The 457,518-nt window shown below is 41.7% G+C and overlaps 2 protein-coding genes across 3 annotated transcripts; both read right to left on the bottom strand.

Moving 5' to 3' along the window:
• Positions 1–144,298: 144,298 nt before the first annotated feature.
• On the bottom strand, positions 144,299–197,456 carry tfcp2l1 (transcription factor CP2-like 1). 2 transcript variants are annotated; one of them, XM_043694202.2, is made up of 15 exons: positions 197,081–197,456; positions 191,215–191,366; positions 184,936–185,012; positions 183,499–183,604; positions 182,961–183,067; positions 181,512–181,664; positions 179,939–180,049; positions 174,532–174,620; positions 173,039–173,087; positions 172,252–172,345; positions 170,041–170,131; positions 168,800–168,906; positions 163,523–163,665; positions 151,351–151,402; positions 144,299–149,805 (listed from the first exon to the last, which is right to left on the bottom strand). In XM_043694202.2, the coding sequence occupies exons 1-15, from the start codon at positions 197,230–197,232 to the stop codon at positions 149,768–149,770; spliced, it is 1,521 nt and encodes a 506-aa protein (XP_043550137.2). In that variant the 5' UTR covers positions 197,233–197,456; the 3' UTR covers positions 144,299–149,767. The 2 variants fall into 2 exon arrangements, with proteins under 2 accessions (XP_043550137.2, XP_043550140.2); XM_043694205.2 differs by lacking the exon at positions 163,523–163,665.
• An 18,538-nt stretch (positions 197,457–215,994) lies between these two features.
• clasp1a (cytoplasmic linker associated protein 1a) lies at positions 215,995–456,731 on the bottom strand. The gene is made up of 40 exons (XM_087989318.1): positions 456,626–456,731; positions 456,133–456,224; positions 455,943–456,018; positions 451,543–451,640; positions 417,363–417,433; positions 388,785–388,931; positions 379,592–379,662; positions 375,187–375,279; positions 372,662–372,807; positions 367,228–367,363; positions 363,037–363,107; positions 359,280–359,339; positions 358,679–358,756; positions 352,525–352,692; positions 352,201–352,250; positions 340,351–340,527; positions 338,649–338,672; positions 337,644–337,664; positions 329,450–329,557; positions 328,798–328,824; positions 328,020–328,187; positions 307,992–308,054; positions 302,080–302,183; positions 300,563–300,586; positions 296,086–296,330; positions 295,044–295,107; positions 291,378–291,541; positions 287,043–287,121; positions 285,947–286,090; positions 275,035–275,130; positions 272,017–272,160; positions 269,999–270,105; positions 247,347–247,463; positions 246,705–246,855; positions 241,641–241,887; positions 237,753–237,943; positions 235,694–235,822; positions 228,570–228,776; positions 222,711–222,827; positions 215,995–221,869 (listed from the first exon to the last, which is right to left on the bottom strand). Exons 1-40 carry the CDS (start codon positions 456,647–456,649, stop codon positions 221,783–221,785), a joined length of 4,386 nt encoding a protein of 1,461 aa, XP_087845444.1. The 5' UTR covers positions 456,650–456,731; the 3' UTR covers positions 215,995–221,782.
• Positions 456,732–457,518: the final 787 nt, after the last annotated feature.

The following is a 457,518-nucleotide window of genomic DNA, read 5'->3' as shown; positions in this document are numbered from 1 at the left end:
TGTACAACTTTATAGAAAGATCTCACATTGTGCACTGTATTCCTAAGTAATGACCTCCCAGCACTTTTTTGCATATTTGTGGCTTAGGGCTTTGATTTTTTCTACTGTGGTTACTATTTCTGGAAAAAGTCCATGGAAATCTACCTGATATGAGGGATGGGAAATCACCTTAAAAAAACAGAGGTACAAAGATCAAACAGTTGGGTTGTATAACGGTCTGAAGTATTGAAGAGTGCTTTGTGCTCTACCTCCTAAGGTAGGCAGGATTGATCTTAGGCATCCTAACTCCGAGGTAGGAACTTCATCACAATTTTACAAGAACACACAATGTTCCCATCTAATCAAATCTTAATTTGATGCAAAGAGTTGACTGAGCAGCTGCTTTGAAGATTGGGGCTTGCCTGAAATAAGTCAAGCTTTTGAATCAGTAAATACAGTTAATTAAGTAATTAAGGCAATTGCAACTTAATGAGGCTGAGTTGAAACTGTTTTAAGACCTAACTTACTTCAGAATAACTGCAGTTCGTAAAACAGTTTAAGCATTGCCTTGGCAAACAGCAACTCTGGAATGAATATCATTAAGTGGCCAGCATAAATGATTATGTTTAACAACCACAAGGCTGTATGGTTTCTGTGTTAAGCACAGTTTTCAATTTCAGAGCAAATTATATCAGCCCAAGTGACATATGATCCTGTAGCTATAGACTTAACAATTTTAGAATATTTTGGTTGCTACATTCCAACATCAATCAGAAGGGCTTAAAGCTTTAAAATGTCTATGTGATGTTTAAGACATGAAAACTACAACTGATCTTCTGGGATGCTTTTTGGCTTCTTGAGAGCTTCTTTCAAGTATGTTGCTAGTGATCTAACACCAACTTCCAGGGGATATCTTTACAAAAATAGATAGCTGCAACTGGGAGTAAAAAGCTGCAGATCCAACGCTGCCACCCTGTAGCAAAGATTTGTGCCCCAACCTTCCCCCATCTGCTCCTCCGTCACTCATTCCCCCTTCTTCTAAATCTGCCTGCTTGTGAAATGATCAGCTGCCAGGGAAAAAGTCAAGGAAATAAGCCCCATGAAGACAAATGTAAGACATATGTAAGACAACAGAAGACTTATTTTAGTCTAGGCTGGATTCTAATCCTGATCTTAAATATCTGGCAGCTGTTTCTTCAAGTCGAGTGGAAAAGCACAACAGGCCAGGCAGCATCCGAGGAGCAGGAGAATCAACGTGGGCATAAGCACTTTATCCTGATTGCTACCTGTTCCCTTTCCCATCTGCAGTCAAAACACTTTTTTCTTTCACTTGTCCATTTTGATTTTTTTGCGCCATCATCTGTTTCACCAATCAATCTCTTCTGCCTTCCACCTTAACATAGGCTTTCCCATTTGTCCTTTTCTTCCCTCTGCAGTCCCTGCAGTATCGCTAAACTTGCCCAGTCCTGAGGAAAGTTCATTTTGATTCTCTCCGCACAGATGCTGCATGGCTTTCCTGGAACTTCAGCTTTTCTTACCCTCCACTTTGGAAATGTTTCTCATACAAATATTTCTAAGCCAACAGGGAGATTGTCCTTATGAGGAATTGTTGTTATTTTGATCTAAAAAAGTATCTGGTTATTCCTCATGCCACAGAACATCCGGTACAGCTACAAATGGTGAGTTTTTCATTCGGTAAGGCTAGGTTGAGTGGGCCATAGGGGCTTCTGCACAATTGCAGGTTTCAGTTCCAACCCTAGGCTTTCATCCTGGATGAGGGTTCATCCTGTGTGCACATGGCAGCGAGATTCCCACAATCAGGACCATCGAAGCATTGGAAATAGAAGCAGAAGTAGACCAGTCAGCCTGTCTAGCCTATTATTTCAGACAAACAGATTGTGGTTGATCATTCAACTCTGCACCATCTGTCCTCACTGTCCTCATATCCCTTACAAACAAATTGCAAAATATCTCTCATGAGTTCAGGAGCAAAACATTCTCACAGTGCTGAAGTCGGGTCACATAAATATCCTCAAAGATCAGATCAAAGCTCTGATATACTGACTGACATTTCGAAGAATGAGGCAGGTTCTTACAGAAATATACAAAGTTATGAAGGGAATAGGCAAGGTAGAAGTAGAGAAGTTGTTTCCACTTGCGAGTGAAGCTAGAACCAGGGAGCATAGTCTCCAAATAATGGGGAGCAGATTTAGGACTGAGTTGAGGAGAAACCTCTTCACCCAAAGGGCTGTGAATCTGTGGTATTCCCTGCCCATTGAAGCAGTTGAGGCTATCTCGCTGAATGATTTTAAGGCAAAGATAGATAGAGTTTTGAACAGTAAAGGAAATTAAGGGTTATGGCGATTGGGCAAGTAAGTGGATCTCAGCCCATGAAAGACTTAGCCATAGTCTTTTTGAATGGTGGAACAGGCTCAATAAGCCAGATGGCCTACTCCTGCATCTTTATTTTGAGATCTTCTACAAGTAAGGGATCGGCTTGGAGGCACTGAAGACTGGAAAAGCCTATTCCCTCCACCAGGATTTAATTTGATGTTTTTTTGAATGAAAGTTATTTCAAAGCTCAATTGCTGCAGTGTAGATTTCATGATGCAGCAGTGAGACTGTAAGTTTTGATACTAAAAATGCTTTGAATACCAAATAATTTGAGTTTCAGTGCCACATTGTGTCAGGCCATTTCCCTGGACATGACAGCAACTTAACGGTTAAATAAAATTCAACTTTGCTTTGCTGATGTGTACACTAAAAATGAAAAACAAAAATACACAAGAGTAACCTCTGTACAGTTGGTGAAGTATTAAATTAGCTTATGAGATTCAGGAAAATAAATTAAGCATTAGCACTGTAAATGACTGAAAAGTAACACTTCATATTCGGCAAATGGCATCTCTTCAGTATCAGATTATCCACTTCAATGTAATTTGAAACAATCTAGTTAATGAGTCTGGCAAAAGGGATACTGCCTCTTTAAGTGTAAAGTACCATATTGCTATCTACATGGAAAGAAAGTTGTAACTGCTAACCCAGATGTCCAGACATATGGTCCAGTCTCTGACTGCTGGCTACCAATTACATTCAGTGTCCTGGCAGAGCCCTTTGGGGAATCTGGGGTTGGTGTTAGAAGACAGCCTCTCCAGTTCTGCTTCATTAATCAAATCATTTCTTTACCCAAACCACTTAGCACTCAGTTGACGATGGTGCTGCCAGGACAGCTTTCAGCAGAGGGCTTCAGTGGGTAGCTTGAACCAGAACTCGAAATGTGCTGGGGAAAAAAAAATCTCCTGAGTTTTTTTAAAATTCTGTAACACAGCTGTGTTTCTTTCTCATCCTTGGTGTAAAATGGAAGCCACATTACAGGTTCGTTGAAAATATAGTACAGCTGTTTCAGCAATAAACTCTCATTTAAAACAGCCAGGTGTACAATAAAGCTAAGGCCAGCAAGACGGCCTCTTATTTCGAAGATGATGGTACAATTCAATTAGAGGAAGGCAAAAAAAAAGGTGTAATTAGAGTGCGAATGAAATGGGGGGATTGGGTGGTGCAATGTATTGGAACACTATCCGCTCAGGGTATGTGGGAATTCCAATCCAGCCAAAATCCAGGAGTAATGCTCCCAATTCTCCAAAGGCTATTGAAGCTGTTACATAGAACAAACTCTTCCAGCTTCAAATTACTTTCCAAACAGTATCAACAACATTCCTGAAAATCTGAAAAATGTTTTGAACCGTGTTACAATCAGGTGAGGAAGGAGAATTGATTTGCCTCTTTAACCATCTCACAGTCAGGCACTGCAAATATTTTTATTTAATTGCTAACATGCAGCTATCACACTTCAGTTACAAGGTAATGAATAACATTAAAGTGAAGAAGCTAAATTACCAGATAATTTTCAGTGAAACAGAGGAATTTTTTTTATCTACCAGCCCCCAAAAAATGCACCATGTCAAGCACACGCATAAACACAAGTAATACACTTAAAAAGAAGTGGGAGGAAGATATTAGTATAAACAGGAAGGTAAAAGTATTGCAATTCAAATTTCTGAGAATCCTTGAAGTGTTAAATTTTAACTGGAAATGTGTTGCTGGAAAAGCGCAGCAGGTCAGGCAGCATCCAGGGAACAGGAGAATTGAAGAAGGGCTTATGCCCGAAACGTCGATTCTCCTGTTCCCTGGATGCTGCCTGACCTGCTGCGCTTTTCCAGCAACACATTTCCAGCTCTGATCTCCAGCATCTGCAGACCTCACTTTCTCCTCAAAGTGTTAAATTTTAAATCAGGAGCCAGCTGTTTAATTTAATTGTTGAGTTGTACTGTATTGTGCAAAGTTTGTAGTTCTTGAGTTTTCAGTGAATAGTTGCAACTTATTTTATCACTAGGCACTGACTTCAAGGTTGAGGGAGTTAGAGAGGGAGAGATATCTTCTAGTTTTTGCTTACAAATCCATTTTCTCATATCTATTGCTCAAAAGCAACTGTTGATATATGGTTCAGTGTGTTTTGTAGAATCTAGTCCATGATCTTTCCAAGCTGACTAAGTGGCAGGTCATGAAGGGCTTATGCCAGAAAGATTGACTCTCTTGCTCCTCGGATTGTGCCTGACCAGTTGTGCTTTTCCAGTACCACTCTTTTCGACTCTGATTCTCCAGCATTTGCAGTCCTCATTTTCTCCAGTGAGCGTTTCATCTCCAGTGGTGTAACTTTCAGAAAGGTTTGTAGTTTATGTTTGTACCTAGGGATAGGTATTGTCTAGACCTTGGCATACATTGGACAATTTCAAAGTTTACAGATGATGCAAAATGTGGAAGCATTGTGAGGAGGACAATATAGAACTTCAAAGGGACTTTGATAAGTCGACAGTTAGGTGGCAGATGGTGTTCGATGCGAAGATGTGTGGAGTGATGAATTTTGACAGAAAGAATATGAAAAGTCAGTATTCAGTAAAGAGTATAGCGGAAGCAGATGGACCTGAGTATATATATATGCATAAGTCCTTAAAGTTGAAAGGACAGATGGGAAGAACAGTTAATAAGATTTTCAGTATTTTAGACTTCATTAATAGGGCCCTAGAGACCAAAAACAGGAATGTAAGCTGAATTGTATCAGCCATCTTTTAGATATCATGTGGATTATGATGTAGATTTCTGGGCACTACACTATAGGAAGGATGTGAATACATTGGAAACAGTGCAGAAGATGTTTACAAGGATGCTTCCAGGGATGAGAAACCTCAGTTATGAGAACAGATTGGATTGTCTTCCGAAGAGGTAGAAGGCTAAAAGGAGATTGAATAGAAGTTTTCAAAATCATGAGCGGTCTGATTAGAATACATAGAGAAAAACTAGTTTCACTCATAAATCAAGAATGTGATAGCATAAATTCAAAATGTGTCGCAAACTAAGATGTGAGAAAACAACATTTTAACACGCTGAGTGGTTAGGTCTGGAATATACTACCTGGATGTCTGGTGAAGACAATTTCAATTAAGGTATTCAGGTAGGGCACTGAATAATTATTTAAATATAAAAAACATGCAGGGTTTTCGGAAAAAGGCAGGAGAATGACACAAAGTCATAATGACAATTTGGACAGCCAGTGCAAATATGATGGACTGAATGGCCTATTTCTGCACTTTCGGAATTCAACAAGGAATGTCAAGGAAGAGGTAAAATATATTGATCACTGTACTATTATAGAGTCAAAGTATCAAGGAGTTATACAGCATGGAAATAGATTCATCGGTCCAACTCGTCCATGACAAGCAAATATCCTAAATTAATCTGGTCCTAATTGCCAACATTTATCCCAAATCCCTTTAAACCCTTCCTATTCGTGTACCCATCCCAGATGCCTTTTAAATGTTAAAATTGAACCCACCTCCACCACTTCCTCTGACAGCTCATTCCATACACAAACCAACCTCTGCATGAAAAAATTGCCCCTCCGGTTCCTTTTAAATCTTTTCCCTTTCACCTTAAACCTATTACCTCTAGGTTTCGACTCCACTAATCTGAAAGATTAATACTTACAGTGAAGGCAGTGCAACAACAGCTTGATGAACTGGAACTAAATGGGACAGAGGTCAACAGATTTTTGAGTATTAAAGGTGTGAGAATAAAATGGAGTTGGAGTAGATCAGACATGATCTGATTGAGTAGCAGATCAGGTTCAAGGCAGGAACAGCTGACTCCTGTTCCTATTCCTTAAATTCTTACATCCTATGAATTGCAAATAATCACAAGTTGCCAAAACACTCCCTCCTATAGGAAGGATGTTGTGAAACTTGAAAAGGTTCAGAAAAGATTTTAAAGGATGTTGCCAGGGTTGGAGGGTTTGAGCTATAGAGACAGGCTGAATAAACTGCAGGTATATTCCCTGGAATGTCAGAGGCTCAGAGATCGCCTTAATAGGAGTTTATAAAATTATGAGGAGTGTGGAAAGGGTAAATAGACAAGGCCTTTTCCCTGGGTTGGGTGAGTCCAGAACTAGAGGGCATAGGTTTAGGGTGAGAGAGGAAAGATATAAATGGGACCTAAGGGGCAACTTTTTCACACAGAGGGTGGTGCATGTATGGAATGGGCTTATTCCTGATGAAGGGCTTATACCCGAAACGTCAATTCTCCTGCTCCTCTGATGCTGCCTGACTTTCTGTGCTTTTCCAGCACCACACTCTTGACTCTGATCTCCAGCACCTGTAGTCACTTTCTCCTCCATGTATAGAACGAGCTGGTAGAAGAAGTGGTGGAGGCTGGTACAATTACAACATTTAAAAGGCATCTGGATGGGTATATGAATAGAAATGGTTTAGAAGGATATAGGCTAAGGGCTGGCAAATGGGACTACGTTAATTTAGGCTATCTGGTCAGCATGGACGAGTTGGACTGAAGAGTCTGTTTTTATGCTGTACATCTTGATGACTTTACCGTGGATGTTGGAAATCTGAAACAAACACCGAGAATGCTGGAGAAACGCACCAGGTCTGGCAGCATCGGTTGAGCAAGAAACAGAGTTAACATTTCAAGTTTGGTACGACTTTTCTTCAGAACTCAGGATTGTTTATCACATGTTACTCATTGATTGGTGCTGTCTATTCATTAACATTGTGAAAATAGTGCCTTGCTATCAAACTCCCTGTGATTTTTATTGAATTGCTGTATTTACACATTAATCGCCTATTAACCTCAGCACTGAAATTCAAGTCTAGTAATTAACAGCATAAACATCCTTTAAAGATGTGATAATTGCTAATGACTGCCTCGCCTGCACATAAAGTAAACAATTATAAGTGTGCAGTCTAATTCCCCTGAATTGTTCTCAGAGATTTTAAAAACTATCAACTTAAATTTAAAACTTATTTTCTTAATTATCCACAGAACCATAGAAATATTGCAACCTATAAAGAGCCTACTCAACCTATTGTGTCTGCACTGGCTGTCCATTCTTAGCCCATTTTACAGAACCTGGTCCATTGCCTTACAGGTTACAGAGCTTCAACTGCAGATTCAGGTTCCTTTTAAATGGGTTGAAACGTTCTGCCTCAACCATCACAATGGCCAGTGCCTTCCACTGATCCCTGTGGGCAACCTGTGGAAAGCACTTTCCATTCACAAAAACATCACTCACCAATGACCTTTTGCCAATTTTGAATCCAACTCACCATACTTCCCTGGGCTTTAATCTTTCTGACCAGTCTGCCATGTGGGACCTTGTTAAATGCCTTACTGAAGTCCATCCACTGCGCTACGCTCATCAATGATAAGCTCCCTCAAAAATTTCAACTACGTTAGAAAGACACAACCTTCCTTTAACAAATCCATGTTGACTATCTCTGATTGGTTCATGTTTCTCCCAAGTAATATTTCATCCTATCTCTCAATGTTGATTCCACACTGAGTGACCTGTAATTATTTGGCCTATCTCTCATACCTTTCTTGAACAATTGTTTGCAGACCTCTAACTCTCTGGTACAACAGGGTGGAGGTGGGTACTGCAGATGCTGGAGATTAGAGTCAAGATTAGAGTCGTGCTGGAAAAGCACAGCAGGAAGGGCTTTTGCCCAAAGTGTCGATATTCCTGCTTCTTGGATGTTGCCTGACCTGCTGTGTTTTTCCTGCATCGCTCCAATCTTGTCTCTGGTACAACACTTCTGAGCTAGTGAGGATTTGAAAATGATCCTCAGTGCTATTTTCCCACTGGCTTTCTTTATCAGCCCCAGATACAAATAAACTAGCTATTGTGTTTCAGCCACTTTCAAGGAGACCAATCTTTTTAGCACTTCCCTTCTCATAAAGGTTATTTTATCTCTTATAATCATATTCCTTCTCTTTAATTAGAAAGTCTCCATCAGCCCCCTCTTTTTGCAAAGACAGGACAAAGTATTCATTTCAAACTTTGCCCACACAATATTTTTTCGCTTTAAGTAAATCTTCCTTTCTTCTTATTTCTCCCCTGTACTTGATTCGACACTGCAGATGGGAGAGGTTGTCATTGCAACATGGAACCATAGATTCGTTATTGCATTGAAGGAGGCCATTCTGTCCATTTGAGTTTGTACTGGCTCTCTACAGAAGCAGCACAAATGGTTACTCTCGCCGAAATTTTCCCGATTGTCGCGCAACCTTCGTTCTCTTCAGCAGTGTTGCAGTGTTCCAGTGAAGCCCAACACATTCTCTTCAGGTAATTATACAATTTCATACCATCGCACAGAACAGAAGTGGCCTTCTGGCTCATCAAGTCTGAACCACCAAAGCTACACCAACTCGACACCAGTTTCCCTTTCCAGCACTTGGCCCATAGCCTTGAATGTTATGAATGAATCTGTGGAATTCATTGCCAAAGGAGGGTTGGAGATCAGGTCATTAAGTATTTTTAAAACAGAGATAAACAGGTTCTTGATTGCCAAGGGGATCACAGGTTACGGGGAGAAAGCGGGAAAATGGGGTTGAAAAACCTATCAACCATAATTGAAAGGCAGAGCAGAGTCAATGGGCCAAATGGCCTAATTTCTGCTCCTAGATCTTACGATCTTATGGACATTTCAAGTGCTCATTGAAATACTTTTTCAAAGTTATGAGGTTACCAGCCTCAACTACTCTCCAAGGCAGGGCATTCCAAACCCTCACCACTCTCTAGGTGAAAACATTTTTCCCCAAATGCTCTCCAAACATCCTGCCTTTCACATTAAAATTATCCTCCCTTGAAATATCCATTCAAAAACTGAATCTGCTTCTTCCAGACTCTCAGGGAGTGCAATACTTCTAATCTTCTGTTTCATTCTATTATTGTTCATGTGGGCGGCACGGTGGCACAGTGGTTAGCACTGCTGCCTCGCAGCGCCAGAGACCCGGGTTCAATTCCCGACTCAGGCGACTGACTGTGTGGAGTTTGCACGTTCTCCCCGTGTCTGCGTGGGTTTCCTCCGGGGGCTCCGGTTTCCTCCCACAGTCCAAAGATGTGCAGGTTAGGTGAATTGGCCATGCTAAATTGCCCGTAGTGTTAGGTAAAGGGGTAAATGTAGGGGTATGGGTGGGTTACGCTTCGGCGGGTCGGTGTGGACTTGTTGGGCCGAAGGGCCTGTTTCCACACTGTAAGTAATCTAATCTAATCTAATTCTAAGTTCTTCTCATATTGACTTTTATCATTCACTTTAATTTAGCCTCCTCTGGTTCTCAACCCTTCCAAAAATGGGTAGAGTTTCTCCCAAACCCCTCTGTTTAGATGTCTAATGGTTCTGAAACTTCTAACAGATCTCCTCAGCCTCATGTAAGGACGTCAGCCCCAGCTTCACCAATCTATCAGCAGAACTGAGTTCCCTCATCCCTGGAACTATTATTGTTCATTGTTTTGCATCGTCTCTAATGCCTTCACACTAACCCCAAAGTCTGGTACCCAGAGCTAAGAATGATTACACTTTTTTCTTGGTTTATGAAGAGCTATCATTTAAAGACTGCTTAGAAGGTTAACTATAAGGCTCAATATTCTGTGTGCGTTTCATGGGCAATTATATGAAACTTTAGAAAAAACTTTGAAAAACAGGAAAGCTGTAGATAAAATGTTGTTTGTGCAACGTAAGTGTTAGCACAGTGTCAGTCAGGCAGGGCTTAGAACAAAGAACACTATAGCACAGGAGCAGGTCATTCGGTCCTCCAAGCCTGTGCTGACACATTTTGCCTTCTATGGTAAAACAGTCTTCACTTAGGATCTATATCCCTCTGTTTCCTTCCTATATATGTATTCATCCAGGTGTTTCTTGAATGCTGCTATTGTGTCTGCTTCCACCACTTCCTCTGACAATACGTTCCAGGCATTCACCACCCTTTGTGTGAAAAACTTGCTCTCACATCTCTTTTAAACATCCCCCCAAACCTTGTCCCCTAGTAATTGAGAGAAAGTGAGGACTGCAGATGCTGGAGACCAGAGTTGAAAAATGTGGTGCTGGAAAAACACAGCAGGCCAGGCAGCATCCGAGGAGCAGGAGAATCGATGTTTCGGGCATAAGCCCTTCTTCAGGAAAGGGCTGAAGAAGGGCTTATGCCCAAAACGCCGATTCTTCTGCTCCTCGGATGTTGCCTGGCCTGCTGTGTTTTTCCCTAGTAATTGACCCTCGGAACCAGCCTCATATTTTCCACTCTATCTATGCCATTCACAATCTTATAAACATCTGTCAGGTCACCCCGCAAATGTTTGCATTCCAGTGAAAACAAACCCAGTTTATCTAACCATTCTTCATTGCTAAAATCCCCCATACCAGGCAACCACCTGGTAAACCTTTGCTGTACCATCTCCAAAGCATCCACATCTTTCTGACAGTGTGGTGACCAGAAATGTATGCAATATTCTAAGGGTGACCTAAATAAAGTTTTATAAAACTGCAGCATAACTTGTCTATCCTTATACTCAATGCCCCATTCAATGAAGGCAAACATGCAATAAGGCTTTTTCACTACCTATCTGCCTGCAGTGCCATCTTCAGTGATCAGTAGACCGGCAGACCCAAATCCTTCTGCATATCAATGCTCCTAATGGTTCCGCTATTCACTGTACAATTTCTACCTGTACTTGATATCACTTCATATTTTGCTGGATTAAACTCCATCTGCCATTTTTCTGCCCATGCCTCCAACTGATCTATGCCCTGCAGTATCATCTGATGATTATCTTCACTATCCACAACTCCACCAATCTTTGTTTCTCCACAAACTTAATAATTAGACCAGTTAGGTTTTCCTCCAAATTATTTATGTAGACCATGAACAGCAGAGATCCCAGCACTGATCCTGTGGAACATCACTAGTCACAGCCCTCCATTCTGAAAAGCATTCTTCCAATGCTACCCTCTGTCTCCTATGACTAAGCCAGTTCTGTATCCATCTTGCCAGCTCACCCGTGGTACCATGTGACTTCACCTTTTGCACCCATCTGCCAGAAGGGACCTTGTCAAAGGCTTTACTAAAGTTTGTGTAGAGAACATCAACCACTTTTCCCTCATCAGTCATCTTTATTACTTCCTCAAAAAATGCAATCAAGTCAGTGAGGCATGACATTCTCCACACAAAACCATGCTGTTTATCACTAATAAGTCCATTTGCCTCTAAATGTGTATAGATTTTGTCCCTGAAAATCTTTTCCTATAATTTCCCTGACATCGACATGAGATTCACAAGCCTGTAATTTCCAGGATTATCCCTGTTATCCTCCTTAAACAATGGGACAACACTTGCTATTTTCCAGTCCTCTGGGACCTCATCTGTGGCCAAATAGGACACATAGATATCTATCAATGCTCCAGCAATTTGTTTTCCTGCCTCCCTCAATATTCTGGCACAGATCCCATCATGACCTGGGGACCTATCTACCTTAACTCTCTTTAAGATGTTCAACATCTCTTTCTTTTTAATGGCAACTTGGCTTAGAAATTTGACACTGCCTTCCCTGAGACCATCCTCCACCAATTCCTTCTCTTTTCAAGACCTTATCCACCTCTTCTGGACCCACACATAGATTCCTTCCTTTATCCTTGAGTGGGTCAACATTTTCTGAGGTTACTGTCCTGTACTCAAATCCCCGACCAATAAAGGTAAGCATGCCATATGCCTCCTTTACCATCTTACCTACTTGTGTGGCCATTTTCAGGGAGCTATTGACTTGAACCCCATTATCCCTCTGTACATCAATGCTGTTCAGTGTCCTGCCATTAACTGTATACATTTCCTCAACATTTGATCTCCGAAAGTACAGCACCTCACAATTACCTGGATTAAACTCCATCTGCCATTTCTTTGCCCATATCTGCAATTGATCTATATCCCACTGTATTCTCTAACAACCTTCTTCATACATCTACAACACCATGAATCTTTGTATCATCTGCAATTGTATTAACCCACCCATCTACATTTTCATCTAAGTCATGTGTATCTATATCACAAACAGCAGAGGTCCCAGTACAGATCCCTGCAGAATACCAATGGTCCCAGACCTCTAGCCTGAAAAACACCTTTGCACTACTATCGTCTATGGGCCTCCTATGGGCAAGCCAATTCTGATCCCACACAGTCAAGTCATCGTGGATCCCACACACCTTAATTTTCTGGATGGGTCTACCTTGAGGTACCTTGTCGAAAGCCTTACTAAAATCCAAGTAAACAACGTCCACTGCTCTACCCTCATTGATCACCTCATCACCTCAAAAAATTCAATCAAGTTAGTAAAACTTGCCCTGCACAAAGCCATGTTGACTGTCCCTAATTAGGCCATGCTTTTCCAAATGTGTGTAAATCCTATCCCCAAGAATTCTCTCCAACAGCTTCCTAACCACCAATGTGAGACTCACCAGACGATGGTTTCCGGGATTGTCCCTATCCCCCTTCTTGAACAGAGGAACAACATTAGTTACTTATCAGTCCTCCAGGACATCTCCAGTGGCTAATGCGAATACAAAGATTTTGGTCAAGACCTCAAGACGAATCCTTTGATGTATCCTCGCTCAGTACAGCTCTGCAATACTCCTTTAGCTGTAATGCAACTGCTCCACCCCTTTTACATCCCTATCTATCACACCTAACACATCTAAATCCTCTCCCTCTTCCAGCCAAGTCTCAATGCCATAGCTCCAAGAACTAACCAAAGCTCAGACGTCATCTACCTTGCCCTATTACACTTTTTGCACTGAAACACAAGCATTTCAGACCACCTCCCTTGCTCTTTTCAGCAGTATTTCCCTGCTTGTTCCTGTTTTAGTCATGTTGGCCTTGGTTTCTACCTCTCCCTCAATTTCTGCATCTACTGCCCTACTCCTCTGGTTCCTATCCCCCCATTAAACTAATTTAAACCTTCCTCAACCAATCCACCACATAACCCCCAAGGACTTCAGTCCCAGTCCTGCCCAGGAGTAACTCATCCAGTTTGTACAGGTCCTACCTCCTGCAGAACACGTTCCAATGCCACAGGAATCTGAAACCCTCCCCTCACACCACCCTTTAAACCGTATGTTCATCCTACATATCCTGCTGTTTCTACTCTGACTAGCTTGTGGCAATGGTAGTAATCCTGAGATAACTGTCTTTGAGGTCCTACATTTCAACTTTTTTCCTAGTTCTCTATATTCTTCTTTTGAAGTTTCTCAGCTCATGTTGTATGAACGTGACCACTGTTTTTTTGTACTCATAACTGCATGAATTATTAACACAAAGTTATTTATTTAAGTAGATTTGGACCTATTGTGAACTGGCTTGAGTATTAAAAATCCACTCTTATGATTACTTTGATCTTCCAAAGTCATATGATGGGCTTGGAGATTATTGATAGAATATACATCAAGAACAAAATAGCACTTCAATGCTACTTAAACATAGAAATACCCTCTGGTCTTATATTTGCAGCATTCATTGCACAGCCTCCATCGAGTTAAAAAAACATCCACAATATCGGACTGTGACCAGATCCATTTTCTGTTTTGCATTCCTTCTGCAAATCCCCTCAGGCAGGGACTTAATTTAAACAACAGGCACTTTTACATCCTCATTGATGACATAACTTCATTATTGGTCACGGAGCTAATAACAATGTTCTGCTCTGTGACCGAACAGCACTTCAAAAACATGTAACAGCTAAAGCTAAGAACTGCAGTGACTATTTGATGCATTCAGATTTAATTGTGCAGCATGGGTATTATAAACATCAGTGATAATTTATTATGATCTACAGTATTATTTTATGCACAATCGTCTCACTTAGAGGTGTGAATTCTATCATTTGAATCATGGTCGAAGGAAAGGGAAAGCAAAACGTTGCAATAGCAGGAGGGCAATAAATTCTTCTGGAATGTTTCTGATCTGAGTAACCCTGGAGAAGCCACCTGGATTGGACTCACAAAGATTGTAAAAGTCACACTGGGGAGACCCATCGCAGATTTGGTGTTTGTTTTGTGGCACACCGTCACTCAGTTTACAAGCAGCATCTTGACCTTCCAGTCACTTGCCGTTTTTGTAAAGTATGCTACCCTCAATACTAACATTTCCATCCTAGGCCTGCTACAGAGTTTCAATGAAGCCCAACACAAGCTTGAGAATCAGAACTTACTTTTCCTACTGAGACACTTTACAGCCTCCAGGGTTCAATATTGAGTTCAGTGCTACAAACCATGAACTCTAACCCTCCATTTTCATTTCTCCCCGCATCTCACAGTGTCTGCATTTTCACATTTTTTTCTATCAGTCAGAATAGATTTTTATTCTGCTACAAATATTCTGCTCCACACTAATTCTTGCCTTTTCTTTACAATCCTTACCATGACTATCTGCCTTGCCTTTTGCTCTGTGACATCCTTGATAACTGATCTCCTTTTCCCTTTAACACAGAAACATAGAAAATAGGAGCAGGAGAAGGCCATTTGTTCCATCGAGTCCACTTTGTCATTCAACATGATTAAGGTTGGTCTACTGTGTCAACATTATACTCCTGCTCTCTCCTGTTACTCCTTGCCATCTTTAGCCTCTGGAAATCCATCTTTTTCATTCTTATACGTATGCTGTGACTCAGTTTACAGAGCCTTAGGTGATATAGAATTCCACAGGTGAAGACATTTCTCTTTATTGCAGACTAATATGCTCTGTGATGTATCCTGAGACTGTGACCCCTTGTTCTGGAACACCCTAAGGGGAAACATCATCCCTGTATCCAGTCCATTCAAGAATGTTATAAATTTCAATGAGATTCCCTCTCAATCTGCTAAACTCCAGTTCATACTGGCCCAATTTAATTTCTTAATTTCTCCTCCAATGACCAAGACTGCTATTCCAAGGATTAGTCTGGTTTGCTAATTTTTCTAACTTCAACTATTTCTCTAAGCTTCTTTTTTATTCTACTTGCCCCTCCCCACTTTTTCTACAATATTAAACCCAGCCTCAGAGCCAGCTCTCAGAGTGAACAGAATCTCTGACACCATTGTTTATTTTTTTTTCACAGGAGCTCTTTTACTTTTTTTTTCCTGTTTTTTTTTAATTTAACCCCCACACTACCACCTAAGTGCGGTAGTGTTTATTTTTTTCCCCAGCACCCATGGTGTGTGTGTATACGTGTGAAACACAGTGAAGGACACAAAGTGCACGAATTTTTTATTCAATTTCCACCACCAGGAAGATAGGAAAACACCCGGGTGGCCAGTGACAAACACTGCCCTTCACATCAAAGGGCAGTGCTGTGTGATCAAAACAGTGAAGGGGGAGGGACACCATTGTTTATATCTGTCAGCCAGGGTTCCCTGATTGGACCAGGATCCTATGAAGTTCACTTGTCTGACCTCATTACGATCACTATACCAACAATTTTTCATCACTCTTCCTTTCTGAAGAATAGGTTGGTTGGATTCAAAACTTTAAATCTGCTTCTCTCTCCACAGATGCTGCCAAATCTACTGAACACATCCAGTGTTTTCTAGTAATCTTGTAAGAGTCTCCACTGATTTCAACTTTTATTTTACAGCAATCATCCAGCCACCAGGAAATCCATCCAACCACTCAAAGTACAGTCCATCACAGAGTGGTGAGGACCATAAAATAAATATTCCAAATACTAGATCACTGGGGGGACACAGATATGTATGCACCTCTATTTTGCTATTCAACAAATTGCCCTTGAATGATTAGAAACAAGAATGTGTCAATAAATTCAGGGACAATTGAGATGTCTCACCCACAGGACAACTCGTTCAAGTATCAAGATTTGGCAAATCCCTTTTCTTTGATTTTACTGTATCATCTCTGTAATTTTGTATCAGTAGCAACAGACACTGTAGCGTTTTCCCACTCAATTGCACAACGGCAGAAACGAAAGGAGGAATGTGGAAAATGGTAACGTAAATACAAAGATACTTTGTCATTTTATATGTATCCTGTGTTAGGTATTGACATTTTTCTTTTACGACTCTTCCTTCTTCAACTGCGTGTGATCATTGAACATAGTTTCTGAGCCTTTATTACCTACTCTATTCCCTAAGGTAATTGTACATGCTCTGTTACCAATGTAGAGCCTCATGAGCAGTGAACATGAGTCAGTGAAACAGCTGCAACATTATGATCCAGAAATAAAAACAGATAATCCAAGAAGCACTCAGCAGGTCGACAAGAATTTGCGAAGAGAGAAACACATTTAATATTTTAATTCTGTGATCTTCATCTGGCCACATTATTCCATTCTTCTACTTGCATTTAGTGAACTTCAAACCGTGGCTGTCCTCGTTGTGGTGCATTTACTGACAGTTTCTGTGCATGGGCTCTTTCCAGAAGACGTGACAAGAGAATAATCAGAAATAGGAACCCATCATTTGCTCCCCTATGCCACCAATATTTCAGTCACATCTAACCCTAGGCAGGCACACCATATGCAATTTATAATGGCCCCATGGATATGTCATTCCACATCAGCAAATCCCACATGGAAGAGTGTATAAATGGGTGTGCAATTTGGATTGCTTGTGACAATGAGGCAGCTGCTTAAATTTTGCAAATGCATAGAAGCAAGGCTATCCACAACTGAACAAAGCCAGATTCATCCATTAATGTATCAACATTGAAATGCAGCAATTCAGCACTTTCCAGCTGCAGTTCATCATCCTGACTTCAGCCATTAAGTTTCCTACTCTCAATACCCCAGTGATCAACAAAAAACTTTCTTTTAACTTTGGACTGTAACTTCGGGCAGTCTTAAGACAGTTCCCTTCAATGAGACTTCAAAGTTACATATTCGGAGTCCTCCATAGATTACACATGTCTTCTTTCAGCAAATTACTATCTAATTCCTTCATCACTTTACAAAAGTAAACATTTTCTAAAGGGTTATGGAGGTGGAGTGGGGGAAAGTGAATTTGATATAGAAGGTTGGATAATATCATCAGAATATTACAGTGGTCTGAGCAACAAGGGCAATGACAAGATTCATGCCTAATTAGAGAACTCCAGCACTGCCCATCTTGATGTTAGGAGCATCTTGCATCAGTTTTATGTTTTTCACAAGTGATTTTCTCACGAAGCACTGTAAGTTGCCAGTTGAAGGAGATTGTTGTTTGTTAGATGCCTTGGTAATGTCACAATGCCCCCATCCCCCATTAATAGTCAGCTTACTGTCTTAGCAAACAAGTCCAATGTCGGGAAAACCCATTGTCGAGACCAGGATGCGGGACGTCATCGTTGGACACCGAGCAACAGTGTGACTGGGCTGCCACACACCTTCCAATATACACCACTCAAGATGGGCCGATGCGTGGCAGATGGAGTTAAAATTAGATAAGTGTGAGGTGCTGCATTTTGGTGAGGCAAATCAGGACAAGACTTATACACTTAATAGTAAGGACCTGGGGAATATTCCTGAAGAAAGAGACCTTGAAGTGCAGATTCATAGTTCCTTAAAGTAGAGATGCATGTAGACAGGATAATGAAGACAGCATTTGATATGCTTGCTTTTATTGGTCGATGCATTAGTATAAGAGTTGGGAGGTCATGTTGCAGTCGTACAGGACATTGGTTCGGCCACTTTTGGAATACTGGGTTCAATTCTGGCCTCCCTGATACAGAAAATATGTTGCAAAACTTGAAAGGGTTCAAAAAGGACTTAGATTAGATTAGATTAGATTACTTACAGTGTGGAAACAGGCCCTTCGGCCCAACAAGTCCACACCGACCCGCCGAAGCGCAACCCAAACATACCCCTACATTTACCCCTTACCTAACACTAGGGGCAATTTAGCATGGCCAATTCACCTGACCTGCACATCTTTGGACTGTGGGAGGAAACCGGAGCACCCGGAGGAAACCCACGCAGACACGGGGAGAACTTGCAAACTCCACACAGTCAGTCGCCTGAGGCAGGAATTGAACCCAGGTCTACTGGCGCTGTGAGGCAGCAGTGCTAACCACTGTGCCACCGTGCTGACTTACAAGGATATTTTTGGAATAGGAAGGTTTAAGCTATAGGGAGAGGCTGAACTGTCTGGGGCTATTTTCCTTGAAGCGCTGGAGGCTGAGGGGTGACTTGAAAGAAGTTCATAAAATCATGAGAGGCATGGATAGGGTAAATAGCAATGTCTTTTCACCTGGGGTGGGGGAGTGCACAAGTAGAGGGCATAGGTTTAGGGTGAGAGGAAAAATGTAACAGGGACGTAACAGGCAACTTTTCAAGCAGAGTGTGATAAATATATGGAATGAACTGCCAGAGAAAGAGGTGGAGGCTGGTATGATTACAACACTTAAAAGACATTGGGATGAGTACATGAATTGTAAGGGTTTAGAGGGATATGGGCCAAACACTTCTCTCTGTCACTTCTGGGACAAATGTCAGGGACCATACAGAGCAGCTCCAGACTTACATTGCTTGTCCAGTTGCACTACAGACTATTAAAGGTGGCACAAAGGATATCAATGAACTCTGCGAAATTTACTGTGTAGTGTCTCAGTCTCGGAACATTGCATGGAAAGATGGGACTGGAATTAGATATGACAAGCACCACAAGAGCAAGATAGATGAGTTTGGTAAGACATGGCAAAAATACATGGTAGGTTTTTTGCCAGAACTTCAATACCAGGGGACAGCATGGTGGCTCAGTGATTAGCACAGCTGTCTCATATTGGTAAAAACAATGACTGCAGATGCTGGAAACCAGATTCTGGATTAGTGGTGCTGGAAAAGCACAGCAATTCAGGCAGCATCCGACGAGCAGCAAAATCGACCTTTCGGGCAAAAGCCCTTCATCAGGAATAAAGGCAGAGAGCCTGAAGCATGGAGAGATAAGCTAGAGGAGGGTGGGGGTGGGGAGAAAGTAGCATAGAGTACAATAGGTGAGTGGGGGAGGAGATGAAGGTGATAGGGATAGGTGTAGGGGACGGAGTCTGGGGGGAATGCTTTTCAGAGGGGCGGTGAGGACTCAAATGGCCTGCTTCCACACTGTGGGGATTCTATGATCCTAACTCAGGCTTAGGCAAAAAATGTGTGATTCAGACCAACTCTAGTGAATACTCGAGCATGTTCAACAAGTCACATGTCTGACTACTGCTCACATACTCAACAATAGAAATATAAGAAAGTCTTAAAAGTTGAGAAGAAAAGACTTTGGGCCAGATCTAGTCATAGCGAGGTCCACCACTGTGACCTTTACCTTGACTTCTCCCATGATTGGTTCAGTATGTACACCCCCACTATGCCCATGATAAACCGGGGAGCTGGTAGCCTCGTGGTAATGTTATTGGATTATTAATACAGCGATCCAGGTATGGTGATATGGATACAATCCCAACACACCAGCTAGGGGCTATTTAACTTCAATTAATAAAAGCTGAAATGGAAAGCTTGTTTCAGTAATGATGACCATGAAACCATCCTTATCGTTATAAAACCTCATCTGGTTCACTCATGCCTTTTAGGGAAGGCAATCCCCTGCTCATGCCCACCCCCCAGAATCCCGAGGGGAACACTACCCCTGCTCATGACTCCACACCCATTCCCCCCACCATCACACCCACTCCAGTTACAGGTTCCGCCCCCACTCCCAGCTCTACACCCATACCAGATCCCAGCTCCCAGCCCTGCCGAGTTTTCACCATCCCCCCAGACCTCCCCCTCACTGAGGACGAACGATCAGTCCTCAGCAAAGGACTCACCTTCATCCCCCTCCGTCCACGCATCAATTAATTTAATACACGCCGTGACGTCGAACAATTCTTCTGTCGCCTCCGCCTCCGAGCTGACTTTCACAATCAGGATTCCCACCCACCTTCCGAGGACCCCTTCGCCCACCTCCAACACACTGCATCCACCTGGACACCCCGCGCTGGCCTATTACCTGCCCTCGACCTCTTCATTTCCAACTGCCGCCGGGACATTAATCGCCTCAACCTGTCTACCCCCCTCCCCCACTCCAATCTCTCACCCTCACAACGCACAGCCCTCCAATCCCTCTGCTCCAATCCCAACCTCACCATCAAGCCAGCGGATAAATGGGGCGCAGTGGTAGTCTGGCGCAGTGACCTCTACACTGCTGAAGTCAAACGCCAACTCGAGGACACCTCTTCCTCCTGCCTCCTCAACCATGACCCCACCCCCCCATCACCAAACCATCATCTCCCAGACCATACAGAACCTCATCACCTCAGGAGATCTCCCACCCACAGCTTCCAACCTCATAGTCCGGGAACCCCGCACTGCCCGGTTCTACCTCCTTCCCCAAGATCCACAAGCCTGACCACCCTGGCCAACCCATTGTCTCAGCATGCTCCTGCCCCACTGAACTCATCTCTACCTACCTCAACACTGTCCTATCCCCCCTAGACCAGGAACTCCCCACATACGTTCGAGACACCACCCACGCCCTCCACCTCCTCCAAGACTTCAGTTTCCCCGGCCCCCAACGCCTCATCTTCACCATGGATATCCAATCCCTCTACACCTCCATCCGCCATGACCAGGGCCTCCAAGCCCTCCATTCTTTCCTCTCCAGACGTCCCCAACAGTACCCTTCCACCGACACTCTCATTCGTTTGGCTGAACTGGTCCTCACCCTTAACAATTTCTCCTTTGAATCCTCCCACTTCCTCCAGACCAAAGGGGTAGCCATGGGCACACGTATGGGCCCCAGCTATGCCTGTCTCTTTGTTAGCTACGTAGAGCAGTTGATCTTCCGTAATTACACCGGCACCACTCCCCACTCTTCCTCCGCTACATTGATGACTGCATTGGCGCCACCTCGTGCTCCCGCGAGGAGGTTGAGCAATTCATCAACTTCACCAACACATTCCACCCTGACCTTAAATTTACCTGGAACATCTCTGACACCTCCCTCCCCTTCCTGGACCTCTCCATCTCCATTAATGACGACCGACTTGACACTGACATTTTTACAAACCCACCGACTCCCACAGCTACCTGGATTACACCTCTTCCCACCCTACCTCTTGCAAAAATGCCATCTCGTATTCCCAATTCCTCCACCTCCGCCGTATCTGCTCCCAGGAGGACCAGTTCCACCACAGAACACACCAGATGGCCTCCTTCTTTAGAAACCACAATTTTCCTTCCCACGTGGTTAAAGATGCCCTCCAACGCATCTCGTCCACATCCCACACCCCCGCCCTCAGACCCCACCCCTCCAACCGTAACAAGGGCAGAACGCCCCGGTGCTCACCTTCCACCCTACCAACCTTCGCCTAAACCAAATCATCCGCCGACATTTCTGCCACCTCCAAACAGACCCCACCAACAGGAATATATTTCCCTCCCCACCCCTTTCCGCCTTCCGCAAAGACCGTTCCCTCCGTGACTACCTGGTCAGGTCCACGCCCCCCGACAACCCACCCTCCCATCCTGGCACTTTCCCCTGCCACCGCAGGAACTGTAAAACCTGCGCCCACACTTCCTCCCTCACCTCTATCCAAGGCCCTAAAGGAGCCTTCCACATCCATCAAAGTTTTACTTGCACATCCACTAATATCACTTATTGTATCCGTTGCTCCTGATGCGGTCTCCTCTACATTGGGGAGACTGGGCGCCTCCTAGCAGAGCGCTTTAGGGAACATCTCCGGGACACCCGCACCAATCAACCACACCGCCCCGTGGCCCAACATTTCAACTCCCCCTACCACCTTGCCAAGGACATGGAGGTCCTGGGCCTCCTTCACCGCCGCTCCCTCACCACCAGACGCCTGGAGGAAGAACGCCTCATCTTCCGCCTCGGAACACTTCAACCCCAGGGCATCAATGTGGACTTCAACAGTTTCCTCATTTCCCCTTCCCGCACCTCACCCCAGTTCCAAACTTCCAGTTTAGCACTGTCCCCATGACTTGTCCGGACTTGTCCTACCTGCCTATTTCCTTTTTCACCTATCCACTCCACCCTCTCCTCCCTGACCTATCACCTTCATCCCCTCCCCCACTCACCCATTGTACTCTATGCTACTTTCTCCCCACCCTCCTCTAGCTTATCTCTCCACACTTCAGGCTCTCTGCCTTTATTCCTGATGAAGGGCTTTTGCCCGAAACATCGATTTCGAAGCTCCTTGGATGCTGCCTGAACTGCTGTGCTCTTCCAGCACCACTAATCCAGGATCAGCCATCCTTACCTAGTCTGGTTTACAAGTGACTCCAGATCCAAAACAATTTTGTTGACCTATAACTGCCTCTGAAATGGCCTAGTAAGCCACTCAGATCAAGGGAAATTAGGGACAGGCCACAGAGGCTGGCCGTGCCGACAATTCCAACGTCCGAAGAGAAAATGACAGCCCTCTGGCAATAATGCAGCAAAGTCCAGCTTCCTGTCTGACTGTCCAAAACTGAGCCCAATATCAGAACATCCCCCTCTTTTGGCACCCATTAGTCTATAGAATCATCACAGCACAGCAGGAGGGCATCCAGCCCATTGAACTCAAACCTTTTAATGCCATAACTTGCTAGAAGTAGGGATTGCCAATGGCGCAGCAGTGGTGAATGGGGCACGGAAACTATTGTGAACACTGAAACCAACTTCATGAGCTGAATCTCATCACTTTTTGGCGAAATGTTATTTTCACTGAGTTTCAACAAAGATTTCTGTCTGAAAAATGTGTTGCTGGAAAAGCGCAGCAGGTCAGGCAGCATCAAAGGAGCAGGAGAATCGATGTTTCGGGCATAAGCCCATTTCTGTCTGTCAGACTGAAAACATTTTCTTGCACTATTAACCAAAACTTGCCTTCTTAACTACCGACCACATCTCTATTACCAATGCTCGTCCCATTTCCTGTTAGCTATAACCATTCAGCACTGCGTGGATATCCCAGGAATCCTGGCACTAGCACCATCTTTCCAAGGTTGGAAAAGCTCTGTCAATCTGAAGCTGTCCTACACGGTTCGAAACATTTGCCCCAGACATAGCAGAGAAGGAGAAATTAACATTCTGCATTTTGGACAGGGACCTGGAGGTTTTTGTGGCTGGACTGGTGCAGTGAAAGGATGTCCTCTTCCCAAACTGATCAACAGAAGAAGCCACAATGCCAGACCCTTCCTATCTGGTCCAAGGTTGCTACCTGAGTCAGTGTGACCTCCATAGTCTGAAGGAAGTTCCAACAATGCAGAAAGCAGGTTAATTACCTTTTCTGCTGTACCAAAATAAGTGCCACCATCTTCATTTGGCTACTTCACACTCGCTCTATCACTGTTATTCCACCCACCCCCCACCAAGGCACACGCTCTACCACTCTCACCATTGCTTTCAGTGTTCCCTCATTTACTGTCACCCACCCAGTCCTCCACATTAGAAATCCTGTCAGCCCTTTCAGCAGTCTACTCACTGACTTGAGCCACCTCACCACCTTCCCTCCATGTCTACCAGCACTGCCCATTATGTCATCCCAGAGGACTGGCAAGTGGCTAATGTTGTTCCTCTGTTCAAGAAATGAAATAGGGATAATTCAGGAAACTATTGACTGGTGAGTCTCACATCAGTGGTTGGGAAACTATTGGAGAGAATTCTTAGGGATATTATTTTCACACATTTGGAAAAGCGTGGCCTAATTAGGGACTGTCAGCATGGCTTTGTGCAGGGCAGAATATGGGCCGGGTGCTGGCAGGTGGGACTAGATTGGGTTGGACCAAAGGGTCTGTTTCCATGCTGTACATCTCTATGACTCTATGACTAATATCTTTTATATGTAAAAAATATTTACAGCAAAACAAAGACAATGACCAGGGAGATCTCCAGCCATTAAGAAGACAGACACCAACAATGGTTTTGAAATTAAGGTTGATTTGGATTAGATTCCCTACAGCGTGGAAACAGGCACTTCGGACCAACAAGTCCACACCAACCCTCCGAAGAGTAACCCACCCAGACCCATTTCTCTCTGACTAATGCACTTAACACTATGGGCAATTTAGCATGGCCAATCCACCTGACCTGCACATCTTTGGACTGTGGGATTAAACCGGAGCACCTGGAGGAAATCCACGCAGACACGAGGAGAATGTGAAAACTCCACATAGACAGTTGCCCGAGGCTGGAATCGAACCTGATGTAATTTTGATACTTTTTTTTATTGGAACAGTGCATTGTTATAAAGTTGGAGGCAGATAATAAGCAGTTAAGAGAAAGGGGGGCTGAGAGTTGTAAATAGTGTTTGCTTAAGAGTTAAGGAATAAATTAATATTATTTTCTTGAAACAGTGGAATTTGGGAGTTCTCTGTCACTCGTACTTTAACAGATTACAAGTTGAGGTGAGTTTTTCTGGGTGTTTGGTTTAATTAACAGAGGGGCTCACAGCCGTGTTGTAACAGTAAAGGAAGCCTTTATTGGTTGGAAAATGGAATACAAGAGTCAGGATGTCATGTTGCAGCTTTGAGGGCGGAAGGGCCTGTACTGCGCTGTAATTTTGATTGGGCCAAACAGAGAATATTGAGTTCAATTCTGGTCGCCATATTACAATGGAAGGATGTGGAGGCTTTGGACAGGGGACAGAAGAAGTCTACCAGGATGCTTCCTGGATTAGAGAGCATAAGCTATATGAAGAGGCTAGACAAACTCTAGTTGTTTTCTCTTAAGCAGCGGAGACTGAGGGGAGAATTGATAGAAGTTTATAAAATTATGAAACGCACTGACAGGATTGACAGTCAAAATCGTTTTCCAAGAGTTGAAATGTCTAATACAAGGGGGCATGCATTTAAGGTGAGAGCAGAAACGTTCAAAGGAAACATGAAAGGTAGGTTTTTTACACAGAGAGTGATAGGAGTCTGGTACCTGCTGCCAAGTGTGGTGTTGGAGGCAGATACGATAGGGATGTTTAAGAGACTTTGAGATAAGCACATGAATATGCAAGGAATGGAGGGATATGGACCAAGGGCAGGCAGAAGGGATTTATTCCATTTAAGCCGAAGAGTCCGATTCTGTGCTCTACTGTTGTGTGTTCCATGTTCTATTTCATCTCACTCTGTCCCTCCCTTTCTTTTAGCCCAGGAGAAAGTGGCCCATAACAGGGCTGCAAGAACCAAGGTGGAGGTTGTGGTGCCAGATATTGGTCTCCTCAGCTCCTACGAGGGGGGTGTCTTGATGATGTCTGGCAAAGACTGGGACCCCTCTGTGGGGATATGAAAGTCTCCGTGACCTGATAACCAAGTAAGGAATGATATTCATTGTTGTGCGTCTCCCATGAACTCAACTGTGCCCTTTTTGTTAGCATGCCACAATTTTGAACTGTTGACAACAAGGTTTCCAGCAAACCCCAATAAACATTTCCTCATCCACCTCAGAGGAAGAAGCCACAGATCCCACAGAGGGTGGACCAGCAAGGCTGCCTCCTGCACCCTCCAGGAGCACAGATACTGGCACCTTGGTGGGTATTAGAGTTGGCATGGGGGGGCTCCTGCTAGTGAGCACTTCACTGCCACATCTCCGCAGCTGGTCACGAGAATGCTCCGAATCATGGCACTTGGAGGGCAGCCCAAAACCAGGCACCAACTCAGCCCCAAGCAGGAAAGGACCCCCTAATGTTGGTATTTAAGGACTTCGTACAAAGGCTCAGGATGTAGCTGGCAGAATTTATCGTGGGCACTGGACATAATGGTGGGACTGCACAAGTGTGGTTTGCCGCCTCAGGCAGAGGATGTGACTAACTCCATGGACAGGTTGGCAGCTGCCATGGAGAGCCATTTCAAAATGTTTCTGAGTTTCCTGGATATACACACTGCACTGCACCCCTCAGCTCCAGCCATTGGTGCTCACAGCAAGGCGACGGGAAAGCAAGGGACCTCACTCCATGGTCCTGATGTGATGCCACAGACAGCCATCCAGGAGTCTCCTGTCAAGACACTCCAGAAAGAAATGGTTGTCCTACCTCCACCCTATCTGCAGCCTCAGCCCCATGGGAGTTCAGAGCTGAAAATGTGTTGCTGGAAAAGCGCAGCAGGTCAAGCAGCATCCAGGGAACAGGAGAATCGACGTTTCGGGCATAAGCCCTTCTTCAGGAATGAGGAAAGTTTGTCCAGCAGGCTAAGATAAAAGGTAGGGAGGAGGGACTTGGGGGAGGGGTGTCGGAAATGCGATAGGTGGAAAGAGGTCAAGGTGAGGGTGATAGGTCAGAATGGGGTGGGGGCGGAGAGGTCAGGAAGAAGATTGCAGGTTAGGAAGGCGGTGCTGTGTTCGATGGATTTGACTGAGACAAGGTGGGGGGAGGGGAAATGAGGAAACTGGTGAAATCCAAGTTCATCCCCTGTGGTTGGAGGGTTCCTAGGCGGAAGATGAGGTGCTCTTCCTCCAACCGTTGTGTTGTTGTGGTCTGGCGATGGAGGAGTCCAAAGACCTGCATATCCTTGGTGGAGTGGGAGGGGGAGTTGAAGTGTTGAGCCACAGGGTGGTTGGGTTGGTTGGTCCGGGTGTCCCAGAGGTGTTCTCTGAAACGCTCCGCAAGTAAGCGGCCTGTCTCCCCAATATAGAGGAGGCCACATCGGGTGCAGAGGATGCAATAGATGATGTGTGTGGAGGTGCAGGTGAATCTGTGGCGAATATGGAAGTTTCCTTTGGGGCCTTGGAGGGAGGTGAGGGGGGAGGTGTGGGCGCAAGTCTTGCACCTCCTGCGGTTGCAGGGGAAGGTGCCGGGAGTGGAGTTTGGGTTGGTGGGGGATGTGGATCTGACGAGGGAGTCACGGAGGGAGTGGTCTTTATGGAATGCTGATAGGGGAGGGGAGGAAAATATATCCTTGGTGGTGGGGTCCGTTTGGAGGTGGCAGAAATGACGGCGGATGATGCGCTATACATGGAGATTGGTGGGGTGGTAGGTGAGGACCAGTGGGGTTCTGTCCTGGTGGCGGTTGGAGGGGCGGGGCTCAAGGGCGGAGGAGCGGGAAGTGGAAGAGATGTGGTGGAGGGCATCGTCGACCACGTCGGGGAGGAAATTGCGGTCCTTGAAGAGCGTTTCAGAGAACACCTCTGGGACACCCGGACCAACCAACCCAACCACCCTGTGGCTCAGCACTTCAACTCCCCAAGGATATGCAGGTCTTTGGACTCCTCCATCGCCAGACCACAACAACACGACGGTTGGAGGAAGAGCACCTCATCTTCCGCCTAGGAACCCTCCAACCACAAGGGATGAACTCGGATTTCACCAGTTTCCTCATTTCCCCTCCCCCCACCTTGTCTCAGTCAAATCCATCGAACTCAGCACCGCCTTCCTAACCTGCAATCTTCTTCCTGACCTCTCCGCCCCCACCCCATTCTGACCTATCACCCTCACCTTGACCTCTTTTCACCTATCGCATTTCCGACACCCCTCCCCCAAGTCCCTCCTCCCTACCTTTTATCTTAGCCTGCTGGACAAACTTTCCTCATTCCTGAAGAAGGGCTTATGCCCGAAACGTCGATTCTCCTGTTCCCTGGATGCTGCCTGACCTGCTGCGTTTTTCCAGCAACACATTTTCAGCTCTGATCTCCAGCATCTGCAGACCTCACTTTCTCCCCATGGGAGTTCAGGTCAGTGGCGTTTAACCTACTTCTGAGCAGGACACATGCAGCACCCCTGGGCCCTCTGGACAGAAATGCCAATGGTATTGCCCAACCAAACCTGCTGGGTCCACTGAGGTACTGGCTACTCACCCTTGCTGCAGACCATGGAACTACACTATGGCGAAGTGGGAGGGAAGGGGAGAGGTAGATCTTTTAAGAGCATATTGGTGGTACAGTGACACATCACTGTGAATACATTAACACATTTGCAAATATTTGTTCACCTTTTACCATCAACTGTGTGTCTGAGTCTCTGTCTAGCTGCAACTACAGCACTGAAGATATAGAGTGCACTCATCTTTACTCAGTGTGAACTGAGTGCACCATACTCACCATAGACAGGCAATGGGACAATGGCTGGTCATTGCTACTTTTGCAGGTAGTGTTGATCTTTCCACGTAGCCAATCATTGCAGTTGTATTACAGGAGTTTTTGAGATTGATTGTTATCTTGCATGATATGATCAGGAGTACTTAGGGCAAAGGATAGGTACTAGGGCTCACAAGGAACATAGTGCTCACAGGACAGTGCCATCTCCAATGTAGAGGTGTCTGTGTAATGTTGTTACCCTTTGAAGGACTTTACATTGTTCAAACGTCCTCACAAAATGAAGCACTTACCCCACCAATTCCAAATGTGGCCACAGCCATTTTTCATCTCCATCTCTGTTATTACAGAATGATGGAAGGCAAAAGCGACCGTCTTTGGACACAGATTCATGCTCCACCTCTCGCATTGGTGAATCCTCAAACATAAAGGTTCCCTTCCTGATAGCCCTCCCATCAATTCCATAGGGTTCGGTCTTCCCCAGTTCTCACCCAATCTATCTGTGTAAGTCTGCATCAGTCCACATTGCCAACACTCTCCCACCCATCCTGACCCATGTATTACAAAGTAGTGCTCTGATGCACCATGGAAGTCAGCATGCTGCTTACCATCAACAATCCCCAGCCCCTGCATTACTCCACTCCCTCCCAAGCTCTGTTATCTCCCTCCCTTATATATTGAGATACCCCACTTCAATATTGTACATCCCAGCATTCTACCTGCAATCCTCTCGATTGTGTTCCTCAGCCTCCTTCCCACAACGATAGCTCCTCGTAACAGTCTTCACATCTACCCCCCCCCACCCCCCATTTTCACTGTTAACGTTCAGTGGACAGATCCCCCCCCTCTAAGACTGACAATGGCTCACCACTTTGAGTAACTTAGCTACACAGTCACAAACAATGCACAAACAGACCCCTGACTCATATCTGTACAGCACCCTGACTGTGTTCCTATAATTCCCCAGACTGGTTACACTGGACCCATAGGGGTGACACTGCCCAACCTGTTGATGTACAGACTCCCTGACCTTGACTGTTCTGAATGGCCGACTGATTATGCCCAAGCCCCTTAGACTGCTATCAGAGGCTGATCTCGAAATACTGTGCGAGCTGAAGACAACTCCTTCTCGACGTGACTGAGGACTACTTCCTTTAGAGAGTGAGATGTGGCTGTTAGCTTGTAGGACATGCTTGCTGTGTGAGCTGTTGGTACATGGTGCAGCTGTGAGACTGACATACCAGGGTGGTGTACAGTGAGATGTCCAGCCGTTTGTTTGATCACTGCTGACAAGCAAAGCAAACTGTCTAGCTTTGTGGCCGTGCTAAACTGCAAGGGAGTGCAATAGAACTGTGAGTCTTTAAATTCTAACTGAGGGGACAAAGCATTAAGAAGTGAGGCAGTGATGCAGTGAGCCTCCTGTGAGTGTACTCGAAGAGAGCAAGCAAGCAACCCTGACATATAGCCTGGTCCGATCCATGCCCTGGGTGCCTGTCTGTCTGCATAAAGTGTCTTTGCAGTGGCATTCTAATGATAGTGCAGATACATTCCAATATGCAGCCTACTAGTAAAGGAGTGTAACGTAAGTGGGTCAGAGACGTGCCATGAGTGACTGGCACATGATGCATACTAGTGTCTGTGGATTGGGGGGAGTGGGGGGGGGGGGTAGTGGGGGGGTTGTACAGTCACCGGCCATGCAGGCACCTTGAGACTTTGGTGTTTGGTGCCAGGAGTCCCAGATGGAAGTCCTGGGGAGTGAGCAACAAGCTGGAATCGCCAGATACCCGCTTGGACATTCATGTTGGGAACTCTTGGCATCTGGTTTCTACCCAATGGGTGGTAGAATAGGAGCCTGCAGGGGCAGGATTCAGTGATAATGATGAATAATTACTGTTAATAGCCCTGTCACGCTGCTCACTAGGCAGAACCTCATCTCAACAATCGAATAATTACTTGGAGAATCTGAATCAATGCCAAGAAAGGCCACACTTCAGTTCTCACACAATTAGAGTCATAGAGTCATAGCGATATACAGCATGCAAGCAGACCCTTCGGTCCAACCCGTCCATGCCAACAAGATATCCCAACCCAATTTAGTCCTACCTGCCAGTACCCGGCCCAAACCCTTCCTATTCATAAACTCATCCAGATGCCTTTTAAATGTTGTAATTGTAACAGCCTCTACCACTTCCTCTGGCAGCTCATTCCATACACGAACCACCCTCTGCGTGAAAAAGTTGCCCCTTAGGTCCCTTTTATATCTTTCCCCTCTCACCTATGCCCTCTCCCGATGAAGGAGCTGTGCTCTGAAAGCTAGTGCTTCCAAATAAACCTGTTGGACTATAATCTGGTGTTATGTGATTTCTAACATTAACATAACAGCTTAACCTGCCATCTGACTGTGCAAAAGATTTGATTATCATTGCATTATTTTGTTAAAAGAACTCCGTTGGCATAGTGGTAATGTCCCTGCCTCTGAGCCAGAAGGCCTGGGGTCAAGTCCCCTTTCTTTCAAGGGTGCATTGAAAAAGTGCAACTAAAATTTATTAAAAGGGTACTGAAAAGTAACCTCACCAACAGTCCCAAATCTCTGTAGTATGCTCAATGAGCTGTAGCTGTGGAATCAATTTAGGTAAAGGGGCAGTACAAAGAGATCTGGGTGTTCTTGTACACCAGTCAATGAAGGTAAGCATGCAGGTACAGCAGGTAGTGAAGAAGGCTAATAGCATGCTGGCCTTCATAACAAGAGGAATTGAGTATAGAAGTAAAGAGGTTCTTCTGCAGCTGTACAGGGCCCTGGTGAAACCACACCTGGAGTATTGTGTGCAGTTCTGGTCTCCAAATTTGAGGAAAGACATTCTGGCTATTGAGGGAGTGCAGCGTAGGTTCACGAGGTCAATTCCTGGAATGGCGGGACTACCTTACGCTGAAAGACTGGAGCGACTGGGCTTGTATACGCTTGACTTTAGAAGACTGAGAGGGGATCTGATTGAGACATATAAGATTATTAAAGGATTGGACACTCTGGAGGCAGGAAACATGTTTCCGCTGATGGGTGAGTGCTGAACCAGAGGACACAGCTTAAAAATACGGGGTAGACCATTTAGGACAGAGATGAGAGAAACTTCTTCACCCAGAGAGTGGTGGCTGTGTGGAATGCTCTGCCCCAGAGGCCAGTGGAGGCCCAGTCTCTGGATTTAATTAAGAAAGAGTTGGATAGAGCTCTCAAGGATAGTGGAATCAAGGGTTATGGAGATAAGGCAGGAACAGGATACTGATTAAGGATGATCAGCCATGATCATATTGAATAGTGGTGCAGGCTCGAAGGGCAGAATGGCCTACTCCTGCACCTATTGTCTATTGTCTATACTGTGCAAATCCAACAAGTGCATAAGAATAAAGGGGAGGTTCAGAATAAGATGTTGGGTTTATGTGAACAATCACTGCAACATAAACTAAGTTAACCAGTAAGTGGGCTAAAGGGCCAGTGTGGATCAGATAAGTGTCAGTAGCATAAGATTTTATTTCTGTTCCTCTGGTATGGATTCTGGCCCAGTTTCCTTGCCCTGGAGGTTTTGGTGCGATGGTCTGGGCCTACCTTAGAGCAGAAAACTGAAGAAGAATGAGATTGTAGGTTTGCATATTACCGCTCTTATTGTATATTTTCATAAATGCTCTGTGGCAATGTTTAATGTGTAAGCCTATACCAAGGCTGCCTTTGTCAAGGCAACAAAAACAAGATCTTGTCTGATTTTTGACTGCAGTATTTTCTCATCCTTCTTGGTCTCTACTTTGACTCCAAAACTGACAGCACCCACTTTCTCCAGCAGCTATTAATTACAACAACATTTTGTTTGTAGAAACATAACAGACATGTTTAAGGCCAGAGGAATAAATGGTTTCGAGGAGATCGGAGGAAAGGTGGATTCACCCAGAGGATGGTAGAAATATGGAATGTACTTCCTGAGAGGGTGATGGAGGTACGTACTCTTGCAACATTTAAAGAGCATCTGGATGAGCACTTAAAATGGGGCCAGGGCATAGCACATTATGGACCAAGCCCAGGTAAATGGGAATAGTGAGATTTGGTGTTTGTTGGTCGGCATAGATATGTTGGGCCAAATGGCCTGTGTCAATGCTGTAGAAGAGCATGCTTTTCAGCTCTTCAAACAAGCTCCATCATTCAATGGGTTTTGCTGATCATCCAACTCAGTATGCTGTTAAGAACAATATCCAAATCCTTCTTGAACAAAGTCAATGTTTTGGCTTCAATCACTTTCTGTGGCAGAGGATTCCACAGGCGCTGAAGACATTACTCGTCAGCTCAGTGCTAAATGGCCTAACTTGTATCTTTAGACTCTAACCCCTGGTTATGGACTCCCTGATCTTTGGGAACATCTTTCCTACATTTGTCCTGTCGAGTCTTGTTCAAATTTAAATGCTCTGAGAGACAAGATTGTTGTTATTGTTAATCATGGCTCATTGAGCATATAGCTGAAAATGTGTTGCCGGAAAAGCGCAGCAGGTCAGGCAGCATCCAAGGAGCAGGAGAATCGATGTTTCGGGCATGAGCCCTTCTTCTGGAATGAGGAGAGTGTGCCAATCAGGCTAAGATAAAAGATAGGGAGGAGGGACTTGGGGGGGGGGAGCGTTGGAAATGCGATAGGTGGAAGGAGGTTAAGGTGAGGGTGATAGGCCGGAGTGGGGGTGGGGGCGGAGAGGTCAGGAAGAAGATTGCAGGTTAGGAAGATGGTGCTAAGTTCAAGGGTTGGGACTGAGACAAGGTGGGGGGAGGGGAAATGAGGAAACGGGAGAAATCTGAGTTCATCCCTTGTGGTTGGAGGGCTCCTAGGCGGAAGATGAGGCGGGTCTTCCTCCAGCCGTCGTGTTGCTATGGTCTGGTGATGGAGGAGTCCAAGGACTTGCATGTCCTTGGTGGAGTGGGAGGGGGAGTTGAAGTGTTGAGCCATGGGGTGGTTGAGTTGGTTGGTCCGGGTGTCCCAGAGGTGTTCTCTGAAACATTCTGCAAGTAGGCGGCCTGTCTCCCCAATATAGAGAAGGCCACATCGGGTGCAACGGATGTAGTAAATGATGTGTGTGGAGGTGCAGGTGAATTTGTGACGAATATGGAAGGATCCCTTGGAGCCTTGGAGGGAAGTGAGGGGGGAGGTGTGGGCGCAAGTTTTGCATTTCTTGCAGTTGCAGGGGAAGGTGCCGGGAGTGGAGGTCGGGTTGGTGGGGGGTGTGGACCTGACAAGGGAATCACGGAGGGAGTGGTCTTCTCGGGATGCTGATGGGGAGCAGAGGGAAATATATCACTGGTGGTGGGGTCCGTTTGGAGGTGGCGGAAATGACGACGGATGATATGATGATATGATATGAAGGTTGGTGGGGTGGTAGGTGAGGACCAGTGGGGTTCCGTCCTGGTGGCAATTGGAGGGGCAGGGCTCAAGGGCGGAGGAGCGGCAAGTGGAGGAGATGCGGTGGAGAGCATCGTCGATCACGTCTGGGGGGATATTGCGGTCTTTGAAGAAGGAGGCCATCTGAGTTGTTCGGTATTGGAACTGGTCCTCCTGGGAGCAGATGCGGTGGAGACGAAGGAATTGGGAATATGGGATGGCATTTTTACAGGGGGTAGGGTGGGAGGGGGTGTAGTCTAGGTAGCTGTGGGAGTCGGTCGGTTTATAGTAAATGTCCGTGTTGATTCGATCGCACGAGATAGAAATGGAGAGGTCTAGGAAGGGGAGGGAGGAGTTTAAGATGGTCCAGGTAAATTTGAGATCGGGGTGGAAGACATTGATAAAGTGGATGAACTGTTCAACCTCCTCGTGGGAGCATGAGGCAGCGCCGATACAGTCATCGATGTAGCGGAGGAAAAGGTGGGGGGTGGTGCCAGTGTAGCTGCGGAAGATGGACTGTTCCACATATCCTAAAAAGAGGCAGGCATAGCTGGGGCCCATGCGGGTGCCCATCGCTACTCCTTTGGTTTGGAGGAAGTGGGATGATTGGAAAGAGAAGTTGTTCAGAGTGAGGGCCAGTTCAGTCAGTCGAAGGAGGGTGTCAGTGGAAGGGTACTGGTTGGTATGGCGGGAAAGGAAGAAGTGAATGGCTTTGAGTACTTTGTGATGGGGGATGGAGGTGTACAGGGACTGGATGTCCATGGTGAAGATAAGGCATTGGGGACCGGGGAAGCGAAAATCATGGAGGAAGTGGAGTGCGTGGGTAGTGTCCCGAACGTAGGTGGGGAGTTCTTGGACTAAGGAGGACAGGACCGTGTCGAGGTATGCAGAGATGAGTTCAGTGGGGCAGGAGCAGGCTGAGACAATGGGTCGGCCGGGGCAGTCAGGTTTGTGGATTTTGGGCAGGAGGTAGAAATGGGCAGTGCAGGGTTGTGGGACTATGAGGTTGGGGGCGGGGGATGGGAGATCCCCTGAGGTGATGAGGTTATGGATGGTCTGGGAGATGATGGTTTGGTGGTGGGAGGTGGGGTCATAGTCAAGGGGGCAGTAGGAGGAGGTGTCCGCGAGCTGGCGTTTAGCCTCAACTGAAGAACTTCTGGGCAGAGGAGATGACCTGGGGTGTGCAGTGAGAGAGGGACTCACTGAAATCCTTGTAGAGGGAGGAAGAGAGCTTCTTCAAGAAAGGCATCCTTGCAAGAGGATTCACAGTAGGTTAAAATCTTCTCATTGAGCAGATAGTCCAAAACATGTCCTGAAATTTCATGTCTCTGCCACCAGGTGGAGATAAATGACTTTTTTTGTAAATTTATATCGCAAGAAAAAAAATTTTTTGGCTTCACAAATTGTAAAGTTATTGAAAATATTACAAATGACAAATACCAGTATAATAAAGAAAAATGCAAATTACAATACAACTACCTTCTACGAACTACTAACCTAACCTATAATACAAAACAAAACCTAACACTGTGCAAAACAACACCAATAAATAAGTGACTAATCAAACAAAAAGAACACACAAAAACATAAAATGCAATGCTCAGCACAAAGCTCCCAAACAAAAGAATGGGAGCGTTGTACATATACCCTCCTCCAGTGCCCATCCTGGTTAAACAAACATCCTCGTTAAGATAGCAGACAAATCTTTATCCAAATAACTCAAAAAGGGCTGCCACCGCTTCTAAAAATGGTCTGTTGTGTGGTGCACCAGATTTGTGGAAAAAGTCCAAGGGAATGTGCTCCATAATTTCTGCCATCCCAGCAAGCCGGGCAGGTTCTCAGACACCCAATTCATCAGAATATTCTGCTGTGCACAGGAGTAAGAATATCAAATAGTTTCTTCCCATGCCCATCTAACAATAAGTTAAGTAGACCGGGGAAGAGAGATATCAGGTCTACTTTAACTTTGGTCCTCAATACATTCCCTATTTCTCCCGCCACAGCACTCTAATAAACACGAAGCCTGTGGCATGTCCAGAAGCGATGGCTAAAAGTACCTACACTTATTTTACATTTGGGGCACATTGGAGATGCCCCTTTTTTAAACTTTGCCAGATGGTACAGTGCCAGATGAACCCTGTGCAGAACGTATAACTGTGTAGTGCATGTTCTATTACAGATTAAGATCTTTTGCAAGTTCTCCCATATGTCCTCTCACGTTCCCATGTTTCAGAAGAGATCTCCACTCCGAACTCTTGCTCCCAGACCGCACATAAATGATTAATATCCTGCCAGGCTCTGCCACGCAGCAACAACCTCTCTATCAGATTTATAGGGCTTAGTGAGAAGCATATAGTCTTCTTCTGGATGAAATCTCTAAACTGAAAAAAATGGAAAAGATCTCTGCTGGGCAACCCATTTGGTCGAAAGACATCATAACCTCCCGCTCTAACAAGTCTCCCAAACTGGAAGCTCCTCTCGCTGCCTATAGTTTGAACCCTGAGTCCATCGCCAATGGACGGAACCCCAGCATACCAACTATGGGGATGAGTGGCAATGTCTTGGATGAGTGGCAATGTCTTGGATGAGCAACCCTCACTCTGACGCATCACCCTCCATGCCTTGACCGTACTAATAACTATGGGGTTCCGGCAGTGATCCATAGCTGTCCTCATCTTATCCATGAAAAACAGGTTAATAAGAGGGCACTTTGCCTCAGAGGCCTCGATATGTTCACAGGTAAAGGGACGGCTGGAAAATGGGAAGCCTTCAGAAATGAGATAACGAGAGTCCAAAGAAAACGTATTCCTGTTAGGGTGAAAGGAAAGGCTGGTAGGTGTAGGGAATGCTGGATGACTAAAGAAATTGAGGGTTTGGTTAAGAAAAAGAAGGATGCATATATCAGGTATAGACAGGATAGATCGAGTGAAGAATATAAAGGCAGTGGGAGTATACTTAAGAGGGAAATCAGGAGGGCAAAAAGGGGTCATGAGATAGCTTTGGGAAATAGAATTAAGGAGAATCCAAAGGGTTTTTACAAATACATTAAGGACAAAAGGGTAACGTTTGGAGAGAATAGGGGATTGATGAGGGCAGAGCAGTAGATACAATCTCTGTGGACTTCAGTAAGTGTTTGACAAGATTCCCCATGGGAGACTGGTGAGCAAGGTTAGATCTCATGGAATACGGGAGAACTCGCCATTTGGATACAGAACGGGCTCAAAGGAGAAGACAGAGGGTGGTCATGGAGGGCTGTTTTTCAGACTGGAGGCCTGTGAGCAGTGAAGTGCCACAAGGATCGATGCTGGGTCCACTACTTTTTGTCATTTATATAAATGATTTGGATGCGAGCATAAGAGGTATAGTTAGTAAGTTTGCTGATGACGCCGAAATTGGAGGTGTAGTGGACAGCGAAGAAGGTTACCTCAGATTACAACGGGATTTTGATCAGATGGGCCAACAGGCTGAGAAGTGGCAGATGGAGTTTAATTCAGGTAAATGTGAGGTGCTGCATTTTGGGAAAGCAAATGTTAGCAGGACTTTACACTTAATGGTAAGTTCCTAGGAAGTATTGCTGAACAAAGAGACCTTGAAGTGCAGTTCATAGCTCCTTGAAAGTGGAGTCGCAGGTAGATAGGATAGTGAAGAAGGTGTTTGGTATGCTTTCCTTTATTGGTCAGAGTATGGAGTACAGGAGTTGGGAGGTCATGTTGCAGCTGTACAGGATATTGGTTAGGCCACTGTTGGAATATTGTGTGAAATTCTGGTCTCCTTCCTATCAGAAAAATGTTGTGAAACTTGAAAGGGTTCAGAAAAGATTTACAAGGATGTTGCCAGGGTTGGAGGATTTGAGCTATAGGGAGAGGTTGAATAGACTCGGGCTGTTTTCCCTGGAGCATCGGAGGCTGAGGGGTGACCTTATAGAGGTTTATAAAATCATGATGGGCATGGATAGGATAAAAAGACAAGGTCTGTTTCCTGGGGTCAGGGAGTCCAGAACTAGAGGGCATAGGTTTAGGGTGAGAGAGGAAAGATATAAAAGAGGCCTAAGAGACAACTTTTTCACTCAGATGGTGGAACGTGTATGGAATGAGCTGCCAGAGGAAGTGGTGGAGGCTGGTACAATTACAACATTTAAGAGGCATTTGGATGGGTATATGAATAGGAAGGGTTTGGAGGGATATGGGCCAGGTGCTGGCAGGTGGGACTAGATTGGGTTGGGATATCTGGTCGGCATGGATGGGTTGGACCGAAGGGTCTGTTTCCATGCTGTACATCTCTATGACTCTATAACTATTGCTACCAAAAAACTACAAAGACAACCAACTATAAAACCTTGAACGGGAGACTCTCCCCCCTGCCCATAGAGGCACTTACCCTACCCATCCCCACTTTCACAGCTCCTTCAAGGCCAGATTGTGCCCCAGCCTTAGGGGAAAAAAAACTAAACAAGGAGATGATCCTTAAGTCAACAAAAAAAAGACAAAGTCAAGATAAGCACTCTGCCCATCCCCACCTCCATGTCACTCCTACTTGGTGACTAAAAGAGAAAGAGACAAAAAAAAGAGGGAGACATAGGACACCCACAAAATTTCCCATGATAAAATCCAGTTATAAAAATATGATATTCCAAGATTTTTTTAAAAATTAGGGAAAGAGAAACAAAAAAGAAGAGGTGGAAAGAGAAAACACAGAGAAAGAAGGAAAAAAGGACGAACATTAATCGTATTCTTCAGACCAATCTAATTTAAAGTGTCTACAAAGTTCATGGCTTTATCCACTGAGTCAGATGTATAAACTGAGTCCTTGTGGCTGAACCTGAGTACTGCGGGGTACCTCATGGAGTACGAGATGCCCAGGTTCCTCAGCCTCTTTATAACTTGATCGAAGGACTTCCTTTTTCGAATTACAGCTGCCTAGAAATCCTGGAAAAACATGATTTTGACCCCTTGTGCAGTTGTGCCTGGGGGTCTTTTCCCAGTAATCTGGAGGCTTCTATCACTTTTTGCTTGTCCTGGTAAGTGCACTATGACCGAGCGGGGACACTGTACTGGCCCAGACCTGTGAACTACGATCCAATAGGCCCTTTCAGTCTGCAGCAGGCTGGACTCGGTTTGAAGGCCCAGGAACTGCAGCAGCCAGTTTTCAAAGATGCTGATTTCAAGGATGATTCGTCCTCCGACCACGATTTTCGAGGTTGTCAATCTGGTCTTGTAAGGCCCTCACCTTCCGCCTAGGAACCCTCCAACCACAAGGGATGAACTCGGATTTCACCAGTTTCCTCATTTCCCCTCCCCCCACCCTGTCTCAGTTAAATCCATCGAATTCAGCACCACCTTCCTAACCTGCAATCTTCTTCCCGACCTCTCCGCCCCCACCCCAGTCTGACCTATCACCCTCACCTTGACCTCTTTCCGCCTATCACATTTCCGACGCCCCTCCCCCAAGTCCCTCCTCCCTACCTTTTATCTTAGTCTGCTGGACAAACTTTCCTCATTCCTGAAGAAGGGCTTATGCCCGAAACGTCAATTCTCCTGTTCCCTGGATGCTGCCTGACCTGCTGCGCTTTTCCAGCAACACATTTCCAGCTCTGATCTCCAGCATCTGCAGACCTCACTTTCTCCTCACCTCCCATTCCAGTACCTGGTTCTGACCGGATGAGGACTCAATCACCGCTTCACAGGCCTTGGTTCGACACTCCACCTCCTCCATCCATTCCCCAAGGCCCTGCATCTCCCGTTCATGTTTCTGCAGCATGGATGCGATGGGTTGGACCCGGGCATGGATCCCGTCAATCGCAGCCCCAACCTTCGCGGTAAGTCTGTCCATCACTGCCGCCAATTCCTGTGTGTCTATCAGGTTCCCCCAGGGTTCAGGAGAAGCTGCTCCTGCAGCCTCTGGTCTACCTGGTGCTGCAGGGGAGTTTGCTCACTCATTTTCCTTTTGGCATCCCTCCCACTCCCAAACATAATGAATATGTGTTCTGTAAGGTTTTAATAATTCCTCCACGTAAGTTGACCAGGGATGGCAAAACATATTATTGTGCCTTGGCTGTTAGGCAGAGCCGTCCACAGCAGTTCGACAGAATCACCACCATCTTGCCGAGTCCCCAGATGACCTTTATTTAAAAATGCTTTTCAACTCAAATGTTAACTTCTAAATTGACATCATTTTAAACAAGAAGCTAAAATGAAATTATCTAGAAGTAATGCAAATACATTTTTAGACCTTTTGTTGTATTTGTTCTGTGCAAATTTTATGTTTTTTTTAACCATTCATTTCAGGTATCACTACCCAAGGATGTTAAATAAGACCATAGGAAACAGCATTGGGAGTGTACTCTTTAGCCCCTCCAGCCTGACCCTCCATCCAGTAGGGTCATGTCTGATCCGATATTCCTCACGTTTACTTCCCTGTCCTTTCCCCATAACCCACGATTCCCAACTGATAAAGAATCTATCTCAGCCTTAAATATACGCAAGGACTATGCCCCTACAGCTCTCTATGACAAAGAGTTCCAAAAGCTTACAACCCTCTGAAAGAAATTCCTCCTCCTCCTCAGTTTTAAATTGACTCCCCTTTATTCTGAACTGAGAGAGATTGTCAGCTCAGCTTTCTAATCTGAGCATGTCAGATCCATTGCACCCTCCATGTCTGTGGGCAAGCAGCAGGGAAGCAGTTCAACCAAAGAGAGGAATTTTTATAGATGGCAAAGTAGGCAGCAAAGAATAGGAAATATCTACTGCATTTAAAGCATTACATAGAAAGTGAAGAAATATTTTTGGGATTACACTTTGTATTAAGGGACAAACTTGAATAGGAAATCAGAAAAAAAACTTTTAACAGTGAAATTTTAAGATCGACTCTTCACAGTCCCTGAACGACCTGGGCAATGGTGAGTTAATTGGGAAAACATGATAATTTTGGAAAACTGAAATTCTCAACGTCAAGAAACAAACAATCGATTCTGTAAACAAGGTGAGAATGGTTGTTATGGACCAGGTCAGACCCCCTCAAAGTATTTTAAGGAGGTAGCCTAAACCTAATTTTTTTATTTTAAAGACAGGTGTGAAGTAAGTGCTCCATGTGTGATGCAGTTGGTCAAACCACTCAGCTTTAAGCAAAATTGAATTTATTTAAAAACTACAATTGAAATACAAACAAAAGAAAACAGAATTTAGAGTAACTTAACTATAGGAAAACTTAACCGACTCAAAATAGCAACTTAACTTAGGAGCTGTTCCAATTCCCATAACATCCCATAACTACACCCCTTGGATAAAGGTAAATTCAAACACAGGATCTTACAGGCAGGAGAGATTTCACACAGAAAGGTCAGCGGGGAATCATCTGCTAAAGCTTGGAACCTTTTGCACTGCAGCAGATTCTGCTACAACTAAACCAAACCTGAACTGGGAGAACTGGCCAGTCCCCTGCCATTGTTAAAGTAAGCATTTACAGGCATTTCAGTACCTCTGCCTTTACAACCTCTCTTGAAAAAACCCAAGGACAAAATATCTTTTTTAAAGTAACAGCATCCATTTCCTTCTAAAATAGAACCCAATCTCACCTTGATGTGTAGGTTCCTATTCTTCCACACATTAGATAGAAGCTAGATGGTAACAATTGGTGACTGGAAGTCAGAGTAGGAACCTGGTGAATCCCCTGCTTGCTCTTCCAGGCCTCCACTTCCAGACGCTAAACCCCAAGGGCAGTGACCACTTGCAATCACCCTCACCAACCTCTGCAGAGGTTGGCATCAGACACCACATCATCATTTGCACAACTTTCCCTGGTGGTCTAGTGGTTTGGAGTCTGTGCTTTCACTGCTGCGACCTGGGTTCAATTCACAGACAGGGAATGGGCATTTTTCTCTCAGTGTTTATTGTGGTGTCAGCATTCCTGAAGTGAGGAATGAAATCTGGAACTGACAATTCATCAATTTGGGCGGCACAGTGGCACAGTGGTTAGCACTGCTGCCTCACAGCGCCAGCGACCCGGGTTCAATTCCCGCCTCAGGCGACTGACTGTGTGGAGTTTGCACGTTCTCCCTGTGTCTGCATGGGCTTCCTCCGGGTGCTCCGGTTTCCTCCCACAGTTCAAAGATGTGCAGGTCAGGTGAATTGGTCATGCTAAATTGCCCGTAGTGTTAGGTAAGGGGTAAATGTAGGGGTATGGGTGGGTTTCGCTTCGGCGGGTTGGTGTGGACTTGTTGGGCCGAAGGGCCTGTTTCCACACTGTAAGTAATCTAATCTAATCTCCCTGTATCTGTGTGGGTTTCCTCCGGGTGCTCCAGTTCCCTTCCAAAGCAGGTTAGGTGAATTTGTCATGCTAAATTACCCATGGTCAGGGGTAAATATAGGATAGGGGAATGGGTCTGGGTGGGTTACTGTTTGAAGGGTCGGAGTGGACTTGTTGGGCTGAAGGGCCTGTTTCCATAATGTAGGGAATCTAGTCTAATCTCTGTCCCCTCTCAGAACACAGCTGTCCACTTCAGTGCTGCACTTTGGAGCAGTGCGGCCCCTTTCATTGTAATGCTGCTGCCAGCACCCCAGTGCACAGGGACAGGCATCCACTTACTGGACTGGATCAGGCTGCATCTCAGGACTCCTCCCTTCGCACACAATAACTTTGTTTCTGCATGGATGCTTACAGTACGTCTACCTTTCGGATATCTAGGCAACTTGTCATTGTTGTCAGTAACGATTGATTGAGGGGGCGGACATGTTGTTCCATATCATGTGCTGCAGCAATATTACACCAACCCCGTGTTCCAGTAGTGTTGATGTTTTTTAAACAAATGGCCATGTCCCCATCCTCAGTCAAGTCAAGGGATACTGGTAGCTGTAAGGAGATATCAGTACAGTTAATCAAGGGCATTGTCTGATATTGTCCAGGATTTGGACACAGTCTGTCAGCTGCTTCATCAATTCTGGATAAGACGGTCCATACCCTGGGAAGTGGGACGCGGTCAGTCCTGTGGGACCAGTTCAACAAATCCTGGGATTTGGTGGTTGGTCAGGGAATTGTGCAGATTTCAGCAGGGTCCAGTTGATTGTCACTTAGGCCTCAGCCAGTTCAGCATACCTGTCCACTGCAGATCAAGGGAGGTTATCAGCAGCCACTGCTTCAGTGGCGATGCTGTTTTTTGATTGGCTAGTCAAAAATGGAAAGCACGAGAGAAAGTCTGCAAGTCTGGCAGCATGTGTAAAGAGACAAATGAGAGTTAATGTTTCAAGTTCAGTGACCCTTTGTCAGAATATAGGATTCTCCGTGCTGGGATGCAGAGCGGATAATAATTGCGAAGAGGATGGATGATAGAGCAGGGGATATTGTGGGATGGGAGGTGTCATTGGTTGCCTTCCTGTCTTTGCCTTGGGGGGAGCGATCAGTTCATGACTATGTTTGATATGATGACACTGAAGATAAGGTGGGCAGATGAACAGCTACACGAACAGGTTGGCTGGGAATCTGAGGAGAAACAAAACTGGTGCGTTTGGCCAGAAAATAACATGAAGATTTTGGGAGGGGCTGAGGTCAGCTTGATTTGACCTGCATTTTAAAAATGGTACTTGAGCTGGGAATTCCTGGAGGCTTTGGCAGTGGTGAACCCTCCCACAGCTGGAGAATTTACCAAAACTGTAAGCAAGGCACCATCGATGTGTGGAGCATGAGAGAACTCAGAGAAACACTCCATGAAACTCTCCAAAATCAACACTCAGCCAACTTTTAGTAAAATTCAGTTCCACTACATTAATTACCTTAAGAAGAAACATGATTCCAGAATTCTGAAATTAAAATTTCAGGGCCAGAGGGACTACCTACAATACCTACTTTAAACTCAGATTGTAGCCCAGGCTCATGGGAGAACATTAATTTCTGTGCAAGTCCCACTAGCAAACACTGCAATAGTGTAGCCCGTGGAGAGGCAAAATACCATGAAAGGAAACTTCCAGATTTCCACACTTAACACAGAACTGTACAATACAGGAACAGGCTTTTTGGCCCACCACGCTTATGCCAACACATAATGCCTTTCTAAACTTTGCCTCTACATAGAGTCATAGAGTAATAGAGATGTACAGCATGGAAACGGACCCTTCGGTCCAACCCATCCATGCCGACCAGATATCCCAACCCAATCTAGCCCCACTTGCAAGCATCCGGCCCATATCCCTCCAAAATCTTCCTATTCATATACGCATCCAAATGCCTTTTAAATTTTACATTTGTACTAGCCTCCACCACTTCCTCTGGCAGCTCATTCCATACACGTACCACCCTCCATGTGAAAATGTTACCCCTTAGGTCTCTTTTATATCTTTCCCCTCTCACCCTAAACCTATGCCCTCTAGCTCTGGACTCGCCCACCCCAGGGAACAGACCTTGCCTATTTACCCTATCCATGCCCCTCATAATTTTGTAAACCTCTATAAGGTCACCCCCTCAGCCTCCGATGCTCCAGAGAAAACAGCCCCAGCCTGTTCAGCCTCACCCTATAGCTCAAATCCTCCAACCCTGGCAACATCCTTGTAAATCTTTTCTGAACCCTTTCAAGTTTCACAACATTTTTCTGATAGGAAGGAGACCAGAATTGCATGCATTTATCCAACAGTGCCCTAACCAATGTCCTGTACAGCCGCAACATGACCTCCCAACTCCTGTACTCAGTACTCTGACCAATAAAAGAAAGCATACCAAATACCTTCTTCACTACCCTATCTACCTGAAATTTCACTTTCAAGGAGCTTTGAAGCTGCACTTCAAGGTCTCTGTTCAGCAACACTCCCTAGGACCTTACCATTAAGTGAATAAGTCCTGCTAAAATTTACTTTCCTAAAATGCAGTGCCTCACATTTATCTGAATTAAACTCTGTCTGCCACTTCTCAGCCCATTGGTCCATCTGGTTAAGATCCTGTTGTAATCTGAGGTAACCCTCTTCGCTGTCCACTACACCTCCAATTTTGGTGTTATCAGCAAACTTACTAACTGTACCTCTTATGCTCGCATCCAAATCATTTATGTAAATGACAAAAAGTGGAGGACACAGCACTGATCTTTGTGGCACTCCACTGGTCACAGGCCTCTACTCTGAAAAACAACTCTCCACCACCACCCTCTGTCTTCTACCTTTGAGCCCGTTCTGTACCCAAATGGCTAGTTCTCCCTGTATTCCATGAGATCTTACCCTGCACTAGGTGCCTACCTCTCTTACCTTTCCTGGAGTTAACCCATTTATGTGACTGTATCTGAGACGTTACCCCCTTCCTATAACTGCCATCCATCACATACAGTTGCTGTTGCAAATTCCTCATTGCTTCTAACTGTCTGTCCAACCAATCCATTCGATCTGATAAGAGTCGCAACCAACAGCATTTATGGCAGATATGATCCGCAATAACCCTTAAACACTCTTTAAACTCCCACATCTGACAAGAAACACATATCACTCTACTAAAGGCCATTTTTGCTCCACACAATCTACAGACCCAGAAAATAACACTGTCTTATTCCTCTACAAAACACTGAACCAGGTTAGATTAATTGTTATGGCTTATATTTTAAATTTAATTAAGAGACATATCTCAAAAAACATATAATCAAGAAAGAACCCACTCTACTCACTACTGCAGACTTTCTGTAGGCCACTTAAAACAATTACCTTATTTGATTCTGTGCTGTGAACTTCGCCCAAACAGTTCCTCTAAGATCAGTTGTGAATTTCACTGTTTGTTAATTTTCCCAGACACACTCCGATGTCCAGCGATACATGAATTCAAACAGCAAAGGCAGTAACTGTGCAGGTTCACTCTGGTGTCAGTTTCTTTTTTTTTCTCTCCCCCTCTCTCTCTCTCTCTCTCTCCTGCACAGACCTCACCATGTGCTTCCTTTGTCTGTTCTTCTCCCTTCTAAAACTGCTGTTGTTTTGACTTTTTTTCCCCAAAGTTCCAAAACAATGCAACAGCAAATGAAACAGTAATTGCTGCTCCTGGAATTCGAGGAAATCACCTCCAACACCTAAAATACCTCCAAAGGAGCAGCTGTTACAGCCAGAAATATTTCCCGTCGTCTATCTCGTATTCTGTTATTTTCTGCCTATTTATGCTGTTATCTGTCAAGATGCCTCTTATACATTACTATTGTATCTGCTTCTACCATCTCCTCCGACAGCTTCTACCATCTCCAGGTATTTAACACCCTCTAAAAATTTTGCCTTTCACATCTCCTTTAAACTTCCCACTTTTACCTATGTCCCCTCTACTCTCAGAAAAAGATTCCAATTCTCCATTCTATCCATGCCTCTCATTTGTAATTTATTATATTGTAATTTTGTAAACTTCTATCAGGTCACTCCTCAGCCTCTAACGATCAAGTCAAAACAAATTAGGTTTGTCCAATCTCTCCTGATATCTAATACCCTCCAAACCAGACAATAACCTGGTAAACTATTTCAATACCCTCTCCAAAGCCTCCACATCCCTCTGCCAGTGTGCCAACCAGAACTGTCCACAATATTCCAAATGTGGCCAAACTAAAGTTTCATACCGTTGCAATATGACTTGCTACTTTTTACACTATTCCACAACCAATGAAGGCAAGCATACCATACATCATCTTGACCATCTTATTCAATTGTGTTGTCCCTTTCAGGTAACTGTAAACACCTCGATGTACAGTACACCTAGATCTCTGCGTCAATGCTTCTAAGGGTTCTGCCATTTATTGTATACTTCCTTCCTGCAATAGGCCTCCCAAAATGCATCATCTCCCATTTGAACAGAGTAAATTCCATGTGCTATTTCTCTACTCAGATCTCTAGCCTACCAGATAGAGTCATACAGCATGGAAACAGATCTTTTGTCTAACTCATCCGTGCTGACGAGACATCCCATTCTGACTTAGTCCCATTTGCTGGTATTTGGCCCATATCTCTCTAAACCCTTATTTATATACTCATCCAGATGCTTTTTATATCTTGTCATTGTGTCCACCTCCACAACTTCCTCTGGCAGCTTGTTTCATACATATTCCACCCTCTTATTATAAAGTTATCCCACGGAACCTTTTTATATCTTTCCACTCTCACCTTAAAACTATGCCCTATAGTTTTGTACGCCTTCATTCAGGAAAAAGACCTTGGCTATTCACCCTATCCTTGCCATTCATGATTTTATAAACTTCAGTAAGGTCACCCCTCAGCTTTCAGTTTCCGGGATAAATGCCCCAGCTCATTCAGACTTGCCCTACAGCTCAAAGCTTCCCGTCTCAGCAAGATCCTTGTAAATCTTTTCTGCACTCTTTCAAGTTTAACAACATCTTTTCTATAGAAGGGCAGCCAGAATTGTATGCAGTATTCCAAAACTGGCCTCACCAATGTCCTGTACAATCACAACATAACATCCCAACTTCTATACTCAATGTTATGGTCCAATGAATGCAAACATGCCAAATGCCTTCTTCACTACCCTATCTGCCTGCGACTCCACTTTCAAGAAACTATGTACCTGTACCCAAGGTCTTTTTGCTCAGCAACGCTCCCTAGGGTCCTAATCCCATTAACTGTACAAGTCCTTCCTTGGCTTGACTTACCAAAATACACATTCATCTAAATTAAATTCCATCTGCCATTCCTCGGTCCATTGGGCCATCTGAGCAAGGTCCCGTTATACTCTGAGATAATCTCCTTCACAGTCCACTATACCACCTATTTTGGTGTCATCTGCAAACTTACCAACCATGTCTCCTTTTTATTCACATCCAAATGATTTATATAAATAATGAAAATCAGTGAACCCAGCACTGATCCTTGTGGCATACCACTGGTCACAGGCCTTCAGTCTGAAAAACAACCCTCCTCCACCCTCTGTTTCCTATCCTCAAGCGAAATGAATTGTATCCAAGTGAAAACTGGAAGAACTGTGGATGCTGTAAATCAGAAACAAAAACAAAAAGCTCAGGAAGTCTGGCAGCATCTGTACCAGATCTAACCTTACTAACCAAGTCTACTACGTGGAAAGTTGTTGAACATTTTGCTGGTCCATATACAACAATATCCACTGCTCTGCATTCAATCTTATCACCTCTTGAAAAAACCCAATCACATTAGTGAGACACGATTTCCCATGCACAAAGCCATGCTCACTATCCTGAATCAGTCCTTGCCTTTCCAAGCACATATAAATCCTGTCTCTCAAAATCCCTTCCAACAACTTATCTACAACTGATATAAGGCTCACTAGTCTATAGTTGCCTGGCTTTTCCTTACAGCCTTTCTTAAATAATGGCACTACATTAACCAAACTCCAGTCTTCTGGCACCTCATCTGTGGTTGGTGATACAAATATCTCAGGAAGGGGCCCAGCAATCTCTTCCTTGGCTTTCCACAAAGGGGTGGCACAATGGCTCGTACTGCTGCCTCACAGCACCAGGGACACAGGTTTGAATCCAGACTCAAGCAACTGTGTGTGTGAAGTTTGCACATTTTCCCTGTGTCTGTGCGGGTTTGCTCCAGGTGCTCCAGTTTCCTCTCACAATTCAAAGATTATGTGAATTGACCAAGAGAAATGCAACAATAGGATGGGATACTCTTTGGAGGGTTGGTCTGGACTCAATGGCCTGCTTCCACACTGGAGGGATTCTATGATTCTGGAAAACAGATGAGGTCCTGAGGATTTATCTACCTTTCTGCATTTTAAAACATCCAGCACTTCCTCTTCTGTAATATGAACTCTTTTCAAAACATCACTATTTACCACTCCAATTTCCCTCACTTCCATGCCTTCCATAGTCAATCCCACTGCAAACTATTCATTTAGTTTCCCTCATCCATCTCCTGTGGTCCTACACAGATGCCATGTTGGTCTTTAAGGGGCCTTATTCTCTCCTTAGTTACTCTTTTGCCCTTAATGTACATATAGAATCACTTTGGATTCTCCTTAACCCTGTTTGCCAATGCTATCTGATGTCCCCTTTCTGCCCTCCTGAATTTGAATTGAATTGAAATTATTGTCACGTGTACCAAGGCAAAGTGAAAAGCTTTGCATTGCAAGCAATACAGGCAGATCACAGAGTTAAGTAGCATCAATAAGTAAATAATAGGTAAACAGTGACAAAAACAAAAACACAGGTACAGGTAAATATTAAGAGTTTGTGAGTCCATTCTAACTTCCTTAAGCAAGTTTCTTCTAAGTTTCTTATTAAGTATAATCCTACTGCCTTTATAATCTAAAGATTTACTTGATCCCAGCTGTCTATACCTGATTTTTGCCTTCTTCCTCTTCTTAACCAGAGCCTCAATTTCTTAGTCATTCAACATTCCCTACACCTACCAGCCTCGCTTTTCACACTAACAGGAACATACTGTCTCTGAACTCTCGTTATCATATTTTTAAAGACATCCCACTTCCCAACCATTCCTTTACCTACGAATCATCTCCCCTTAATAACTTCCTTAAGTTCCTGTCTAAATTGGCATCCCTCCAATTTAGAACTTCAACGTTTTGATCAGTTCTATCCTTTTCCATAGCTATTTTAAAACTAGCATTATGATCACTTGCCCCAATGTGCTCCCCCACCTCAATCACTTGTTCTGTCTTATTTCCTAACAGCTGTCTATGTATTACTCCTTCTCTAGTAGGTATATCCACATATTGAATGTCTTGCTGTATCCTCTGCAAATCCTCCTCTCTAAACTATTCTGAGAGTAAAGGGGACACAAACAATTTGCACAAGACCCCAGCAATTTCCTCCCTCAGTATCTTGGGATAGATCCCATCAGGTTCTGCAGATTTGTCTACTTTAATGCTTTACAAAACACCCAACATTGCTTCTCCTCTTAAAAAAAACCTACTTTGCAGATCAGCATACCCCTCTCTCGACTCACTATCCACCATGTTTTTCTCCTTTGTGAATAGCAATACAAAATACTAGTTAACATGGTAAAGCAACCTGAAAAGCTAATATCTTCATTATTGAACAGTTAAAAAAAAAGTGCATCATGTCCCACAACCTTAAAGTGTATTACCATCAATGAAATACTTTTTGAAATGTAGTAACTGCTCTAAAACCAGAAGCAGGGTCATCTATACACAAGGATGACTCCTTAGCTGCATGTAATAATGACCAGATAATCAGTTTTAGTGCACATAATTATTGTCGAGGGGCTCTTGTGATACAGAGATGGTGTCGTTACCTCTGAGTCAGAGACCTGGGTTCAAGTCCCCATCTGTTCCAAAGATGTGTCATAATAACTCTCGCCGAGGTTGAATCACAATATCTATGATTGTTTCTAATGTGCTGAAATAACATGAATGACTGCTAACTGAAAGCTGTTAATGTTCATTGAGGTGCAAATAACACAATTACAATGTCACTAATCCCGTTATGATTAGATGAGGAGGGGTGAATCAGTTGACTTCAACAGATACGAAATATTCTTTTCCAGCACAAAGCTATCCTTCTCTCTAATTAAAGTGCAGTTAGCTAGTTCAGCACAAAAACAAGGAGCCAGTTACAAGATTTGAGTGAAAGAAAATGCAACTTTCTTACCTGCTCACACCAAAATCAATAGTAACAATGCACTATCCAGTATCAAAACACACAGATGTGAATTTTAAAACGGTTACAATTTAGTACAAAAGGACACTAAAATGAATGTACAAATTAAAGTCTTTCGACTGTCCTTGTTCTAAAACAAGTGTGCAATTCCATTGAAATAACCATAGAACATAACAGTGCAGCACAGGAACAGCCCCTTCAGCCCAACATAGCTGTGCAGACCATTATGCTATTCTAAACTAATCCCATTTGTCCGTTAATGGTCAGTATTCCTCTCTTCCCTGCCTATTCATGTGTCTGTATAAATTCATTTTAAACATCGCTATTGAACCTGCTTCTACCACTTCCCCTGGCAATACTTTCTAGGCACTTGCTATCCTCTGTCTAAAAACTTGCGTATCTGTTTTAAACTTGTTCCCTACTCACCTCAAACCTATGCCCCTTCTATTTGATATTTGCATTATCCATTCAATCCATGCCTCTCAATTTTATATATTTCTATCAGATCACCCCATCAGCCTCTGACAATTAAGTGAAAACAATCCAAATTTGTCCAACCTCTCCTTATAACTAATACACTCTAATCCAGGCAACGGCCGAGAAAACCTCTTTTGCACCATCTTCAAACTTTTCTACTCAATGTCCTGACTGATGATGTAAGCATGCAGTATGCCTTCTTTAACACCTTATTGACTTGTGTTGCCATTTTCAGGGAGTTATGGACTTGGACACAAAGATCTCTCCTTATGTCAACGTTCCTAAGGATTCAGCCATTTACAATACACTTGCCTCTTGCATTTGACCTTCCAAAATGCATCACCTCACACTTGTCTGGATTAAACTCCATTTGACATTTCTCCACCCAACTTTCCAACTGGTCTATATCCTGCTGTATCCTTTGATATACTCCCTCTGCAACTCTACCAATTTCCATGTCATCTACAAACTTACTAATCAGACCATCATTTACATATGATTTGTGTGGAATTTGTGTCGATATATATACAGTACATTACAAATAAGCACAGTTTGTCTGCAATTTGCCAACTCACCATGGATTCCACGTGACTTGATCTTCTGGCCCAGCCTACCATGAGGGACCTTGTCAAATATTTTAATAAAATCCACGTAGACAACAACCACTACCCTTTGCTCAATCACCTTGGTTACTTCCTCAAAAAAAGCTCAATCAAGTTTAAGAGACAAAACCTCCCTTGCATTAAGCCATGCTTACTGTCCCTATTAAGCCCATTCTTCTTCAAATGCAAGTGAATCCTGTCCCTAAGAACCGTCTCCAATAATTTCCTTCCACTAATGTTAGACTCATTGTCTAAAATTTCCTGAATTACCCCTGTTGCCTTCTCTAAATAGAGAAAGAACATTCTCCAGTCTGCTGGGATCTCGCCTGTGGCAAAAGAAGACACAAAGATCCTCATTAAGGCCCTGGAAATCTCTTCCTTTCCTCTTTCGGTATCCTGGGGAAGATTCCTTCAGGCCCTGGTGACTTATCTACCTTAATATTTTTTGAGGCATCCATCATCTCCTACTCCTTCATATCAAAGTGCCTCTCTAAACTTAACATCATTTGTTTCCATGCTATATTGCTATGACTCTACATCTTTCTCTTTTTTTACATTAGATTAGATTCCCTACAGTATGAAAACAGACCCTTCAGCCCACGAGTCCACGCCGACCCTCCAAAGAGTAACCCAACCAGACCCATTCCCTTATTACCCTATATTTACTCCTGATTAATGCACCTAACACTATGGGCAATTTAGCATGGCTAATTCACCTGACCTGCATATCTTTTGATTGTGGGAGGAAACTGGAGCTCAAAACAAATCCACACACTCACAGGGAGAATGTGCACATTCCACACAGACAGTCACCCGAGGCTGGAATCAAACCCAAGTCTCTGGTACTGTGAGGCAGCAGTGCTAACCTCTGAGCCACTGTGTGACAATTAATTGATGAATCCCAATGGCAATATACACATTATGTACCTCACCCACCTACTCTGGCGACACACAATGTCCCTTCTTTGACATTGAATGGACCTACTCCTAATAAACGTATAAACTACCTTGAAATTCTCCATAATCCTATTTGCTAAGGACTTTGCAAAGCCTCTTCGAGCCAACCTAATTTTGCTTTAAGTTCTTTCCTGCTTCCTTTATATTCCTCAAAGGTCTTGTTTGATTTCTATTTCCTTAACCTTACATGTACTTCCATTTTCTTTTTAATTAAACTTACAATGCCTCTTATCATCCAGAGTTCCCCAATCTCGCCATCCTTATCATTCACCTTCACAGGAACATGCTGGTCCTAAACTCTGAACTGGCTTTTAAAATCCACATGCCAGATTTGGATTTACTTTCAAACGGCTGTTCCCAAACCAATTTCCCCAGTTCCTGCCTAATATTGTTATAATTAGTCTCCTCCAATTTAGAATTTCCACATGAGGATCAATTTTATCCTTTTCCATAACTATCTTAAACCATATGGAATTATGATCACCAATACCAACAAACCCCTCTACTGAAACTTCAATCATCTGATCAGGTTCATTCCCCAATATAAGGTCTATTATGGTCTCTTCCTGAGTTGGACTATCTACCTATTATATCAAGAATCCCTCCAGGATACATTTAAATTCTGTCCGATCTAAGCTCCTGGCACTAAGGGATTCCCAGTTAATATTGGGAAATTTTAAAGTCACCCACTACAACAACCCTGCTGGATTGACATCTTTCCATGATCTGCCCACTGTCTATTGGAAGGCTTATAGTGTAACCCCATCATAATGACTGCACCTTACTTATTCTGAGTGCAACCCATATGTCCTCACTGGATGAGCCCTTCAAGATGTCCTCGCTTAGTGCAGCTGTGACATTGTCCTCAATCAGTAGTGCAACTCCTCCCCTCCTTTTACATTCCTCTCTATGACACCTGAAACATTTAAACCCTGGAACATTGACCCATCAATCCCGCTGTTCTGTCAACCAGGTTTCTGTCATGGATACCAGATTACAGTCCCAACTACTAAACCAGGCTTTAAGCTCATCTGCTTTATCTGTTATACTCCTCACATTAAAATACATTCAGACCGCTAGTCCCACTATAATTACTGCCCCTGTCTATTCTTCCTAATAAACTTATTTTATTTAGCCTCTCTCTTCTCTTCAAACACACCACGTGCTGACGTACTGCTCAGGTAGCCACACAAATTTAAGCCCTTCCAAATGGCACTAGCAAACTCCATGCAAGAATATTGGTGTCCCTTCAGCTTAGATGCAAGCCGCCCATAATGTACAGGTCACTCCAACCCTGGGAGAGAGCTCAATGATCCAGATACCTGCATCCTAGTACTTTAGCCATGCATTCACCTGTATTAACTTCCTATTTCTGGCCTCACTAGCACATGGTATAGGAAGTAACCCCAAAATTACAACCCTAGAGTCCTGCCTTTCAACTGCCCAAAAACTCCCTTAATTCCCTTTGCAGGACCTCATCTCTCTTCCTACCTCTGCCATTAATACCAGTATGAACGATGACCTCTGGCTGCTCACCTTACCCTTCAGAATATCCTGTTGGCTGGCTCTGAGATTCTGAACACTGAGCAACCAGCAGAAATGCATGTGAAAAAAGAATAAAAAGTTACTTGCAATGTGAGGAAACGTACAGCTGAGGGTGCTAGATATTGTAGTACCTCATCAGTTCCACTGGAGAAATTGTCAAGAAATGCAGAACTCCTTAAATCTCCATCCCATCAAGTAATTTTCATTTGATTTTTGTCTCGGAATGCATTTGTTAAGCTTGTGTAGTATCATGTTTATGATTTCCTTTTTGCCCGTCCACATGATCAGTGCTTGTCTAAAATCATCTAAAAGTCATCTAAATTGTCTAAAAGTGCATCTCCGAATCATGTCTAAAATGGATATTTAACCCAATGGTGTTTAATTAAACATCAGACATGTTGTAAAATGATAGTAATGTGCTGTTTACTCAGAATTTTCACAATCTCTGTTACATCTCAGAATATTTCTACATTAAAATCTGATCAATATACTGAATTGTGTTTCATCAAAAATACATTTTTGACACAAACTGAATTTCCTGTAATGTGCAGAATATGCCTACCTTGGATTTTCCTCATTTGACAATTCTAATCACATGGCATTTATGGAAAATAATTTATGCAACGAACAAAGCTACAATGTGAAGAATGTAAAAATAACATGCAAGATAAAACATGCCTCAACCTCATAAAAATACACTTTTGTATGTTGTTGTGATAGAATTCGTTGCGTAATAACCTGATAAAATTTTCAAAAATTCAATGAATATTACAGAGGCTTTATGAAGAAAATTTCCATAGCAACCTGCACACTGAAAAATACAAGACGCACCCTTATCTCTAACAAGGAAAACATAGACACATAGAAAGTAGAAGAGTAGACTATTCAGCCCTTCTATGTAAAAACAAGGACTGCAGATGCTGGAAACCAGAGTCTAGATTCGAGTGGTGCTGGGCTTTTGCTCGAAACGTCGATTTTCCTGCTCGTCGGATGCTTCCTGACCTGCTGTGCTTTTCCAGCACTACTCTAATCTATTCAGCACTTCTAGCCTGCTCCACCATTCAATATGATCATGGCTCATCATCCAACCCAATAGCTGTTCCTTGTTCTCCCTACACACTTTGAACTGTTTAGCCTTAAGAGCTGTATCTGAACTCCTTCTTGAAAATATTCACTGTTTTGGCTGCAGCTTTTTTATGTTGCAGACAATGCCACAAGCTCATCACTCTCTGGGTGAAGGAGAAAGTGAGGACTGCAGATGCTGGAGATCAGAGTCAAAACGTGTGGCGCTGGTAAAGCACAGCAGGTCAGGCAGCACCTGTAGAATAGGAGAGTCAATGTTTCAGGCATAAACCCTTCATCACATTTCTGATGAAGGGCTTATGCCTGAAATGTCAACTCTCCCACTCCTCGGATACTGCCTGATGTGCCGTGCTTTTCCAAAACCACACTTTTCGACTCTCTGGATGAAGACATTTCTCCTCATCTCAGTCCTAAATGATCTACCCTGTATTCTTAGATTGTGACACGGGTTTTGGACCATTCCCCCATCATCTGGAGCATCCTTCCTATGTTTTCCTTATCTGGTCCAGTTGGCACTTTTTACATTTCTATGAAATTTTGCCCCTCATTCTTCTAAACACAGTTCTGACCAAACCAGTCTCTTTCATACGACAGTCTTGATATCCTAGGAATGAGTCTGAAAAACCTTTGTTATAATCCCTCATAGCCAGAACAACCTTTCTCAGCTCCATTTTACCAGAGCGGCAAGGAGAGAAGGAGAGGTGAAGCGAGGGCTGTCGGGAAGGGGGAGTTTTCCCGCATTAAAAGGGACTTACCTTGGGAGTCAGGCCTCCATTTGCCGAGAGGTGCGAGGGAGAAGCGAAGGACTTCTGGGAAGTCATATATTTGTGTGGTTGCATTACCCGAACACTATTCGGGTAGTGTCTCCCACCCATCCTCCTCCTCTAACCAACATAAAAGGTTCTGTGCGCCAGATTGGTAAGGTAACGAGTTTATTTTTTATTCCTTATTTTTTTAATAGTCTCTTTGGGAATTTAGAATAGTGGGAATGGAGGTTAGGGCAGTTGAATGTTCCTCCTGCAGAATGTGGGAGGTAAGGGTCACCACGAGTGTCCCTGCTGACTACATCTGCAGGAAGTGCACCCAACTCTAACTCCTTGAAAACCACTTTAGGGAACTGGAGCTGGAGCTGGATGAACTTCGGATCATTCAGTAGGGAGAGAGAATTATTGAAAGGAGTTACAGGGAGGTAGTCACTCCTCAGGTACAAGAAAAAGGCAGATGGATTACAGTCAGGGGACAGAAAGGGAACTGGCAGGCAGTGCAGGGATCCCCTCAACAATAAGTATATTGCTTTGGATACTGCTGGGGGGATGACTTACCAGGAGAAAGCAGTGGTGCACAGGGCTCTGGCACAGAGTCTGTCCCTGCTGCTCAGAAGGCAAGGGGGAAGAGGAGCAGAGCAGTAGTCATTGGGGACTCCATAGTTAGGGGGACAGATAGGAGGTTCTGTGGGGACGAAACTGACTCACGGTTGGTGTGTTGCCTCCCAGGTGCCAGGGTTCGTGATGTCTCTGATCATGTTTTTGGGGTCCTTAAGGGGGAGGGGGAGCAGCCCCAAGTCGTGGTCCACATAGGCACCAATGACATAGGTAGGAAGAGAGATGGGGATTTAAGGCAGAAATTCAGGGAGCCAGGATGGAAGCTTAGAGCTAGGACGAACAGAGTTGTTGTCTCTGGTTTGTTGCCCATGCCACGTGCTAGTGAGGCGAGGAATAGGGAGAGAGAGGAGTTGAACATGTGGCTACAGGGATGGTGCAGGAGGGAGGGTTTTGGATTCTTGGATAATTGGGGCTCTCTCTGGGGTAGGTGGGATCTCTACAAGCAGGATGGTCTTCATCTGAACCAGAGGCGTACCAATATCCTGGGGGAGGATATTCGCTAAGGCTGTTGGGGTGGGTTTAAACTAATCCAGCAGGGGGATGGGAACCAAAATTGTAGTTCGAGTATAGAAAAGGTTGAAGTAGGGAGGTCCGAAATCAAGTTTCAGGGACGCAAGATGGCACCAGCAAGCAAGAAGTTGGTTTGAAGTGTGTCTACTTCAACGCCAGGAGCATCCGGAATAAGATGGATGAACTTGCAGCATGGGTTGGTATCTGGGACTTCGATGTTGTGGCCATTTCGGAGACATGGATAGAGGAGGGACAGGAATGATTGTTGCAAGTTCCAGGATTTAGATGTTTCAGTAAGAACAGAGAAGATGGTAAAAGGGGGAGGGGGGGGCATTGTTGGTCAAGGACAGTATTACAATTGCAGAGAAGATGTTTGGGGACTCGTCAACTGAGGTAGTATGGCTGAGGTTAGAAACAGGAAAGGAGAGGTCACCCTGTTGGGAGTTTTCTATCGGCCTCCGACTAGTTCCAGAGATGTAGAGGAAAGGATAGCAAAGATGATTCTCGATAGGAGTGAGAGAGACAGGGTAGTTGTCATGGGGGACTTCAACTTTCCAAATATTAACTGGGAACACTATAGTACGAGTATTATAGATGGGTCAGTTTTTGTCCAGTGTGTGTAGGAGGGCTTCCTGACACAGCATGTAGACAGGCCAACAAGGGGCGAAACCACATTAGATTTGGTACTGGGTAATGTGCCCGGCCAGGTGTTAGACTTGGATGTAGGTGAGCACTTTGGGGGTAGTGATCACAATTCTGTTATGTTTACTTTAGTGATTGAAAGGGATAGGTGTATACCACTGGGCAAGAGTTACAGCTGGGGGAAAGGCAATTACGATGCGATCAGGCAAGATTTAGGAAGCATAGGATGGGGACGGAAACTGCAGGGGATGAGCATATTAGAAATGTGGAGCTTATTCAAGGAAATGCTCCTGTGTGTCCTAGATAAGTATATACCTGTCAGGCAGGGGGGAAGCTGTAGAGCGCGGGAGCTGTGGTTTACAAAGGAAGTGGAATCTCTGGTCAAGAGGAAGAAGAAGGCTTATGTTAGGATAAGATGTGAAGGCTCAGTTAGGGCGCTTGAGGGTTACAAGGTAGCCAGGAAAGACCTAAAGAGAGAGCTCAGAAGAGCCAGGAGGAGACATGAGAAGTTATTGGCAGATAGGATCAGGGTAAACCCTAAGGCTTTCTATAGGTATTTAAGGAATAAAAGAATGACGAGAGTAAGATTAGGGCCAATAAAGAATAGTAGTGGGAAGTTGTATGTGGAGTCAGAGGAGATAGAGGAAGCACATAATGAATATTTTTTGACAGTATTCACTCTAGAAAACGACAATGTTATCGTGGAGAATACAGAGATACAGGCTACTAGACTAGGTGGGATTGAGGTTCACAAGGAAGAGGTATTAGAAATCCTGCAGAGTGTGAAAATAGATAAGTCCCCTGGGCCAGTTGGGATTTATCCTAGGATCCTCTGGGAAGCCAGGGAGGAGATTGCCGAGCCTTTGGCATTGATCTTTAAATCGTCATTGTCTACAGGAATAGTGCCAGAAGACTAGTGGGCGGCACGGTGGCACAGTGGTTAGCACTGCTGCCTCACGGCGCCAGAGACCCGGGTTCAATTCCTGCCTCAGGTGACTGACTGTGTGGAGTTTGCACGTTCTCCCCGTGTCTGCGTGGGTTTTCTCCGGGTGCTCCGGTTTCCTCCCACAGTCCAAAGATGTGCGGGTCAGGTGAATTGGCCATGCTAAATTGCCCACAGTGTTAGGTGAAGGGGTAAATGTGTGGGTGGGTTGCGCTTCGGCGGGTCGGTGTGGACTTGTTGGGCCGAAGGGCCTGTTTCCACACTGTAAGTAATCTAATCTAATCTAAACTGGAGGATAGCAAATGTGGTCCCCCTGTTCAAGAAGGGGAATAGAGACAATCCTGGTTATTATAGACCAGTGAGCCTTACTTCAGTTGTTGGTAAAGTGCTGGAAAAGGTTATAAGAGATAGGATTTATAATAATCTAGAAAAGAATAATTTGATTAGGGATAGTCAGCACGGTTTTGTGAAGGGTAGGTCGTGCCTCACAAACATTATTGAGTTCTTTGAGAAGGTGACCAAACAGGTGATGAGAGTAAACCGGTTGATGTGGTCTATATGGATTTCAGCAAGGCGTACGATAAGGTTCCCCACAGTAGGCTATTGTACAAAATGCGGAAGAATGGGATTGTGGGAGATAAAGCAGTTTGGATCAGTAATTGGCTTGCTGAAAGAAGACAGAGGGTGGTGGTTGATGGGAAATGTTCATCCTGGAGTCCAGTTACCAGTGGTGTACCGCAAGAGTCAGTGTTGGGTCCACTGCTGTTCGTCATTTTTATAAACGACCTGGATGAGGGTGTAGAAGGGTGGTTTAGTAAATTTGCAGATGACTCTAAGGTCACTGGAGTTGTGGATAGTGACGAAGGATGTTGTAGGTTACAGAAAGACATAGATAAGCTGCAGAGCTGGGCTGAGAGGTGGCAAATGGAGTTTAATGTGGACAAGTGTGAGGTGATTCTCTTTGGTCGGAGTAACCGGAATGCAAAGTACTGGGCTAATGGTAAGATTCTTGGTAGTGTAGATGAGCAGAGAGATCTCGGTGTCCAGGTACACAGATCCTTGAAAATTGCCACCCAAGTTGACGGGGTTGTTAAGAAGGCATACAGTGTTTTAGCTTTTATTAATAGAAGGATCGAGTTCCGGAACCATGAGGTTATGCTACAGCTGTACAAAACTCTGGTGCGGCCGCACTTGGAGTAATGTGTACAGTTCTGGTCACCGCATTATAAGAAGGATGTGGAAGCTTTGGAAAAGGTGCAGAGGAGATTTACTAGGATGTTGCCTGGTATGCAGGGAAGGTCTTACGAGGAAAGGCTGAGGGACTTGAGGCTGTTTTCGTTAGAAAGAAGAAGGTTGAGAGGTGACTTAATCGAGACATATAAGATAATCAGAGGGTTAGATAGGGTGGACAGGGAGAGCCTTTTTCCAAGTATGGTGATGGCGAGCACGAGGAGGTATAGCTTTAAATTGAGGGGTGATAGATATAGGACAAATGTCAGAGGTAGTTTCTTTACTCAGAGCGTAGTAAGGGTATGGAATGCTTTTCCTGCAACGGTAGTAGATTCGCCAACTTTAAGTACATTTAAGTCTTCATTGGACAAGCATAAGGAAGAACATGGAATAGGTTAGATGGGCTTCAGGTTGGTTTGAAAGGTCGGCGCAACATCGAGGGCCGAAGGGCCTATACTGCGCTGTAATGTTCTATGTTCTAGATAAGAAGTGCAGAACTATTCAGTTTTCCCCAAGTTAGGGTTAGAGTTAATAGTCTCAACAAGGCCCCATACAATTGCAGCAAGACAACTGAAAGCATTCCTTAAATTTGGTTGTCTTGATTTCTGCATAATCTGTACAAAAATTAAAAATATGCCTTTGAGAGGGAAAAGTAAAGTACACGGTGCGTGGATCTTTCTAGACTGAGGAACACTGAAGAAGAACTTTCTAACAATTCAGTTTCAAAGAAGGGCCTCTGTCCCCAGCCATTGGCTGTGGAGAGCCCTGGTTACCCTGTGTGACGTTGTGCCTTCCAAGGGCAGTAAAATTGCTTGTAAGAGTTATGGGTCATCTTTCTTTCCTGCCTATTTGGGTTATGCTTTATATTTAAAATGTTGCTTCTGAATAAAACACTTTAAAATCTTTTTTGCACTGGACCCCTTTCTCTGGTAATCTATGACTTGTGAAAACCAAAAAAAAACTTCAATTTCTGTTTAAACTTGGCAATGGACATGATAAGTGTACCTTGGAAAATTGAATTCCATAGCTCCTTGTCCATAATGCATGCTTCAGAACTCTGCATGATTAAATCAGACTCCCACGTGCAATCACACCAAAGGAAAGAAAGGCAGAGTTATTGTTGCCATCTGTTCACAAGGAATTCCTGCTGAAAACAATAAAGCATGAGCAATTAAAAGGTAAAAGTGACTTGCATTTGCATAGTGCCTTTCACCATAACCAATTTGTGTTGAGCAAGGCCCCACACTTAGAAATGTAAAAATGATCAGAAAATGTGTTTCAGTGTCCCCAGTAAGAGCTTGCTCACTCTTTCTCAATAGCAACACAGGACCTTTTATGTTTACCTGAGAGGAGGGGCAGGAACAGAAATCCTGGCTGTCCCATCCCCCACCTGGTTTCTGGCCCAGACTCCTGATCCCCAGCCCCTTTCCTGAGAACAGCGGGCCCTTAGAGTCCCTGACAAAACCGTAGTCCTGGAGACAATGTCTTAACCAAAATGTGGCCCAATAGTACATCACTCCTTTAGTACTGTAACAGAATATCAGGTTGATTTTGTATTCGCAAGTTGACTTCAGTGCAAATCTACGTCATCTTTGTTATTGTATGATATACTCTGAAGAAATGCCTGAAATCTAGTGGAAAGAGAGATGGGTGATGGTGAAATAACTCCACAGAAACCATTATCCCATCACCAAGTCTCCCTTCATTTACAAATGAACAGTCCTTGACTATAATATTGCCTTATACAGTATCTCTGACACTCTCCCCTTTTTACTGTCAGCCAGGGCTCCCTTATGGAAACTGTTAATCTGGTCCAGTCAGAGAACTCATCTATGAGGTCCAGCTGGCTGACCTCGTGACTGTCACTCAGTCCAAAGACATAGGCCAATTCTTTCTCTTGTAGAGCCTCCTGCGGTACTCAAGCACTGGTCAGGCTCTGCCAGCTGGACATCAAAATATCAGTTCCCTCATTGGAGTTGTTAATCTGGATCAATCAGGGAGCTCTGGCTGACAGATAAAATGAGGGAGTGTCAGAGATATTGAGACACTGGCACATGATTCTGTATGGGGTGGTACTATGGTCAAGGATTATACATGTGTAATTAAAGGGAGAATTGGTGACGGAATACCAGACTATGAGTTATCTTAGCTGAAAATGTGTTGCTGGAAAAGCGCAGCAGGTCAGGCAGCATCCAGGGAACAGGAGAATCGACGTTTCGGGCATAAACCCTTCTTCAGGAATGAGGAAAGTTTGTCCAGCAGGCTAAGATAAAAGGTAGGGAGGAGGGACTTGGGAGAGGGGCGTCGGAAATGTGATAGGTGGAAAGAGGTCAAGGTGAGGGTGATAGGTCAGACTGGGGTGGGGGCGGAGAGGTCGGGAAGAAGATTGCAGGTTAGGAAGGCGGTGCTGAATTTGATGGATTTGACTGAGACAGGGTGGGGGGAGGGAAAATGAGGAAACTGGTGAAATCCGAGTTCATCCCTTGTGGTTGGAGGGTTCCTAGGTGGAAGATGAGGCGTTCTTCCTCCAACCGTCGTTTTGTTGTGGTCTGACGATGGAGGAGTCCAAAGACCTGCATATCCTTGGTGGAGTGGGAGGGGGAATTGAAATGTTGAGCCACAGGGTGGTTGGGTTGGTTGGTCCGGGTGTCCCAGAGGTGTTCTCTGAAACGCTCCGCAAGTAGCCGGCCTGTCTCCCCAATATAGAGGAGGCCACATCGGGTGCAGAGGATGCAATCGATGATGTGTGTGGAGGTAAGGTGAATCTGTGGTGGATATGGAAGTTTCCTTTGGGGTCTTGGAGGGAGGTGAGGGGGGGAGGTGTGGGTGCAAGTCTTGCACCTCCTGCGGTTGCAGGGGAAGGTGCCGGGAGTGGAGGTTGGGTTGGTGGGGGGTGTGGATCTGACGAGGGAGTCACGGAGGGAGTGGTCTTTACAGAATGCTGATAGGGGAGGGGAGGGAAATATATCCTTGGTGGTGAGGTCCGTTTGGAGGTGGCAGAAATGACGGCGGATGATGCGCTGTACATGGAGATTGGTGGGGTGGTAGGTGAGGAACAGTGGGGTTCTGTCCTGGTGGCGGTTGGAGGGGCGGGGTTCAAGGGCGGAGGAGCGGGAAGTGGAAGAGATGCGGTGGAGGGCATCGTCGACCACGTCAGGGGGGAAATTGCGGTCCTTGAAGAAGGAGGCCATCTGGGTTGTGCGTTTTTGGAACTGGTCCTCCTGGGAGCAGATGCGGCGGAGTTGAAGGAATTGGGATAATGGGATGGCATTTTTACAGGGGGCAGGATGGGAGGAGGTGTAGTCCAGGTAGTTGTGGGAGTCGGTCGGTTTGTAGTAGATGTCCGTGTTGAGTCGGTCGCCTGAGATAGAAATAGAAAGGTCGAGGAAGGGGAGGGAGGAATCTGAGACTGTCCAGGTGAATTTGAGGTCGGGGTGGAAGGTGTTGGTGAAGTGGATGAATTGTTCAACCTCCTCGTGGGAGCACGAGGCGGCGCCGATACAGTCATCGATGTAGCGGAGGAAAAGGTGTGGGTTGGGGCCAGTGTAGTTGCTGAAGATGGATTGTTCCACATATCCTATGAAGACGCAGGCATAGCTGGGGCCCATGCGGGTGCCCATGGCTACCCCTTTCGTTTGGAGGAAGTGGGAGGATTGGAAAGAGAAGTTGTTCAGGGTGAGGACCAGTTCAGTCAGTCGGAGGAGGGTGTCAGTGGAAGGGTACTGGTTGGTACGGCGGGAAAGGAAGAAGCGGAGGGCTTTGAGTCCTTCGTGATGGGGGATGGAGGTGTACAGGGACTGGATGTCCATGGTGAAAATAAGGCATTGGGGACCGGGGAAGCGAAAATCATGGAGCAGGTGGAGGGCGTGGGTGGTGTCCCGAACGTAGGTGGGGAGTTCTTGGACTATGGGAGACAGGACGGTGTCAAGGTATGTGGAGATGAGTTCGGTGGGGCAGGAGCAGGCGGAGACAATGGGTCGGCCGGGGCAGTCAGGTTTGTGGATTTTGGGCAGGAGGTAGAAGCGGGCGGTGCGGGGTTGTGGGACTATGAGGTTGGAGGCGGTGGATGGGAGATCCCCCGAGATGATGAGGTTATGGACGGTCTGGGAGATGATGGTTTGGTGGTGGGGGGTGGGGTCATGGTCAAGGGGGCAGTAGGAGGAGGTATCTGCGAGCTGGCGTTTGGCCTCAGCGGTGTAGAGGTCGGTGCGCCAAACTACTACCGTGCCTCCCTTGTCTGCTGGTTTGATAGTGAGGTTGGGGTTGCAACGGAGGGAGTGGAGGGCTGCGCGTTCCGAGGGTGAGAGGTTGGAGTGGGTGAGAGGGGTGGGGGAGTTCAGGTGGCGGTTAATATCGCGGCGGCAGTTGGCTATGAAGAGGTCGAGGGCAGGTAGGAGGCCAGCACGGGGTGTCCAGGTGGATGGGGTGTGTTGGAGGTGGGAGAAGGGGTCGTCAGAGGGTGGGCGAGAGTCTTGGTTAAAGAAGTAGGCACGGAGGCGAAGGCGGCGGAAGAATTGTTCGATGTCACGCCGCGTGTTGAACTCATTAATCCGAGAGCGTAGGGGAATGAAGGTGAGGCCCCTGCTGAGGACTGATCTTTCATCCTCAGAGAGGGGTAGGTCTGGAGGGATAGTGAAGACACGGCAGGGCTGGGAGCTAGGACCTGGTGTGGCGCTGGAGCTGGGTGTGGGGGCGGGGTTAGGTCTGGGGGCGGGGACGGGATCGGCGTGGGGGCGGGGTTGGGCGTGGTGATGGCGATAGGCTAAGGGGCGGGGTTAGAGATGGTGACGGAAATAGGCGTGGGGGCGGGGTTAGGCATGCAGTCGGAGATCGGCGAAGGGCCGGGGTTAGGCGTGGTGACGGAACTCACCGGCGGGCGGGGTTAGGTGTGGAGACAGACGTGGAGATCGGCGTGGGGGCGGAGACACATCCGGCGTTGTGGGTGTGTAGGTTAGTGACGTCACTGGGGGCGGAAGTGGCTGCGGCGACCACAGAGACAGAGTTATTCCCCATAGCCGCGGAGGTCGCGAATCTGCCGGCGATTGTCTTCATGGCGATCACGGAGGCGGTTGTCTGAGCGGCGATTGCGGAGGCGGTTGTTTGGGCGGCGATCGCGGAGGCTGCGAGGTCGGTGGGGGCGGACGTGACGTCATCGTCGTCATCGGCGGCAGCTATTGCCGCGGGCGATGTAGCGGCCGCGTGTGTAATGGCGCCAGACTGATTTCGGAGGCCGATGGAAGATTCTGGAACAGTTGAGGAATCCGGAGTGTGGGGGTAAGTACATGAAAGTTTTTGGTACTTACTGTCTTAAATTTCCGATATGGCGAGGAAGAACTGTTTGTTTAGTTTATGGATCCTTCTGTGGATGAAGAACAGTAGAGGTCCTTTGCAGGTCTGTGAGAGTGTTGTCCTGAGCTGGGTAGGTCGAGTTGCAGGGAATGTAGGTAGCGGCGCATGGCTGCAAGCGTGGAGCGAAGGATCCAGAGGGAGGTCTGTTGCTGGAGGCTTCGGATTTGTTGTAGGTACTGGTTGTCCTGGTTGGGTCCAAGTTATCTTACTCTTATGAGTTATCTTACTCAGTTTAAGTCTAGTGAAACTCTTTTGCTGTCTGAAGTCCATGTATTGGCAAAAATACAATGGCCTGCCAGCCTGGATACTGAAGAAGTTTTTAATCATTTGGCCGAGGCTTGACTTCATTTTGGGATGTTGCTGTGGACCGAAGTACTGTCCATCATATTAGGATGTGTCCTGGGGGAGGCTACGCGATTGCTTGCACTCAAGTGGTATACAAATACACAAGGCAAAAATGAGGACTGCAGATGCTGGAAATCAGAGTCTAGATTAGAGTGGTGCTGGAAAAGCACAGTAGGTCAGGCAGTATCCGAGGAGCAGGAAAATCGACGTTTCAGGCAAAAGCCCTTCATCAGGAGGCAGATTAATGAAAGATGTCGGAGCAACAGGATGGTGGTGGTAGGAGATTTTAATTTTCCCAACATTGGCTGGGATTCACTTAATGTTAGAGGTCTAGATGGAGTAGTATTTGTAAGGAGCATCCAGAAAGGTTTTCTAGAGCAGTATGTAAATAGTCCAACTCGGGAAGGGGCCATACTGGACCTGATATAGGGGAATGAGCCCGGCCAGGTGGTTGAAGTTTCAGTAGGGGATTAGTTTGGGAATAGTGATCAAAATTCCATAACTTTTAGAATATTCATGGACAAAGACGAGAGTGGTCCTCAAGGAAGAGTGCTAAATTGGGGAAGGCCACATACACCAAACTTCAGCAGGAGCTGGGCAAAGTAGATTGGGAGCAGTTGTTTGAAGGTAAATCCACATTTGATATGTGGGAGGCTTTTAAAGAGAGATTGATTTGAGTGTAGGAGAGACATGTTTCTGTGAAAATGATGGATAGAAATGGCAAGATTAGGGAAACATGGATGACAGGTGAAGTTGAGAGACTAGCTAAGAGGGAAAAGGAAGCATACATAAAGTCGAGGCAACTGGAGACAGACAAAGACTTGGAAGAATGTCGGGGATGTAGGAGCAATCTGAAATCAGGAATATATAACCAGGGCTAAGGAACAAAAGGGTAACTAAAGAAAGGGTTGGCCCACTCAAGGACAAAAGGGAAAAGTTATGCGTGGAGTCAGAGAAAATGGATGAGATTCTTAACGAGTACTTTGCATCGGTATTCACTGAAGAGAGGGACATGACGGATGTTGAGGTTAGGGATAGATGTTTGATTACTCTAGGTCAAGTCCACATAAGGAGGAAGAAAGTGTTGGGTATTCTAAAAGGCATTAAGAATGGACAAGTCCCCAAGTCTGGATGGGATCTATCCCAGGTTGCTGGGAGAAGCAAGAGAGGAAAAAGATGGGGCCTTAACAGATATCTTTGCAGTATCCTTGCATGAGGTCCCAGAGGACTGGAAAATTGCTAATGTCTTCCCTGTTTAAGAAGTGTAGCAGAGATAATCCAGGTAATTATACACCAATGAGTCTGACGTCAGTGGTAGGGAAGCTGCTGGAGAAGATACTGAGGGATAGGACCTATTCCCATTTGTAAGAAAATGGGCTTATCAGTGAGAGGCAACATGGTTTTGTGCCGGGAAGGTCATATCTCACCAACTTAATAAAATTCTTTGACAAAGAATTGATTGATGAGGGAAGGGCTGGAGATATCATATACATGGACTTCAGTAAGGCGTTTGATAAGGTTCCCCATCGTAGGCTGGTGGAGAAGATGAAGTTGCATGGGGTCCACGGTGTACTAGCTAGATAGATAAAGATCTGGTAGGGCAACAGGAGACAGAGAGTAGTGGAAGGGAGTTTCTCAAAACGGAGACCTGTGACCAATGGTGTTCCACAAGGATCCATGCTGGAACCACTGTTGTTTGTGATACAGTAGCGCCTCGACTTACGAACTTAATCCGTTCTGGGACCCGGTTCGCGAACCGAAAAGTTCGCGAACTGAATCAATTTTTCCCATTGTTCGGATAGCGTAAGAATGCTTGGACGTAGCAATGAACACTGTTCACAGCTCACGCGCCAAAGACGAACTGAATGAGATCACGCGGGGCCCGAGAGCTTTTGCATTCAACAAGTGCGTAGCAAAGCAGAACAATGAAACCACGTGGTCGCACACGGGCTTTTTGCGTTCGTACCTTGAATTTCGTACGTACGTTCAAGCAAAGTTTTACGTACAATCATGTTATACTTGCATAGGACTTTGGTTTGGCCACATTTGGAAAACTGAATACAGTTCTGGTCGCCACATTACCAAAAGAATGTGGCTGCTTTGGAGAGGGTACAAAGGAGGTACACTAAGATGTTACCTGGTATGGAGGGTGCTAGCTACGAAGAAAGGTTGAGTAGATTAGGAAGATTTTCATTAGCAAGATGAAAGTTGAGGGGGGATCTGATTGAGGTCTCTTAAAATCGTGAGAAGTATAGACAAGATGGATCGCAAGAAGTTTTTTCTGAGAGTGGGGACGCAATTACTAGAGGTCATGAGTTCAAAGAGAGAGGGGAAAGGTTTCAGGGGTATATGTGTGGAAAGTTCTTTATGCAGAGGGTGGTGAGTGCCTGGAACACATCGCCAGCGGAAGTAGTAGAGGCAGGCATGATCGCATCATTTAAAATGTGTCTAGACAGATACATGAATAGGTGGGGAGCAGACAGATACAGACCCTTGGAAAATAGGCAACAGGTTTAGATAGAGGATGTGCAGGTTGGGTAGACCGAAAGGCCTGTTCCTGTGCTGTAATTTTCTTTGTTCTTTATTCCCTAAGTTCAGTCGGCCTGGTAAGGGTGTCCACCTCCCTCAGAATTTCTTTCAACTCCTATGTTCCACTTGTCACATTTTCCAATGATAAAGCCAGTTGTAGTACCTGAAGTCTGGTTGGGCAACCACTAGCAGGTGTTTTTGCATAGTTACATCATTAATCCCACGTCTCTTAGAATCTCATTGAGGATTAAATCCAATTCCCCAGCTTCTGCCAGTCATCTTAAACCTAGTCAAAAATCCAACACAAATTCTCATGGTCTTCAATTGCTGAGTTAAAAGTGACAGTGTTGCAGAATTAGAGGACGCTTGAGATCATAATATTCCTTCACTATGTCAGGTAGTTAGGTTTTAGTAACTGGTGCATCAGAGGAGTTAGGGTCCTAATGACAGAAAAAGCTATAGCTCCCCAGGTTGTCAGGAGAATTACTCTTTGCTTCTCATCTGCCATAATGTAATTTGCTCAGAAAAAAAGAATGCATTCTTTCACATACAGGGCCCAATCCTTGAAGGCATGGGCAAATGAGTCAAGCTTCCCAAATAAAGGCATGATGTAAGAAATGCTTACCCCAACTGAAAGATGACTATTGCAAGCAAATTCCTTTAGGACCATGGTTTATTCTTGTCACCACAAAAATAGCTCCACCAAGGTCAGTATCCCATAAGCAAGTCAGCCTTTATTTACACATGAACCACCCTTGGCAATAGCATTGCTTCATTCAGAGTAGGACACCAGTGTCAGTATTTCTGACATTCCTATTTATATCTGTCAGTCAGGGCTCCCTGATTGGGGCAGTTAATCTCGTCCAATCGGGGAATTCATATTCTATGAGATCCAGCTGGCTGACATCATTACAATCACTATAGGTGGATGCATGAACAAATAATTAATTGGTTTTGAATTGACTGTTTAAATATGGGGAGCTAGTAACCAATGGGTGAGTGTAGTTGGCCTAAATAAAGTTCTCATAAAAGTGTGGACTTGAATTCTATTTAAATATTCTTTTGGAGTATAATAATCCTTCTATCAACATTAAAACTTGCCTTGCTGTGGTCTCATGGTAGCATCACAGCAGAATCCAAGGCAATGCCAAGTGGAGGGGTACTGGATTAAACTGCATTTAGTACAGTGGGAGATAGCATTCAGTACAGAGCAAACCTAATATCACAACCGATGCTGCAGTAATGCCAAGACTACTCTTGGACTGCTTCCTTGCCATCACTGTAACCTCATCCAATTTTCATCAGACGCCCCAATTTTACACACCATGAGGGCTGCCAGTGCTACCCTTCAAATACACCAATGATGAGGAACAGCTCCCAGCAGAATGGTTCAGAAAAGATTTACAAGGATGTAGCCAGAGTTGCAGTGTTTGAGCTATAGGAAGAGGCTGAAAAGGCTGGGACTATTTTCCCTGGAATGTCAAAGGCTGAAGGGTAATCTTATAGAGGTTTATAAAATTCTGAGAGGCATGGATAGGGTAAATAGACATGGTCTTTTCCCTGGGGCGCGGGAGACCAGAATTAGAGGGCATAGGTTTAAGGTGAGAGGGGAAAAGATTTAAAAAGGACCTGAGGGGCAAGTTTTTCACACAGAGGGTGGTGCGCAAGTGGTGGAGGATGGTACAATTACAACGTTTAGGAGGCATCTGGATGGGTATATGAATAGGAAGGGTTTGGAGGGATATGGGCCAAATGCTGGCAAATGGGACAAGATTAATTTAGGATATCTGGTTGGCATGGATGAGTTGGACGAAAGGGTCCATTTCCATGCTGTACATCTCTATGACTCTATGATTCTGTGACACCAAAATTGATGGAGTTACAGATAGTGAGGAGGATTGTTAAAGGATACAGTGGGATGTAGATAGATTGCAGCTTTGGGCAGAGAAGTGAAAAATGGCAGATGGAATTTAATCCAAACAAGTGTGAGGTGAAGCATTTTGGAAAATGAGATTCAGGTGCAAATTATACAATAAATGGTAAAACCCTGAGGACTATTGACATACTGAGGGATCTGGGCATACAGATTCACAGGTCGCTGAAAGTGGCAACCCATTTTGATAAGGTGGTCAGGAAGGCATACAGCACACTGGCCTTCATCAGCCGGGGCTTCAAATATAAAAGTTGACAAGTTATGTTACAGCTGTGTATAACATTAGTTAAGCCACATTTGGAATGTTGCGGGCAGTTCTGGTTGCCACACTACCAGAAGGACATAGATGCTTTGGTGAGGCAGCAGAGAAGGTATGAGGGTTTTAGGTATGAGAGAAGCGTGGATAAACTCGGATCATTTTCACTGGAAAGGTGGCTGAGGGGGCGACCTGATAGAGATCTACATAATTAAGAGAGACAGAGGTGAATAATCAGAGGCATTTTCCCAGGGTGAAAAGGTCAATTACTAGAGGCCACAATTTCAAAGTGAGGGGGTGAAAGTTTAGTGGAGAAGTGTGGGAAAAACCTTTCACACAGAGGGTGGTGAGTATCTGGAACACCCTGCCAGGGAAGGTGATAGAAACAGGCATGTCAGCAACATTTAAGGTGTATCTTGATAGACACATAAACGATAGGCAGGGACAGAAACCACGTATGGGCAATAAGTAGTGGGTCTAAGTAAGGATTAAGAATCAGCACAGGCTTGGTGGGCGTGATCCTGTGTTGCACTGTTCTTTGTTCTTTAGATTAGATTACTTTACAGTGTGGAAACAAGCCCTTCGGCCCAACAAGTCCACACCGACCCGCCGACGCGCAACCCACCCATTCCCCTACATTTACCCCTTTACCTAACACTACGGGCAATTTAGCATGGCCAATTCACCTGACCTGCACATCTTTGGACTGTGGGAGGAAACCGGAGCACCTGGAGGAAACCCACGCAGACACGGGGAGAACGTGCAAACTCCACACAGTCAGTCGCCTGAGTCAGGAATTTAACCTGGGTCTCTGGTGCTGTGAGGCAGCAGTGCTAACCACTGTGCCACCGTGCCGTCCTCCGTTCTCTTTGTTCTTTGTTCATTCAGCCCATCTGTTCCACCATTTGATCATGGTTGATATCTTTATCAACCCAATTCTCCTGCCTTCTCCCTGTAATCCTTTATCCCCTTACTAATCAAGGACCTATCCATCTCTGTCTTCAATACATTCAATGATTTAGCCTCCATGGCCTTCTGTGGTAATGAGTTCCACAGATTAACTATTCTCTGACTGAAGAAACTCTCCTTCATTTCAGTTCTAAAGGGGCATCCCTTCACTCCGAGACTGTGCCTTTGGGTCCTAGTGTCTCCTACTGGTGAAAACATTTTCTTCACATCCACTCTGTCCAGGTCTCTCAGTATTCTGTACATTTCCGATTGTCAACAGTTATGTGCCAACTCAATAAAAACAGCAGAAGGTGACATGAAATACTTAATTCTTTTTCTGTTCCACAGACAGGAATATACTTGATATCTGGGATTGTATTATTACTTGGCTAATTGAACATATTAACTTCCTGGAGTGTACTCAACTCAAAATATTTCAACACTGCATTTGAGTGTTACACCATCTTAAATTCTTCCAACCACTCATACAAATACCTAGAGACTGAGAACCACCCATCTCTTACCAGATTCTCTGGACTCAGTCCAAATTTCCAAAGACAAATATCTACAGGCATTCACTATTCATTTCAATAAACTTTTCCTGGTCTATTTCTGGCAATTCTGAAGTCTTAGTGACTCAAGATCGTATGAGCTTTGGTTTCGGCAAACTCTGGCTGGAGACATTGTTTCCAAAAGGAATCGGATGGAATCCATGTGTGGGATGGGGATGTCAAGAGTTAGTGTTGGCGAGATGGATGGAATGTGATGGGGATGGCGTAGGAAGGGTGGAATATACACAGAGTCATATGAGGCACTTGGAGCACTGGAGCACATGTTGCCAACACTTGGTGATAGGGATGGTGAAACAGTGGAATGTAAATCATGTTAGAGGATACTTAATATTACAATATAATATGTAATAATCATGCCAATTATGCAGGTATACAGCGATACATTATCTCTAAACCAATTTAATTTACGGGGGTTAATGCAACATTAAACATAGTGCACTGAACCAAAATGCTTCTATATTACTTTTGAGATACACCACTAAGTTCCATCAGCTAGACAATCAGGGACAGACATATGCCCACTGTGGATGGGGAAGCTGTTTTCTTCAAATGATAGATGCTGAAACTATAACCACAAAATCCCAAGGGAACAGAGTGCTCATTCCTTGAATAATATTGAACCCATCAGATGTAACATTCTTTTTCAAATAGGGTCATAGAGTCATAGAGATGTATAGCACAGAAGTTGACCCAACTCATCCATGCTGACCAGATATCTTAAATTAATCTATTCCCATTTGCCAGCATTTGGCCTATAACCCTCTAAACCCTTCCTATCATGTACTTTTTAAATGTTGTCATTGTATCAATTTCCACCCCTTCCTCTGGCAGCTTGTTCCATACACACACCATCTTCTACAGGAAAAAGTTGCCTCTTAGGTCCCTATTAAATCATTTCCTCCTCACTTTAAACCTATGTCCTCTAGTTTTGGACTCCCCTACCCTGCGAAAAAGTCCCCGGCTATTCACCCTATCCAGGATTTTATAAACCTCTATAAGGTCACACTTCAGCCTCTGACATTCCAGGGAGAATAGCCCTAGCCTATTCAGCCTCTCCCTGTCGCTCAAACTTCAAATCCCAGTAGCGTCCTTGTAAATCTTTACTGAATCCTTTCAAGTTTCACGACATCTTTCGTATAACGGGGAGACCAGAACTGAATGCAGAATTATAATAATATGGAGAAAACAGCTTGCAGTACGCATTTCATAACCGATGCCAAGAACAAGCTCAGACCTTTAACAAAACTTATATTTATTTTTCTTAAGGTTTTTTCTTCCACATAGACAGCTTTATATAGTTTTTTTTTCCAGGAGTAGGCATTTTGATTTTGTGAAGGCTTTTGGTGAAAGAAAAAATAGATATCCTGAAATTTACTGTCAAAACAGGATACTAATTTCACCTTAAATGCTTTGGGAATCAAGACGAGGAATAGAATATTTCTCAGAATTCACACGGAGCTGGAATGGACCAGTTTCTACCAGGCCTGTCTGACATGCAGATGTAGCAAGTGATAACATCACGAAGGTATTACAGACCAGAGATACAGGATTGTGCAATTTGAATAACTCTCTCCCAATTTCCTTTGTACCTGCAAGACGCTATAGGCTCAAGATGATCGCAAATAAAGAAATACCGACCCTGCTCTTAACCAGCCATAATGAAATCATTTTAATTAATGCAAACTACTACAGAAAGTTCTGGAATTCTGAAATAAGAACAAAAAGATTCTATGGAGACAAATAGGCTTGTCCTCTGGTAAGAAAATTCATGAGAATAATGGCCCTCCAAATATTACAATTGCCTACTTCAGCTGGAAGGATATTCTTAAAAAATCCAAGAGATTAAAGGTTTAGAGGGACTTTCAGAACTCACACTGTCAAAGTCAGAATCAAAATCAACTGTTTTCAATGCAATCTTTCAAGTGAAATCTCCAGACTGCCTGAACTTGTCAATTCAGGTTACTGGGACAGATGAGACAGTGATATGTGTATTTATACTCTCACATATATAAGGTTAGTAGTAGGGGAGAAAATAAGGCATGGGGGAGATGTTGAATAAGATGATAAGGGCCGAAGGGTTAATGTTGAGGAATGCATCAAGAAATGCTCAATTTAATAATGTCACGTAGAGACATAGTAAATAGGAGCAGGAGTAGGCCATTCAGCCCTGTGAACCTGCTCTGACGTTCAATATGATCATGGCGATCATCCAACTCAGTACACCATTGTGTTTGTGGTTCACTCACAACAGAAACACAAGATGTATCGAGGTTAAACTTGAAAAGAGAATATGGATTAGTGGTGCTGGAAGAGCACAGCAGTTCAGGCAGCATCCGAGGAGCAGTAAAATCGACATATCGGGCAAAAGCCCTTCATCAGGAATAAAGGCAGAGAGCCAGAAGCAAGGAGAGATAAACTAGAGGAGGGGGGGGGGTGGGGAGAATGTAGCATAGAGTACAATGGGTGAGTGGGGGAGGGGATGAAAGTGATAGGTCAGGGGCAGGGGGAGGGTGGAGTGGATAAGTGGAAAAGAAGATAGGCAGGTGGGACAAGTCATGGGGACAGTGCGGAGCTGGAAACAGAACAGGGAATACTTTATTGGGCATCTGCTCAGCTCCACAGTCAGTCCTAGACTATCCCTCTAGTTCCTGCCTCCAGGTTATCTGACCTGCTCTCTTAAAGGGGCAACACATGCCCAACTATATACATAATATCCCTCCCCCTTTCCTTCCATACTCCTCTTATCAATAGCTATGCATCCAACAATTAAAACTATTATACAAGCAGTGTTACTGACATATGTACATTATCAGGAATATTATTTTTATAAAATGGAAAAAGAAAGCGATCCTCCCATAGTTTGCATTGACATGATCAGTCTCTCAGCGGTTGGTGACTCCTCAAAGACCATCTTCTCGTCTCAGGAACCCATTCTAGTGCAGTCTTCTGGGCTTCAGGAAGCTCCTGCTGTTCTGTAGGTAACCCTTCTCTAACTGGCTGTTGTTACCCTGTGATGCTGCAATTGTCTCCTCACTGGGCATGACCAATCCTGGCTCGGAGAAACATGACTCGGTCAACATCCCATTCGGTCCCATCTGGACCAGTCCAGTAATCAGAGGGACACCCCCATTGATGAGGTGTGATGATCAGCTGGTCTACATGTCTCCTCCAGACCAGCTCATTCCTCGGCTGCACTGTAAATGACAATGGTCCTGTTTGAACCAACACCACTGTTGGGATCCATTTGTTCCCAGACGGTTAGATTAGATGCCCGACAGTGTGGAAACAGGCCCTTTGGTCCAACAAGTCCACACTGACCCTCCGAAGAGCAACCCACCCAGACACATTCCCCAACACCTAACACTATGGGCAATTTAGCATGGCCAATTCACCTAACCTGCATATCTTTGGTCTGTGGGAGGAAACCGGAGCACCCAGAGGAAACTCACGCAGACATGGGGAGAATGTGCAAACTCCACACAGACAGTTGCCCAAGGCAGGAACTGAACCCGAGTCCCTGATGCTGTGAGGCAGCAGCGCTAACCACTGAGCCACCGTTAGTTCCAGGCCAAAAATTGAGGTTAGTGATGTGTGGTCTGTCAGCAGTTCAAAGTGCCTGCTGTAAAGGAAATGGGTAAACTTCTTAACACCGAACATGATGCTAAATCCTTCCTTTTCCACTAGAGCATACCTCTCCATCTTCATTAGTGAACTCACCGGTTCTTTCTTCTCTGTGTGACAGTACAGCTAACCTCACAAGGCCAGATGTCACATGCCAACTACAGCGGTAACATGGGCATCATTGTAAGGTTGGTGCCACACATCATCAGACAAGTGTGTGGCAGCCAATTCCATTGAGCTAGCAATTTTGGAAGCTGCCTTGAAATCCAGGTCTCTCCTTGTTAGCAGATTCCATTGGACGGCTTCATGTTGGAGGATACAAACTAAATGGTCCCACCAGGACTCCAAATTCACAATGTTCCACTAACCTCTTCAAGCCACAACATTTTATTGTGCATCGTCTCAGGTCCACAGTCGGTGTTCGACTACTATCACCTGATCCAGTCTCTTAAAGGGGCAACATACACCAAATAATACGTAACAACAGCCTATTCCCACTTTCAGGAATTCAGGCAGGGGAACAGCTTTGGATCTCAAAACAGTAAGGCCTGACATCAAAGTCTCTTTCATTTGTTTCAGTAATACTATTTCTCCGTCCAATGTGACTTGTACCTCGTTGCTATCATGCAATATGCTTCGAGATGGAAGTGGTCGTGGGTTTGGAAGGTGCTGTCTAATGATGCTTGGTGAATTTCAGCAGTGCATCTTGGAGATAGTAGGAAAAATTGAGGACTGCAGATGCTGAAGATCAGAGTCGAAATGTGGAGTGCTGGAAAAGCACAGCAGGTCAGGCAGCATCCGAGGAGCAGGAGGATCGACGTTTTGGGTGTAAATCCTTCATTGGGCTTATACATGAAACGTCCATTCTCCTGCTCCTCAGATGCTGCCTGACCTGCTGTGCTTTTCTAGTATCACACTTTTGAACACTGCTGCTACTGAGTGTCGGTGATTGGGGGAACAGATGCTGGTAGATGTGGTGCCTATCAAGCGGGTTGCTTTTACCTGGTTAGTGTTAAACTTCTTGAATGTTGTTGAAGCTGCCACTTACCAGGCAAGTGGGGAGTTTTCCATCATATTCCTGACTTGTATCTTGTAGAGGTGAACAGACTTTGAGAAGTCAGGAGATGATGTACTCGTCACAGTATTCCCACCTTCTGACTAGCTGTAGTACCCACTGTGCTTGTGTGGCAAGTATAGTTGAATTTCTGGTCAATGATAACTCCAGGATGTGATGTTGGGGGATTCAGTGATGGTAACACCTTTGAATGTCAAGAAGTGGTGGTTAGATAATCTCTTATTGGAGAAGGCCACTGCCTGGCATTTGCGTGATGTGAATTTTATTTGCCATATGCCTCAAGCCTGGATATTAGAGTCAAGATTATTGTGGTGCTGGAAAAGCACAGCATCCGAGGAGCAGGAAAATCAACAGCTTCAGAGGAGCAGGAAAATCTTGCAGCTTGGCTGCCTGACCTGTTGTGCTTTTCCAGCACCACTCTAATCTTGACTCTAATCTCCAGCATCTGCAGTACCCACTTCCACCAAGCCTGGATGTTGTCCAGTTCTTGTTGCATTTTAAATGGGCTTCTTTAATATCTGAGAATGGCGCAGAACATTGTGGAAGGAGGGCCACAATAAAATAGCTGAAGATGGCTGGGCGAGGACACTACCCTGAGGAACTCCTGCACAGATGTCCTGGAGCTGAGATGTCTGACCTCGAACAACCACAAACATTTTCCTATGTGTCAAGTACAACTCCAAACTGCAAAGAGCTTGCCCCCGGATTCCCATTGATTGCAGTTTTGCTAGAGCTCCAGGCTGTTGCCACACCCTGTCAAATGAGGCCTTGATGTCAAGGGCTATCACCCTCACTTCACCTCTGGAATTCAGCTCTTTTATCCACGTTTGAAACAAGGCTGTAATGAGGTGAGGAGCTGAGTGGCCCTGGCAGAACCCAAACTGGGCATCACTGAATAGATGCTGCTTGATAGCACTGTTGATGACACCATCCACCACTTTACTGATGATCCAGAGTAGACTGATGGGGCAGTAATTAGCCGGGTTGGATTTGCCCATCGAAGACAGAGGGTGGTAGCTGATGGAAAGTATTCAGCCTGGAGCTTGGTGACCAGTGGTGTTCCACAGGAATTGGTTCTGGGATCTCTGCTCTTTGTGATTTTTGAAAATGACTTGGATGAGAAAGTGGAAAGGGGGTTAAGTTTGCCGATGATGTAAAGGTTGGTGGAGTGGTGGACAGTGTGGAGGGCTGTTATAGTTTGCAACGGGATATTGAAAGGATGCAGAACTGGGCTGATAAGTGGCAGTTGGAGTTCAACCTGGAAAAGTGTGAAGTGATTCACTTTGGAAGGTTGAATTTGAATGCAGAATACAGGGTTAAAGGCAAGATTCTTGGCAGTGTGGAGGAACAGAGGAGGATCTTGGGCACCATGTCCATAGATCCCTCAAAGTTGCCACCCAAGTTGAGAGGGTTGTCAGGAAGGCGTATGGTGTGTTGGCTTTCATTAGCAGGAGTATTAAGTTTAAGAGCCACAAGGTTATGCTGCAGCTCTGTACAGCTGTGGTTAGACCACACTTGGAATATTGTGTTCAGTTCTGGTTGTCTCATTACAGAAAGGATGTGGAAGCTTCAGAGAGGGTGCAGAGGAGATTAGCCAGGATGTTGCCTGGACTGGAGGGCATTTCTGATGAGGAAGGATTGAGGGAGCTAGGGCTTTTCTTATTGGAGTGAAGAAGGATGAGAGTTGATTTGAGAGAGGTTACAATATGATGAGAGGCAGAGATAGAGTGGATAGTCAGAGACTTTTTCTCATGGCGGAAACGGCCATCATGAAGGGGCATAATTTTAAGAAGATTGGAGGAAGGTTAATGGAAGATGTTAGAGATAGTTTTTTTTACACAGATAGTGATGGGTGCATGGAATGCACTGCCAGCAGTGTCCTGTCCAGTAATAACATTAGCTGGGATCATAACAGCTAGGAATTGGAATAAAAATTTACTATTGGAAATTTGAAAACTCCCAACCTGCTGATTAGATTAAGAACTGGAGGAGATTATGCTCACAGTATCTAACTGGAATAACGTTGTGGCATTTTTACACCCTCCCTCCATTGAAATCCCTTTTCTACATAGAATTGCATAAGTGGAGAGAACAGAAAGAGGCCATTCACTCCAAACGGTCTATGCTGGTATAAATATTCACAGGTGCCTTCTCCCACCCTGTTTAATCTAACTGTATCAGTATCACCTTTCAGTCCTTTCTGCCTCATAATTCATCTGTACTTATCTTAAACAGATCAATGTTATTACATCAACAGTAACTTTCCAAGGGGAACATGTTCAATATCTGAAGGTGTGAAAAGTACAGGACAGTGGGGACAGGCATTTTTTTGAAAGTCCTTACACAGCCACGATGTGCCAAATGGCCATGTTCTGTGCTGTAATATTTTACAATTCTTTGAGTGAGGTCAGAACAAAATAAGTCCCGTTGCATTTCGTTCTGGGCACTGGAATTGAAATCAAAGGAAAATATGGAAAACTTGACCTGAAACTGCCAGGCTATTTTCGTTTCTGTCACATTGGGAATCAGAGTTTCAGCAAAGCAGTTAGACCAATCTAATGCCCATGTCACCTCTCCTCCTCTCTCTACAGCCTTGAAGGAGTTCTCCTCCTCCCTCCACAACATTCCTGATGAAGGGCTTATGCCTGAAACATCAATTCTCCTGCTTCGTGGATGCTGCCTGACCTGCTGTGCTTTTCCAGCGTCACACTTTTTGACCTTAATAACATTGCTGTCTAACTGGCATAAAAAAAGCAAAGAAAACTGGAAATGAATTTTCATTGAAGTAGGTAAGCTTCCTCCAAGTGGTATCGTGGTTTTTCCCAAGTATTTGTACAATAATTAACTCAAAGATTAGTTACCTTGCAAAATCTAATAATAATTTTCCACTCTGTTAGTTAAATTATCAAACCCTGTGGGAATAATTTATAGATGCGATAATAAGATTACTATAATTTTATTCGATGCTCAGGTGGATAGAAGTTAGTAATGTTAATAGCAGCCTTTGGCTTATGATTTGAGTGCTCAGAACCACAGAGAGAGAATCTGCAGAATTCAAGACAGTGATGAATTGTTCTTTACCACAGTACTTAAACGTCAATTGTTTGGGAAGGGAGTGCACTTTTGCTGAAGAACTAGTAACTCAGCTGATTTTGTGAGTTGCTGGTCTTTCATACAGCTCCAGGTTTTCCCAGACCATATTTGGTTGATGGGAGGCCACCTGAATGAAGCTGCTGAGAGCCATGCACCTGTTGCATCTTTCAAGAAAATGGCAGTCATGTCTCAGTGGACCATTGTAATCAGACCACAGTACAGTTAGTCCATCTGTTGGGACTCAGGTTTACAGCTATGAAGCTACAATTCTCTCTGCCCCTTTTAAAAACTGAACATCTAACAAAAGAGGGCATTGCAGAGAAAGACAGCAACAGAATACATAACCTCTATAAGTCGCAATTTCAGCTGATCCCCACAGTGTTGTAAACCTAAAATTTTGTACTGATGTAGGTTAACAGTTTGATCAACTGTTCAGCATTAAAATCGGAACAAAAAGAAAATAGCAAGTGTGGTGTTACTCATGAACAATAAAGCAAAATAACTTTCTTTGGTGTAGCACCGTTTTACTGTTGAACTACGCTGTGCAAAGCATGCTACAGGGAAACTGTACTTTGTAAATCTGTTGCATTCCATTTGACAACTGGTGAGTGTCAGGTGCGTCAGCAGTTTTGAGGTTGAAACCAAAGCTTACCTCAGGACGAGAATAGTATTCCAAATCAGAATACACTGGCAATCTGTCTGCAGCAATCAGATATTTGCATTATGATTAATTCAATGAATTATAGGATATTATATAAATGTAAAACCACCACAGATTAACTTCCTCCTTTGCGATACTGAGAGAATGAGAGCGAGAGAGAATTAATGGTGGTTTAACCTGAGGGTTGCTACTCCTCAGGCGAGGGGTGAGTCGAGAAGATGGGATCTTTGTGGTAACCTCAGTTCATACGAATTGAACCCACACTGTTGGCATCACTCTGACCAACCATCAGAGATCAAGCTAACCAAGTCCCACAGGATGTTACAGCTTGAAAAGGGAAACCATTGGTTCATAAAGTCTATGTCTATCATGCTACAAAATAATTATTTTAATGCCATTTTTTCTCACACAGCATCTTTAATACGATGGAAATATATAGAAATTGAGTTGCAAAAAATACTTGGTAAAGTAGACTTAACAAAGTACAAATTGACTCCACAGAAAGTGAGGGTGGAGAATTAATAATGGAAAATAAAAAAGTAGCAGATGGGTTGAACAGGTATTTTGCAGCAGTCTGCCCGATACAGGATGCAAACAATATCCCAGATAGTCAGGAAATGATGGAAGGGAGGGAGGAACTCTCTGAGGAGTGTTATTAAATTAATTAGGAGTTATGGGATGGATTGCACAGGTCCTGAAGAGCTTCATCCTAAGTTCTTAAAAGAAGTGGATTATAATATTAATCTTAATTTTCTATTAATCTTAATTTTCCAAAACCTCTTGATTCAGAGATGGTCTCTGGATTGGAAGACAATACATATTTGAAAACAGAAGGAGATAGAAAGTTGGACAAACTTAAATATCATAGCTATTTAAAGATAGTCATAGAGTCATAGAGATGTACAGCATGGAAACAGACCCTTCGGTCCAACCCGTCCATGCCGACCAGATATCCCAACCCAATCTAGTCCCACCTGCCAGCACCCGGCCCATATCCCTCTAAACCCTTCCTATTCATATACCCATCCACATGACTTTTAAATGTTGCAATTGTACCAGCCTCCACCACATCCTCTGGCAGCTCATTCCATACACGTAACACCCTCTGTGTGAAAAAGTTGTCCCCTAGGTCTCTTTTATATCTTTCCCCTCTCACCCTAAACCTATGCCCTCTAGTTCTGGACTCACCCACCCCAGGGAAAAGACTTTGTCTATTTATCCTATCCATGCCCCTCATAATTTTGTAAACCTCTATAAGGTCACCCCTCAGCCTCTGACGCTCCAGGGAAAATAGTCCCAGACTGTTCAGCCTCTCCCTATAGCTCAAATCCTCCAACGCTGGCAACATCCTTGTAAATCTTTTCAGAACCCTTTCAAGTTTCACAACATTTTTCCGATAGGAAGGAGACCAGAATTGCACGCAATATTCCAACAGTGGCCTAACCAATGTCCTGTACAGCCATCTTATAGAATTATGGCCGCTGGCCCCAAAGTGCTCCCCCACTGACATCTCAGTCACCTGCCCTGCCTTATTTCCCAAGAGTAGGTCAAGTTTTGCACCTTCTCTCATAGGTACATCCACATACTGAATCAGAAAATTGTCTTGTAGACACTTAACAAATTCCTCTCCATCTAAACCTTTAACACTATGGCAGTCCCAGTCGATGTTTGGAAAGTTAAAATCCCCTACCATAACCACCCTATTATTCTTACAGATAGCTGAGATCTCCTTACAAGTTTGTTTCTCAATTTCCCTCTGACTATTAGGGGGTCTATAATACAATCCCAATAAAGTGATCATCCCTTTCTTATTTCTCAGTTCCACCCAAATAACCTCCCTGGATGTATTTCCGGGAATATCCTCCCTCAGTACAGCTATGATGCAGGCAGAGTCAACATGGTTTTGTGAAAGCGTAATCATGTTTGACCTGCAGGAGGTAGCATGGTGGTGTGGATATAGGGGAACCATTAAGTATACTGTACACTGTATTTAGATTTCCAGAAGGTGTTTGATAATGTACCACATCAAAGATTATTGAGTAAAGTAAAAGCTCATGGTCCTGGGGAATGCATATCAGCATGGATAGAGGATTAGGCAAATGTGAGGACTGCAGATGATAGAAATTAGAATCAAGATTAGAGTGGTACTGGAAAAGCACAGCAGTTGAGCAGCACCGAGGAGCAGGAAAATCGACATTCAGGCAGGAGCCCTTCATCATGACCGAGGATTGCCAAGCTAACAGAAAACAGAGATTAGGCTTAAATGTGGGTTTTTCAGGTTGGCAAAATGTAATGAGTGGTGTGTCACAGAGATTGGTGCTGGGACCTCAACTTTTATAATTTTTATAGATGATTTAGCTGAAAAGGACGGAAGGTATGATTGCCAAATATTTTTCTGTCATAAATATAGGTCAGAAAGTAAGTTGTGAAATGGACATAAGGATTCTGTAAAAAAGCAAAAAGGTCAAGTGGAATGTAATGTGGGGAATGTGAAGTTGTCCATTTTGGCATGTGGAATTATAAAGGAGCATATGATGTAAGTAGTGAGAGATTACAGAAGTTTGAGATGCAGCGGGATCTAGATGTCATTGTGCATGAATTGCAAAAGGTAAGTATGCAGGTACTGCAAATAATTAGGGAAGCTAATAGAATGTTATAATTTATCTTAAAGGGAACTGAATCCAAAAGTTGGGAGGTTATGCAGAAAGTCACCGATGTGACCATATCTGGAGTACTATGCAGTACTGGTTATCATCTTCTTTAAGAGAGAATGTAAATGCATTGGAGTCAGTTCAGAGAAGGTTTGCCAGACTAATATCTGGAAATGGTGGTTTGTCTTATGAAAACACAAGAACGTAAGAAATAGGAGCTAGAGTAAGCCATCTGACACCTTAATCTTTTCATGGACCCAGCTCCACTTACCTGCCTGCTCACCATTAACCTTAACTCCTTTACTGTTCAAAGATTTATCTATCTTTGCCTTAAAAATATTCAGCAAGTCAACTACAACAGCTTAATAGGCAAGAAGTTCCATGGATTCATAACTCTTTGGGAAAAGACGTTCCTCCTCAACTAAGACCTAAATCTGCTCCCTCTTATTATGATGCTATTCACTCACCAGTGAAATGAGCCTCTCTACTTCTATCTTATCCATTCCCTTCATAATTTTAAATGTTTCCTTAAGATGCCCCTCCTCATTCTTTTAAATTCCAATTAGTACTGTCCCAGTCTACTCAATCCTTCCTCATAAGCTAACTTTCTCAACGCTGGAATTAACACAGTGAACCTCTTCTGCACCCCTTCCAGTGCCAGTACATCCTTTCTCAAGTAAGGGGACGAAAGCTATACACAATACTCCAGGTGTGGCCTCACCGGCACCCCAAACAGCTGCAGTATAACCTCCCTGTTTTTAAACTCAATCTCTTTAGCAATGAAGGACAAAATTCTATTTGCCTTCTTAATTACCTGCTGCACCTGCAAATCAACCTTTTGTGATTCATGCACAAGGACACCCAGATCCCTCTGCACAGCAGCATGCTACAATTTTTCACCATTTAAATAATAGTCTATTTTGCTGTTATTCCTACCAAAATGGATGGCCTCACATTCACTAACATTGTACTCCATCTGCCAGACCCTTTTCCACTCACATCACCTAACTATATGCCTCTACCTTAGTGTCATCTGTACACTTTGACACGACATGCTTGGTCCCCAACTCAAAAACATCTGTGTAAATTATAAATAATTGTGATCCTAACACTGAGCCCTGAGGCACAACGCTAACCACAGATCTCCAACCAGAAAAACAGTCATTTATCCCACTTTATACTTTCTGTTATTAACCTATCCTCTATCCATGCTAATATATTACCCACAATGCTGAGCACCTTTACCTTAAGCGGCAGCCTTTTGTGCACCATCTTGGCAAACACTTGGAGGAAATCCAAAAACACCAGATCCACTGGTTTCCAACTGTCCACCGTGTTCATAATGTCCTCAAAGAATTCTAGTAAATTAGTTAGACATGACTTGCTTTTTGTGAGCCCATGCTGCATCTGCCCAATGGGACAATTTCTATCCTTATTTCTTCCTTCGTGATAGATTTAAATATTTTCCTCACTACAGGTATTAAACTAACAGATCTATAGTTACCTGCATTTTGTCTACCTCCTTTTCTAAACAGTGGTCTTTTCTGTTTTCCAATCTGCCAGAGCTGCCCCAGAGTCTAGCAAATTTTGAAAAATTACCACAAGCTCATTTGTCCCCGCCAATTCTTTTACAACCCTGGGACATATTCCAACAGGGCCAGGAGATTTATCTACCTTTAACCCCATTAGCTTGCCCAGCAGCACCTCTTTAGTGATAAACATTGATTGCAGGTTGTCAGAGTAGATTTTATTTGTCATTTCTACCATATACAACTGATACAGGAAAAACAAGACAGCGTTTCTACATGACCAAGGTGCTACATGGACAGCACAGAATACATGATCTTAAAAGATTGGCATAAATTGCATAAGAAGTGCAAAACATGCAAATTGCAGTGTAATAAAAGAATGATAATTAATAGACATTGTTCTAGCAGCAGTTCAAAGATGTGCAAAGAATTTCGATGGGGAAGAGTCCGATCATACAGTGTTAAGGAGCCTGATAGCTTGGGGGAAGAAACTATTGCACAGTCTGGCCGTGAGAGACCAAATGCTCTGGTATCTTCTGCCAGATGGCAGGAGGGAGAAGAGTTTGAGTGAGGGGTGTGTGGGGTCTTCCACAATGCTGTAAGCCTTACGGATGCAACGTATGGTGTAAATGTCTGAAATGGATGGGAGAGAGACCTCAATGATCCTCTCAGCTGTCTTCACTATCTTTTGTAGGGTCTTACAATCGGAGACAGTGCAATTCCCAAAGCAGGCAGTGATGCAGCAGCTCAGGGTATTCTCAATGAACCCTCTGTAGAATGTGGTGAGTATGGGGTTCAGAGGTGGGCTTTCCTCAGTCTATGCAGAAAGTAGAGATGCTGCTGGGCTTTCTTGGCTATGAAGTTGATGTTGAGGGACCAGATGAGATTCTCCGCCAGGTGGACACCAAGAAATTTGGTGCTGTTCATGATCTCCAAGGGGGAGCCATCGATGTCCAGTGGAGAGTGGTGGCTCTGTGTCCTCCTGAAGTCAACAACCATCTCTTTCATTTTATCCACGTTCAGAGACAGGTTGTTCATTCAGCACCAGTCTGTTAGCTGCTGTACCTCCTCTCTGTATGCTGACTCGTTGTTCCTGCTAATGAGACCCACTACAATCGTGACATCAGCAAACCTGATGATATGATTCTACCTGCACATCGCTGCATAGTTGTGTATCAGCAGGGTGAATAGCAGTGAACTGAGCAGATACTGCTGCAGGGCCCCGTGCTCAGTGTGATAGTGTTGGAGATGCTTTTCCCAGTCTGGACTGACTGAGGTCTCCCAGTCAGGAAGTCCAGGATCCAGTTAGAAAGAGAAATATTTAGGTCCACCAGACTCAGCTTTCCAATCAGACACTGAGGAATGATAGTGTTAAATGCAGAACTGGAGTCTATGAACAGTAGCCTGTCGAAGGTGTCCTTCATCTCCACGTGGGTAAGGGCCAGATGGTGGGTGGTGGTAATGGCATCAACAGTTGAACGGTTGGGATAATACGTGAGCTGCAGGGTGTTCCAGAGAGGGGGGCAGCAGGGTCTTAATATGCCTCATCACAAGCCTCTCAAAACACTTCATGATGATGGGTGGTCGTGCAACAGGGTAGTCGTTGAGACAGGATGCTAAAGATTTCTTCGGCATGGGGATGATGGTACTATGGGAGATGTTGAAGATGTCCATGAGAATATCCACCAGTATGTCAGAGCACCCTCTGAGCATTCTGCCTGGGATGTTATCTGGTCCAGCAGACTGACGTGAGTTGACTTTGCATGGGGTTTTTCTCACGTCAGCCGTGGTAAGACACAGCACCTGGTCTTTGGTGAGGTGGACTTCCTCGCTGCCATGTCGTTTCGTGCCTCAAACCTGTGCATAGAAGTTGTTCAACTCATCCGGGAGAGAGGCATCACCAGCACAAGCAGGCGATGCTGTTCTGTGGTTGGTGATGGCCTGGATGTCCTTCCACATACTCCATGTATCACCACTGTCCTGACAGTGGCTGTGTTTTCTGTGTGCGCGCGCACGCTTTGCTTCTTTTAAAGAAAAGAAAGATTTTTCTTGTGAAGCAGAGGGTGACACGTTGTCAGCGGTAGGTGGGAATATGAGGTCACAATCAGATCAGCCATTATCTTATTGAACAGTGAGGCACGATTGAGGGGCTGAATGGCCTACTCATAGAACTTAGAACAGTACAGCACATGTCTTTCGGCCCATAGTGTTGTGCTGAACATGACACCAAATTTAACTAATCCCTTCTGCCTGCCCATGGTCCATATCCCTGCATTCCTTGCCAAATCATGTGCTTATCTAAAAGCATACTAATCGCCCTTACTCCTGCTCTTGACTTGTATGTTCATATGCAAACATTACAATATTCTTCAGTAATGTATGATAACAAACAACAATTGAAAATATTGGGGCAGATCATCCCATGGAGAAAGTTTTAATGAGCACCCTAAAGGAAGAAAGAGACACAGACAGGCCGAGCGGCAACTTGTGGAGCAATTAATAACTGGGATGCTCAAGAGGCCAGAAGTAAAGAAGAATCAAAACCTCAGAATTTTGTGGGGCAGCAGCCGAATATGTAGATGGAAGGAGAATTAGGCCATAGAGGGATTTGAAAACAAAAGTAAGATTTTTAAAAATGAGATGCAGTTAAACTGGGTGTCAAGGTATGCCATTGAAACAGTGGTGATAAGCCACATAATGTATTTGGAAACAACTAATTCGATTTTGAGGATGCTGCCTCATGAACAAAATATGGAGAAGTCAGAATTCTAAGGCTGTTCTGAGGAAGCATCATTCAACCCGAAACATTAACTCTGATTTCTCTCCATAGATGCTGCCAGACCTGCTGAGCTTTTCCAGCAAATTCTGTTTTGTTTCTAAGGCTCTCTATTTTACCACAATGTCCAACGTTTCTCCAATGTTTTGGCAATTTGCTAACTGTTGTGACAGGAAACATTACGACCATGAATGAACCTCCTGCCTTCACCTCCATGCTTTACCACAAACCCCCTCCTCCTTAAAAATACTGTAGCCCCTCCACCTTCAGAATTGTCATCTCCCTCCCGCCAGCCTGCAGTCCTTAATATTGAGGAATGGTTTCCCTAGTCTCCTTCCCGCAGCAGCAGCCACACACATACCACCCTAGTTGTTGCCTGACCTACTGTGCTTTTCCAGCACCACACTAATCTTGATACACATACCACCACTATATCCTCCACCCAATTCCTCTTTCTCCTAACATTCTGTTGAAGAACCGACAGGCTGACTGTGACCAATCCCCTTGCACAATCTGACTGGGCAACCCTGGATGAAAAGTGCCCAAACGCCTGACTGTGTTAAGGCTACCCCCTGACCTGCTTAGTTTGGGACTACAGGAATGGCTGTGACTTGGACTGAAATGGCATGGACTCCCAACAGAAATCACCTCAAATGGACAACAGATTGCGGCCAGTTGCAATGGAATGGTATGGGATTGGAGGCTACCATTGACGCACTGTGCTGGGACCATCCTCACTGACAGCTGCCTCCATGGACTTTGGTGAGGACCACTCCCCTAGGACATTGGAACGTGGCTGCTTGCTTTTGGCACATGCAATGTATTTGCCACATATGTTGCTGGCACATGTTGCATGTGTGAGATTGAGATGTAGCACACTGCCATGCAACAAGAGGGCCACCCCCTTGAATAAAGGCCATTGTCAGCAAGGCAAGCTGCTTGGTTGTATGACTGCACTAACTGGCAAGGCAAAGCAGGAATAGTGTGAGCATTAACAAAGCAAATGAGTGGCCCTGACACATAGCCTGGTCTAATCCATGATGTGGGTGTCACCCAGTGTACACAGAGCATCCTTGCAGCAGCCTTTCAATGCAAGTCACCCTGTAGACCCTGCAATGCAGATTTGTGCTCCTAAATAGCCTGGAGAATGGCTTGGAGAGGAACTATGATGCTTATTCGGAGTTGGTGAATGTCAGACGTCATTGTCCATGGACGAGAGGTGCATGGGACTGGTACCAATGGGTCAGATGGTGTCTTGTGCTGAGCACCAGATGCTGTTTGCACTGGATCGATATAGTGTGGTGCTGGAAAAGGCACAACAGATCATGCAGCATCCGAGAAGCAAAAGAGTTGATGTTTCGGGCATAACGTTATGCCAAAAACGTCGACTCTTCTGCTCCTCGGATTCTGCCTGACCTACTGTGCCCTTTCCTGCACCACACTTTATCACTTGCAGTCCTCACCTGCAGTCCTGCACTGGATTCCCGCTCTGACTTGCACATCCAGAATTCTTGATGTTTAGGTTGTTTGTCGCATTTAGCAAGATGCAAAACTGAATATTAATGAAGTGAGTTGCAGCATTAATAAGGCATTTAACAAGCTATAATCCCTGTGAATTGGTGACTCACTGCTGTCTAGCAAGAAAATTCGCATGTTACCTGTTAAATGCATAAAAGATGGAGCGGGACTGAAGTTGCTCCTGCTCTGGATTTCTTGCCTAATTCTGTCACCAGTCCTGGCATAGCTCACTCTCAGGCCCCTACAAGATTCTGCCTATGTGTTCAACCAGTGAACAAAGTTAAATTTTACAAAACACCAGGTTATGGTCCAACAGGTTTATTTGAAAGTACAAGCTTTCAGAGCATGGTTTCTCCATCAGGTAACTAGTGGAGCAGGATCATAGGACACAGAGGTTATGGTAAAAGATCAAAGTGTCAAACAACTAATGTATTGAACAAACCTAGATTGCTGTTAAGTCTTTAATCACTCAGAATGGGGATGCAGGTTTCAACTGATTGATATGTAAATCCCAGAACTTCTTTCAAGTCACGTTCCCAAGACAACTTTAAGTTTTATCAGTATAAAAGAAAGATGACATCTCAGCTCAGACAATGTATTAAAGGTGTGAGGTTAGAGTCTGTGTCCCAACCTTGAGTCAGACTGGTCCTATTTCCAAAGTAGGAATTGATAAAATCTCACATGGACTGACTGCCTACAGATTGTGTAATTTTTGAACAAAATGGAAAGTATCTGCAAATACAAATCTGAAAATGCAAATTCACACCATAGATGGACTTTTGTGCGTTTGTGTGTGTGTGTATGGGAGAGAGTGTGTGAGTGTGTGTGTGCGTGTGCGTGCATGTGGGGGAGTGTGTGTGCTTGATAGAGTGTGTGCGCAAGTGTGATGGAGTATATGCCTGTGAGAGGGTGTGTGTGAGAGGGTCTGTGTGAATGTGTGAGTGTGTAAGAGTGTGTGTGAGAGTATATAGGGTAGTGGGGTCACCTGCACTGCGACATGAACCCAAGATCAGTGATTTACCTTTCTTTTGGTGATAGAAGACAATGTCTTCAACTTCCACCTTAGAGACTAGAGCATATAATCCAGGTTGATATTTGAATGCAGCATCCAGGGAATGTGTCATTGTTGTAGATGCTGAATTGAAACCCTGCCTACCTACGTGCTTAGACAGATGTGAAAGAATTGCTAATCAAAACTGTAGAAAAGCATGGGAGTTTTGATTTGTTTCTTGTCCAACAGCAGAATAATAGACTGAGCTTTCTACGCCACTTCCACTCGCACCTTCATCTACCTATCACATCTACAGAGGAACCCCGATTATCCGCATATCAACAATCCGAACTTTGGATTATCCGAATAAGATCTCAAGGTCCCATAAAAACATTACTTCAATGAGCTAAGTGAATTCGGATTACCTGTACCGAAGGACATGTGAAAATGCTGGCAAAAACAAAGAAACACAAGCACCTCAAGCAACAGCAACTGGATTTTTTTTAAATGGAAGGGTTAGTACACAGCCCTTTACAAAAGTAAATGCTTTATTCCAGTCACTTTCCCAGGACAGTGATGAAAAAATGGCAGAGAAAGTAAACATGTGTGCGAGGCAGAGCTTCTGTCTTTCAATCGCGACACTGAGTTAAATGGAAACTGACAAATGTTCTTGTGATTGTAGAAGCTGTTAGGACCTTGCTTAATGCTGGGATTTCTATATATTTATGTGATGATAAGGGTTTAGTCCTTCTCAGTTTAACCTGCAATTTGCAGAATGCAAAGATTAGTTTGCTGAAATAGCAGACTCATCAAAATTATAGATTTAAACAAATTCTCCAGTAGACCACAGTGTTAGATCAGTATGGCTTCCCTTGTTTAAGGTCAGATTGATTATCCGAATAATCAATTACCTGAACAAAATACTGCCCACCTGAATTGTTGAGATAAATCGAGGTTCCTCTGTATTTATCACTTCCACCCACACCTTCATTGACCTATCACATTCTCAGCTGCCTTCCCCCACCCCCAGCCCCTCCCCATTTATCTCTCACCCCCCAGCCCACAAGCCTCATTCCTGATGAAGTGCTTATGCCCAAAACATCAATTCTCCTGATTCTTGGATACCTGCCAAACCTGGTACTTGTTCAGCACCAAACTCTCTATAGCTATCTGTACTTGCACACCCAGATCCCTCTATTCCTCCACACTGCCAAGAATCCGGTCTTTAATCCTATAATCAGCATTCGAGTTTGACAATCCAAAATGCATCGCTTCGCATTTATCCAGGTTGAACTCCATCTGCCATTTCTCAGCCCAGCTCTGCAACCCGCCTATGTCACGCTGCAGCCTGCAATAGTTCTCGATACTATCAACGGCACCTCCAATCTTTGTGTTATCTGCAAGTTTACTAACCCACCCCTCAACCTCAAAGAGCAGAGGCCCAAGAACAGAATCCTGTGGGACCCCACTCAACATTGACCTCCAGGCAGAATACTTTCCATCCATAACCACTCTCTGCCTTTATGTCAGCCAACCAATTCTGAATCTAGACAGCCAAATTTCCCTGTATCCCAAACTTCCTGACTTTATGAATGAGCCTACCATGGTAAATAAACGCTAGATATCTATGCCAGTCAAGTAGCTCATTGGTCACTCATAATCTAATCTCGCATATGAAAAATGGAATAGTTATCATGGTTTAACAAGGGAGATCACCATCAGGAGAAGAGATTTAAGAGCACAAAGCCAAAGCAATGGAAACAATGGAAAGATATCTACTTTGACAAAAGTTGGGAATCTACTTATTAAAATTAAATTTGACGTTCGAATCACAGTCATTTCCAACTTGATTATTAACTTTTTTTTCCAAAAACGAAGATGTCAGCTTTCCATTCCAGCTGTTTTCAATTTATGATTCAATTTTACATCATTCACAGCTTTATGTTTAAATGTTCCTGTCTATTAAGTTTTAACTTCACAATTTCCTTCACTAGATATATTCAACTGATCAGTATCCTGTTGAGGCATACTACGGCACATTCTTAGAGAAGGTAAGACTTGAACCTCGCCTTCTAGTCAAGAGGTAGGAACACTGCCACTGCAGCACAAGAGCCCTCTGCTGACAAGATTTTGCAGGGGAACAAGGGGTGGGAAGAAGTTTAAGGGCTTAATTTCCAATTAGGCAAACTGGTTAAGCCAATCACTGAGCTAAAACATGCTTTAATTTGATACTCCCAACTTGTAAGTCACTGAGCAAGACCACTATATCTCTACCATACCTATATATGGTCTGAGCCCATAATTCATTCCATTATTCTTAAACCTTCTCAACTAAAGTGAGATCCTGAGCTCAGACTGTCTTGTACTGCCCTTGTAAACTGTTGAAAGTTTGCTCTTGTTATTTATTAGGTCACCTTTGTTAGAAACGAAAATCGCTTCTCAATAATCGCTCTAGACAAATTCAGGAAAACAAAGTTTTATTAACAAGTCAAGTCTGCAGAGTCGGGCACCCTTAAAGAAAAGGCGCGCTGAGGCTTACAAAGTCTCCATTATATATAGCACAAGTCCCTCCTCTCCTTGGCTCCAACAAGCCATGAGGTTCACATTCTTAAAAACATCATTATTTTTATCACAAAGTCTGCAACAAAAGGCTCCAGAGTCTCCAAAGTTTGTTGTTTTTCTCACCCTGTAGTCTTATCAGTCAAAGGCTTTAATCTGAAACAGATGTCTCAAGTCGTTCTCCCATCCTGGAGTCTTATCAGTCAAGGACTTATCCTTCCCTGCTGTGTGAATGGCTTCATCAATCAAGAGCCTGCTTGTTTTTACTATCGCTCACAAATTGTCAGCATTCTGCACAATTTAAACTATTCTACTTTTGAGTATATAAAATGGTTGTTAGAAAAGAAACAAAAGTTTTGTCTTTTATTATAGATCAGTCTGTGGTCCAGGCACATCTTAAAGTTTAAACCGAAATTACCTCTCACAATTCCACCCTTTTCTTTCTTTAAGATGTGCCTGACCAAGATAAGCCCCCCCTTCCCTCAAGGGCCCGGGAAATCCTTGGTCTTTCGCAGCAACATCACTTTAAGTTCCCATGTTGTGGAACCACCACTGCCTGGAGTCGGGAAATATTTTTCTGAATTAAAAACTGAATACAGGGAGTTAGGCAGGGTAATACGAGAAGAATAATCATGCCTCCCCCAACCACCAGCAACGCCGTGCGCCACCAGCTACCACCTAGGAGACCATCCCACCATCCGATGCCACTAAGAGGACGCCAAGATTGTACTGGCACATGGGCCAATCTCCGAATTTCATCGGAAATTTTCAAAACCGCTTTACCATTATCGTCAATTTCTAGACAGCAGTTTGTCAGGTTAAATTTCCCGCACACACCCCCCTCCGAGGCCAACAGATAATCCAAGGCAAGTCGGTTTTGATATATAGCAGCCCTCATCTGATCCTGCTGCTGAGCCAACAGCTCTAGGGCCAGGGCAGTCCGGTTAGTAATGACCTCTACGACTGCTTGGAGCCTGATAATTCGATTTAGCATATAGATAGGAGTGCGATATCCCCATGATCCGTCCTGTGCCCAAGTAGCCGGTCCATAGTATTCAATAATCCGGGCCGGTGGCCACTCATCCCCCCAATCACCGACTTGGATCTCCCTTGGCGACCTACGCAGGGAGTCAAAGAGTCTAACTCCCAAATCATCGCCTTCCTCCCGGGGTAATAGGAAGAACGCAGGTCGTATTAGACCCAGGAAGCATACCCCAGCCCATCCCATGGGCAGTTTGGAGTATGCCTGATTACCGCATATCCAAAATAGGCCATCTGGAGCAGGCCCTCCCTGCCTCACAACGTCATCCCACAACTCCTTTACCCCAGGGACGCCCTCATAAGGACCAGGACCACTGCAATTCCAGTATTCGGATTGTTGACCCCGTGGCAGAGTCTGGACAGGATTATTCCAGCATTGATTCCCCTGACAACCACCGCTCCACACTCTTTTCATGCCATCGGAAGGGTCAGCACTTAGCTCGTAAGAGGAGGAATCAGAACGTAACCGAATGCAATTTTGATGATCTCGGTTTGCAATGTACCAAGCAATATTCTCAGGCCACCATACTCGCGTGGTTGCATCCAATATATTCTGACAGGGGCTAATCCCTACCTTCATGGTCCCCTTGCCTTCAATACAGAACTGGCCCTCAGGGCTGTTTGTCAGTCTCCACCCCTGGCTTTTTCTGTCGTTGTCATGAGTCCAAGTGGTTTGCAGCAATTCCCCTATGTCTAAGCTTTGACCAGTCCACGGCTATTGTTCCGACATATGCGGCCCCCCACAGACCCAGCAATTGCTAACATTTAAAACAGTGGCTATTCTAGAGGTGAGATCAATAAACAGGTTTTGTGTAACATCAGGGAGTTCAATCTGTCCTTCTACCTCTTCGTATACAGATGGCACTTTAGGGAGCACGACCGTTCCCTGACGGTCTTGCTCTTTCCCCAACCCCCGATCAGGGATCTGTATCTTGGTCTCCTTGACTCTGTCAACCTGCTCCCTGAGCAACACGGAGGATAGGTCCCACCTCCCAGTTTTGCTAATACACACCCAGCGGTCATTTATAGGGCATCCATGGATTTTGCCACCGTATCCTTTATTATATACCTGATAATAGGGTCTCCCATCCTCCCAACATTCATGGCGTGCACTCACATCGTAACACCTATCGTCCACATAGGAATGGGACACAAATGATCCCGAATAGATTCGAGTCCCAAGTCTTACTGTAGTTCGACATTTGTCACATCTCCCCTCACCCTCCCCCACATACAGGAGTAAACTGATCAATATCCCCACCAATACAGTCCAAGTAGAGTTCATTATTGCTGTCTTTTCAGTTTTACCGACAACGGCTTGTCCCCTTGCTCGCATGCCCAGGTGCTTTCTTCTTCAGGCGGAACAGGCCCCTTTATCCTTGATGCGTGGACCCACCCTTTTTCTTTCGTCCGCACAGCTGCTTCAGTTGTTAACAGAACCAGGAACGGTCCTTCCCACCGCGGCTGGAGCTTTACGGCCTTCCAGGTTTTAACAAGTATCCAATCTCCGAGCTCCACCTTATGCAGGAGGAAGTCGAGTGGCGGAGTCTGAGCCAGGAGACCTTTCCTCCGGAGTTCTGCAAAAGAACGGGATAAGGCCAGTAAATAGGTTCGGATAAATACATCCCCCCCTTGTAGAGTGGGACATCCATCAACCTTACTCCAATACGGTAATCCGAAGAGCATTTCATAGGGGGAAACCCCGACATCTCGGCGAGGTGCCGTACGTATCCTCAATAGGGCAATGGGCAGGCACTTTGGCCAGGGTAACTTAGTTTCTAACATCAGCTTAGTCAATTGGGTCTTGAGCGTGCCATTCATTCTCTCAACTCGACCCGAACTCTGAGGATGCCAGGGTGTGTGGAATTTCCATTGGATACCCAGGGCATTACAGATCAAATGGTGTAGCTTAGAAATAAAATGCGTCCCGCAGTCGGAGTCAATAGATTCCATTATGCCATATCTCGGGATTATGTTCTCTAACAACAGTCGGGCCACGGTTGGTGCATCGTCTTTGGCAGTTGGGAAAGCCTCTACCCAGTGAGTGAAATGGTCTACTATTACTAGCAGATATTTCCATCTCTGTACTGGGGGTAATTCTGTAAAGTCGACTTGGATCCTCTGAAATGGCCTAATCGCGAGGGGCTGACCACCAGCTGGCATAGAACGCATGGTCTTCTGATTAATACGCCGGCAAGTGGGGCATCCGACTACCTCTTGTTGGGCTAATGTGTATATCCCCCTACATACATAGTCTCTCAGGATTGTATCACACATAGCTTGCACCCCCCAGTGGGTCTGATGGTGTAATCGGTGGAGAATACCCCGGGTGATCTGTTTGTTCAGTACTTGTCTCCCATCAGGAACCGTCCACTTCCCGTTAGTATCTAGCCGGGCACCCAATTGATCCATTTTATCAATCTCCCCCTGGGTGAAGACGGGTTGTTTAGCGAGCCCTTCCCTCAACGGTATTAACGTTAACAATTGGACGGATTTTTCGACCGCTGCCCGCTTGGCTTCCTCGTCTGCCAGCCGGTTTCCCACCGCTTCCGGTGTCGACCCCTTCTGGTGACCGGGTACATGGACTACTGCAAGTTCCGTAGGTAACGCCAGGGCTTCCAACGTTAGGCTGATCATTTGTTCGTGAGCTAATTCTTTTCCCCGGGAAGTTATCAATCCTCGCTCTTTCCAGATTTTCCTGAAAGTATGAACGACTCCGTATGCATACTTTGAGTCAGTATATATGGTCCCCACTTTCCCTTCCAACAACTTCAGGGCCCTCTGGAGGGCGTACAACTCACAGGATTGGGCTGACCACTTCCCGGGCAGTCGTCCAGACTCAATCGTCCGTTTCGTTGCACCATCTATAACAGCATAGCCACTGTATCGTACTCCACTGATGCACCGGGAGGACCCGTCGATATACAGTTCCTGTCCCTCACCCAGCGGGGCTTCTTGCAGGTCCTCTCGGCTTTTGGTCTGCAAGTCCACAAATTCCACACAATCATGCTCCTGTTCCCCGTCTGCAGGACGTCCGTACAGAAACTGGGCTGGGTTGCAACTGAGATCTTTTGCAAAATTGAGATCGTTCCCGGTCATCAAAATCGTCTCATACTTTAGGATGCGAGAGTCTGTTAACCAGCGGTGAGCCTTTTGAGCCAGTATGGCACTAACCGAATGTGGGGAGTATACTGTGATCCTTCCTCCAAAGGTAAGTTTTCGGGCCTCTTCTACTAACATTGCCGTAGCTGCCACTGCCTGTATACAGGTCGGCCATCCACATGACACAGGGTCTAACATTTTTGACAAAAATGCAACCGGCTGACGTTTCCCTGCCCGCAGCTGAGTGAGCACACCCTGGGCAATTCCGCCGGCGCTATTAACATATAACTGGAACGGTTCCTTCAGGGTGGGTAAAGCCAATACCAGAGCTCGAATCAGTTTATTTTTAATAATATTAAATCGCTGCTCCTCCTCATCTGACCAGTCCACCTTTTGTCCTTCTTGTCCCAGTTTGTCGTACAAAAATTTTACTAAAGTGGTGTAACTTTCAATCCATATCCGGCAATACCCTACTAGTCCCAGGAATTGTCTGACTTCCTTCTTCGTCCTGGGTATTGGCATACCCGTAATTCCTGATATTCGTTCTGGCGTGATACGGCGGTGCCCCTTACTGACTTGATGGCCCAGATATCTTACTTCTCGCTCCACAAACTGGAGTTTTGTCCTGGAGACGCGTAGACCCTGTTTCCCCAGGAAGTTCAACAGGGCAACGGTGTCTGCTCGTACCTCCTCTTCCCTTGGTCCTGAGAGTAAGAGATCATCGACATATTGGAGCAATTGATTCTCCGCGTTACACTGAAATCCTCCTAAGATCTGCTCCAGTATTTGTCCAAACAAATTGGGTGACTCCATGAATCCCTGCGGCAAGACCGTCCATCTTAACTGTCGCTTTCGTCCTGTGAAGGGATTCTCCCATTCAAAGGCAAAAAGGTTCCGACTTTCTTCGTCAAGGGGGCAACTCCAGAAAGCATCCTTCAGATCTATTACGCTGAACCATTCATGTTCGGGGGGAATTTTACTCATTAACGTGTAGGGATTAGGTACCACCGGGTATCTAGCCTGGACTACTTCATTCAACCCCCGCAGGTCTTGCACCAGCCTATATGTCCCGTCCGGCTTCCTCACAGGGAGTATTGGAGTATTGAAAGGGGACATGCATTCCTCCAGTAGTCCATCTGTGATTAATCTTTCTATCACAGGTTGTAACCCCTCCCGTCCTTCCATAGCAATCGGGTATTGTTTCCTTCTTACCGGGCCTCTTCCTGGTAACATGGTGATTTGGAGAGGTTTGATGTTTAGACCCCCTCTGTTCCCCTCTCGGTACCAAACTTCCGGGTCTATTTGTTGATCATCTTCTTCGGTGAGGGCGAACAACCTTACCACCATTTCCCCGTTACTTGGTACCGTTCCGATCCCTAATTTGACCTGCAAGTCTCTTCCTAACAAATTAAACCCCGCCGATGGCAGTAGAAGGAGGTCTTGTTTAGTAGTTCTGTTTTCATATCCAATTTCCACGTCCTCCACCACTGGGACTTGTAATTTCTGACCTCCAATTCCAGATACCCCCATAACTTTTCCTCCTGCTCGGGTGCCGGGGGGTATTTGGATTATACTTGATCTTTCGGCTCCCGAGTCCACCATAAATGTGATCTCCGATCCTTGGGGCCCTACTTTCAAGTTTACCAGGGGTTCCTGTCGATAGTCCTTTTGCCCCAAGGGTAGGAACCCCCGACCTCCCTAATCTTCCTCCATCAGGGCGTACGACCTCACCTCCTGCTTGTAGCGGGAGCACTCCTGTTTAAAATGTCCCTTTTCATTACAATAGTAACATCTGAGTGTCCTCTTCGTTTCCCTGTCGCGGTCTCGCGTTCCTCCACTCTTCCTTTGTTCCGGCCATGGTTCTCTTTTCCTCTGATCTTGCCACGACTCTCCCCTTTCCTGTTTCTGCCACGGCTCTCCCTTTTCCTTTCTTCCAGCTGTCATTTGTTGCACCGTTTGCATCATTATCTTTGTCGCCTTCTTTTGCTTCTCATCATCCCTTCTCACAAACACCTTTTGCGCCTCCCGTAGTAATTCACTTAAAGATTTACTATCCCAATCATCCATTTTCTCTAACTTCTTTCGTATGTCCGGCCAGGCTTTTGATACAAACTCTACCCGTATGAGTTGTTGCCCCACGTCCGTCTCAGGGTCCACCCCAGCAAACTGCTGCAAATTCTTCCTAATCCTGTCTAGGAAGTCCGTAGGGGTTTCCTCCGGGTTTTGATGATTACCAAAGGCCTTGGTAAAATTGTGCCCCTTCGGGGCTGCGTGTCTTATTCCTTTTATCCAATATTCCCGCATGTCTCTCATGTTACGCCGTCCTCCCTCCGTGTTCTTATCCCACTCGGGGTCGGTGAGGGGAAACTTCTGCTCCCCTCCTTCTCCCCCCTCTCTCTCCCAGACCAAGAGCGCAGCTTGTCGTATCATCTGACGCTCCTGGCTAGAGAACAATGTTTTCATGATGGAACACATCTCTTCCCACGTGTAAGTATTCGGACCCAGGAACTGATCCAATTGTTCAGCAAGTCCCATGGGGTCCTCTAGTAGACCCTTCATCTCCCTCCTGAAATTCCGTACTTCAGTACTCGTCAAGGGAACGTTCACATATCCCGTCCTTCCTTCCTCGCCTCCCATGGGCACTTCCCGGAGTGGATTCATTCTTGCAATCGGGACAGAGTTCCGTCTGTGACTCTTTTCAGCTTGAGATCTAGTCTGTACTCCTGAGGCACCTGGTGGTTCCTCCCCATTTTCTTCCCCTTCCCCTGAATTGTCGTCACCCGAAGGAACATTTTGTGGGGCAGACGGGGTCACGTAGGGCGGCGGTAAGTGATCTAAAGGGTCCCATTCTTTCTGCCCTTTCGAGTCTTTGTTAGTTACCTGCATTTGGCAAGATATCGTAACCGGCAGCCAACAAAGGGCATAATCACTTTCTTCCAGATTAACATCAGGTTTTGAATTGACATATAAAATGAGGGCTTGCCGGACCCAGTCTTCGTCAGTACCGAATCTAGGCCACCACACTGAGTCGCCCTGAATAGGTTTCTGGGACCACTTTTGACAGTATTTTACCATCTTCCTTTTAGATTTTCCCTTTCTTCCACCCTGATCCCAATTATTTAGCATTTTCCCTAACGGACTATCGTCAGGTACCCCGGGGTATGTGTCATTGTCCCTGTTTAAGCCTACCTTTCCCTTAATCACCTTAGATCCCTTATTTCCCATTTCCGAGGACTTCGTATTTTTCCCGTGATAATCTATCACAATGTAGCCAATTCCCAGACCTTCAGTCCCGTGATCGCCCAGGTTCCTTTGCAGGCACCCCCGGTCTTTGGATTCCTGTGTCCTACGTCTCTGTGACACAAATCACAGGCACCCCGTAGGTACACGTTCCTCCTCAAACACGGTCTCTGCAAAATCCCTCACAGGCGAGCCCCGGTCTCTAGATTCCTGAGTCCCACGTCTCTGTAGAAAAAATCCACAGGCACCCCGTAGGTACCCAGTCCTCCGGAAACACGGTCCCCGCAAGTTTTTTCTTACCTGGGTTCGGTGCACCGAAATTACTCGATCGTTAACCGTCCCCACTGCCTCGTGTACACCCCTCCTTTGTTTTCCTGAGCCTCCCGGATATCACTCGCTCAAACCGCGCGGGGCGACAAGCAAGGAATCAGGGACTGCTGAACTCAGCAGGGTGCACCTTCTCCGATATCCTTCCTCAACTCCCCTTGCGGCCGGAGTGTTGATCCCGGACGACGAGCCCCCAAGTTGTTAGAAACGAAAATCGCTTCTCAATAATCGCTCTAGACAAATTTAGGAAAACAAAGTTTTATTAACAAGTCAAGTCTGCAGAGTCGGGCACCCTTAAAGAAAAGGCGCGCTGAGGCTTACAAAGTCTCCATTATATATAGCACAAGTCCCTCCTCTCCTTGGCTCCAACAAGCCATGAGGTTCACATTCTTAAAAACATCATTATTTTTATCACAAAGTCTGCAACAAAAGGCTCCAGAGTCTCCAAAGTTTGTTGTTTTTCTCACCCTGTAGTCTTATCAGTCAAAGGCTTTAATCTGAAACAGATGTCTCAAGTCGTTCTCCCATCCTGGAGTCTTATCAGTCAAGGACTTATCCTTCCCTGCTGTGTGAATGGCTTCATCAATCAAGAGCCTGCTTGTTTTTACTATCGCTCACAAATTGTCAGCATTCTGCACAATTTAAACTATTCTACTTTTGAGTATATAAAATGGTTGTTAGAAAAGAAACAAAAGTTTTGTCTTTTATTATAGATCAGTCTGTGGTCCAGGCACATCTTAAAGTTTAAACCGAAATTACCTCTCACACCTTGCTTTCTTAATGTGTTACCAACTCGTAAAACTACAGCTTGTGTGAGATGCTGCCTCACTGACTTTCTTTCATCATATTCAAAACCAGATAAAAGTGCATTCACTATACTTTTAATATAATGCTTCTGCCAGGTCCAACATTTACTCTCACTCTTCTGTTATGATCTTATCAAACATATCTTTTGTCTTCTGAGAGAATCTGGCATTGCTTTGCATAATATCCAAAAGTCTAAGACAAGACTGAACCTGTGAAAGGTTTAGATAAAGAAAATGTTTTTTAAAAACTGTCTCCAATGGTGGACAAAATTACAGGAGGCCATCCCCACCATTTTCCAATAATCGTGCACATCCTTCCTTTTCTGATAATAATTCTGTAAAAGAAACAGAGATCCAAGGAGAAACTTTCTCACGTAGCAAGTAATTTGGGTCTGTAGTGCATTGCTTGAGAATGTGGTGTTGGCACACTTAGTCAAGGGAATCAAGATGGAGACAGGTTACTGTCTAAAAAGGAAGTTTGTAGCGGGTTATGGAGAAATGGCAGAGAAATAGCATTAGATCCAGTTTTCATTCAAAGAGGTGGCATTGACATTAATGGCCCATGTCAGTGAACCCTGTTTCACCAAGGCATAACTGATTTGAAGCAAAGCAGATGATGAAGAATGCAGATGCAAGAGTGAGGAGGAAGATGAAGAGGATGTGCAAATCCTTATCAAATGCAGACTGACCAGTAGACTGTTTAATAACTGACTGCTGATGGGTAGGTTTAGGATTTTTTTGTTTCTCCGTAAGTCTTTTACTTTCTTCCCACCTCCCTTTCATTGACTTCATTCCATAGAGACCCTGTTTCTTTCTCTCCACCTTTCTTTCTCTCTCTCTCTCTCTCTCTGTCTGTCACTGCTCTCCCAAATCTGGAACCTCATTGCAAGCATCTTCCTCACTCTAAGAAGAAGAGATGCATTGATAACCAAAAAGCATAGCTAATTGCCAAAAGAATGAGAGTTGACATGAGGAGACACCTATTTATGTAGGTGATTAGGGTTTGGAAACAGAATTAATAGTGGAAACAGATACAAGGTTTTATTTGAACAAAGACACAGTAGAGCAATTAAACAAATACACATGATAAAGAAAGAAGCTTCCCAGAAATGATAGGGAAACAAGAGTCAATTGAAAAGAAGGTATAGCAGGCTGTGGCTGCTCGAGTGAAAGAAAATCACTAAAAAGGAACCAACTACAACAGCCATAAAACCAGAAATACAAACAGAACAGCTGAAATAAAAATAGGGCACAGATATTGGCCAAAAAGCAAGGAATGCTCGGAGTACCTCAGTCCGAGATATACAAACACACAGAGACAATTCTGCCTGGAGATAGGCCCTTGCAAGATTCAAGCTTAGACAATTAAAAATCAGAGATGCATCAGAAAACTTTAGGAAACATAAATGGACAGTTCAATATTTCCAAACAAACAAATCACCACTAGATACATGGGGCAGACATGCCTCAGTAAAACAAAAGACCAGATGCATATTCTAGGCCAAAGCCAGACACCCTGGCTCCAAAGCAAAGGGTTTTGTAAGCCATCAGAAACCATTAACAACATTTCAAGATGATAAAACCAAATAACTCAAGGCCTCTGATTGGTCAAATCCTTGGAAAATTCAAGAAGGTGGCCAGGAAACTACAAGAACCCAGCCCTGCCAGACACTGACTCCAGTTGACCCAGAGGCAAAGACCAGAGCAGCCTGCCCTCCAACTGAAGAGAGAGAGAGAGAAAGTCAACCCTTGAAGGAGAGAGAGAGAAAGGAACAGACCAAAGAATTTGATGAAATGGTGCAATTACAAGAGCTTGAGAAATATTTAAGTCTTGGAAAGCTAGGATATAGGTCAGCTGCCTGCTCCACAAGGTCTTAATACCAACTTGGAAATGAAATAAAACCTTCAAAAAGTCTGCTTCTGCCATTGAAACAGAAAAGCTGACTGATTTCAATTAGATTTTGTCCTAAAATGAACTTGGTTTTTTAAGTGGCACCATGTCCTTGATGTTTCCTACCAAGTGGAAAGGAATCTATTTGAATGCCAGTGCTGACTTTGCATGCTAATGTCCTGTGCCTTGAGGCCTTGTTACCTGTTACTTATCTAGTGCCACAAACCTCATTTCATGCCAGCAAATCAATATTGATAAACTCGTTAAATTCAATTGGTGGAGTGTGTTTTGCATCAGCGCACTAGGGGAGCATTGGGAAGGGTATGGTATAAGTTGAATGTCAAGGACAGTTATTTAGTATTAAAATGTGTGGTGATTAAAAATTAAGTTCGGTTTCTTTCTTTCATTCTCCTCTATTTGTAATTATCTGACATAAACTAAGTGCAATTGCAGAGCAGCTGCGTGGAACCATAGAATCTCTATATTACCACATTCACCATTCTTCCTTGGAATTATATCACTGTTCCTTCATTGTCTCTGGGTGAAAATCCTGGAACTCTCCTGCTAACAGCACCATGAGTGTACCTACACCACATGGACAGTAACAGTCCAAGAATGCAGCTCAGTATCACCATCCCAACGGCAAGTAGACATCAACAAAATATGCTACAAAGCCAACAAAACCAAAGGCGAGCATGGTGGCTTAGTGGTTAGCACTGTTGCCTCACAGTGCCAGGGACCTGGGTTCAATTCCCAGCTTGAGTGACTGTAGTTTGCACATTCTCCCTGTGTCTGTGTGGGCTTACTCCCAAGATGTACAGGTTAGGTGAATTGGTCATGCTAAATTGCTCGTAGTGTTAGGTGCCTTAGTCAGGGGTAAATATAGAGTAGGGGAATGGATCTGGGAGGGTTACTCCTCAGAGGTTCAGTGTGGATTTGTTTGGCCAAATGGCCTGTTTTCATACTGTAAGAAATCTAATCTAAACATCACCTAAACTGCTGTTTTAAAAATGGCTCCATGCCTAGTAAGGGAAATGCAATTATGTTTTACCAATCCATATTAAAGCTTTTCAAGGAAGAAGAACATCACCAAAAAATATGGCTTTGGAAAGATCACCTCACAGGTATCTCAGACACAGACTTCATGTGAAGCTTTATTGATTGATTGTTGCTCTTTGACAACACTGAAGCATATTTTAATCAGAGCTCTTTCATTCCTGTCTTCCTTTATACTGCCTTTTACTTACTGGCAGTGCACACAGGTCACAGCTCTGGGAATTGACATCTCTACCTATATCTATCAATGCAGACAAAATGTTCATGTGTCCATGTTAATGTTTCTTAATGCCTCTTTCTTTCTGCAGAAGAAGTTCGTATACAGCCCACACAAATGTCCCCAGACAAAGCCAAGGTGGGGTGGGAAGGGGAAGAGGGGCTCTGGAGGCTTCTGATGTCCTCTGAGGATCAGGCTGCCAAACTGGCCAAGAGATCAAGGGGAATGTGCTTTTGATGAAGGAGAGGTTGCATATCTACAGCTAGCCTGTGAGGAAGCCTCCAATAAGCTACTGTCGGTTCCACATGAATGTTTTACTTGAACCTTGGGCAAGGATGGCAGCTCACAATGTGAACACATTATTCTGTTTTTCTCTGCAGTTTCTGGATGCCCACTCTTAAGCCTGGAACAAAAGAGACACAAGAGTGCGGTGAATGGAGAATGAATTCATTCCTGATGAAGGGCTTTTGCTCAAAACGTCAATTTTCCTGCTCCTCAGATGCTGCCTGACTTGCTGTGCTTTTCCAGCACCACACTCTTAGCTCTAATCTCCAGCATCTGCAGTCCTCGCTTTCACCCAAAAGAGAAACAACCTCAGTCCCATTGGGCAATCTGTACCAACACCTGACAGCACACCCCTGAGGAGAGACAATCACTAGCACCAGGGACTAGACCATCAAATCCTTGCTCCCCATTCTCCAACAGCGCAGGGAAATCCATCTCATAGATAATCTATAGGCTCAGCGTTAACAAAGGCCTAAAGCTAGAGACAGAAGAAACGGCCAAAGTCTCTGAGGACTGCTGGACAATAGACTTCTGCTAAGGCCAGTATGGCTGATAAGCCTCTGCATTCATTAATTAATTGGCTGACTGGTTGACAGTGGTGTCAGCAGTTGTGGCACAGACTGGAGCACCAGGCAGAGGAGTTGGCTGAACCTCTGTCAGATGAAATGTCTCAGGAATACAAGTGCATGGCTGCCTCCAGGGATGGGATGTCGCTGTGGTGAGCCAAGTCTTGTAGAATAATCAGTATCTGCAACTAACACATTGGAACCGTCACTTCATCAATCGAGCTGTGGTTGAGTTCGTTCACTTGACGGGCAAGAAAGGACTGTGACTTTGATCTCCCTCCAGGTATTCCATTCCTCCAGTGCGTCAGAGAGGTGCCACTGTGCACCAACAGGCAAGAAGACTGGCAGCCTGGCACCTGTGGGTCGCTCCCTCAGAACACTCCAGAGATGCCCTTTTGCAACATCTTCCCTCTGCCATGCCCTCTGTCAGGCTGGAACCCTCTCAGTCCCAGACCAGCAGACAATGGTTGCCAAAGACATCTGAGGCAAAGGCTGAAAAGCAGTCAGCTCAGCTGCAGCTGCCAAGGTGGCACCAACGTGGAGCAGGATGGAATATTGAAATCACTTTGGGTCAACCTGCTGTATAATATTACACTTAGCACAAATACCACACACAAACAATGATCCTGTGGTCTCCTTCAATCTGTTAAAACTTCCCATTGTGTCAGCTTCCCTTCGAGACTGGCCTTGAGAGATTAGATTAGAATCCCTACAGTGTGGAAACAGGCCACTTGGCCCAAAAAGTCCACATCGACCCTCTGAAGAGCCATTTCCCCACACTTACCCCTGACTAATGCACCTAACTCTATGGGCAATTTATCACAGCCAATTCACCTTTAGACAGTGGGTGGAAACCGGAGCACCCGGAGGAAACCCACACAGACACGGGGAGAATGTGCAAACTCCACACAGTCACCTGAGGTAGAAATTGAACCCGGGTCTCTGGTGCTGTGAGGCAGCAGTGCTAACCACTGAGCTACCATGCCACCCTAGGCAATGATCACTCTAAACACTAACAAGTGCAGCAATGCAAAAAAAGTACTGAGAATTTATTCACTGTTGTCTCTGGGAGGAACAAAACCTTTGTAAGGTGAGACCGTAAACTAGATAACAGCACAATGTAGCCCCTCTCCAAATCAGTGACAGATGAATACTCACAGCAAGCAAGGGGTTAACTCATACAAGTGTAGCCCTCATCCTTCATAGTTCCTTCATGATGCTGCAGGCAGGGGGCCATTTATGCAAAGAGAACAAATTAACCTACAATTTGTGCCAAAGGAAGTAGTTTAACATTTTAAGGTTATAAAGGAAGCATTTCCTTGAGGGCACCTCTGTACTATAATTGGCTGGGAGCTTTAATTTTTCACATATCCCACACAACCTCAGTGCGAAAAAGGGAAGGCAAATGGCTTTTATTTAAAAGGGAATGCAGTATAAAAGTAGGGGAGGTTTTCCTAAAAACTGAATGTGCTGGTCAGAAATTGCAATGAACAGTTTTGGAAACTTACAAAAAGATATGCTGGCATTGGAAGCGGTGCAGTGAAGGGTGATACCACGTATGGAGGGGCTGTCTAACGAGCAGAGGTTGACTTAGCTGGACCTGCATTCATTGGAATTTAGAAGAACAACCTTAGTTAATAAAAAAAGGTTCTTAGGGAACTTAACAGGGTAAATGTGAAAACTTTATTTCCCTTGTAGGAGAATCTAATAACAGAGGGCATAATCTTAGAATAAATTTTAAGACTGAGGTGAGGAGGATTTTTTGTTTTTCTCTGAGGGTAGTAAACTTGTGGAATTCTTTACGACTGGGGGCTGTAGAAGTTGAGTTATTCAAGGCTGGGATACACAGATTTTTAAGCAGCAAAGGAATCGAAGGTGAAAAGGAAAAGGCAGCAAATGGTGTTGAGGATTACCAGATCAGATGCGATCTCATTGAATACCAGAGCAAATTACTGCAGATGCTGTAATCTAAACTGAGGACAAAAGTGCTGGAAATCACAGTGCGTCGGACAGCATCCATGCAGAGAGAGCAAGCTAACATTTCAAGTCTCGATGACTCTTGGTCGAAACATTAGCTTTCTCTCTCTCCATGAAATCTAGTTACTATCGATTCTCTAAGGCCTGTCTGCCTTGTTTCAGTACTGTTCCTCAGCACCCTCAAGATCAGTGTTTAACCTCTCAGCACCTCCGGCAGACTCATCTTCTTAGAAGATTATAAAGGCAGTAAAAATATATTTAAGTGAAAAATCAGGAGGGCAAAAAGGAGATAAGAGATAGCTTTGGCAAATAGGGTTAAGGAGAATCCAAAGAGAGTCTATAAATACATTAAGGACAAAAAGGTAACCAGGGAGAGAATAGGGCTTCTCAAAGATCAGCAAGGCAGCCTATATGTGGCACCACAGGAGATGGGGGAGATACAAAAAGAGTATTTTGCATCAATGTTTACTATGGACAAGGACATGGAAGATATAGAAAATGGGGAAATAGATGGTGACATCTTTAAAAATATCTGTATTACAGAGGAGGAAGTGCTGGATGTCTTAAAATGCATCAAAGCGGCTAAGTCCCCAGGACCTGATCAGGTGTACTCTAGAACTCTGTGGGAAGCTAGGGAAGTGATTGCTGGGCCACTTGCTGAGATATTTGTATCATTGATAGTCACAGGTGAGGTGCCAGAAGACTTAAGGCTAGCTAAGGTGATGCTACCATTTCAGAAAGGTGGTAAGGAAAAGCCAGAGAACTATAGACGGCACGGTGGCACAGTGGTTAGCACTGCTGCTTCACAGCGCCAGAGACCCGGGTTCAATTCCCGCCTCAGGCGACTGACTGTGTGGAGTTTGCACGTTCTCCACGTGTCTGCGTGGGTTTCCTCCGGGTGCTCCGGTTTCGTCCCACAATCCAAAGATGTGCAGGTTATGTGAATTGGCCATGCTAAATTGCCCGTAGTGTTAGGTAAGGGGTAAATGTAGGGGTATGGGTGGGTTGCGCTTCGGCGGGTCAGTGTGGACTTGTTGGGCCGAAGCGCCTGTTTCCACACTGTAAGTAATCTAAATCTAATCATAGACCAGTGAAAGCTGGAAATGTGTTGCTGGAAAAGCGCAGCAGGTCAGGCAGCATCCAGGGAACAGGAGAATCGGCGTTTCGGGCATAAGCCCTTCTTCAGGAATGAGGAAAGTTTGTCCAGCAGGCTAAGATAAAAGGTAGGGAGGAGGGACTTGGGGGAGGGGCGTCGGAAATGTGATAGATGGAAAGAGGTCAAGGTGAGGGTGATAGGTCAGACTGGGGTGGGGGCGGAGAGGTCGGGAAGAAGGTCACAGGTTAGGAAGGCGGTGCTGAATTCGATGGATTTGACTGAGACAGGGTGGGGGGAGGGGAAATGAGGAAACTGGTGGTGAAATCCGAGTTCATCCCTTGTGGTTGGAGGGTTCCTCGGCGGAAGATGAGGCGGTCTTCCTCCAACCGTCGTTTTGTTGTGGTCTGACGATGGAGGAGTCCAAAGACCTGCATATCCTTGGTGGAGTGGGAGGGGGAATTGAAATGTTGAGCCACAGGGTGGTTGGGTTGGTTGGTCCGGGTGTCCCAGAGGTGTTCTCGGAAACGCTCCGCAAGTAGCCGGCCTGTCTCCCCAATATAGAGGAGGCCACATCGGGTGCAGAGGATGCAATAGATGATGTGTGTGGAGGTGCAGGTGAATCTGTGGCGGATATGGAAGTTTCCTTTGGAGCCTTGGAGGGAGGTGAGGGGGGAGGTGTGGGCGCAAGTCTTGCACCTCCTGCGGTTGCAGGGGAAGGTGCCGGGAGTGGAGGTTGGGTTGGTGGGAGGTGTGGACCTGACGAGGGAGTCACGGAGGGAGTGGTCTTTACGGAATGCTGATAGGGGAGGGGAGGGAAATATATCCTTGGTGGTGGGGTCCGTTTGGAGGTGGCGGAAATGACGGCGGATGATGCGGTGAACATGGAGATTGGTGGGGTGGTAGGTGAGGACCAGTGGGGTTCTGTCCTGGTGGCGGTTGGAGGGGCGGGGCTCAAGGGCGGAGGAGCGGGAAGTGGAAGAGATGCGGTGGAGGGCATCGTCGACCACGTTGGGGGGGAAATTGCGGTCCTTGAAGAAGGAGGCCATCTGGGTTGTGCGTTTTTGGAACTGGTCCTCCTGGGAGCAGATGCGGCGGAGTCGAAGGAATTGGGAGAATGGGATGGCGTTTTTACAGGGGGCAGGGTGGGAGGAGGTGTTGTCCAGGTAGCTGTGGGAGTCAGTCGGTTTGTAGTAGATGTCCATGTTGATTCGGTCGCCTGAGATAGAAAGTGAGCCTGACATCGGTGGCGGGCATGTTGTTGGAGGGAATCCTGACAGACAGGATTTACATGTATTTGGAAAGGCAAGAACCAATCAGGGATAATCAACATGCCTTTGTGCATGGAAAATCATGTCTCACAAACTTAATTGAGTTTTTTGAAGAAATAATGAAGGGGATTGATGAGGGCAGAGTGGTGGACATGATCTATGTGGACTTCAATAAGGTGTTTGACAAGGTTCCTTATGGTAGACTCATTAGTAAGGTTAGATCTCATGGAATACAGGGACAACTAGCCATTTGGATACAGAACTGGCTTGAAGGTAGAATTTAGAGGGTGGTGGTGGAGGTGGCCTTTCAGATTGGAGGCCTGTGACCAGTGGGATGGCACAAGGATTGGTGCTGGGTCCACTACTTTTTGTCATTTACATAAATGATTTGGATGTGAACACAGGAGGTTTAGATAGTAAATTTGCAGATGATATCAAAAGTGGAGGTGTAGTGGACAGTAAAGAAGGTTACCTCAGATTCTAATGGGATCTTGATCAAATGGGCCAATGGCTGAGAAGAGACACATGGAGTTTAATTTCGATAAATGTGAGGTGCTACATTTTGGAAAGGCAAATCAGACCAGGACTTATACACTTCATGCTAAAGTCCTTGAGAGTGTTGCTGAACAATGAGACCTTGGAATGGAGATTCATAGTCCCTTGAAAGGGGTGTCAAAAGTAGATAGGATAGTGAAGAAGGCGTTTGGTATGCTTTCTTTATTGGTCAGCGCATTGAGTACAGGAGTTGTTGCAGCTGTACTGGACATTGGTTAGGCCACTTTTGGAATATTGTGTGCAATTCTGATCTCCCTCCTATCAGAATGATGTTGTGAAACCTGAAAGGGTTCAGAGAAGATTTACAAAGATGTTGCCAGGGTTGGAAGATTTGAGCTACAGGGAGAGGCTGAATATGCTGGGGCTGTTTTTCAAGGAACATCAGAGGCTGAGGGGTGACCTCAAAGGTTTATAACATCCTGAGGGTCATTCATAAGGTAAATAGACAAGGCCTTTCCCCTGGGGTTGGTGAGTCCAGAACTAGAGGGCATAGGTTTAAGGCGAGAGGGAAAATTTTAAAAAGGTCCTAAGGGGCAAGGTTTTCATACAGAGTGTGGTAGGTGTATGGAATGAGCTCCACTTAGAGTGACTGGTGGAGGCTGGCACAATTACAATATTTAAAAGGCATCTAGATAGGTATATGAACAGGAAGTGTTTGGAGGGATATGGGCCATGTGCTGGCAAATAGGATTATATTAGATTGGGATATCTGGTTGGACCGATGGGTCTGTTTCCATGCTGTACATCTCTATGACCCTATGATTTTATCTGAGGGGACAAGTGACTGTCTCATCTTCCCTTCTTTTAAAATGAAAACTGGAAATAATGGAGAATTTCAGCAGGTCTGGCAGCATCTGCAGAGACAGAAACAGAACTAATGTTTTGAATTTGATGTGACTCTTCTGCTGAATAGTTCTCCTCCCATTGTTGAGCTCAGTTGTGCTGCAGACAGCAAACAGTCACTACTCTGGAGACAAATTACTGCAGATCCTCAATCTGTACTGAGAACAAAAAATGCTGGAAAACACAATGGATCAGGCAATATTTGTGGTGACAGAACAAGCTAATGTTTTGATTTTAGATAACTCTCCATGAGAGCACTTTTCTGGAGACTCTACCCTGTGAGTCTTAAAGTCCTTCTCCTGAATAAACCAGGCAAAAAAATGTCTCTTCAGGAAATGAATTGGCTGTTCAATGAAGGCTTCAATAATAGACTGCACGGAGAATGTTGCACCACTGAGGGTGGCTGTAGTCAGGCCTTCAGGGGGTTACCCACAAGCCCATCCTAGAGATGTGGAGCAGCTAACATTAGCGGAATCTCAGATTTGTGCAGAATTTAAATGCCATGACACCCCCCTGCCACATTGTGGCTTCTGGGCATTGAGGGAGTCAAATCCCTTCCTGTTCAGACATCTGTTTGGATGATGTTAGGGGGCTCTGAGCTCCATATGTGAGCAGTTTGATGGTCCCTTTGTACCTGAGTGAACCCAGTAAAACCTGCAAATCTTCTGATGCACTTGTGCACTGTGTTCAGAACTGGGGCCCCTTTTTAACTGAACTTTGTCCATATTTCCTGTGTGGTCTGACGTCTCATTTAACTGCTGTTACAACAGTAACCAGCCTTCCCCAAACATAAACAAATAAAGACAAAAAGAACATGAAAGGCCCCAAGAATCGCCGGGTTTATATTGTCCCACTGAATAGACACCAATGAATTATGCGGTGCCATATGTTTTCTATTATCATTGTAGTGTTTTGGAAGATAAGAATCTTTGGTCTAACAAAGAAGGACGAATAACCTTCAGATGAAAATGAAAAAGGGGACAAGGGCCAACCTGATCCAGTGAGTAGCTGCCCCAAGACCAGACAGGGACCAGACAGACTTGGGCACATATTGATTGCCAGCCTCCAAAGTAAGGCGTATTAAAAGTGGTAGATGGGATGTGAGGTAAAGGGGTACAAGCCCTCATCTCTTTAAAAGACCAGGCATTCCCCATATCAGCCTGAGGAAAGAACAAAGCATCTTGCAATCATAGACTGTGAACCATTGGAAACAAACCCCCTCCCCACCCACCTCCAGCCACCCCAAACCATAGGTGCCCACTGCCTCTCCGTCTCCACTCTTCAGGATGGTTTCAGGATCAATAAAGTGGTTTTACCTTCACAGCTCATCTATTTCCTTTCTTAGTCTAAGTAAACAATGAGCCATATTGGAATTTGCTGCTTCTTAATAAACTATCTGAAAACTCTTTATGCAAAGTTGACTGCCTATATCTGGTAACTGTGATCATAAAACCTTGCACTGCTGACTGGGAGATGCTCGACATACCCCAGCTGATGTTTACAAAGAGCTGGTGGTGAGTAGGCTTGGTCACCAGCACTGCCTCTCAATCCTGGTGTTTCTTTAAATCTGCTGCTGGGAAATAAGTTGAAAACATTGGTTTGCTACAGGTTTTAAGATTTTTCTAAACTGTACTCTATATTTCATCAGCCTGATTCCTGACAAAGGTCTTATGCCCGAAACATCGATTCTCCTGCTCTTCAAATGCTGCCTGACCAGATACACTTTTCCAGCATCACTCTGGATCTCAGCAACTGCAGTCCTCACTTTTTCCTCTATATTTCAATAGCTGGGTTTCTCTTTTTGACCGGACTTGTCCGATGTCACAATCCATACACCTGTTATACAAAGCTGACAAGAGCAGAAATTACTGGAGAAACTCAGCAGGTCAGGCAGCATCTGTGGAAGGAAGCAGAATTAACGTTTTGGGCTCAGTGACCCTCCTTCAAAATATTTATGTGAGAAATATTTTTCTACATGAACAGAAGCAGAGCTGCTGGCAGTAATCGAAAAATGTAAGCAGTCAATGTTAAGAATCAATACTAAAATTATTCCTAATGTCCAAAGTGAAGAAGAATAGCAGTGAACACAGAGTAAAAAAGAAAGAGAAAAGAAATCTTGCACTTATATTACACTGTTCCTGATCTCAGGACATCCCAAAGCATTTTCCAAGCATTTTTTAAACTGTAGCTTTCTTAGTAATAGAGGAAGCATATAGAGGTCACCATGAAACTCACATCTTCTCAACTTCTGAGGTGAGTTTAACCTGAGTGACCCTCAGGTTAAACTCACCACCAGTCCTCTCTATCTCTATCTCTCTCACACTCTCTCGCTCTCACTCTCTCTCTCTCTTTCTAATGATGGAGCTACCCTATAGGCCACTGGGACTATCGTAACATTACCATTGCTTAAAAGGAAGCATAGCAACAAATTTTCATAAGATCGTATGAATTAAGAGCAAGGTTAGGCATTCAGCCCTTCTTTACTACTCCACCATTCAATAAGATCATGATTGATCTGAGTCTGGTCTCAATTCCACATTCTGATCTACCTTAGATAATTTGTGGTTCTCTTGTTAGTCAGGAATCTATCTATTTCTGCCTTACTTCTGTGTCCCCCTCCAGTGCTTCCTGAGGAAGAGTATTCCACAAACCCTCTTGAGAGAAAAAAAAGCTCTTCATCTGTCTGACCATGCCTTTATAACTGCATCCCTTAGTTCCAGTCCTTCCCACAACAGGAAATAACTTTTCAGCATCTGTCCTGTCAAATCCCCCCAGAATCTTATATGTTTTAACAGGATTTCATCTCATTCATCTAAACCCAGGTGGATACAGGCTCAATCTTCCCTCATAACTCCATCCAGTCGAGTGGACTTTCTTTGAATGTATATCTTTTCTAAAATAAGGAGACCAATATTTTGCATAGTATTCCAGATGTGATCTCACTGCAGCAAAACATTTCCACCTTTGTCACAGAAAATAGAAATTGCTGTAAAAGCTCAGCCAATCTGGCAACATTTGTGGAGAGAAATCAGAGTTCATGATTTGGGTTGAGTGACCGTTCCTCAGAGCAGCGGAAGGGTCACTTGACCCAAAGCATTCGCTCTGATTTCTCTTCACAGATGCTGTCAGACCTGCTGAGCTTTACCAGAAATTTCAGTTTTGTCCCTAATTTTCAAAATCCACAGTTTTTTCAGTTTTTGTTTCTATCTTTGTATCTCTTTCCCCTTGGAATAAACAACAACATTCCACTTGTGCACAGCAAGTAAATGGATTAATGACCAGATAATTATCTGAGTAGGAAAGCCCATCAAACATAATGAAGCTGATTCCTACTTGATAGCTTAGAGCCTTCAAGCATCTACAGCAATTTCTCATTGTTGCATTTTTTTGAACTTATTGAATGGTCCCAAGGCAGGTAGCCCATTTCAGTTCTTTGTGTGTATTTTTTGTGTTTAGTTCACTACCACATCTCTTCCAAAGTTAAAAATCACACAACACCAGGTTATAGTCCAATAGGTTTAATTGGAAGCACACAAGCTTTTGGAGCGACACTCCTTCGTCAGGTGATAGTGGAGGGCTCGATCGTAACACAGAATTTATAGCAAAAATTTACAGTGTGATGTAACTGAAATTATACATTGAAAAATTGATTGTCTGTTAAGCCTTTCATCTGTTAGAATGCAGTGATAGTTTCACTTCTTTCATGTGTTAATCACAAAACCTTTTTTTTAAAGTTGCATTCTCGGGTTAACTGTTAACAGTGGTGATAGCTAGACAATATGTTGAAGGAGCGTCACTCCGAAAGCTTGTGTGCTTCCAATTAAACCTGTTGGACTATAACCTGGTGTTGTGTGAATTTTAACTTTGTCCACCCCAGTCCAACACCAGCATCTCAAAATCATGACATCTCTTCCAGGTATGCTCACCTTGAAGAAGTTCCGTTCCTCTCTCCGACAGGATTTTCTGTTTTAACCTTTATCTTCTGTTCTAATGAAAGGTTACTGGACTCAATATACTAATTCTGTTTTGTCTCTACAGATGCTGACAGATTCACTGAGTTTCTCCAGCACTCTGTTTTTGTTTCACTTTTATTTGAGGCTGACTGGTCTAATTAAGGACATTTTCAAATGCTTATTTTCAAAGGTGTTGAAATTTTGCTGTGTAAATCATGTAGGTGAGAGGCACGGACCAGATGAGTCCATGGATCTAAAGCCCTGCATCCTCAGATCTGAAAGGCCAGTTTGAAGGCAGGCAGTATCATGGTGGTAATCCAGAGCCCAGAGGAAAATTCAGGGGGTATAGGCTCAAATCCCACCTTGGCAGATGGTGAAATATGAATTCAATGAATTATCTGGAATTCAAAAGAAGTTAGTTGACAACATAACAATTATAAAGACTTATTTGGTATCACTAATGTCCTTTAAGCAAGTAAAGCTGTCATCCTTATCTGGTCTGGCCTATCTGTGGCTCCAGATTCATAGCAAGGTAGTTGATTCTTAACTGCTGTCTGGGCAATTAGAGATGAACAATAAATGCTAGTTTAGTCAGTGATGCCAAAATCCTGTGAATTAATAAATAATATAACTGCAGAGATAATGGATTCACTGGTTAGATTCTTCCACAGTTTCTTAATTCTGGAATAGTCCAGCAGATTAGCAACTACAAATGTGATATATCTATTAAAGGAGGGAGACAAAACATCAGAAGCTGTAGACTATTTAGTCCAACACCTGCCATTGGGAAAACATGAGAATCTATCTGAAGGCAGAAGTATGAGGGCATGTAGAAAATTACAATATAATTGGGCAAAGTCAGCATGGCTTTGGGAAAGGGCCAAGGTAGTTGACAAACTTATTTGAGTTCTTTGAGGATATAACATGCATTAGATAGTGTATTTGAAAGATATTTGATTAGATGCTAGATAAAAGGTTATTGCACAGATTTTAGATAGTATTATTAGTCATCTATTAGCATGGTTAAATAACAGCAACGAGTTGGGATAATTAGGTCATTGTTAGCTTGGCAAACTGAGACTGTTAGAGTGCCACAGGGATCAATGTTGGGGCCTCAAATATTTAATACCTCCATCAATTACTTAGATGGAAGGAAAGATTGTATTGTAGCCAATTGGAGTAATAATGCAAAGACAGGTAGGAAAGTAAGCTGTGAGCCTATAAAAAGAACAGAGAGATTCAGCGAGCAAGCAAAAAACTATTGGATTGGTGTATAATTGTGCAAATATGTGACGCTGTTCACCTTGAAATAGAAATCCATAATGTTTCTCAAATACAAAGAGACTGCAGATTGGACAGTGCCAATAGGAAGACATTTTTCACCTTAGTTAGTTAAAGTGATGATAAGACCACAATCAAATCAACCTTGATCATATCAAATGTCAGAGCAGGCTTGGTGAACCAATTGGCCGACTCCTGCTCCTTACTTTGACGACCTTACGATCTTAATAGATTCTGTGACTCAATATTGATGGACCTCTGAAAGTCGTAGGTTGGACAGAGAGTAGAAATTGACTCCAGACTATTTAGTTGTGAGGAAGGATGGACACTACTGAAGTTTTAGATGAACCTTCAAAATCCCCACCAAATTTATCATGTTATTCCAGTCAAATACAAACCGAAAGAACTGCAGACACTGTAAATCAGGAGCAGGGACAGGGGTTCCTGGGGAAGACTCAGCAGGTTTGGCAGCTTCTGTGAAGAAAAGTCAAGGTTAAAATTTCGGGTCCGATGACCCTTCTTCTGGTGTTTGTTTGCAGATGCTGCTGGCCTTTTCCAGCAGCTTCTGTTTTTTTTGTTCCATGTTATTCTAGTCATTTGGCTTGTCTCCAGCACCACTTTATTTTTTTTTTGTAATTATCTCTCTGCCCCATTTAATCAGATTTTAGGTCATTCCTTCACTTGTTATTCAGCTGTTGACACTTTACCAACACCATCTGACACTCTTAATCACCTGCAGAGACTCACTATTTGAAATTCCACTCACACCAATTGTATGACCTCTCTGCCTTTGACCTCTCTGCCAATAAATTCTGTGCCCGTGCGCTTCCCCTTCACTTCACCTGATGAAGGTGCCACACTCCGAAAGCTTGTGATTTTCAAATAAACATGTTGGATTATAACTTTGGTGTCGTGTGACTTCTGACTTTGTCTATCCCAGTCCAACACTGGCACCTCCACATCATCCCCAAATTGTGGCACTTTTGAATTGGAGGCTGAGGGGTGACCTTATAGAAGTTTATAAAATCATGAGGAGCATGGATAGGGTAAATAGTCAACGTCTTTTCTCTGGGGTAAAGGGAGTTCAAAACTAGATGACATAGGTTTAAGGTGAGAGAGGAAAGATTTAAAAGGAACCCAAAAGGCAACTCTCTCACGCAGAAGGTTGTGCATATATGGAATGAGCTGCCTGAGAAAGTGGTGAAGGCAGGTACAATTCCAACATTTAAAAGGCATCTGGAAGGGTATATGAATTGGAAAGGTTTAGAAGGATATGGACCAAGTACTGGCAAATGGGACTAGACCGGGTTAGGATATCTGGTCAGCATGGATGAGTTGGACTGAACAGTCTGTTTCCATGCTGAACATCTCTATGACTCAGTATCTTCATTGTCAGGTATCTGTCAATCCCAGAATTAGGTTTTCTATCTTTTGTGAATATTCTGTGAATGTCACCATCCCCCATGCTGAAATCATAAGTACTTATCACAGTGAGCTGGCACCACAAGGAATTGTTAATCAACACTGAAATGGTTGACTGAAGGCGAGGTTATTATTTTAGATCTCGGTCCATTCTCTGGGAACGTGCATAGATTAATTCAAACTTCTTGCTTTCTTTCATTCAATTCAACTCACCAGTAATCACTTGCTGACAGCAACACTCTTTTAAGTCTCAGGGGTCATAGCGCAGGAACCTAGGGAAGAGGAGTTGTGGTCAGGACGCAGGGAGGGAGTTATGAGGAGATGGGGAAGAAGAGAGAATTAGGGAGAGAGAGGAATTGAGAGAGAAGAATTCTCTTCTAAAACCCCCTCTCTCTCAACCCTCATGGATCCTCAGGCTAGAAGAGCAGCTTTTGAATCTCAAAAGAGTGGAACCTAATATTGAGGACCCTTCATCGTCTCAGAGACAATGCTTCACTAAGGCGCTCGACAAGGTTCCCCATGGGAGTCTGATTAGCAAGGTTAGATCTCATGGAATACAGGGAGAACTAGCCATTTGGTACAGAACTGGCTCAAAGGTAGAAGACAGAGGGTGGTGGTGGAGGGTTGTTTTTCAGACTGGAGGCCTGTGACCAGTGGAGTGCCACAAGGATCGGTGCTGGGTCCTCCACTTTTTGACATTTACATAAATGATTTGGATGCGAGCAAAAGAGGTACAATTAGTAAGTTTGCAGATGACACCAAAATTGGAGGTGTAGTGGACAGCGCAGAGGGTTAGCAGGACTTATACACTTAATGGTAAGGTTCTAGAGAGTGTTGCTGAACAAAGAGACCTTGGAGTGCAGGTTCATAGCTCCTTGAAAGTGGAGTCGCAGGTAGATAGGATAGGATAGTGAAGAAGGCATTTGGTATGCTTTTGGTATCCTTTCCTTTATGGGTCAGAGTATTGAGTACAGGAGTTTGGAGGTCATGTTGTGGCTGTACAGGACATTGGTTAGGCCACTGTTGGAATATCGCATGCAATTCTGGTCTCCTTCCTATCGGAAAGATGTTGTGAAACTTGAAAGGGTTCTGAAAAGATTTACAAGGATGTTGCCTGCGTTGGAGGATTTGAGCTATAGGAAGAGGCTGAACAGGCTGGGAATGTTTTCCCTAGAGTGTTGGAGGCTGAGGGGTGACCTTATAGAGGTTTACAAAATTATGAAGGGCATGGATTGGATAAATAGACGCCTTTTCCCTGGGGTCAGGGAGTCCAGAACTAGAGGGCATAGGTTTAGGGTGAGAGGGAAAAGATAAAAAGAGACCTAAGGGGCAACTTTTTCATGCAGAGGGTGGTACGTGTATGGAATGAGCTGCCAGAGGATATGGTGGAGGCTGGTACAATTGCAACATTTAAGAGGCATTTGGATGGGTATATGAATAGGAAGGGTTTGGAGGGATATGGGCCGGGTGCTGGCAGGTGGGACTAGATTGGGTTGGGATATCTGGTCGGCATGGACGGGTTGGACCGAAGGGTCTGTTTCCATGCTGTACATTTCTATGACTCTATCATAGCAACATAACTTGTACACAGTTACGGTCACAAAATAAACCACATCTTCTTTAAAACAGGAGTAATTCCTCATGAGACTCCAAGTGGTTTTCCTGCACCACACTAAAGGATCCAGTCCCTGTAGATACCTATGAGGGAAGAGCTTAGTGGAAAGCAAATTTACCAATGAATTTACACCATGCTGAATTTAGATGGGGATTAATCGTGCATCAGTCTCTACACACTGTCTGGACACAAAGCTGAGGGAAAGCAAGCCATCATTTCTGCTGCTTTTATTTCCGCTGTGCCTGCTAAGCATCCTCTGCACTTATTTGAATGGAAATCTCAAATGTTAATTCTGATCTCTCTCTCTCTCTCTCTCTCTCTCTCTCTCAATACACTTTTTCTACAACTGTAAGATTCTATTCTGCACTCTGTTCTGCTACTTTGGTGTACATTCTATGAAACAATCTGCCTGTATAGCATGCAAAACAGCAGTTTCAGTGTATCTTGGTACATGTGACAACAATCAATCGATCAATCATTATTACACCCTTATATGTCTATTTGCCAATCCATTCTGTTTCTAAATCATTACACTTTCACAACTCACTCCAATGTTCCAGGACCACGCCAGAATTTTCCAAGCTCCTCCCTGTTCTTTATTACATTCAATTGACCTGAGTATTCAATAAACCTCTAAAAACAGACATTTGCAGTAGCACAAGCTCAATAGTGTATTAGATTTGAATTTGCTTGTGTATCCCAATGTGTTCAGAAAAGGGGCTAAAATAAATTGCACAGAGTTTTTAAAGTTAGTAAATCAAAATTGACTTTGCTCGCATTGGTGTTGCGGGTTGCCTTTATTGAGGTCATCGGGCTAAAAAGACCAAAGTAGAATACCACACCATACATATGACACTGTACCTAAATTATAAGTTTCAGTAAAATAGATCAGTCAGTGGATCTTGTTTTGGGTATATGCTAAACGGTTCGCTCCTGGTTTCATATTGTTTTGAGAATCCTTTGCAGACTTACCAATTAGGTTATCAGTGAATCTTTGTCTCTCATGAAAAAAAAGGCAAAGCCTCAAATTACCTCTCAGTTACATCCAACAGATGTCTGCCAAATTTAGCTGCCATTGCCTTCAAATGAGCAACTTGTTAAACAGGATTTTCAGCATTCATAGATTTCTGCCATTAGACACAAAGCTATCTGAAACAGGACAGACTATACAGCCCCGTCGACCCTGTTCAGGGCATTCAGCAAGATACCATCAAATTCACTTTTCAGCCTTATCCCTTATACTCACATCGCCTACGAAACGTTCAATCCTAAATCCATGAGAATGTGTCTCAGAATGCCATGCTTAAATTCCTTCCATCAGGTCTTTGGCTCTGCCACAATATCAAACTGGCTTGTATCTAAGTGATAAATGGGATAAATAAAGAAACAGCCCATCCCCATCACCTTTTTCAACCAGTCTGCTGCTTCTGCTTTAATAGTGGTCAATTGATTATTCTCCTCCAACATTTCTCCACAATCATTTGGATGGTACGGACTGCATTCACCTGGCTCCAATCTCATCTAGATTAGAGTGGTGCTGGAAAAGCACAGCAGTTCAGGCAGCATCCGAGGAGCAGTTCGGATGCTGCCTGAACTGCTGCGCTTTTCCAGCACCACCCTAATCTAGACTCTGGTTTCCAGCATCTGCAGTCATTGTTTTTACCTTATCCAATCTTATCTATCTAATCATAGCCATAGAAGCAACTGCAAAACCTTGCCGTCCCACCCTCGGTAGCTGCTAGTGACCCGTAAGGATTTTTAGCCTCTCCTATTTCTCATGTGCATACTGTCTCTCACTGACACCATCTGAAAACACACCCTCAGTCTCTATATGTATACTGACAACACCCAGCTCTAATCAGCTCAAGATATTCAAGAGGGCATTGGATGGTTATTTGAATGATTAATGTGCAAGGGAAAAAGCAACAGATTGTCACGAGGTAACAACGCTCACTAAACGGGCTGGTGCAGACATGATGAGTTGGATAGCCTCCTTCTATCATTTCTGTGATACATCATCACCACATCTTTCAATCTCATCATTTTCTGAAACTGTCAGGCTCAATGTCTAAAATCCAGTGCTGAATGAGCAGAAATTTCTTCAATTAAATTTCAGAAGAATCAAACTCATATTAACTTAAGCCTTGCACGACCTTGATTCTCTAATCATTGACTCCATACCTCCCCCTAGGAAACTCTCTCAGGTTGAGACAAAACATTCTCAATCTTCATGTTAAGTGATCACCCAGGTGAGTACCCTACCACATGTTTGCACCCTCACTGAGATTAACCATTTCCACTTCTGTAAAATCACTCAACTCTGCCATGGCCTCAGTCTATCTGCTGCAGAAATCCTCATTCATGCCCTTGTTACATGTAGACTTGATAACTTGAATGCACAACAAACTGGTTTCCAAGTTTCTACTCTCTGTAAACATGAGGTCAGCCAAAATTGTTATCCATGTCCTGTTCACACTACACCCCCATGTTCACTAGGATGTTAAACTGCTTCTGTGGTAGTCTCCATGTCAGACTCTCTCTCTGACTATTGTCCCTATCTCATGAGGAGATCACGACTGGCTGATTTACATTAACCTCTTACTGCACATTACGCACACTGATTTGCACTGGCCTTTGTGTCATTAATTGGGCACGGAGGTTGTTCGTGCCTGACTTTCTGAATAACGTCGTCAGTTCAGACTGATTTGAGGTATAAGAATATCATGGCAATTAGTTAGCAAGTCTAAGTAATGGGCACGCTATTCACTCTCCCACTACAGTAATTAATGGGACAATATTGTTGATGCTCTGCTCTGGGAGAAGGAAGTCCAATGTTGGTGTTTTGCTTTGCTGAGGTGGGAGGAAGTCCAATGTTGTTGCAATGACGGAGTGGATGCAGTAGCTTCAAGAAGCAGCCCAGCGATTACAGGGAAGCGGGCAATTCAAAGTCGAAGAATGAAGAAACGATTCCGAGCTGCCTAGATCAGATCCAAGAGCTCCAAACCTTCTACTTCCCATCAAGGTTTTCTTGGCAACAAAGGAGTCAAGACGAGTTTACAGGCCCAGTGGAACACTGTTACCTCCAGAAAACCAATGGACCAGAACTTTGAGTAAGAGGAAACTCAATGGCCTCATCAGGTTGGAGAAAGTGACGATTGCAGATGCTGGAGATTAGTGTCGAGAGTGTGGTGCTGGAAAAGCATAGCAGGTCAGGCAGCATCCGAGGAACAGGAGAGTCGACATTTCGGGCATAAGCCGTTCGAGAATTCCCGATGAAGGGCTTATGCCTGAAATGGTCAATTCTCCTGCTCCTCAAATGCTGCCTGACCTGCTGTGCTTTTCCAGCACCACACTCTCGACTCTAGCCTCATCAGGTTGTCAAAGATAATAGGAGGCAGCCACGAAATTTACATCAAGGCAAAACAATTAGTGTATGACCATGTACCATGTGATGTTTGTGTTGAAATATCATCCATTACGTAACGGAACTGTTAATCCATTATGTAATGCAACCTCAAGTTGTTTACATTACCTTTCTTTACCTTGAAGTGTTCCTTCACTCAGTTTAAGGTAACAACAATCTATGGATGTTTACACAACAAAACTGTGTTTGTTTTCCTCACTTATTACCTACTGCAATGAAAAACTGCCAACCCATTCTCTGCTGATGTACTAAAGTTGCCCATCACCAACCCTAGGGTGACAGTGAAAAGGAATGGAATACCTTTGGCTTCACAATCTATTAGCTCAGTGAACTGGAATTCTTAAGCAAGTACAGAGGAGAAGCAGTCAGAGATGACAAATTGAATGGGGGTGTGGGTGCCTGCTACAGGCTATATGTGCAAATCATGTCTCATCAGTTTCTATGCCATACCTTTCATCTATTGTCATGATGTATTATGAATGCTTATGTTCTTATACAAATATTATTTCACAGGAGGAGTAAAAAGCAGCACATTACTTCAAGAGAGATATAGTCAAAGTGTCATAAAGCTGTACTTGGAAACTGATCCTTGGATCTAACTCATTTATGCCGACTAGGTATCCTAATTTAATCTAGCCCCATTTGCCAGCATTTGGCCGATACCACTCTAAACCCTTCCTATTCATACACCCATCCAGATGCCTTTTAAAACTTGTAATTGTACTAGCCTCCACCATTTCCTCTGGCAGCTCATTCCATACACGTACCACCCTCTGTGTGAAAAAACTGCCCCTTTGGTCCCTTTTGAATCTTTCCCCTCTCACCTTAAACCTACAACATCCAGGTTTGGATGCCCCTACCCTGGGGAAAAGGCCTTGACTATACACACTACCCATGCCCCTTATGACTTCATAAACTTCTATAAGGTCATCCCTCAGCCTCTGACTGCTGCAGTACAGAGAGATCTGGGTGCCCAGGTACACAACTCACATAAATTTTGTATGCAGATATAGCAAGTGATTAGGAAGGGAAGAAGAATGTTGTCATTTATTGCAAGAGTAATATAACTTAAAAGTAGGAAGGTTTTGCTGCACAGCTGTCAAGCAATAATTTGGAATACCACTTGCCTGGATGTGCAGCGCCAACAAAACTCAAAAAGCAAGTTTTGAGCAGATGTTTGGTTCATGTTGAGGTCCTGGATGTTGGTTTGCTTGCTGAACTGGAAGGTTCATTTCCAGAGGTTTCGTCATCCTGCTAGGTAACATCTTCAGTGGGCCTCCGGCAAAGCACTGTACATGATTTCTGCTTTCTATTTATATGTTTGGGTTTCTTCAGGCTGGTGTTGTCATTTCCTGTGGTGATGTCATTTCTTGTTCTTTTTCCCAGGGGGTGGTCGATGGGGTGGTGATGTGTTTGTCGATAGAGTTCTGGTTGGAATGCCATGCTTCTAGGAATTCTTGTGCATGTCTCTGTTTGGCTTGTCCTAAGATGGATGTGTTGTTCCAGTCGAAATGGTGTCCTTCCTTATCTGTATGTAAGGATACTAATGAGAGAGGATCATGTCGTTTTATGGCTAGTTGGTGTTCATGTATCCTGGTGGCTAGTTTTCTGCCTGTTTGTCCAATGTAGTGTTTGTTATACTTCTTGCACGGTATTTTGTAAATAACATTAGTTTTGCTTGGTGTCTGTATAGGGTCTTTCAAGTTCACTAGCTGCTGTTTTAGTGTGCTGGTGGGTTTGAGGGATGCCAAGGGGTCTGAGTAGTCTGGTAGTCACTTCCGAGATGTCTTTGATGTAGGGGAGAGTAGCTATGGTTTCTGGAAGTGTTTTATTTGCTTGTTTGGGTTTGTTGCTGAGAAATCGCCGGACTGCGTTCATTAGGTATCCATTCTTTTTGAATACTCGGTATAGGTGATTTTCCTTGGCCCTGTGTAGTTCCTCTGTGGTACAGTGTGTGTTGACTTGTTGAAATAATGTTCTGATGCAGCTTAGTTTGTGGGTGTTGGGATGATTGCTTCTGTAGTTCAATATTTGGTCCTTATGTGTTGTTTTCCTGTAGATGCTGGTTTGAAGTTTCCCATTGGCTGTTCGCTCTACTGTGACATCGAGGAATGGCAGTTTGTTGTTGTTTTCCTCCTCTTTAGTGAATTTTATGACAATAAGGGTATTATTGATGGTCTTGAAGGTTTACAAAGTAACGACACAGAAGCATGGATAAAAAAACCTATCTGACCAAACCTTAAAAGAGAGTGTTGGGAGTCTGGAATGCGCTGCAAGGGTGGTGGTGGATGCATATATGATAGGGCCGCTTAAGGGACTTTTACATAAGCACATGAATATGCAAGGAATAGAGGGACATGGACCAAGGGCAGGCAGAAAGGATTAGTTTAATTTAGCTTCTTATTCAACACAACAATCATGGGCCAAAAGGCCCTTTCTTGTGCTGTTCTGTTCTGTCTTCTCATCAATGGTTCAGAGGGTTCCACATAGGCTCAGTGGTTAGCACTGCAACTTCAAGTGCCAGGGACCTGGGTTCGATCCCAGCCGTAGGCGACTGCTGGTGCAGTATTTGCATATTCTCCCTGTGGGTCCCTCTGGGTGCTCTGGATTCCTCCCACAGTCCAAAAATGTGCAGGGTAGGTGGATTGTTGGCCATACTAAATTATCCATAGAGTCCAGGGATATACAGGGTTAGGTGGATTGGCCATGGGAAATGCAGGGTGACAGGGATGGGGGTGGAGTGGGTCTGGGTGAATGACCTTCGGAGGGTCAGTGTGATCTTGATCAACTGACTGGCCTGCTTCCATACTGTAGAGATTCTATGGAATACTTGCTGAAGGGTACTAGGAAGGGTACACTGGCCTTTGAAAAAAATCCATCAATGATAGTATCAGGCATGGTTCAGTGATAGTTTGTGGGTTTAAGACCTCTCCTGCATGCATTACCAAGACTGAAAATACCATGGAATATAGAAGGAGCACTGTGCTCCTGGAGCTGCCCTCATTCTGAAGTGTGGTCACTGTTATAACATGGGAAATACAGCAGCCAAACTGTATGCAAAGGTATGTTTACAACCAGACAATCTGTGTTTTAGTGATTGTTGTGTTGAGTTTGCAGGATTTGAACGGGTTAATGATTGACATGTGCACTGTGACAGTCCCATGAGGACTCGGTGGTGGAGAGTAAAGTAAGATCTTGTAGGCGACAGACCTAAGGCTAGGTCTTCCCAACAGTCTTTGTAGTAATGTAGAGCCTATTCCAACAACCGCTGAAAATGTGTTGCTGGAAAAGCGCAGCAGGTCAGGCAGCATCCAAGGAACAGGAGAATCGACGTTTCGGGCATAAGCCCTTCTTCAGGAATGAAGAAGGGCTTATGCCCGAAACATCGATTCTCCTGTTCTTTGGATGCTGCCTGACCTGCTGCGCTTTTCCAGCAACACATTTTCAGCTCTGATCTCCAGCATCTGCAGTCCTCACTTTCTCCTATTCCTACAACCTGCAAGTACATTGAACATAGAACAGGACAGTACAGTACAGACCCTTCGGCTTTTGATGTTGTGCCAACCTTTTATCCTATGTGAAGATCAGAGTTGCAGCCATGCAATAAAGTACATCTTGTTCATTCGTAAGACTCTCCTTCATTAGACCACAAGGTCTACTATACCATGAAGACCTTAAAGAACCCACACACTTTAATGATACACGTAGCAACACACACTGTGATGCTGTTGTCTGAGATATAAGTCTTTGCCCCAGGACTAACATCCTCTTTTCTAGACTGTGTTATCTGATTATTTGGGCCAGTGCTGTATTAAGGGTGATCTCCAATAGATGCTCCCGTATAATGTTAAAATGAGTGTTTGCCATTGCTAATTTCTGCATGGTTTAGTTATTTCAAATCTGCCACTATGTCAAGGTCACCACAGACTGTTCCCACATAGTTCTTAGTGACTGACTATAAAATCAGAACTGCTGCAGGTCAACAGGAGCAACTTGGGTGGATTTAGAAGCAATAAGTCATGGCTCATGAATCAATGAACACCTTTTTTTTGATGAGTAAATAAGTAGATTATAATCAACTCCTGACAATTTAAAGTAATGTTATACTCAGCAATTAAAATAACTTAAATGAAGTAGCATGAATAACAAGTCAAAATGGAAACGTTATACACAAAAAAGAGCTATATTAAGCAACTATGAATTAATGGCAGATGAGAGCTATCTGCAGAATATATTTCCCTTGGATTTACATTGTTTCATAATGTTCCATCTGTGAGATTTTTCAAAACTAAGATTCAGAATGAAAGGCAATGTAATTCAATCAGTTTGCTTAGCTGTGCAATGTAGGAAATGAGGCTTCCATGTACTTATTTGATTCTGCAGGTCACTAGCATTGAATGCATTTGAGTCCAACTTGCTGACACAGGCTTATATTGTTCCACACTGGCATGTCCATAAGGACTTTTACTAACTTTTACAGATGCACCACAGAAAACGTTCTATCCAAGTGCATAATGGCAACTGCTCTGCCCAGGACCATAAGAAACAACAGAAAGTCATGTGCACAGCCCAGACCATCACAGATGTCAACCTCCTAACCATGGCCTGCATTTATACTTCTTGTTGTGGCAGAAAGGCTGCAGCATCATCAAAGATACCTCCCACCTGGGTAATGCACTTTTCCAGCCTCTTCCATCAGGCAGAAGATACAGAAGCCTGAACTCATGCACCAACAGGTTCACGGACAGCTTCTTCCCTGATGTTATTAGACAGCTGAATGGACCTCTCAAACTTCAAATAATATTGATCTTGCTTTGGGCACCTCCTGTGTAGCCATAACCTCGTACGCTTCGCTCAGTCTGAGCACATTTTGTCCTGTATGTCCTTACTTGCTATGGTTGGCCTGTACTGCTCGCAAAACAAAACATTTTTTGCTGTAGTTAGGTACATGTGACTATAATAAATCAAATCAAATCAACAAATCAAAAACATCACAAAGCTATCAGGTAGAAAGTCAAAAGCATAAACTTCCACCTATCATTTTATAACCTGATACCTGGAAGAAAGTTTGGTTTTGACATCTTGAAAATTACATTACATTACATTACAGTGTGGAAACAGGCCCTTCAGCCCAACAAGTCCACACCGACCTGCCGAAGCGCAACCCACCCATACCCCTACATTTACCCCATACCTAACACTACGGGCAATTTAACATGGCCAATTCACCTGACCTGCACATCTGTGGACTGTGGGAGGAAACCGGAGCACCCGGAGGAAACCCACGCAGACACGGGGAGAACGTGCAAACTCCATACAGTCAGTCGCCTGAGGCGGGAATTGAACCCGGGTCTCTGGCGCTGTGAGGCAGCAGTGCTAACCACTGTGCCACCGTGCCGCCCACAATAAGACCAAAATAAGACCATAAAGAACAGAAGTAGACCATTCGGCCCATTGAATCTGTTCTTTCGTTCATTTTCTGTTTTTATTCCAGATTTCTAAGATCTGCAGTATTTTGCTTTTGCCTGAATCCTTACCAACATTCTTTAGTTCCAAGCATCATATGAAAAGTTGTTGAAAAGGTCAGGCATGCTGTACATCTCCTGTGCAGGGTAAGCTATCAGGCTGCAGTCATCCACAGGTTGAAGGTTGTGGATGTCTGTGGTGCTGAGTTTTGTTTTACAAGAACAAAAGTAAGTTACAGCACAGGAACAGCCCTTCGGCCCTCCAAGCCTGTGCCAATCCAGATCCTCTATCTAAATCTGTCGCCTATTTTCTGAGGATCTGTATCCCTCTGCTCCCTGCCCATTCATGCATCTGTCTAAATACATCTTAAATGATGCCATGGTGCCCAGAGGTGACAAAGTTTGGGCAGCTCTCCATCCAGACCATGTTGGATATTGACAGCCATGTAATTGGTCATCTCAGATGAAATGGATGAGGACCTTCAGGTGGGATGAGCAAGGTGGGAGCAATCACACAACTTTGTTTGATGCTGGTCTGGATGTAAAAGGTGTCAGATTTAGATCTTTCACTCAGGGCAGCAACATGTTGTCATGCAGGAATACCAGGATGGTGACAAACGTCAATAGGTAACAAATCCCTGAAGGATGATTCATAGGGTTTCATGATTTGAGGAATCAAATGCCTTAGTCAGATCAATGAATATGATATTAAAGATATGAAGGATATGAAAGGCAGAGAATCTGGGGAAATAAATAGTGACATTTTGAAAAATGTTCATATTACAGAAGAGGAGGTGCTGGACATCCTAAAATGCATAAAGCTAGATAAATGCCCAGGACCTGATTAGATGTACCCTAGAAATCTGTGGGAAGCTAGGGACGTGATTGCTGGGCCTCTTGCTGAGATATTTGAATCACTGATAGTCACAGGTGAGGTGCTGGATGACTGGAGGTTGGCTAACGTAGTGCCACTGTTTAAGAAAGATGGTATGAAAAAGCCAAGGATCTATAGACCGGTGAGCCTGACATCTGTGGTGGGCAAGTTGTTGGAGGGAATCCTGAGGGACAGGATTTATATGTATTTGGATAGGCAAGGACTGATTAGGGATAATCACCATAGCTTTGTGCATGTGAAATTATGTCTCACTAACTTGATTGGTTTTGTGAAGAGGTAACAAAGCAAAGGGCAAAGCAGTGGACGTGATCTATGTGGACTTCTGTAAGGCATCCATCATGGTTCTTCATGGTAGACTGGTTAGCAAAGTTAGATCACACGGAATAGAGGAAGAACTAGCTATTTGGATACAGAACTGGTTTGAACATAGAAGACAGAGGGTGGTGGTGAAGGATTACTTTTCAGACTGGAGACTTGTGACCAGTGGTGTGCCACAAGGATCAATACTAGGTCCACTGCTTTTTATCACTTATACAAATGATTTGGATATGAACATAGGAGGAATGGTTAGTAAATTTTCAGATGACACCAAAATTGGTGGTATAGTGGAGAGCGAAGAAGGTTACCTCAGAGTACAATGGGACCTTGATCACATGGGCAAATGCTTTCATAATAATTAAGCTGATTCCGTTATTCCATTTTGGTTTTCTGTTGTTTCTGAGGATGTCTCTCTAGGAAGGGTACACTGGCCTTTGAAAAAAAATCCATCAGTGACAGTATCAGACATTGTTCATTGATAGTTTGTGGGTTAAAGACCTCTCCTGCATGCATTATACCATGGAATATAAAGGGAGCACTGTGCTCCTGGAGCTGCCCTCATTCATATTAGATGATAAATGCAACCTGAGCTGACCTCTAGGACAATAAGACGTTGAAGCAGAAGAAGGCCATTAAGCCAGTTCCAATTTTCAATCAGATCAACATTAGGTAGATGTAAAAGTTAAACATGACACCATTCAAAGAAGAGCAGAAGACTACCTCCCAATGTCTTGACAAGTATCGATTCAAAATTTGTAAAATATTTCCCAGCACTTTATCTTGTGCACTATTATGACCAGTCTGGTTCAGGCTGGATGAAATGAGGGTGAGGATAACAGGCTTTGGGTGAGAGAGTGGTTAAGGGGTAAAGACAATGCCTTTAAGAATCCCAAAATGTATACACAAGAGAAAATAATCAATGGTGAGCATGATGTAATAGCAACCCAGACTTGGTTCTAAAATGGGGAGAACTCCATTTTTAATATTCCTGGATACAAACAGTTCAGGAAAGACAGGGAATGAAATTGATTGAATAGAGAGTGTCATATTGGGGAGCAACTTAGGAATAGTAATCATATTAATCATTTGGTTCGTTACTGAGAAGGATGAAAAGCAATGGAGGATAAAAATGCTTAAGTGGAGGAGACTTCAGTTTAGTGAACTGCATGCAGGCCAAATGGAATGCAAGGGGAGATGGATTAGGTACAGTCTGGGTACATATGCATAGAGGGGAAAGTAAGAGCAACCAAAATTCAAACCTTGTGGATGATTCAACATATGGAGAGGAGCATGAAGCAGATAAACATATGGCAGCTGTCAATTTGCTTACAATAATGAGAATCAAGGAACAAAGGGGCAAAGAGAGAAAGTATGAGAATAAACTAGCAGCTCATAAAAAGGGGACCCCAAATGTCTTCAATAGGAATTTTAACTTTAAAAAGGAATGTCATAATGATGAGGCAGAGCTGCAGGTGAGAAGAAAAGGAACTCATAATCCCAATACCTCATAAAATATCCTGCCTCAAGTCCAATGATCTGTGAGTCACGTATCAGTTTGTTCAGATCCATTAAAACCGACAGCAGAAACTCATTATCTGGAGCGAATGCCAGGGGAGGCAGTAGTATAGTGGTAATGTCACTGGACAAGCAATCCCAAAATCCCAGTGTTCTCAGGACATGGTTCAAATCCCACCATGTCGATGGAGTTAAAGGTTATTGCAAAGGCAACCATATAACTACTGTCAGTTGTTATTTTAAAAACTCATCTGGTTTATTAAGGTCTTTTAGAGAAGTAAACTTACCATCCTTCCTGGTTTGGCCTACGTGTGATTCCAGATGCACAGCAGTGGACATCAAAGAGGGTTACCTCAGATTACAACAGGATCTGGACCAGATGGGCCAATGGGCTGCGAAGTGGCAGATGGAGTTTAATTCAGATAAATGCGAGATGCTGCATTTTGAGAAAGCAAATCTTAGCAGGACTTATACACTTAATGGTAAGGTCCTAGAGAGTGTTGCTCCTTGAAAGTGGAGTTGAGGGTAGATAGGATAGGATAGTGAAGAAGACATTTGGTATGCTTTTGGTATGCTTTCCTTTATGGGTCAGAGTATTGAGTACAGGAGTTGGGAGGTCATGTTGCGGCTGTACAGGACGTTGGTTAGGCCACTGTTGGAATATCGCATGCAATTCTGGTCTCCTTCCTATCGGAAAGATGTTGTGAAACTTGAAAGGGTTCAGAAAAGATTTACAAGGATGTTGCCAGCGTTGGAGGATTTGAGCTATAGGGAGAGGCTGAACAGGCTGGGGCTGTTTTCCCTGGAGTGTCAGAGGCTGAGGGTTGACCTTATAGAGGTTTACAAAATTGTGAGGGGCATGGATAGGATAAATAGACAAAGTCTTTTCGCTGGGGTCGGGGAGTCCAGAACTAGAGGGCATAGGTTTAGGGTGAGAGGGGAAAGCTATAAAAGAAACCTAAGGGTCAACGTTTTCACGCAGAGGGTGATACGTGTATGAAATGAGCTGCCAGAGGAAGGGTGGAGGCTGATACAATTGCAACATTTAAGAGGCATTTAAATGGGTATATGAATAGGAAGGGTTTGGAGGGATATGGGCTGGTTGCTGGCAGGTGGGACTAGATTGGGTTGGGATAGCTGGTTGGCATGGACAGATTGGACCGAAGGGTCTGTTTCCATGCTGTACATCTCTATGACTCTATGACTCTTAACTGCCCTCTCATGACAAGAAAAACATTCATCCATGCCCCTCACTGTACAATCCCCTATCATTATCCATCTTGACCCTCCCTGCTGTACAACAGATTTGAGACTGTAGTGCTGGAAAAGCACAGCAGGTCAGGCAGCATCTGAAGGTTAGGAGAATCAACGTTTCAGGAGATACTGATGTTGCTGCTGCTGTTGCTTTCCCCCGATAGATCATAGCCCAACAGTATCAAAAATGGTATATTTGTTCGAGAAGACAGCCACATGAGACTCCTACACAGGCTACTTTCCTCTCCTGGTGGTCACCCATCTCGCTGCTGAATGTTTGCTGTGAACATACCCCTGAAACTCCCATCCTGTGCACTCTTCAGTGAGTCTAACTGCCGCTGCAACTGATCCATGCAAAAGGAGGCATTACTTAAGGTGCCCAAGAGCATGTTCAAAGATGGAGATTTTGACAAGTGTCTCAAAGTGGGGGAAGGCCATGGAGGGATTTGAGTCCTGATGGCAATTCAATAGTCCTTCAGTGTGGGGTCATTCTCAGTAAAAGGCAACATGTTGTGGGAAAAAGCAGTTAAAATCCAACAGTTAATCACACCAACACCGGCATCTCCAAATCATGACAAAAATCCAAGCGGGTGGCTTGTTAACAAACTTCAGGTGGAAATTAATGGCCATGGAGACAGTCCAGTCAACAGGCCAGAAAGTCAGCAGCAATCATTACCAGGATCAAGTGATAATTTACCTGATTAAACAGCCACCAAGGAGTCTGTTGTCAAATGCCAAAGTTTCTGGACCTTATGTGAGGTCAAAGATCCCAGCTGCAAGCTCTTCGGTCCCAGTTATGCTCTAGAAGAATAACAATATTAGAATCCTAGAATTCCAAAATTCAGAAAGAAGCCATTCAGCCCATTGAGTTTGCACCAACCCTTTGAAGAGCATCCCACCCAGACCCAGTCCCCTACCCTATCCCTGTATCTAACTTGGATAATCCACCTGAACTCTACATCCCAGGACATTACTGGGCAATTTAGCATGGCAAATCCACCTAACCTGCACATCTTTGGACCATGGGAGGACGTTAGAGCATCCAGGGGAAACTCACGCAAACATTTGAAACATGCAAATATCATAGCTGCCCAAGGTTGGAATTAAACCCAGGTCCCTGGTGCTGAGGCAGCAGTGCTAACCACTGAGCCAGTATGCCACCCCTTGAGATCCCGAAGAGGGCTGAGTGGAGTGGACTCACTTAGGTCAGTCAGACGTGCTCTGTTAGGAGAGTGAACTCTGTAGTTGTTGTGGAGTGAAAGGAAAGGCTGCACAGGGTGGGAATCCTCCTGGAACACAACCTACCAGATCATCAGCCTCCCCTCCCCTTCCATCCAGCCTATGCTGAGTAATTTTAGAACTTTCTGTTTGGACATCAGATCTCCCACATCTGCAGTATTTTGTTTAAACACATGTATATAAATAAATAGCTGTTAGACATGTTTGCTAAAAGTGGACATTTTGAAAATACCTGTTGTAAAGCAAGGGGTTATTGAATTACATATTAACTGCGAGATTTGGAACTGAACAATATACATTCTCCAAGTCAGATTACTCAGAGTGGATTTATTAATAAGATGACATTACCTATTAACACTGAGGTTTAATATTAAACAAATGCACATAGTTAGGCTGATTGTAATCTGGTCAGTATAAAAAAAAATGTTTTTTTTTGGTGAAAGAATGAAAATAAAGCAGAAGTGTGCTTGCAGTATACACTTGTTTATCAATATGGTTTCAGCCCTATAGTTTTGATCAAACTGAATGCTCTTAAATACTGAAGGCTTTCAAAGAGAATTGCTACAATATATTTCAGTAAGCAACTATGTGGAGCTAATGTAAGCTAATATGATTAGGACAAGATGGTGCATTTTGAAGAAAAGTTTTAAAATGAATCATTCTTGGAACATGGACATTGCTGGCTGGCCAGCATTTATTGCCCGTCCCTAGTTGCCCTTGAGAAGGTCATAGTGAGGTGCCTTCTTGAGCCGCTGCAGTCCATCTGCTGTAGGGTGACCCAAAACGTCTTAGGGAGGAAATCCCAGGATTTTGACCCTGTGACAGTGAAGGAACAGCGATACATTTCCAAGTCAGGATGGTGAGTGGCTTGAATTGGAACTTGCTGGTAATGTATCTGATGCCCTTGTCCTTTTAGATGGAAGTAGTCGTGGGTTTCTTTGGTGAATCTTGTAGACAGTACACACAGCTGCTGCGGAGTGTCATTGGTGGAGGGAGTGGATGTTTGTGAATGCTGTGCTGATCAAGTCAGCTGCTTTGACCAGGAAAATGTCAATCTTCTTCAGTATGTTAGACCTACACCCATCCAGGCAAGTGGGAAGTATTCCACCACAGTCCTGACTTGTGCCTTTTAGATGATGGATAGATTTTGAGGAGTAAACAGGTGAGTTACTCACTGCAGTATTTCTCACCTCTGACCTGCTCTTGTAGCCTCTGTGTTTACCCGTTGAGTACAGTTAAGTTTCTGGTCAGTGGAAACACCCAGAATGTTGATAGTGGGGGATTCAGTGATAGTAACACCATAGAATGGTGGTGACTAGATTGTGTCTTATTGGTGATGGCCATAACCTGGCAATTGTGTGGGGCAAGTGATACTTGTCACCTGTTAGCCCAAGCTTGGATATTGTCTAGATCTTGTTGCATTTGAACACAAACTGTTTCAGTGTCTGAGGAGTCACAAATGGTGCTGAACATTGTGTAACCATTGGTGAACATTCCCACTTCCAACCTTATGATAGAAAGAAGGTCGTTGATGAAGCAGGTAAAACTGAATGGATCTAGAAGACTACCTTGAGGAACTACTACAGAGATGTCCTGAAGCTGAGATGACTAAACCTCCATCAACTGCAATCATCTTGCTATGTGTCAGGCATGACTCCAACCAGTGGAGAGTTTGCCCCGATAGCCATTGATTCCAGTTTATCTCACACTCCTTGATGACCCCCTCCGTCGAATGCAGCCTTGACGTCAAGGGCTGTCACTCTCACCTCACCTCTGGAATTCAGCTCTTTTGTCCACGTTTGAACCAAGGCTGTAATGAGATCAGGAGCTGAATGGCCCTGGTGAAATCTAAACTGGGCATCACTGAGCAGGTTATTGCTGAGCATGTGCTGCTTAATAGCACTGTTAATGACACCTGCCATCATTTTACTGATGATCGAACGTTGACTGATGGGGCATTAATTGGTCGTGTGCCTGGGAAAGTTTGTGTACTGTCAGGTAGATATCAGTGTTGTAACTGTACTTGAAGAGCTTGCCTCGGGGAGCAGCAATTTCTGGAGCACAAGTCTTCAGTGCTATTGCCGAATGTTGTCAACACCAATAGCTTTTGGAATATCCAGTGTCTCCAACCATTTCTTGATATCACCTGGAGTGAATCGAATTGGCTGGAGACTGGTATCTGTGATGCTGAGGACCACAGGAGGAGGCCAACATGGATCATCCACTTGGCACTTCTGGCTGAAGATTGCTGCAAATGCTTCAGCCTTATCTTTTGCACTGATGTGCTGGATTCTTCCATCATTGAGGATAGGGATAATTGTGGAGCCTCCTCCAGTGAGTTGTTTAATTGTCCATCACCCTTCATGACTGGATTTAGCAACACTGCAAAGCTTAGATCTGATCCATTAGTTGTGGGATCACTTAGCTCTGTCTATCGCTTGCTGTTTGGCACATAAGTAATCCTGTTTAGTAGTTTCACCAGGTTGACACCTGATTTCCAGGTTTGCCTGGTGCTGTTCCTGGCATGCCCTCCTGCACTCTCCATTGAACTAGAGTTGATTCTCTGGCTTGATGGTAATGGTTGAGTGGAGGATATGCCAGGCCATAAGGTTACAGATTGCACTGGAATAGAATTTTACTGCTGTTGATGGCCCACAGTACCTCATGGATACCCAGTCTTGAGTTGTTAGATCTGTTTGAAGTCTGTCACATTTAACACTCTGATAGTGCCACACAACATGATGGAGGGTATTCTTAATGTGAAGGCAGGACGTTGTTTCCACAAGGACTGTGTGGTGGTCACTCTTACCAATACTGTCATGGATAAATGCATCTGCAGTCAGCAAACTGGTGAGGATGAGGTCAAGTATGTTTATCCTTCTGGTTGGTTCCCTCAGACCCTTGCTGCAGGCCGAATCCAGTAACTGTGTCTTTTAGGACTCAACCAGCTTCCAAGCCACTCTTGGCGTTGGTATTGGAAATTCCCACCCTGAATGTATTTTGTGCCCTTGTCAGCATTAGTGCTTCCTCCAAAGGTGTTTTTGAATGTTAACACTAGCTAGATGTTGGTAAGGAGCTTCAATGGGGCTGATGTTGTCATTTCCGGTGCATAGATCAATATGTGTGGTCCCTTTGGCTTCATTTTCTTGTTGAGACTTCACAGTGATTGATACAACTGAATGGCATACCAGGCCATTTCAGAGGGCAGATGAGAGTCAATCTCATTGCTGTGGGTCTGGAGTCACATGTAGGCCAGATGGGTTTTTTTCAACAATCAATAATGGTTTCATGGTTATTAGTAGATTCTTACTTCCAGACAGTTTTTATTGTATTCAAGTTCCACCCTCTGCCATGGCAGAGTTTGAACCTAGGTCCCCAGGACAGTAGCGGAATTTTTGGATTAATAGTCTAGCAATAATACCACTACGCCATACCACATAACTAGCAAATGCAGAGAAGTGACTATAAAATGAGTGGTGACTGGTAGTCTACTTGCATTACTTAGCTCCCAAAAGACCTACTCCTAAAACTCTGGAGAAGAATGTTCTGGAAATGTACCCCCAATCTACAGCATAAAAACTGTTCCCACTGAATGCAAATAATTGAAATAATTCAGGTGTCAGTGACTTGCATCCATTCAAGAGTTGGTTCATAGATTTAGAAGTCTGCACAAAGAGAATAATGAGAGAATAAGGTGAAATATTTCAGAACCTTCATAGCTTTTAGGGGCTAAACAAGATACAGAAAATGTGACAACATATTTTGGTCATGAGACATTCAGATGTTAAAATACTCTACTGGGGCACATTAAAGTGCTTGTCTAGTGATGAACTCTGTACTCCCCATTTGCCCTCTGTATTCTAACTGCCAAATGGCTCTAGTGCAAGTCTTACATTCAGCAGAGACGTTGACATTGCTGCTGGACCATCTGCTGTTATAAATACAGTGATACTTCAGAGAGTTTGTTTAGTTGAAAACTGAGCCTGGTGGATGGGGAAGGTGCCAAAGTTATAATATCCTAGTTTCTGCGAATTAAACAGATCACCATTTGGGTGAATGCACCATTACAGTAAGTCTCAAACCCTCATGGGTTTAAAGGAAAGAACTGATACATGATAGCCATTTAGTTACATCAGCTGTAAATGTGGAGGTCTGCCAATCAAATCAGACTATGCCAATAGTTCAACCAAAATCAAAGAACCAAGATATTTTTTTGAAACAATCTCCTGAAGTGCGCATAGACACTGATTTCTTTTTCTTGGTGGCGATATCAAGTTGTTTTATCTGCTATTATTATTACAAGACATAGTCAAAAGTTTGAAGACTGGTCTTTTCTGTACTATGCCATATAGTTGACACATATTCCAAAATGAGGTTCATAAATGTTCAAAACAATTCAGAATTCTGCCAAGGCCCAGGAAGGGCAAGGAAAGTCCATTAACTTCTCACCAATTCACTTCCCCCACCTGCTCTGCTTTCTTGAAATTGGCTTCTTCATTAAAGTGCTAAAAGGAAACATCTTAAATAAAGTAAAAGAGCAAGTTCAAAGTTCCAACCGGGGTTCAAATAGTAACTCTCTCACTTTGGCATCAAGAAGTCACAGGTTCAAGTCCAACACCTTCAAGGGTTTGAGCACTGTGTCTAGTTTGAGCCCCAGATGACGTTTTAGGAAGCACTGTGTTCCCAGCATCAGCTGTACCCATTCCCACATCTTCCCCAATTACCCCAGGTCAAAGGCTACCCAGCTGCAATTTCCTACTGGGAACAACGTTAATTGACTTAAGTTGAGACTTTGACCCTTGACCCAGAAAAAACTCTCACTTTCGCGAGCTTACTGACTGCCTCGAATGCCCAATAGATCTGTACTCATTGCAGCATCACCATGCAGAGAAATCCAGGGAAGTGCAGGGATAATGATCCGGGTGAGTGGAGGAGAGAGAGTGAGAGTTTGGAACAGGTTCAGAATGCTGGCGAGGTGGGAGTGATCTTGGATTGTGGGGTTCCACTGCGTCCAGGTGGCCTGCAAGACAGAGAGTTCCTTCTCCTGCCTGGCATCTGCCCCTGTGGTGAAAGCTGCTTGGCTATCCATGTGCTATGTGCCTAGCTTTGCATCTGTTAAAATACCAGTTCTGGCCCAGAATGAGACCCATAAATAGTTTTTAATCAGCCTCTTGGGGACTGTAGCCCAAAGATGGACTGGCCAGTCCCATTCTTCAATGCAACTGGTAAGGAACAGTGATATCAAGATCATTTATTGGATTTGATTTGATTTATTTGAGTTATTGTAGTCACATGTCCCTAAGTACAGTGAAAAGCTTTGTCTGCAAGCAATATACAGATGCAAAGAAATACAGATCATATGGTGGCTTAGACAGAGGGAGGCACACAGGTTACACTATACAGGAGCCGTGCAAAGCAAGATCAACATTAACAAGATCAACATTATCTGAAGTTAGAGAGTCTATTTGTCTGTCTAATAACAGCAGGGAAGAAGCTGCTCTTGAACCTACTGGTGCATGTGTTCAAGCTTCTGTATCTTCTGCCTGATGGACGAGATTGGAAGAGAGAGTATTTCCGGGGTGGGAGGGGTCTTTGATGATGTTGGCAGCCTTTCTGCAGCAGCAGGAAGTGTAAATGGAGTCCACGGATGGGAGGTTGGCTTCCATGATGATTTGGGCCCTGCACACAACCTTCTGTAGTTACTGAGAGTGGGCTGGACAAGAATTCCCTACTCCAAACATCTTTAGCTGCTTCATCAATGACCATCCCTCCATCATAAGGTCAGAGTAGGAACATACACTATTGATTGAACATCGTTCAGTATCATTTGCATCTCCTCAGATACTGAAACTGGATGCAGCACGTCCTGGACAATATTCAGGCTTGGACTGACAAGTGTCAAGTAACAATCACGCCACAGAGTGCACTACTAACACTCAATAGCAAAGCATATTCCATTTACAAGATACACCGCAGAAATCCATTAAAGTTCCTCAGTCTCTTCCAAACCCACAGCCACTACTATCCCCAAGGACATTTTTGATTAGGGAAAACATGGTATCAGTATGTAGAGAGGATATTGCAGGGGGATTGTCCACTGAAGCTATATTGATAGAACTGAGAAATAAGAAGAGGATGATCACTTTGATGGGCTTGTACTAGTAAGTTTGCAGATGACAACAAATTTGTGGTATAGTGAACAGTGAAAAAGGTTATCCAAGAGTACGGTGGGATCTTGATCAACTGGGTCACATTTGGTGTCATCTGCAAATTTATTAGTACAATCCCATCAAAGTGATCACCCTCTTCTTATTTCTCAGTTCCACCAATAGCTTTATTAGACAATCCCCCAGGAATATCCTGTCTAAGCACTGATGCGATGTTTTCCCTATGGAACAAGCTGCCAAAGGGAGTGTTAGATGTGGGTACAATTACAATATTCAAAAGACATTGGGACAGGTACATAGATAGCAAAGGTTAAGAGAGATACAGGCTAAACGCACGCATGGGACAAGTTCAGTTTAGGAAACCTGGTCAGCATGTGCGTGTTGGGTTGAAAGGTCTGTTTCTGTGCTGTATGAGTCTATGACAAGAGCAGCAGATACATGGGAACATATTCATCTGCAGGTTCACCTCCAAGCCATTCTCAGTTCTGCCACTGAAGTAAATCTCTGTTCTTTCAGTGTTGCTGTGTCAATAACCTATACACTCCAAGGATTGCAGTGGCTCAAGAAGGCAGCTCACCACCACCTTCTCCAGGACAATTAGGGGATGGGCAATAAAGGCTTGCACCTTACCCTCCCTGGATATGTACTGGAAGATATTATTTTCTATTCACTCTTTCTGTGCAAGGAAAAATATTTTGGTAAACTGGGTGGCTGAGGGGCCCCCTGGACTTCCAAATTAGCACAGATTAATTATGGAATGTATTCCCCTTGATGCACCGAAAGACCGAATTATTTCATAAAATATGGCAGCCCTTCTTGAATTATATAAATACAGATATTTCGGCCATCCTAATAAGGGCTTTTATTTAATTGAGATGGCGAACCTGGCTGGTCCAGGGCCCCTTGGGAGAGGAATCCTGCACGAATACGGGTTTTGTTACATTTGATGTTAACAAATTCCGAGCATGTATCTCACTACCCAATTTCTGTTATCCATTGTTTTTTTTTCTCTCTTATTTGAATAATGTAAGTGACTTAATTATACACTCTGGTTAGTTGTAGGTTATATTAGTAGTTAGTTGAGTTTTGTTTTTTTTCTCTCGGTATTTTTCTTTTGTTAAATTTTGGTTATTATTTATTTAAGATTTAATTGTATATCAATGCTTGTACTTGAGAGTTTTGTTTATTTTTGTAAACTTGTAAAAATGTTAAATTTCCAATAAAAATATCTATTTAAAAAAAAGACTTGCACCAACAGAAAAGCCCATATTCTCTACATGAAAATGATTGTTGGCAGTTATGTTTCAGCTAAGTTGTCAAACTGAGGACAATGTTCCCAATTACACTATTTCAAAGTCAAGGCGAGGGGTTCTTCCCATTATGATAGGAGAATGCAAGGACTACAGACTTCACTAGTTTCGAAATCTCCCCTCCCACCACCTCATCCCAGATTCAACCCTCCCAACTTAGCACCGACCTTTTGAACAGTCTTACGTGTCCATCTTCCTTGCCACCTATCTGCTCCAGCCTCCCCACTGACCTAACACAATTACCCCGAACCTGCATTCACCTATCGTCTTCCCAGTTACCTTGCCCCAGTCCCACTCCCACCCTGCTATTTATCTCTCAGCCCGCACCATATTCCTGATGAAGGGCTTATGCCCAAAATGTCGACTCTTCTCCTCAGATGCTGCCTGGCTTGCAGTGCTTTTCCAGCACCACCCTTTACGTCTCCCCATTATCCCTCAGTTATCCTTCAAAACCACTAAATTCAATCATCTGCTCAGAAGAGCATGGGTAAGATATTTGGCACATAAGGCTGCACCACTTTACACAAGGTTTGATTCGGCTTGGCCTTCCCTTCTGCAGCCCCATAACTTCTGCCAGTAAAACATCTAATCTAATCCTTAATAAATTTAAAGACCCAACTCCAGTACCTCTAAACCCTAACAAGCCTTTGAGAAAAGAAACAAATCTCATCTCTACCTTTGGGTGGCACGGTGGGTTAGCACTGCTGTCTCACAGCGCCAGGGATCCAGTTTTGATTCCTGCCTCTGCGCAAACTCTACACAGACAGTTGCCTTCTCCTGGGTGTCTGTATGGTTCCTCCCACAGTCCAAAGACAGGCAGGTTAGGTGGATTTGTTATGCTAAATTGTTTCATAGTGTTGGGATGTGCAGACGAGGTGGATTAGCCAGAATAAATGAGGGTTTATGGGTCTGAGTGGGATAATTTTGGGAGTTGGTGAGGACTCGATGGGCTAAATGGTCACTTTCTGCACTGTAGGGATTCTACTGAAAGGGCGACCTCTCATTCTTAAATAATGCCCACTAGTTTTAGTCTTTTTCACAAGTGAAAACATCCCGCAGATGCTCAAACTACCCAGTCCCTTCAAAGTTAAAAATCACACAACACCAGGTTATAGCCCAACAGGTTTAATTGGAAGCACACTAGCTTTCGGAGCGATGCTAGTGTGCTTCCAATTAAACCTGTTGGACTATAACCTGGTGTTGTGTGATTTTTAACTTTGTATACCCCAGTCCAACACCGGCATCTCCAAATCAGTCCCTTCAAGATCTTAAGAATCCCACTCTTTCTTCTAAATCCTAGTGGGTATGACCCTAATTTGGTCAACTTTTCTGAATAGGATAATTCATTGTCATCATGTCATGGGTGTTTGTGGGAGCTGGTTGTGAAAATATTTCTTCCATTGTAACAAGGTGGACACTTCTAAAAGCAAAAGGCTGTGGATGCTAGGAATCTGAAACAAGTACAGAGATGCTGGAGAAACTTTGCAGACCTGACAGAGGGAAATGGATATCATTTTTCGAGTCTGGTATGACTTCTGTTCAGAATGTTGGCTTCAGTTCTGAAGAGTCACACCAGAGTCAAAACATTATGCTTGTTTCTCTCCTAAGGTGCTGCTGAGACACTTTTAAAAAGGAAATAAGGAAATACGCAAAGAAAAAAATAAGAGATGAAGGTAAACTGGTCAAAAATATAAAGGAGGATAGTAAAAGCTTTTTTAGGTATGTGAAAAGAAAAACATTGGTTACGACTAAATTTGGGCCCTTGAAGACAGAAGCGGGTGAATTTATTACGGGGAACAAAGAACTGGCAGAAGAGTTGAATTTGTACTTTAGATCTGTCTTCACTGGGGAAGACACGAGCAATATCCCAGATGTAATAGTGGCTGAAGGATCTGAACTGAAGGGAATTTATATTAGGCAGGAAATGGTGTTGGAGAGACTGTTAGGTCTGAAGGCTGCTAAGTCCCAGGGTACTGACGGAGGTGGCTCTAGAAATCGTGGATGCATTGGTGATCATTTTCCAATGTTCTATAGGTTCAAGATCAGTTCCTGCGGATTGGAGGGTGGCTAATGTTGTCCCACTTTTTAAGAAAGGACGGAGAGAGAAAACAGAGAATTATCGACCAGTTAGTCTGACCTCAGTGGTGGGAAAAATGCTGGAGTCAATTATAAAGGACGAAATTACAACACATCTGGATAGCAGTAACAGGATAGGTCAGAGTCAGCATGGATTTATGAAGGGGAAATCATGCTTGACTAATCTTCTGGAATTTTTTGAGGATGACACTCTGAAGATGGACAAGGGAGATCCAGTGGATGCAGTATACCTGGACTTTCAGAAAGCCTTTGATAAAGACCCACATAGGAGGTTAGTGAGCAAAATTAGGGCACATGGTATTAGGGGAAAAATACTGACATGGATTGAAAATTGGTTGGCTGACAGGAAACAAAGAGTAGTGATAAACTGTTCCCTTTCAGAATGGTATGCGGTGACCAGGGGTGTGCCGCAGGGATCAGTGCTGGGACCGCAGCTTTTTACAAGTACATTAATGATATAGATGAAGGTATTAAAAGTAATATTAGCAAATTTGCTGATGACACAAAGCTGGATGGCAGGGTGAAATGTGAGGAGGACGTTAGGAGAATACAGGGTGACCTGGACAGGCTAGGTGAGTGGACGGATGCATGGCAGATGCAGTTTAATGTGGATAAATGTGTAGTTATCCACTTTGGTGGCAAGAACAGGAAGGCAGATTACTACCGAAATAGAGTCAAGTTAGGTAAAGGGGCAGTACAAAGAGATCTGGGTGTTCTTGTACACCAGTCAATGAAGGCAAGCATGCAGGTACAGCAGGTAGTGAAGAAAGCTAATAGCATGTTGGCCTTCATAACAAGAGGGATTGAGTATAGAAGCAAAGAGGTCCTTCTGCAGCTGTACAGGGCCCTAGTGAGACCACACCCGGAATATTGTGCATAGTTTTGGTCTCCAAATTTGAGGAAAGACATTCTGGCTATTAAGTGCAGCGTAGGTTCACGAGGTCAATTCCCGGAATGGCGGGACTATCTTACGCTGAAAGATTGGAGTGACTGGGCTTGTATAAGCTTGAGTTTAGAAGGCTGAGAGGGGATCTGATTGAGAAGTATAAGATTATTAAAGGATTGGACACTCTGGAGGCAGGAAGCATGTTTCCACTGATGGGTGAGTCCAGAATCAGAGGACATCATTTGAAAATAAGGGGTAGGCCACTTAGAACAGAGTTGAGGAGAAACTTCTTCACCCAGAGAGTGGTGAGTGTGTGGAATGCTCTGTCCCAGAAGGCTGTGGAGGCCAAGTCTCTGAATACTTTCAAGAAAGAGTTTGATAGAGCTCTTAAGGATAGTGGAATCAAGAGTTATGGAAATAAGGCAGGAACAGGATACTGATTGAGGATGATCAGCCATGATCATGTTGCATGGTGGTGCTGGCTCGAAGTGCAGAATGGCCTACTCCTGTACTTATTGTCTATTGTCGATTTAAAAATTTTATATTCACAGTAAAACCTTAAAGTGCTGTCTGAGGCTTTGCAGAATTGTGATTTATTTCCTTTTCTTTAATATTGCCAGGTGTGGAAGGTTTGAGTTATAAGGAGAGTCTGGAACTTGTTTCACTGGAGCGTAGGAGGTGGAGAGGCGTTTTATAGAGGTTCTTAAAATAATGAGGAGTACAGATAGAGTCAACGGTAGTTGGCTTTTCCCTAAGATGGTGGATTTCAAGACCAGGGGGGCACATTTTTTACGCGAGAGGAGAGAGACTTAAAAAAAGATATGGGGGCAATTTTTTTTTTTTACAGAGTCATTCGTGTGTGGAATGAACTTGCAGAGGAAGTGATGGAAGTGGGTGCAATTACAACATTTAAAAGGCATTTTGATAAGTCCATGAATAGGAGCGGTTTGGAGGACCTGGGGCCAGAAACAGGCTGGTGGGACTAGTTTAGTTTGGGATTACAGTCAGCATGGACAGGTTGGACCAAATAATTGGTTTCCATGCTGGTTGACTCTATACACATAAATACCAAAAGCAGAATCTGTCTTTCTCTATATATTAAAAAAAGACAGCACATGTCAATGTTGTTATAAAAGGTAGATTTATTCAATTGGCTAGTGTACAGGCCTTCAGGTACAGAATATATTCCACTTCTGAGCTGAATTGTACAGAGGCCAGTGCAAAACATGCTTCTACATTAAAAAAAGTAACAACATTCAACATTTTCCAACCAACCACCCCCGTGTTATCTCCACAATCCTGCCGAGTTTATATATTCGCCCACTGACTGCAAGAAAAGTGTAAGAGAAAACCCAGAGAGCCAGTTGAAAATGAATTAGATGTGCTAAATTTGCCCAACACTAAGACAATATACATTTGCTACACTTAATTGGTAGGAGTACAAAAACATTTCCAAGGTATGTAAAATAGTACTTCAGACTTTCTCGAAAGCACATAATCAACTCAAAAAAAAACTAATCAAAATGCACAATACTGGGGATGCTGGAAATCTGAATAAAAAACAGGAAATGTTTCAAATCAATGCCATTTCATCATAACTTGGAAGAGATGGATGCTTAATTGGTTGGTGGGATAAGAACAAAGACAAAAGTTCAGACATTTCCTAAACATCCTTTTTAGCAGTGCAGCAGGTGGGACTTGGTCCCGGGTCTCCTAGCCTAGAGGGAAAGAAACTATCACTGTACCATAAGAGCCCCAAGACAGAAGTTTATGACACAATAATTCTGTGTCATCTATTTAAGCACTTCACAACCTTCCAGACTCAATACTGGAATTTAACAATTTCAAACCATGCTCTTTGCCCCCATTTTTCTTGTCTACCATGAGTTCATTTTTTTTCTTCTTGTTTTTGCTTTAGACAGCAGCACACCTGCTCTAGGGACATCTTTTGTTCTGGATGTAGCTATGTTTGCTGAGCTGGAAGGTTCATTTCCAGATGTTTCGACACCCTATTAGGTAACATCTTCAGTGGGGTTCAGGCTAAGCACTGTTGAAATTCCTGCTTTCTATTTATATGTTTGTGTTTATTTGGGTTGATGATGTCATTTCCTGTGATGTTATTTCCTGTAGTGAAGTCACTTCCTGTTCCTTTTCTCAGGGGGTAGTACATGGGGTCTAACTCGATGTGTTTGTTGATAGAGTTCCAGAAGAAACCTAAACATATAAATAGAAAGCAGGAATTTTCAGCAGTGCTTCACCTGAGGCCCACTGAAGATGTTACCTAGTAGGGTGACGAAACATCTAGAAATGAACCTTCCAGCTCAGTGAGCAAACCTACATCCAAAACCTCAACCTCAGCTACAAATCTTCTCAAAACTCACTAACATCTTTTGTTCTGTTCTGTGTCTCAGCAGCATTCCCTCTGGCCCTGTAAGTCTAATTCTTCCACCACTTAGTCTCTCCTGTCTTCTACTGTATCACACACCTTGTCCCATCCACTGTCGTAAACTGTTAAGTCGGTTTCTCTCTCAGAGCTGCCAGATCAGCACAGGATTTGCTGTATTTTCTGTTTGAAAAAACATATTAAAAGACAACAAAGCTAGAAATTTGCCTGAAACATCACTGCACTAAACTCATTCAGTACAAAGATTATGCCCTAAACTGCTGTGAGGCAGTGTTCCAAAATGCAGGGTTAATAACAATGAATGTTCATTGTTCAACAGAAAAGCAGTAAATCATAGAACACAACAGCGCAGTACAGGCCCTTCAGCCCTCAATGTTACACCGACCTGTGGAACCAACCTGAAGCCCATCTAACCTACAATATTGCATTCTCGCCCATATGCCTATCCAATGACCATTTAAATGCCCTTAAATCCTGTGGACTTCCTGTAAATAGGCAATTTGCTACAGAACTGCATGCAATTTATTGCCATCTGGGGAAGTGAAGCCTGAATTCCTTGCCCTAAATATAAACTTGTGTTGGCTTTTCCAAATCAAATTAATGATATTTAAATTCTAGCTGGCCACATTAGAATTTCCTTGGCTGGGCACATTAGAATTTCCCTGTCCGTCACTGCAGATAGGCACAGCTTCCTTGTGAAGGGATCAAGTACATTCAAAAAGGTGTTTTCCATAACTGAGCCTTGGTCAGTTGCCTGCATCATAGATGATTGAATAGATCTGGTTAATATTCATTATCAAACACAACACTCCTGCCATGTCTCTCAATCCTAACCCTTCAATCAGCAAGTTTTAATATTATAATTATTATGACAAACAGGGACAATGGTTCAAAGGTGGTCATTAGAAATTAAGGCCACAATTTTCCCTCCTTCAGGCGGTGTGTGGACGGAGCCATGTTAGATGTCGAATGCTGAGAAAACATGCCAGATCATGTGCCAATTAGCTTACGGTAAAAAAAAAACTCACAACATATCCATTTGAAAACACAACATTTCAGAGCCTTGCTCCTTCTTCCGGTGCTAGACAATCAGCTTAAGAGTAGACTGGAAACCTTTGACAAGCTTCTCAATTTATCAATTCATCAGTGTCCAGGTTAGTCAGAACTCTGGGTGAGGCCTACGTTTCAGGGATCCAAAGGCAAGAAGGCAGATCATTTTCTTTTGCTTCTATTGGGATGGGGTTGTTGGAAAGGGCAGAGTGGTGGCTTTCAGACTTTCACTCTGCATGGGTGCTTCCAAAGCCCCAAACTGGGGCAAATAGAGACCCCAAACCAGACTAGCAAGTTTCCAGATGGAAAATCAATGCACGCTAGAAAGGCAGGTAATCAGGGAGGTGAGAAATTGAGGGCTTTAGGTGGCAATTAACTGATCATTTAAAGGCTTTAACTAATAATAGGTCAAGCAAGTCCCCTCTGATTCTTCTCACCCACCATTTGATAACTAACGTGGTGAGAAGAGGGTGAATAATGCTCTCGAGCCAAGTTGCCCAATTATTTTCCATTATTGCCCTGAACCATGGGAAAACTGTGTCCTAAAATTATGAAACAAAAGCATTCATAGGCCAATTTAATAGCTCATGATTTGTTGGAAATTTCTGGTTTTATGGAAATATATGGGTTCACTTAATTTAATTGGTAGGTCAGCGATTCAATGTCTCCCAGCTGAGGGTGAGTAACAGAACTAAAAGAATCCCTACAGTGCAGAAAGAGGTCATTCAGTCCACCCATCTGCACCTACCCCCAAACTATCCCCGTAACCCTGCATTTCCCACGGCTAATTCAGCTAGCCTGCACATCCCTGGACACAATGGACAATTTATTATGGCCAATCCACCTAACCTGTACTCCTTTGGAATTTTGGAGGGAACTGGAGAACCCGGATGAAATCCAGGTAAATACGGGAAGAATGTGCAAACTTCACACAGACAGTCACAGGGTGGAATCAAACCCAGGTCCCTGGCGGTGTGAGGCAGCAGTGCTAGCCACTGAGCCTCTATGCTGCCCTCTGGTATAGGCAATCTGGTAGAAACAAGCCTCCTATTATAGAAATAAAACCTAAATGCCTTGGTATGGCCAACAGGATGATTATACTCCCTCCTCCCCCACTTTCCCTACCTTCTAGTTTTCCACACCTCAAGTTGCTCGATGCAGCCAAAGTATTAGAACAGTCTTATCCACCTACCATAAGCTAGGACTAGGCCTGCTAGCAAATCACTTATTGCTGGCCTCTCACTTCAGATGCTGCATGACGGAGAGTCAATGGAAGAGTTGGAGTGGGTGGAAATCCCTCCAGACATGGCAACATTTAAATGGAAGTAATTCAACTTGGTTTAATGTGTCTTGACAACTGCAGCAGGATGTCCAGCAAAATAAAAATGGGCTTCATATGTTGCAATTGTAAAAGAACTACTTACTTTGATTAAAATGCAAAAACAATTATCTACCCTGGGTGACTTAGCAATTGAGCAACTGTCATGTAAACATCAACAATTTGGAACCAATCACTTTGCAAATAACCTTCAATTAAATACACACAGTTAGTAAAAAATCCCCATTGAGAGAGAGTGCCTGTGACATACAGCAAGCTCTGGGTAGTCATTCAAGCCCTTGTCTGAGAGAAAAGGTTGTCTTTGGATAATGAATAAATTCATGCATCAGATTGTCCAAATCCAAAAGAGTCCAACGTGAACTAGCTTCAAACATACAACAAAAAAAATGGCCAGAGTTCAAAAAAGCAGGTTTATTTACTTTGCTGCTCCTCCTCTTATCGCACAGAGTGCAGATCCATCATAAGGACTGTAGCAGTTCAAGATGGCGCACCAATTTCTTAAGGACAAGTAGGAAAGAGCAAAGCCCATTCCCATGAACAACTAAAAATATACCATCATATCTCTTCAGCTTTTGAGTTATCACTTCTTTCCCCCCAACCTTAAAATCTGATCCATGTCTTTTCACTCCTTTACTTTCATGATTTCTTTTATCTAATAAAACCTAAGGATGCTCTTGAACATGGATTAGTCTGATTAATAAAAGGAAAATAATATATTCTTCATCTTACCTTACAACTAATATACATAAAGGTTAGTTGTCTGGCTATCTCTCTACTCTCTTTACCTCATTCCCCACTGCAGCACCATGTATAGGAAATAGATTGTCAGTACTTGACTGCGATCATAGCTTTATATTAGAAAATACTTAAGGGCACAGGCCTCTAAAGTTAAGAGTCACAGCATATTCACAAATATCTCATGAGGATAGGTTTGAATAGATAGCTGTGGCCTGTGTAAGAAAATTTTGGATAACTCAAACTTTAGCCTGGGTCCTTAAAATCAAGACAAAGTCTGGACTTTATGGAGCATAAGCATTTCAAGAGTTAGATGGGGATCATGAGTATAGGAGAAAGTGAGGACTGCAGATGCTGGAGACCAGAGTTGAAAAATGTGGTGCTGGAAAACACAACAGGCCAGGCAGCATCCGAGGAGCAGGAGAATGAGTATGACAAGTTAATTTCACTTCTTTACAATTACAAACCTTTTCAAATAAAACTACAAATGCAAACAAACTGTTTGTTATCAAAGTCACCGGTAAGCCAAATTTCATTTCACTGACATGGGAAGCTTTATGAAATTTAGCTATTTGTTTTTGGAATGATTTTTGTCAATTTTTATTCTGCCTGAAAACTGCAACTAGCGTTTATCATGACTAAGTACAAAACAAATGAGAGGAGGAAAACATGGTTTTTAGTCACTCCACTTATTAGAAAATAGCCAGGAATCAAAAGAAAAATTGTCCACCATATCTAGTGCGGAATTAAGCAAAACATTTTGTCATGTTACCTTGTATACAGCATAGCACCTCCTATTGGGGAACTTGGTAAAATAATGCTAAAAACAAAAGGATTTTATCATTGCCTTCTTGCTTTCTTTCCCCAAATATAATAGTCACTCTGATAAAGAAAAAAAAAATCTTTTTTTCCCTCAAAGACATTAGAAAAATTCAGTTTCAACTGTGGGCAATTCATCTTTTGCCTGATGATCAGATTGTTGTCCATGTTCGACAATGATGACAACATTCAAATAATGTGAAAGCACTCAATCTTCCTCCTGATGTCGGGGAATCAGGTGCAACTTTTGTCATTTTAAGATGATGTTGTACCCATCATTTCTCTCAGCTGTGAAGAACACACAAGAAGTTTAAGTTTCATTCACCATAACAGCAGGATAACTCGAAGTGGGGAAGGAACATAGGGCAATTCTTTAATAACAGAGAACAATTGATGGCATTAATTCCACAAGGAAATATATAGCAGACACTTTCACCAATCATTAAGGCTAGGGCTGGTGTAGTGGTAATGTTACTGAGCTAGCAACCTGGAACCCAGGTTAATGTCCATGGGATGTAGATTTGAATGCCACTATGACAGAAGGTGAAATGGGAATTCAGGAGAGAATCTGGAATTATTTTTAAAAAGCTAACCTAATAATGATTATGTAACCATTGTCAATTGGTGTAAAAACCTGTCTATTTTAATGGTGTCCTTAAGAGAATAAAATATGCCGTCCTTACTGGCCTACACAAAATTCCAGTAGTGATTGGAATAATGTCAGTCAACTCGACCTCATTAGAATATTAATTCGACCAGGTTAACAGCCCTAGTCAGGAGCCCTGGCTGACAGATATAAGTGGGAGTGTCAGGGGTTCAGGTGGCTCTGAGCTAGCTAGGTCACTGTCATGTAATGTGCACATGTAAATAAAGGGTGACTTAGTGACGGGATACTGGCTTCATGAAGTTATTTCACACAATGTGGATGGTACCTAACTCCCCTCGAGGCAATCAGCAATGGGCAATGTCACCCACATAGGAACACAATAAGAGGAGTGGGCCATTCAGCCCACTCAACTGAATTCAATACATTCGTGGCTGATCTGTGGCCTAACTCCATATGCCTGGCTTGGACCGATATGCCTCGATTCCCTTTCTTAATAAAAAAAATTGTCTCAGATTTAAATTTAACAATTGAATTAGCAGAGACTGCCACGTGAGGAAGGGAGTTCCAAACCTCTTCGTGTGCGGACGTGCTTTCTAACATCTGTTTTGAATGACCTGGCCCCAGTTCTTAAACTATGTCACCTGGTTCTAGAATCTTAAACCAGATGAATGAATAAAAGATATCTGAAAACATATTCTCTATGGCCAAGCTCTTTGACAAGAATGAGGAGAGACAGTGCTAATGTGACTGGACTAGCATTCCAGAACCTCAGACCAATGTCTGGAGACATCAATTCAAATTCCACCATGGCAGAAAGTGAAATTTGAATTCAATAAAATCTGGAATAAAGATCTGGCTGAATGGTGTTCGTGCAACTTTTGTCAATTGTGGTGAACATCTATCTGATTCATTAATATTCTTTAGGGAAGGAAATCTACCATCCTGATCTGATGTGATCTGGTCTGGTCTGATCTACACATGAATCCAGAACCCAGCAATGCCATCTTGGCAAGTGGAGATGGGCAATAAATCCTGGCCCAGCCAATGATGCTCACATTCCATGAATGAATTTTAAAACAGGTTTTAATAATCATTAATATAAAATGTTCAACGTGTCAAGAGTTAAGGCTTCTAAGAAAGCCATCAAAGTACTCCATGAAAATGTAATAAAACTCAATGCAAGGGTACAACAGACATACATGAAACTGTAAGAATGTAAACTGTACCTTTCATGGTGCAGATGACGAAGCAAGTTTCATCACCGAAATTCTTAACCATCTATAAATAAAATGAACCCATTAGTCCAGATTATACTGGCCAATATTTCCATTAGTTCCACAACAGGGCACCAATGGCTATTGCCAATATGCTTATCAATAAAAACATTTCATTTAAGGAAACATTTTATCCACTTATCATTGACTGTACAACAGCCTTTGTTGCATTTATTGTTCAAACTGTACTCCTGAGCCCAGATTTGATTGTGTGTTTGTTCTTGAATCAGACACAGTGGCAAAAGCTATTACTGAAGTCTGACACAAGTATATTTTGAATTCTTGGACCGAATACGCTGACTAGTGCTAGCCAGATCTCAATATACCTCCACAATAAAAATCCAGAAGATGATATAAAGGCAAACATCCAACAGAACACATTATGTTGCCAAGTTACAAAATTAATGCTTAAAGATCAGAAGCATTTCTTGAGGTTGGAAATTTAATTGCAGTACAAAGATCCTTACACATAATAAAAAGCCAGGCATAATTTGACAGAGTTATACTTACTTGCAGCTTCCCACTAGTCAAGTGAGTAAAGGCACTGGCAGATCCAGTGTAGAGCTATACAGACCACAGGATTCCAGAGCCAAACTGTATTTTATGCAGAGTTACATGGTCTTAGTTTGGCAGCAGTTGGGTTCCAATGCTCTTTGAGCTGGGGGAAAGGGAGAGAAGAGAGAGAGGAAAAAAAAAGAGCCACTATTCCCACTTCTCATGACAAACTCTCAAGTCCTTTTGGGACGTGTGGTTGTGGATGTTTGAGAAGTGCGGAGTCACCAAATGGATTTAAACCAGCCACAATCCTGCCAATTTAAAATAAATTTTCTTAACCAGTAATTTCTGAAGCTCTCCACAAAATTCTGGCTGATTGATGATGGCTCCTTTTTAACCATTGGATTGTGTTCCTGGTGGTCTTGATGTTCGAACAAGATAGTGGTTTTTTAAATTTTATAATTTTCATTTTTATTAAAAAGTCAAATTAAATATGAGTTAATACACGTGATGAAAGTAATAAACCAAAAAAAAGGGTTGCCCTGACCCACTGCTACAGAACAGCAAAGCAAGATGCTAGCTGCTTAAAAATTGGAACATTGGATCATTCAGATTCCTTGACTTGCTCTTTGGACTTTCAGCACGTGACTCCTTGAAACCTCTACTCCAGGCTTGCAGTTTACATTGAGTCATGGGTAGGCAAGACTGGGTGGGGCTGGTACTGAAGTAAAGTACACTTCTATTGCGGAGTTTAAAGGGCCCCACAGCTTAATAGAGTAGCAATGGGAGGATCATAAGGCCACAAAATTTAGGAGCAAAATTAGGCCATTTAGCCTATCGAGTCTCCTCCATCATTCAATCGTGGCTGATAGATCCTTGATTAATAAGAGGATCAAGGCCTATAGGGAGAAGGCAAGAAAATGGGGTTGAGGAACCTAATTAGCTTGGTCTTCAAAAAACTGAATGAGTTGACCTCCACAGCCCTCTGTGGCAATGAGTTCAACAGATTAAACACCCTCTGGCTGAAGACATTCCTCCTCATCTCAATTCAGTCCCAAACTAGAGGACATAGGTTTAAGGAGAGAGGGGAAAGATTTTAAAAAGTACCCGAGTAGTAACTTTCCATGCAGAGGATGGTGCGTGAATGGAACGAGCAGCCAGAAAATGTGGTGGAGGTGGGTACAATTACAACATTTAAAAGGCATATGGATGTGTATACGAATTGGAAGGGTTTAGAGGGATATGGTTCAAATGCTAGGTAAAAACAATGACTGCAGATGCTGGAAACCAGATTCTGGATCAATTGTGCTGGAAGAGCACAGCAGTTCAGGCAGCATCGAGGAGCTTCAGCAAAATCGACGTTTCGGGCAAAAGCCCTTCATCAGGAATAAAGGCAGAGAGCCTGGAGCGTGGAGAGATAAGCTGGAGGAGGGTGGGGGTGGGGAGAGAGTAGCATAGAGTACAATGGGTGAGTGGGGGAGGAGATGAAGGTGATAGGTCAGGGAGGAAGGGTGGAGTGGATAGGTGGAAAAGGAGCTAGGCAGGTCGGACAAGTTCGGACAAGTCAAGGGGACTGGAAGTTTGAGACTATGATGAGGTGGGGGAAAGGGGAAATGAGGAAGCCGTTGAAGTCCACATTGATGCCCTTGGGTTGAAGCGTTCCGAGGCAGAAGATGAGGCGTTCTTCCTCCAGGCGTCTGGCGGTGAGGGAGTGGCGGTGAAGGAGGCCCAGGACCTCCATGTCCTCGGCAGAGTGGGAGGGGGAGTTGAAATGTTGGGCCACGGGGCGGTTTGGTTGATTGGTGCGGGTGTCTCGGAGATGTTCCCTAAAGCGCTATGCTAGGAGGCGCCCAGTCTCCCCAATGTAGAGGAGACCGCATCGGGAGCAACGGATACAATAAATGATATTAGTGGATGTGCAGGTAAAATTTTGATGGATATGGAAGGGTCCTTTAGGGCCTTGGATAGAGGTGAGGGAGGAGGTGTGGGCACAGGTTTTACAGTTCCTGCGGTGGCAGGGGAAAGTGCCAGGATGTGAGGGTGGATCGTAGGGGGGGCGTGGACCTGACCAGGTAGTCACGGAGGGAACGGTCTTTGCGGAAGGCGGAAAGGGATGGGGAGGGAAATATATCCCTGGTGGTGGGGTCTTTTTGGAGGTGGCGGAAATGTCGGCGGATGATTTGGTTTATGCGGAGGTTTGTAGGGTGGAAGGTGAGCACCAGGGGTGTTCTGTCCTTGTTACGGTTGGAGGGGTGGGGTCTGAGGGCGGAGGTGCGGGATGTGGACGAGATGCGTTGGAAGGCATCTTTAACCACGTGGGAAGGGAAATTGCGATCTCTAAAGGAGAGAACGCTCCTGGTGCTCACCTTCCAGCCTACAAACCTCCGCATAAACCAAATCATCCGCCGACATTTCCGCCACCTCCAAAAAGACCCCATCACCAGGGATACATTTCCCTCCCCACCCCTTTCCGCCTTCCGCAAAGACCGTTCCCTCCGTGACTACCTGGTCAGGTCCACGGCCCCTACGACCCACCCTCACATCCTGGCACTTTCCCCTGCCACCGCAGGAACTGTAAAACCTGTGCCCACACCTCTTCCCTCACCTCTATCCAAGGCCCTAAAGGAGCCTTCCATATCCATCAAAATTTTACCTGCACATCCACTAATATCATTTATTGTATCCGTTGCTCCCGATGCGGTCTCCTCTACATTGGGGAGACTGGGCGCCTCCTAGCATAGCGTTTTAGGGAACATCTCCGAAACACCCGCACCAATCAACCAAACCGCCCCGTGGCCCAACATTTCAACTCCCCCTCCCACTCTGCCGAGGACATGGAGGTCCTGGGCCTCCTTCACCGCCGCTCCCTCACCGCCAGACGCCTGGAGGAAGAACGCTTCATCTTCCGCCTCGGAACACTTCAACCCCAGGGCATCAATGTGGACTTCAACAGCTTCCTCATTTCCCCTTCGCCCACCTCATCCTAGTCTCAAACTTCCAGTCCCCTTGACTTGTCCGGACTTGTCCGACCTGCCTAGCTCCTTTTCCACCTATCCACTCCACCCTTCCTCCCTGACCTATCACCTTCATCTCCTCCCCCACTCACCCATTGTACTCTATGCTACTCTCTCCCCACCCCCACCCTCCCCGAGCTTAACTCTCCACGCTTCAGGCTCTCTGCCTTTATTCCTGATGAAAGGCTTTTGCCCGAAACGTCGATTTTGCTGATGGTTCAAATGCTGGCAAGTGCGTCTGGGTGAGATTGGGATGTCTAGTCAGCATAGATGAGTGGGACCAAAGGTTCAGTTTCCTCGCTATATGATTCTTTAAAGGGTTGTCCCTTCATTGAGGCTGTGCATTTGGATCCCAGGGTCTCATACTAGTGGAAATATCATCTCCACGTCCACTGTATCCAGGCCTCTCAGTATTCAATGAGATTCCCCCTCGTCCTTCTAAACTTCAAGTACAGACCCGGAATACTCAACTGCTCCGCACGTGACAAGCTTGGAAGCAGTTAATTAGGAGGGCATGCTAATTAAATTTTGGGAGAATGACTGTGAGAAAGGTGGTGATCTCTGTATGTTGAACATTCACATAAAACTGAATGGAGGTTCCACATTATCTTTGGGACTCTCAGCATAGGGATCAGGAGGACTGATGTCAACATGTTCCGCTTCCCCCCAGACCTCCGAGCCTCAAATAATTAGCTGGTTGTACAAAGAACTAGTGAAAGGAGGATTGAAATGTTCAGGATTTTAGACAAGAAGTTTCACAAGTTGATAATTTGAGCTACCTGGCAAGATGTTGGCAGGTCAACACTAGTCTTTTGACAAAGTACAGCTGATTTAGTAATTTAGTAACCCAAAATGTAACATACAAAGTCCTATTCCCAGGCACATTATACTACTTGATTGCTAGCACATTCCTCACCCTCACACTGTTCAATGGTACTACACAGCATCCACCGTTCTCCTTTCATAGTTGTGTATTACAAATTGCTCCTCTCGATGTCCTGAGGAACTTTGGCCATTCATAACTACCTCAGTACATAATGCCCACTGACCTTAAGAGACTTTTCGACTTAAGGTGTGAGTCTGCTAAATTGCATGTGCCATGATTCACTATCCGAGACAATGACCTTGCACTGGAGAAATAGGTAGTAAAAGAGATGTCTGCTAATTCGGGATTAAAAAGTTCTTGAGACCTTAGACACCAATAGATGACTGATGCAATGAAAACCATAGTGCCAACATTGCAGAAGTTTCTCTTTTTTGTTTTTCATGGGGCGTGGGCATCACTGGCTAGACCAGCATTTATTGCCTGCGCAAATTGCCAGAGGGCAGTTAAGAGTCAACTGCATTGATGTGGATCTGAACTCAAATGTGTAAAGATGGTCCTTCCCTAAATGATATTATTGAACCAAATGGATGTTTTACAACAATGGACAGTGGTCACGATGATCGTATACTTTTATTCTATATTTTTAAAAATGCAAATTTCACCATCGACAAATGTAAAACTTGAGCCCATGTCCCCTTCCTCGGGTCCTGGATTACAAGTCTAATGGCATTACCATTACTTCCCCCGATGTTATGCAGCATGTATCTACATATTTACAGCCATAACAAGGATGAGTAAGAGCTTCATCACAAATTGCACAAATAGGTTTTGAGAGGTGACTGACAGATTATTGCCTTGTGCTGTTCAATCCTATGCAGCTAAGATTCAGATACCATGAGTAAAAAAGCTGTCATGTTGGATCTCTGCAATGAAAGGCACTGTTGTTTCATCTGACATTACAGCAATTCTTCATGTACAGATTGGAAGAAATCCATTTCTCCCAAGAAGTTTGTGGACAAAGTCCAAGCAAAACCTTGACCGCATGCAACCCTCTGCATTGTAATTGTTGCTGTAAATCACTGGAAATTAGCTTTGTGTTTCATTGTCACTAAAGTGTAAGGAATTTTGATGTGATGTATCTTCATCAGCTCATTTCAGCACTTCCGTCAATTACTGGTTCATCTAAAACCTCACCAACTTTTACAGACGCACCATAGAAAGCACAATCCGGGTGCACAACAGCCTGGTATAGCAACTGCTCTGCCAAGGACCATAAGAAACTATTGGAAATTGTGTGCAGAGCCTAGATCATCACAGAAGCCAACCTCCCATCTATGGACTCCATTCACACTTCTTGTTGCCACGGAAAGGCTGTCATCATCATCAGAAGACCTCTTCCACCTTGGTAATACTCTTTTCCAACAGGCAAACGATACAGAAGCTTGAACAAACATACCAACAGGCTCAAAACAGCTTCTTCCCTGCTGTTGTTAGGTTGCTGAATGGACCTCTCTAACTTCAAATAATGTTGATTTTGTTCAGGCTGATCTTGCTTGGGCACCTCCTCTGTATGCCTCGCTCTGTCTGAGCACATTATGGTCTGTTGGCCCACGCTTGCTATGATCTGCCTGTACTGTTCACAAAACAAAACTTTTCACTGTATTTAGGTACATGTGACTACAATAAATCAAATCAAAAAACATGTAAATAAGGTAGACAGTTCTGGTCAAACTTAATTCATTTCCAAAGTACGCACAGGCCTCTGTCAGTGCTGCAGACGTGCTGAAAGAGACGAGTACAACCTTCAATGAATCTTCTGTAACCTACTAGATGTTAAAAATTGGACTGCACCCTAGTGACTGCTTCAAGGATCTCAACTGACACCTTGGAAACAGCAGTGTCAAAGACTGGAGGAGCAGTAGTTACTTGCATCACTGGCAACACTCAGCTGAGAATTGGTATATCATACTTTTAAAGCCCCAATCTAGAGACGTCAGCACAGAGTTGAGGGTGATATTCAATATTCTGTTTGGAGAGTGCTGCACTGTAAATAATGTTACCCTTTTTCCTGAGACATTAAATTGGGGCCCTCACAGGCAAATGCAAAAGATCCAATTCCACTACTGAACGAAGAGCAGTTGAATTCTCCCAGTGTCCTGGCCAGCATTTCTCTCTCAACCAAAAGGGATTGAATCACTTACCTGGTCTATATTTGTCAAACGTTATTAAATGCAAATTTAGTGTGTTTGCTTGCTCTTCAAAAATTGTGCATTGCATTTTTTCCATTGAACTGAAAGCATACAGAACCGGAGTATAATGTCTCATCTGAAAGATGGCACCCCAAACCGTGCAGCACCCCCTCAGTATTAATCTGGAGTGTCAGGTTCGGGTTTTGTGCTGAAGTGAGAATTGAACCACAAACTTCAAACTCACAGATAAGAGAACTGCTAACCGAGTCTCATGTAAAACAATTGCCAAACCATCTTATACTAAGCAAACAGTACTTCCATGAGAAATCGCGAAAAAAAAACAAGGCTGAGGGATCAAACTTGTAATCACTACGTAATTTGTCTAGCTCCTGCACCAACCCCTTATCTGGTAGAATCTCCGATTGGCACAAACTGCAACAGAACAGCATCAAATATACACCCTGTTATAAGAGCATAAGACATTGGAGCAGAAATTAGGCCATTCAGCCCATTGAGTCTGCTCTGCCATGCAATCATGGCTGATACATTTCTCAACCTAATTCTCCCTTTTTCTTCCCGCACCCCTTGATACTCAAGAACCTATCTATCTCAGTCTTGAGTACACTCAAAGTCCTGGCCTCTACAGTCTTCTGTGGCAATGAATTCCATATTGTCCACCATAGTCTGGGGCAGCATGGTGGCTTAGTGGTTAGAACTGCAGCCTCACAGCACCAGGATCCCATGTTTGATCCTCAGGTGACTATCTGTGTGGAGTTTGCACATTCTCCCCGTGTCTGCGTGGATTTCCTCCGGGTTCTCCGGTTTCCTCCCACAGCCAGGAGAATTGGCCATACTAAATTGAGCATAGTGTTAGGTGCATTAGTCAGAGGGAAATGGGACTGGGTATATTGCTCTTCAGAGGGCCTGTTTCCACACTGTAGGCAATCTAATCAAATCTCATTCACCACTTCTTATCTCCATTCTAAAAGGTCTTCACTTCACTCTAAGGCTATGCCCAGTCTCTCCTACCAACGGAAACATTTTCGCATAATCCACTCTGTCCAGGCCTTTCAGTATTCTGTATGTTTCAATTAGATCCCCCCTCATCCTTCTAAACTCCATCGAGTATAAATCAAGAGTCCTCAAATGTTCCTCATATGTTAAACTTTTCATCCCTGAAACCATTCTCGTGAACCTCTTCTGAACACGCTCCCGGGCTAGTACATCCTTCCTAAGATATGGAGCCCAAAACTGCGCACAATACTCCAAATGTGGTCTGACCAGAGCCTCAGATGAACATCCCCATTTTTATACACAAGTCCTCTCAAAATAAATACCATCATTGCATTTGCCTTTCTAACTATTGACTCAACCTGCAAGTTTACCTTGAGAGAATCCTGGACTAGAATTCCCAAGTTTCTTTCCACTCCAGAGATCCTGAAAATGATGCACGTCACTGGTTAACTGTGAAGTTCTCAATAAGCAATACAGCAAAACATCATGACTATCAAAATTGACCATCTTCATGCCATGATACTCAAGATCTCAATAGCATGAATCATACAAGAAGTGAATACCACAACCTGGGCCCAAGGAAATGTCTATTTATAAAACTTCAACCTTTGACAATCAATCAATGCCATGTGATAACTTCAAAATTACAATCTCTGAATGCAAATCTTAATAGAAACAGGGATTATATGGACTGTGTTTTAAGAATTTTGGGAGATGCAATTATGTTTTTAAATCAGACTTGTTTAAAATTGGAGACTGACAAAACAGTATCCAAAAAGACTAATTAGTGGATATTGAATAGATTACAGACAACTACAAACCCTGCTATGTAATGTTAGCTGACACTTAGCCAATCAGATATGCAGCTGCCCTGGAACAATATTATGTTGGGGGAAGCTTTAATTGAATCAAGTTGGGACTTACACTTCCATCAGAAGGAAGCGCTGCCCAAGGAAGTTGCTGGTTGGTGTTTCAGCAACACCAGGAGAGAGGACTGGCCATTGTTGGGATTACAATCAGTCCACAAGCCAAAACAATGGTCTGATATAGGGAGGAGTATGATCTTGAGGGATATGCCTAGTGAGCAGGGGAACCTCTCACCCACCCCCCTCCCCCCCCCCCCCCCCCCCCCCCACAGAGCCACACTAAGTCTAAAGGTGGGTAGAGACTGTTGCGAAACTTGCAAGAGTTTCAGCTATAGGGAGAGGCTGAATAGGCTAGACCTATTTTCCCTGGAGTGTCGAAGGAGGAAGGGTGACCTTATAGACATTTATAAAATCATGAGGGGCATGGATAGTGTGAATAGCCAAGGTCTTTTCCCTGGAGTAGGGGAGTCCAAACTAGAGGGCCTAGGTCTAACATCACAGGGAAAAGATTTAAAGGAGACATAAGAGCAACATTTTCATGCAGAGGGTGGTGCGTATGTGGAATAAGCTGCCAGAGAAATGGAAGCTTTAGAAGGCTATGCATCAAATGCTGGCGAACAGTACTGGATTAATTTAGGATATCTGGTCAGCATGGACAAGTTGGACATAGATTCTGCTCCCATGCTCTACATCTCTATAACTGTCTTACCTACCCTTATAATATGGACGACAGGTCAGAAATGGACAAGAAAGCTGGGAGATAGTCACACTTTTTTTGAAAAAGTCACCCATCTTTAAAAGTTTAGCTTTAAAATACAACATTTTGGGGAGCTGTTTTGAATTTAAGTAATAGAATTGCCCTACGAAAATTTGACAGGAATTGTCAATCATCTTAACTGCTCCATGCAATTTATTTGGGATCAAATTTATTCCGATACCACAAGGCACATTTTAAGAGTTTTGCTTAATTCTTTGATGATGTAGCAATAGCTCTGGTTGACTCTAATTACAGTGAAATTTGCATAGCCTAAAACTCCAGTTGTGGCAAAACTGTCAGCCATTTCTGCTAGATGAACAGGAAATCCAATAGAAAGACAATCATGATTGGCCAGAAGTCTGTACTGGTGATGGCAGGATTAGCCAAACCCATACACATTTATTGTATACCTGTGCCAACCAACCAGAGCAGAGTTAGAAACACAGAAGCATAGAAAATAGCAGCAGGAATAGGCTATTTCGCCCTTCAAACATGCTCTGTCTTCCAATAGAATCATGGTTTATCATCCAACTCAGCACCCCATTCCAGCTTTCCCATATCTTTTGATCCCTTAGGAATTATATCTGACTCCTTCTTGAAAACATTCAATGATTTGGCCTCAACTACTCTCTGTGGGCAGAGAATTCCACAGGCCATGGACCAGGCTGAAACACAAAATCACAGGCAAGCCATCATTTGACATCGGGGTCTCTCTGTGAAAGAATATTCAAACACGGCAAGTATGGAATAACCGGAGAGAAAGTTCAAAGTTCAGTCAATCGGATACAAGGTGAATTTGATACACTGTGACAACCCCAAAATCTTTGAAGAATGCTGTCTTCTCACCCGCCTGTTTTGCCCAATTAAAGCAACAAAGACAGCACCGTGCTCTGGGATTTCACAACAAAGACATGGAAAACACATTTGACTGCACTGACAACATGATGGCTGTGTCCAAAGACAGCAACAATGACTGCATTTTTCCACAATAAACTCTCAATGTGCCTTTTACTATACAAGGTCAGGTCATTGTAAGGAGATTTTTCACATCCGCACCACGCAACTGTGTTTTCATTTGGGTTTTTGTTGACACAGAGCATGTTTGCTGACAAATGAACATATGAACATATGAAACAGGAGTGGAAGCACATCTCATCTCTCAGGCCTGCTCCACCGTTCAATTTGATCATTATACCTCAGGACTGGTCGAGTTACTTGAGCCTTCCTTGATTGTCAACAATTTAACTCAAATTTGAGGATAAGCCCTCTGCGATTCAATCGATCATGTCTTTATTGTAAGCATAATTGTTTGGTAATCACCACACCCAAAATGTTAAACCAAAAATAAAAGTCTGTAACTTGAAAAAGCAGCAGAGGGCAAAAGGATCCAACTGGAGAATCCTAGTTTTAAATGATTAAATGAAGCTGCCTCCTGGGTCAGAAAGCAGGGACCGGCCAAGATCAGTGGTGAGGAAGACTAACCAGCTTTTGCCAAAGCAACTCCCTCCCCCACAAGAGAAATTCCTGGCAAGTCAGTAACTTCATGTTTCAGTTGGCAAGATGAATAGAGGTCTGAACATGGCAGCTTTCATGTCTACACAAATCTCTAACCACATTCAGTTTTTTGTTTGAACTAAGATAGCATCATTTTCTAATGGGGGACGAGGTGGGCAAAGCAGCAACGCATCCAAACCCAAACTATTCTCGGCAAATCAGAGTCATTTCCCGGATCCAAGAAGCAATCACCGCCCAAAAGCTGGTGTTATTCAGTATTTTCTGCCATACCAAATGAGACTTGAAATAAATGCATCATTCAAAGTTCACCCTGGCTTTTCTTACAACTCTTTCTCTTACTTCACTTGTGATTGGATAAGCTCAGAACCAAAAACCAAGCAATAAATTGTCAATACTACAACTGTTGTATTTAATTTTGCATCAGTCTGAAAATACACTTCAGGGAACATTTGACAAATCCAAGTCTATTCAATGTAATTTTCTTCAACTCTAATAACAAACACTGGAAAGGGCTTTTAATTCAAATAAGCAAAGATACTGCAGTGACCAGATAAGCATATTGGTTGAATACATGTACTCTTCTCTGGCACATATAGTTTACCACCATCTTGTATTTGTGTCAAAATATTATCATTTTTTAGGGACTTCATATCAGGAACAGATAATTATAACCACCATATCATGGAAAGATCTTAGATTTCCCCCACCAATATGTTAAAATGCCAAATCACAGCATTTACCTCAACAAATTCCTGTAATTGTCCAAGGACATTTTACCCAACTTACAAGATGTTGTGAAAAGTAATATTTATATTGAGATTTGGACAACTCCAGCATGACAACCTTCTAGTAGGCCTCAATTTAAACTCCACTATGGGTCAAGGATCTCTAGGTAATTGTTTTTAAATTTGAAGAATGAATAACATGAGGCCACATCACCTCATAAAGGATATAACCATAATTACAAAGAAAGGAAGGAAAGATTAATGAGGTAAATAAAGTTTGAAAATTATGCCAATTGTAGGAAGAAAGATAGGCTGAAGAAAACAGGGGAAGATTTCAGTCCAGGCGTGGGGAGGAAAAAATGGAAAGAGGGGAGGAGGAAGGAAAAGCAAGAGGGGAGGAAAGCAGAAAGGAGGGGAATGAGAGAAGAAATGAAAGGAAATAAAAGGGCAGTAAGGAAGAAAAAAAGACAAAAGGAAGCTAAATGAAATGTTTTACCAGTCTCCTTTTAAGAAATGTGAAAGTTAAGAGAAACACTTTGGTCAGGAAATACCTAATACCTAACCCAGGAATTCCCAACCTGGGTCCAAATTGATTCCATTCAGGAGTATTCAAACCCAACAGATGATTCCAGAGAAAGAAAAACCTTTTTAAAGAAAAGGTCAAAAAAATGTCGACCGCCATCTCAGCTGCCATTCTGCGCATGGACCTCTCTTGGATCTCACCTCATCACTGACAAGCACGTGGATCCCACAGGGTCCCTGTCTGTAGATCTGGTTAATCTGCTGCGGAGAAATGCTGTACAGATTTGCTATTTTCTCAGTTAATTCTATCGCTGTCAGCTCTTCCAAAAAGATTGCATGGTATACTGGAGGAAACCGGGAAAAAGAATTTCATCACATAAAAAACAGTTCAAATAAGAAACACATTAAATACTTGGAAATGTTTTCGTCTTTGCTTCCCACTTCTCCCAATGTTGACACATGTACTTTGGTGGGGGGAGACCATGGAATCATAATGGTACAGCATAGGTGTAGGCCATTTGGCCCATTCTGCCCATGCGTAGTCTCAGTAAGAGTAAATCAGCTTAGCCCCATTCAAATATCTTTTCCCCACATCCCTGTAAAACCTTTCAGATAATTATCTAATTCCCCTCTGATAGCCAATGCTTAATCTGGCTCCACCACACTGTCAGGAAATGCATTCCAGATCTTAATTACTCTCTGCTTAAAAGAAAATCCTGGCGTTGCTGTTTGATCTTTTATCAATGAGTTGGTTCTGGTTCACAACCCTTTCATCAATGGGAACAATTTTGCTTGGTCTACCCTGTTCTAAACGTCTCCTGACTTTGAGCACCTCTATCAAGCAGTGTCTCAAACATCACTTCTCAAAAGGAGGAAACTCCAGCCTTTTCAATTATTTCACACAATCAATGATCCTCAATGTCCCTGAAACTATTCTTGGAAATCTTTTTCTACATTTCCTCTAAGTCTTTGCAACCTTCATGAAGAGTGGTGCCCAGAGTTGAACAGAATATGCCAGATGAGGTTGAACCAGTGTTTGAAAATGGTTCATCCTTGCCTTTGTACTCTCATTGTCTTGTTTGCTCAATGAATCCTAATGGTTTCAACTTTTTTTCTTGCATGTACACTCCCAAGTCTCTCTGGTCCCACACACTGTATAATTTCAAAATTCTCTCCATTACATTTTATTTGCTGTGCATCGCCCCATTATCTCTTTCAATGATTCAAAGCAAACTTGTCAATTTCTCTTCAGTGAATACACCATTGTGGTGCTTATACTATTCAATGAGAAAAGAATATCTTCTCATCTTGTGCATGGAAGTATCTTCTCCATATGTGCTCTTTCAAAACTCTTCACATTCTGAAAACCTCTACTAAATCTCCCTTTGGCCTTCTCTACTCTGAGCAAAACATTCCCAGCATCTTTAGCCTTTCCACATAATTGTACTCCTGGTTTTAAATCGAGTAGATCTCCTGTGCCCCCTCTCCAAAACATGGATATCCTTCATAACATTTGGCATCCAGCATTACACAGAATTCTCCAGCTGCTACCCAATCTCTGCTTCGTGAAGACTGACCTTACTTTTTAATTCTCTGACACCACTGATAAAACCCAGCATAGCAGATTTCTTTTTAAAGTATCATCTTAAGTTGATCTCGCTGTTCCTTAGAACTGTACTCCCTGTAAAACTATAACATTCAGATTATAATTTCTCATTGCCCTTTCAAAATGCATCATTAGAATTGTAGAATCCCTACAGTACGCAAGCAGGCCATTTGGCCTGTCATGTTCACACCAACCCTCTGAGTTCATACCCAGACCCATTCCATCCCTGTAACCCTGTATTTCCCATGGCTAATTCACCTAGCCTGCACACCCCTGTACGCTATGGGTAATTTAGTATGGCCAATTAACCTAACCTGCACATCTTTGGACTGTGGGAAGAAACCAGAACACTTGGAGGAAAACCACACTGACACAGGGACAATGTGCAAAATTCACACAGACAGACAATCAAAAGTCCCAAGGATGGAATCGAATATGGGACTGTGGTGCTGTGGGGTAGCAGTGCTAACCACTGAGCCACCATTGGCACTTTATGAAATTTCACCAGCATGTGGCTGTTCATTTCACCAGTCTATACATTCCTGAAATCTGGTATGATCCTCTTCACTCTTTCCCATATTCATGAGCTATGTATCATTTGCAAATTTTACACCCTTGTCCATAACCCTTTCCAACTTACTAAATGTGGAGGAGCCGATGGTGGACTGGGGTGGACAAAGTTAAAAATCAAACAACACCAGGTTATAATCCAACAGGTTTATTTCGAAGCACTAGCTTTCGGAACGTTGCTCTTTCAGGTAGTTGTGAAGGAGCAGCACTCCGAAAGCTAGTGCTTCCAAATAAACCTGTTGGACCATAACCTGGTATTGTGTGATTTTCAGCTTACTGAAAGTAGCTCTCTTCCACTTTAGTATTTCCACATTCATTGCTTCTTGCTCCATTCCTTACTCCAAACTTATAGACATTATGACCACTGCTTCTCAAATGCTTTCCCCACAATGAGATCCCACACAGCTGCTTCCTCATTGGCCTGGAAACATACTGATCAGAAAGGTTTGTCTAGACACATTTCAGGAGTTCTGCCCCCTTTAGCCCTCTACTCTGATATTTAACCCCTGTCTGTACTAAAATACTGAAGTCTTTTAGTATTATCATCATAGATCATCGTAGAATCCCTGTGTGGAAACAGGTCATATGGCCCAACAAGTCCAACCAATCCTCAGAAGAGCAACCCACCCAAAACCATTCCCCTCCTCTATTATTCTACATTTCTCCTGACTAATACACCTAACCTACACATCCCTGAGTACTATGGGTAATTTAGCATGGCTAATTCACCTAACCTCAGTTATATTATTTTTAATTCTTTCCTTAACATGCTGTTAAATACTTACTGCTCCATGCCAGGATCATTTCTCCTCTGCTCCCAAATGCTAAACAAGTGTACCTTGTCTTTGGAACTGTCAAGCAGATCACCCAATCTCCAGAATGTAATACTATACGTGATTCATATTCTCAGCCTCACCTCCTTTCTTTCACTATTCCTCCTGAATGTAGATTAGATTAGATTACTTACAGTGTGGAAACAGGCCCTTCGGCCCAACAAGTCCACACCGCCCCGCCGAAGCGCAACCCCCCCCCATACCCCTACATGTACCCCTTACCTAACACTACGGGCAATTTAGCATGGCCAATTCACCTGACCTGCACATCTTTGGACTGTGGGAGGAAACCGGAGCACCCGGAGGAAACCCACGCAGACACGGGGAGAACGTGCAAACTCCACACAGTCGGTCGCCTGAGGCGGGAATTGAACCCGGGTCTCTGGCGCTGTGAGGCAGCAGTGCTAACCACTGTGCCACCGTGCCGCCCACCGTGTTGCAATTCCAGTAAGTTTCCATGCCAGCTCAAATCTCCTTCCCAACCCACGCCTGCAATGTCCCCACCTTCTCTGTCACATTGCACACATTAACGCACATACTCTCCAGCCCTGCTGGAATCTGTGTTTTATTTGACCACTGACTGGTCCCTCTCCTCTGGTTTACCTAAATTGCAGTTGGTCAACTTCCATTTTTGATGCTTCCCTTGTCATACATCCTACAGTGCAGAAAGAGGCTATTGGGCCCATCAAGTCTGCACTGATTCTCTGAAGTCATCTGACCCACAACCCACCCCATCTCTGTAACCCTGCATATAACCTGCATATCTTTGGACTTTGTGAGGAAACCAAAGCACATGGAGGAAACCCACTCTGATACAGGGAGAAGGTGCAAACTCCACACAGACAGGCACCTGAAGACAGAATTGAACCGGGGTCCCTGGTACTGTGAGGCGGCAATGCTAACCACCATGCTGCCCCTTATGTTTATGTTTCACACCGATAGCCTCTCACTGTCAAATGATGACCCACCCTGCCAAATTAGTTTGCACCTTCCCCCATGGCAGTACATAGCTTCTCACAAGGACATTGGTCCCAGCTCTCCTCAGGGCCACCCTTTTACACATCACCTGGCAGAGCTCTCCCAGTGTCACAGGAAAATGAAGGCCTCACTTCTGCATCTTTTCATAAGTCATGCACACTAACCTGCTTTATCTTGTTGTCCCCAGACTCACCAGCACATATACTATGGAATCAGAATTACCGCCTTGGAGGTCCAGTTTCTCAACTCGTGAAACTCTATAAGGGTCTCAAACCTTCTGATATTATCAGGTTTAATGTGGACCATAACCTAACACTACTCCTTGCTTTCAGGTCCATAGTAAATTCAGCATCCATTCAGATCATCCTTTTCCTATCTACATAACTCTTGATCCTTTTATTAAAACTGATAATTAATCAGCTCTAATTAAAAGTGCTGCATTGATTACTGTGCTAACTACTTCTGATAGAAATATATGCTGGGATGTAAAGTGAACATAAAAATTCTTCCTAAAATCCAGCATTGTCTAAGGATTATTAATCTAGTTATTATCGTCAAACTGCAATAAAGTTCGAGTATATCCAGGTTGCGCTCGCATTTTTCATCTTCAAAACTTTCATCATGCTCTTCCTAAATGTTTTCACTTTACAAATTAAGAGCTGCCCTTTAAATGTCTCTCCACATCGGAAAGGGGCTAAGCCCCAGTGTAATCCAACTCTGTTCTGAACTTGCCGAACCAATTTTTTTGTTAGGACATTGCTACCCAAAACAAAGCCTCGAGAAAACATTAAATGACCTTACTAAGGTGTTGTACAATGTTAATAATTCATTTCAAACTTACAACCGAATGTCCTTGACACACATTCTACATTAACCATATCAATGGATACATGGATTTAATTATGATCAAAAACGCATCCAAATCTTTTGTGTGAATTGGATAGATTCTGCACAATAATTACAAGCATTTAACTTTCTTAAGTAGTCCCTATTCTTTTTGCAAATGCTTTCCTGCTGTAATGCAATGTGGTCATTTCACCTATCTACACTGAGGTCCTTTGTGTCGCTCCTTAACCCTTTCACTTAATTTGTGACAATTGCTGGTGAGCCTAGCATGCAGTCAGTGCCCTATCTAGCACTTACATATGGTCCAGGTTCATTAATTTCCCAATCTTAGTGAAAATGTTTGCTGGAGCTGAAATGTGTCTTGCCATATCCTACCACATTCCTGAGACCGAAATACGCAAAAATAAGAACATTCTCTTTGTTCGTGCACTTTGGAATAGTTTGGAAACTAGAACAAATCCCCAAATCTGAAAGCAAGCCCATTAGGCTTTGCCATGTTGCTAAGTGACGGGCAAGGGGTGTTGGCATTAATACGGTTGAGGGCAGTAAAAACGATTTTTCTGTGAAATTTCTAACCTTCTTCTTGGTCTGATAGACCCTCACAAAGGCTCACTCCTGCGAAAATGTACCAGGAACAGAACTCACCGCTTGAAGGGCTAACTCTTGAAATGATATCTTGTTTCTGTTGATGATCATCCCGATTATTTTCAGGCTCCTGACACATATAGATTGTCAGTTTTGGATACACATTTCTGTGAATATGAGTATCAGAAGGATGATTATTAATGCCGTATTTGAGAGCCAATGTTAACTTCAGCACTGCAATATTAGGGATGAATAGCAATAATAGAACCAAGTTTAAAATGTACTTAATCATTTCACATTTGAATGATCCACAAGGCTAGCATTTATTGTTAATGTAGCACTGCACAAAGTTTAATGAGTATTTTCTCAATCGCAGCCATGCTCAAACTACAAGTGACCAAAACAAACACATTGCAGAGCCTGGGAGGCACCTCAACTAGATAACGTCCATTTCCCCAAACCCGTCCATCTACTGAAGTAAAACTGCCTTTCATTTGACATTAAACTAAAGCACACACACACACCATAATACAGCAATATTTGTGAATTTGTTCAAATTGGCAAATGGATTGCATTGATTGGCTTCATTAGATCTCATGGATTGATGACATTTTGGTACAGTGCAGATGCCCACTGGCATTCAGCAGCAGTGTACGGAGAAGGAGGGAATGAAGAAAATAGTCAACAGAATGGATACTGCTGAACATTTGTCAAACAGTGGAATGTGAGTCATACAATAGGCAAGAGAAAAATATCTAGATGTTTGAAGATGCACAGCCTCAACAGGCTTTATAATGTCTTCTGCAGTTTGGGACCTTGTTTTGTTAATTCCACATGGGATCACCGACGTCTCTCTCTGTTCACGAAAGACAACTGGTTATAATTTGAGCAAGCATGGCTAACCAGGAACCGATCGGTTTCCCCATGGCATGCTGGGAGAATTAACAGATGGAGATTAATAACATGTTTGACTATGTCAAAAGGATCCTTGCATGGCCATCAAGTCCTGGGCTAGGTTATGAACCCGGGCTTTCTGGCCCAGGTGGAAAAAGGTACTACCTACTGAGCCCCAAGTACTCTCTAAAGAACAAAGGTCTCTAATGTGAGGCAAATGCAAAAGTAGCCATTCAAGAAACTTTACACACAAATTGGGACAAAAAAAGATAGTAAATTTTGTCAGCTCAATTGGAAGCGAATGATCTACAATAAAGGATTCAAATTCTCGGATTCATTATGGCTTGTTTAAAGAATATTCATTACTATAGCAAGAAAGTTGTGGTGCAATGTTTTGTATGACTCACCTTCCTTTAATTGCATTAAAAAGTCTGATTCCATCTGCAGGACCACAAATCTGGATCAAATCTTCTTTAGACATTTTCAACAAGTCTGCACCTGAGGAATTCATTAGAACATGCATGTAAGCATGCAAACTGCGAAGAAGTTAAAGGCATGCTATGTATGGTGGAAGTCTGACCCTGGAAGTAAATGCAAGTTCATGTAAGTGTAATTGAATGGATCAGACAAAAAAACTGGATTAATTAGGATCTTGTATAACTGTTTAAATCTTAGTAAGGTCGACAATAACTTCATGAAGCCCAGGTATATTTTATGCATCATGACATCCAGTCCTTACTGCTTTATTTCTACACACCTTCCATTATCTTTCATAAAAAAATCACATAAGAGTTACAGTTTAGAGCACAGAACATACAACACAATGTATGTCATTGGAAAATACATTGACGGACTCAATATCATAGCAATAACTGTGAAAAAAACCAAAACACTTCTTTAGAATGAAAAAAAGAATTCACAAATTACAGAAGATAGTCTAGTGTCTGATCAAGCTGTGTAGCATCTTCAATCTTAGTGTTTAGAAAACACAGCCCAAGCATTTCCCTTTCACCCATCAAAACTAACTGCAGAATTAAACTGTGGCATTATGTGAGAAGCAATGAGATAGTGGATGTTAAATTGCACATGAATTGAGGGTAATCATGTTCATTGGTTGGGATTAATTAGGTCTTGTTATGATGAAGTGATAGTATCCCTGAACCAAGAGACTTGGTTCAAGTCCCACCTCCTCCAGAGATGTATCATAACAGCTCTGAATATGTTGGTTAGGAAAATAGATTAAATAAGAACATATATAAACAGAAACAAAAGACAAAAGCAGAAACATTAGGGTTCTAGGACGGAGCTGTTGCGCCACAAAGGTAGTGTTATTACCTCTGAGTCAGGAGGCCTGGGTTCAAGTTCCACTGGCTCCAGAGGTATGTCATAATATCCCTGAACAGGCTGATTAGAAAAACAGCCATAAATAGAAGTGCTCCACAGCCAAAGTTTAACTTTAAATTTTGTAAATTATTTTGAGGATCTAAATATTATTATGGTGCTCATTTGATCAATTAATTAATTTAGTTAATATGATTTAAATATTATTCTAAAAAGTATAACTAGTAGCAAAGTGAGTCATATGGCACAGTGGTAGTGTCCCTACCATTGGGCCAGAAGGTCTGGACCCTGGAGGTGTGCATGTCATTACCTGACTGCACCAGATTAATGAACTCAATGGGAGCAAAACAACAGAAGTCACTTGTGGTTCAGTGGAAGTATTTGATTCAAATCCCATCTGTCATAACTTGTCAATTCAGAATATTTAAAGAGAAGCATATCAACAGGGGCAGGTATGGGTTTTTGGGGGTGGCTCCCATTGAACATACCCATTCTCCTTGTTTGTGTGTGGGTTTCCTCTGCATGCTCCACTTTCCGCACACAGACTAGGTGAATTAGTCATTCGATAAACAGGGTTATAAGGATGGGGTGGGTCTCTGTGAGATGCTCTCTGTCAGGTGAGTATGGACTCAATGGGCTGAATGGCCTGTTCCTACACTATAGAGATTCTACGTTACTGTTGGTTGAAGGTGTGTGATGTGCAGTATTTTTTTTAAATAAAAAAAAACATTACCTCCCACAGTCCAAAAATGTGCAGTTTAGGTGAATTGACTGCTAAATTGCCTGTAGTGTTAGGTGAAGGGGTAAATGTAGGGGAATGGGTCTGGGTGGGTTGTGCTTCGGTGGGTCGGTGTGGACTTGTTGGGCCGAAGGGCCTGTTTCCACACTGTAAGTAAGTTAAGTGTTAGGATCCAGCTTTGGAGGCTGTGAGGAAGCCAAAGTATCTATGCAGCAGACTTAAAGAAACTAATCAGCAGTGATCCAGAAATCCATCCTTCACCATATAGCTTCTTGAATGCTAACAATACAGTGATTATCTGAACAGATGTGCTCACTTTATGGAGGAGGAGGAGGATAGCTAACAAAGACAACTCGCTCACCTCCAAAAATAAAGAGGAGGGACAAGAGTATTTAGTGACTCCAACCAGTTAGATTTCTGTTGATGATTAAGTAAACTTTTTGTTTCTGTCATCCAAAGTTATATCTTTGGGGATACCAGGGATCGGCCATTACTGACAGCCTCGAGGGGTTCTTTGGTAAAAAATAACATGGCTCACCTGAAAAACTGAAAAACAGTTGGCAGAATGCTGAGAAGCGATTTCTGTGCAGCCACTGCTGTGCCTCCTGGTTCGTGGCTGTGGGCAACAGGTGCTATATTGTCGAAAAAAAAAGGACACCTTCAATTGAAACCTATAACAATGGACATTTATATAATTTAACATAATGAATATCCAAAGGCGCTTCACAAGAATATTACAAAGCAAAATACGACACAAGCCCCATAAGAGGTAATGGATTAGAATACAACAGCATGGATAAAGAGATGGGTTTTAAAGACAGTCTTAAAAGGAGGAAAGTGAAGCAGTGAAAGGGAGTGTTGTATAGAGGGAATTCTACAGCTTAGTGAGAAAGTGAGGACTGCAGATCAGAGCTGGAAAAGCATAGCCGGTCAGGCAGCACACTCCAGAGGCTGGGCCCAGGCAACTGAAGGTTGGGTAATTAAAATCTGAGACACTCAAAATGCCAGAAGCAGAGGAGTGCAGATATCTCGGTGTATTGTGGGACTGGAGATGGTTACAAAGGTAAGAAGTAACAAGGTCACTGAGGGATCTGAAAATGAGGATGAGAATATTAAAATCAAGGCATTGCTAGACTGGGATTGAGCATGGGTTCAGCAAGGACAGGTCAGATAAGCAAAAGGGACTTGGTGCTGGCCAGAACACAGGTAGCATTGACTTGAATATCCTCACATTTATAGAAGGTAGGAAAAGGGAAACGAGCAGCACACCAGAGTGCCCTTAAAAAAGTAAAGGAACACAGTTACATGATCCCATAAATACTTACATCAACGCTCAGAGACAGTGGCTCCTCTGGGCTTGTTGTTGTCCAATTTCTGAAGTTACATAACCATAAAAATTAGTTTAAGACTGATGCAGCTACAGCCACACATAGCTATCAAAACAAATAATGCAGAATTCAAATGCCCCAAAATTACAACTCAAGACCTCAAAAACAACTCAAAGATAAGCATTCTATAGACATTTACTACATTATTGATTTAATCATTTCCCCATCATTGTTTCATTAGAACACTAACATTCAGTGATAGACAAATCAATATCAAAGCAGAACTGCTCCCTCAATGATTTGTTGTAGTACTCAAATATGGTCCCCTCAACCAGGTTAATCCTCAGTATTTTCTAAAATAGCAACTGGACACAACATAAATGGATGTTTCTTTGGGGTGGGGTGCGAGGAGATCAGCCTGTGATTCTGATCCTCATCTACTGTCCCTGCTGTGAAGTAACATAGTGCAGATACAGGGTAATCTGATACAGGGTGGTGCCCTTGAATAAATTAGCAAGACTCACTTTGGATGTGCATGTTCAATGCAGTAATTGTCAGGGAAGTGGATGACGTTTCTGAAGAAAACCACCTTCAGGTTGGGTGGGGATGGAGCAGGGGAGAGAATTCACAACAAAAAAGGAATTACTGTTGTTGTGAAGATCCAGCTTTGGAGGCTGTAAGGAATCCAAACTATCCATGCAGCAGACTTAAAGAAAATAATTATTAATGATCTGAAACGACCAGTTCGGCTGACGGCAAGGGTTATAATTAGATCTTCGTATTTAAAATCAGTCTAGTAAATTGCAGCTACATTTAGTCCAAGTGATATCTTTGGGCTGATCTGACACCGAGGAGACTCCCTAGCAGTGTTGTTTGCAAAGGCAGGAGGAGGAGGAAGAGTTTACACAACCTGACATTATCATACTATGAGAAAGTAGTATGGTGGTTTAGTGGTTAGCGCTGCTGCCTCATAGCTCCAGAATCTGGGGTTCGATTCCAGCATTGGGTGACTGTCTGTGTGGAGTTTGCACATTCTCCTTGTGTCTGTGTCGGTTTTCCCTGGGTGCTCTGGTTTCCTCCCACAGTCCAAAGATTTGCAGGATAGGTGGATTAGCCATGGGAAATGTAGGGTTACAGGGTTGGGTTGGGATGCTTTATGGAGGATTGGTGTGGACTTGACCTGCTTCCACACTGTAGGGATTCTATGATTCCAGATAGGGCAGATGGAAATGCAAAATAGGACCTCAATTCAGGTTACAGTTGCAAAGGCAAAGATTAAACCAATCTTGAGGATCTCAGACTTGTATAATGATTTGCCTGAACCTTTATCCCTGTAGCTGTACACAGCAACTCATTCACTGGAGCCAGATTATTGGAATAATTGATTGCTTAAACAAACAAAGACTGATTTTCAATTATGGCACTCCAAAACTATAATTGCTCAATGACCAAGTGACAAAGGGGATTGTGGTAGAGAATGTGGTACATACCCTTCACTGACACTAAAGCTGACAGGCAAGCTGTGGTAACCTATGGAGGGAGTGCTACTAACGTATGAGGCATCAGGCCATGGAGAGCACTGCAAAGAAGAATGATGAGCATAGTTCAGTTGGCATCTCTTAAAATCCAGTAATGCATGAATAAGCTCTCATCACATAAAAGACAACAGCTTTTCCTCTGATGGGTCATGCGTAGAAACTGATCGTTGAACCTGCAACAGCTCTAGTATTTTTGTGTACTAAACAAAGCCAGAAGATTTAGAACTGTAGAGAAGCTAAGAAATACAAGATGCTTCGACACACAAAGTAGGAGGACAACTTGACAAAGATATAAAACAAACATGTATCGTAAGGAATCCCAGGCTTTATATTGAGAGTCAGAATACAAAACTAAAGAAAGCACACTGAGTGTGAAAAATTATTGCTTCAGCTGAAGTTAAGGATATCATATTGTTTTAGATGCTGTATCTCAGAAAAGATATTAAGGCTTTGATTGATAAGTGGCAAGCCATATTCACATTACCCAAGAGCCAAACAAAGGCCAGCTCCAAGTAGATGGAATGGAATTACTCCCCCCACCCATTAGTGAGATGACAATTGCTTACTGTCTCACCATCAATAGCTTGGAGGTTTCAATGACCAGAAATGTAACCAGATCAAGATTGAAAGCTGTCCAGATATTGCTAACATCAGTCACTGGAACCTTCACCAACTGAGATGACTGCAAACCGTGCAATCATCAGCAAATCGTGACCACTTCTAACTTTGTGTTGGACAAAAGGTCATGGAAGATGGTCGAGTCCAGGACACTATCCTGAGGAACTCCTGCAGAAATGTTCCGAGGCCAAGATGATCAGCCTCCAACATACACTGGAGTCATACCTGACACAAAGGAAGATGACAATCAGTGGAAAGTTTCCTTCTGACTGACTTGAATTTTGCCAGGGCCACTTGATATCACACTCACTGTCAGCAGCAGTCAATCTGATTTCATTTTGACATGGTTAATAAAGAGCAGATTATTTATATGGTCAGTAATGTAAAATCTAGCGGGCTTAAATTTAATGTAACAAGATCATAAGAAACAGCAAGATTAGAACACTGAGGTGTCCATTCTACTTGATAAGGTCATGACTGGTCTGACTGCAGCCTTAACTCCACTTTGTCACCAAAATCCTTCAACATCCTTGTTGATCAAACATCCGTCTAGCTCAGCCATGAATATACTCAATGATCCCGAGCTCCCCAGCTTTCTGTGGAAAGAATTTCACAGACAGACAATCCTCTGAGAAAAATGTCCTCTTTAATCCACTGGGAGTTCCTCTACCTTTAAAACATGCCCCTGGATTTCCCTGCCTTTCTACATCCAACTCTGCCAAGCCTCATCAGAATCTTATCTGTTGCAATAGAGCACCTTTTGCTCTTCTGGCATTGTGGCTCAGTGTGGTTGGCACTGCTGCCTCACAGCACCAGGGACCTGGGTTCGATTCCAGCCTCACGCGACTGTCTGTGTGGAATATGCACATTCTCCCAGTGTCTGCGTGGGTTTCCTCTGGGTGCTCCAGTTTCCTCCCACAGTCCCACAGGTGACTCCCCAAGAATTAGCCATGCTAAATTGCCCATAGTGTTAGATGCATTAGTAAGAGGGAAATGGGTCTAGGTGGGTTACTCTTCGGAGGGTCGGTGTGGACTTGTTGGGCCAAATGGCCTGTTTCCACACTAGGGATTCTAATATAAACTCCATAACTATAGGCTCAACCTGATCAAGCTTTCCTCCCATGACAACTCCTGATGTCTGGAATCAGCTAGTGAAACTTCTGTGAATTGCCTCCAAAATAAGTACATCCCTCTTTAAGTAAGAAGTCTGAAATGGTACATTGTATTCTAGCTGTGGGCTCCCCGGCACCCTGTATTGTTGAAACTAGATTTCTCTACTTTTACACTCTATTCCTCATTCCAATAAAAGGTAACAATCCAATTGCCTTCCTATCTACTTGTTTTGTCTGCAAGCTAATTCATATACAATGACACTCAAATCCCACTACACTAGAGCAGTCTGCAATCTCATTTCATTTAATTAATATTTCTTTCTCCTCTTCCTGCCAAAGCAAACGCATCCAGAGCCACCCACATTATTCTCCATCTGCAAAATGTTTACCTAATCACTTACCATACTCTTTTGCACACTCCTTGCATCCCCTTTGCAACTTTCTGTCTTACCCAGTGTTGTATCTTCAGCAAGTTTGGCTTCAATGCAGTCAATTCCTTTATCCAACTGTAAGTTTTCGAGGCCCAAAGTTATTGATCCCTGTGACACTATTAGTTTTAAGACCAAATTTTCCCATTTTTTTGAGGTAAGCTTTTAAACAGGCTCTCCCTCATGGCCCACATCAACCAGTTCACTAATTATGCAACTGGCCACAGGACTAGCAGTAGTCTCTTAGATAAACACAAAGTGAGTGAGCACTTAGATTGCAAATGCATGAAATGCGTCCATCTCCCTGCACGCAAAGTGATCTGACAAGTCATGCATCTCTGAACTCCCAAGGGCTGAAGTGGTATGAGAGTTGATCTGACAGGAAGCACAATCTGTGAGGCTGGTGCAAAAACAGAAATTGCTGGAGAAACTCAGCAGGTCTGTCAGCATCTGTGGAAAGAGACAAGCCAATGGTTTGGGTTCCAATGACATTTATTCTGAACTGAACTGGACCCAAAACGTGGACTCTGCCTTCTCTCCCGAGATGCTGCCAGACCTCCTGAGGTTTTCCAGCAATTTTTGCTTTTGTCTCAGATTTTCAACATCCGCCATTCTATGTGTTTTGTTCTATGAGGCAGGTGGTTTGGCGATGTCCAATCACATGGATGGAAGCTTGAAGAGGACCATGGAGCATGCAGAGACATTGTGATGCACTTTCAGAGGGTTGCCTGAAGACAACAGTCAGAGTGTGGTGCTGGAAAAGCACAGCAGGTCAGGCAGCATCCAGGAGCAGGAGATTCAACGTTTCGGGCATAAGCCTTTCATCAGGAATGAAGCTTGTGGGCCAAGGGGGCTGAGAGATAAGGAGATGTAGATGCTTCCTGAGCGGCTGCGCTTTCCCAGCACCACACTCTTCAACTCTAATCTCCAGCATCTGCAGTCTTTACTTTCTCCCAGTTGATTATAACCTGACTGTGAAGCCTCTTCTAAGGATGCCTATCTTGAAGCTCTCCTCCTCTCTCTACAAGGAATCTCAGTGAGTCTCTCTCTCTCACTGCACCCCCCAGGTCATCTCCTCTTCCCTGAAGCTCTTCAAACACGTCCTGAAGCAGACTCACAACCACATCTCATCTCATCTTTTACGAAATTAATAGGAATTAAATTAATGAAATGCGAAACAGAAGTAGAAGCAGTAATTTTAAGAGAAATCAGAAAAGTGTAATAAAATTTCAAAGAGTATGGAATTAAGTGAATTGATCTTTCAAATGTTAAATATAATAAGTTAGATATAATAAGTATCTTTTGAATGGCAAATGTGATTCGAAGCATAGTCAAGTTTTCAACTTTTTTTCAGCTCATCACAGATAAAGGAAGACTCAATATTGAGATATCAGTATCGAGATACAGGATACTTTGTAGTGTTTGTAACAAGATCTGTCAGGTGGACCTCGTAGAAAATGATTGGGGCTGTTAATCTGGTCCAATCAGGGAGCCCTGGTGACAGATATAAGCAGGAGTGTCACACGTATACACACAGACCATGGGTGCTGGGGAAAAAAATAAGCACTACTGCACTTAGGTGGTAGTGTGGGGGTTAAATTTTGGTCCAAAACAAGCTAGATTCCCATTTACATAACTGCTTTATCCTGTCTTTGAAACAAGCCACGGCATTTTACACAAATTATCTTCAAGAAACTTGGGGGTAAATTGTGCAAGTTAATATCCAACAAAACAGCAGTGAAGTGAATAATTAGTTAATTTGATTTTGATGGTGACAAGTTGGGGACTAGGTCATTGTGTGTCTTTCTTCAAATAGTAACAGAGGAGCTTCCAACCATTCATCTGAAGAGGCAGACTCAGTTTAACATTTTGCCTGGAGACTCACTCAGCACTGCACTGCATGAGAGCACAAGTAGGGTTCACTTGCTCATTTTCATGCTAGCCCTGATTCTTCACCCACTCAACCATCATGAAGGAAAGACTGAGAGCTGCCCAGTGCCTGAAGCCCAAAACCTCTGGTTTGGAGTTCGAAGAGACAACAACTGAGCCAAGCTGATACTCAAATCAGTTCATTCGATTCTTTTGTTGCACCAGAAAGCACCTCCAAGTAATGACACGATTTTGAATAAATTTCACTTCTACGTGTAAAAATACGTGAAACAAGTAAAAAGAAATTGCCTGAATCCAAAAGCAAATTTTGATCTTGAATATATTAGGGAGGTGAAGCATTAAAATGAAATATTTCAAATGAAAACATTTTATTCACTTGATTAAAGCATTTCAATAAACAAGTGTAAATCCGGCCTCTGCTGGTAGGATCTGTCAAAACCAAATGCCGTGGATGCTGGAAATGAAAGTAAAATGTTAGACGCACTCAGCACATTGGCAAGTATCTGTGGAGAGAAAATATTAAGAATTAATATTTCAGATCAATTCTTTTAAATTAGAGCAAAAGGTCATCAACCTGAAAAATAAGCTCATTTTCTCTCTCCACAGATCCTTCCTGTGCCACTGAATAAACTTCACTTTCTTCCTGAAGAAAAGTATTACAAACCAAAATTTAGAACTTCAAGCTACCAGTGTTTGCTGTGGTGTCTACAGCATTAAGTATTTCTGCTTAAAGACCATGAACATAATATGTATGTTCCACTTCCAGTTTGGCAAAAATACGTTTCAAGAGACAGGAACCAACATCAAATTATCAATAGATTATATCCTACAGATCCAGAGTAGTTCTATCAAGTTAATCGGATAACCCGGTTGAGCATGGGTTGGAAGATAAAGAAAGAACCAGCCTTAGTATTGATTAGCAACGTATAAAGTAGCACTATGCCTTCAAGAAATGAAGGTGTTGCAGTTCAGCTCTGCAAGTCTTAACAGTGCTATTAATCTGATTTTTAAAACATAATGTTTCAGCTGATCATTTGATGTTGATGGAATGGTTTTTCACACAGCAGTGCTCTTGCTCATAGAAATCTGTGTCAGGAAAACTTTCTACACTGAAAACCAGTGCACAAATTCTAGAAAAATATCATTTTTTATCAGTACTAAAAACAGATAAAACAAAGTATATCAATAATCATCGTATTGTGTCAACAGTGGCTTACAGAAGGCTAGATGATGGGGTTGGCACATTTGGTGGAATCTTAATTTACATTTGTTCTTGTCTCAGTGTAAGAACTTGCGGAATTTAACTCCTACCTCAGTGAGAATTGTTGTGTCGTATGAATGTTGGTATTTTTCTCTTTCTTTCGGTGTTCGTTTTTCTATCTTTTCCCGGTCGGTTTTCTGTTTTCGATCTGCTCCCTTTGGCTTAAAGACACGCACCATTATAAACGCATTCGAGAGTTATAGGAATCCAGGAGAGAGTCAACACACCTACAGTACTGTGAATAGTTTTACACTCTTTACCTAAGAAAAGGTATACAGGCATTGGAGGCAGTCAGAGAAGGTTTACAATACTGATACCAGGTATGGAGGGACTGTCTCACAAGGAGAGGTTGGGTAAATTGGCCTGTACTTATTGGCAAATGGAAGAACTAGAGACAGCCTTAATGAAAGTCACAAGATTCTTATAGGGCTTGACAGGGTGGATGTGGAACGGTTGTTTCCCCTTTTGGGAGAGACTAGGGCCATAGGGCATAATCTCAAGTAAGGGCTGGTTGATTTAAGGCAAAAGGAGAAATTTCTGAGTGAATTGTTGGAATTCTTCAACACTAGATGCTGGGTCATAAGCAGTAAACCCTCTGATTTTATTCAGGCCTGTGCATGGCAATGGCTTCCAGGAGCACAAACCAAGTATTGGCACATCAATCAGTGTGCACAGATCTTCAGTTTAAAGGAAACATTGATCATTAAGTATGTTCAAGGCTGAGATTGGCAGATTTTTAATCTGTAACAGAATCGCGGATTTTAGGGAAAAGGCAGGGAAGTTGAGTTGAGGATTATCAGATCAGCCATGATCTCATTGAACGGCACAGCAGATCTGATGGGCCAAGTAGCCTGCTTCTACTCACATCTTCTTTAGCCTTATACCAAGCAAAGGTGAAAACAAACATAAGCTCCATTCAGCTGAATAGTGAGTAAAAGAAAAACTGCACAACCATTTCAGTAATATTCCAAAAATAATGTTTTGGAAAATGCATTCAAGGTTCAATTAATACAGCTCCTGTACAAATGGGGGAAGAAGCGAATACGGTGAGGTTCGGAGGACCTAAGAAGATGCAACAGATTGACTGAATGACCAAGATCTCCTGATCTTTAAAAGAAAACGCCATGTATAGGGCACGTTCAAGATTTGGAAGCAATTATTTCCAACAGATCTTATTGGACTGATAGCTCTTGCTCTGAAATTCCTGGCATAATTCACCAGCAATATTGCCCTGGTGAGGAACCACCCACAGAGGGCCAAAAGACAACTAAAGCCTGGGTGCAGTTCATGTTCCAGCAGAAACAGAGCTGGGACCTCACTGCTCGTTCTGGCCCTGAGAGGGGAAGCAGGGGGCAAGCAGCCACTATAATAGAAAGAAAGTCTACCAGGAAATGGGCTCAGGATGGGCAATGATGTGAGGACATGCCTTAGGCGGGGCACATCTACCATGCTGTACTAAGGCAGACCAGCATTGACACGATTTCCGACAGCATGCAAAACAAAAGGAGCAAGATGGACATGAAGAGTTGCTTCAAAATGGAGTCTGCTTTCAGCTGATCATCAAACAGTTCTGACAATCACCTTCAATTTACCTTGACACACAGTAAGCAATCTAACCCATACCTTGAACACTTTGACCTGGCAACTTGCGGAATGCAAGTGTTCTGTATAGTCCCCATTCGCGTTTTGTTTAAACGTGTCAATCTGGATGCGGAATGGAACTCCTTTCTCTCCACCATGCTTCCTGGGAGTGAACTCTGTACTGATACAGTGGACCTGAAATAAATGTTTGTCACATTTTACAAATGTTGCCAATGACTAATGCAAAACCAGAAACATGACATGCTGGATGCCCTATTCAGATTCGGGGCCCTAATTTCAGCCTCTGATACACTGGCTGGACTCAGAGACAAGTGATGGACAATGAACTGAAATTTGTGGCCAACGCTCAGTGTTGACTACTTCAAAGAGGACATGCCAATGGACTGAAATTTGTTTGAATTTCATCAAGTGTTGTGGTTGGTACCAGGTCAGCCAGCTTTTAATGCCCACCACTCATAGGCCTTGAGATGGCTTGAGTGAGGTCCCTTCTTGAACCTCAGCAGTTCACCTGGGGTCAATATATCCATAGTGTTGTTAGTTAAGGAAATCCAGATTTTTGAGTGGCAGTGAAGGAATAGCAACATATTTCCTAATCAAGATAGTGGCTAGTTTGCACGGGATTTTGAAGGTGGGCAGCATCCTATCTACCTCTTGCTCTTTACCCTCTAAAGGTTGTGGAGTTGGAAAATGCTGCTGTCGAAGCATTGAGCTATGCAGTGCATCTCTTAAATGGCAAACACTGCTACCACAATGTGACAGTGATGGAGGAAGCGAACATTTGTGGATGTGGTGTCGCTTTGCCCTGAATGGTGCTTTGCTCCTTGAGTATTGTTAGAGCTGCACCCATCCAGACAAGCAAAGAATACTCCATCACACTCCTGACTTCGGCTTTGTCGACAGTGGACAGGTTTTGGAGAGTCAGGTGGTGTGTTACTCACTGCAGGATTCCTCGTTTCTGACCAGTTCTTGTAGCCACAGTATTTGGTTTCTGGTATAAGTTTCTGGTCAATGGTAATTCCCAGAATAACAATGGTGGAGGATTCAGCAATGATAGTGCTATTGAATGTCAAAGGGAGATGGATATACCATGTTTGCTGGAGATAGTTACCAGGGCGCTTGTGTTTGAGTTTGGGCTGCATTTATTGTTGTCATATGTACTGAGATATAGTGAAAAATGTTGTTTTGCATGCTTTATATGCAGATTGCCAATTATTTACAAATACCCTACAGTCTCCCAGGTCTTGCAGCATGAGGAGCTGTGAATGAAAGTATTGGTTTTAAACAGTGAAAGTGTCAGTTGTGTTCACAGCCTAACTGAATGGGTCTCTGAATTCAGAACTGCATCAAAGACTCAGGTATTGAATTAATAAACCCAAAGCTAGACAAAAGGTTACAGCACCTCCTGTTACTCTATTCTACATTTGTGTTAAAAATTGCAGCATGCTATTGTAGTAGAGGTGGTCATTTTACCTGAACAAATACAGAAGTCCTTTTGGCAGGATGCCAAAGAAATTCAATGGAGTTTAGTTGTGTCGGATTTGCTCGAGGATCCGCAATACCGACTGACAGAGGTATGTCTGTGAAAAGTTACATTATATTTGGAGGTTACTTTCACAACAGGAGCACACAGCACTGTCACCTTTACCAAAGTAGGCATTGCTTGCACAATGAGTGTTCCTGCAGGGACACACCGTGTCAAGACCTCAATCTCAAGTCAACGATTAAAGATTCCGAGCAAACTGTAACTGTTAATTAGCATGCTGTTAAACAGCTGTCTTTTACATATAAATATTCAAAACCATGTCTGCATAGGCCCAGTAATAACTAAATCCTAGTGTTTTGTTATCTTGGTGTTCTTGGTAATTTATTCAACTCAATATAGGTTGAGTTCAGTAAACTAGCAGTAACAACTACCCTACACACTTCCCTCCCTGCAGCATTGTGCTGGTTTCCCCAGGTTTAGTCAGCTATTTAGTTTTCAGCCAAAGGAACACAAAGATTTGCTGACCCATGTCTAGAATTCGGTCTCCTGGGCGACTCCATTTCCAGCCCTCCAGCTGCTGGTGCTCCATGTACTGCAAGCGACGATCATGGAAAACCACACGGATAATGCTCTGCAAAACAATAGGCAATTCACTGATTGTTAACGCAACGGGAATTCTGCAACAGCGCTCCATACTGAGGCAGCAAAATGGGGAACATGGATTATCATCCAGTTATATGGAAGTAACAGTGTCCAGTTTGTTACCACTGATCCACACGGTAAACCAAACCAGACATAGAAAGACTGTTTCTACAAGAGTAGGTCAGAGGCTAAGTAAGTAACTCCCCTCCCATCTTCCCAAAGCCTGGGGGCGGCACGGTGGCTCAGTGGTTAGCACTGCTGCCTCACAGCACCAGAGACCCAGGTTTGATTCCCACCTCAAACAACTGCCTGTGTAGAGTTTGCACGTTCTCCCAGTGTCTGCGCAGGTTTCCTCCGGGTGCTCTGGTTTCCTCCCACAGTCCAAAGATGTGCAATTCAGGTGAGTTGGCAATGCTAAATTGCCTATTGTGTTAGGTTCATTAGTCAGGGGTAAATGTAGGGGAATGTGTCTGGTTGAATTATTTTTTCGGAGGGTTGGTGTGAACTTGTTGGGCTGAAGGGCCTGTTTCCATACTGTAGGGAATCTAGTCTAAATCGAAGTCTGCCCTCCATCTACAAGCTCAACTGGGGAGTATTCAAATGTGATGGAATACTCCCCAGTTCCTTGGGTGGGTGCAGTCCCAACCTGACAACATTCAAGAAGGTTAACACTGTGCCGGGGAACAAGGGGTGGAAAGGGGGACAGGTGGTCTTGAGGATGAAGAGACCATGGAGGTGAGGGAGCACTCAGCTGAAGGCACCTACTCTAAAACAGGTGACCTCAAGGGCTTCAAGGTCCAAGGGAGAATGGGTTGCATACTCCACTTCAATGGGTTGTGGGCAGGTGTAAGGACAGTAGAAATGGTGCAGCTCCCCTGAGGGGTGGGAGTCTAGAATGTTGTGTCCTATATTCACTGTCATCATTGTACATCCTCTACAATGATGAAGGGCTTTTGCCCGAATCGCCGATTTCCCTCTCTTCAGACGCTGCCTGACCGGCTGTGCTTTTCCAGCACCACACTCTTGGCTCATCCTCTACAATAGTCTATATTTCTCAATCCCCTCACCCCTTTTACTAGATCTCTCAATTTGTGGAAAGCATACTGTTTATTAAGTTGTGGATAAAGACACAGTGATGTTCTCTGTACATTTCCTATCCCTTGGACAATGCTGTATCTCTACCAGGGACAGGAGGAGCCAATTTGCTTTCAGATCTCAATTAAGGAGGGCATACTTTCACTTTCTCTTGTCAAAACAACAACAGAATCTGCCTTTTCTAGACAAGGAATGTTTTTTTTTAAAAATCTTCCAAACACTTACCTTTATATACTTGTCAACTACTTCCTGGCAATCTCCAGGTTTTCTGTTGTCAAACATACGAATTTCGTAAGATTGACCTATTTAAAAGAAACTAAATGTTGGTACATTCTACACCAAAATTGGAAACGACTTAATTCAAATGACACAATAATTCAATTTTTTTTTTAAGCAGTACATTTCCCACCTTCCTGCGTTACTCAGTATTAAATGCCAGCTAATTCAATTTTATTGAGCTCAAATAAAGAGTTATCTATTTTACTCATTTGCAACCAGAACTTTAACAAATAAAGCACCATCCAGATCATTCCAGAACGAATGTGGGTTAGATGTGACTGTGTCAGAATAGATTCTACACTCCAACAATGCTGTCATTTCAGAAGTGGACAAGTATTTTTAATCACTGGACTATTACTCCAGAGAGAAAAAAAAACAAAGAACCGTGAACAATGTTTCTTTTAACTCCTCACACTTTCTTCCGGTCAGAGGGGTGGCTGTGAGTACCTGCAAGGGCCTCAGTTATGCCTGTCTCTTTGTTCCAGTCCTATTCCAGCCCCCAGCCACAACTCCCTCTCCAGTATCTTGATAACATCATCTGTGCTGCTGCCTTCTCTTGTCCAGAATTGGAAAAGCTTATCTATTTAGCTTCCAATTTCTACTCCGCTCTCAGCTTCCGCTGGTCCAACTGACGCCTCCTTTGCCTTCCTTGATATCTCTATTTCCAAGGATAGGCTGGCCACTGCACTCCCCTCAGACCATCTAACTTCCATAGTTACCTCAACTATACATCCTCACTCCCGGCTTGTTGTAAAAGCTCCATTCCATTCTCCCAGGTCCTCCATCTCATCTGTTATGATAATACCAACTTCGACAAGGGAGCCTCGAAAATATCCACCTTCTTCCTCAACCGAGAATTCCCAAGCACTGTAGTTGACAAGATCCTCAGCCATGTTCAACCCATCTCCTGCACTCTGGCCCTCAGCCCCTCTCTTCCCTCCCACACCAATGACAGGGTCCTCACCACCATCCACATCCAAAGGATCATTAGCTGCCAGTTCCGCCAGCTCTGGTGGGATACCACTACCGGATACATTTTCCTCCTCCCCTCCTGTGTCAGTGTTCCGCAAGGACTGTTCCCTCCAGGATGTCCCACACCCAACAAAACCCCCACTCCTCCCACAGCACTTTCCCCTACAATTGTAGAAGGCATGCAGTTACTTCTTCCGTCCTCACTAAACAAGGGCCCAAACACACCATCCAGATGAAGTAACACATTTCACTCAATCTAATAGGAAAAAGTGAGGACTGCAGATGCTGGAGATCAGAGCTTAAGAATGTGTTGCTGGAAAAGTGCAGCAGGTCAGGCAGCATCAAAGGAGCAGGAGAATCAACGTTTCGGGCATAAGCTCTTCTTCAGGAATAAGGAAGGTGTGCCAAGCAGGCTAAGATAAAAGGTAGGAAGGAGGGACTTGGGGAAGGGGCGTTGGGAATACGATAGGTGGAAGGAGGTTAAGGTGAGGGTGATAGGCCGGAGAGGGGGTGGGGGCACGGAGAGGTCGGGAAGAAGATTGCAGGTCAAGAAGGCGGTGCTGAGTCTGAGGGTTGGGACTGAGAAAAGGTGGGGGGAGGGGAAATGAGGAAGCTGGAGAAATCTGCATTCATCCCTTGTGGTTGGAGGGTTCCTAGGTGGAAGATGAGGCGCTCTTCCTCCAGGCGTGTGTTGCCATGGTCTGGCGATGGAGGAGGCCAAGGACCTGCATGTCCTTGGTGGAGTGGGAGGGGGAGTTGAAGTGTTGAGCCACGGGGTGGTTGGGTTGGTTGGTGCGGGTGTCCCAGAGGTGTTCTCTGAAACGTTCCGCAAGTAGGCGGCCTGTCTCCCCAATGTATAGGAGGCAAAATTGGGTGCAGCGGATGCAGTAAATGATGTGTGTGGAGGTGCAGGTGAATTTCTGACGGATATGGAAGGATCCCTTGGGGCCTTGGAGGGAAGTGAGGGGGGAGGTGTGGGCACCAATTTTGCATTTCTTGCGGTTGCAGGGGAAGGTACCGGGAGTGGAGGTTGGGTTGGTGGGAGGTGTGGATCTGACGGAGTTGCGGAAGGTGTGGTCTTTCCGAAACGCTGATAGGGGTGGGGAGGGAAATATATCCTTGGTGGTGGGGTCTGTTTGGAGGTGGCGGAAATGATGAAGAATGATACGATGTATCTGGAGGTTGGTGGGGTGGTAGGTGAGAACCAGTGGGGTTCTGTCCTGGTGGCGATTGGAGGGGTGGGGTTCAAGGGCGGAGGAGCGGCAAGTGGAGGAAATGCAGTGGAGAGCATCGTCAACCACATCTGAGGGCAAAGTGCGGTCTTTGAAGAAGGAGGCCATCTGGGTTGTTCGGTATTGGAATTGGTCCTCCTGGGAAGGAATTGGAAATATGGGATGGCATTTTTACAGGGGGCAGGGAGGAAGAGCGCCTCATCTTCCGCCTAGGAACCTCCAACCACAAGGAATGAATGCAGATTTCTCCAGCTTTCTCATTCCCCTCCCCCCACCTTTTCTCAGTCCCAACCCTCAGACTCAGCACCGCCTTCTTGACCTGCAATCTTCTTCCCAATCTCTCCGCCCCCACCCCCTCTCCAGCCTCTCACCCTCACCTTAACCTCCTTCCACCTATCGTATTCCCAACGCCTCTCCCCCAAGTCTCTCCTCCCTACCTTTTATCTTAGCCTGCTTGGCACACCCTCCTCATTCCTGAAGAAGGGCTTATGCCCGAATCGTCAATTCTCCTGTTCCTTTGATGCTCTTCACTCAATCTAATGTCTTACATTTGCTGCTCACAATGTGGTGTCTCTACTTTGGGGAAACAAACTGGGTGACTGCTTCAGAAAACATCTACATACCGTCTGCAAGAAAGACTCTAGACTCAGATTGCAAGTTTGCTCGCTGAGCTGGAGTTTTGTTTTCAGATGTTTCGTCACCATACTAGGAAACATCATCAATGAGCCTCCAGTGAAGCACTGGTGGTATGTTCTGCTTTCTGTGTCTAGGGCTGTTAAAGTGGGCGATATCATTTCCAAAAAAAAAACTAGCCACCAGGATACATGAACATCAACCAGCCACAAAACGACATGACCCTCTCTCACTGGTATCCTTACATACAGATGAGGAAGGACACCACTTCGACTGGGACAACACATCTATCCTAGGACAAGCCAAACAGAGACACGGACAAGAATTCCTAGAAGCATGGCATTCCAACCGGAACTCTATCAGCAAACACATTGACTTGGTCCCGATTTACAACCCCTTGAGAAAAGAACAGGAAATGACATCACTACAGGAAATGACATCACTACAGGAAATGACATCACTACAGGAAATGACATCACTACAGGAAATGACATCACCAACCCAAAGAAACCCAAACATATAAATAGAAAGCAGGAATCATCAGCAGTGCTTCGTCCAGAGGCTCATTTAAGATGTTACCTACTATGGTGACGAAACGTCTGAAAATGAACCTTTCAGCTCAGTGAGCAAACCAATATCCAGGATATCATTTCCTTTCCTTTTTCTCAGAAATTGTTAAATGGGGTCCAAATCGATGTGTTTATTGATGGAGCTCCGATTTGAAAGCCAGGCCTCTAGGAATTCCTTTGCATGTCTCTGCCATTAAAACCAGAACTCCATCAATAAACACATCGATTTGGACCCCATTTACCAGCCTCTGAGAAAAAGAACCGGAAATGATATCACTCACCTTAACAAACCAAGACACACAAATAGAAAGTAAAACAGAACACCAGTGCTTCACCATAAGCTCACTGATATTGTTACCTAGCATGGTGACGAAATGTCTGGAAACACCCTTCCAGCTCAGCAAGAAAACTTAGAACCTAAGCCTCAACCTGAGCTATTGGTCAGGTGCTGGCAGGTGGACTAGATTGGGTTGGGATATCTGGTCGGCATGGATGGGTTGGACCGAAGGGTCTGTTTCCATGCTGTACATCTCTATGACTCTAAATCCTAAACTTCCAGTTGCCTGCCACTTCAACGCACTACCCTGTTCCACAGTTCAGCACAAGCTGGAAGAACAGCATCTCAGTTCCTGCTTGGGAATCTTACTGTCTTCTGGACCCAATATCGAGTTGAATAATTTTAGAGTTTGAGGCACTTTCCCCCACACCAGGTCTTGTTACCAGAAGGTCTGCTATTACACACAACCTACTGTCAGCCACTAATAGTCCCCATTAGTAGCTATTTATTCTCCCAGGCTGATCATCTGTCTGTCCAAATGAACATAGAATATAACTTCGCAGTACAGCCCTTCAGCCCTCAATGTTGAACCAACCAATCTGAAGCCCATCTAACCTACTCTATTCCATGATGATCCATACATTTAGCCAAAGTTCTTCTCTCTCTTTGGGCTCTCACTCTACTTATTGTTTTTCCTTAACACCTTCCCCCACCCCATCCAACTTTTTCCTAGCTACCATCAGCTCTGAGGAAAGGTCACTGGTACTAAACGTTAACTCTAATTTCTCTCCACAGAGACTGCCAGACCTGTTGAGCTTTTCCAGCAATTTAGTTTTTCGTTTCTGATTTCCAGCATCTGACATTCTTTCATTTTTTTAAAAAGATCTGCGGGTGCTGGAAATCTGAACCAAAAACAGAAATTGCTGGAGAAACTCAGCAGGTCTAGCAGTATCTGTGGAAGGATATCAAAGTTAACATTTCAGGTCCTGTGACCTTTCTTTAGAACTGAAAGATGGGGAAGGGGATGGCGTAGTGCTATTATTGCTCGACAATTAATCCAGAGACTCAAGTAATAATCTATGGACCTGAGTTCAAAGCCCAGTGCAGCAGACAGTGGAATTTGAATGCAATAAAAATCTGGAAATAAGAGTCTAATGATGACCATGAATCCAATGTCAATTGTCAGGAAAAACCCATCTGGTTCAGTAATGCCCTTTGGGAAGGAAACTGCCATCCTTACCTAGTCTGGCCTACACGTGACTCCTGACCCACAGCCACGTGGTTGACTCTTAACCATCCTCTCGGAATTGTGGATGAGCAATAAATGTTGGCCTAGCCAGTGACACCCAGACCCCATGAATTTAAAAAAAAAGTCTTTCAAATGTTCCAACAGATATACTGTTATCCAAAAGCTCAAGATTTATTCATGTGGCCTTCCTGCAGTAACCTGGATGACATTTAACTTTAAATTACTCGCCATTCTCGATTTCAGTAGATATTACCACACTGCCTCGATAATTACAGAATAAAGAGATAATTTTAATGCAAGTTACCAGAGTCTTGAAAGTAAAAGGTTCTATTACAGCTCAGCAAATTCACTTTCTTTGAATATTCCCTATGTAATCACAATGTCATTATGGACACAACGTGGTGCTCTCAGAATTTTGAAAATTAAACTCTTTTAAATGATCCCTGTGTGCTATTTCAAACACCCAGTTTTAACCCAGCCAACATCAAAATTCAACATTTGTTAATTTGGACCTGTTTTCAGTAAACTGAATATTATTCCAAAGTCTGTATACATGTTAATCTATATAACACTTTAACTATGGCTCATATTGTCCAGGGATGTGTAGGCTAGGTGGATTAGCCATGGGAAATCAGGGTTACAGAGATAGGGGAGGGGTTGGATCTGGGTAGGATACTCTTTGGAGGGTCAGTGTGGATTTGTTGGGCCGAATGGCCTACTTCCACACCATAGGGATTCTATGACTCTACAAACTGTCAATAGAAAACAGGTGACAGATACAATAGCAGCATGCAGTAAAATAGCATTTCATACGGATATTTCATAAACTAAAAAAAAATCTTTTGGGACTAAACTAGCAAGGATTTACAGCTTCCCAATCCTATTTCACCTACATCTTACTCAATCTATGCTGAAACAGTGCAAATCTTGGCAACATGTTCCAGATGGTGAGAACTAACAAAGAAAAATATTTAATGAATGTGTTGGGAGCACAGGGCTTGGAAGTCATTCATCCTTTGTTCTTAATGGACAAATTACACATCCCCACTACATTCAACATACTCCAGTGAATCCTCTGGAGATACCTGGTTAGGAATGGAGTGAAAACAGAGGGGATACTGATCAGATCCTCTCTCATTCTAAATTTGTGGACAGAACCAAAAATCGTTGTCACGGTGGAATCAAGTTTAAATTATGAAAAAGATGTATGAAAGAGAGCTCACTTGAAGAGTGAGATTTGGAAAGAATGAAGAAGAGGAGAAGATTAACAAAGGCAACTCTCAACTTGGATACCTTGGTTGAGGTAAGTCAGTGTTTCTTCATGGAGCTTGACAGCAGGAGATGTGGCTGCACAGAGCACGTACTGGAATGGAAGTACTTTAGCACCATTTCCTGGAGACAGATTTGATTCCTCGTGTTTAAAAACTGGAAGTGATAGAACATCGCTGAAATGGAACAACAGGCATTCATCAGCTGCAGAAGGCTCCATCTAAGCTCACTGTACTCTTGGTTTCAGGTTGAAGTTTCAAAAGGATAAAGGCAGATTTTATCAGGATGAAAATAAGGACTCTTTGCATTACTGTATTGCTGAAAACAAAGATATATTTTGTCAAAGTTCTTTTGTCTTGCTCTCATCAGGACAAATTGCAAGAATACCAATATAGAGGAAAACTAACATTTCTACTGTACGAGCACAGAATGCTGATTGGTTAGCAAGTGGTGTCAGATTGCTGAAGGCAATACCATTCAAATTCCAGAGGTTAATGATGATAGACGGGCAATTAACAGTCAATGTTTAAATTTCAAACCAGAGGGGTTGACTCTAGTTGGTCAGGACATTGCCCTGAGAAATGAATCTTTGAATGGCTGTCACCTATTCTGTGTTGAGTCTGTGCACATGTTATTTCAATCTGTATAAGAATACGTGCAGCTTCCTATAGCCATAAATACTCCACATTGTGAGCTCAATTAACAATCCTACATTGGTTTGCCCATATTCAGGATTACTGTATTGGGGATTTATGAATTTCAATGCTAATGTTTTGCCAGATATGCCCTATTCCCAATGGCAGGCATTTCATAACAAATACCAAAACCCTTTGAATCTTCACAATAAACAGGGTACTCATACAGTCAATCAACCAACAATCGATAAACTCACAACACAATGTCTAATACTAGATGTGAGTCTACATTTGGATAACATTTGCTGGATAATCTTGAGTGTGTCAAGAATTACACTGACAACCAGTTTAGCCTCATCAGTTGCGCTCACAGTGCGGTGCATTGGAAGTTATATTTAAGGTCTAGCCAGTTGCAAACTTCCCTCTGCTCCATGCACAATGGGCTTTCCAGATATAGTACAGGGCATTTTAAGAAGGCTGTCAGCTACTGATCATCTTAATCCTAGATTAACTAGATTTGCTTCATTTACTGTTGGTCATAAAAGGAACAACCAGGGAGATCTTCAAACTGGCAACACATTATTGAACGTGGCAGATCTCTCCCCAGTTCCCATTGTACAATGCTCAAAGTTCAGTTGGCTGGGTGGCTGGCTTGCAATGCTGTGGGTTCAATTCCTGCACTGGCTGAGGTTGCCACGAAGGACTCTCTTTCTCAACCTCACTCCTTGCCTGAGGCATGGTGACCCTGAGGTCAAACCAGTACCAGTCATCTCTCTCTTAATGTGAGGGAAACCCAATGCTGCGGTAGGATATCCCACTCAGACCCAACCCTTGCCTGTCCCTGTAATCCTGCTTTCCCGTGGCTAATTCACCTAGCCCACACATCCCTGTACGACATGGGCCAGAGTTGGAGTGTCATATAGTTTACCTATACTTTTACAGTGCCAAGTATTAAAATATTTCAGTTTTGGAAGTCATTATCAAAATCCAATTTAGGTTTAGAAGATTACAGTGACAGTGAATTGTTGCAGAATGGACTACATTGTGAATCTCCTGCTGGTTTATTGCAAAGTATCCTAATGGTAATTTAACCCAGCAGACACAGCATCAAGCTGCCTCTTCAGAAACCTGTTCTACCTGCTGCCCAACTACGTTAATCAACCTCAGCCCGAAACTTAAAAATGGCTTGTTTTCTGATGTCATAAAGCCAGCCAAGGAAACAGTCTGAGAATGTTTCCATGCTGCAACATATGTTGTCGAGATTAGCAGTAGCAAAATCAAGGAGTCGAAGTATGATGCTTAACATAAGATTCTCCTTCTCATTGTCCCAGTAATGTCTCTATAATAATTTTTTTTTAAATCACAGGAGTAGCCCCTTGAGCTTGTTTCACCGTTCAATGAGATCATGGTTGATCTATGACCCAACTCCATATCCTTACCTTTGACCTATATCCATTAATACCACTCATTGTCATTCCAGAAAGACAAAGGCAAGACAAGAATGTTGCAGACTGATTAGATTAGACAGATTCCCTACAGTATGGAAACAGGCCCTTCTGCCCAACCAGTCCACACCGACCCTCCGAAGAGTAACCCTCCCAGACCCATTTCCCCCTGACTAATGCACCTAACACTATGAGCAATTTAGCATGGCCAATTCACCTAACCTGCACATCTTTGGACTGTGAGAGGAAACCGAAGCACCCGGGGGAAATCCGCGCAGACACAGGGACAATGTGCAAACTCCACACAGACACAGTCACCCAAGGCTGAAATTGAACCTGGGACCGTGGTGCTGTGAGGCAGCAGTGCTAACCACTGAGCCACAGTGCCACCCATAAGAGCCTCGGTCTTAGAACAATCTGCATGAAACCCAATGATTACTGTGAGCAAGAAAGACCATTTGGCCCATCCTAATTCAATCAGGAAAAACCCTATCATCATGACACAAGAAATCAAAATGCAGTCTGATGGTAAAGTTGTAACATTTGATCTTGTTTACATTTATCTCATCCTAGTTTGTGGCACCTTTTGTTCTCCTATCGTCTCGGTGTTCGCTAATCTACATTGGGTCCTGGTCATGTAATGCCTCAATTTTAAAACTCATCTCACCCCTTGTCTTCAATCCCTCTACAGCCCTGCCTTCACTTTTCTGTAACCACTACCTGGCATCTCCTCCAATTCTGGCTTTGTGCACCCAGAGTTTAATTGACTTAATTTTGGTGGTTGTGCCTTCAGTTAACTTCCATGATTCCTTGCGCAAACTTCTTCACCTCTCTCAAGCTTTCTTCTATTAATGCTCCCGAAAGTGTATCACATTGACCAAAGATTTTTTTTTTTCCAAACATCTCCTATTGTATCAAATCTTGTTAGGATAATGCTCCTGGGAAGTGCTTCCGTTCCATGCATAAATGTGATAGATGTCACATTTCATGTCAAAATGGAAAAAGGTTGGCAAATCCATCCTCTTGTTGCAAAATGGGTAATTTTCCTGAAGTCTCATTCTAATGATAATATCTATTTACACCAAAGCTACAAAACTAGATACGCCATTGCACACAGACCACCCTATAATCTGAATATATTCTATGGTTTTGTTGATTTTCGACACCTTGTTATGGTCCGTCATTTTAGTCAGAGACAGGTGATGCAGAAACCAATTCTTTCATAAAAGCAATAATTCATGCACAACAGATTCAAAAGCAAGGCACCACATGGCCAAGTACAGTTTTGCATTTATGGCATAGATCAACATGTTTCTTGTCTACATTGGCCTAAGACTTTCTTAATGTTGGCCTGACTCCTTTTGAAATCCTAACTTCTGGATCTCCTGATATTATGCACAATTCATCTTGTAATGTTTTATATGAAGCCCTTATTTTTACACTTTCAGTTCTCTTTCCTCACTCATTCATACCATCATTATAAATACAGGGCCACTACCTGCAACTGCCCTGCCAACTTTAATGACTTAAGCACATATACACCCAGTTTTCTCTGCTCTTGCATCCAAGTTAGAGTCGTGTCCTTTATTTCATTTAGTCTCTTCATGTTCTTCTGACTTAAAATAATTACGTCCCATTTCCTTGCATTAAATTTCAGCTGCCACTTGTCTGTCTACTCCAGCACCCAGTCTGTGTACACCTAAAGTGCCAGACCACCCTCTTCACACTTCACAATACTTCCAAGCTTTCTATCATCTGTAACTTTTTAAACTGTTCTCTGTAACTCAAAGCCTATATATGACTCATGTGGCAAGGCGACACAAAATTACTCAAGGTACAATCCTGGTGTCTATGTTTTGAACATGCTATTGCCAAAACACAGGCTGGTTTATTACAGTATTGTGGAATAGTAAAGGGAAAGGGCCACAAACAAGGTTGAGTGCGAACCCAGATCTGACCTTGCCTGTTTGTGTACTGTACCTTCCTTTCCCAGTTTCTCTCCTCACACCCTCACCTCCTGGGGCCCTAACAATAATAGCCTGGGTGGTTGCCGATCTTAGGCGGGCTGTTTATTGATAGTTGTCTAAACTTTTTCACTGGCCCCTCAAAATATCAACAATGAATTAAATATTTTCATTAGCCTGAAAAAAGGACGGAAGAAAATCTGTATTTATAGAAACTCTTATTCAGTATCTAATATCAGTCAACTTAGAACCTTTGCACCACTTCACAACAGGCACTGTTGATAAAGCTAATTCCCTTACCACTGGGAGGAAGCACAATCTAGCTCCTATAAATAAACAATATATTGTCTGCAACTGAACTCATTATCTAACCTTATAGATAAAGGATTGCTCCCTGTAATCATGATTTATCAAATTTCCAGTTTTTTTCCACACAACATAAACCCCTTATTTAATATTTCAATAATCAAAAAATACACATTGCTCAATTCTTAAAATTGTTAATGGCTCGCATGGTTTACTTGGGAAGTCCTAAAGTTGAAGGAAAATACAATTGGAAACAAAGTAAAAACTGAAGTGATCATTTTTAAAGGTGAAGGACATCAATAAATGGCAGAATGCAGAAAAAGTTCCCATTCCCGATGAAGGGCTTTTTGCCCAAAACGTCAATTCTCCTGCGCCTCAGATGCTGTGCGTTTCCAGCACCACACTCTCAACTCTAATCTCCAGCATCTGCAGTCCTCACTTTCGCCCAGAATGCACAGAGTCTGTTCAGCCCATCGTTTCCCTGAAAACTCATTCAAGGACTAATCCTAGCCATCCCACTTTCCCTGCCCCAGTTCCATTAGCCCTGCACTTGAGTCACAGACTGTCCTCAAGCTTTTTACAGTTCAGAAAAATACCATTCAAACCATCATTGTCTTAGTGACCATCAAATATCTATATATGTGTTTATATATTTTACATATGTATATGATTTCATATTCCAGCTCTTAGCCTGTTCTTCCTTGTATGCTAAGGCATTGCCAGTACTCATGTAAGTATGTTTTGAAGCTTCCTACTTCTACTGCCCTTAAAGTTAGTGAGTTCCAGGTACCCACCGCTTCCTGGGTGAAAAATGTTTTTCCACAAATTCCTTCTAACACCCCCACATTAAAAAGTGTTAGCTGTTTACTGCACCATCTCCCCCGCCTGAGCTCCTCAGAAATTGACCAAGTCCCTTGCTCTAACTAGTCACTCTGAATCTCTCCAGCCCAGCAACATCTCAGCGCCTCACAACATTATCTTACTTATTTTTAAAAATCACACAACACCAGGTTATAGACCAACAGGTTTATTTGGAAGCACTAGTTTTCGGAGCGCCGCTTCTTCATTAGGCAGACTATAACCTGGTGTTGTGTGATTTTTAAACTTTGCCCACCCCAGTCCAACACCGGCTCCTCCAAGTCATTGCACTGTTTCAAAACAGTTTCTACCCTACTGTTGTTAGAATACTGAATGGACTCACAAACTCTTAACTTTCACCTGTACCTGTATTGCCACTGTTTACCTATTGTTTACCATCTATGCTGCTTAACTATGGGATTTGCCTGTATTGCCTCCGTACAGGTGATAACAAATTCACTTCAACTCATTATTGATTTTTCTCTCACACTAAGTACTTAACCTCGAATCAAAACAGGAAACAAAATTCTGCCCAGTGTGAAAGGTGCAAACTAATGAGCGACCCTTTCCCGTTTGTCTGGGCAGGGATTTATTTTCGGGGCGGGGGGGTTTGGCCCAGCAAACAGTTGTTTTGGTCAGTGTGTGCTGTTTTATATATTTTTGGAACCTACCAGTCACTTACCGGAGGTAACTGTTTCCCGGTTGCTGCTGATGGTGGGGGAAATGTTCGGGCTGTGAGTGCCAAAACAGCATTGTGCGGTTGAAGCTGGTCTCCAGGTAGGACGGAGGGGGATGTCTCGGGGAGCAGAGGGGACCACTTCCCTGTGATTGCATCCGCGGATCTAGCTCGGCTCGGTCTCCCAGCGCCTGTTTTATCAGCCCCGGGATTCGTCAAGGTCGTGACACACTGTCGGAGGGACCGCCCCATGCAGCCACGGCACACCTCGCCGGATTTCAGGATGCCTCACCGCCCCTTCTCACATTTTCCACATTGCATTTCAGTTACGTAACAGCGATTTGACACAAGCGCCTCGTTACCTCGCCAGCCGCGGACTGGATAAAATGTTGACGCTGGCAATTCAGTGACACAGACAGAGCGCCCCAGCCTCTCACCGAGCCCAGCGTGTAGCAGCGTCTGTCAGAAAGGACCCTGTGTCTGTGGGCTGTTGTGGTGCAGGGGGGGCATGGTTCAAATCCCTTCCCGCTGCAGGAGTAACATCTCCAAATTATTCAATTAGGAAAACTAGGTTAAACACACAAAAAAACTAATGGGTTGGGCTCTTATGGTTTAAATCCCGCCTACTCGAGAGGTAACAGCTTGCTTAGAATAAAGTGTAACTATACAACTGGCAAAATATGGATTCTCACAATAAGTTTGCATTTTTTAAACCCACATGTCCATCCTGAGTATTTTAGTCGGAGTGAAACGGTGTGGATAGTGTTTGAGTTTTAATTGTGTGCATTTCTCCTTTACTTTTTCACAAAACTTTAGGAGCTTTTGCTCAAACTTTTTTGTTTTGGGTGGACGAACGGGAGGTGTCACCCCAAATTCTCCTGATACACACGTATTAATCCAGGCGCATTAATTCACAACAGGAAAAGGACTGCAGGCTTACAGTTGGCTATTGATATCAGTTTGATCGCAGGACGCAGCAAATTCCCGAAAAACTGGAAAAAGTGACCGGTTCAGACCAGTACGAATCAGTGTGCCTGTCAGCTCTCCGCGGCTACCAGCAATACAGGTGCACAGTTCCATGCATGACTCCACTAATACTAAAAGCCATTTTGTTCATCTGCAGCCTTTTGACAAAAACTTCCAAAGGCACTATCACCTAAAAAGTCAAGGGACCACAGATGTGTCATGGGCCTGCCCCACAAAGACCAAAACTTTTCATAAAGGCATCCTACCACCAAGAGCAATTAGGGATGGCAATAAATATCTGCACTGCCAATTACACCCCACATCCCATGATTTTTTTTCAAAAGAGTAATACTAGCAAATTCAATAGTTTTATAGACAAATATTATTGTAGAAAATAGAACCCGCTGGATTGAGATTAGCTGTACTGATGTCTTGACCACACAATCGACTTATCTCAAGGCTAGTCTCATTTTTACAACCTAAATTTCACTAACACAGATATAAAATTGCAACTTTGTAATTCATCCATCCCATATTAGGAAAGCTTTTACCTCATGCCCCAGAGTAACTCCACAGCAAAGCTCAGCCTTGCAATTAGCTGGGAAAGTCAATACGATCTTGGAGTAGAGAATTGATTTATATTGCTTTCTATGTGACCAATTAATGGTTAGAGTCATGTATGACTGGGCTGGATGGCTCTTATGGTGCAGTGGTCGTGCACCAAGGTCTGGATTCAAGTCCCACCTACTCCAGAGGTGTGTAATAATATGTCTGAACAGATTGATCAGAAAATATCTGTAACAGGGATGGAAGATCCTTGGTTGCACTGAAAGACAAATATGTTATCTCCAGTTTACTTTGATGGCAAAAATAGTCTTAAGAGGAGGAAGTGCTGGATGTCTTGAAACGGGTAAATTCCCAGGACCTGATCAGGTGTACCCTAGAACTCTGTGGGAAGGCAGAGAAATTATTGCTGGGCGTCTTGCTGAGATATTTGTATCGCTGATAGTCACAGGTGAGGTGCTGGAAGACTGGAGGTGGGCAAACGTGGTGCCACTGTTTAAGAAGGGGGGTAAGGACAAGCAAGGGAACTATAGACCAGTGAGCCTGACGTCAGTGGTGGGCAAGTTGTTGGAGGGAATCCTGAAGGACAGGATGTACATATATTTGGAAAGGCAAGGACTGATTCGGGATAGTCAACATGGCTTTGTGCATGGGAAATCATATCTCTTAAACTTGATTGAGTGTTTTGAAGAAGTAACAAAGAGGATTGATGAGGGCAGAGCGGTAGATGTGATCTATTTGGACTTCAGTAAGGCATTCGACAAGGTTCCCCATGGGAGACTGATTAGCAAGGTTAGATCTCACGGAATTCAGGGAGAACTAGCCATTTGGATACAGAACTGACTCATAGGTAGAAGACAGATGATGGTGGCGGAAGGTTGTTTTTCAGACTGGAGGCCTGTGACCAGTGGAGTGCCACAAGGATCAGTGCTGGGTCCTCTACGTTTTGTCATTTACATGAATGATTTGGATGCAAGCATAAGAGGTATAGTTAGTAAGTTTGCAGATGACACCAAAATTGGAGGTGTAGTGAACAGCAAAGAAAGTTACCTTGGATTACAACAGGATCTTGACCAGATGGGCCAATGGGCTGAGAAGTGGCAGATGGAGTTTAATTCAGATAAATGTGAGGTGCTGCATTTTGGGAAAGCAAATCTTAGCAGGACTTATATACTTAATGGTAAGATCCTAGAGAGTGTTGCTGAAGGTTCATAGCTCCTTGAAAGTGGAGTCGCAGGTGGAGAGGGTAGTGAAGGCGGCGTTTGGTATGCTTTCCTTTATTGGTCAGAGTATTGAGTACAGGAGTTGGGAGGTCATGTTGCGGCTGTACAGGACATTGGTTAGACCACTTTTGGAATATTGCGTGCAATTCTGGTCTCCTTCCTATCGGAAATATGTTGTGAAACTTGAAAGGATTCAGAAAAGATTTACAAGGGTGTTGCCATGGTTGGATGATTTGAGCTATAAGGAGAGGCTGAATAGGCTGGGGCTGTTTTCCTTGGAGCATTGGAGGCGGAGAGGTGACCTTATAGAGGTTTAGATATCTGGTTTGGGATATCTGGCCAGCATGGACGGATTGGACTGAAGGGTCTATGACTCTATGATAATTGAATGCACAGCCAGCAATAGTGGAGGAAATATGAGGGAATGCACAACAGATCAGAATTTCAAAGCATTATGGATTTGGAAGATGTTACAGAGATACAGTAGAGCAACTTTGGAAAACTCATGTGCTGAACCAGAGCCCAGAGGAAACCCTGACAGTCACAAGGTGAGTGTTCTTTTTTGAAATTGCAGATGAACTTTCTATTTTAATTTCAACTGTTCTTATGACTAAATCAGTCAGATCCCTTGAAATTAGACTTGATATATCATAGTTTGTTTTTATTTTAATGAAGTGGTCTTTCACTGAAATGCTGAAGATTAAGTTTTAATAATAAAATTAATTTATCATGCAAAAGAAATGAAGATAAAATGGAATAAGTCAAAACTATTTAAACATTTTAAAATATTTTGAGACATGCAGTGAAAACATAATCCCATTAATCTCAAAAGCACTCCTTTGGAAAACTCACACCAGAGAAAATTCCCTTTTCTATCACCCTTATTGGACTTAATTTAACTGTGGCTTCAACTCTCACTCTTGAGAATATGATAAAGCTCCAGGCGGAGACTCATACAACTGAGCTTTGACTTTCTCAGCTTCAAATAATCCTTTTGGGTTTTAACCAAAGACCTCTGGTTTGGAACATTTACTAAACTCTTTACACAAGGGAAGCTGTTTTAACAATTCTAAATGATCTTCTCCGTTTCTCAGCAGCAACTAGGCTACACATCCAGCTTCAGCTAAAAACCATGTCAACCTGTCTGAACTTAAACTTGAAAATAAGCTTGAACATCAATTAGCCACAATGACATGACCCTCTCTCACTAGTGTCCTTACATACAGATAAGGAAGGACACCACTTCAACTAGGGCAACACATCCATCCTAGGACAAGCCAAACAGAGACGTGCACAAGAATTCCTAGAAGCATTGCATTCCAACCAGAACTCTATCAACAAACACATTGACCTGGACCCCATTTACCATTCCTTGAGAAAAAGAAACGGAAATGATATCACCACAAGAAATGACATCACCAATCCAAGGAAATCCAAACATATAAATAGAAAGAAGGAATCATCAGCAGTGCTTCTCAGGAGGCTTACTGAAGATGTTACCTAGTATGGTGACAAAACGTCTGAAAATGAACATTCCAGCTCAGCGAGCAAACCTACATCCAATAAACTTGTTTTTTTAAAGTTATGGGTGTTTCCTTTAGCACTCCAAAAAAATCCTGAACCCTTTAGCTGAAAGCTTGATGCGCAGTCTAGTTTACTTTGGTTGCTCATAAACTCTCCCAGTGTAAACCTTGTGGAGGCGGTGGCATTGTAGTAATTTAACTGAACTGTAATGCATAAACCATAAATCTGTGTTATGCGGACATGGGTTGAATCCTACCATGGCAGATAGTGAAATTTGAATATAGTTAAAATATGAAATTAAGAACTAGCTGAATGATGACCATGTAAGCATAATGACTCATCAGGTTTAGTAAGGTCCTTATGAGAAGGAAATCTGCCATCCTTACCCGGTCTGGTTTTCATCTGACTACCAATACACACAATGTCGATGACTCCTGACTACCCTCCTGCAATTAGGGATGGGCAACAAATGCTGGCTCAGACAGTAATGCCTGTATCCCATTAATTTATAAAGGATAACTAATAATTAGTTTCCATGGGCAGCACAGAAGCTCAGTTTTTAACACTGCTGCCTCACAGTGCCAGGGACCCGGGTTCAATTCCAGCCTTTGTGACTATCTGTGTGGAATTTACACATTCTCCCCTGTGTCTGTGTGGGTTTCCTCCGGGTGCTCCAGTTGCCTCCCACAATCCAAACACGTGCAGGTTAGGTGAATTGGCCAGGCTAAATTGCCCTTGTGTTCAGGGATGTGTAGGTTAGATGCATTGGTCAGGGGTAAATGTAGAGTAATAGGGTAGGGGAATGGGTATGACTGAGTTACTGTTTGAAGGGTCAGTGTGGATTTGTTGGGCCAAATGGCCTGTTTCCACACAGTAGGGATTCTATGAACAAAGCTATGCCTTGCTATTCTTTTTTTTGCAAAGAAATGCAAAGGCTACAGACATACAAGTTAATCATTAAGTCCTTCAGAGCCACAAAAAAACCCATATGCAAATAGTTCAAAAGTCCAAAATAAATAATGTTAAAGTATACACAAATCACATCACATTTATAACAATGTTAAGTTTGTCTCAGTTGTTAAAATGTGAATAAAAGCCGAAAAACTGTGGACTCAAATAAATATTGTGTATGGGATGCAGGTGATGCAAAACAATTCAGCTGTACAGAAAACCTTCCGATATATACACTTTATTCTGTAACTTTAGATCTATTTGTTATAATCATGCACTGTCATTATGGATGCAATATCCAAGGAATTTAGTGTAACCAAGATGTGGATTCATAAAATGCAGATATTATGCAGCCCTTTGACATTTGAGACTTTCTGTTTTACCAGTGCAAACTGTTTTTCATTGGAAAGGACAATTAGGAAAGTTGATAGTTTAAAATCTCTTCCAATAATTTGGGCACAAAGATCAAAGATGACATGCTGGTCTTGCATTAAGGGTGTGCTACACTGATGGGGTCATCTTCCATTGAACTTTAATCTGAGACCCCAGATCTGGGTGAGAAATAAAGAATTTGTAATGAGCTCCATCGAGACCAATAACCTTTTAAAAGGTATAAAAACTGAAATTGCTAGTGAAACTCAGCAGGTCTGGTAGCATCTGTGGAAAGAAACCTAAGTTAATATTTCAGGTCCAGTGACCCTTCTGCAGAACTCTTAACTGTTCAGAATGTTAACTCTGCTTTCCCTCCACAGGTGTTGCCAGACCTGCTAAGCTTCTCAATCAATTTCTGTTTCTGTTTCAGATTTCCAGTAGCCACATTTCTTTGTTTTTCTTTCGAAAAGGTAATTGAATTTCCAGATCGATTTAAAATATCACAACAAAATTTTACAGCAACAAAAACAACTTTGAGTTGTCATAGAGATGAACAGCATGGAAACAGACCCTTCGGTCCAACCCATCTATGCCAACCAGATATCCCAACCCAATTTAGTCCCACCTGCCCATATCCCTCCAAACCCTTCCTTTTCATATACCCATCCAAATACCTCTTAAATGTTGCAATTGTACTCGCCAACGCCACTTCCTCGGGAAGCTTATTCCATACCCGTACCACCCTGTGTGTGAAAAAGTTTACCCTTAGGTCTATTTTATATCTTTCCCCACTCACCCTAAACCTGTGCCCTCTAGTTCTGGACTCCCAACCCCAGGGAAAAGACTGCCTATTTACCCTATCCATGCCCCTCATAATTTTGAAAACCTCTATAAGGTCACCCCTCAGCCTCCGACTCTCCAGCGAAAACAGCCCCAGCCTGTTCAGCCTCTCCCTATACCTCAAATCCTCCAACCCTGGCAACACCCTTGTAAATCTTTTCTGAATCCTTTTAAGTTTCACAACATCTTTGATAGGAAGGAGATCAGAATTTCACGCAATATTCCAACAGTGGCCTAACCAATGTCCTGTACAGCCGCAACATGACCTCCCAACTCCTGTACTCAATACTCTGACCAATAAAGGAAAGCATACCAAACACTGCCTTCACTATCCTATCTACCTGCGACTCCACTTTCAAGGAGCTATGAACCTGCACTCCAAGGGCTCTTTGTTCAGCAACACTCCCTAGGACCTTACCATTAAGTGTATAAGTCCTGCTAAGATTTTCTTTCCCAAAATGCAGCACCTCACATTTATCTGAATTAAACTCCATCTGCCACTTCTCAGCCTACTGGCCCATCTGATCAAGATCCTGTTGTAATCTGAGGTAACCCTCTTCGCTGCCCACTACACCTCCAATTTTGGTGTCATCTGCAAACTTACTAACTGTACCTCTTATGCTCGCATCCAAATCATTTATGTAAATAACAAAAAGTAGAGGACCCAGCACTGATCCTTGTGGCACTCCACTGGTCACAGGCCTCCAGTCTGAAAAACACCCCTCCGCCACCACCCTCTGTTTTCTACCTTTGAGCCAGTTCTGTATCCAAATGGCTAGTTCTCCCTGTATTCCATGAGATCTAACCTTGCTAATCAGTCTCCCATGGGGAACCTTGTCGAATGCCTTACTGAAGTCGATATAGATCACATCTACCACTCTGCCCTCATCAATTCTCTTTGTTACTTCTTCACAAAACTCAATCAAGTTTGTGAGACATGATTTTCCACACACAAAGCCATGTTGACTATCCCTAATCAGTCCCTGCCTTTCCAAATACACGTACACCCTGTCCCTCAGGATTCCCTGCAACAATTTGCCCACCACCAAAGATGTGAAATACCATTGCTGTACCCTCTATGTAATTTTTTTTTGTTTAAGGCACTTACTAAGATCCACCACTTTGACTAAGCTTTTAGACATCGGATCTAATATCTCCGTTATGTATCTCAATGTCACATGTTGTTTTGTAGCACTCCTCTGAAGTGCCTTGGGACATTTCATTATTAGTGTAATGCAACAATACAAGTTTTTGCTATTAGCATATGGGAGAAGTGAGTGAAGGTAAAGCAATGGAAGGAAACTAGTCAAGGTTTTGAAGGCTTGCAAAACACCCAACTACATACATACACAACGCACACCCAGCCTTGAATGACACTTTACCTACTTGCTTGTTAACACCCACCCACCCACTCACTGGCTAACTATTGCTTCTTAACTTCTAGCTCACACCCTATTAAAGTATGTCACGGTCACCTAATAGTTTGTAGATGGTGCAGGGAAAGCAGGTTTGAAGGAAACCGGTATAATCAAGTTCCAATTAAAATCGTACACATCTACAGAAGGCAATCTTTCAATCTCCTTCGGTTCACGTCAAATATCTCTAAATATCTTATTTTGCTGAGTACTGCAAGCCAACTGAGCTTGATATTCCAGTTTCAACGAGTGAAAGCATGACCCACACAAACACCCTCATACAAACTAAACTGGTCAAAGCAGGGAAACTTTAATCAAAATTGTTGTTTCCATTCATTCATGGGATGAGAGTATTGCTGGCTGGGCCAGCATTTATTGTCTATCCCTAATTGCCCTCCACCGTCTCCTGGAATCACTCCAATTCATGTGGGAGAAGTGCATCCAAGTGTTGTTAAGGAGTGAATCGGTCCAGTGCTAGTTAAGGAACAATGCTAAGGTTCCAAGTCAGGATGCTGTCTGGGAACAGGAGTACAACGCCCATGATGTAAAACCCCTTGGGCAGTGTGTGGTTGACATGAGGCATTATTACAAATATACCTGGAATTCAATTCTGCGCAGAACCCCACAAAACTCTTGAAGAAATCTCTTTTGCGTTTTATGTAAAACAGTGGCACAGTGGCTAGCACCGTTGCCTCACTGCACCAGGGATCCAGGATCAATTCCAGCCTCGGGCGAGTGTCTATGTGGAGTTTGTACATTCTCCCTGTGTCTGTGAGGGTTTCCTCTGTATGCTCCGGTTTTCTCCCACAATCCAAAGATATGCACGTCAGGTGAATTGGCTATGCTAAATTGTTGACAGTGTTCAGGGATTTAGAATAGATTAGATTAGATTAGATTTAGATTACTTTACAGTGTGGAAACAGGCCCTTCGGCCCAACAAGTCCACACCGACCCGCCGAAGCGCAAACCACCCATGCCCCTACATTTACCGCTTACCTAACACTATGGACAATTTAGCATGGCCAGTTCACCTAACCTGCACATCTTTGGACTGTGGGAGGAAACCAGAGCATCCGGAGGAAACCCATGCAGACACGGGGAGAATGTGCAAACTCCACACAGTCAGTCGCCTGAGGCAGGAATTGAACCCGGGTCTCTGGCGCTGTGAGGCAGCAGTGCTAACCACTGTGCCACCCACGGATGTGTAGCTTAGGTGCATTAGTCAGGGCAAACGTAGGGGAATCGGTCTGGGTGGGTTACTCCTCGGACTGTCAGTGTGGACTTGTTGGGCCCAATGGCCTGTTTCCACACTAAGGTATGTATATAAATTAAATACATACTTGGGAAAAGAAATTTCAAAAGATGTTGGTGTTCCAAAGTGTCTACTATCATCAGCTTTGTTATGGAGGGATATCAACTGGTCAGGGGTCTTGGGAGCCATACAGTTTTATCTTTATTTGGCTTTTCCAAACAGGCTTGGCACAACTGGGTATCTTGTTAAGACAGAGGCAAATAAGATAATAACCACACCAATATGGATCTACCGTGACATGGAGACCCACTTGGGTAAGAATGCCAAATTCCATCATTAATGGATAACAATTTACCAGCTTTTTAATTGTTACTGATGACTGTTTTTAAAATCCAGTTTGAATTCTCCCATTTGCTCATGTCCCTGGGGCATTATTCCAGAATTAGTAGCAACATCGTCACTGTGCTGTTATTCCGTCATAAAAGTGGTGCTTTGAGTGGTGTTTTCATTTTCGAGGCAGAAGAGTAGCTCAAGTGTAAATTCGTTACGATATAATTCTACTCTAAGTCTGCTTAAAGTTCTCCATTTGTTTCAAACCCCAAATGTAAGCCCTTCTTGCAACCAGAGGTTAATTAGCTGCACATCAAGATAAAAGCAAGAATGCCAGGTGCTGAAGATCTGAAACAAACAAAAACAGGAATTGTTGGAGAAAGGCAGATGATCTGGCATCAGCTGTAGAGAAGGGGGGGGGGGGGGGGGGAGAGAAAACAAAGAGTTAACATTAACTCAAGTCGAGTGGCTCTTCTTCAAAAATGAAAGCAGCTGGGAAACACTGGTATTTATACCGATGACAGGGCTTGGGGGAAAGAACGAGATGGATAGGTGGAGATAGTGTCAGGGAGAGAGCAAAAACGGGAGCAGACAAAAGATTTGTTGATGGTAAGGCAGGGAAGGAGGACAGCCAAAATAAAAACAGAAATTGTTGGGGAAACTCAACAGGTTGGGCAGCATCTGTAGCAAGAAAGCAGAGTTGACATTTCAGCTCCAATGACTGCTTCAGAACTGTTAATTGTTCAGAATGTTGACACTGCTTTTCCTCCAAAGACACAGAGTTTCTCCAGCAATTTCTGTTTTTGTTTTAGATTTCTAGCAGCTACATTTCTTTTATGTACTTCTAAAATGATATTTGAGTTCCCAATGACTGAATGAAAATATCACACATCAAAATTTATAGTAACAAAACAACTTTGGCTTAACGTTAATTTTGCTTTAACGCTAATTTCTAGACCACAGAAAGTTTCCCACATTCATATTTTAGCATAACTAAGATTCTACCACCTCTATTACAAATATTTTTTCTGATCAATCCCTTCAGACGTTTTAACACGTGGCCGGAGTAGGTGGGACTTGAATCCAGACCTTGGGGCTCAGAGGTAGAGACACGACTAATGCACCACAAGAGCCCTCCAGCCCAGTCATACATAACTCTAACCACTAATTGGTTACATAGAAAGCAGTCCAAATAATTACACCACTTCAAGATCTTATTGACTTTCCCAGTTAATCACAAGATTGATGTTCACTGTGAAGTTGCTCTGGGGAATGAGGGGAAATATTTCCTAATATGGGATGCATAGATTACAAAGTTGCAATTCTATGCCTGTGTTAGTGAAACTTAGTTTGTAAAAGGTAAGCGAGGCAAGCCTTGAGATAAGTTGATAGTGTGGTCAAGACATCTGGGCAAAAGTGAGCACTACAGATGCTGGAAACCAGAGTCTTGATTAGAGTGGTGCAGGAAAAACACAGCAGGTTAGGCAGCATCTGCCAGCTAATCTCAATCCATAGTACCTCTTACACCATGAGTTTTTATTTTCTACAACAACATTTGTGTCTGCAAAACTATTGATATTGCCAATATCACTCTTTTGTGAAAGGCTGCATACGAACAGAAACTGGCTTCATTATCTGAAAGCAACCAGTAAGACAATGAGGAGCTGAAAATGAGTTGACTGTGCTAAGATCAACACGAAAAGGACAGGACTTGGGAGTGCGACATGGGTAACAAACATGGAGGGAGATGTTCATACTCTCAAATTGTTAAGCTCAGTGCTGCAGGTTGTGAAAGATGAGGTGTTGTTCCTTTAGCTTACAATGAGCATCTCTGATGCACTGTAGCAAGTTGTGGAACACTCTGGTGTGCAGACTGGCAGGCAACTGAAAGTTCATGGTCATTTTTATGCACAGAGCATAGGTGTTCAGTATAGCAGTCTCCCAGTCTGCATCGCCTCCCCGCACCATCTCCAGTGTAGAGGATATCACATTAGATTGAGTCAAGTGCACACATATTGTTGCTTCACCTCAATAGTGTGACTGGAACCTTGGACAGGTAAATGGGCCTTCTGGATTTGTAAGGATACTGTGGGAGGGTGTTGGGAATGTAGGAGTGAAACTTGGTGTCCAGAGGGGACTGATTCCTACAGAACGCTGACTAGGGGAGGAGAACGGGTGTCTGGTGGTGGCATCCCACTGGAAATGGCGGCTTATGATTATTTCAACACAGAGGCTGATAAAGTGGAAAGTGAAGACAAAGGAATCCTATCGTTGTTGTGGAAGGGAAAGAAGGGGAGACAGCAGCAGTGGGAGAGATGGGTCAGATCCAGCTGCAAATCTGTCAACCACAGCACTCGGGAATCAGTCAGATCCACTTTTTCCTTAACTGAGGAAAGATTGGATCTGTCTGCTCCCCTCCCCACCACCTTGCCACCCTGTGCGAAAGGTGGCATCATCAAAAGAGATGTGATGGAGACTGGGAAATTAGGAAAGCATTCTCCAAGGTGGAACTTGAAACCAGACCTTCTAGCTCAGAGAGGGGGACAAAATGAACACCTCGGGATGGCTCTTTTCTAATCAACCTGTACAGAGATGTTCCATAGCTCTGGAGCAGGCGGGAGATGAAGTTGGACCTCCTGGCTCAGAGGTAGGGACACTACCTTTCATGTAGTTCCTTGAAAGCTCATCATTGTAGTGTCCTAGCCCCTACCATTTTCAGCTGCTTCACCATTAACCTTCCATCATGTGGTCAGAACTGGGAATGGTCACTGATTGCACAAAGTTCAGCACCATTCACGACTCCTCAGATACTGACACAGTCCAAATTAATCATGACCTAGATGATACAGAGGATTCACCTGATAAGGGCAATAAATGTTGACCAGGCAGCTACATTTACATCTCATGAATGAATGCATATAAAAATATGTTCTGATCCACTGGTCTCTCACTTTTTCCAGTAGCAGTCTCTCTTCTTTCTTAGATTATTGAGATAATTGGAATCATTTCAGAAACTAAAAATCAATGTCTAATTTGCCAACTGTTGGACACTATTTACTGCATGGTTGAACTGTTCCTCTGCATATCACCGGCTTCGATAGATTTTAGTACTTTAATTTTTCATTATTAACTACATTTGAGCAAAAGAATAAGTATTATATGAGTAAACTAAGTAAGATACACAAGCTAGGATATGCTTCACATCCATGTGAAGTTAGTTTAGTGTTGCACAGGCTGAGATGGAGAAGCTTGCTTTTCATTCCTTTCTTTTCCATTAGTAGCTACTGCTAATCTAGTGCGTACCTGGTAACTCACATAGGCCAATTCAACAAAGAATACACAAAAACTGCAGTGTAATCTACATCTTTCATCCTCACTGGTCATCATGCTCTGATGGCCTGTACTCAAGTGATTTAAAAGGACACAGCTACAAACACGGCAGACAATATTCTAGGTCTCACTGGATTTCAGGAGGGTTCTAACTGATTGGAAAACTGCTAATGAGATGCCTCTATTCAAGAAAGAAGCAGAAAGCAGGGAAAATATATCATTTAGTCTAACAACGGTCAATGGGAAATGCGAAAGTCCATTAAAGAAAAATTAACAGAAAGTATGGAACAGCGAACATAGTTCTATGAAGGGGAAGTTACACTTACAAATTTGTTAGAATTCTTTGAGGAAATGAATGAAGGGTGGTGTGGTGGCTCAGTGGTTAGCACCGCTGCCTCACAGCATCGGGGACCCCGGTTTGATTCCACTCTCGGGCAACTGTCTGTGTGGAGTTTGTACATTCTCCCCATGCCTGTGTAGGTTTCCTCCCACAGTCCAAAGATGTGCAGGTTACATGAATTGGTTCTGCTTAATTGCCCAGAGATATATAGGTTAGGTAGATTACACAGGGTTACAGGAATTAGTGTGGGGGTGGGGTCTGGGTGGAATCTCTTTTGAGTCATTGATGGGTTAAATTGCCTGCTTCTACCGTGTAGGGATTCTATGATATAACAAGCAGAGCTAAGGGTAATTGGTAAATGCAGTGTACTTGGATTTTCTGAAGGCATTTGATACAAGGCCATACAAAAGATTATTGCACGGGATAGCAGCTCATGATAATGGGGTTAATCTATAAGCATGGATTGAGGATTGGTTAAGAGCCCTGAAGAAGGGCTTATGCCCGAAACGTCGATTCTCCTGCTCCTTGGATGCTGCCTGACCTGCTACGCTTTTCCAGCAACACATTTTTCAGCCAAGAGACAAAAGACAGAGTCAGAATTAATGAGTCTTTTCCAGGTGGAAAGATGTAACTAGTGGAGTGCCACAAGGCTTGGTCCCACGATCTCAAATATTTACTCTGTTACTGACTTTATGGATTGGAATCTGACATATTCAAATTTGCTGATGGGCACAATCCTGCAAAAGCCTAGGTTGAATGAGTAGTGGGAGAAAACCTGGCAGAGGGTTAAATGTAGGAAAGTGTGAAGTTATTCACTTCAGGAAGAATCAGAAGACAGGCTATTATTTCAATGGAGACAAAAAAGAACTGCAAATGCTGGAATCCAATGTAGACAAGCAAGAGGCTGGAACCCCTGTTGACAGCTATGCTGAGCTGGCGTGAAAAAGGTGAGGCCTGGTGAAACTCAGCCATAATTATTTTTTGTTAAATGGCAGTGCAGATTTGAGAGGCTGAATGGCCTACTCCTTCAATTCCTTATGTTCACTCATGTTATTGTTAAGCATACTATTGTTATAGTTGATGGTATGGAACAGAATACAGCAGTGGATTGGCATAACATTGATGCCATACATAAAGTTAGGACATAAAAATCTTCATGAGAAAAGATGCAAAAGTATACATTTAAATGGTCTAACTAATCTTGCCATATGAGAAGATTGGTTTGACTAAACCTGTACTGACTGCTGTTTAGAAAAATGAGGTCATAGAGATGTATAGCATGGCAACAGACCCTTCGGTCCAACCCGTCCATGCTGACCAGATATCCCAACCCAATCTAGTCCCACCTGCCAGTATCCGGCCCATATCCCTCCAAACCCTTCCTATTCATATACCCATTCAAATGCCTTTTAAATGTTACAATTGTACTAGCCTCCACCACTTCCTCTGGCAGCTCATTCCATACATGTACCACCTTCTGAGTGAAAAAGTTGCCCTTTAAGTTTCTTTTATATCTTTCCCCTCTCACCCTAAACCTATGCCCTCTAGTCCTGGACTCCCCGACCCCAGGGAAAAGACTTTGTCTATTTATCATATCCATGCCCCCCCAAAATTTTGTAAACTTGTATAAGGTCACCCTTCAGCTTCCGAAGCTCCAGGGAAAACGTCCCTAGCCTGTTCAGCCTCTCCCTTTTGCTCAAATCATCCAAGCCTGGCAACATCCTTGTAAATCTTTTCTGAATCCTTTCAAGTTTCACAACATCTTTCTGATAATAAGACCAGAATTGCACGCAATATTTCAACTGTGGCCTAACCAATGTCCTGTACAGCTGCAACATGACCTCCCAACTCCTATACTCAATAAAAGAAAGCATAGTTAACAACTTCTTCACTATCCTATCTACCTGCGACTCCACTTTCAAGGAACGATGAACCTGCACTCCTAGGCCTCTTTGTTCAGCAACACTCCCTTGGACGTTACCATTAGGTATATAAGTCCTGCTAAGATTTGCTTTCCCAAAATGCAGCACCTCACATTTATCTGAATTAAACTCCATCTGCCACTTCTCAGCCCATTGGCTCATCTGGTCAAGATCCTTTTGTAATCCGAGGTAACTTTCTTTGCTGTCCACTACACCTCCAAGTTTGGCGTCATCTGCAAACTTACTAACTGTACCTCTTTTGCTCGCATCCAAATTATTTATGTAAATGACAAAAAGTAGAGGACCCAGCACCGATCCTCATTGAAAAGTCCAAAATTCTGTCAGGCTGGTCAGAATAATGCATGAATAATGTTCCTTTTGTCAGAGGTATCCAGAACACGAGGCCACAGTCTCAGGATTTGTGGCAAGCCACTTAGGACTGAGATGAAGTGGAATTTATTCAGAGGGTGGTGAACTTGTGAAAATCTCAAGCACAGAAGGCTGTGGATGCCAACGTACTGGATATGTTTGAGAAACATAAATTTCTAAACACTAACAACAGAAAGGGGTAGGTGTATGGGTATTGAGATAGAGCAGGAGCAGTGATCATGCTGAAGGGCAAATAACATTCTCCTGCTCTCATGTTGTTTCCACATCAATTTACAGACTGAACACTAAGATTAGAAGGAATAAACTGAGAAACAGCAAATTCTTAAATGAATAATTAATCATTCATTGTGGTCAGAAAGTAACTCCAGCAGAGTTTGTACAAGTGGAGCTAAATCATTTACAGAAGAAAGCTGACTGTTTCTGCTGCAAGAATAATTTGGCTTGCTATGAGAAACAGGGGTGACAGCTCTGTGGTTCTCCCAAAGCAGTAAAGATACTTAGAGATTAGATTGTGAGACCTTTGAAAAAAATAAACAGACTGCTTGTAGGCAGCAGCTTCCACTATATTTTTATATTTGTGCATGTGCAGAAAATTTCTTGTAAAGGTGAAGATTTGTGTGTGAATCGAACATTTGTCTGTTTTCAACATTAGTCTTCATGTCAACTGCCTAAAGGTTCCAAGGAATCTCAATTTCACTCAAGGTGTATTTTATTGCTAATGCCAAAACATAGAAGCCTTTCCCTAACATATACGTGGATTTTACCACACCTCCCCCACCCGCTCAAATTTCTTGAAACAGCATCTTAGAATGAGAAGCAAAGGAAAATATGGAGAAGAGTTGACTATTAAATAATGGCTTTGTACTCTTCCTAAACTTTGTTAATTTAATGACTGATGTAACTTACTGCCCAGAGGTGTAAATTCTTGTATGTGGAACAACTCAATATATCAACTGATATTCAACTGATACTGATATTCAACTCAGTGATTGCTATAAAGTAGTAAAATCATAACCAAGATATGAGTTTCCATACTTATCAGATTAACAGATCAGCCCTTGGTCAAGTATTACTGGGTTCCAATCAGGCTGAATGGAATGCTTCTTTTTAAACAAAAGAAAACGAATGGACATGGCCAGCCTATTTACACAGTACACTTTGGAAAACCATAGAAGAGCAACACAATTACCAATAAAGAATTCCACCAATTTGATTGCCCCAACTTGCAAGTTGAGAGAGAAAATATGGTTTAGAACATAGAGGTAAAGCCCTTCAGTAATGAGTCAGGTAGTACATGAGGGTTTGCTGAGATACATTATATCAGCATAAAAAAAACTTTGCTCTCAAAGTAACTTAAATGATCAGAAAGCACTTGGTGCGAAGAATAGATGTTCAAAATGAAATGTCACCTTCCACAGCACTGAGGTTTGATTAGCAGACAACTCCAGAAAGTCTTACCTCTATACAAAGATATATTTCATTTTTTGATCATGAGTAAAATAGTAATGTTGATATCAATATATTACTGACAATTTAATCCTTGTAACAACTTTATCACAGAAGCTTATTTACAAGAAAAGAATCCTGGGAGAAAGTTAAGACAAGTCTACAGTTTAGAATCTATTTTAATCCATATGTAAAACTACTTGGTGATCATGACAATAAACTATTAATATTCTCCACAAAATGAAAGAACTGTTCCATTCAAGTTTCTTAAAGATAATGTGACATGCCTGGTTATATTTTGAAGGGAACTTTTGCAAAAAGTAGATAGCCAAGCATGCAAATTTCTGGCTTCCGTTCATAATGTTCATTTGACAGAGAAACTTGCAGCCAAAGTGTACTTGACTGAAACAAGCCTTTTTGAGAAGGAACTACTGTTTCCAATCATACATTTAATAAAAATAAAATTTATCAAGTCGTTGCACAGGAATGCTATAAAACAAAAAAGTTGCTTGAGAAAAATAAAAGGACAAATGACTAAAGGTTTGATCAGAGGTAAGTTTCTCAGGTGAAACCTAAAGGAGCAGAGTGAGGTAGGAAACAGTGGAGAGACTAATGTATAGAGCATTGGCAGCTGAAGAAATTAAGATTGAATATGTCGAGAGGTAACAATTAGAATTGCATTTATAATGAGGGCTTTGAGGCTAGATGTTGTTGCAAAAGAAAGGGAGAGGGAGACCACAGATATTTAAAAAGAAATAACAATGAATGAAATTTTTAAATTCAAAGTATTCAAATTCACCGAGACAATATAGGTGAATTGGGAACAGAGCGATCTCAGATGTAACAGGTCTGCCTGATTGATGGTTTGGATACATCCAAAATTTCAGTTGATCCCAAGGAAGGTAACATGCCTGAGGAGGGAGTAAAAAATCTGAAAGTTACCAAGGCAAGGGTGAGGGCATTACCATCAGATGAGCTGAGATGTGGATGGAGTTAGACAGAGACACCAAGAGGAAAATAGGTAGTCTTAGTGATGGTAGGGAGAAGTGTTATTGGATGCTCATGTTTGATTGAAATATGACCCCAAAGTTGCAAACCATCAGCATGAAGGCAGTTGGTAAAAAAAAGGATGGATTCAGTATTTCAGAAGCAAGTTTGTTATGAGAATAATGGTTTCATGGATATCTAACTGGAAATTTCTGCTCATCCAGCATTAGACCTGGTGTGATCAGTGACAATTTATACTGAGTAGAAAGACAGAGAGATGAAGCTTTACACCGGCATTGGGCCTGTAAAAACCAATGGCATTTTTATGGATGATGCTCTTAGAGAGCAGTATGTAGCTGAGAAATAGGAGGCTGCAGGGAGGAGGGGGTTAACTATGGGGAAACAAGGAGGTAAGGCATTACAAGAGATTCTCTTGCTAAAACTAGACAGATAAATTGGACAAAGCTTGCACAGTGCCACCCAACTGCTGATAGTGGAGATGTGTTGGAGGATAGTGTATTCCACCTTGTCAATGACTATCGATATGTCAAAAAAGGATAAAAGGTGATTAAAATTATCTTTGTCGCAAACAGATAGGATATGAGTTGTAAAATTGATAAAAACCGACTTTGTTACTCTGGTAACAATGGAAACCTAATTGAAGGAGTTTCCAAGAAAAATGGGCATAGATTTCTGTGGTATCCACCCCTTCAAGGACTTGAGAGAATAAGAAATTTAGAGGTAGGACAGTATTATGCAAGGATTGAGGTCTCAATTATCATTGTTTTGAGGACCAGGATGAAAAGACAGACTTGAGGTGAGAGAGGAAACTCAAACTTGAGGAGACAGAATCGTTGACCATATCAGCTATCAGTGGAACCAGCGAGAGTCATCAAATGATCAGCAGCGAAGTGACTAACAGCAAGACTGAGGTATTCCTCAAAGAAATTGAATTCTTCAAAATCTCCTTTGAATCTTTATTCTTTATTCCCTGTACAAGTGCCTAGAAGAAATATTGATTTCAAGGTGCATTTTTCATGAACAAATGAAAAGGCTTAACAGTTGTCAAACTCTTCATGTAGGGTTTTATTCTACAGCAAACTTAAAAGTCTTACTTTGTTGCTTTTCTTTAGCAAATTCTATCAACAGGTGAAAGTTAACAAAACCCATGTAGTTATCTGTACAGTTGCCAGAATACACACAGATGAAACAAATAATATAAATACCGATATGGATATTATATGACAAAAGCAAGAAAAAAGGTACATGCACAATGAACACTCTGCTAGGAACCATTTTGATGATTGATGTGTCTCCAATGTTTTCATTTTAAACTAGTTTAGCAAAGTTCTGGTAAAGTCTAAAAAACTTGGCTTCCATCCCTCATTAAACAGTAAGCTTGATTATATATCAAGGGAAGGGCATTCTTGTGCCAGTGATGTACATTACTTATCCACAGTCTCTGTAAGCTGTTAAGTTAGTATGCTATCATAAAACAGATGACAAAAAAAACTCTTGGCATCAGTTTTGTTTCTGCAGTTAGTTTAAGTTCAAGGCGAGCACACATAGTGTACCTTTAAAAAAGCCACATGCCTCAAAACAGAACACCACCATAGGACTAAACAAGTAAAAACACCAGGATTGTATAATTTCGGTCGTCCATGCCTAGACCATTCGTGCAGCCGATGGATGAATGGCAAAGGCGACACTGCTGCAACATGCAGGCTGACCTTCGAGGTGTGAAATTTCAGTCAGTTCTAGCAAAACAATAGAGAACTTTTCGTTCATTACTCAAACATGGCAGAGTAGATTGTATTAGATATTTCTGGAAAGCACCCATTTTGAAAACTAGGTGAGGTCCTTTCCTATACATCCAACAGTTCAAGAAAATTACAACAGCAGCAATCCTTTCCTCTTCACAGAAACAAAAGAAATCACACATCCAATCATTTACCTGCCTATAGCACAAAAGTTGCAAGGAATAAAAGAAGGCCCATTGTTGTCACACGTTATTTCCAGCTGAATGAATTCGGAGGATTTGTAGCAGGGAAACTTTGGCAGGGGTGAGGGGTGGTGTTGAGGAGACAGGGGTATGAGAAAACATGAGAAAGAGAAGGGGAAGAGCATAGCATGCAACAGCTAAACATCTTTGAAGTATAGAGTCAGCTTCAGATTGCTTAATTATCCTTTAATCACAGTATATACAGTTTAAAATGGCATTATCAACATTGCAATAATGTATATACCTTAAAACAGAGATATTACGTATTTTTGAAAGTTAACATGCCAAACCATATTCAACAACATGGATACTGAAAATCATTGTGACTTTCAGGTACAGCTGATAAATCCATTTGCTATGAAGGGTATTAATTTTCAAATCAAAATCTGCCAATGTTGAGCACTGCATGTCCTGGACAGTCAGTCACCACAGCATTAGACAATTTATGCCTTCTTTAAAGCCACATTTTGAAACATGATTCATTAAACATACTAATCTTAAAAATAAAAAGATGCAGGAGCATAACTGCTCCAAAATTTCTCCTCCAATTGGGGTTTTTGGTCCCAACAGTGCAGGCATGAATTTAACAAATATCACCTAAATCCAGAAGGAGTGTGCATTTAATACAAAGCTTTGTTACATTACTAGTGCGCAAGAGGGTATTCTTAATTTTGTACACCAGCCATATAATTAAGTAGTCTTGAAAAATTAATTGCATTGTAAAGAATAGAATACAAAACTCCACAATTTGAAGGCATAAAAGTCACAAAGTTGAGAACAATCATGGAAATATATTTTCACCAGCTGTGTATTTAGTGCACTGATCACTTTTGAATCCGAGACGACGTCAGCCACTGTGCTAAGCTCACTTAGAGTTCAAAAAAGCTCATTCACATTTCAAACTTTTATAAAAGTAAAATGAAAAGATGAAACAATTGGTTGGGTATTACAGTACATCTGTGTCTTTAACTTCAAGAGAAATAACTAAAAATGTTTGGATTATTTAATTCTTATAAATGGTACACAAACATAAAATACAATAAACAATTAAAAAGGATCATGATGAATACTTCACATAAAAATATCCAATAGTTTTCCAATGTTGATCATGAAAGGATAAACTAGTCAATTTGGGGCCAGATAACTTTAGTCAAACCTAAATTTATTAATTATTTATAATACCTAGTTTACAACATTGAGTTTCTGCTTTTGCTCTTTCCTTAGCTAATGCTGCTAACATTTACACCGCATAAAATATATGAAAGGCAAGTGATAGTACCTGGGTCACCCACCTGTAAATTGGGTCAAGATTTAAAAAAAAAATCAAAATTATCTTCTACTTCAGAGTAAAACATGTCAAGGTAACTAAGGACAACATACTGGACAAACTGGTTAACATTTCTTGTATCCTACAACAGCTCCCCCAGGTGGCCAACTTTAATTTTTCTCCTCCTAGTCAAAGCATTCAGCAAAATGTTTATTTTTCGGAGGGGGTGGGGGCAATCACAAGGGCTCCACTTACCAGTGGGGAGCAAAAAAATGAACAGACTGTAAAAGTTTTAAGCATTTATTTGAGATTGGAGGGAGCCAAAATTTCAACTAAAACAAACATCAACAGAATATTTAAAACTCAAAAATAACATGAAAATGTTTAAAAAAATACAATTAATTTAAGTGTCACATTTATACCCAAAAGTCCTGAGGAGGTATCCAAAGCAAAATGTCAGACATGTTGGAGAGTTGGGACTCAGGGAATGGAGGAGAGTAACAATGTTACAATGTGAGGGTGATAACAATTATTCAAATTAAAAAAACAATTCTACAATTTATGGAGATAGAAAGATCACATGCAGAGATCTAGATTTGAGTAAAGCTCTACTAATTGCATTATTTTCTTGAAGGCAAGTTCAAGTCACAAGTGTTTTGGTTAGTTACTCGTATGATTGTCTGATTATTTTCCCGTGTATTCTATAGGATGTTGGCCAATCCTAACTGGTAGGAATTTAACGCAGCCAACTAACCAACGGGTTAAGTATTACTTGGGACCAGGAATGCCTTGGACTTCATTTCTTCTAATAAATCTTCTATGCCCTGTTTACAAGTTAAAAATAAAATGAAACCAGCATACAATCTGGTGGGGTGGCCACAGCATCATTTTTTATGGGAAGTGAGTGTCGCTGGTAAGACCAGCATTTGTTACCCATCCCTAAGTGCCCTTGAACTGAGTGACTTGCTATGTCATTTCAGAGGGCAATTAAGGGTCAAACACATTGCTGCAGGTTTGGAGTCAATTATTGGGCAAACAAGGCAAGGATGGCAAATTTCTTTTCCTAATTGACATTCGTGAATAAGGTAGGTTTTAATGACAACCAGTGATAGTCTGATGGTCACTATTACTGAGGCTAGCTTTATATTTCAGATGGCAGAATCATAGTAATATCACAACGCACAATTCAGAGGTGCAGGATAATTTCCTGGGGCTCACTGATTCAGATTACCCAATAGCAGCTGATGGAATCTAAAATCTAGAATACAAAGCTATCTGAATAATGACAACTATTACTGTAAAATCCCAAATGGTTCACTAATATCGCTCGGGAAGCAAATGTGCCATCTTGAGCCAGTCTGGCCTACATGTGACACCAGGTCCACAGTAATGTGGTTCATTCTTAGCTCATCTCTGAAACAGTGTACCAATTATTCAGCTCAAGGGCAATTAGAGGTGGGCAACAAATGTTGGCCCTGCCAGCCACTAGCTCTTCCTATGAAAGAATTAAGTTGCTAAGGTAGAATTTGGACCCATACCTCCAATACATTACCATTAAGTCACTGCCCCCATGTGGGCATTTCTTTGCTCCAAGTTCATTTTAAAGAGAAGAATATTTATCTAACGTCAACCTAGAAAGCAAAGTAGAAATAAACACTGCCACACAAGACTATGCTTGGTTGTTCCAAATCCTCAATAACTTTTGTTGATTTTGTTGTTGTTAGATGACTCAATTTGAGGAGTTCTCTTTCAGTCGCTTGGTCACATTAGAACTTTAATATTGCTTAAAAAAAGAAACATGCTGGCAAAGCTTTTCACCTTGCATTCAACAGTACAAGATAATGTGGCATGAGTGCAAAACAAGCAGCTTTGGCAACATGGCTCTTTTTTCAAGCAATACTTAACTCTGTCTCTGTTGTACAACTTATGCTTTTAAGAAGGATTTTGCTTCCGAAATTTCAGCTTGAACGATGGAAATCTTTTGACTGACATTCTTTCTTCAAATGCTAGAATTCAGAAGCTACTGAATGAAAGGAAAATTAAAGTACAATTCATGACTGAATAGAGGAGAAGAATAGCTTCCCACAACTGATTCACAACTGGCATAAACCATTCTGGGAGATGCCAAAGTGTGATACAACTGAAGAAGAAACCTCCTGTGGCAAAGTCAGCAAAATACAGGACTGGGTAAAAAAATAAACAGCATCAGAACATACAAATGTTTATGCAGATGGAACAATCATAACCAAAGATGGTGACCAGAAGGACGCAGATAGTTGGCATTCAAGTTTTTAAGAAGGTAAGTATTACTATTGAACAGTTTGCATTCTCATAACAAGAATAATTGCTAACTGGTGATTTATACCAAACCTATGGATTTGTTTCCACCACAGCAGAATATAAAATCATGATGTGACAAATCATTGCCTTCAGTGGATCATATTTCAGGCAGCCAAACTTGGAATGGAAACTGAACTGCAACGACAAACTTTGCATGATCATTTCAGCTTTTCTTCCCAACTTCACTCCAACTCATTTCGGAGGAATGGGAACACAGGCCTACTAAATTACATATTAGACTTAAATTATATGTAGAAATTCAGTGGTTTTTACGTTCCATCACATAAAATCTAATATTACAACATAAATGGGTGTTTCCAAAACTCTTGATGAACAGGACTCTCAAACAGAGAACTACAAATTTGGATTTCATTTTCAGGCTGATATAATCTCAGGTGCATTAATTTGATTTTTCTTGGTTCTTGCTAAGGCAAGGATAGGAGCACCCATTTCAAAGGCATGGATATACAACAAGCTTCCCCCTGCATTTCCAAATAATGAGGCAATTATCCAAGGATGGGGAAGGAAAGAGAAGTGGAACCAATAGTGAGAAAGAAGAAGAAAGTACAATAGTTTTGAAAAGAAGTTCCATAATACAGTAGCTAGTCTTCACCAAATTGCCGTCTTACAGTTCCCAAAAAAGGACAATCATGCCTTTTTTTGTGCTTCCATGCAAATCTTCAATTGTGAGATGGTTGCAATTTAAAACCTGAAGTGTGAAATACTGGCAGCAGTAGTAAAAAGTTGCTTCAATCTTCTACAGTAATAATAGTTCAATCCAGTGAGATATCACTTGGCTTAGCAAGAACTTGACATGTCTACACCAGTAGCTGCTAAGAAAAAGTGTGGCAATGTCACTTCTGGTGTAATTTAACAGCAGATATTTTATGTATAATACTTAAAATTACATCATGTGGAATAATACTCATGTATGTATGTCACAAACTTCAGGTTTAAGGATGACAATAACTTAACCTTCACTCGCTGCTTCACTTGATGTCACCACTGGACTGTCAAAGACTCACTATAGGCCTTCTTTTATTCTAGGTCACATATTAAACAGGCATCACATTATGATCAAGTAACAGCTGTAAGATTAAAGCTAAGCAACTGCATATATTACTTAAGAACAAACACTGATGTGCAGCAATTGTTCACTCCAAGGGCACATGGATTTCAAAATCTGAGCAGATAGGTCTCTGAAGAGGCACGGCTTCATCCGTCTAAAGAAACATGACTGCCATCTGTTAACTATGACTTGACACATCTGACGATGAGCTACTGTTGCTGTTTGTTGTCTGGGCCCTTTTTATGTATAAGTTCAATAATTTCATCTGCAAGAGAGACAGATATCAATTAGATTCAATAAAAAACAATTCATATTAATACTTACTTGAAGTCTTAACCGTTAAACTAAACGGTGAAAATAGTGTCATGGCAATGGTACCGAACGATTAATCTAGAGGGTTGGACTAAGGTTCTGAGAGATGAACTCACATCCCATATTAAAATTCTTGCCTCGCTGAAAATAATGATATTATCTAATTGTTATTATGCACTTATCCAGTCCAGCCAATATGTAATTCCAGATGCACAACAATGGGGTTGACTCAAACATTTGTTGAGATTGCCTAGGAAGCCACTGAGTTCTTGGACACTTGGTCAATAAATGCCACCTTTGCCAGTGACGCTCACAACCCAAGAATGAATAAAGCAAACTGACGTAGCTTAATGCTCACATACAACATCATTTTAGGTGGGGTCTAGCTCGGTATAAATGGCTGTCTTCATGATAATTTTATCTCTCTATCCCTTCCTGTCATGGTCTGCTATCTCAGCTGATCAATCAATTCAAGAATCAGGAAATTGTCTCAGGGAAGACCAATTCATGTATTTGCTCACTAAATAGTACCTCTACTCAAAGTAATACAAGGTTTTCAACTAGATCAGTTTTACACTATTATTCTAGCTGAAATCCTAATGGTTTGAAATCAAACTGTGCATTATTAGTAGATGCTTAGCACATTTCGATGACTTTATTCTTGATCATATTTAACTAAAGACTTCAACCAGTTCAATTTCTAATACTAAGCCAGTGTTCCAAACTTACAATTAAACAAATGCTATAACAGACATACAACAGTGAAATGTAGGACTGCATGCAAGTAAACCTACCTTACTTCCTGTGAGCTGTGCAAGATAAGGTTTTAGCTCTTCTCCAATTACAGAATAAATTGCCACCAAACAGAACACACTTGCCTTACGCACACTACTTTCTGTGTTGTCATAACCCTATAAAAGATTATAAAACAGTAAGTGAAAAGCACTGAAAGAAGCGTAAATACTTCCAACAGAATACAAGCATGTGACACAGGAGGCAGTCATCCAGTCCACTACGCTTGCAGAGATGACAGAGATGTCATATTTCATCCCATTCTGTGCTTTTAGTTACAATATTGCCAAGCCTCTCAACCACAAATAACTTTTTCGTTTACTTATGCAATCAGCTTCCAACTACTTTTCAAGTATTGTATTTAACTTTTTGGCAACTCTGAAAATTTTCATTGCCCTTTTTTAAAATCACCAGACAATGATTTCACACAATCTTCGAACATCTGGTTATTAACACACAACAGTTTTGCTGCATTCCATCTAAACCATTCATTGTCTTGTAAACTGGAGTAGGCTCACAATATTCTCTGTTCCAAGGAACAGCCCCAACTTTCTACAATCATATTATAACTAATGTCCCAGTAAAAGTCTAGTTAACCTTTTGTGCATTCTTTGGAATGTGTGCAATCTATATTTAATGATTTGAGCTAGTGAGGGTGATACGAGGGTTTTCTTTTCTGTGTCTGAATGATTAACTTGCAAGAATTCCTGTAGTCGGGGATGGGGGAGGAGACAGGTGAAGAGAGATGGGAGAGAGAGAGAAAGAGAGAGAGAGAGAGAGAGAGAGAGAGAGAGGGGGAGGGAAAGAGAGAGAGAGATACGGTGGGGGTGGAGTGTGAGAGACAGGTTGGGGGAGGAGAGAGAGAGAGAGACGGGTTGGGGGAGGAAGAGAGAGATACGGGTTGGGGGGGGAGAAGAGAAAGAGACGGGGTGGGGGGGGAAGAGAGAGAGAGAGACAGGGTGGAGGAGAAAGAGATACGGGGTGGGGGGGGGGGGAAGAGAGAGGCAGGTTGGGGGGGGAAGAGAGGCGGGGGGTGGGGGGGAAGGAAGAGAGAGACAGGGTGGGGCGGGGGGAAGGAAGAGAGAGACGGAGTTGGGGGAAGGGAGAGTGACGGAGGTGGGGGGGGGGGGGGGGGAAGGGACAGACAGGGTGGGGGGGGGGAGAAGGGAAAGAGACGGGGTGGTGGGGGGGGGAGAAGAGAGAGAGAGGGGGGGAGAGAGACAGGGGTGGAGTAGGAAGAAAGATGGCGGTGGGGGGGTGGAGGAAGAGAAGGGGGTTAGGGTGGAAGAGGGGGGTAGAGGGGAGAGTAGGGTGGAAGAGAGTGGGGTGGAGCGAGGGGGTGAGAGGGGTGGCAGCAAGGGGTGGTGAGGGGTGAGGAGGGACAGCTAGGTTCGGCAAGGTGGGGGTGAGTGGGGTAGTTCGGTGAAGAGGGCGGGGGGGGAGAGAAGAGCAAGGGCAAAGGGGGGGGAGGGGGGAAAGAGAGATTAATTAAACAAGTGTATGAGTTAGTTTTAACCAGCAAATATAATATTGGCTTTCAATTTATCAGATCACTGATGTTTTTTCTCCACTTGATAACTGGAAACATCCATAGCTTGAAAAATGCTTTTGGGTTCAAGACTGGCAGTTTTGCATAAATATTTGCTAGGGCCGATATGTAAAACTGTTGCTCCTTATAAAAAAAAAAGTTTGTTTAAATACCGAAGGGATCATTTAAAGCTGAGAAAGTCTACATTCTGTTGAAGGCTCAGGAAAGAAGCTGGCAGATCTTCAGAACTGGGAATTAATGCATCTGTTAAACCTATTATGTGATAGAGAAGGGCATTTCCCCTTGGTGAGAGTACAGGAAAGGACTGATGAGAAAATAATATGATTATATTTTGCAATTTCGAAATCTTTCAGCTTATGTCATAAGTAAATAATTGGGCTATTCTATTTTATCTTAACTTTTTATACAATAAACTTCTGGTTTATTGTTAAAACCAAACCGGCAGCATTCTTTATTTAAGGAATGAAAGAGCACTTCATTAAAATAAAAAAATATCAAAATGTGATCCATCAAGGAAGATTTCAGTCTGGGATCGGACTTGCCGGTAATGGTATTAGCTGGGCTCATAATTCACCTGAAGTGAACTGACCAGTTTCATTCATAACATTCAGCTGAGGTCATCAGTAATCCCATTTATTTCATGATTTCCTTGTTTTTAAATTCCATGGGCAGAATTTACCCTTTTCTGATGGGAGGTGAGCAACATGGAGAATGCTGAGAATAATGACATCAGATTCTCTATGTTGAAAAATCTTTTTCCAATGTTCTCCTTAAGCTTTAAATGGTGACTTCAGCACCTTGTCATTGAGTAGCAACCAGCTTGCCTTATTTATATGTCGCTTTTTAATATTCTCTCGCCTTTACTGACAAACTAGATGACGCAAATTCCCAACACGTGAATCAAGGTGCGCGACCTATGGTACACACTGAGCTTCAATTGTGGAGAGAGTATATATTTGTAGATGTGGTGCCATTCAACAAGGCTGCTTTGCCATGATGGTGTCAAACTTCAAATGTTGTTGGAGCTACATGCAAGTGGGGAGTATTCCATTACAGGCTTTAGGAAGACAGGAAGTGAGTTACTTGTTGCAGGCTTCATAGCCTCTGACCTGCTCTTGTAGCTACAAAAGTTATGTGTCCAGTTCAATTCAGTTCTGGTCAAAGGTAACTTCCAAGACATTGATAGTCAGGCGTTCAGGGATGGTTATGCCTAAGTATCAAAGACAAAGGTTAACATTCTCTCTTGTGGGAGATGGTCATTGCTTGGCATCGTGTGGCATGAATGTTATTTGTCAGCTCTTATTTGGATATTGTCCAGGTCTTGCTGCATTTGGCTTCAGTATTTGAGGAACCATGAATGGTTCTGAACATTGTGTAATCGTCAGTAAACATATCAACCTCTGACATTATGCTAGAGGGGAGGTCATTGTTGAAGCTGGTGCAGAAGGTTGTGCTGAGGATATTTCTGTAGAAAACTCCTACAGAGATAGAAAATAGACAAAGATAATAGGTGCAGGAGTAGGCCATCCGGCCCTTCAAGACAGCACCACCATTCATTATGATCATTGCTGATCATCCACAAACAATATCCTGTTCCTGCCATATCCCCATAACCCTTGATTCCACTATCTTTCAAGACTCTATCCACCTCTTTCTTGAAAGTATCCAGCGACTTGGCCACCACTGTCTTCTGGGGCACAGCATTCCATATATCCACCATTCTCTGGGTGAAGAAGTTTCTCCTCAACTCTGTTCTAAGTGGCCTTCCCCCTTATTTTTAAACCGTGTCCTCCGATTCTGGACTCACCTATCAGCAGAAACATGCTTCCTGCCTCCAGAGTGTCCAATCCTTTATTAATCTTATACGTCTCAATCAGATCCCCTCTCATCCTTCTAAGCTCAAGTGTATACAAGCCCAGTCGCTCCAATCTTCAACATATGATAGTCCCGCCATTCTGGGAATTGACCTCGTGCACGCTGAACTCCCTCAATAGCCAGAATGCCGTTCCTCAAATTTGGAGGCCAAAACTGCACACAATACCCAAAGTGCAGTCTCACCAGGGCCCTGTACAGCTGCAGAAGGATCTCTTTGTTCCTATACTCAATTCCTCTTGTTGTGAAGACCAGCTTGCCATTAGTTTTCTTCACTGCCTGCTGTACCTGCATGCTGCTAGCTTTCATTGACTGATGTACAAGAACACCTAGATCTCATTGTACTTCCCCTTTACCTAAATTGACTCCATTTAGATATTTACCAGCCTTCCTGTTCTTGCCACCAAAGTGGAAAACCACACATTTATCCACATTAAACTGCATCTGCCATGCATCTAGCCCGTCTAAGTCACCATGTATTCTCATAACATTCTCCTCACATTTCACCCTGCCACCCAGCTTTGTGTCATCATCAAATTTGCTAATATTACTTTTAATACCTTCATCTATATCATTAATGTATACTGTAAACAGCTGCAGTCCCAGCACTGAACCTTATGGTACCCCACTGGTCACTGCCTGCCATTCCGAAAGATGTTCTTGACTGAATTGATTGTCTTGCAATACTACAACCATTGTCCATTATGCTAGGTATGACTCCAGCCTTGAAGAGAAGTTGCCAAAATATACTCTTTTTTGCTGAGTGAGGGTTGAAGTGGAATGTGTATACAGGGATGAGTCAGACATACTGACCTTATAAGCAAACCATCAAATAGGCAGGCAAGTGCTGAGTTGGGCTAGTTAGAAAGTGTACCCCAGCTACCTTGGATTTCAGCCCAGTTGTTTCAGATAATCTAGAAGATGCTGCAGCTCCCGACCATCAGTCAACACAATCCATGACTTCTTAAACCTTCTATGAAAACTCATGTCCCCCAACCATATTACTACAGCCGTTTATACACTCACATCCATTCACCCAATGTGAACAATGTTCATAACCAACAAGGTTTTTAACAATAATGGCAAGAATGGAAGACAGAATCTTTAAAAAGTCCAGCTTTGGAAGAAAAACTGATGATTCGACAACCATATAAAAGGTGTAACCTGGAAAGACCATTAAAGTATCAATAACAAGATGCTTCAAACATGTTACATCTCTTGGCAAAAGGAAACAAGTTAAGAAAAAAATATTTCTTTTAAATATGTTCAGAAAAGCAAAGTGAATAACTTACTGAAGTTCTCAAAACAGAACTCCCAGTTGAGCTATTGCTGTTATCAGTCTCAGCTCACAGCCTTAAAGATAAATTACAAACACCCCCTGCTATACTTTGAAATATCATGCAATCTTTTAAGTTCACCTGAAGTGGTAGACTAAAATCTCTAGTTAATGCTTCTTCTGAAAAATAGCACGCCTGAGAGCGTAGCATTCCCTCAGTACTATTCTACACAGTTCTGACTTTTGTGCTCAGTCTTCAAGGGGGTCTTGAATCCAGGACAACAATGTTACCAACAAAAGAAACTAGAACAAAAACACTTTGAATATACAACACAAAGTATTAGCTTTCCTATAAGTTTGATGCAGTCTGGGCTACAATTCCTGCATATTTGATCTTTTAAAAGTATCAATTTCATCATGTTTCTTGTATCTGATATGTGCCTCATGAACTTGAATGGTTCAAGCTACTCTAGGTTTATGGGTAAAACAATAAAAATGACACCAAGTTAGAGGATGTGCCCAAGAAGTTCAGGAAGAAAGAAACACCCCTAGAATGAACACAACAAAGACATTCAGAAAGACACCAATAGCTGACAGGAAATTAACACAAGGTAAGACCCATGGGATTGCATTCAGATTTGGGGGTCATACATTTTTCAATAAGGTCACTTCATAATCAATACTTTGAACTTATGCATATCACTTTTAATCCATGGTGAATTTATAACAGTACAAATAAAATAAACTTTTTAAAAAAGAAAAACTTGGTCACTTAGTAAAACAAAAACAGAAAATGTCGTGGATTCTGTCTTATTTGATGAGAGTTAGTAATCTCTTATTGAACATTTCAGTTTTATTGTGAACCTCGAAAATATCCTTCAGCTTTGGTTTATTAGTTGACCTACTCCTGCCCCGAAGATAGCTGTCCAAAGATCTAATTGAGACAACCTGCTGTTATAATTCAGGTTAATTTCTAATTCCATCCTTTGCTGTTCCCATTCTGCTTTCGATTTTGCTTCCTGTAGGCATAAGGTCTATTTGTGAAACAAATGCCCAAAGAGATCAGCTTCATTTACCTTTGGCAATGTTATCAGTTAGTTCACTGAACAGTGAATTTAATTACCAAGGTATACTATTTTACATAAGTATTTGAGCTGCAAGTACCTGAAGCAATCCTGGGATGATATCTGGAAGAAGCTGATGCAGAGACTCCTTGGAGATCCGCTCTGTCACTTTTGTTTGCATCTTAATGGCAGCTAGATTGATGGGGTAGTCAGCAGTCTGGATGATGGGGCAGAGCACTTTAATACATTGTTCAGGATGAATGGAGCTCGCCAATGTGGAAGCAGCTTCTTCAGCAGCTCTTACCACCTTCAAAATGGAAATATATAAGTTTACTGATGTAAATTGCAGAGAAATTTGCAAAATAAAAACATATATACAATTTATGCTGCATTTTACTGCCCAGTACTATTCAGGGATGCTAATTCCTAAACTGAGGTGAAAGGCATTTGTCAGAGTGCTTCCCATGATTATACAACTCCAGTTCAGTGCCCAGACCAACCAAGGCAGATGGCACAATTTGAAATTTTTTTTGAAAAATCTGGAAATAAAATTCTAATTATGACCATTAAGCCAACGTTGATTGTCATACAAATTCAGCTAATTCACAAATGTCTTTTGGGGAAAGAAATCTGCCATCCTTACCTGATCTGGCCGACATTTAACTCCAAATCCAAGGCAATTTGTTGACTCTTTAATGGCCTAACAATCCATTCAGTTTAACTGCTAAAAAGTCTCCAAAAGGTAATGTTAACTGCATAGTTTACCTGATATTGACTTGGTAAACTCAACCCTGTCAATCCTAGAAAGTCCTTCTTACTAACATCTTAGGGTCAGTGCCCAAGCTGGGAGAACTGTCTCAGACAACCCAACAGACACATGGAATCATTCCACAAAGTCCTAGAGAGCATTATCACGATCCCCAGATATGTCCTGATTAGATCAGTCCACATGGCACTGCATACAACTGCCACCTGCTTCAGAACTCACAATGTTATTTATTCATTCATAAGCCATCAGTAACTCTGCCAGTTTAGTACTTCTTATCCACTGCCCTCGAGGTGGTGATGGTGAGTTGCTTTTTTAAACTGCTGCACTCCACATGGTGCAGATACACCCATGGTGATCTGGACAGAGGTATGGATTAATCTGTTTAATACTTGGCCACACTTCCTGCATAACTATAGTTTTACCACAGTCATCTTCCATCTGTGTCTTACTCTAAGGTAAAGGGATGGTGTTGTGATAGTGTCTCAGAATCAGAGAATTGTTATGGAGCGAAAAGGAGGCCATTCAATCCATCATGCATGCACTGGTTCTATTTCCAAATGCCAATCTCGTACCTTCTCCCCATTTTGTTGCAGAGCATTTCTATCTAAATAACAATCTAAGGCCCTCTTCAATGCCTCATTTGAACCTGCCTCCACATTTTCAGACAGTATATTCTCCATACCCTAACTACACACCCTTTCTCACATCACCCTTGCTTCATCTCCACATCATTTTAAATCTATGCTCTCTTGTTCTTCTCTCTTTCATAAGTTGGAACAGCTTCTCCCGATCTATCCTATTCAGTCTGTTCATGATTTTGAAAGCCTCCATCAAATCTCTTCTCAGCCGCCTTCTCTCCAAAAGCAACAGTCCCAACTTGTTCAATCTATCTTCATAACTGAAACTTCTCATTCCTGGACCTATTCTTGTAAACTACATCTGCACAGTCATTAAAGGGTTCATACCTTTCCTATAATTTGGTGCATATAACTGTGCACAATACTCCAGTTGAAGTCTAATAGGTGTCTTACACAAATTCAACATCATCTCCCTACTCTTTTACTCTATACCCCTATTAATAAAGGTGAAAACACTGTACACTTTATTAACTATTCCCCACTCTCCTGCCATCTTCACCAAACTATTAATGCCAAGACCCAGGAAATGCTATGAAGCAATAGCTCCAAGGCAGATGGTAGAATTTCAATTCTAAAAAACCTGGAAATAAAAGTCTAATTATGACCGTTAACACAAAATCAATTGTTACAGAATCTCAGCTAATTCATTACTGTCCTTCTGGGAAAGAAGTGCTGAAATGGTGTGGCCTACATATGACTCCAGACCCATAGCAACATGGTCAACTCTTAAAAATCCTAGCAAGCCATTCAATCCAACCACTGAAAGTCTCCAAAAGGGAATGAAACCACATGCCCTACATGACATCAACCTAAGTACTTGAAACAACAATGGCAGACTCAACCTGGTCAATCCTGTAAAGTCCTCCTTACTGACACTGTTAGGCTAGTGCAGTTTTTGGGAGAGCAGTCTCAGACTAATTCAGCAACTTGACAGACTCGTGGAATCATACATTATAATGTCCTAGATCTCTGGCAAGATTCCATCCTAACAGCAGGACAGACCCAGAGAGGTGGTGACATATGATACTTCCTCATGAGAGTATTGTCATGGACGTCTTCAACAGTGACTCCAGAGCCCATGGCATTTCAAACAAAGGCAAGGAAGCCTCCTAATGATTACCATATGCCGCTTCAGCGTACTGGATACTAAAAAGTCTCTGGGCCCTAACAATATTCTGGCTACAGCACTGAAGAGCTGTTCTCAAGAACTTATTACACACCTAGCCAAGCTGTTCTAGTACAGTAACAACATTGTCACCTACTTGACAATGGGGGAAAACTACCCAGCTATATCCTGTAAACAAAAAGCACCACAAGTCAAACCTGACTAATTATCGACCCATCAGTTCTTTCTCAATCATGAGTAATTTGGTGGAAAGGGTCATCAACAGTGCTCTAAAGCAGCATTTGTTTAGGAATAAGCCATTCAGACATTGGCCCTGGCAGAACCCAAACACTCAGCTCCCAAAGTAATTGCAGCCCTCAAACTCATTTCAGCCTTGGATCAAACAGGCAGAAAAGATGAATTGCAAAGGGTGAGGTGAGTGGGACTACCCTTGACATCAAAATGGCACATAATTGAGTGCAGCATCGAGGGGCTCCAGTGAAAAGCAGTCACTGGGAATTAGGATAGAAACTCCTCTCTTGGTGTTATACCAAGCACAATGAAAGATGGCTGCAACTATTGAGGATCAGTGCTCTCAGCCCCTGAATACCACTGTAGGAGCTCCTCAGAATAATATCTGAAGCCTAACCATCTTCAGCCACTTTATCAAGTACCTTCCCTCCATAATAAGTTCAGAAGTGGAGATGTGCATTAATGATTGAACAATGTTCAGCACCATTCACATGACTCTGAAACTGAAACAGTTCATGTCCAAATGGAACAAGACTTGGGCAATATCCAGGTTTAAACTAATGCGTGGTAAGTATCCTCTGGACAACATAAATGCCAGATAATGACCATCCCGCACAAGAGAAAATCTAACCATCATATCTTGAAATTCAATGGCATTACCATTGCTGAACACTCCACTACCAACATCCTGGGGTTACAAATGATCACAAGCTAAACTGCATGAGCTATATAAAGACTGAATACAAAAAATGGCTGGAGACTAGGAATACCTCAGTAAATAACTCACCTCATGACTCCCTAAAGTTTGTCCATTATCTACAAGGCACAAATCAGGGTTGTGATTCATTACTTGACACTTGCTTGGATGACTGCAACTCTGATAACGTTCAGGAGTTTTGACACCATCCACAACAAAGCTGTCTGCATGACTGGCACCATATACTCAATTACACATTCCCTCACACACAGTAGCAGTAGTATATACAATCTAAAATTCTTTGACAACACTTTCCAAACAAATGACCAGTACCATCTGGAATGACAAGGGCAGCAGATACACACAAATTGCAAATTCCACTCCAAGCCATTCATCACCTTGACTTGGAAATATAATTGCTATTTTTTCAGTATGGTTGGGTCAAAATCCTGGATCTTCATACTTAACACACACTGGGTCTCAAAATGATCTGCAGTGGTTCAAGGCAGCAACTCACCACCACCTATTCAAGGGGAACTAGGAATAGGCAAAAAATGCTGGTCTAGACAATGAAGCCCACATCTCCTGGGCTCCTTGCAGAAGTAGAAATATTGAATCAGTAATTTGCCACTCGTGATAAATGGCAATCCATTCACTGTGACTGAGTTTCCATGAAAACTAAACCATTATTGTAGTAAATTTCTTCCATCCACTGGCAAGCTAAGGTGAGACTTTAGTAGAAGAGGGGCCATAATAAACTTTGAAGTCCATGTTTCATGTCTGATTATAATCACAGGATAATCAATAGTAATTCTCTAGTAAGTTCTAGACCAGTGTATAACACTTACTTGAAAATTTGTTAGGAAATTCTTTGAACAAAAGCCAAATAATCACAACAGTGTGCCACAAATTCTGCATACAGCAGCTTAGGGAAGATTTTGGTCATTTAACAATGTCATAATAATGGCAGACAGCTATGACCAACCAAATCTATACCAGCTCAAACCTGAAACAAATTATCATGCAGAAATATGTTCAAACATTAAACAGATAAATATATATGCACTATAAAAGTGCATGAACACAGATCATTTAATTGAGAGAAACTGCAAGTTGAAGTGCTTTTCAGAAAATAAAAAGTTACTTAGACATTAATTGCAGATAATAAACACAACCGCTGCATGTTGGAAAGAATGTGTGTTGGGGGGGGGGGGGGTGGTGGTCAATTTCATATTGCAGAAAAGGAGATACTGGAGGTCTTTAAACACATAACGAAAGAAAGATAAATCTCCAAGATCTGATTAGGTGCGGGGGGGGTTGGGGGGCGTCAAACAAAAAACCCAGCAGCTTGCTCATGACCTTCAGACAACATTGCATCTGTTATGCAACAATGCTAATAAATGTGACTACAAAATGAAAACGTGTTCACTGAAGTCAATAAAATGCTGTATTTTCACCTTTATGTTACTGGCAAAAAGTAAACTATAAGCTCAGAATACTTTAAGATTTGATTTGAACTTCTATATAATCATTCATCTCAATATACTTTATGTTTGAAAAGACAACAGATACACAAGGCATGGGAGAAAAAGTAAGAGTTTTGGTTGACCCACCATCTGGTTTAGCAAGTTCACCTTCGCACAAAAAATGAAAATAATCTAAAACTAGTATGCTCCAGTAATTGATCTAATCATGGCCTCATACTTTAAAAAACACACAAAGGTTTGAAGTCCAAACTAAATGCAAGTTACGTAGTTATTGTGGATGCAATACAGGTACAATGTCTCAAATCTGGCCCTCTGAAAAATAGTGGTGACTGAAAACCAGGTTTGCTTTTCAAGTGTGGCATCCAGGAACCTTAGGTGTGATTAGCTGAATGGAACAAATTACAGGCTCCTTCGCAGATTGCTGCAGTGGTGCGCCAAGTAGGGATCCACTTTGAGAACCAGTGGATAGAGCGACCCTTGAACCCACATGGCCCAGACTTGTAAATATTTGGGGAATTGTACCTCCCTGCACAACTGATGTCTTTCATTTTTCTCCAATGCTCCACTCACCCAAAATAAAGACATTTTTAAAATTGTCGTATACAGAAGAAACATTCAAACAAATAGAATTCTTAATGGGCCTGACAGGGTAAATGTTGAGAGAAGTGCCCCCTCATGGGAGAATCTAGAACCAGAGGGCACAGCATCAAAATAAAAGGGTGTCAATTTAAGATTGAGATGAGGAATTTATTCTCTCAGAGGGTCAAGAATCTCTGGAAATTCTTGTCACAGAGAGCAGTGGAGACAGAGTGTTTGTGTGTACTGAAGGCTGAGAGAGAAAAAATTCTTGATCAGTCCGGAAATCAAGGGTTATGGAGAAAGGGCAGGAAAGTGGATACGAGAAATGTCAGATCAGTCATGAACCTGTTAAATAGCAGAGCAGGCTTGAGGTACAGAATGTTCTACTCCTGCTCTGATTTCTTAAGAACATAAAGCAAGTTCAGGAGTAGGAGTGTGGGAGGAAAATGATACAACATGATCAGAGATTACCTTACCGTGATTGATATAATGGGACAAGTAAGGCCACAAAAATGACAAGAGTCAAGATGATTTTGCATATGGACTGGGTTTACCTGAGCATAAAACATTTGAATAAAATTTAAGTCAATTATGTAAAGTAATATGTACAAGAAGGTCCACAACAAAGCTTTCTGTGTGATCTATATCTCTTTTTTATCAACCATTTTGCAACACTGAAATTAAGTTTAAAATGCATTTAAGCATCGCATTTCACCCTTTTAGGTGAATCAAGGATTATAATTTTATACTTCAGATTGGTGTGACCATTTCCTGTTCCCATGTTTCGATGTTACTAACAAATTAATTAGCCTAGCTAAAGTATGACCTAGCAGAAATTAAAAATATTAGCCCCTGTCACACTAATCATGACAATAAAATACTTTTCCTAATCCATTATTTCCGTTTTATTTTTCTTGTCTGTGTAACAAATGTTGGCTTCACTAAACAACCTAAGACATTTTGGGTCTGAATTATAATTGGAGAGGCAAGAGCAAACTAAGGGATAATTTTAAGAAAAAAATATTCACTCTAAAGTCGACTCAGTAGCTTAAATTTCTCCTGATACCTACAGTTCACCAATCCTGTCAATTCTCTGTTCTACGTTCTTTACGATTTAAATGTCTTTGTAAATATAGGACCCATAACTACACAATATATTAAATAAAATGTAAATCGCTATCTACTAATGTGAAGGCCATAGTACTACTATGGAGAAATTCCATGATCTTGAGTTAGTGTCAACGAAGAAACAGTAACATATTCTCAAGTCGTATGGCATACATCCTGAAGATAATGATGACCAATGCACCTACTACCTCTGTCTTTCTCAGCAGTGGAGGGTGTAGTTTCAGGAAATGCAATCAATGAGACATTGAAGAGTTGCCGCCGTGCATTGTGAAATCGATATACAGAAGGTGGGAAGCATGGATGTTCTTAGCCTTTATTCAGGCTATGACATTTCCTTCAGTACTTTTTGCCTGAGCATTTGTAAGACGGAAATTGCATTTTCTGTATCTCTTATTCAATGCAAATAGTCACCATTTTCTCCAAAAAGACACCTGACAGATACAGAGGTACACTTCACAGAAAAATGTTTAATATCAATTTCAAAAATAAATTTATTGAAAAAATTGGTAAGTGTCTTTTCATACAGTATATAAAAAGATTCAGTTACAAAGATATGAAACCTAACTCACCTCTTTATGGGAATCTTTATGTGCTTCTAGTGTTTTCATAATTGTTAGTTCTGCGTAGTTTTTAAACCTTGCTGGTTGATTACGTAGAATTTCCCGTAGAACTCTTAAGGCTAATGCTCTAATGGAATGCTTAAGACAGGATTAAAACATATTTTGTAAATACACTTATAAATTGTACTCTTACTGCATCTAAACAAATCCTTTCCAGAGTTTCAGTTCACATCACAGACTACTTCATCAAAATCAGCATGAAAAAAAATGTCATGGTGAGAAAGTATAACCTTCTGAAGTTGCACTTGTGGTGGTTTGAAAGTAATACTTAATGCTAGGAAATTTTCTCTTATTGAGCAATTGTGAATTTGTTAACTGTTTACTAGTTGTAGTAGTTTACATGGCGTAGTAAGACAGCTTACTACGCCATGAACAATTGGCATGCTGTCCCAGTAAAGGACTTAGAATATGATAAAGTCCAATTAATTATTTTATGTGACACCCTGACATTAAGTTTCCATTAATGCCAGATGCAACTGCTCACATAGACATATTAACAAATTAACAATCATATTAAATTAGAGTTTATAAAAAGTATCAAAGGTCAACAGCACCTTTCCTGCCCTTTTTGCTACACTTTGGTTTTCTTTCAATGACTTGCAATTAATAGGATTGCACTGTAATGCAATTTTTTTTGATTGAATGCAGAGCTGTTCACATTGAGAATGTCAACATATTTCAAAGGTTCATAGTCTGCTTCTGTAGGTTTTCATTTTCCTTTGAACAGGATTTCACCCACTACCAAATTCAATTAACAGGTCCCTTTATCATGTCCTTTCTTCGGTTTTCATCTCTTACTCTTCTCAAAACCGCAATATAGTTGCTCTTGTCATCCTCCATCCCGCCAGCTCCGATATTCATCAGAAGATTCCATTAACACATCTTCGTCCCTCCCCTTTTAGCAACCTGTAGTCTCTCCATTATGTCCTTGTCTATTCCTCAAACCTCTCCCCTTTGTGTGCAAGTGAAGGTGTCCTCCTTTCTTCTTTCAGTCCAAGGCCCAAAACATAGTCTCCAGATCAGGCAGCAATTTATTCGCATTTTCAACATAATATACTATAGTTGCTGCTCATGACGTGGTCAGGTCTATACTGGGGAGAACAAATGCTGACTGGGTGGCCATTTTGCAAAACAGCACCATTCAGTCCATAACGCTGACCTTATAGACGTTTATAAAATCATGAGGGATATAGATAAGGTGAATAGCAAAGCTCTCTTTTTAGGGTAAGGGAATTCAGAACGAGTGGGCCTTGGTTTAAGGTGAGATGAGAAAGATTTAGAATGGACATGATGAGTAACGTTTTCACACAGAAGGTGGTTTGTATGTAGAATGACTGCCAAAGGAAGTGATAGATACAGATACAGTTACAACACTTAAAAGGACATTTGGACAGCTATATGAATAGGAAATGAATAGGAAATAGGGAAATAGGCCAAACGAAGGCAAGCAGGACTAGTTTAGTTTGGGAAACTTGGTCAGTATTGCCAAGTTGGACCGAAGGGTGTGATTCCTTGCTTTATGACTCTAAATTGATCTTGAGCTTCTAGTTGTCTACCACCTTGCCCCCACTGTTATTACAGATTTGTTCTCAATGCTGATAACAGGTCATTACTAAGAACGTGAATGTTTTCTCTCTCCACAGATTTGAGAAATTCCAACATTGTCTACTTTTAATTTCTAGCATCTACAATATTTCACTTTTTTGCAACTTTCTTTTTTTGAATTCTATTTTAAACTGACAACGATGAACAAGGTTAGTTCTGAGATGGGACAAGAATTTTGTAAATTTTAATGAACCGAAGAAATGTTTTACTGAAAACTTCAGAGATTCCACATTAAATACAGCAGGTTCCTGAATGAGTCTAATCCTGCTAAATTGGAAATAGTGAGCAAGCAATGCAGTTGTTTTATAACAATATAAACAACACTTATTACTGTTGCAAAATACCATTAGTGCTTTGGGTAAATAAACAATTCTCACCCTCTGAGCTCTGAAGATTTACTTACATCTTTGTCACCTAGGGTTTCTAGAAGCAAAAGTAGAATAGTCTTGAAGTGCTCATCCCACACCCCTAGAGTATCCTCCCTGGTTATTTTTAGAAGTTCCAGTAGCGCTGCCTTCCGTTCTTCAACTCGCTCATTGTGATTGGATAGTTCTTTCAGAAGGTCAGCAACCAAATCTGAATGATCAATGGGAACTGACAGCAAAAGAAAGAGAAAAAAAAATATTCATAAGATCTTTAATGATATCCATTACATTTGGCCAAAAAGGCTGCAGCCTATGAGAATGAATACTAAAACACACCTTGCTCGATTCAGACATTAAAGACATGATACATACAGCTATACATCAAGAACAGGTTTTCTGATAGGATTTCTAACATAAGGTTTGCTACTTGTGAGAGTTATAACTGCATACTATTTTACAACATATTTCTTGAGATGTGTTATGAACATAATTTGCAATATATTGTAAACCTATCAAAGATAAGCAAGTTTGATGTGCCAACACTCTGAATTACAGCCAAGTAAAAATTATAAATACAAACTCTCGTCACTCCTTCCAAAAAGATTTAAAATTTGACAAATATGCAAGCAATTAACAAATGAAGCAATCTGATATTATGGATACGACGTAGGAGACCATCTGAACTAGCATGCCTTTGGTAAAGCAACCCAAGCACCACACTCCCCTATTCATTCCCCATATTCCAGCTTAGAGTCAGAAAGAACACAGCTTAGAAACAGTATGGCTAATGTTCAGTGAGCAGGGAGGGGAATGGAATCAGAGGCTAGTGAACAGAGCTTGCAACATGGTTTCAGTTTTTGTGTTTGTCCAATAATGACTACAAGCCAAGCAGAATGATAATCCTGATGAAATAGAGCGGCTGGTGACAGTTGCGTTAAGTAAACCATGGTAAAATAAATCACGAATTATTATCAACAGGTGGTGGTCATTTGGCCTAAATATCTCTGTATGAAAGACTTCTTGTATTACTTAAAAGTCAGATTGCAATTTTGATCCTAAAAATAGTTCAACAACCAAATTTAGCATAAGTGAAATTTGTACATTTACAAAAAACACATTTATGTGCAGATATTATCTATCTTATGAAATATTAAATATATAGACAGCATTTTATTTACACAGAAATGTGAAATGCATTTAAGCACATGAAATATGCTAAATATGAAGCTTCTCCATCACATCAACATTTCCATCATGTCTGATTAATATCAGTAGGTCTCCAATAATTCTTCAAAATAGCTGATTATTTGAAATAGCTCAACTTGGAATATGAACCGCCAGTACAATTTATAATAAAAGAGGAAAAGATTTAATTTCTTAAGAATACTTGGGAAGTACAGACTTTTTTAGATTTAGATTAGATTACCTACAGTGTGGAAACAGGCCCTTCGGCCCAACAAGTCCACACCGACCCGCCGAAGCGCAACTTACCCATACCCCTACACCTAACACTACGGGCAATTTAGCCTGGCCAATTCACCTGACCAGCACATCTTTGGACTGTGGGAGGAAACCGGAGCACCCAGAGGAAACCCACGCAGACACGGGGAGAATGTGCAAACTCCACACAGTCAGTCGCCTGAGGCAGGATTTGAACCCAGGTCTCTGGTGCTGTGAGGCAGCAGTGCTAACCACTGTGCCACCATGCCGCCCCACTTGTTTAGCCTAATGTCAGTATTGGGGAGTATACTATTATCGACGATAAACACACAGATTATTGTATATTGAGAAAAAATTAATTTACTGTCGACAAATCAATTTCCTCACTGCTTCCCCAGTCTCTTAAATACTTGAAGAAAAATATTCAATTTCTTGATAGCGTAATTTCACTTCATAATCAGCATATTTCATGTGCTTAAAAGCATTTCACACTCCCATGTAAAAAAAGCTGTCTATATATTTAATATTTCATAAGATAGATAATATCTGCATATAAATGTATTTTTTGTAAATGTACAAATTTCACTTATGCTAAATTTGGTTGTTGAGCACATATAAACCCTTGTGTGACACTACCACGATTTTTCTCTGAGTTGGACTACCTTTGGCAGCAAGATTGGCTGGGATGCCAGACAAAGTGTAGTGCAAAAGAGTCCTCGCTAATAGAATAGATAAAGGAGAACTTTGATCACTGGCTGTATAGTGGAAGAAGGCTGTGGGAACAAGGTGGTCTGAGTCATCATGATTTAATATATCAATGAAATCAGAAGACTAACCTGTCAGCAGAATTAGACAGTGACACTGTCCACAGAGCTTCATGTTGAAAAAGTGTCAGGCTTTGAACATTTGCTAAGTTTAGTGTCAATGGACAACTGGAGGCTGAGGGCAGTGACCCTGAGAGTCTTAGATCTAGAATCTGCACACAGCTGACAGATGCACAAATGTCAATGAATACCATTGATGGTGTACCTGCACCTTTGGGCAGCAGCATCTGTGACTGACTGGTCCTCTGCAGGATATCTTCCACATCACAAACAGGGAAAGCATTAGAAGAAGTGCCCTAAAAAAAAAGCCTGCTCACTTTTCCTCCTGGGGAACCATATCTTGCGGAGTTATTACCTTTATGTTAAAAGAAACCTTGAAATTTTGCCATTTGTTGAAGATATTAAAACAAAGCAAATCCTGCACTTTGAATCATTGGGTGCTTTGCAGCACATGTCCAAACAATCTGCAGGTTGACAATTGGCATGTTAAGTTGCATGAAGATATATTGCAGAAATTCTCATTCCTGAGTGGATATTATTTTTGAATCAAGGGATAGTTGCAATGAAGACTATTCAGCATTTGTTTTAGTAATTTTCAGTTCCTGAGAATCAGCTTTAACTACAAATCACAACTGTACCCAGGAACACTTAGAGCATCCTTAAAATAAAATTTCATTCCATGTCTACAAAACAAGCTGTCAGTTTTTAGCACGATTCTTAATTACACAGTTTGAGAACATTCAATCCAAAATTGCTTATAATCATCGCTATGCAATCTTGACATTCATCCCAGGGAAGTGATTCATCAAGGTTTCTTATCTACACACTTCACTGATTTTCCAAACCATTCACTGATCCCCACTGTAGCTTATTCAGTCAGTTGTCACCTGAGTGTAGACTTCATGTACTTTTGCACATAAGAACATAAAGAAATCATGAATCAAATCACTGAATCCATCAAACCTATTTGTTCTACAGATCATGTACAACATGTTCTCTAGTAAATATCATCCAACCCATTCATTGATAAGATACCTTGCCTGGCACATTTTCATGGTGTCAGAATTCAGGAACTGTTGCATTTTACACATATTTAATCAACCAACAGTACATAATTTCACCAATAGTATTCTGTAATCAAATATTTTAAAGATTTGATCAACACAGCTTCAGCCATGAGTAATGTACCCACTATTCTGTGGGAAAACAATATTGTAACCTCTAGTCTGGCTTTGGGCATATTGTTTGAAGACTATAAAAGAAATTAAGCACGCAAGAGGCTTAAATAAACAATTAATTGCATTATTACCTGATCGAGGAACTGTTGCAAGTAATTAGTGAGCATTTATTAGCACATACTGCATTCATTAAAAAGTCACTATAGCACTAAGTATATTACAACATTTATTCATGTATTGAACATCTCTAATAAAGAAATATACATGCCCAGAATTCCTAACATTTTTTTTCCACAGGACATGGGCATTACTGGCAAGACCAAAATTTGTTTTCTATCTCCAACTGTCTTTGAACTTGTAAGGTCATTTCAGAGGGCATTTAAGACTTAACCACATTGTTATGGTTCTGAAATCACATGCAGGCCACATCAGATACGGACAATGAATTTGGTATATAGACCTTTTTTTAACAGGAGAGTCTTACCATCACGGAATTGTTCCATATCATCATCAAACATAGCTTCTTTGAGTGCTGTCTTGTCAAACACATTGATTGTATCTGAATAGTTATATGGATTGTATTCTCTAGTGCGAGGTCCAGAGAAAGACCGGGGTGGTGGAGTGTTAAGTAAAGATGTTTTGTTGTCAAGTGCAGTTCTTCCTCCTTCTACAGGTTCACCACCTCCACGGATGTCAGAGGATGGCGATGCAATTCCTCCATCCCTTGATACCTTTAACAAAATGATATACAAATCATTTTAAATATTCAAAACATAATTTAACATTATATAAAAAATACAGTTCTCAAAGAGTAGTATGATAACCAGGTTAGCTCACACAAATTAATTATGGAGTCAGTTACTGCAACAAGAAAGGATATCTTCTTTGGAGGGTCTTCAAATGAGGCTTCATTGGGAGAGATTAAGGATAGAAAGGGATCAGTGACATTGCTGGGAATATATTAAAAAGGACCCAAATACTCAGTGGGCAATAGAGGAACATAATGCAATGAATTGTCCATGTTTACGTTGCATTAATAATGTTAAGATGATATCATATGTTGACATTCACACAGTGACCACAACACCAAATGTTTTAAATGCAAGATTTGTTAAATTTGAAAATGAAAAAGATGATCTGCAAACAGCAGTTGTGAATTGGAGGAGGCAGATCATATTAAAATAAAGCAAGATCTGGCCAAAATAAGCTGGGAACAGATACTTCTGGGAAAATCTACAGGAACGTATGAGCACCAAGCTCAGACAGTCCAAGATGTATGTGAGTATGCAGGACCAGGTAAGAAAGAAAAGAGAGGCTTTCAGCATTTACAAAAAGAGCAAATTAACAAAGGCCCTAGTGGAGTAGAGAAAGTCCAATGGGGAACTTAAAGCAATTAGAAGACCAAAGAAGGAGCATGTAAAAAAAAACGGTATGTAAGATTAGGGAGCATTAAGGAGACGAGAGTAACTAGGGAAAGCCTATTAGGAACCAAGTGGCAATTTGGGTATGGAACCAACAGATGCTGGTTAAACAAGTACTTCACATCTGTCTTCACTGTGAAGTAGAAGGATGCAGGGAATTGGGGAAAAGGGATTATGAGATTCTTGCACAGATTGACATCGAGAATGCAGAGCAGTTGGAAGTTTTGATGAGCTTAAAATTGGATGGATCAGCCTGCATCCCAGGCAGTTGAGGTAGGCAAAAGTGGAAATTACAGGGGCTGTGATCAAATTATTAATTCCACTCTAGTCACAGGGGAGGTGCCAGAGGACTGAAGGTTAGTTATTGTGGTTCCACTTGTTAAAAAGGGTGATAGAGAAAACCAGGGAATTACAGACCAGCGAGACCATTCAGGGGAACTATGGGAGAAAAGAGGAAAGGAGGAAACTAATCATTGTTGAGAGAGGCGTGAGTTGATTGGGGATAGTCAGTATAGTTTTGTCAGAAAGAGGTCACGCCTAACAAATTTAATTGAACTTTAAAGTGGTACTCAGGTGTGTAGATGAGGCTGGTAGGTATAGGGAATGCTGGATGCCAAGTGAAATTGAGGTTTTGGTCAAGAAAAAGAAGGAAGCACATGTCTGGTATAGACAGAATAAGTGTATGAAGACAGATGGTGTTTACTTCAGAGATAAATCAGGAGAGCAAAAAAGGTTCACGAGGTAGCTTTGGCAAACAGAGTTATGCGGATTCCAAAGGGACTCTACAAATACATCAAGGACTAAAGGGTAACTAGGGAGAGAACAGGGCCCCTTAAAGATCAGTATGATCTCCTAGTTTGGAATCGCAGGAGATGGGGGAGATACTAAATGAGTATTTTGTATCAGTGTTTATTGCGGAAAAGGATATGGAAGATATAGAACATGGGGAAATAAATAAATAGCAACAACCTGAAATATCCATATTACAGAGGTGGTGGTGCTGGATGGCTTAAAACGCAAATCCCTAGGACCTAATCAGGTGCATCATAGAACTTTGTGGGAAGCAATTGCTGAGCCCCTTGCTCTTTGTATTTGTATCATCGATAACCACAGGTGAGGCGCCCAAAGACAGGAGGTTGGCTAATGTGGTGCCACTACTTAAGAAAGGTGGTAAGAAAAAGCTAGGGAAATATAGACCGGTGAGCCTAACAACAAATTGTGCAAATTAATCGAACGAATCCTGAAGGACAGGATTTAAATATATTTGAAAAGGCAAAGGCTGATAAGGGATAGTCATCACGGCTATGTGCAAAGGAAGTCATGTCTCAATAAATTCATTGAGTTTTTTGAAGAAGTAACAAAGAGGATTGATGAGGGCAAAGTGGTGGATGCAATCCATATGGATTTCAGTGAGGCGCTTGATAAGGTTCCTCATGATAGATTGGTTAGCAAATTTAGATCACATGGAATACAGGGAGAACTAGACATTTGGATACAGAAGTGGCTCAAAGGTGGAAGACAGAGAGTAGTTATGGAGGATTGCTTTTTGGACTGGAGGCCTGTGACCAGCAGTGTGCCACAAGGTTGGGTGCTGGGTTCACTACTCTTTGTCATTTACATAAGTGATTTGGATGTGAATGTGGAGGTACGGTTACTAAGTGTGCAGATGATACCAAAATTGGAGGTGTCATGGACAGCAAAGGTGGTTACCTCAGAATACAATGGGATCTTGATCACATGGTCCAATGGGCGAAGACTGACAGACAGAGTGTAATTTAGATAAATATAAGGTGCTGCATTTTGGTAAAGCAAATCAGGGCAGGACTTTTACACTTAATAGTAAGGTCCTGGGGAGGGTTGCTGAATAAAGAGACCTAGGAGTGCAGGTTCATAGTTCCTTGAAAGTTCATAGTTCCTTTACCCAGAGAGTGGTGGGGGCCTGGAATGAGTTGCCTGTGGGAGTGGCAGAGTCAGAATCATTGGTGGCCTTTAAACGGCAATTGGATAGGTACATGGATAGGTGCTTAAGCTAGGACAAATGTTCGGCACAACATCGTGGGCCGAAGGGCCTGTTCTGTGCTGTATTGTTCTATGTTCTATGGAGTCGTAGGTGGATAGGATAGTGAAGGCAGTATTTGGTATGCTTTCCTTTATTGGTCAGAGCATTGAGCATAGGAGTTGGGAGGGCATGTTGCGGCTGTATAGAACGTTGGTTCAGCCACTTTTGGAATACTGCATGCAGTTCAGTTCTCTCTGCTACAGGAAGGATGTTGAAAGACTTGAAAGGGTTCAGAAAAGATTTTACCAGTGTTGGAGAGTTTGAGCTATAGTGAGAGGCTGAATATGCTGAGGCTATTTTCCCTGGAGTGTTGGAGGCTGAAGGGTGACCTTACAGAGGTTTATAAAATCATGAGGGGTAAACACACAAGGTCGAGAGTAGATTCCTGACGAAGGGCTTATGCTTGAAATGTTGATTCTCCTGCTCCTCGGATGCTGCCTGATCGGCTGTACTTTCCCAGCACCACACTCTCAACTCTGACCTCCAGCATCTGTAGTCCTCACTTTCTCCCAAATACACAAAGTTATTTCCCCAGGGTGAGGGAGTCCAGAACTATACAGCATTGGATTAAGGTGAGAGGGGAAAGATTTAAAGGGGCCGAAGAGGCAACTTTTTCACACAGAGAGGTGCATGCATGGAGAGAGCTGCCAGTGGAAGTGGGTGGAGGCCATTACAATTACACCATTTAAAGACATCTGGATGGGTTTAGAAAGCTATGGGTCAAATGCTCGCAAATGGGACTATGTCTATTTAGGATATCTGGTCAGCATGGATGAGTTGTACCAAAGGGTCTGTTTCCATGCTGTACGTCCCTATCACTCTAAGGCTGAGGGGTTCTTGATAAAGGTGTATAAGATTACGAGGAGCATGGGCAGAGAGAATTTGAGAAAAATATTTTTACTCAGCAGGAACTGGGAACTTCGATTGCACTGCCTGGGAGAGTAGTCGAGGCAGGAAACCTCACAATCTTTCAGAAATACATGGCTGAACATTTAGACTGTCATATCATTCAAGACTGTGGACCAAGTGCTCAAAAGTGGGATGTGCCAATAGGTTAACACAGACCTTTGTATGACTGTCTCTTCACAGAGTTGAATTTGGAAAAACAAAAGTACCCATTTCAAGTTGACACAACCTTCTGACATTTCCCAATTTGACTTAGTTCAGTTTAATTTGATATTTTCCATTGAAACAAAGACACCATTGAGATAGAAAATTGAAAAAACCTTATTTTACTTGTATTTGTTCATTACATATGGACATTGCAAGCAAGACTAAATCCCTTGAGAATGTGGATGAGCTGCTTTCTTGAACAACTATAGTCCTCAAGGTAAAGGTACACTCAGTGCTGTTACGATGGAAATTCCAGGGTGGTGACCTGCGGTCTGATAACAAAGCAACCAAATAATTTCAAGTCAGGATGATGTGTAGGTTGGAGAGGAATTTGAAGGTGATGGCATACATATGCACCTGCTGCCCATCAATTTCTAGGTGGGCTGAGGACAGCAGGTGCAAGAGCACTGACAGTTGGAAATTCACTAGCATTCCACCAAGGAAATATGAAGTGCTACTAAATTGTGTATGCAATGTGTCCCAATATGCTTTAACAGAAATTATGTACCATAATACAGATCTCTCCAATACATTGTGTGTGTTTTAGGAAGCTGCAAAATTGGAAGTCTCAGGTTTGTTCTGATTGAATTGATCTTAGCTCCTCCTGGCTAATGAAAGCTTTGACAAAAACTGTTATATTAATCGTCTCACAGAACAGGAAGACACACTTTGTTAATAGGGCAAGACAAGCAATAATGAAAGGAAAGTTATATTAAAAGGGACCATTATCTGTTTTTCACCAAAATACTTCATAGTAAGTCAAGGGGACATTGAGTTGATTATGGATACTGAAATTCCAGCATTCCCAAGGTTAAATGATATTGAGCTAAGTGTTACTGTGTTGTGGCAAAAATATATGGCTAGAATCATTATGATGTCCTTGGCTCCCTCATCAAGGCAACTGCTTGGATAATCAAAAGAGGGATTTGTGTTGCTTTAGGAGGAGGATACTTACAGTATCACAGTCTTTCTTTCCATCGCGTTTAATTGGTTCATTTAAATCTTCTTGACTGCGGAAACTGAAGTTCTGGATGGCTTGTGTGACCCCACGAAGGGAACTATAAATTTCATCGGAGTTAAGGTTTTCTGTGTCATAATCCAACATGCTATAGATAAAACAGCCAGTGAGTAATCGGTTTATAATCCCTACCAAATCTAAAGCAGATAATACATTTAGAAAATATGACTGAAATACTTCAAAACATAATAACACTGTCATTGAATGATATAACACAGAAAGGGACTATTCAGCCCATTGCGTTTGTGTCAGCATTTAATATTGCATTCAATTATTCAGAATAGGCAATAATTATTCAATTACGCTAAGTTTATGGCTCACTGCTGATCAATTATCCCACTGCTACTAAAAACGTTCAGCTGTAATGAGACATTCAAAATTGTGATGGTTCACATTCATAAATAAGTACAATGTTATCAGTTGAAAGAAGGATGAAAATTAATACAAAATTGGCAATGAATTAAAGCAAACAAATGTTATAGCCACTCAAAACATAATGACAAACCATGCTAAAGCCCAAAATAAGAGTCGCCTGATGAGACAAGGCATTTTGAATAGATGTGGATGGGGCTTCGTTACCTGGGCGAGTAAGAACGCCGGAAGGTCTTGTGGGTAGGAACTGTGGGGATGGAGTGAGGCTGAGAAGGGGTGGGGGGATGCTTTGACAGCCCATCTGCACTCCAACCCCAGTATCGACTGCAGTCACAGTGTGGTCAGAGAAAGAGAAAGAACGAGAAAGGCAAAAAAGAGAAAGAAAACCATATTCCGAGTGGCTTTTGGTCATGCTTTACAGAAGAAAAATTTCAGAACATTAATAGAAGCAGAATAGCAAACAGAGAACACCTCATCCAAGCAAGCAGCAGCAGTGTTGATTTACTCTAGCCAATACCATACAAACATACAAGGGTGACAAGAGACTGCACAACACAAATATTTCAGAGCTTCAATTAGGAAAATTTTAGGTGGGCTTTGCAAGCTTTTATTCCACTTGCTGAACTGGATTTTAGTATAGAATAATTTTTACAGTATCACCTCATGATAGTAAGGAAGAAGAGACCTAGATTATTTTTGATAAAATATATTTACCAACACAAACCAGCATTTCTGCATATTTTAGTGTATGTCAGCCAACTTTCTACCTTCATGAATGCAGGTGTTGCGTGGCAGAATTTTCCAACTCAGATGGCAGAAACAGAAAATTAGATTAGATAAGATTCCTTACAGTGTAAAAACAGGCCCCTCGGCCCAACGTCCACAACGACCCTCTGAAGAGTAACCCACCCAGACTCATTTCCCTCTGACTAATACACCGAACACTATGGGCAATTTAGCATGGCCAATTCAGCTAACCTTTGGACTGTGGGAAAAAACCCACGCAGACATGGTGAGAATGTGCAAACTCCACACAGTCTCCAGAGGCTGGAATTGAACATGGGTCCCTAGCACTGTGAGGCAGCAATACCAAACACTGAGCCACCATGCTGCCCCACAATACAAGTCCTTTAATCATAGAATGGGTACAGAACAAGAGGAGGTCACTTGGATGATCATATCTATGCCGTCTTTCTGAAAAGACAACTTAATTTGTGCCACTCCCTTGATTATTCCCCTTGGCCCACAAATTTGGAAAATGAAATGTTATACACTGCTCCATCTTATATTTCAGCTGCCAGTTGTCCACTGAAAGTGATCTGTTGAAGTATCAGGAAGGAAAATCAGCTGATGGTGGTGGGATTCAAATGTACACTGCTGTGGAGACCAGAACTCTAATCTCACTCTTTCAAAGGCTCAGGCGCACTCAATAAACTTCAATAAACCCCAGACATCACTGTCCCTTTAGTTTGACTGTTTAACTAATTGCATCCTTGAAAGTACACTCAGTCAAAACATAAAGTGGGCTTGATGAAGACTTTAGTTCACCGGATTTTATCTGTTTGGAATACTAAACAATATTCCACTACCATATCCACGTGTTTCTCAGATTTGGTTCAGTGTCCCATTGACATCCACAAATCTGAGGAACTGATCAAAAATACTGACCATATTTGAGTGAAATAAATAATTCCAAATTATGCTTCTAATATAAAAGCGAAAATTCTACATTTATACAAAACAAAGGGCAAAAGAGTATAAAAGTACTTTGTCAAGTTTATTTTCATGTCTTTAACTTTTGGTCAAGATCTTAGCTGCCTCAGCCAATGCCTGAGATTCACCACACAATATTTCCCCTACTAATTCATCCTATTACTGCACATCGTGCCCTTCAATATTCCAAGAAACCAACTATCTATTTGTGTTTACACACCTGCAGTCATTGATGTAAATCATCCTTCCAGTCTGTATTAAATTTGACAATTTTTAGTGAATGCTTTTACTGAATGATTGACTTCTACAAAATATCTCAAATGCAGCTAACTTTTTTTAAAAAGATCTTTGAGTTCTGTGCCCCACAAGTATCCTAATTCACTGAATCTATATTCCTTTCACAGGATACCACTGTGTACAGCCATCCTATGCCAAAGTCTTCACAAGTCTAAAAAGACTACCCAAAATTAAAACTAAAGTTTCTTAGTTCTTCGTGGGACACATCACATTGCCCATATTCTAGACCTCAGAACCATCTCTGGATTGTGGTTAGTGATTAGTTTAACTGCACAATCCACAAACTATGACATACTGTCAATGCAAAAATGAGATAATTAGTAAAGGTATACCTTTTCTCAAAACAGTACTTCGGTATTCTGCAAAATATTGCATTACAAGACACCCACAAGAAATAGAAACATTTGTCAGAAAGCTGTTAAACAAAGCAGAACCACAGGAGATGGTCAGGACTGCAAATGTTGGAGAAGTCAGAGTCGATGAAAGCAGAATAGGACAGGCAGCATCTGAAGAGCAAAAGAGTCAACGTTTCATGCATAACCCTTCATCTGGACTGTAGGCATTTTTGGCACAGAGCGAAGTGATCCAATTTTTGTCAATTCTTTGCTATAGGAATATGTTGGTGTATGGTAATGGTTCGGAAATGATAATCTTGGATTCTGCATTAAGTTCCATCCAATGTTATTATATAATATTGGATATAAAAAAAAAAAGAGTCCAGATGTGATTGTAATGCAGACAGATTGTTATTCCGGCCAACGAGCCAATGTAACTTATACCTACTCCGATCATGCAATAAACGACATCTTGTTAGGAATTGCCTGTTCTTTAAGATTCACTAATAGTTAATTCTTTGCTACTGTTAAAGAAATGCACTTTTAGATGCAATGTAGAAAGAAGAAAAGCACTGTACTCCAACCTGGCAGTGGTTAATTCTGCAAACACCAACATAATGATCAATGATGGGCAGCACGGTGGCACAGTGGTTAGCACTGCTGCCTCACAGCGCCAGAGACCTGGGTTCAATTCCCACCTCAAGCAACTGTGTGTGGAGTTTGCACATTCTTCCTGTGTCTGCGTGGGTTTCCTCCGGGTGCTCCGGTTTCCTCCCACAGTCCAAAAATGTGCAGGTTAGGTGAATTGGCCATGCTAAATTGCCCGTAGTGTTAGGTGAAGGGGTAAATGTAGAGAAATGGGTCTGGGTGGGTTGCTCTTCGGAGGGTCGGTGTGGATTTGTTGGGCCGAAGGGCCTGTTTCCACGCTGTAAGCAATCTAATCTAATCTAAATGCGCTTAAGTAAAAAGAAAATGGTGGAAAAATCTATTCAACCTAGGAGAAATAAATTTCAGACAACAAGTGAATTTGACACATTAAATACTTTACTGTGTTCAGATAATTTCAATGTGGAGTGAATGATCCATCTCAGCTGCCTACTGAGGTGCCCAGCATCATCTAACTTGACCACACCCTATCCAAGCTGCTCCAGTGCCGTTACAACACTGGCATCTATGCATCAATATGAAATGTTGCCCAGTTATGTCCTGTGCTCAAAATCAGGTGAAGTCAAACCCAGCCAAGTACTGCCCAATCAGTCTACTCTTAATCAGCAACAAATGGTGGAAGGGGTAATCAACTCTGTCATCAAACAACATTGCAAAGAATAACCTGCTTACTCACACTCAGTTTGTGTTCTTCCAGGGCCACTCAGCGCCTGATCTCATTACAGCTTTGGTCCAAACATTGACACGAGCAAAACTCCAGATGCGAGGTAAGATTGACTGTCCTTGATGTTAAGATTGCATTTCATGGAGTACACACAAAGCAGCCACATTGAAAGTTGAGCCAGTAGAAATGAGAAGGCCAACTTTCCACTGGTTAGGGTTGTACTTAGCACAAAGGAGCTGGAAATGTGTTGCTGGAAAAGCGCAGCAGGTCAGGCAGCATCCAGGGAACAGTAGAATCGACGTTTCGGGCATAAGCCCTTCTTCAGGAATGGGGAAAGTTTGTCCAGCAGGCTAAGATAAAAGGTAGGGAGGAGGGATTTGGGAGAGGGGCGTCGGAAATGTGATAGGTGGAAAGAGGTCAAGGTGAGGGTGATAGGTCAGACTGGGGTGGGGGCGGAGAGGTCGGGAAGAAGATCTCAGGTTAGGAAGGCGGTGCTGAATTTGATGGATTTGACTGAGACAGGATGGGGGGAGGGGAAATGAGGAAACTGGTGAAATCCGAGTTCATCCCTTGTGGTTGGAGGGTTCCTAGCCGGAAGATGAGGCGTTCTTCCTCCAACCGTCGTTTTGTTGTAGTCTGACGATGGAGGAGTCCAAAGACCTGCATATCCTTGGTGGAGTGGGAGGGGGAATTGAAATGTTGAGCTACAGGGTGGTTGGGTTGGTTGGTCCGGGTGTCCCAGAGGTGTTCTCTGAAACGCTCCGCAAGTAGCCGGCCTGTCTCCCCAATATAGAGGAGGCCACATCGGGTGCAGAGGATGCAATAGATGATATGTGTGGAGGTGCAGGTGAATCTGTGGCGGATATGGAAGTTTCCTTTGGGGCCTTGGAGGGAGGTGAGGGGGGAGGTGTGGGCGCAAGTCTTGCACCTCCTGCGGTTGCAGGGGAAGGTGCCGGGAGTGGAGGTTGGGTTGGTGGGGGGTGTGGATCTGACGAGGGAGTCACGGAGGGAGTGGTCTTTACGGAATGCTGATAGGGGAGGGGAGGGAAATATATCCTTGGTGGTGGGGTCCGTTTGGAGGTAGCGGAAATGACGGCGGATGATGCGCTGTACATGGAGATTGGTGGGGTGGTAGGTGAGGACCAGTGGGGTTCTGTCCTGGTGGCGGTTGGAGGGGCGGGGTTCAAGGGCGGAGGAGCGGGAAGTGGAAGAGATGCGGTGGAGGGCATCGTCGACCACGTCGGGGGGGAAATTGCGGTCCTTGAAGAAGGAGGCCATCTGGGTTGTGCGTTTTTGGAAGTGGTCCTCCTGGGAGCAGATGCGGCGGAGTCGAAGGAATTGGGAGAATGGGATGGCGTTTTTACAGGGGGCAGGATGGGAGGAGGTGTAGTCCAGGTAGCTGTGGGAGTCGGTCGGTTTGTAGTAGATGTCCGTGTTGATTCAGTCGCCTGAGATGGAAATAGAAAGGTCGAGGAAGGGGAGGGAGGAATCTGAGACTGTCCAGGTGAATTTGAGGTCGGGGTGGAAGGTGTTGGTGAAGTGGATGAACTGTTCAACTTCCTCGTGGGAGCACGAGGCGGCGCCGATACAGTCATCGATGTAGCGGAGGAAAAGGTGGGGGGTGGGGCCAGTGTAGTTGCGGAAGATGGATTGTTCCACATATCCTACGAAGAGGCAGGCATAGCTGGGGCCCATGCGGGTGCCCATGGCTACTCCTTTCGTTTGGAGGAAGTGGGAGCATTGGAAGGAGAAGTTGTTCAGGGTGAGGACCAGTTCAGTCAGTCGAAGGAGGGTGTCAGTGGAAGGGTACTGGTCGGTACGGCGGGAAAGAAAGAAGCGGAGGGCTTTGAGTCCTTCGTGATGGGGGATGGAGGTGTACAGGGACTGGATGTCCATGGTGAAAATAAGGCGTTGGGGACCGGGGAAGCGAAAATCATGGAGCAGGTGGAGGGAATGTGTGGTGTCCCGAACGTAGGTGGGGAGTTCTTGGACTAAGGGGGACAGGACCGTGTCGAGGTATGCAGAGATGAGTTCGGTGGGGCAGGAACAGGCGGAGACAATGGGTCGGCCGGGGCAGTCAGGTTTGTGGATTTTGAGCAGGTGGTAGAAGCGGGAGGTGCGGGGTTGTGGGACTATGAGGTTGGAGGCGGTGGATGGGAGATCACCCGAGGTGATGAGGTTATGGACGGTCTGGGAGATGATGGTTTGGTGGTGGGGGGTGGGGTCCTGGTCAAGGGGGCAGTAGGAGGAGGTATCTGCGAGCTGGCGTTTGGCCTCAGCGGTGTAGAGGTCGGTGTGCCAAACTACTACCGCGCCTCCCTTGTCTGCTGGTTTGATAGTGAGGTTGGGGTTGCAACGGAGTGAGTAGAGGGCTGCGCGTTCCGAGGGTGAGAGGTTGGAGTGGGTGTCGCCGCGATATTAACCGCCACCTGAACTCCCCCACCCCACTCACCCACTCCAACCTCTCACCCTCGGAACGCGCAGCCCTCCACTCACTCCGTTGCAACCCCAACCTCACTATCAAACCAGCAGACAAGGGAGGCGCGGTAGTAGTTTGGCGCACCGACCTCTACACCGCTGAGGCCAAACGCCAGCTCGCAGATACCTCCTCCTACTGCCCCCTTGACCAGGACCCTACCCCCCACCACCAAACCATCATCTCCCAGACCGTCCATAACCTCATCACCTCGGGTGATCTCCCATCCACTGCCTCCAACCTCATAGTCCCACAACCCCGCACCTCCCGCTTCTACCTCCTGCTCAAAATCCACAAACCTGACTGCCCCGACCGACCCATTGTCTCCGCCTGCTCCTGCCCCACCGAACTCATCTCTGCATACCTCGACACGGTCCTGTCCCCCTTAGTCCAAGAACTCCCCACCTACGTTCGGGACACCACCCATGCCCTCCACCTGCTCCATGATTTTCGCTTCCCCGGTCCCCAACGCCTTATTTTCACCATGGACATCCAGTCCCTGTACACCTCCATCCCCCATCATGAAGGACTCAAAGCCCTCCGCTTCTTTCTTTCCCGCCGTACCGACCAGTACCCTTCCACTGACACCCTCCTTCGACTGACTGAACTGGTCCTCACCCTGAACAACTTCTCCTTCCAATGCTCCCACTTCCTCCAAACGAAAGGAGTAGCCATGGGCACCCGCATGGGCCCCAGCTATGCCTGCCTCTTCGTAGGATATGTGGAACAATCCATCTTCCGCAACTACACTGGCCCCACCCCCCACCTTTTCCTCCGCTACATCGATGACTGTATCGGCGCCGCCTCGTGCTCCCACGAGGAAGTTGAACAGTTCATCCACTTCACCAACACCTTCCACCCCGACCTCAAATTCACCTGGACAGTCTCAGATTCCTCCCTCCCCTTCCTCGACCTTTCTATTTCCATCTCAGGCGACCGAATCAACACGGACATCTACTACAAACCGACCGACTCCCACAGCTACCTGGACTACACCTCCTCCCATCCTGCCCCCTGTAAAAACGCCATCCCATTCTCCCAATTCCTTCGACTCCGCCGCATCTGCTCCCAGGAGGACCACTTCCAAAAACGCACAACCCAGATGGCCTCCTTCTTCAAGGACCGCAATTTCCCCCCCGACGTGGTCGACGATGCCCTCTACCGCATCTCTTCCACTTCCCGCTCCTCTGCCCTTGAACCCCGCCCCTCCAACCGCCACCAGGACAGAACCCCACTGGTCCTCACCTACCACCCCACCAATCTCCATGTACAGCGCATCATCCGCCGTCATTTCCGCTACCTCCAAACGGACCCCACCACCAAGGATATATTTCCCTCCCCTCCCCTATCAGCATTCCGTAAAGACCACTCCCTCCGTGACTCCCTCGTCAGATCCACACCCCCCACCAACCCAACCTCCACTCCCGGCACCTTCCCCTGCAACCGCAGGAGGTGCAAGACTTGCGCCCACACCTCCCCCCTCACCTCCCTCCAAGGCTCCAAAGGAAACTTCCATATCCGCCACAGATTCACCTGCACCTCCACACATATCATCTATTGCATCCTCTGCACCCGATGTGGCCTCCTCTATATTGGGGAGACAGGCCGGCTACTTGCGGAGCGTTTCAGAGAACACCTCTGGGACACCCGGACCAACCAACCCAACCACCCTGTAGCTCAACATTTCAATTCCCCCTCCCACTCCACCAAGGATATGCAGGTCTTTGGACTCCTCCATCGTCAGACTACAACAAAACGACGGTTGGAGGAAGAACGCCTCATCTTCCGGCTAGGAACCCTCCAACCACAAGGGATGAACTCGGATTTCACCAGTTTCCTCATTTCCCCTCCCCCCACCCTGTCTCAGTCAAATCCATCAAATTCAGCACCGCCTTCCTAACCTGAGATCTTCTTCCCGACCTCTCCGCCCCCACCCCAGTCTGACCTATCACCCTCACCTTGACCTCTTTCCACCTATCACATTTCCGACGCCCCTCTCCCAAGTCCCTCCTCCCTACCTTTTATCTTAGCCTGCTGGACAAACTTTCCCCATTCCTGAAGAAGGGCTTATGCCCGAAACGTCGATTCTCCTGTTCCCTGGATGCTGCCTGACCTGCTGCGCTTTTCCAGCAACACATTTCCAGCTCTGATCTCCAGCGTCTGCAGACCTCACTTTCTCCTTAGAAAGGAGAATGGTTATGGTTTTGGAAGGTCAATCATCTCAACCTACATCATCACTAAGAGTTCCTTAAGAGAATGTACTAGACCATATCATATACAGCTGCCTCACCAATGGCCTTCCTTCCATCATAAGGTCAGAAATGAGGTTGGCCACTAATGATTGAATAATATTTAGCACCATTCACAGCTCCCCAATTACTGAAGAAATGCATGTTTGTATGCAGCAAGATCTGGACAATATCTCCAGGTTTGGGCTGGAAGGTTGCAAGTAACACTGGAGTCACACAACATCAGTGAACCTTCAACAGAGAAATTAACCTTTCCTCCTTGACTTCCAATGGCATTATCATCGGTGAATACCTCAGTAAACTCCAAAGATACAAGAGCATGTCAAATGATATGCATTCAGTGGCCTTGCAACTTACTATTTGTCTCCTAGTGTCTGTTTTCTATAAGACACATGTCAGCAGTGTGGTGGAACACTCTCCAATTGTCTGAATGAATGCAGCACCAACAACACTTAAAAAGTTCAACACCATCCAAAATAGAATGACACCCCATCTACTATCTTCAACATTCACTCCATTTTCTAGAAATATACAATGGCAACAGTGCAAGATGCACTGCAGCAACTCAATGTTTTCTGATAGCACCTTCCAAACCTGCAATATCCAGCACTTAGTAGGACAAGGACAGCAATTGCAAGGAAACACCATCAACTGCAAGTTCCCCTCCAGGCAACACACTATCCTCACTTGGAATTATAAAATCGTTCTTCCACTGTTGCTGGGTAAAACAATTTGGAACTCCACCCTAATGACACTGTGGATGCTCCCAAGAACTGCAATGGTTCAAGAAGATAGCTTGTAGCACCAACTTCTCCATGGTGATTAGGATGGGTAGTAAATACTGGTCTCACCATGACATCCACATTGCATTAACGAGAAAAAGAAGTCAGTCAGCTGCAAGGACTTGAACAATCAGTGGAACTCATGCAAGGAAAAAGGCAGAAACAGCATTCCAGACGAAAACATTAAATTCAGACCTAGTAAGGTGCACAGCAGAAGCAGTGTAATAGCTTAAACAAAAACAGTAGTCACACTCATCAGTCCTTCCTTTCTAAGGATTTGTGACTGCCAGGGATAGTTCCAATTCAAGCTTTGGATAAAAAGCGGCCATTTCAGGGATTGAAAGTAAAGTTAAAAATTCCTGTCAGGAAAGTGGATTAACTTTAAATCGACATAGCAAAGGACCAAGGTGGAAAAGATAGAGTTAAAGGAAACAGTTCATTTTTCATGATATGGACACTCTTCAAAGGCATTAGTTGTAAACTGCGTGATATTGATATCTGTGTTATATAGCATATATATTCCAGTATTTTTTATTCTAAGTCTGGGCTGTGAATTCATAACCAATGGATTTGCTGCATGTCTGAAGTTAATCATTAGCCTGCAAGCATTGCGATATTTATAATGATTTATTTTAAAAGTGTTTTTGAGGTTTAGCTTAGATTTAATGAGTTTTGTGTACATTTGTTCAGAGAGACAGAGCAAGAAAGAAAATTTTCTTTAGTTTCATTGAGTTCACTGTAGTCCTGTTAAGTTCTCAGATTAGGTTGGCTGTATAGAGCAGTGCCCTCAAAAGGGATGGATATATAGTGAACTGTATCATCTTACTGAGCGAAGGGTTAATGTTAGACTCAGGCCAGATGCAAAGGGATAAAACACTTTAGAGATTACTTAAAGTTGAACACATTTAATCAGGTATATAATAACTCAAGTCTAAAAGGGTAGGTCCCAAATGACTTAAACCTACCTAATTGTCTGACACAAGGACGTAGTGTGCGTCAATCACATTACTACCTAATGTCATATGAAGGTCAGACCAGGCAAGGACAGCTAAGTTTCTTCTCTGAAATTATGAGTGAATGAGATGGATTTTTAATGGTTACATTGTTACATTAAGCCAGGAATCTCAAAGGGAACTAAGAATCTCATACTGTCTGTGAAGCTTGCACTATTTACAGGCCAGAATAGAAAAAGGCAATGATCCCCACTATTTTCCCACCAGTTCATGGGAACAGGAGGGAACAGATCTATTTATATTTGGTGGATGGTCTGGGTTAGGCTTTTCTTGTCATGGGTAGAGGTGAAAGTGTTATCAAACCATAGTAGTTGCTGTCAGGTCTTGCAGGAAACATTCATTATGCATTGCATCCCTGTTGTGGCTATGTATCAGCTAATACATCACAGTTTACTCACGACTGTCTCAGCCAGTTTGCAGCCATTTCTGGTTCTGAACAAATAACCAACTTGCTGAGATAAACTCTGTCAAAAGGAGAAACTGAGCACAAGGCCCTGATAGCCAAATCACTGACTTTTATAAAGGTAAAATCGCCATAGTCCGACCAGTCCATAGCGCTGCTCCCTCATTAGGCAGAGCCGACTGCTGATGGTCAGCATCCCTCAGCCAAGGGGAAGGTTGAGAATGGAAGTTCTTCATGATACCTCAATAACTGGTGTAGGAACTGAACCTATGCTGTTGGCATCACTCTATATCGCAAACCAGCCAACTCGCTAGCATATCCCAGGAGTGTGGCTTACTGCCTTCAGAATTATCAATGAGGATAAAATGAAGAAGACTCAAATCTCACCATCTCGATTCTATAAAAGATGGGAAGCCCACACAAAATTATAAGATGAAACAGTCTTAGGGAAACAGCACATTTGGCCCAAGGGCAACTAGTATGGACCAGGAACCTCCTCAGGAATGGTACAGTGAGGTCATTCATTCAGTGGACCAGCTGTGATCGTATGTTGCCAGACAGCTAGGTGGGTTTAAAATGAAACCATAGGAATCTGGTCTAGTTGAAGAATAATCTTTGGAACATCAGTCTTAGGTGGGGCGTACGAAAGGTGTTTGAGATCTCAGTGGAGACAGATGTGACATTACTGTCCCCAGATGGTGATTAAATTGAACTCGCCAGTGTAACCTGCACCTATTGCTATCATGGAATATACTACAATTTGTTAAGACAAATGCTTCTTCTCATGAAGAATCACTAATGGTTCATCCTGTATCACTGTTAGCCAAATAGACTCTTAGAATCTTTACAGAAAGGATGACTTGGCGTGGAACATCACCCCAGATAACAATGCGTTGTGTTGATTTTAATAAGTTTCCATTGACTGCTGAGTTCTGGTTTTACTAAAGTGCCTTGCCAGCTGTCAACTCCTACTTCTTTATACTGAGCAATGCTAAATTATTTATTCATAAATCAACAAATGTTGACTCTTCACTGACTCCTGGAATATAACACTCTCCAGTCTGAGACACACCTATTTATCATAACTTTACTTATTGCCAGTCAACCAACCTTCTATATGCACACTGCAACATTTGACTTGAAACTGAATGGTTGAAGATCACTAACCACTTGAAGACAGACCTTACTGGACATCTTTTGAAAAATGCAGATACATTTACTTTAGTTCCTCTGTCCATTCAAGATTATTTTTTCAACATTTATAAATGTGTCAAATATGACATTTTTAACATATCACTGTTGACTACACCTGAATAACTCTCATTTCAAAAAACATTTAACAGTTGTATCCTCAATTATGAATACCAAGAGTTTGATCCCAAATGATAATCGATTAATTGATTTAATTATTCAGTTCATCCTTCCACGATGAACCAGGGCATTGAACAGTCTGTCTAATTGGTGAATTTAGTGCCCTACTGGTACTATTATCCACTTTTATGTATTTCAAGACATCCAGCATTTCCTATTCTGTAATATGGACATTTTTTAAGACGCCACCATCTATTTCCCCACATTCTATACCTCCCATGTCATTCTTCACAGTAACATTGATATAAAATACTTGTTTAGTATCTCCCCTATCTCCTGCGGCTCCACACTTGGGTTGCCTTGCTATTCTCTCCCTAGTTACCCTTTTGTCCTTAATGTATTTATAAAACCATTTGGATTCTCCATAATTCTACTTGCAAAAGCTATCTCATGTCCCCTTTTTGCCCTTCTGATTTCCCTCTTAAGTATATTCCTACTGCCTTTATACTCTAAGGATTCACTTGATCTCTCCTGTCTATACTTGTCACGTGCTTCCTTCATTTTCTTAACCAAAACCTCAATTTCTCTAGTCACCCAGCATTCCCTATACCTACCAGCCTTTCCTTTCACCCTAACAGGAATATACTATCTCTAGTCTCTCGTTAGCTCACCTTTGAAGGCTTTTCCAGTCACCCCTTTACCCGCGAACATCTGCTCCCAATCAGCTTTTTAAAGTTCTTGCCTAATACTGTAAAAAATTAGCCTTTCTTCAATTTAGAACTTCAACTTTTAGATTTGGTCTATCCTTTTCCATCACTATTTTATATCCAATAGAATTACGGTCGCTGGCCCCAAAGTGCTCCCCCACTGACACCTCAGTCCCCTGCCCGACCTTACTTCCCAAGGGTAGGTCAAGTTTTGCACTTTCTCTAGTAGGTGCATCCACACACTGAATCATAAAAATTTCATGTACACACTTAACAAATTCCTCTCCATCTAAATCCTTGACTCTATGGCAGCCCCAGTCTATGCCTGGAAAGTTAAAATTTCCTACCATGCTCTCTCTTGTTAAAAACGCCATTCCCCCTCCTCTCTTGCTCCCCTTTCTCTCCTTCCTGTAGTGTTTGTATTCTGGAACATTAAGCTGCCAGATCTGTCCATCCCTGAGCCACGTTTCTGTAATTGCTATGATATCCCAGTCCCATGCACCTAACCATGCCCTGAGTTCATCTGCCTTCCCTGTTCGGTCTCTTGCTTTGAAGTAAATGCAGTTTAATTTGTCAGTCTTACCTTGTTCTCAGCTTTGTTCCTTCCTGCCTTGACTGTTTGACTCACTCCCTTTCCCAAGTGTTCTCCAGTGTCAGATTGATCCCTTTCCTCATTATTGCCCTGGGTCCGATCCCCCCACCACCCCCACCCTATTAGTTTAAATCCTCCCGAGCAGCTCCAGCAAATCTCCCTGCCAGTATATTAGTTCCCTTTCAATTCAGGAGCAATCTTGTACAGGTGACTTCTACCCCAGAAGAGATTCCAATGACCCGAACATGTGAATCCCTCTCCTGTGCACCAGTTTCTCAGCCATGCATTCATCTGCTCTATTCTCCTATTCTTACTCTCACTAGCTCATAGCACCAGGAGTAATCCAGATATTACTACCCTCGAGGACCTCATTTTTAAACTCCTGCCTAACTTTCCATATTCTCCCTTCAGAATCTCATTCTTTTCCCTTCGTATGTCGATGGTTCCAATGTGCACAATGATGTCCTTCTGGTCCTTTTGGCCTTTGAGAACATTCTGCACCCTCTGAGAGATCCTTGATCCTGGCACCAGAGAGGCAACACACCATTCTGTTTTTCACTGCTGGTCACGGAATTGTGTTCAAGGAGATTAGATTCCCTACAGTGTTGAAACAGGCCCTTCGGCCCAATCAGTTCACACCAACCCTCTGAAGAGCAACCCACCCAGATGCATTCCCCTGACTAATCACCTAATACTACAGGCAATTTAGAATGGCCAATTCACCTAACCTGCACATCTTTGGTCTGTGGGAGGAAACCGGTGTACCCGGAAGAAACCCACGCAGACACGGGGAGAATGTGCAAACTCCACACAAACAGTTGCCCGAGATGGGAACTGAACCCAGGTCCCTGGCGCTGTGAGGCAACAGTGCTAACCATTGAACCACCGTGCCACCCTAAACATTTCTATGTACGTCTGTGCATTTGAGTAGAGAGTCCCCTATTACAATTGATCGCTTGGAACCTGGTACACCCCTCATTGCATTAGAGCCTGTAGTGATACCAGAAACTTGGCTGTACATGCTACATTCCCCAGAGTCCATCTCCCCCTACATTTTCCAAAACAGCAGTATGAGATGGGGATAGCCATAGGAGACTCATGCACTATCTACCTACCTCTCCTACTTTTCCTGGAGTTAACCCATCTACCTGACTGTATCTGCAGCTTTTCTCCCTTTATATTACTGCCATCCATCACACCCCTAGTACTTGTAAATTCCACATTGCCTCCAACTTTCGGTCTAACCGATCTGTGTGATCTGATAGGAGTCACAACTAAGCACATTTACTGCAGACATAATCATCAATAACATGGAAACGCTCCTTTATCTCCCACAGCTGACAGGAAGAGCATATGACTCTTTTAAAAGGCCATCTTTGCTCCTTCACAATCTACAGACTCAGAAATTAGCACCGATGTTTTGCCCTGAAAAACAGTACTCCAGGTTGACTTAGTAGCTCTGATTTATATTTTTTAAAACTTTAATCAAGAAACAGATTTCAATAAAACATAAGCAAGAAAGAACCCACTCTATTAAGTACTGCTGACTTACAGCAAGGTTAACTACAAAACTATGAACTTATCTGTTCCTATGCTGGTTCCTTCAAGGTCAGTTATGAATTTCGCTGTATGTTAACTTTTCCTAGACGCACTCCAATGTCCACAGATACATGAACTCAAACAGCAAAGGCAGTAACTATGCAGATTCATTGCTGTGTCAGTTAGCATGTTTCTTCCTCTCTCTCTCTCCTGACGATGTGCTTGCTTTCTTTGTCTGCCTTTCCTCCTTATAAAAGTGCTGTTGTTTTGACGTTTTCCACCCCCCCAATTCCAAAACAATGCAACAGCATATAGAATAGTAACTGCTGCTTCTGCAATTCAAGGAAATCACTCCAACATCTAACAACCTCACAAAAAGAGCAGCTCTTACAGCCACAAACTTTTCTTGTCCTCGTCTTGGATGACACACATTTAAATTGATTTGATAAATTAAGGCCAGAATCTCAAATTGCATCTTTAATGGTTTCTTTCAACAGTCAAATCTAAAAGTTGCTGGGAACAAGATTACTGAATGTGAACATTTTAATTTAGAACAGGAGTAAAAATTGCATATAAATTAGGAGCAGAAGTAGGACATTCAGCCCTTCAAATCTGCTCCCCGATTCCACAGGATCATGGCTGATTTGACTGTAATCTCAAATTTGCTTTCCTGCCTATCCAGTAATCCCTCATGCCCATGCTAAACAAGAATCAAACCACTCTTGTACAAATTTTCAAGGACTCTTCTTCCTGCAAATGTGGTGGAAGTACAGTTCCATAGATTCCCAGCCCTCAAAAAAATTTTTAAGTGACCCTTTGTTCTATATATTCTCATAAGAGGGCACATTACCCATGTCAAGACCCATCAGGATCTTGTGTTGCAATCAAATCTTCCTGGACTCCTGTGAATAAAAGCCTCACCTAGCTAGTCCAACAAATCTGTCATTCCAGGTCTGAACCACCTCCAAGACACATACATCATTCCTTAAATAATGTGACCAGCACTGTGCTCAGTATTCCAGTCTCACCAGTGCTGTGCATTACTGAAGCATAATCTCCCCATTTCTATATTTAATTCCCCTCACTTTAATGATAACATTCTGTTAGGTTTCACAATTACTTGCTGTTGCAGAATATTGCGATTCATGCACAAGGACTCCCAGATCCCTCTTCATCTGAGCAAACTCTCAACATTTAGATAATATGTATATTTTTCAGTAAGTTATAATTGTCTTAAAATGAGCCAAGGAATGAAAGCAAATACCCATTTCTAGTTCCCCCTGTCATTAAATACTCAGTATGTACCCTTAATATACCATCGAAGGAGCTAAATGCTCTGGAAACTAATTTACCTCGGTGGCAAAATTAAAGGGTGCATTCTCTCAAAGTCAACACAATGCCAAATATACTTCTGAAAAAAAAAGTTTTTAACAAATACAAAGACTGGGCAAAGTAATCAGACTCATTAAATTACAGTATTATCATGCTTAAATGTGAAATTTTTAATTGAGAGAAAACTCTGTAGAATCAACTCTACTATCTTACAACAGCAATCACTTAGAATGGGAAGAAATAATTTAATCTTTGGCCTTTGTTGAAAACAATCTGAACGAAAATGTTATTAAATTGTTGCAGGACAGAGACAAATTTACATTTAGTGAATGCAAAATAAAATTTTCACATCGCTGATATCAAATTTGGATGAGGGACAAATAATTAACGATCTGAAAATATCACTTTGTTCTTAATGTAATAGACCATCATTAGACTTTAAATATTCAAATCTTTGAAAAATCTAACAACCCAATACAATGTGTGTTCATTTGGAAGAATGGTATGTGCAGAATTCACTTTATAAAGTATGAAACCGTTCTCTGATCCTTTTAATAGTTCTGACATTTAAAGTGTTATGGTGTCAGCTTAACTCCAGCCAAGCCAGCAACTTGCAGGTTCAATCCCATTCCAGGATTTCAATATTTAACCTGAGCTCTTACTTGAATGCATTACTGAGCAACTGCTGCATTGTTCGAGCCCCTAACAGCATCTTTTCATCTTACTTACCTATTAAGGCTGTTGTGAAAGTTCCATGACAAGAAGCTCCCTAGTATCTTGGCCAATATTCATAATTAAACCAAATAAGATTAACTTATATTTGAGGCATCTACTGTGTGCAAATTAGCTGCTTTGTTTACCTTAAGTACAATAGTGACCAAAGTTCAAATAAATAGTCACAGTAGCAAAACACCATGGGTAACCTTGCATTTATACTGCACATTAATGTCCAAAAATTGTTAAAATGTTGAAAGAAATCAGAGAATCAAATTGACAAGTTGTTCTTATTTTCAGTTCAAAGACTTAGCAAATCGAGTATTGTGGGAAAACGTAAGATCAAGTTTGTTGGTGACTTCATAAATAGTGCTGAGATAGCTACTCTCTGTGTAAGCTTGATGCCAAGGTAGGCTATACCAAAACTCCCCGAGAAAGTGGCCAACCTGATCAAACTGTCTCACTGTATAGTATGAAAATACATGAAAGGAGTTATATCCATCACTTTTGGTCCTGAACAGCACTCTGTCTACTTTAGATTACCATGGAAGGGGAAGCTGCCTCAAAAATTTGAACAACTGGGGAAGCTAGCTGTCTCATGATTCATTTACTGCGAAGTAGCAACAAGGTTTTTTTTCCTCCAACAGGATGCGCCCATCATGCCAAAGAAACAGCTTGCCTGCCACACAAATCAGTAAAGTAATACACGTTTCAGTATCAGTGTGCTGCCAGCTATTTAAGCCCTCCATCTGAATGACAGACGGATCATAACTGTTCTTGCTGCATTTCTATGACAATGATAGCCCAACCAATCAGCACTCTTTTTCCATGTTGTACAAATTGGTGTCCCTCTTTACAAATCTGTTTCTTATCATTTTGGTTTCATCAATGCACAAGTTTAACATTTTGCCTCGGTTTAATAATGTGTGTTTAATATACAGATGCAGCATGTAATTAGGAAACTTAATAGAATGATATTGCTTGGAAGGATTGGATAGCTAAGTAGGGAGTTAAAAATCACACAACACTAGGTTATAGTCCAACAGTTTAATTGGAAGCACACTAGTTTTCGGAACGCCACTCCTTCATCAGTTGATTGTGGAGTGCACAATCACCTGATGAAGGAGCGGCGCTCCAAAAACTAGTGCGCTTCCAATTAAACCTGTTGGACTATACACCCCAGTCCAACACCACCATCGCCAAGTCATAAGTAGGGAGGTTGTACTTCAATTGCACATGGTATTGGGAGGCTATATCTGGTGCAATGGTTTCTATGTCCTTATTTCAGGAAGGATATAGCTGGGTTGGAAGCAGTGTAGAGGTGATTTACTCACCCAATAATGGAAATCGACAGATGTTTGAAGAAAGGTTAGAGAAGTTAGGCTCATATCTGTTAAGAGTTTGGAAGAGTGAGATGCAACTTGATTGAAACATTCAAGATACTGAGAGTGCTTGAAAGAATGGATGCCAACAGGCTGTTTTCTCTTGTGGGGAAATATAGCACTCGGGGGTCAATGCATAAAAATTAGGAGTCACCCATTATAGACAATAGGTGCAGGAGTAGGCCATTCTGCCCTTCGAGCCAGCACCACCATTCATTATGATCATGGCTGATCATCCTCAATCAGCATCCTGTTCCTGCCTTATCCCCATAACCCTTGGTTCCACTATCCTTAAGAGCTCTATCAAACTCTTTCTTGAAAGTATCCAGAGACTTTGCCCCTACAGCCTTCTGATTCAGAGCAGTCCATACACCCACTACTCTCTGGGTGAAGAAGTTTCTCCTCAACTCTGTTCTAAGTGGCCTACCCCTTATTTTTAAACTGTGTCCTCTGGTTCGGGACACCCATCAGTGGAAACATGCTTCCTGCCTCCAGAATGTCCAATTCTTTAATAATCTTATCCGGCTCAATCAGATCCCCTCTCAGCCTTCTAAACTCAAGCATGTACAGGCCCAGTCACTCCAATCTTTCAGCGTAAGATAGTCCCGCCATTCCAGGAATTGACCTTGGGAACCTACGCTGCACTCCCTCAATAGCCAGAATTTCTTTCCTCAAATTTGGAGACCAAAACTGCACACAATATTCCAGGTGCGATCTCACCAGGGCCCTGTACAGCTGCAGAAGGACCTCTTTGCTTCTATAGTCAATTCCTCTTGTTATGAGGCCAGCATGCTATTAGCATTCTTCACTGCCTGTTGTACCTGCATGCTTGCTTTCATTGACTGATGTACAAGAACACCTAGATCTCGTTGTACTGCCTCTTTACCTAACTTGACTCTATTTCGGTAGTAATCTGCCTTCCTGTTCTTGCCACCAAAGTGGATAACCACACATTTATCCACATTAAACTGCATCTGCCATGCATCCGTCCACTCACCTAGCCTGTCCTGGTCACTCTGTATTCTCCTAACATCCTCCTCACATTTCACCCTGCCACCCAGCTTTGTGTCATCAGCAAATTTGCTAATATTACTTTTAATACCTTCATCTATATCATTAATGTACATTGTAAAAAGCTGCGGTCCCAGCACTGATCCCTGCAGCACACCACTGGTCACCGCATGCCATTCTGAAAGGGAGCCTTTATCACTACTCTTCGTTTCCTGTCAGCCAACCAATTTTCAATCCATGTCAGTATTTTGCCTCTAATATCATGTGCCCTAATTTTGCTCACTAACCTCCTATGTGGGACTTTTCAAAGGCTTTCTGAAAGTCCAGGTATACTACATCCACTGGATCTCCCTTGTCCATCTTCAGACTTACATCCTCAAAAAATTCCAGAAGATTAGTCAAGCATGATTTCCCCTTCATAAATCCATGCTGACTCTGACCTATCCTGTTACTGCTATCCAGATGTGTTGTAATTTCGTCCTTTATAATTGACTCCAGCATTTTTCCCACCACTGAGGTCAGACTAACTGGTCTATAATTCTCTGTTTTCTCTCTCCCTCCTTTCTTAAAAAGTGGCACTTTTTTTCTCCCAGAGTATTTTAGACCTTGAAGCTTCCTTTTACAAAAGGAAGTGGAAGCAGAGTCAGATAGATTCTTGGTGTCCAATGGGTAAAAGGCTATTGGCAGTGAGTAAGGTTACACAGTCACATCAGTCACAATATTATTGAATTGCTGAGCATTCCCGTGGGGTCACATTCCTATTTATGCTCCTAATTGATAGGTTGGTATATACTAGTTATTATATCTTAATTCACAACTCAGTTCATTATTAAAATATTTAAGTTCTGCGAGGCCCATTTTACTTCATTATACAAAGCAACTTCTGGGATCACAAATCACTGCCCTAATTATATAATGCCCTTCAGCACATTTGCTTTAACTGCAACCACTACAAATTTCAGCATTTATTGCAATATGCCTACTAACGATGCTAAAAATCACACAACACCAGGTTATAGTCCAACAGATTTATTTGGAAGCACTAGCTTTACGAACACTACTCCTTCATCAGTTGATTGTGAAGGAGCAGCGCTTCGAAAGCTAATGCTTCCAAATAAACCTATTGGGCTATAACCTGGTGTTGTGTGATTTTAGACTTTGTGCACCCCAGTCCAACACCGCCATCTCCAAATCATGTCCACTAATGATAGATTACTAAAAGATGACACAAGTGCTCAACTTGGAAAATTAACCCATTTAGTTGCGCGATTTCAAAGTGTCAAAGTCCAAATTGGTGCCCTTCTCAATCCACTCATTTCGAATAAAATGATGCCCACTTGATGGGTACTCATTTATTCAAGTCTCAAGGAATAAATACACCTCTAGATCACATGGGAAGAAATAAATTTTGGAATTAATGCAGATGATTACAATATGTTAGTTAAACCTAATTATTCATAAAAATCTAGACAAATTCACAACAAACAAATGTGCTGCCAGTACAGCAAAATTTGTATTAAAAATTCAGCCACACTTTTGATAATCTTACATATTTTCACTTGCTCAATTACTTTTAGAAAGCTGGGCCATGGCATGACAACGTCTTAAGAAAACTTTCTTTATTTAAACTTGTTCCTTTTAACATTTCCAATTGGACTTATAATATGTCCATAACATACAAGTGTTTCACGCTTGCTTGTATCACCTGACTTCAGTTCAATCAAGTCCAAAAGTACATCTCCAATTTCACAAAGTTAATTAAATTCAGCTGGAACAACTGAAAAACCTTTTGGCTAGTATATGTTGTACAGTATCAAAATAAATATATGCTCATGTGAAAGAAACTTGAGAATCACTCTGAAGTTACACTCCACGAATAATCAAAAAATACAAATCTGCATTCTAATTTAGGGTGGCATTGTTCAAGATCCTGCCAATTTCCCTTTTCTACTGATTTCTTGCCAAGGTCCATTCAACTCTGAACGAAGTTTCATATCTCACAACCAATTCATTATCAAAGTCATTAATGTTCACCTTTACTTCACCATCACTGGCTCTGAAAATCTTGTTCACACCATTATCATTCTCAGGCTTTGGTCCTCCATTACTTTACTGGTGGCTTCCTAAGCTGTACTATACACAAATATTCAAATAGCCTGGGTCTCATATTCTCCCATATTACATCTGCCATATCTCACCCAACCTCCCCACCTACATTTACTAGGATCAACTAGCTAGTACTACGTACTAGATGTGGTTAAGACCTCAAAAACAGTTGAGAAAAATGTGAGCAAGTGCTTTTACTGTACAAATTCTAATGCATAGAACTGTAAACTGCCTGACTTTTATGTACTCAAAAGACAATCTACTAACTTAAATCCCTTTCAAATGCAAAAAAGCAGATACTTCCAGCATCAAAAAAAGGCAAGTAATTTCACCATGAATGTAAACCATAACAGTTACTTGCACATGCTCTTTGCATTTTTATTTACACAAGATCAACAGGAACAACAATGACTGCACATTTCTGTGACCTATAGTTTTTTTTCCCATGACCAATACTACTTATTTCCAGATGAAGTGTTCCATTTTGTTATTGAGTTTCTATTAATACACAGGTTCCTCAAACTAGCAGTATCACATTGCAACCAAAACTCAATAATGCTAATTTATCCAAGAACCATTCTGTTAAAACGTGAAATAAGCCAGAAGTACTAATGTTAATAACATCAAGACAATACGAATCAGCATATCTGTTTACATCTTCCCAAAAATAAACACATAATACACAATTTTTTAAAAAGCTTATGATGGAACAATAAAACATGATTTAAAAATATAATTTTTGAGAATGCAATTAAAAATGGTGTGATGGTGGAGTGGTAGTGAAAAGTTGATGCACACGATGGGTTATAAAGAAAAAAGGTTTGATTGAGAGAAATGAAAGAGGGACATGGTATAGTTTTGGCATATGCATTTGCATTATGATCTTTTTGGGATCTTTTGGTTTGATGAGTTCCTAGAAACACGCAGCTTCAAGAAATCGATTTAAGGCCACCACGCTGCCTACAGGAAAACGGTTTGCTTCCAGTGCAAGTAATTTTTGTCAAGTAATCTTAATTCTTCTCATTCTTAAAATTTGTTCATTTTTAATCAACATTATTGGATTAAAATGTGTAATTTATATTATTTACCTAAATTATTTGCATAAATTATTTGCATAAATTACTTCTCAAGTAGCAGCAAAGGATCAGGTCTTATAAAATACTTGAACTGAACCAGAAGGTGGTATAGGTTTGCATAGGTTCATTCTTTATGTACGATTTCTAAAGTTATTTGCGACATTGTGAAGGTGGACACTGGGCAGTAAAATATTGATAAGACTTGGATACAAACTTACTGTTACAAAAGATGACTCTACAGGCCAGGTCTTATAAATTATTGAAGAAACTTACTGTTGCTGTTCAAAATTCAAGATGAGAAAGCAACAATGGAATCAAAATGAAATGCAGAAAAGAAATGTTTGATAAAAGCATCTGATTTTTATTTTGAAGATTACAAGGACAGAAAACCACCAGGATTTTAATTTTATTTTGATAATAGGTTTTACGCAGAAACTATAAATACATCAACAACTTTAAAATGGATAATTAAAATGATAACTTATTGTTACCTTGGGGAGAGACCACCATGCGAACAATTTGTCGGAGATGTGAGGGGGCTTGTTCGGCTGCTGGAGTGTCGTGAAGGTGTGCGTCCCATTGTGTTGCTAGGTGAACTCTGTAGCAAGAACAGAAAAGATCATAGAATATTAATGATATTATTTCCACTAAAGAGAAAATGGGCAACACTGGTAAAATTACAATTACTGAGATACACATATACAATCACAAGATCTGAACTACACAGTAGGAGCTGAAATTCAGATTTGAGTCAGTCACTAACTTGAAGTCTATAACCTAATCGTATATGGACTTCCGAAGGCAATCATGAAACGATCCGAATCCAGAAATGCAGACTTTAGGACTTAGGAACAGCAGTTGGCCACTTAGCCCCTCAACCTGTTTCTACAGTCAGTGAGATTACAGCTGATTGATAATCCAATTCTAACTCCTTAGCCAATATCCCCTATCTTCCATTAAGCACAAACTTAAAACCAGTAATTAAAACAGCTATTGGCTGAAGAAAGTTCACAAACTCTACCACCCTTGTGTTTTGAGATATTTGTTAACTTCACTTCTGATAGACCGAGCAGTACGCCCAATGGTCTTTTTTAAAAAAAACTCTCATCAACCTGTTCAGAAATATTACAACACACCTCTTGAGCAGGTGACCTGAAACGAGCCACCCTGGCTGAAATGTACCACTGTGCCACAAGAACTGGTCTTTTACTTTCTTTTTGCCCACTGGTCTTAAAACTCCGCAACTATTCTACTCCATCAGGCCCACTTAATAACCCCAAAGATTCACTTAAGTCATCTTCTACCACTTTAATACTATCAAGTATGACCACTCTGTTATCACGCTTCATAATTAAGCCCTTGGAGTTCAGATATTTATTACCCAAGCAAATCTATATTGTATTACTTCAAAGGCCAATCTATCCTTCTGAATGAGTGATGCACTGAACTGAGCACTGTACAAGGGAACACTGCAGATGCTGGAGATCAGAGCTGAAGAGTGTGGTGCTGGAAAAGCACAGCCAATCAGGCAGCATTCGAGGAGCAGAAGAATCGACGTTTTGAGCGTAAGCTCTTCATCTTCCTTCCCAACTATCCGCTCCACCCTCCTCTCTGACCTATCACCTTCACCCCCAACTCTAACTATCGCATTCTCAGCTACCATGCCCCCACCCCCACCCTCCTCCCATTTATCTCTCAGCCATCTTGGGCCACCCCCTCATTCCTGATGAAGAGCTTATGCTCAAAACATCCAGGATAAGCAGGATGCTGCCTGACTGGCTGTGCTTTTCCAGCCAGAGCACTCTTCGACACAGAGCACACTGCAAGGCATAGTCTGACTTTCACAGCTGTGTCTAAAATTCACATCTACTTCTATTATGCACAGTATGATTAGAAGAAAAACAATGCACAGATTAGTGGTACATATACCTCACATATATCTAAATATGAGAGATGAAGAAATTTAAAAAGGGTTTTACAATTACAAATTTCTTTCTCCCTTCGAATTCTTAATGTTTGACTGCATATTAAGCTCTCTATTCCAAAATAAATAATCATTATAATTCAAAGACATGAAAGCATGGCTAAAAGTTAATTTCATGATAAAACTACTTGTCCAGCTCACAAAGAAACAGTGTCCCATTCTTTTCCAAAAAAATCCTGGTTTTATTATCCAGCTCTGAGTGCCCACAAAAGATTCGTATCGTAGGATTCAACTATATAGAATGGGATTGGTGTCATATGTAGGCCCAGTTAGGCACTCTTTCCTGAAGGACAGTAGTGAGCTATATTGGTTTTTGCAACAATTTATCAGTTTTATTGCATTAGCCCACAAGTTTACTGAGCTCAATTCTCACTTTACCATGGTGAGGTTTTAACTCTCAACCTCGGAGTTGCTAACACATTAGCATAACCACAATACTAGCTTACACTGTTTTTTCATCAATGCACATTAGCTTTCCATTATCATTGAAATATTGTAAAACAAAAAGTGGCAGGAGCCAAGTACCACACTAGTGTTGCTAGAGTTCTTCAAGTGATTGTGAAGGAGCTTGGTGGCACCATCTTGGAATGTTTTTGGCAAGGCACCAAGTAACATAGTGAACTCAGGAGTGTTCAGCTCAAACAGAGAAATCAGCACGACCTGCGCAGCCTGGGGAAAAAAGGAAACAGTGATTACAAAGAAATTAAAAATTACTCATTAAAACTTCTGGCACTCCCATTAACCGCCAAACAGACCCTAAGAAATCACTCAATGGAAACCGTGAAAACCCTATTACTAACATTTGCTATGCTATTTGAAGGTTATTGGCTTTTTGTTAAGACTATGCAGCAGACTGCAGGATTGCCATTTTTCCAATAGCATTTCTTTTAAAGAGAGCTCACCTGGTTCAGTGCTCATGTACTTTTGTATTGCACACTCAAATAGCATCACTGAAATCCAACATGTATAAAGACCATCAAACACTGATACAAAGAATTTTCCAAGCTGTTCACATTTAAAACTTAAATTCCCAGCAGGGAACAGTCACCCTTAGATCAGCCAATAACTCTGGCAAACAACCTTCTAATTATACTCTGCTTATAACTAAACTGTCAGTGCTTGGTATTTTCTTGTGCTTTTTCTAAAATGGTGAGTCTGGAGTTGGACTGGGCAGGTATGGATAAAAATTGTGAAACAAATGAACAGCAGACTGCCAGGATTTCAAAAGGAAACACCAGTCTCGACTTACTGTTTTTAGTTTGCAAAAGATGGTGACAGATGTATTATAAAACCTGCAATACATTCTGCATAGAATTGGAACACTAAACAAGGTCGCTCAGCCCATTGCATCTGTGCTCACTTTTTGAAACGTATCTAAGCAGCCCATTCTTCTGGTCCCATCAACTTGATTTTTCTTCTTTTAAATATTTAACCTATTCTATGTAAAAATCATGACTGTACACTTTCAGTCTGCCCATCCCGGATCATAATTGTTTGCATAATTATTTTTCAGTTCCATGTATGCTACTTGTGCACTGGAAACAGATCCATTTTATTTATTCTAATCCAGACCATACAAGATGTGGAACACTTCTATTAAATCTCCCACTACCTGCTTTAAGTAGAACAAGTAACTGAGGAATTTAATAGCTGGCACCGATTGAGTAATTGTCCTTTAAAACCGTCTCCAACCTTCTCCATAGCGTTCTCACAATGTGGGACCCAGGACTGGACATAATTTTCCATCGGGGCCTAATCGGTGTTTCATTAAGATTAAACAACTTCCTTTAATGCCATATTAATGAATCCAAGGATCCTATATGGATTTTTAAAAACCTTCTCATTTTGCCTTATCACCTTCAAATGATTTATTCCTACACTCCATTTAAAATTACACCATGTAGCTCCTACTCACTTTCCTCTTCCCATGAAAGCGAATCACCTCAAGATTTCATTTTGTTAAACTTCATTAGCCATATCTATATGTTTAATTAATTAGCCAGTCTATCCTCCTCAAGTTTAGTATCTCCCTCATTTTTTATCTGTAAGCTTTGATATTATTCATTATGCCCCAAGTCCAGGTTATTAATTTGAAAAAAAAACCCAACAGTTACAACATCTGTCACTGGAGACATTATTGCGCACTTCTATCCAGACTGAAAAATAACTCATCAGTATGTTCCATCTTTTGTTCCTAATCTAATTCATACCCACACAGCCAATTCACCTTTAAATTATGAGTTACACTTTGTTAACAAGTTTATTATGTGGTACTTCATCAAATGTTGAATGAATCTTCATTCAAGATAGCATTAACTTTTAACCTTTAACTCACGAGTCAGAGTCATAGTTGTACAGCATGGAAACAGGCCCTTCGGTCCAACTAGTCCATGCCAAACATAATCCCAAACTAAACTGGTCTTGCCTGCTCCTGGCCCATGTCCCTCTTTCCTAGTCAAGTATTTACCCAAATGACTTTTAAACGCTGTAAGTATAGCCACGACCACGACTTCCTCAGGAAGTTCATTCCACACGTGAAGCACCCTGTGTGTAAAAGGTTTGCCCCCCATGTCATTAAGTCTCTCTTCTGTCCACTTGAAAACGTGCCCCCGACCCTTGAAATCTACCATCCTAGGGAAAAGTGAACTACCATTAACTCTATACCTCTTATTATTTTAAAAACTTCTACAGAGTCCTCTCAACCTTCTACGTTCCAGTGAAACAGTCACAGTCTTTCCTTATAACTCAAACTTTCCATACCTGGCAACATCCTGGTACATCTTGTGAATCCTCTCCAGCCTAATAACATCCTACCTAGAACTGGGCAAACAGAACTGGACACAGTATTCCAGAAGAGACTTCACCAATGTCTTGTACAACCTCAACATGACTTTCCAACTCCTATTCTCAAAGGAGTCAGCAAAACATGAATAATACATGTAGAGCAAATGCATAAAACTGCGAGGAATGTGCTGGAATAAAAGAAGTTAATATTCTGTCAGAATTAGTAAACAAAGTGGTGCTTCTAAATAAGGTGTGCAATACACAAGATGTATTACATTGACATTATCCACAAAATACTTTTTTTTTCTTTTATACATTTGAGATAAACTTTAACACAATTAGATTTACTGAAAACTTGCTGGTACAAATTCAATTTGCACAAAGATTACAAAAAAAAATTCAAGTCCCAAGTAAACACACACTTAAAGAATGTGTTAATGCACTTTCAGATCCATTAGTTAACAGATGAGCATGCATTCCGACATCACAGGCAGCAATTCTCAATATCAGGGCCAATGCTCTATTTTACTTATTAAGACTGCAAAGAAAAGGCAAACTTTACTCCCAGAGACCACCACCTATGCACTGTAGTTATCAGAAGTCAGTTGCTTTTGGCAAGAGAGGAAAGTGAACACATGGTTGTTACACAGAAACAGAAGTCAGTCAGGCCAAGACCCTGGTGCAGCCAAGTTATTAAAAAAAAGAGTAATGATACAGGGAAAAAGCAACTTTAGATTAGTAGGTGCAACATTTTTCTACCTGTTTACACTTTTCTTCCAGGCCAATTTCACCAGGCCCAGAGGTACTCGAACAGGACCTGGCCAACACCTCATCACTCAACCAACTATGCACAGTCTGGGTTTGACAGGTGGGAAGGTATTAGAAAAATTGCAGTATACAATAAACAGCAGTTGCATGATTAACAAAATTATATAAAGCCGACAAGCACAATAGAAAGTGACTAGTTGTGTTTGCATCAGAGAGATTATTATTTACATTATTTAAGCTGTCACTCTTGGGAGCTGCCAATTTGCTCCCTTTTTGCCAACATAAAGTTATACATTTGGTTTCACCCCACACCCCCCTCCCGTAATCAAGCAAGTTCCTGTTGCATCTCAAAAGTCAAAATAATGCCACAATCTTTTGCCCATCAGTATCGAACAGCCTAATGTGAGCAGGAAACATTATTTCCAAAGTATTTTATGAACTAGTAGCGACACTTAGAGGTTGAGATTGTCCAGTATTTAAAAGTTTGCATTTTTGAAATGTTCGTCTCAGAAGAATGATTATTCATTAAACTTCAGTCGCATATATAAAATGAACAAACAGTAATGTTACAGGCAAATAAACCCATACTATAACAAAGCAAATGATATTTGTTGAATCTGTAAGGAATTTAAAAAAATATATGATAACAAAAAATGCCACCTTCTTGATTAAACCATTTGATCATTCCCTTTACTTTCATCCCCATCATGCAGATTGTTTTTTAAAGCTTTTATAGTTACCTTCATTTGTGAATGGCCATATAATATTATTAGAGTCATAGAGATGTACAGCATGGAAACAGACCCTTCGGTCCAACCCGTCCATGCCGACCAGATATCCCAATCCAATCTAGTCCCATCTGCCAGCACTCGGCCCATATCCCTCTAAACCCTTCCTATTCATATACCATCCACATGACTTTTAAATGTTGCAATTGTACCAGCCTCCACCACTTCCTCTGGCAGCTCATTCCATACATGTATCACCCTGTGTGAAAAAGTCCCCCCTTAGGTCTCTTTTACAACTTTCCCCTCTCACCCTAAACCTATGCCCTCTAGTTCTGGACTCCCCAAACCCAGGGAAAAGACTTGTCCTATTTACCCTATCCATGCCCCTCACAATTTTGTAAACCTCTATAAGGTCAGCCCTCAAAATATTATAAAATATTTTGGAATGTTCAATGCAATACAATTCAAGGAATAATCAAATGGACGGTGACACAAAAGACTAAGAAGTTGACTCATCCATTTTGAATAATATGAACAACTCAGACATGACAGCTCAAATGGCCTCCTTCTGTGCTGCACCATTCTATGAATTAGACAATTTCTAAAATTCACCAACGTAATTGTTTACATTTACACCAAATGAAAAAGAAGGAAGGCGTAGTACAAAGCATAAATCTAAATCAACTATAGCATGACGTGAGAGTTTTTGACCTCTAGTACACAATGCCAAAGGAACAGATTTGTCAAAGCATGTGTCGTTCACTGCTTCAGAGGCAGGAACATGTCTGACTTCAGGAGCTGTTAAGGTCTCGCATGGTGTCAATCTGTGGAATTAGAATAATTCTCTTGTATAATAAAAAGACATCAAAGGGGCTCATTGTCCAATTTGCTCTTAATTTAGATATAGAGTTGCAATATCAGCAAATAGCAAACAGTAGTTTCTCAAGTTTGTGCCCAAATAAACAGAATAAAGGACTTCTGTACATATATGATTAACATTCCTATCTCAAATACTTTACAAGTTTGAATTTTTGCAAAACAAATCCACAGTTATTCTGCAATAAGTACACATTATAAATAAAAACATTTGATAAGACACTGTGCACATTAGATTGAACCAGCAAAATACATTTGTTAAATTTTCTGAAGTTGTGCATTTGTTGAATATATTGCCCATCCCTAGTTGCCTGCAAGAAAATGTTGGCGAGCTGCCTTCATAAACTGCTGCCAGCCATTTGTTACAGATATCCTCATGGTGCTGTTTGGGAAGCATTTCCAGTATCTTCATTGAGTGAAATCGAAGTAATAGCAATGTAGCTTTGAAACTTTAACCTGCCTCACCCAGCCCAAACCTACTGATCGCTTTTGGGTTAAAATGTAGCACTGCACATCTGAGAAATATTTGTTGCAATTGATTCAAGAACATCAACTTCTTATTCCTTGCTCACAGGAGCCAGGGTCCCCATAGATGGAGCCACACAGACAGGTTAGAGCAAGGTCACACTCTAAAACCAACTTTTACGGGGAGTTGGCAGCAAAATGAACAGGCAGACAAAGCCCTTATATGGGCTGCAAAAACTTGGGCCATTAAATTTAATTCCCTGCCTCTTTGTACGTGACCTCATCCTACTTCCATAACTTATTCTTTTCTTTTCTTAAAACTCAGATATCATAGCTTTGAATCTGAAACTCTTTCCAAAACTTTTACCCTCTCTTTTTCCAATGATGTTTGTAATCGTCACCTGCTGGACTAAACCATTTGATCATTCCCCTAACCACCTCCATGGTGCAGATTTTAATTTAAAATTTTCTATGTTTCCTCATATGTGAAGGGTCTTGCAATATTATTTGCATGAAAGATATCATACAAATACAACTTGCCAATATTGAAGTGGCTATTAAAAAAATGTGAAAAGCGACTTATTCAGGAAAAGGTATAGTTCAACAAAGTCATGATATTCAAGTGTCAGGGAATGTCAGTAAATAGAATAATAAAGTCAACTGCAGAAAGCAGTGTAAACACCAAGTTGACTATTATAACATGTAGCTATAAACCATTAAAAAAGTCAACACAGAGTGTTAACAGTTCTCTTTAAATTAATAGCACTTACCTGATATAAATTAGTAAAGGTCTTTAAAATGGATAGCGTTAGTTGGCGTGTACAATCTCTCCTATGTAACTTAATTCCTCTCACCAAAATACAACAGAGTATTTCACTGCAAAGAGTAATGCTTGCAAACACAGATACATCTCCCATGGCATTAACCAACAGGGATATTTCTATCATGGAAGGCATGACTTTGGACACTGAAAATGATTGACAAACCCAAAATTCATTTTTTTACAGGTTTTATGATATTTAGATTTTCTCCTGATTATTTACGGGGTAGTCAGATTTTCCTTTGCGCAAAGATGTTGTGAAACTTGAAAGGGTTCAGAAAAGATTTACAAGGATGTTGCCAGGGTTGGAGGATCTGAGCTATAGGGAGAGGCTGAACAGGCTGGGGCTGTTTTCCCTAGAGCGTTGGAGGTTGAGGGGTGACCTTATAGAAGTTTACAAAATTATGAGGGGCATGGATAGGATAAACAGACAGTCTTTTCCCTGGGGTCGGGAGTCCAGGACTAGAGGGCATAGGTTTAGGGTGAGAGGGGAAAGATATAAGAGAGACCTAAGGGGCAACATTTTCACACAGAGGGTGGTACGGATATGGAATGAGCTGCCAGAGGATGTTGTGGAGGCTGGTACAATTGCAACATTTAAGAGGCATTTGGATGGGTATATGAATAGGAAGGGTTTGGAGGGAAATGGGCCAGGTGCTGACAGGTGGGACTAGATTGATTTGGGATATCTGGTCGGTTTCCATGCTATACATCTCTATGACTCTGTGCCAGGTAGTGTGCCATGCTGGAGGGGAGCACCAGGATTTTGACTGAAAACCAACAGGGAACAGCAACTTGCAGGCTGTGCTATCCTCAAATTTGCTGCCCTTGTCCTCCTTGAGATCATGGGTTTGGAATGTGCTGTCAAAGAAACCTCAGTGAGCTGTTGATGAAGGAAGTGTCGGTCGGAAGGGATGGATGGAGTGTTAATTAAGTTGGCTGTTTCATTCTGGATAGTTGAGTTTTATTTAAAATATTGAAGCTGTACCCATCCAGACAAGCAAAGAGTATTCTATCGCACACCTGATTTACACCTTGTAGATGGTGGACAGATATTTGGAAGCCTGGAGGGAAGCTACTCTTTGCAGAAATCCTACCTTCTGCTCTGTTCTGTAACCACAATATTTATATGGATGCTCAAGTTCAGTTTTTTGGGAAAGGTAACATCAAAATATTGGTAGTGAAGAATTCTGTACTAGTAATGCCTTTGAATGTCAAGCAACAATGTTAAATTCTCCATGATGGAAATGGTCAATATGTCTGCCATCTGTATGGCACAAATGTTACTTATCAGCTGTCATGCCTTACCTAGATGCTGACTCGGTCTTGCTGCATACGAACAGGAGATGTCTCAGTATCTGAGTTGTTGGAAGGGGTGCTGAACATTGTGCAATCATTGGCAAATATCAGAGTTCACGATGGAGAAGTGATCATTAATGAAGCAGTTCATGATAATGGGGCAAGCACACTACCCTGCTTTGATATCTTGGGACTAAGATGATTGATCTCCAACCACCACAAGCATATTCCTTTATGCCAAGTAGGTTTTCGCCCCTAACCCCAATTCCCACTGATCTAGTTTTGCAAGGGCTCGTTGATGTCAAGTAAGCCACCTGAGAAAGGCAGGACAGGGAGGACTGCCAAATACAGTCACCCACATCTTTCAAGTTCAGCATCTTACATATTGATGCCAGCAGAGAGTACTCCTTGCGAAACATAAATAAGTGCCAATGACCAGGTTACTGCTGAGGATATGCCAATTGACAGCGCTGTCAAGCCCCTCTTGCAACACTTTGCTGATTATCAGCAGACTACTAGGATAGTAACTGGCCAGGTTGGATTAGTTATATTTTTGTGATATACCTGGGAAATATACCTGGGAAATTTTCTACATTGTCAAGTAGACACCAATGTTTCAGCCACACAGAAACAGCTTCGCTTGGTGTGCAGCAAGATCTGAAGGCGAAGTCTTCAGTACTATGATAGAATGTTGACAAAGGCCTTCCCACTTTGCAGTGTCCTGTGCTTTAAGCCATTTCTTGATTTCATGTGGAGCATGTCAAATTGGCTAAATACTGGCACCTGTGTTCCTAGGGACTGTGTGAGGAGTCAGAGATCACCCACTCAGTACTTCTGGCTAAAGATTGATGCAAATGCTTCAGACTTATCTTTGGGATTGATGTGCTGGGCTTCCCCATCATACTGGATAGGAATACTTGGGAAGCCTCTGCCTCCTGTTGGTTGTTTAATTGCCCGCCACCATTAATGGCTAGATGTTGCAGCCCTGTAGAGCTTAGATCTAATCCATTCGTTGCGAGATGATTTAACCTAGTCTATTGCAAGCTGCTTCCATTGTTTAGCATGCAATCAGACCCGAGATGTAGCTTCACCAGGATGGTACTTAAAGTACTTGTCATGTTTCAGAAGAAATGGTAAAGCAGATGCAGTTTTGGATAAATAATTATGCAGGAAGGTCAATACATACAGGTGAGCCTTTTTTGGTAATAAGCAGGAGCTACCCTTAAGTGCGGTTTCACAGCATTTAATGGGTCAGATTTCTCTGCCCTTTCCTTTCAAATGGAAGAAGGGTGTTCCGCATTTCTGAGGGGAGAGTCCACTCAATGCACCCTCGGTCATACCTCAACTCTGACAGTTCTTGCACAGCATAGACGTGTCAGAGGAAGACAAATTGCACCTCCTTTTTCAAAGCAGTCAGATGCTATATTCTGAAATCTAAATGGTCCTGACAGCTACTGTCAACCCATTAAGTGCATGAAACAAGTGTGATGTTAGGGTGCTGGGAGAGCAGGGTGCTAGATGGGTAGGGAGAATAGGGTGTCAAGTGATGAGGATGCCTCGAATAGGATACCAAACAAACAGGTCCAATGTCAGCGTAGGTGCCAGGTCAGGTTCAGCAGGAGGGGAGGATGGGTCAGGTCACCCATGCCACCAGATCAGGTAGCACGAATGGCCAGGATGGGTTTATTTGTGAGGGACATTGAGGGTCAAGTTTGGGTTGTGACAGTTCATGTTTTGGGGGAGGTGTAGCTGGGGATGTGTAGGTAAGGACAGAATCAGTTTAAGAGTTACTCAGGAGTTAGGCAATGTTTTTAAGAGCTTCAGAAGGTTACAGACATAGAAAAATTGAACAGCAGAAAATTCAATTTCCCAGGCAATGTGATACAATGGGAATTCCACAGGGACCCCTTACACAATTCCCGTTTATGCTGGCATAACAACTGTCTGGCTAGTGGAAAATCCAGGCTAACGTTCCTCCAGAAAGAAGGCACTGTTGCATAACCTTAATCTGTATGATCAATCTTGAGAAACAGTTAACATTTTGAGAGTTAACTGGTACTGAGGAAAAGTCATATCAGACTTAAAGCATTAACTTTGTCTCTCCCTCTCTTCACAGATGCAGCCAGACCTACTGAGTTTCTCCAGTATTCTCTGTGTTTGCTTCTGATACCAGCATCCATATTATTTTGCTTTTATTAATTTGTTCAATCATCAAGACTGGCGAGCCTGACATCAGTGGTGGGCAAGTTGTTGGAGGGAATCCTGAGGGACAGGATTTACATGTATTTGGAAAGGCAAGGTACAATTAGGGATAGTCAACATGGCTTTGTGTGTGGGAAATCGTGTCTCACTAACTTGATTAACTTTTTTGAAGAAGCAACAAAGAGGATTGATGAGGGCAGAGCAGTGGATCTATATGGACTTCAGTGAGGCGTTCGACAAGTTTCCTCATGGTAGACTCATGGTTATCAAGAGTAGATCACATGGGCTACAGGGAGAACGAGCCAATTGGAAACATGACTGGCTCAAAACCTAGAATACAGAGGGTGGTGGTGGAGGGTTGCTCTTCAGACTGGAGGTCTCTGATGTGCCACAAGAATCAGTGCTAGGTCCCCTGCTTTTGGTCATTTATTTGGCTGTGAATATGGTTAAGAAGTTTGCAGATGACAGCAAAACTGGAGGTGAAGTGAATAGCAAAGCAGGTTGCCTCAGAGTACAACGGGATCTTGATCAAATGGGCCTATGGGCCAAGGAGTGGCAGATGGAGTTTAATTTAGATAAATGTGAGGTGCTGCTTTATCAGAAGATATCAGAGCAGGACTTATACATTTAATGGTATGGTACTGGGGAGTGTTGCTGAACAAAGAGACCTGAGTATAGTTCATAGTTCCTTGAAAATGGAGTTACAGGTAGATAGGATAGTGAAGTAGTGTTTGGTATGCTTTCCTTTACTGGTCAGTGCATTGAGTTGGGAAGTCATGTTGCGGCTGTACAGGACATTGGTTAAGCCACTTTTGCAATACTATGTTCAGCTCTGGTCTCCCTGCTTTAGGAAGGATGCTGTGAAACTAGAAAGGGTTCAGAAAAGATTTACAAGGATGTTTCCAGGGCTGGAGTGTTTGAGCTATTGGGAGAGGCTGAATTGGCTGAGGCTATTTTACTTGGGAGAATTGGACGTTGAGGGGTGATCTTATAGAGGTTATTAAAATCATGAGAAGCATGGATAGTGTGAATAGCCAAGGTCTTTTCCCTGGAGTAGGGGAGTCCAAAACTAGAGGAGATAACTTTAAGGTAAGAGGGGAAGGATTTAGAAGGGACGAAAGAAGAAACTTTCCCATAGAGGGTAGTGTGTATATGGAAAGAGATGCCAGAGAAGCGGTTGAGATTGGTACAATTACAACATTTAAAAACACATCTGGATAGGTATATGAATAGGAAGGGTTTAAGACGGATATGGGCTGGGTGCCGGCAAACGGGAGTAGATTTACCTCGGGTATCTGGTCGGCATGGATGAGTTGGACTAAAAGGTCTGCTTCTGTGCAGTATATCTCTATTACTCTATGTTGGGTGAATGAATCTTGTACAGAATACATGAAAAAATCTCTGACAAAACAATCCTTCTTTATTATTTTAGCTTTAGTCTAAAAGCAAACTGTCACCCTTTCAAAACATCTCATTTACACAAATACTTAAAAGCTCCCTACTGCCAACAGGGGGCAAACTAATGACATGCATGCATCTGCAGACAAGCTACAATTTCCTTGATCAACCCTTCTCAGAAATCACTACAGAAGGAAAGTACAATTTCATCGAGGTTATCATTCAGCACACAATGCTTCTGGCCCAAGTTTCTGCACGTTCATACGTTCTTTTAAAAAAGGAATTACATTTTTAAAATAATGTAGCATTATGCTTGCAATTGTACTAATAGGTAGGAAACCCCAACTCGCAGTAAACTTCTGTCTCAAAAAACTCCCACTTATTAGTTTGTTCTTTTCATGATCTGAAACCTATCCCTCGATTGACTGGTTATCAGATCTCCTCCTAATCTCCTTTACTATAATTAAAAGTTATTCATTACGAAGTTTAAGCTTCTTTCCCTAGAATTTTAACGAATTTGGCATGGTTCTGACACCCATCTGAAAGTAAAACTGAGCAGAGCAAACCAAGAAGCAAACCAACAAAATAGCATGTTATTTTGTTGCCAATTTAAGATGGCAAAACAAAGATTGGGATCGACACACTCAGATCAGCAATAGCAAACAATTTCTACATCTCTTTCAAAAAAAAGAATTCTTTTGAAGTGAAGTGAAATGAAAAGCTTTTCTAAAATGTCTTTGTTGAGCAATATCATAACAACTTAAGTCTTTGCTTCTGCCTGCACGGGCAAATTCTCAAAATTCACAAACTTTTATAACTTTACTAAATTTACCCCATATTATACTAATATGTTTCATAATTACTCCTGATTTATTCTTTTACTGAAGTCTTAGGAATCTGTGCTCTCTTTATTCTAAAGTATAGGTATTTTAATGCATCTCCCTTTCCTTTCCCTAAGACACATGCAGCTAGTAAGATCTGATCAATCTACTAACTTGTCTACATCCACCCAAAGTCACCTAAAAGTTACTTTCAGTTAATCAAACTTGTGAATGGGACACAAGCATTTAAGAGCACTGGTTTAAACACCACTCTGCCCTTTCCTCTGATACAAAATACATCCATTAAACACTATCTTCTGTCCTTTAATCAACTTTCCACACTCCAGTTGACACTGCATTGCAACTTCATTTGCAAGTCTTCTGCAGATACCTTATTCGAAGCGTTCATTGTTTGTCATCTCATTTCAATTATTACCTCAAAACAAACAATTATTGAAGTTCACAACAAAGTCATTTTAAATTGCATCTACGAAGTATATCAGAGTTGCTGGTTTACAAAAAACAAACTGAGAAAAATAGGCTGACACTTCTCTCTCCTAAATAAGAACAGAGGCAGTCAGAGGGCCAGAAAAATGTATGAAGCCAAATGATGCATTCCAAAAATTAACACTTCTCAACTGTCCAGTAGCACAAATATTTATCTTTTAATGTTAACAAAATTTGCCATTCTGGGCAGACTATTCTACACAATGACATTCTTTGTTTAAATTAGCGGAATCTAAATTGACCTCCCCTCCTTCCAAAATTAGCCTGCAGGCCCTGGTTTGAGGATAGAAAAATTGGTGCTGAATATCTCTTACGTTGTGGTTCTTATGTAGTTGAAAAAGTACTTGTCTAAGCTGTTTCTTCAACACAAGAGACAATCCTAAACTCTTCAATCTCACTTTGTAGATCAATTCTCCTAAGCTATCAACTTGGCTTTCCCTTTTTGCATTTGCTCCAATGACTGGATATCTTTGAAATAGTACCATGACCAGAATATTACACAGTAATCCACTGGTGTGGATATCAGTTATTGAACAAGTTTATTATCACCTTCTGAAATTTATGTTCCGTTTCATTTATTTTGTTTACTGTTGTCCTGCACTGTGGTGTTTGTTTAAATGGGCTTTTCGCCAATGCTTCAAGATCCCTTTAGTTTTGTATCCTGCAATCACAAGCATTTATTTATTCTGACATTTATTCCATATCCTTGGTCTTATAATCTTGCAAGTTTCTAGTCATCTGTCCACTTTCACAAATTATTCAGTTTATCTCTTCCCCACCACTGTCCTCACCTTAATTTGTTTGCCCTGCAAAATGAAAGCGCTTCCTTTCTGGTCCAGCTCCATATCATGCGCACAAAATGTAATCAGAGAGTGTCCTACGCCTGATCCATGACAGCTTGACAGCAAACTTGCCATTTCAACTCAGTTCCATTCATCATCATCCTTCACTTTTTTAAAAATAATTTACCTTGGGAGCTTCTTTTTCATTACATGCCTTCCTAACTTGAAGGCTAATTGCTCATCTCATATTATATTTAAATACTTGCTGAAATCTAAATGCACCATATCCCACATTTGATCAGAAATGTGGCCTGACATTTTCTGCAAAGAACTCCACTTAATGTGCCATTAAACCCTACATTAAATGCATTCTCCAGTTGATAGTAACAGAGAAGTCCTCGAGGAGAAAATACATTCAAAATTACAGCAAAGCAAATAAGCAAACCTTTCCTTTTCTACAGAGTACACATTAATTCTTTTCTAAAATCTTCTTTAGGGTTGAATAATGACTGAAGACATTTCACATCACACTCCAGAGTAACCAATTGCACCAATCACTGCACAAAGCTCAAATATGTGATTACGAAGGAACTCCTACTGAGAAACCTGGCTTCTAAGTAACCAAAAGGTCAAATCAATTAAAATAACTATTGCTTAATTTCATAACAAATTAATTTTTATGGTTTAACAATCATGTTTTACATTGGCCAAAGGCCAATAATTCCATCTGTATCTGGATAAATTTTGTGACAGACTGAGCAGTAAAATTAAAACAGTAAGGTAATCTTAAAAAGAAACAAATATTTTGCAGTGATTTACGCTACTGTCATGAGGTTGAGGTACAAACAAACATTGCCCTTAAGTAACAGCGGGAATTGAGAGTGGGAAACCAAATATAAGTTTAATTCACAGAATCACAGAGCACAGGAGGAGGCTATAGCCCACTATACAGTATTTCAGCTGAACAAAAAAAAAATCTAAGCTAAGCTATTTTAAACTACCCACCTTTCTCACATCAGAGCTCTTTGGTTCGGTTGTCCAAGTTATGATTCGGGAAACAGCAAGACGGGTCTCACTGGAATTAACAAAATCGACTGGGTCCATCTGCCTTGCCAGCCTCTCAATGTATTTCAAGATTGCAACTTTAACCTTTCAAATCACAAGCAAGTATGAAACAGGATTAATTAGACAGAACAAGTAAACACAAAATCCAGAAAGATGAGATATTTTTTAATTCTTCACTCCACATATGACACTCCAACTACATATAATTTATTCTGGGTTAAACTATAAAAGTACATTAAGTATTATTAATTCTCCTCTGCAAGCTGTATCTTTCCCAGCTTACACAGTGTTGGACATCAGCTCCCAGACCTCTACCAATATCATGAAAAAGAACTTCCCAATGGGATTCAAGTAGAATGGAAAATACCTTACATCACAAGAGAGGAAAAAATTAAATGGCAATTTTCTTTTCTCATTTAAAAGATTGGTCATCCAAATATCTGTTACTTTCTGCTAAACATCAGTTAATTTGCTCCATGATGCAGTGGCATGGTGGCTCAGTGGTTAGCACTGCTGCCTCTCAGCACTAGGGACCCAGGTTCGATTCCACCCTTGGATAACTGTGTGTGGAGTTTGCACATTCTCCCCTCTGGGCACTCAGGTTTCTTCCCACAGTCCAAGGCATGCAGATTAAATGGATTGGCAATACTAAATTGCTCACAGTGTTCAGGGATGTGTAGGCTAGGTGGATTAGCTATTGGAAATGCAGGGTTAGGGTGTGTTTGGGTGGGACCTCTTTAGGGGTCGTTGTGGATTCGATGAACCAATTGCCCACTTACACACTGTGGGGACTCTATGTTGGAATTTAGCAGAAATCAAGAAATGGTACAACTGTATATTAAGTAGGAACTAAAATGCAATTCAGTATAATGTATAAATCTGAATTGGATCTTCTGAATCTCTTCTTTTGAGCTAGTTCAAAAGTTTCAGTTGCTATTAAATCTCAAGCTTTTAAGTATGATTGTACATTCATTCATTAATTCAAGACATTTTTCCAGTATTTATCTGGCATAGCATTGAATGTTTTTAAACCAACCTTGAGGTTAGGTGTTTGTGTTTGATCCACTATAAAACGCATAAGAATATTGAATTGCTGATCAAATGGGAAGGACTCTCTGCAAGCAAAGAAAAGGAGTTAGAATTTCAGAATTCATAATTTTATATTTTGTGACTGGTCAGCATTTATATATCAAAATACTCCTACATAAAATTAAAAATAGCAACAAATCTTTTTAAAAACTTTAAAACGCAACTTTTATATTATTTTGCCTTTCACCCTCATCCCTTTTATCATTCATTTTCTAATTCAAAAACCCTTTCATTTTGCTGTTTCCCTCTTACTGCACCTCCGCTTAGGTGTGAGGGCAAACAGTACAGTATCTAACGTTGATGTACAGAACTGGATCAATTGTCCAGCAAACAGAGGTAAGCCTCCTAACCTACTTGCCTTAGGCTTGCTTCAGGAGGTTGGAAAAGCAGGAATGGCATCTGTCAAACTGGGGGCAGGATCAGGATGTTATGAAATCCCCCTAACTCAATTCAAACTCAACTTCAAAGGGAAAACCCTGCTCTCACTCTTTGTTACAACGCAGTATAGCATCCACCTTGCTGTTTTTAAAAACAAATATTCATTTGTGGGCATCGCTGGCTAGTCCAGCATTTGTTACCTGTCCCTTGTTGCCCTCGAGAAGGTGGCACAGAACTGTCTCTTGAATCACTGCAATCCATGTATTGTACATTGACCCACAACACCATTTGGGAGGGATTTTGGATTTTCAGCCAGAGACAGTGAAGGAACAGGAAGGAATACTTCCATCACTTGACTGATGGCATGGTAATTTGCTGCATTGGATATTTTCTGCTTTGTGCGTACAGGACCTATCTGGCCAATTTGCCACAATGTCAGGTAGATGCCAGTGCTGTACCTGTACTGAAAGAGCTTTGCCAATTGAGTGGCAGGTTCTGGAGCCCAAGTCTTCAGTTTTATTGCTGGACTGTTGTTATGGCTGCTAGCCTTTGCAGTATCCAGTGACTCCAACCATTTCTTGATACATGAAATGAATGAAGTTAGATGTAGATGTATTATGCTGGGAAGTACTGGGGGAGGCAAAGGTGGATCATCCACTCAACTGAAGTTTGCTGCAGATGTTTCAGCCTTAGCGTTTGCACTGATGTGCTGGGCTCTTCCATCACGGAGGATGGGGATATTATTGGAATTGCCTCCTCCAGAGAGTTGTTTCATTGTCCGCCACTATTCATAATTGGACATGGCAGACTGAAGAGCTTAAACCTAATCAGGCTCAATGGTTCGCACTGCTGCCACAGGGGCCCGGGTTAGATTCCACCCTCAGGCGACTGTCTGCGTGGACTTTGCACATTCTCTCGGTGTTTGCGTGGGTTTCCTCTGGGTGCTCTGGTTCCTCCCAAAATCCAACAATGTGCAGGTTTGGTGGATGGGCCATGCTAAATTGCCCATAATGTTCAGGGGTGTGTAGGTTCAGTGCATTAATCAAGGGAAATGTAGAATAATAGGATAGGGGAACATGTCTGGTTGGGATACTCTTCTGAGGGTCGGTGTGGACTTGTTGGGCGAAATGGCCTCTTTCTACACTGTCGGGATCCTATGATACTAATTGGTCGCTTTGGTTTGCTCTGTCAATCACTTGCTGTTTATGGTGTTTGACATGCAAGTAGTCCTGTTTAGTAGCTTCACCACGTTAATACCTCATTTTCAGATATGCCTGGAACTGCTTCCTGCACGCCCTCCGCAATCTCTGCTGACCAGGGTTGAATCCCTGGCTTAAGGGTAATGGTCGAGTGGGAGATACTCTTGGCCATGATTGCAGGTTGTACTGGAATACAATTCTGCTGCTGCTGATGGCCCACAGCACCTCATGAACACCCAGTATTAACTTGTGACATCTGTTTGAGTCTGTCCCATTTAGAATGGCAATAGTGTCACATAACATGATGGAGGGTATTCTTAACGTGAAGGTGGGACATTGTCTCCACAAGGATTGTCTGATGGTCACTCTTAACACAACAGTCCTAGACTAGACAGATGCATCTGCAGCCAGGAGACTGGTAAGGATGAGGTCAAGTATGTTTATCCCTCATTAGTCACTTCACTACGTGCTGCAGATATGTCTGGCAGCTATCCCTTCAGGATCCAATCAGCTTGATCATCAGTGCCAATGCTGAGCCACTCTCGGTAGTGACGTTGGAATCCCCCACCCAGAGCAGATGTTGCGCCCTTGCTACTCTGTTTCTTCCAAGTGTTGTTCAATATGGAGATGTACTGATTCATCAGCCGAGGGAGGATGATACGTGGTAATCAGGCAGGTGCCTTCCTTGTCCATGAGAGTTCACAGGATAGAGAGTCAATGTTGAGGACTCCCAGGGCAACTCCCTCCTGACTGTGCTGCCACTTCCGCTAGGTCTGTACTGCCTGTGGGACAGGATATATCCAGGAATGGTAATGGTGTTGTCTGGGACATTGCGTGTAAGGTATGATTCTGTGAATGTGACTATGTCAGGCTGTTGATTGACTAGTCTGTAAGACAGGTCTTCCAATTTTGGGACTAGACCCCAGATAGAGTCATAGAGATGTACAGCATGGAAACAGACCCTTTGGTCCAACCATCCATGCCGACCAGATCTCCCAACCCAATCTAGTCCCACCTGCCAGCACCCGGCCCATATCCCTCCAAACCCTTCCTATTCATATACCCATCCAAATGCCTCTTAAATGTTGCAATTATACCAGCCTCCACCACATCCTCTGGCAGCTCATTCCATACACGTACCATCTTCTGCGAGAAAAAGTTGCCCCTTAGATCTCTTTTATATCTTTCCCCTCTTACCCTAAACCTATGTCCTCTAGTTCTGGACTCCCCGACCCCAGGGAAAAGACTTTGCCTATTTAGCCTATCCATGCCCCTCACAATTTTGTAAACCTCTATAAGGTCACCCCTCAGCCTCCAACGCTCCAGGGAAAACAGCCCCAACCTGTTCAGCTTCTCCCTGTAACTCAGATCCTCCAACTCTGGCAACATACTTCTAAATCTTTTCTGAACCCTTTCAAGTTTCACAACATCTTTCCGATAGGAAGGAGACCAGAATTGCACGCAATATTCCAACAGTGGCCTAACCAATGTCCTGTACAGCCGCAACATGACCTCCCAACTCCTGTACTCAATACTCTGACCCATAAAGGAAAGCATACCAAACGCCTTCTTCACGATCCTATCTACCTGCGACTCCACTTTCAAGGAGCTGTGAACCTGCACTCCAAGGTCTCTTTATTCAGCAACACTCCCTAGGATCTTACCATTAGGTGTATAAGTCCTGCTAAGATTTGCTTTCCCAAAATGCAGCACCTCGCATTTATCTGAATTAAACTCCATCTGCCACTTCTCAGCCCATTGGCCCATTAGAAAAGAGGATTTTGCAGGCTCGATAGGGCTCTGTTTGATTCTGTCTTTTTGAATGCCTAAGTCGATATCATGTGTCTGTCCCCTTTTGTTTCTTTATTAAGACTTTATAGCAACAAAATACTTTCATAGTGATCAAGTTCCCAAAAACAGCAATGTGATAATGACAGGAGTTTATTACTAGTAGCATTAATTAAAGGATATGCTCTGGCCAGGAGAGAATTGATAACTTCCTTGCTTTATTTTAATGTTAAGACATTATTGCTCTTGATTATACATGAATGATTGAAACGTGAATGCATAGGATATAATAGTCTGACAGGTCTGTTTGTCAGACAAAATCAATAAATATTCTATAAATATTTGACTCAAATATTGAAAATAATCTGAAGATAATTTTGTTTTGATGATTCACCCTCAGCACTGGGAGTGCAGTTAACTCATCTCAGATGGCACCAGACTACATTACAATTGCAATTCATTCTTGGTTGTTAGCCATCTGTTGAGACGTACAATCAAAGGAGATGCTCAGCCAAGATCTTTACTGAACTAATGCATTGCGATGAATTTTAAGAGAAGCAGACTGCTTCAAGAATCAGGAAAGAGTGTGACAATGACAAATTACTTCATTCAAAAGCATTGTGAATCTTTGCATTTTTCCTTCTAGAAAGCTATGAATGCTCAGTCATTGAGTACATTCAAGATAGAGACTGAGACATTTTTGGACTACAAAGGAACTTATGGATAGGAGGTAAGTGTGAAAAGATGGAGTTGAGGTAGAAGATAGTTTTGAAGGTAGAGCAGGCTTGACCAATCAAAGACCACATCTATTCTTATTTCATAATACCACCCAGTTAAACATCATTATGAGAAAGTATACCCAGAAAAATATTACATACAAGTAAAAATTACAGGAAACTGCTTGCTCCTTGTCTGACCTGGTAACATCTAGTGCCTTCTGAACCTTGGCCTGTACAGAACCTAATAAATCTGCACCCATCTTCTTTAAAAGCTGAGTCAGGAGCACAAACAGCCAATCCTGGAGGTCTTCCTTGTGGATGATGATGAAATCTACTAAAGTTTCCAAAAACATGCTGAATACCTGAAAAAGGAGGACGTATTTATAATTTTTGTTGAGGGCAATAGAATACCACCCAGCAAGAAATTCGTTTCGACACTGCAAATAAACAAGCAATCTGCAGAAATCACCTTGTAAATATCATTCCCTTTTCTTTTACACAATTAATTTGTAATTGAAGGTGAATGAAATAAAGAAATAATGTCCACTGAAACAAAGCATACCTAGACAGATGACAGGATATAAAATTGAAAAAGGCTATTCTATAATTTTGATTACATTACTTTTTAGCTATATGAATTTTAAATAAAAAACTTTAACATCATATGGTCCAGATGCAGTTCACTCCATTGAACCTCCATTTAAGGGACGAGGACAGTGTGTTTTTAAGAGTACGTCCATTGGAAGTGGATCTTTCTGGCTAGGCCAGCATGTATAACCACCCTGAAGTGTCCAGAGGGCAGTTAAGGGTCTCCAGCAATACTTCTGCTGTTGATCTGGAGTCAAATATAGGTCAGACCAGGTAAGGCTAGCAGATTTACGTCCCGGAATTACATTCGTGAACCAGATCAATTATTACAACAATTTATGGATAGTTAAATAGTCATCATTCAACTAGTTTTTAATTCCAGATTTTTACTGATATCAAAATACACTCTCTGCTGCAATGGGATTTAAATCCAGGTTTGGAGAACATTAGCCTGTGCTCTGGAATTCAAAACCAATGACAGAAACACACCACCACTGCCCTAATTCAAGTACAGCTCTTGTCTTTAGAATTTATAGAAACTTTCAGATTTTGTACAGAATGAGTTTGTTTTTTAAAAAAGCTAAGGATTCCAATGTGTTAGGAACACAAATTACCTTGCTCCCACCTGGTGAAAACCATCTTTGTTCATGTCATGAAATAAAATAGCAACAGGACTTCAAATTGCATAGTTTCTGTCACTGCTCTCGAACTATTTCGAAACTGATGCAATATCAATTTTGCACATAAATGTTAATTCAACAAAAATATAGTCAAGCAATACTTACTAAATCCCATTTGTAATATTCTGAAAAATAGCCTTCAGCAAACTATTTTCAGTGAACTAATAGTTAATGGCAGAATACATGCATCCTGTTGTCGCAGATATCTAGTTCACATACTTTAGAATCTAACTTCACAGTTATATGTTAAAAGGATAAGAGACAGAGTTACAAAATAGTAGAAAGTTAAAAATCATACAACACCAGGTTATGGGCCAACAGGTTTATTTGGAAGCACTAGCTTTCAGAATAAGAATTCTCCACAATCACCTGATGAAGGAGCAGCACTCCGAAAGCTAGTGCTTCCAAATAAACCTGTTGGACTATAACCTGGTGTTGTGTGATTTTTAAACTTTGTCCACGCCAGTCCAACACTGGCGTCTCCAAATCATGACAAAATAGTAGGCAAAACTAGCTAGTTGAAGAATTATTCACACAATGCCTACTCAATGCTTGCAAAGAAGTGTGGTGATGTTTTTGTCTTGGAGCTAAATTTGTTTAAAAACATTTAACATACTCTGAAAACTTACAAGGGGGATATACAAACTATTTACCTCACCAGATCAAAGAAATAGCAAATGAGGGATAATGAACTGAAAGGTCAGTTTCAACAAAATTCACAGCCGGCTATATCATCACGGATGATGGGAGGTATTTGAGTAGGTCTTCTCCTTTCAATTTATCTGGGTACCTGCTGGAAAGGTTACTTGCAATTTAAACCTATTGTGTTCGCATTACACCAAGGGAACACCGTCGAAGTAAACGACAAATAAGACATGCACTGTAGGCGGAGAAAAAAAAACACTGACTTCAATACTGAGCATGTGCTGAGATGGGCAAGGCTTAATTACAGCTTCAAATCTTATTTGAAAAATTGCTTGATTTGACGCCAGTAGGAGAATTTACAGGGGAAACACATTGTCTGATTACAAAAGAAAGAAACCAGATGAAGTAATGTGGAAGCATGAGATAAGTAACCAGAGTAAAAGGACTGAGGCATCTACAATTAAGAGGTCATGATCTCAAGTTTTATCCCCAAGAAAGGATGGAACTAAGTGGAATTAAAGATAGTCTCCAGAGGCATGCTATGGGTAGTCCATAAAAGAATAAATAATGAAAATTTTGTGTTTTACATGAGAATTCTTGGTGGAATGAAGAAGCAAATCTGACCAAATATTACTTTAAACTAGATTAAGTTAGCAGTGCTAATTTTATTTCATTCTTCTGACATTATATTTTAAAAACTTTAATGTAATATCTTGCAACTTAGCTTGAGTGGTCAGAATAAGGTATTTGTATTACTCCTTAAATATAAAGGACGCCACATTTTAAACTTTCAGCAGCTACTCCAGTAATTGAGATTTAGCTTTGCAATAGGGTTTGAAACAAACTTCCTCAGCAAATAAGAAAGTATTTTTCAATAGCCTCATTATTTGTTAGTTTGTGATAAACAGTAAAAACAACACTTACTCTCTGTTGTGAGTTCCAACAAAGGACAGGACATGCAAGAAAACAAATTATTGATTAATGCAGTAGGCTTAAAAGCAACAGTGCTTTGCAATGGTTACTAACGTTCAGTAATCACTTCATAAAACACAGGCTTTTGGACAAAGCTAAGCAAATTACAAACAAATTACTAACAAACTCCCATGCTCGCTACATTCCAAAGTAGAAATTAGAGTATATCATTTTAATAATTTCTTGTTATTTAACTTCCAAGTACAATTAAGTAATTGCTTACTTCACCAACATTCATCAAATAGGTTATCATTTGGACTAGGGTTTACACAAAACCATTTTAGGAAGTTATGTTTCAAAATTAGCTTTAGAGGTTCTTTTCTACTGCTGCAGGTTAGAAGAGGTAGGTTACAATTGTATAGGGATTACTAACTAAACAAATTTTGAAAAATCAAATCCTGACTGGAAAATATGCATGTTATTTTTAAAGAACACATCTTTTAAAAATTGATTAATTACTTACAGTGTGGAAACAGGCCATTCGGCCCAACAAGTCCACACCGACCCTCCGACGAGCAACCCACCCAGACCCATTCCCTTACATTTGCCCCCTCACCTAACACTACGGGCAATTTTGCATGGCCAATTCACCTGACCTGCACATTTTTTTTGGACTGTGGGAGGAAACCAGAGCACCCGGAGGAAACCCACGCAGACACGGAGAGAATGTGCAAACTCCACACAGAGGCGGGAATTGAACCCAAGTCTCTGGCGCTGTGAGACAGCAGTGCTAACCACTGTGCCACCCCAAAAATTGTATCTTTTCTGATGACTAACTCTTCATATAGTCTATATTTACAAATGCCCTGCATTGCTCTAATCAAGGAATTAAAAACACAGCACATTTTTGAGACAATCTTCCATATATGGTCCAATGTAAACAAATACTTAAAATGCCGCATGCATTCACACCACACACAGTTATTTATATGTACATGCAGAAAGTTGCTCTCATGAATGCCATTGTACTAGAAGTTACCTTGCTATGAGGATCTGCAAACATACGAGTGAAAATCTCACACAATCGCTTCAATTCAACTCGGCTATAAATGAATACAAAATATGTTCATTAAAAACATGTATTGTCACATTAGATCAAGTCAGGTGGTTGATAACTTGCTTTCTTTCTCGACTTACAAATTACAGCAATGGAAAAATAAATAAAATTCTGCCTGTTATTAAAATGTTTTAACATAGTCGGAACAGGATAATTTTAATTTTTAGTTGCCAGTTTATATGACCTTCATCAGATTTAGACCATAAGAAATAGGAGTGGAAGTAACGCCATTCGGCCCATCGAGTCCACTCCACCATTCGATCATGGCTGATGGGCATTTCAATACCACTTACCCGCACTCTCCCATATCCCTTTAATTCCTTGCGAGATTAAGAATTTATCAGTCTCTGTCTTGAAGACATTTAACGTCCCGGCCTCCACGGTGCTCCGTGGTAATAAATTTCACACGCCCACCACCCTCTACCTGAAGAGATGTCTCCTTATTTCCATTCTAAGTTGACACCCTCTAATTCTAAGGCTGTGCCCACAGGTCCTAGTATCCCTGCCTGATAGAAACAAATTCCCAGCACCCACCATTTCTAAGCCATGCATTATCTTCTAAGTTTCTAATAGATCTCCCCTCAGCCTTCTAAACTTTAATGAATCTATCTAGAATTCAATTGATAAGAATTCAATTAAGAACTAACAACTCAGTTCCAAAATTCCACCTTGATAGATTCAAACGTTTGCACTGAAGTTTTTTTTAATTCAATTAAGAATACAAACACATTTTAAATTAGTGAAGGCTAACATTAAGCCTGATGACTGGAAAACCCCAAATTTCAAATCAGTTTTAACTTATTACATTACTTCTACTTCTGGATACATGGTGATAGTGCCAAACTGAGAAGAATTAATTTACTACAGTTAATTATTTTAACACAAGCTATGAAAATAACTGAATGGTTTGAAAAGTAAGTTGAAAGGATCCTGCAACATGATAGTAGATTTTATAGGACCTCACCTTAATGTCCTCTGACTTTTCAACAGATTTTGAAGGCCGACAAGTCCCTCTTTTCTCTCAGACCAATTTGAACTAGCACAGTGGTTTAAGACCTCAGCCACATCCTCTGTTTGACGCAGGTAGTGTGGAATGCCTCCATTTCTGGAGCCATATGACCGCTCTGAACAAGCGCTAGATGCATCACTGTTTGCATCATCATCAGAGTACATCCCATATGGCTCATATCGCCTTCTCACGGGTTTTTTCTAAAAGTGAAAATAAAGCATTGTTTTATTAACCGCAAACAAAATCGAAATGCATATTTATACATATTGTGAATTTGTAGATGTTTAAAACGTGTTCAAGATTATCAGTTTATTTGTTCAAAAGAAAAGCTAAGCCTAACACCACTTCAGGAAAATCGTTCAAAGAATTGGAACAGCACAATCATGGGGCATATAAATGCAAACATGCCCGATTGGGATTATTTTATAATACAAATAACTGTCACCCTCCCACAGATTTTAAACTTGCAAACCAAAATGAGGTGATTGTGAAAGTATTACAATCACTACTTTTCACTAATTCACTTGCTTTTCTTCCTAACCTATGTTCACAAACCCATGTACGTGAGCAAAACAACATCTAGGCTAGAATTTATTGTTTTATGCTTTCAACAAAAAAAATTAAAACCCTGTTTGAAGTTTGACATTTAATTTAAATAGTATTCAGGAAAAAGGAACAAAGGTTCGTTCTTAAATGCACTCTTTCAAAGGAGACAATATCTTAGCTTCAGTTGCGAAAAAACATCTGGATAGATATAAATGAATCCTCAAATAGGTTTTCAAGAAAGCTATGTTTCATAAAGTTTTATCAATATGAACCATCTCCCATTGTTTAGCTCATGTTATGAGCTGACATCAAAATAGATATTGTAAATAAAAGCAGCTTACATAACGAAAACAGTCTATTCAGCACAACCAGTTATCAGTATTTTAATGACTCATATCACTCTCAGTTTAATTCAGCTGTGTCTCCATTCTCCAAATGAAGTTCAACTGAAGCTCAAAGAAACAACAAGCTCATCTTTCACAGCATAACCACTGCTCTTAAATGTTTTCAGACAGCAACCATGAATAATGACAATCGTTGCTACCACTTTCAGACTTCTTTTTTGTGTATTTCCTTGACACATCACTTTTGCCTTGCACCATCATTCCTTTTATCATTTAATCTCTCCTGACTTCTACCCTACCACAAACTTTCTATATTATTATTTTCTCCCTGTTTAAAAGTCCTGCTTTAATAGGCTCTATGCTCTTCACCATTATTCACTTAAAGTTTCTGATACTATGATCACTTTCTTACCCAGATATTCTACACAGACAATTTGTGCACTGGGAGCCTTTCGTTCCCCAGCACAGATCATGCAAAGCTGCCTTTTTGGCTGCATCAAGAATATGTTCAAAGAAATTCTCCGAAACATATTTCAGCATTTCCCCTCTTCTTTACTCTTCCTCTAACATTATCCAGGTAATGAATATTCCCCAATGTTACCATTCTAAAGTCTTTGCATGTCTGTGATTTCCTTAAAGATTTACTTTTCTGTCTCCTTCCCCGACTCTCATTATTTGGAAGCTAATAGTCCTGCAGTATGATAATGCCTTTCTTATTTCTCAGTTTTAACCAAACAGATTCTGTCCTTATCGATGACATTCTCTCTTTCCATCACAATATCATTCTCCCGTCATCTGTCACACCCCGACTTTGTTTTTTCCCTTCTGTATCCTTCTGCACACTTTGTACCATTGAATATTAAGCACTGGTTCTCACTACGTTAAAGTTATATTATCATCATCAGATTATATTCCCACAAGGCAATTTGTGTTGTAACTTACCAATCTTATTCACTACACTGTACATTTATGTACAGAAATTTTAAATCTGCATTTATTTCCTCTCTGTCTGTGTTAGTCAGCTCTTATTGGGCATGATTGCAATGCTTCTTTCGGCAGTTTTATCCAAGTCTCACTTTAGGCACCTTACTCATCTTTTCCATTTTTGTACACCTCATGCTAATTTAGTTCAAATACTCTTCATCCATACCAGTGAACTTCCACATGGGAACTTCAGATCCAGTCATGTTGAGGGACAACCTATCCTTTTTAACTAGATCAGCTGGTCCTAATGCCCAAAGAATCTGAAGCCTGCCTTCCTGAGCCATATTAAAGGCCACACATTGATCTCACCCATCTTCTGGTTTCTACTCTCACTGACACATGGAATTAGGAGCAATCTACAGATCACTTCATTCAAACATAAACTTCTTTCTCTAGCTCCTGAATGTGTGACTATAGAGGTGCTTATTATTTAGGCCATATGACATTAGCATGCAAAACGTTCGTGCTCACACCCCTTCTCCCTCCAAATTGTTTCACACCTACTGTGTGATGTCCTTTACTCTGACACTTCGACAGAAATTTCAGCCCACCCCATTATAGGGAATCTGAAATAATGACTTCATTACTAATTACTGCCATCCCACCTATGCAGTCCCTTAGCCATGACAGCATGATCTGGATCGTATTCCTGACCTTCTCTAGCAATCTCCTATTTGATACTTTGTCAAAAGCTTTCTTGACATTCTTGCACACTACATCCACTGCAGGGCTATCGTCACATCTTTTGATTAGGAAAAAATGAAACTCCCAAGTGCTAATTTTCTCTATGAGCACACCTGCAACTGTGAAACATTTTTCGACCCAGTCAGATGATTCCACAGAAGCCCTGCTTACTCCCTCAATTTAGAGAAAGACATTTCCCATCTCAAAAACAGATCATTTGCACACTCAGCCTCAGATCCAGTTAAGTCATAACAGCATTCAAATGTGAAAAAAAAGTACTGTGCATTCAAAACTGACATCTTAGTTTAAAAAAAACTCTGAAAACACATACAAAATAATTAAAACATCAACACCCAGGGGCACACTTAGCCTAGAATACAGTCCTACAGCAATTATAGGTCTGTTATATAAATATGTGGAAGTCACAACCCCATCATTACTTCTGGCATTCTTTATACTATAGTATTTAGCAAATCTTCAATAGACTATCTGAATGCATAGCTTCAAACTTTGGTACTTGTTTTTGGAACAGAGTTTTACAAAAATGAATGTTACATTGCCAGAACTTTTTTGGAGCCATTTTAACTTAACCCACTCAGTGGGTTAATTTTTGCATACTAAAATCAGGCTAATTTTATTGTCTGCAAAACCAGGCAGGTAAAAAACAAGTAGGGAGTAAATTACTGCAGGTGCTGGAATCTGTACTGAAAACAAATGCTGGAGATCATAGTAGGTCAGGCAGCATCCATGGAGAGAGAGCATGCTAATGTTTTGAGACCAGATGACTCTTCATCAGAGCTCTGAAAAATCATCTAGACTCCAAACATTAGCTTGCTCTCTCTCCATGGATGCTGCCTGACCTGCTATGATTTCCAGCATTTTGTTGCTTTCAGGTATAAAATCGACCCAATTCCAACACATCTCTTTAATTGAACCTGTCTGGAGGGAAAATAAACTCCATTCCTTCACCTATTGAATTAGAATTATTGAACATACTTAATGCCATACTTTATATATTTAAAAAAATGAAAGCATGTTGTAATACATAAAACAACAGATCTTTCGATACGAAAAATAAAGTGTGGAATGTCTCTTCTGGCATTAATATTTCTTTGATTTACATTAATGTTATGAATATTTATGCTGAAAACTAAATAGATTATCAATAGACAGTTTTCTGCTTTGGATCTATTTGCATTAAGGACCACCAAAAAGGAAAATAATTCAGATTTCCAGTATCTGCACTTTTTTTAAAAAAAAAGCAAGATTCTGGAAATAAACAGCAGAAGGATGAGGATTAAGGAGGGAACAGGTAAAGTGACGACTCATGTACAGCCTTCTTCAAAACAGCTTTTAAAGATGGATCCACATCAGAAACATTCACTTAGTTGTTCTAAGCTGCTCTGTACGTTTCCATATTTTCTGCTTTTACTTTAAGGACTGGGCCAATATCAGCCAACCTAAATTCTAATTGGATTTAAAGTGATGACAAAAGAAATTTCCCTCAACCCAAACTGGATTGAATTTAAACATAAGCCTAAGAGGTGAAGAAACTGTGTGCTTTGACAATCCAACTCCCCCTTCGTAATCACTCATTTGCGGCTGATTTGCTCACAGCAGTAAATGTCTAATTAACTCATGACTCAATTGTTACCATGCATCTAAATAAGACTCAAAAGCCTCACTGGTTGAGGTTTCAAAGTTCTGTAACAAAACAACAAGATAGCAATGCAGTCAAAGACATCCACAACTCTATAATGAAATGTACCTCTGATCTGTTATTTGTATGTATTTATTCTAAGGGTCTGAAAGAATAAAATAGCAAAGAAATAACAGAATGATTGGAAGAAAACAGGATCAAAAAGCAGAACTACCTTAGTCCTGGAGTCTCCTAACAGCTGTTTGCAGCACAACAATTTTATGGGGAGAAAGTACAAAGAATTATGTCAAAAGAAGAATAATTGCATATTTTTACAACAGAATGATGAATTCATTAAAGCATGTCAAACACAAAACAGATAAAGCACTTGAAAAATGATTGAGTTGCTTACTTTCAGAGAAGTTTAAATAAATGGGTATAATGGATGTAACAAAATCCTGCTACCATATCAACAAATGACATGAATACGGCAGTCGGCAGAGGGTGACCAAGATTTATCTTGCCTTTGTACAGGCCAATGATAGATAAGAAACAAAACCAATTACTGATATCGTAACCATACTTCAATAATGTGCTCAAAATGAGAGACCTGGAAAATCAAAACTCATAGCAATGAGCTGACTGTACCTCTGCTTGGCACCATTCAACAACAGAAACTAATGCCAGGCAAAAATAAATTTTAATTTTATTTAAATGGAACGTCAGGACCTGCCAACACCTTTGATGCCCTGAAACTCTCCATCAGGTTCTCGCATGTGGGGATCGAGTAATGATTTGGAGACAGCAGTGTTGGACTGGGGTGTACAAAGTTAAAAATCACACAACACTAGGTTATGGTACGACAGGTTTATTTGGAAACACTAGCTTCCGGAGCGCTGCTCCTTCATCAGGTGGTTGTGGAGAATGATGAAGGAGCAGCACTCCGAAAGCTAGTGCTTCTAAATAAACCTGTTGAACTATACCCTGACGTTGTGAGATTTTTAGCTTGGGACAGAGTAAGGAAGAGAAGGCAAGAGCAAGGGTGTCATATAGGTTAAGGAGAAAAGATAGCAAGACAGCTAGATGAGATCAAAGGAATGTATTAGGAAGCAAAGACAAAAAGAAAGAAAAGATGGACCAAAAGAGAACTAGAAATTAACTGCTGTCACAGCAAGACGATTCCACAGAAAAATCAACTACTGCCTCCGAGAAAAAGAAAGCAGTAACATTGATAGTTTCAAAGACATCTAACATCGGAGTTGCAAAAAAGAAAATCCATAAGAATGTGCAAATAATAATGCATTTGCAATCTGAAGAAGAAAGGAAGTATAAATCATATAAATTTGCATCATGATAATGTGCTCCATTGTTGAACCATCAGCCTGCGTTATTTAAACTCACATGAATGAAGATAAACCTGAGCACTCGACTAGATGTGGCTGCTTAATGTGCACTGCAAATGGGTTAACAACCTGAGGAAACACTGACTGCAGTGGCAGCATTTTTTTGTGGGGGGTGGCATGAAGAGAGAACATCAATATAACTGAGTCTCAAAATTCCACGACGCAGGAATGTAAAACTATCAAATCACAACTGTATGCAATAATAATCCAATGTAAAAATATTGAAAAGGTAATCAGCTGAGGTCCATCTTTCTGAAAAAGAAGTAAACAATTACATTTCAAAAAAGTATACTTTGTAAGGCTGAACTTTTGTTTCATTTCTGCACTTAGCTATTCAATTGAATATTACCAAGGCATCTGCAACAGCAGCCTCCACCTCTGTGCTTGTGTTGAGAACCCTCATGGCATTTACTGTAGGAGGCAATCGACCAGCTTGTCCAAGCCCGTATCGATCTAAGAAAAGTGAAAATGTTGAGTTAAACTGAGTTCTTAAAACAAGGCTCCATTTCTCAAATTACACTAATTTCGGCTACCAGGAGCAGATATGATGACAAATGGATTTGACTCCTGAATTTAAAGTTGCAACACAACACACGTAACCTTAAGTTAGGAATTATTTCTCATGCTATTCCCAGTCAAGCAAATAGAGGATCAGGAGTAGGCCATTCAGTCCCTTGATCCTGTTCTAGCGCAACTAAGCACACCTCAATTTTGCAACTAAAGACGGTTTGGCCAAAGATCTTATAGACATAGATTCTTGGTCAGTATGGGAATGACGGATAATGGCGAAAGGGCAACACAGTGTTGGAGGAGTGTTGGATCAGCTACGATCCTACTGATTAACAGAGCAGGATCAAGGGGCTAAACAACCTACTCCTGCTCCTATTACTTATGGTCCAACATTAAAAGATTATTCAAAATAAATATTCGGAGTATTTTCAAAGGGGGACACAGTTTTGGTTTAAATACACTTGACACAAAAAATGGCTTCCACTTTGGCAATGAGTTTGGTTTAATGTTGTCACATACTGAGATATGTAGAAAAGTGTTAATATTTAGACTTTTAATTTCATTTTGCATATGCAAAAGGAGGATCAGTTGCTGGATTCACCGGGGTCTATATAGGCGATCTATTTACATATTAATTTAGGTCAGAGCACATGTCTGTTTTTACCAATGTACAGCATACCTCTGGAGCAGGTCAGGCTTGAACCTGGGTCTTCTAGCTCAAAAGGTAGGGACACTACCACAGCGCCCCAAGAGCCCTTATGGTGGGTCAGTAAATAGTGAAATATAAAACACCAAAAGTAAAAAATAAATTTTGTTTCACTTGTTGCTAACTACATATACAATAACAGCCTCATCACAGATTAATTCAGTTTGCGAGACTGAATGTGCACTTATATTGTCGACTCCAAGTGAATACATGTCTTTATTCATACTGAATCATTAATATTTCAAATGATTAGAAACTGGGTAACAACGTCCAATTTTAAAAAGACACAAGTTGAAAGTGCAACAGAAATTTAAGTTGTCATTTAGATTTATAGCATGCATCTGTGCAACACCACTCATCACATTTAGATTTTTCTCAACATTTTTAATGTTACTGCTTGAAGAAGCTGAAATTTGCAATTAAGTCCTCACAAGTTAATAAGATTACTTGAACTTCAGGGGAAGTTGGCTATTAAGAGAGTCATTAGACCTGAATTGCTAATTTTGACCTGTATTTGGCCCTTGTTCAACTGATACCTTTCGAAGAGGCTTACTACCAGAACTTTTATTATAGAAAGCCCAATCCTTCCACGTAGGGAGGTGGACAGGGAAGTTCCAGACTGGACTGCAGTACAGATATCAAATCCAGTAGCCATGACCAGGTGGAGCATCACCAATGATACATTAATAGATTATGAGCAGACATTCCTTCTGTAGTGCCTGTTGTCCCCAATCTACATATTTAATGTAATAGTTGAAAACAGATGTCCTGTGGGTTCCAACAGTAATGATAAACAAACCCTTGTTCAAATTACTAACAAAGAAAACCATTCAAAGATCTTGCATATTCCAGTACAGCTATACATCTTCTCTACATAGGAAGGGTAGAGACGTGTGCTAAAATATATACAAATGATGGCTTTTTATGGTGGGGGGAGGGGGGGGGGAGAGATTGTGTGTGTACGTGTATGCGTGTGGGGGTGAGAACTCTGAGGAATGAGAAGAAATCGAGCAGAGATAGCAGCATTTATTGGCCAACAGTAACCTTATTAGAATTAGCAGCATCGTTGCAAGGGAGAGTGTTTTCCACTCTTTTATTGCAAAACAGAATGGACTCTCAGTTAACAATTTCTGGTTCATATTATTGTGAAAAAAAATAAACTCTACAGTATATGTATCACTATTTTCAAAAGGAAAATCAGCTGAAGACCTGCAAAATTAACATTTTTGTTTGTGTTGAACTTCATGATCAAGCTGAAAATACATATTGGTTAAATACAATTTTGAAAAATCCAGACCCAAAACAAGAATTAGTACAAACACGGGAGAAAAATGAGAGAAGGTGAAGCTAAAGGTTACAGAAGGGAAGCAAATAGAACTGTTATAGAAGGGTCTTTCCACCATCCAGTTTTGAAGGTCCAAACACCTTTCACAAACCAGGTGTTTCCTGTTTCTTTTTAAATACTCCAGCTTAAACGGGTGTTCAGTCATTCAATTCCACAGATGTAGACTCATGTGATGCAATAGATAACATCCCTACCTCTGAGCCAGTAGCTTTGCTTCATGTTGACTTGCTCCAGAGCTGAGTAATAATCTCTCTGAACAGAGTTAAAAATCACACAACACCAGATTATAGTCCAACATTGGCACCTCCAAACCATCTGCGAACAGGTTATAGAGTCACAGAGATGTACAGCACAGAAACAGACCCTTCGGTCCATCTCGTCCATGAAGAAAGCTTTCCTAAATTAATCTAGTTCCATTTGCCAGCACTTGGCCCATATCCTTTTAAACCCTTCCTATTCATATTCCCATCCAGATGCCTTTTAAATGTGTAATTGTACCAGCCTCCACCACTTTCTCTGGCAGCTTATTGCATACAATGCACCACCCTCTTCATGAAAACATTTCCCCTCAGGTCATTTTTAAATCTTCCCCCACCCACCCTAAGCCTATGCGCCCTCTAGTTCTGGACTTCCCCCACCCCACAGAAAAGACCTTGTCCATTTACCCCGTCCACACCCCTCATGATTTTATAAACCACAATAAAGTCACCCCTCAGCCTCCGAAACTCCAGAGAAAACAGCCCCAGCCTATTCAGCTGTAGTTGATTTCCCTGTAGCTCAAATCCTTGTCAATTTTTTCTGAACCCTTTCAACTTTCATAACATCCTTCCTATAGGAGGGAGACCAGAACTGCATATAATATTCCAAAAGTGGTCTAAACCAACGTCCAGAACAGCCATAACATGACCTCCCAACTCTTGCATTAAATGCGCTGACCAATAAATGCAAGCATACTAAATGCTGCCTTCACTATCCTCTTGCCCTGCAATTCCACTTTCAAGGAACTATGAACCTGCACTCCAAGGTCTCTTTGTTCCACAAGACTCCCCAGAACCTTACCATTAAGTGTATAAGTCCTACCCTGATTTGCCTTTCCAAAATGCAGCACCTCACATTTATCTGAATTAAATTCCATCTGCCACTCCTTGGTCCATTGCCCCATCTGATCAAGATTCCTTTGGACTCTGAGGTAACTTTCTTTGCTATCCACTACACCTCCAATTGTGGCATCATCTCGCAAACTTGCTAGTTATACCTCCTATGTTCAAATCCAAATCATTTATATAAATGACAAAAAGCAGTGGACCCAGCACCGATCCTTGTGGCACACCGTTGGTCACAGGCCAACAGTCTGAAAAGCAACCCTCCAAAACCACCCTCCGTTGAGTCAGTTCTGTATCCAAATGGCTAGTTCTCCCTGTATTCCATGTGACCTAACCTTGTTAACCAGTTTACCATGAGGAACCTTGTCAAACACCTTACTGAAGTGTACATAGGTCAAGTCCACTGCTCTGCCTTAGTCAATCCTCTTCTTTACTTCTTCAATCAAGTTAGTGAGACATGATTTAGCAAGTACACAGCCATGTTGACTACCCTTAATCTGTACTTGCCTTTCCAAATACAAGTAAATCTTATCCCTCAGGATTCCTTCCAACAACTTACCTAGCTTGCTAAAATAAAATATAGCTACCACTTGTGCAGAGGTAGATTTTCAATTTGCCATGTTACGGAGTGCTCGCTCATTACATAACGTATACATGTCGTATTTTCAGTTTTATACCAAATTGGTAAACTGGAAATCTATCATATGAATTGACAAACATGCTTTCAAATTAATAGATAAATATCATGTTTATGATGTATACAATGATAATGTTAGCTGTAAGTTGCTAATTAAACTTGTGTTGACTAATAAACCCAAAAATTAAACTAACCAAACATTTGTGCATGGTAGAAATGTTCCATTTTCATAACGTGAATAGAGTAAGAGACCTATTATAGCAATTTATTAGGGCAAATAAGTTAGAATAATTCATTTTCCCCCCTTATTTGACAGTTTATGAAGATTGATCAGATATCAATTACATTTAAGCACAAAAGAAAGCTATACTTTCATGTGGCAATTATGACAAAATAAGCTTTTCAATAGCAACTGTTCATCAGTACTTTACTACAGTCATAGAAATGTACAGCATGGAAACAGACCGTTCGGTCCAACATGTCCGTGCCGACCAGATATTCCAACCCAATCTAGTCACACCTGCCAGCACCCGGCCCATATCCCTCCAAACCTTTCCTATTCATTTACACATCCAGATGCCTGTTAAATATTGCAATTGTACCAGCCTCCACCACTTCCTCTGGCAGCTCATTCCATACACGTACCACCGTCTGTGTGAAAAAGTTGCCACGCAGGTCTCTTTTATATCTTCCCCCTCTCACCCTAAACCTATGCCCTCTAGTTCTGGACTCCCTGACCCCAGGGAAAAGACTTTGCCTATTTACCCTATCCATGCCCCTCATAATTTTGCAAACCTCTATAACATCACCCTTCAGCCTCAGACGCTCCAGGGAAAACAGCGCCAGCCTGTTCAGCTTCTCCCTGTAGCTCAAATCCTCCAACTCTGGCAACATCCTTGTAAATCTTTACTGAACCCTTTCAAGTTTCACAACATCTTTCCAATAGGAAGACGACCTGAATTGCACATAATATTCCAACAGTGGCCTAACCAATGTCCTGTACAGCCACAACATGACCTCCCAATTCCTGTACTCAATACTCTGACCAATAAACAAAAGCATATCAAATGCCTTCTTCACTATCCTAGCTACCTGCGACCTCACTTTCAAGGAGCTATGAACCTACGCTCCAAAGTCTCTTTGTTCAGCAACACTCCCTCGGACCTTACTATTAAGTGTATTAAGTCCTGCTAAGATTTGCTTTCCCAAAATGCAGCACCTCGCATTTATCTGAATTAAACTCCATCTGCCACTTCTCAGCCCATTGGCCCATCTGGTCAAGATCATGTCGTAATCTGAGGTAACCCTCTTCGCTGTCCACTACACCTCCAATTTTGGTGTCATCTGCAAACTTACTAACTGTACCTCTTATGCTCGCATCCAAATCATGGGAACTGACTAACCTACAAAAATTGATAGCTGCCTGAAAATTTAACAGTCTTTTTAAGGACAACAATAAAGTCAGTTGGAGGGAAAAAGAGAGAGAGAGAGAGATGTTGGGGAGTAAAAGCATAACATTATTAATGACCACCACACAGAGAACAATATGAAATGTCACATTTCACCAGAAAATATTAAATGGTGCAACTGAAATAATGAAGACAATGCTCATCTTGACAAAAGAAAAGCTCTATAGAGTATGCTATTGGGCAACCATAATTGTCATCTGTCCCACACAGTATATGCAACTGTGTTTACTCTTCACCCAAAATAGTACGAGTTGATCATAAATTTATTCCTTAGGTATCCACACATCAAGTGTACGGAATCACAACATCCTCGCTTTAACTTGTTTCCCTTATAGTCTTGCAAAAATGACAATTATGATTAGTCCTTACACGTATGCAACTTAAAATGACTTCTTGAAAAAAATACTGGCTACAGTTAGAAAATCCCAATGACAAATGGGAAGAAAAAAAATGGGGAGATTAGAACAAGCATGCAAACAACACTTGTTCACCTGGCTGCCCAATTGAATCAGCAGTGGAGAGTGCACTGGTGGACCTTGAGTGCCGACGAGAAGCTGGAAGCAAATGAATGGTAATACCCTGAGTTAACAAATGTCCATACATAAAACCTTCAGCTATACAGGTACCAATGGTCATGAGTTCAAAAGAATTCAGGCCTCTTCAAAAACACATTCAATAAAGGTGCTACAGGCATATTTTCTACTCACACTGTTACTTACAATAGAGAAAAATGTTCCTGTTTAAATAAGTTTGAAACTTTTCATTTTAGGCCATGTGTACTTAACATGTGCAGGGTAAACATTCCCATAGGAAATAAACTTTCCAGTCAAGATGGCATCTCAGAAATATTAAAAGGTCTCATGCCTTCGTCAAAAGCAACATACGCTTTAATGGAATGAAGTTAAAAGATTTGATGCAAACTTAGCTCATGGTGCATCATGAAGCTGAATACCAAACACATTCAAGTGAGAAATACAGAACATTCAGCAAACAAGGTGGAATGATGCTGCGTGCGGATAATGCTCGCACTTCAATGGACTATATACATTCCTAGTGGAGTGATATTAGTGCATATGTACATAGTTTATAATTAGTTTCTTTTGGTTTGAGAAAAATCAATGCCACATTCACATGAAGAACTCTAAATTAAATGTTTGAAGTACATACATGTCACCAGGGCTTTAACCCATTTATAGCCAGGGATTTTTCCTACTTGTAAAAGAATGCATACTTGGAATAAATTGTTGAGATATTTTGTTCAAATAACAAAAAAAACCTGAAGACGAATAAATCCTGAATTTTCAAAAGTGGAATAGCATGACATTTACATGTATTAATTAAATACATCGTGGCAAAATAAAATTAGCAACAAAACCGACTTGTACATCTCACCCTAGAAACACCTCCAGAAATTACAGACAAAATATTACAACTGATCAATTGCAAAGTAGAAGATTAGACAATGTTTATTGCCATGCGCTTTGAGAATTCTGAATATTCCACAAAATCATTTTTCTTACAGCAATCCAAAGCAGTATTTTTCCAGATTTCCTACTCACTGTAAAAGTATCCAACACTTCAGTTACTTTTACACTGAGATAACAGGGGGATGCTCATTCATGCATGAGTCTCATGCAGCTGTCAGCAACCCTGGAGTAAACCTGCCAGATTCAACGACACCAGTAGTGTGAAAGAGTTGGCAGTTAACAGTTAAGGCTTCAACTAATCCAGCAAGTCTATTCTACGGTTTAACTGCGAGCTATAAGGCTTTTGTTACCAGTTTCATTACTCTCAAGCTGCAGGCACATACATACACACACACCACCTAACCCCAGCATCCACACAATCATTAAGCCCAGAATAAAAGCAGCAAAACCAAAATAATTCAAAGCTACTTGGAAATTTGGAGTATACTGCTGTTGAGGAGAATGTTATCCTTCTCACCTTTTTGCATTGACCTCATTATCAAACCAAAGACTTAGCTAGGCCACAAGTCATTTTGTAAATTAGTGAAGTAGCTAGTTTATAATTTAAGAGTGTGCTTGTGAGGGAGTTAGACCTTGTCTATAATTGCTGAACTGTTAATATAGTTGATAAAAGTGTTGTCAGTACATGGACAATCCAAGCAAGTCAGCTTTAGTTACTAAGGAAATAAACTGCTCACAATTCCATCATGGTTGGAAGGTACTGAATTCCAGAATTCTCATCTAGCAATGCTAAAGGAATAACAACTATATGCCAAGTCAAAACAGGCTTCAACTTGGAGATTATGGCAACACCAAAATGTTACTGCTTCTATTCCTCTTGCTGGTGGCGATGCTAGGATAGGGAAGTACTGTTGAAACAATAACAGTCTACTCACTGCTATGCTTTCATGTCAGTAGAGTGCTTTCTATATATCATACCACAGCCACAGCCCAGAAGTGGTAGCGAAGGTCAAGCCAAAGGCAGGGATGCTGAGCAGGTGAACTGTATGATGTTGGATATTGTGAAACTCAGAGTACACTTGTGGGCATCACTCACTTAATTTTGTACGTAAAGCTGCCTGGATTCTTGACAACTGGGAAGTAAGTGTCAGTTTGTGTAACTTATCCCAAATCTTTCAAAATTTTAACCACCTCCAGAACACCTGCAAGTACAAAGTTATTTCCAAAAGCTTCAAGAATTTGGGAATCTATATGCAAATTTTCAAATGTCACAGTATAGTCATAGACTAAAAATAGCTTTGCCCTTTTTAAAAAGAATTGGCCTCAGTCATTCGGGCCATTTGTTATATCCTGGAAAAAATGTGCTCAATAACAGAAGCTATGCTGTAAACAACTTAATATAGAGAACATCAAACATTTCAAAACAATCAAACCTGGCCACAAGAAATGTAGAATTAAACTGAATTCATCTAAGTTGGTATTCTAAAACACTTAAAGAAAATCATTACCTGATTAGAAAATAATACTACAGGTAGACAACCCTTTATCTTAAATTCCAAAATCCAAAAAGCTCCAAAGTCCAAAGGTTTTTTTGTGAAGCTTTGTTTTCATTAACAAGGTTGTTTGGCGTGCAAACAGTTAAGCCAAGTCCACACTCACTTGATGTGCGTCACTCAGAGGTGACGTGTGGGGCATGGCCCAGCACTAGCAGGCCTCAACTTCGATTCAGGGCCCGTTTTACTCAAAGCAAGTCTGTTCTTCGGAAAGATTTTTAAAAAAAATTTCACCATCAAACTGCCATTTAATTTGAAATTCAAAAAATTCTGCATCCCAAAAACCAGCTGGTTCCGAGCATTTTAGATAAAGGATTGTGCACCTGTATTAACTTTCCCAGAGAAATACATGACATGTTATAAAGAACCTGTCAGCAAACTACACTGATTTATGAATTTTGAGATGTGTAATACAATTTAGTTTGCTAAAATATCATTTATGAAAAAGAAAAACCAAACATGTTAGCCCCTGGAATCAACTAAAGTGTTTGATTTCGGTTTTAAAAATATTTTCTAGTCTAATTAAATATTGAGTTCATGAATGAGATGTTATATAGCGGGATGAGTAAAATTGAATGAGTCATGATTGAGATAGGAAAAACAGCACCAATTTGGAATTGAAAAAACTAATCTTGGTGCAATTTAGTAGAATGTCAAAGTGGTATATTGATGCATATCTTAATAAAAGGGAAGTTTAGGTGAGACTAGCAAATTGATAATTTCCTCTTGGTAATGCCTGTAGAATTTGATAGTTGGAGCACTACCTAAGGCATCAGGACTAATCATGGAGAAACCAAACATGGAGTTCAAAATCTTTTGAAAAGATTACGAGAGTCAATAATGTATTTTACTTGTCCAAGAGTATGCTAATTTAAGGATACGAAATACTGCACTACAGATTACATTTTAGTCATGTGCACTTACTTGATATACATCATGACAAAATAATGGTTAATGTGACCAGTTGAGCGAAAACATCTGTAAAACCAAGGCACTCACAAAGTTCATAGAGAAACTCACTTTTAACAGTCAGGATGGAGTTAAAAGGTGACAACTGTCAATGTGAGCAACATTAAAGTAAAAGGGAGGCAAGTTTGGATTGGAGCAGTTAAGGGCTTGACAGGAAAAACATTTTGTAATATCTATCCACTAGATGGACACAGATGAACAAAGAAAGTTTACAGCCCAGGAACAGGCCCTTCGGCCCTCCAAGCCTGAGCCGATCCAAATCTACTGACTAAACCTGTCAGTCATTTCCTAAGCATGTGCATCCCTTGGCTCCCCACCGACTCATGCATCTGTCCAGATGCATCTTAAATGAATCTACCATGCCTGCCTCTACCACCTCTGCTGGCAACGTGTTCCAGACGCCCCAGTACCCTCCGTGTGAAGTACTTGCCGCATGTATGCCCCTTAAACTTTCCACCCCTCACCTTGAAAGCGTGACCTCTCGTTACTGAATCCTTCACCCTGGGAAAATGCTTGTCTCTATCCACCCTGTCTATACCCTTCATGATTTTGTAAACCTCAATCAGGTCCCCCCTCAACCTCCTTTTTTCTAGTGAAAACAAACCTAACCTACTCAACCTCTCTTCATAGCTAGCACCTTCCATACCAAGCAACATCCTCGTAAACCTTCTCTGCACCCTCTCCAAAGCGTCCACATCCATTTGGTAATGTGGCGACCAAAACTGTACACAGTATTCTAAATGTGGCCAAACCAATGTCTTGTACAATTTTAACATGACTTGCTAGCTCTTATACTCAATACCCTGTCCAATAAAGGCAAGCATACTTTTTGCCTTCTTGACCACTCTATCCACCTGTGCAGCAACCTTCAGGTACAATAGATCTGCACTCCCAGATCTCTCTGCCCATCAAATTTTCCCAAGGCTCTTTTGTTCATTGTATAATTCTAGAATTAGTCTTAGTCTAGAAGGGAGAATTAGAAAACCTTTTCCACACAAAGTTACTTTAATGTTGCAGAATGAAGTGGCTATTGGGCAGTGTCAAACTGAACTAAAGTGTGCACATCTGAAATTATCCTTCTTGAGGGATTACATTCAAGTTCCAATGGATAATAAAATGGTTAAATTTAATACAAATTATGTAAAGGGGAACCTGAAGCTTCAAAAAAACTAAAACCTGGAAATACTCATGCAAATCACCCCAATCAAAATACTAGAGAAAAGAAAGAGGACTGAAGGTGAAACAAGGAGGCAGCACTAAGGCTGTAAAAAAGCAGATTTGGAGAAAGCATTTTACAAACAGCATAACTTACTAAAGTTGGAAATGATATTTAACTCAGACAAAAATTAAAAAGCAGACTTGACACAGGAAAAATCAAATTTCATCTTTTATAAACAAAAGCATGATCAGTACACATAGTTTGCACGCTACAATGACACGTCGAATCAGAAAATATAGGCTATCACAATTAGTTCAGAGACAAAGTAACCTCAGAGAGACTTATTTAAGAAGAAGATGTAGAATGGAAAGTACTTAAAGGAGATTAAAGATTGGGAATATTGGATTACTGCAGCCTATGCATTATATTCCCATCCTTAACTGAGTAATACAATTTGTAGGGCAGTCACTACACATGCGAATACAATAGTAAGGAACCATGCAGATCAACATGAGAGTTTGTCTTGGAATGAGAATCACCTTATACTACATGAATGTGTTAAGGTGAGATGAGCTGCTTTTATTTTTGGAAAGACACTTATTGTGTAATACTATGTGGTTTAAGCAGGATGGAACCCAGCTTCTATTTGAGTCATTCAGCATAGAAAAAAAATGGTTCTTTGGCCCATCAGGTTTGTGCCAGTCAAAAGCAATTACTATTCTAAATAGTATAGCTAGTCTAATTCTACTTTCTAGCACCAATGCCTTGACATTGTAAGTGCACATCCAAATACTTCTGAAAAGTTATGTGGGTTTCTGGCTTTACCAATGTTTTAGGCAGCGAACTCAATTCCCACCAGCCTCTGGGAGGAAAATAAAAAGTTATTCACATTCCCTCAACCTCTTGTACCTTAACTTATATCTATGCTCCCTGGTCACTGATCCCGGAGGAAGAGTCTAACGTTATCTACACCCGCCACCCCCCTCCCCCCAATCATTTCAAATATGCTATTATATACATTTCTGGAGCAGGTGAGCCAGGTTCCGAGGCTTGCTGCTCGAGGTAGGGACGCTATCACTGCAGCAGAAGAGCCCTTCTTTTCAAACTAACGTAAGAAATACAAATAGGAGAGCAAATAGTGGAAATTCAGAACCATAAACACTTTAAAGTAAACCAAAAAAACTATGAGGCATTAAATGCCCAGACATTATCAGCCTCAAAGCATGAAATGCTCATATTTTGAAACTTAGTGTCTTAATCTGTTAACTGAACATTGTGCTATTCTGCTTAACTGCAATTAACGCAGGATGCTAATGCACCATATGACTAACTCATTGTCAATACATCCTCATTTAACATTAAGATCCACTGTTATACTTTGTCTTATCACAGAGCAGCTCGACATAGCCCATTAAGGTTGAATGAGCAAGTTCTAGCAACACTAAACCCCTACAACATCAAAACATCTTATGATATGTCCAGCATCTTCAATTCAAAGAGATGCTAGAAAGAAGTTTATTTTGTGGGAGAGTAGTTGCATTCTACATTAGAAGACAATAAAGTAAAACTGAAGAGAAGTAATCACATTCTGCTAAATTTTACTAAATATCCTTAGTTTTGAATTGTGTGATGGTTTTTCAATCAGTTTTGTAGCAGTATAGCCCTTTTCGATTTTTATATATTCAATTAATATATGTAATAAGTATATTGCACAATTTCAGCTTTGTTACTTTTGTCATTTTTAATTTACTCAATTCCATGCATCAATCGTACTAAAAACATATTGATAAGCAATTGTGTTATGAGAGTTCTACAAGTCAATATTGATACATGACATAAGGTGACAAGCCCAGAGATCATTTATTTAGGAATTAATGACTTCCTATCTCTCTCAACTTAAATAAAAGTGGGCAATGAAACTATCATTAAGTTACTGCATTATCTCAGTGGAAAGCCATAAAACTTAATAAAATAACACAAGTTATAATGAAGAGGAGGAAAAGAAGGTCCCATAAGCAACTGACATCTTAAACAAAGTATGCACCATTTACACCGATCATGACATATCCGTGCTTAGACAAGTGTGCTGTTGGATAAGGCTGAAGATAACAGGAACTGACAAGAAGCCTAACAATAGGCTGCTTTGTGAATGGAATTACACTGAGGCAGTCAGATCTGCTAAAGAGTTAAAACTGAAGGAAATCAGGAACTGTTGGCTGTGTCAGATAAGGCATACATTTGAACAAAACATTCAGGATTGGTCACGTGCACACTCAATTCCAAATAAGGCACATACTTAGCACAAAGACTTGTGTATAAAGAGTCTGAAGAAGCTTAGCATCATGAAAGAGGTACCCTACGTCAGGTGGTGTGAAGACATCAATCAGTTTCAGCCTGGCCAGCTACAAACTCTATTGGATAATAGCATCTGGGTTTAGTTACAGAAATCAGGGTAGTGAAAAACAATGAGATATCTCAACTAGTTAAGTGTGTGTGTGTTATTCTTTTAAGTACTTAATAAATGAATTGTGGTTTTACGGAGCTCTAAGTGTCTCTGCTGTATCTCTGCATATGTATGTATTGCTACCTTTCGGAGATGGAGAAAGTGAGGACTGCAGATGCTGGAGATCAGAGCTGAAAATGTGTTGCTGGAAAAGTGCAGCAGGTCAGGCAGCATCCAAGGAGCAGGAGAATCAACATTTCGGGCATGAGTCCTTCTTCAGGAATGTCTTCAGGAATTTCTGTCTTTCAGAAATGGGCAACATAATTTTGGCATCCCTGGTGACAGTCAATAAGAAGTAACTTTAAGTATTTCTGACATTGAACCGGGTAATCTCTGAATTTACCAACACCTTACCCGAGTCTAAAATTACAAGGACCGTTGCCCCACATTACGGCCAGGATTAAATGGATGCCAGGGAGGAGGTGGTGGAAATTTGGTAGAGAGAAAGACAAAAAGAACAGTGACACACAATTTTAGCACTAATAGCGAATGTTGAGTGGGGACAGTGACTGGAGAGGATTTCGCCAACAATATGTGGCTGGGAAATGGTTGAAGTACTGAGAGTACACTGGTAGGACCGATACAAAAACGCATGGGGATACGCTCTAGAATGTGGCAAATGATATGGGGAAAAAAAGCATTTTGAGGAAGTGTAGAAATCTGCAGCAACAGGCTGTATGTTAGAAGACTAGGTGGAAAAGCAACAGTGAGAGCTGAAACTGCAAACAGAGGTAGCTGAGCTTAGAGAAGAGATAAAGAGATTGACTGAAAAGGTTGGGAATTTACAGAGAGATATAGCCCTCATGCATATGAGCCAGTATCAAATAGTGTGAGAAATTGATAAGGGAAAAGGGTAAAGGAGATAAGTGAAGGCCAAACTAAAAGGGCTCACACACAATAGACAGAAGAGTTAAAGAGAGTGTAGCGATTTGAAAACAGCAATTAATGTAGTGCATAAGTTAGCACAGGAGTGAAAGAGGACCTCAGGCGATCATACAAAGTGTAGGAGGCAGATAGGGAAGTCGCAGAGTCAGATATCTGCACAAAGAGGGATAATATGTGCATTTGCAACCCCTCTCTTTGAGGAGGGATGGGAGGAAGATTGTGTCATTGACTAAAGAGGGCTAGCAGATGAACAGCCTGGATATGGAGAGGACAACATGGGAAATGGGGGTCCCCGATGGAGAGAGGGGCAGGGGAAAGATCCAATGTCCCTACTGTCCCTCCAATTGCTGGAAGACAATAGCCAGCTATGCCACCACAACCACCTGACATGACATAAACCAGTCCTTATGATGTTCAACAGGGAAGAGATAAGAGAGAAATTGAGACTGAAGATGCTGGAGAGTCAGCGTCAAAAGGTGTGGCACTGGAAAAGCACAGGTCAGGCAGCATCCAAGGAGCAGAAGAGTCCATGTTTCAGGCATAAGCCCTTCATCATATTCCTGACCTGCTATGGTTTTCCATACACTGGTGTCCTACAGCACAGAGGAGTCGTAAAGGCGTGTAACATGTTTGACCCCTCTGACAACACACACTCTGAGACGTGGGTGCTGAGGAAAATGGTTAGAGCTTGGGAGAAGGAGACGAGAGGATACAAGTCTCAGGGAGGATAAATGGTGCTTCTTGGAGATCAAAGAGCAGCATGGAGAAATGAAGGAAAGGGACCAGTCCCAAGGGGACCACCACCACCCTTATCAAATGAACGAAGGGGATGTGACTATGGACAAGGAGCCCCGCCTATGGCCACAGGAAGTAGCAGAACCCCCAGCAATGGAAGTGTTTTTTAATTGTGGCGAAGAAGGGCACTATGCTTGTACTCCAACCCACAATGATGGCCTCAGGCCTCTCCAATATGAATGTGTGATGCAAAATGGAATGGGACAGGTAGACCCTTTGTGAAGAGTATAGTAGGAGGCCACCTTATCACTTTCCTTTGCATCCTGCACTACCTTGAACACATCTATTGTAAATAATTATAATTGAGAAATACAAACGAAATAATCTTGAGTGGTTTTACAGGACATTCTCAAATAGGCTAAGTGACTGGCCCTTTAAATATACAAACAGGAGTAGCACATTTAAGACATCCAATAGTATAAATAAAACTCCCATCAAATCAATACCATATCCTGAGAAGTGATTACATTGCCAGAGCAGGATTGTGCTTTGATCCATTGAACTGTATGATAAGGTAAGTGACAGGAATAAGTGAGCAGCAGCATTTGTTTTGCTGAAAGTCCTGCAGGACAATATAAGGAGTGTATACAATAGCAGAAATGTGGATCAGTCCTACTGACATGCGTGAGTAGTATCTGGTAGTACAAAGAATTATCGGACAAAACCAGGAACTGTTTGCCAATAAAAGCATGCATGTGGACAGATACAGGGGGTGTGTATACACGGTGCCCAGATCCCAAGCCCCAACAGCAGTATGGATTCCCGAAGCAGGATGAAAGTGATATAGAAAGGGTAGTGAAAGGGTCTGGCAGCACAAGAGGTATTAAGGCGAATCGACTCGACAAACAATTCACCTATTTGGCCAGTAAAGAGACTGGACAGGAGTTGGCGACTGACTATAGATTACTGAGAACTAAATAACACCCTTAAAAGCATCTACAGTGGCTACTAGTCCTGAAACTACGATTAAATGGAATTAATCTGCACAATCCCGAATATAAATAATGGATTTTGGTCAATCCCTTTGTCCAAGGACTGTCAGTATAACTTTGCATTTATCTTAACATATATGGATAGCTTTGCCACAGGGATTTCACAACTCCCCATCAATATTTCCTCAACAGTTAAGCAATGTGTTGTGGGAGTTTTCTCTGCCAGAGTGCCTGATACAGTAGTTTGATTAATTGCTTCTACAAACAGGAACCAAACAGGAGCACTACCAGTTCCTGAATGAGTTGTTGCAACTACTATAGGAGCTTGGGTTAAAAGTGGCTAGAAGGAAGGATCGATGAGTGTAATGGAAAGGAGGGGGAGGGGCTGGAAAGGGAGTCAGGTGATAGGAAGCAAGGATATTTGAAATTGGAGAACTCAATGTTGAGTCCTCCGGGTTGTAGGTTGCCAGTTGGAAGATGAAGTGTGGCTCCTCCAATTTGCCGACTGATTCATTGTAGCACTGGTGGAGGCTAAGGATGGTCATGTCGGAAAGGGAGTGGGGAATTAAAATGGGCGGTGACTGGGAGGTCAGGTTGACACCTGTGGGCCAGGTGAGAGAGAGAGACAGAGAAAAAGAAGGCATCATCTGCATGTTGAACTATGGGGATAAAAACCATGCTTTGCCAGTAAACACACCACCAGGCCTCATTCAGGATTATCCTTGTTACTCAACAAGAGTTTCATGAAGATACATCACGAAGCCAGTTCCTATTGAGAGTCTCTTTAAAGTCTCAACGGAACAAATACATATTCTGACAGTGCAGAGAACGTGAATGTAAATTAAACCAAAATTTACAGCTCTCAAAACTTGTTGAGCCACAAACTTTTCTGAAGTAAGGATGATTCGAGCTGACAGGTTATAAAAGGTGCACAAATACAAAAAGGTTTCATGGGCTTTCATTCCACTGCAAACTTGTCAAATTGTCTAGTTGAGAAAGAGATTATGAACTGGAAGAAATTATACTGGCATTTAGAAGATGCACCCTCCTAAATTTTACTATACTTGTCGGCATGCAAATATTACATCATAGAACATTACAGCACAGTACCAGCCCTTTGGCCCTCGATGCTGCGCCAACCTGTGAAACCAATCTGAAGCCCAGCTATCCTACTCTATTCCATTTTCATCCATGTTTATCCAATGACCATTTAAATGCCCTTAAAGTTGGCGAGTCTACCACTGTTGCAGGCAGTGCGTTCCACGCCCCCACTACTCTAAGTAAAGAAACTACCTCTTACACCTGTCCTATATCTATCACCCCTCAATTTAAAGCTATGTCTCCTCATGCTAGCCATCACCATCTGAGGAAAAAGGCTCTCACTGTCCATCCTATCTAGCCTTCTGGTTACCTTATATAATCAAATAAATCACCTTTCAACCTTCTTCTCTCTAACGAAAACAGCCTCAAGTCTCTCAGCCTTTCCTCGTAAGACCTTCCCTTCACACCAAGCAACAACCTAGTAAATTTCCTCTGAGCCCTTGCCAAAGCTTTCATATCCTTCTTAAGATGCGCTGACCAGAACTGTACATAATACTCCAAATGCGGCCACACCAGCAGTTTTGTACAGCTGCAGCATGACCTCATGGCTCCGAAACTCAAACCCTCTACCGATAAGAAGGCATACGGTGTGTTAGCTTGCAACAACCCTATTAACCTGGTGGCAACATTCAGGGATCTATATACGTGGACACTGAGATCTCTCTGCTCATCTACACTACCATTAGCCCACTTCATTTCTGTTGCTTCTTCCAAAGTGAATCACCTCACACTTTTCCACATTAAACTCCATATGCAACCTCTCAGCCCAGCTCTGCAGCTTATCTATATCCCTCTGTTACCTGCAAAATCCTTCAGCACTATCCATAAATCCACCAACCTTAGTGTTATCCACAAATTTACTTACCCATCCTTCTTCGCCCTCATCTCGGTAACTTATAAAAATGAAAAACAGCAGTGTCCCCAAAACAGATCCTTGCAGTACACCATTAGTAACTGAGCTCCAGGATAAACATTTCCCATCAACCACCACCCTCTGTCTTCTTTCAGCTAGCCAATTTTTGATCCAAACCGTGAAATCACCCTCAATCCATGCCTCCATATTTTGTGCAATAAGAGGAACCTTATCAAATACTTTACTGAAATCCATATACACATCAACTGCTTTACCCTCATCCACCTGTTTAGTCACCATCTCAAAGACCTCAAAAAGGTTTGTGAGGTACGAACCAACTTTCACAAAACTGTGTTAACTATCCCTAATCAACCTATTCCTCTCTAGATGATTATCCTATCTCTTGTAACCTTTTCCCACACATTACCCACAACGCAGTAAGGCTCACAGGTCTATAATTACTAGGGGTGCCTGTACTCTCCTTCTTGAACAAGGGGACAAGATTTACTATCCTACAGTCTTTTGGCACTATTCCTGTAGACAATGACAACATAAAGATCAAAGCCAAAGGCTCTGCAATCTCTTCCCTGGCTTCCTAGAGAATACTAGGGTAAATCCAATACGGCCCAGGGGACTTATCTATTTTCACACTTTCCAGAATTGCTAACACCACCTCCTAGTGAATCTCAATCCCGTCTAATCTAGTAGCCTGTGTCTCAGTATTCTCCTCGACAACATTGTCTTTTCCCAGTGTGAATACTTACGAAAAGTATCTATTTAGCACTTCCCCTATTTCCTTTGACTCCACGTCCAATTTCTCACTATTATCCTTGATTGGCCCTAATCTTTCACTATTATTCTTTTATTCCTGATATTCCCTTAGTTTTCCATGATCCTATCTGACAACAACTTCTCATGTTCTTTCCTGGCTCTTCTTAGCTTGCTCTTTAGGTCTTTCCTGGCTAACTTGTATCTCACAGGTGCCCTAATTGAGTCTTCACATCTCATCCTAACATAAGCCGCCTTCTTCCTCCTGACAAGAGATTCAACTTCTTTAGTAAACCTCACTTGATCACTTCCACCCTGCCCGACAGGTACATACTTATCAAGGTTACACAGTAGCTGTTCCTTGAAAAAACTCCATATTTCAAATGCACCCATCCCCTACAGTTTCCTTCCCCATCCTGTGCATCTTAAATCTTGCCTAATCGCATCATAATTGCCTTTCCCCCAGCTATGGCTCTTGCCCTGCGTTATATCAACATGATGATAGGCCTTATAATGGATCTCTACATAAGATAATTTAAGATATTTTGTCCAGTAAATTCCACAAGTTTAATCTTTACAAATATATGCTTGTGATGCTAGGACTCTCACTGATTTTTTTCACATGATTTTAGGTTTTTTTTAAGTTTTGATGTGGAGCTGTGAACTGAGAACGAAGAACTGAAAATGACCTTTGGACTGTGGGCAGTGCTTGAATTTAAAATAAAATACAACAACAAGCTGTAGCTTGTTTGAGAAGTCAGGAAGTTAACTGCAGATGGTTCTTGATCAAAAAGATTCTGCAGATGCTTCAACACCAGGGGAGTGCAGTAAGTTTAAACAGATAGCAAATGCTGCCATGAGCAAGGTCAGTACCTGGGAATTGGTTCCAGTAACTCTGGGAGAAATATTATGCTTCAAAAGGGAGATAACAGAGAACCTGTGGGGTGAAGGTCAATCTGACAGGGGGAGGCCAGAGTTTGAATTGGGTTTTGGACTGTGTTTTCTGGGAGCAGGAATTTGGTTGTTGGTGATGCGACATGAAGATTTGAGATCTCTGCCTAACCTCCTGTTACTAGATATTTGAAGTTAAGAGACTAGAAACTAAGTATTAATGGCTTCCTTCAGTGAGCTGGAAAGGTAGCCTTAGTTGACATGTACAGAAAATCAACCGAGAAACAATGATCTATGCCTGTGGAGCATTGCATCACAAAAAGCGCTTAAGTAATCTGGCCAGTTTTATTTTCTTTTATTTATCCCTTAACTTTTTTTTTGTTTGCCTGTCTTGTGTGTGCATAGAGCTGAAAAAAGGGTTATTGAGTTTAAAACATAGACACTGGATTACTTTGTTGTTCAATTTTGCTCTGCTAAGGTATCCTTATTAAATTGTAAAGTCGTTTGTTTAAACTAGAGACCTGGTAACTAGAATTGATTATATAAGAGTCAAGATTAGAGTGGTGCTGGAAAAGCACAGCAGGCCAGGCAGCATCCGAAGAGCAGGAAAATCGACGTTCCAGGCAAAAACCCTTCAGCCCTTCATGATTATTTAAGAGTCTGGGAGTGATTATTCAAGAAGTCTGGTGAGGAACCATTGGGTCAATTTTGGGGATCTTTGAGTTTTACTTTATTGCAAAGTAAAGTGACAAAGGCTGATTTGATCTAGCTTTCTGTGTTGTAACAGTAATTACAAAGACAAGTAAGGGAGATTGTTTTCTCGATCCATCGACATAAAATCTTAGAGCACTTCAGAAATATTTTTGGATGATTTACTAACAGTATGGCAATACATTAGTACAAGTTTTTGTTCTTTATTTAGCTCATCCCTTCCCAGAATCCTATAGTATCGCCAAAGATAAATGCCTCTCGAATGGGCTTTCATGGTTCACCAGAAAATTGTTATAGTTTTATTTGTTCTTTGATGTGATGTAGCTGTTGCCGGAATAGTCAAAACTTGTTGCCATTCCCCAGCTACTGTTAAACTGTGGTTTATTTGGCATTTGTATAAGGACATTTAAGAAATATCATAGAATCTCAAGCCAAAAGACCAGATAAAGCAGATTTCCTTGCTTGAAGGATATTAGCGAACTAGACAAATGTCTAGAACAGGTCGGGTGTCTTATGAAGAAAGGTTTTCTCACCAGTGTGTGGGAATGTAGAGTAATCAGATCAGCCATAGTTTTTTTTTCCAGTGGTGGAACTGTCTCAAAGGACGAAGTGGCCTACTCCAGCTCTTAATCCACATGTTAGTAAATTAGGACAATCAACTCAAACTAGCTTTTAATTCCAGATTTCTTCATTTATTGCTTTAAAATTCCACCAACTATCATGATGGGATTTTAACATGTATTCCCTACAGCACTGACCTGAGCTTCTGAATTACTAGCCTGCAGACATGACTACCAGCTCATCAACTCCTGATTAATCGTATCCTGAATGAATAAACTTGCCAAATTTGTTTTTTTAAGTTATTTAACATGTTTTTAAAAATGAACCCATTTTCACTCTCTGTCCATGACATGAGTAGATTAAACTTAGTCATGGTTTACTTTTATACATGGTTCTAGAGTTAGGTTTTATGTTCTAATTTACATACCTTTCTTAAGCAGTATTTCTAATTTCACCATGTTGAGAATGACGAATCTGACCTTTTCTAGTCTTTCATAATGGACTCTTATGGTCATGATGGATTGATATCATAGTGCAACTCTGCACAGTTTCAAGGACATGGAACATTTTCCTTGTGTCTCAATGACAAGAATCAAGTGCAGTAATAGACATTACAAGTACTAAGATGCCCACTTTGGGCCATGTGCTGAAAAATGGGATAAGAATAGATAGATTTTTGATGATTCGTGTGGACAGAATGGGTTGCAATAAGTTTGTAAAATCTCTGACACTCCAAGACCTCTTTCAGTCTCTTCCCTAGTTATTCAAATGTAATTCAAGTACAATTCACTTTTTTCCTTTGCATTAGCTTCCCTATTTAAAGTTGAGTTATAAATAAATATCTGTTCTATTTGAAATTACTTCAGCACTGCTTTTAATTACTAAGAGTGTTCAAAAATACCTCAGAACTTGGCAAGAAGTGCTCTCCTTTCCAAATGACGTTTTACTTTGCTACTTTACTTTCCCCTGTAATTTCTAATTCATAACAAAATGGGGTATTTACAACATATTTGGAAAAACTAGGTTTAACAATGCAATTGATGCCAATAAAGTGCACAGATCGATGAAAAGTATAAAGAACGTAAGTGTCTAATTTTTGTCTAATGTTTAATAAGTGTCGAATGAACAGTACAATAGACCACTATGGTTCTAATGTTACCATATCCCTTTTATTAAGCTACATTTTGTTCTCAATTGTTGCTCGTATACAATCAATATCTGTCAGGTCTATATTAAATGCAAGGCTTCTCAATCAGAACCCAGTCAGTAAAGCAAATGACTTGTTCTTTTCCCCTCCATGGTGAAGTTGCGATAACCTTGGTATGACTGAAAAAATTGGTCATTTGTACACTTTCAGTATGTTACACCAACTGATTTATTAAACTGTTTACATATAGGCATTGAATATCATCAGTGGAAACCAAATTATAATTCAATTCTAGCAGATAAATGTGCAAGCAAACTTGCTATTCTTTGGAAATTAATATCTGAAGCATTATGCAGGCACAGGTTCATTTTCATCCAAGAGGTTCCACTTCTATTAAACATTACAGCCTTTAAACAAAGTACAATAACTGTCCTTAAATGGAAGTCGTGGAGCATGATGTATTGAAAAACAGCGAAAAATGTTAACTCAACTACACAGCAATAAAGTCCAAATATGTCAAAACACTGTGCGGAAGCAAAATTTTTCCAGCTTGCATACCAGCAGAGGGAGCAGCATGCAAGGTGACAGGGGAAAAGGGACAAAGAAAAAGGAAACCAAAAAGAGAAATACCCCCAAATAAAAGAGAGCAAGACCACTGCCTCCCAGCAGTAACCTCAACAGGTCAAAAGGCAAGGCAAGGCTAGCCAAAATGGCTTTTATGCCTTTCAGTACTCACCAAGCGAAGCAAAGCCTCTAACAGGGCTTGTATCTCGACTGCTCTCACGGCTCGTATCGCGGCTGCATCCCTGACTCATACTGGGTCGAGGGATACGGCTGCTCCGTGCTAGCATGAGTTGAGAAGAGTGGTAAAAATGTGAAGCTCATTACAACATTGTTTTAAGTGAAAGGTTCCACAACATTCATATTGTTGATATCCAACCTCAGACGATTTTAAACGCAAGCAAGAATAGTCATAGCTCTAATAACCATTTCTTTTAACAGTATAAGAGGACCAGTTAGAAGAAAACAATGAAATATTGGTAGTTTGACTTCAATTTAATGAGAAGCAATCCTTCCCCCGCCCCTTTTGGTAGAAGACCTCAGAAATGTAACCATGCTTTTTTAATAGTTCGCTGTATTTATAATGTAGTCTTAAAATTTTTACAATAAAGTGATATTGGTAAGTCAGTTCAGTTACAAAACCTCAAAAGCAGCACCATGTAGCAACAGAATACAAAGGTAGTCAATCAGAACTGCATAGCACCAATGGGAAATGAACAGATCAGCTGCCTTCATGCAGGGGTAGGAAAAGAGAAATAACAAACTAAACCCAAGCATAGTTTTCTCAAGAATGAGTGAGAAAGGTGGTAGTAGTCATCAGTGGCTTCAGACCAAACATTCAGCAAATGGTGGATGGCCGAACATGTAGCAAATGGGCTGACAACAAGGTAACTTACATCCTCTGAACTGCAAGGCACTTAATCCTACAGCACTTAGAGACAGGATAAAAATGGACAAAGTGATAAAAATTGTCCTTGTTTGTGTCAGTGGATGGCAAATTGGTTGGTGTTTTTGAAAAAGCAAAGTAGACAATAAGGAGTACGGAAAATTCAAAGTAGCACTCACCATTCGCATTCAAAAGGAAGTTATCCAACATACCACCATTGAAAAGAAACTTTTAAAAAATCTCAAAATGGGATAGCTCTTCCAAGAGTGATCAATCATTCATTCTAACCTGGAAATAGTCTGCACTAATCAGTATTTCAGTGAGACATGGAGAAGCATAAAACAGGTCCAAAATTCGAAACTCATACTCTACTCGGTCAGCCAATATCAAATGATCAATAATTGTGCTGTGCCAATCCATCATTTTCAGCAACAATAGATAAAAAAAAGTTTTCCTTGTGCACAAATTCATTTGAATAACTGCTTCCAATTTTAGAATCTTATTGCCAATCTTTATATCACAGTGGCTGCTTTGGCAAGGTGCAGGAGAGCTGTGAATGCCATAATGCCAGAGGAACAACTCCCTTTTTCAAACTCTGGTTCGATTTAAGATAGGAGGGGGTTTAAGATAGGAGGGGGTTTAAGATAGGAGGGGGTTTAAGATAGGAGGGGGTTTAAGATAGGAGGGGGTTTAAGATAGGAGGGGGTTTAAGATAGGAGGGGGAGGAGGGGGGAGGACAGGGTGACGGTGAGGAAGATGAGGGGCGACGGAGGAGGGGGGATGGCAGAGTGGGGGGGGAGGAGTTGGGGCAAAGAAAAGGTGGGGGACAATGTGGAGGGAAGAAAAGAGAAGGTGGGGGAGAAAGGGAATGAGGGGAAAAAAGTGAATGAAGCGGCATTGAGGCTCAAAATTAATTATTTTTACCGAATCAAAACTTCAAATTTGAAATCAGCGCTAACAAGCTTTTCTTCCCCCTTAAAACCAATGTTCTTCCCTAAGTTAGAGAACACTTTGATCATAAAATCTGTACTGTGTGGAAACAGGACCCTCGGCCCAACAAGGCCACATTGACCCTCCGAAGAGAAACCCACCCAGATGCATTCCACTTCCCTATTATCCTATACTTACCCCTGACTAATGCACCTAACCTACACATCCCTGAACACTATGGTCAATTTAGCATGGCCAAATTCACCTAATCTGCACATCTTTGGACAATGGCAGGAAACCAGAGCACCCAGTGGAAACCCGCGCAGACACACGGAGAATGTGCAAACTCCACACAGTCGCCAGTGTCTGGAATCAGACCCAGGTCCCTGTCATTGTGAGGCAGCAGTGCTAAACACTGAGCCACCGTGCCGCCTCAGATGTTAAAATAATTTTGATTTTTAAGTGATTTGTTACATCTCAAGATTAGACATAGTTTTACATTTCCAAATGTGACATTTACATAGCAAATCAAATAAGCTTATGGAAATGCAACAACTTTGTGAGAACTACTTCAAATCATTCTTTAATTCCAATTAATAGAACAAACACCTTTTCTTACTTCTAAGTTATTGATTATTGATTACTGAAAAGAGGGTCAAATTGCTCATATTTATCGGTTTATTAGGCATCAATAAATGAAACACATATACTATGGTGACCTTTGTTTTACACTGATGAGAACTAAAGGGAAGGAATAGATTTTTCTTGGAAGTTAAATCTTCAAAAGGATTAGCTCTCACTAAACAAAATCTTATCATAATGCTGCATTACATTTTAATCATTTTAAATCAGATACTGGCATTGTAAGGTTTGCACATGATTAGATTAGATTACTTAGTGTGGAAACAGGCCCTTTGGCCCAACAAGTCCACACCGACCTGCTGAAGCGCAACCCACCCAGACCCATTCCCCTACATTTATCCCTTCACCTAACACTACGGGCAATTTAGCATGGCCAATTCACCTAACCTGCACATTTTTGGACTGTGGGAGGAAACCGGAGCACCCGGAGGAAACCCATGCAGACACGGGGAGAATGTGCAAACTCCACACAGTCAGTCGCCTGAAACGGGAATTGAACCCGGGTCTCTGGCGCTGTGAGGCAGCAGTGCTAACCACTGTGCCACCGTGCCGCCCCCTATATCAACATATTTCAATGACTGCAAAATCAGCTGAAATATTGGATTCCACAAAGCTTCAATGCATATCATTAAATCCGATAGACTTCATAACTCTCACTGGAGAAAAACAAATAAGAAACATAAATGTGTCACTTCACAAAGGTGCTTCAAGAGTCATAAAAAGTACAGTGTTGGGGCAATGTATTGATTAAGTATAACCATTACATTAAGGAAGTAGGGAAGACAAGGTCAACTTTACAGAACAAACCTTGTTACCAGTGTCCAAGAGTAAAACTACATTTTTTTGCCCATTTTCCTTATGAACAATGTTATTTGCATGTACATGTTGGATACTTGCCCACCAACAGTAGTTAATTTGTGGTGTTTCATATGAGTCGTCAAGAACTAATAGACTCTTCAGGTGAAGTAGGGTTACAGGGTGGGAAATCATTAGATCTGGGTACACAGACATAATTCAGAATCTATTTTAAAACTGTGTGTTCAGTTGTTATTTTTATGCTTTTATTTTAACTTCCTATGTCAGTACTGATTTGAGAAGGACGACAACAATAATGAGAGAGTGTAATTATAGCAGTAATATTCATTCCTTTCCATTATAAATCCACCTTCCATTCATAATTAAGCGACAAATGCAGTTTAGAAGGCACATTAGTAAGCATCTGTGGTCTGGATAATTAAGTCTTACCCAAGCCCAATCTGTTGGGGCTGGCTTCCCTACTGCATCCCTGGCTGCGAGGGATTTTGCTGCGTTTCTCAGATGCTTGAGGTGCAACAGATACTCTCTGCGGCCCACTACTCATGCCGGAATATGTACTACCAAGAAGCTTTCCAGGTGAACTGGATCGACTTCCAGCTGCAAAAACAACAACAAAAAGCTAGTTTAATTGAGATATCTAGAAAAGTCAAATTAAGTTGGTAGTGACAATGGTGCAGGATAAAATTAGTGGTGGTAAAAATCAATACCTGCTAAAAAGGCACTGAGCTCATTACTTTATAATCAAACTTAAAGAGAACAAGCTTTTTAAAATAATTGCGAGCAAAACTTGCACTTTGAAACCTGTAAAACACTACATTAAATGTTAACAGCACAAACTTCAAAACTGAAATGTCTGTCGGTTCTCCAAGGTCAGGATTATGATTTTTTTTTAATAGAAGCTAAAAGAAAAGCTATCAATTCATAATTAATATTAAATTTCTGAATTTAATGCCTTAAATCTTTAATCAGTAACTGCACACATTTAAAAGGCCAACAGGCAAGTACTAATGGTTCCAAATCTCATGGAAAGGGACACAGAATTACATTTCAAGAGACAAGAGGTTAAGTGGTTCACAGGAGAGGAAAAAAAAAAATCAGTTTCTAAGCAAGTACGTATTGTACATGTTAATATGACCAGGATATAATGGCAAAAGAAAGTATTTTTTCAGCACGTTAAATTACTCTTGTAGGTGAAGAGAAACCTTACCGCCTGCAGGATTAGCTGATCTGGATCCTGAGCATGGAAGCAGATAAAAGGGATAGGTGCAAGAAGTTGAATGGAAAGATTAATGAAATGCAAGAATACTAGAATTGTCATGGCCATCAATTTAGTCAAGCTTTTCAAACATCTTACAGATCAGAGATACATTTTAGCCTTGTTCCAATGTTAATTGCAGTATTAAATACTTTCGTCAATTTTACATACATAAATACTGATGCACAATAGTAATGAAGCAAGATTGCACCACTTAAACTATTAAATTGCTAATTTGTGCATATTAAAATAAAAAGGGAGGGATCAAAGTAAAATAAATAGTTTCTCAAATAAAACAAAAATCAGCAAGGTAGCTACTGGACCCTGCTTATAGACTCAGGTTACCTATAAAGGTGGCATAACAATCAGGTTCTCCGTGTGGCAAAAAGTGTACTTAAGCGCAAGGAAATAATTATTTTGTGAAATCAATTGCCACTGCACAGGAGTAAATGTTAAAATAAATGCAGATTAAAAGAGAAATCACAATGTGTAATAGGTTGGTGAGAATATAATAGAACAAACAAAAACAACAGTCTAAAATCCCTAGAGTTCAAACATTACAATCCGTAAAATTTACTAGGAAGTATTTATTTGTTTCACTTACGTTGGGACTGAGACACTACTTTAGCTCGGCTTCGGCCTCTGGTATCAGAGGGCGTACTGGCTACACTGGTGGTACTCCCAGCACTCTGACGTCTAGAGCGCACTCGACCTGCACATGTACACAAGCAGACTCAGTCAGAGAACTAGAAACTTAAAAACTGCTAATAGTTATCAGATAATATTCTTACCAAATATATACCCCTTGCTCACTTCAACAAATGGAATTGGTTCACAGTCAGTACTACTGGGGATACAATATAAATTGTATTTCAAGCAATTCTGGATCTTCCTTTAAAAAATAACTATCTGATTACCAACATTGAGACACACACTTGGTTGCCCAAGCCTTTATATCGTCATCAAACATCAATACGGCTAACCTCAAGGAGGTAACAAAAAACAGTTGGTGTAAATTGCTATTTTGCCAGTCTGAAATGCGCAGTTTTACACCACGATTGAAGTGAATGTGTCTACACAGCTGAAATCGAATATAGATGAAATCAGACTTCCAAAGCAATTCAAATTGACAAAAAATACACTATGAAACAAAAAATACACCTGTAGGATAGAGCAGCAACAGTACAAGTGTGAACAAAAAAATCAATGTTTTAATTTTTAAATACAATGAACTATTCCATTAGCCAATGTCATACCTATTGCCAATCAAATATGAACAGATTTCATTCTACTTAATTCCAAGTTAGAGTCATAGACATATACAGTACACAAACAGACCTCTCAGTCCAACTCATCCATGCCAACCAGATATCCCAACCTAATCTAGTTCCATTTGCCAGCACTTGGTCCGTATCCCTCTAAACGCTTCCTCTTCACATAGCCATCCAGATGCCTTTTAAATGTTGCAGTTGTGCCAGCCTCCATCACTTCCTCTGACAGCTCATTCCATATACGCACCACCCTCAATGAAAAAGTTGCCCCTTAGGTCCCTTTTATATCTTTCCCCTCTCACCCTAAACCTATGCCCTCTAGCTCTGGACTCCCCAACCCCAGGGAAAAGACTATCTATTTATCCTATCCGTGCTCCTCATGATTTTATAAACCTCTATAAGGTCACCCCTCAACCTCCGACACTCCAGGGAAAACAGCCCTGGCCTATTTAACCTCTCCCTATAGCTCAAATCCTCCAACCCTGGCAACATCCTTGTAAATATTTTCTGAACCCTTTTAAAGTTTCACAACCTCTTTCCGATAGGATTCTGGGTAATCCAAGATGGAGGACGGGAAAAATTTCTGGCTGTAACAGCTGCTCCTTTTTTTTTGAGGTATTTTCTTGAACTAACTTATTTTTTACTCAATCATGAAAGAAGAATTATATTTCCACAAAATATTTTTATTCAATAATTTCAGAACTAATTTAACTTCACTGAAAAAATATATATCCTTGCAATGCTGCTAACCACACAAATGGATGAAAAGACACTGGTCAATTCCATCAATCATCTTGTCCACTAGATGGAGCAATGATCCAGATATGGGATTAGTGATTAAGGGGAGGCATATGTTATTGACTGCATTTTACATTACTTTCAGAATGTTATCATAGGCTGCAGTAAGAACTTGCTCACCCAGTTGCAGTGTGGTATCATCAATTCACCCAACCCCTTAGACAGCACTTTGTAAGTCCACAGTCACTACTATTTAGAAGGATAAGAGCTATATACGCTTGGGAACATCACTAATGCAAATTCCCCTCCAAGCCACTCAACACCTGTCTTGGAAATATATTACTGTTCCTTCTGTGTCACGGATCAAAATCGTGAAGCTGCCCTCCCGAACATCAGAGTGTACTTGCATTAAATTACTTGCAGTTCAAGAAAGCAACTCATTATTATCTTCTCAAGGGCAATAAATAGCATCCTAGCCAAAGAAATCCATGACCCATAAACAAATAAAGAACAAGTAAAACTGCAATTCCAATGAATCCACTTGCTCTTTGGCACTTCAAGCTAAAGACCCACTGTCGATTCAGTTGAACAAAGCATCAACATTTTAAAGTTTTTTTTTATTGGTGTTTCTATTCATTTTGAATGTATCAATTCAACATTTTAATCAATTCATTTTTTTTATCTAGCTATATAGCCATTGTTCACCAATATTTTACTTTTTCCATCTACCTCCTCCTACTTCTAAACGCCTGGCTCATCTCTTCCTCCAAACTTGGTCTGCTCTTCTCTTCCAGTCTGCAGGGTCAACAAAGCCAGGGGTGCAGGAGTGTTTCAACTTCCTTCCGATTTAATAAACTGTACTCAGGCCTTGTAAGAACCACCCTCGATAATTCAGTAAAAACAGGGCAACTAGTTTACATGCTTACACATAGTGGAATAAGCTGCATGGCTTTCAGAGTGAGGATACAACTTGACTCCCCATAAGCTGTTGTTCTACTGTAGTCCTAAATAGTAGTGATCTATGTTCACCACTATTAGGACCACAACAACAGGACCTTGCAGGGGAAAAAATGCAACCAACTTCAAGAAAATCAATGGGAAATTCTTTTACAAATCTGAAGTGCAAGGCAAGTAAGCTTCAGGTGACAGTCTCACTGCATGATATCAGTGGGCAAACATACATTATCCAACAATTACCTCGGTCAGAAACATGTCTATTTCATTTTAAGGAAAAACGTAACTAGATATCTATTCCAATCACACGCACCAGCAACCTGTCCCACACAGCAAGTATCTTGACAAAAAAAATCATAAAATTTAATCCACATCTTCCCTCAGCATTTCATGGGTATAGTCTTGTGTCCTACTACCCAAGCAAATTCAAATACCACATCAAATTCTAATACATGAAATCATTTAAAAAATAATTGAGAACATTAATCCCATGTCCTCAAAACTGTACTTTACTCAAGTGAATAACGCAAGTATTAGCATTGTTTTTCAAGAGATCCCATTATATTATTATCCTCACTGTGCTCCTCTGTGCACTATATTACTTCAATAATTGTCATAAACAGTGTAGCAAAAACATGGCAGCATTCTAAATTATATCTTTAAAATACTGAACAATACATTTCAGTTGGAACTGACTGCAATAGAATTGTTGCATAAAATATTAGGAAGCAAAAATTCAACTGGCAATTTAATGTGTTGACAAAATGATTAATCAGAATTCTATACCGACATTCCTGTGACCTGATTTTTATGGAGAACTCAGATTGAGAGAGTAGAAGTTGCTCTGAGTTTTAAGAATCTTAAGTTAATTTGGTGAGTCATTAGGGTTCCTCGAGGACATCAATTTTAAGTGTGAAAACAAGAAAACTGCCCATAACACTGCGCTAACTGGCATAAAGGAATAACAAGGGGAACAGCTTTGGAAGATGGAAATGTCACATTGTTGATATTTTACATTTTAGTACGGAGGTTGGATAAGGCATGTTCAACTAAGAGGCACAAGATCTATTATGTTCCCAAGCACCTCAAATTTACAATTACCCTACTATCACATGAGGACAGGATTTGACACCACCATCCATTTTCAGCATTATTCCAAAACCTTTGCAACCTTGAGATGTGTACACAGAAAAGGCCGAGATGTTACAGAGTCAGAGTCAGACAGCACGGAAACAATTGGTCTCAACTGTCTGTGCCGACCAGACATCCCAATCTGACCCATTCTCATTTGCCAGCATTTAACTCATATTCCGCTGAACTCTTCCAATCATATACACATCCAGATGCCTTTTAAATGTTGTAATTTTACCAGCTTCTACCACTTTCTCTGGCAGCTCAATCCATACATGCATTAACCTCTGCGTGAAAAAGTGACCCCTCAGCTCCTTTTCAAATCTTTCCCGTCTCACCTTACATATATATCCTTCAGTTTTGGACTCTCCCAATCTAGGGAAAAGACTGTGGGTATTCACCCTATCCATGCTCCTCAAGAATTGCTAAACTTCTATAAGGTCACACCTCAGTCTGTGATGCTCCAGGGGAAAAAGCCCCATCCTATTCAACCCTCCCTATGGCTCAAACCCTCCAATTCTGGCAATATCATTCTAATTTTTTTCTACACCCTCTCAAGTTTAACAACATCCTTCTGAGAGAAAGGCAACCAAAATTGTATCCAATATTCTAAAAGTGGCCTCACCAATGTCCTGTATAGCCTCAATATGACTTCCCAACTCCTATATCCAACATTATGACCAATGAAGGCAAGTGTGCCAAACATCATCTTCATCACCCTATCTATGTGAGAAGCCACTTTCAAGGAACTATGTACTGCTCCCAGAGGTCTTGGGGACCTTGAGAATGATCACAAGATGGTAACTAGAGAGAGATTAGGGCCTCTTAAAGATCAAGGAGGTCACCTTTGTGTTGAACCCAAGAAGATGGGAGAGTTTTGAAACTAATATTTTGTGTCAGTTTTAACTGCGAAGAAAGAAATTGACTCCAGAGAATGGAGAAAAATAAACTTTGATGTTTTAAAAACAGTTCACATTACAGAAGAGCAAGTTCAGTATGTCTTAGAGGATATAAAGGTGGATAAATCTCCGGGACCTGACCTCATGTATCCCAAAATGTTGAGCGAAGTAAGGGAGGAAATTATGAGACCCCTTGCAGAAAAATTTGCATCAGCTATAACTATGGGTGAGATGCCTGACGACCGAAGGATGGCTAATGTTGTTCATTTGTTTAAGAAAGTTATAAGGAGAAATCTGGGAACTATAGGTTTGACTTTGGTTGTGGATAAATTATTGGAGGTAATTATAAAAGATAGGATTTATGGAGATTTAGAGAGGCAAAAATTGATTAAGGATAGTCAGAATGCTTTTGTGTGAGGAAAATAGTGTCTCACAAACTTGAATGAGGTTTTTGAGGAACTTAACAAAAAGGTCAATGAGAGCAGAGCAGTAGACATTGTTTATCTGGCTTTTTGTAAAGCTTTTAACAAGGTTCTGCCCAGTAGACTAATTAGTAAAGTTAAGTCACATAGGATTCAGGGTGAACTTGCGATTTGGATACGTAAATGGCTTAATGACAGGAGACAGAGTGAAGATGGAGTGTTGCTTTTCAGACTGGAGGCCTTTTGACCAGAGGTGTTCCACAGGGATGGATTCTGGGTCCTCTTTTGTTTCTCATTTATATAAATGATTTGGTTGAGAACATAGAAGGTGTGGTTAGTAAGTTTGTGACCTCAAAATTTATAGCATAATGGACAGTGCAGGTTTTCCAAGATTACAAAAGGATTTTGATCAAATGGGTCAATGGGGTGAAAAATGGCAGATGGAGTTCAATCTAGATAAATGAGAGGTATTGAATTTGGTACAACAAACAAGGGTAGGGTTTACACAATTAATGGCAGGGCCTTGGGTAGTGTTGTACAACAGAGGGACCTGGGGGCTCAAGGACATAGTTCTTTAAAGTTTGCGCCACACATAGACAGAGTGGTTAAAATGGTGTTTGGCATGCTATCCTTCGTTGCTCAATCCTTTGAGTATCGGAGTTCAGACTGAGGTTGTATAGGATATTGGTGAGGCCACTTCTGGAATACTTTGTCCAGTTCTGGTTGTCCAATTATAGGAAGGATATTATCAAGCTCGAGAGGGTTCAGAAGAGATTTACCAGGATGTTACCAATATGGAAGGTTTGAGTTAGAAAGAAAGACTGGGTCTTTTTTTCACTGGAGCGTAGGAGGTTGAGGGTCATGCCCTGGTTTGCCTTACCAAAAGGCAACACCTCACATTTATCTAAATTAAACTCCCATTGAACCATCTGATTAAGGTCCTGTTGTACTCTGAGATAATCTTCTTCACTACCCACTATACCACCTATCATGATTAGGAGAAATTTCCCATAACGTCTTACTTCTGACAATTTACTCAAAATAAAGCTATTTCAAGTAATAGCTTTTCAAGAACAAAGATCACTAAAATGCAATTTTCACAACTCAGTTGCAAAATCAACTGCTCTGCTGACAACAGGAAGCTGGAATTATGGAGGAGAAGCAAACAAGAATCCACTTGTCACAGAAAAACGTACAGTACATCACAGAGTCCTGTTCAACATGGTTTTGTGAACCACCTAATTAGAAAAAAGGGTTTTCTTCACACTCTTTACAAACAACTCTCCATAAATCCAATTCATTATAATTTGTTCTTGGTTTCCCCTTCTCACTGGTTTACGCTAATTGTTTCCTACTTTTTTTTGTCCCAACTCTTAAGTTTGCTACAAACGTGAAAATCATTTTTTCTCACAATGTGGTCACTATGTATTCAAACTGTAATAAGCTGAAAAACACTGAAGTGATTTGACTTGATTTATTGTCACATGTACCTAGGTACAGTGAAAAGCTTTGTTGGGAGCAATACAGGCAGATCATAGTAAGCAAGAACATACAGATCATAGGGTGCTTGGACAGAGTGAGGCATAAATGACCAAGAATTTTAATAAAGCACAAGGAATAAAAAGAAAATCAATTGCAATCAGGAGAATTAATGCAAAATGAAGTCGACTTGAATCAAAAATAAACTGACAAGAGGAACTGCCACAGACAGTTACAAAAAGATTTGTTGCAAATTATCTGGACTTGCAAATTACTCTATTTTGGAAGTTGTTAATGGGGGAAAATACTTATTGGCAATGCTTCACTAGCATTCCAAATATACAAAAAGAAGGGAAAAAAGACCCATCCCAACAAATCAATGGAAAAATCTATTATCCATCCAGCTACAAAAACATGATCACCTGCAAAAGGCAGAAAAAGAAAACTCAATTCTTGGTATCGGAATGAGCGCTTTAGCAGAGTCAATGACTGATCCTGGCCTTGGGCTGCAATTCCTGTCGGAATGAGTAAGTCTGAAATTTTCAGTGGAAAGTTCATGTTTGACAAGTCAACCTTTCTTGTTTACTTTTGTTTCTGAATACATAAATTAGGAAAATTGATGACATTTCATTAAGGAAACAATTCATGTCAAACGAAGTCATGTCAATCATTGCTTTAGTTCATAGTCATTAGGACAGTACTAAACTTGCAAATTTCACATCAATGGATGGTTGAGTCAAAAGATTCAAAGTGTGAAAAAACAAATACTCGTGTTACAGTATTCGACGCTCCAGATACCAATTCAGAAGAGGCTGGTGGAATAGACAAATCAGCCTTGTGCCCAATGCCAGTTAGCCCTGAGTGAGACTTTCGCAGTTGAGTATGCAGATGAAGAAATTGAGAGAAAACAAAAATCAGCAGTAATGTCCTCTGACTAGGATCCCACCTATAGACATTTCACTGAAGTACCAGTGGTCTACACAGTTCAAATTATTCCAGCATATTTAGGAAAACTAACTGAGGCAAAAGAGAAAGGAAACAAAGGCTGGTTTAGAAATGGAAATATTACAACAGTACAATGGAATGTACTTGTGATGTTGGAGTCAAGATGCAGCTTCGTCAATATAAGCTCCAACATGTACAAACAGGCTGTAATCATCATTATAAATCTGTTGGCTTATAACTTTATCTTTAGAATTTAAGAACACCACAAAGATCTATTGTGTTTCCATCTACGTGCCTGAAGATCTCTCAGCTGCAGCTTCAAAGTTATTTTTCCAAAATAAATGATAAATATTGCTATGGTTTATCCATTTGGAGATCCTGTAAATATGTCTAACAATACAGAATTCAATTCAGAATCATTATCACTGTACGTAGTCATATTGTGCAGATGCAGCACAGAAGTTAGTTACATGTAACACTAATGCTATATTGAATGAGCAAAACAATAAATACATAAACAGTAGAAAGCAAAGAGCTACTCCATGTTACAGAATGACTTAACTAGAGAATAATAATTGTATTAGAGGTCCACTTTAGCTGTTTTCCAATTTGAAGCTTTTACTGACAAACATGTTGTAACTACATGCACTGAGCAAATTGCCAAATACCACACAGAACTGAAGCTTGAGCATAACGAGGCCAACTACAAATTGTTACACGTGAGCAGCACAAACTTACATTACTAGTCACACTGCCTATTTGTCTTTGCATATAATACACAGCCACAGTGTCAAAAATTAATTTTGCTGTAGATTATGTCACAAGTAATGGAAATTTGTTCTCAATCTCTCACAGATGGACATAGGCCCAAATACACAAGTTCAGCACATAGAATGGGATGCCCTTTCCCACAGCCTAAACTCACAACAAAAGCACACAGCCTGCACAACTCGTCTTACCATCCTTCTTTGTAGAAAACCCTTAAGATGAAGTAAACAAATGAAGGTGTCAGTTCTGTCACGTTGGAAAATAAGTCACTATTGCAAAATTGAACAGTACAGAAGAAACACAATACAACAAACAAAGCAAACAATGAAATAACTCAACATAAACTATTAAAAATCTGGTCTTAAAAACTTACCAACTTTATCTAAAATCTGATTTCTTGAACAAATACCACAGCTTTTTGCATAACAGACATTTTGTTTGCTGTTTTCATCTAATTCATCCTACGTACTTATTCAAAAAATAGGCTAAAAGAATAGCTCTTTCAAAGGAATATTTTCTGTGATTACTCAACTTAGAATATATGCAATTAAGTCTGTCTGATGAGACCTACAAATAGCAGAAACACCTAGACATCTAAATTTTCATGTGACACAGATTTTACTATTTTCCATTGTTGCATTGAGAATGTACAGACTTGTTAATTATGCCTTGACTTTTAAATGATGCTGTCAGTAAACCTAAAAGATCAGCGTTAGCTTTGATGCAGGGAAGAGTCCAGGAGCATCTTATCCTTTGCTAATTTACTTATGTACTCTCATCAAAAACTGTTACTCTGCAGGTTGAAGAGAACTTCAATCTAGTGCATTCAGAAGATGGGATCTTTTATCTCAGAAAAACTATTCTGCCATCACTTATTACTCAAAACAATATATTTCTTTGCAGAGTCCAAACATTATAATATGAACTCAAAGAACCCAGACTGTAGATATAAGGTACATGGATCAATACAGCTATGTGAAGTTTAGCTGAGGAAATATATATTTATTTATATACATACATACATGTGTACATATATAAATATATATATACACACACTGCATCACCATGCAACACTTCATGCGAGGTACCAATTATGGTCACAGATGGAAACCACTGGAAGAACAGTGTTGTCACAGATACCAGCCAGAATACACAAGATGGGACAGACAGCTGGTAACAGAAAACAAGCTGCTTACCCTCAGCTTTAGTGGATGTGCCATCTTTCAGCAAAAGAAGATAGGGAGGACAGGGAAATGTTAGTATGGTTAGCAAAGATGGGCTCATTATTTTAACCTACAGTAAACAAGAGAATCATGTGGACCTGTAAATGTAGAGACGTTTACAAATCCATGGAGCAGCCATTAAAAGCATAAAATATGGGCATAAAAATAAAAAGGAACCTAAATCAGATAATAAAGGTGAAATAAAATCTGCATCCTATATAGTAATATAATAATATTATTACACAGTTATGCTAAATTATATACTTAACTTCATTAAAAATAAAATGTTAAAAGAGATCCAAGTCTTTCGTAACAAAAATAACTTTCAAGTGAGTTTTTCTTTAAAAATTGGCCAGTTTTAGTATTAAATATTGTAGGCTGTCAAATTCTTGTTATTTCTCAGAAATTTTGAAAACTCTCTTCCAATAGATAGTGATCCAACACTGCATTACATTATTTGGAGAACACCCTTTTTAGACTTTATTACAAAGGGATTTAAGTAAAAACAAAAGTAAGAATCTTACTGCAATTGTACAAGACTTTTCTGAGAGTGCACCTGGAGCAACATGCATAGTTTGGATTTTCTTACCATTTATTTCAGAGGGAGCACAACTTAGGTTTCCGGACTGATTTTGGTTGAGAGTGTGTTCTATGAGGACCGATCAAGTAGTCAAAGAAAAATGAGAGAAGATCTCATTGAAACATATAAAATTCTTAAGAGGTTGTCAGTGTGGATTCTGAGGGGATATCCCTGGCTGGGAAATCTGGAACACAGGGTCATAGTCTAAGAAAAAAAAAGTTGGCCATTTATGATGACATAGAAACGTTTATTTACTAGGGGATTGAGAATGTTCAGAATTCTCTAACCTAGAAGATTATGAACAAGAATTGCATATATTTAAGAGAGAAATCAAAAAATTGCAATTGCTAAGGGAATCAAGGAATATGGAGATAATTGGAAATGACAAGAAGAGTAGCAGATCAGCCATAATTATATTGAATAGCAGAGCAGGCTTATAAGGCCAAATGGCCTATTTTGGCTCTTAGTTTCAATAAAGATCCAACTCTATCCAGATATAGCGTTTGAATTTTAATTAATTTTGTTACATTCTGTTACCCACAATTTTTTTAAAATATCAGAATACAATCTGGATGTAGTTTTATAATTGTCCTTCCATTTCATGGCTTCCACATTGTCATATCATCTTTGAGTTAAGGTTGCTCAAAATGATTGTGAGTAGCAAATTCCTAAAACTCCATCAGCCTTTTTTTGTACATTAGCACCTACATTGGTTCAGATAGCTCAAGCGTCTACAAGTCTCAAACACATACAGCATACAATGCTAGACATTTCTTCTGACACAACCCAATAGATACTTATATTTCAAAGTTGATAGATAGGTCAGCTTGTTCTGGTCAAGGACAATGCAAAAATAACAAGTAGCTGTGAGGTTTCACTTGTCTCTGGTCACCTAATTCAGCAACTGATCCTATACTAAAACTCCCCAAAGGGGTGTCAACATTTCTAACTTAGATCATGAACACAGTTTTCAAATTCGGTATAGAACATCCCTTTCGTTGCGCTTGAAATCCTAGGCAACCTACAACAATGGTCCTATTTGAGGACTGTGGTACATAAGCAGTTCAACAAAAAAGATGTCACTGTGCTTCTTACCTAGTGAAGCGTAGGACCCTGGAGGTAGAGCTGCTGCTGAGCTGAAGTGTCCAGGTGTATTACTTGGAGTGGCAGTCAAGCGCGACTTAGCATTAGCAGCTGCATTCACATCAATATCACTGCGAGAACGTTGCAGGGATCCAGTGTTAGACACAGGCTTCACATTGACTGTTGAAGCTTTTGCACCAGAAATGGAGGAAACAAGGCATGAAACATTTGATATTAATCTCAAACACACATTTCACGCAAGTAACAAAAACAGTAATTTTTTCCTCTAAAAATAGGCATAAAAATGAAATCTAAGCCATTGACCATTTCAATCTGCCTTGCACTGCAGGGCAAGAGTTATAGCTGGGGGCACGGAAATTATGATGTGGTGAGGCACGACTTAGGATGCGTGGCTTGGAAAAGTCCTTAGTTGGTAGGATTAGGGAAAACCTAAAGGCTTTCTATAGGCATGTCAGGAATAAAAGAGCGACTAGGGTAGGAATAGGTCCAGTCAAGGATAGTAGTGGGAAGTTGCGTGTGGAGGCTGAGGAGATTGGGGAGACACTGAATGAATACTTTTCGTCAGTATTCACTCAGGAACAGGACATTGTTGCCGATGTGAATACTGAGTCACAATTAATTAGAATGGACGGCTTTGAGGTATGTAGGGAAGAGGTGTTGGAAATTCTGTTAAAAATCACACAACACCAGGTTATAGTCCAACAGGTTTAATTGGAAGCACACTAGCTTTCGGAGCGACGCTCCTTCATCAGGTGATTGTCACCTGATGAAGGAGCGTCGCTCCGAAAGCTAATGTGCTTCCAATTAAACCTGTTGGACTATAACCTGGTGTTGTGTGATTTTTAACTTTGTACACCCCAATCCAACACTGGCATCTCCGAATTTGGAAATTCTGGAAAGGGTGAAAATAGATAAGTCCCCTGGGCCTGATGGCATTTATCCGAGGATTCTCTGGGAAGCAAGGGAGGAGATTGCAGAGCCATTGGCCTTGATTTTTATGTCCTCGTTGTCTACAGGAATAGCGCCAGAAGACTGGAGGATAGCAAATGTGGTTCCCTTGTTCAAGAAGGGGAGTAGGGATAACCCTAGTAACTATAAGCCGGTGAGTCTCACTTCTGTTGTGGGCAAAGTCTTAGAGAGAATTGTAAGGGATAGGATTTATGAACATCTGGATAGGAATAATGTGATCAAGGATAGTCAGCATGGATTTGTGAAGGGCAGGTCGTGCCTCACAAACCTTATTGAATTCTTTGAGAAGATGACTAAGGAGGTAGACGAGGGGAAAGCGGTAGATGTAGTATATATGGATTCTAGTAAGACGTTTGATAAGGTTCCCCATGGTAGACTACTGCAAAAAATACGGAGGTATGGCATTGAGGGTGAGTTCGAGGTTTGGATTAGGAATTGGCTGGCTGGAAGAAGACAGAGGGTAGTAGTTGATGGTAAAGGTTCATCTTAGAGTGCAGTTACTAGCGGTGTTCCGCAAGGATCTGTTTTGGGACCATTGCTGTTTGTCACTTTTATAAATGACCTGGATGAGGGGCGAGAAGGTTGGGTGAGCAAGTTTGCGGATGATACGAAAGTCGGTGGAATTGTTGACAGTGAGGAAGGATGTGTCAGGTTACAGCGGGATATAGATAAGCTGCAGAGCTGGGCAGAAAGGTGGCAAATGGAGTTCAATGTAGGTAAGTGTGAGGTGATTCACTTTGGTAAGACTAACAAAAAGATGGGGTACTGGGCTAATGGTCGGATACTTGGTAGTGTGGATGAGCAGAGGGATCTTGGTGTCCATGTACACAGATCTCTGAAAGTTGCCACCCAGGTAAATAGTGCGGTGAAGAAGGCATATGGCGTACTGGCTTTTATTGGTAGAGGAATTAGGTTCCGGAGTCCTGAGGTCATGTTGCAGTTGTATAAGACTCTGGTGCGGCCGCATCTGGAGTATTGTGTGCAGTTTTGGTCGCCATACTATAGGAAGGATGTGGAGGCACTGGAACGGGTGCAGAGGAGGTTCACCGGGATGTTGCCTGGTATGGTAGGAAGATCGTATGAGGAAAGGCTGAGGCACTTGGGGCCGTTTTCATTGGAGAAAAGAAGGTTTAGGGGTGACTTGATAGAGGTGTACAAGATGATTAGGGGTTTAGATAGGGTTGACCATGAGAACCTTTTTCCATGTATGGAGTCAGCTATTACAAGGGGGCATAGCTTTAAATTAAGGGGTGGTAGGTATAGGACTGATGTTAGGGGTAGATTCTTTACTCAGCGAGTCGTGAGTTCATGGAATGCCCTGCCAGTAGCAGTGGTGGACTCTCCCTCTTTATGGGCATTTAAACGGGCATTGGATAGGCATATGGAGGACAGTGGGCTAGTGTAGGTTAGGTGGGCTTGGATCGGCACAACATCAAGGGTCTTTACTGCGCTGTATTTTTCTATGTTCTATGTTCTATGCATGCCTCTGGATGATTTATGGACAGAAGGCTGAACCTGAAATTTGCCCATGCTACAGAACAATCCTCTATTTGCAACAATTGCAAGTTAATAAAATTAACATACTACTCAAAGATTTGATCCCACAAGATAGGTTTTATTCAACTGCATCTTCAATCCATTTGACCTCAGCCTTCGAGAATAACAACCACAGCATAATTATATGATCAAGGGACATCTTAAAATGAATTGCATTTCATTTCTGGCAACAATTTCAGCTGTTAATCAATCTGTGTAAAGAACCCCTGCCAGGCACTTGTCTAAACCATAAATGTGTCCCACTGCTCACTTGTTGCTTGTGTTTTTTTTTCTCTACAATTATCTTAAATGCCTCACATCTCTCATGGTTTTAAAAAAAAAGTTACATAACCTATTATTTATCCCTTGCACAATAAGGATGAGCTACTTTGATTTCTCAACCATTTCAGACAGCAGTGAAAAGTCAGCTACATTGCCTCGTATGGGGCAGTGATTTACCTAGCCCAGGTAAAGGTGATAGATTCCCTAAAAGCCATTAATGAACTAGATAAGCTTTCACAATAATTCATAAATAGTTTCATGTTCACTTTTACTGGAACAAGCTTTCAAATCCAGATTCATCGATATAATTTAAAATGGTGGGAATTGAATCAGTATGCTCAATACACGGACCTAGACATCTAGATTATGAAACCAGTGACATTATCCCTACACCACCATCTCCTGTTAATGCATGTTACTGTCTCAGTTTAAGCAAAAAACTCATACGTTCAACACTGACCTCAGGTTAATTAATCAAACAACATGCTTCAATATTATGCTTACTTATATCTCCAACTTGCACGTGGCACTTGTGGATAGCATTTATTGCCCAATACCGAATGTTTTGGATTCAAGTCCCATTATAGAGACTGGAGCACAAACTTTAGGTTACAATGCCAGTTCAGCACTTAAAGGGGTGCTGCCATTTGTGTAACATGCTAATCCAAGGCCTCATGGGCTCTCTAAAATACTTCCTGAAGAAGGGCTTATGCCCGAAACGTCGATTCTCCTGTTCCCTGGATGCTGCCTGACCTGCTGCGCTTTTCCAGCAACACATTTTCAGCTCTGATCCCCAGCATCTGCAGACCTCACTTTCTTCTCTAAAATACTGCCTCATTGCAGTATTTCAAAGAGGAGCATGGAAGTTATTCATGACATCCCGGCTAATATAAAAAGAGGAAGTGCTGGAGAAACTCAGCAGGAGTGGCAGCATATGTGGAGAGAGAAACAGAATTAATATTGAACCCAATAAGATTCCTCTTTGGAACTTGAAGAGCCATACTTGACTCAATCTTCAACTCCTTCTCTATTCACAAATTTTGCCACACCTGCTGAGTGTTTCCAGCTCTTCCTGTTTTTAATTGATATCTCCAGCATTCACATTATTCTGTTTTTATTTCAGTGTCCTGGTCGATATTCATTCCTCAATCAATACCACAAAAGCAGATTGTCTAGTCTATATCACTTTACCTATTTGCAGGAAATCACCTGCACAATATGGCTGCTACATTTCCTACATTACAACAGTGACTCTGCTTCAAAAGTATTTAACTAGAATACAGCGATTTCGACTTTCACGTGATTTTGAAAGGCACAAAAGGATTCTGGGTAATCCAAGATAAAGGACTGGAAAAAACTGTTGGTGTAAGAGCTGCTCTTATTTTGAGGTATTTTAGGAGTTGGAGGTGATTTCCTCGAAATCTAGGAGCAGCAATTGTTGCATTGCATTGTTTTGGAACTTAAGTGGGACAAAAGATCAAAACAACAGCACTTTAAAAAGACAGACAGACAGATAAAGGCAGTGACCACATGGTCAGAGAGAGAAACCTTTACTGCTATTTGACACAGCAGTGAATCTGCACAGTTAGTGCCTTTACTGTTTGAGTCCAAGTATCTCTGGACATCGGAGTGTGTCTAGGAAAAATTAACAAAAAGCGAAATTCACAGCTGATCTTGGAGGAGCTTGTGTGGGAGAGCTCACAGCACAGGAAGAGATAAGTGCATAGTGTTTAAGTGTAGCTTTGCTGTAATTTTCCAATAGTGAATAGAGTGGGTGTTTTTCTTAATTATATGTTTATTGAGATCTGTTTCTTGATTAAATTTAAAAAAATATACGACATAAGTATTAAGTTAGCCTGGAGAACTGTTTTCTTAAGACAATAAGGCAGTGCTATTTTCTGGGTCTGGTGAAGGAGCAAACCTTTTAGTACAGTGATGTGCTCTTTCCGTGGGATGTGGGAGTTTAGGGAGAGTTTGTATGTTAATGATGATTATGTCTTTGGCTGCGAAACTTATCAGTTTGGAGCGGTAGTTAAAGGCAATAAGGAATTTACAGGAGCTGGGGGTGTGATGGATGGCACTTATATGAAGGGAGAAAAGCTATAGATACAGTCAGGTAGATGGGTTAACTACAGGAAAGGTAGGACTGGTAGGCAGGGAGGGCAGGAGTCTCCTATGGCTATCCTCATCTCAAACAAGTATGCTGTTTTGGAAAATATAGGTTGTGATGGACTCTCAGGGGAATGTAGCATGAACAGCCAAGCTTCTGGTACTGAGAATGGCGCTGATGTAATGAAGGGGAGGTCAAGTTCTAAGTGATGGATTGTAATGGGGGACTCTTTTGCAGCTGGCAGCGAAAAATCAGATTGGTGGGTTGCCTCCCTGGGTGCCAGGATCAAGCATGTCTCACAGAGGGTGCAGAAGAACCAGCAGGAGGTCTTTATACACATTGGAATTAACAACACAGGAAGGGAAAAGGATGAAATTCTGAAGAGAGAGAGAGTATATAAAGTTAGGTGGGAATTTAAAAAGGAGGTCCTCGAGAGTAGTAAAATCTGGATTATGCCTGGTGCTAAGAGGGAGTGAAGGTTGGAATAGGAGGATAGAGCAGATTAATGCGTGGCTGAGGAGCTACTGCATGGGAGAAGGATTCACATTTTTGGATCATTGGAATCTCTTCTGGGGTAGAAGTGACCCATACAAGGAGGACGGATTGCACCTGAATTGGAAGGGGACTAATATACTGGCATGGAGATTTGTTAAAGCTGCTTAGGAGGATTTAAACTAATAAGTTGGGGCGGGTGGTACCCAGGGAAATAGTGAGGAAAGAGATCAATCTGAGACTGGTACAGTTGGGAAAAGGAGCAAGTCAGGCAGTTAAGAACAAAGCAGAGAACAAGGTAGGACTGATAAGGTAAACTTCATGTCCTTGAATGCAATAACAGGGAAGGCAGATGAACTCAGCGCTTGGTTAGGAACATGGGACTCGGATATTTAGCAACTACAGAGACATGGCTCAGGGATGGATAGATTTGGTATGTTTTCCTTTATTGGTCAGAGTATTGAGTACAGGAGTTGGGAGGTCATGTTGCAGCTGTACAGGACATTGGATAGGCCACTGTTGGAATATTGCATGCAATCCTGGTCTCCTTCCTATCGGAAAGATGTTGTGAAACTTGAAAGGGTTCAGAAAAGATTTACAAGGATGTTGCCTGCGTTGGAGGATTTGAGCTATAGGAAGAGGCTGAACAGGAACCTTATAGAGGTTTACAAAATTATGAGGGGCATGGACAGGGTAAATCGGCAAAGTCTTTTCCCTGGGGTCAGGGAGTCCAGAACTAGAGGGCGTAGGTTTAGGGTGAGAGGGGAAAGATATAAAAAAGACCGAAGGGGCAACGTTTTCACGCAGAGGGTGGTACGTGTATGGAATGAGCTGCCAGAGGAAGTGGTGGAGGCTGGTACAATTGCAACATTTAAGAGGCATTTGGATGGGTATATGAATAGGAAGAGTTTGGAGGGATATGGGCCGGGTTCTGGCAGGTGGGACTAGATTGGGTTGGGTATCTGGTCGGCATGGGCGGGTTGGACCAAAGGGTCTGCTTCAATGTACATCTCTATGACTCTATAACTGGCAGCTTAACGTTGCAGGATACAAATGCAATACAAAGGACAGAAGTCACGGGGGGACTTATTGGGAACACATCCAGGGAATGTATTTGGGTGGAACTGACAAACAAGATGGAGATAATCACCTTATTGAGATTGTATTACAGACACCCCCATTTAACCCCCCCCCCCACCCCCATTCAAATCGTCAAGAGGAAAATGAGAAACAAATTTTTAAGGCAATCTCAGTTATTTGCAAGAATAATAGGGTAATTACGGTAGGGGGTTTTAAATTTCCAAACATAGACTTGGACTGCCATTGTATTAAGGGTTTAGATGGAGTGGAATTTGTTAAGTGTGTACAAGAAAACTTTCTGATTCAACATGGGATGTACCTACTAGAGAAGGTGCAAAGTGACCTACTCTTGAGAAATAAGGCAGGGCAAGGGACTGAGGTGTCAATGGGGGAGCACTTTGGGGCCAGTGACCCCAATTCTATTAGTTTTAAAATAGTGATGGAAAAGGACAGACCAGGTCTAAAAGTTGAAGTTCTAAAATTGGAGAAAGGCCAATTTTTATGGTATTAGACAGGAATATGGGGGCAGGTATTCACAGGTAAAAGGATGACTAGAAAATGGGAAGCCTTCAAAAGAGAGACAATGAGAGTCCAGAGAGAGTATATTTCTGTTCGGGTGAAAGGCAAGGCTGGTAAGTATAGGAAATGCTTGATGACTAGAGAAATTGAGATTGTGGTTAAGAAAAAGGAAGCATATGTCAGGTACAGACAGCAGAGATCCAGTGAATTCTTCGAAGAATATGAAGGCCAGAGATGTATACTTAAGAAGGAAATCAGGAGGGCAAAAAGAGGACATCAGATAGCTTTCGCAAATAGGATTACGGAGAATGCAAAGGGATCTTATATATATATTAAGGACAAAAGGTAACTAGGGAGAGAACAGGGCCCCTCAAAGATCAGCAAGGCAGGCTATGTCTGGAACCACAGGAGATGGAGGAGATACTAAATAAGTATTTTGCATCAGTGTTTATGTGGAGAAGTACATGAAAGATACCGAATGTGGGGAAATAGATGGTGACATCTTGAAAAGCGTCCAAAAGCATGCTGGATGTCTTAAAATGCATAAAAGTAGATAAATCCCTAGGACCTGATCAGGTGTACCTTAGAACTTTGGGGGAAGTTAGGGAAGTGATTGCTGCACCCCCTGCTGATATATTTGTATCATCAATAGTCACTGGGGAGATACCAGAAGACTGAAAGCTGGCTAACATGGTGCCACTATTTAAGAAAAGTGGTAAGGAAAAGCCAGGGAACTACAGATAAGTGGTGGGCAAATTGTTGGAGGAAATCCTGAGTGACAGGATTTATATGCATTCGGAAAGGCAAGGATTGATTAGGGATAGTCAACATGGCTTTGTGCGCGAGAAATCATGTCTCACGAACTTGATTGAGTTTTTTGAAGTAGTAACAAAGAGGATTGATGAGGGCAGAACAGTGGATATGAGCTATATGGACTTCAGTAAGGCATTTGACAAAGTTCCTCATGGAAGACCCATTAGCAAGGTTAGATCTCATGGAATACAGGGAGAACTGCCTTGAAGGTAGCAGACAGGGAGTGGTGGTGGTGGAGGGTAGCTTTTCAGACCGGAGGTCTGTGACCAGTGGTGTGCCGCAAGGATCAGTGCTGGGTCCACTGATTTTCATATTTATATAAATGAACATAGGACGGAAAGTAAGTTTGCAGATGACACCAAGATTGGAGGTGTAGTGGACAGCGAAAAAGGTTACCTCAGAGTACAACAGGATCTTTATCAATGGGCTAAGGAGTGGCAGATGGAGTTTAATTTAGATAAATGTGAGGAGCTACATTTTGGAAAGGCAAATCAGAGCAGGACGTATACACTTAATGGTAAAGTCCTGGGGACTGTTGCTGAACAAAGAGACCTTGTAGTGCAAGTTCACAACTCCTTAAAACTGGAGTCACAGGTAGATAGGATAGCGAAGGCAGCATTTGGTGTGCTTTCCGTTATTGGTCACGGTATTTGAGTACAGGAGTTGGGAGGTCATGTTGCTGCTGTACAGGACATTGGTTGGGCCACTTTTGGAACATTTTGTGCAATGCTGGTCTCCAACCTATCGGAAGAATGTTGTGAAATTTGAAAGGGTTCAGAAAAGATTTACAGGAATGTTGTCAGGGATGGAGGATTTGAGCTATTGGGAGGCACTGAATCAGCTGGGGCTGTATTCCCTGAAGCATTGGGGGCTGAGGGGTGACTTTATTGAGGTTTATAAAATCATGAGAGACATGGATAGGGTAAACAGACAAGGTCTTTTCCCTGGGGTGAGGAAGTCCAGAACTAGACGGCATAGGTTTAGGTTGAGAGGGGAAAAATTTAAAAGGGACTTAAGGGGCAACTTTTTCATGCAGAGAGTGGTGCATGTATGGAATGAACTGCCAGAGGGAGTGGTGGAGGCTGGTACAATTACAACATTTAAAGGCATCTTGATGGGTATATGAATAGGAAGGGTTTAGAGGGATATGGGAAGTGCTGCCAAATGGGACTAGATTACATTAAGATATCTGGTCAGCATGGACGAGTTGGACAAAAGTTTCCATTCTGTGCAGTGTTTCTTCAAGTTGTTCAGATATAATGAGTAGTAAATCATATGGCAACTCCACGGCTCTATGAATTTTGTTTCAGCAAGTATTAACATTTTAGTGAGGCAGATCATTTTTCGCTTGTCGACACTGAACTTGATACCAGTTTGAATAATTTCATAAACTGCCTACTTTACAAGATCTTGTTTGTCTTCCAAGGTCGTAAGACCATAAGAAATAAAATCAGGAAAAGGCCATTCAGCCCTCGAGTTTGTTCTGCAATTCAATAGGTTCGTGGCTAATCCGACATTCCTCATATCCACTTTCCTGGCAAACCCTCAACCTTAAATGCACACGAGGACTTGGACCCCATAGCTCTCTATGGCAAGTAGTTCCAAAGACGCTCAACCCTCAAGAAATTCTTCCCCATCTCAGTTTTAAATCAGTACTAATTCTGAGATTCTGACCTTTGATCCTAGACTCGCCCCAGATGGAAAGCATCTTCTCAACATTTATCCTATCAAGCCCCTTAAAAATCCTACATGCTTCAATGAGATCATCATTCATTCTTCTGAAGTCTAGGGAGTAGAGTCTCCAACATTTTTAGTCAATGCTCATAACACAATCTTTCCGTCCCAGGAATCATCCTAGTGAATCTTCCCTGAACTGCCTCCAATGAAAAGGGTGAATAAGCTGGGGCTTTTCTTTGGAGCATCAGAGACTGATGGATGACGTTATAGAGGTTTATAAAACCACGAGGGTCATGGATAGGATAAACAGCCAAGTACTTTTTCCAAGGGTGGCTGAGTCCAAAAATAGAGGGCATAGGTTTAAAATGACAGGGCCAAGATTAAAAAAGGACCTATGGGGTAGCTTTTTCACACAGAGGGTGACGCACCTATGGAACGAGCTGCCAGAGGAAGTGGTGGAGGCAAGTACAATTATAACATTTAAAAGGCATTTGGATGGGTATATAAATAGGAATGGTTCAGAGGGATATGAGCCAAATACTGGCAAATGGGACTCGGTCAGATTGGGATGTCTGTTCGGCTCAGACAAGTTAGACAAAGGTTTATTTCTATGCTGTCTGACTCTAAGTGCTCCCGAGTCTCTGTGTTCCAGCCTTATGTATTTTTGCTTCATTTAAATAATATTCTGTTCTTCCAAAATGAACAACTTCACACTTTCACACTTTATTTGCCAAATTTTTACCCACTCAGTTAACCTATCAATATCTCTACATATCTCACTCACAACCTGCCTTCCCACTTATTTAATGTCATCTGCAAAGTTGTCTCCAGAAAAAACTCATTTCCTTCCTCGAATTCATTAATATATCATAAACAGCTACAGTCCCAGCATTGATCTCTGTGGAACCCCATTGGTCACAGCTTACCAATCTGAGAAAGAACCCCCATTCTCCCCACTCACTTTTCCATCCATTAACCAGTTCTCTATCCACGCCAATATACTAACTCTGAGACAGTGAGCTCTTATCTTGCAACTTAACCTTGTGTGGGTAAAAAAAAAACTCAATTTTATCAGAAACCTTGCCCTTGCACCATGAAACACAAACATACATGTCCATTCTAAGAGCTTTTGCAGTCATGAGAAAATGGCCCATTATCTTATGTTTAAGGCAATTTACATAGATATAAAAGGTCAAATTAAATTAACTATTACTACATCACAAGAAAATTGAATTAACAATTTTAATTAAGGGGAGGTGGTTGATCCAAAAGAGAATCTAAGATAAGCATTGTGGAAGTTTTGTTTTGCATGCCTGTATAGAGGATTCTCAGATAAAACAGAAGGCTGGCCTGTGTATTAGATCAAGCAAAAACAACCATGCTAGAGTTTGGGGCAGTTAATTAGTAATTTTTCTGTCAACATCAAAATTGAGGTTTTTTTTTGTGGTAGGTAAGAAGCAGGAGAGACAGTTAGTCAGGCACAAAAATAAGTTGCTGAAAAAGCTCAGCAGGTCTGACAGCATCTGTGCACAGAAATCAAACTTAACATTTCGGGTCCGGTGACCCTTCCTCAGACCCAAAACCTTAAGTCTGATTTCTCATCACAGATACTGCCAGACCTGCTGAACTTTGCCAGCAACCTGCTTTTGTTTCCAATTTACAGCATCCATGGTTCTTTCATTTTTTTTCAGGTAGTCAGGGACTTTATCAGACATCATGAAAATTTAGAAGTGTTCTGTCTCAAAGAAGGAAGAGGCTTTGCTGTTCTTGACTGGGAATCCAAGTCACTTGATCTTTTTGATAATTGTAACTGTTATGCCTTTTCCTTGCTTTAACAGCCTTTAACTATCATATGTACATGATCTTTGATAACAAAGTTTTACATTAGTGTTTAACTGAGTGGCTTAGTCTTATCCGGCAACATATGCTTGTCGAGCTTGAAACAAATATGCCACTCAGACTGAAGGGATTAACACAAAACTTTTAATGGACACGTTCAACCAAATTTAATTGATTTAAACTAAAAGCAACACATACAAGTTGGGACGATATCTCAATCAATGTTAAAATTGCTGGCAGGACCTGAAAATATCCAGATAGTCACTGGAAGGAAATCCTCGTTTTCACAAATTATTGTCAAACTAAAAATCTGTCAAGAGTGAGTTATGGTTTGGGGGCAGAAAGGGAACCTGAAGACAATGTTTTTTTCTTTTTTTGGTGGGGGAGGGAGGGGAAGGACAGTGTGAAAATTAGCTTCCTCAAAAGCAAGTTGTGGGTTGGAATGATCACTTCCATTATTTCAGATACCACACCATTCCACTTTATGCTGATTGATGTAAATTAAAAACAAGGTCCCCACTTACCTCGTGATACAGTGCTTCCAGTAGGACTGCGTTTTGTAGACAGGGGGCGACTAGAAAGATAGATTGTAACAGGAATTAGACCCAATAGGTTTTTGCATACATAATACATTGCCAATTCTCACAAGGCAGAGAATTCAAATTCCACTGTAAATGAGGAACACAATGTGAGGTGACAAGATACTATCCCACTTGTACATAATCACGTAAATAATATGGTAATTTTACTTGGACCAATGTTATGAGAACATTGTCTTCATGGAATTGTAGGCACAGCTATTATATTGTACTGTTAAGCTTAGAATTCAAGTACATCATAGTTCTTACTTTAGGCTTTCTTGTGAGCTGGATGACGAGCGATCAGACTGTGGCAAGGAAACAATGCTGTCTGAGTTTTTCAAATGAGACTGCAGAGGTTTCTGGTAGGCAGGCTCCAACGAATTAAACAATATTTCAGCCTCTCTACTGAAGTGACTGTGAAAATCCCAATACACTCTAAAAATATGAAAGACAGATGAATACTAGATCAGCATATACTGCAATAAAAACAGAAAATGCTGGAACATCTCAGCAGGTCAGACAACATCTGTGGAGACTGAAACAGACCTAACATTTCAGGTTGCCGATCTTTCATTAGAACTCCGTATTTAGAGATAGATCATAAGGAATAGAAATGGATATAGGCCAGTCAGTCTACTGAGCCTGTTCTGCAAGAGTACTAGAGATGCAATGGTAATACAGATGTAATATATTTGAGTGAGAGTGGGTGGGACAAGGACAAAGGAAGGTGTGTGATTGGGTGAAAAATATGAGATTGAATAACAAAAGAGTTAGTCTTACAGGGTCACAGAGTAAGGCCAAAGGCGAAGAAGCAAGAAGAGAAACAAAGTCCGTCCCTAGAGCAGATAGGTTACTGTCAGAGAGCAAAGAAGGAGAAAAACTGAAATAGGCAAAGGAAAGGGAGGACCTGGTTCATGTATGAAATTGTCAAACTTAACATAGTATTGTAAAATGTCAGCATATAGTCTACATAACTTAGTGACAATTACATATCAAATAAAACATCAAATTAGGAAAAGAACAGATAGCACTAAATTTGATGGCCAAAAAGCTGCAGACAACAGTTTTTAGGTTAGTTCTATAAACAAAGTCCCACTGTGGAAAATTCTAGCTCTTTCACAATTAGAAAAACAAATATAGAGGATGGTTTAATGTGCTTGCTCTTGGTATAACGAGGTACACAACACATCTCTTATTTGCCAAATTATAAGGATCCAAGCTGCCTGTGACATAAGGGGCGAAAAGGAGAGAATCTTTCGCACAGCTTGCAGGTGTCTTCTGTCTCACTGCTACAACCATCGCATTGCCAGAGACAGGGAGCTAACCAGTTCCCTGCTCTCTTGACCAGGTAGTGCTACTTGTCAATGAGGGGAGAAAAGACTTTTTTTTTAAATGTTGGAAAAAAATCATTAACAGTAATACATAAATCAATTCAGCACAAGTTTGAGAATTAAAACTGTTAACTCAATCAAAAATACTGAATGCCATTTATTGCTTTTCAGATCTCTATAACAAAGGTCTTGGATCTGAAGGTGTAGAATCCATAAGGGTGGAGGGTAGGAAATAACAGGGGAAGACAACACTGGTAGGAGTAGTCTATAGGCTTTTTAATAATAGTTACGTAGGAGGACAGCGTATAAATCGTGAAAAAGACACAACATTAATCTTGGGTGACTTTAATTTTCAAGTAGATTGGGAAAGTCAGATTGGCAATATTAGCCAAGAAGAAGAATTCAGATTGTATTCAGGACAGTTGCAGTGAACAATATCTGTAGGTCTGGTGATGTGTAATGTGGCAGGTTTAATAAATATCTGAGAGTAAACTATCTCCAAGAAAACAGTGACCATAACTTGGTAGAATTTAACATTTAGTTCGAGAGGGAAAAACTTTGGTCAGAAACAACTATACCTAACTAAAATAAGGGAAATTACAGAAGAATGAGATCAGAACGAGCTGGAGTGGACTTGGAAATAAGTTTAGCAGCAAAGATGGTTGAGGAATGAAGACAGATGTTTAAGAAAACAGTTTATGGCTCATAACAAACATTATTGAGAAAGAAGGATTCGAGGAAGGAGATAGGCCAATGATGGATATACATGGATATTTAAGGTAGCATAAGAATAGGCAAAACATACAATGTGGCAAAGATTCATGTTAAGTCAGAGGCAAAAACAGAAATCACTGGAGAAAGCCAGCAGGCCTGGCAGCATCTGTGGGGAGAAAGAGTTAAAATTTCGGATCCAGTGACTCATCATTAATGTGATGACGGATATCCAGACTCAAAATGTTAACTCTGCTTTCTCCCCGCAGATGCTGTCAGACCTGCTGGGTCTCTCAACAATTTCTCCTTTGGTTTCACATCCCAAGGATCAGCAGTTCTTTGTTTTGTTATGGTAAGTCAGAGAAGTGGGCAACTTGTAAAAATCAACAAAATGGTTCAAGCAAATTATAAAAAGGGAAAAAAAATAAATTTTGAGGGTAAACTTGCAAATAATAATACAACAAACAGCAAGAGGTTATTTAAGTATATAAAACCAAAGAGAAAGGCCAAAGGGAACATAGGTCCTTTAGTGAATGAGATTAGGGAAACAATAATGGGAAACCAGGAACTAGCAGAGGATTTGAATAAATATTTTGCATCAGTCTTCATGGTAGAAAACACTAATAGGATTCCAAAAATACTGAATAATCAAGGGCAAAAAAGGGCAGAGGAAATAAACACAGTAACTATTAAATGGAGATAACGCATCAAGGAAATTGATGGGGCTAAAACCCAGTTAGGACCCTGAACATGATAGGACGCATCCTAGGATACTAAAGTAAGTAGCAACAAAGACAACAGATGCATTGGTAGTAATCATCCAATAATCCTTCGATTCCGACAAGGTGCCAGAGAATTGGAAAACTGTCAACATTACACTGTTATTTAAAAAGGAACGAGAAATGACAACAGGTAATTAGCTTACCATGTTATTTGGAAAATGTTACAGTCTATTATAAAAGATGAAATAGCAGACCACTTAGAAACACATAACTTAATCAAGCAGAGTCAGCATGGCTTCACAAAGGGGAACATCACGCGTGATAACTTTATTAGAATTCTTTGAGGAAGTAACAAGCAGGATAAAGGACAAGCTAAGGATGTAATATATTTGGATTTAAAGATTATGCACTGCATATTATGCTACTTAGTAAGTTAAGAGCCCCTAGCGTGAAAAGCAATAGATAGAGGATTTAACAGCGTTGCTGAACAAAGAGACCTTGGAGTGTAGGTTCATAGCTCCTGGAAAGTGCAGTCGCAGGTAGGTAGGATAGTGAAGGTGGCGTTTCGTATGTTTTCCATTATCGGTCAGAATATTGAGTACAGGGGTTGGGAGGTCATGTTGCAGCTGTACAGGACATTGGTTAGATCACTGTTCGAATATTGCATGCAATTCTGGTCTCCTTCCTATCGGAAAGATGTTGTGAAACTTGAAAGGGTTCTGAAAAGATTTACAAGGATGTTGCCAGGGTTGGAGGATTTGAGCTATCGGGAGAGGCTGAACAGGCTGGGGCTATTTTCCCTGCAGCGTCGGAGGCTGAGGGTTGACCTTATTGAGGTTTACAAAATTATGAGGGGCATGGATAGGATAAATAGACAAAGTCTCTTCCCTGGGATAGGGAGTCCAGAATTAGAGGGCATAGGTTTAGGGTGAGAAGGGAAAGATATAAAACAGACCGAAGGGGCAACCTTTTCACGCAGAGGGTGGTACGTGTATGGAATGAGCTGCCAGAGGAAGTGGTGGGGGCTGGTACAATTGCAACATTTAAGAGGCATTTGGATGGATATATGAATAGGAAGAGTTTGGAGGGATATGGGCCGGGTGCTGGCAAGTGGGACTAGATTGGGTTGGGATATCTGGTCAGCATGGACGAGCTGGACCGAAGGGTCTGTTTCCATGCTGTATATCTCTATGACTCTAACTAAAAGATAACAGATAGTTAGGAGGAGGTGGGCTTTTTCAGGATCGTAACCTGAAATAAGTGGAGAGCCACAGGGATCATAGGTGGAACCATATTAATTTACAACATATATTAATGGCGTGCATAAGGGAAGTGAATGCAATTTAGCCAGGATTATGAATGACACAAAACTAGATTAGAAGGCCACAGAAGAATTCTGCAGAGGGATATGTACAGGTTTCATGAGTGGCAGATCGAATTTAAGGTGGGAAAAAAAGTGAGAATATGCACTTTGGCAGGAAGAATAAAAAAGAGATGAATGTTATTTGAATGAAGAAAAAATGCAAAAAGCTACAATTCAAAATTATTTGGTAAACTTTGTGCATGAATCATAAAAAGCTGGCAAACAAGTGCAGAAGGCAATAATGAATGCAAATGGAATGTTGGCCTTGCTTTCAAAAGGAATGGAACAGAGCAAAAATAGGGAAGTCTTGCTAAAGCCATACAATGCACTCGACAGATACACCTGGAATACTATGAAGAGTATAATACACTTATCTAAGGAAAGATTTACTGGAGGCAAATCAAGAGTAGGTTCACTAAATTAATCCCAGGTGTGGTAACACAAAAAGTGGGAGGAGTAGGCCTTCCAAGCCTGTTCCACCTTCAATATAATGGGAATGGAGGGTTTGAGTTATAAGGAAAGGTTAGATAGGCTGGGATTTCTTCCACAGGAACACAGGAGGTTGCGAGGTAATCTTATAGAAATTTATAAAATCATGAGGGGCATAGATACAGCGAATAACAAAGGTCTTTTCTCTAGGGTGGGGGTGTTCAAAACTATGGAATTTTTTTAAGGCGAGAGGAGAAAGGTTTAAAAAGGGACGTCAGTGCAATATTTTTCACACAGAGAGTGGTTCGTGTGTGGAATGAACTGCCGTAGGAAGTGCAAGATGCAGATACAGTTACAACATTTAAAGGACATTTTGACAGCTACATGAATAGGAAAAGGTTCAGAGAGATATGGGTTAACTGCAGCTAAGTGGGACTAGTTTAGTTGGGGGAAACTTAGAGGAGTTGGACCAAAGGGTTATTTTCGTGCTGTCTGACTCTACGACTCAAATTTGACATAGCGTTCAAGTTCTAACTCACTTCAGAAACTGGCAGCTAATTTGGTTGTTCCCAGGTCGCATAGTGCAACTCTTAATCCAGTCCACCCGCTGGACCAAAAAGCAGATGTATTGTGCCCATTTTGAAAAGTCAGGTTTGGGGAGCTGGGATTTCCTCCTCCCTGATCAGAGAACCCGGGTCCCAGAGTGTATTCCTTCTCTTCTCCATCTCCTTATCTGATTTGTACGGTTTTGAACTAAAATCAAAGTGTTCATGAATCTAAGCATGTCGGACAGCATCTTTAGACAAAGATGTGGGAAGTTACCTTTATTTCTTTCCCCAAAGAGGAGTCAGATTAGACTTGAAACATTATCTTTAAATCTGTCTCGGGATCCCATGATTTTCAGGATCTGTAGTAGTTTGCCCTTATCGCATTGTAAGTTTTTGAATCCTGTCTGCTGATTGCAACTATTTCAGACGCTGCACACAATTCTTTTAGGTTTTTGGAAGAAATTTAACCTCCAGTACAGTGTCCAGAGGAATAGACAAATTATCCATCTGCAGCCTTAAGCTGCCTTGTGACAGGAAGCATCAGGACCTTTACGTGAAAGCAGTTGGACCATCAAACTCAGCCTGAATGCTGCAAAGTTACCAACACAACAAAATTTTCCCTGAATAGCTCCTTAATTTGAATGGACTCTAATCTACTTAAACTAACCTTCCCCAAACTGTAATCTCTCTATTTGTGTGCAGAATTCCAGGTATTTTATTACTTTACCTTCATTTGGTTACCACAATAACAACTCTCTGCTGAGTAAAACCTCAAGAAAACCTTTCTGACTGTGTTCTTTATCATCATAGCACACATACATGAACACTTGTAGTATTGGCAAGTATATTTGTTTCAACCATAAAAGTTTGTCTCGGTCAAATGAGTAGAGAAGAAAGAAAGAAGCTTAATCAAGAAATTGGCGCCTTGGATCTTAATCTTAGAAGTTAGTCAAAAAGTAATAGTTTGGACACATCCAACAAAACATTACAGTTCCTAGTACATCTCTTATGAATAATGAGAGAAGTGGCACCAATATTTAAATACTTTTGAGCTATTCACAATGGTAAATCAGCCTTCAGGACTGATTACACTTCAGTCCCATATTTCGAATTCCTGGACATGTACCTTAATCTCAGACAGAGATAACATTCTAAAACAGTACTTCAAACAGAAGATAAATTTGAACTAAGTAGCAAATAAAATGATCAATACTATTGGCAATCAAAATTCAATTCTTCCATGATTGGCTAATAGCAAAGATATCAAAAGTATTTTACATCCATTACTGCGAAGTTACATACTGAAAAACAACTTACTTTCGAGCTTCCAGTCTTGCTTCTGAATCTGCGTCATGGATCCCTTTCTTTATTGTTTCAGCCAAAAGTGTTACATGTCTAACAAAAGAGGATAATATTATTATAACAAGAGGCTCATCTCAAAACTAACATTTCATGTATCCCGCTTCATAAATTATCATCCAGCATAAACCATCATTACATTTACAATCAGGCAGCATAATCCCTCCCAACTTCAGTTTCATCTCCCACAGCTTTTGAAAACAAAAAGAGGAAAATAAGCCTGAGAATACATTTTCAAAGGCTTTCCCTTGATTACTATGGAAACAGCATAGCTACCACATTCAATGATCTTGCCACTTGCGTTATTTAAACTTTTTAAATCTCCAAGTTGCCCACTAGTCTGAAGACTATATTTTTTCAATAATATATTTGTCTGACCATAAGTACTTACAATGCTAACCATGATCAATGACTCTACAATTTAGTTCTGTTCAGGTATAATTTGCTTTGCTGTATGATGCAGTTCAAAAGGTTCCTTCCATTTTAAGATATACTTAGTTGCAACCAAAAAAAAAGTTACACCCTATTTCACAGAAAAGCCCCTTGACTATTTACTTACTTTTCTAGTGAGTGTGTTTGCCATTCCAGAAGTAGCCGATCCAAAAATTCAAATGAACGTCTGTTGAAAAAAAGTTTAATTTTGCAAATAAAAATATTCTTGAGTGTAATAGTCATTGCCTAAATATTACAAATAAATATATTCATCTTTTATTTCTGTTGCATTTTCAAAACTCAAATTGTTTATCGTAGATTATGCCTCATAAGGTTGGTTATAGCCTGAGAATGAATAAGAGTATCTCACAGTGACAGTCACAGAGTATCTCACACATTTGCTATAATTGTATAACTTAAAAGCATTTATTATTTAAATCCATTTACAGGCACCGAGTCATGCAGCATGGCAACAGACCTTTCAGTCCAACAAGTCTATGCTGACCATGTTCCCAAACTAAACCAGTCCCACTTGCCTGCAATTGGCCCATACACTTCCAAACTTTTCCTATTCCATACTTATCCAAATTTCTTTTATATGTTGTAACTGTACATGTCCAACCATTTCCTCTGGCAGTTAATTTCTCCCCCACACAAAAAAAAGTTGTCCCTCGGTATTCTTCAAAAAGTATCTTTAAAACTTTCTCCTCTCACCTTAAAAATGTCCCCTAGTTTTGAACTCCTCCACTATTGGGAAAAGAGCCTTGCTATTCACCTTCTCTGCCCCTCATGATCTTATAAACCTCTGTAAGGTCACCCCTCAACCTCCTAAACCACAGTGAAAATTATCCCAATCTACCCAGGCTATTTTTAATAATTCAAACCCCATAATATCAGCTAAAATGCAAAGTAACTACATTTATCAATGTTACATTTCACTGCTTTATGGAGAAACCCATTATATTACTGATGTTGTATTCTGCAAGCTCCAGTGAAAAAGTATGAATTTTTAATAAATAAATAAAGCAAGGCTTCCATTTACAGAGCACCTATTATGATCAGGGATGCCTCACCATGCTGTGATAAATGCCAAATAAACTAGCAAGTTTTAAGAAGATTTGTAACTCAGTTTGAGGCTTTGGATGTAGGTTTACTTGCTGAGCTGCAAGGTTCGTTTTCAGACATTTTGTCGCCATACTAGGTAACATCTTCAGTCTGAAGTCAATTGGGACAACACATCCAACCCAGGACAAGCCAAACAGTGACATGCACAAGAATTCCTAGAAGCATGGCATTCCAACTGGAACTCTACCAACAAACACATTGACTTGGATCCCATTTACCACCCCCTGAGAAAAAAAATCAGGAAATGATATTGCCATAGGAAATGATGTCACCAAAGGAAATGACATCACCAACCCAAGGAGACCCAAACAGACAAATAGAAAGCAGGCTACACCATCAGTGCTTCATTCAAAGGCTCACTGAAGATGTTACCTAGTATGGTGACAAAATGTCTGAAAACAAACCTTCCAAGTCAGTGAGCAAACCAACATCGAGAACCAAAGAATCTGTTTTGGAATGCTGTTAAAACGACAAATATTGTCAAAAATATTGTGTCTTTGCATACAGCTTGGGGTGAGAGCTTAGTTAGGATACTATATGTTCCTTTGGTCTCCTCACATGCTGAAAGATAGGGGAAGGGTACAAAGGATACGCTAAACTGATTTCCAGGGTGGAATATCTTTGATGAAGATTGAGGAGAGTTATGAAGGAAATTTTCAGATTTATTTTTTCCATGATTAATCTGCAATTTGAAATCAATTTTCTGCTTCTTCCAAGTATGGGACCTTTCCTGTATCTCTTTTTATGCTTTATAATTGTAGTGTGACATAGTTATGTTTGAATCTGTACCTGAAATCTGAAAATATCTTCGCTGGTTTAAACATCTGTGGCTGATATCTATGGGGGAAGAGGGTGAATGCTATTGACACATCAGGAGAGTGAAATTATTATGCATATGATGTAACATCCACATAATAAAGTCAACACTATTTTAATTTCCTCAGTATCAGCCTTCTCTTCAGTGGCATCCTGAATTAAGTAGCTAGTTTTACAATAGTGTGAACTGTTATGAAATCCTTCCATAAAATGAAATTCAGCTCAGTGAAACAATTTGATCCAATCCATTATTTTAGTACTTAGGGTGATCAAATTGTAAAAGTCAAAATTTGGAAGTGCGGTGGGAAATGTTTTCATGTTTAAATATTTGAAATAATACTAGTGCAGAAAGTGAAAAATTCCATATTCACAGTTAGAAGATAAAACAAATTGACATAAGAAATGTCTCACACAGTTAAGTATCCCATGACAACACTGCCAACAAGATGACTCAACAAAATGTCTACAGTACCAAGTTTCTCCATGAAGGCAACAAAGATACGTTCTGCATTAGATGATTACAAATTATTTTCTACAATGTACACCATTGCCCTGACAAAAACCATCAGTTATACTACTTGAATAAGGAAGACTTTAATTCGAATTAAATATTTTCTGTATGGTGTTTATGATTCCAAGTCTAATATCATCATAAGATGAAGTAGACAATGGAAAACATTACTGTTAATGCAAATTTAAATACAAAATTGGAACACTATTTGTTTTTAAACTTTAGTTTTTATTAGAAGTTTGACTATATGAAATTTAAGGTTTAACAATGAATTAGCCAAGGGAAAGCATTTCAATCCCATTTAGTTATTTAATTCTAACAAGAATTAAATTCAGGAATTGATCAACTTCTTCACATTGAAAAAGCAAATACCTAATCATCAGAATCAGACAGAAGTTTGAAGATTCAAATGCCAACAAATTCTAAACTGTAAATTTAACTTCTCAATTAAGAGCATAACTTATCCAGGAAGGCTGTGGATCCTTACTCAACATAATGACCACAATCCAAAGATAGGCCCGACATCATATGATCTGAACTCTCTGCTTGGAAATATACATCTTCCTATTGTACTGGAGATTCTCCCCTTCATAAATATCATACTCACGTCAGTGTTTGAGGTCCCATTTTATTATTTTTCTTGGGAATAGTAAGTAATACAATTCCTCTTTCTTTCACTCGTGAAAACCCTGCAACTATCTTCTTAATTATGACTAATAAAATATTCCTGAATGCTAAAAATTATTTAAATTTTTGTTACAACCAAAGAGGTTTTTTTCTTTAGGAAAGGACCCAATCCTCCACTTCTACCTGGTCTTAGTCTGCAAATCCTCTTCAAATTTAACAACTGAATATGTAACACAACCCAAAAAAAATTGATCTCTGCCCAAAACAGGCAGGAATTCAGCCTAGCAGCCAGAGAAGCTACCAAATCTAGGCTTGGATTTCACTTGCATAAAATGGTCAACCATCAGACAATCCAAGGAACTCACTGATCACAGATTGATCAATTCTGTTTGACTCCAATGCCAAGGTGATCTGTGGGTAGATTTTGACAGAGATAGACAGGTAAAGCAGAGTTGATCAAGACTGGGAACAGCAGCAGCTTGAAGGATTATTTCAGGGCAGAATGATGACATGGTTATCCAAGACCTGAAACAACTGTGCAATGAAGAACCCTCTGCCTACTCTGCATAACTGCAGTAAATAAAGATTTAAATTTGCAAGGTAGCTCATGTCTAAATAGCGAGTTGATCTGAGCCTTTGAAGGTGGCCTGAACTGGTACTGAGAAGAGTGGGACACAAGAACACAACCCACACTGAATTCTTTTATCTTTCACTGTTCACCCCCAAAACTGGTTGAAACTATGCTGGATTTTCCACCTCATCAGTACTACACAAACACAGTTATGTAACACAAATTGAAGCTTACCTCCGTACTGCCACAGACTTCGATGCACAATTGCTTGAAATGATAGGTATTAATCGATGAAAGTGTGTATGCTGAAAAAGATTTTCTAAGATTAGACTCAATACATAGCAAGTATTATTATAATTATCCAGTGATTACTGGGAGACAGATATTAATGTTAAATCTTGGCTGAGCCTTACTTTTCCTGATCAAAATGGTTCCCTTTTTAAATTCTAAAGCATTAAAGCTACTGTATACATTGTAATGACAGTGCACGAACTGAAGATTTATATACAACTACTGAATAGATTTGCAGCTGCATTATAAAGAAGTCTTATGCACTCAACTTCCATTCTGGTCTAAACAAGTTACTCAGGTAAATAATTACTCGTCTGAATTACAATAATAAAAGATTAAGTTTGACTGCAAATTACATTCTGGGTCCACAATTAATCTGCAAGCTATAAACCTGACCCCACCTTCAGGTTTAAACAGTAGAGGGCAGCAGCCAGCACGTGGGCGGCATGGTGGCACAGTGGTTAGCACTGCTGCCTCACAGCGCCAGAGACCCGGCTTCAATTCCCGCCTCAGGCAACTGTCTGTGTGGAGTTTGCACATTCTCCCCGTGTATGCGTGGGTTTCCTCCGGGTGCTCCGGTTTCCTCCCATAGTCCAAAGATGTGCAGGTTAGATGAACTGGCTATGCTAAATTGCCCGTAGTGTTAGGTAAAGGGGTAAATATAGGGGAATGGGTCTGGGTGGGTTGGTCTTCAGAGGGTCGATGTGGACTTGTTGGGCCGAAGGGCCTGTTTCCACTACTGTAAGTAATCTAATCTATCTGCAGTAATCTAATCCATAGGCAACACACACAGTTGCCCCAAATTGTCCAATTAATGCTCAAAGGGCAGGCTCAAAGTCCAGTTCAGGATACCAAGTAAGTTCTCAAAGTTGGAAAGCTTAAAGAGTCCCTCTAGTTTAAAAGCAACAATGGGTTGTAATAACAAATAAGCAAGATCAAAGGCGCTTCAAAACAGAGGCAGGCTCTCAAATATTTTTTAAAAAATGAAAAAAGCCTTAAGAACTGGGTCACGATTGTGGAGACTTGGGATGACGGGTCACATCACATCACATAACAGCCATGACATGCTGCTTTCAAATACAGATTTATGAGCAGATTGGAAATGCCTCGAACCTGACGAGAAACACTGATCCCAAAGTCCGGCCAACCGGGGTGTCTAAACCACGCTCACTGCCTCCTGGGAGTCATACATATGTACAGCATAAAAACAGATCCTTCGATCCTTCCATGCTGACCAGCTATCCCAACCCAATCTAGTCCTACCTGCCAGCACCCGGCCCATAAGCCTCCAAACTCTTCCTATTCATATACCCATCCAAATGCCTCTTAAATGCTGCAATTGTACCACCCTCTGCGTGAAAAGGTTGCCCCATAGGTCTCTTTTATATCATTCCCCTCTCACCCTAAACCTGTGCCTTCTAGTTCTGGACTTCCCCATCCCAGGGAAAAGACTTTGCCTATTTACCCTATCCGTGCCCCTCATAATTTTGTAAACCCTATAAGGTCACCCCCTCAGCCTCCGACGCTCCAGGGAAAACAGCCCCAGCCTGTTCAGCCTCTCCCTATAGTTCAAATCCTTCAACCCTGGCAACATCTTTCTAAATCTTTTCTGAACCCTTTCAAGTTTCACATCATCTTTCCAATAGGAAGGAAACCAGAATTGCACGCAATATTCCAACAGTAGTCTAACCAATGTCCTGTACAGCCGCAACATGACCTCCCAACTCCTGTAATCTGATCAGTAAGGAAAAGCATACCAAACACCTTCTTCACTATCCGAGGTACCTGCGACTCCACTTTCAAGGAGCTATGAACCTGCACTCCAAGGTCTCTTTGCTCAGCCACACTCCCGAGGATCTTACCATTAAGTGTATAAGTCTTGCTAAGATTTGCTTTCTCAAAATGCAACACCTTGTATTTATCAGAATTAAACACCATCTGCCCAAGATCCTGTTGTAATTTGAGGTAACCTTCTTCGCTGTACACTACACTTCCAATTTTGGTGTCACCTGCAAACTTACTAACTATACCTCTTGTGCTCACATCCAAATCATTTATGTAAATGACGAAACGTAGCGGACCCAGCACCGATCCTTTTGGCATTCCACTGGTCACAGGCCTCCAGTCTGAAAAACAGCCCTCCACCACCATCCTCTGTCTTCTACCTTTGAGCCAGCTCCAGAGCTGACTGGAAAAACCCAGTGAGCCTTCGACAACAGATCTTAATAGGCCCTAAAAGCAGCTCAAGTGGGTGAGTCGCCCTCCCAACATCACCCACATCCATTTCGCTTTTCAGAAAATGGAATAAAGAGCCCACAGATGGAATGTAGAAATCCACTGCGAGCATGAAGTTCCACGTTCACACACCTGTGTTCCTACTCCTAACAGAAGCTAAAAATCCAAGCTGAGTGAAGTTATTTGAAAGCCTTTACTTCAAATGTGTGCCCAGATCTATATAATCCTCACCTACTTTCTATTTTTGACGTGTTTTACCACCAGTCCATTTTTAGCAATAAAAACCTACTCACAAGACATTATTAAAAAACAATTAATAACAAACATAATTTTAAGATGGAATTAGATTAATTTGTTTGCCTAACCAGAATTCAAGATTCTGGGTATAGGTGGGAATGTGGAATTTAGAACACGAACAAAATCAGACCCAAAGTGCTGAATGGCCTATTTCTGTTCCTTTTAGTAAATATGATTAGCATATAACTGCACACCACATCTTCACGCATGAGCAGCACATTTTATATTAAACCTGTCTTATGCTTATCAGTTACGAATGGAGGATTTAGGAGTAGGCCATTTGGCCATGCAAGCCTGCTCTGCCATGTGACATCATCACTGTTGAACTGCTTATAGTGTCAACTCCACCTCGTTTGTCTCTTTCTTTCCATGCCACTCCCCTCTTCAAACAAAAAAAATCCATTCTTTAACCACTTTTACGTAAGAATACGACAATACTTAAATTTGGCCCAGTTGGTCATATTATTCACTTGTCTTTGCAATTATTAATCTTTTTGTGAATTATGGCTTCCCATCTCATTGTAAATATTAGTTTGACCCAAATCTCCTACTCCTTAATTATATCTCTTTAGCTGCCCCCACCTCCACTGAGTTCATTAACTTCATTGGTCGAATACGATTCCTATGAGATCAAATCAGTCTCCAAAAAACCTTGCCAACTTGCCATTCTAGTGTTGAAAACTTTCCCTCTTTCAACATGATTATTTGATCTTCTTTAGTAAACTGTTCAACTGAGGGGGGTACTACAGTCAAGTCTAATTCATTTTTTTCTTTTGGCGTCCGCATACTCCAACAGATTTTTCCACAATGTAATAATGTGGAGCACAGCTGTTGCTGAACTTGGGAGAGAAAGGTATGGTATCACTAAATCAAGTGACCAGAATTTAGAATTTTAGTCTGCTGCTCACTTTTAATTAATAATTCAGATATCAAAGGAGCAATGGGACACTTATATTTTACTTAATTCAGTTTAGCAGATTAATATTTGAATTACACAATGTCAAAACAAAGCAATTAGCACTGAGCAACTTTAAATGACTTAGCAAAAATTTCAATAGTTCCTAATTGGATTGCTAAGAATATGCTACCTGTTCGCTAACATCGATAAAGAACTGGACTTTAGTTCAAAGCTGCTTATGCATTTTTCCAAATGGCTAAAACAACCAGACATTTGATAAATACAGCTGTTTTTCTCATTAGCAGCTTTGATAGGTGATCAGTTTAAAACAAAGTAACCAGAGGAAGATTATCGTAAGAGTGGTGACTGAGCAATTACAATAGCAAAAGCATCCAGAATACAAAAATTTATGGGTGCTTTTCATAACAGCACCATTACAAATAAAATACCTGCCTTGTATGCAGAAATGTAGTTTCAAAAGAAACAGAAAACCAACACAAACATTCAAATAAAACTTTCCAGTGTAGTTTGATGTTGCAAGAAATTGAGTTTTGCTTCTAAAATAGATTTGGGACAAATTAGTATTTGCATAAAAATAACATTTTTCTTGTTGGGAACACAGACAACCCTGAAATTGTACATTCTTCAAAGAGGGAAAAAAATATAAGTGATACAAAAAAGAGGTGCATATTTTGTGTACTTACTCGAATAATTAATCTTATAGCTGCTATACCAGATGTAGCTATGATTTTCGCACTATTAGGTACAAGATTGAACAACGTTGGCATAATAGCTTCTGCACCATGATCAAAACGGTTTCCCAAAACAGATGAGAGATGCCTAGAGAGAGAGGTAGATAAGTAGGCTTTCAGCTCAAGCATTGAGCATCTAGCTATAGATCTCCAATGATGAATAAAATTGAATAAAACACAATACACCATTGAAAAAGTATGTTTTAAAATATGTTATGCAGATGCTAGAAATCTGAAGTACAGAATGCTGCAGAAACTCAGCACTCCTGGCTGCATCTATGGAGTGAAACAGATTTAATGTTGAGTCTGGTGTTATTCTTCTTCAAAACTGAACAGGAAGATGAATCATATTGGACTTGAAACATGAACTCTGTTTTTCTCCACACAGATATCGCCAGACCCACTGAGATTCACCAGCATTCTCTGCACTTGCTTTAAAATAAAGTTATTAGCATTGTTTCACAAGGAGATCTGAAAATATGTCACTCAATTTTGAGGATATTGTTCATTAAAGAGACTGTACTATTTTTATACATTGTACATGTCTTTATGTCTCTTTGACTATGATTATTCTGGATTGCACTTTTAACCTAAAAACACAATCTAAGCTATTCAACAGGCACATAGCAAATGGGAGTCAGAAGAATTGTGCTTCTTCAAATAATGCCATAAGATCTTTTACACTGATTTGGAGAGACAGGCAATCCATTGGCTTCTGGATTAGTGGTGCTGGAAGAGCACAGCAGTACAGGCAGCATCCGAGCAGCAGTAAAATCGACATTTCATCAGGAATAAAGGCAGAGAGCCTGAAGGGTGGAGAGATAAGCTAGAGGAGGGTGGGGGGTGGGGAGAAAGTAGCATAGAGTACAATAAGTGAGTGGGGGAGGGGTTGAAGGTGATAGGTCGGGGGCGGGGGGGGAGGGTGGAGTGGATAGGTGGAAAAGAAGATAGGCAGGTAGGACAAGTCATGGGGACAGTGCTGAGCTGGAAGTTTGGAACGATGGTGAGGTGGGGGAAGGGGAAAATGAGGAAACTGTTGACGTCCACATTGATGCCCTGGGGTTGAAGTGTTCCAAGGCAGAAGATGAGGCGTTCTTTCTCCAGGCATCTGGTGGTGAGGGAGCAGCGGTGAAGGGGGCCCAGGACCTCCATGTCCTCGGCAAAGTGGGAGGGGGAGTTGAAATGTTGGGCCACAGGGCAGTGTGGTTAATTAGTGCGGGTGTCCCGGAGATGTTCCCTAAAGCACTCTGCTCGGAGGCGTCCAGTCTCCCCAATGTAGAGGAGACCACATCGGGATCAACAGATACAATAAATTATATTAGTGGATGTGCAGGTAAAACTTTGATGGATGTGGAAGGCTCCTTTAGGGCCTTGGATGGAGGTGAGGGAAGAGGTGTGGGCGCAGGTTTTGCAGTTCCTACGGTGGCAGGGCAAGGTGCCAGGATTGGAGGGTGGGTTGTAGGGGGGGCATGGACCTGACCAGGTAGTCACGAAGGGAACGGTCTTTGCAGAAGGTGGAAAGGGGTGGGGAGGGAAATATATCCTTGGTGGTGGGGTCTTTTTGGAGGTGGCAAAAATGTCGGAGGATGATTTGGTTTATGCAAAGGTTGGTAGGGTGGAAGGTGAGCACCAGGGCGTTCTGTCCTTGTTACGGTTGGAGGGGTGGGGTCTGAGGGCAGAGGTGCGGGATGTGGACGAGATGCGTTGGAGGGCATTTTTAACCATGTGAGAAGGGAAATTGCGCGGGATGTGGACGATATGTGTTGGAGGGCATCTTTAACCGCGTGGGAAGGGAAATTGCGGTCTCTAAAGAAGGAGGCCATCTGGTGTGTTCTGTGCTGGAACTAGTTCTCCTGGGAGCAGATACGGCAGATGCAGAGGAATTGGGAATACGGGATGGCATTTTTGCAAGACGTAGGGTGGGAAGAGGTGTAATCCAGGTAGCTGTGGGAGTCAGTGGATTTGTAAAAAATGTCAGTGTCAAGTTGGTCGTCATTAATGGAGGTGGAGGGGTCCAGGAAGGGGAGGGAGGTGTCAGAGATGGTCCAGGTAAATTCAAGGTCAGGGTGGAATGTGTTGGTGAAGTTAATGAATTGTTCAACCTCCTCGCGGGACCACGAGGTGACGCCAATGCAGTCATCAATGTAGCGGAGAAAGAGGTGGGGAGTGGTGCCGGTGTAATTAAGGAAGATCGACTGTTCTACGTAGCCAACAAAGAGACGGGCATAGCTAGGGCCCATATGTGTGCCCATGGCTACCCCTTTGGTCTGGAGGAAGTGGGAGGATTCAAATGAGAAATTGTTAAGGGTGAGGACCAGTTCGGCCAAACGAATGAAAGTGTCGGTGGAAGGGTACTGTTGGGGACGCCGGGAGAGGAAAAAATGGAGGGCTTGGAGGCCCTGGTCATGGCGGCTGGAAGTGTAGAGGAATTGGATATCCATGGTGAAGATGAGGCTTTGGAGGCCGGGGACACGGAAGTCTTGGAGGAGGTGGAGGGCGTGGGTGGTGTCTCTAACATATGTGGGGAATTCCTGGACTGGGGAGATAGGACAGTTTTGAGATAGGTAGAGATGGGTTCAGTGGGGCAGGAGCATGCTGAGACAATGAGTTGGCCAGGCTTGTGGATCTTGGGAAGGAGGTAGAACCGGGCAGTGCGGGATTCCCGGAATATGAGGTTGGAAGCTGTGGGTGGGAGATCTCCTAAGGTGATGAGGTTCTTTATGGTCTGGGAGATGATCGTTTGGCGATGGGGGATGGGGTCATGGTCGAGGGGACAGTAGGAAGAGGTGTCCTTGAGTTGCCGTTTGGCTTCAGTGGTGTAGAGGTCAGTGCGCCAGACTACCACTGCGCCCCCTTAATCTGCTGGCTTGACGGTGAGGTTGGGATTGGAGGGCTGCGCATTGTGAGGGTGAGAGGTTGGAGTGGGGGAGGGGGTAGACAGGTTGAGGCGGTTAATGTTCCGGCGGCAGTTGGAGATGAAGATGTGCAATTCATCAACTTCACCAACACATTCCACCCTGACCTTAAATTTACCTGGACCATCTCTGACACCTCCCTCCCCTTCCTGGACCTCACCATCTCCATTAATGATGACCAACTTGACACTGACATTTTTTACAAACCCACCAACTCCCACAGCTACTTGGATTACACCTCTTCCCATCCTACCTCTTGCAAAAATGCCATCCCGTATTCCCAATTCCTCCGCCTCCGTCGTGTCTGCTCCCAGGAGGACCAGTTCCACCACAGAACACACCAGATGGCCTCCTTCTATAGAGACTGCAATTTTCCTTCCCACGTGGTTAAAGATGCCCTCCAACGCATCTCGTCCACATCCCGCACCTCCACCCTCAGACCCCACCCCTCCAACCGTAGCAAGGACAGAACGCCCCTGGTGCTCATCTTCCACCCTACCAACCTTTGCATAAACCAAATCATCCTCCGACATTTCCGCCACCTCCAAAAAGACCCCACCACCAGGGATATATTTCCCTTCCCAGCCCTTTCCGCCTTCCGCAAAGACCGTTCCCTCTGTGACTACCTGGTCAGGCCCACACCCCCCTACAACCCACCCTCCAATCCTGGCACCTTGCCCTGCCACCGCAGGAACTGCAAAACCTGCACCCACACCTCCTCCCTCACCTTCATCCAAGGCCCTAAAGGAGCCTTCCACATCCATCAAAGTTTTACCTGTACATCCACTAATATCATTTATTGTATCCGTTGATCCCGATGCGGTCTCCTCTACATTGGGGAAACTGGACGCCTCCGAGCAGAGTGCTTTAGGGAACATCTCCGGGACACCCTCACCAATCAACCACACCGCCCTGTGACCCAACATTTCAACTCCCCCTCCCACTCTGCCGAGGACGTGGAGGTCCTGGGCCCCCTTCACCACCGCTCCCTCACCACCAAACGCCTGGAGAAAGAACGCCTCATCTTCCGCCTCGGAACACTTCAACCCCAGGGCATCAATGTGGACTTCCTCATTTCCCCTTCCCCCACCTCACCCTAGTTCTAAACTTCCAGCTCAGCACTGTCCCCATGACTTGTCCTACCTGCCTATCTTCTTTTCCACCTATCCACTCCACCCTCCTCCCGCCCCCGACCTATCACCTTCATCCCCTCCCCCACTCACCCGTTGTACTCTATGCTACTTTCTCCCCAACCCCACCCTCCTCGAGCTTATCTCTCCACCCTTCAGGCTCTCTGCCTTTATTCCTGATGAAGGGCTTTTGCCCGAAACGTCGATTTTACTGCTCCTCGGATGCTGCCTGAACTGCTGTGCTCTTCCAGCACTACTCCAGCATCTGGTTTCCAGCATCTGCAGTCATTGTTTTTACCTAGTCCATTGGCTTGCACAGTTGTTGCATTAGTGTCACATCTCATCGAAATAAGGCTTGAACTATTGACTTTTTGAGGCTGATGCATCTACTTACGCAGGAGATGAAGCAAGGTGCCCCAGTTTAAAAAAAAAGCCTTCATTAAACTTTCTATATGGGAAAAATCCCACCCTAAGTGTCCCTGGCAATTTCCAAACTTCAACATTGCAATGAATCATGAGCAGTGCCCAGAAGTAGAAGGACGCCAATCTCCACAAGATGCAACAGCATAAGTTTGGCTTATGTGAAGCATAGTACAAACAATTTCCTTGTAGGAATATCAAGAGAATGGGAGGTCAGTAACTTGGTCAAAATTGGGTCAAGGGAGGAGATGATGATTCCCCTCCATGATGTAACCATGGGGATAGATGAGAGGCAGAATCACAGACAGTTGAATGGACAGGGCTTTTCCTCAGTCGAAGAGTTAATCCTAACAAGACAGTACCAGGTAAACTTGAGGTTTCCACTCTAGCACCATGGCAAATGAGAACAAAAAGATTCAGCAGTTAGGAATTGGAAAATGCCACTGCAATTGAGCTGGGATTACAGTAAGGGAGCATTCCTTTGAGGGGCACAGGCTGACCAACGTTGTGCCAGTAAATGAGTGCTGAGGATACAAAACAAGATCGAGACCACAGGAATAAAAAGGTCTCTGTGAATAGCTGTTCGAACAGAGCCCAAAATAACAGGCAGAGAACTTTAAGTGGAGAGGTGAATAATTAATTAGGTTGTTGGAGAGCAAACGAAACAAAAGTGGAGAAATAAATGATGGCATTTCACTAAATACAAAACCTGAGGGAACATCAGGATGTGGCAAGGAAAATCTGAATAAGAATGATTTACAAGTGTAATAAATCAATGTCTGCCTGGCTGGAATAAACCAAATCCCAAAAATGAACTTATAAAAAGTGTATTATGAGCAACTAAAATTCAGATTACAAGATTAACAACCAAATCTTTACTGTTAATTGGCAAAGTTTGATCATGTTCATTTCATTACTTACCCCAATGTTATACAAGCTTCCCGTACAACTTGTGATCGTAGATCTTTTGCTGATAATTTAAATGCTCCATCTAAAAGTCGCAGATTTTGGAAGAAACATTCATATTCTGCCGCTCCACTTAGCATTAAAGACCTTATTTTTTTAAGCTGTCAACAAAAAAAGTTGTTTTTCTGTAAGTTATCAGTACATTAGAAAGAAGAAGCTAGCAGAAGAAAACTTGGAATGCATGAGGTTCACTTAACCCTTCGTTTTGATTAAGCTTTCCATGTGTACACAATTATTATTAACCATCCAGGACTCTCCTATCCAAAAGAATCTCAAAAAGAATCTTGTAACACAACTGGAAGCCAAATTTTAGGTAATTTATTAACACCCATCTATCCTCCATGCAAGCCCAGTTTCTCCCTTGACAGGGAATTAGAAGTGAAGGATGAAATGTTTTTAATCTCCCAGTTTGGTGTGGACAAATATGTCAATCGAATTGGCTGTTTATCTGTTTGGCGACATATCTGCTGTGGCATCCGAGAGATTCCCTCACCATGACATGGATTAGACTGCTGGTCAGGAAGACAGAAAACCATTGCACAGAGAATGATAGGTTTTGTGGTTAGCTTTCTTCAACGTCAGCATGAGAATGTCATTGCTTGACTACTGAGTGCAAAATTTAACCCAAGGTTTTCATTTGAAATGAAAGGTAAGTGCAAACAACAGCATGGAAAACGAAAATCTTCATTTTCATTTGTGTCAAAGTAAGAGCTGAATTTTTCCCTGATGGTATTTCATATTATTATGCACAATTGTCAAGACATACAGGAATTTTTTAGCAATCATTATTGAGTCAGAGACATACACAGCACGGAAACAGACCCTTCAGTCCACCTCTTCCCTACCGACCAGACATCCCAACCTAATCTCGTCCCATTGGCAGCATCAGGCCCATATCCCTCTAAACCCTTCCTATTCATATATCCATGCACATGGCCTTTAAATGTTGTAATTGTACCAGCCTTCATCACTTCGTCTGGCAGCTCATTCCATACACATATGAAAACATTATCTCTTAGGACCCTTTTAAATCTTTCCCCTCACCCTAAACCTATGCCCTCTAATTCTGGACTATCCTATCCAGAAGAAAATACCTTGTCCATCTACCCTATCCATGTCCCTCATTATTTTGTAAACCTCTATAAGGTCACCCCTTAGCCTTCAATGCTCTCGAGAAAATAGGCCCAGTCCATTCAGCCTTTCCTTATAGCTCAAACCCTCCAACCCTGGCAATATCCTTGTAAACCTTTTCTGAACCTTATCAAGTTACATAACATCCCTCCTACAGCAGGGAGATCAAAACTGCACACAGTATTCCAACAGTGGCCGAACCAATATCCTGTACAGGTGTAACATGACCTCCCAACTCCTATACGCAATGCACTGACCAATAAAGACAAGTATACCAAACGCCTTCTTCACTATTAGATTAGATTAGATTAGATTAGATTAGATTAGATTAGATTAGATTACTTACAGTGTGGAAACAGGCCCTTCGGCCCAACAAGTCCACACCGCCCCGCCGAAGCGCAACCCACACATACCCCTACATTTACCCCTTACCTAACACTACGGACAATTTAGCATGGCCAATTCACCTGACCTGCACATCTTTGGACTGTGGGAGGAAACCGGAGCACCCGGAGGAAACCCACGCAGACACGGGGAGGACGTACAAACTCCACACAGTCAGTCGCCTGAGGCGGGAATTGAACCCGGGTCTCTGGCGCTGTGAGGCAGCAGTGCGAACCACTGTGCCACCGTGCCGCCCTTCTGTCTATCTGCGACTCCACTTTCAAGCAGCTATGAACCTGCACTCCAAGGTCTCTTTGTTCAGCAACACTCCCCAGGACCTCACCTTTAAGTGTAAAAGTCCTTCCCTAACTTGATTTTCCAAAATGCAGCACCTCACATTTATCTAAATTGAACTCCGCAGCCCATTTGTCCATCTTATCAAGATCCTGTAGCACTCTGAGGTAACCTTCTTCACTGTCCACTCCACCTCCGTGGTGTCATCTGCAAACTTACTAACCATACCTCCTATCTTCACACTCAAATCACTTGTATAAATGATGAAAAGCAGTGGACCCAACACCAACCTTTGTGGCACACTGTCGCTCAGATGCCTCCAGTCTGAAAATCAACCCTCCACTACCACCCTCTGTCTTCTATCTTCAAGCTCGTTACGCATCCAAATGGCTAATTCTCCCTCTATTCTCTGTGATCTAACCTTGCTAACAAGGAATCTTGATGAATGCCTTACTGAAGTCCACATAGATCAGATCCACTGCTCTGCCATCAATCATCTTCAAAAAAACTCAATCAAGTTATTAAAAGCATTACTCAAGACCAATTTCACAGTAAAGATAACAGCCTTGAAAGATTAAAACAAACAACTGTTATTAAAATTGTTTTTTTTCAAACCCTGAATACATTCAATACCAAAGAGAACATCAGATTTGAAGGCTCAAAACACTTACAGCAGCTACTCGCTGTTCCCAATCATGCTTATCATCAGATAAAACTTCTCTAATTTTGTTGATGGATTCTTCAAGGTCTCGGTTGGAAAAAATCTATAAGTGAAGTAAATAGAGGTCAGCTTATCCCATCAAATTTTGGGCATTAACAGAAAAATACATGTTTATGATTACATTATATTTAATTAGCAATAAACAAAATGAAGCTACTTTGCAGCGAAAACATGTGACTGAATTATATTATTAAAATAATAAACAGTAATTTATTGCACTAGTGATCCAGAAACAATGTAGGTCAAAATTACGACTTCAACAGATGAATAAAGTATACATTTAAGTTCTAGATTTTGTTTATGCAAACAATTTCAATTTGCTGGTAAATCTGCTCATTTGAAAAGATTAATATTGTGCAAAAGATCATGTCAAGCAGACTACAGTCACAGCCTTCCGACACTTATAGCTCCACATAACTGAATAGTGACACTGTAAGACACTGACACTGTGATAACCCCTACAAGACGCAAGGGGGATATTCACTATTTAATCTTCCTGTGGAACTCACTATGTACAAGTTTCCTTGCTAACAACCACTGGCTTCTCCTGAACTCATCACCAGAGCACTTTCTAAAGCACACCCTCTCCAAAATGGGCTTTGCTTATAAATATTTAATTCACTTTATGGATGGTGGCGAGTAGATTTAAAAAAGGAAAAAATAAAAATGCATTTAAAAAGTCATAGTACTCCTGGTGGTGGGAAAGTTACTCAGTTGTGCCTACTAGCACTTCTGGGTATAGAGAAAAGAGAAAACTAATTTAAAAACAAAGCAGATCCTCTCCTGATTCTGGCAATTGGACCCCCTTTCTAGTTATTTGGAAAATCCTTTGCTGCATTTTTGGTTGCACTTCAGCCTGATCTTTGGGCATCTAGTGCACAGGTGTGTGGGCAAATCTTAGGACCTCCTCGTGGGGCTGCACCTAGACCCAGCCAGGATGGCTATAAACAGGTCCAGACAGTGGGTGGGGGTAATATCTCTTGACTGTCTGGCCGTATTCCGCAGTTATGTACATGCCTGGGTGTCACTGGAGAGGGAGCACTTTTTTTTAAATTCATTCACGGGATGTGGCCATCTCTGGTTAGGCCAGCATTTGTTCCCCATCGGGCACTTGACCAGACCAGGTAAGCTTGGCAGTTTCCTTCCCAAAAGGACATCAGTGTACCAGGTGGGTTTTTCTGATGATCGACAATCATGAGACTCTTCATTCCAGATTTCTTTTTGAATTCAAATTCTGCCATCTGCCATGGTGGTATTTGAACTTGGGTCTCTGGATTAATAGACCTGTGATAATACCACTAGGCCATCACCTCCCACAATACTCTCAATACTTTGAGAGAGATATAGATACCATGAGGAAAAGTGTGTTTTATTTCCCCCCTGTAACTCCATTTTGATTTAATCCCTTCATGCTTTCCCTACACCCTCAGCCCCATCACTTTTGATGGCTCACATTGCCCATAATGGATTTTGCCCATTAATATCTAATCAGCTACATGGGCGATTAGTGGTGGTGGTGGTGGTTAACAGTTTAAAAACCAAAAACTAAAGTCACAGCAATATGGTGGTAGGCAAGTCATTCAGTTGTGTGTGATAGAGTTCTGAATAGAAGGGAAAAAGAATAAAGCAGACCCTCATTGCTCTTGTGGCACAGTGGCAGTGACCCTATTATTTAAATCAGGAGTCCCAAGTTCAAGTTCCACTTGCTCCAGGGTGCGTCGCAACATCTCTGAACAGATCGATTTTTAAAATAAAAGGCAGACCCTTGATCATGGTATAGTAGTAATGTTCCTGCCTCTAGACCAAGAGGCCTGATTTTAAGTCCTACTTAAATTGATAGCAACTCTAAGATTTAATAACAAAACAAAATAATGAAGACCTTTGGTTTCTTTTTAATAAAGTAGACACAGCTCCTTACGGTACAGTGGTAGTGACCCGACCAGGAGACCTGGGTTAAAGTCCCATCTGCTCCATAAATGCGTCATAACATCTCTGTATAGGTTGATTACAAAATATCTGAAGTGTGAGCAGTAATATGCAGAAATATAAAGCAGACTCAGCTTCTTATGGTACAATTGTAGTGTCCATACTCCTGGACCAGGTGGTCTGAGTTCATGTCCCACATGCTCCAAAAGGTGTGTAATAACATGTCTGAAGAGGATGTCTTAAAAAAATAGCAGACCCAATAGATCTGCAGAAAAGATCCTTTGATCTAACTTGTCCACGCTGACCAGGCATCCCAATCTGACCAAGTGCCATTTGCTAGCATTTGGCCCACATCCCTCTAAACTCTTGCTATTCATATACATTTTGAATGTTGTAATTGTACCCTGTTTCCTTGTGTGCACCACGCTCTTCATTAAAAATCTACCCCACAGGTCCTTCTTAAATCTTTCCCAAGTCCTCTCATTTTGGATTTCCCGATCCTCGGAAAAGGACTTTGGCTATTCACCTATCCATGCCCCTCATGATTTTCTCAATCTCTATTAAGGTCACCCCTCATCCTCTGAGGCTCCGGGGGAAAAAAAGCCCCAGCTATTCAGCCTCTCCCTTTAGCTCAAACCCTCCAGTTCCTGCAACATCCTTGTAAATCTTTTCTGCACGCTCTCAAGTTCAACAACATGCTTCCTATAGGTCGGTGACCATAACTGTACACAGTATTCCAGAAGTGGCCTCACTAATGTTCCATACAGCCACAACATGACATCTCAACTCCAATACTCAATGCTCTGAGTTATGAAGGCAGGCGTGCCAAATGCTTTCTTCACTACCCTGCCTACCTGCAACTCCAATTTCAAGAAACTATGCACCTGCATCCCTACGTCACTTTGTTTGGCAACACTCTCAGGGCCTTAACCATTAACTGGATAAGCTTGGCTGGTTTGCCTTACCAAAAGGCAACACCTCACATTTATTTAAATTGCTATCAAAGGAACCTTGGCAAGGTGCTGCAGAGAACATTGCAGATGCTGCATACAACATAGCATGAGGAGCAAGTAAGTCATTTGACCCCTTTAGTCTGCTCTGTCATTTAATAATTTAGCTAATCTTAATATGGCTTCATCTATACATTATTGCCAACTTCAAGTAACCTCAAATTCCCTTGTTAATCAAGAATTATCCATCTCTGCTTTAAAATTATTCCATGACTGTGTTTCTATAACTAAACATATCCAGATAATTATTGTAAAAACCCATCTGGTTCACCAATGTCCCCCAGGAAAAGAAATCTGCCATCCAGCCTTGTCTGAGCCACATGTGACTCTGAAGTCAGAGCAATGTGGCTGACCTTATGCTGCCACTGGGTAATTTGTGATGGACAATAAATGCAGGTCCAGAGAGATAAACAAGTTATTTTAACAATTCCAATTATTAGTAAATTGTATCATCTTTGAACTGCTTCTAAAGCTTTTATTTCATTTCTTAAATAAGGAGATTAAAATTCTACACAGTACTTCAGATGTGGTCTCATCAATACAGCAAAACATTCCTACTTTCATATTTCATTCGCCTTTCACTTATCCACAATATTACCTTTGCCTTCTTAATCACTTGCTTTGGTAACATTACACACCAAGGTACCTTGAGGTTGTGGAATCTCTCTCCATTTAAATAATATGTTACACTGCTCCCACTGTGAACCAGTGGTGGAAGAGTGGAATGCTTAAGTTGGCAGATATAGTGCTGATTAAGCATTTTGCTTCTTACCCGAGAGACAATGTTAAGCCTCTTCAGTATTGGCAAAACTACACTAATCCGAGCAAATGGAAAGCACTCCATCACATTCCGGACTTGTAGTTTGCAAATGTAGACATACTTTGTAGAGTCAGGTGGTGTCACTTCCAGCTTCTGGCCAGCTCTTATGGCCACAGTATTTTTATAATCATGGTTTAGTGCATTTACGTTGTGAAGCTACATATAAAGTATAGGTAACAGAGAAGCCAAAGGTTTTCATATTTCAACTATGGAAGTTTCTAATTTTAAGGAAATCTGTATTAAATTGACTAAATGAATGGATTTTACTGTTACTTGCAGTAGTAACATAAAGATGTAATAAAAGCTGACTTTTCACAATGGTAGTTGAAGGTCACATGTAAAGTAAATTTCAACAAACTCAATAAATAGGAATAATCATAGTTTTTACTGCCATATGCTTTTAAATGCTTTACGTTGTTCCTTCACATCTAATTCTTAGGTTTAGAAGTACAGTACTGTACTTGCAACCAAATGCACATTACAAAATAATCCAAGACAACAGCAAACTTTCAAACTTGGCATGGATCTAAATTTTGAGATTTCTAGTTCTCAAATAAAAGCGACATGGGCTACTAAAGTTATCACCAGAATCAGATTACCTGCACTGTTGGAACTTCCTCAAACGCACGGATAAAATCATCTTCATCGACAGCACCCGCACCGTCTTTGACTATTGAGGAATGAGAAGTAAATAATAAAGAACAGTTGAATAAAGAATGCTTGGTTGATCTGTGAAGTTTGGGAAACAGTTTTTATTGTATAGGTACAGATAGAGTGGAACACATTCTCTCTGTTCAAAGTTTGTGAAAAGATTTGTAGCTCGGGTGCTCGTTGTTGTGGTTCTGTTCGCCGGGCTGGGAATTTGTGTTGCAGACGTTTCGTCCCCTGTCTAGGTGACATCCTCAGTGCTTGGGAGCATCCTATGAAGTGCTTCTGCGATTTTTCCTCCGACATTTGTACTACAGCAGAAACTAAAACACCTGATCAGCAGATCCAGACACTCTATACAATCAACATAGGAATTCTTGGACATCATCAGAAATATACACATAGATAAGGAAGAAACTATGCTCTCATTCAATGTAACGGCACTGTTCACCTCTATCGACAAAACCCTAGCCAGAGAAACAATAGCCAACCTGCTGGACATACAGAACAGACAACAGGACGTTGAACCTATCAACAAAGACGGCATACTCAAACTACTGGACCTGTGCCTCACAACACACTTCACATTCAACAACCAAATATATGAACAAATCAACGGCACACCCATGGGCTCACCCATCTCTGGACTCGTAGCAGAAGCGGGAATGCAAAGATTAGAACAAACAGTCTTACCGCAAATTCAACCCAAACTCTGGGTTAGATATGTGGATGACACCTTTGTAATCATTAAAAACACAGAAATAGAGAACACACACAGAAATAGAGATCATCAATGCCACACTCACAGGAATCCGATTCACTAGAAAGGAAGAAAAGGACAACCAACTCCCATTCCTAGACGTGATGGTACAGAGAACACCGAACGGAGAATTCACCACAAAGGTATACAGGAAAGCCACGCACACAAACCAAGTCCTGAACTACGAAAGCAACCACCCCAACAAAAGCAAAAGAAGTTGCATCAAGACACTATTCAAAAGGGCCACAACACACTGCAGTACACCAGAACTGCAAAAAGAGGAAGAAGAACAACTATACAATGTATTCGCCAAAAACGGATACCCGTGCTATTTCATCAACAGATGCCTAAGGGAAAGACAACGGAATGAGGACATGCCGCAACCCAAAGGACTAGCCACACTACCATACGTCAAGAGCATTTCCGAACTGACAGCCAGACTACTGCGACCACTAGGACTCATAACAGCACACAAACCAACAGCCACTCTCAGACAACAACTCACCAGAATGAAGGACCCAATACCCAGCATGAGCAAAACCAATGTAGTGTACAAAATTCCATGCAAGGACTCACAAAACACTACATAGGACAAACAGGAAGACAGCTAACGATCCGCATCCATGAACACCAACTAGCCACAAAACGACACGACCAGCTATCCTTAGTAGCCACACACGCAGATGACAAGCAACATGAATTCGACTGGGACAACACTACTATTATAGGACAAGCCAAACAGAGAACAGCCAGGGAATTCCTAGAGGCATGGCACTCATCCACAGATTCAATCAATAAGCACATCGACCTGGACTCAATATACCGGCCACTGCCATTGACAGCTGGAACTGACAAGCGGAAGCGGCAGATTCAGACTACTACAAATGCCAGAGGAAAGATCACGGAAGCGCTTCACAGGAGGCTCCCAAGCACTGAGGATGTCACCTGGACAGGGGACGAAACGTCTGCAACACAAATTCCCAGCTCGGCGAACAGAACCACAACATTCTCTCTGTTTCTGGAACCAAAATGCTCTGGTAAAATCCTTGCATCCCAATTCTATTAATATATCCAATACAGGCTTTCCATTTTCATTTCCATTTCCTATATGAGCAGAAAGATTGCTACTTTGGTCCAATTAGCAACCAATTTGGTTATCTGTGAAACTCATTTCACATCAAGACACTTATAACCAACAGAGAATTAAACCATACCTGGTCTGGATTGAAACCTAGAACTAAATGCTGCCGTATCCTTGGTATTGAGCCACCCATTCACCACAATTATGAATCTAAAATATGTCAGGCATTGCTCTGTTACAAACAGAAGGTACACTACGTATTAGCTGAGACCAGTAAGTTTACATGCCAATTGAAGTGATTTTACCAAAAAGAATGTTTTTACATCTTTAAACTTCTCCGTAACTGAGGATATGGTTAAACAATATGCCATCTAACAGATTTTTACCTCCCACTTTATTTATCTGCAGGGGGTTAAGAAAGATTATAGAAACTAATATTTACGAAACAAATCACCTCAATTTTGTATTTCTGTGGTTTAACAACTTAATTTCACAAAAAAAACCTGAAGTTGAATTGTTATGTTTCAGCCAATGTTACTATCAGACAAGTCAGATTCCAAAATGAAATCTCGCTTGATAATCATATATTATTTTAGTTTTAATTTAACTTGGTGGTTTTCCACTGCAACATAAAACCAAATCGGCAGCCTTGTGTTTAACTATAAAACATAAGTTTACTGCACAAAAGAAACAAAAATAAAATAAACCAAGCTATTCATCTATAATTATTTGAAAATTTTCAAAACAGGTGGCAAAATAATCCCATCTATTCCCCTACACCATCACATATACTTACTCAAAAACAACTACTGCTTTTCAGTTCTGGACCTATATGCAGTGAAGTCTTTTTCTTTGGTTCACACAACTAAGATCTTAGACCTTCTCAGCTTTGAATAACCAATACAAGTTTCTAGCTAAACACTACTAGTATGGAAGATTTCGCAAACAGCACTTTTCCACTGAGGTAATTTACTTTCTTAACTACACTGAACAATCTCCTTTTTCTCTGAGAAATAAAACTTGCATCTGACTTCAGAACCCCTTCAAATTAAACCTAAAGGTTTTTAAACTACATTAAAAAAACAACTTGCTCATCAGAGACTCTGCTATGCCAACAGTTTAATATTTTGTTGAATATAAACAAACTTCCATTAACACCCCAGGAGTTCCATACTAGTTTAAAAATTACAGCTTCTCAAAAACTGATCTAGTTAATTCTTAAAACCTTTCACCAAAAAAAACCCAACATTCAAATGCCACTAGTTTAAAATCCAAACTCATTTTAAGAAATGCTATACAAAAAAAACAAAATCACATGTTACATGGACTTGACTTAACACTAATAACAGAAGTAACAAAGGGGCATAAATTTACAGCATTCAAAATTATAAATAACAAATCCATGTTTATTTTATTTGTTCCATTTCATCAAACATTCAAAAAAAAATGATGGTGAGGGTGCTGTTTTACATATGGAGATTCCTATGTTGAAGGATTCTGGTGGCAGGAATTCAAATGTCGCAGTTTACTTCAACTGAATAGGCTAGGGAAGATAAGGGTCACAATTTTGAAGTGTGCATGATCAGAGCCAGGTTACATGTTACAAGATTGGTTCTTTCCCCCAAAGGTCAGTGGACACGTGGAACACAACTAATAATTCGTTCAGTGAAGGCCATTATATGGAATATCTTAAAGTGAGAGTTGGACCTATGTCTCGCTGAGACAGAGCTGATATAATATTTATCTTTTGTATACAGTATGACAACATTAATCAAGACCAGCATGGTTCTTCAAGTTAAGCTTCAATTGGTGGGTTTCATAGAAATCTTCTAGCCGCCTACTGCCCGACTATAATTGCCTGTGTTCTATTTAGTTTTACATTTACCTTTGAAGTGACAAGGGTTTTGAAGGTTGTAAAGATCAGACAGTCTTTTAACTCATTGCTCATCTTATTTAATGTGTGTCATTTAATCTTCTGGAAAATATTGTACCATGACTGGCAAAAATAAAATTACGTAATTTTAGATTATAGCATCTACTAAAATGCTAAAGTATCAGGTTTATTTTTCAAATGTCTCACTTTCACATTCTATGTATAATGGACAAACTGTAGGAATACAACAAATACCAACTGAGGAAATGTAGGTCACTCATTCTCTCAAGCCACTCTGCCATTCAGTAACATTTTTGTGCTTCAAATTCCACATTCCCATCTACCCCCAATAACCTTTGATTCCCTTGACAAACAAAGATATGTCTACCTCTGCCTTAAAAATAATTCAGTGACTATCTCTATTGCCTTTGGATCCAGAGAATTTCAGTCAGTGAAAAGCATTTCTGTCCTGAGAGGGTGACCGTTAATTGTTAAATAGTGCAGCCTATTTTTGGACTCACCCACAAGAGGAAACAACTTTTCTACATTCACCTTGAAAAGACAACTCAGGATCTTATTTCCTGTTCAATAAAGTCATACCTCATTCATTTAAACTCCAACGGAAACATGCCCATTATAATACTTTCTTTATTAGACAGCCCACTCATCCCACATATCAACCAACTAAACTTCCTCTGAAGCACCACTGATTCATTAGTTTTCTTCCTCAAATAAGACCACTGAAACAGGACACGGTATTAGACATGTGGTCTCATCAATGACCTCCCCAATAAGTAAATCTCTTCAAGGCAAGAAATAATTAATCAGGAAAATCTCAAGTTAGATCCAGTTAACTGATCCCTAAACAGCTGTACACTAACTTTACTTAAAGCATGGTACACCAAATCCTCATTATCTACAAGGAAAAGGGGCACACATTTATGCAGATATTAGAAAATGCAGCTTCTACTACCCTGTAACTCTCCTGTTTGCCACAAATGGTCATGCATCAGGCTGGATGAGTCTATGAGGGAATCGTAATATCCACACGGAGCCATGGATAGCATATCAGTAGATAAGTGAATGTAAAACTTTATTTTAAAATACACATTTCCAAATCTTAATGGAAAAAGCAGAAAGCTTAAAAGTTCGCCACTTCTGTTTTTATTCCAGTCAAGTATCTATGACATTTTGCTATTTGTTAAACACTTATTCAATGTGGTCAAAGCCAGACAAATTGGAAGCTCGGTGATCATTAAATTTACAGTGCATGATGCAGTTGACACAAAGATAGGTGAAGGGACAGGTGATGTTGAGGAAGAGGGAAGGCTGCAGAAAGACTTGAACAGGCTAGCAGAGTGGTAGATGGAATACAATATGGACAAGTGTGAGGTTATGCACTTTAGTAGGAAGATAGGTGCAGGTTATTTTCTAAATAGGAAAGGCTTCAGAAACCCTAAGCACAAAGGGACTTAGTAGACCCAGTTCAGGATTCTCTTACAGTTAAGATCAGGTTCAGTTGGCAAGGAAGGCAAATGCAATGTTAGCATTCATTTCAAGAAGGTTGGATACAAGAGCAGAGATATACTGCTGAGCTTGTATAAGGCTCGAATCAGACCCACATTTGAAATATTGTGAGCGGTTTTAGGTTCCACGTCTAAGGAAGGAAGTGTTGGTGTTGAAATGAGTCCAGAGGAGGTTTACAAGAGAGGAATCCTGGAGATGAAGGGCTTGATATAGGAGGTGGTGTTCAGGACTCTGACTCTACATCATTTGATGTAGTTTAGAAGGATAAGAAGGGGGATCTGATTGAACCTTAACAGGATGGAGAGGCCTGGATACAGTGGACATGGAGATGGTGTTTCCGCTAGTAGGAGAGACTAGGACAAGTGCACAGTCTCAGAATGAAGGCACTACCCACTGGAACTGAGAAGAAGCAGCATTTTTTCCAACCAGAGGGCAATTCATTTGTGGAACTAATTGCCGTAGATGGCTGTGGAGGTCAAGTCATTAAGTGAATTTAAAACACAAATAGATTCTTGACTTATAAAGGGATCAAGGGTTATGGGGAGAAGGTAAGAGAATAGGTATGAGAATCATTTCAATCATCATCAAATGGCACAGCAGATTCAATGAGCCAAATATCCAAATTCTACTCCTTTATATCTTATGCTCTTGAGGCTTTTAAACAGTTCAATTCACCCACTAATGTCAGGAAACTTAAAGAGCTCCTAAACCTCATCTATTCTCAACAAACATCCTGAATTTCTTAACATACACCAAACAACAGCATCTTATGATTATTGCTGAAAATATTTTGAAGTTCCTATGAGATTCACACAAGCAATTTGAACCCTGTCTAATCAGAAATGTCAATGCTGCATTGTAAATTCAAACATGATTTAAGAACTCAGTGTGAAAAATACTGAGTCATTGTCTGGCTGCGGCAGTGGCTCAGAAATGTTAACTGAAGTATGACTATGCAAACAAATGCTGGAGATATTTCACTTGCTGCAGTTAACAACATCTCTAACATTTGTTCATTCCAGTACTGTATGCAAAATGTTGGTTGGGTGATATATCATCCAGAGTACTTTAATTGGTGATTTAAGAAAGTTGAAACTTTATTGCTGGAACAGCACAGCAGGTCAGGCAGCATCCAGGGAACAGGAGATTCGACGTTTCGGGCACAGGCCCTTCTTCAGGAATCCAGTTGGGACTATATACGTAACAGGCACTTATATAGGTTTATAGGTATAATTAATCTGTAATCAAATATATGTATTTCTAGTTACTTACAGGAATGAAGCATTATAGATTACACATCACAAGCTCCACCTCCTAATAATATTTAGAAGTGAATAAAATGGAAGAGAGATGCTCAACAGGTACAAAGGGAGCAAAACAATGGAGATCCTACAGGAATACAGAAAATGCATGGGGGAACCTGAAAAAGCAATTAATAGAGCAAAGAAGGGATTGAGATAAAATTAGGGAGAATCCCAAGGTAGGTTACAGGTACAAAAGGGAGTGAGAATAACCAGGTTAAGCCAGAGAACATTGGTAGAGTGTTAAATGAATTCTTCACATGTGTCTTTTTTTTTGGGAGACGGAAGATGCAAGCACAGAATTCGATTAAATGACTTTGACATGCTTGAATAGATTGATACAAGCAGCAAGGAGGTATTGGAGATTTTGACAGACTTAAAAGTAGACAAATCCCCAGATCCAATGTTTTGTATCGCAGACTGCTGTGGAAGACAAGGGAGGATATTAAGGGCCCCAACCCAAATTTTTAAATCAACTCTGGTTACAGAGGAGGTACCAGAGGACAACTAATGAAGCACGAGATGGGTGGTAGAGAATCAGGAAACTGTAGACCAATGAGTATAACATTAGTGATAGGGAAACTATTAGAGAAAATAGAGAATGAGAAAATAAAGAATGAGAAAATTTATCTCCATCTATAAAGGCAAAGTTTGATCAGGAAGAGTCAGCAATGCCTTGTCAGAGCGAGGTCATTCCTAACAAATCAAATGGATTTTTTGGCAGAGGCAACGAAGTGTTGGGTGAGGGTGGGACAGTTAACATAGTTTATATGAATTTCAACAAGATATTTGACAAGGTCCTACATGGGAATCTGATAAAGAAGATAAAATCTCACTGTATCTAAAATTGGCTGAATGACAGAAGACAGAGGGTGGCAATAAAAGGATATTTGTAACTGGTGTGCAACTGTGTACCACAGATATCAACTCGTGATCCTTTATTAAAATTGTGCGCGTGCAATCTTTTGCAAGAGAAATAAGTAATTGGCTAGGTGGTTGACAGTGGGGTGGAAGCAGGACGGTGCAAACAGAGTGGTAAGGTGGGCAGATCGAATTTCACACTGATAAATGTGAGGTGCACTTTGGAAGAAGAACAAGACAAGGTAGTACTCAATGAATGGCAAGAAGTAAGAAGGCCAAAGGAACAGAGGGATCTCAGGGTACTTGTCTGGATTACTGAAGATGGTACAACAGGTCGATAGGGAATTTAAGAAGCCATAGAGGATGCTTGTCTTTCTTGTTGCTTAGAGGGGATTTGAGGAAAAGTTCTTTTTTAAACCCAGGGGGATGGTCTGGATGACTGAGATGGTAGTTGAGGCAGGAAACCTCACAATCTTTAAACAGTACTGGATGAGCACTTGAAGAGCCACAATATTCAAGGCTATGAGACTAATGGAGTACTGGTGAAGAGAAAACAGCTACCATTTCGGGTCCAGTGACTCTTCCTCAAAAGTGATGGTAGCTAGAAAGATGTCAGTTTATACATTTTCCCAGCTACCATCAGTTTTGAGGAAGGGTCATTGGACCCTAAACACTAACTCTGATTTCTATTCACAGATGCTGCCAGATCCGCTGAGTGTTTCCAGCAAATTTTGTTTTTGCTTCTGATTTACAGCAGCCATAGTTCTTTTGGTTTTTATGGGGTATTGATAGACTTTTGGCAGTATAAACTTGATGGGCCGAATGGCCCTTTCTGGACTGTATAATTCTATGACCCTTAATTTACTGATGGCAGAGATTTAAAAACAAGATCTGCATCCGAATTTGATCTCAGTGGTTCCCAATTTACAAACAATTGAATTATGAATGCTCATACAAGTACCTATGAGCACAATTCCATATATGGTGTTGTATGTTGAAGATCTGACATTTAAACATTGCCTGTGCTTACAAATGGCAGCTATCCATTGTCCTGCAGTGTGCTCAACTTGTGAACAGACGCCTATTTGCAACCTGGAGACTGCCTGAGTTAAAAATCTGACTATTATCAATGATAGGGGCTTTTAACTCTTGCACTTCTTCAGAATTCAAAGTATACAACTTTGAATTAAAACCTGGCCACTATTACAGCTTCCAGACTACAACATTTCAAAATATCATCCCTTTCCTAAAAGGCAGAAATGACAACATGACAAAGTGACAAAGTGTCAGCCACACCCAGAATTTCCACTCTCTTTTAAAAGGATATATCCCTTTTGGGAGTAGAGGGAGCAATAAATATAGCATATCAAGTTTCAAACAAATATAATCTGTGGAAAAAATATAAAATAACTTGCATGACTCTACTAATTCTGTGTAAAAGAAATCTGAAAGTTTAGATTTTATTCTACATTGATTTTTCACTGACACTACTGACTACAAGTTTAAGAATACCATCTGCAGAATTTTATTGCACATCTGGTTAATGAAAGAGATTAACAGGTAGTCGAATATCTTGAACAAATGCTTTCAAAACAGATTGCATGAAGAGTTACGGACCAATTAAAGGAATAGACTTTGTTGTGCTCTAATTTATTTTTATGCTTGAAGTGAAAACAGGGTAAACAATGTAAAAACACATAGCAATTTATACATCAGATGAATGTATATCAGATATTGTTACCTGTACCAGTCCTCAAGCCAACTGCAGATGATCCTGGTCTACGACTGTTACCAACCATACGCCGTGAACTGGGAGCTTTTGAAGACGTGGAGCTAGCAGAAGATGGCCTATTTCCATCCACCGAATCATCTTCATCAAAATTCTTATCTAGATTAAAGAATAAAAAAAGAGGAAAATGTCTTCAACAAACACTCCAAAGTATGCTTCAATATAAATAGAGCCATTCTCTACCCTTAGCTGCCAATCAGAGGTGCCACTTTCAACAGTACACATCACTGCTCTATTATCTGGTGACCCCCATTTCTTTTCAAAATGACATCAGAAACACCTCTGAAAAGACTGCAAATTTCTGATCTTTTGTCCATTACATGTTCTACTCTCTTTACATTACATTTAGTGCATTTTAGTTCACTCACTCCTATGCTAAAATGTACAACTATCTCTTACAAGCACAAATTTTTTTGCAGATTAGTCTTCTCATCATCCTGCCCTTTAGCAATCGCAATCACCTCCTCTCCTTCAACAAATTCTATTTGCAATCAATCCAGACAATGATCAATCATGCTCCCACGTGCTAGGAGCCTAAGCACACATTGTCCACTGAGCATTAAAACAAATACTCGTGATATGTTGGAGTGTATGTGTCAGAGTCTAAACGGAATATTCAAGATGACCCTAATGGTGGAAAGATATTGTAACTCTGTTTCAAAGTCTTTAATGACAAAGGCACTATCAAACAAAAACGGGAAGTAATAGGCAATCTCTATTGCTATTAAAACCCACAGAAAGAGTCTGCCTCAAGCATCTCACGGGAGGCGTTAGCAGGACGGCTCGAACAGCTGTCATCAATTTCCTTTGACAAATAAAATGTCAGCTTCATTATCTATTCCAGACTCTTCTGACCTCAATATTAAACAGCTGCATGGTCAAAGGCAATATTAGTGCTTATACTGGTACACTACATCAGATCATCTTTTTGGGAATCTGCGTGTGAATTAAAACGTAAGTACTGTTTCTTAACCCACATTTGACTAGTTAGCCTCTTCATGAACTGCAGTAGAGGTCTAAACATTAATATGGATAATGAACAATACACAAGATACCTTTTCAATCTGACTTCAAATATATTCTTAATATCATAAAAAAGACACTTGCCCAGAGCATTTACTTTATATAAGACACTTAAAAACAGTTATAATTTAAAAAACGATATGCTTCAATAATGCAGAAAGCAATGCTTCCCCCACTGTCAAGAAAAAACGCATCGCTAGTTTCCCAGCAACACATAGTTCAGAAACTAGGAAGAGGTTTGTGTGTTTAATAACAGTGAATCTATTTTTGAATAGGAGAGGATTGATTGTGTCCCTAAAATATGGGTTTAACACATTCTTTAATTATATCAACATAATGTTCATTACAAAGCCAAACAACTTGAAAAACTACATGCGCAGATGAAAGACAATTCTACCCACCAAATGTAGTCAGTCAAATCATTCAGAATCAACTTTCTACCTACCTGGTCTTAACAGAAAAATCATATCACGTATGAACTTAGCTGCAAGGTAATCAGGACCCATACAATGTAACAATAAAGCAGCAGTGGAGGTGATGTTGAAGACAGGAGGATATGATAGGAACCCAACCATGATTTTTATACTATTACAGCTACAGATTTTGTCATGAGTTATCGTCTATACAATTATTCACTTATTCAAACATCATATTTATGTCCTAAACAGTTTGGAATCAGTGTCCAAGTGGGGGCAAGTTTTAAAAAAATCCCAATCAGAAACAAATAACCATGGTCAGTGTTTGGATTTGACAGGTCCATCTGTGACATCACCAGTCGACTAAGAGAGAGATGGTAATTATCCAAGCTGACGTGTACAGGGTGACTTCATGGAAAACCAATGGGAAGGTTTCTGTAGTAATAGTCATACACTCAAGTTGATGAACAGGGGATGTGGAGGACAGAGAGCAGGAAGAAATAAGGAGTGAGTCAGGTTTTATTTCGGGTATTTACTTCTGATATTTTACCAATAGAATCACAGTAATAATCCATTAACTTAAAACGTTAAAAAGATAAGACATTTTTTTTCAAAAATAAAGCATATAAATTGCATATTAAAGAAAACACTAACTTTAAAAGTAAACCATTACTTCTACTATTTAAAATTGAACTTTTATTTTCATAATGTTATCATCTTAAGCTTCTGAACAGAAAAATTATAAGGGATTAAATGCTTGAGAAATAGAGTAGCTGCACAAAATTTGTTCTGCCTCCTGACAGAAAACTCCACAATTGCAACTAAACCAACTCGATAAGAATTTCCTTTTTGGCTATGCAATTCGCAATTCAGTTAATGAACCCATTTGACTTCTGATTAAAAATAAAAACATGAATTATAAAAATAAAAGCAACTGAAAGATTAAAAAGGAAATATTAAGCAAACAAAATATAAATACAGTAAAAATACGAACCAATTTTAAAACTTTTTCCATGGGGTGGGGTGGGTGTGGGAAGCGGGAAGAGGTATATGGTAACGTCATTGCATCTGTTTTTATCTACAAGACAAAGTTTTCGTTTAACACCTCAGCTATACCTCTAACTCCCAACTGGAAATCACCATATTGGACCTTACTCCTCCATTAATTAATCTTTACTTATAAACGCTTATTTAAAAAAAACTCGGAGATTCCCCTTTCCAATATTTTTCATTATCCCATTTTGTTTTTCAAACTTGCTTTTGCATTTCTGTTCTGAACATTCTGTATTCGGCATGGTTCTCAATCTTGTTTACTGCCCGATATTTAGCGTAAGCACAGCTTTTTCTTCTTTAACTTAATTTCTGTCTGCTTTGTCATCAGGGAGATCTGGATTTGTTTCCCCTCCCACTTATGAGGTAACAAACCTCAATGGGGTCTGAGCCATCTCCTCTTCAACAGTAACCTCCTGTTCAGCTATTATTTCTTTTTCCCACCAATCTTTGGTTCTAAACCTATATCATCCAGTTCGGTTTTTGATTCAATGAAGTCAGTTTTCCATCAGTTGATTACTCTCTCAGCACTGACTAATTTTATTTTGCACCATCACTCTAAACCTTACAATACAATTATCATTATCCCATAAATGTTTCCCCACTTATCACATGATCTACTTGATCCACTTCATCCTAAATCCTCTCTTGTAAATTGGAAAATCAACTGAGATCTAATAAAATTCCAATGATCTGATTACAAGTTAGACATAATATAGTTTTAAATTGATATGTCAGATTGAAATTGTTGTAAAGTCTATCACAAACTAAAAGGGACAAAATATCACAGCAATTACATTGGTGCTTGATTCTAAAATTTTCAAATATGTGCAAACTATAGGGGATAAAGATAGCTCTGCAATTAGCTTACAGACATACATTTATGAAACATCACTTTATAAGAAAGACATCCTGAAACAGATTGCACATTTCATAAGTCTCAAATAACAAACCGTAAATTTGAAATAGTAGTCAGATGATAATACATTCAAATTCAATTAAAATCCAAGTATTTTCTGCACGTTTTGAGATAAACTGTTCTTACTACCCAGTTCCATAGCAAATATAAAAAAATTGATGGATGGATCTGTCAGAGGCTAATCACCTTAGCCCCAGGGTATCATTTCAGGAGTTTCTCAGGGGAGGGTGCTTGATCCAAACAGCTTCAGCTGCATTCTCAACAACCTCCATTCGTCACTAAATCAGATACCAACCAGATATCCTAAATTAATCTAATCCCATTTGCCAGCATTTGGCCCATATCCCTCTAAATCCTGCCTATTCACTTACTCATCCAGATGCCTTTTAAATGTTGTAATTGTATCAGCCTCCACCACTTCCTCTGGCAGCTCAATCCACACACACACGCTCTGCATGAAAACGTTGCACTTGTGTCCCTTTTAAATCTTTCCCCTCTCACCTTAAACCAACATCCTTTAGCTTTGGACTCCCTTAAGCTTTGGACTCCCTTACCCTGAGAAAAAGACCTCGGCCATTCACCCTATTCCATGCCCCTCGTAATTTTATAAACTTCTAGAAGGTCACCCCTCAGCCTCTGATGCTCTAGGGAAAATAGCCCTGGCCTATTCAGCCTCCTCCCTATAGGTCATACCCTCTAACCCTAGCAACATCCATGTAAATCTTTTTTGCAACCTTTTCAGTTTAACAACATTGTTCCTACAGCAGGTGGACCAGAATTAAATACAGTATTCTGAAAGTTGTTGAAACATTCTCTGTAAGGAAGAAGGTATTTGGCCCAAATCAGATAGAAGGTTTAGGGCTTTGTTGTTTCAGAGTTGAAACTTTATTGCTGGAACAGCACAGCAGGTCAGGCAGCATCCAGGGAACAGGAGATTCGACGTTTTGGGCACAGGCCCTTCTTCAGGCCTGTGCCCGAAACGTCGAATCTCCTGTTCCCTGGATGCTGCCTGACCTGCTGTGCTGTTCCAGCAATAAAGTTTCAACTTTGATCTCCAGCATCTGCAGACCTCACTTTCTCCCCTTTGTTGTTTCAGACACAATTATATAAACTTAGATTAATAAGTTTCAGAAAGATATGCTCAAAAACAGTTCAGTTTTATATTTTAAAAGCATGCATGAGACAATGTGCATTAATTTGTATGGTTATTTTGAGTTTGAATTTGCTTTAATATCAACAATTATTGTAGAGTCATATATGGATTTTCTAAATAAAGGATACTGATTGGCTTAGGAGAAAGTGAGGACTGCAGATGCTGGAGATCAAAGTCGAAAAGAGTGGCGCTGGAAAAGCACAGTAAGTCAGGCAACATCCCGATTACAGGCTTATGCCTGAAAAGTCGATTCGCCTGCTCCTCGGATGCTGCCTGATTTGCTGTGTTTTTCCAGTGTCACACTTTGATACTGATAGACTTAGTTGATCATTGGAATGATAGTTAATCCCTAGAAGATAACATTGTATGTACTAACAGACACACTAATTGCTTTGCTGGTACCATCTCATGAATCTGAGGGTTAAACTTAAGAGAAACAAGCTCTAACATGCCGCATGTTAGGCTAGTTGAACGCATGATGTTGGAGGACATTAGGATGGATAGAGGATTGGCTAACTAATAAAAAGACAGAGTTTGGGATGTGGGGGCCATTTTCAAAAATGGAGTACCACAAGAATCAGTGCTGGGGCCACAGTTATTCACAATATATATTAATAGCTTGGATGAGGAAAGTGCATGTACCATAACCAACGGTTGGAGATGACATAAACATAGTGGGAAGGCAAACATTTATGATGACAGAGCAGATTCATCAGGCTGAGTGACCTACTTCAGCGCCTACAGCATCTGGTCTTAGTAAAGGATTGATTTCATAACATGATCAACCTGTGAAAAGAGTGATTCAGGGAACATTTGGAAGTAATTACACTCAAATAACCATCGCTTTAAAGAAACGAAATAGGAATTGAACATATACTCAAACCAAGACTGATTATGGATTATACGTGCCTGTGTAGGCATCACCCAGTCAATTATGAATCTATTCATGCAATGTCTGAATTAAATCAGCATTCAAAGAAATTTCTAATCATGCTATCTATTGTGGTTGGGAAGGAGTTAATAAAGGGCAATATTTTGGTAGTTGCAGGTGTGCAGAAAAGGAGGAGGAAACAGCACCCCAGCCAACTGAGGATTCGTGTTCCATTTTGGAGTGGCAATGTCCACTACTTGATTAAGTGCCATTTCTATTGTACTTGTTGTGATAATTTAATAAATTGGCAAACTTTGTCTAAACACACTTAAACCTAGAGTGGTCTCATATTTAGCATGCACGACAATTAAAGTTCAATTAGTTTGAGGAATACTAGAATGCCATTCTGAGAAAATTATAATTATTGCAGTAAACCTTCGTGCAACTTTGAGGTATGTAGAGAAGAGGTGTTGGAAATCCTGGAAAAGGTGAAAATAGATAAGTCCCCTGGGCCTGATGGCATTTATCCTAGGATTCTCTGGGAAGCAAGGGAGGAGATTGCAGAGCCATTGGCCTTGATTTTTATGTCCTCTTTGTCTACAGGAGTAGTGCCAGAAGACTGGAGGATAGCAAATGTGGTTCCCTTGTTCAAAAAGGGGAGTAGGGATAACCCTAGTAACTATAGGCCGGTGAGTCTCACTTCTGTTGTGGGCAAAGTCTTAGACAGAATTGTAAGGGATAGGATTTATGCACATCTGGATAGGAATAATGTGATCAAGGATAGTCAGCATGGTTTTGTGAAGGGCAGGTCGTGCCTCACAAACCTTATTGAATTCTTGGAAAAGGTGACGAAGGAGGTTGATGAGGGGAAAGCGGTAGATGTGGTATATATGGATTTTAGTAAGGCGTTTGATAAGGTTCCCCATGCTAGGCTACTGCAGAAAATACGGAGATATGGCATTGAGGGTGAGTTGGAGGTTTGGATTAGGAATTGGCTGGATGGAAGAAGACAGAGGGTAGTAGTTGATGGCAAAGTTTCTTCATGGAGTGCCGTCACTAGCGGTGTTCCGCAAGGATCTGTTTTGGGACCATTGCTGTTTGTCATTTTTATAAATGACCTGGAAGAGGGGTTAGAAGGTTGGGTGAGCAAGTTTGCGGATGATACGAAAGTCGGAGGAGTTGTTGACAGTGAGGAAGGATGTGGCAGGTTACAGCAGGATATAGAGAAGCTGCAGAGCTGGGCAGAAAGGTGGCAAATGGAATTCAATGTAGCTAAATGTGAGGTGATTCACTTTGGGAAGAATAACAAAAAGATGGGGTACTGGGCTAATGGTCGGATACTTGGTAGTGTGGATGAGCAGAGGGATCTTGGTGTCCATGTACACAGATCTCTGAAAGTTGCCACCCAGGTAAATAGTGCGGTGAGGAAGGTATATGGCGTACTGGCTTTTATTGGTAGAGGAATTGAGTTCCGGAGTCCTGAGGTCATGATGCAGTTGTATAAGACTCTGGTGCGGCCGCATCTGGAATATTGTGTGCAGTTTTGGTCGCCATACTATAGGAAGGATGTGGAGGCACTGGAACGGGTGCAGAGGAGGTTTACCAGGATGTTGCCTGGTATGGAAGGAAGATCGTATGAGGAAAGACTGAGACACTTGGGGCTGTTTTCATTAGAGAAAAGAAGGTTTAGGGGTGACTTGATTGAGATGTACAAGATGATTAGGGGGTTAGATAGGGTTGACAGTGTGAACCTTTTCCCGCGTATGGAGTCGGGTATTACAAGGGGGCATAGCTTTAAATTAAGGGGGGGTAGATATAGGACTGAAGTTAGGGGTAGGTTCTTCACTCAGCGAGTCGTAAGTTCATGGAATGCCCTGCCAGCAGCAGTGGTGGACTCTCCCTCTTTATGGGCATTTAAGCGGGCATTGGATAGGTATATGGAGGATAGTGGGTTAGTATAGGTTAGGTGGGCTTGGATCGACGCAACATCGAGGGCCAAAGGGCCTGTACTGCGCTGTATTCTTCTATGTTCTATGTTAACTTCAAATATTTTTTGCATAACATTGCTACACAAGCTGGTGGGTATCTTACAATAATGATTTACACGGGAAGACATTTGACTGCCAAATAAGCACTGCCAAAATGTTTTAGACAGACATTTCCTTCCAGATGCATAAATTTATAAATATCTGTCAAACATTGTTTGCTAACCAAGACATTTTTGTTTGCAATTCATTTCTTATTCAAGCCCAAGTCATTCATCAGATTTCATATTCTCTCTAGTGCAAAAACCGGCGACAGCCACCTCGGCCTCACTCCAGCATACTTGTTGCTGAGGCCATTATCCAAAGCCATATCCAGACCCGACCAATTCAACACACTCCCACCATCCATAAACTTCAACTCTCTCAAAACTACTTTGCATATTCAATACAGCACCAAGTTACACACAAACAGCTCTGTCTTTTCTGATCTACATTTGCTCTAAATTCCACATGCTGTCAATGCAAAATTCTTTTTGAGCTTTAAATTCCCTTCATGGATTTTAGCAAGCCATTGAATAAGGTTCTCATGGTAGGCTCATTCAGAAAGCAAGGAGGCATGGGCTACAGGAAAATTTGGCTGTCTGTGTACAGAATTGAGTGGCCCAAAAAAGACAGAGGCTGGTAGCTGATGGAAAGTATTCAACCTGGAGCTCAGTGATGAGCAGTGTTCCGCAGGGATCTATTCTGGCACCGCTGTTCTTTGTGATTTTTATAAATGACTTGGATGAGGAAGTGGAAGGGTGGGTTAGTAAGTTTGCTGATGACACGAAGGTTGGAGGAGTTGTGGATAGTGTGGAGGGATGTTGTACGTTGTAACAAGACATTGACAGATGCAGAGCTGGGCTGAGAAGTAGCAGTTAGAGTTCAACCTGAAAAAGTGCAAAGTGATTCATTTTGGAAGGTCAGATTTGAATGTAGATTACACGGTTAAAGGCAGTATTGTCAGTGTGGAGGAACAGAGGGATCTTGGAATCCACGTCCACAGATCCCTCAAAGGTGCCACCCAAGTTGAGAGGGTTGTTAAGAAGGCACATGGTGTGTTGGCTTTCATTAGCAGGGGGATTGAGTTTAAGAACCGCAAGGTTATGCTGCAGCTCTATACAGCCCTGGTTAGACCACATTTGGAATATTGTGTTCAGTTCTGGTCATCTCATTATGGGAAGGATGTGGAAGCTTTAGAAAAGGTACAAAGGAGATTTATCAGGATGCTGCCTGGACTGGAGGGCATGTCTTATGAAGAAAGGTTGAGGGAGCTAGGGCTCTTCTCATTGCAGCGAAGAAGGGTGAGAGGTGACTTGACAGAGATTTACAAGATGATGAAAGGCATAGATAGAGTGAATAATCACAAAGACACATAATTTTAAGGTGATTGGAGGACAGATTTGGGGAAATGTCAGAGGTAGGTTTTTACACAGACAGTGGTGGGTGCGTTGAATGGTGGTAATAGAGTCAGATACATCAGGGACATTTAAACGACTCTTGGATAGGCACATGGATGACAGTAAAATGAAGAATATGTAGGTTAGTCTGATCTTAGAGTAAGATAAAAGACTGGCACGACATCGAGGGCCGAAGGGCCTGGACTGTGCCATACTGTTCTATATTCTATGTTCTTTCCTCATAAAATAATCAACTATTCCCGATACTCATCTCGTTAACATTCTCTAAACTAGCATATCTTTTTTTATAAAGAAATCAAAACTATTAGCAGTACAGGCTAGTGATGAGGTTGGTTGTCACTAGAAAATGAAAGGAAATGACAGGCCATATGAATGTCACTTTGTACTAAGGAACTAAGCAAGCAGGAAAAATTGATAGTAGGACAAACTTACATAACATTCAGAATAAAGTACAAATTTTTAGAATGCAAATAGAAACAAACATTGACTCTTTCTTTCTTTATGGACACAGTCGCCCAAGGCTGCGAATTTTGTGTTCTTTCAGTTTTGCTTGTTCTTGACCTTTTTGTCAGCTTTTTATTCGTGATGCATTGACCTTTTTATCCTTTAATGAACTATCTGGTTTGTCAAGAGCAAAATACTGTGTTTGCTGGAAATCTGATATAAACACACAATGTTGGCAGATCTGGCAGCATCCATTGAAATGGAAACAGAGTTAATGTTTCAAGTCCAGCGTGACTTCTTCAGGAAGCATTTATATTTATCATTGAAGGATAAAAGATTAGCACATTGTGAGCGGAGGGGGGTTGCTGGAGGAGGTTAAAAACTGCAGAGAAGTTTCTCAGAGAAACAAGGACAGAAATAGTAAACATACGACAACATTTAAAAGGAGTCTGGATGGGTATATGAATAGGAAGGGTTGAGAGGGATATAGGCCAAATGCTGGAAATGGGGCTCAATTTAGTTAGGATATCTGGTAGGCATGGACGAGTTGGACCAAAGGGTCTATTCCTGTGCTATATATCTCTACACTCCAAATAGGTATGATTTAGTAGCAGTTACTGAGACATTGTTACAGGGATTCAGAAGTGCGAGCTGAATGCCCACTAGTACTCTGTTTCGGACAGATAAGACAGAAAGGAAAAGGAGGTGCTGCAACTTTGTTACGAAAGGAAGGGATCAGTGTTACATTGGAGATCAAGATGCAGAATCAGTCTCAGTGGAAAGAACAAACTGCTAGGGAAAACAAATGCTTGATGGAAGTAATCCATAGATCCCCTGACAGCAGTTCCACAAGGCAATAAACCTCAACATTGTAGATTGTAAGAAAGGTATGATAACAATCATGGGTTATTTAAATATACAGAGACTGGATTAATCAAACGGGCAAGAGCAACCTCAAGTGAGAAGTCAGAGAGTATTAGAGGTTGGTTCCCCAACATATTGCTCCAAGAAGCAACGAGGGAGAAGGCTATTTTGGATTTACTATTGTGTAATAAGGTAAGATTAGTTGATTATCTTGCGTAAAGGATACTTTAGGAAAGACTGATCATGCCATGCTGAAATTTCAACTTCAGTTTCAAAATGAGAAACTGGAGCCAACACGAGAGTTCTGGTGTTAAACAGAGATAATTAGATAAGCACCAAGACAGATTTAGCCTTAATGGACTGGGCAGAAAAATTGAGAGATATGACAGTTGAACAGTGCTATATATTTAAGAAAATATTCAATCCTTCCCAAATAAATATATTCCAGAAAGGAAGAACGATTCTAAGAGAGGGAGGAAAAATGGTAAAGCAAGAAAGCTAAAGATAACACCAGGACAAAACTAAGGCATATCACATTGCAAAAGTAAGTGGGAAACGTAAAGACCAAAAAAGGCTTACTAAAACAGTAATAAACAAACTAAAGGTTAATTATAAATGATGACAAGTGCAAAATATAAAATCATCAACAGCAAAAAGATTATAGCTAAAATGAGCATTGGCCCCTCAGAACACGAGATTGCAGAGTTGACAGTGCAGAACAAAGATTTGCACAGGCATTAGAACAATATTTGCCTCAGTTTCCAGATCCACCACCATGTAAATGTATTATAGAACATCGACCCTACAAAGAAATCCCACGCAGACCAACTACCTTATCCTATTCCTGTCACCCTTCTTTTCCCATGGCTAACCTACCTTGCCTGCACATCCCTGGACACTATGGGCAATTGGCATGGAAAAATCTATCTAACCCACATATCTTTGGACGATGGGAGGAAACCCCCACAGACACGGTAGAATGTGCAAGCTCCACATAGACAGTTACCCACAGCTGGAATCGAATACAGGTCCCTGGTGCTCGAAGCAGCAGTACTAACTACTGAGCCAACGCAACTTGATATAACAGGTAATGTCATGTAGAAATTACAGAAATGGAGGAACATAAAACTATTATTTCCACTTAAGAAAAAGTACTGATCAAACGATTGGGATTAAAGGCAAACCAGTCCCCATGATTTATATCAGAGGGTCTTACAGGAAGTGGCAGCAGAGATAGCGGATGCATTGGTAAATTCTCTACGGAAATGTTCTATTGGATTGGAAAAAAAATGCTAATGTAATGCCCTTATTCAAAAAGGGAAGGAAACAAAAAGTAGGAAACCACAGACAAGTTTTTTTAACATCTGTCATGGAGTCATAGTCATAAAGAGGTACAGCACAGAAACAGACCCTTCGGTCCAACTCGTCCATGCTGGCCAGATATTCCAACCCAATCTCGTCCCAACTGCCATCACTTTGTCTCTATCCCTCCAAACCCTTCCTGTTCATATACCCATCCAGATGCCTTTTCAATGTTGCAATTGTACTGGCCTCCACCACTTCCTCTGGCAGCTCATTCCACATACATACCACCTTCTGCATGAAAGTATTGCCCCTTAGGTCTCTTTTATATCTTTCCCCTCTCACCCTAAACCTATGCCCTCTAGTTTTGGACTCCCCCATCCCAGGAAAAAGACTTTGTCTATTTATCCTATCCATGCCCCTCATGATTTTATAATCCTTTATAAAGTCACCCCTCAGCCTCCAAGGAAAACAGGCCCAGCCTATTCAGCCTCTCCCTATAGCTCAAATCCTCCAACCCTGGCAACATCCTTATAAATCTTTTCTGAATCCTTTCAGGTTTCACAACATGCTTCAGTTAGGAAGGAGACTAGAATTGCATGCAATATTCCAACAGCGGCCTAATCAATGTCCTATACAGCCGCAACATGACCTCCCAACCCCTGTACTCAATACTCTGACCAATAAAGGAAAGCATACCAAACGCCTTCTTCACAATCCCGACTACCTGCGACTCCACTTTCAAGGAACTGTGAACCTGCACTCCAAAGTCTCTTTGTTCAGCAACATTTCCAGAACCTTACTATTAAGTGTATAAGTCCTGCTAAGATTTGCTTTCCCAAAATGCAGCACCTCACATTTATCTAAATTAAACTCCATCTGCCACTCCTCAGCCCATTGGCTCATCTGATCAAGATCCCGTTGTAATCTCAGGTAAGCTTCTTTGCTGTCCACTACACCTCCAATTTTGGCGTCACCTGCAAACTTACAAACTTAAGCTCACATCAAAATCATTTATATAAATTATGAAACGTAGTGGATCCAGCACCAATCCCTGTGGCACTCCACTAGTTCCAGGCCTCCAGTCTGAAAAACAACCCTCCACCACCACCCTCTGTCTTCTACCTTTGAGCCAGTTCTATATCCAGTTGGCTAGTTGTCCCTGTATTCCATGAGATCTAACCTTGCTCACCAGTCTCCCATGGTGAATCTTGTCGAACGCCTTACTGAAGTCCATATAGATCACGTTTACTGCTCTGCCCTCATCAATCCTCTTTGGTACTTCTTCAAAAACCTCAATCAAGTTTGTGAAAAATTATTTCCCATGCACAAAGCCATTAGAATCCATGCTTTAGAAATTAGTAACAGGATACTTGGAAAGTTAGTACACAATCCAGAGTTAGAATTTTTTTTAAAACAGATGGGTAAATTATGTTTGACTAAAGTTATCAGAGTTTTTCAAAGAATGCAACAAGAAAAGTTGATAATGGGGGTCTGACAGATGCAGTATAGCTGAACTTCCAGAGGCATTTGATAACATGGCACGCAAACCATTAATATACAAGGCGAGAGCACGTGGGGTTGGGCAAATACATTAGTCTGGACAGAGGACTGGCTAACCAAAAGAAAGACGACAGTCCGGATACACGGGTCATTTTCTGATTGGCAAACTGCAAGTAGTGGGCTACCACAGGGTTCAGTCCTCAGGCACCAACTATTTACAACCTGTGCTCATGACTTGTATGCAGGGATAGAATATAATATAGGTAAATTGGAAGATGACACTAAAATAGGCAGGAAAATAGGCTGCAATGAAGAAATAAGAAATTTACAAATGGATATGGGTAGATTTGGTGAATAAGCCAAAATGTGGCAGATGGAATTAAATGTGGATAAGTGTTTAAGTTTTCAATTGGTCAGAACAACAGAAAGGAAACTTCAAAATGCTTCCGTCTAGAGGGATGTGTATCTCCTTGTGCACGAGTCACAGAAAGCAAGCACACAGGTATCGCAGGTAATAACGAGGGCAAATGGAATTTTGGCATTTATTGTGAAAGAAATGGTTTGGTCTTGGTCCCCTTACTTGAGGAAGATTGGAATTGCATTGGAAACATTCTGAGAGGTGGCACGGTGGCACAGTGGTTAGCACTGCTGCCTCACAACGCCAGAGACCTGGCTTCAATTCCTGACTCAGGCAACTGTCTGTGTGGAGTTCGCACATTCTCCCAGTTTTTGCGTGGGTTTCCTCCGGGTGCTCCGGTTTCCTCCCACAGTCCAAAAATGTGCAGGGTAGGTGAATTGGACATGCAAAATTGCCCATAGTGTTAGGTGAAGGGGTAAATGTAGGAGAATGGGTTTGGGTGGGTTGCTCTTCGGAGGGTCGGTGTGGACTTGTTGGGCCCGAATGGTCTGTTTCCACACTAAGTAATCTAATTCCAGAGAAGGAAGGCCTGTTTTATGAGGAGAAATTAAGCAGTTTCAGTCTTTACTCACTAGAGTTCAGAAGGACTAGAGGAGATCTAAGATTAAAAAGGGGATTGACAAAGTAGCCAAAGAGCCAATTTGAGAACCACAGATTACACAAGTTTTGATTAAAGCGTGGCAGATTTAAAACAGAGAACAGGAAGCATTACTTCTCTCAAAGGGCCTTGAATCTGTAGAGTTCAGTACCTCAGAATCCAGTGGACAATAAATAAATTTGAGCAGATAAACAAATTTTTAACATGTTTTGAGTTAATGGGTTATAGGGAGCAGGCAGGAAAGGGGGTGGGGGGTGTGAGATGTTAAAGGGTTAATTTGTTCTGATAAGTTCTGTCTTACAGGCAGGATGTGACAATCTAATGATACTCTGTAAATGCTGCAGGTTAAGGAATAACCCGAACACTCGCTATTTTATGGAATAACCTCATCACACGCTGTTTTCAGGAATAACCTAGTCACACGTTGTTTTCAGGAATAATCTAATCACACGCTGTTTTACAGAATAACCTAATCTCTCACTTTTTGGGTAGCAAAGGGTTGTGTCTTGTGTGCATGACTGACTGTGATGTAAAACCTCATATAAGGGGAGGACGGTTCCCTTGTTCGGACAGCCTCGCTTGACACGCTCCACAAGTATCGCAAAGAGCACGAAGCAATCCTCCAAAAGTTTGTACTTGCTGAAATAAATCATGGCTGTTCACAGAAGTTGGCAGATTGTAGTTGCATCATGCGTGTAAGAATCTCAAGAAGGGAACCTCACAGGGGTGTAAGACGGAGTTGAAATCAGCCATGATTTGGGAAGAACAACAGGAAGGCATAGGTTCTGGGTCAATGGAAGGATTCTTGGTAGTGTGAATGTGCAGAGGGATCTTGGCGTCCATGTACATAGATCCCTGAAAGTTGCCACCCACGTCGATAGTGCTGTTAAGGCAGCATACGGTGTGTTAAGTTTCATTGATAGAGGGATTGAGTTCCGGAGCCGCAATATCATGCTGCAACTATACAAAACACTAGTGCAGCCGCACTTGGAATATTATGTACAGTTCTGGTCGCCATATTTCAGGAAGGATGTGGATGCATTGGAAAAGGTGCAGAGGAGATTTACCACGATGCTGCCTGGTCTGGAGGGAAGGCTTTGAGGAACAGCTGAGACCTTGGGTCTGTTCTCATTGGAAAGGAGGCGGCTAAGAGGGGTTTTGATAGAGACATACAAGACGATCAGAGGATTAGATAGGGTAGACAGTGAAAATCTTTTTCCCAGGATGATGACATTAGCTTGTACGAGGAGGCATAACTACAAATTGGGGGGTGATAGATTTAAGACAGATGTCAGAGATAGGTTCTTTACTCAGAGAGTGATAAGGGTGTGGAATGCCCTACCTGCCAATGTAGTCAACTCAGCCACATTAGGGAGATTTAAACAATCCTTGGATAAGCACATGGATGATAATGGGATAGTGTAGGAGGACAAGCTGAGAATAGTTCACAGGTCGGCGCAATATTGAGGGCCGAAGGGCCTGTTCTGCGCTGTATTGTTCTATGTTCTATGATCATATCAAGTGGTAGAGCAGGATTGAATGACTATATTGTCTATAGCCACTCCTAGTTCTTCTAAAATATATAGGAAATGCTTTCCATCATTTGTACAAATGATCTGGATGTGATAACAGGAGGTACAGTTAGTAAGTTTGCAGATGACACTAAAATTGATGGTGTAGTGGACAGCGAAGGTTACCTCAGAGAACAAGATAATCTTGATCAGATGGGCTAATGGGCCGAGAAGTAGCATATGGAATTTAGTTTTGATAAATGTGAGGTGCGGCATTTTGGAAAGGCAAATCAGGGCAGAACTTATGTACTTAATGGTAAGGCCCAAGGGAATGTTGCTGAACAAGGAGACCATGGAATGCAAGTTCACAGTTCCTTGAAAGTGGAGTCGCAAGTGGACAGGATAGTGAAGGCGAAGTTTGGTACGCTTGCCTTTGTTGGTCAGAGCATCGAGCGTAGGAGTTGGGAGGCCATGTTGAGGCTGTACAGTACATTAGATTAGATTAGATTAGATTAGATTACTTACAGTGTGGAAACAGGCCCTTCGGCCCAACAAGTCCACACCGCCCCGCCGAAGCGCAACCCACCCCTACATTTACCCCTTACCTAACACTACGGGCAATTTAGCATGGCCAATTCACCTGACCTACACATCTTTGGACTGTGGGAGGAAACCGGAGCACCCGGAAGAAACCCACGCAGACACGGGAAGAACGTGCAAACTCCACACAGTCAGTCAGTCGCCTAAGGCGGGAATTGAACCCAGGTCTCTGGCACTGTGAGGCAGCAGTGCTAACCACTGTGCCACCGTGCCGCCCATTAGTTCGACCACTTTTGGAATACTGCGTGCAGGTCTGGTCTCCCTGCTATAGGTGGGATGTTGTGAAACTTAAAAGGGTTCAGAAAGTAGTTACGAGGATGTTGCCAAGTTTGGAGGGTTTTTGCTATCGGGAGTGGCTGAATTGGCTGGCGCTATTTTCCCTGGAATGTCCGAGGCTGAGGGGTGACCTTCAAGGTTGAGATAGGATAAATAGACAAGGTCTTTTCCTCAGGTTGTGGGATTGGAAAACTAGAGAGCAATGTTTAAGGTGAGAAGGGAAAGATTTAAAAGTGACCTAAAGGGCAACTTTTTCACGCAGACAGTGGAGTGTGTGCAGAATGAGCTGCCAGAAGTAGTGGAGGAGGCTGGTACAATTACAACATTTAAAAGCCATGATGTAGAGGTGTCAGTGTTGGACTTGGGTGGACCAAGTTAAAGATCACACAACCACCAAGTTATAGTCCAATTGCTGAGATGTCACCTTTCTTTTATAAAATCTTATGTTATATTGAGAATGTGACTTGAAAGAAGTTCTGAGATTTACATATTAATGAACCTGCAGCCCATTCTAAAAGGTGAAAGACTTGACAGCAATCTAGATTTGTTCAATATATCATTTCAGTAGTATGACACTGTGATCTTCTGCTGAAAATTCTGTGTGCTATAATCCTATTCCACAGCTACCTGGAGCAGTGCTCCAAAAGGAGCACTTGGAAATAAACCTGTTGGACTATAACCTGGTGTTGTGTGATTTTTGACATTTAAAGGGCAACTGGATGGGTATATGAATAGAAAAGGTTTAAAAGGACATGGGCCAAAAGTTGGCAAACAGGACTAGATTTATTTAGGATATCTAGTCGGCTTGAACAATTTGTACCAAAAGGCCTATTTCCATGCTGTAAGGCTCTATGACTCCATTGATACAACTTACATATTATACAGCATGTCATGAAACTGCCCCTGTTTCACAGGTACTTTGCAAAACAAAACAATGAGACACCAAACCAGAACTCATTCAGTCAGATAAAACAGTGAGGACTGCAATATTAGAACTAAGTGCCAAATTCAGTTTGAGCGACAGGTATGTTTTAAGACAGTGCGTCACATATTATTTAACTTAAGTGTTGGAAGTCTTTAATAAATGCCATTTCATTAACACAATAATGGTCAGCATTTTATTGCATCTTAAGCACCCTTTGTATTTAAAATCCCAAGAAGCAATTTAAAGAATCATCACGTAGTCTAGGATTTAAAATAATATGAATTTAAAGTTCATTATTACAAGATAGGTACCATTATTTTGATCATGGATCAGACAATTTAATGATTCAAGATTTCACATGAAACAAGTGTTTTTTTTCCCCCAAATGGAAACATCACAGTATCTTGTATGAAATGATTTCATGGAATCCACTCTATTACATTTCCAACTATGGTGTGTTGCGGTTTTGAGACATATTTGGCATAAACTGGGCACTTGCCTACTTCCTGCTGCATTATACATTGTTAAGGAATCATCAAGTTGGAAGCAATTTTATTGTTTTTAATATTGACTTTCTTGACTGTGCAGCTAGTGCCATATACATGAGCCAGCATCATGGTATTAACCAACTTTCATTAATGCCAATATTTATATATACACACTGAAGGCATTTTAGTTGAACCTGAACTGAATTTTCATCACAAAACATGCGTCTTCCAGATGCCATTAATGATTAAAAATGGAAACCATGGCTGACTTTTACTGGATAAAACTTTTACTGACCCAGCCCTGGAAATACTAGTTCCATATTTGGCAACATTGTCACTGAGCTGGCTGCAACTTAGGCAGAATCAAACTGAGGAGATGCCTGATTTATATATAGGTTAACACCCTGCCATTGTTGAACCAAAATGGGAAACATTGTTGCAGAAATCATGTCCTTGTGAGGTCGTAGCTTTTCTGAAAAAGAGCACTTTTTTCCCTTTGTGCCATTATTTAGAGTACCCAAAGTATTTCACAAATATGCGACTTACAATTTTTATATATGGAAACAAATCAAATAAAAGGAAATATAAATTGTTGCTGAAAGCACTCACAGCATGAACTAAAATAAAAATGATTCAAGTTCAAGAACACATGGACAGTGAAATAATTTACCAATTGTATAATCTTTGCTGACAAGTCAGAAGACACAAGTTGTTATTTTGGTTAGTCACTTCTGCTCTTTCTTGCCTTGCCTGACTTCAGCTATGTAATGGGGGAATTTTCTTCAGCCAATACATGAAGTAGATTGAGTCACTTGGTCACCAATGGCTTATTCTATGTCACTTGCAGAATCATACAGTGCAGAGACAAATGCTATTCTCAGTTACACCAGTCCCAGTTTTCAGCACTTGTGTCATAACATTCAAGGCTGTGGGACATGTGCTTATCCCAAGCGCTTTTTAAAAGGTTCTGATATCTAGGCCTCAACTATGCTCAGAGGCTGTGAATTGTAGACTTTCACCACCCTCTGGATGAAAAAATGTTTTACTCAAGTCCCCTCCAAAAATCCTGCCTTTCACCTTAAAATTATGGACCTTTGTTATTGACTCTTCAACTAAGGGGAACAGCAGCTTTCCCTCCACTCTGTGCACACCCCTCGTAATTTTAAACAACATTAGCCTCTCTTACCACCCCACCCACCCCAGAAAACAACCTGAGCCTATCTGGCCTCTCTTCATAAGTAATCTGCTCCATGCCAGGCAACATTCTGGTAAAGACAAAAACAGAAATTACTGAAGAAACGCAGATCTGGCAGCATCTGTCAGGAGAAAGCAGAGTTAGTCAAGTCATTGAGTATTCCCTTACCTTGTTTAATTTTCCAACATTTTCCAATATAAAATTCCATCTACCACTGATATGCCCATTTGGCCAACCTACACTCTCCTTAAACCATGAACTTCTTCCTCACTATCAACCACCCAGCCAATGTTCATGTCATCTGCAAACTTAATAATTCCTCATCCCACCACATTTTCTTCGATCATACAGTTTCTGATGTCAGCACTTCATAAAGTGAAACCAAAATTAGATGCTTCAATGTCACACCGGTTATGTATTATAAATTACAAGGTCAATTTTGCACTAAAGGTTATATTTTAGGGAAAAATAAAAAGTTCAAGGATTATTATTTGACTAAAAGAAAACAGTGAAACTAAGATTCCTCAAAATCTAGCTGCTTTGTAAATTTCATTAAGAAATTTCTGCAAATTGTATTAAAAATTATACAATTTATGTTTCCATGCAGAGATAGAGCTTTATTTCAAGACCAGTCTAATCTCATGGTTGGATAATGCAAAATAGTGAACTGCCAGCTTTGGACACATTTGGTGTTTTTTTTAAATGAAATTTCGCTTATTGCATGAAAAGAATATTTAACACTAAGGAGTAAAAATATGTACATTACTACCTCAAGATCAATTTCTTAATACTGCATAGTTGCAGCATAGAACAGGTAATTACATGTTTCAAGTTGCTCCATTACCACAACTATAAATTTTAAAAGTCATACGTTTTCAAACTAAAGTCATTATTCTCACTGTCACTGCAGAATACCACAGCTAAAAGACACTAAATCAATAATTTTACAAGAGAGAGAGAGAATATGGCCAACTTCTGCATTCAGCAACAACCAAGGAAATAATACGCATATTCAATCATCTCTCTATACTAATATTCATACTGACTCGAAGACTTGGGCAGTATGAGCAATAAAGTCGCACAGCAAGCTGTTATGATATGAAGTATACTGTTTGAAAGAGGTGAACACAGTAGTAGCTTTCAAAGAGAAATTGGATATATACTTGTATAGAAAGAAAAAACAAAGTTATTGGAAAAGATAGGGGAATGGGTATAATTGCTGAGTCATGTCAGACAGTACAAACTTGATAAGCCAAATGAAGACCACTTGTGCTGCTTTACTATTTTACGATTTTCATTTTGAATTTATGACATGCATTAATAACTTATGAACCACACAGAAGCTGATGAGAAAACAAGTCAAAACAGAAAAATTAAATCTCTAAAGAACTGCAAATTGGGCTCTCCCTTTCCTTCAGGAGATCAAAATAAGAATGTAATAAATAGGTTCAATTTACAAATAATCTAGCGATTTCAATCATGTAAAGTATACATTTCCAGGAGTATTGTCGAGTTTGTTTACAGCATTTAAACACCACAGTATATCTTACGATACAGATTTTTTTTAAACCAATGATTGCATATCTTGCTTACACAATATTGCTTATGCTGTAACTTTACCTCCAGGCCTTACAGAAACACATCCAGTTACTAAATTACATTTGAATCTGATATTTTTTACGAAAATAATAATTGACTTGAACAGCCTCTGGAATTATGACTTCATAGATTTTTTTGAACCTGTATTCAGAATGATCCAAACAGGAGAAAATGGAAATTAAGTTTATGGCTGAAAAGATAAATAACTTGTATGTGTGTAGCTCCTTCAATATGAAACATACCAAGACATTTCACGGTGTAACACTTCTTTGGTATCTTGGAGGATTGTGGGCTAGAGGAGATTACAAAGTGGTTGTGGAGAGAATGCGAGGTCAAAGGAGAATTTGAAAACAAAGATGAGGATTTTAAATCAATATGTTCTTAGACCAATGTAGATCAGAAAGCACATGGGTAAATTAGGCATGGGACATGGTGAAATTTAAGACAGTTTTGGGTACAGTGAGACACACCAGTGAATAGAGCACTTGAATAGTCAAGTACAGAGTTAGCAAATGCACAAATGAGCATCTCAACAGATAAAGCAAAATCAAGGTAAAGTCAAGTAATACTACAGGGGTGAAAGCAGTGGCCTTAGGTGCCACAAACGTATATTTGAAGCTCATTTCAAAGTCAAATAAAACACCAAAGCATCATTCATACTTGTCAGAAAGAGGGATGGAATGTAAGGAGTTTAGTGTGTAGATCAAAAAACATTTTTGGTGCTTGCAATATTTAATCGAAGGAAATTTCAACTCATCTAGTACCAAATATCAGAGAAGTAATCAAAAAATTCCAACAAGGACAGTTCAGTCTGAGAGAGATGGTGTTGAAATAAAACAAGATGCCATCAGCCTACACGTGAAAACTGATGCAGTGCTTTCAGATGATATGATCAAGGAGCAGTGTGAAGATGAGAAATAGAAGATTTCCAAGAATAGATCCTTAGGGGACACCAGAGTTAGAGACAACCATACAGGAGTGGAAATTTAAACCATGTTTGTTGAAATGTGGAGGCTGGTATAGTTTAGAAAAGCAGGCAACCATAATGTTGAATGGTGTTGCTTTCTGACATCAATAAATAAAACAGATGGCAATTTCACAGACAGCAGGAGTCAAATCTGAGCCTGCTGCTGTCGTATTAAATATCAGCTCAATAAGGACATTAAAACTGCTGACCCCAACCCTCCCAGATGAGGACGTGACTGCAAGTGATAGCCAAGAGAGCAGGAAAAGGTCTTAATTTTAATCCTCATTTTATCTTCTCCACAGGATCTTATTCCCGACATAGAGGTGAAAGAAATAACCATTCAAAAAAAACCAAAAACTTAAATTAACTGTAAATTCCTTTACATGAAGTCAGCATTCGAAGAACAACAAAAATAAATTTTGCAAATAACTTTTTTAAAAATCAGACCAATGCCTGGTAACAATGCACAAATTGCACTTAATATTCACACACAAGATGCTGGAAACAGCTGACGCAAAGTAGCCATCAAGTTAATAGCGTTATTCTCACTATGTGTACAATCTCAACAAGTTACAAAGTAATCTATCAAGTCAAGTCCATCAAGATAGCAGATCCAATGTACTTAATGTCCAGCAAAGTAAACAAATTCTACAAACTCACTAATGAATGATTCCTCAACTAAGATATGTTCTAAATGTACAAAAACGTAGAAAGGAGCTTAATCATTCTAATTATTAAGGAGATGGTCTCTACAAAATTCAACAGACTATCAATAACTTATTAAATTGTCCCCATGTATTAACATCTCGAAGTTTGTTTTAGAAATAATTTAAAGGGATAATCAAGTAAGTTTATAACCGACAAGTATTTATTGCTGGCTGGAGACAAACAATACATTACAATGGAAAATTTCTGAAGTCAAAAGGAATTAAATGGAAATTTAGCAGAATTATGTTAAAACTGCACCCCAAGAATCCTACAAGCTATTAAAAGCAGTCAGAACAAAATTAGCCAGTATTTATAACAATAAATACACCAAAGTAAATAAACAACCAACATCTGATACTTGTATTTTGAAGCAGTTATGTGTTAGTCATGAATTGTTGAGTCACCTTGTTTTAAAAACCAGCTCCCAACAAAATGATCTACATTTCTTATGTAGAAAAATAACTCATGAATTCAGTCAACAGAAAAGGATAAATTGTTTCTTCTGTTAACTGTAAAGGCCAACTATCACGTGTTAACCAATATGTATATTGTCAAAAATTGAAATTTTTTTGTTACAAACTGTACTCAGCATCTTTTTTCTTCGTTTTACTTGACATGTCTGTTGATTCTTTCAAATACTAAACTTACGCATATCAATTATCGCTGACAAATTATGCATCTGATTTTAAACTGACAAATTTCAGTTTGAATCTTACCTTCACCAGTAGTCATATCTAACACCAGTCTACACAATACAGTGCTCAGTGTTAGCTCTGAAGTCAGAGGATTTAGTGTCAATAGGGTAAAATTCAATCAAACCCTCCCCAGTCAAACAGACACCAACCATCAATCAACACCAATGCTAATGACACCAGTTTCTTTTCAACCAAGGGACAACATTTATAGTGAAAGCCCAACCTTCAAATTAACCCAGCTCTCAATATTTCCTTCATTTGATGGTTTATAATAGAACAAAATGTGGAGAACTGGGTTGGCCCAGAAAATGTACGCTGTACAACATCTTTTCAAAAAGCAATCCTTTTCCCCAACATGAAGATTGGGAGCACTGAAATAAACCGTATTATTTTTTATACAAACTCAAATATCTAGAGTCTCTTCTAGTGCATCAGAATGAAATTTCTAAATTCATTTACACTGATTGACAGGTATGCTTGTTTCTTAGCATGGTGCCATGAGTCACTGTAAACCAGCACAAAAGATTGAACATAAATTACATATCACCAGAGAGGAAAGATCTGAATGGAGACACTAGATGATCTCCAATTGCAAACACTTGCACTCGAAATAGAATATCTCTTTTGGGTGTTTAAAAAAAAACACCTGCATAATTAACCGAAAGCAATGATTCAAAAATATAATTCCACTCAGCAACCTCAAATTTAAATTCAAAACTCTCAACTCAAGTTCCTTATTGCACGAAGCCAGCAATTGTCATTTGTTTTATAATGAAGAAGTGCATAGACTCCAGTTTACATCTTAGCTCAAAAACATTTTAATGCCCAATATGACAGTAACCAAACAATGAGGATTTTCATCCATGAAAACATCTCTTCAAAATTCTGATCCCCGTAGTCACAAAAAAAATTTCCAATACAAGACATCACATCTCAAAAGGTGAACCGCATCAAGATGAAATTCTTCATTCTCTGAAACCTTGCAGTGTTTACAGCACTTTTATAACATCAGGCTGGATCATTTAAATGCCCTTAAGTTACAGTCAACATTAGAACACTTTATAGCTACCCAAATTTATTTATACTGATAGATTTAATTTGTACTATACACAGTTTCTATATGTTAGTTTCACTTCTTACAGAAGTCAAGTATAACTTATATGTTAAACAAAACCTCAATGTCAATTCAATTTCCTACTAAAATATCTGATTTTGCATCTGATAGTTGTCATCATTAAAACTTCCTTAGTCCAAATATAAAATTTCTGTGTTCAGATTTATAACGTGTTTGCATAAATGAAATCTATCACCCTGCAATTTAGTAATCTGCCAACAAGGTGACTTTTACCCTACATATCACTCGTGTTTTTCTTCTATCACTTTTTCCTCAGCAGTTGCAGTGTCTCCAATATCCAAATAAGACAAAAGTTTAAACAAAGTTATCCATCACTTGACTTGGATTATTTTAATGCCTTTAGTGAGGTTTAACTTGAATGAACTCAGCATATCCAAAACAAAAATTATTTGCATTTGATATTCAGGCCAGATCTTGGATGCTTTAGGTATATTTGGTTAACGACATCTTGGCAGTGTATGCTAGTTCTCAGGATACAAATAGTAGCAATCAGCTGTATGAAACAAGCTTACTTTCTTCAGCTTTTAACAGTATATGTTCAGTTGTGTGGCTCAATGATTTGAATAACAGTTGGGTCAATTTCAAAAGGTCACTTTTGTGTTTACATACTGAATTTTTAAAGAGGCACTGTGTGAAAGCAACAGACAATTTGATGTTTATTTGTTCAACTTCACAACTAACTGAATTTTTTGAAAATAAATAAATGGAGCAAACAGGAGGCTGAAAGAGCAATGAACGTGGAAGGTGGAAGGAGGAAGAGAAATAAATTACGGTTAAGGAAAACATTTGCTCCAGTCAGAATACAGGGTGTGAATACTCACATGGGAGAGAGTCACATGAGCTCTTGCGCACGTGCAGACAGCAGACATGAGAAAAGGCGGGGGAAACCGTACAACGGAACAAGGGAATTTGAGGTTAGAGTGCAGTGAATAGTTCAAAAAGGGAAGAGATAGGGATAGCAATAAATTTGAATGGTGCTAGAAGGAAAGATGATAGAGGGAAGATTGAAGGAAGCATGAGTGGTAGAATATGGGGCTGCATTTTCCCAGAAATTTCAAGGACAGAGTGCAGCAAAAATGGCTATTCTTCCCACTAACATTAAAAGAGAAAAACAAAAAAAAGGGAAGAAAAATTGAGAAAAGTAAAGAGAAAACTAGAAGTGAGATCCCTATAATATGCTTCTTCTGATCCTGGCTAGATTTTCACTCCGACAACATAGAAAAGTACAGCACAGAACAGGCCCCTTGGCCCACAATGTTGTGCCGAGGTTTAATCCTAATGTAAAATATAATAATTTAACCTACACACCCCTCAACTTACTGCGCTCCAGGTGCCTGCCCAGCAGTCACTTAAATGTCCCTAATGACTCTGCTTCCACCATCACCGCTGGCAACGCATTATCACAACTCTGCGTAAAGAGCCTACCTCTGACATCTCCTCTATACGGCGGCATGGTGGCACAGTGGTTAGCACTGCTGCCTCACAGCGCCAGAGACCCAGCGACTGACTGTGTTGAATTTGCACATTCTCCCCGTGTCTGCGTGGGTTTCCTCCCACAGTCCAAAAATGTGCAGTTTAGGTGAATTGGCCATGCTAAAGTGCCCGTAGTGTTAGGTGAAGGGGTAAATGTAGGGGAATGGGTCTGGGTGGGTTGCTCTTCGGAGAGTCGGTGTGGACTTGTTGGGCCGAAGGGCCTGTTTCCACACTGTAAGTAATCTAATCTAATCTATACCTTACCCCTAATATTTTCAAACTATGACCCCCTCGTACCCGTCAACTCTGCCCTGGGGAAGAGTCTCTGGCTATCTATTCCTGTCATTATCTTGTATACCTCGATCAGGTCACCTCTCTTCCTCCTTCTCTCCAGAGAGAAAAGTCCGAGCTTTTTCAAACTTTCTTCATAAGGCAAGTCCCCCAATCCAGGCAGCATTCTGGTAAACCTTCTTTGCACCCTCTCCAAAGCCTCTGTATCTTTCCTATAGTAGGGCGACCAGAAATGGACACAATATTCCAAGTGTGGTCTCACCAGGGACTTGTAGAGCTGTAGCAAAACCTCGCGCCTCTTAAACTCAATCCCCCTGTTAATGAAAGCCAAAACACCATATGCTTTCTTAACAACCCTATCCACTTGGGTGGCAATTTTGAGGGATCTATGTACCTGCACACCCCGGTCCCTCTGTTCCTCGACACTACCTAGAATCCTGTCTTTAATCCTACATTCAGCATGCGCGTTCGACCTTCCAAATGCATCACTTCGCATTTATCCAGGTTGAACTCCATCTGCCATTTCTCAACCCAGCTCTGCATCCTGTCTATGTCGTGCTGCAACCTGCAATAGCCCTCGAAACTATCGACGACACCTCCAACCTTTGTGTCATCTGCAACATCTTCTAATCTACATCAATTAATTAAATTTAAGTTAGTGGTTTCCACTTCCTAAAAGTCTCCTCTACACTACGGACATCCAGTTTGTTTACAGTGTCATCAGTCACCAGTTTACCTCATCATTCTCACACTGGGATGCAATGAGACCCCAACTATCAGCACTCTTTTTCTGCCTGGCTAAACCTGGTTTTACCTTAAACATCATTCCCAATTACTCCACACATGTGCGTGACTCCAAAACAAGGGGCATTGCTTCAGGAACTCGTATGTTTCCTGAATGAGCCTGCCTTTTCAGGAGATACATGGTCGAAAAATGTGGCACTGGAAAAAGCACAGCAGGTCAGACAGCATCCTAGGAGCAGGAGAGTTGACCTTTCATTAGAAATATGATGAAAGGCTTACGCCTGAAATGCCGACTCTCCTGCTCCTTGGAGCTTTTTCTAGTGCCACACTTTCCAATGACTCTCCAACACTTGCAGCCCTTACTTTCTCTTTGCTTTGTTTCAGTTCTACTGTTTCCACCCTCAATTCTTTTTGGTAAATTGATCACTGTATCTAAAGGTACTGTCTACTCTTGCATCAAACCAGAAAGCTTAAATCAACTTTGTTCCCAATTTCTATCCATTCTTGCTTTTGTAGAGTCAGAGATATACACCATAGAAACTAACCCTTCAGTCCAACTTGTCCATTCAGACCAGATGTCCTATATAAATCTAGTCCCTATTCTTCTAAACCTTTTCTATTCATATACCCATCCAAATGTCTTTTAAATGTTGTAATTGTACTAGCCTCCACCAGTTCACCTGACCTGCACATCTTTGGAATGTGGGAGGAAATAGGAGCACCCGGAGGGTGTGGGAGGAAACCCACACAGACATGGCGAGAATGTGTAAACTCCACACAGAGTGTCGCCCGAGTAGGGAATCGAACCCAGGTCCCTGGTACTGAGAGGCAGGAGTGCTAACCACTAAGCCACCGTGCTGCCCCTAAAAGAGGAGACATTTTTAGAATTTCTTCAGCATTTGGTGGTGCCTGTGAAACGACATTTGTAGGCCATCCTTGTATGTCTTGATGGTATCAGGACTCAATGTTTTCTCTGAGCTGCCTCGTCGCACAGCATCCTGATGCGACTGCACAGTCAGCAAAAACATAATGTAAATGGCCATACACTTAAAAGAAATCTTTACACACAGTCACTATAAGGATAGTGGGGAATGTTAATCTTTACAACAATAACTTGCATTTATTTGGCAATGTTTTAAAGTTGCGAATGTCCTAATGTTTCTGCGACGCACCTTTAACAAAGATATTTGACAGCAAGCCACACTGATGGGTTATTACCTGAAGGACCTACACAGACACTTGGTCAGATGAACTGGCCATGCTAAATTGCCCATAATGTTAGATGCATTAGTCAGATGTAAATGTTGGGTAGGGGAATGGGTCTGGGTAGGTTACTCTTCGGAGGGTCATTGTGGACTTGTTTGGCCAAAGGGCCTGTTACCATACTGTAGGGCATTTAATCTAATTTAGATATCATAGTCTTGTACATAACAGAGCAAATAAGAAAAAAAAAATTGCTGTGATAGGACAACAGAAGGACATGACTTCAAGCATTTAATACATGTAGTGCATGAACAATGTTAGTGTAGGAAAATAAAACACGACAGAGATACTATTCAAAAGTCTAACAACATGACATTATCCAATAATCATTCAGAAAGAAAAAGCAGCCTTTTTAAATCAAAAAGTAGTAAATATTTTTGTTAGGGATACTTTTTCTTTCCACACTGCCTCTCAATTTAAAAAGAACATTGCCCAAAAATACAAAATTAGATTCAGCTACAACTCATCCAATCAAATAGGCACTTGTCAAATGCTTCTACCAATAATTAAACACAAAACTGCGAGTTTGAATTCAGAATGGCTTCCACCAGTAATACAACATCAGATGATTGCAAGTGTCATCTGGAAGCTCATCATGGTCTTTAATGTCCCAATTTCAAAGACAGCATTAAAATAACAGTCCAGTTAACTCACCAGCTGCTGAAGACAAAATCATATTTCCAGATTTCTGAACCTCATCAAATTTCGCAAAAATTACATTCAACCTGGATAAAGAAAATAAATAGTACATTGTAAACATATAAAACAGAAGATAAATGTTCAAAATCTGTAAGCATTTATTTTACACACTTAAAGAGCACTTTTGAACAAATTAGCAAAATACTTGAATTTACTAAGTATGGAAACCGCAAGAACCTAATCATGAATAGTAATTGCTAAGTTTCAAAGTAGTAGCTCCACCAGACCGGAAAGTAGAAAATATAATCCTGTCATTCATGGACTGGAAGGGAGAAAACAACAAGCTTGTGGGCAGCATGGTGAAACATTGTTCGCATTGCTGCTTCACAGCACCAGGAACACAGGTTCAATTCCAACCTTGCCTGGAAGTTTTTTCTAGTTTTCCTTGTCTGCGTGGGTTTCCTCCCACCATTCAAACATATGTAGGTGAGGTGGATTGGCCATGCTAAAAATTGCCCCAGGGTGTACAGGTTATGTAAGTTAGCCATGCAGGGTTATTGAAGGGCTCTGAATTGGATGCTCCTCAGAGGGTTGGTGCAGACTTGATGGGGTGAGTGCCCACTTTCTACAGTGTAGGGATTCTATGATTCAAGGCAAGAACGTTAGAAAAACATTTCCACTTCACCAAGCCATGCTGTCTCTTCCCAAGTATCATGTGTTTTCCAGTTGTAACTTTAAGGATCGATTGTAACAGCTTACCTGGAATCAGAAAACCCCTAGAGAGTAGAAAGAGCACATTCCACCCATCAAATTTGCACCAACCCTCCGAGCAGCATCCAACCCAGAGTCCTTCAATAATCCTGCATGGCTAACCTAGCTAACCTGCACATCCCTGCACACTATGGGGTAATTTTAGCATGGCCAATACGTTTAATCAATTCATTAGACTTCTTTTGAGGAGTATCTCGCAAAGTTGATGTACTGTATTTTCCAGAAGGCAATTAACGAAGTGTCACATAAAAGGGATTCTGAAAGCAGAAGATCATGGTGGAAAGGATAACATCTTAGCCTGAATGGACTCTCAGACTCTTAACATTTGCCTGTATCTGTTTTTTTTTGCCACTGATTACCTATTATTTACTATCTCTGCTATTTAACTGTGTGATGTGCCTGTATTGTTCCCAAGACAAAGCTTTTCACTGTGCCTTGGTACACTTGACAATAAATTCAATTCAATAAAAGGTTGATTGGCTTGTGGAAACTGGAGTATGAACAAGTGGGTCTTTCTTTGATCGCCATCATGTGATGAGTGGAGCCCTGTCGCAATCTGAGGTGCACCCTCAAAGTTTTACAATTCACATCAATGAATTAGATGAGAGAAGTGAGGGTGTGGTAGCTAAATTTGCAGACACAATAATGAAAAGCAGAAAAGTATGTTGTGAACAATATCCTCTTTAAGCTAGATGGTTGCTCGGATAGCTCATTCATGACGACTGGAATACAGATAGAAACATCGATACCACTCGCTGACCTCAAGAGGTCCACACAGTATTCCATTATCCAACGTCCAAAAGCTGTGATATTTTACTTTAAAATATAGTAACATTAAGTACTTAGTATGGCATATAAACAGAATAGTTTATGAAGTCAGGGCAAGGAACTAGAGATAAAATAATTAACATAGTTGTGGGTATGTTCTCCAAGCTGGGAAGTTGATTTGCAGATGTTTCGTCCCCTGAATGGGAATGATCTTCAGTGCTTTGGAATGTCCTCTGAAGCGCTTCTGGAATTTATTTGGTTCCACTTCTGCTGCTTCCGGTTCTTTGTTGTAGTGGCCGGTATATTGGGTCTAGACCTATGTGCTTGTGGAGTCTATGAATAAGTGCCATGCTTCTAGAAATTCTCTGTTTGGCTTGCTCTATGACCACTGTGTTGTCCCAGTCAAATTTACGGTCCTTGTCATCTGTGTACATGGCTACTAGGGACAGCTGATCGTGGTGTTTAGTGGCTAGTTGATGATCGTGGATGCTGATTGCTACTTGTCTGCTAGTTTGTCCTATCGAGCTTTGCATGGAGTCTTGTAAATTACTGGAAAAGCGCAGGTCAGGCAGCATCCAAGGAGCAGGAGAATCGACGTATTGGGCATAAGCCCTTCCTGAAGAAGGGCTTATGCCCGAAAAGGCGATACTCCTGCTCCTTCGATGCTGCCTGACCTGCTGCGCTTTTCCAGCAACACATTTTTCAGCTCTGATCTCCAGCATCTGCAGTCCTCACTTTCTCCTAGTCCGTCTTGTAAATTACGTTAATCTTGCAAAAGATGGCTATAATGTCTCAGAACTGACAACCAAGCTTCTCAAACCACACAGATTCATGATAGCCCATAAACCATGGGCGGCACAGTGGTTAGCACTATTGCCTCACAGTGCCAGAGACCTGGGTTCAATTCCCGCCTCAGGCAACTCTGTGTGGAGTTTGCACATTCTCCCTGTGTCTGCGTGGGTTTCCTCCCACAGTCCAAAAATGTGCAGGTTAGGTGAATTGGCCATGCTAATTTGTCCGTCGGTTAGGTGAAAGAGTAAATGTAGGGGAATGGGCCTGGGTGGGGTGCGCTTCGGCGGGTCAGTGTGGACTTGTTGAGCTGAAGGGCCTGTTACCACGCTGTAAGTAATCTAATCTATCTTTAAAAACTGACATCCATGCTCAGACAAGAACTCACCAGGACAAAAGACTCAATATCCATTATGTGCAAGACAAACATAATTTACAAGATTCCATGCAAAGACTGAATGCATCACTACATAGGACAAACAAGCAGACAACGAGCAATCCACATCCACGATCACCAACTATCCACTAAACACCACAACCAGCTGTCCCTACTTGCCACACACACAGATGACAAGGATTACAAACTCAACAAGGACAACAGAACAATCATCGGACAAGCTAAACAGAGGACAGCCAGAGAATTTCAAGAAGCACGGCACTCATCCACGGACTCTACCAACAAGCACATATGACCCGTATATTGGATCAAGGTCTAAAACAAAAAACCAGAACCAACAACCGGGAGCAGCAGGAATGGAACCAAATAAATTCCAAAGACACAGTACAGCAGCGCTTCAGAGAAAGCTCCAAAGCACTGAAGATGACACCTAGATAGGGGATGAAACGTCTGCAAATCAACTTCCCAGCTCAATGAACATACCCACAACTACGACAACCGGCATCAGAGCTACAAATCTTTATGCACACCCTGAATGTTAATTAGCCTTAACCAGATAAATGTTTTAATTTTTAATTTGCCTCCCTCATTCAAGCGTGAGATTTTTTGAATGTGAAATCAGACTGAGCTATGAGATAGAACTTAGAACATAGGGTGAGAACATAATTTTAGCATTCCGATATATTGTAAACATATTGTTTATCTTGCTGCTCCACTGGTCAGCTCTGGCAGTTTTGCCTTGCTCAACCTACTCATTCAATAATTATATATTGTAAGTTTGTTTGCCAATCTGTATTTGCTTTTAGACTCAGTATAACTAAATAGAATTGATTGACAGTTGTTCAGTTTACGCCACAATCTGGCATTTACAAACATGCAGAAATGAAAGGCTGGCAAGTCCTTTTAAGACCATAGCTGGGAGCAACAGATAAGAGCTGTCAGCATATATTGTCGACCTCTATATTGATTTCAGGAATCCAAGAGCTGCTACAGCTGCAACTCAACATTCCCCATCAAGACACAAAGTCTACATGGAATATCAACAGCACAGCTTCATAATTCAGATTAGCTGTCAAAGACAAGCAATGAGTTGCTCTGAATTCTAACTCTGCATTCTTTTTCTGGATTAATATAAACTCTAAGCAGGTATGAATGAACTACTGCAATTTATCACAAATAGTATAACAGAAAATGCGTGCAACACTCACAGAGTCTGACAAGAAGTCAGCGAGAAAGTACAGTCAATATTTCATGTTGATGACTTTCACTCCACTGACACTGAGACTTGCTAAGTGTTTCAAGCATTTTTTTATTAAACGGTCCCACAAATAAATCCTCAACAGAAAGCACAACAAGAAATAATCAATATGCCACAAATTTGAGCATCTAATTAATAGAAAATTAACATTAACATTACTTGCAAATTCACACATCACTGCTTTGTGGTTCAATGGAACATGAAAAACAGTCAGAATCCAGCTAAGTGGAACTAGCATCGGTTCAGCATGTTCATTTATTTAGATTCAGATAATCCACACTAAGTCAGATAGAACATCAGCAGTACTGTGAATTTGAGGTCAAGAGATAGTAGGATAGAAGGCAGACTATCTACAAGATACACTGCAGAAAGTCACCAAAGATCCTCATACAGCACCTTCTAAACCACGACCACTTGCATGTTGAAATACAAGGGCAGCACCAACATCTATCGGTTCCCCTCTCATACCTCTCATCATCCCAACTTGGAAATACACTGCCAATCCTTCACTGTCACTGGGTTAAAATCCTGGAATTACCTCCCTAAGGGCATTATGGACTGTAGCAGTTCAAGGCAGCAGTTCACCATAACCCCGTCAAGGGCAAGCAGGGACAGGCAATAAATACTGGCCAGAGATGCCCATGCCCTATGAGTGAATTTTAAAAAAAAGACATTTCTGCTGTGTCATGCACAAAGAAAACAATTATCTTTCAATTTCTTTGACATAAGAAAGCACCAACCATTACCAATCTTCCTGGGCTCGCCTCAACATCAATATCATTACTACAGCTAAAAATCAATTCCAGTTTTCATCATATCAAGACAAAATAATCTTTTAAGTTGATGATCCTTTTACTACACAATCAATTTCAACTTTATTTATAGCATATACATTTTTTACATATATACATCAGTCATAACTTCATAATGCTTAAATCTGAGTACAGTTTAGCAGTGGTAATGCTTACTACCATGTGACAGATTTTTCAACAATTTTATGAAAGCAATCTTATGAAAATTTGGAAATTTCTTGGATTAGACTCAAATAATATTTAGCACTGCCTCAGAAGGCAGTCAAGGAGGGTCACTGAAGGTGAAGATAGACAGGCGAAGGAATCAAAACTTATTTGGGATAGATGAGAATGTGGAATTCAGAATGCAAACAGATCACCTGTAATCTTGCTGAATGATGGAATAGACTGAAGGAGCCAAATTCCCATGCTCCTGCCCTAATTTGCATTCATAAACTATGACTTTAATTTTGTTCACTATATACAAAAACAGAGCTTTGCAGGAGACCCAAAGTCAATTTTGACAAATATTCTTTGGAGGCCAATTCAAAATTGTGAACAGTGGTAACATACATATGTATTTTCAAAATGGGGAGAAAATTCAGAAGTATGAAGTGCAAAGAGACTTGAGAGTTCTAGTCCAGGAATTTCTCAAGGTAAACTTGCAGGTTGAGTCAGTAGTTAGGAAGGCAAATGCAATGATGGCATTTATTTTGAGAGGACTTGAATATAAAGGCAGGGATGTATTTCTGAGGTTCTATACAGCTCTGGGCAGACCACATTTGGAGAATTGTGTGCAGGTTTGGGCCCCATATCTCAGGAAGGATGCACTGGCCCTGGAGTGTGTTCAGAGGAGATTCACAAGAATGGTCCCAGGAATGAAATGCTTAACATACAAGGAATGTTTGAGGACTCTGTCTATACTTGAAATTTAGAAGGCTAAGGGAGAATCTAACTGAAACTTACTGATTACTGAATGACCTGGACAGAGTGGATGTCGTAGGAGAGACTAGGACCTGAGGGCACAGCCTTAAAGTAAAAGGACGACCTTTTATAACAGAGATAAGGAGAAAGTTCTTCAGCCAGGGAGTGGTGAATCTATGGAATTCATTATCACAGAAGGCTGTGGAGGCCAGGTCGTTGAGTGTATTTAAGACTGAGATAGATAAGTTCTTGATTGTCAAGGGGATTAAGGGTTACAGGGAGAAAGCAGGAAAATGGGGTTGAGAAACCATCAGCCATAATTGAACAGCAGAGCGGACTCAATGTGCTGAATAGCCTAACCTCTGTTCCTGTGTCTTATGCTCTAATTAGACAAAATGATTGCCATGTTACCTCCTGCTGCGAAAACATCTCTTCCCACAGCAAAGCTAAATACAGCCTATGATAAGTTCACACAGACAAAACTCACTCACCTCCAAATTCATAGCCTGTGTCTTAAGATTATGATTAAGCAACTTTAGATATATTCTAACTTTTTTGAGAAAAAAAGATGAGACTTTTCAGAGTTTAAACAGACCATCTTTTAACAGAATTGGAGACTTTGGACAGTTCTAAATTCAGAGTCGGAAACCTTCACAGAGAGTCCCAGTGAGCAGGGGATTTGCCCACTGGAACTTGAAACTTCCAGGCAACTCCCACATAGGTTCGGCAGCAGGACTGCCACAGACCTTGGAAGTCAATCTTTAGTTGAATTTCTGGCCTCCAACTATCTAGAGAAATGAAGATTTGGTGCATATTGTCCAGGGCGAATTTCAAAATATCAGAGAGATACACATTACATAAAGTATCAGTTCTTAATTCAACAACATATTGGGTGGAGATGGGAAAATTAGAGGTCTTTTTAAGTAGGGTGCAAAGCAAGAGAGAATCAAAGGAGGAAGTACATCAGAAATGGAGTATAAGCTTTGAGAATAACACAAAGGTTGAAAGCTATGATCACCGACATTGTAAAACATTGCATGTACAGGTTGAATAGCAGCATAGAACAATTAACCTAACATGTAATTGGCAACCACATAAAACAAACACTTGACAAGCAGGTGTGTTAGATACAGAATTGAAAAATAGAAGAATGGTATTTCATCAAACAAACCTGGACTTAAAAAGACAGTAATTGTATGTTTTCACACTCTTAGGATGAGGTTTAGTAGAATGCATGCGACAATAAAAGTAGTTGAAATGTCACTTATGCACATCTGAGAAAAAGATAGATGTATTTGTTAGCTGGGTCAATTTTCATCATGGAATACTGGGGGCATTGTAACAATACTATCAGCATCTTAAGAAGTCTATTTTGTCCTATTTATTTTTATAAAAGGGGAGGTTTTAAAGCAGAGGTTCCAAGGAGCTCCACAGAACCACAAGAGTAAACAGCTTGTGAGGCCTTGGATTTTTTTTAAAAAATGTTAGACCAATAAAAGCAGCCTGAATGCCTAGATCAAGCTCTCACAAACCAGGATTTTCGGAGGGTTTTTTTTCACTTTTTCAGTATCAGCAGTTGCTGCTGGGGTCTTGAAGAAGTGGAAGCTATGTTTTCCTCTTGGTTGCAGCTAAAAAGCTGTGGATTGTCTTCCTGCTGCTGGAGTTGCATGTGAGACATTGTTTTCTCAACTTGTCTTTTGCCAAGGGTGTGTTAATGGAATGGTACTGTATTGGAACAGTTTATTAGTAATAGTTACTGTATCTATTATTTTATTAAGCATTTCCACAGTGTAACAGCTAAGCCAATTATTTTCTTTGTTCTTCCTTTTGTTGTATTTTAACGACAGTATATGAATAAAGTGTGTTTTGCTTAATGCCAAGTAGTTTGACCAAATTGTGTCTTAAATGCAATACCTCACATTTACCTTTAAAATAAGAAAAGTTAAGACTACCTTCTTAATATATTTTGAGGGGGTTAAGTCTGGTCCATTATAGTTGTCTTGAAGGAATTAAATCTATTGATCACAGAAGAAATTTGAGAAACAGGGTTACTACTGATCCAGTGACAAACACCTTCAGTTAACTTTCTTTTTCACCAATTTTTTAGTGCAATGTGGAAATCGCTGGTTGGCCAGCAGTTATTGGCCATCCCTAATATCCCTGAAGAACACAGTGGTGAAATATTTCCTTGAATCCTTGCAGTCCATAGGGTGTAGTTACTTCCACAGAGCTAATAGGAAGTGAGTTGCAAATTGCAAATTTGTTCCATGCGTTGCCAAGTTACCAAAGCATATGGGGAGCAAATCCAAAACCAAAGCCTCAAATCTGCTATGTCTATTTTGATAAATTAAGAACTGATCGATTGATAAAATGCACCTGTATCCTCTGAAGTTGAGCCTGAAGAACATGAGCCAAATCTTCAGCCTCTTGTTCACTGAAGTCTAACATACAATTGTAGCTGGAATTTTGGACCCTGTGGAAGTCTCAATGCATGAACCTATGTGGGAATTGCCTGGAAAGTCTCAAATTCCTATGGGCAATTCTTTAGCTCCTTGCAACACTTCATGCAAGTCTCTGACTCTGATGTCAGACAATCTACAGGGTTAGCCAGAATAGTACCTATGAAACGTTTTGACTGAATAAAACATAATTTATCGGAAAGATGTTGTGAAACTTGACAGGGTTTAGAAAAGATTTACAAGGATGTTGCCAGGGTTGGATGATTTGAACTATAGGGAGGGGTTGAATAGGCAAGGGCTGTTTTCCCTGGATCGTCGGAAGCTGAGGGGTGACTTTATAGAAGTTTATAAAATCATAAGAGGCATGGATAGGATAAATAGACACTTATCTCTTCACTCTGGAGGTTCCCTGCCTCCATTCCTGATGAAGGGCTTTTGCCTGAAACGTCGATTTTCCTGCTTCCCTCGGATGCTGCCTGACTTGCTGTGTTTTCCCAGCACCACTCTAATCTAAACTCTGGTTTCCAGCATCTGCAGTCTTCACTTTTGCCTAAATAGACAAAGTCTCTTCCCTGGAGTGGGGAATCCAGAATTAGAGGGTATAGGTTCAGGGTGAGAGGGGAAAGATATAAAAGAGATCTAAGGGGCAACTTTTTCACGCAGAAGGTGGTACGTGTATGGAATGAGCTGCCAGAGGAAGTGGTCGAGGCTAACACAATTGCAACATTTAAAAGGCATCTGGATGGGTATATGAATAGGAAGAGATTGGAGGGATATGGGCCAGGTGCTGGCAGGTGGGACTAGATTGGGTTGGGATATCTGGTCGGCATGGACAAGTTTCTGTGCTGTACATCTCTATGACTCTATCTGAATACTAACACTAAGACCTAACACTCCAACCTGACTCCAACACATCCAATATTCACCCACCTATACCCAACCCACCCACTCATTCACTTGCATTCAAATTTTATATTTAAACCTGCCATATGGCTGCCAGTGCTGTCGAAATGGATTATGTTTTGTTTTCCTTCTACTCTACTCTGAGAATTCCCTGATGGGCATTACACTGTACTCTTCTGTGAAAGCCAGGCTCTGAAGACTCTTTTTAGTAAAACAGCAGCATACAGTCAGGAAATTTACAAGCACAGTGGCAATCCAATGGCCATTGCTATTGCACAGAAGTTCTGAGCCATGAAAGCTAAAAAAAAAAGCATCTTGCACGGTTAAAAGTTCACTAAAGTTATTCTAATTAGAAACAATTGAATTAGCTCTCCACATTTACAATTCCTAATTATTATCCAGTCATTTCTGAACAGCGCTAACTAAATTTAAAGGTCCTGTTTGTAGTGGAAGCATTGAATTTTGTCCATCATTCATAAAATTATCCCAAACCTCTGCTGCACATTATAGTTTCATATTTTGAACAGTACCATTATTGATTCATAGAAATGCTTGAAAATTATGTTTGAAAGCAAAGGAAGCAAATATCATCCAATACTCTTACAAGGAATCCAAGAACCGGATTCACATGGGGACAAATGAGATTCAATTATTATGGGTAGGATACCATTTCAATACGGACCTTCGCTCAGTATTTTCCTCCCTCTCACACAATGTAACAAATGTTTGATCTCAATGCCACACTCAGATATAATTATTTCATTACATTTAAGCAAAAATTATATTAATGCAAACCACATGGTCAATTTTTAAGCTCCATTAAAATATACACTGGAGGGTAGTATGCTTGGAAAAAAAATTGTACTGAAAGGGTAGCATCTTGCTTTTATCTAAGTATCTGCAAACTACAATCCAGAACAAATCACAATCTAAAAATCATACCTCATTGTGACACAAACATGCAATCATTTTCAAAGATGATCACAATGTCAAAAATCTCCCATCTTTGTTTATGCCTGACACACAAGCAGCCAACCAACTCACCAACATTTGCATAAAGAGTGTGGTCACAAGATTACTTAATCTTAACTACAAATTTGATTTCACCAAATTGGTTCAGCTAATTTAAAATTTGTGTTCCATTTTAGTCTCAGAAGAGAAATACTAAACCAGATTGAAGCTAAAGTTTTATAACTCCAAGGTTAAAAAGCCCAAAAGAAAATCCAGTTACATAAGTTCCAATTCATCCAGACTTCAATTTCCTTCAATTTCCTCTCAGCAATGTACTTCAGTTGCACAACAACTGCTTTGTTTACTGACAAAAAAAATGGATGAGTTGAAATTCGAGCATCAAGGCAGACGTCAGAAATTGCACAGATGGGATTTCTTTCTGTGGACTAAATGGTGCATGTCTACAGCTGTATTAATCTGAACTGTTATTGCACAAGATATGTTGCAAAAGGTTATAAGATAACACAATTAACTTTTTCACAAAAACATACAAAAAGAAATCTAACAACATTTAGGGTGAAGCAAAAGTTACCTCTATTTTATATCCTAAATCAACTATTTAAAAAAAACTATCAATATAACTGAGGATCCTAGTTATTTTATCAAGTTTCAGTTTGAATTTTGAGATTTTAAACCATAAGCAGTACTTTATCAACGCCTGAAATCGGGAAAAACAACCAAGAAGATCTAAATTGCTGAGGACTACATTGCACATTTAAGACAAACAGCTGAAGCAACACAGATTACATTTGACAAAACGCATTTAACACCAGAAGGGGCTGCAGCAATGAGGTTTAAGGCATTGAGATGAAGGATCAAAGTTATTTCCTCCCGGGTATTCCATTACCCAATTATACTTCATTTAATTATAAGTGGTGCTTTGAATCGCATTTAAGCATTTGTAACACAAAAACAATAATTTCTCCCCCATTAATTTTCTCACAGGGGGCTTGCAAATTTGATTACCTTTGTTGTTTCTTTATAATTGTTAAAGCTGCTGCAGTCTAACCAAATCATAAGACTGCTCTTAACCTGAGCGCCACCATGCCTCAGGTGAAGGAAGAGGTTGAGAAGGAGAGTCAATCATGTTAACCTCAGCCAGTGTAGGAATTGAATCCACACTGCAAGCATCAGTTTACATTGAAGACCAACTATTCAGCAATTGAGCTAATGTTCTCCTTTTAATTTACCTTCATAAGGAATAACAGTTTCGACAACAAAATTGCCAAGCAAGCCATTCAGCTGCATTAACTGTTAGAAAGGGGAAAAAAATTGACTAAAATCAGATGGACCACCTGACATTGACTAAAGCAAACAGTACTGTCAACCTCGCAAATTCCTCCTATAGACAATCTGGGAGCTAGTCCTAAAATCGTCCTGCAGACTAATCAAGTAACCACCTGATATAGTTGTTCTCGTGGAATGATACCTACAAACAATGCCCTAAACAAGATTATCATCATCCTTGGATCAAACATGGACAAGGAAACCTCTTGTTGATTACCACATACCTTGACCAAAATGCCACCTTAACACTGAAAATTATTTGCATCATGTTGTGTGGCACTATTACCATGCTAAATGGGTTAGACTTCAAATATATCTAGTAACTCACTGTGACCATCAGCAGTATTCAAATTGTGTTCAACACAATCTGCAACCTCATGGTCCAGCATAAACCTCACTCTACCATTAGCATCAAGCAAGGGTCAACCCTTGGATCAAAGTGCAGAGGGTATGAGAGGAGCAGCACCAAGCACACCCTAAAATGAGGTTCCAACTTCATAAGGCTCCAAAACAGAACTACTTTCATGCTATACTGCATAACCACAAGTCAGAGAGAAAGCTAAGTGATTCCCTAGCAACTGCTCTTTTCTAAGCTCTGCAGACCTGCCACATCAAAGCGTAAACAGTATTTGACACCAAAACAACTTACTGGAGGCAGGAGCTCTGCAAACATTCCCATTGTCAATAATGGAGAAGCACAACATATTCGTGCATAGGATGGAACAATCTTCAGCCAGAAGAGCTGAGTTGATAGTGCAGCTCAACCTCTTGCAAAGGTCCCAATATCAAACAACTCAATCCTGACTTGAAAACATAACACTATTCCTTCAATGTTACTGGGTCAAAATACTGGATCTTCCTCCCTAACATTACTGTGGACCTACCTACACACATGTTCTGCAGCAGTTCAAGGAGGCTGCTCACCATCTCCTCTCAAGACCAACAAGAGAGGAAGTAAATGCTGGTATAGCCAGCAACTGGATCAATTCCAAGAATAAATAATAACAAATTTAAAGAAAAAAAAAGTTCATACAGCTTTCAAATGGAGAAAGTTACACCCTATAAAGTTGGTTCATTGGTCAACTCCTGTCCAGGAAAAATAGATTTGTGGCTCAAGACCCAACATAAGAATAAATCAATTCTTAGTACTGTTTTGCTTCAATGAATTCCTATCTTAAAACAAGCCAGACTGCAATTATTACTTCAATAGTTAAGGTCATCAACAATCTAATTTCATGATGCCAAGAGAACTCAAGTAACCAAATCAACCTTCAAGTATCAACACAAAATGTTCATTCAGTTTAATGTTCTTTAGAAATCTTGTGGTCAGTTACCACCTAACTACTATACCAATGCAACTATATTACTCACTTGAGCCACTCAGTCTCTGGAGGAATAATAACACAATGCCAATTTGCGTTAAATACTGGGCAATTTGTACATTATGATATCACTAAGGATAAGTCCATGACTGCACATAGCAATTCACTCAAGTCCAAGAACACGGAAGCTTTTACCTATCTTAAGTGGGTTCAAACTCAAGTCCCTAAACTGAGAAAGTAATGTCATAACTCAATGTAGGAGCAAATTGCTTTAGATGCTGGAATCTGTACTGAAAACAGAGTTTTGATAAAGAGTCATTTAGACTCAAAATGTTAGCTCACTCTTTCTCCACAGATGCTGCCTGACCCGCTGTGACTTCCAGCATTTTTGTTTTCAATGTCAGAACTCGCTCTGCAAACATTTACCTTACTATTTAATAGTGTCATGAAACCTAATGTTTCCCATTCTGAACATATCTTTTGGAATAAGGTGCAAAAATAAATTCAAAGCTTTACAGCCTGCAAGGCCCTTTGGTCCAACTTGTCCATGCAGCCAGTTTTCACAATTAATCTAGTCTCATTTGCCTGTGTTTATCCCTCCATACCTATCCCATCCATGATTTGGATTAATAGACAAGCAACTTTTCAATGTATAATTTCAGTTACATCACACTGCAAATTTTTGCTATAAATTCTGTGTTACGATCGAGCCCTCCACAATCACCTGATGAAGGAGCGTCGCTCCGAAAGCTAGTGTGCTTCCAATTAAACCTGTTGGACTATAACCTGGTGTTGTGTGATTTTTAACTTTGTAGCCCATCCATGTAACTGTCGAAATGTTTCTGAAATGACAAAGTTGTACTCGTTTCCACCACTACCTCTGGCAGCCCATTCCAGACACTCTCCACCCACTGAAAACAAATATTGCACTTCTGGACACTTTTATATCTCTTCCCTCTCACCTTGAACCTATGCCCTCTAGTTTTAGACTCCCCTATTATGGGAAAACGCTGTTGCTTATCTACCTTCTCTACATCTCACAATCTTACAGACTTCTGTCAAGTCACCCCTCAAGTCACCCCTCAAGTCACCTACACTCCAGAAAAAAAAGTACCAGCCTCTCCTTATAACTCAAACCTCCAGTCCAAATAGCGTCCTAGTAAATCTTTTATGTACCCTTTCTAGTTTAATAGTACCATTTCTATAGTACAACAACCAGAGTTGCACATAATACTCCAAATATGGCCTTATCAATGTCTCGTACAGCTGCAACACGACATCTCCCAACTCCTATTCGTACTCAATGTTCTGTCCAATGAAAGCAAGCATGCAGAAAGCCTTCTTTACCACCATGTCTACCTGTGACTTCACTTATAAGAAGTTATGCATCTGTACCACTTGAAATAATGCTGATGTTTTCAAAGACATGAGATTGAGGCTCTAAGAAGCTTTATCCTTTCAAATGCAATTTGAACCTAGTCCAACACTGCAACTAAAGCAATTAAATTACCCACAATGTTACAGCCACATCTATTTAACGTTTCTGTATCTATTCCAGTTGTTGTAGGTACCTTTAGTCATACAGGGGTTTCACTTATAAGTCACTAAGTTATTTAGATCAGAAAGTTTATTCAGTTCATTTTAGCCTTGTTCAGAGCAGTACCTTACCTGGCCTGACTCACTATTCTGGAGTGACTGCTGCCTCTCTCAGACTTATGACTGCTCCTAGCCTTCTAACGTGCAGCCTCTCCTCATATCATATCACTGATTGAGCAGTCCCCTGCTGCTGTATTCCAACAGGGTTGACTTCAGAAGGTATTGTAAGGAGTATTACACATTTGTTTTACATTTAAAAGATGTGGTTTATTTTAAGAGTTAGTCTGTTTATTTTAGGAACACAACTTTTCAAAGTATAGGTGATATTGTATTTCAACTTGGAAGACATACTTATGTTTTCTTTTATCTCAGCTGAAGGCAGCCCTACAGAACCATTTATAACAATCAATTCTTATGGGAATCTTTACTTCAATTCAATGTGCAGTTTAGAAGAACGTTCCTCTGAATTTAAGTGTTTATACACTATATAGAAAACATAGAAAAAAATACAGTGCAGTACAGGCCCTTTGGCCCTCGATGTTGCGCCGATCCAAGCCCACCTAATCTACACTAGCCCACTATCCTCCATATGCCTATCCAATGCCCGTTTAAATGCCCATAAAGAGGGAGAGTCCACCACTGCTACTGGCAGGGCATTCCATGAACTCACGATTCGCTGAGTAAAGAATCTACCCCTAACATCTGTCCTATACCTACCACCCCTTAATTTAAAGCTATGCCCCCTCGTAATAGCTGACTCCATAGGTGGAAAAAGGTTCTCATGGTCAACCCTATCTAACCCCCAATCATCTTGTACACCTCTATCAAGTCACCCCTAAACCTTCTTTTCTCCAATGAAAACGGCCCCAAGTGCCTCAGCCTTTCCTCATACCATCTTCCTACCATACCAGGCAACATCCTGGTAAACCTCCTCTGCACCCATTCCAGTGCCTCCACATCCTTCCTATAGTATGGCGACCAAAACTGCACACAATACTCCAGATGCGGCCGCACCAGAGTCTTATACAACTGCAACATGACCTCAGGACTCTGGAACTCAATTCCTCTACCAATAAAAGCCAGTACGCCATATGCCTTCTTCACCGCACTATTTACCTGGGTGGCAACTTTCAGAGATCGGTGTACATGGACACCAAGATCCCTCTGCTCATCCATACTACCAAGTATCCGATCATTAGCCCAGTACCCCATCTTTTTGTTACTCTTGACTCATTGATATATGAGACATATATGACTCATTGATACTCAAGCTAGTTGTGGCTCCTTAGCACTGGAATATGATTGTATACACAAATTTAGGGAGCGACATGCCCAGGAAGAATAAACTCCATTTACTGATAAATTTGGAACCACTTTGCTCTTTCTCTGGCTTTTTCAACTAAACAGATGTTTTTAAATATATATTTTTTAAATTAGATACTTAAAATCATGCATATTAACACAAAGTTTGAAGAATTTTGTGATGCAAATTTTGTACACAAAATTACACATTGATGAATAACTTGTTTGCCCACAACCTTAAGAAGAAAGCGATATACAACATCATTCAATTTCAACTTGATTTGAAATTTGAATGACGATAGCATTTCAAAAACAGTGCTTTTCAATACAGCATATTGACGATATGGTTCACAAAAATCGGACTGTTTCCTTGGAAATTCACAAGTGAGGTTAAGGCCAAAACCAAAGACAAAGCAAGTCTCACTTGCAGGAAACTTAAAGGCCAATCAACTGATTATTATGAGTGATTAATTATTTTTATAGGACTGAAAACGATCTGTGATATAGTGACTGAATTGTGCAACTTTGCCAGTCAGCACAATATCAGTACTGTGTAAACATTAAGTTCTGCTCTACATTAAATCTAAAGTAAACTACTAAATTAAAACTTTGCAGAATAGCCAAAGATAGAAGCACATTTAATCACTAATCATATTATAACACCCATGGAAAAACAAATCCATGCCAGGCTTATCTAAATTTCACAAGGGGTCAGACTCATTACACAATAGGGGCTTAAAGGCCAATGAAAGGGAAGAAGTTTGAAAGAACTGGCCACAATAACAGAATTAAAAGCAACAGAGAAGAATGGAAGATAAGGCCAGGAATGACCCATGCACAGTCCAAAGCTTGAAGCAACAATATCAGATTAACTCTGACTTGTTCTGCTCACATCCTGAGGTTGCTCATTTTGTCTCAATAGCCCTCCTTGTGTTGTCATAGTAACCCACTGGTGTTATTAAGACAAATCATGGAGGATAAACCAGCCTGGCAGGAAATCCAAAATTACCAATCATCTTCTCCTAGCTCGGTAGTCTATACAAAACATTGCTGTCAAGTACCAGGTTTAGCAACTGATGCTTAAGTCATATTGAGCCAGATAACCTAATCCCACCCTTAGATCGCAGGTCTAGTAAAACACATGCTAAAATTTGATCCAGTCAATCAGCGGTAAAGAGAAATCTGATTAATGGATTTTACTTCAGAGTAGACAATCAGATGACAAAGGCAAAAGTGAGGACTGCAGATGCTGGAAACCAGAGTTTAGATCAGAGTGTCACTGGAAAAGCACAGCAGGTCAGGCAGCATCCGAGAAGAAGGAAAATTGATGTTTCGGGCAAAAGCCCTTCATCAGGAAGGGCTTTTATCCGAAACGTCAATTTTCCTGCTCCTCAGATGCTGCCTGACCTGCTGTGCTTTTCCAGCGACACTCATCTAAAATCAGATGACAAAGTAAAACTTTGATACATGGCAAACACTCGAACTGTATTAACTTGCAAACTGAAAGGCTTCTGTTTTTGTCAGAGGCTACAGGAAAATTATACCCTGGTCACAAACTTTTTTTTTTCATTATAAAAAGGGGCACATGTGAATCATTCTAGGATGAATAATTTCGGATTCCTTTTGGAATCTAGCCTCGATACTTAAGCTACACCTACATAGTGTAGTATTTTTAAAAGTTCCACCAGATGAGACCAATTTAATTGGATTCACCTTCATAATGTTCCCAGAAAGGGTGTTTCCCACTTTTTAATTCCTTTGCTAAACAATGGTCGATGTGTGTTTTATTCGTATCAACATTTTAGCAAAACACAATAAATTCAGCAAAGATAAGGATCAAAAATTGAATTTTATTTTAGTCCATATTCAGTCACCAAATAATTGCGACAAAATTTCTTCTTAGAGAGTAATCTCAAATAAACCTAACTTCAACATTCTGAAGTAATCTCAAAAGATAACCTTCTTCACTTCAAATTGCTGATCACTGAAGTTAACATTATTGGATCAAGATTTTAAAAAAACCAGTAGCAGGCAATTCAACATGCACTGTAGTTTTCATTGCAACCTGAACAATGGTCCTCTTGCCCACTTCTCAGCTGCCACTACATCCCCTTCCCTGACCGTCAGCGACCTTTTATGGTCAAAAACTTTTCAACTCAGCCTTGGTTGTATTTAAAAATCAGTCTGCGGAAGCTCAAAAAACACTTGCTTATTTTAGGGTTGTTTCCCCTTACCCTTGTATAGCATCAGCATTATACAGCTATTACTCCCTGCAAACATAATCAGAACTAGCAGTAGGCAATTCATCCCTTCAAGCCTACTACATTGTGGGAGTATTACAAAGATGAAATACTCTCAGAAAAGGAAATGCCTCCTCTTCTGTATCTTAAATGGAAGACCCCTTATTTTTAAACTATACTCCTTTGTTCCCTACAAGGAGGGATATTCATTCCAGATCCACCTATCAGGCCCTTCAGAACCAATAACATCATCTTTAATTTTTTTCAAAAATCCAATGGCAATTGGCCCTATCTGCTCAATCTTCCTTACAAGACAATCCCTTTATCACATGCATCATTCAATAAACCTGTAAACTTTTCGTTCCAAGATTACAAAAATATATTTTATTCATTAAAAATTCATCAAATATATACAAAAAGGTGATCATTCGGTTCTGTACAATCTTTCTAATGGCAAAAAAAAGCCAACGATATATTGGAATTTTACATCCCACAAAACTACACTGCAGCTGCAAATAACAAGCCATTCTTAACTCATGCAGGAAGAAAATACTTACATTTTGAGACAACGGAGGTCTGACAACTGAACAGATCCCTGTTATACTGTGGCAGAAAGACCTAATCTTTCTTGAACTGCTTCCAATGCAGGTATATGCCTGCATAAGTAAGGAGAACAGAACGGTTCACAATAACTCCACGTAAGATCCCTCAAAGACTGAAAAGTTGTAGCAAGGCTTCCTTAATTTTATACGCCAGACGCCTGCAATAAAGGCCAATTTCCGAATTACTTGCTGTATCTGCACAGTAACCTTTTATGATTCATGGATAAAGACACTAAATTCCCCTTTGTGCAACAGTATTCTGTGATCCAACTCCATTTAAATTGTGACTCAGATATACCAAAGGCCACATAATCATTGAAGCAACAATGGCTGGAATCGCACTTTGGAACTTTGAATTGAACTGAATTGAATTGAATTTATTGTCACGTGTACCTAGGCACAGTGCAAATTGCTCTTGTGAGCAATGCAGGCAGATCACATAGTCAAGTAGCATAGATAAGTAAATAATAAGTATACAGCAGCAAAAACTAAAACACAGGTATAGGCAAATGTTACGAGTTTTTGAGTCCATTCAGTACTCTAACAATAGTAGGGTAGAAACTGTTTCGAAACCAGCTGAATTTGAGCATTCCAAATGCAGCTGACTCCACAAATTGCCTGGAGAACTGAAGGTTTTGATTGACAACTCCCATGTCTGGAACTCAGGAAAAAAAAACCTTTACTGTTTGAGAATTCAGAAGGTTCTGATTTTATTAAGTTCATAGTTATCAGGGATAAATTGGGAGATTAAAAGCCTATCTTAAATCTGGGGTAACTATGAACTGACATCCCCAAATTACAACACACAGCACCGCTCCTACCCCCAGAAACCCTGAAAACAGCTGTCTCTGACCAGATCACCCAAATCCATCCTCCACCCTTCCCATCCCATGACCCCAGCCCAGTCCAAGCCAAGCTTGAAGCACCCCATCCCCCACCCCCACCTCACCAGCTGAAAACGACATTCTTTCCTCTCCTCCCACCTTCCCAACCTCCACTACTGCCAGCCTGATCCCTGGGACATAACACTACACCTGCCTGCCCATGAACCCAACATAACCCTCGCTGACCTGTACAGATACACAACTCACCCTCCTCGCCGCGCCAAGCGTCACTTACCTGCACCACATCTAGCTACTATCCTAACATCTAAAACAACTGCCATTCCAGCCCATACTTAGCTTGCATGCTTATTCTTTCATGGCTGTGTGTGGCTGGACATAATAAATGTCAGAATACTCTGACTGCTACAAAGAGACACAGTTTGTTGCCTCCCAACTATCCTGCACGACAGGAGAATCGTATTGATTTCAGCTATATTCCACATTTCTAAAAGAGAAAGAGATCTTCTGAAAAGATTAGCATCCCCCTCTCGAAATACAAAGACCATTATTTATGGAAAATATGAGCAGAATGGCAATGCTACTCTCGTTGCCATTCCTCAATATCCAGGCCAATATTTTTATTTTGCTGATCGTCCTATTCAAGTAAAGAACTTCACAGTTTCTTGCCAAACCTTTGACTACTCACTTAACCAGCAAAATACTTCAGGAAGGCGTTCGACAAGTTCCTCTTGATAGACTGGTTAACGAGGTTACATTACATGGTTTATAGGGAGAACTAGTCATTTGGATACAGAACTGGCTCAAAAGGTTGAAGATAGAGTGGCGGTGGAGGATTGCTTTCAGATTGCAGACTTGTGACCAGTGATGTACTGTCAGTGCTGGGTCCACAGCTTTTTGTCATTTGATATAATGATTTGGATGTGAACACAGGAGGTGTGGTTAGTTAGTTTGCAGATGACACCAAAATTGAAAGCATGATAGACATCAAAGGAGGTTATATCAGGGTACAACAGGATTTTGATCAGATGGGCCAATGGGCCAAGTGGCAGGTGGAATTTTAACTTAGATAAATGTGAAGTGCTGCATTTGAGAAAGGCAAATCAGGAATTATACACTGTCGACAAGTGGAAAAGCAGTCAGGAAGCATCCAAAGAGCAGGAGAATCGACGATTCAGGCATAAATCCTTCATCAAGAATGGGGATGGGGCTGAGAGATAAACAGAATGGTCGGGGTGAGGCTGGGTTGGAAGGGTAGCTTGGAAGGAGATAGGTAAATACAGGTGGGGGGTAATGGTGATAGGTTGGAAAGAAGGGTGGAGCACATAGGTGGGAAGGAAGTTGGACAGATAGGACAGTTCAAGAGGACAGTTCCAAGTTTGGAGGGCTGGATGTGGGATAAGGTGGGGGGAGGGGAGATGAGGACACTGGTGAAACCGACATTGATCCCGTATGGTTAGTGGGTCCCAAGACGGAAGATGAGGCATTCTTCCTCCAAACAACCCTCTGACCTATCACCATCATCCCCACCTGCATCTACCAATTGCATCTGGATGGGTACATGAATAGGAAGGGTTTAAGAGGGTTATGAGCAAAATGCTGGCAAATGGAACTAGATATTTCTCGGATACCTAGTCAATGTGAATGAGTTGGACCAAAGGGTCTGTTTCCATGCTGTACATATCTATAACTATGACTCTGTATCCCTCTGCACACCTGTTCTATCCTCCTCACATCTTCCGTATGGGTTCAGGACGTATTGTTCTTAGACACTGCCCCAAATACACTTTAGTACTCATCACCCACGCTACTATCGTCAATTTAGTTCAACTATCGAAAAGCACACAAATGACTGTGGTTCCTTTCCTAAAAGATAACATTATTTTTTGATTTCTAGTCTGTGAATTTTAATATGGTTGAGGGGCAGTCTGGGGCCAGGGAATGGACCAATTACCAGTTTCCTTTTTGGCTGGGATTGATGAGGAAGCTGGGTAAATACTGGGGTACCGGAGTGACATAGAGGACAAAGGAAGGCTGCTAGGATAAACAAACTCTATTCTGTTGTGCAGGCTACTCAGTTTCACATTTAGGCTGCACATCATTAAACAGGCAATTTCTGGGGGTTCCAAGATGGCAGCAATCTAAGAAGATCGCACTGCAGAGCTCTACATCGCAGCACAAGTGAGACAAACCTTCAACCCGCCCAACCCAGACCATCGCGATATCTTGGGATTCCGGAAAGATCGTGGAGTCCCAAGAAACTCCTAAAAGTTAACTTTCCTGGGGCTCCTGCCATCCAGAAATGCCAAAGAAGGGAGGAGGAGCGCCTGAGGCTGAGCTTGCGGCCTGCGGCCCAGCCTGCAGGATCCTTGGAGTCTATTACTTTCCAGGCCCTGGTGAACAAGCTCACGAAATCTCATGAGATGTTGGCGAAACAGATTGAAGAGAAGCTGGCTCCAATCTCTCTCATGCTGCAGAAGCATGAGTAGCAGCTGGGACACCTGGAAAAAGAGGATGGATAAGGTGGAGCACAGGGTCACAGAGGTGGAAGCTGATGCCAGTTCATGCAAAGATAGGATCCAAGCCCTGGAGATGCATGTCTGTAATTTGCACGACCAAGTTGATGATCTTGAGAACAGGGTCAGGAAAACAAACATTCAGATCATCGGTCTGCCTGAGGGTAAGGAAGGTGAGTGGCCTGCGGAATTTGTTGAGGATTGACTGCCGAAATTCCTCGAGTTGGAGGCTGGCACGAGAGGACTGAAGATAGAGAGAGGGCTCACCAGGTCGCAGCGCGGAGATCGGGTCTGGGTCAAAGTCCTCGCCCTCTCCTGGTTCCACCATTACCAGGATAAGGAGAAAGTCATGGAGGCTTGCAGAGTCCAGGGGAAGGATCCAAAGGCCCTAATTTACAAGGGCTCTAAAATCATCACCTTAGATGGATCCATACATCTCTTTGACACGTCGGAGAAGGCAAGAGACTTTGTGGACAAGTTAATCTAATTTAAACAATTTTAGTATGTATAAATAATGTTGTTTGGGTATGTCTTTATCGTTTTGTAAAAGAAACAGAGGAAGTCTGGTTGGAGCTTTATTTTTCAATTTCTTTTTCTACTGATAATAATTTGGTTTCAATTATGTTCGGTGGCAGTTGAGATGTACATTTTCAATTTCTAAGTTAGGATGTACCAAAGGATGGGTGGGGTATTCATTCCTTTATCTGAAAAGATTTTTTTTTTACTCATATTGGTCTTCTATGATGTGTTTATTCTTTTCTGCTTGTGTGCGCGGTGTGGCTCAAGCTCGGAGAAGTGAAGGTATTTGAGATGGTTAGGTACCCACTTATGGACAGTTTGAGGTGGGTATTTGCTCCCACTGGGCAGGGGGTGAGTTCCCCTATTCAGCGCTGTTGGCGCTTTATATGTTGGTTTCTTATTTGGTTTTCAGTGTTTTTAATTTTTAATAGTTTTGTAGGTTTGTTAAATGTAGTGGTTTTAGTTTGTGTAGCTTTTATATTTGGTGGATCATGTGTCACTAAAGCTCAGCGATTTGTGGCTCATGTTCCGCCTCTCTGGAATTTAAATGTTATTGTAGGAGGTTATGGCTAATGACTTGCTTAAATAGTGTACCTAGAATATCAAGGAAAGTCACTCACCAATTAACAGGAAGAAGGTACTCGAGTTTTGGAAAGGAGAAGGTGGATATTGCTTTGTTACAGGAGACATACTTGGATGACAAGTAGCATCTGAAATTACAGCAGAATGGCTTTGACCGAGTTTATATTTCATCATTTAATACCAGAAGTAGGGGACTGGCTACATTGGTTAGGAAGAATCTCCTATTTAAATTGTTAGAGTGTGTTACAGACACAAACGAGAGGCTTGTAATTCTTAAAGCCTTGATAAATGGGGAAGAATATGGTGTTTTAAATATTTATTGCCATCCAATTCATCCCCTTAAAGTTTTCGTAGAAGCTTTTTCTAAAGTGATAGGTCTCAATAGACAATAGGTGCAGGAGTAGGCCATTCTGCCCTTCATACTGCACCACCATTCATGATGATCATGGCTGATCATTCTCAATCAGTATCCTGTTCCTGCCTTATCTCCATAACCCTTGATTCCACTATCCTTGAGAGCTCTATTCAACTCTTTCTTAAACGAGTCCAGAGACTAGGCCTCCACTGCCTTCTGGGGCAGAGCATTCCACACACCCACCACTCTCTGGGTGAAGAGGTTTCTCCTCATCTCAGTCCTAAATGGCCTACCCCTTATTTTTAAGCTATGTCCTCTGGTTCGGGAGTCACCATCAGTGGAAATATGTTTCCTGCCTCCAGAGTGTCCAATCCTTTAATAATCTTATACGTCTCAATCAGAACCCCTCTCAGTCATCTAAACTCAAGGGTATACAAGCCCAGTCGCTCCAATCTTTCAACAGAAGATTGTCCCACTATTCCAGGAATTGACCTCGTGAACCTACGCTGCACTCACTCAATAGTCTCGAGTCCCGACACACCATTATAGGGAGAGATTTTAACTGTCTCATGCATCCCACAGTAGACAGGTTGCCCAAAGTTCCCTCGATACCCTCTGTACAAACTAAACAGTTAGTGATGCGTGTGGGGAGTTAGGGTTGGTGGATGTCTGGAGGCGTATTTACCCTATAGACAGGGATTTTACGTTTTTCTCCAATCCACACAGATGTCACACCAGGATTGATCTTCTTCTGACCGCTGTGGCAACCCTGAACTTGGTGGCATCTTTGTACGATTGGTAATACTACCATCTCTGATCATGCTCCAGTGTACCTTATAGTTAAGGTTAAGGACGTTACAGTGGGTTTGAGGCACTGGCGAATGGATCCCTTTATCCTCAAGGATAATAAATTTGTGGAGTATTTCTCTAGGGAATTTCAGACGTTCCGAAACGTCAACTTAGGCTCGGTTGGTAGTTCATCCATCCTCTGGGAAACTACCAAGCCTATGCTAGGGGGTTAGTTATTTCCTATTCCGCCAGTAGGAAGCGGCAGAAGGGTGAGCAGCAACGTCTTCTTGAAGCACGGTTGAAGGCAGCTGAGAAGGCTTACTTTGACAGACCCTCATTGGTCAAACTACAGAAGATTACAGCACTGCAGTCTCATTAAATTCCGTGCTCACGCAGATGGCAAAGAAGGAGCTGGTTTTTGCAAAGCAAAGGTTATATGAGCACGGTGACAAGAGCAAGAAGTTGTGAGGCAGCTTCAGAGTACAAATACGCCCACTCCTAATGGACTTGCCAGTGAATTCTATAAGGAATTTATAAGTATACTGTCAGGCCCCATGCTCAATATGTTTAATGACTCATACACCCTTGATTGTCTCCCACCATCTCAGAGAGGCCAACATTTCACTTATTCTTAAAAAAAGGGAAAGACCTGGAAGACTGTGCTTCGTACAGGCCCATCTCACTCTTAAATGTGGACTGTAAAATCCTCTCCAAGACTCTCACATTAAGGCTGGAGACTGCGTTACCTTCTATTATTAAAGAGGATCAGACAGGCTTCATAAAGGGTCGCAGATCTTCCAATAATGTTAGGAGGCTGCTTGATGTAATTCAAGCATGTCAACAACAGTCAATACCAGGATTGGTGGATTTCTCTACATGCAGAGAAGGCATTTGACAGAGTTCAGTGGCCGTACCTTTTCTATACTCTGGAGTGGTTTGGTTTGGCAAAGTCTTTATAAGATGGGTAAAGGTTCTCTATGATGGCCCTTTCGCGGTGGTCATCACCAACAAAGTACAATCAAGCAATTTTAATACTTTTTAGGGGCTGTTCCCTTTCACCACTGCTTTTTACGTTGATGATTGAACCATTGGCGGAGGCCATTCATGGGGATCCCAATATATCAGCTCCAGAAGTAGGGTCAAAATTACATAAGATTTCGTTGTATGCAGACGATGTCCTAATTTTTTTGACAAATCCAACAGTTCAGTGCCTCGCCTGATACAATGCATTCGCGCATTTGGTGCTTTTTCGGGGTACCAGATTAATTTTGCAAAATTAGAGGCTATGCCTATGGGTGGCCTTATGAAGATGCTAGATCTTGAGGGTGACTACAGATTCCCATATAGGTGGTCCCGGGGGTTATGTATTTGAGCATATTCATTAGTCCAGTTCTTGTTTAATTTTATCAAATAAATCCAGATCTTCAAAGATGGGAGGCACTTCCAATCTCGTGGTTGGGATGCTTATTAAGATGAACATTCTCCCCCGTTTGCTATACCCTAAACGGTTGCACCCCCTGATTTTCAACAAGCAAACATTCAGGAGGCTGAACGGCTTGTTCAGCTCCTTTATTTGGCATTGTAAGCGGCCCCTCATTAAATTAGCTAAACTGCAACTGCCTCACAGACTGGGGGGAATGGATCTTCTGAACATTAAAAATTACCAACTAAGCTCGTTTTGTCCTACGTGAGTGATTGGGCTTGTGGGGATCCTCTTTCAATATAGTTAGATATCGAAGCCTCCCAGGCAAGGTGCCCCCTTACCAGTTTGCTGTTTTTGGACAAAATGAAGACAATTAGGGAATATTGCCATAACCCAATAGTCATCAATACTGTTAAAGCATGGAGGACAATTCGGCAGAGCGAAGGCAATATTGGCAAAACATCTTCGTTTACAGCTTTTGGGGATATGCTGGATTCTCAATTGGGGAATGATAGATTCAGGATTTAAATGTTGGGCAGCTAGCGGTGTGTCTTGCACGGACGATTTATTGGAGGGAGACATAATGATGTCCTTCAGTTAGTACGGAAGTACGAGTTATCTAACAGAGACCTCTTGCATTTTTTTCAAGTTAGGGATTTTATTCAGAAAAGGACTACGCTTTTGACTGTTCCCTGCAAATCCGACATATAGAGTGGCGTGCTAAGTGTACACTTTCTGTCAGTATTTTATATCATCAATTGGGGAGTGCCCCTTCAGATGAGTTGGATCGACTCTGCAGGGTGTAGGAGAGATGGGTGTTGAAGTTTCCTCAGAAGCATGGGAGGATATTTGGGAGAGTGCAAGGAAGATATCAATTTGCAACAGGACCCATGCTGAAGATTCTCCACAGGGTCCACTTGGCCCCGGACCATTTGTCAAAATTTGCACCAGGGATATCTTCAGCAGGTCTCAAGTGCAAGGTCTGCATGGGCACTCTTACCCATTGTCTCTGGTCTTGTGATAAGCTTCAAACATATTGGAGTGCTGTGACAGGAGCAATGGAGAGGATTTTGGGTGTAAAGTGGAGAAGGACCCTCTCTCTCTCTCCTTCTGGGCCTGCCGACTGTATTCCCTTCAGACATGCATAAGAAAAAGCTTTTCAATATTCTCACGTTCCGTGCAAGAAAGAATATCTTGCTACGTTGGATATCCAAAAACCCCCCAGGGTCTGCCAGGTTGGCGGAAGATTGTTATGGAGCATATCCCTCTGGATTTTCTCACAAATATGGTACACCACAAAACTGAGAATTTTTACAAGACATGGCAGCCCTTCTTGGAATACCTGGACACAGATTTATCTGCCGCACTAACAAGGGCTTTTATATAGCCGTAACAATTGTGTTTTAAGTGTCCAATATCCAGAGAGGAGGAACTGTGAACGTATGAGCGTGTTGTTTGGCTGGGCTGAGTTATTACTATTTATTAGTTTGTTGTTGGTTATTATTTATTTATTTAGTTAAATAGCCAGTTTGGGTTCTTTTTTATTCTATACTTTTCTATATATGTTTATACATTTGTTCATAAGGGTCGGTTGGGTTTTTTTTAAACTTGTGTTTTTCTTGTATTGTTTTGAATTGTATTGTTTTATACTTGTAATATTAAAACATCTGTTTTTCCAACACTTGAGAATTGTAACAGTTTCTTTGTGCCAGCTTGAGGTTAAAGTTCTCTTTACTCTACAGCCCTAGTAAGGCATTTCAACAAGACAATGGTGCTGTTGTTCTAATGAAGGTTGCCATAATAGTATAGCTTACCTTTTCCTAGCCCTGGGGCCGGTTTTGTAAAATGATGATCTACTTGACCCAAATCATTCTACTGCAGCTATTCTATTTAAGAGGCAAAATTTGTGAAGATAATTTCTAAATTGTTTAAATTCAAAATACATACTCACTCCTTAACATAATTTCCCATACTTCCTGGAAAGTTCACGTGTGTACACAAGCAAAGACAGGTCCAATTACGTTGCCACGTAAGGAACGACAGTCTGTCTGATACATATCACCTGACCTCATAAGAATAATAGTTGCAGGAATTACAAAAAGAGTACTGATGCCCGCGTATTATTTTACCGAGAAAGCACTACACATGTGGAACACTTGGAGGAAGCATCAAGGGTGGCAAGGGCACAAAACGTATTCTTGATGTGGGATTTCAATGTCCAAGAGTGGCTCAACAGCAGTACTACTGATCGAGCTGGTCAGGTCCCGAAGGACATAGCAGTTGATGAGGGAACCGACAAGAAGGAAAAACACACTTGACCTCACCCTTAACCAATCAGCCGACTGTCAGTCCATGACAGTATTGCTAAGTGTGAACAACGCATAGCCCTTGTGGAGATGAAATCCCACCTTCACATGAAGAACACCTTCCATTGTGTTGTGTGTCACTACCACGTAGTATTATGGCAGACTTTAAACAGATGTAGCAACTCAAGATTGGGGCCATCAACAGCAGTAAAATTGTACTCCAGTACAACCTGCAACCTCACGGCCCAGCATAGCCCTCACTCAACCATTACCATCAAGCCAGGGATCAAACCTTATACAGTGGAGTGCAGGAGGACATGCCAGCAGCAGTAGCATGCATACCTAAAAATGAAGCTAACAAACAGGAGTACTTGCACGAGAGAAAGTGAAGACTGCAGATGCTGGAGAATCAGAGTCAAAACGTGTGGTGCTGGAAAAGCACAGGTCAGGCAGCTCAGCAAACCTTCATCCAAAACTTCAACCTGAGTTACAAATCTTCTCAAAAACTCGCTAAGGTCAGGCAGCATCCGAGGAGTAGGAGAAATGCTCCTGATGAAGGGTTTATGCCCGAAACGTTGACTCTCTGCTCCTCGGATGCTGCCTGATCTGCTGTGCTTTTCCAGTGCCACACCTTTTGACTAGGACTACTTGCACGGCAAACAGCATAAGTAGCAAGTGACTGGGGTTAAGCAATCCCACAACTAATGGATCAGATCTAAGCTCTGCAATCCCACCACATCCAGTGTGAATAGTTGCACACAATTCAATAATTCACTGGAAGCAGCGGTTCCACAAATATCCCCACCCACGATGATTGAAGAATTGAGCACATCAGTGCGAAAGGTAAGACGAAGATGTTCGCAGCAATCTTCAGCCAATGTACTAAATGTATGAACAATCGCACCCTCCTGCAGTGACCCCAGCATTACCCCACATGATGTCAAGTAGTGGGTGGAAGCACTGGATGCCGCAAAGGCCATCAGCCCTGACAACATTCCGGCAATAATACAAAAGACTTGTGCTCCAGAACCTCCTCGACCAAGCTCTTCCAATATTATTGTCCAGGTAAAAGCAATGACTACAGATGCTGGAAACCAGATTCTGGATTAGTGGTGCTGGAAGAGCACAGCGGTTCAGGCAGCATCCAAGGAGCTTTGAAATCGATGTTTTGGGCAAAAGCCCTTCATCAGGAATAAAGGCAGTGATCCTGAAGTGTGAAGAGATAAGCTAGAGGAGGGTGGGGGTGGGGAGAGAGTAGCATAGAGTACAATGGGTGAGTGGGGGAGGAGATGAAGGTGATAGGTCAGGGAGGAGAGGGTGGAGTGGATCGGTGGAAAAGGAGCTAGGCAGGTCGGACAAGTCCGGACAAGTCATGGGGACAGTACTGAGCTGGAAGCTTGAAACTAGGATGAGGTGGGGGAAGGGGAAATGAGGAAGCTGTTGAAGTCCACATTGATGCCCTGGGGTTGAAGTGTTCCGAGGCGGAAGATGAGGCGTTCTTCCTCCAGGCGTCTGTTGGTGAGGGAGCGGCGGTGAAGGAGGCCCAGGACCTCCATGTCCTCGGCAGAGTGGGAGGGGGAGTTGAAATGTTGGGCCACAGGGCGGTGTGGTTGATTGGTGCGGGTGTCCCAGAGATGTTCCCTAAAGCGCTCTGCTAGGAGGCACCCAGTCTCCCCAAACTTCCCACTTGCTTGGATGGCTAGACCTCCAAGAAGACTCCAGCAGCTTGACACCATTCAGGACAAAGCAGCACATTTGATTGGCACATCCAAAAGCACCCACTCCCTTCCCCACTAATGCTCAGGAGTGGCAGAGTGTACTATCAACAAGACGCACTGCAGAAGTTCATCACTAACGATCTTAGACAGACCCTTCTAAACACATTACCATCTCTATCCAGAACGACAAGGGCAGCAGGTAATCAGGAACACCACCTGACAGTGCCCCTCCAAGCCACTCACAATCTGGACTTGCAAATATAAATCACCATTCTTTCACTGCTGCTGGTCAAAATTCTGGAATTCTCTCCTTAAGGGCATTGTGGGTCAACCTACAGCATGCAGACCATACATCACCAACACCTTATCAGGGGCAACTAGAGATGAGCAATAACAAAGTTGGCCAGCAATGCCCACATCCCACAATAAATGGAAAATGCATGCGTCTCGGATGCAATTTTAGTTCAGGATTATGTTGGCATGGACTGGTTGGACTGAAGGGTCTCTTTCTGTATGTAAGTTAGCTTGCTGACCTGGAAGGTTTGTTTTCAGACGCTTCGTCGTCATACTAGGTATCATCATCAGTGAGTGTCTCTGGTGAAACGCTGGTGGTATGTTCCGCCTCTCTATTTATGGGTCTTGGTTTCTTAAGGTGGGTGATGTCATTTCCTGTTTTTCTTTCAAGGGAAGGTAGATAGGAACTAAATCGATGTGTTTATTGTTGGATGGAATGCCACGCTTCTAAGAATTCTCGTGCGTGTCTTTGTTTCGCCTGTCCTAGGATGTGTGTGTTGTCAGAGTCAAAGTGGTGTCCTTTTTTGACTGCATGCATGGAAACTAGTGATAGTGGGTCATGTCGTTTGGTGGCTATTTGGTGTTCATGTATCCTGGTGGTAAGTTTCCTGCTTGTTTGTCCAAAATAGTGTTATTTTACAGTTCTTGCATTATATCTTGCAAATGACGCTAGTTTTGCTGGTAGTATCTAATGGATCCTTTAAGTTCACTAGTCACTGTTTAAGCTCACTAGTGTGTGGGTAGGTTTGTGAGCTACCATGATGCGAAGGGGTCTGAGTAGTCTGGAAGTCATTTCTGATATATCTTTCATGTAAGGCAATGTGGCTATAGTTTTTGATTGCGTTATATCTGCTTGTTTGGGTTCGTTTCTGAGGAATCAGCGGACTGTGTTTATTGGGTATTTGTTTTTCTTGAAAATGTTGTATAAATATTTTTCTTCTGCCTTTTGTAGTTCTTGGGTGCTGCAGTATGGTGCAGCTATTTGAAATAATGTCTTGATGCAGCTCAGTTTGTGGGTGTTGGGACGATTGCTTCAGAAGTTAAGCGTTTGGCCTGTGTTTGTTGTTTGTCTGTAGACACTGGTTTGAAGCTCTCCGTTAACTGTACGTTCAACTGTCATGCATAAGAATAGGAGTCTGTTGTCGTCCTCCTCTTCTTTTGTGAATTTTATGCCTGTCAGGATATTGTTGATGGTGTTGTAGGTTTCCTCTAAGTTGTTCCACTTTATGATGACAAAGGTGTCATCCACATAGCAGACCCAAAGTTTGGGTTGAATAGATGGGAGAGCAGCTCGTTCAAGCCTCTGCATTACTGCTTCCGCTATGAGATCGGATATTGGTGATCCCATATGACTCGATAATAATGATCAAGCTTGGCCCCCATCCTGTCAATCAAATAACTTACCAAGATCCACTATTCAGGTGCTTGGATATTCAGAACAGCAACAATGGGCAACAGCTCCCCGAACCTTGTAGTTACCCACATTACAGACATACACAATCCTTTATCTGAAATACCAAAATCCGCCAAGCTCCAAAATCCATAGCTTTGTCGTGAAGTTTTTTCTCCATAACAAGGTTGTTCGGTGTGCAAACAGTTAATCCAACTCCACACCCACTCCACCCACATCACTCAGATATGACGTGCCGGTGTGGCCCAGCACTGGCAGGTGTCAATTCTGTCTCAGCACTCATACTAGTCACATGTGGGTCTGCTGTTTGGTAAGTTTTCTTTTAATTTCACTGTGAAACTGTTACTTATTCCAAAATCAGAAAAACTCCAGATTCTGAAAACCATTTTGCCCTAAGGGTTTTTGGATAAAGGATTGTGGGAGAGATTGTGGTGCTGGAAAAGCACAGCCAGTGAGGCAGCATCCAAGGAGTAGGAGGATCGACATTTCGTATATAAGCTCTTCATCAGGAATGAGGCTTGTGGGTCGGGGCTAAGAGATAAATGAGGGGGCGTGGGGTGGGGGCAGGTAGCTGGGACAGCGATAAGTGGATGAAGGTGAGTGAAAAGGTGATAGGTCAGAGGGCCAGTGATGGACGGATTCAGAGGGCGGTGCCAACTGGAGGCTTGGGACTGGGATAATGTGGGGGAGGGGAAATGAGGAAGCTGTTGAAATCCACATTTATCCTGTGTGGTTGCAGGGTCCCAAGGCGGAATATGAAGCTTTCCTCCTCCAGGCGTCGGGTGGTAATGGTTTGGTGGAGGAGGCCCTGGACCGGAGTTGAAGTTGAAGTTGACATTGGGAGAGGTGCAGGTGAATTTCTGACGGATGTGGAAGGATCCCTTGGGGCCTTGGATGGAGTGAGGGGAGTGGTGTGGGCACAGGTTTTGCACTTCCTGCTGTGGCAGGGAAAGGTGGCAGGAGTGGGTGTGCACCTCTCCCAAAGTCAACAACAGCATCCGTTGCACACAGTGTGGTTTCCTCTGCATCAGGGAGATAGGACGCCTTCTTGCAGATTGTTTCAAAGAACATCTCTGGGACACACGCACCCACCAACCCCACTGTCCCGTGGCTGAACACTTCAATTCCCCCTCCCACTCCATCAAGGACATGCAGGTCTTGGGCCTCCTCCATCGCCAAACCGTTACCACCTGAATCCTGGAGGAGGAACACCTCATATTTCACTTTGGAATAAATTTGGATTTCAACAGCTTCCTCATTTGCCCTGCCCCAATATTCTCCCTGTCCCAAGCCTCCAACTTGGCACTGCCCTCCAGACCTGTCCATCACTGCCCCCCTGACCTATCACTTTCTCCCTCATCTTCATCCACCTATTGCTTTCCCAACTACCTGCCCCAACCCCACCCCCTCCTCCCATTTATCTCTCAGCCCCGACCCATAAGCCTCATTCCTGATGAGGGGCCTATGCCCGGAATGTCGATTCTCCTGCTCCTCGAATGCTGCCTGACTGGCTGTGCTTTTCCAGTACCACACTCTCGACTCTGATCTCCAGTCCTCACTTTTACCACCATAAAGGATTGCGTGGGTTTCCTCTGGGTGCCCTGGTTTCCTCCCACAGTCCAAAGATGTGCAGGTTAGGTGAATTGGCCATGCTAAATTGCCGGTAGTGTTAGGTAAGGGGTAAATGTAGGAGTATGGGTGGGTTGTGCTTCGGTGGGTCAGTGTGGACTTGTTGGGCCGAAGGGCCTGTTTCCATACTATAATGTAATGTAATCTAATCTAATCAAAGTTAAAAATCACACAACACCAGGTTATAGTCCAACAGGTTTAATTCGAAGCACACTAGCTTTCGGAGCGACGCTCCTTCATCAGGTGATTGTCCTGATTATCAGGTGATTGTCACAATCACCTGATGAAGGAGCGATGCTCCGAAAGCTGGTGTGCTTCCAATTAAACCTGTTGGACTATAACCTGGTGTTGTGCGATTTTTAACTTTGTACACCCCAGTCCAACACCGGCATCTCCGAATCATAAACTAATCAATACTTCCTTGCAAGAAAAGATGGAAGGATGAGGGGGCAGGGGGGAAAGCAAAATGTACTGAGAACACTTTGAAAATACCTTGTGGTATCCAGAAAACACAAGGGATGATGGTAGGGAGGGCTGGGACAGTGCCAGTTACGTGCATCTGCCAGTACAGTCAGGGCTGTTCATAAATACCATCAGCAAGGATTAATCAAAAGGCAAGAGCGCATGTGAGATAGAGAGAGCCCAGATAAGAGAGCAAGATCAAACGGTCAGTTCCCAGAGCGAGAAAACCTACTCCGATATATGGGAATGCCAAATAACAGGGTACTGGATAATGGGGACTTTACTGTATACTTTGGGTAGCAATTGCTTCACTGAACACAAAAGCCACAAAGCCAGTAGCAAAATGTAGTATATGTAAAAAATAGTGTATGTACAAATCATCACAAGGCATATTCTAACTATGTATCTCTCTATCATCTGACAAAGAAACTCCAACTCCTAAGTCTTAGACTTAGGAACTAAATAACTTATGACAAATGTAGGACTGGGCAAACAAAGCAGAAATACACAAATTAGCAGACTGAAATTTGTCCTACTTAAAGACACATTTATAATATCCACCCTGTCCTGTAGATTGATAAGAACATTTTTACATATTTAATAATCTGCACTGCTAGCAAACAAAGACAGACTCCCTCTTTTTAATCATAGATCACATATTGAGGTAAGAAAACACGAATCAAAAAGCTGTTACCACTGGAAAGATCAGATGTGCTGTTACTCTGCTGCAATGAAACCTATTAAAAAGGCAACACATCTCTTATAAAAGTTAAATATTTTAGAGGATTTACTAGTTAAATACTTAGTTTTAGTCACAACAGCAATAGTACAAATATTACTGATTGAAGTAACAAGTACCATAATTACATAATGAATGCAGACCAAAAGTAAGAGGTATTTGTATCTAGCGGTTGATATAATTTTCTTACCTTGATTGTGGTAGCCCCTTTTTATGAAGATCTGCGCGGACTCTCTCTCCTACATGCTTATATATTTCTACTAAACTATTTATTGCTGCGTCTCGAACCTGATGAGTTAAGAAGAAATCAAGCACGATTAGATGTGCAACCACCAGCAGAAGGAGATGATCAGATCTAAATTTTTGAATGATTAGCTACAATCACGTTTTTCACAAATTTAATTCAGCAGCAATTTGGGGTTGTATACTTTCAAAGCTGTTACAATCATTGCTCTTTAAGTTGAAAGACTGACAGCTGCAGAAATCAGATACTGAGTGCATTCAGATCAAGATCACTGGATTGTGGGCTATAAAGAAATCAATGGATAAGAGGATTGCACGGGAAAAAAGAGAAATTGCAAAGCTCAGCTGTGATCCCATCAAGGTAAAAACAATGACTGCAGATGCTGGAAACCAGATTCTGGATCAATGGTGCTGGAAGAGCACAGCAGTTCAGGCAGCATCCAAGGAGCTTCAGCAAAATCGACGTTTCGGGCAAAAGCCCTTCATCAGGAATAAAGGCAGAGAGTCTGAAGCGTGGAGAGATAAGCTAGAGGAGGGTGGGGGTGGGGACAGAGTAGCATAGAGTACAATGGGTGAGTGGGGGAGGAGATGAAGGTGATAGGTCAGGGAGGAGAGGGTGGATGGATCGGTGGAAAAGGAGCTAGGCAGGTCGGACAAGTCCGGACAAGTCAAGGGGACTGGAAGTTTGAAACTAGGATGAGGTGGGGGAAGGGGAAATGAGGAAGCTGTTGAAGTCCACATTGATGCCCTGGGGTTGAAGTGTTCTGAGGCGGAAGATGAGGCGTTCTTCCTCCAGGTGTCTGGCGGTGAGGGAGCGGCGGTGAAGGAGGCCCAGGACCTCCATGTCCTCGGCAGAGTGGGAGGGGGAGTTGAAATGTTGGGCCACGGGCGGTTTGGTTGATTGGTGCGGGTGTTTCGGAGATGTTCCCTAAAGCGCTCTGCTAGGAGGCGCCCAGTAGAGGAGACCGCATCAGGAGCAATGGATACAATAAATGATATTGGTGGATGTGCAGGTAAAATTTTGATGGATATGGAAGGCTCCTTTAGGGCCTTGGATAGAGGTGAGGGAGGAGGTGTGGGCACAGGTTTTACAGTTCCTGCGGTGGCAGGGAAAAGTGCCAGGATGGGAGGGTGGGTCGTAGGGGGACGTGGACCTGACCAGGTAGTCACGGAGGGAACGGTCTTTGCGGAAGGCGGAAAGGGGTGGGGAGGGAAACATATCCCTGGTGGTGGGGTCTTTTTGGAGGTGGCGGAAATGTCGGCGGATGATTTGGTTTATGCGGAGGTTTGTAGGGTGGAAGGTGAGCACCAGGGGCGTTCTGTCCTTGTTACGGTTGGAGGGGTAGGGTCTGAGGGTGGAGGTGCGGGATGTGGACGAGATGCGTTGGAGGGCATCTTTAACCACGTGGGAAGGGAAATTGCGGTCTCTACAGAAGGAGGCCATCTGGTGTGTTCTTTGCTGGATATGGTCCTCCTGGGAGCAGATACGGCGGACGAATTGGGAATACGGGATGGCATTTTTGCAAGAGATAGGGTGGGAAGAGGTGTAATCCAGGTAGCTGTGGGAGTCAGTGGGTTTGTAAAAAATGTCAGTGTCAAGTCGGTCGTCACTAATGGAGATGGAGAGGTCCAGGAAGGAGAGGGAGGTGTCAGAGATGGTCCAGGTAAATTTAAGGTCAGGGTGGAATGTGTTGGTGAAGTTGATGAATTGCTCAACCTGCTTGGGGGAGCACGAGGTGGCGCCAATGCAGTCATCAATGTAGCGGAGGAAGAGGTGGGGAGTGGTGCCGGTGTAATTACGGAAGATCAACTGCTCTACGTAGCCAACAAAGAGACAGGCATAGCTGGGGCCCATCAAGTCCACACCAACCTTTTGAAAAGAATCTCACCCAGACCCACCCGCCACCCCTGTAACCCTACATTTCCCATGGATAATCCACATACCCTGTACATCCCTGAACACTATGGACAATTTAGCATGGCCAATCCACCTAACTTACACATCTCTGGACTTTGAGAGGAAACCCACATAAACACAGGGAGAATGTCTGTATGGAGTTTGCACAGTCACCCAAGGGTGGAATCAAACCTTGGACCCAGGCACTGTGAGGCAGCAGTGCTAACCACTGAGCCACCATGCCACCCGTGTACTGTGAGCAGTTTTCTTCCTGTTAAGGAAAGACATCAATTCATTGGAGGCAGTTCAGAGAAGGTTCACTCAGATCTTCCCTGGCATGTAGGGATCATTTGCTAAGCAGGTTGGTATTCCACTTACTGGAGTTTGGAAGAATGAGAGATGATCTCACTGAAACATAGAATTCTTTAAAGGGCTTGACAGGCTAAATGCTGAGAGGATGCTTTCCTCATGGTAAGATAACAGAGTCTCAGAATTAATTAGCATCCATTTAAAACCAAGATGAAGTGGAATTTCTTCTCTCAAGAGGGTTGAGAACCTTTGGAACTCCTTACCAAAGACAGCTATGGAGGCAGAATCCTTGCGTAAATTTAAAATTGAGATTGATTCCTCAACTGATCAAGAATCTAAATTTACAAAGAAAGATCAGGGAAGTGGACATTAGGAATGTCAGATCAGCTATGATCCTACTGGGGAGCAATGCAGACTCAGTAGGCCAAATGGCCTCTGCCTGTTCTTATATCTTACAGTCTAATAGTGTTACTGAAATTCATAACCAACTGCCATAGGAAGTGGTGGAGGCTGGTACAATTACAACATTTAACAGACATCTGGATGGGTACGTGAATAGGAAAGGTTGAGGGGGACATGGCCAAATGATGGAGAATGGGACTAGATTAATTTGGGATATTTGTTCAGCATGGACTAGTTGGACCAAAGAGTCTGTTTACACACTGTACAATGCTATGACTATAAATAGAAGTTGAATAGTTTAATGTTTGTTAACTGGGAAGTCAGTTTGCTACTACAATAGCTAAAGCAACTAAAAATCATTGTAAGTGGGTTTTGATGAGCAGTCATAGAGTCATAGAAATATACACCATGGAAACAGACTCCTCAGTCCAACTCATCCATGCCAACCAGATATCTCAATTAATCTAGATCCATTTGTCAGCACTTGGCCCATACCTTTCTAAATCCTTCCTATTCATATACCCATTCAGTTGCCTTTTAAAATATTGTAAACGTACCAGCCTTCACCACTTCCTCTGGCAGCTCATTCCATACATGCACCACACGCATGAAAATGTTGTCCCTTAGGTCCCTTTTAAATCTTTCTCCTCTCACCAGAAACCTTTGCCCTCTCGTGGGGACTCACCAACCCCAGGGAAAAGACTTTGCATATTTACCTTTTCCATCCCCTTCTTGATTTTATAAACCTTAACAAGGTCACTCCTCAGCGTCCAGCTTCCAGGGAAAGCAGCTGCAGCCTATCAAGCCTCCCCCTATTGCTCAAACCTTCCAGTCATGTTGAACTCAAAACATTAACTGTTTTTCTTTCCACAGATGCTGTCAGATCTAAGTTTCTCCAGCATGTTATTTTTATTTCAGACCTCCAATTTCACAATACATTGCTTTTATTTTTTAAATTTGATTTTTCTTTGCTTTTACGGTGCCTTTTGTCGTTTTCTGCACCAGGACGGCCTTTTCCTGAACCCAGGAGGTGTGAATTAAACTAAGATGAACTTTGTCTTAATTTTTTTCTTATCTATGCCTTCTGCTATTAGTATAGGTGCCATAGTATAGCAAGTTAAACACCTCTCACTGTGCTTTTGTTTTGTAAAAAAATACATGTGACTATAAATTACTATTTTATTCCACTATTCTATTATTGTGAATGTGCAATGTTTTACCATCCTACAGGTGGCAGTGTGCTATTTCTGCAATGCCACCAGGAACCAACAGGTGGCTATATCAAATCAAAGCCTTTCAAAAGAATACAAATAGAATAGGTCCCTTAATAAGTTCAGCACAGAACAGACACAGTGTTCAACATTTGTTTATAAATGGAATTTCTGGGAATTCCAATTGTCCAATAATATGAACAAAGCATAAAAGGTGGAATACGAAAACAAAAATTTGTATAGTTATCAAAGTACTTGGATGTCTCATTACATTTGCAACATGATTTAAAAATCAAGGCTTTAATATTTTTTACAATTCATCATTGACTGAGATGGAATTCAATGTTCTTGTTACATTATTTTGCCTGACCAATTACCTAATCTTGCAAAAGTGTAACATCTATATTCATTTTTCACAGTTGGCTTTCAAAATGCTGCAATTTGTAACCATAAATCATAGACTGAAATCAGACACAAGTTAAGTTAAAATTGAAATTACTTTTGATTTTAAACAAGTTGACTACTCACCTGACTGTTTGGATCTCCTAATAAATTACAGATATGCGGTACAATTTTGCTTAGAGTTAAACTGTGAGCTCCATAACTGGAAAAGAGGAAAAAGAGGACTAATGTTGAATTTGCTCTATACAACTTCGACTAAAATGGAATACAAATCAAACTTCAGATAAAAGATTTAAAAAACAGTTCTCATACTTACGCATTTAATGTGCTAATAAGGCAAAGGCAAATCCCTTCCCTGGTTCGAAAATTCTTATGTTTAAATCCTCCTAACATTCGTTCCCAGACGTACTTAAGGAAAAGGATTAGAAATATTCCATCATTAGAATTCCATTATTAGCTTATTAAAGTGAAATAGCTAAACAAGCCCTTTATGTTTAAAGCACCCCCCGAAACAAACACCCAACACATATGTTGTATTGTATTACTGAATATCCATTTCAAGCACTGCAGTCTACCCACCCTACCAGGTGCCAGGATTATTTGTTCAATAGAACTCAGCCCAAAGAAAATCAGGCCATAAGTGAATTCTGATTCCAAACAAGTGAAAAATTTATCAACTATGTAATACAGCCAATATTAACAAGTTCCTTTAACAATGGATATAGTAGGTTTTTAAACTAGGTCTAGCAAATATGGTAGTATCAGAAGAGGAAAGAACAACCACGGTTTTCCTGCTGTTATGTATGTACCTGTGGAGTAGCCGATAGCTCCATTATCTTTAACAGGAGGATCTGATCTTGTTCTCGAACTGGATCCTTAGCGTCCCCTAGTCTATCAATTAGACTTGGCAAAACTATATAAAATTAGGAACAAACATTGTATATTTAAAATGAATACATTTATAGCTTATAATTCAAAACTAAACCAATAGCAAAATAATTTTAAAAACTGGTCAGGTGATTGCAGTTATTTTATGTTCAAGTTACACACAGGCATTTTGCCTTCTACTCAGCGTAAACCAACTCTCAATTCTGCACACTAATTAAAAGTCCACCAGACCCGAAGACATATCAGGATGTTTTAAGCATCTGTTTTGATGTAAACGTCTTCCAGAAAAAAAGATAATGGTCCAACTTTTTTAATTTGCACAATATCGTATTGACAAATACAACTCACCTATTATCACTAAACAACAAAGTGCATTCATATTAGAAACATGCATATTACCACTCTCACTGCAAATAAAACAAGACTTGTATTTGTGTAGCATCTCACCACCTCAGCATGTCTGCAAAGTACTTTCTAGCCAATTAAGTACTTCTGAAATATGATCAACGCTGTATTACAGGGATTCACAGTAGTCAACTTTCATAGCAAGGCACCACAAACATAAAAGGAAATAATTTCTTTATAATGTATTAGTGATGTTGAATGAAGGATAGTTCTTGGCCTGAATATCAGGGACAGTAACGACAGTCATAGAGATATGGAAATAGACTCTTTGGTCCAACCCATCCATGCCAACCAGATATCCCAAATTAATCTCGCCCCATTTGTCAATACTTGGCACATAACCCTCTAAACCTGTCCTATTTATATAGACATCCAGATGCCTTTTAAATATTGTAATTGTACCAGCCTT

The sequence above is a fragment of the Chiloscyllium plagiosum genome, unplaced genomic scaffold, assembly GCF_037043375.1.
Source record: "Chiloscyllium plagiosum isolate Xiang-an unplaced genomic scaffold, Cpla_swu_hap1 HiC_scaffold_7, whole genome shotgun sequence".
Taxonomy (NCBI): domain Eukaryota; kingdom Metazoa; phylum Chordata; class Chondrichthyes; order Orectolobiformes; family Hemiscylliidae; genus Chiloscyllium; species Chiloscyllium plagiosum.
The sequence above is the reverse complement of the archived record's forward strand: the minus strand, read 5'-3'. Positions and strand labels throughout refer to the sequence as shown.

What these genes read in the sequence shown, in the direction of transcription:
- tfcp2l1 (XM_043694202.2), bottom strand. Translation starts at nt 197,232, where the DNA reads ATGCAATCACAGGGAAGTGGTCCCCTCTGCTCCCCGAGACATCCCCCT. An exon ending in ACACAACAATTCTCACTGAG is followed by an intron (nt 174,621 to 179,938) that starts GTAGGAGTTAAA and finishes TCTTCTTTGCAG; the next exon opens with TGCTCTCCATGGCCTGATGC. An exon ending in CGTCATCTGCACCATGAAAG is followed by an intron (nt 149,806 to 151,350) that starts GTACAGTTTACA and finishes TGTTCTTCACAG; the next exon opens with CTGAGAGAAATGATGGGTAC.
- clasp1a (XM_087989318.1), bottom strand. Translation starts at nt 456,649, where the DNA reads ATGGAGCTATCGGCTACTCCACAG. An exon ending in TGGAAGAAAAGTGTAAACAG is followed by an intron (nt 272,161 to 275,034) that starts GTAGAAAAATGT and finishes TTTTTTCCCCAG; the next exon opens with GCTGCGCAGGTCGTGCTGAT. An exon ending in CATGGTGGTCTCTCCCCAAG is followed by an intron (nt 247,464 to 269,998) that starts GTAACAATAAGT and finishes CTGTGACTGCAG; the next exon opens with TCGATACTGGGGTTGGAGTG.